Source organism: Podarcis cretensis (assembly GCF_951804945.1).
Source record: "Podarcis cretensis genome assembly, chromosome: 7".
Taxonomy (NCBI): domain Eukaryota; kingdom Metazoa; phylum Chordata; class Lepidosauria; order Squamata; family Lacertidae; genus Podarcis; species Podarcis cretensis.
The window spans coordinates 15,700,946-16,276,509 of NC_137176.1; the positions used below are offsets into that span (position 1 = coordinate 15,700,946).

General features: G+C 42.6%; 3 protein-coding genes and 1 long non-coding RNA gene across 6 annotated transcripts; 1 reads left to right on the forward strand and 3 right to left on the reverse strand.

The window, feature by feature from the left end:
- Positions 1-833: 833 nt before the first annotated feature.
- On the reverse strand, positions 834-18,498 carry ZNF622 (zinc finger protein 622). Of its 2 annotated transcripts, none has more exons than XM_079985025.1 (7): positions 18,356-18,498; positions 14,525-15,127; positions 13,112-13,369; positions 11,429-11,591; positions 9,057-9,169; positions 2,821-2,964; positions 834-1,148 (listed from the first exon to the last, which is right to left on the reverse strand). In XM_079985025.1, the coding sequence occupies exons 1-7, from the start codon at positions 18,393-18,395 to the stop codon at positions 1,021-1,023; spliced, it is 1,449 nt and encodes a 482-aa protein (XP_079841151.1). In that variant the 5' UTR covers positions 18,396-18,498; the 3' UTR covers positions 834-1,020. The 2 variants fall into 2 exon arrangements, with proteins under 2 accessions (XP_079841151.1, XP_079841152.1); XM_079985026.1 differs by lacking the exon at positions 18,356-18,498 and adding an exon at positions 18,093-18,224.
- Positions 18,499-23,037: 4,539 nt separating this feature from the next.
- RETREG1 (reticulophagy regulator 1) lies at positions 23,038-78,789 on the reverse strand. Of its 2 annotated transcripts, none has more exons than XM_079985049.1 (9): positions 78,770-78,789; positions 62,830-62,936; positions 62,346-62,376; positions 30,550-30,676; positions 29,307-29,391; positions 28,817-28,954; positions 28,346-28,410; positions 27,107-27,233; positions 23,038-26,132 (listed from the first exon to the last, which is right to left on the reverse strand). In XM_079985049.1, the coding sequence occupies exons 1-9, from the start codon at positions 78,772-78,774 to the stop codon at positions 25,648-25,650; spliced, it is 1,170 nt and encodes a 389-aa protein (XP_079841175.1). In that variant the 5' UTR covers positions 78,775-78,789; the 3' UTR covers positions 23,038-25,647. The 2 variants fall into 2 exon arrangements, with proteins under 2 accessions (XP_079841175.1, XP_079841174.1); XM_079985048.1 differs by lacking the exon at positions 78,770-78,789 and adding an exon at positions 73,091-73,275.
- On the forward strand, positions 73,464-78,114 carry LOC307220934. The gene is made up of 2 exons (XR_013841158.1): positions 73,464-73,660; positions 77,533-78,114. It is a non-coding gene; the product is annotated as an uncharacterized lncRNA (long non-coding RNA).
- A 1,764-nt stretch (positions 78,790-80,553) lies between the features above and the next one.
- Positions 80,554-291,297, reverse strand: MYO10 (myosin X). Its single transcript, XM_079984894.1, has 41 exons — positions 290,761-291,297; positions 239,907-240,005; positions 200,462-200,620; positions 185,159-185,346; positions 174,319-174,453; positions 172,063-172,187; positions 171,440-171,453; positions 171,260-171,344; positions 169,113-169,216; positions 167,312-167,441; positions 166,772-166,890; positions 164,234-164,380; positions 163,255-163,355; positions 162,972-163,038; positions 160,496-160,588; positions 160,077-160,145; positions 159,773-159,855; positions 157,175-157,283; positions 156,462-156,542; positions 122,698-122,822; positions 122,107-122,221; positions 121,344-121,450; positions 119,005-119,217; positions 118,768-118,807; positions 116,216-117,121; positions 114,325-114,448; positions 112,923-113,166; positions 112,279-112,374; positions 103,255-103,348; positions 101,330-101,385; positions 100,309-100,451; positions 98,438-98,632; positions 97,101-97,258; positions 95,968-96,091; positions 94,336-94,633; positions 93,068-93,275; positions 90,988-91,124; positions 88,878-88,998; positions 86,264-86,719; positions 82,912-83,103; positions 80,554-81,621 (listed from the first exon to the last, which is right to left on the reverse strand). The coding sequence occupies exons 1-41, from the start codon at positions 290,779-290,781 to the stop codon at positions 81,511-81,513; spliced, it is 6,192 nt and encodes a 2,063-aa protein (XP_079841020.1). The 5' UTR covers positions 290,782-291,297; the 3' UTR covers positions 80,554-81,510.
- Positions 291,298-575,564: the final 284,267 nt, after the last annotated feature.

Below are 575,564 nucleotides of genomic sequence, written 5' to 3' on the forward strand. Positions count from 1 at the left end.
AGCTGCGCAGCGTAGATACCTGAGAGCCGATACAGTGGTACCTCTGGTTGTGAACGGGATCCGTTCTGGAGGCCCGTTTGCAAAATGAAAAGAGCGCAACCCGCATTAGTGCGTCTGCACATGTGCAGGTTGTGACTTGCCACTTCTGCGCATGACGTCGTTTCGCGCTTTTGCGCATGCATGAGCGGCAAAACCCAGAAGTAACCCTTTTCGGTACTTCTGGGTTGCCGCAGGACTTCCGGTTTGCCGCAGGTACTTCCGGGTTGCCACTGGGAGCGGCCGCCGAGACCATATAACACCAGTCTTCAAAGACCTACATTGGCTCCCAGTGCGTTTCCGAGCACAATTCAAAGTGTTGGTGCTGACCTTTAAAGCCCTAAACGGCCTCGGCCCAGTATATCTGAAGGAGCGTCTCCTCCCCCATCGTTCTGCCCAGACACTGAGGTCCAGCTCTGAGGGCCTTCAGGCGGTTCCCTCACTGCGAGAGGCCAAGTTACAGGGAACCAGGCAGAGGGCCTTCTCGGTAGTGGCGCCCGCCCTGTGGAACGCCCTCCCATCAGATGTCAAAGCGATAAACAACTACCTGACATTCAGAAGACATCTGAAGGCAGCCCTGTTCAGGGAAGTTTTTAATATGTGACATTTTAGTGTACTTTTCATCTTTGTTGGAAGCCGCCCAGAGTGGCTGGGGAAACCCAGCCAGATGGGCGGGGTACAAATAATAATAAATATTATATTATTATTATTATTATTATTATTATTATTATTATTATTATTATTATTATAACGTAACATGAGGTATGACTGTACTGCAAATAACCAGCAAAACATGCTTTCTTATGCATAGGCTTTATTGATTTGAAGTCTGACAGCCAGTTACACCGGGCTGAAATCTCCTTGGGAATCATGTTGAAATAGCAGCAGGCAGTACCACACTTCTGTGCAACTGGATCTTCCTTCCACAGTACTGCAGAAAGAACGAGGCAAGCTCAGGCTAGCCATGCTTATCGCTGGGCACTTTCAGAACCTGACTTGCGCGCGGAAGTGCATCTGCTTTGTAGCGTTATTCTGCATGCTGGTCTTCAGCATCCACTTGGCCTTCATCCTCTGAAGGTACTGCATGTCACGCTCACGAGCCAGTGCTGCTCCTGAAGTTATGGAGAAAGAACCAACATTCAAGGTAAAGGTAAAGGACCCCGGGACGGTTAAGTCCAGTCAAAGGCGACTATGGGGTTGCGGTGCTCATCTTGCTTTCAGGCCGAGGAAGCCGCTGTCTGTCCGCAGACAGCTTTCCGGGTCATGTGGCCAGCATGACTAAACTGCTTCTGGTGCAACGGGACACTGTGGCAGAAGTTAGAGTGCACAGATACACTGTTTACCTTCCTGCCGCAGCGGTACCCATTTATCTACTTGCACTGGCGTGCTTTAAAAGTGCTAGGTTGCCAGGAGCCGGAACAGAGCAATGGGAGCTCACTCCGTCATGGGGATTCGAACCGCTGACCTTCTGTTCGGCAAGCCCAAGGGGCTCAGTGGTTTAAACCACAGTGCCATCTAACTGCACCTTCCAACATTCAACACTCAACCTGAAGGCAAAGCAACTTTTACGATGAACAGAAGCACCCAGTCCTACAATGAGGTCTGCACAGGTCTAGCGGCTTCCTACATAAAATGCAGTTGATGTTGGGAGATGTGTTGAATTTGGGCCCAGGAAGCATGCCTAAATTTGGCAACCATTAAATCTAGCCCAGCATTCTGTTTCTAAAAGCAGTTATCCAGAAACCTCTAAAAATTCCCAAAGAATAAATAGATGCATACATATACATACACATACACATACACATACACACACACACACACAAACACAACTGGGTGCAGAGGGAAGTAACAGAATGCCTAGCCCAGGCATGTCCAAAGTCCGTTTCGAGGGCAGTCAATTTCCTGGGGTAAAACTATAATCCTCAACAGCTTTGGGGTAAAATGGTATAGCAGTTTATTTCCTGGGGTAAAATCCCAACAAAAGCTCAACAACTTCAATCCTAAAAAAAGTTCAATATCTTTGGTTGGCCCTCACCATAGCTGTCAACAGTCCCTTATTTGGCGGGAAAGTCCCTTATCCCAGCGCTGTGTCCTGCTGCTGTCCCTTATTGATGATGTCCCTTAAATTTCCCGGGTATCAAAGGAAGCAGCTCCTCTCCCTCCCTGCCAGGGAGGAGGGAGGCTCCAACTGTGTTGCTTGGCTGCATTGCTCACCCAATAAGGAGTCTAAGAACGACTGGGGGGTGGAGCTTACATGCCTTGTGCCGATCAAATCAACCGCGTTGCCTGGGGACTCGCCTTTGCTCAGCGCTTCTCAGCGGAGAGGTGACGGTGGTTTTCCTTGCTGCATCCCCTTTGCGCTGTGGGAACCACCACTTGAGGCTTTGTTTGGCTGCTGGCTGAGCTATCTGCCTTTGGCTTGGAGGGGCTCAGATGTTGAATATACCTGTGCTTGGAAAATCCCTTATTTTGGCTGCTGATCCCTTATTTTTGAGGCTGCTGGTCCCTTATTTTCAAATCTGTAAGTTGACAGCTATGGCCCTCACACATGTTCACTTCATCAAATCTGGTCCTCTTTGAAAAAAGCTCTAGACAGATGCTACACACATGGAATTAAGAGACACCAGCTCTTTGAAAAGGTATACCAACTAGTTCAGAATAGCAGGCAGCTACTATAATTGGCTACTTCCAGGAAAATGTCCCTTCTTATGGCTGAAAGAGATGCCTCTCAAGGACAATGGCTAGTAACTGTATTGATATAACGCACTAATGCTGTTTGCTTACCTGTGCTGCCTGTCCATCCCAGAGCTTTATATTGCTGCAATACTCTGCCCACAGCATGTTTATTTTTAGAAACAGCCACAGCTCTTGAAGAACCAAACCGCTGCTTATAGTATCTCATCAGTGAACGGTGACCGATCCGGGCACCTTTGTAAGAAGGAAATGTGAATATTAAAGCAACAGAGTAGCTTTTAAAACAAAGGTAAACTGGAAAATGGGGATATCATTAGCCACACTGTGAAACTCAGAATCCCATAAGGAAGTGGGTCCCAATTGCGGGAACACGTAACCCACTCGGGGGATCCGTGAAACCATTTACATAACAAAAACTACCATAGAGATATCAACGTTTTCAAAAGTAGTGGGTCCATGGCTTGGCTTCTGAAAAACAGGGAGTCCATAGTACTTAGCTAACTGGGAACCACTGCCATAAGGGAGGGTAGACAATGCCATTTAGGGTAGAAGTAACTGTCAATAACATATTATGTAAAGAACATGTAGAGATTTACATCATACCTTTCCAGTTTGCAGGATCTGCAAGGGGCAGCTTACTATACCAAACAAGACTAAACGATGTACAATGGTATCTCAGTTTTCGAACGTAATCCATTCCAGAAGACCGTTCTGAGTTCCGAAACATTTGAAAACTCAAAACGGAAGCCTCAAAACGGAAAACTCAATACGGAAGCCATGTGGCATGTTCAACTTCCCGAGGCCTGTTCAAAAAGCGAAGCTTTTACTTCCGGGTTTACGGTGTTCGAAAACTGAAACGTCTGTCAATGGAGACGTTCGAAAACCAAGGTACCACTGTAGACTAAAATCCAGGTAAGAAGAACTCCACATGGGATACTGCAGATCCTGGTTGTTTATAATACTTACTTAGGCACAACGCAAACCTGAACATCTCTAGCACCAACAAACTATGGGTGTATAGAAAACACCCAATTCCACAGAAAGACCTATCTTTTACTTCCTTAAATCAGGGATTGGGCGGGGGTGGGGATGGACCTGCAATCCAGCCACCAGCTATTCAGCATGAAGAAGGTAAAACGGGTTTTTGATGATGTGTAAAGCATACAATTGCAGCTCCCTCCTCTGCGAACGGTTCTGCTGTGAGAATATCATGGTAGAGAGGGAAATGTCTGAGCAGGGAGAGATAGACTTGTACTCCTTGCAAATATGCAAAAAGTTATCCATGTATTTTGTAGCTGCATGCCGGCATGAAAGTTTTAGGATACAAATGTTTAGTAGTAGTAGTAATAATAGTAATATTTTTTATTATTTATACCCCACTCACCCGGCTGGGTTTCCCCAGACACTCCGGGCGGCTTACAGCACATAAACAATTGTAAAACATTAGACAGAGCTTGCAGTTCTGCTTATAATCTGCATTCTTCTGCGGGACTTGCAAAGTCTTTCGCTTTCTGCATAGGCAGGACAGATTTTTAGGGGGGAAAAGTCCCAACACGCTTTAACACAGTTTGGAAAAAACTATTCACAGAGAAAATGGACAGTGAAGCTCGAGTTACTAAAAATTAAATATATGCCTCTATTTCCATGGGAAACAGCTGTGTGTGTGTTTAATGATTGCATGTGGCCTCACCCACTATTGGAATGCAGCCCCTGACAGATTTCCACTGGGATAATATGACCCCCTTGTCCCCAAAACAGTTCCTAACCATGCTAAGAATGTGGTTCTCACTTCATTCTGAGAACTTCAGCATTTCATCTCATTGCAGAGTTGCAATGGCTCTTCAGAATTTCACTAAGGATTTCACACATTTCTTTACGTACTGCCACAGCAGACTACATGCAACAAATAGGGAAAATGGCTAATCAAGACTCTCTCCCTGTTCAGTTTTGGTTAAGCGATGCTCTATCAGGGTGGATAAAAATCAATGATTTAAAAAATAATTTTTAAAAAAGCGGATTTTAAAAATTTAAATCAGATTTTTTTATTTAAATTGAATTTGAAAATAAAATGCTTTTGGAGGAAAAATCTTTCTAAAGATAGTTTTCTATTTAAGTTACATTATAGTCCAAAGGCTAGTCATCAGGAAATAAGTATTTGTTTTAAGTTTTTCATGTGTCTAAGTGGGGTTTTTTATTTTTAAAAATGTTTAACCACATCAGTAACAAACATGGATCCATATGCTATAATGTTCTTGTTTTGTAAGGAAGTCATTATTTTTCTCCTTCCAATAAAGTACAGCAGAAAAGTTGTCCAAATATAAACAGTTAATTTATTAAATCTCACAATAATTTCATAATCATCTGTCTGTGTATTTCTAATAGTATAACCAAATCAGTAATTTTTTATATAACTGTAAAAACTACTCTGAAAATTTATTCTTCCAAAAATGAAACCTCCATCTGGTTGTAAATATTATGATTATACCAGCAAGAATGAGTCTTTCTGTAAAAAAAATGATTTAAATCAAGTCTTACTGACTAGTGATTTAAATTAATTTGATTTAAATCAAATCCACCCTGTGCTCTAATGTATTTTCAATGCCACTTCTTCATGTTGCTCTGTTTACTCGTTATCATTTTAGCAAAACCCCAGCAGCAAAATTAAGAGCTAACGCCTTGCAAGCACTAAAACTGTATTCGCTGCATCAGCCACAGCATTAGAAACATAGCCCTCAACGGTAATGCTTGGTCAAAATTCTCCCCTGGCAAATTATTCTTAACAGAGCCTATAGTTCAGAGCTACCCCAAAGCAAAAAGAGCACAAGATCATCATGGATATGTGTGTCTGTGTATCTGGGGAGGTGAGAGAACACAAAGAATTGAGCGGCTGAAACAAGAAGAGGGGAGCTTTGAACAATCAGAGACTTCCAGTATGCCTCTCTTCAAAAGAGGGCAGGTTGCTATATTGTAATACAGTGGTACCTCGGGTTAAGTACTTAATTCGTTCCGGAGGTCCATACTTAACCTGAAACTGTTCTTAACCTGAAGCACCACTTTAGCTAATGGGGCGATCTGCTGTCGCTGCACCGCCGCTGCACGATTTCTGTTCTTATCCTGAAGCAAAGTTCTTAACCTGAAGCACTATTTCTGGCTTAGTGAAGTGTGTAACCTGAAGCGTAGGTAACCCAAGGTACCACTGTACTGTCCTCATGACAAACTGGATGTGTTCCCTACACGCACACTGCAACCCAAGTCTGATATACTGGAATAGAAACTATCGTATTCCACACCCATGTGAATGTGTTGACCACTTCGAACAACGTTTGTCATGGGAACAATCTCTAGTAAACAAGCAGAGTCCAGGAACCGGAATGCTAGAATCCCGAAAGTGCCATCTAGTGGCTTACATGTTTAAATATTTGCATCAACGGTTTAAATTTGGAGTCAGCAAAGTTTTTCAGCAGCGGGCCAGTCCACTGTCCCTCAGACCTTGTGGGGGGCCAGTCTATATTTTGAAAAAAAATAATGAATGAATTCCTATGCCCCACAAATAACCCAGAGATGCATTTTAAATAAAAGGACACATTCTACTCATGTAAAAACACGCTGATTCCTGGACCATCCGCAGGCCAGATTTAGAAGGCGATTGGGCCAGATCCAGCCCCCAGGTCTTAGTTTGCTTACTCATGGTTTAAAAGCTTGAGGGTCAAATTTTCTACACTGCACAGCTCTATTTTCAGGAATAAATCATCAACTGAGCTAGGCATCACCTGTACAAAAGTGTGTTGATAATGAACATACAGATCACAGAGTGTTCTCTTTTAGCACTGCCATCAGCAACACTTCCAACAGTATGTGATGACGCTGCACTATAATGTGCTAGAAATCACTCAAAAGGCTCTGAAAGACAGCATTTCATTTCATTTGCAGCCCACCTTTATCATATGTTACCACCGATTTTCTTTTCTTCTCTTTTTATAAAAAAGAACTTTCCTGTCCCCATAAGGATTTTAATCAGTCAAAGAGAAATCTAACAGGGGCAGAATCCTAAGACCTCACACTCCACTTTGCTGGTTTAAATCAAATTCTTTGTTTTGCTCTCCCATTTAAAGCACATACTTCCTTCAGAGTGACATAAATGTGGATCTCAAGGCTAGACCTGCCGGGGTCACAGCAGAACTGTGTTGTCATACGCCTGCAGACCTCTCCTATGAGATTTTTAAAGCCGGGAAGCGATTTCTCCATTTCTCAGGCAGCGTAATATTAAAGACACACATACTAAAATGACCAGCAAGCTTACGGAAGCCTGGAAATTTTGCAAGGTGATTGCTGCTGCATATCAATCAAATGGGAAGGTTAGCACTGTCCCCATGTATTAGCTGCATTGAAAGTAATGGAAGAAACCGTTTATTCATGATTAGTACAATTACATCCCATTTTATTTCAACATGGAACTTAAGGCAGCAAAGTTAAGGCTTCCCAAGGCTGCTGTAGAGCTTGTGCCTTCAGACTTTGACTGGAACATTGCATGTTAAGTCTACAACGTTCACTGTGCTCACTGTGAATGCTGCCACACTGAAGTCAACACAACTTTCTTCTGAGTATGCCTTATAAGATCGGAGTGCAAGAGCACGGGCAGAGATGCAATAACGTGACACACCCTGGGCTGAGGTCTTTTTTTTTAAAGACTCTTCTCTTAGGGATGGAGGAGATACAAAGGTCCTCAACAGCCTTGCCCCACAAAGTTCTTGTTGACTAATACCACTGCAACAGACTCGACTTCTCCACGCACATCAACACAACCCAACCGTCAGTGGATCAACAACTGATGGAGCAAGGAACTTGCTTCAGGGGGTCAAAATCTGCCAACAGATGCTGGTTCCTGGACAGAGGCATGCCCACACCGCAGTCATAGCATTAGAACAAAAGCTGGGTGTCCACCAGTATGCGGATGATACAGTGGTGCCCCGCAAGATGAATGCCTCGCAAGACGAAAAACTCGCTAGACGAAAGAGTTTTCCGTTTTTTGAGGTGCTTCGCAAGACGAATTTCCCTATGGGCTTGCTTCGCAAGACGAAACGTCTTGCGAGTTCTTGCGAGTTTGTTTCCTTTTTCTTAAAGCCACTAAGCCGTTAATAGCCGCTAAGCCGCTAATAGCCGTGCTTCGCAAGACGAAAAAACTGCAAGACGAAGAGACTCGCGGAACGGATTAATTTCGTCTTGCGAGGCACCACTGTACCCAGTTCTACCTCTCCTTCAGATCAGAACCAGTGAGGGCAGTGAAGGTCCTGTGTGAGTATCTGGAGGCGGTTGGCAGATGGATGGCGGCTAACAGATTGAGGTTGAATCCTGACAAGACATAAGTACTGTTTTTTGGGGACAGGGGGCGGGTGGGTGTGGGGGACTCCCTGGTCCTGAACGGGGTAACCGTGCCCCTGAAAGACCAGGTGCGCAGCCTGGGAGTCATTTTGGACTCACTGCTGTCCATGGAGGTGCAGGTCAATTCTGTGTCCAGGGCAGCTGTCTACCAGCTCCATCTGGTCCGCAGGCTGAGACCCTACCTGCCGCAGACTGTCTCGCCAGAGTGGTGCATGCCCTGGTTATCTCCTGCTTGGACTACTGCAATGCACTCTGTGTGGGGCTACCTTTGAAGGTGACCTGGAAACTACAACTAATCCAGAATGCGGCAGCCAGACTGGTGACTGGGAGTGGTTGTTCGAACCATATAACACTAGTCATAAAGGATCTTCACTGGCTCCCAGTACATTTCTGAGCACCATTCAAAGTGTTGGTGCTGACCTTTAAAGTCCTAAATGGCCTCAGCACAGCATACCTGAAAGAGTGTCTCCACCCCCATTGTTCAGCCCAGACACTGAGATCCTCCTCATAAGGTTTTCTACTGGTTCCCTCACTATGAGAAGTGAAGTTATAGAGAAACAGGCAGAGGGCCTTCTCGGTAGTGGTACCCGCCCTGTGGAACGCCCTCCCTTCAGATGTCCAGGAGATAAAAAAATTACACAACTTTTAGAAGACATCTGAAGGCAGCCCTGTATTGGGAGGTTTTTAATGCTTGATGTTTTTTGTTTTTGGATATGCTGTAAGCCGCCCAGAGTAGCTAGGGAAACCCAGCCAGATGGTTCGGGTATAAATAAAAAAATTAATATTATTATTAAATATTCTGGGGAAAGGCAGGGACTGCTCACCTTCAAGGCAAGTCATTTGGAAGGCAACTGTGTGAAGCACCCACCCTGACTTGCACTAATTGTTAATGAATCTGTAAAGTGAGCACTTGGGATGATCCTGGCATATTTCAAGAATACACTTACCTGAAGGTAAAATCAGCTCCATTGAATCATCATCATAATCCAAATTCTTCTCCGGTGGCAGTTCTTCAGACATCTCTGCATCATCTCCTTCCTGATAGTCAGGGTAAGTGCTCCTATGAAAGAGAAATAGCAAGATCCTGTGTTATTTCCCTCAGTAAGGACTGCATGCTTAACAGCTCAATCTCAAGACCAGCTACCAACCAGTGATGTACACAGGTTACCCGTTAAAATGTCTGAGGAGGAGGTGAAAGTTTCTTTTGAGTAATATGCCACAAACGACTACATATACTCCAGAACTGTGACAGCAAAGCTACTGCAAGGTTCTGGAATAGCGTTCGAATGAGACTTGGCTTCTGAAATCTCTCAACACACCCAAAGCTGATCTTCTCATTCACAACTGTCAAGTAGTATAACTGTACCAGGACCAGGAAAACAGGAAGGCGCCAAACACAGGAAAATCAGGAAACATGGAGGTTTTAGATGAGAGCTAGAGGACTGCAACACTTTAGATGAGAGCTAGAGGACCACATACAGTGGTGTCTCGCAAGACGAAAAGAATCCGTTCCGCGAGTCTCTTCGTCTAGCGGTTTTTTCGTCTTGCGAAGCAAGCCCATTGACGGCTTATCGGATTAGCGCTATTAGCGGTTTACCGGCTTTTAGCGGCTTCTCGGATAAGCGGCTTAGAAAAAGGGGGAGGGAGGACAAAAAACCCCGCAGAAACTCGCAAGACATTTTCGTCTTGCGAAGCAAGCCCATAGGAAATTCGTTTTGCGAAGCACCTCCAAAATGGAAAACTCTTTCGTCTAGCGAGTTTCCCCGTTGAAAAAATTAAAAAGGAATAGAAGAACTCCTGTACTTATACCAGGGAGTAAGGTTCTAGCATAGCTTTCACTGTGATGCACTAGTTTTCTACATGCAAGGAGTCTGCATTGTTTCTATGGGGATAAGCAAGAATGAAATCCCTCACCTTAACCTAGAATGGTACAGTCCCAGCTGACCATCACCCACAATGGTCTATGGATGCCTGTTTTAAAGCTCTTTTTGCTTTTAATGCTTTATGATATTACTGTTTGGTTTTATGTTTTTATGTTGTTGTAAACTGCTGTGATATATATTTATGATACAGCTGTATATATTTTGATACAACAAACAAACAATCAAATAAACAGGGCTATACTATTATTCTAGTCTGCTGTAAAAGAACACACTGTATCCATATGATGGGACTATAAGAACAATAACCTAACAGAATGTAGGTTTTAAGCTAAAAGGTTATCGCTGGAGACCAAGTACCAGTGGCAAGGTGGAGACAGTGGCTATATTCAGATGGTAAAATCCTGGCTTAATTTACCATCTTAATAAATGGCCTAAAGGCGTAATAACATATAGTTAAGCCAAAATACAGTGGTGCCCTGCAAGACGAATGCCTCGCAAGACGAAAAACCCGCTAGACGAAAGGGTTTTCCGTTTTTCGAGGCGCTTCGCAAGATGAATTTCACTATGGGCTTGCTTCGCAAGACGAAAACGTCTTGCGAGTCTTTTCCCTTTCCCCCCCTTTTTCTAAGCCGCTAAGCCGCTAATAGCCACTAAGCCGCTAATAGCCGCTAATAGCGCTAATCCGCTGAGAGGGGTGCTTCGCAAGACGAAAAAACCGCAAGACGAAGAGACTCGCGGAACAAATTAATTTCGTCTTGCGAGGCACCACTGTATGATTGTCCAAATCTTGGGTAGTTAAAAAAACAGGAGAACTGTTTCTAGACATATGGGAATTTAAGTAACTTGTTATTGAACACCATCAAAAAGGTTTAAAACAATTTAATGTCAAGGCTTTGTTTTTTTAAATAACCTTCTTGTTTCTGAGCTTACCAGGCAATTGCAGATTTGAATTCTTTCCCCTTATACGTGCGACAGCTTGAAGAGTTAAGTTATACAGCTGAAGCACAGAAACCATTAAGAATTCCACCATTAGGTCCAGGCGTGGCCGACTCTGTGGTTGCGGCGCTCATCTCGCTTTACTGGCCGAGGGAGCCGGCGTACAGCTTCCGGGTCATGTGGCCAGCATGACTAAGCCACTTCTGGTGAACCAGAGCATGGAAACACCGTTTACCTTCCTGCCGGAGTGGTACCTATTTATTTACTTGCACTTTGACGTGCTTTCGAACTGCTAGGTTGGCAGGAGCAGGGACCGAGCAACGGGAGCTCACCCGGTGGCGGGGATTCGAACCACCGGCCTTCTGATCGGCAAGTCCTAGGCTCTGTGGTTTAACCCACAGCGCCACCCACGTCCCAGCACAATACTAGACCAATGCAAATGCCAAAACTGAAACGTTTCATTTGCTGTGTGTCTAAATTTGGCCGCTGCCGTTTCTCACCTGAAGTCATAGAAGTCTGCAAACTCCAGAGCAGCATCGCCTTCCGTGAAGAGCTTGCAGTGGCTTTTGTCGTTCATATGGGCCTGCACAGCTTCCGTCGTGTAGAAGGATTTGCCCTTCTCATTGCACCACAGGCAGATCTTCCCAATGCCAACCTTCTCTCCTGTAGGTTGTGAGGGGAAAGACACACACTGTACTCTCCCATCTTATGCTAACGCAACGTATTTGGTGGTTTCACGGCATTCCACAGCCCAAATGTTGTTCTACTGTACATCAGGGATGGGAAACCTGTGTGTTGCTGAACTCCCAAATCCAATTAACCCCGTGGAAGTTTTAAGTCTAGCAACATCTGGAAGACCACACCCCTGCTTCACATTATACAGTAAAGACAAAAACGTTCACAAATAAAATAGTATAGAGGTAGGGTAAAGGACCCCTGGACGGTTAAGTCCAGTCAAAGGCAACTATGGGTGTGCGGCACTCAATGACTGCATGAAATTTATTACGGTCCCAAACCAAATTCACATACTGTACTAAGTGAACATAAAACACAATAGAATTAAGTTTGACAATAGAATTAAGTCTGTACAGCAGAATTAAGTTTGTTACAATAGAACTAAGTTTGCGGCACTCATCTCGCTTTCAGGCCGAGGGAGCCGGCGTTTCTCCACAGACAGCTTTCCAGGTCATGTGGCCAGCAGGACTAAACCGCTTCTGGTGCAACGGGACACCATGATGGCAACCAGAGCGCACAGAAACGCCGTTTACCTTCCCGCCACAGCAGCAACTATTTATCTACTTGCACTGGCGTGCTTTTGAACTGCTAGGTTGGCAGGAGCAGGGACAGAGCAACAGGAGCTCACCCTGTTGCTGGAATTTGAACTGTCGATCTTCCGATCGGCAAGCCCAAGGGGCTCAGTGATTTAGATCACAGCACTACCCACGTCCCCCACAAATATAATAGCCTTGTATCAGTTCACCTCACAATAATATCATAATTATCTGTCTATGTATTTCTAATAGTATAACCAAATCAGTAATTTTTGATATAACTCTAAAAACTACTCTGAAAATTTATTATTCAAAAAATGAAACCTTCATCTGGTTGTAAATACAGTGGTGCCCCGCAAGACGAACGCCTCGCAAGACGGAAAACCTGCTAGACGATAGGGTTTTCCGTTTTGGAGGCGCTTCGCAAAACGAATTTCCCTATAGGCTTGCTTCGCAAGACGAAAATGTCTTGCGAGTTCCTGCGGGTTTCCCCCCCTTTTTCTAAGCTGCTAAGCCGCTTATCAGCTGATCCGCTAAGCCGCTAAAAGCCGCTAAGCCACTAATAGCGCTAATCCGCTAAGCCGTCAATGGGCTTGCTTCGCAAGATGAAAAAACCGCTAGACGAAGAGAATCGCGGAACGGATTCTTTTTGTCTTGCAAGGCACCACTGTATTAAGATTATACCAACAAGATGGAGTCTTTCTGTAAAAAAATAAATGATTTAAATGAAGTCTTACTGACTAGTGATTTAAATCGTGATTTAAATCAATTTGATTTAAATCAAATCCACCCTGTTTCAAATGATATGTATTTTACTCTGAGGAACAACACTGAGATGAATGCCACAGGATGCCCTCTTAAAATCAACAAGAGAGCTTTAGATAGTTGAGGCTGGCATGTCTTAAGACTTACCCAAGTACTTAATCAGTCCTCTGATATCCACAAGATATTCTATATCTGGAATAAAGAAACTATGAACTTTTGTCATGTGGGACACATTCTTCATGAGGCAGCTTGAATGGTGGGAACAGAATAAGCAGTCGGTTACTGGGATCGCGTCTGAGCTGGGGTGATCCTTCCCAGATGCACTCTCTTCGGCCTCATCCGGGATCCCTTCCATCGGTCCTTCTTCGACCTCCAGATCTTCATCTGAGTCTACATCCTCCCAACCTTTCAAACCAAGCGAAAGTGAAAGCTTAGGAGGAATCTTTTCATGCTGACCAAAAGATGCAGGTTAACCATTCAATACAAGCGGCAGGCTAGTGATTCATAATTATGAATGGTCTACCACCCCCTTGATTGCTCCCAAAATCATTTGGGCTGCTTGAACGTTCAAGGCGAACACTAAAAAAACTCCCTAAGAACACTGTGCTGTCTTCTTTTTAGTGCCTGCTTAAAAAAAAAAAATGTTTAGGCTTTAACTTTGTATTAATTTGGTGACAGTTGGTTAATTTTTTGGGAAAATCAATCATAAGAATAACAATAATTTCCCCAGCCACTATGGGCGGCCCCCAACAGAACATTAAAAACACAATAAAACATCAAACATTAAAAACTTCCCTAAAGAGGGCTGCCTTCAGGTGACTTCTAAAAGTCAGATAGTTGTTTATTTCCTTGACATCTGATGGGAGGGCGTTCCACAGGGTGAGTGCCACTACCAAGAAGGCCCTCTGCCTGGTTCCCTGTAATCTCACTTCTTGTAGTGAGGGAATCAGTAGAAGACCCACAGAGCTGGACCTCAGTGTCTGGGCTGAACGATGGGAATGACGCTCTTTCAGGCATACTGGGCAGAGGCCGTATAATTAGCAAAAAAACCCCACATTTTTCTTTAGGCAAGTCTGTTGAGATATGTAGAAGCTACATGTTTTACCTCCTTTGAGCTCCTATCAATTCTAACAATCCTTCGGAATGTTTTTCTATACCTGTATTTAACCATTGTTATCAATAATTTTATTGCTCTATATTTTTGTAACCAGCTTAGGGGTTTTCTTACAATCAAGTGGTATAAAATTTCTGCTAAAATAATTTTTCAAAAAATATTCAAGCAGCCCAATTTCTCCCTATCTTCTCTGTAATTTCAGCCTAGATATAAACTGCTGATTTGAACTAGCTGCTGTACAAAGCCTATTAATGGGACTTTCTAATAAACCAGGGGTCAGACAACACAAACACATGTTGTTGTTGACCACCTCCCATCAGCCTCAGCCAACATGGCCAGGAATGATGGGAATTGTAGTCCAGAAGATCTGGATGGCTTTCCCTGTGCTAAAGCATCCAAAATCCCCAAAAGACTGCTGCCAGAATAAACTGCCCTTGCCCCGCTACCTTCTTCCATATCGTCGGCCTCCTCTTCTTCCTCTGATTGTTCTCTTGCCAGCTTCTTGGCCTGTTCCTCAAACCACTGCAGCCGGGGAGCTTTTTCCGCACGCTCTCTGCTACTTTCAGCAGCAACCGAAGACCCAGCAGCACCGCCAGGCAAGACGGGAGCCTTCTTGGGAGACAAGGAGGGCTGGGCTCTGATGGCTTGCTGGATGGCGGCATTCATGGCATCTTTGTCGACGTTCTCTTGAGCGAGGCCCTTCTCCAAGTTCTTCTTGTTCAGGAGTTCGACCTTCTTGCTGACCGCTTGGACAGCTTTCTTCTCGAGCTCCAGGTGCTTCTTGGATTTCAGGTGGTTCTCGTAAGCGTTGAAGTTGGAGAACCTCTTGCTGCAAGCCGTGCAGTAGGTAGCAGTCGCCTTGTTCTGCTCCTCCAGCCCGGCTCTCTGCGCCAGAACCCTCTCCTGGAAGTTCTCAGCAGTGACAGGCGGCATCTCAGCGACTTTCCGTTTCAGGTTGTACCTGTGCCAGTCGGTCTTGTAGTGGGCACGCTGGACATCGGCATCCTTGAAAGCCACGCGGCAAGTGATGCAAGTGTACGACGCCACGGCTGGAGAGGAAGGAGAACACACAAACGCCATAATACAGGTTAGCCAAGACAAGCAGAAGCCTGAAATTCAGCTTAACACAACCGTCTTAGGCATGCCTTATACAGTGGTACCTCAGGTTAAGTACTTAATTCGTTCCGGAGGTCCTTACGTAACCTGAAACTGTTCTTAACCTGAAGCACCACTTTAGCTAATAGGGCCTCCTGCTGCTACCGCGCTACCGGAGCCCGATTTCTGTTCTCATCCTGAAGCAAAGTTCTTAACCTGAAGCACTATTTATGGGTTAGCGGAGTCTGTAACCTGAAGTGTATGTAACCTGAGGTACCACTGTATTAACAGGAATAAAACAGGCAACCTGGGAGGGAAGGAATTTTACACATCCCATGGATCTAAAAACAGAGGTTAATGAAACATGTGGCACGATCCAAACAAACACTTCAAAGTCCCATTGGTTTCTCCAGAAACAAAATCAGCATCTGGCACACCGGCTGAGACCCTACAGATTGTCTTGCCAGAATGGTGCACACTCTGGTTATCTCCTGCCTGGACTACTGCAATGTCTGTGGGGCTACCTTTGAAAGTGATCCGGAAACTACAATTAATCCAGAATGCGGTAGCTAGACTGCAGACTGGGAGTGGCTGCCGGCACCATATAACACCGGTCTTGAAAGACCTACACTGGCTCCTGTGACGTTAACATATATGAGAGAGTGCTGGAGGGGAAATAGTTAAATAGGTTGCGCAGACAGGACCCAGGGGGTGGAGTCAGTGGGTCTATAAAACTAGTTCTGGGAGGAGTTCGTTGGGAGTTGTGGGTGGGTAGTTGGTTGGATTTCATGGGTTGGCTGGTTGGGAAAGGCAGTTGGTAATACAGAGACAGTTAGGGCAGTTGGTCCTTGAGTGTGGGGGAGGTAGCAGAGATAGAGAGAGGAACGTAAGACTAAGAAAGTAAAGAGGAACACCGTTTGGTATGTTGTAAAAGTTTTGTTCTATGTCTGAAATAAAATACACTCTTCTTTATTAATTAAAAAGCTGACTGAGACTGAAGTGATTTTACCAGGGAGGACCTGTTTGGTGGCAGTGGATTAGTGGTGTACGGGTCAATAGTCCGTGAGACGACCGGGGGCTCCATATGAATGCCACAGCTCCCAGTACATTTCCGAGCACAATTCAGAATGTTGGTGCTGACCTTTAAAGCCCCAAATGGCCTTGGCCCAGTATACCTGAAGGAGCATCTCCACCCCCATTGTTCAGCCCGGACACTGAAATCCAGCGCCGAGGGCCTTCTGGCGGTTCCCTCACTGCTGAGAAGCGAAGTTACAGGGAACCAGGCAGAGGGCCTTCTCGGTAGTGGCGCCCACCCTGTGGAACACTCTCCCATCAGATGTCAAGGAAATACAGTAAACAACTATCTGACTTTTAGAAGACATCTGAAGGCAGCCCTCTTTAGGGAAGTTTTTAATGTTTGATGTTTTATCGCTTTATTATTATTATTATTATTATTATTATTATTATTATTATTCTGTTGGGAGCCACCCAGAGTGGCTGCTGAAACCCAGCCAGATGGGCAGGGTATAAATAATAAATTTTAATATTATTATTATTATGCCTTATATTAACAGGAAAAAACAGGCAACCTGGGAGGGCAGGAATTTTACATAACCCGTGGATCTAAAAATACAGCTTAATTAAATATGCAACACAATCCAAACAAAGTCCTATTGATTTCCCCAACAGACAAAATCAGCACAATATTGTTGGCATCTGTCTGTCTCAAGAGGCAAAGAGATGAAGTGAAACCACCAAGGTTACTTCCCTGGAGCGCAAGCCAAGAGAACAAGACTCCCCTCTTGGCCTCACTGATGTGGTCCAAAAGAAAGCAGAGCAATATGTTTGTCATCAGCTTGGCTGCAGGAGTTGCCGGAAAGAGGCATACAAGGCACCATACAACCATCTTAGGGAATCCACTCTGGATTTGTTTTGTGTTCTCCGAAAAGGCCATGGAGGTTTGGGATAAGTGTTTTCCTTCTCCTAGCTTTTCCAGCTGCACTGGCTCCCGGTGGAGTACAGGGTCAGATTTAAGGTGCTGGTTTTGACCTTTAAAGCCCTTCACGGCCCAGGACCCTCATACCTACGGGACCGCCTCTCCCGATATGCCCCACGGAGAGCCTCAAGGTCCATAAATAACAACACCCTAGTGGTCCCGGGCCCTAAGGAAGTTAGATTAGCTTCAACCAGAGCCAGGGCCTTCTCGACACTGGCTCCAGCCTGGTGGAACGCTCTGCCTCATGAGACCAGGGCCCTGCAGGATCTGATTTCTTTCTGCAGGGCCTGTAAGACAGAGTTGTTCCACCTGGCCTTTGGCTTGGAGCCAATTTGATTCCCTCCCCCTCTTTCTTTTTCCTTTTTCCTTTCTCCTCCTGTGATGAGGCTGCATTTTAATATTTTAATGTTTCAATATTTTAACTGTTGTATTTTAATCTTGTTTTTAAGTTGTATTCATTCAACTTTTTTTTTATTGCTTGTTAGCTGCCCTGAGCCTGGCCTTGGCGGGGTATAAATAATAATAATAATAATAATAATAATAATAATAATTAGATGGTCTGTCTTTCCAGGTTGATGAGCTCCATCTGCCCCTACAGCACAATAGGCTAACAAAGTAACACTAAGGTACATATTGGCAGAGTAAATCCCAATTAGTATTTTCCACAGAACCAGTAAGAGAAGGAAATGCACTAGCTGGTAGGGCCTGTTTTCAACTTCCATATTCCAAAAATGAGGGGTGCTAAAAAGTTATAATGTGACTAGGGAATTCAAAAGGTCCTTTGGTTAAATTAATGTAACTTAAGTTTTTGCTTGGTAAATAAAACGTGTGCAATAGTGCATACAAATCCTTAAAAATTATGGCAAGTACTTGGCAGTTATATTATATATTTTTATTTATATATTGTACATATTTTCTATTACCTGACACTTTCAGAAGACAAAATTAAAATTCTCTGGCATTCCCAGAGCAGTTCATTTGCTTCTTAATCAAATGTACCCTTGCCAAGCCAAATGCTGTCCAGTCACAAAAATAAGAGGTTTAAATTCCTCATGCCCCAAAACATGTTTTTCAGACCCCCTCACTGAATAAATAGGCTAACATTAAATTTCAGCTCCTAAACTGACACGCCCTAAGTGAACGGGACACCTGGCTCCATCGTCACAGAGACTTTGCACCATCCTACCTGACGTCGCCGGGCAGTCGGGCGACTCGCTGCTGCTCATAATCCAGCGGCTGGAAAGGCGGCGTCGGAAGCAAAAGTTGTTGTTTTTATTAGGAAAAAAAAAGATGTCAGCGACTCGAATCCTGAACTACGACACGGAACGCTGGCGAAAGAAGGCAGCGCGATGGAACGTTGAGCGTGGGAAAGAGAACGTTGAGCGTGGGAAAGAGAACGTTGAGCGTGGGAAAGAGAACGTTGGAGCGGCGAAGATTCCACCGAACTTTGATCGCTGTCGGCTCCAAAGACGCAACGCTTCCCTTCCCTTTTCCCGGCCTCGCAGCCACGCTTCAACGTCGAAGCTTTTCCTTCTCGCTCGCAGGAAGCGGAAGAAGGCTTTGACGGCTGTTTCCCGCTTCCTCCTCCTCCTCTCGCGCGCCCTCTGCGTGCACGGAGGGTTACATGCCTCGCCGTGTTATTCTCCCCATTTTTCCAGCGGCGCAAAGGGGGCAACCGACCCTTTTGCGTGCCCCACAAGGCTGAGGCTGGAAAAGAGGAGGGAGGGCCCCAGCTTGGACGCCCCCAGCCCATGATGCCATTCGCTTTTACGCGCGAGAGCCACGGAAGGCAGCGTCTGGTTCTCCGGATTCTTCTCAGTTGCCCTCGGTATCCACTCCGGGCGCTGCGCGATGAGGACTTGGTGCTTGCTCGGGAGAAAACACAAGCATCCACTTCTGCCCCGGCCGCTCTCTGTCCTCTCTCCAACTCTGGGCTAACCCTGGCGCCTTCCAGGCGTTGTTGGACAGCAGCTTTCATCAGCTCCAGCCAGGGATGATGATGATGATGATGATGATGATGATGATGATGATGATGATAATTTATTATTTATACCCCGGACTACTGGCTGCGTTTCCCCAGCCACTCTGGGCGGCTCCCAATCAAGTGTTAAAAAAAAATACAGCATTAAATATTAAAAACATCCCTAAACAGGGCTGCCTTCAGATGTCTTTTAAAGATAGGATAGCTGCTTATTTCCTTCACATCTGAAGGGCGGATGTTCCACAGGGTGGGCGCCACTACCGAGAAGGCCCTCTGCCTGGTTCCCTGTAACCTCACTTCTCGCAATGAGGGAACCGCCAGAAGGCCCTCGGTGCTGAACCTCAATGTCCTGACTCTCCTCGTTAGCATTAAGATAAATTCAACAGTGTAAGTTTTGATGGATGTAATAATGGAATACTGAATGGTTTAGTTAAAATATGCAGGGATTTATGTTATGCAAAATGAACCATGGAAAGAGTAGAAGAGAAGTCACTGACATTTTAAGGTTGTTTAAATGAATAGTCTAAATTGTAAAACAGAAAATTTAATTAATTTTTTTTAATAATTAAATTTATAGCCCATAAATCCAATGGAATTAGACGGTGGAAAGCATGGGAAAGGATAGAGGGGATTTTGTTAGTTGCAGATGCTAAATTTTGTCTAATGTGTTGACATGACTCAACACTAGTATTATCAGAGGTTATAAACTAGTGTGATGCAAAAGGGCTATTACCAAATATGCTGACGTAAATAGCTGCACACACAAACCTAAGCTTTAAATGTTGTTGACATACCACCACAGCTATCACTTTACATTAACTGGAGGGCATCGTCCATCATCACATGTATGCACAAAACAACCAACTTGCAGGGACTTCTGTAGTAGTCAAACACTAACCTCAAATCAGTTCAATTATAACTTCAGAGGATATTTGGCCAGGTATAATTAGATGTTGAAGGGACGCAGGTGGCGCTGTGGGTTAAAGCCTCAGCACCTAGGGCTTGCCGATCGAAAGGTCGGCGGTTCGAATCCCTGCGGCGGGGTGCGCTCCCGCTGCTCGGTCCCAGCGCCTGCCAACCTAGCAGTTCGAAAGCACCTCCGGGTGCAAGTAGATAAATAGGGACCGCTTACCAGCGGGAAGGTAAACGGCGTTTCCGTGTGCGGCTCTGGCTCGCCAGAGCAGCGATGTCACGCTGGCCACGTGACCCGGAAGTGTCTCCGGACAGCGCTGGCCCCTGGCCTCTTAAGTGAGATGGGCGCACAACCCCAGAGTCTGTCAAGACTGGCCCGTACGGGCAGGGGTACCTTTACCTTTACCTAATTAGATGTTGTACACCCCCTTCCCTTTTTACTGAAGCAGAAGTGCAAAAAGCTTTGTGCAGGAGGCATAAAAATAGGTTAAAAGGTTACAAGGAGGTATCCAACCACCATCTTTAGCCTTTTCACTTGTGGGAAACCAATCCCAATCTGTGCTTTTATCTTAATGCAGACCCTACAAAGCTAAAGAATTTAAGCCCATTTCAATGGAATTAACATTCAAGTATGCATCTTCAAAAGGCAGTTTCACAACATCCAAAGTATTTTTAGTAGTTCAGTGTTTTATCCATTCTGCTTTGAGGGTCTAAGGGGTAATTCTCACATTGAAATTTTAAATACTGAAAACACCCCTGGGTCTGAACCGGAAATTGTAATATAATATCAGTTTGCAAGAGAGAAGTTACCGTAGTGAAGATCATACAGAGGTCCTCATAATTATGTGCTTACCAGGAGCAGACAAATGGGAAAATAATTTCTTCTCTCTCAAGGGTAACAGGAAATGAGGCCTGATGAAGTACCAGTGTAAGTGGTAGCTTTTTGTTTATTACTAAATGCAGAACAGAACAAAAAGTGTAAGGGAAATCCTTGCAGGCCAGAGGTACCAACAATTCATTGTACAGTGGTACCTCGGGTTACAAACACTTCGGATTAAAGACTCCAATAACCCAGTACTAGTACCTCGGGTTACGAACTTTACTTCAGGATGAGAACAGAAATTGCATGGTGGCAGCAGGAGGCCCCATTGGCTAAAGTGGTACCTCAGGTTAAGAACAGTTTCAGGTTAAGAACAGACCTCCGGAACGAATTAAGTCCATAACCAGAGGTACTACTGTATTAGATCCAACTTCCCTTCTTTAAACAAAAGGAACCACGAACAATTTCTTATATGGTAATACAGTTGTGTCTGCATTTGTAAATAACTAGGATGTTTGTGGAACATGTCAGATTTTTTAAAAAATGTTTTTCCGCAGGTTAAGTAGTTGAGGGCTGATTTCTTGGCCTATGATAAAAAGTCTTCTGTTTCCACTGCCAATCCTTTCAGGGGGGAATTTGCAACAGTTAGGCACCATTTTTGAGTGAATTGGATAACGTCAGATTTTTGCTGAAATTAGGGATTTTTTCAGAAAAATGTTTTTCCTCTGGTTAAGTAGTCGAGGGCTGATTTCTTGGCCTATGATAAAAACTCTTCTGTTTCCACCACCAAACCTGTCAGGGGAGAATTTGCAACCATTTGGCACAATTTTTGAGTGAATTGGATAATGTCAGATTTTTGCTGAAATTCTGACCCTGCAAGGTTAGGGATTTTTTCAGAAAAATGTTTTCCGCAGGTTAAGTAGTTGAGGGCTGACTTCTTGGCCTATGATAAAAGCTCTTCTGTTTCCACTGCCAAACCTTTCAGGGGAGAATTTGCAACAGTTTATAACCATTTTTGAGTGAATTAGATAACATCAGATTTTTGGTGAAATTCTGACCTTGTGGGCTAGGGATTTTCTTGCAAAAAATGTGGGTTAAGAAACTGAGGGATGATTTTTTTTTGTCTATGATAAAATATTCTGTTTGTCCTGCCAAACCTTGCAGGGGAGAATTTGCTACAGTTTGCCACAATTTTTTAATGAATTGGACAACATAAGATTTTTGGTTAAATTGTGACCTCAACGGGTTTGGGATTTTTTTGAAAAAATATTTTTTTCGCATTTTAAGTCACTGAGGGCTGATTTTTTTGGTACATGGTAAAATATTCTGTTTGCACCACCAAGCCTTGCAAGGGAGAATTTGCTAGAGTTTGGCACCATTTTTGAATGAATTGGATAATGTCAGATTTTTCATGAAATTGTGACCCCGTGGGTTAGGGATCCCATCAGTGTTTTATGGATCATTCTGCAATTTGTAAAGCATAGTGATGGTTTTTACTTAGAATGTCCTGGAGCACATTTAAGGAAATGTAAGGCTTCTTCTGATACCATTTGTATTGTTTTGGAGTACAGAAAGCTAATATGAGGACTACACTAGCAGGATTGGAAATCTATGTTAGCCCATATCCATGATAGACCTCTAGAAATCAAATGTTTACTCATGCCTTTGATGAACTGATACTTAAAAGTTGGGTGCTGGCTCCTAAGAATTTGAAATATTTTTTCTCACCATCAAGGATGAGCTTAGAGAAGCTATTTCATTACTAAGTGGGAATCAATTCCTATGTCAACAAATGCAGCCAAAATCCAAGGAGCAGCGTACAAGTCATTTCCCATGCTGCAGGGGGCATTAGACTCATTGCTCAAACTGCAGCTTGTGCCACATTGTAAACTTGTTTTTGAAATATGCGTTTGTAATGTAGTTTGGGCTTTGTTAAACAAGAGTCTGCAGTTCAAAGGCAGCAGGGGAGAACAAATCCTATTGGCCATACCCACTCAAAGCCCTTTGGTGTACCATAAATAGATCTTTCAGCCTCTGTTCAGAATTTTCAAAAGAGAATGCAAAGGCCCCTAGGTAGTTAATCGCAACATCTCTTTTCTGCGTAAGATGCTGAAGGTGGAAGAAGTGAGAAATCAGTGCAGCTACACAAACAAAGGTTTTCAGGACTGGGGCTTTATTTTATAATATTACGATCGTACTTTTTTGTCTCGATACCAGAAAAACTGGTTTACAGGAAGTCTCAAGCAGGCCCACCAGAGCTTTTAATGATGAACGTTGGAACTTCAGTCCTTTTAAGAGTACCACCACAGTATTGGATATTTGGAAATCCCTGAAACATTTCTTCTAAAAACAACAATAAAGTGCACACAGTTACATTTTACAACACAGCTGGTATGAGCCAGGAAGATGCTCTGCCAGTCTTCTTACAAGTCTTCTTCAAACCCCTCCCTGCTCTCTCCCTAAGCAGCCTCAACTATTTAACTGCACAATCTGGTGCATGCTTACTCAGAAGTAAATCTCACTGAATTCAGTAGGACTTTTTCCCAAGTAAATGTGTTTAGGATTGATGGGGCGTATCTATAGAATGGATAAAGTTTGATTAACTGCACTTCCACCATGAAAAAGGAACCCAAGGGGAATAGATCACTGTGAGCTTCTGCTGAGCATATCTCTATTTATGGGTACAGCATTCTCTTGGGTGGAAGTGCTTTCCTCTATTCCTTTATTTGTTCATAGACAACTTCTTAATAAAATAAAGTAAAATAAAATAAAATAAAATAAGAGCACTGCCCAATGGTATCAAAGCCAGAGCTACATAAAAACCTGAGATAGTGAGTACACTATTTGTGGGGCATCTTTGATAGGAAACAACTGTCAGAATCTTGCATTAGGCAATTGCTTTGTTGCAATCCTAAACCCACTAAGGAGCAAACCTGCTTGAAAGTCAGTGGGACTTGGGAGTAAATATTATTAATGTTTATGTCTCCCATCTTTTGCATGGCCTAAATTCACTTTCATCCACGTGACTCTAGGCTGAAGAATGAAGGCACCCACTTAACCAACAGAAAACTTGGCAGACATGCACACACGATTCTGCTTGTGTCTGTGATATATAAAACCGCAGGCATTAGCAGAATCAATACTAAGCAAGTATCCATTTGAGTCTGTAGTACCTTCCAAATCCCTGCATTTTGCATAACCATTTCACCATGCCCCCATCTGATGGGAGGTGAAATCATTATCAAGCCAGGTATGGAGATAGTTGACCAAGCTGCTTTGGAATGAGAGCTGACATTAGGGTAGTTTGGTCTTGTCTGTCTGGGGTCTCCTTAAACACCTTGCGTAGGGCAGGAGGAAAAGAGAAGGAAACTGAGCTCCTAACATATCCTTCCCAAGTTAACATTTTGGGCAGTGATACTACGCACATTGCCTATTGAAAATGGAAGCTATGGTGGGAAAAGAGCACCACCCTATAAACTGGGGCTGTACTTTTTAGAGGCTCACAACATAACCATGTCTGTCTGTTAGAATGCCAGTAAAAATCTGTAACAGTTTGAAATTAATCAAAACAGCCGATATGGTCCCTCAATCTGCTGGCTTTTTATAACATACTATTAGAACTAGCAGTATTTCTTTTTTTAAAACTTTGGTTTACCTTGATAAGGCACTGCCTGCTACTGTCAACTTTAAAGGTAAACCACAAAGCTGAGAAGACAAGTTACATTTTAAGATGATCCAGAGTCAGCCATACAATATGCAAGTTGTTAAAATTAGGAGTGTTTCATGGCAACAGCCTCTACTTATATGCTAGGAATAGAATATTCTACATTTCTTTGCAAGCAGTAGTTCTTGAGGAACTGAATATAGCAGTCAATCTCTTTCATTTTAGATGCAATGTAATACTTAGGTCCTAAGAGCATAGAATTGATGAACTGGAGACTATCTATTCAGTTTTTGAAATCTCCCTGGTTTCCTTGCCCCAAACCCAAATTCAACCCCACACTGCATATACATATACTACACGTAGATGGCTTATATACTGCCTCAGATGTATTGTTCTTTCCTTTTGCTATGAAGCTAGTAAAAGAGTACACGAAGCATGAAATCATGCCATTCTGTTAGGCTAATGGCCTACAAGAATGGAAGTAAATTTTAAATGCATCACACTGTCCTGTGTGAAAAGAATCTCCAGGAATTCATATAGGTAACACAAATGATGGCAATCAGTTACAATGATGATGTCTGGAGTCATAAATCAGAGATATTTGCAAAAGGGTTCAGAGTCTCTGAGCCTATCAGACATTTGTTTACTCTTGGAGGTTTAGATATTCTGCTACATAGGAGGTAACTAGGACATGATGGCTTCTTGATTCCTGTTGATATCTTCTCTCCCTGAAGCATTGCTCCTAAACGCTTGAAAAGTAAGAGTAAACAGGCTGGAGGTGAAAAGGATTTGGTTACAGCCACGAGGGAGCTACATTTGGCAATTTATATATATATCTATATCTATTTCTTTAAAACCTTGCCTCTTAAATTCATTTGATACAAAATAATGAGATACGTTTTTCATTTCTATGGGATCACTATCAGAAACAAAACTACCAGCATCAACTGATCTGCAACAAGTTAGTACACTTTGCATGGAGGACATAACAGCACATCTAAAATAATAGATAAAGCTTACAGCTCATCATTTTCCTTTTTTTTTCTTTTGCATTTCACATGGTCTATATTTTATTTTCTCTATACTATTAAGCAGCTCCAGTTAATGGCCCCCAAGCAGGTTTGAGAGGAAGCCTAAAGACTTCTTTTCTTGTGGTTCTGCCTCTTGGCCTTTGGTAAGCCCCAGTTCGCTTTCTATCTGCTCAAGCTCTGACTGGTCAAGCAGTTCAAAATCATCGCCTTCTTCTGTGTCTGTCTCTTCGCTTAAGTTTGGGTCGCCTTGCACAGACTGCAACTGGTCTCTGACAGCTGCGGACACCACCGACGTAACAACATCTCCGGCAACTGCTCTTACTAAGCTGAAAGCTGGGTCGCTGATCAATGGCAAGGAAAGGCCTGCTGCAGAGTGCCCCTCCTTATCCTGCCTGGTACGGCAAGCTGATGTGGTAGAGAGATGGTCCTTTTTTCTCTCTTGACGGACAGGGATGCCAATGCTTGAATCATCGTCATCATTTGTTCCTGCACCGTTTTCCATGGATGGAAATTCTGCGAGATCTTTTGTGAAAGCTTCCTCGTGGCGATCAAAATCTATTGAACAACCGACAGGAGAAGCCATTATCAACAGCTTGTTTCTGTGATATGATACAACGCAAATTTCTATTGAATAAATAAATGTCATGCCCACTTCCAGGAATACTCAAAAACAAAAACAAACGTCGGCATGTAAATCAACTTGGAAGGACTCCATAAAAGGCCAAAATGATTAAAGGTGTAAGACATGATGCCTACTGGGTACATCAACTGTTCCTCCCCAAAACAGACAAAAAGAAAAGGAAGAAAGAAGACCGAGAGAACAAATCTAGAGAGGTAAATATTAAAGTAATAGATAAAGGGTAAATTTTAAGAATGGTAATCAACTAAATTTTACTCAGAGAAAACGTATTTAATGAACAGGACTAAGTTAGGGCCACTAGGTTTACTCTGAGGAAAATTTGTTGAATGTTACCCAAGATTTGGAAAGGCTGAAGGTCACTGGTTTAATAAAGCATGCAGCTGATCTGTTATAAGTTCATTTGATTGCATTCAGTTTCTTTTTATCATAATCATAAACATAATATTTTTTTTATTTATACCCTACCTATCTGATTGGTTTGCGCCATCTAGGTTACTAACCAGGTCTGCCCTTAGCTTCTTCAGTGACTCACATCATCTGATACCCTCAGACCATTTACATTCATGTGCATGCCTTATTCATTCATACAACACACTGAGAAGTGATCACTGATGATACAGTTACCAACATTTGCAAAGCAAATGTTAGTGAACAAATATTTTAGTTAGAATAGGAAAATGTCATCTGTGAGTTGGGGATGGTGGTGTCTAGTTTTCTACCATTATAGTTTTAACACAAAAGTATCTACTTAAGATACCTTTTTGTGCATAAATCATTAAATGTAGATTACCAGGTAAACTAAAAATAGACTTGAGAGGGACAGAATTAAATAAAAGTGTTTTCATATGCAACCCCCCCCCCCACAAATTTGGAAGCAAGATGCACGTACCATCAGATGTGTCTGTTTGTGGAGTGTTGCCCTCAGAAAGATTGAAAGTCCCATTGTCAGTCCAAGATACTTCCGATATATCAGTATCTGATACAGACATCTCTCTGGCCACGACTGTAGGGCTAACCTGTATTTTGAAAAAAAGAAAACTGTCAAGCATGGCACTCTTAAATTCTAGGCTAAACTTAATGTCTACACATTTAAAACTTACACCATGTGAATTCAATCAAGTTAACTCACTTGAATCCACTGATTTAATTGAAATAGCTGGATTCAAGTTAGTTATGTCCACTGATTTCTATGAGTCTACTCTAGGTATAACTGAGATAGCATCTCAAGAAACTCTTGCTTTATATACTTGTGGAATGTAAAGTTCTAACTACAAGATACAAGGAGAAAAAAACTGCAATTATGCAGCAACAATATTTCATTGTTGCTTCATTGTATAGTAATGTATTTTAACAATACACTGTTAAATGCACAATACAAGGGATTGTGAGATGCTCCAGAAGGCTGTCTCCATACTGATTGAATGGACACAGAAATGGCAATATAGTTCAATGCAAGTGTAAAGTAATGCACACTGCGGCAAACTTTCCTCCCCTATCTTTATATATACACATTAGATGGAATGGATAAACAAGTGAGGGCTGTGTGCTGTAGGGAGAGGTGGAATGGGCTTGTGGGATCCTGATCCCCCGTCACTTATACACTTTGAAAATCGGCACAGGACTGTTAATGCCAATATCTGCATCCTCCAGGTGCTGAAGAAGTAGACACATAACTTTGTATTGTGATGAAATCTTCTTGTGTTGCAAAGGGTCCATAATACAAAGGCAGCTGTACAAATTAGAGCCCTGTTTCTAATTGCTTGATGAGTCGTGAGTTTCATTTCCACGGACTGAAATTGATTGTGGTGGTACCTGTTGCGTTCACAAGACAAACCTCTCATGCCAAAAAGCAGGTTCAGAGAAAGAATGCCTCCTACATTACTCTAGGCTGCAGCCCTGTGAGCCCTCACTCCTGAGTAAGTTCTACTGATCAGAGTCTGACATGCCTCTGAATAAACAGGATCAGGATGTAGAAACTTCTTAAAATTCCAGCACACCTGGAATTTGCAGCAAACAAGTAGAAAGGAGTGGACAACGCTTGAGAAATGTTTCTCTTTCTGGACAATGAAAGCACAACAGTCAATATGCTTATTTGTAGTCTAGAGAACTCAATATAGAACCAACCTACCTTAGGACACAAGGCTGATACATCTAGTTCACTGTTGTCATCTGCCAACTTTGTTCTTATAATTTCTGGAAAAGATTACAAACCAATTAGCTTTCCGTTACCTACTTTGTTTGTCAAACATTCCTAGGTTTTGTTGTTGTAGCTAACAAAGAAATCAAGAGATTTATGTGCATAAATTCTACATGTGTAAAATTTGTCTAGCATTTATTTATTATATATTTCTACACAAAGTTTTACATGCACACTGCTTTACAATGCATTCGTAGTAAAAATATTCACTTTCCCAAGATACACAACATTGTTTGGTTTTGAAACTTTACTCTTATCACTCATGGGAAGCCTAAGTTTTTTTGGTATTTGTTTGTATTTGTGGATAAACTGGCAACCACAAAAATAACACATCCCTTCTTCTTTCCTCAAGAAAGCTGACATTACACAGGGAGAAAAATCTATTCAAAGCTGCCTGCTTACCAGCTCGCTCTCTCAATTTTTGGTTGATATAGTCCCAAACGCCAAAGTCCAGTTTCAGCAGAAGTGGCTTAATGTTGCTATATACTTTCTGCCCAAATTCATTGCATTTGAAGAGTGGGCACAAGAAGGCACATAGTACTGCAACAGAAGTAGGAAATATAAATAAGTAAGTTCTACCATTTTTTACAACAAGTTTGCAGAAAAGTAAACTTTTGAGCTATGCCATTTTTTGAATACTCTTTACAAATCCTTCTTGAAGCATATAAAATGGTCTGTTTCCAAGGAACATGCAAGTTAGAAATATCTATTGCTAAATAAAGCACTCTGTGTGTGTTTAGTGGGATCCACAGCATCTAAGAATATATTGTGTGGGGAATTGCAATGGTGAATTCTGTGCAGAATGTGGTTTGCCTGTTGCTATGGGAATCCCCCCCCCCCCCCGAGAAAGTAAAGTAACTATTGCATCCCTTAAGAATTGGAAGAAACTTACATAGAAGGTAAGAGAGTACAACTCCAGGAATGTAACTTCCTAAGATTGTGAAGAATGTGCACACACTGCAGACCAGGAGGCAAAACTGTTTAAGAGAAAGCATCAATTAATGATTAGAGATATCACTGCCACATTCAGTATCTAAACTAAAACATGGCTTTTAACATGTTCTTACCAACAGCAAAAATTGTAGAGCTACCTTCCATCACCATCATTTTAGTAAACAAATCAGAAGAGTGATGAAAATGCTTGTTAGCCATAGGGGATTATCTTTTGTGTCTTTGTCACTCACTTTCTTTTACACCACAACAGATACATTGTGTGAGTGAGGAGCTCAGAGAAAAGCTTCTTCTGCAGCTCAGTTGCATCCCCACCCAATCATTCTGGTGGCTGAGCCCCACTTCAACTCCAAAGGAAATACAAAGTTGTGGGGAGGGCAACAGGAAGTAATACGACTTTGGGTGGCCAGTCTGAACACTGCCCTCTGTTTCTTCAGATACCCCATGGTGGTGTGAGAGATGTGCACATGCACAACACACAACTGGAGTGTGTGCGTGCTTTCTGGGAAGTGAGGAGCTGTTTTAACCTGCTGCTAGTTTTAGCCCAATTTATTCCAAAGCTGGAAATTTAAGCAAGAGGTGTTTCCGCATACAGGCATCCCTTTTTACTAACGGATATTCTCCTAGTCATCGTGCAGAAGTCAGCTCACTACTGCTGGCATCCACAACAATGGCTAAAAGAGGAGTGGGGAGAGTAATTCAATTTATTGTGCACATTCATACCTGTAAGATTTCATTAATCCCAAAACTGATTGGCAGCTCATAATGAGACCTGGTCCAACATATTTTGCGATCTTAAGTGGTTGTCTTGCATAATTCAAGCGGTGCAACACCAGGAAAAGCACTTGCAATGTTGGAAAAGGATGCTGGACAGAACAGTGAGACAGTGTGCTGTTGACTACAATCCAAAGTTATACTACAGCATCTTTTCCACTATCTAAAGGGATCCTGGAACTTTTTTCTTGGGCTAAATAGTGCTTCATCACAATAGGCACCCATAAACATAGCTTTATGATTTATGCTGTTGAGTATGTTAGCATTGCCTTCCCTCAAGATCAATGGGACCACTAAGTACACATATATATGGTTCTGCTGTTAACATCCTTGTTTATACATTGATTATTGACACAAAGTACCAGGAAGTTTATTCATTGGAACAAGATAAATTGCAAGCCTCGTTTTACCTTGCCTGGGTTCTGTTCTTTGAAGTGAGACATTTCTTGGAGAAAGACAAAGAAACTCATCATTGCTTCTTCCATGCACTGGTTCAGCCTGATCCTGTATTCAGACTTGGAATCAATGACTTCCCAGCTGAAAAATTAAAACAAACATTAAAAACTCACCTCAGTTATAGCCATAATATGATGGTTAGGCCCCTCCTGGAGATCAACTTGCTGCCCTGAGTGCTGGGTCCGACTACTCTCATAGGTCCACCTGCAACTACACATTTGTGCACAAAAATGTTGCATATATACAGAAGAAATGCATGTTTCCATCTGCATGCCAGGAAATGGAATCAGCTCCCTGATATACATACAGACAGCAACAAATACACATTTGCCACCCCCTAGCTTGTAAAGTGGCACTCAAACACCAGCCTTGTTTAAAGACAGCGAATGCAACTGCCACATCTTAAATTGTACTTGACATTTCTGCACAAGAGCTTTTCCTGCTCTCAAAGGTTTTTTTTTAATCCCTCAACCACTTCTGTCAACACTGGGCAGGACAAGAACTTTGCCACTCAGATTTACAGCTTCTATTCTTATATATGTTGCAGAAAGGCCTGAAAGCTCAGTGGCAACAAGAGGCAACAGGTGAACAAAATATATGGCCAAAACTGTGTGGACGGTACTGAGCTCTTTAATTGCAACTGGGTATATCAAGGTATCAAAGCATCTCTTCCTGCCTATTTTCTTTTTAAACAAATAATAGTATTCCTTATTGCAAAAGCAGTCTACTACTACTACTTATCAAACCTTTATTAGGCATTATGCAGGTAAAACCATAAAAGGAAAATAACATATAAAAGCCTTGAGATATATATAAAAAGGCAGGAGTTGGCTACATACAAATATAAATATATACATATAGAATCAGTGGTTTTCCTTGTTAGCCTGCTCCTTGGAGGACTGCTGCCAAAAACTCGGCTACCCCCGCCGTTACCCTTTGGTCAGCGTCGGATAGGTAGAGTCCCACACATTCAGCTTGCTGGGGTTCCAGACCACCCGAAAGGGGGGACAGCACGCGTTGACGGAGCGTACTGTACAATGGGCAATGAAAGAGGATATGCTCTACAGTGTCCGGGACATTCATAGAACATCTGCAGAATCTCTTGCTTCTGGGAATGTTTTGATATCTTCCCCAGACAAATGCTGAGGGAAAAACATTCAAACGGGCCAGCATAAAAGCCCTACGTTGGGCTGGGATTATTAATTTAGAGATGTAATTGGCTCTGCAATCTAAGATATTTAAATCGTAGAATCTGGGGGAGCAAATTTTGTTTACAGCTGCCATAATATTTTGTCTCTCGACATCCTTTAGTCTAGTTAGGATATTATGGAGAATATATTGCTCATTAGAATTGTACAGGAGCTCCAGCTCGATGCCTAAAGATTCAATTTTTTTTTCAAGGTGCTGATACCATCTTGATTTATAAGGGTCTTTGAGCAAATCAGCGAGCAGACTTGATGGAGGGCAGCGAAAATGGCAGCGTAACCAATACTTTATTGAGGTGGACCATGCCCAGTATTCCATTGTGTGTATGCCTATTTCTGCACACATTGTTTCATATTTGATCATAAGAGGGAGTCCAAGAATACGTCTCAAAAAGCTGGAGTGAATCTTTTTTATATCACTGTTATATGCTTGGACCCATAGCGGGATACCATAGAATATCTGGGATTGCACTTTTGCTTGAAATATCTGATTGGCCGCAGGAATAAATTGATTACCTTTCTGATAATAAAAACGGGCAACTGCTGATGAGATGCACTTTGCCTGTTTTATGGCATTTGTGCGATGGGTTGCCCACCCTAAGTTGCTCTGGAATAAGATTCCCAGATATCTATGGGTTTTCACTTGTTGGATTTCTTGCCCTCTTATTTTCCATTTCTCTAATTTCCAACCATTCGAGAAGACCAAAATTTTTGTCTTCTCATAATTTATAGAGAGTTTGTTACATTCGCAGTAAAGGATCAGTGAAGATATAAGACGTTTCAGACCCAAGCTCGTTAGTGATAGTAAGACAGCATCGTCTGCGTATAATAAGAGAGGAACTGGTTTCTGATTGAGTTTAGGGGCATGTGATTCTATTTTTTGAAGGTAATCTGGCAAGTCTGATAAAAATAAATTAAATAGAAAGGGGGCAAGAATACACCCTTGTTTTACCCCTTTGGAGTTTGGGATGTCTGAGGAGAGGTGACCTTTGGTGTTAAGTTTGACTTGACAGGTATTGGAAGAATGTAGATTTTGCATTAGAATCAATAAGCGCTGATCAATTTTTAATTCTGTGAGTTTCCTCCACAACTTTGGGCGGTCAATTGAGTCGAATGCACCACGAAAATCTACAAAAGCAGCGTATATCTTAGATTGCCTTTGGGATCTGTATTTTTCAACCAGATGCATAAGTGTAAGACAGTGGTCTAGAGTAGAGCAACCTTTGGAGAAACCTATTTGTTCTTTCCCTGGTAAATTTAGATTTTTCATCCAGGTAAGAAGTTTAGATAAGAGGTGCTTAGCGTAGATTTTCCCTATCACTGATAGTAGGCTTATCGGTCTATAATTCCTTGGTTCTTTTGGGTCGCCATTTTTAAAGATTGGAATAATTATTGATCTTAACCATATCTCAGGTATGGTCCCATATTTATCTATAAGAGTAAACAATTGAGCTAAGGGTTCTGCCCACCAATCTATATAGGTCTTAAATAGTTCTATTGGTAGACCGTCTGGCCCAGGAGATTTCCCCGATTTGAAGTTTTTAACTATCTCTCTAATTTCCTCTTCCTCTACCCTTGGCCACTCCTGGAGTTTATTAATTTTATTTTTAATGGTTTCATTTCCTTTAAGTTCACCGTGTAGATTGTTAAATACAGATGTAAAGTATTGGGACCATTTAGATTCTGCAATTGGTGGCAGAGTTAGTTGATTTTCGGCTTTCAGTCCTCCGTACACTAGGCTCCAGAACGCTTTGTTGTTTTTACTCTGAATTGAGTCGAATAATTGTAGCCATTTTTGGGTTGCGTATTTCTGTTTCTTTTCGGCCAGAATATAATGGTATTTTCTTTTTTCATCAAGATAAGAGGGCTCTAGTTTAGTGCGATTATTTTTAAATGTTTGGCGCAGTTTTCTTTTTAGCTGGAAACATTCATCATCAAACCAAGGGCTAGCGCTATATTTAAGTTCCCAAACTTTAGGTGGAGTACTAAGCTCTACAAGCATTTGGAAGATTTCATTATAAATTTTAGGAATATCACAGTAGGAATTAGTGGTCTTTAAGTTGAATAATACTTGTTTTCTCAGGTTAGCTGTAAGTTTATGCCCCACTTCTGCACTCATTTCCTGGGACCATTTTAATTGGGTCATTTGTTTGTATTGAGAAGGTTCTATGATATTGTGCTTAGTTATTTTGGTTTCGTCCTTTAAGCTAATAGACAGCAATAATGGCTGATGATCGCTTTCAGTGCGCGTTCCAATTTTGAGGTCCATGATCGAATTTATAATATTATAAGGGACAAGAATATAGTCGATGACACTGCATCCTCGGGGGGAGAAGTATGTAAACTCCCCGCTTCTATCGCCATTTGTTGAACCGTTCACAATCTGCAAATTAAAGTTGTTACATAATTCAAGTAGGCGTAAGCCTTCGTTGTTAACAACCCTGTCTCTGGAGAATCGTCCTATTTTCAGGGCATGTGCGATATCATTATCAGTATTCCAATTTAGTTTGCTACATAGTTGTTCATTGTTGGTTCCCACTCTGGCATTAAAATCACCTGCTATTATCAGTGAGGCATTTGGGTATTTATCGGACAGATTTTCTATATAAAAGGTTAGTTGTGACCAATTTTCACTATTGATGTTGTTTTTGGTTGGGGGGATATAGACATTTACAAGTAGCAAAGAGTCTTTTTTTTGGGTTAAAAGTAGAGCTTGTGCAAGTGGTAAACATATTTCTAGTTGCTTGATTTCAAACCCTAAGTTGTCTTTGATCATACAACAGAACCCTGCTTTCGGCCGGCCCTTCGTGTTTGTTTTCAATGCGGGTTTCGTATAGGAGATGAATCCGTTAATTTTAATATCTCTAGTTGACCATGTTTCTTGTAGGAGTATTAGTTCAAAATCCTTAAAGAAGTTCATTAGGTCTGGGTCTCCGTCTTTGTTTCCCCACCCTGCGATATTCCAGGACAACAGGCGTAGGATCCGTTTTTGGGTTGGTGGCTGGTTGACAGCATTTAGTCATTCTAGTTCTGTCATTAAGTCCAGCGAGGAATTTTTTCTTGTGCAGATACAGCCATTTGTCGCTGCTTTCGGTGGGGGACGTAATGGTGGATCTTTTAGATTCTTTTTTAAAGTGCGGGAAATTAGAATTTCCTCCCTTTCTTGATTTTCTTCCTTAACTGTTCCTTGTTCCTGAGAGATTTCTGTGGTTAGTGGGCTATTATGGACAGTAGGACTGTTTTTAGTCTCTACTTCCATTTCTTTGGCCTCATTAGGTGTTGAGCTCGGTGTGTCAGGTCTGTTGGAGGTCATCTTTTGTTCGGCAAAGTTAGAGTCCTTTGTGGTACTTAAATAAGGGGTACCTATTTCGTTTGGAGCTAGTATTTGATATCTCAGCCAGGAGTTTGTAGTCTCATTACTGGAGTTTTTCCTTGCCGTTTCATATTCTAAAGGCGGCTGGATTTGTAGCTCTGCATCTATACATTTGAAAGTTCCATTTGCAGCTCTCTTTTTGACTATGCATTTTGGGGAAAAGGCTGGCAAGTGTAAAGTTTGATTGTGTATTGTATCTACTGCATTTTGTTGACCTTGTCGGTGAATTTCGGTCAATCTGGCCTGTAGTTTCGTCAATTTACTGAGTATGTTTATTTGTTCTTTATCTGGTAGCTTGGCAAAATTACTCAGCAGATCTTCTTCTTCTGGGACTGTCCAGTCTATTGTGTCAAGGGCGAGGTTGTTATTTGATGCTACAGTCGCATGGTTTGGGAGCTTGGGTTTTTCTTGCGTAATTTTCCGGGTAGCTGACTGCGGTTTCTCCCATCTACTGGGTTCTTCCACGGGGGTAGGGGAGATGTCGGCTTCTGGTGGAATGGCCTTGTTCATCTTATTCTGTCTTTTAGATGCAAACAATGGTCTGGGTGATATATCTTCAAAATGTCGGCGCGGAAAAATTCCTTTCTGGGCTAAATGAGCCTTTACCCTTAAGATTTTAGTTGGGATTCTATGACTACCAAATCTTAGTAGTACTTTTTTGGAATATCCGTCGTTAGTGAGCCTCTTGACTGCTTTTAAGTCAATGCTTCCGCCCTCAGAACCAAGGAGCAGATTTAGATGGTGTCTGGCCCAGAAAGATGACTCCCAGTAAGGTAGGGGTCCTCTATATGGAAAAATGTGGAGAACAATCTCACATGGCCTCAGTATCAGGTTGATTGAGTGAGGGGGGCTTCCTCTGATTTTTGACTGATTTAGAGGTATAAATTTGTATTTGTTCTGTTTATTTCCAGGGGTTGTTAAGGATGGCAAAAAGGGAGTGAGTTGCCTCCTTTCATCTGGGTTATCCAGCTTCTTGGAGATGTTTTGTAATTGTTCAAAGATTTTTTGAACTGTTTGAGCAGTCAATAGGCAGCATTCCTCCAGCAGCTCCACCTTTCTATCAATTAGTGCTTGTGCCTCGGTTATGGGAGTAGTAGCCTTGTCCTCATTTACTCCTAGGGATATCTCTTCAATTGTCTTTCCATGTAAGGAGTTGAGGAAGGTTTTGGGAGGAGATACGTGCTGTTTTTGAGGTAGCAGGTAATTATCTAGATTACTCTGTTTAAAACCAGAGGGCTCTGTGTCAGTTTCTATATCAAGGCACCTGGGTCTTTTGCCTCTTCTCATTACTAGATTCTTAAATCAATGAGATCAGACTTCTAAATAGAATGATAAAGTGCTAAAGTTCTCTGGTCACAATCTCGTTCAATTCTCATTCGGTCCTAGCTGGACTGCTGCGAGGTAAGTAACGAGTAACTGGGAGGGAGTGCCTTAGTGCTCGAGAGGGAATGTCTGAGAGCCTTCGTTAAAACTTCTTTAACTTCATTAAGTCCCGGCACCGAGGAGGATAAGATAAGATAAAATGTTCAAACGCACAGCAAAATAATGAAAGGAAATAGAATCCAAAAGGGAGGAGAGCCGGCAACATTTAGTTAAAAGATCTCTTTGAGCTCCGATAAGAGCGTCTTACCTCGGCGCCATCTTGAAACAACCCGAAATCACTCGCAAAAGCAGTCTAACCTGTCCAACCCAATCCAGTAGAAAACTGCCTTAAGGAGGCACAAGGCATTTGGAAATACCCACACACTTTCTCGCCCGTTTCCATGATTTCTGCAATTTGGCAAGCACTAACAGTGAGGTGCGTCTGTCTCTTGTTAAAACATACGTCTTTGCTCAGCTGTTTCCCTGACGGTTGATGCCAATTTTTAACGATTCTGGTAGTGCACTGATGGCTTTAGGAATGTTTTATTCCTTAACATAACAAACTGATAAAACATCTACTTGGTTTTGTTTTGCTTTGATTATTCACTGGATTTTTTTTTTTGGGGGGGGGGGTAAAGTGATTTCTATGTTGCTTTTATTTTTTTAAAAAAAATTGAAAGTGGCTTACAACAAAAAAATGTATTTGACTGGATGTATAAAATTTGGATTTATAAAATAATGAGTGTGGTTTGGAAATGGTTTTAGTATAAAATAATTGGTTTATCACCAGATCAAAAATCAAAGCCCTAAGACAACCAAATCCCTGTGCCACTCTCCTGCATCACCTGCAGACCTTGAGATACATAGGTAAGGATTATCACCCACTTTAAAATGAAATATTATTAAGCTGATCTCTTTCTCCTCCTGCTGTTGCAGCAAGCAAGCAAGCAAGCAAGCAAGCAAACAAACAAACTGTGTGCAACATTTTGTTATTTAAAGCTTATTCAGATGCTGAGTAATGCATGCATATCTGGGCAGTAGAGCCGCACCTGTCCAACCTATCCCTACCCCTGGGCCTACCTGGTATTTGTGCCACATAATTGGTGCCTATGCATGTTAAGCCTCCTAGAGCATTAGCTTTATCCCTCAAAATTGGAGAAGCAAAGACTCTGTTACCAGGCTTACATGTACTGAAAACTGAAGTCAGGACAGGACACAAAAATTTTAATCAGGTGACAGCAAAAACTGCATTTTTTTAGCAGGGGCAATTAGGATAAGATCTATTTGATTATTGATGTAAACCTCTAAAATGTATTTTGCATAGCTAAGTTTTTACCTTTTTCTTCAGTACATATAATGAAATGATTTTAGAATATTGTATTATTTTACTGTTGTTAACCACTCTGAGCCCGGCTTCGGCTGGGATATAAATAAATTTATTATTTATATTTATATTTATATTTATATTTATATTTATATTTATATTTATATTTTATTGCTGTGGCTAGCGGCTGATGCAAATAAAGATTCTTCTGATCTGATCTGACCTTACCTAAAAGTTTCTTTTTTCTTAAACAGGCACTTGAATCTCATAAATAGGTGCTGAATTCTCCTTCCATCTGAAATGACTCTTCATAGGGTCCCTGCAACCTTCAGGAACAGCTTTTTGTAGGGTACATGGGGTGAGGTGGGAACAGGATCCCAGGAAGGCCTCAGTACACACTGTGGACTTTTAAAGCCATAAATGACCTTGTCCCAGGAGCATCTCCGCCCCCATCATTCAGCCCAGATACTGAGGTCCAGCTGCGAGGGCCTTCTGGCAGTTCGCTCACTGTGAGAAGTGAGGTTATAGGGAACGAGGCAGAGGGCCTTCTCGGTAGTGGCACCCGCCCTGTGGAATGCCCTCCAATCAGATGCCAAGGAAATAAACAACGATCTGACTTTTAGAAGACATCTGAAGGCAGCCCTGTTTAGGGAAGTTTTTAATGTTTGATGTTTCATCATGTTTTTAATATTCTGCTGGGAGCTGCCCAGACTGGCTGGGGAAACCCAGCCAGATAGGCAGGGTATAAATAATAATAATAATAATAATAATAATAATAATAATTATTATTATTATTATTATTATTCGTGAGGGACCTCCTCCTGCTGCCTCACAGCATGCTGCCTGAGCCCACTTTCTCCTTCTTGTGAAGAGGCCTTTAGTAAATTTCCATCACATTCTTACTTGCCTGTCCCAGGATAAATCCTGCCCCGCTTAGGAGGCTATGCATGCCCATACAGACAGAAATATTTAGCAAGTGAAGTGAAATAAGAATGTTTGACTTGACGTTTTGGCTTTCTTCTGGTGAAAGCTGCTTAAACACAGAGGGACACACACTCAGGATGTCACCTAGCAGTTGTGACAAGTGTTGCAGTCCATTCCTAGCGTGGGCCAGAAGATTCAGTTCTATCAGGTTCGCTGAAAATGACTAATGGTCTCATGCTGCCAGTTTGTAACCAGACATCTGCTCCAGGCAAAATAAACCACTGAGGTTTTCTTAGAAAGGTCAGTAACATCTCATATTACCGATTTAAACTCACACACACACCCCGCCGCCACCCAAAGCTGTGCTGGAATTTTGTAGTCACATGAGTTGGTTAGTGTCTGCATGGATGCTCTAGTTTTGCTCCCAGTTAGGATGAAGTAACTATGACGTGGCAAATAAGGGATTATAAAAGCACAAACAAAATGCTAGCAATTACACAGCTTCCGGTATTCCCAACACCTCTAATAGCTTGAAAACAGAGATGAGTATTCACCACCCAATTCAGCTTCTCATTTTGATCTGTTCCATACAGTGACAAACTGATTCCCCACCCCCACTCTGCTCCTTTATTCCCAAAGGCTTTATTTGCTAACAATTTTTATTTTAAAATTGGAAAGGTTGTTCTTGATCATGACTTGTTTTTTAAACCCCCGCTGAATACAGAAATGCAAGCATCTATGATGCATCTTTTGGGCTGAATTTGTAGGCGTTTTTAATAAAGTGGCAGCTTGACACAGAAGATTAATAAGCACACCCCCCCCCATTTCTACAGATTCTGTTAGAGATAAACATAACACATATGATGACATAAACACATAACTCTAGAATTTGTCAGTTGCTTTTCTAGCATCTTTATGAAAAAGATAGAAAAGCAACCTATTAAAGCAAAACGAGACTTAATGAATATCTGTTATCACAAAGAACCAGCGCTATTTTTCTATAAAACAAGCTCACCATGAGCTTCTCCCTCCTTCTCTTAGAATGGCAGTGGTGCCCATCTGAGAGCTGATTGTGATCTCCGGCTTTAAAAAGCCCTGCAAAGAACTACCAAAATTTCTAAAACCTTATCACCATTGATTGCACCACCAGTATGCACAACACTTTATCAATATGTGTTCATCAATATGCAAAGTAAGCAGCTCGTCCCTATCCCAAAAGGCTTGCAATCCAATTAGGATAGGACTAGGAGGCTGAGTCAGACTTTGTAGAAGCATTACATTTTGAAGAGGGATTTGAAGGGATACAGAAAGGTGATTCTACTACTCTTGTAGAAACGAAGCTCAGGCAAACAATCACTGATTGCAAAACAGTTCATGAAAAAGTAAGTATATTAAAAATGTTCTGAATAACCAAATCCTGAGAGATACCTCCCTCAAAGCAATGACTAAAGTCAACTGATGGCCCCAACATCACAGGACCAACCATCTCCTTTTCAATCCCTTGAAAGGAGACTTCTTCAGCTAATAAATAGCAAATCCTTTCCCTCTTCCATATCTGCCTTTGCAACTGTATCAGACTGGCTACATATTAAAAAAAATACTGGGAGGAATTCAGCTTAGTGTTAAGGAGATCTCTTCATCAGGGCAAGCACTGTTGGTTGCCTGAAGGAACTACCTCCTTTCTCCTTCCCCTGTGTACTGTTCTTGGGGGTCTTCATGACTCCCCAGAGCCAATTTGAGGGGGCATGTGGGGGAAGGAGAAGGCCTTTTGCTTGGGTTTCTGCTAGAGGGACCTATTAATCGAATCCTTTCCATTTTAACTATAAGTGAAGAGTACAAATACATACTAGAAAGCTATCCATGCAGCTTCCTCAAGAGAAAACATAAAAACATATAGTTCATTTGGAAGGGAGATTGAAGGTGGATTTATAAAGTCTCTGAAAGAGAAATATTTAACTGGTAAATAGGCAATGACAAAAGAAAGATAAACTAGATAGTGATTGTGGGTCACTGAAAACAGGAAGGAACCAACTTACTCCATATTTGAAGGGGAACACCCTGAACTGGGCCCAGAGGTAAACTGGTAGTCAATGCAGCAGTTTTATAACAGGGGCTATATGTGTTTTAAAGGCAACTCCAGCCAGTAATTTTGCCACTGCATTTTGGGCCAGCTGGAATTTCCAAGTCATCTTCAAGGGCAGCCCCATGTAGAGTGCATTGCAATAATCCAATGTGGAAATTACAGAGCATGGAGCATGTTAGTTAAGTCATCTCTGCCACAGCTAGCAAACCAGCCATAGCTGGAAATAGGAACTCCAACTATTGAGGCCACCTGAGCCTCAAGGGACAACGTTGGATCCAGGAGTATCTTAGCTTACACTTCCAGGAGAGTGCTAATCCGTCCAGAACAAACTGTCTTCCCACCTCCTGGACTTGAGAACGTGGAACACCTCTGTCTTTAAGGATTTTGCTTCAATTTTTTGTCCCACATCCAGCCCATCACTGCCTCCAAATACCCATCTAGCACCTCAGACACCTTTCCTGATTCAGATGGAAATGAGAGACAGAACTAGGTAACGTCTGACATTTGTCAATCAATTTGTTCCAGAAATTGAACCAGACCTGTGTGCTTATTAAACACGTTCTTATCCATTTGGCAATAAAGTGAGAGTGTGGGTACTTTTATTCCCAAACAGAGCACGTGGGGAGGGTTTAACAAAAACCCCATCTTAACAATAAAATGAATGCTGTGCATGGTTAGGTATCTGCAATGACAGCACTGAAGTACAGTCTGTTAGGGAGAAAGATCACTAAAAACCTCAGGGATTTCTGCGCTTATAGTGGTATACTAGCAGGTTTTTCAGATTTTGGGGCATGCTGCCACGCAATGTTATCATTATTCAGCTAGCATTCCAGCAAGGTAAAAAGGTAAAGGTCTCAAGAGCTCAGTGGTTTAGACCACAGTGCCCCTGCACCCCCCATTCTAGTAAAGGTAAAGGGACCCCTGGCCATTAGGTCCAGTCGTGACCGACTCTGGGGTTGCGGCGCTCATCTCGCTTTATTGGCCGAGGGAGCCGGTGTACAGCTTCCGGGTCATGTGGCCAGCATGACTAAGCCGCTTCTGGTGAACCAGAGCAGCGCACGGAAACACCGTTTACCTTCCCGCTGGAGCGGTACCTATTTATCTACTTGCACGTCGATGTGCTTTCGAATTGCTAGGTTGGCAGGAGCAGGGACCAAGCAATGGGAGCCGCTGACCTTCTGATCGGTAAGCCCTAGGCTCTGTGGTTTAACCCACAGTGCCACCCATGTCCCTCTACGCCCCATTCTAGTACAAGCTACTAAAAACCTGCTCACTGTATCTCAAAATATCCTGACTTTTATCAAAGTTCTGTAAAGCGGCATGTGTACAAGCATCATCCTGATTTTGGGGTTGGTGAGTGATGGAAGTGGTTTCATATCACTTCCATCTGAATGGTGCAAGCTGTCAGTTTGGAAACTCAGTTTAGAGGAGAGATATGGCAGAGAGAGAGGATGGCACTGAGTCAAAGTACAGCCCATGATAGCATTCATTAGCTGAAAACATTTGATTACAATAACAAAGTTCACTATACCTCAGGGAGACATGCAGTTCCTCTTCTAATTTCCTATACTTTTATAAGATAAGAATTCTAGAATACTGGGCATTAAATAAATAAAAAACAATGAACAACTATCTCTGTGTGCATGCTCATAATGTAGGCATTTACTGGCTGCTGGAACATGAAAGGGGTGTGACTACAGTAAAAAAACTTTTCTCAGCTCAGGCTCAGCTCTCCAAAAGTGTGAAAAGGACCACCCAACAAAAGCAACAAGTGTCTAAAGGTGTAGACCATCAGCTACAAATTATTTCTTAAAAATGTCAGATCAAACAGGAACTATACTATTGTAAATGCAGAAAGATCCCTATCTAAGAAAGAATGACAAACTTATTCCAAGAGAAAATACCCCACCATCACTCTGTTCCAATGCCAAGTACAGCAGCAGCAGCAACACCACAGTAACTGCAAATTTAAAAAAGAAATGATGGGAGCCATTTTGTATAGGAAAAATGATGCTTAATTTGTGCAATAATTTTCCTACACAGCAAATAGGTGTTGGAAAGAAACATTAACAGAGCACACTTTTGGAGCAGAAAAAGTTTGCAGTGTGTTTGTCAGACCACTTGAAATCAATGTACCTAATAGGGTCGGAACATTGATTTGTGTCACTCTTCCCATTTTCTACTTCAGCTCCATGTACTTTCTCCCTTTAAAACAGGGGTCAGCAAACTGTTTCAGCAGGGGGCCGGCCCACTGTCCCTCAGACCCTGTGGAGGGCCAGACTATATTTTGAAAAAAATAATGAACGAATTCCTATGCTCCACAAATAATCCAGAGATGCATTTTAAATAAAAGCACACATTCTACTCATGTAGAAACACACTTATTCCTGGATCGTCCGTGAGCCAAATTTAGAAGGTGACTGGGCCGGATCCGGTCCCTGGGCCTTAGTTTGCCTACCCATGCTTTACAAGGTAACCACCCTCAGCACCTCATGACAAAGGCAGCAGTGAGAATTTGGGTGGGTGATCTCAGAAGATTTGTGGGTATCAGGAGAAGATCTCCAAAATGGCCTTGTGACTATAGGATTCATGTTAGCAACCCCATGTAATAATAATAATAATAATAATAATAATAATAATAATAAAATCATAGAATCATAGAATCATAGAGTTGGAAGAGACCACAAGGGCCATCGAGTCCAACCCCCTGCCAAGCAGGAAACACCATCAGAGCACTCCTGACATATGGTTGTCAAGCCTCTGCTTAAAGACCTCCAAAGAAGAAGAAGGAGACTCCACCACACTCCTTGGCAGCAAAATAATGATAATGATAATAATTTTATTATTCATACCCCACCCATTATTTATTCCCCACCATTCTGGGCAGCTCCCAACAGAATATTAAAACACGACAAAACATCAAACATTAAAAACTTCCCTTTACCACCAGTAATTACTTTCCTACAGAAGCCTTTTATAGGGACATAAATATACAACGTAGTGGACGACTGGAAAAACCAACATCTGAGTCAATTCTAGCTCTATTGCCTCTCAAGCAAAATGAGACTTATGTAAGACACACAAACACCTGCATGAAGAATGGTTTGATCCACACAGAAACATACCATGTACAGCATTGTGACAATGTGCTGATTAAGACAACAATGACTCATAAACTATTAAATGCAAGGACTTTGAAACTTGTCCCTATATAATATTTGTGCTCTTTTTTATTTACTCTCAGAGCTAGAATCCCCAGAGGAAGACACAACGGGGAGGCACCACCATGACCTGTCAGATGGGCTCTCCATCTCCTCTTTCTCTCTGGCAACAAGGGAGGCTTTTCCGGTAGGTGAAAAAGCAAGAGAGAGAGAGAGAGAGAGAGAGAGAGAGAGAGAGAGAGAAAGAAGGGAACCATTGCATTTCTGACGAAAAGCTGCAATGAGGCGAGCAATTATGGGGAAGGGGAAATATTGTGACAATTTGGTGGATTCAGAAGCCGAGAAAAGAAGAGTACTTTATTGTCTTGGGGAAGGAAACTGGGGCACTGAGATGGAAACGGAAACTCTGGAGGAGGTAAATGGAGGCAGGGAGAAGTTGTGGTCCTGAGAGACTACTGAGGCAGGGAGAAGATGGAAGATGTCACCATCCTGGAGAGGGAAATAATTGGGGAGGGGGGAATTGAGGCAGGAAGATGGGGTTGGCAAGCAGAGCAAGCAGGACCATATTAAATATATTAAAACATGGTACATAGAATTAATGGATGGTTAACATTTGTTGGACTCAAGGGACACATTCATCCCTTGCCAAGCTTCAATGCCATATGCCAGTAGTGGGTGTGACCAAAAATGGCATGGCTATCCTACACTCTCTCTCTCTGTCACACATGGTAAGTACACAGTACTCCCCCGTAACTGATCCACATAGATCAGCTGAGTTGGGGGGGGTTATTACCCACTCCCCATGATTAGCAATTGACTGATCCAATGAGTAGCACAGAGGTGGACTGAGTATAGGGGTTTAAATCCAACCCAGAGATGGAAAGAAGATAAAGTCCCTACCAGAGAAGAATGGCAGATGAAGTTAATGGACTATGCTGAAATGGCTAAAAAGACCGGAAGAGTCAGAAATCAGGAAGACCAAAATTTTAATAAGGAAAGGGGAAAATTTATTGTAAATCATTGTAAACAGTTAAAATCGTTAGCAGGATTGGAAAATCACTTGTAGTTTAAGGTTGAATTCTGGATATAATGGAAGAGGCAAAGGATTTGGAGTATAATAAAAGATGTGGGAGGAAATTAATAATAGGACCCACAAAGGGGAGGATGGAAGTCCAGGAGATTCCTAGGAATCTTGTTTTTATGATATATGTTTTATATATCTCTGTAAAATTTTAATTTGAAAAACCAAATAAATAAATTTGTAAAAACAACAACAACCCAGAGTCATGCCTTTTAATTTTTTTTGCCACTGACAAAACTGATGAGGACTTGGCAGAGCATAACAATTTGCTGAGAGGGTTGTATCAGGCCCTGGGCTGTGGGTTAGCAACACCTGTTTTCATTGGATATGTTTAAGTTCCTATATACAACCCAGTCAAATTTAGCCAAAGACTATAAAGATAAATCACTTCACCCACATATTATTATTCTGATTAATTACCCACCCTTCACCCTAAGGTCCCTGGGTGGATCACAAGAATTTAAAACACAATATTAAAAGCAGTTTAAAACAAATTACAATTACAAGATTGTATCACATTCGAGGATTGGCAAACAAAAGAGGGTTTTTTGTTTTGTTTTTAACTAAACCTTGGGAATACAAATGCTGTAAATGGCCTGTATTAGAGACATTCCTACTACTATGATTCTAGTGACAGACTCCACTGACCACAGTTTGAACCTATGTAGGTAAAGACCTGGGTCATGGTGGAAACAAGGAGGTAGAACTGTGCGTCATCACCATGTTGAAACTTAACTCCAAACCTCTGCACAATCTCACCCCATAGCCTCACATATACAGTAAGTCACTACCCTCTGTGGTACGTGACACTATCCACAGAAGCCAATAAAAAACCCACACTACCTGGTAATCTGTTCACCGAGTCAGATTGATACCTATTCTTTTCCTCACATTGAACAAGTTTGCCAAGACTGAATTTTGAATTACAAGTGACAGGAACAACTAGAGAATTTCCAGGGGTTTATCTGTCCAAAGCATTAACACAGTTAAAATGACAAAAAATAAAAATGTCCGACATACTTGCTACGCCTCACAAAACTTTATGTATTTATAAGATTAGTATTCCTCTTTTCACACACATACACAATCTGAGCCCAGGGTGCCTTCCAAAGGTCTAAATGAGCAAAATATCTCAAGAATAAGGCATTATGCTGCTTCACAGGCACCATCAACATATGCTAACCTGCTTTATATGCTTTCCTATGTTTAAATAATTGTCTCTGATCACAGCTTCCAAAAGAACCCATTTCTAGTCTTACCTATTTGCTTCACAATAATGCTTTAAGATCTAAAATGTCAAGTTCTCTAAAAAAAGAAAAGAATAAAAAGTTGCACTGTATTCCATTTGCTTCTTGACAAGACTGTTTCCAAATGAATCTTCTATTAAGAATTATGATTTTTTTGGAATGAGATTAATTCTGACAGCACCCATCGTTTCCATGAAGGATATATTCTGTCTCTCTTTTCAGTTTTAGGGGATCAATGGTTCAAAGGTATTTTTAAAATTATTCAGAGCAATATTTTTGTCCTATGATTGTACTGGGTTCTACTTTTGATCATCCATTTTGCTTCTTCAGTTTTATTTAGCTCTATTCTTTTGGTTTTGATTTCACTGATCTAATACGATGGGTACTCAGATATATTACCTTTTCTAGTCTCAGATTTTCTGTAAATATATATGGGTGTTTATGTGAGGGGGACAGAAATTGGGCTCTTGAGAATTATACTGATTCAGAAGAAAATGCGATAGAATCAACAATATGTTTTATATCATGGATGGGAAACATTTGCCCTTCCAAAGGTTATTGGACTACAACTCCCATCATCCACTGAAAAATACTGACTGGGGTTGCTGGGAAGTGTGTTTGGAGGGTGACAGGTTCCCCACCTTTGTTTTACACCCTTACAGCAGGCTAACCTGCGGCCTTCCAGATGTTGCTAGATTACAGTTCTGTCTGTCCCAGCCAGCATGACCAATAGTCAGGGATAATGGGGAGTTGAAGGCCAACAACATCTGGAGGGACACAGCTCATCCACCCCTGCCTTAAATTTTTTTGTTACGGCCTGATATAGACTTAAGCTCTGACCTGAAGGAAGTATTCCACAGGCATTTCTCACAGGAACACTGTGCCCTTTCTAGTAGTAATACATTACATATCTGTCAATAACAGACTACACTGGAGTTATTTGTGTCTCTGACATTTCAAGTCTCTTCTGTTGGCAGCTTCATTGGAGGGCAAGCATGGGCAGCGACTTTTTAGACGTTAAAGAATGAAATGTTGTTATTATCATAAGCTCAAAAACATGGTTGTTTGCACTATGATTGCCATGCAAGAAACTTTATACACATTTCCATAGGTGTGAATTTATTTATAGGAGAGCTATGGCAAAAAATCAGTGGGTATTCCTATGCTAAGAATCAAAGAAGCCAAACAACAAAATTCCAGAAAAGAAAACTACAGTACCTTTCGCTCGGTCCAAGGTCCTCACTTTCCGACATTCCTAACTTTTTGTCTCTTTTAAGTGTAAATCCAGTGCTCAAGGAAAGTTTGTCAGTCTTCCTTTGAGCTTGAAGAAATCCAGTCTATGAGTCTCCTTTTGTGGCTCCTGTTAAGTCCCTCTGGTACAGGGTATATTTACACACATCCTAAGTGCCTGCTTGTCTTGAATGAAGTTCACAGTGTACTATTTTGATTGGCTAATTCCACGAATAAACAAGTCACACCTTATTCCAAATACTGTGACAGGCTCCTAGGCAGCAAGCACTGTCCAGAAGCCAACACTTTTATGGTCATGTGAGCAGTAACCACTACCCAGTTATTAACCTTTAACTGCCCGACTAGTTTGGAGCCTTGCCTTCTCCTCTTTTGCTTGCTATGCCAGCCTCGTGGAAAAAATAATGACAACTTACATTTATCATCTTACACTTTCATCTTACCTTTACCAACCCAAGCTCAGTTTTTGGCTAATATTTTTCTGGCCACCTCTACCAGTCACACTGCTAGCATACAGCCTCCCTGCTCCCATACTAGCCTCTTATGATCCAGTGACATCATAAGGAGGTGATGTCATGGGAGGTTCTACATTTTTTCCAAGTAAATGTGGCTTCCTTCTCGGAACAGCAGCAGCAGCACATGAACATTTTACTTGGCATGTTCTCAAATGAGAAAAGCCATTTCCTAACATGGTCCCTTCTTTCCATGTGACAGACAGAGTAGCTCAAGATTTGTGTTTAGCAGCAGATGGTCAGCACGCAAGAGATAGCCAACAAAAGCAAAACACAAGAAAGCAGTATAACATTTGAGTATCATCCTCGTAAACAATTGGATGCTTGACAGGCTTGAAAAATTCACCAACTGCTCCAAATTATGTCAGCAGGGACAAGATAAGAGCAGCCTTCTCACATCACAGTCCCATATTAATGAACTTTTGGCAGCCGTTAGTATTGACTCCTAGCAGCGCTTCCATGACCAATAGATAGTGACAATTACTACTATGAGATGCATGGGATAGCAGCAGGCACAGTCACTGTGGGGCAGGGAATGAAGAAGAAGAAGAAGAAGAAGAAGAAGAAGAAGAAGAAGGGGAGTTTGGATTTGATATCCCACCTTTCACTCCCTTTAAGGAGTCTCAAAGCGGCTAACATTCTCCTTTTCCTTCCTCCCCCACAACAAACACTCTGTGAGGTGAGTGGGGCTGAGAGACTTCAAAGAAGTGTGACTAGCCCAAGGTCACCCAGCAGCTGCATGTGGAGGAGCGGAGACGCGAACCCGGTTCCCCAGATTACGAGACTACCGCTCTTAACCACTACACCACACTGGCCACCACATGGAATTCCATGTTCCCTGCCACCTCAAGTGGGTTCTCACTCTGAATTTTCAGCTGCATTAACATTTCTATATTGTTTTCCAAGTGAAAGCCATTTTCACTTCATTGGATAAAACAGGAATGAGGTTTTGCAGAGACATGCAAGTTATCAGATTAAAGCATTAAACACAACAAATCGCCGGAAAAAGTGGTTTGCTATTTGCACACACCTACCCTTGACAACCCCCTCCCACCTCAAAAAGGAACCCTTTGAAGTAAACTGAAAAGTGTGTTTTTGAAACCTCTATAGCGATTGAATATAGTGTGTTCTAGCTTCTGTTCACTAAAGGAAGCAGCAACATGGTAGGCAGTCAGGCCACGCCCCCCTATTTTACTCCCAGAGCTACAATTCTCAGAGTTCCCTGTGAAGAGGTACTGATTGTTAAACCACTCTGACAATTTAACTCTGCAAGTGGAATAGGGGTCTCCTAACAACTCCAAGGACCAGGAATAGGCAAACTGTGGCCCTCCAGATAATTTGAGACTACAATTCCCATCATCCCTAGCTAACAGGACCAGTGGTCAGCAATGATGGAAATTGTAGTCCCAAACATCTGGAGGGCTGGAGTTTGCCTATGCCTGCTCAGGACCCTTAACAAACCATAGCTCTCAGAATTCTATGGACTGCAAGAAGATCAAACCTATCCATTCTTAAGGAAATCAGCTCTGAGTGCTCACTGGAAGGACAGATCCTGAAACTGAGGCTCCAGTACTTTGGCCACCTCATGAGAAAAGAAGACTCCCTGGAAAAGACCCTGATGTTGGGAAAGATGGAGGGCACAAGGAGAAGGGGATGACAGAGGCCGAGATGATTGGCCAGTGTTCTCGAAAGTACTAACATGAGTTCGACCAAACTGCGGGAGGCAGTGGAAGACGGGAGTGCCTGGCATGCTCTGGTCCATGGGGTCACGAAGAGTTGGACACAACTGAACGACTAAACAACAACATGGCTGTTTAAAGTGGTATCATAGTGCTTTAAATGTGTCATGTGAATATGGCACCAGCTGGTATCTGCATGTGAGAAAGTGCAGTTCTGGTTACTGCTAGCAGCACACCACAAATAACAGGTAATTTTACTACCACATACAAGTCAGAATTATGTATACCTTAATATACGCCTCTAGATGCCTACATTGGATTGTAAACAATTCTTAGTCTAAGTGTGCACTGTCAGGCTGACCACAGTAAATAAAATCCTATTTACAGATGCAACAACAAGCTACCCAATACAATGCCTTGTCAGAGTCACTTATGGAAAAAGTTGCCTTTTGTAGGTTCAGTATGAATTTAGCTATTTGATCTTTGGCTACTTTTTGAAGCTCATGAAACAAGAGTTGTCTCTCCAGAAGGCATTCCACACCTTCTTTGGGCCAATGGAACCTCAACGTCAGACACAAGGGCACAGCTTCATTTCTATAGGAAAACTGGTGGTGGTAAACAGACGTTCTTATGTGGCCATTGGTTGCAATTTCTTTCTCTGATTTTTATGGTTATACAGTTTCCCAATCTTCAGATTAAACAAGGAACTAAGTATAGTCGCTGGACATTATTAGATGGGATGAGACATATAATTTGCATTGTCAGGAAGCCCATTGCAACATTCTACATGAGCAGTCAATCAGGATTGCAATTTCAGAACTGGGCTTAGCGTACTTTGCCTTGCAGGTAGGTCAGAGACACTGGAAATTTCAATAGCAAGTTCCCATGCTCAATTCCTGCTCAGCAGGGCAAGGGTGTTCGACAGCTGACTTAACATAGCCTACAAACTGGCATACTGGGAGAGAGGAAGCAGATAACTCACTCCTGCTTTTTAGGAGTGAGGCATCAAACTTGGTGCTAGGCAAGCATTCCACATAAAGTGCCCTCTCCCTGCTCATCACCTGGGGCACTGGTGAAAAATAGAGCATTCAAGCAGGTTCAACAGAATCCTTGAGGTACATGCATATAAAACTAATTTGTGCTTTAAGAGGTGATCATCAGCATTTTGAGCAGCCTCTAGACCAGCAGCCAGTGCAACTGTTTAAGAACTGCTGGGATATGCTCCCTCTGACTGGTCCCAGTTAGTAGCCTAGCTTTTGCACCTGGTGCCAACTGAATCCTTTGCCTTCTGAGAGTGCAGATCACTGATCTCCTATGCCTCTTTTGTGGTGGTGGATCTACTCAGTTGGCCTATTATATTTCCAAATGCTGGCTAATTTTCGTCCTCTGATCTTGATAGCTAGGCACAGCTGCTCTCAGGCATTCTCTTCCAGCATCACTGTGTACCACTGGCTTAAAGATGATTAGAGGAGGAGACAACTTGCCTAGAGGTAGTACAACAAAGCAGACAAAACCATACTGTGACAATGGTAGCAGCAAATAAATCCATCACACAGGCAAACTGCCATGACCAAGCGAATCTAGGCTGCCTTAACATAATGTCCATCTACTTCGCAGGCAAAATTTGTTGTAATTGGTTCAACTGAACCAATTCAAATGTAGCGTTTGCAACATGCACTGCATGGTCCTGATTATTTGGAATGGTTTCAGCTGTTTCACCTTCAAATGCTCTAAAAAAACAGAGATATTTTACATGGCATTTCTTCTACATTTTTACTGAAATTTATTTGCTGTTCTTGTATTTTTAACTGTTTTTAATTATCTTCAGTATACATCAATGCTGTTCAGAAGATGATTAGTAAATCAATGATGATGCTAATACTACTCCTGTATTATTATTATTATTATAATACATTTATTCTGACAGGTCTCTAATGCACACACAAAGTTCCTCATTAAACATAGGTTTCCTTATTCACAACAATGTTGGAAACAGGCTTTGCACATTTAATTCAAATGCATGCAGCTCAACTTCCAATTGTACAAAGACTGAGTCAGCCCATATTCACAGAGAATTCATCAAGTTCAAGGAGCCTTGAAGTCGGCCTCAACCAGGAGACATTATCTTAGTGGTAACATACCAAGGTTAATTATTAATTTTAAAGAAAATGAAGTTCTGTATGAAAGCAGAGTTGTTTGCGTATGTATTAAGACCTCAGAGAAACACACATGAAACTGCAAAGACTTGGCACAATCCAGTCAAGGATAAGCACATTAAATTCTAGTGGAGAGATTTAGGGTAGCACTTAATTCTCCCATTAAACTCAATAGGACTTAAGTTGTCCAACTCCTACCATTTTAAGTTCTTTAAATTACGCTTACTTGAAACTTATACCATTCAATTTTATTAGAATATAAACAGGTAAATATCTAATTCACCACACTATCACATTCTCTGAATTTGTTACAGAAAGAAGTGTCACAGAGCAATGAAGGCACATAAGGTATTACAACTAGAAAAACTTTCCTGTCACATTCTGCGACTTGGAACTTCATTTTTCATTTTTCCTGCAAGCACTGCAAGGTGACTACCTTTGGGGCCACTGCTACACTGCAAGCTTAATTACTTATCAAGGCTGAAGAAGCTTATCTGGAGGCATTATTGTTTCTTTGTTTGCTTAACACCATGCCCTTTCAAAATGGGCAGCACTACTGTAATGGAGACACAAAGCTAAACAGCTAAATATATGTGCCTTTAAAAGTTAGACATAAAATTATGCTAAAAACACCAAAATATCAGTAGTATGCAGGAGTAATACAAGCAACTATAACATGATTCTCAGATCCTATAGAAAGCCAGCTGGAACAGAAATGCTCTAGAAACACATGATAGTTGTCATGGTGTCCAAAAAAGCATCCCTGAAAATCAAACCCTATTCACGTCCAGAAAGGAAAGAAAGGAACCACCCAAGTCTGTCACACAGTTGGCCTGAATCACTAATCCAGATATTATTAGACCTGTCCTCTGAAACACTTAGAAAATGTGGTCTTCTAAAGTTTGTTGTTTCTAAGTGTCAACTGGAGCGTGCTACTGGCTACAGAAGGGGCTTTCCATGTAAACTGATAAAAATTTTCCTTAAGGGAAATATGTCTATGAAAGGAAATTTAGATTCCATACAGTTTGGGCATATTTGTGCCAGGGACAAACTACATGTCCTGTCAATTACAATTACAGTGGTACCTCAGGTTAAGTACTTAATTCATTCTGGAGGTCCGTTCTTAACCTGAAACTGTTCTTAACCTGAAGCACTATTTTAGCTAATGGGGCCTCCCACTGCTGCTGTGCTGCTGCCGTGCAATTTCTGTTCTTATTCTGAAGCAAAGGTCTTAACCCGCAGTACTATTTCTGGGTTAGCAGAGTCTGTAACCTGAAGTCTCTGTAACCTATACCACTATATAATGAGGAACCTCTGTTTTTGCTCATAATAATCAAGAGGAGAATAAGGAGAATTATATGAAATAGACTTTAAAGAGTTTTTTAAAAAAATATTCACATCAATCTACTGATTTGGAGGAGGTTTGTAAATTCCTAGTAAACACGTCACAACAGTCTGTAGGTAACTCTGCTTCTAACAGGTACAGTGTGGATTGCAACAGACACGTGGAAGAGATTTGTGCAGCAGCACTCCATAGGGCAGAACATCAGTGGAAAGAAATGCCTCTTTACCATTCGCACCATATAGACTGCACAATGGGACTCTATGGCTCCAGCATGTCACTATTACCACAAATGTTTATCTACTCTGTTTTCAAGCCAATCATCTACTTGGCAATTTCCCTCTGAAGGAGTGCTAAAAGGATTCCTAGGCCAAAAGCTGACCAAGATGCCAGCTAAAAGCTGACCAAGATGCCAGTAGATGAAGGGAACGCAGTGGATGTAGCCTACCTTGATTTCAGCAAGGCATTTGACAAGGTGCCCCATGATATTCTTGTAAAGAAGCTGGTAAAATGCGGTCTTGACTATGCTACCACTCAGTGGATTTGTAACTAGGTGACTGACCGAACCCAAAGGGTGCTCATCAATGGTTCCTCTTCATCCTGGAGCAGAGTGACTAGTGGGGTGCCACAGGGTTCTGTCTTGGGCCCGGTCTTATTCAACATCTTTATCAACAACTTGGATGATGGACTCTAGGGCATCCTGATCAAATTTGCAGATGACACCAAACTGGGAGGGGTGGCTAACACCCCAGAGGACAGGATCACACTTCAAAACGACCTTGACAGATTAGAGAACTGGGCCAAAATAAACAAGATGAATTTTAACAGGGAGAAATGTAAAGTATTGCACTTGGGCAAAAAAAATGAGAGGCACAAATACAAGATGGGTGACACCTGGCTTGAGAGCAGTACATGTGAAAAGGATCTAGGAGTCTTGGTTGGCCACAAACTTGACATGAGCCAACATGCAGCTAAAAAAGCCAATGCAATTCTGGGCTGCATCAATAGGAGTATAGCATCTAGATCAAGGGAAGTAATAGTGCCACTGTATTCTGCTCTGGTCAGACCTCACCTGGAGTACTGTGTCCAGTTCTGGGCACCACAGTTCAAGAAGGACACTGACAAACTGGAACGTGTCCAGAGGAGGGCAACCAAAATGGTCAAAGGCCTGGAAACGATGCCTTATGAGGAACGGCTAAGGGAGCTGGGCATGTTTAGCCTGGAGAAGAGGAGGTTAAAGGGTGATATGATAGCCATGTTCAAATATATAAAAGGATGTCACATAGAGGAGGGAGAAAGGTTGTTTTCTGCTGCTCCAGAGAAGCGGACACGGAGCAATGGATCCAAACTACAAGAAAGAAGATCCCACCTAAACATTAGGAAGAACTTCCTGACAGTAAGAGCTGTTCGACAGTGGAATTTGCTGCCAAGGAGTGTGGTGGAGTCTCCTTCTTTGGAGGTCTTTAAGCAGAGGCTTGACAACCATATGTCAGGAGTGCTCTGATGGTGTTTCCTGCTTAGCAGGGGGTTGGACTCGATGGCCCTTGTGGTCTCTTCCAACTCTATGATTCTATGATTCTAAACCATTGCTAATATCAGTGGATCAATCCTCCACTGCATTCTGGAAACCAACTACAAATCAGCTACTTATCATAGAGGAAAAGATCTTAAACTATTCTATACATGTTGAGAATATGACATAATTACAGCAGTATTTCAAAACATTTGGGTATTACACATTTCATAACAAAGCTTTCTATCAGAAAGGTTGCGTAGCATTCTTTACATGGGGACAGATCATGTGGTACCTGCAGAGGCCTTTTATGTAGGATCATCTTCATTCCTACCGACCTTATTGGGTGTTAAGATTTTCAGAGGGTGATTCTAAAGGTAAAAGGAGGTAAAGGACCCCTGGACAGTTAAGTCCAGTCAAACTTGACTATGGGGTTGCGGTGCTCATTTCACTTTCAGGCCAAGGGAGCTGGCGTTTGTCCACAGACAGCTTTCCATGTCATGTGGCCAGCAGGACTAAACCGCTTCTGGTACAACGGAACACCGTGATGGAAAACAGAGTGCACAAAAACGTCATTTACCTTCCCGCCGCAGTGGTACCTATTTATCTACTTGTACTGCTGTGCTTTCAAACTGCCAGGTTGGCAGGAGCTGGGACAGAGCAATGGGAGCTCACACCGTCGTGGGGATTTGAACTGCCAACCTTCTGATCAGCAAGCCCAAGAGGCTTAGTGGTTTAGCCCACAACACCACCCGAGTCCCAAGAGGGTAATTCTACGAACCTCAGAAGTGTGGTGCATGGTGGGCTGGGAGACTGCTTTCTCTGCGACAGTTCCTAAATTGTGGAAGTGCCTCCCTACAGCCAATTGCTCCCTTTCTCAGGATTCTGCTGTGCTGCTGAGTCCCCCCCCCCCCCAAAAAAAAACTTACTCTGAAGAATCAACATTGTACAGCTTTTGTTATGCTAAAGACACACATCTCTCCTGTGGTCTTTTGACATTTTAGGTACAGTGGTACCTTGGGTTACATACGCTTCAGGTTACGTACACCTCAGGTTACAGACTCCGCTAACCCAGAAATATTACCTCGGGTTAAGAACTTTGCTTCAGGATGATAACAGAAATTGTGCTCCGGTAGCGCGGCGGCAGCAGGAGGCCCCACTAGCTAAACTGGTGTTTCAGGTTAAGAACAGTTTCAGGTTAAGAACGGACCTCCGGAACAAATTAAGTACTTAACCCGAGGTACCACTGTACTGTGTTTTCTGGGATCCACCTCTTTTGTGGAATTCACATGGTTCCGCTCCTTTTGGAATGGTTTTGGTTGTTTTATCGTTTTCAAAGTTTTACCTTTTTATTATTTTATATTATATTTCTAGTTACCCACCAGGGATCCTTATGCTGAAAGGTAAGAAATTCAATAAATAAATAAACTTTCCTGTTGCTCACATGGTCCGTTTCTCCACCCCTCCCCAAGCTAGGTTTAAAACAGTATTTTTGTAGCCAATAGAGTAGGTTGCAGTGTGTACTTGTAATGTGTTTTTGCATGTGGTGCTCACAACAGTTTCTCCAGTCTGCAGCTGTGCCCACAGGCCCCCAAAGACTGGCAAACACACGAGTGCTTGCTACATATTCAGGTATAAAAAGATCCCAAGCTAAAATCAGTCTTGCAGACACTGGGATTAGGGAGAAGGGCTTGCAGGGAATGCTGCCGAGAACTTAACCAAGGACAGACACTGTTGTTTTATATAGCAGATTATAGTAGGGAACGTGCTATCAGCAGAAACAGTGCACCACTTCAAAGTCGTAAGTGATTTATGGCACATAAACACATTTGATCTCTACCGTTTTCTAGGGAAACGGCTTCACAGAAACTGTGTTGCAATGTGCTGTGCTTCTATGCAGAGCTGCATAAAACACAATGCTGCATACGAGCAGAGGGGATGCTGAAACTCTTGAAAGGAAATAAACATGTTATTCTGCTGATGTGTTCACATGCTATGATAAGCTCGTTCCAGGACATTCCTGCTGAAGTTAGTGACTAATCAGAAGTGCTGAAGGAGAAGCACACCCTCCATGTCGTCATAACCCGGATGTTTGCACATGAACCTCAGCTGCTGCTGTTCCAGGTTCTTGTGCCTTCTGTAAATAATTCCCATAGAGTGTTTTGTAATCCAATGCTTGTGTTTCGAAAACCAGGATACAAGAAAAGGTCACAAGGCTACATTTTTATTCTCCAGCAATAGCCATTCTGGGCTCTACCCTTTTGTACTTCACAAGCCTCACTCTCTCACACTTTTCCGACTATTAAAAATCCAACAGTCACATGATAATCTTTCAAACTTCAACAAAGTCAGTCTTTGCCTACAAACAAATCAAAACCTTGTTTCTTCCTCACTGAACTTTAGTAAGATTTTCCATTTTCTGTAAACAATTAATAGATAACATATAAAAAATGTAACTGACGTTCAAATAAAAATGTACAAGTTTAAAAAACAAACATACCACACCTTTCTTAAACAATCGGAAAGAGGCTTCTATTCATTAAATTGTGTTCCTGTGAATCTTAGATCTCTGTGGAACAAAATAAAGGAGAAGGAGGAGGAGGTGGTAGATATAAATTTATGTGCATAAGCTTGAAAAGGAGTCTGATAGAGTACCAGGTCTCCACAGTTGCTGTTCTGAGCTATGTTGTTGTAGCAATGAAAACACGCCAGAAAAGCACCCCCTCTGCCATTACATTTACGCAAAGAATTCATTTGGACATATTTCCAGAGGCAAAATACAAGAGTCAAACTCCTAGGAGTAAAGGAGCTTCAGAGGAAGAATACAACATGAAACAGGTGAACAACATGAAACAGGTGAGCACGAAACGATTCATCAGGAAGTCCAATGCCATCACCAATGGGTTAAATCAAGGCAAAGGTGATTTTTTAAAAAATCACAGTTGTTGTTTAGTCATTTAGTCGTGTCCGACTCTTCATGACACCATGACCAGAGCACGCCAGGCACTCCCTCTTCCACTGCCTCCCGCAGTTTGGTCAAACTCATGCTGGTACCATCTCATCCTCTGTCGTCCCCTTCTCCTTGTGCCCTCTATCTTTCCCAACATCAGGGTCTTTTCCAGGGAGTCTTCTCTTCTCATGAGGTGGCCAAAGTATTGGAGCCTCAGCTTCACAATCTGTCCTTCCAGTGAGCACTCAGGGCTGATTTCCTTCAGAATGGAGAGGTTTGATCTTCTTGCAGTCCATGGGACTCTCAAGAGTCTCCTCCAGCACCATAATTCAAAAGCATCAATTCTTCGGCGATCAGCCTTCTTTATGGTCCAGCTCTCACTTCAATAATAATAATAATAATAATAATAATAATAATAATAATATTTATTATTTGTACCCTGCCCATCTGGCTGGGTTTCCCCAGCCACTCTGGGCGGCTTCCATAGAAACCCAAAATACAGTAAAATATCACAGATTAAAAACTTCCCTGAACAGCGCTGCCTTAAGATGTCTTCTGAATGTCAGGTAGTTATTTATCGCTTTGACATCTGATGGGAGGGCATTCCACAGGGCGGGCGCCACTACCGACAAGGCCCTCTGCCTGGTTCCCTGTAGCTTTGCTTCTCGCAATGAGGGAACCGCCAGAAGGCCCTCGGCGCTGGACCTCAGCATCCGGGCAGAACGATGGGGGTGGAGGTGCTCCTTCAGGTATACTGGGCCGAGGCCGTTTAGGGCTTTAAAGGTCAACATCAGCACTTTGAATTGTGCTCGGAAACGTACTGGGAGCCAATGTAGGTCTTTCAAGACCGGTGTTATGTGGTCTCGGCGGCCACCCCCAGTCACCAGTCTAGCTGCCGCATTCTGGATTAGTTGTAGTTTCCGAGTCACCCTTTTTTCTTTTTTCTTTTTAAATTATTTATAAAATTTTCAAATTTAACAATAAATAATAAAGAAAAGAAAAAAATATTCCATTTGAATTATACATCCAAATATAATCTTTCCACTTTCAGACTTCCTTCAGTCTATCTGGAAATTTTAATGTTTTCACAATTATTCACATTTCTTGCATCTATATTGTTTTGTTTTTTTCAACCAAATTAATCTTAACAATTATTATAAAACAACATTTCTTTCCATTATTATCCCAGAGCTTCTTAAAACCTACAAACGTTAATTGACCTTCACATATATTCTTAATATACTCTGTAAATTTATCCCAGTCCTCGGTAAATCTCTGGTCTCGCCAGTTCCGAATTCTGCCCGTTAGCTTGTCTAATTCTGCGTATTCCATCAACTTCATTCTCCATTCTTCTTTCGTTGGGATTTCTTCCTGTTTCCATTTTTGTGCCACCCGAGTCACCTTCAAAGGTAGCCCCATGTAGAGCGCATTGCAGTAGTCCAAGCGGGAGATAACTAGAGCATGCACCACTCTGGCGAGACAGTCCGCGGGAAGGTAGGGTCTCAGCCTGCGTACCAGGTGGAGTTGGTAGACAGCTGTCCTGGATACAGAATTGACCTGCGCCTCCATGGACAGCTGTGAGTAAAATCTGTCACTGCCTCCATTTCTACCTGTGTTAAATCACACTAGGTAAAAGGTAAAGGTACCCCTGCCCGTACGGGCCAGTCGTGTCCGACTCTAGGGTTGCAAGCTCATCTCGCTCAAGAGGCCGTGAGCTGGTGCCGTCCGAAGACACTTCCGGGTCACGTGGCCAGCGTGACGAAGGTGCAGCTGGCAAGCCAGCACCAGCGCAGCACACGGAAACGCCGTTTACCTTCCCGCTATAAAGCGGTACCTATTTATCTACTTGCACTTAGGGGTGCTTTCGAACTGCTAGGTGGGCAGGAGCTGGGACCGAATGACGGGAGCTCACCCCGCCGCGGGGATTCGAATCGCCGACCTTACGATCAGCAAGTCCTAGGCACTGAGGTTTTACCCACAGTGCCACCCGCGTCCCTAAATCACACTACCTGTGTTAAATTACCTTACCATATATCTGGTTATCTATGCTATCCATGTCTGTTTCAATGGTTCCTTGGCACACTATAGGTGCTAATAAAATTACCTCAGCAAGCTGGTACAGTAAGAGGTTCAAATGTGTGCCTACTTAACATATATTTAAGCTCTAATTATCACCAATTTCATGTTTGCATCTCCTTGCCATTCAACTTCGCCTTACCACTGTCTCCTTTATATACCCGCCAACTAAGAATTCACTAATGCATCTGATAAAATAGTATTGACTCCACAAAAGCTTCTGCCACAATACATTTCTTAGGTCTTTTAGGTGCCACACTTGGATTGTTTTTGTATACGCTTTATGTTACTCACTCTCAGGATTCCAGTTCCAAGAGTTCCATTAATATCAGGTTGAGAGTGGGATTTCTATTTGCAAGGATAAAGATTTCCAAATCTTTCCCTTTTAACACAGTTAAAAACAGTGAAACATATCTGACCACCTAAAAGGATATGTGCCCCCAATTTGTTATTTAAAATATACACATGGGTTTTTATTAACCATTCTGCAGGGGCCCTGATCGGAAAAAGGTTGGGAAACATTGCTCTACAGCAGGGGTGGCCAACTGTCAAGAGACTGATCTACTTTCAGAATTAAAAACTGGCAGTGATCTATCCCCATTTTTTGGAGGTTCAGCTCAAAGTTGTTCAGCTTTTTTTAGGGAGGAGAAAAGCCCCGTAAAAGCTTTTTGTGGGGGAAAGTTTTATTTTGGGGGCGCGGTTAAAGGTAAGGGACAAAGGGGTAAAGTCACTCACAAAAAGATCGCTATGGATCAAAACAGCAGCACAGAGAAAGCTCCGTCTTCCCTTCCAGAGATCATACAGCAATGGAGGGTGTGGAGTGGGGGCCTGGCAGGAATGAGTTTTAGCTACACTAAGGAAAGGGAGCCAGAGATCCACCGCAATCTACAAAAACCAGTAAATCGGAATACAGTAGACAATAAGAAAGGGAAAAAACACTCTGCTGCCCTCTACTGGAACTTCATGCCAGCTTCCAAACATATGGCCCATTCCTTTAAAACCAAAAGCAGAGACAGCTGGAAGAGCCTGCAAACCCCCAGCAAACTGACATGCTTCCACTTGTTCAAAAGTAAACAACTATGGGAAGGGTCCATTTTTTCTTTTAGCTTCTGTTAATGACGGTAATCATAGCTATGTGCCCAATTAGTGAGACGATATGAATGTTAGATGTTCTCTGAAGGATATTGTTATCTAAAACACTTGCAGTTGTGCCTTGTATTGACAATTATGGAAGGCAGAGATGGGAGGGGGCAGAAAGGGGCTGAGAAAGTGCATGCACACACACACACACACACACACACACACACAAACACACACAAAATCATTGCTGATCTGTGACTAGAACCTCTTTTATACCTGCAGGTCATTCCATTGGTAAAATGCAGCCCACATAAAGTGTGGTAAGCAGATGAAACATTCACATATTGTATAACAGAATAAAGGATAGCACAACTGAGGAGTGTCAGGAATATGAAAAGTACAGTGGTACCTCTGGTTATGTACTTAATTCGTTCTGAAGGTCCACTCTTAACCTGAAACTGTTCTTAACCTGAAGCACCACTTTAGCTAATGGGGCCTCCTGCTGCCGACGCACCGCCAGAGCACAATTTCTATTCTTAACCCGAGGTACTATTTCTGGGTTAGCGGAGTCTGTAACCTGAAGCGTATGTAACCTGAAGCGTACGTAACCCGAGGTACCACCATACTACAAAAAGACATGGTACAACTTTGGAACAGACAATACAGATGTGTTCAGATATAAATAAATCCTCACCTTCTCTTTCTTCATTCCCTACCCTGCACCTCGATACCTATCTAACCTTCTGGGCACTAACATAAACTGTACCAGAAAATAAAATGCACTTAAAATATTAAGTCATGAAACTATAAAAGAAAAAAGGTAGAATTTTATCTGAAATCAACATGGTCACCCGAGTCTACCATGATCAAATGCAATGCACCACAATGGTGCATTGAAATCTGAAAACCTGGTTTTCGATTTTGAGTTAGGTGTGAACACTGGTTAACATTAATCATGAAAATGTAAGTACAGGCATAATGCTGAACCGCGATTAATGGTGGCAGGGGAAATGGAGCACATGGTTCTATAGCTCATTCACAATACTTCCACTGCTGGGTTAAGGGATGAGCCACATTACAAATCTCACTTTATCCTTTTTGTGCACCAAACTGCCACACACACATAATGCAATTACAATATTGTAGGTATTGGCTCTGGTGTACAAGCCTGTATAAAGCTTGGGATCAGGATACTTAAAATATTTCAAGTAAACTAACAGGAGTAGAGGCTGCAAAGCTCTAGGTATCTAGAAGGATCTAGGTATCTAGAAGGACCTTGTCAATACAGAAATATGGGTAGGAGAATGTCCTATAAATAAAGGCTAATCTAGACAGCAAGTAAAATCTATTCCAGAGCTAAAGTGTTTAATGTCCCAATACCATTTTAAAGTTCTAATACTGAGTAGTCACCAGCAATATAACACTAACACTTACCGGTCAGTGAGGCTTCTCCACAATTGTGCACCTGAAAACAAGATAAGGCTGAATAAGATATTTTTCCGCATATGGGACAATGTTTACAGTATATGCACACATTGTCTTGTATTAAATAAACTATAAAAATGCAAAATTGGGGCCTGATGTTCTACTGAAAAAAATCATATCCCACTGTGCAAACACGAGCCCTTAAACAAACCTATACTAGAACTCTAGAATGTGGTCTTGGTCTACATATTATAGGAGACTGGTGCATTTGAATATGTCAAAGAATAAATGTATGCAATAGGAGACCCTGTTCAGAAAGTCTTTCTTTAGCAAGCTAATAATATTAACCTACCTTTCTACTTAACATAATCCTCACAGAAGCTTACCATAAAATTTTAGTACTGCAGTTAGAAGGATAGAGGGATATTGACAGGTTTCCATACATTGCTGATAAACATTTGCATGTTAAACAGATACTGAAGCAGTGTCTTACCTCTTTCTCTAGACAAGACCAAATCCTGCATGATCTGCAGCATTACAACGCCAAGGAGTACATGTGAAATTAGATGATACAGTCTCCAAGGAGTCAGTGCAAGGAACCTAGGAGGAGAAGAGAAAAATCATTTTACCATGCAGATATATAAAAAGCTTTCCTTGCCATATGAAAGCACAAGAGCAAGTCAGGTAACTTAATGTCATAAAGAGCCTCCCCTCAAGCTGGTGCCCTCCATCATTCCTGACCACAAGGAATGATGTGTGAGCGTAGTGGGAGTGGGGTACTGAATATCTGAAGGGCTGACTAGCTTGGGGAAGGCTGTCACTGATTAAGGAGAAAGGCCTAACAGAGTTAATCTTGAATTAGGGAGTTAAAGGTGTAGCAGGCCATTATCATCAGACTGCAGAGACTAATCAATGGGTTCATGACACAAATGTCACTTTCCTACTCCACAAAAGGTAGAGTATCATAGCTGGTGAGTCTTAACAGAACTCTTAGTCACTATACTACGCCAGCACTGTCAAGACTCATCAGCCACAAACCTCTATGTTTTGTGGAGCAGGGCAGCACCTGTCTCACACTTGTGTCACGAACCCCTTCCCTGACCTGGTAATAAAAATGTCCATATTACATAGCTGCTGTAAGGCTATGTGATATAATGTGAAACACCAGGAAAAAGACCAGCCTATACAGATTATTCTTATGCTGATGAGCAGGAAAAGGGGAGATTTGTCAATGAAATACCAGATGGCCCCAACTGACAAGTTTTAACATCTGGGAGACATGGTTGAAAATGCTACACCCAACTATAAAAAGCAGTTATTCATTCAAACACTAATTACACTCAAGTTTCTATCTTCACAGTTGCACAAAAATGCTTCATATGTTTGCGAGGAGCCCTTACTAGCTCTCATTTCCTCTCCTCCTTCCTTTTTTCTGCTCCTTTTATATTCTGCTCTCTGCCTGGTGACAACACTGATAACATTCTGGTATCAGGCAAAGGCTTAAATCCCCCCCCCCCCAAAAAAAAATAAAAAATTCTAGCATGCAGTATAAGTTGTTTGGAGCATGGTTTTATCTAGTTTTGCTGGTGAACTTCTGTGACCACTGCTTTCTGTTACATTCATTTTTAATGCCAATTTTTAATACTGAATTTTATATCTGTGGGTTTTTTTAAGAAATAGGTACTCCACCTTGAGAACCTAGTATTGAAGGGCAGCCTAGAAATAAGGCAAAATAAATATTTACCATTGATTCGATACACATTGCTCATGACATAACTGCAGTTATTTTCAATCTCAATGAACTCCTTCCTAGAGAGAGAACTGGGCAAGATGCTATGCTGCTATCCTGGAAAAGCAGTCTAAAAGGAGAACACGGCTCCACCAGCTTGATATCATTTTCTAAAGCTGTTCTCCAAATCCCTTCTTTATTTCTTGAAAATCATGGAAGTTCCTTCCCACTAGCTGCCTCTAGAGCAGGTGAGGCAACATTAGCCCCTCCAGATGTTGCTGAACTAGGGACAGGAGTTTTAGTTTAGTAACATTTGGATGATCAAAGGTTCCCCACGCCTGCTCTAAAGGCAGGAGAGGCAAAACAGGCTTGAAATAGTGACTCCTGGCTTGCCTTTTCCTGAAGAAGAGAGCCCCAAGTGCCATACCCATCTTAAGAGGAGCACATCTCCTTGCAAACAGGAAGGTGTCATCATTCCTGGCTGGCCTTTTCCATTTATACTTATCATGCAGCTTACTTTTCCTAGCCAGCAGTGGAAAGGAGAGAGACAAAGAGGCTAGAAGTTACTCCTCTCCCTCAGGAAAGAGCTGCTCCTGTCAAGAGTATGTAGTGCCTGCAACTTTTGTTTTCTTGGAGGGGAAGAACGACACAGGGCAAAGCAACTAGACATCCAGCACTCTGAGTCTTTTCTGCCATCAGTGGCAGCTGATAAGAGGAAGCCTTCAATTTTTATATACAAGCCAAGAGCATGGCAGCTGCTTTAAAAAGTCAAGGGGCTTTGGGGTAAAATGTAGACCTCAAAAACATCTGGAGAGGGACACAACGGATGGGAGCTTAACTGGGTAATATTAGAAGCCTCTAAGGCAAGGTGGGGGGAAGTTAGAGTACTTGGTGCTGAATGAGAATATAAATCTAACAGGCATATTGGAAAAGTGTAGAGAATTAGTACAGTAGCATCCCTGGATACAATGTCTATAGGAAAGACGGTGTAGTGTAGGGCTTAGCGGGGGCATGCCAAAGAAGGCATGGAGTGCAACATACTAGAAAACATCTAATAGGAACAAACAGGAACTATGGGTGTAAGTGCCAGACGCAAAAAAAAAAAAAAATTATTTAATGCCAGAGAGATATTATTGCTCTCCTCATCAAAACAGTGAAAGTGGTTGTCAGGGAACTGACATCAGAGCGAGAGGCAGAGGCAGGGCTCCAGAGCGATGCCGGAGAGGGGATCAGCAGGGGGGAAGGAATTCAGCATAACACCAGTAGAGAAGAGAGAGAGATGGAGGAAGTGGAGACAGCTCTCCAAGACCCTTCACCAGAGACTAGTGGAGAGAGCGCTGACACGCCCCTGCCTTCCCCGTACTTGCGCAGATGAGTTCCGCGCAGGGAAAGTAGGAGGAGACTAGGCGTCAAACAGCTCTTATGCTGGAAGAGGTTCAAGAAACGCCCACTGACGGATTCTGCAAGTGACTGACCGGTCACGGAGTGTGAGCTGTCAGCCAAAGCATGGTTGGCCAGGCAATATAACTAAAACTGAAGGCAACTTATGCACAAGTAACCCCCTTACAACCATTACAGCGGTCTTCAGATGGGTGGTGGGGAGTCAGGATCCAAAGGAGAAAGTTTTATAATAATCAGTGTCTTCAACTTCTTTCACACTGACTGAGGAAGATGCACACTTGAGTAATCAGAAAAATGTTTCCAGATGCAATCCATGACTATGCCTTGGAGGTGGCCCATGAACCCTTCCTGGCCATAGTCTTGAGTGGTGCCCAGTGCCTAGTACAAGATTTCAGAGTACTCAAATCAACTGAGAACAGGGATCAAAGTGCTAACAAGTTCAAAATGTATGTCCATGAAAAGCTGCCAAAAAAGCTCAACAGTCACACTGTATTTCAAAAGACAAAACATCTCAGAAGTGAGAGGTTAGTGAAAAGGAAGCTTTTGAGAGAGCGGAGGTTAGCTCTTTTCCAAGACGCTTGGAAATAAATTTTAAAACAATCAATCAAATGCTCAGCTAGAATATATGCAACAAACAAGGAAATGTACCAACAGGCAGGCCGTGCAGATCTCCCCACCCCCCAAGGCCTGCCAACAGATCCAAAAGGATGCAAATATAGTGGACAACCAGAAGCAATAAAGTTATAAAAAGGCTGCTTTCAGAAAATTTGGCTGGATTTCAATCCAGCTCCCTCCCTCCCAAATTGCTTGCAATTGAACAGCCCGATGTCTGCATGTTTATTATTCCCTTCCACCTGGAACCTCATGTCTGTTCAGTCCAAGGGCTGGGAAGAAAGGTGCAGCAGCTGTGCCTCAGGTGAAAATGGAAGCCCAAATAAGAAAAACAAAAAGGATCAAATATGTTGGCAAATGCTAATTGACAATAAGCAATAAAAATAAAATAATGTGGAGGACATATTTAGAAAATGTTTAAGACCAAAAATATAAAATGTTTGTAAATACGTCAGAAGCAGGAAACCAGTCAGCATGGCATTTGAGCCATTAGACAACAATGGAGTGCTTGTGGAACACAGGGATGTTTTTTCTTTATTTTCTTTATGTTTATTAAGCTTACAAAAAGATAATTAAAATCACAGAGGAATCGAGTTACAAAAACTAAAATACCAGCAATTTAAAATACAACTAATAAAATACAATTCAATAGAAAGAAGTCTGAAACAAGCCTTAGCTGGTAAAGTGTACTCTTAGCAACCAACATTATTTGCACCTTCACTGATCGTTCCTAGTATGGGAGAACCCATACCCCCCCCCAAAAAAAAGTGAGTTGCAAGGCTCCACCCAGACTGGAGCTGGTTTGCCTTCATGCACTCCAAACCCAGACCCCTGTCCAAATCTGCACAGCCTCCCAGGGACTAGTAGCTGGAAAAGAGCCAACATTAACCAAGTAACCAACTAGGAAAGATCTTTAGGTCATGGAAGGTAGCTCAGTAAAAATGTCAACTCTGCATGTAGCAGCTGTGAAAATGGGCAAATTCCATATGAGGATCATTAGGAGAGGCTTGAAAACAGAACTGGCAGTACCACAATGCTGTCGTACAATCTATGCACATGTGCATAAGGCTGCTTGCCCTGCCTCCAAAAGCAGAGGAAGGCGCAGAAAAACACAACAAAGGTTATCAAGAGAATCAGCCCTATGAGGAAAAGCTAAAGCTTTCAGAATTTTTTTAAGCTGAGTGGGGAAAGCATAAGTGGAAGGGTATAATGGAAGTTTGTATAATTATGCACCGTGCAAAGAAAGGCGAGAGTAAGAAGTCCATCTGTAGAATGCAAAGAAACTGGCGGTCAGCAGGGTTAGAACAGTCAAAAGAATGCATTTCACATAATACTGGAATTCCCTGGCACAGTAAGTGGTAATGGCCACCGGCTTAGATGGATTTTAAAGATTAGACAAATCCACACAGGATAGGCCTATCAGTGGCTATTATCCAGTTTCAGAGGCAGTACGCCTTTCTATACCAGCAACTGGGAATACAAGCAAGAGTGGGTATTGCTTTCAAGCCCTGCATGTGGGCTTAATGGAGGCATCGGCTGTGCTGCTGCTGAGAAGCAGGATGTGGAACTAGATTTTGGTCTGTTCCAGCAAAGCTCTTATATTCTTATAGCTGTTTTCATAAGAACAGAGTAGTGCATAACTTGTCTCAGATGGTGTTCCTATCCTGCACATGGTTAGGTTCCTTGAATCCCATTGACTTGAATGGAACTTATGCTGAATTATAGAAATGACCTTTTCAGGTGTTCAGAACAAATTGTGATTCAGAATAGAGAGACGCTTGCTGATTTATTTATTTTTTAAAAACCTATAGAGCTTCTTGGGATAAAGAAATACATTCTGAAATGTTTACTGAATTAAGAGATACATGGAAATCCCTTGGCTAATGTTCTAAATTTAGCATCTTAAGCTACAATAGCTTTGTCCCTAATCTAATACTTATTGCTAGAGACAAGAATGATACAAACAGCGTCACACGGGTACTTAGTTTCTGTAAAAGCTAGCATGTTCTCCGGTGAAGACATCAACCTCCTGCAAAAATGCATGTCATTTCAGTGACCTACTAGAGATGAACAAAAACAGAAATTAACAAGCCCGGATTCTTACAAAATAGTCTGCCATTCAGTTGCACTCAAAGGGTTCTGTATCCTCTCCCAATTCTGTTTCTATGTTCTAAATAACCCTCTTACAAAGATGCTTTTTATTTTAAAAAAAGGACCTGAGGGCTTAGTTACAAGCATTTCCATGTAATGCTGTTGTTGTTGTTGTTGTTGTTTAGTCGTGTCCGACTCTTTGTGACCCCATGGACCAGAGCACACCAGGCACTCCTGTCTTCCACTGTAGTTAGCTTCTATAACTGTGAAGAGCTACTGTTCCCCCACCTCTCCTTTTTATTTCAATAGAAAAACATAACTGTTTTGGGGGATGTGGGGTAGGGATCAATTGGCTTCCTTAAAACTAAGCCAGTGGTGAGAAACCTCTGGCCCATAGGCCTAATTAGTCAGTGATGCTGTTTCAGCCCAGCCACAACCACCTGCCTATCTGTGGGGCAAATAAAGTTGTGGCTGGTCCAAAAGGCAGTTTGTGGGCATAGACTATCGTCTATCTGGTTGGCATTACCTACAAAGCCTTGTGCTCAGTGCTTTACAAATGGCAATGAACAGCAGATCATCAAGACTTACAAAGTGCTGTGCACCCACACTATTTGATTCAGATCCATGCAGGCAAAAATGGCTCACCTGGCTTCATTGTGATTTCAGGTGATTGACAAGTGTGTGGCATGATGATAGTAAGTATTTTTGTGGGTTAATAAGTTGCAAGGCTGTTACAGGAGAGGCAACATAGAAAGCACAAATCAAGACAAAAATGTGTAGATGCTTTTAAGTACCCAGCTATAGGGCCGGACAATCCTAAGTTACAAAAAAATAAACTTGGAACCTATTAAAAACCCAGAAGCATCACCAGTCTAATAAGCTTAAAAGCAAGTTGTGCAGGTATTCTTGGTTTGCACTGGTATATGGGATGTAGTGAAACAAATGACAAAATCAATGACCAACAGTAGACAATAGGCAAACCAGAAGATTAATGTGTAAACAGAAGTAAGGCATGTTGAATTCAATGGGCCTCAATCCCCACTTTAAGTGCATAGCCCAAAAGAAAATAGAAGGACTAGATGTAAAGGGGTGACATCCATGAGATGAAATCAGGCTTGAAAATAGCCATTTGCCTGGTTACCCGTGGAAGGCAAAAACCACTTCCAGAAGGGACAGAAGCAATTTTACATTTGCAGAGAATTAGATTTTTCCTCTCTTTGATCTCAGTGGTCCACTTATGGACGGTTATTAAACCAGGAACTTCTAATTAACCTCAGCTTTGCGTTTATCTGAACAGGTAAAAACTAATTACTCACTTTGGAACAATATAGGATCTTAAACCAATGAGGCTTTAAGAAACTGGTTTGTTCTGAAGCTGGTAACTAGCCATAGTTTCCTGAACAGATAAAATGGGAAACTATGGTTAATTAGAGACATCCTGGTTTAATTATAGCTCACTGCAGAGAGCAGCAAAGGGGCTGAATGTGCAGGCCAAAGGCTCATGTATAACTTGGCTAGCATTGTCCAAACATAGCCAGGGTGTCACAAACTTCTAATGTGTATATATTTGTTCTATTTGCACCAATATACCAGTCATATGGGACGCAGGTGGCGCTGTGGGTTAAAGCCTCAGCGCCTAGGACTTGCCGATCGAAAGGTCGGCGGTTCGAATCCCTGCGGCGGGGTGCGCTCCCGCTGCTCGGTCCTAGCGCCTGCCAACCTAGCAGTTCGAAAGCACCTCCGGGTGCAAGTAGATAAATAGGGACCGCTTACCAGCGGGAAGGTAAACGGCGTTTCCGTGTGCAGCTCTGGCTCACCAGAGCAGCGATGTCACGCTGGCCACGTGACCCGGAAGTGTCTCCGGATAGCGCTGGCCCCTGGCCTCTTAAGTGAGATGGGCGCACAACCCCAGAGTCTGTCAAGACTGGCCCGTACGGGCAGGGGTACCTTTACCTTTACCTTTTTACCAGTCATATATTAAATGTATATACTACCCACTTAATAAAAATAATGAGGGTGGTTTAAAATAGATTTAAAACTACATTACCACAAGACTACATGGTGCTGAATAAAAGCAGAATTCAAAACAGATACCAGAAGTGGTACTGTAACATCAGATGTTAAAATACTGTACTGGGGAAATAAAAAGGCCCTTTCAGCACTGCTCAAAAACATCAGCATAGGCACTAAATAAGGCACACAACCCCCACCTCAGTCAACATCAGCCCCCTGGGAAGATCCCAGACCATGTAGGTCTTTTATGTAGAAGCAGGCAAGTACAACATCTAGGAGACTTATTTGTACAGCTGGCTGCAATACACAGGCCCAACAGGTTACCCTAAAAAATACCTAAAATACTTATTTTCTGGCAGTTCAGAGTCTACGTCTGTCATAAACTGTACTTACTTAGGCAGCCTCAATTGACATACAGTACTAGGGAGCTTCAAATTAATCAAAGGACAAAGTGCTGCTAATGTTTTACACAATAATGAAGCTGCTGTCCAACTGAGGAATACTAAAAAAAGAAGAAGCTCTCAATATTTAGCAAAACATTCTTATCCACTCTCCTCCATATGACATGTAAAATAATAGGAACATTCCTCTTCTTTACATAAACAACATACTTGCTGAAATATAAATTCTTCTGTTGCAGGGCCAGATTAAGACCTTTATAGCCCTAAGCACTGAAAACAGTATGGTACCCCCATATGATATTCAAAATAAAAAGCAATACTAATCATAAAATAAACATTTTTTCAAAATGACACAAAACTTACATGTATGCTGAAATGTACATGCATGTATGCCATGTACAAAACATGACAGGAACTTATTTCCTCGCATTATTTCAATCTAGGAGAGTAGGATGCCCCTTGCTTCAGGTGGGGATAGGTAATAAAAAGAGAACAGAAAAATGGGGGAAGCGTAGTAGTGTGCAAGGAAGTCCAACAAAATTCTGATTTTTTTCTATGATAACTACTTCAATTTTTTTAAAAAAATATCAGATGTCAAACTCAAAAAATTCTCTCCCTTCTTTTTTTTGTTTCCCACTTTTGCTGGTGCCCTAAGCACGTGCTTAGTCTTACTTATTAGGAAGTTCAGCACCATGCAGATATGTTGCTAAGTGGTTCTGTGGTACATGAGCACTAGAAGGGTTGTGTGTGTGTATGTGTGTGTGTGTGTTTATGAATCTTCAAGCAACTCAAGTTAGTACTTTATTTAATCTCAAAATCTGAATCTACATTTGGGACATTGTATTAATGCAATTATACATCCTAGTCCATTCAGTATTTAATGGTAATGAAAAGCAATGACCCTAGGAATGTTCTCTTCAAGCCAGTGTAGGGCGGAAAGTATCTCAGCTTCAGATGCCACTTGAAGAAAAAAAGCACATGCTTCTTGTTTGGAAAAACACTAGAGGGCTAAAGGTTAAAATGAGAAGTTACCTATAGCACAGGGTTGGTAACACAGAGAAACAGAAAAACTAAAGAATGGGAGAAATGACAGAGATTGGTTTGGGCACCAGGAAAATAAGAGTATAAAGAATCTACTGAAAAGGGACAATTTCAAGCATAAAGCCAGCAGGCTGGCAGTCCAGTGCCAATCCATGACAAGAGAGTGGGAGAAACAGGCTGTGCAATTTGGGATGCTGTCACTCTGCTTTTTGTCAACTTTGCATAATCACAAGGCAACCACTATGCAAGATTATATGCTCTACTTTATGGGCACTTCCTGGTCATTATTTTACCTTGCCACATCTGCGCCCCACCTTCCCTTCAAACATTCTTTAGGAGCCTTTGATGCTCCCTGGCATCATCCAGCCACAGCTGATTCATCTTCACTTTCTGCAACACATGTCTCACAAAGCCCACTTCATGGCCACTAGTACTGCTTTACCCTCAGTGAGTGGTTATCCCCCATCACACCCCACCCCACCCCACCCCGGCCAGGATCATTAATTCTTTCCATGGGTTTCCTTTCCCATGCTTTTCTGTAGGAAACATTTTGTGGCAACACCCAACAAACCAAAAGGAGCCTCTTTCAAAGCAAACACAGTTAAGAAGCGCTCGATTTAAATAGAAATACCAAGGATGGAAGAGCTCGATTTCTCCATCCTGGGGTTGAAATCTACCTGTATGACATATGCCCTCTGATGAAGAATGCTCCCTTCTCCATCTCTACCCATTGTGGAGATAAAAACCACATCAGCGTGGAGATAAAAATAAAATATATATTTATTCAATTTGCATGAGATAACTTATTCAATTTGCTGAAATTAAAAACACTTCCTCCCACAGCACAGGTAATTAACTTATGGGATTCCAGTGCAGGATGAGCTTTACAGGATTAGGTAGATTCATGGAGAGCAGGCACACTTAACAGGCATTCACAAGGCTAGCAAAGCAAAGGCACGGTGCTCAGAGAAGGATGCTTCTTCAGTACCAGAGAGAGAGGGAGGGAGAGAGGAAGATAGATAAATAATATAAATATATATTAATATACCCCAGCCATTCTGGAGAGAGGGACAGAGGCCAGTGTTGCCCGCAGCACCCCTGACTATCATTCAAGGCTTGAAAACAACTGGTTGAAAACATCTGACAGAGAGAAAAAGGGAGGGGGGTGGCGGCGTTATTTTGCTTTCACGCCCCTCTCAGGAAACGTCTGAATGGGCGCTGCTAGTTTAGAAGCCAACGGCCTGGGCCTTTTACAACAGGCACTTTGCCCATGCTCAGAGGCACCCTTCCCCCTCCCCTCACAGCTCATTTGCACGTTTTGCAAAGCCCAGGAGCGGAGGGCGAGGGTGAGCCGAGGCTCAATTGAGGTGGGGGAAAAGAACGAAAAAAAGGGGCACGCATATATATATATATGTTTCGGGAGGGGGGTCTATAGGATTAGCGCAGTGGCTGCGCGTCTCTCTCACCAGAAGATCAGGTTGGCGCAGAGGAAGGCGGCCACAGCGCAGAACGGCCTCTTCCAAGTCGCCGCCTCCCGCCAGCCGCCGGGCTTCGCCTCACAGCCCCCGTTTTTCTCCGCCAGCCGTTCCCAGGCCAGGCGACCCGGCGCCGCCACCTGCTCCTTCTCGTCAGCCATCTCGGTCGGGGCGGCTGACCAGAACCGAGATGAGGAGGCGAGCCGGCTGGGCGGGGTTTGTGTACATCCGGGTACCAGGCACGCCCGCACGCCCCGCCTTCTCGGCTGCCGCGGACCAACCAGGAGCTTCCGACGCGGCTGGGCGGCCCCGGCGATTGGTTAGCTTGGAGAGAGAGCGCAGCGGCGAGCGCGCAGAAGCCGGCGGGCGGGCGGGCGGTGAAAGGAGGAGAAGCTGGGCGTGGCGAGGCGGCGCGAGCGGAGTATAAATCTCAAGAGGCGCGGCGCGTGCGCAGTGGGTGAGTGGCGGTTTAGAATGTTGGGAGACGCCGTTGGGCGTTTGGAAAAACAGAATAAAAGCCGGGGACGAAGCTGCGCCTCACGCGCTGGAAAGGCGATAAGGGTGGGTAAGGGGGGTGTGTTTTATGATTTATACCACTACCTTTCTGGAAAATGCTTTCGGTGCTTTATAAGTTCCCCTTTAGAGAGGGCGAAAAGGAGTCGCTGAGGGAAATGTACGATTCCATTATTATTATTATTACTATTAAGCTTTATGTATTTATTTATACCTTGCTTTTTCCCCCTGACAGGGACTCAGAATGGCTTACAGATAAAAATATGAACATCTACATACCCTCCAACATTTCTCTGATGAAAATAGGGATGTGCTATTATATATATATATATATATATATATATATATATAAAACATATATATATGTATGTATATATGTATGTATGTATTGTATATATTGTATTATGTGTGTGTGTGTGTGTATATATATATATATATATATATATATAATTGCCAATATTTTTGAAAAAATGCTTTTCCATAATTCTAATTTTATTATTTATACCCCACCCATCTGACAGGGTTGCCCTAGCCACTCTGGGCAGCTTCAGTCATAGAATCATAGAATCATAGAGTTGGAAGAGACCACAAGGGCAATCGAGTCCAACCCCCTGCCAAGCAGGAAACACCATCAGAGCACTCCTGACATATGGTTGTCAAGCCTCTGCTTAAAGACCTCCAAAGAAGGAGACTCCACCACACTCCTTGGCAGCAAATTCCACTGTCGAACAGCTCTTACTGTCAGGAAGTTCTTCCTAATGTTTAGGTGGAATCTTCTTTCTTGTAGTTTGGAGCCATTGCTCCGTGTCCGCTTCTCTGGAGCAGCAGAAAACAACCTTTCTCTCTCCTCTATGTGACATCCTTTATATATTTGAACATGGCTATCATATCACCCCTTGACCTCCTCTTCTCCAGGCTAAACATGCCCAGCTCCCTTAGCTGTTCCTCATAAGGCATCGTTTCCAGGCCTTTGACCATTTTGGTTGCCCTCCTCTGGACACGTTCCAGTTTGTCAGTGTCCTTCTTGAACTGTGGTGCCCAGAACTGGACACAGTACTCCAGGTGAGGTCTGACCAGAGCAGAATACAGTGGCACTATTACTTCCCTTGATCTAGATGCTATACTCCTATTGATGCAGCCCAGAATTGCATTGGCTTTTTTAGCTGCCACGTCACACTGTTGGCTCATGTCAAGTTTGTGGTCAACCAAGTCTCCTAGATCCTTTTCACATATACTGCTCTCAAGCCAGTTGTACCACTGTACAGTCAAACCTCGGAACTGGAACACAATCCGTTCTGGAAGGACATTTGACTTCCGAAATATTCCGATTTCTGAGGCGCGGCTTCCAATTGGTTCTTGAACTCATTAGAAGTTGCGTTGGATGTTCGTTTTCCGAGGAACGTTAAAAAACCGAAGCATTTACTTCCGGGTTTTTGACGTTTCGGAATCGAAACATTTGGCAATGGAGCGGTTTGAGAACTGAGGTTTGATTGTACAGTGGTACCTTGGTTTTCAAACTTAATCCGTTCCAGAAGTCTGTTCCAAAACCAAAGCGTTCCAAAACTGAGGCACGCTTTCCCATAGAAAGGAATGCAAAACGGATTAATCGGTTTCAGACTTTTAAAAACAATTCCTGAAACAGCAATTTAACATGGATTTTACTATCTAACAAGACAATTGATCTATAAAATGAAAGCAATAACCAATGTACAGTGGTGCCTCGCAAGACGAAATTAATTCGTTCCGCAAGTTTTTTCTTCTTGCGAGTTTTTCGTCTTGTGAAGCACGGTTTCCCATAGGAATGCATTGAAAATCAATGCGTTCCTAGGGAGACCGCCTTCAGACCAGATCCGGGGACAGTCTGTCCCCGGACCTCTTCTGAAGGCTGGCGGGGGGAGAATGACTTTTCTCCCCACCGCCAGCCTTCAGAACAGCCTTCTGAAGGCTGGCGGTGGGAAGAAAAGCCCTTCTCCCGCCGCCAGCCTTCAGAAGAGTTCCTGCAGGGCTGCCTAGGCTGCGGATAGCAGCCTGCTGCCCGGTGCGAGGGATGCTCTGAAGCAGAGCGCCCCTCGCGCGGGGCAGACATCTGCAGCTTGGGGAGCCCTGCAAGACTTCCCCGCAGGGCTCTCCAAGCTGCGGATAGCAGCCTGCTGCCCCGCACGAGGGGCGCTCTTAAGCAGAGCGCCCCTCGCGCGGGGCAGACATTCACAGCTTGGGGAGCCCTGCGAGGAACTCTTCTGGAGGCGGGAGAAGGGCTTTTCTTCCCACCGCCAGCCTTCAGAACAGCCTCCTGAATGTTGGCGGTGGGGAGGAAAACCTTCCTCCCACTGCAAGCCCCGGGAACAGAGGAGAATCGCTGCGCGCCTTCTCCTCTGTTCCCGGACCTCCCACCGCAAGCCTTCAGGACAGGTGCTGCGCTTCCCCGCTGTACCCGGAGATTTCCCTATGGGCTTTCGTCTTGCGAAGCAAGCCCATAGGGAAATTCATCTTGCGAAGCCGCTAAAAAATCGGAAAACCCTTTCGTCTTGCGGGTTTTTCGTTTAGCGAGGCATTCGTCTTGCGGGGCACCATTGTACTGCACTATGATATAAATAAGTATTGTACTGTAGATTTTTTTTTTTAAAAAAAAAATATTATCTGCACTGATGATAGTCACTGTTTGGACGGGGTCTTTTATCCATTTCTCAAGAGGCATGTCATACAATCAATCAATCAATCAATCAATCAAATCAGTAGCTGAACTGGGTTCCACACAGTCACAAAAACAAATTAACCAAAAAAAGCCTCAAAAACAAAAACGCAAAATAAATAGCAAAAACAAAAGCACCAAACTTAATCCATTCCGGAAGTCCATTTGACTTCCAAATGTTCAAAAACCAAGGCACAGCTTCTGATTGGTGCAGATGCCCTGGAAACAATAGCCGACAACCACATGGAATGTTTGGCTTCTGAAAAACGTTCAAAAACAGGAACACTTCTGAGTTTTTGGCGTTTAGGAACCGAGACGTTTGAGTACCAAGGTACCACTGTATATAAAAAACATAATACAGGGCTGCCTTCAGATAACTTCTAAAGGTTGCATAGGTATTTACCTCCTTGGCTTGGTGGTCACATAACTCCATACCTACCAACATTTCTCCAGTGAAAATAGGTAAGTCCTAAGGAAAAGCGGGACATTCCGGGATCAAATCAGAAACTGGGGCAGCTTCTGTAAATCCTGGACTGTCCCTGGGTCTGCAGCTAAGTGTTTAATTTCAGATCAGTTTTTTAAACCTCCTTAAAAACTACTCATAGAGGCTGTCAGGCATGCTGGAGGCATGCACCATACAGTGGTACCTCTGTACTTAATTCATTCTGGAGGTCTGTTCTTAACCTGAAACTGTTCTTAACCTGAAGCACCACTTTAGCTAATGGGGCCTCCCGCTGCTGCCGTGCGATTTCTGTTCTCATCCTGAGGTAAAGTTCTTAACCCGAGGTACTATTTCTGGGTTAGCGGAGTCTGTAACCTGAAGCGTTGGTAACCTGAAGCGTATGTAACCCAAGGTACCACTGTATAAGAGTTTTTCAACAAAGGTTAGTAAAAGAGAAAGGTCCCTTCCCCACTTCTTGTTAAGAAGCAGATATGGATAAATTCCCTTTTCTGTCTGATCAGTGAAGAAAAAAGGGCTCATTCTCCTCCACCCCACTTCTTATTATTATTGATGGGAATAATAAGGTGAAGGGGCAGCAGAAGGCATTTTGCCCAGGCCCTCTTAAACCTGGTGCCACTTTTGTCCTTGAAACTGTCTCAGATGAGTGATCTTGTTTTGCCTCTGTTAATCTAACTCTGCTTACAAGGTCAGTTATTTTAAACAACAATGTTCCAAACTAAGCAAAATAAATAATGGTGGGTTTTTTGATTTGTTTTTTTAAATGGTCAGACCCAAGGAATGGAAGAAGCTTGAAGAGTTGGGAGCTGGAGGACCCTGAGGAGGACCCTACCCCAGGATGGGAGAGGTAGAATCAGGACCTAGGTAAGTGCCTGATTCTGAGGACGGGTCCTGTGGCCTGGAGGATGAAGATCAGGATCCAAGGAGTGTGGTCCCTCCAACATTAGACACCCCTACCCTAACACCTATTGTTATGGAGCTGCTCCAGTGCCTCTTCCTGTCAGTGAGGCACCTTCCCTTTGTGAGGTTACCGAGAGTAAGTCTAATACTGGGTGAACGCAGAGTCCACCTCTGTCTCTATGGAGACGACAACACCGTTGAAAACAAACCTTGTGGAGTTAACCCACTCAAAGGAGTGCCTGTTTACTTGCTTGGTCTTGTGACTCCAGCCACTTACTGTGCAAATACAGTTGTGTCCACCTCAGTCTTCTAAAGGAAGGTGCAGGGGCATGTTGATCGTTGTATCAATGTCTTAGCATGCACTGGACCTCTTCTGTACCTGCTGAACCATATAATCTGTTGTTTGCCTTACGTACCAATCTGATTTGAGCATTAAAGCCTTTGGCAGAACTATAGCTGGGAGCTGAGAGTTCTTCATCCAGTAGTGAGGGCCAGGGCAGTTTGAATTTCCAAGCTCGCCATCATTTTGATGGGTTCTCTTTCAGCCACACGGACATTCTGGAATGCTGAGCCCAGGATTAGAGAAGCAGTAGAATATTCAGAACCAACAGTTACTGGCAGTTACTCAAAACTTCCTCTGTGGTTTACTTACTTAGTCCATTTATATCCCATCTTTCTTCCATCGCAGAATTCAAGACAACATGTATGGGTTCACCAGGTAGTCTCCTATTCATGTGCTGATTGATGCGGACCCCCTTAGCTTTAGCAAGATAGATTGGGTTGTACTAAAGCTGTGGGACAAATTCTGAATGTTTCCTTTGAACAGTTCCTCCGAATCTTCATCTGATAAAAATGAGGACATTTTGGACTCTTTAAGACTCCTTTTTAAAGTAGTCTGAAATATCAATTCAATAAAGTACTGTACTGAAAAGTTTTAAATAGACTAGTCAATTTCCAGTTCTTCCTTGGGGGGGGGGGTGTTTCCTATACTTTTTCTAGTCTTCTCAATTAGCAGTCAGAATGAACTACAGTAAATCACACTAATTCCCACTCATAAGGAGTTTCTCACACTCCACACATTACTTTCCCTGTTGTCTTGTTTGCTTACCTCATTTCCCATCTTCTGTAGCTCCATTGTATGTATTATAGTATTAGATATTTGTTTATCCCCAAGGCTCTGAACCCTTTGTACCTGAAGGTGACTATTTGCAACTTCCTTCTATGTCTTTGGTCACATGATAGAGGTCACCTGGACAGACCTCGGCAAATTCAGTCACAACTTGGCATATCCTACTTTCAAAGTGAACCTAGTGGGCTGTGCAGCATCCTTTAAGATTCCTCTGTCTCTATGGAGACCAGAACCCTAACATTGTGACATTAGAAGAGGCAGGATTCCTTAAAAGGCACAGCTCCTTTAGCGTAGAGAGGCGTGTTCTGTGCAGATAAAGTGCTGTTGGAAAATGGAATCTTGGCTGAAAGTGGAGAGTTTTCAGGTTCCTTTTTTAAAGTAGTCTGAAATATCAAACCAATAAACGACTCAAAGTTTTAAATAGACTAGTAAATCTCCAGGTCTTCCTTTGCGCCACATCCTGATAATGCACAACCAGCAGTACTCTTCCCCCTACCAAAACATTAGATAGTGTCTTTGCTGAGCTTCATGAGAGCTCATATCTTGCTTTTTTTCTTCCTTTGGACAGTGCTTTCTCTCCCCCCCCCCTTCTGAACCAACATAAATGGGCCTCTTCATAGATCAGGATGGAGGACTGTGATTTGTTCCAGCCTTCTGGAGGTTGTGACCAGTGGAGTTAAGAGCATAGCTGCAGCACCCAAAACGTCAAACTGATAAAAGCTGGCCACAGCAGGACTACTTGCATCCAGTTCCCTCCCCATGCAGAAAAGGATCAATCTTAAACCCAGTAGCTTCACTATAGGTATGACACCAGTTGTTTCAGTGACAGATGTAGACACTGTTCTAAGGTCTCACAGTAATTGGACTAATACACAGCATAGCTACTTGGGAGTTGAAATTAGACCCATCACAAGGTAAGGAGGAATGAATAACCTAGGACCGTGAGGTCCCCCCCCCCCCCCCCCCCGCTGCCAGATTTCTGTAGCAAGCAGATGCATTCCCCAAGGTCCTTGAAGGTAAAGGTAAAGGGACCCCTGACCATTAGGTCCAGTCGTGATCGACTCTGGTCCTTGAAAGCCCCTATGATTAAAGAATTGCAGTGCCTTTGGGCTCCCTAGTGAAGAAGCTTTGCACTTTTCCAGACAGGTTTAAGGGGCTGTTTTCTGTCTTGGATGTTTTGCTAGTGGTTCTGACAGTGAATGTGTGCTTCACGGTGCTTTTTGAATTTGATCTTTCATGTGATTGTATCATTTGAGTTGTAGACTTTGTCCTGTTCAACTAGGTTTTGTAATAAACAGTCTGTTTTTGATGCTCATTGTGATGCACCTTGAAAAAGCAGCATATAAATACAATGCACAGAGATTTGAAGCTTCAGTGTCTGCCTTCTCTGTCTAAGTTACAAATTCAGTCTTTAAAATAATAGTTGCCCTGTAGATTAACTATATTTTGCAAATCAAACATAATTAGAAGAATGCACTTCTAAGGGCAATGGCAGCTTGTTATTCCATAGTACATAGAGCCTATGAAGAATATGTGTGAAATACCCCATAGGTTGTGGATAGTTTTCTCCCCTCCTCAAAACTGGCAATTTAGCCTATTTTAGAACTTTCCAGTTTTCTGCTGCCATTCAATTAGTACACAGAAAAAATTGAGAGGGGCATGCACAACATTAAGTAAGATATATCATAATTTTTCTGTTTACTTCTTTTATAGTATGTTCTGCATTTGGCAAGTTCCAAGTAGCATACCACAAGACCACAATATTAATATTTTAAAAGAAATGTTTAATATCTTAAGAAACCCAACTGTATAAACTGAAGACATATGATTGAATATTGCGTGGATAATGGCAATTCTGTATTAAGGGCAGTCTATAAATATAGTGTCTTTCAAACTACACGTTATGTATAATACAGCAGAGGTACAGAAATGCAGGTGTGTTACATACAGATGTAACAAAGAATGAAAAATTATCTAGAAGAAAATACAAAAATTATGAAAACCCCCAAATTTGTTAATAAAACTGGCTTATAAAGAAACTCAACATTTGGGACAACTATAGCTCTGGACTATTAAAATGTACAGAAAGACTGTTTACACCATTGCACATTATTATTCCCTTTTACTTTTAAAATATTGTGAAACGTGGAATAAAATTAGAGTTGACCCGAGTCATATGCATGCACACATATGAAGAAAAAAAAGGGGGGGGGGGATACAGCATTGCTATTAAAGTCCCTACGGGAAGCCGCCTGCAGCATTCCAACAAAGATGCACTCTTTCTCTCCTCATGTAAGAACCAGCCAGTTAGTTAGTGCAAGATGGCTGCAAATTAAGGAGAAGCTAATTCAAAGTGGTTTATTACAAAACACAACCCCTCTGATAATCACAAATCAATGCAAGTTGGTTTTAAAACATTTTAAGGCACTTCTCACTGCTCAGAAAGCAGTGCATTAAGTTAAGGCATACATTATGTTATCTAGAGGTAACAAAGCTTTAGAAGGCTTGAAGCATGCTAGCCAACAAGTTTATGGGACTATGCAAGTGGCTGTTATTATTTCTAAGCTCGTCGAACACCACGTGTTGAATAAAGATTCTCCTAGAATCACGGTTTTGATTGTAGCCTGAGAGGTGCCTCCAATCACCATTTTTTGAGAAACTCAACGGGTTGGCGGTGATATGTTCCAAAAGGACAGAACAGCAAGTTTCTCTCTCTCGTTTCACCTGGAGCTGCCTTGACTTCCGTGACTACTCACTGATCGAGAGGTGCTATAACGTTTTTTCACAATCATGCTGATGTAGGCTTTCATCAGTTTGGCAATGTCAACAACCTACCAAGACAATAACAATACAAAACCAGTTAATGCACACTTCAGGCAATGGTCTTTGGTGTTGTGAAGAGCGTATTTATGAGATTTCACCTCCTGGCAGTGTGATGTGGTATACTCTAGGAAAAGTTGGTTTCTTTTAGATTAGCGCTAATTTTATAAATTGTCACAGAAAAAATCAGCTTGGCTGTAACACAGCCTATAGTTAAACATACAGTGGTACCTCGGGTTAAGTACTTAATTCATTCCGGAGGTCCGTATTTAACCTGAAACTGTTCTTAACCTGAAGCACCACTTTAGCTAATGGGGCCTCCTGCTGCTGCTGCGCCGCCAAAGCAAGATTTCTGTTCTCATCCTGAAGCGAAGTTCTTAACTTGAGATAATATTTCTGGGTTAGCGGAGTCTGTAACCTGAAGCGTATGTAACCCGAGGTACCACTGTACATTTTGTTGAAATCAGCAAGCCTTTTGGTAGTCAATGAAAACAGTGTGGCAAAGGTAACTCTACCCAGCAAGGTATAGAATTGAATGGCCAATAGTCACATGACTAGAATTTACAAAACTATGCACACCTTAAAAAAATTATAACCAAACATTGGCAGGGCTGGTAGTCTACTAAGAAAATTAGGCTAGCAATTTTTGTGTGAAAACCTATACTATTGGGTGAAATTTCTGAAGATTGTTCAGCTGTCTTTAAATAGCTAAACTAAATACAATTTGCAAATGTTTATCTTTTATTTTGAAGAGAAACTGTACACTTCCAGCCTGGACCTATATAAGATTACTTGGAGGTAAGTCTCACGTGAGATTTGCTCCCAAATAAGAATACAATTCTAGAATACAATTCTAATCCCATTTACCTGGGAGTAAACCTCACTGATTTTAATAGGACTTACTTCAGAGTAGACCTGAGTAGATTCAGTGGGACTTCAGCAACATAACTCTGTATGGAACTGTAACCCATGGAGCTCAAGATCGCCGATTTGAAAATCCTACAGAACTTCACTTTTGAAGATCAGCAAAAGTGCACACAAGCCTAACTCAAGTTTCCTATTGTCTCAGTCTAATGCATGCTTACTGGAAAGCAAGTCCCACTGAGTTCAATGGAGCTTAATCCCAAATAAGCATGTGTAGGATTGCCATTGAAGATTTTAATCCTGATGTGAAATTGTGCAGGCAAAAGAATCATGGAAGGCTTTCTATTTCTGAATACTGGCACAGTGGATTCAATTTATTCATCCAGCTTATTTTAAAAACAAGGAAAGCAGAACTGAATGACTAGTTCCTTTCTTACCTCAACTGTTCCAAAAAGCAGCTCTCTCTCATCCACAACAATCTTGTAGACATTAGCAAGAGGAGCACCAAAGGAGAGGATGTGCTCATACTGAAATATTTCTAAAGGTCTTCCCTCTCCACGTTTGTAGACAGAAACTGCATCAGCACTGACACCCAACCAAAGTTCTTGAGGGAAGCCCCCTTCTTTACACTGGCGAAAAATAATGTCAAGGTGAATGGTAGAAAACAGAAATGATGATTCCAAAAATGCAATTTAAAATTATACATTTTTATAGTATTTCTTTTAGCATACAATGCTCTTTTCTCATAGAGCATGTTTAGTGAGGTAGATAATTCTGAGAGTGATCTGCCTGAGCCTACGCAATTTTTTCCATTGTCAGAGGAGAGATCTGTACTTGTTTCAAAGGACTAAATTAAACACTCTCACCTTTGGGTCACAACTGGTTTAGAAAGGATGTGCAATTAACTATTGCAGACTATGCTCCTCTTATGATTTCCTGCACTTGTAAATATGAAGTCTGATTCCTTGCACAGACAAATCGAAGCCTAAATCACTTCAGACATTTAGCTACTAATGTTAATCCACAAGACACATGTTCTTAAAAAACCATCTTTAGATGCGGCCACGATGGCCAACTATCGCCCAGTTTCAAATCTGTTACCTCCGAGGATGTGGACAGGCTGCTTGGATGAGTGAAGCCAACCACCTGTCTCCTGGATCCTTGCCCATCCTGGCTTATAAAAGCTAGCCGGGAAGGACTGGGCGATGGGCTTCGTGGGGTGGTGAATGCTTCCCTCCGTGAGGGAGCCTTCCCAGACCCGCTGAAAGAGGCGGTTATTAAACCGCTTCTTAAAAAACCATCTTTAGATGCGGCCACGATGGCCAACTATCGCCCAGTTTCAAATCTTCCATTCTTGGGCAAGGTGATTGAGCGAGCGGTGGCCGAACAACTCCAGGCACGCCTGGAAGAAGCGGACCATTTGGATCCCTTCCAGTCGGGATTCAGGCCTCATCATGGGACTGAAACTGCCTTGGTCGCACTGGTTGATGATCTTCGGCGGGCTAGGGACAAAGGTGAGAGCTGTTTCCTAGTTCTGCTGGATCTCTCAGCGGCGTTTGATACCATCGACCATAACATCCTTCTGGACCGTCTTGAGGGGCTGGAAGCTAGGAGCACTGTCATACAGTGGTTCCGCTCCTTCCTCCTCGGCCGTGTTCAGAAAGTGGTGGTGGGGGATGAGTGTTCAGACCCCTGGGCTCTCACTTGTGGGGTGCCTCAGGGTTCTGTCCTCTCCCCCATGCTTTTCAACATTTACATGCAGCCGCTGGGAGAGATCATCAGGAGGTTTGGGCTGGGTGTTCATCAGTATGCAGATGATACCCAGCTCTACCTCTCTTTTAAATCAGAACCAGTGAAGGCGGTGAAGGTCCTGTGTGAGTGTCTGGAGGCGGTTGGAGGATGGATGGCGGCTAACAGATGGAGGTTGAATCCTGACAAGACAGAAGTGCTGTTTTTGGGGGACAGGAGGCGGGCAGGTGTGGAGGATTCCCTGGTCCTGAATGGGGTAACTGTGCCCCTGAAGGACCAGGTGCGCAGCCTGGGAGTCATTTTGGACTCACAGCTGTCCATGGAGGCACAGGTCAAATCTGTGTCCAGGGCAGCTGTTTACCAGCTCCATCTGGTACGTAGGCTGAGACCCTATCTGCCTGCGGACTGTCTCGCCAGAGTGGTGCATGCTCTGGTTATCTTCCGCTTGGACTACTGCAATGCACTCTACGTGGGGCTACCTTTGAAGGTGACTCTGAAACTACAACTAATCCAGAATGCGGCAGCTAGACTGGTGACTGGGGGCGGCCGCCGAGACCATATAACACCGGTCTTGAAAGACCTACATTGGCTCCCAGTACGTTTCCGAGCACAATTCAAAGTGTTGGTGCTGACCTTTAAAGCCCTAAACGGCCTCGGTCCAGTATACCTGAAGGAGCGTCTCCACCCCCATCATTCTGCCCGGACGCTGAGGTCTAGCGCTGAGGGCCTTCTGGCGGTTCCCTCATTGCGAGAAGTAAAGCTACAGGGAACCAGGCAGAGGGCCTTCTTGGTAGTGGCTCCCGCCCTGTGGAACGCCCTTCCAGCAGATGTCAAAGCGATAAACAACTACCTGACATTCAGAAGACATCTTAAGGCAGCCCTGTTCAGGGAAGTTTTTAACGTGTGATATTTTAGTGTATTTTTGCTTTCTATGGAAGCCGCCCAGAGTGGCTGGGGAGGCCCAGCCAGATGGGCGGGGTATAAATAATAAAGTATTATTATTATTATTATTATTATTATTATTATTAATGCTTGAACTGTGTGAGGAAATGCGGCCCTTAAGATGGGTAGTAGCTGAGTGGATAGGCTAGATGTTCCTCAGATTTATATACACACACTAATGTTTTACTGTTCAGTTTCCTGGCCTCTTAAGCACAGCAGCCGTTGCCAATTCCTCAGTGTAAAATGGATAATCTGGGATGTGGGTGCAGATTAAAGTAGGGTCAGATAATGTCGCAAACGTTCAGTTCCTTAAAGCAGGGAAGGAGCTGACATTCTCTTATGCGGTTCCTGAGGCAGAAGGGGGATTTGGGTGTGTGCAGGCTCAGGTGAAATTCCACAGCCGTAACCCTTTTCTCAGGTTCTAATCAAAACCTAGACAGCATCTTAAAAACCAGAGACATCACCTTGCCAACAAAAATCTGTATAGTTAAAGCTATGGTTTTCCCAGTAGTGATGCATGGAAGTGAGAGCTGGATCATAAAGAATTGATGCTTTTGAATTATGGTGCTGGAGGAGACTCTTGAGAGTCCCATGGACTGCAAGAAGATCAAACCTATCCATTCTGAAGGAAATCAGCCCTGAGTGCTCACTGGAAGGACAGATCGTGAAGCTGAGGCTCCAATACTTTGGCCACCTCATGAGAAGAGAAGACTCCCTGGAAAAGACCCTGATGTTGGGAAAGATTGAGGGCACAAGGAGAAGGGGATGACGGAGGACGAGATGGTTGGACAGTGTTCTCAAAGCTACCAGCATGAGTTTGACCAAACTGCGGGGGCAGTGGAAGACAGGAGTGCCTGGTCCATGGGATCACGAAGAGTCAGACACGACTATACAACAACAACAAATCAAAACCTACATACCCTCACCTGTAAAATATTCAGCAGGAGAAAGGCAGACAAATTTGCAAACCCATAGAACGTGACCATACAAGATGTGTTACTATGTGTTATGCTACAAATTGTTTAGCTGTAGTTAATTTTTTTATTTAGTCTTATGATTTTGCTGTCAGCAATGCCCGTGGAATTTTGGTATACTCACCTCTACGTCAAAGAGTGTGGAGCCATAGCCAGGCCACTCCTTAATCAAACTCATGTACTTGATCATTGCTTGCTCTTGGTTCATTCCTTGCAGTTTTTTCCATTTATCAATCACATTAGTCCTGGCTGCGAAGATTTCCTCTTTGACCCACATATCAAGCATCTGATCCTCTTCCATCTTCTGCCTGCTGATGGAACTGCTGCGGAAACTCCTCCTCAGGGTTCCTTCTAGGAAATTGGCCCGCTTCCTCTCTATCCTCTCTGCAGCGGTAAATGTTTTAGTGGACTGGATAATTCGGGACGTGAGCCTCTGCAGTGGGTAGACTTCTTCCATTTCTGGCATAGTGATATTGGATGAAGTGTAGTCTCCTTGTAGGTATTGGAGCCGCAAGGCAGCAAGGACCTGGAGGGCTTCTTCAGGAGCCGGATAATGTCCTCTAATCACTGCTTCGTGTGCCTAATGGAAAAAAGGAAAACAAGACGTTTACAGGCATGCAGCAGAACATTCTGAATCCTAAATTTGCTGATGTAGCATAGTGGTAATAAAACTGAACTGTGCACCAAGAAGGCTCTAGTTTCAATCTTGTTTCACCCATAATCTCGCTGAGTGGTCTTGGTCAAGCCACTACTTCTCAGCCTCAGTGCTCCCTCCACAAAAAAACACACCCCAGAACAAGAAAGGTAATATTTGCCTTACAGAGCTTTTGTAAAGATTAAAACAAAGTAACATATGTGAGATGCTTTGCAGGCTTTTAAGTAGTACAGTGAAACCTCAGCTGCTGAATGCTTTGGAAGCTGAACAATTCGGAACCCAAACGCCAACAACCCAGAAGTGAATGCTTCTGTTTTCGAACGATTTTCGGAAGACGAACAGCTTCCTTGGTGCGTTTTTCATTTTTCCCCATTGTCTTTGGGGCCAGTCCATTGATCCTCGGTTTTCGAACTTTTCGGAAGATGGAACAGTCTTCCAGAATGGATTAAGGTCGAAAATAGATTCCACTGTATACAAGTATTATTTATGTACATTATTTATACGTTTTTGCTCCCTGAAAAAGCAGGAAATATATATGAACAAGCTTCTTCCACTGGGGTACCTTTGGCAAAGCATAAAGAGTGCTTAAATGAAGAGAACCACCAGAGGGCACCCCAGGCAGCATCTTCTCCAGGGAACGAACAAACTTATAAATACTTGCAAGCCTCAAGTTGTATTTGGTATTGTTGCATTATAAAGGGTTAAGTATCATTTAATTGACCATAAGTACATGTGCAGTTGTTTGATACAGATGTGACAAAGGAAAATGAATAAAATTCAAATGACAAAAAGCTCATAATTGCAAAAGATCAGCCTGCCAAGTTTTATGATAGGTCACGCAAAGCTTCTGGGGGAAATTGTTTCTAATCCATGAATGTTTCATGAAATAAAAACATTTTTACTTTAGGTTCTGATGGTGCTTGGCTGTTCTTGACTTTATATGGCAGGAGTCCTGTGAGGTTGTTTGGATATAACTCCAGAAGATACAGTGACAGGAAAGTGATATAGCTACTTGCTACAAGTAATTTTCATGAACAGTTACAAAACGCAGAAGATACAGTGACAGGAAAGTGATATAGCTACTTGCTACAAGTAATTTTCATGAACAGTTACAAAACGCATGGAACATAAATACCCATTTTAAAAAGGTAAAGGGACCCCTGACCACTAGGTCCAGTCGTGACCGACTCAGGTTGCGGCGCTCATCTTGCTTTATTGGCCGAGGGAGCTGGCATAAAGCTTCCGGGTCATGTGGCCAGCATGACTAAGCCGCTTCTGGCGAACCAGAGCAGCGCACAGAAACGCCGTTTACCTTCCTGCTGGAGCGGTTCCTATTTATCTACTTGCACTTTGACGTGCTTTCAAACTGCTAGGTTGGCAGGAGCCGGGACCGAGCAACGGGAGCTCACCCCGTTGCGGGGATTCAAACCGCCAACCTTCTGATCGGCAAGTCCTAGGCTCTGTGGTTTAACCCACAGCGCCACCCGCATCCCTATACCCATTTTACTGATAGGCAAATGATATGGGATATAGGGGACAATACAGTACATTAACTATGAAAGATGCAGTGATAGCCTTGAAAGGATATTAGACAAATCTATGAGGATAGAGGCTATGCATAGCTACTAGTCATGATGACTATATGCTGCCTCCAGCATCAGAGGCACCTTGCCTCCAAATATCAGTTGCGCAGCAACAATGGCAGGAGAACAGGGCCTCTGCTCCTGTGCCCTGCTTGTGGGCATCTCACAGGCATCTGATTGGCTGTTGTGGGAAAACGGACACTGAACAAGATCAGATGCAGCAGGGCTCTTGATTTCTAGTGATGTAACAATCGCGGCTTGCGAAACATGGCTGAGGAAGTCAGGAATGAGCACCACGAGGCTCCCCTCTTTCCTTGCTGATCTGCCTCAATCCAGGTCCATTTAAACCAGGAGATCTTTGTTACGTCAGGTAGGTGTCAATCAAAGCAGCTTGCCTCTTTGATTTGAATGGAGTCTCTCTCCCTCTCCTTCTGTGTGTGTGTGTCTCTCACATCACTTACTCTTCCCCAAAGTATAACAACCTTATCTCCTCTCCGTACCTGCTCAAACATGAATGCAAATTCCACACTATCTTTTGGCACATGCTCCGTGTCCAGGAAGCAGTAGAGCTTGAAGTAAAATTTCCATGCTGTATTCTCACCTTCTGAAGCAGCACCAAGCCTGGGAAAACACAAATACTCGGCAGTTTGAGTACAAATAATCAAATATAAACTGGCAATAAAATTTAAAAGCTGTATTTAAGATGTGAGTTGAAACTTTTGCTATGTGGAACATGTGGAATTGGTAATCAGGATCTTAATCTATGGCTCAAATATCAACTTCCATGAACACCACTTTATATATTCAGCAAAATCAAATAGTCAAATGTTACTAATAGGGTTCAGGCTGTAGAGTTGGAGTTGCATGTTTGAATGTAACCCCATGTGTGTGCACTGGCCTATCAGATTACAAAAAATGTACAAACTCTGTCCCACTTTATGATGGAGGTGCTCAAGGTCAAGCGGGATTCAGGCATATTGAGAGAAATTGGAAAACTGCAGGGATCTTTTAGATTAAAAGGATTAGGAAAACTGATGTGATTACAAATTGCAAACTATAGACAGATCCTTTGGTTATTCTATTAGGAAAATTAAGGAGAAGTACCCCCCCAAAAAAGACAAAATAATGGTGGCAAATACATTAGCTGCAGCAAGAATGGTAATTTCCAAATATGGGGAGGGGGGAGAGACTACAAAATAATGAGAACAGATTATTTGACACAGGAGTCTAATGTTTAAAATATTGCATTATTATTATTTTTTATTTAAAGAAAGCTCTGGAGAGGATCCTTAGACAAGCAACAAACACCCCCCAATGGCAACCTCCCACTCAAGCACATATATACCAGCCAAAGAACTGCACTTTGTAAAAAATGAAACAGAGAATTGGGAGGATCAGGGAGCCTCTGCTGGGGCCAAAGGATGTATATGAGGCCACTGTGCTGCCCATGGGCATCAATGTTGGGGATGCCAACTCTAATGCTATTTTTCCATCTATAGGCAGGTTTTTGTTTCTTTAATAAGCCTATGGCATCTAACATTACGGAGCTGGCTCAGAGCAACTGGTAGTCAAGTGAGCAAGATCAAGGATTGCTGTCTCACAGTTGAGGTCCTAACCAGGATAATATAAGAAATCAAATCCCACAGAAGAAATTTGATTCATGGGTAAAAACTTTAGCAGAAGCAAATACATAAGGCAAAGGTAAAGGGCCCCCTGACCATTTGGTCCAGTCATGGCCGACTCTGGGGTTGTGGCACTCATCTCGCTTTATTGGCCGAGGGAGCCGGCATACAGCTTCTGGGTCATGTGGCCAGCATGACTAAGCCGCTTCTGGCGAACCAGAGCAGCGCACAGAAACACCGTTTACCTTCCCGCCAGAGCGGTACCTATTTATCTACTTGCACTTTGAAGTGCTTTCGAACTGCTAGGTTGGCAGGAGCAGGGACCGAGCAACGGGGGCTCACCCCGTCGCAGGGATTTGAACCACTGACCTTCTGATTGGCAAGTCCTAGGCTCTGTGATTTAACCCACAGCGCCACCCGCATCCCTTAATACATAAAGTGCTGGATGCAAATTTGAAGCAGGTTTAAAACCCGGTCCACCAGCCCGTTAACAAAATATAAAACAGGGCCGCTAGAGAAATGGGAAGAAGAAAGTATTGGGGAAGCTCTTTCTACTATTTGCCGCAATTGCAGTAACCAGCTTTGCACCAATATCAGTTTCAGCAGCAGTGTTAGGAGACAGATGAACTTTAAGCTGCCACTGAGATTCTGGGAAAACTACCTGTGCAAATGCGTTGTGACTAGTTCCTTTGTTAGAGACGTACCAATTGTGGAAAATTATAAAGAAGAAAAGGCTTGGACTGAAGACAAAGTCCAAGGGGGGAGGGTTGCAGGTGGTAAGGCACGAGAGAGGAAATTTTAGGACAGCACAACACAAGTACCACAATGAATAGTGATGAAATCATTCCCAGGCTTACAAGAGCTTCATTAATCCCTCTTTACGGGAGAGGGCAGTGGATGGGGAGATGCCATTGATTCACAAAAGGGAAATTTAAAAGGCTGCGGTTAGGGCTTTTAATTGCTTACTTATTAGGAGAGGCACACTCACTTTTCAAACTTTGCCAAGACATCAGCCACAACGGTCCTGCTTTCAATGGCTTTATCTGTAGTTCCATTGTATTCAAACAAGGCAAACATATTTCTGCTGTCTTCCATGGCCAGACCCCGAATTAACTTTTCAACAACCTAGTAGACAAAAAACAAAAACGAGACAAAACAAAGAATGTTAGACCATAAAAGGTAAAAGCATCAATTAGCCACACTGAAGGCTAAGGTACAAATTATGTTCAAAAGCATACAAACATCTATTTTTTTCATTACACTTGCTTTTGTTTTTAACTTTCAATAGTCAACATTTCACATCAGTTTTCCTCCAGGCTCTTTCTTGATAAAGCATTTCCAGATTACAGTGGTACCTCGGCTTACATACACTTCAGGTTCCAGATGCTTCAGGTTACAGACATTTCCAGATTACAGTGGTACCTCGGCTTACATACACTTCAGGTTCCAGATGCTTCAGGTTACAGACTCTGCTAACCCAGAAATAGTACCTGGGGTTGAGAACTTTGCTTCAGGATGAGAACAGAAATTCTGCTCCAGCAGCGCAGCAGCAGCAGGAGGCCCCATTAGCTAAAGTGGTGCTTCAGGTTAAGAACAGTTTCAGGTTAAGAACGGACTTCCGGAACGAATTAAGTACTTAACCTGGAGGTACCACTGTATAGACTTCATGTTTTTAAGTTGGCTAGAAACATCAATAACTGTTGGAAGATACACATATAGTACAGACTGACTATTCTACTTAAGAATGTCCAACAACTGGCATACTGCAAAGTTTCTGCTCTTCAACTAAAAGTAGCCAAGTATAATCATAAAACCAAATACGTATGTCAGAGCTGCCTCCAGGTCCCAGCTCACAGAGGACCAACGCTAGGCTGTAGTTATGTACAAAAGTCTTTATTGAGGTTCAGTTTCCATTTTAAAGCCGCAGCGTGCAGCTCTACGTCTCGACCTTAGACCGGCGAAGTCCCGTCTGAGTCTCCTCCCCTTCCACACCAGTTTAAGACTCTCGCCTTGCTCCACCTCTTCCTAAGTTCCTTTCTCCTCTGGGCCCTCCTGCCCGCTAGGGTCTCATCCTTCCTGGACTCCTCTGACGCTGACCCTGACGATTCTTGCCCCTCCTTCCGGCGGGCTTTAGGACCTGGTTCCCTATCTGGGCTACCTTCTGTGCCGCTCGCCTGTACCTTTGAACTTGGCGCGCGCGCCCAGCCTGCAACTTTCCTCTTGACCGTTAACTCGCTCTCCGATGGAGGCGTGGTCAACCCTGACTCATCTTCTCTCGCTGGTGGTGCATATGTGGGCTCTGACACCTGGGACTCCTCCCTCCCACTACGCTCTGGTGGGGAAGCTGGTCCTGATTTCCAACTGCTGCTCTGGGAGTCCCCGCTGGCCCCTTGCTTCTGGGGTGTCCCCCTTGGGTCGCCCCTTGCCCTGCCCATCGGCGCCCCCTTCTGTGAATCTTCCGATTCGCTGGAGAGGCTCATGGAATCTATCGGGCTGCTGTCATATTCTCCTACGCTGCCCTCGGATTGCTCCCCCTCGCTTTCCATCTCCTCTCCTCCCTGCGCTCCCGCTGAGTCCCTGACAACGTAATATGAGTAAAAGCATAGACAGAACTACATCCAACCCAAAGCAAATTACTGTTACATCTGCTATACATTTCTCTCTCATACTGTTACTCATATTTGGAATAGTTGGTCCTGCACTGTGATTTGCATGTCTGTACAAATAAAAACTATTAGGGTCTCCTAATATGTTTCTACACAATGAAAAATAGGCAACATTCATAAACTCTGCGTTTTACCCAGAGTAGATCCACTGAAATTAATTAGCATTACTAAGTTGGGCCCATTAATTTCAGAAGGTCTTATCTGAGTAAAATGTCATTGCCTACCACCCTATATGCTTCTGCATCTCAGAAGACAGATTACTGACTAAAATGGTATGATTATTAGTAAGTCACACAAATCTTTAAATTAAAGTTCAATAGGCCACAAACGCACTGTACAAAACGGCGGACCCTCCACACCCTAAAGCTTAACCCAGGCAATCCAGTCCAAGCATCATCTTACCTCGCCAGCAGTGGTGTGGGAGTTTATGGTGATCTTACAGGATCCCCCGCCGTGACAGTAGACGGTGGATGTCATCTCTTGTCTGTTGATCAAGGCTTCAATTTCATCCCGGGATGGCACAAACTCTCTGCCTTTGGTTTTTTTCAGCGATTCATAAATGAAGAGGGCATACTTCTCCATTTCTGTGCCTGGAAACTGGTCACGCACCCTGTGGGGGGAAACCCTGAGATTTAATTGCTCCATGTTTTGTTTTCTTGAATGTGGTGGTTTGAAAAACATTTAAGAGGCAATGGTGGGAGCATTCAGCCCAAGCAACTACTCTTGTGGTTGTGAGACCATTTTCACCAACCCTCTACAGTGGCACCTCATTTTTCAAACGCATCTGTAGTCGAACGTTTCGGAAGTCAGTGCCTCAGTTTTCGAACACGCCTTGGAAGTCAAATAGAAAATGCAGCTTCCTTTTTAAGTTTTCAATTTTGAGGCTTCTGTTTTCGGACGTTTCGGAACTCGAAGAGACTTCCGGAACGGATTGTTTGAAAACCGAGGTACCATTGTATATCAAAAGGCTCCTCCACCACCCCATGAATAGATTGCTCTCGCAAGCAAGGCGGCTGCATAGAAAGCTCCTTTGTATTGACATCTTATATTTGCAGGCATGTTGATGGTGGATAACTGCACCCTGTATCTGCCTTGTGCTGTTCCATCCTCCTGGAGTCACAGTTCTTTCCCTCAAGCTCAGGGCAGGAGACTGCATATGACTCTTGGCTTGGTTACATTTCTCTCATCTGGCGTCTTTTCAGTCCACCTCATCTCTGCACTGAGTTCTGGCTCAGCTGGCCTCAGATTTGGCCCAGCGTTCCAATCTTGGGAGATTATAGCCTCTCCTCTCTGCTTCCATCTCTGCTTCCTTTGAGTCTCTTTCCTGCTTTGCACTTTCATTCTCCCTCTTGCTGCCCTACCTGCCCTCGATTTGTATCCTGGCCATTCCCTTATGTGGTGTGGCTCTCTGAGGTCCAGCCAGTCAGTCCTACAGCTGTCTCCCATCATCTCCTCCAAGATGCGTTAGTTTCCAGTGTTTGCTTGATGGGCCAATGGCAGAAATTCCTGACATCTGCGGAACCTGCTGAGCCCTGCCCTGCTCTTAATCCCAATTCTAAGGGTGTTTGGGCATCTGCCCCTTTCCACAACACGCCTATCTCCAGGATACGAAACTATTCAAACTACTGCATGGCACACCATTGTGTGCAATCATCCATAGTTCTGCTTACCTTTTAAGGTGGAACTTCAGGTATCTGAGAATCCCGCGGCTTGGCAGAAACATGCAGCTCATGCAAGTGAGGATCTGCCAGCTGTACAGATTGCCAACGCTCCCTGGATTAGGCATTTTGCTGGTCTGCTTGATCAGCTGGCAGTAGAGCTCATCGCGCAAAGGCCGTAAATCATGCCCTGTCTGCAGAATACCCTGAATAATAGGAATGGGGTCTGACATGGACTCAAGTTGCTGCAGAGAATTAAAGATCTTGATAGCTTCATCCTGGAGGGTGGTGTAGCCTTTGTCTTTTAGCACTAGAAAACAGAACATGGAAGTACATCTCGCTGCTCAAACTATTGTCGTAATTCACATGGGGCAAGCATCTGAAACAGTATGTCTCAACAGGTGTGTTTACAAAGCTCCCATTTTCTTATTATACTGCAACAATTAAGATACATCGTTTGCATAGATGTCCGAATGTCTACCCTTTTCCCTCCTTTCTTGGAATTGGGTTATTTTGTCAAATATTTGGCTATCAATGGTTTTGCGTCAAATGATTTATTTTTAAAAGTTATCTGCAGTATCATTTACTGTTGCTTGGCTTTTTATTCTGAAGCTGCATTAACTGTTTTAAGATTTTGTCTATGTTTTATTTGTATACTTCTAAGGTTTAATTTTTTTGTGATCCGGCCAGAGATGGGGAGGGAGGTATAAAAATCATATAAATAAATTAATTTGGAGCGGGGAGCAGTGGGCTGCAAAGTGATTGTGTCTGGCTCCTGAAAATTCTGGCCAACACTGTATTATTCCACACTGGGGAAGGCACTGCCTCCCTCTGCAGCTAAGCTAGAGGAGCACTAGCTTCCTCATAACCTCAGTCAGGCTTCCTGGGCATTGCCAAAACTTTCCCCCGTGAAGTGTATGAATGAACCAGCCCCTGCAGTTGGGTTCCAATGTTTATTTCCCTCTTGGTTTCACACTGCCCTTTTCTGCTTAGAATACTGATGGCGAAGGAGAATTGGGAAGAGGTACAGAAACCATAAAGAAGGCTGATCGCCGAAGAATTGATGCTTTTGAATTATGGTGCTGGAGGAGACTCTTGAGAGTCCCATGGACTGCAAGAAGATCAAACCTATCCATTCTGAAGGAAATCAGCCCTGAGTGCTCACTGGAAGGACAGATCCTGAAGCTGAGGCTCCAATACTTTGGCCACCTCATGAGAAGAGAAGACTCCCTGGAAAAGACCCTGATGTTGGGAAAGATAGAGGGCACAAGGAGAAGAGGACGACAGAGGACGAGATGGTTGGACAGTGTTCTCGAAGCTACCAGCATGAGTTTGACCAAACTGCGGGAGGCAGTGGAAGACAGGAGTGCCTGGCGTGCTCTGGTCCATGGGGTCACGAAGAGTCAGACACGACTAAACAACAACAACAGAAACCAGGAGTATGATTTGGAGTGATGAGTTGGGAACAGCACTTGGCAGTCCCTGGCAACGTCTATTGGTTAAATATAGCAGCAAACTGATGAGAAGATTACTGTTAAGGTGATGAGCGAAGGAGCCAAGGCATCTCATCTTCATGAAACTGTCCCAAGGCAAAAGTGGTTTTGCAAAGGGAAGGGAATGGGCTCGAGTGTCCGAAGGACTTACCATTCAGGTTGATGTCCCCATATGGAAGTGGCAATAGCGGAGAATGCAGTGGGTGCTGTGTATAGCGAAGAATCGGGTTCCTCTTATAGATCTGCTCAACAACTTCGGGGTTCAGGCAGTTCTCCTGTGTAAATAGCAAGATTATTCATAGGCTGAGGATGAAAAACAAGCCTCCACTGAATGCTTGTGAAAGGTCAACAGCTCCAAAGGGAAATGGTTCTACCAGAAAGAGCTGACTTGTTTTGGAGCGGAATATAAACTTCAGGAAAAAGCACACCACCCACCCACCCAGGACCATTTAAGTATTTTTAGATATTAATAATGCTTTTAAACATGTTACATTTTAATTTAATTTTATTTGTATTGCCCTGAGCTCCTCTGGGATGAAACAGAGGATGAAAAATGGAAAAAATAACAGCCATCACCACCAATTTAGAAGAGTTATAACCCACTAAAATAAACACTGTGCACCCTAAAAATCACAATAAAATATATAAAAATGGAGAGCTAAAAAAACACAAACCAGAGTAGCATTAAACCATTTGTAGAAGCACTGTGCAAAGCTAAAAGAATCCAAAATCATGACAAAATAGGAACACGTTGACCAGTTAGATGCCTAGAGGCTGAGATAAAGTCTACTGTGTTTGTTATGGCTGCTGCCTGGTATCATGGGCCTAATTCACAAACAGAACAGAATGAAACAAAGATCCGGCACTCTCTCGATTTTTGTTTTATTTTCGAGTCCTAAATATGCAGAGCAGCATGAGCACCTCTTTGTGGTAGTACAAATGTCACTACCATTGTCGTATTCCTCCACCTCCTATTGCAAGTGGGGACTGTAACAAAATGTTGCAGCGTGGAATGCTCTTGTTCAAGGTTCTAGCCAGTCAGCTATAGCTCTTTCAGGATATACCACCCTCCCAGTTCTTGTTCTGCCTCCCCCTGCCCCAACACTCATATGCCACTGAGCAATTACAACCCTCATTGGAGTTTTCCCCACAACACTTAATGAGTTTCTTCTTCAAACAACTGCCTCACTTTTGGAACATTTAACCATTCTCTTTCTTTATGAGCGGCAAATAATGTGGTTGTTTGTCTTCTCGAAACGTATTTTTCCAAGACCATGAGCCTACCTTAATGTCTTGAATAAGCTGCTGTGTGGGGGTGTCTATGGGTGCTTTTGTGTCTATCACATTCTGGATAGCACTTGACCAGCGAGTGGCTTCGTTGAGAAGTTTGGTATAGAGGCGGTAGCAGTGCTTGCGCCCGTACACGGTCACATTCCAGTAACCTGAGGCAAGAGTAAATAAGAAAACACCTTGTTAATCTGATTTACTCAAACTATTAATAGACAAGTGGTGAAGGTGAGCTGTCAAAAATCATAACAGTGACGGTGGGTGACTCAAAGGAGTGCAGTTCATAAGTCTGATCTGTAGGCTTATTAAAGTTTATACAGTGGTACCTCGGGTTAAGTACTTAATTCATTCCGGAGGTCCGTTCTTAACCTGAAACTGTTCTTAACCTGAAGCACCACTTTAGCTAATGGGGCCTCCTGCTGCCGCTGCACCGCCGGAGCAAGATTTCTGTTCTTATCCTGAAGCAAAGTTCTTAACCTGAAGAACTATTTCTGGGTTAGCGGAGTCTGTAACCTGAAGCATATGTAACCTGAAGCATATGTAACCTGAGGTACCACTGTAGTATACTGCTTTCTTGAAACAACCTGATATACTGTATCCTGTCTTACTTAACATCATACAGATCAAAACAGTGCAAAGGCCGGTTCTCTACATCTCTGAAGTGTGTGCAAATTAAAACCACTTTAGAGGCCAATTTAGGAAGAATAGGTAAAAAGGCACCCTGACCGTTAGGTCCAGTCGAGGACGACTCTGGGGTTGCGGCACTCATCTCACTTTACTGGCCGAAGGAGCCGGCGTACAGCTTCCGGGTCATGTGGCCAGCATGACTAAGCCGCTTCTGGCGAACCAGAGCAGCGCACGGAAACGCCATTTACCTTCCCGCCAGAGTGGTACCTATTTATCTATTTGCACTGCGTGCTTTTGAACTGCTATGTTAGCAGGAGCTGGGGCAGAGCAATGGGAGCTCACCCCGTCGCGGGGATTCGAACCGCCGACCTTCTGACTGGCAAGCCCTAAGCTCTGTGGTTTAACTCACAGAGCCACACAAGTTCCAAAACAGTACACTAGCGGCCATAATTGTGGAAACCTTTTGGGGAAAGTGTATTTCCGAGGTTTGATGGCTCATAGCACCACTTTTTGGGGGGGAGTAATACCATAAAATTATATATACTATTGTATATGTGAGGCTTAAGAATACACTTTTTTTTATTTTGCCTAACACTTTAAATTGGAATCTTTTTCAAACCCCAAAGTATTTTAGCAGATTTTTAATATGATTATCGATGGTCACATCACTTGAATCTAGGGGAAGAGCTCCTGCTGAAATTAGTTACCTGTTTCTTTAAAGATTTTCTCATCCGGTGGTACCACAGAGCAGAGGCTGTTCAAGACCAGGGTGCCCAGTTTGAGGGCATTCTTCTCGGAGCTTTTGTAATAATCCAGTGAGTTGTGTGTCAGGACAAACCACCGCTTCTTCAACTTCAACAAAGTCATCTTTGGGCTGTTCTTCACCTCCTTATGTAACCATCCTAGTTTAGAGAAAAAACATTTCCTGAATACTGATGCTCTTCTAGAGCTGCTCTCAACTTTGGGCTGCTAGTCACTTTCTCAAAACATATTTTTAAAACCCCCTGCTATTCACAACACATAAAACAATAAAACAGCATTTACTGAGTTCTTCTCAGAAGGCTGTTTTGATGTAGGACTTAATAACCGTTCTTAAGTCAAGATGAAGATGAAGCCAAAATGTTTCTCTTTGTATAGGCACATCTGGGCATAATGTCGTCAGGTCTAATACATGTAGGCATGTCACGTATTAACACCTAAGCCATGTACAATGGGGTTCAGTGGAGAATAGATTTTGTTTTGTGAGTGTGTACTAAATCATTCCTCCATTCTTCCCCCTCAGGGAAGAAGGGAAAAATGGAGTAGGTTGGCTGGCAATATTTAAACTTTTTAGAAAAGAACCCACCTCCCTCAAAAACAAACAAACAAACAAACAAAAAACTCTTCCAAACCCACTGGCATTTTTATCATATTAGCAGCTACCAGTTTTTTTAGGGGGGGAGTACTAGGGATTTGTTTTTTTAAAGCTGACATTCCACAATCCAAATGCCCTTCTCTGAGGCAACTCAGAAACTATTTAGTCCTCACAGTTACCCTGAAACTGCACCTTCACCTCTCAGGGAAGGAGAGGACAATGATAAATGCTTCCCCAACATTGGGGTGAACTAACTACTTTGTTATTGTTCAATCTACCCTCTATGTTAATATAAAACAAACGAAGAATACCCAGCTCTAAAATCCTCCCTGTGCTTTAGAAGGAATCCTTTTCAATTCAGCCCAATGTCACAAGCTTTAACAGGAGATATTTGGGGCAGAGTTGCCAAAAATATCAGTGACACTAGTGGGTCTACTTCAATCAACTCTAAGAAGATTTCCCACCCAACTCTGTTCTTATAGCCTTTTCAGATTTCCCACCACCACCTATAGCAGGCATAGGCAAAATCCGCCCCTCCAGATGTTTGGGACTCCAATTCCCATCATCCCTAGCTAACAGGACCAGTGGTCAGGGATGATGGGAATTGTAGTCCCAAACATCTGGAAGGCCGGAGTTTGCCTATGCCTGTCCTATAGTCTTGCATCAGCATAAACCAACTAAAAGTTGCCTGACTGGTATGGATGAGGAGAGGCAACAGACCTCATAGCAATATTGTGGCTAGTACAGGAAGGAGCTGCTTCTCATTACGGCATCGTAAAGGAACTAAAAACTCCTCTGGACATAAAAGACAATTGCAAACATCCATGCTTTGGCTTTTCGTCTTAAGATGTACTGCTTAAATGTGGCCTCCTCAAGTTATTAGCAAGTACCGCATTTTTCGCTCTATAAGACACACCGGACCACAAGACGCACCTAGTTTTTGGAGGAGGAAAACAAGAAAAAAAAAATATTCTGAATCTCAGAAGCCAGAACAGCAAGAGGGATCGCTGTGCAGTGAAAGCAGCAATCCCTCTTGCAGTTCTGGCTTCTGGGATAGCTGCGCAGCCTGCATTCACTCCATAAGACGCACACACATTTCCCCTTACCTTTTAGAAGGGAAAAAGTGAGTCTTACAGAGCAAAAAATACGGTACTTTGGGAGCCAGAGTTTAGTAAGAAAAATACCCCATTTTGCAGGGGGATTTCACCTGAAAGATGCTCCTACCTCTCACTATGAACTCTTGTCCCTCTACTCGGGTGTCGCCTTTGGATCTCTGCAGCAAGGTGATCCAGTGATGCATCTCCTCTGGAGTGTCAGCGTTGCAGTGGAGAACACGATTAGCGGTGATGATCACAAATGAATTGGGTCTGCCCAGGAAAAAACAAATAAAGCAAAAAAGGCCTGTATAGTAAACATGGATACTGTTTGGGACCATAACAAAGTGAGTCTGACTCATACAAAGCAATTCTCTTTTGTTTGTACTGTATATTTAAGCAAATGCTGATTCGCTTTATTATTCAACTTTGCCTGACTTGTTTTTCAAACACTGACATTTGACAGCTTGGCACAATCCCACAATTTCAAAACTACAGCCAAACTTGTTTCTGCTTCCACCTTGCTCAGGTGTATCTCTGTGAGAATTAGCTCAAACCTTTGCTGGTTTATTCCAAAGATCAACATGAAGACACAGGTTCCGAACACAAAACAGAGATGCTTGATCTATTAGCAAAATAAAGGTAAAGGTAAAGGGACCCCTGACCATTTAGATCCAGTCGTGGACGACTCTGGGGTTGCGGTGCTCATCTTGCTTTATTGGCCAAGGGAGCCGGTGTACAGCTTCCGTGTCATGTGGCCAGCATGACTAAGCCGCTTCTGGCGAACCAGAGCAGCACACAGAAACGCCGTTTACCTTCCCGCTGGAGCGGTACCTATTTATCTACTTGCACTTTGATGTGCTTTTGAACTGCTAGGTTGGCAGGAGCAGGGACCGAGCAACGGGAGCTCACCCCATCTCGGGGATTTGAACCGCCGACCTTCTGACCGGCAAGTCCTAGGCTCTGGGGTTTAACCCACAGCCCCACCCGCATCCCAAATTAGCAAAATAGAGTGGTTGAATTTAGAACTGCTCTACCTTACTTTTCTTCTTTAATTTCTCAAGCTGATAGTCTCACAGAAAAAACATGTTCTGTTTCAGAACAAAGGTCTGAACAAAAATAAGATTTCTGAAAGTGGAACTTGTTCTTACCGATCTGGATTGTCAGATGCACAGACGGAATCGATCAATCCCACATCCAGTGTGCCCTACAAAAAAAAGGGAAAATGAACATTGTGTTGTCTGGCCCATGGAATACATGCCCGTTTAGTTTCATGTGTGGATGGTAATACATGATTTAGAGAATGAGGGTTAGTGGGTTCGAATTCAATAATAAGAGGTAGTGGAAAAACATCAGTTGCTTTTGAGCAAGTTGAACAAAAACTCTTGATAAGGCTTTATTTTATAATGGCACTACTGCAAGGGATAAAATGCCTTGCAGGCATGAGCAGAAAAATGTTTAATCCCAGCCTGTATGCTCATTGGTATTTTACTGTAATTGTGGCAATCTCACTTGGTGTACATGTCAAAATTTGTTTCCAGAGTTTTCCCCAACAAGCTGCTCCTACTTCTGCCATCAAATTCACCAAACCACTTTTTGGAGGCTTTTATAGGGGGAGCATGAATGCCCATTTTCTATTCATTATTTATCTCTGCAATTTGTAGACTCATCCATCATGTCAACATGATTCCAGGTTAGTTTCCAATAGTGCACAAAATAGAACAATATATCTTAACTGTTATTTAAAAGCTGATTAATTGAAGCAAGCAATAGAGCAGAGCAAGAAAACCAATCAGCAGTTTCTGATTTACTTCAAATACCAAGTAAAACATATTTAAACTACCCTGCACAACATCGTCACATTTTACCACTTCATAGGTGGGACACTGTTGCAATGCACACAAGTTCTAATTATTGTCAGCGGCAGACAAAACCCACTGCCGTGTGATGCATGAAAGGTTCTTCTCTGTTGCAGAACCTTACTCGAGAATGCTCTTTCTTTAGGTCAGGCATGTCCAAATCCAGCCTACCTGTTGGTTTAATCCAGCCCCTGCTCAACAACTTCAATCCTAAAAAAAGGTCAGCAACTTTGGTCGGCCCTCACGCAGGTTCACATCATTCACTTCTTTGAAAAAAGTTTGGAAACGCCTGCTTTAGGTGGTGGAGACTGTCAGCAAGTAGAAACAATCCTACTTTGCCAAGTACACGGGAAAAAGGGAATCTTTCTACATTGATGGGTGGCAGTGTGCCAGGGTTTCCGAAAGGAGTTTTCCCTAGCCCTGCCTGGAGATCCCGGAAGCTAAATCTTGCACTGTCTGCATATGATCTACCACTAATCTATGTGTAGTGGCAGGACTCATCCAGCAACTAGGCCACCTCTGTCCTGGAAAAAATGGAGCAGTGGATATACAATATACGTTATCTTTATTGTCATTGTCCCATACAGAACAATGAAATTGAGAAACTACATAAAAAATTCAAAAACCCCTAACAACTCTGAAACCCCATTTTAAAATACACTATACTATACTATACTATACTATACTATACTATACTATACTATAAAAACCCCTAAAAACTCTGAAACCCCATTTTAAAATACACTATACTATACTAAAAATACACTATACTATAGAGACCCCTTATGCTGCGTTTAGAACCAGAATTGCATTTGCGTAGAAACTGTTTCTCAGGCGGCTAAGTCCTGGCCTTTATAACCCTATACCTTCTTCCAGAAGGCAGAAGCTGAAAGAGATCATTTCCGGGGTGCGTACTATCCTGCGCTATCTCTGCCGCTTTCTTATGGCACCTGGAAGCATAGATTTGATCTAAGGTGGGAAGAGTGCACCCAATTATTCTCTCTGCAGTCTTTACAAAACTGGACAGCATTGTTTTTTCCCTGGCCGTGCAGCTCCCAAACCACAGACACAGAACATAAGTTAATACGCTCTCCACAGTGCAATGGTAAAATGCCATCAACAGGTCCTTTGGGAGATTGTTTTTCCGGAGGATCCACCAACCATATTGCTATAATAGTATTTGCAACATTCTGAAGCTGAGTGTAAGCCTTCCTTACCACGGCATTCTGTGGGTTTGCTTGCTCATCGTGCATTTCCCTGATTTCCTGTTCTGTGGAAGCGTGGACTTGACTCAAGACACTGAACCATTGACTGAAGGAAAACGCAGAAAAAAGGAGGAAATCAGTAAAATATTCTCATTCAGGAGGATTGTCTTTACTACTGTCTTGAAATGAAACCAATGTTTGATGACCCGTTTATTTTTCCTTGGAAGGATATTCACATTCCCCACATTCTAGATAAAGCCAAGAGGCATCCCACTCCCTCCCTACCGCAGTTAATGAGCTCCTAAAACAATTAACTATTGTCTATAAATACAAAATAAATTTGTTTCAAGAATCTGAATCCACTAATCTTCATTCTCCAATTTGTGCGCCGTTATGTCACTACAGTGGGACCTTGGTTTAAGAACAGCTTAGTTTATGAACAACCTGGGATTAAGAACGCTGAAAACCCGGAAGTAGGTGTTTTGGTTTGTGAACTTTGTCTTGGAATAAGAACATGTTCCGCTTCCTATTGAGTGTGTTCCATTTGTAAACTGAGTCCCCCACTGCTATAGAAAAGCACACCTTGGTTTAAGAACAGACTTTCGGAATGGATTAAATACGTAAACCAAGGTACCACTGTATTAATATTTACCATTATGACAAGATGAATTTTTTTTTATTATTCAAAAGAAGGAATGCTCTCCGTTGGTAGACAGAAACCCTGAGATTTTTCACAGGAAAGCCGCCAGTGATTTTTACACTAACACTGTATCCGAGTACTTTGAAACTATCTCTAACAACATTTTTCTTTTTGATTAGAATGCACAAAATTTATCAAACGAAAGACAAAAAAAGCACCTAGATTTCATACACAATTCATTCAACACATAAAACATTTAGTCATCCATTTGAAATAGATTTCCCTACCTGAATCACCTTTTCATACATAGAATCACTAGACCCCAACTTCTCAAAGTTACTCTGTATTTTTATGTTCCTCAAAAATGCTGTTTTAAAATCACTACCTGTCCTCAAATTTTCCTTATTAATTCTTGGCTAATATTTGATTCCTTTTCCAAGTACTAGCAAAAACAATTCTAGCTAATGTACGACAGGAAAACTTGGTTGCTTATCCAAATAAACACTGGTTTTAACAAACCAAAGTGTCTACTAGCCTATTAAACTGAAAATGTTCATTTATGAAATTAACCACAATCCTCCAATAATTCATTGTGGTCACAAACTTCCACCATATGTGGGAAAATCTTATTTTGATTCCTTACATAGCAGGTATCTCCTGATTCTCTACTTATGTGGTCCATTTCCCACAAAGTTCAATGCCATGTTGTGTTCATCTTGACACAATTCTCTCTTTAATTTACTGAGACATTGTCCTTTAGTAAATAAAAAATTCTAAACTTCCTTTTTCTAATATCTATGCCACTTTGAGCCAACAGCTTCAGGGCATTAATTACAATGGCTTTACACCCAACAGAGATAAGAACTAATGCACAACCCAACACTGCAAAATTGAGACTATTTCCTCCTTAATGTGCATTATTAGACATTTTATGCTGCATGTTATTGGCTAGGTTTTTATTGTTAATGGGTGTATAAAGTATCGTGACACATTTATATATGCGCTACCTCCTGCATTTTATTTTTCCTTCAAGGAGCGCAGGTGCAGCTGACACAGATGCTTTTATCACACTGGGTTATCAGTATGCGATGATACCCAGCTCTACCTCTCTTTCAAATCAGAACCAGTGAAGGAGGTGAAGGTCCTGTATGAGTGTCTGGAGGCGGTTGGAGGATGGATGGCAGATTGACGTTGAATCCTGACAAGACAGAAGTACTGTTTTTGGGGGACAGGGGGCAGGTGGGTGTGGGGGACTCCCTGCTCCTGGATGGGGTAACGGTGCCCCCAAAGGACCAGGTGCGCAGCCTGGGAGTCATTTTGGACTCACAGCTGCCCATGAAGGCGCAGGTTAATTCTGTGTCCAGGGCAGCTATCTACCAGCTCCACCTGGTATGAAGGCTGAGACCCTACCTGCCCGCAGATTGTCTCACCAGAGCGGTGCATGCTCTGGTTATATCCCACGTGGACTACTGCAATGTGCTCTACGTGGGGCTACCTTTGAAGGTGACCTGAAAACTACAGCTAATCCAGAATGCGGCAGCTAGACTGGTGACTGGGAGACCACATAACACCGGTCCTGAAAGACCTACACTGGCTCCCAGCGCGTTTCCGAGCACAATTCAAAGTGCTGGTGCTGACCTTGAAAGCTCTAAACGACCGTGGCCCAGTATACCTGAAGGAGCGTCTCCACCCCCATCATTCAGCCTGGATACTGAGGTCCAGCTCCGAGGGCCTTCTGGCGGTTCCCTCACTTCAAGAAGTGAAGTTACAGGGAACCAGACAGAGGGCCTTCTCGGTAGTGGCGCCTGCCCTGTGGAACGCCCTCCCATCAGATGTCAAAGAAATAAACAACTATCAGACTTTTAGAAGACATCTGAAGGCGGCCCTGCTTAAAAAGGTAAAGGGACCCCTGACCATTAGGTCCAGTCGTGACCGACTCTGGGGTTGCGGCGCTCATCTCGCTTTATTGGTCGAGGAAGCCAGCGTATAGCTTATGGGTCATGTGGCCAGCATGACACGTTCCCTGTTTAGGGAAGCTTTTAATACTGGATGAATCATTGTATTTTAATATTTTGCTGGAAGCTGCCCAGAGTGGCTGGGGAAACCCAGCCAGATGGGTGGGGTATAAATAATAAATTATTAATAATAATATTATTATTATTACAAGCCTATGTACTGAGTTAGGCTGAAGGGGGGGGGGTTGCCCAAGACAATCCAGCGCTTCTCTTTGCCAAATATATCCATTTTCTAAGTGGGATTGATTTCTGATTATTTTGTAGGAGATGCATGCTATTTCCCTCATTTATAGCAGAGACAAGGAAGCTGTGGCCCATCCAGTTGTTTGGGGGGGGGGGCAGTCAGCCTGGCCAAGGACTGACAATGATGGGAAATGTAGACCAGCAGTGTCTGGAATGGCACTGATTTATAGACCTAAAAGTTGCTTTTGATTGACTAAACAGAGAACCTTTATAGTCCCCAAGTTAAATCAGCTAAACATTAACTTCCTCCTGGTGTTTATGTTTAGAGCCCTTCACACTAATTCTTGGCCAAAGGTGAAAACAGATAATGACTAACTATTCTGGCATCTTTTCCAGTATCAGAGGAGTTGAACAAAGGCTGCACTGTGCTGTCGCCGCCTTTCTGTTCTGTCTTCATGCGAAGCTGGGATCATCTAAGGCTAACCTTTTCTGGACCAAGGGCCAAAACTTCACCCATGACCAACTCTTTGAGGGATGCATGCAAGCCAGATGTGGGTGTGGCAAAAAGTTGGTTTGGCGAACCCACTTTCGCATGCATATACACAAAGGGCACAAGTCTGTATCCTCAGATGATTTATGTAGATTTGCAAAGGAGGGGGGGTTATTGCTGCCTCCGTGCTTATTAAAAATATTAATCCGATGACAGACATCTGGGATTATTTGCCTCTTCATCAGGGTCCCTAATGTGAGCAGAGAGGACTAGAACACACTTTTTTTGGTCTCAGCTGCCCAAAATGTATTTGTTGTTGTTTAGTCATTTAGTCGTGTCCGACTCTTCGTGACCCCATGGACCAGAGCACGCCAGGCACTCCTGTCTTCCACTGCCTCCCGCAGTTTGGTCAGACTCATGTTTGTAGCTTCAAAACGTATAGGGGGAGATAAAAATTTGTTTTGGTGGGGAAGGCTTGATCTGACCCCTGGGCCAGGGATTAGCTACTCATAATTGCAACATGATTGTGGAAGAAACATGACTGTAATATGCCCACGAAGATCCAGTCCTCTGTATTATGTGACAATCTGTCTTGGGCCTCAAAGAACTATATGGAAATTGCTAGCTGCTGCAAAAATGCTGGTTGCTAAGAAATGGAGAACTAATTTTGCTCCCACATTAAAAGAATGGTTTTCTGAAATAACGAAGGTGTCTGAAATGTCAACACTAACAGAATTACTGAAGTCAGAATGTTTATACGAGAAATGTTATTTTTTTATGTTATGAAAGACGGATATAATTACACACACACACACCTAGAACATCTTACATAAGGAACATGAAAGCCTAACACCTGGGAATAAAGAGGAAAAGAGGAAGAATGAGAGGTTCAATTCTGCAGTACATTTTTTGTTAAAAGAGCCAAGTACTTGGGAGGTAGGCAGAAATCTCCAGGGGACTGCAACAACAGCGGCAAGAATTATATTAGCACAAGCTTGGAGGGCAGAAGAAATACCAATGAAAGAACAATGGCAAGGGAAACTTATGGAATATGCAGAACTGGCAAAATTAACGGATAAATTACATGAAAAGGATAACAAAGACTTTAAAAGAGAATGGGAACCATTTACAACATATATGAAGAAGCAACATAAAGAATTGGACTCACTGGCAGGGTTTGAATAAAGAAACACAATTGTATATAACAAAAAGTAAGATTATATGTATTGGGAAAATTTTAGGAAACAAAGGGTGAGTAATATGGAACTAAAGCAAAATGGGAATATGAGGGAAATCCAGGGGAGGGGGGGGGGAAATATGGAAAATTGTTAGAGGATGTTGTTATAAACAAAATCTGCCCTTTTCCCCTTATGGTGTATCCAAGAGCCCATATAGAGTCCTTAAGTGGATTCCCTATTGGTAGGAGAAAATAACAGAGGCCAACCAGAGAATATTGAGAAGCAAAACAGCTATTAAGCCTGATCTTTATTAAATTGTTGCAACAGGGTCCTCACTGACCACCAGCAGGAGAGAGGAGGAACCCAGAACAAAGGTGTGTCCGCACTTATATAGACTTTTGAATTTGCCCACTCTCAAACTCCAGACCACCCCCAGAAACATCATACATACATCACAGGAGGCACTCTAAAACAGAATCCTGAGTGTGTTGTTTATCTCCTGTCTGGCAAGTTACCTGATTGCATTATCTGGGTTTTGGCCACTCTTTTGTTACTATAACTACTTAAAACAAAAAAAATTCCTTCCAGTAGCACCTTAAAGACCAACTAAGTTAGTTCTTGGTATGAGCTTTCGTGTGCATGCACACTTCTTCAGATACACTGTGTATCTGAAGAAGTGTGCATGCACACGAAAGCTCATACCAAGAACTAACTTAGTTGGTCTTTAAGGTGCTACTGGAAGGAATTTTTTTTGTTTTGACTATGGCAGACCAACACGGCTACCTATCTGTAACTATAACTACTTAATTCCTGAATCCAAGTCACAGGCTCACCCTATTCACACCTTAAATATGCCCTTAAGGCAGGATTTGTGAGCACGGAGACAATGGGGGAGGTTTTTTGATTTCCTCTCTCCTTGCAGAGAAACATTTGGGCAGTTTGGGAGAGTCAAAATGGTTTCAGGACTGTCTTCCTGTATTGTTTCAGACATGTGGTGTATATATTTATGGACGTGTTTGCCTTGTACATTTAATTTATATTATATTTGACCTTAAATTCTTACAACAATGTATACATGGAAAAACCAAAAAAAAATATTTTTGTTTTTTAAAAAAGAAATCTCCAGGGGACAACACTAATGGCCATGTTTCAAAAATTGGATGGTTACCTCAGTGTTTCAATTCTCTGACAACAACCAGCTTTGTGTTTAATCTTTCTTGTCATAGTGTGTCATGGAAAGATAAAGAAAATGTTAAGAGCGGAACGTGTGGGTGCTGTGTATACTACACACATTTTGAAATGCAAACAATTATCTTCGTGTTTGTAGGAAAAAAATGGTTTATGTGACAGAGGAGAAAAGTCACCTTAAACGCTAGTAAATCTTGTTGGCACTTCAACAGATTACAGATGGTGATAAAAAACCAGATCTGGATCCTATATTTGAACCTGAACTAGGGAGGTATAAGTGGATAGTGTGTGAGACTAGAATGTGGGAGAATTTCCACTTAGGGATGAAGCTCTCTGGATATCCTTGGACCAATCACTGCTTCAAATCCACTAATAATAATAATAATAATAATTTATTATTTGTACCCCGCCCATCTGGCTGGGTTTCCCCAGCCACTCTGGGCGGCTTCCAACAGAGATGAAAAATACACTAAAATATCACATATTAAAAACTTCCCTGAACAGGGCTGCCTTCAGATGTTTTCTGAATGTCAGGTAGTTGTCCATCGCCTTGACATCCGATGGGAGGGCATTCCACAGGGCGGGCGCCACCACCGAGAAGGCCCTCTGCCTGGTTCCCTGTAGCTTTGCTTCTCGCAGGGAGGGAACCGCCAGAAGGCCCTCGGAGCTGGACCTCAGTGTCCGGGCAGACCGATGGGGGAGGAGACGCTCCTTCAGATATACTGGACCGAGGCCATTTAGGGCTTTAAAGGTCAGCACCAACACTTTGAATTGTGCTCGGAAACGTACTGGGAGCCAATGTAGGTCTTTCAAGACCGGTGTTATATGGTCTCGGCGGCTGCTCCCAGTCACCAGTCTAGCTGCCGCATTCTGGATTAGTTGTAGTTTCCGGGTCACCTTCAAAGGTAGCCCCACGTAGAGCGCATTGCAGTAGTCCAAGCGGGAGATAACCAGAGCATGTACCACTCTGGCGAGACAGTCTGCAGGCAGATAGGGTCTCAGCCTACGTACCAGATGGAGCTGGTAAACAGCTGCCCTGGATACAGATTTGACCTGTGCCTCCATGGACAGCTGTGAGTCCAAAATGACTCCCAGGCTGCGCACCTGGTCCTTCAGGGGCACAGTTACCCCATTCAGGACCAGGGAATCCTCCACACCTGCCCGCCTCCTGTCCCCCAAAAACAGTACTTCTGTCTTGTCAGGATTCAACCTCAATCTGTTAGCCGCCATCCATCCTCCAACCGCCTCCAGGCACTCACACAGGACCTTCACCGCCTTCACTGGTTCTGATTTAAAGGAGAGGTAGAGCTGGGTATCATCTGCATACTGATGAACACCCAGCCCAAACCTCCTGATGATCCCTCCCAGCGGCTGCATGTAGATGTTGAAAAGCATGGGGGAGAGGACAGAACCCTGAGGCACCCCACAAGTGAGAGCCCAGGGGTCTGAACACTCATCCCCCCCCACCACTTTCTGAACACGGCCCAGGAGGAAGGAGCGGAACCACTGTATGACAGTGCCCCCAGCTCCCAGCCCCTCAAGACGGTCCAGAAGGATGTCATGGTCGATGGTATCAAACGCCGCTGAGAGATCCAGCAGAACTAGGAAACAGCTCTCACCTTTGTCCCTAGCCCGCCGGAGGTCATCAACCAGTGCGACCAAGGCAGTTTCAGTCCCATGATGAGGCCTGAATCCCGACTGGAAGGGATCCAAATGGTCCGCTTCTTCCAGGCGTGCCTGGAGTTGTTCAGCAACCACTCGCTCAATCACCTTGCCCAAGAATGGAAGGTTTGAGACTGGGCGATAATTGGCCATCGTGGCCGCATCTAGAGATGGTTTTTTAAGAAGCGGTTTAATAACCGCCTCTTTCAGCGGGTCTGGGAAGGCTCCCTCACGGAGGGAAGCATTTACCACCCCACGAAGCCCATCGCCCAGTCCTTCCCGGCTAGCTTTTATAAGCCAGGATGGGCAAGGATCCAGGAGACAGGTGGTTGACTTCACTCGTCCGAGCAGCCTGTCCACATCCTCGGAGGTAACAGCTTGGAATTGATCCCACACAACTTGACCAGACAGGACTCTAGCACTCTCCCGCCCCGGCCCTGCTCCCACGGTGGAGTCTACTTCTTCCCGAATCTGAGCGATTTTATCTGCAAAAAACTTTGCAAAATCATTGCAGGAGAACATGTGGCCCGTACTGGGCCCCGATGTTACAGGTGGTTCCGCTAAATTGTGAACCACCTGAAAGAGTCTCCTGCTGCTGTTTTCTGCAGATGCAATAGAGGCGGTGAAGAAAGTCTGTGCAGTATGTGAGACTAAAATGTATACCGCCTTGAGCTGAGATGGGACATTCATGCAATAAGTAAATATTTTCAAGTGTCAAAGAACTGGGAATTGAACAAACGGAATCAGACCACTGGAGAAGAAGAAGAGAAGAAGAAGAGTTTGGATTTGATATCCCGCCTTTCACTCCCCTTCAGGAGTCTCAAAGCGGTTAACAATCTCCTTTCCCTTCCTCCCCCACATCAAACACTCTGTGAGGTGAGTAGGGCTGAGAGACTTCAAAGAAGTGTGACTGGCCCAAGGTCACCCAGCAGCTGCATGTGGAGGAGCGGAGACGCGAACCCAGTTCACCAGATTACGTGACTACCGCTCTTAACCACTACACCACACTGGTGTATTAGAGAGGGTATTAGGGGCTTTTTAAAAAAAAACCTTCATTGAGCTCATTGCTCCATTTGAAAAGAAACTCTCCACAGCAAGATTGGGGGAGGAGGAGAAAAATTCTAAGCTATGGTAACTTTGAAAGATTGTAGCCCTCTCTTAGGTAATTGCTGAAATATTAATATTTTTTCTGCTAGCAGTTATCTTGAGCAGTCTGAAGGTTTTTAATCTGCTGAGCAGCATGGGTTTTAGGGTGCTTTATTCTACCTGACACAGTCTCCAGTTACTGAGTGTTATCCCTAAAGGGAATTACAGCCCCATCTACTACACATGCTATAGCATTTTACATCCCTACTTGCAAATGTATCAGAGTGGGCAAAATTGATCAAACCACAGATTGAACATTATTAGAGACAATAGCAAATCATAGTACATTTTAAGCTCTTTTCTTTGTGGATATCTTTTGGGAGCCTAGCCACTGGGCCCAAAACTTAGAATACCGTCTGCAGAACTCTGTATGAAAGCCTCCGTTTGAAAACGATTCTATTGCTTCTGCTTATTTTATTTTTCTGTGGGTGGGGAAAGAATCCCGCAGTGAGTTTATTGCTGGTCAAGTAGTATGAGGCTTCACATCTGCAAAACGTCAGTGGCTGGAAGGGGAAAGGGGGAGACAGTTCTTACCTTGCGTCCTCAGGCGACTCAGCAATCAAATGATAGGTCCTATCAGCCATGACAATGTCAATCCCATTTTCCTTAGTAGTGTTATCAACGATATCTCTGAAACGGACAGAGAAGTGAGAAATACGATGAATTCATACTGTCAGAACCCTGATGCCCCGTCTTTCTTATTAAGCCAGTGGAGTCTAGTTTTTAATGCCTATGAACAATTTTGCCCCTCTTTTGTTTCCAGGGAGGCACCAATCCATTCTTTATCTCCATGAAGGCTTTAATATGGATCTACTTCATCTCCACCTCATTTTCCTTCAGCTATTGATCTGTGCCGGCTACCAGCCGCGTGCAAATTTATTATGTGTTGTTTTAGGAAGATGATTTTTTAAAAGTCCTGGAGCTCACGCTAATCTGGACAGAGCACATAAGGTTGGTTTCCAAAGGGCCGTGACTGGGAGGACAATGGGTGCTTAGTGCCGCTCTGCTGATCAGAGGAGCACACGGGAAGGCTGCCAACACCATCTCCTCAGCTAAGATCCTGGCAGAGGGGAAAGGCATGGCTTTTAACACCCAGTCGGAGGGAGGTGAGAAAGAACGGTGCCTTGAGGTTGAGGCACTTTTTACCTCCGTGGACACCTTTAGTGGACTTTGCTTACTTGGCTGTTCGGATTTCAAGTGTTCCCTTGAGCTTTTCCTCGCTATCGTTTTCGAAGTACATCAGCCGGGACTGCCGGAGAACAAACCAACGTTTCTTCCAGTTCCTTCTGGACAGCGTGGAAGACCCACCACCTTTCTTATGCAGCCAGCCTTGCTTGAGAGCTTCCTGTTTCGAGCGGAACCACAGGAAGGTTTCATCTTTCAAGACACACCAGCGGCGCTTCCAAGTGTTCATCAACCCACCTTGAGGAAAGGGAGAGAAATAGGTTGTGAAACCTGCGTTTGTTTAACAACAACAACAACAATAAAATGCCCGACACTCCTTCAAAGGGAACGTTATGTAGATCAGAACTATTTCTCATCGGGCAATCTGGATGCTTTTAAGCAGAAGGATCTTAAAACCATTGGTCTATACAATTAATAAATATTGAAAACTGTCTAGGGTCGAACAAGCAAGCATTCGCCAGATTTAACAGCGGATTGTCACAGAGTTGCACCCTTGGTTTCAAGCTCTCTACCCTCAACCAGCATCCGAGAGAACAATCAAGCTTCAGGCTTTTTCTCCTAGTTGCTCTCTCATCCCAGCATTGTTCTCCACGACCCAATCCTTCTGTGGATGGTATAATCCATATTACATGACCCTCAGTCAAAGTGCCTTGTCAGAATGCCTTCGCTCTGGCAAGTGGAGTGATAGGTCTATCACTCTTACAAATTAAAAGAAGAGAAATACAAGGCCGAGTTATGTGTGACTATTATACATGCAGAAACACAATAATTTGACAGAATCTAGTGAAAACCAACAGAATAGATAATGGGCAGGCAAAGTAAGGCCCGGGGCCCAGATCTGGCCCAATTGCCTTCTAAATCTGGCTCACGGATGGTCCAGGAATCAGCGTGTTTTTACATGAGTAGAATGTGTGCTTTTATTTAAAATGCATTTCTGGGTTATTTGTGGGGCTATTTGTGGGTTCATATTTTTTTCTTCAAAATATCGTCCGGCCCCCCACAAGGTCCGAGGGACAGTGGACTGGCCCCCTGCTGAAAAAGTTTGCTGACCCCTGGTATAGATCAAAATTCTTGGTCTTGAGGGGACTGTTTCAGAGGAAGAATTTGAAAAATGCACTATTTAAGAGCAGCTATTTCTGCAGCTTTTACTTCTCTCTTATGGCACGTTCGTGTATCCTGGTAAACTCTGCCAACAGTTTGTTGGCACCTCTGATCAACTTGATCAACAGCCTCTAACGATCTTCTTGGATTTGTTTACTCATTACTTGCCCCTAATTTATCATAATTTCTGCTTTACATCACCCCACAAATAAGTAGTGTGAAGACACAGTATTTGAGAAAGAAGACCACCACATTTTGTTTGGCTATTTAAGTTACTCTGGGCTGTTTCTGTACCTTTCATGTACAAAAAGCTATGGAAATAAGGGAGGCTGACGAAGCTGTAGACAGAATCCCTCCGATACGAAAGTTCATCATCAGTATCAAACCGCGAGTCAAAGTCTTCTTCGCTGTCTTCAAACTGGAAGATCAACATAAGGAGGGAAATTAACTGATAGGAAAAGGCTTAGCTGCAGATGTTTTCATCACATTCCAGCCTTATTCAGATGTTAAAAGTTCAGTGGTACATTCATATAAATGCAGGATCTCCTGATCTCCGTGTTTGACAGATTCCTTCTCCTTGCTGTGAAGGAAGGCCAAAGTCCCCTGCCCATTTCCCATAAGCAATCCCTAGAATTGGGGTATGGTGCATTTACAGATCCTTTGCTCTAAGCTTACATGCATTCTCACCCCCCACCCTACCGAGAATACAGACGTTCCTAAATGAATATGTTCCATTTGGCACAAATATTATTTACCTTGCTTCCACAAAATAAATTGACCTGTTGGTCATCTGTTGTGTCATTCATGTCCACTAAAATTAATCCTGTGCTCGTTTTTTAACAGGCGACAAGTTCACTTTTAGTGTGACTGCAGCCTAGCTACCAAAAAAAAATGACTTTTTCAGTGGACTGCCTGTATGGGTAGCAGCAGAAATGAACTTCTGAGTCACAGCAAAAGCAAACCAACCTCCAAAACCTAATGTTTTGACAAACAATAACTATTAAGAAGTGCTTCTTTTTTTCAACCTTGACTCTTCACACACTTCCTTTTTCCCCTTTGGTGAAGGAATTCTTCCCTGTGGCTTCTCTTGTTGTGACATATACAATTCAGGAAATAATTTTATTCCTGTTGTGTTAGACTCCAGAGAGTTATCCCTGTGAGGTCTAAGGAGTGGTGTTTACACCACGCCGCAACAGCAGTCATTAAAGTAAGCACTGGGAAATCGGTTTATGTTTTTTATATTGCTGCTAACTAGAAATTGGACTTGGAATATAATAATGCTTAAAACAATGTCCTTACATTTGTGTACTTTGAAGAACCACAAGTAAATAATTTGATGTAAAAATTATTTTAACAAGCTGTGACTACACTTTTGGATTGTCAGGTTGTATTTGTATCTTATGGACCATGCTGCCCTTCATCTTTGGATGAAGGGGAGTATATAAATCTAATTAATAATAATAGTAGTAGTTATGTGTAGTCCTTAATCAAGAATACTGTGGCACAATAACTTTTGACAATGTGACGGTTAAACCAGAAAATCTTGACATTACTCTTATGCCTCCCAAAGAGATGTACATTGGTACCTTGGTTTGTGAACATTCTGGTTTGCATACGTTTTGGATTACGAACGCGTCAAACCCGGAAGAATGTGTCCTGGTTTGCAAACTTTTTTTGGTTTATGAATAATTTTTTGGGAGGCTCCATTGGTGAAAACGCGCCTTGGGTTATGACCTGTTTTGGTTTACGAACGGACCTCCGGAATGCATTGTGGTTCGGAATGGATTGTGGACCATTAGGTCCACAATCCATTAGGTCCAGTGGTGGCCAACTCTGGGCTTGTGGCGCTCATCTCGCTTTATTGGCCGAGGAAGCCGGCGTACAGCTTCCGGGTCATGTGGCCATCATGACTAAGCCGCTTCTGGCAAACCAGAGCAGCGCACGGAAGCGCCGTTTACCTTCCCGCCAGAGCGGTACCTATTTATCTACTTGCACTTTGACGTGCTTTTGAACTGCTAGGTTGGCAGGAGCAGGGACCGAACAATGGGAGCTGACCTTGTCGCGGGGATTCGAACCGCCAACCTTCTGATCGGCAAGTCCTAGGCTCTGTGGTTTAACTCACAGCGCCACCCATGTGGGATAACCAAGGTACCACTGTAATAATGGCAAAGAAAGCAATACTCACGGAAGACTGAGCACCCTCTGAACTAAACCTGTAGGCCCCAGAGCTGTTGTATGTCCCCACAGAACAGCGGTAGTCGGGGGACCACTGGCTGCTATGAGAATTGGAAAAGGTCACACTGCTTCCGGAAGTGATAGCGCCGTCTTCGTAGTCATCTTGGTCATAATCATAGTCCGCATCGGGAGTAATTAACTCCGTGGAGTTCTGGGGCTTGCACAATACGTTTTCCGGCATGCAGTAGGTGGATTCACCGCTGGAGGAGTTGTGGAGACTGAGGGCGTCGTGGCCAGAAGGAACAAGCGTGCTGTTGTTGCCTGTGGCAGGACTTGCCGGCACCACAGTGTCGTTCATGTACGGATCTTCTTCTGAAGAGTCGTCGCTGGTCCTGATGCCGCTGGTCCTCTGGTCCGAGTGGCCATGCTCGCTTGGGTTTGGCGAATCCTTGAAAGCGTCGTCATCCGCTTCAAAGCCCTCGTCCACCTCCTCCTCAGGGTATGGCTGGCTGAAGTTGAAACTGGGCTTCTCGCCGCCCGCGCTCCCGGTCAACTCGCCGAGCTCTGAGCAGAAACCGCTGCCCACAGAGAGCGTCCTCTCGATGTTTCGGACGCATTCGTCAATTTCGTCGAAGTTCAGGGACTCCAAGAACTCCTGCGCCGCACGGCAGGCCTCGTCCTCCAGCCGCTTCAGTTCCTCGTCCCGGAGCTGCTGCAGCCTTTGCAGCGACGCCTCAGTCAGCGACAGCTCCTGTTGCTCCTTCATGCGCTGCAGGTCTTCAATCTCTTTCTCCAGGCGAAGGATCTCTTCGACTTGCTTGTTTTCTTTTTGCTTCTCCAGCTCTCGCTTCAGTTCTTCTTCCTTCCGGGCTTTCTGAATGGCCGCCAGCTCCTGCCGCCTCTTCTCTTCCTCAGCCTGCATTTTGACACACAAGATTCCTTAATCTTTTTTTCACAATAATATTTATTATTTTTCATACAAAAGCATAACAAAAAAGAGAATAAACAATAACAAAATAAAAAAGAATGTGAAACATAAAATACTTCAAATTTTCCATATATCACCACATAAACTAAGACTTGATTAGTTAATTAAAATCCATCTTCATAAACATATTACTTGACTTCCTCTAATCTCTTCCATCTGAATTTCCTTGTAATTAAATGTAGCAGCTTCCAATATCGTTATTTCATAAAACCGTATTACAGTCATAATCACATTTCCTAACTTTTCTTATTGTACATTTTCTTATTTATTTATTTAATCCTAATTTAAACCTAGGCCTGATTAGTTCTTTCAAGTGGTTACATATCTTTAATATTACAATAGTTATTCAAATAGTCTTTAAATTTCTTCCAATCTTCTTGGTGTTCCTCTTCTTTCTGGTCGCGGATTCTCCCGGTGAGATCAGCCAGCTCCATAAACTCCATCATCTTCATCTGCCAACAAGATTCCTTAATCTTTTCCTTGCTAGGCAACTGCAATTCTGCCACATTTTTTCCCACGTTGAAGAACTCATCTCCCCCTTTTGCACAAGACACAGTTTATTTGATTACACTGAGCTGCGGACAGCAAAAACATGACCGAAGCTGGTGGCGTGAGGTGTGAAAGGACATATTTTAAGGTACACAAGGCTGTTGCTGAAAACGGTAGTTCCCTGTGGGGTCCTCTTTTCATCACCTCTTCTGGAGGTGATGAAATACCAAACAATGGTGAGGTTCTAAGTGCACGTCTGCAACACTGTGTGTCATATTGTGGTTCAGCCTTCTTGGCTTTCCTTCTCCCGACACAAGAGATGCAGGATGGAGAGCCATAGCGTCCAGCATTGGGTCAAGAGGAAGTCACACTGGATTTCCAAGAGGGGGCAGATAAAAGTACGTGGCATTGTAACAGATGCTCATATGGTAGAAGAAGAGGCGGAATTGGGTATATTGTGTTTGCAAGACTTGACACTCCCAAATGCTTTTTACAGACCTATGGAACTGTTGGGGACTCTTGCCTAAATTCAAGAAATAAATCATACTTTACTCCTGATGGTTCCTGGGCATCCTTTGTGCCAAGGCAAAGTGGAAACATAGCTGCCAACTTTTCCCTTTTTTAAAGGGAAATTCCCTTATTCCGAATAGGATTCCTCGCAAGAAAAGGGAAAAGTTGAAAGCTATGAGTGGAAATTGAGAAAATAACACCCAGGTCCATGGTAAATATTACTGGGTCTTAGATTGTGAGCCTCCAGGGAGAGGACTATAAAACGTTACAAGCCACAATCAGCCCATAGGTTAGGGTGGGATAATAAATAAAATGAGATAAACACTATCAGCATATGAATTATAGAACGTTTTATGGAAGAGGAGAAATAAACATGGACTGCTAATTTTGTCAGTCCCATGTTTCCTGTAACATGTAAATCCGTCCTTAAAAATCTTGCTTCAGGTAAAGGGGGAAAAAAGCACAATGCAGAAATTGGACAGAAACAACTTTATCAAGTCCTCTCACCAGGTTCTGCTTCCCACAATAAGAGCTACTCAAACACAAAAGAGAATAGGACACCATTAACAGCTTACCTGCCGAGCAAGACGTTCTGCTTCCTGCTTTTGTCGCTTTCTAAATAAGAAAACATCAGAAAGGAATCAAAACCAATACATCATTACACAGGGATCCAGTTTTTCAAGATGTGACTTCTGAAATGAATGTGTTTGCTTGACAGTAACTTGCACAAAATTACAAAGGTTGCTGTAAGCTAATTTGCAGCAAAGCTAAATTGCTTACCAGATATTGTCAAGTAACAACGCATTCCATACCTTTCCTCCTCTTCCTTTCTCTTTTCTTCTTCCTCTTGCTGTCGTTTCGCCTCCAGCAACCCTTTGTAAACACGACGGGCAATCTGGCCTCGTAGCTGCTTCTGGAAAGTGATGGCTGCTTTCTTTAACAGTAAGTACTTCCTTCTTAAGTAGAAAGCTCTGTAGTTCTTCTGTATGATAACTACACAGTAAAGGACTTTTCTGTAGTGCTTCCTGAAATGAAACAGAGACACACGTCTAGGTGAAGAGAAGGTGTGATGAACCAGCGACAGGAACCATTAATACCAAGGGGATAAATTAAAACTTCTAGGCAGCAAAGACAGTAATATTAATTCCACTCTCATGAACATTCTTTACTTGTGCTTCATGGTACTATTTCACTAGAATGACTAGGAAGAGATGCATCCTAGTTAAGGAAGCATTTTTATGTCACTGTCTAATAGCATCTATTTGTAATCCATCAAGCTTGTTTGATACGTATACACCCTGACATTAAAGAAAGTTGTATATCGGAGGATAGCTTTTGTCCATAAGAAAAGTATTTTTGCTCTTTTAACAGATACACCATTCAATACATATGGGCAGGTCTAATATACACATGAAAAGAAATGACCTCATCGCCCACACAGCTATTGAACACCCCTCTATTGACTCGGTTTGGGGGGGGGGGAGTAAACAGATGGGATCTAGGACATAATGCATGGCAGTAAGTAAGCAAATAAAACATTATAACTCAGTCACCTAGTTCTATTGTTCTTTTGTGTCTTGGAGGGAAAAAATCAAACTAAATGGCTTGGTCTGTTGGGTTCCCCCCCCCCCCCCCGTCCTTCTGCCACTGCAAATAACCAAGGCTACAAATCTCTTTTCTTTACATAGTGCAAATAAAAACGTTTGGAACGCACCCAAATAAGTGATTTGCACAACCAAAAGCAAATCTTCAAATAGTGCAACTTGGGGCCATCAACACTTTGGGTCTACACTACACAGAGAATGCTTGAATGTTGTGCCCCATGATGGTTTCTCTCCAACAGCTGTGTAACATACGGACACTAACCGCTCTTCTGCGTCATGTGGATCATTTCTTATGTCTGTATAACATAAGAGACGTACTTGCAGAAGTAGGTCACAGTTCCTACATACAGTTGCATGGGGTACACTAACATCCAGAGACCAGTTAGCATGAAAATTCTATATAATTTCTCTTTTTTTTTAAACAGAAATATTTTATTATTAAAATAATTCAACATTAATACATACATATTACGAATATACAAACATACAGTTCATACAATCCTTAAAAATATTCATACATACCCACACTCAGTCCCACAGATGCTTCCTTTTCCCACCACCATCCCTCACCCCTCACCCCACCCTTGTGTTAGACTTCCAATCTACTCAATTGCCATTTCTTTTCACTTCTACTACTTTCTTTCATACACTTTTAAACCAATTTTCTACTTTTTCTGTTACACATTGTTATCCATCTTATTTAGTATTTCAGTATTTATAATAGGACTTGTTTATTCTAATAGGAGTTCTGATTTTTCAATATGATTTTGCAAGTATCCTTTAAACACCTTCCAGTCCTTGTCTATCTTCTCTTTTGAGATCCTTCCAGTTTCTCCCATTGTTTTGGATATATTGTAATACTCCAATAATTTGGCAAGCCACTCTCTTTTTGTCGGTATAATACCACTTTTCCAATTTTTCGCAATCAATAGCCTTGCTTTAACCAAAAATTCTATATAGTTTCAAGTTGTCTCAGACTCCACATGATAAAGATAACGTGTAAGCTACCCCTCAGAAAAACAGAAAACGCTTCCAAGTTTTAAGAAAGGAACATATACCACATATTTTCATTACTTCTCTGCATATAATGAATGCAATACCCTGGAAATTCCAGAGTGTGACAGTGAAGGCCATTGTTGCTAAATGGCATCATCATCCAACACAACATTAGTTTTTGCAGCAGGGAGACAGACAGGAAAAAAGATGGAAGTCTAAAGATTTCAGAAGGGGAATCCTGAGCAGTTTTACCAATTAAAACCCATGCCTAATATACAAAGCAGGAAGGGGCTGTAGCTTCCAAAGCAGTTGCATGCATGATGCTCTAACTCAATCTTCTGTTAATCTTATGCAGTGCAATTTTTCTAGAAAAAGAGGTGCCGGAACTGAGTTCCAGCAAGTTCTGGCTGGGGAAAAAAGCCCTGATCTTCTGTCCTGGTTACCAAGGTTGGGAAAGTCTGAGATCTCAAGCGGAGACCTGTTAGTCCTTGTACACATAGTTAGAAGGTCTACTGGTCTGGTGCAGTAGAAGGCAGCTCCTTGTTACATACCGTGCCACATAGCCCAAGACATGCGCTCGGATGATCATGGCTGCTTTGCCAACCTCTATCTCCCGTTGCTTTTCCAGCTTGTGTTCCAAAGATTCACGAAGAAACACCTTTAAGAAAAGCGCAACAACATACACATTGAGGGTGTCTTCGTAATATGATGCAAAAACTTATTCTGCGTCATTTTGAGGGTCTGGGAGAAAAGAGGGCAAAAGCTGTTCTCAGGCAATCAATATCAGCCTTCAAGATGGATCCATTTTTCTATTTCTTAGAGAGGGGGAGGCTTGCAGTATTAGGGATGTCCTACTCCCCCAAACACACGAGTCAAAGGCGACTATAGGATTGTGGCACTAATCTTGCTTTTAGGCCGAGGAAGCCGGCATTTGTCCACAGACAGCTTTCCGGGTCATGTGGCCAGCATGACTAAACGGCTTCTGGTGCAACGGGACACTGCGACGGAAACCAGAGCACCATTTACCTTCCCGCAGCAGTAGTACCTATTTATCTACTTGCACTGGCATGCTTTCGAATTGCTAGGTTGGCAGGAGCTGGGACAGAGCAACAGGAGCTCACCCCTTCGCGTGGATTCGCACCGCCGACCTTCCGATTGGCAAGCCCAAGAGGCTCAGTGGTTTAGACCACAGGTGGGTTTGTGGGTGGGGAGTCATGCTGTTTGCTAATATAGGTACAAATATACCAAGTTTTGCTGGCTTAGGAACTGAGGCAAAGTCACCTGGCAAGGTTTAGGAATTATTGTCTCTTATACCTTAGATTTCCCAAGCTGCCATTCAGTGCTTGTGCTATCATACAAATGAAGGAAGGCAGCACACTTTCCTTTTAAATCTTCAGGGAGAGTCAAATTTCTCATCAGCACTTTGTATCTGGGGAAACAAAAAAACCAAGGTGATTTTCCCTTTAAAAAGAAAAAGCTTCCCTTGGACTACACACCTCATCTAAAATGCTTAACACCCAAACAAACAAAAGGTAAAGGTAAAGGGACCCCTGACCATTAGGTACAGTCATGGCCGACTCTGGGGTTGCGGCGCTCATCTCGCTTTATTGGCCGAGGGAGCTGGCATACAGCTTCCGGGTCATGTGGCCAGCATGACTAAGCCGCTTCTGGCGAACCAGAGCAGTGCACGGAAACGCCGTTTACCTTCCCGCCGGAGCGGTACCTATTTATCTACTTGCACTTTGACGTGCTTTTGAACTGCTAGGTTGGCAGGAGCAGGGACTGAGCAACGGGAGCTCACCCCGCCGTGGGGATTCGAACCGCCGACCTTCCAATCAGCAAGTCCTAGGCTCTGTGGTTTAACTCACAGCGCCACCCGCGTTCCTAAACAAAAGGTAGGCTTACCTTTTATGAAAATCCGGAAACGGCCTCCGCACTGGAAAACCAGCCCTTCGTATCCGCACGGTCTCAAGCATTCCAGAGTATCGTAGCTGGTTCAATACCACGTTCTGATCAAACTGGTCGGGCATCTGAAAAAACAAAAGAAAAAACCAGTCAGTGACATCTGATAAATAACCGATAAAGGTGACTTTATAAGCAATGTTCAAAATTAGTCAGGTGCATGTATTGCGACCGGCATGGGTCTACGTGGAGATCTCTGCATGCCAAGTTGGCAACTAGGGAAAGCAGCCTGTCACTTGGAGAAGGAGGATCTGTGATACAGTGGTACCTCGGGTTACAGACTTAATTCGTTCCGGAGGTCCATTCTTAACCCGAAACCGTCCTTAGCCTGAGGCGCGCTTTCGCTAATGGGGCCTCCCGCTGCCGGTGTGCGATTTCCGTTCTCATCCTGTGGCAAAATTTGTAACCCGAAGTACCACTGTATTTTCCTTGAAGCTTGGGGTTTTTTTCCATTCTCGATTGTTTTATTTGATGTTTCAATGTGTTGTAAACTGCTTTGAGATTTGTTCTTAACACCACAACTGCAACAACAACAACAACACCACAATTGCAACAGCAACAACAACAACAACGCAATTGCAATACCAAACCAAAAAACCCTGGCGCCTAATGTCATTGTGGCATCCATACCGTAGGTGCCATTTGTTGATTAGTTTATATACCTGAATTTCTAACACTGGTTACAAGCATGAGACTTAGGATGAGCCCTGTGGAGACAAATGCCTAAATTCAAAAGATGCATACCCCTTGTCTAATGCGGATTCACACATGTAAATGCTGTTTAAAATCTCAACCTCTGAGACCTTTAAAGGGAGAACACAGACCAGCCTTTTACACTTCAGGCACTTCAGGCACCATGAGAGAACGGTAAAATTTGTGCTCTGGTATCTGTACACAAGTACACAAATGTAAAATGACATCAGTTTTAAGGACTATTAAGTTCCCCTCCTCCTCAGAATGGGGTTGTGAGCTTGCTTTTTTTTTTTTTTTTAAATGCCTTTACTTTTGTGCCTGAGATACAGAAATTGAGGAGGTCAGTTTTGGGGAGGCAAGGAGACAGGTGGTTAAAAAGACGTGTGTTAGGCTGTTGCTAAAGGCGCAGCAACAGGGCCAATTAAGAGAAGGTAGCAGCCTGGCCTCCAAAGGCAGTAAACCAAAGGAACAATTACAGAGGTAATCCCCCAGCCCCCCATTTAGAGCCTTAGTCGCTACTTAATCCGATCAGCAATCCCATCTCACTCCCCTTCATTGCTATTTAGCAATTCCAAACTGTTGACAGTAATGGCAGAGTATAAAAGAGCTTTGGCAATGATACAATATAATAGCATCTCTAAAGGAACTGCTGCGAGCCTTTGGAGAAAATTAAATGCCTTGATTTGTATTCCCAAGAGGTAATCAAATCTCGCTTGTGAGTCAAATGCCACTGACACAAAATATGGGCTTAATTCCTTCAGGAACGGCTGAGAATTAGCTTATTTATACAAAAAAAAAAGCTCCTTTAAAAAGGGGGGTGGGGTATTCAGGGTGCAATGAAGTGTGTTCTACAGACAGCCCCTCGGGCAGAAAATTGATTTAAGAATGCAAAGTCAGGAGACAAATTATGTTAAATATTCCAACTAAAAATGGGGGGGGGGGCATTTTTTTAAAAGGACACTAAAGTAACATGTAAATTTTTTTTTAGTCGTGGTTTTTTTTTTTGCTGCTTTTCTTTTCGGTAAACACATTTACTGTCTACTATCAATTTCAGAGAACTATAGCTTAAAAAGGCATAGTAAATGATTTCTTATATTTACGATTAAACCTGGCAAGGCTATTGAAAAGTATTTTGTGGGGTATAGATGAGTTCACATGGCAGTGAGTCAGTGAGTGAGCACACTTCAAGTTTCCACTATAAAAATCATGTGGAACTCCAATGTTGAGCTTCATGTGATTAACTGATACCATGGAAGCTGTCCTCGTAGTTACCGGTAAATGAAGTTACTCATGCGTTCTGCCTTACAAAAACATTCACGTTCAATAATAACTTACATTTTCAACATGCAATCAAATATGTCTATGATCAGGATGAGGAAACGTGCTCAAAATACTTTAGGGAACAAGAGTATGTTTCAATACACTGGGTGTGATCGTCACTTCTCCCTAATAATTATGCTTCCCTGTAACAAATTTGATTCATGTAAAACCTTTTCAAAGAATACATTTCATATAAAGCGCAGATAAAAGTTGCATTTTTTCCTAATTGCAGGTTCCTATTCCTTATGTGTCTTTGACCTGAAATAAATCTCAGGATCGTACAACGCATGAGCGGAGCAGCTCTGAACCCGACAATATCAAAGTCATGTCAGCCCACCAGGGAGACAATCTATGCTTGTTTTCTATTCATCGAAACATTTATATTCGGAGATGAAACAAAACAGCCAGTTTACATCACTTTCAAACACCCCTCTCTGCAACAGCAACTAATTTTGGAGCTGAGAGAAAGATTTCCTTTGCTTCCCACAAGTCCCTTTCCCGTGGAAATACTTTGCTGTGTCCATTCTTGCAAGCTGAGTACCGAAGAATTCGACTCATAACAAGTGTCGTCATAAAGCTCAGTTATCAACTCACCATTTTAGCGGCATCGCGAGTGCAACTCGCTCTTCTTTAGCAAGGAGGCCAAAATTCATACGGAAAGGAACCTCCGTGCTGACCTTTCCCGTGCACACTGAACAATGATGAAGACTATTCCTGGTGCTTTAAAAAGTGCTCAGTCGCCATGGCAACCCCTCCCTTTCTGAGGATAATTAGCCCTGGTGTGGCTTTGGCTTCTGATGGGGTGGGGGCTGCACAGAAAGGGATGCAAATGAGAGAGACACAAGAGCAACAGCTTCTTGGGCTCTGTGCTGCAGAGATGGGTTAAGACAAAAGGAGCTGCTTAGTAACAAGCCCATAGCACAGGGGCAGTGGCTAAAACAGGGTCCTTAAAAATGGGAAAACTGCTAGAAAGTGGAAGGGGCAAGCAGAATAGAAAATGGAAGAATGGTATAAAGAGGTGTGGGATATACCTGTTAATAATAAATTAACATGTGCCATTAAGGTAAGACAGGGAATACGCAGGAGAAATGATTTTGAGGAGACAGGAGGGTGTTTGTAGAATTTGTACTGTTAAAACGGGAAGGGGTCAAACCATCGCAAGAGGTGTTGCAATTTTGGGAGGTTGGATGGTTACGATGGAATGGTCTCGGGGGTAGGGTGCACAATTCTATTCTTATTTATTTATGATTATTATTAAAATATTACTAATAAAGGGAAAATGAAAGAGGGTGATTATCATAATTATACTACAAGAGCTAACTAATCACGTTCTTCAGACATCTCTCGGAACCTGACCACTACCACTAGGAACAAGACTGAAAGTTAGAACTACAGTGGTGCCCCGGAAGACGAACGCCTCGCAAGACGGAAAACCCGCTAGACGAAAGGGTTTTCCGTTTTGGAGGCGCTTTGCAAAACGAATTTCCCTATGGGCTTGCTTCGCAAGACGAAATGTCTTGCGAGTTTTTCCGACTTTTTCCCCCTCCCCCCCTTTTTCTAAGCTGCTAAGGCGTCTATCAGCTGATCCGCTAAGCTGATAAGCCGCTAAAAGCCGCTAATCCGCTAATAGCGCTAATCCGCTAAGCCGTCAATGGGCTTGCTTCGCAAGACAAAAAAACCGCTAGACAAAGAGAATCGCGGAACGGATTCTTTTCGTCTTGCAAGGCACCACTGTATCTGAAACTTATGTTTTTTTTTCTCTTGGTGTGTCTCTGAGTTGTGGCTCTCAGGGACAGGACTCCCTCCCCCTTAAAACCCACTTCTTCTGCCCGGGGTTTAATTTACAAGCCAACTGTAGGTGGCAAGCAGTTGCAACCCAATGGAAACTGAGGATCTGATTATTCATTACTGATGTGGGTTCTTCTCCAAGTCAGACTGGCTTGCAAGCTGCTGTGTGTGTGTGTGTGTGTGTGTGTGTGTGTGTAGGGGGGGTTGCCTTCCATCACTACGTAATGACTCAGCCTCCTTGCTTGAGTAATCTGCAGCTCTTTGCTTACACGGCATTTTCTTCACCATGCCCCAGCTATGAACACATGTGATCTGGGTAGTTTGACGCAGAGGTGGGCAGTCATCAGGCTCTACTTTGTAGTCATGCTTTTTGCTAGAACCCTGAGGTCTACCAACCAGAGCCAATGCAAAATTGCGACTCAGGTCTGCGGATATGCACAAATAATTAAGGAACGGGGTGCCTCTGAGCACATGGCTCTGTTTGGGGATTTGTGAGCAGTACAGTGAGAGCCAGTGTGGTGTAGTGGTTAAGAGCAGTAGTCTCGTAATCTGGTGAACCGGGTTCGCGTCTCTGCTCCCCCACATGCAGCTGCTGGGTGACCTTGGGCTAGTCACACTTCTTTGAAGTCTCTCAGCCCCACTCACCTCACAGAGTGTTTGTTGTGGGGGAGGAAGGGAAAGGAGATTGTTAGCCGCTTTGAGACTCCTTAGGGTAGTGATAAAGTGGGATATCAAATCCAAACTCCTCCTCCTCCTCCTCCTATAGAGCCAAACTCACAAATTCGATATAAAAATCCACTCCTTGTTTCCCCACCCTGAGCATTCCCCATTATCAACGTAATTTTTTGAGGGTGTTTGTGTGTTAGTTTTTGCTAATGTTAGACAACTGGGAGTCAGAAACCCTTATTGATTACCGCTCGACTCCCGGAACGGTTCGAAAACCAAGGCGTGGCTTCCAATTGGCTGAAGGAGCTTCCTGCAGCCAATTGGAAGCCGTGTCGGACGTTGGGCTTCCAAAAAATGTTCGCAAACCAGAACACTCACTTCCGGGTTCGCGACGTTCAGGAGCCAATTTGTTTGACGACTAAGGCGTTTGACTACCAAGGTACCACTGTACTCAAATGGAAAAGGTTTATTCATAGGCTAAAACCCCTAAAAAATTGACTTAAATTGTCTTTGTGTGAGATATGCTAGTGATGACAAAGTCAGCCAATGACGTGGTGTGACCATTCAAAACAGAAGCTGTTCAAATTAATGGGGGTGCGGAGGAGATTTAGGGGTGCCTTGTTCTTTAGCTTCAGGGCTGGGGGTGGGAAGGGGAGATTTAAGATTTCACTTTAGCTCTGGGACTGACACGCCTTACTAAAACTGGCAGCATGTCTCCAGACCCCAGCTGGGATTGTTGGCAGTCCCTCCTCCCCACCTGTGAAAAGTCTGTTGCCATTTCATCTAAGGTCACCCTAATTAAAGCCTACAGCCCCTGCTGGAAGAGCCTCAATCTGTCCTCTCCGGCTTTTGCCACAGTGTCATCGGTCAGTGGTCTTCCACGGAAGAAAAATCAATCAGGCTTTTGGATAGTCGCAGATTTGTCCATTTGGGAAACACACACACACACACACACACACAGCCATGCTGTGAAACATTAATTAAGAGGCAGATGTCCTCTCCCACCTAACTCCCGATGACCAGGGAGCATCTTTGTATATGGCAATGGGCAGGAGGTCTCTGCCACGTGTCGGAACAATAACTGTGCCATCCCTAACACAAGGTCCCTGGCTTAAACTAACAGATGTACTCTCCCCTTGCACGGCATGCAAACGAAGGTCATTAAGACTTTATGGCACTTCCATTTCATGGCGAGGGAGGATTATTTACACCATCTGAACAGGTTTTGCCAGCAGTCTCCGTTTTCCTGTCCAAATCTTGCCTTATCCTGGACCTCTCCGATTCAGATTCCCACCTACTTCAAATGTCAACGTGCAACGCGTTTTGTATCTAGATAGTCTACACTGTAAGCTGTAAACCAATCAAGTATTAACCTTCTGTCTTTTATTACCCATTTGCCATTTAAGTTAGTTAGATATCTTTATGTATATGGAAAGCCCTCCCATCAGATGTGAGACAGATAAGCAACTATTTGACTTTTAGAAGGCATCTGAAGGCAGACCCGTTCAGAGAAGTCTGGAATAGTTGATGTTTTATTGTGCTTTTAATACCTTTTTTGGGAGCTGCCCAGAGTGGCTGGAGCCACCCACTCAGATGGGCAGCATATTAGTAATAAAAAATTATTATTATTATTATAACCAAAAACGTTAAAATGGGCGCCTTTAAAGATGCTGGAAGAAGCAGGAGACAATTCATTCTTTAATATTCAAAAGCTCTGAAGACGCTCAAACTCAGGACAAAAGGGAGAAATGTGCTGAGAGGAAGGCACATTTGGCAAACCCTCACCATGATCAACTCCTGCCCGGAAACCTATTTCCCCACTGTGGACATGTGGATCCAGAATTGGCCTCCACAGTCACTTACAGATTCATTGTTAAAACCATGTTCATGGAAGACAATCTTACTCAGCTACAAGTGATCGCCAAAGAAGTAGTAACTGGCATTTTAATGACAATCTGGTGGATCACCGTAGATGGCTGATGCACTGTGCTTGGCTGTGACCCACCTGTGCCTATAAGAACTCAAGGTTCACCTGCGATGGCTTTTCTTATCCACTAAGAACACAACTTCAGTTGTCTACTGGTTCTGCTCAATCCACTGAACCACATTGGAAGGCACACTAGAAACTAATTTAAAACCATCCTATTTCATGAAGGAAATGCTTCAGTCTGTTCCTGCAGAGAACGCCCCTGAATTCATGGAGCAAAATGGGTACTAGATACACTAACAAAGCTACTGAGTCAGGGGATCGGATGCTTGGTGCTTTTATTCAACAGGTAAACATGTGCCTGACAATTCCAATGGATTTTGGAAGGAGAAGGGGAACAATCTGGCACAATTCTGGAGATTTCCCTGTAGCTTAGCCAAAATGGGAAATTTGCCAGCCTTAGCACAAAGCTAATATTTGATATGTTTAAATCAGGAACCTCCAAAATATTCCACTGAACAGCTTTGTGTTGCTAGGAAACCAAAGGTCAGGCAGCATTCAAAGGCCAAATTTATTCCCATCCCCTTGGTAAGCTCATAGAGCTCCTTTCATTTCAAACTCTATGATTTAGGACTGAAAAACCTAGTGACCGTGGCATTCACACATCCTAAATGTGATTCAGGGCTCCTTAGTTCCACCCTTGTCTTAGTTCCACCATGTCTCCTTCCCTCCCTTACGCACGCAAGGGTGGGGATCAAATGATATTGCCACCTGCTAGTTTTCATCACACAACTTGGCACCCTCACAACAGCTGGGGGCTTCCTTCATTCAGAGAATTGTGTGGCATTGTTCAAAAAGTAGGGAACGCACCTAGAAAGAGCAACTGGCAGCAATCTTCTGTCTTGGTATAGCTTATATTAACTAGTAAAGGTAAGGGTAAAGGACCCCTGGATGGTTCAGTCCAGTCAAATTTGACTTTGGGGTGCAGCGCTCATCTCGCTTTTCAGGCTGAGGGAGCCGGCGTTTGTCCACAGACAGCTTTCCGGGTCACGTGGCCAGAATGACGAAACCACTTCTGGCGCAATGGGACACTGTAACGGAAACCAGAGTGCACGGAAACGCCATTTACCTTCCCGCCTCAGTGGTAACTATTTATCTACTTGCACTGGCGTGCTTTCGAATTGCTAGGTTGGCAGGAGCTGGGACAGAGCAATGGGAGCTCACTCCGTTGCAGGGATTCGAACCGCTGACCATCTGATTGGCAAGTCCAAGCGGCTCAGTGGTTTAGACCAGAGCACCACCCACACCCATGACATCTACCTACTGTGGATCTATCTACTGCATTTTTCGCCCCATAAGACGCACCAGACCATAAGACACACCTAGTTTTTGGAAGAGGAAAACAAGAAAAAAAATATTCTGAATCCCAGAAGCCAGGACAGCCAGTGGGATCACTTGCTTGGCCGCACGCAGTCTCTCCCGGGCAAGGGGGAGCAGTCTCTCCCGGGCAAGGGGAGCCTTCAAGGCTCCCCCAAGAGCCGCATTCCTTTTAAAGAGCACGCGGAGTGTGTGTGCAGCTCTTGGGGGCTTTTCTCTTCTCTTCAGGAAGAGCTCCACGCGGCTCTTTAAAGGGAGCGCTGAGCAGAGCCTCCCACCTGCGTTCATTCCATAAGATGCACACACATTTCCCCTTACTTTTTAGGAGGGGAAAAGTGCATCTTATAGAGCGAAAAATACAGTATCTATCTATCTATCATCACCCTGTCGTGGGGATTCGAACCGCCGACCTTCTGATCGGCACCCGCCACCCGCTCCCCTTACTTTAATCTGTACACCCTGGTTTGCAGAGAACGAACACCTAGGTCTATACCTAAGCCACGTGTTCCTCAGATGCCAAGCTTAATGCAATAGCAGAAATGGAGGCTTACCTTGCGTGCTCCTTAGGAACTGCCTCAGCAGTACTGAGCTAAAGCATGCAAGAAATAATACAACCCCCTCCCTACAGCAAGCGATTAAGTGCCGGGTGGAGTTTTCCTGGGCTGCATTTCATGTCTCTTTGTTGCCAGCCAGCACAACACAGCCAAGGCAGAATTTAGTGTAACTTAGCCCCCAGTTTAGAAAAAAGGATTAAGAGTGCCTAATCTTATTGGCCTTCAGTGGAACATATGCACCTGTTTACAGGGATCTTTTGAGCCACAGGTATGGGCTGTCAGCAAACAGCTCTGAGAATACTTTTTCGGCAGGTGCTAATATCTGCTGTCCGTATTGGCATGACATTTAATACACACTCCCATCAAACTTTTAGCATCTACTGATATCCATGGGAGGGATTTAAGCTAAAGGCTGGGAAGAACTTAATTTTTGCACCTCACAAAAACCATCCATGAACTGGCACTCAGCTGTCCTTCGAAATTTACGCTTCCCAATTTTGTGGCAACAGCTCTCCAACAAAATAATGTGTACAAAAGTGTATTATGTCAGGGAGAAAGTGCACAGTAAAATGCACTCATTCTTGAAAACATACAAACATGCATTATGCGAGGGGAAACTGTTTGCAAAAAGGTGTCATTTAGGTAAGTGACTATCGAAAGTGAAAATGCGGAATACTGAAATTAAGTTCGGAAAAACCAGAAAACGAGAGGAACAAACCCACAGCTTTGTACACCCCTAATTTAAGCACATATTTAAATTACTGAAACTAATGAGATGTAAAAGGGTTTAATGTTGGCTAAGTTGTGTTGCCCACAGTGCTTTGTACTTAAGAGTGCAGATCCCATTGAATTCAGCTGAACTTATTTCTGAGGAAACATGCAGAAGACTGCCCTTATTTATTTATGTAAAAAACATTTATATACCACTTAATGTTTCAAAAATCTCTAAGCGGTGTATTTGGTTCTATGTAGCCACAGGAAATCCAAAAGTATTTCTTGAGCCACTTTGCTGGAATAATTCTGACAGGAAAACAACTTGGACATTTTCCTGTCAGAATTATTCCAACAGAGCTGTTACTTTACAGTGTTTGGAGTGGAGTCTATCATACTGTACTTAGGGGCATGAGGAGCTGTATTTTTTAGCTGAAATAAGCACAATTTGAGGTAGCTGGCACACTCTCCATGGGTACCCTTGTTCTTTCAGCTGAATTTGGGGCAGCCATTCATCTGCGAAAGCTGACACCACACACGACTTGGCACTTATCAGTGGTTCTCTGGAAGTGGAGAAATTCTTTCAGCCATTTGCTTTATCTCTCTATCAGACCATTAAAAAGCTGCAGGCTTGGACTTCCGGAGGCGGCACGAAACAGCAATGGCGGTCCTCTTCGTGCTCTGAAGAGGGGCTCCGCAGAAAAGGGTCGTTCACTGCGGCATAGCGGCGACCCATCAAGAAAAACCACGGGCAGAGTGAGCTCGTGGCCGTGGGACTCGGCAGGCGCCAGAAGCCCCCCCAGAAACGGAGAAGGAACCCCGTAAGGGGCTCCGGAACGTGAAAGGGGGAGCGGCGCTGTGAGTTCATCGCTCTTTCTGCGGGAAGCAAAGCCGCGCGGCTGCTGCTGATGAGCGCCGACCTTTCTTCTTGGAACATCAGATTTGCAACTACAACCCGTGAGTAAGGGGACTTAAAAATTATCGGGACTAAAGTATTTAATTTGGCTGAAAACGGGAAACGTAACCAGGAAGTCCGTTTCCCGACCGTGCTAAAGAGATCAAAGCAAAGTTTGACAAGCGGGAAGCGCTTTGAAAGAACTATAAAAAAGATTGGATTATCGTGCAGACTATTGAACTTTTGGCAGGGATTAAAAGAGACAATTTCGGAGTATCTATGCTGATTTTCTGACTGGATCTTCCTTCTTCCTTTGGGATTTATAAATAATTGAAGAAACCAAATCCGTGGGCTGCCAGGGTAAAGAAGAACTGTCAAACTGCCAAACTGCTGATATTGTTTTTAAGGTTGAAAGTGTTGCATGTAAACGTTACACCATAGAAGAAATAGGGAAACTGTTTCTTGCACCCTCTCTGAGACTTTGTATTAAGTTGGGAAAAGCTTAATGCTAAAAAGAAACTAAAAGACCTTTTAGAACTTCAGTTGTTTCTTCTTTGGATTATTGGGACTGTAAAGAAGGAAAAACCTCTTTCTTTCGGTTGAACTTTATTACTCCCCCTAGAGGACTTTGGATTTATAATTCTCTGGGAACTACATTTTGTTTTGATTCTCTGCTGCCTGGTTGTTTATACTTTGGAACTGTCTCTCTCATGGGAACACATACAGTCTGACCTTGATACACAGACGGGATTGGAATGAGTGACGCAGGGAAAACAAGGCTGGCTAAAATAAAGGCAAAACAATTGGTACAAACAACTTTGACTTCCTAACCACGTAGATCATCTGTCCCAGCTGTTCTAGAAATACAAAAAGGGGCTGTTGAGCAGACATCTACAGGGGATATGGCTTCAGGAGGATCTGAAAAAGTTTTAAATCAGATCCTAGAACAACTGGCAATTCTAAATAAAAAGGCGGACGAACATTCGACTAAAATTGATCAAGCCACATCCTCAATAAATTGACTGACCAGGTGGCTCAACACACACATGCAATTGGGAATCTTCAAGAAGCAACAGCAGAGAATCACAAACTGGCTGAGGAAGCCAACTTGAAAGTTGAGGCATTAAAGGTGGAGGTGAAGCCGTTGCATAAACAGATTAGTGAACAGCAGGCCTACTGGTCGATGACTGAACTGAGAAATCGGGAAAGCAATCTTAGACTTAGAGCTATTCCAGAACTTGAACAGGAAGATCTGATTGGTTATCTGACATTAGAATTTTCAAAGTTCTGGGGTATTGAAGAGGATAAGGATTTTAAAATTGTGACTGCTTTCAGATTGGGAAGAGTGACGAGGAGGGATAAACCCAGAGACTGTTTGATCATTTTAAGATCTAAGCAAGAGAGAGATAAAATATTAGGCCTTCATTTTGGAAAATCACTTGACATCCACGGCAACAGAGCTGAAATTTACAGAGACATACCAAAACAGCTTTTGGATCTTAGAGCGACGTATATAGAACTTGCAAAATTACTGAGAGGCAACTCAATTCCTTATAGGTGGGAGTTTCCTCAAGGACTATCTTTTAATTTCAAAGGAAAGAAAGTTAAAATTAGAACAGCAGAAGACCAACAAAAGTTCTTGAACGACCACGAAGAGGATCTACAGAAAGGGACAACAGGAGCCTGGCCACTGCCACCGCTTACACCTATATTGGCACCTACACCCTCGGGACCAGAGGACCAAAAGAAAGGGACGTCACCACAGGACCAATAGATTGACCCAGGATGTCTCTGCAGCTTCTTAGTTGGAATATAAATGGCGGAAATTCCCCAGAGAAAAGAAGAAGAATTTTTCATATATTGAAAAAAAAACATCATCTGCTTGCAGGAAACACATGTGACCAGGCTCCATAGAAAAGTTTTGATTAATAAAAGATTAGGCCAAAAATTCATCTCATCGGATAAAGTAAAGAAAAGAGGAGTGGTGATTTATGCAAAGGAGAGCCTGTCACCAAAATTTTTATTCAAAGATGAGCAAGGAAGAGTTTTGGCTATTGAAATACAGGCCCAAGGAGAAAAATTTTTGCTATTAGGAATTTATGCACCGAACGAGGGGAAATCAGAATTTTATAGGAAACTGCATGAGACAATCCTGGACTATTTGGACTACACCAACATCATTATGATGGGAGATATGAACGGAGTGGTCTCTACAAATATGGATAAGTCACAAGACCTAAGTTTAACAAAAGATGGCAGACTACCCAAAACTTTTTTTGAACTAACTGACAATATGGACTTAATTGATATTTGGAGGACTAAGAATCCCTTAGGTAGAGAAGGAACTTTCTTTTCTGAGGCTCATCTGTCATGGACAAGAATAGACCAAATATGGACAACTAGAAGGCTGGCACCTATGATTAGAAAAGTGGAAATCTGCCCAAAAACTTGCTCCGACCATAATGCTATGAAAATGGAATTAAGACTTACTCCAATCGGCTCCTTTAGATGGAAAATGAATGACACCCTATTAAGAGATCAGGAGATTGTGAAGAAGGCCCAAAAAACCTTGAAAGATTATTTTGAAATAAATTTGAATACTACAGTGGAAAGGAGAACAATCTGGGATGCAAGCAAAGCAGTTATGAGAGGGTTTCTGATACAACAGAACACGATAAAGAAAAGAATCTGGAATGGGAAAAAAGATAAGATTTTAGAGAAGATAAGAGATGGAGAGAAAAAGTTGAGATCTGAGCCAAAATTGAAGGAGATCTTGAGAGAAATTAAATTTTACCAAGCACAGTACGCGAAATTGATAAATCAAGAAGTTGAGTGGAAAATTAAACAAATGAAACAAAGATCATTTGAATCAGCTAACAAGTGTGGGAAACTATTAGCATGGCAATTGAAAAAGAGACAAAAATTGAATACAGTCACCAATCTAGAGATTGAAGGGAAAGATATCCAGAAACCCGAAGAAATTAGGAAGTGTTTCCAGAGATATTTCAAAAAGCTCTATACTCAAGGGCCACAAGAGGAGAAGGAGATAGACCAATTTTTGAAAACAAATGGTTTACCAAAACTTGCCCAGGAAAAGAGAACAATCCTGAATCATAAAATAACACAACAAGAAATAGAGGGTGCCATCCAGAATATGCAACTAGGCAAATCTCCAGGTCCGGATGGGCTTACCTCCAAGTATTATAAGATATTGAAAGATTATTTGATACAACCATTAATGGAGGTATGCAATCAGATTTTGGAGGGGAAGAAGGCACCGGAATCGTGGAAAGAAGCCTTCATCACATTGATCCCTAAAGTGGAAACTGAAAAGACTCAACTTAAGAACTACCGTCCCATCTCACTCCTAAATGTGGATTACAAAATTTTTGCAGATATTTTGGCAAGTAGATTTAAAAAAGTATTAAATGAAGTAATTCATAAGGACCAGGCAGGCTTTCTCCCAGGAAGACATTTGTCTGATAATACTAGGAATATTATTGATATTTTGGAACTTTTGCAAACCAACATTAATACAAAATCAGTGTTAATTTTTGTTGATGCGGAGAAGGCCTTTGATAACATTTCTTGGAGGTTTATGAAGAAAAATTTGGAAGGGATGGGAGTGGGACGGGGGTTTGAAAATGGAATAGAGGCAATTTATTCAGAGCAGAAAGCTAAACTGATAGTAAACAATGTGGTGACAGAAGAATTTAAAATTGAAAAAGGAACACGACAAGGTTGCCCCCTATCCCCTCTGTTATTTATTTCTGTTCTGGAGGTGCTTTTGAACATGATTAGGGAAGACCGGTTGGTACAAGGAATACAGGTCGGAGTGAAACAATTTAAATTGAAAGCTTTTGCAGATGATTTGGTTTTAACACTACAGGAGCCAGAATCTAGTACGAAGAGAGTGTTAGAATTAATTTATGAATTTGGTCGGGTAGCGGGGTTCAAACTGAACAAGCAAAAAACCAAGGTTTTGGAGAAAAATCTGACACCTTTGGAAATAGATGGGTTTCAGAAAGAGACAGAGTTAAATGTTGTTAAAAAGGTAAAATACCTAGGGGTAAACTTGTCTGCCAAAAATTTGAATCTATTTAAAGATAATTATGAAAAATGCTGGTCAGAAATTAAGAAAGATTTAGAGATCTGGTCAAGATTGAAACTTTCCTTGTTGGGTCGAATTGCAGCTATAAAGATGAATGTATTGCCGAAGATGTTATTTTTGTTTCAGACCCTACAGTTCGTGGACAGAGTGGAGTGTTTTGGGAAGTGGCAGAAAGATATTTCTAGGTTTGTCTGGCAGGGCAAAAAGCTCCGAATAAAATTTAAAATATTAACGGATGCAAAAGAGAGAGGGGGGTTTGCCCTGCCAGATTTAAGGTTATATTATGAAGCTGCGGCTTTCTGCTGGATGAAAGATTGGTTACTCCTTGAGAACACTGACGTCCTAGATCTGGAAGGGTATAATAATGTTTTTGGATGGCATGCATATTTGTGGTACGATAAGGTAAAGGTTCATAAAATGTTTAAAAACCATATTGTCAGGAAAGCTATATTTATGGTCTGGACAAAATACAAAGACTTATTGGAAGGTAAGACCCCGAGGTGGTTATCACCAGTGGAGGCCAAGGTTCGAAAAAAACCCAATATGGAGGCCGGATGGCCGAAATACTGGGAAATAATAGAAAAAATTGGAGATAATTGGAGGCTGCAGAGCTTTGAAAAATTAAAGAATAGGGTGCAAGTCTGGTTTCATTATGCTCAAATTCAAGAGGTTTTTAAGTCAGACAAAAAAATAGGATTCCAGGTGGAAAAATCGAAATTAGAGACAGAACTGTTAGAACCTAAGACCAAGGCGCTTTCGAGAATGTATAACTTGCTGCTTAAATGGAACACCCAGGATGAGATAGTCAAATCAGCCATGATAAAATGGGCTCAGGATATTGGGTACAACATTATGTTAGAAGACTGGGAAAGGTTGTGGACCACTGGAATGAAATTCACGGCATGTAATGCCCTGAAGGAAAATATTATGAAAATGATATATAGGTGGTACATGACCCCAGTCAAACTTGCAAAAATATATCATCGGTCTGATAATAAATGTTGGAAATGTAAGGAGGCTGAAAGGACATTCTTTCATCTCTGGTGGACTTGTCCAAAAGTGAAGGCCTTCTGGGAAATGATCTATAATGAGTTAAAAAAGGTGTTTAGATACACCTTCCCTAAGAAACCAGAGGCCTTCCTCCTGGGCATTGTGGACCAAAAGGTGTTAAAGAAGGATAGAACTTTTTTTATGTATGCAACTACAGCAGCAAGAACACTCATTGCAAAATATTGGAAGATACAAGACCTTCCCACGCTGGAAGAGTGGCAGACGCAGTTGATGGACTATATGGAACTGGCTGAAATGACTGGCAGAATCCGAGATCTGGGAGAAGAGACAATGGAAGAGGACTGGAAGAAATTTAAGGCCTATTTACAAAAACATTATAAGTTGTATGAATGTTAAGAATCTGCATGACTTGGAAATTTTAGCTCCTGCAATTAGATTAGGAAAATAGAAAGTTAAGTTATAAGTAAGAAAAAGTTGAAATTTAAAGTTATTTTATGTATTATCTCAAGGTATAAATATTTGACAAAAGGTACTTTAAATTTAGAAGTAAAACACTCTGAAAGATATAAATAAGATACGAAACAAGGTAATAATTTGCTGATATGTTTATTGTAAAGAACGCAGGGTGAGGGAGATGTGGGGAAGTCCAGTTAGTAACCTAAAAATGTATTTTGAAAGTTGGATTGTTTTTCTTTCTTTCTTTTTTCTGGTTTGTCCTTCTTTTTCTTTTCTGTAAACTGAAAATGTAATAAAAATTTTAATAATAATAAAAAAAAAAGCTGCAGGCCTGGAGATCTGCCGATGACAATTAAAACATATCAAAAGATAATTACTTTGGTGCATTTTTTTTAAAAAATTAGGCATTCAGAGTGAAAAACTTTGTTCATCTGTTAACGTTATGACTACATTACATTGGTACCTCTAGTTACGAACTTAATTCATTCCGGAGGTATGTTCTTAACCTGAAACTGTTCTTAACTAGAGGTGTGCTTTGGCTTTTGGCACACAATTTCTGTTCTCATCCTGGGACAAAGTTCTCAACTCGAGGTAACTCTTCCAGGTTAGCGGAGTTTGTAACCTGAAGCGTCTGTAACCTGAGGGGTTTGTAACTCGAGGTACCACTGTACTAAGCTTAATGCTCATCAAAATTATTTGAGGCGTATCCAATAATTCTATATATAAAAAAGGTAAAGGACCCCTCACAGTTGAGTCCAGTCACGAACGACTCTAGCGTTGTGGCGCTCATCTCGCTTTACTGGCCGAGGGAGCAGACGTTAGTCCGCAGAAGGTTTTTCCGGGTTATGTGGCCAGCATGACTAAGTCACTTCTGGCAAAACCAGAGCAGTGCACGGAAATGCCGTTTACCTTCCCGCTGGAGTGATACCTATTTATCTATTTGAGTTTGACGTGCTTTTGAACTGCAAGGTTGGCAGGAACAGGGACCAAGCAACAGGCGTTCACCCAGTCATGGGGATTCGAACCGCCGACTTTCTGATTGGCAAGCCCAAGAGGCTCAGTGGTTTAGACCACAGCGCCACCCACGTCCCCAATGATTACATGACTAAGCATTAATACCCATCAAAATTATTTGAGGCGTATCCAATAATTATATAGCCAGGGCTTTTTTCCCCCCTTCCAGCTGGAACTCAGTTCTGGCACCTTTCAGGTGGGCTCCATTGCCATTGTAAGAGAACAAGGATTCATGGCGAGTTCTGACATCTCTTTTTCTAGAAAAACAGTGCTGTATATAGCTATCAATTTTTTCAAGACTATTAATTCAGTTTTTTTTTATTTTTGCATTATACACTCAAGGCATTTCTATGTACAAATCTCCATTAACGTTAGCTGTGAAAATGCCGAGAAACATTTTGAAGAACAAGCAGGGGTAGGCACTTAAAAAAATTGTATTTAGGGTCACCAACCTGGTGCCTGCAAAGGCTTTCCCTGGTGCACTTAGGCAGATGCTCCAAACTCTGAGCTTTCATTTTTTTTTGAAACGTATCTAGGCCTCATAGAAAGAAAATTGCGGTGAAAAATATGCAGGTACCTTTAAAGCCATTTCTGTGAGATGAAAGTGTGTGTGGTCACCTTATATATTTTTCCGGGTACCAAAGAATGCTCCGCCATTCGTAGACAGACGCAGCATCTGTGTGTACATGTGCGCTCCCATTTTCTCCCCATTTTGTGTTATCCACCCCACCTCCAATAGCAGCTATTTTGTAATTGGCACCCCGTACCACTCTCTCAACATTTGAAACTGGTCCAGAAAATGTTGGCAACCCTTGACTTAGGACATAGTGGAAAAGGTACATTAGCCTAACATTAGCTCTCATCTCCTACGTGGGTGGCGCTGTGGTCTAAACCACTGAGCCTCTTGGGCTTGCTGATCAGAAGGCTGGCAGTTCAAATCCCCATGACGGGGTGAGCTCCTGTTGCTCTGTCCCAGCTTCTGCCCAACTTGCAGTTTGAAAGCATGCCAGTGCAAGTAGATAAATAGGTTCCGCTGCGGTGGGAAGGTAAACAACGTTTCCGTGCATTCTGGTTTCCATCACGGTGTCCCGTTGCGCCAGAAGCGGTTTAGCCATGCTGACCACATGACCCGGAAAGCTGTCTGTGGACAAACACCGGCTCCCTCGGCCTGAAAGCAAGATGAGCGCCACAACCCCACAGTCGCCTTTGACTGGACTTAACTGTCCAGGGGCCCTTTACCTTTACCTTGGTATGGTTTTTGACAGGAAGGGAATTGTTGTCAATGACAGACCATTACCTGGTAAGGTTTTGTCTGAGGCTGACTACTCCTGTGCTGGGTGGGAAACTGATTAGGAAGGTTCACCCTTGGACACAAATGGAATCTGATGGATTCCCGAATGTTCTCTGGAGGATTTCCCAGTTGACTTGAGAGACACTGGTTTTGCTGTGGGACAGCAGAATGGAACCATTTCTTGGTAGGATTGCTCCTCAGTGCCTTCTTCATCACTGCCGAGCCTTAATGTCTCTGTGGTATGCTGGGAGACTCTGGGCAATGGAGTAAGAAGGATGGTTGCAAGGGCACAGGTGGTGAAAATCTCAGAATAAATCTGACCGAACACAGGCTTGAGCAAATTTTGGTGGCTACCATGTGGTGGTGGTGGTTGCAGCAGCAAAATGCTCACTTCACAATCACCATTGAGATCACCCAGCAGAACTTTTTTAAGGTGGTGAATGGGGTTGCTGGAAGAGCCCCATTCAAAGTCTGCTGTAAGAAATTTGCTAAGCACTTTGATGGCAAGACCGCCCAGTTTCATTCAAAATTGGATGAGACGATTATTACGAGTCTTAGGGAGGTGATCAGAGCACCATCTGGTGCACTGTGATTGGATCAGTCGCAATTACTGTGGCCTCACGAAGTTGACAAGTGGTTTGAACAGTCCCCCACTAGCGTTTTTTGACCCTTGCCCAATAAAAATGAACCAAAATTACTATGAGATCGACGGTGTTTGGTTTACTTCCTGACTTATTGGCAATGCGCTTTTGCACATCTGACTACGGTGAGGAAAGGTTACCTCGTTAACTTCAGATCCAAAACTTCTGTGCAACTGCAACAAATTTAGGGCAAACGGTTCTGTACCTGATTAGTAGTTGATTTCGTAACTTGAGTGGACAACAAAGGCTGTGGAAACCCTCAACCTGCCTCTTGAGATAATGGCCTGGTTCACGCATAACACTAAGTCATGGTTTCCTAAAGTGTGGTTTGTTTGTCTAAATCTAGGCCAGCAGACTAAGCATAGTTTTCTGGCAACAAACCATGATATGAAGCCAAGGTTTGTTGTTGGCCATGTGAACCATGATTTGTTTTAATTATGTTGTGCCTGAAGCAAACACCCTTACTTAACCAGTTTGTTTGTTTTTTAAACTCCCCAAACTATAGTCTCAGCAAGCTACAGAGGAACAAGGTATGAAGATGCAAAGTTTTGACACTGGTCCCAGTATGCAACTTAAGATTCAAAACCCCACCTCGCTCTTGCTTATTCCTACTTTGTTCCCTAGCCTTGCTAGACTCCTTCCTGTTTCTCAGCCTTGCCAGCTGTGAACCAATTCTTCTCTGTCCCACCTAGTGCGTTCAAACTTCTTGGAGCAAACCTTGGTTTAGCTTCCTTCCAACCCATCCAAGCTTAGCCTGGCTCCTTCACTTGCTAAAGTATTTGTGATGTACGCAATTAAGATCAGAATCTATCACACTGCTCCTATGAGGATTTCAACGAATCCTTCCTATATTTTTAACTGTAATTTGCCGCTTTAGTTATAAAATGCTTTCTAAATGGTTCAACCTGCAGTCTGAATCCCAATTTACAGATGTAACGCACCACTGCTAGCCTAAAGCTAAGGAAAATACAAAAAGTAACTTAGCATATAGAAGTAAGCTACACTGCATTTCAGAAGAGTGTAATTTCTTTCTTTCTTTGCAACTGCTACTATTTAACACCAATAGTGATAATACTACCATGTTGTGGGTATTATCATTATTATGCTATTTCACCCCAGCTGAAACCTAACTATTTTATACCCATACTAATGTAGAAACGCAGCTAGCTTTTAGTCTCATGTCATCCTGGATCTCAGTGATAGAACAATTTGAATTTAGAGTCTCAGGAAAGTCCAGACTTCTTGCTGCCATATGGATTGATTGTAATATAAACCTCAAAGTGGTTTTAGGCAAGATACAGATTTATATACCTTATCAAAAACAGATTTTCTTTGAACTCAGGCAAGCATGCCTAGGAGACGACAGCCTTAAACTCCTCCTTATATATTTAAAACTTCTAGTGCCAGTGAGCTCCCTATAAGTTACTGTGGAATATGCCAGGGATGAACCTGAAAATAAACAAATAATACTTCATCTTTTTCTTCTTCTTTTTTGTAAGGTCAGTCATGCCCAATATTTCCTTGTTGTTTTCTCTCTGTCATCTTCTTCTTCTGGCAGCAAACTGTTCTGTCTTCCGCTAGGCACACTGCATCCCAGACTCAACAAATGTGCACCATCAGGTTTTGCCAGAGGGATTGCAAAATGTATTCTGACTTGTGGGAACATGCATAAAAGAAGCTTATTCGGACGATAACCCCTTTCAACTTTTGTGCTTTTCTTCCTTTCCCACCAGGGCTAGATTTAGGTTTGATGAGGCCCTAAGCTACTGAAGGTAATGGGGCCCTTTATATGTCCAGCTGCCCTTTGTCAACAACAAATTGTCGCTGTTTTTTGTGTGGAATATATGCGAGATGGTAATTTATGGACCTAATAGGTAACAAAAGCCATTTGCACATAACCAAATATGTATTTTATCGAAGTAATTGTTGAACTGAAATACAATTAAGAAGAAGTATATTAAAAGTGAAGTAATGATTAAGCTCTAACTGTATGTAGGTTTTATTTTGTTTTTTATCTTACATTTTGGAAATGTACATCCAGGTTTTTTTCCCTTTACATTTTTTTGGGGGGCCCAGGAGAGTGGGGCCCTAAGCTATAGCTTGTTTAGCTTATACGTAAATCTGGCACTGTTTCCCACCCACCTCCCTTCCTGCAACTTTTACACAAATTGTACTGCAAATAAAGCATGCATTAATTCACACACACACTCTCTCTCTCTCTCTCACACACACACTTTTAAAAGAAACTCTAACTGCCTTGGAATTCAGAGGACATTTCCACAGAAATCACAGGCAACGGGTACATTAAAGCAATTGATGACCTTTTAGCGAAGCACAGTGGTGTTTGGTCACGTTTCCTTTTTGTGTCCACCGGCAAGCAGCTTGGGATACTGTGGAAGCATTCTCACAAAAAGCTGCTTGTTTAAATGCCAAAGTTCTGCAGCCTTCAAAAATCCCTCTGTGCCAATAGACTTCCTTTGGAGTAAACACAGGACTTTAAATGCTCCTTGTGACAAACTTGGTCATCGCAGTTTCAGCCCCAAAGCCAAACTTCTTTAACTCCTACGTCTCTGAGAGATTTTCCTTACCTTCGTGAAGCTCTGTCCTCTCTCGGCTTTTAATCGATAGGACAAAACTGCATCTGTAACAGCAGCAACAGCTGCTGCTGCTGCAGCACACATGAAGCACACAGAGGCACTGGAACTTGCGCACAAAACAGGGCTCTTTCTTCAGCCTGCTGGTATTTAGAGACCTTCATGTGATATCTTTGGCTATGCTTGTTTTAATTCATTCCTGCTGCTACTCAGAGGAAGTCATGCCTAGCCAGCGCTGGCTCAGCCGCCACTGTTGCATACTCCCTAACCCAAGAGAACGCAAGGGCTAATCTTTCTTTATGAGTGCTGAGAATGTAAATAGCTTTTGAAGCCAGCGGATTCCTTTAAGAGACCTGAGGAGATAAAACAAGCAAGATGGCTTGAAACGAACCAAGTCTAGCCTGGGAGTTTAGGAACTCTAAATATTTTTGCTGGAAGGGAATAAGCTACCCTCTGCTTTATTGGTGGCTATTCACCAAGGCCCTGCATACGTTCTTGAGTGGTTACCATGTCAACACGGAGAACATGATCCAAATTGAAGCCGCAGTTCTAGAACTCTGGCTGGGACAAGTGATTTTTCCCCTGTTAGCTCAAGGATATACGGCAGTCACTAAAAGACCCAATTTGGCTGAAAAATAAAAAAGGCTGCAAGCGTTTAGTTTTCATCTGTCTCTTCCCAGTTTCTAGGGTGGTTTCTCCCCTTTCCTACAGGGCCACAAGGGTTATGACAGAGGCAACAGATCCAGACTTTCTCTTTCCTTGTGTGTCTGTTTTTGTTCTTGTTGGTACAGTGGTATTTTGGTTCTCAAATGTCTCGGTTGACAAACGTTTCAGAACCCGAACGCCGAAAACCCGGAAGTAAATGCTTCCGTTTGCTAACGCTTCTTGGAAGTTGAACGGCTTTCACCGTGTGTTTTTCAATTTTCTCAATTGAATTTGCAGACAGCTCTTTGCGCCTCGGTTTTTCGACGTTTCAGAACTTGAACAGTTTTTGAGAATGCATTACGTTCGACAACTGAAGCACCACTGTACTAACCTTGACAATAAGTGATTCTGCTTCCCTATGCCCAGTAATTTGATGGGAAGTACAGTGGTACCTCAGGTTAAGTACTTAATGCGTTCCGGAGGTCCATACTTAACCTGAAACTGTTCTTAACCTGAAGCACCACTTTAGCTAATGGGGCCTCGCGCTATTGCTATGCTGCCGCCGCCGCGTGATTTCTGTTCTCATCCTGAAGCAAAGTTCTTAACCAGAGGTACTATTTCTGGGTTAGCAGCGTCTGTAACCTGAAGCGTATGTAACCTGAAGAATATGTAACATGAGGTACCACTGTAGTGCCAACTGAGGAAAGATGGTTACAACATTTTGGGCATTTTCGTTTTGATAAAATGAACACACAGGGGAGACATGATAGAGGTGTACAAATTTATGCATTTTGTGGGAAACATGGACCAAGTGAATTTTTTTCTCTCTCTCTCCTATAACGCTAGAACCTAGAGTCATCCAATCAAGCTGAAGATTTATGACAAAGGAAGTAATTCTACTCTCTGTTAAATTGTGGAATTTTCGCCACAGGATTTAGACAAATTCATGGAGAATCAGATTTAGCATGATGGCTCTTCTGCAGTATCGCAGGCAATATGCCCCTTAATTCTTGCTAGGAGTCACAAGTGGGGAAAATGCTGTTGGCCCAGAGTCCTTCTTATGGCTTTTCATAGACATTTGCTTGATCACGGTAAGAACAAGATGGGCCTCTGATCTGATAGTCAGCTCTCTTCTTATGCTCTTAGGGTTATTGTGGGGATAATATGCAGGGATAAATATATATCATGCGTTCCAAGCAAGAAGGGTGGGTCAAAACTGTAGTAATAACGTCCTTTAAAACAGTAGATTCTGGAATTAACGAGGTCCACTGTTTTGTCCTGGCCCTGAACATCTAGATCCAAATGTCAAAATCTGAAAAAGGTGGGGGGCAGTCCTTGCTACACTGGCACCATGCACCTCAGTGCCTTCTTAAGTTAAGGTAAAAAGGTAAAGGACCCCTGGACGGTTAAGTCCAGTCAAAGGCAGCTTTCGGGTCATGTGGCCAGCATGACGAAACCGCTTCTGGCAAAACGGGACACCGTAACGGAAATCAGAGTGCACGGAAACACCATTTACCTTCCTGCTGCAGCCATACCTATTTATCTACTTGCACTGGCATGCTTTCAAACTGGGAGCTGGGACCAAGCAACAGGAGCTCACCCTGTCACAGGGATTCGAACCAGCAAACTTCTGATCAGCAAGCCCAAGAGGCTTAGTGGTTTAGACCACAGTGCCACCCGCATCCCCTTCTTAAGTAATAACCTTCTTAAGTAATAACTTAAGAAAAAGACTAACAAATTTCCTAGCAGCTACACATCAGAGAACCCATTCATGCTAAGAAAAACTGGCATTGTCTTCCATTGACATCAAATAATCAGTTCAGGGATTTATGCATGATATAATGCTGCTACGGAAAAGCTTTCTTTCTGTCTGTCTTCCTGTCATCTCTCACCTCAGATTTCCAAGCTGCTTCAATCCCTATATACAGAAAAATTCATTCATGGTTCACTTTCACGAATTCCTGCAACCTTGTGATGAGCTTCTGGGATAATGAGCTAGATGCAACACCACTTGCTGCATATTAAAGTAATTCTAGAGAAACGGAAAGGGGCAGCTGGAGAGGTTGCTTGCATCCTGAATTCAAAACTGACCTGGGAAGAACAGTGGGTGTATTTCAGAGTCTACAAGGCATTTTTTAATAAGATATACACCAACAAAGGTATTTACCTTACAAAAAAACCAACCAGCGCCATGGACATTGGGTTCAATGAAGGTCAAATTATGAGCTTAATGGATAACTGTGCTTGGAAATTTGCCACAGAAGACATAGCTTATCAGTCTCCAAAAATGTTGCTCTGTTGTCTCAGGCGCACCCTTCTTCCACCCACTTGAAAAAGTATTGCTTCCAAGAACTATCCAGTTTCTGAAACGTTCAAGAATCACTCAGAGCCTTCCATCTGATTTAAATGCGATACCAGATTTTCTCAAAATAATTCCTGGCTTATAGATTCATTCCAAAAACCTGCTAGGCTATTCCTTCCCAATCACAGGGAATAATTTCTTTCTGCTCCTCAGTCTCTTGCAGGTGACATCGAACCGAATCACACAGTTCTTATGCTCAGCTCAAACACCAGTAACTGCACAACACACACCTTAAAAGAGAAAATGTCAATTTTTTTCTGTCTCAACCATTCAGCACATTTTACATCTTGCGGAGTTTCAGTATTCTTTTGACATTGCCTTACACAACCAGTGTTCTGTAACTGGTGAAGGGACGTGCTTATTTGCTCTGGAATGGGAAGGAGGGAGGGCAATTTTTCCAAGAATCACAACTAAAGCATCCATGACAGATGCCCATCCAACTTTGCTCTCCACAGTGGGCACTTCCCGCTCCTTGCTGTTTACCGCTTGCTGACTCTGGAGCACATGTGACGATGTTGCAGCACATCTAAGTGCTCCTCCTCTCTGTTCAGCCACGCAACACTAAACTATATTCCGCACTCTCAGGATGAGTTGCAGCAAAGCCTCAGGCTCACATGCTGTCCCCTCCTCCTGTGGCACAACTGTGAAGAATTTGCAAACTTTATAACAGCCCACAGCTTGAATTAACCATAGCTTAGGGTTTGAATGGTGCTGGTGGTCAACAAAAGAGGTTTAAAGACTGTCTCAAGGCACATCTAAAAAAATGTAGTCTAAGCACCGGCAACTGGGAAACACTGGCCTGCGAACGCTCCAGTTGGAGAACAGCCTTTACCAAAGGTGTCATGGGCTTTGAAGACACTCAAATTCAACGCAAAGGAGAAATGTGCTAAGAGGAAGGAACGCTTTCCAAACCCTCACCGTGATCAACTCCTGTCTAGAAACCAATATCCCCACTGTGGAAGGACGTGTGGGTCCAGAATTGGCCTCCACAGTCACTTACGGACTCATTGCTAAAACTGTGTTTATGGAAGACAATTGTACCCGGCTACGAGGGATCGCCAAAGAAGAAGAAGGTACATCTAAGGCTTGAAATGTTCTCCTTTTGGCCATGCTGGAGGTGGAGGAGAAAGAGGGGAGCGATAATGGGAGCTGCGACAATTTAGCATTTTGGTTTAACAGACTATTTTTATTTATTTATTTTGTGATAATTTATTAGTTTTGAATTACAACAATCCAATAATAGCTTCATTATAACAATGCCAAATTATAATACAATTAATAATACCAATCATTAAGATGCCAAATTATACAATTTAGGTTGCCCCCCACGTACTAGAATTAATGGTTTCATTATTTTCTGTGTTTCAAAATCTTATAAATTTCAATTGCGCTCCAGTCCAAATACCAATCCCTTATATCGCAACTGCAGTTTTGACGACTTCCATTTGTATTGACATATTGAATGATTTCTACACCTACAGATGTGTTTAACAGAAGAATTACCATATTTTTCACTCTAAAACACGCACTCGACCATAACACGCACGTAGTTTTTAGAGGAGGAAAATCCGTAGGCATGCCACCCGTAGGCATTCCCTCCATAACACGCACAGACATTTCCCCTTACTTTTTAGGAGGAAAAAAGTGAGTGTTATGGTGCAAAAAATAAGGTAATTGCTTTTCTTTTTTGGCGGCGGGGGGGGGGGCGCTCTGCCCCTTGTCAAACAGCAATGGTGCCCCTACCAAAGAAGAATATGTAACGTACTAAAGATAATCACAAATAGGTTGAATATTTCTTTTGCTGCATTATAGCTGTCCAATACAGTGGTACCTCGGGTTACATACACTTCAGGTTACATACGCTTCAGGTTACAGACGTCGCTAACCCAGAAATATTACCTCGGGTTAAGAACTTTGCTTCAGGATGAGAACAGAAATCATGCTCTGGCGGCACGGCGGCAGCAGGAGGCCCCATTAGCTAAAGTGGTGCTTCAAGTTAAGAACAGTTTCAGGTTAAGAATGGACCTCTGGAACGAATTAAGTACTTAACCCGAGGTACCACTGTACGTTGTTTTGACAGGGATTTTCTTTTTTTAAAAAACAACCCCAAAACATTCTCTTGGCAATGAACATTGTCAGTCCATTTAAAACATTCATCAGTCATCAGCCTTTCAGACCATGGCAGGCATAATACAGAGCTGTGTGTCTACGGCAGGCCTTGCTTAGTCATTCTTTTGAGAAGAGGTGAGGAAGGTTCTTGTATTGTCTCTTTCTGTCCCCGACTGACCTCCCACATCCTATAGAATCTTGTTCCTCATAAAAGCTCTGGCTTAACTCATGAGTCATCCTGAAAAGCACTTGATATGGCGGTTACACATGACAAGGGGGAGCAGTGTGCTGTCTAGACAACTACTCAAAGCTTCGACCCACCCAGACCCCGACATTCCTTTATACCCTGATGCACAACATTCTTCCCATTGTGAAAAGGAAATATAATCCCTTCGGCCAAATCCAGCGGGCCGAGAGAAACCATCGAGATCTCAAAAAGATACTTTATCCCTGGTCGAGCTGTAGCCATGTTTCCTTCTGACGACGTGAGCGGCTCATACGAACTGCTCATCCCCACCGGGAGTCCCTTCCAATTAAAACTTTGCACCTGTCATCAACTCTCCGCCAAGCCACGCACAAGGGCAGCCTTTTCCGTGGCCAAGACTTTAAGCTAGCAGAGAGCAGGCAGACATCCGGAGAAACATGTGTCATTTCTGTCCTGTCGTCTGGTTCACAGCCTGATGCATTTGTGTTGAGACACAAGAGTGTCATCTCTCATTTCATGTAGAACGGTGAACTGTGGTACCTTGGGTTAAGATCTTAATTTGTTCCGGAGGTCTGTTCTTAACCTGAAACTGTTCTTAACCTGAGGTACCACTTTAGCTAATGGGGCCTCCCGCTGCCACCGTGCGATTTCTGTTCTCATCCTGAAGCAAAGTTCTTAACCCGAGGTAATATTTCTGGGTTAGCGGAGTCTGTAACCTGAAGCGTCTGTAACTTGAAGCATCTGTAATCCAAGGTACCACTGTATCTCTTGTTCCCAGGCCTTGCTCGCAGATCTGTTGCCACAAAGAAATGAATGGCATACCTGCCAACATTTCTCTGATGAAAATAGGGACGTCCCAATCCATAATAAGAATAAAGGTAAAGGATCCCTGGACAGGTCTATGGGGTTGCAGCACACATCTCACTTTCAGGCCAAGGGAGCCAGTGTTTGTCCACAGACAGCTTTCCTGGTCATGTGGACAGCATGACTAAACCACTTCTGGTGCAACGGGACACCGTGACGGAAACCAGAGCACATGAAAACACTGTTTACCTTCCTGCCGCAGCAGTACCTATTTATCTACTTGCACTGGCGTGCTTTTGAAGTGCTAGGTTGGCAGGAGCTGAGACAGAGCAACCGGAGCTCACCGCTTTGTGGGGATTAGAAACGGCCGACCTTCTGATCAGCAAGTTTAAGAGACTCAGTGGTTTAGACCATGGCATACTGTAATTTATTTATGTCCCCATTTCCTAAAATTGTATTCTAAGCAGCTGAGAAAAGAGGTGTTACTCAGACCAGCACTAAGGCTGGGTATAAACCAGAGCTATGTTTCCCAAGAAAGCTATTTAATAGAGGCTCAGCTGGAATAGCCTTATTTCTTTAAAATGGTCTACCTGCAAGTCACAGGAAGACTTGAAACATAATATGTGGAGGAATGTGCACACACAGATGTATGGGTGTGTACTATGCATTGAAAGTACATTTAAGCACAAAAGGTTTAATCTTAACTGTATAGAAATGTATGCTTTCAGTAATGCTTTCTTTTGTGAATGTTCAATCCTTAAGTTGTTGTTGTGGTTTAAAACGCACATGTAGATTATAGCATCATGCTTGTACTACAAGAGGTGTTTCTTATTTGCAAAGTTGCCTTATGATAACTTTGCTTTAAACATATAGTCACGCAAGGAAATATTTTGGCAAGGAGTCAGATACTTGGGTTGGGCAGGGGGTGGGGGAAGAACCTGGAAAAATCCTGAACTGAGTAGTAAAAGCACAGTGCATATATATATGTACCGTATTTTTCGCCCCATAGGGCACACTGGCCCATAGGGTGCACCTAGGTTTTTTGGGGGGGGAATAAAGAAAAAAATATTATTTCCCCCCCAGGTGCGGGGCTGGGGAAGCCCGAGCTTCCCCTGACCCCAGCCCCCAGAACAGGCTGCAATCCACAAGCCTAGGGAGCCGGGCAGGAAGTCGCGCCGGTCGGTCGGAGCGAAAGAGTATAAACTTAAAGCATTTGCAGATGACCTAGTATTGACCTTACAGGAGCCAGAGCCTAGTACCAAAAGGGTTCTGCAGCTGATTTATGAGTTTGGTCGAGTGGCGGGATTTAAACTTAATAAGCAAAAAACTAAGGTTCTAGAAAAAAACTTGACTTCTTTAGAATCAGAAAGGTTTCAGAAAGAGACAGATTTAAATGTGGTCAAAAAAGTAAGATATCTAGGGATAAACATAACAGCGAAGAACAGGAACTTATATAAAGATAATTATGAAAAATGTTGGTCTGAAATCAAAAGGGATCTAGATGTTTGGTCAAGATTGAAACTTTCCTTGTCAGGACGTATTGCTGCTGTTAAGATGAATGTATTGCCAAAAATGCTGTTTTTGTTTCAAACTTTGCAGATTGTGGATAAAATGGAGTGTTTTGGGAGGTGGCAGAGAGATATTTCTAAATTTGTCTGGCAGGGCAAAAAGCCCAGAATCAAGTTTAAGATATTAACCGATGCTAAAGAAAGAGGGGGCTTTGGCCTGCCAGACTTAAAGTTGTACTATGAATCAGCAGCTTTCTGCTGGTTGAAGGATTGGCTACTTCTTGAAAACACTGATGTTTTGGATTTGGAAGGATTTAACAATGCTTTTGGTTGGCATGCATATTTGTGGTATGACAAGGTTAAAATACATAAGGCTTTCACGAATCATGTTGTCAGAAAAGCAGTGTTTAATATAAAGTCGAAATATAAAGATTTATTGGAAAACAAGACCCCAAGGTGGTTATCACCAATGGAGGCTAAGGCCCCGAAAAGACTCAATATGGAGGCCAAATGGCCGAAATATTGGGAAATAATAGAAAAAGATGGAGACAATTGGAGGTTGCAGAGTATGGAGAAAATAAAGGATAAAGTGCGAGATTGGTTACATTATGCTCAGATTAAAGAAGTTTTTAAGTTGGACAAAAAGATAGGATTCCAGGTGGAAAAATCAAAGTTAGAAACAGAACTGTTAGAACCCAGCTCTAAGATACTTTCAAGAATGTATAATTTGCTGTTAAAATGGAATACACAGGATGAAACGGTCAAATCAGCAATGATAAAATGGGCACAGGACATAGGGTATAACATTATGTTTGCTGACTGGGAAAAGTTATGGACCACAGGTTTGAGATTTACGGCATGTAATGCCTTGAAAGAAAATATTATGAAAATGATATATAGGTGGTACATGACTCCAGTCAAGCTTGCAAAGATATACCATTTATCTGACAATAAATGTTGGAAGTGTAAAGAAGCTGAAGGAACTTTCTTTCACCTCTGGTGGACTTGCCCTAGGGTGAAGGTTTTCTGGGAAATGATATATAATGAGTTGAAAAAGGTATTTAAGTATACCTTCCCTAAGAAACCAGAGGCCTTTCTCTTGGGCATTGTCGGCCAGAGTGTGCAAAAGAAGGATCGAACTTTTTTTATGTATGCTACGACAGCAGCAAGGATACTTATCACTAAATGCTGGAAAACCCAAGATTTGCCCACACTGGAAGAATGGCAGATGCAACTGATGGACTATATGGAACTGGCGGAGATGACTGGCAGAATTCGAGACCTGGGAGAAGAACTGGTGGAGGAGGACTGGAAGAAATTTAAGGATTATCTACAAAAATATTGTAAATTGTATGAATGTTAAGAAAGATGTAAGATTAGTAATAATATGGCTTCAACAAATTAGTTATAAAGAATACAAATTTAAGTGTAATTGGAAGAAAAGATAAATTTTGGTTAAATAGTATTTTATAATTAAATCTCTAAAAGAGTGATTTTAAATTCCAAAATTTGAGATTTAATCTTGGGAAATTATATTATATGAATGGAATAATCTTAATAATTTGCCAGCAAAATTTATGAGTTTAGAATGCAGGAACAAGAGGTGTGAGGAAGTCCTAGGATGAGAACGAAATGTGGATATTGGAAAATACTATGTTATTATGTATGCTTTTTATTGTTTTAAATTTTTTTTAATAAATATTATATATATAAAAAAAAGGAAGTCGCGCCGGGCTCCCCCGGCTTGCGGAGAGCTGCCCGAAGCCCGGGGCGCGCTGTTCAGTGTGCCCCAGGCTTCGGGAAGCACGCAGCTCTCCGCAAGCCTTGGGAGATCGGCGTGACTTTGCGCCCGTCTCCCCCGGCTTGCGGAGAGCTGCCCGAAGCCCAGGGCGTGCTGTTCAGCGCACCCCAGGCTTCAGGATGCACGCAGCTCTCCGCAAGCCTTGGGAGACCGGCTCCCAAGGCTTGTGGATAGCTTCCTGAAGCCTGGAGAGCGAGAGGGGTCGGTGTGCACTGACCCCTCTCCCTCTCCAGGCTTCAGCGAAAGCCTGCATTCGTCACATAGGACGCACACACATTTCCCCTTCATTTTTGGAGGGGGAAAAGTGCGTCCTATAGGGCGAAAAATACGGTATATATGTGTGTGTGCACAGATATAGATAGCTAGATAGACAAATAGATAGATAGATAGATAGATAGATAGATAGATAGATAGATAGATAGATAGATGATAGATATAAATATAGTCTCAGGGAAAGACAGAGAGCCCTAAAGGCATATCCGCCACATATCTTCTAAAAATCCTGTTCAAAGCCCCTTTCATGAGAGCAAGATACACACTTCAATCTTTTTGGTTGCCCTCCACCCATCCAAGTTGCAATTCCAGCCAAAACTGGGCAGCTAAGCTCTGCACACATGTGCCCAAAACACTATGCAACACGATTAACGGCTTGCACAAACTCAAGTCATAAATAATTATCTACAGCATACAGTTCCATATCTGGCTCCCTATTCAGAACAAAAAAACCCCAACCCCAACAGTCCAGCTTTCTTCTTGTAATTACTAGGAATTTTTCAGAAGCTCACCAGATGTTTCTTAGCAAACACTGAATCGACCAAATGTTAAATCTGGTGTTTTAACAAAAATAAAAAATGGATGTTGAAAATGTTGTTTGTAAGAATAGAAGAAAATTATTATAAATTAGTTTAGAGATGGTATTTAACACCAGTCAGATTAAATCAAATAAACAAGGAATATTCGATGTTACGTTGGAGGGAATGCCAGGAAACAGGGAATTATGTTCACACGTGGTGGGGGTGTAAATATGTACAATTTTTTGGCATAGGGTGATATGTTAAGGAGATAACAGAAATCACTGGGTTAAAGCTGACTGAAAGTCCACATGTAGCATTATTATCAATTTACAATGGGGTGGAAGGTTCACAGGCTATGAAGGACTTGCTCACAAATATATTGACAGCTGCATGAATTATTATAGCCAGGAAGTGGAAGGGGCAAAAAGAATATAAAATAGAAGAATTATATAAAGAGGTGTGGGATATAGCTGTTAATGATAAATTAACACGTGGCATTAAGGTAAAACAGGGAATATGCAGGAGAAATGATTTTGAGGTGATATGGAGGGCGTTTGTAAAATATGTATTGTTAAAACGGAAAGGGGTCAAACCATTGCAAGAGGTGTTGAAATTCTGGGAGGCTGGATAGTCACAATGGAATGGTCTCGTGGGTGGGGTGAATATTTTTATTCTTATTTATTTATTTATTTATGATTATTACTTTGTCAAAATAGAAGAAGGAAGGAAGGAAGGAAGAGTTTCTTTCTAAAAGTACTGGAATCTAAGCCAGAGATTAAGTTCCACGAAGCTCTTGGGATCCTTGAAGCTTATCACGAGTTCCTCATTGAAAAGGTCAGGTATGGTCTAAGATCCATCTTTTCCTGCAGAGCTACAGAGAAGTGGGTGGGTGCCAGGATGCATCCTTGATTAATCTGAGGTGGCAGCAAGACACTCAGGAGGTCTGGCCAAGGCCCCATATGAACAGATTATGAGAATATTCCCCACAGTTCCTCTACATAGCACTGTGATTTCTTAGGAGGCCTCAATATGGAAAGAGCTGCCTGGAAATTTGAAAACCACTGGTTTAAACTCTTAAGCAAAACATGGGCATTGTTTAAAACAGGGGTCAGCAAACTTTTTCAACAGGGGGCCAGTCCTCTGTTCCTCAGACCTTGTGGGGGGCCGGACTATATTTTTTGGGGGGAATGAATGAATTCCTATGCCCCACAGATAACCCAGAGATGCCTTTTAAATAAAAGCACATATTCTACTCATGTAAAAACACGCTGATTCCCGGACCGTCCACGGGCTGGACTTAGAAGGCGATTGGGCCGAATCTGGCCCCCGGGCCTTAGTTTGCCGACCCATGCACTATGCCCCACAAATAACCCAGAGATGCATTTTAAATAAAAGGGCACATTCTACTCATGTAAAAACAAGCTGATTCCCAGACCATCCACGGGGCGGATTGAGAAGGCGATTGGGCCGGATCCGGCCCTTAGTTTGCCTACCCATGGTTTAAAATTTAGCAAGTAGCTATCAACAACCTACAAATTAAACTAATACCTGCTTTAACAACCACAAATATTTGTTTCATTTACAGTCGTACCTTGGAAGTCAAACGGAATCTATTCCGGAAGTCCGTTTGACTTCCAAAATGCTCGTAAACCAAGGCACAGCTTCCAATTGGCTGCAGGAAACTTCTGCAGCCAATCAGAAGCTGCGGAACCCGTGCCGGACATTCAGGTTCCAAATAACATTTGCAAACTGGAACACTCACTTCCTGGTTTGCGGCGTTCGGCAGCCAAAACTTTCGACTCGCAAGGCGTTCAGTTTCTGAGGTACGACTGTATTTATTTCATAAAAATTATATACCACTTGATGGTTATGAAAAAACAGTCTCAAAGCAGTTTGCAAAGAGAACAAAACAATAAGCTATTAGTAAAAAAAACATGAAAACAACTCCTTCAATCCTTTGAAACATAAAATCAACAATAAACTAAGAAGAGATTGCAGCATATATCTACACTGCTTTCCACCTTACCTGGGCGTAAGCAGGATTAAACGAATTGAGGCTTACTTCTGATTGTACATGATTGCAGCCTGAGGGGTGTCTCACAAGATCAAAAAATTGCTAGCAAAGGTTTCTGCTAACCCTTAGTACAAGCTGCTGCTTTGCCAACTGTTTCATCTATCAGTTAGAGGATTTCAGAAATGCAGTATAATCTTTACAGCACACACAACAAGCGTAAGGTAAACCAACAATTAAGGACTGAAGACATGATGCGGAAAGTTGGCCAGCTTTGAAAACTACGTAGAATCTCAGAGATTAGAAGCAGAATTTTGCTGTTCTATAGGTAGTGGTGATCATGAAAAAACAAGGTTCAGCCATCGTTCCATGGTCACCTGGAAGAAAGGCAAATGCAATCTTAAAAGCTTAAACCTTACCTTCTCCATGTTCGGCTTGATACAGCGGACAAAGAAAGGGTTGGAGGTGCTTAGCGTTGCCATTAAGGAATGCAGCGAATCCTAAAAACAAAACAAAAAAAAAAATAGGGGAGGAAGGATCAAATTGTACCTTGTACTTATCTTGGCAAACCATTTGCAAGCAGTTGCCGTAGCAGCACCTAGTGGCAAGGACTGAAAATTACACCAGAGCAGGCTTTCCAAAAGGAAAAACAGAGAATCATAGATTTGGGAGAGTTGCAAGGGGCACCAAGGGTCATCTAGTCCACCCCCCTCCAATGAAGGAATCATAGCTAAGGGATCCGAGACAGATGGCCACCAAACTTCTGCTTAAAATTTCCAAAGTCCTCAAGAAGGATGCAAGGGCAGCAGCTGCTACCTGTGATCCCTAGCAATAATAATAATAATAATAATAATAATAATAATAATAATAATAATATATTTATACCCCAGCCACTCAGGGTGGCTCCCAACAGAATATTAAAAACACATTAAACATCAAAAACTTCCCTAAATAGGGCTGCCTACCAATCAGAGGCATGCATCTAATAATCAAAATTATAACTTTTTGAAATGTGTTGTCTGATCAGCTAAAAGGAAGGACCAGAGTAGATTGAGTGAGTAAGAGAATTCAGCCCTACTGATCACACACAAAAGGCAACGCTTGGAAGAGCTCGATGGATGAAGGAGCTCACCTTAAACTGCAGGCTGACGGTGGGCTTCCGATGTTTGGTTCCAGATTTTAAAGTATCTTGGCTGCTGCGGCTGGAAACATGTTCAAAGAGGTCGTAGATGAAATCGAGGCTGAAACAGAAGCAGGAGAGGAGAAACCATGTTTCACAGAATAAAATAAACATGTGAAATGCTGCTGCAAAATTGGTTCAATGTTAATTCAGAAGAGCAAAATATGTGGCAAAAATGTGATTTTAACGAGTTTTTCCAGGTTGTGGGAAGATGCTGAAAGTGTTCATAACAAAACCTCAGCCAAATAGCCATAAAAGCTTCACATATGCAGCTCTGCTAAGTACTGAACAACTTCCCCTCTGCATGCCTCTATATTATATTGGTTAACATCCTTTAAGGAAAACTCTCATGATGCTTCTATGTGTCCAGAGTTATGTCTGCCTCCTTTATTGCACAAATTAAGCAACAAGCATTGCCTGTTTTCTTTGTTGGGCTCTTTTGACTTTCCCATGAAAGCTGCTGTATTTAGTAGAAGAATGAGGATTAAAATATGTATATTAAGGAGATAAGAAAACTACTGGAGCAACCTATTAAAAAACCAACATCAACACTTAGCAAAATCAATCTACTTACAATGGATAATGGCTGCAAAATTTTGGAAGAAATCAGATTTACCAACAAAAGATGAATGGCTTCAAAGTGCTTGGCAGACCTTAATGATGATAAAAATTATGCACTTCAAAAGATTCTGGGGAAATGGGACAATCGATACTTATAGATAACTGGAGACCTTTCATAACATATGTAACAAAATACTGAATATTGTCTGACATCATTAAATTGCAATTACACTCTGTGGTGAAGGTAACTGTGTATTTCATTTCATTTTGCTGTTTATTTTATGAATACAATACTGTACAATTAAAAAAAATTTAATAGGCCAATATTCATTGGTGATTTCACATTTACAGCCCCCTGCCCACGTACCCCCCCACTGCAACCCGCCCCCCCCATAAGTTAGATTTTCCAATTGCAAGTGTTGCACAGAGTAGTTTTTATGTACTTTTTCCTCCACATGCAACTATATGTGTACAAAAGTTTTATAGGTCTATATTCTCATACATACTGATACACACATCTCTCTGAAGATTTATCTAAATGGCCCCGCGTTTCATAAGCAGGACAAACAATGTCAGCTCCCCCCCTGCAACTACTCTATGGTGTGGTTGTTTTTTCTACTGAAAAATTCTCTCTCCGGTTAAGAGTCGCCGTTGGAATACAAGACATTCAGATTCTACATTAAGTGAAGCGTTCTGAAAAATGTAAAACATGTGAAATTCACATGCGCTTCAACAACAATAAAAAAAAATCTCAAATTGTTATATGTCCGTAATTTGTTTCGGCTGCGAATGCAGCAAATTACAACCGGAGCTCTCAAAAAATTGTCACTCCATAAATTAATAAAAATCAATTTGAACCTTCTCCAAATGGAATGAAGACAAAAAATTATTTGGCTGGTGTCTTGCTGACTTGATCAAAACATTGCAGAATGTGGGCACACACAATCCCTTTAAAGGAGTATTAAGGTATGCAAAATTCAGGGGAGGCAGAATAAACATGCCCCTTGACCTTCGGCGCAACCAGTCAGACGCAAATTGGTGGGTATGTCATTCATAGAGCTTTATCCTCTTTCCACAGTCCAGGGCGAAGAAGAAGAAGAAGAAGAAGAAGAAGAATTTGGACCTCATATCCCGCCTTTCACTCCTCTTAAGGAGTCTCAAAGCAGCTAACAATCTCCTTTTCCCTTCCTCCCCCACAACAAACACTCTGTGAGGTGAGTGAGGCTGAGAGACTTCAAAGAAGTGTGACCAGCCCAAGGTCACTGTCAGGGAACTGCCATCAGAGCAGGTGGTGGAAGGGCTCAAGGAGGTTAGGAGAGACTTAACAGCAGAGGAAGGAACCAGCAGGGGGAGAGAAGGAGCTCCGAGGGAAAGGGAGTCGGAAGAAGGGCTCTGGGACACTTCCAGCGAAAACAGTGAGGAGGTTTCAGGACCTCCTATAGGGACACCCACACCTCGCCGGAAACTGTCACGCCGAGAGTCCAGAAGACGCGTTTCCGTTAAGGAGCTTTTATGTTGGAAGAGATTCCGCAAACGCCCACTGTCGGATTCTGCCAGCGACTGAGGGAGCCATGCTTAAGGGCTCCGCTAAAGACAGAGTTTTGCTAAGCTGAGCAAACCCTGAGGGACTAAGCTTTTACGCACAAGCAGCTCATCATCCCATCACAGTCACCCAGCAGCTGCATGTGGAGGAGCGAGGACGTGAACCCGGTTCACCAGATTACGAGTCCACCGCTCTTAACAACTACACCACGTTGGCACCCTACAAAACAAATCAAAGCACGCGTACACACAGCCCAGACTGTATGCGATAGCAGACTCACAACTCGGTGCAGTTTCTTAGCAAATCCAAGTACAAGAAATTATGAAGAGTGCAGGAGAGTGTCTGTTTAGAACTGCAAACCAAAGGTATATTGTGGTATATTGAGGCCACTGTTTCCAGCATCTTAACAAGGATCAAGACCCCCAGATTGAAAATAGCTGACGTACCTGCTTTCCCGCAAGAGGTTCAGGAGATCGTCCCTGAAAGTGTCCCTGTTTTTCTCCAGGATTCCTCTGACATCATACTGAACCTATTTGAAAAGAGGCAGAACAGGCTCAGCTTTTTAAAAAAAAAGAAGAAGGAAAAAGAAGCCCCTCTTATTAACAGCTTCTCACAGAGGGACCATTGTAAACAGCAGAGAAGAAACTGAATGCTTCAGTTAATTTGCAAGTGGCTGCAGGGCAAAACTGAACTGCCTCTGAAACGCTCTTTGGAAGAATTTCAACGCACATTAAGGAAAAAGGAAATTACCTCTCCAGCATAATGTTTCACTCCAAAGTTGTGAACAGCAACCCTCGGTTTCACATAAAAAGGATTGCTCTGTTTACAAAAGGGGAACAAAAAAGAAAGATAAACTTTTAGGTTGAGGAACTGAAATATTGAAGGAGGTCTGAATAAGCTTGCTTATCAGAACTCACTGGAGGACCGGCTTTAGAAAAGGCCTGCTATGTCTGTTTGGGTACTTAAGATTTTCTTACAGACACTGTGTGCAAAACCTCCATGCATTATCTCTCACAATGAAGAGCAGCACAATGCAGGTCCCAGAATTTTAACCAGAAACACTTTTGCAAAGTCAATAAACACTCTGAACAGGAGAAATTCCAACTACGTCTTTGAAGATCTGCAGCACACCACACATCTATAAAACAAATGAGAAATACATTACTTACCGCATGTTGGATGTGTAACTTTGCCAACAAGGTGCTGTCCGTAGCTTGGGGAAAATGGCTTTCTTCATTGATAAGTGCTAACAAACCAAGTTTCTGGATAATTAAGACACAAGACAAAATAATATTAGGCAGATTACAAACAGTTTATACTTCTGTTTTCTTTTTTGTACAGCTGAATTATGGTGCTGGAGGAGACCCTTGAGAGTCCCATGGGCTGCAAGAAGATCAAACCTATCCATTCTGAAGGAAATCAGCCCTGAGTGCTCACTGGAAGGACAGATCCTGAAGCTGAGGCTCCAATACTTTGGCCACCTCATGAGAAGAGAAGACTCCCTGGAAAAGACCCTGATGTTGGGAAAGATGGAGGGCACAAGGAGAAGGGGACGACAGAGGATGAGATGGTTGGACAGTGTTCTCGAAGCTACCAGCATGGGTTTGCTAAACTGCGGGAGGCAGTGGAAGACAGAAGTGCCTGGCGTGCTCTGGTCCATGGGGTCACGAAGAGTCGGTCACGACTAAACAACAACAACAACAACAACAACAACCTCTGGTTGCGAATGGGATCCATTCCGGACGCCCATTCGCAACATGAAAAGCCCACAACCTGAAGCGCCGTATCTGCGCAGGTGCGCGGCGCGATTTGGCGCTTGTGCGCATGCGTGAGTGGCAAAACCCGGAAGTAACCCTTTCCAGTACTTCTGGGTCGCCGCAGGACGCAACATGAAAAAACGTATCATGAAGCAAACGTAACATGAAGTATGACTGTAATTTTTAAAAAACCCTTTTCCAAAAGGTGTTAACACAGTGGTGCTGGGCTTTTAGCTGCATAAATGGATTTGAATGGAATATTCTTCCAGGTGCCTGAAATGAAGGGTTGCCATCAAAAACAGCAGCCTCATATCTCTTTTTTATAACATCTAGTGCAGAGGTGACTAACCTGTGGCTAGCATTTGAAATTTTGCATTTTGCACCTGGCTATCAGCCACTTGCAATGTGGTGAAGATGTCCAGGAGCCAGGATGGCACCTGATGTCTCCATCATCTGGAGGTGCATGCCTGGGAATCCTTGGGATCTGGACTGCTTTCACACACTAGCAACACATCCTGTAGAATTCTACCTGTTACATTTTTTCTGCACAATCAGAATGACAAATATGACTTTTGAGACGCCTGGCCCCCAAATGACAACTAGGCATTCTGTTTTGCCGACTATAACCCTGGTTTAAGCAGCCATTTGTGGCCCTCAATATGTTGCTGAACTACCACTCCCATTAACCCTGGCAATTTGCTTAATAATAATAATTTATTATGTACACCCCAGCCACTCTGGGTGGCTTCCAACAGAATATTAAAATACAATAGTCTATTAAACATTAAAACCTTCTCTAAACAGGGCTGCCTTCAGATGTCTTCTAAAAGTCTGATAGTTGTTTTTCTCCTTGGTGGGAGGGCGTTCCACAGAGTGGGTGCCACTACTGAGAAGGCCCTCTGCCTGGTTCCCAACGTGAAATTCATAAATTTAAAAGGATTGGGGGCTGGGATAGAAGAGGCGAAAACAAGCACCTTGAAGTCATCTACAGTTTATTGGCAAGAGCTAAAGAACGTGAACAAGGCAAGAATCCTTAAATCGAATTGCAAAAGGTGCCTTACTACTCTTCTGTATGTGACTCCATGCTGTAGCCCAGCTGGGAAGAGGGTGGCAAAGCAGTACGAGAGAAATGCTTGCTTCTATTCAGTGCTGTGGCCATGCGAAGTATGTTGAAGTTCAAAATGAACAGTTATCGTATTACCAAATCAACATTTTGGTGAACAGTTTCATCTTTGTAAACCCCAAACCACGAAAAATGTTTATAGAAAGGAACACAGCTTCCCCCATTATTATAATTATATATTCCTCAAACTTGCAGACTTCCTTTCACAAAAAAACAAACCAACTATTGAGGCAGTGAATACCGTATTTTTCCATGTACCAGCCGATATCCCCCCCTTTTTTTAAGTCAAAAATTGGAGGTAGTCTTATACACGGGTTTTTATACAGTAAATCTTGGGTGAATTGGCTGGGGAAGTGATGCAAGGCTGTGCGGTTTCCCCAAAAAGGTGAACAACTTTAAAATATTGATTTCATAATTTTGGCCTTCCTAAAGTAGGGGTAGTCTTATACATGAGGTCATATTATTTATTCAGTGGTACCTCGGGTTACAGACGCTTCAGCTTACAGACTCCGCTAACCCAGAAATAGTACCTCGGGTTAAGAACTTTGCTTCAGGATGAGAACAGAAATCGTGCGGCGGCAGTGGGAGGCCCCATTAGCTAAAGTGGTACCTCAGGTTAAGAACAGTTTCAGGTTAAGAACGGACCTCTGGAACGAATTAAGTTCTTAATCCGAGGTACCACTGTACATGGAAAAATACGATAGCTAAATTTGTATAAACACAATTCAAGATACTGCACATCACACATTATTAAAAAATGTTTACCTTTTCAATAAGATCCAAGCACTCCCCATTATCTGTCCAATTGATGTCTTCCCATGGGAGTCCTTCTCTATGAGAGACCAAGAGGCACATTTTATTACAATTATCAGACACAAAGATTTTTGGTCCACTTATTAGGAAAGGTGAATGGCAATCAGCTTGTTTTAAAATAATAGTGAAATGAACTGCATGATGGTCCGTAATACCTCTATGGAGCTGAGCATCAAAATAAAAATAAAAATCTAAAGGGCAGTAGGGGTGGAGAAAAGCCTTTTGCAGTTCTTACCTGCTGTATTCCAACTGCTCTAATGAAAAAATGTGCTTGTTGAAATACTCCTGAAGCTTTTCGTTTGCATAGTTAATATTGAACTGCTCAAAACGATTAACCTAGAAAGGAACAAAAGATGTTCAGGTAATAAAAACAACACATACAGGCGTAACTTTTATTTCTACGCCACTTTTCTAAGGGGAAAATCATGCTCAAGAACATGGCTTAGAACATGGAAAAAATACATAACTACAATATAACGAAAGTCACCGTAAACATTAAATGAAACATTCTAAAATACACAACCAAACCGAACAATTTCCACGTGAATCACAACAAGATCTAGAAGGAAGATACAAAAAAACAAGAGCAACAGCAGCTACAACCCCCTGTAACAAAAACCCCCCACAAAAAACCCAAAGAACACCCCAGCCCCAACAATGCCCTCAGCCTTAGGCAATTCTTTTTTTTTTATTTTAATAATTTTTATTGAATGATTTTATGTTACAAAAAACAATACAGCCATACTACCACTAAATATAATTAAGAAATAAAAATTACATACATCGCTATTTAGTCTGTTATTTGTTATTTACGTCTTATTTCCTCCCAAGCATTGCATACAACACACATATGTGCAGACACCCACAGCCGCACACAAAATGATAATAATGAAAGTAAATATTTTTTCCCCTTTTATCTTCCAAAATACTTTCTTCAACTTTGACTTCCTGTCAAGTCCCTTTGCATATATTTTATCTTACATTTGAATGTACACAAAACAATAAACCTTTCTATATAATTTTTCTAATACATTCTGAAAACATAATAAATCCTTAATTGTTGTCCACCTCCTTTTAGTTCCTTGACTCCGTGCTAGCATTTGAGTGATAAAGGAACTAAAAGCAACAGGCAATTCTAGTTCACTTATGGAGGAATGAGCCAAACGGTGAACACAAAAAAAAGGATAAGCCAAGTGCAAAGCTTTGGAACATACCTCAAAATTTTCAAATCCAAAGATGTCCAAAATTCCAATGGACTTGAAGTTGTCTTGGCCTTTTATTCTGCCGTTGATTTTTTTAATAACCCAGGCAAAGCATTGGGAATAAAGTGCCATAGCTGCTGAATCTCTGTTCTCTATTGCCTGGAAAGAGGTAAGGCAGAGCAGGTCAACTGTCACACACAAACAGATTTTTGACACAACGTCCTTTACGTAATATTACTCAAAGCACGGGGCAAACATAAATAACAAGTGTACTCTAATTTTTACACACAAAATTACTCGTGCTCCACTGCTTTTCTCTAAAACCGTGGTTCCCAACGTGGGGCACACGCCCCACAGGGGGGCAATTTGATTTTTAAGGGGGGCAATTCGAGAATGAGTTATTAACAGTGAATGGCCTTTTAGGCTTCCTCCACATGAATAGGAGTTCACTTTTTGAATAATAAGAATTATATGTCACCGGGCGGGGGGGGGGGGGGGCATCAGGATTTTAGAGCTGCTCAGATGGGGCATGGCCCAAAAAAAAGGTTGGAAACCACTGCTCTAAACAGACACATCAGCCCTCCCAATGCTGCAATTTGTGTTTGTATCCTATCTTTATTTTGTAGCCATGGCTAATAGGACTTTGACATATCTTCTTCTCCTCTCTAACTCCACATCAAGATGAAGGGGTGTATTCAACATGGCTGTTCTCCTCACGCCACCCACTTCCATTTTCGCAATGGAACCTTCCCCTCCTCTCCCCTTTTTCAGCCAATGTGCACCCTCGAACTCTGCGGTAGGGGTGCTTGCAGAGAGGAGAGGAAGTCCAACCGCACGAGTGGAACTCTGATCGCTGAGCACGGGTACGACCCTCAGATACGGATATAGATAGTTGCAATGTTCTACCACTCCTTCATGGATCATTGCCTTATCGTGGCGAAAGGGTTTGAATAACTCAGATAAGCTATGAGCTATGCCGTGCAGGGCCACCCAAGATGGACAGGTCATAGTGGAGAGTTTTGACTAAACGTGATCCACCTGGAGCAGGAACCGACAAGCCACTCCAGTATCCCTGCCAAGAAAACTCCATGGACAAAAACTCCACAGGCAAACGTTCTACCGGTAATCAAAAAGTGAAAATGCAAAGCAAAGGAAGTGGCCTGTTACTGAAGGGTTAAACAGGAAGCCATCTAAAGGAGCACCCTCCTCTCATTAACATTGTCCTGTATAAGACAAAAGCAGCATTTCCCCAAGAGGGCATGTGCATCTCCACTGTTTCCGTCTCTAGTTCATCTCAAAGCCTGAACAGAGATTCAGCTCAGGCTTTGACATTCTAGCCGTTGAGACTGTACCTCAAGGTTTCTTTTGGTCTCTTTTACTCAGACCGGAGTGTACCACCCATCAATTTGACGAATAACATTGAGGAGACAGCAGTGGTGCTCTCTTTGGAGTTTCATGAGCAGGTCCTACATCAGGCATAAGCAGACTCGGCCCTCCAGAAGTTTTGGGACTACAAGTCCCATCAGTGGTCAGGGATGATGGGAATTGTAGTCTCAAAACATCTGGAGGGCCGAGTTTGCCTATGCCTGTCCTACATCCTTAACACAGTCTTCTCTGTCCTTTGGTCATGTCAATATATCAATATATTGTCCCAAACCAGTTTGAAGTCCCTATCGTAATATTGGTTTCATAGTTTTTGACCTGGAAATATATTGTGAATCATGGTCATGTGTGTGCTATGCAAAAATCACAATGTGGGGGAAACCGTGAAGGCAGCCAATGCCTCTACATAGCTCCATCCTTATTTCAGACTTATGGTATATTGCGATATTTAAGTGGTGATAACTTCTTCTTCTATGGCGATCACTCGTAGCCAAGTTAGATTGTCTTCCATGAACACGGTCTTAACAGTGAATCCATAAGTGACTGTGGAGGCCAATTCTGGAACCACACATCCTGCCAATGGGGACATAGGTTTCCAGGCAGGAGTTGATCACAGTGAGGGTTTGCCAAATGTGCCTTCCTCTTAGCATGTTTCTCCCTTTCGTCCCAAGTTCAAGTGTCTTCAAAGCCCATGACACCTTTGGTAAAGGCTGTTCTCCAATTTGAGCGCTCACCGGCCAGTGTTTCCCAGTTGTTGGTGTTTACACTACATTTTTAAAGATTTGCCTTGGGAGAGTCTTTAAACCTCTTTTGTTGACCACCAGCATTACGCTTTCCATTTTTAAGTTTAGAATAGAATAGTTGCTTTGGAAGACGATAATCAGGCATCCGCACAACACGACCAGTCCAACGAAGTTGATGTTGAAGAATCACGATATATCACAATGCTGAAATCCAGGTATCATCCAGTCGTACTGTTCGCCTCCACACAGTTCCATCCTTATTTCAGACACTGTGATTTATCGCTATATTGTGGTGTTTAGCTAGCTATATAGTGCAATGTTGAAAACCAGATCTCACAAAGCCTTGGTATGACCAGACAGCCAAAGCCAGATATTCTAAAAACAGGATACACAAGTAAAATACCCCAGAGTAACTTCACTGTACCTGTTGTACACTGAGAGGTGTCAGAATTTCTTCTCCCCTGAGTATCATTGATCGCTGTGTCAATGCTTCTGTCAGCTGCGTTGAGTCCAGCCCAAGTAACTCTGCCGATCTACCCAGAGCTAGCAACAGACAGAGATGATGAATAAGTTTTAAAACTAATAGAATTATGCACAGACAAGCACAGCAACATCTCATGGGTTGGCAAGGAAAACCTAAGGCTCCCTGTAGGGCAAAGACAAAGTGATGGCCTAATAAGCAGTTCATAATTCACAGATGTCTATTTCTCTTCAACTGACAGCACATATTAATTCACATCGTTTTTCCTTTCTAGGGAGAACGATTCAAATTTATTTTCAGAGCCGATCAATACCAATTATGAAAATTGGATTGGGGCCTTGACAAGGAGGTGATTTGCTGGCTTTAAATTGATTTTTTTTAAAAAGTCGCCTGAGGCAGTTCGATTTTTGAACCAAAAAGGCAGGGTATAAATATTCCTAATAAATAATGCTTATACCAAAGGAAGCAGCCATCTTTTTTTACCTGTTTTGAAGGACACCTGTGCTCCACCCGCGGTAATAAATTCAATGTTGCCTAGGTGCAAAACACCAGCAAGCAGCCTGAGAACATCTCGCACCTCTTCTGTGGTAAACTGCATCACCTCCATTGCAGTCTAGGGGAGGGAAAACATGAGACCTTGAGATGGTTAACACAACACATTTCCCCACCTCTCCATGTTGAATTCAGCGAAGGCCCTACATCATAGCTGTCAACTTACAGACTTGAAAATAAGGGACCAGCAGCCAAAATAAGGGATTTTCCGAACACTGGTATGTTCGACTTCTGAGCCCCTCTGAGCCAAAGGCAGAAAGCCCAGCCAGCAGCCAAACGAAGCCTCAAGCAGTGCTTCCCACAGCGCAGCAACCCGGCAAAGGGGATGCAGCAAGGAAAACCACCGTCACCTCTCCGCTGGGAAGTGCTGAGCAAAGGCGAGTCCCCAGGCAACACAGCCAATTTGATCGGCACAAGGCATGCAAGCTCCACCCCCCAGTCATTCTTAGACTCCTTATTGGGTGAGCAACGCAGCCAAGCAACACAGTTGGAGCCTCCCTCCTCCCTGGCCGGCAGGGAGGGAGGGAGAGGAGCTGCTTCCTTTGAAACCTGGGAAATTTAAGGGACATCATCAATAAGGGACAGCAGCGGGACACGGCGCTGGGATAAGGGACTTTCCCACCAAATAAGGGACGGCTGACAGCTATGCCCTACATGAGTGGAACAACTTCCATTCAGGCAACGGAATTTCCCCTGCTGCTCCTCCCGAAATCTGTTCTGGTTACGCCAATCCCCAGAGCAGTTGTATGGTGGGGATCACAGGGGGAGGAGAGGGAGAGGAAGTTCAGTAGTACGAGTGAAAGTCAGTCTATTCATGGTATTACTTCACTGGATACCACCCATAGCCAGGAGCTATTATTGCAATGGCAATTGTTCAGGCTTAGTCTCAGGAGAGTGAAAATGGCGGACCCCCTGGTTCCTCCACTTAACATAACCCATGCACAGGAAATCAGAGGCATTAAAAAAAAGGTTAAGTCCAGTCAAAGACGACTATGGGGTTGTGGCGCTCATCTCGCTTTCCAAGCTGAGGGAGCTGGCGTTTGTCCACAGACAACTTTCCAGATCATGTGGCCAGCATGACTAAAACGCTTCTGGCGCAACGGGACACCGTGACAGAAACCAGAGCACATGGAAATGTTGTTTACCTTCCCACCGCCGCAACGCTACCTATTTTGAACCGCTAGGTTGGCAGTAGCTGGGACAGAGCTAAAGGAGCTCACCACTTTGTGGGGATTCGAACCGCCGACCTTCTGATCGGCAAGCCCTAGAGGCTCAGTGGTTTAGACCACAGCGCCGTTAAACAGTGGGTATGACTCCAACCTGTAGCTTTGTCCCAGATGTTGCCACTGAAATATGGTTGGGAAGATTTAGATCACTATTTCCCAAACATGGGTCTCCATCTGTTTTGGGGCTACAACTCTCATCATCCCTAGCGAGCAAGACCAGTGGTCAGGAATGATAGGAATTGTAGTCCAAAAACAGATGGAGACCCAAATTTGGGAAACAGTTATTATTAAAACCCTCTATCCTCTGGAGTGGTGCAGTTCACGGAGGTTATACTGCACTTTTCTGATGATAGTACACATTATACACAAGCCCTCAAAATTGCCACAAGGGCTGTGAGGTTCCTTGTCATTGTTAGCAGACAATCTCAACTTCAAAGTGACTGCCACGTCAAAATAATTTGTGACGTTACTGGCCAATCCGTAAAGAAGGGGCATGTCGAACTCACAATGACTTCTTTGAAGGATTCCTTGTCATTGATTGTCTTGTCCGCTACACATCCAGACTGGTTCAGGTAGTGATAGTTCTCTGGTACAGATAGGTAAAATGCATCTGGAAACAGGAAAAACAGTTAATTCATACTGTTGTATTTAAATTAAGGGAAAGTTGCTTAAATCACACAAGAGAAGAAACACCAAATAATACTGTCCATTATGTGCAATGTTTCTCCATGATAGGTTAACATAAAGAGGTAATTTTAGGGGGCAATAGCAGCTACTCAAAAGTGATGCTTGCGTACATGAGAAATGCATATCAAATGCATTCCTCGAAAATAAAATTTCACAATGCTCTGTGCAAAATTCTCCAGCTTAGTCTCGGGAAATTTCCAGCGGCAGAGTGTATCACAAAACAACCCCTCTGTGTGCCATTCCTGCATTGATTTGACACACAGGTAGACTGCTCTGTGTGTGTGTACTTTGAGAACAGAGACTGGAGGCAGATACAGATACAGATAGATACAGGAGGAGAATGCAAAAGGTGATACCATGTCTGGGATGAAGGGGATTGCAGAATGTTTGTTCCAACTGCAATGCTGTGAACTGCCCTGAGATCTTTTGATGAAGGGCGATTTATAAATTTAATAAATAAAATAAATAATGCATATCAGGATAGTGGCTAAGCCAAAGTTGGTACCTTTCTTTCTTTCTTTGGAAATTTCTTTCTTTCTTTCTTTCTTTCTTTCTTTCTTTCTTTCTTTCTTTCTTTCTTTTTTTTTTGGTTTTTCAAATTAAAATTTTACAGAGATACAGTGGTACCTCGGTTGTTGAGAGTAAACCATTCCGGAAGACCGTTCGACTTCCGAAACGTTCAACAACCAAGGCGCAATGGGAGGCCAGAAAATTCCATTGAGAAGAAACATGCCTCGGAAGTTGTTCGATTTCTGAGGCGTGTTCAAAAACAGAAGCATTTACTTCCGGGTTTTTGGCGTTCAGGTTCCAGATCATTCGGCTTCTGAGCCACTTGAAAACCCGAGATTCCACTGTATATTAAATATAAATAATAAAAACAAGATTCCAAGGAATCTCCTGGACTTCCATCCTCCCCTTTGTGGGTCCTAATATTAATAATTTCCTCCCGCATAGTTTACAATACTCCAAATCCTTTGCCTCTTCCATCATGTCCAGAATTCAACCTTAAACTACAAGTGATCTTCCAATCCCACTAACGATTTTAACTATTTACAATGGTCTTTAAGATAAGTTATAAATTTTCCCCATTCCTTATCTTCCTGATTTCTGACTCTTCTGGTCAATTTTCCAATTTCAGCATAGTCCATTAACTTCATCTGCTATTCTTCTCTGGTAGGAACTTCTTCAAAGTTAGTACCTTTTCAATGTGGTACTAAGTTTACCAATACAAACCCAACGGGTCTTACTCAGATTAGACAATTAGGTTCAGACTATACAACCTAGTTCTTAGAGCAGATTGTGCCCAATTGGCTGGTGCAAGTAAGTAAGTATAGACTTGGGGAGAAAGTGGGATTTGGAGAGACTTTTGGTATGATGGGATGTATCATGATTAGCACCTATCTTTGTTAGGCAATTGTTCTCTCTATATATAACATAACACAACATAGCACTCTTTAATTATTTTCTTAGGTCATACATTTAAAAAATACTAGGATCATGCCAACAAAGGTCCGTATAGTTAAAGCTATGGTTTTCCCAGTAGCGATGTATGGAAGTGAGAGCTGGACCATAAAGAAGGCTGATCGCCGAAGAATTGATGCTTTTGAATTATGGTGTTGGAGGAGACTCTTGAGAGTCCCATGGACTGCAAGAAGTTCAAACCTATCCATTCTGAAGGAAATCAGTCCTGAGTGCTCACTGGAAGGACAGATCGTGAAGCTGAGGCTCCAATACTTTGGCCACCTCATGAGAAGAGAAGCAGTGGCTCAGAAGCAGTGGAAGACAGGAGTGCCTGGTGTGCTCTGGTCCATGGGGTCACGAAGAGTCAGACACGACTAAATGACTAAACAACAACAACAACAACAACAACAACAGGATCATGAAATGCTGGTGGTGGGAATCTTAGGAAAAATCTCTGTCCATGGGGCACTGTAAACCATTATTCAAGCAAAAGACTGCCTCTCACCTTTCTTTTCTCCCTCAATCCCCGCCAGCAGGGCATAGAATATGTGATAATTTCTCTCTCCTGGATTTTGCCTTACTACTCGATTCTACAAGAGAAAACATATTTAGAGATCTGTTCGGCAGGTAGGTGAGATTCTCAGTGCAATCCTTTACATTGAAAGAAATCAAAATGCTGACTTACCTTCTCTAATAAATCTTCAGCAGGCAGCAGATCGAAAAGTCAAGGAACAGAATGTTTCATTTGACCGTGTGAGGAGGTTGGGGGTGAACTAAAGGCTATATATTCATTTCCTAGCAGACTTGCACGAGCAACGTTTGCATCCATCATTTTTATTTTATTTTAAGACATTTTAATTTTATTTTAAGACGTAAGACTGTCATTGGGTGAGTATTTTAATTGGCACCTGTTTATTTGCCACAAAATTCAGTGGCCCAGTTAACACATCATGGTAAAGAATAGTTAATGGTTTACCCTGACCATGGAAATCACTCTAGAGCAAGCAATTCCTGTCTTAGTGTTACATATCAACCAGAGAACTGAGGTTTGTTTCACTCACACAAACCATGGTCAGTAACAGACTTTAGAAACAAAATTCTTTCACTGCGGAATTTTAGGATGATCTAGGATAAAAAATACATAGGTTTGGTACTAAGCATATGAACTGGTTTTTATAGATTTTTGCATTCTAACTTAAGAACTTGGAATGTGTATTGAAAGAGGGGCAACATCTTGGCTTGTTGTATAAAAATGCACAGAGTTGTCATACTGTAAATATTAGGGCAATCACAGAGTACAAAGGATACAATCTACAATTTTTCCTCCCTGAATGTTGCCTTTCTGACAGAAATTCAACTGAATGAATTTCCCAAAGCGACTTGAGTTGTTGTTGTAAACAGTCTTTGCATTGCCAAAAGCTTCCATAATTGGGCTGTGGAAAAAATAAAGATAGATAACAAATGCACTAGCTGTTTGAGGAAGAATAAACATTGTTTACTAGAACTTTCGATTTTAAAAAAGTATATCCAGTGTAAAGTACTGCCAGCTAACTCCTTAATCTTTAATTTTTGTCTCCTAGACAATGCACTTTCATTCCACAGATAGGGGATTGCATATCTGAATGTTCCCACCAAGGGAAAAAAATCCCTCCACACAGAAAACAAAGAGGCTGACTAGAACCTTTTTTCTTTGACATCTAATCTGCTTGCTTTGTTTAATGTGTGAGCAGATTTATATATGGGGGAGCATTTAATCAAGCTATCTCGGAGCTGCAAATGGAATATTCCAGAAACAGTTTAAGCCTGTGCAGCTAGACTTAAGGGTAAAACCATGGGCAAAGCCAAAAAAACTAAGTGTGCCGAGATACCCTGTATTAATCTGAGGCAATCTCCAATCTGTGCTTCTGTAACTCTTGATAATTCTATACCCTCGGGTTTTATTTCCACATCCTTAGTATATTTTCCATTGTTCAATCCTTGCTCCCTAGTGCAGATCAACTGGTGAGTGTTCAGTTGCCCATTCTGTTGTCCTTAACTGCCTTTCCTTAGTCTTCTCTTAATCGTTACATTTTTAAAAATATTATTATTATTAATATTAATATTTTGATAAAGTAATAAATAAGAATAAAAATGTGCATCCCACCCACAAGACCATTCCACTGCAACTATCCAACCTCCCAAATTTTCAACACCTCTTGCGACGGTTTGACCCCTTTCTGTTTTAACACTACAAATTCAACAAACACCCTCCATATCTCCCCAAAATTATTTCTTCTGCGTATTCCCCGCCTTACCTTAATGGCACATGTTAATTTATCATCAGTAGCTATATCCCACACCTCTTTATACTATTCTTCCATTTTCTATTCTGCTTGCCCCTTCCACTTCCTGGCTATAATAATTTGTGCAGCTGTCAATAAATTTGTGAGCAAGCAGTCTTCACTTTTCGCCTTCCTTCTCTCCACTTTTGTCCATCTGTCCTTCCCCCGTCCCTCTTTTCAAATGTACCCCAAGCTCTTTTCAAATATGTCCTCAAGTTCACCAGCTCCTGGCCTGGCCTGCTACCAAAAGTCTACCATCATTACATTACATTCCCAATTCCTGTCATTCGTTGACCCACCCCATCCTAAATTTCAACATCCAGTAAGGACACCATATAAACAGTAACACTTCAGTTAGACATATTTTAATGAGTCTGATGCAGTAAAACAAACATATCCCCCCCCCCAATTACACTTAAAAACCTGACTTTGTCCCCGTCCCTGCTAAGCTGTAGCATTGCTGCCCCACAGGTAGAAAAGGCTACAGAGCTGTAATTACTCTAAACCAGTTATTATGAAATAGTCCAAGGATGCTGTAAAGAGATTCTGCAGTATCCATGTGACCTCTGTTGCACCCTTAACCTCTCTCTTTTGATATGCTCATTGATCTATGAAACCTGTAATTAGAACGCAGGCATTTTCAAAGGAAGACAACTTATTTAAGCTAGAGACGCACGCGGCAACATCAATGAATGAATCATTAATTATACACACAGGTAAATTATACGCGCAACCAAACAACATCTGCCCAAAAATAATAATACACCCCACAAAATGGCTTCTCTCTTGCAATGATGTCTTACTCCCCGGAAAACTCATGAGAAGGAAAGTCCTAGGATAGTGGCTCAGACTGCAAATACAGGAGGGTTGCTAAGCACCTGGCAGGCTAAAATATAGGCTCGGCTACCAGAATTCTGACTATAAAATATGGATTTTATGGAAGAAAAACAAAACTTACTTCCATTTGAATTTTAAAGTGTTCGATGCATCCAACAAGTGAAGCCCATCTGCATTTGTATGATCACTTAAATGTACTACCATAGTTTAGAAAATGTTCAGTCATCATCATCATAAGTTATTATTTATACCCCGCTCATCTGTGCTTGTTGGGTTGTTTACCTATCCCTGGTACTGCCAGTTTTGTTTTCTAACTGCTAAGCAGACAACGGTCAGCCCCGAAATACCTTCCTTCCATGTATCTTCCCTACTGCCTGGAAGATAGGTGAGGCTATGAACACAGTACCTGCTCTCCAAAATTGCTTGTTCCACACTAGATGTTTTCTCTTTGCGAGAGACTTCCAGCGAATGTTGGCTCACAGCGGACAAAAACTTGAGTATCAGCTTTGTGCTCTCTGTTTTGCCAGCACCACTCTCACCGCTGGAAGACAAAAGGAAAACAAGACTTAAATTAGTTAACTGTACCAATGATCTCATGGGACGCAGGTGGCGCTGTGGGTTAAAGCCTCAGCGCCTAGGGCTTGCCGATCGAAAGGTCGGCGGTTCGAATCCCTGCGGCGGGGTGCGCTCCCGCTGCTCGGTCCCAGCGCCTGCCAACCTAGCAGCTCGAAAGCACCTCCGGGTGCAAGTAGATAAATAGGGACCGCTTACCAGCGGGAAGGTAAACGGCGTTTCCGTGTGCGGCTCTGGCTCTGGCTCTGGCCAGAGCAGCGATGTCACGCTGGCCACGTGACCCGGAAGTGTCTCCGGACAGCGCTGGCCCCTGGCCTCTTAAGTGAGATGGGCACACAACCCCAGAGTCTGTCAAGACTGGCCCGTACGGGCAGGGGTACCTTTACCTTTACCTTACCAATGATCTCATACCTTGAAAATTCAAGAAGACTTGCTGGACGTTTATTGAAAAAGGCTTTTTATGTCTGTGAGTGGCAGTAATTATGATTTCATTTTTTTAAAAAAAAAATTAATGCTTTTTCCTTCATTTTTTGTTAGCCGTCGCAAGAGCATATTGCTGGCTAGTGAACCAGGATATACGTTTTAAATAAATAAATAATATTTATTGTTAAGGCGCGGTCTGAGAAATGGTATCCAGGCAGGTAATCAGAAGCAGAGCTTCCGAGAGCTAAGATAAATCATTTAATAGACTTTGCGCAGAGCCTGAAATCTGAGAACCATATAAATCGGAGAACCAGTCTTTGCTACAACGGATTATGATCACTGCGAACTAAGCTTCTTTGACTGAGAGTTGCTGTTATTTATACTTACACCCCACCCATCAAGAAATAAGAAATGACACTCAACAATATAAGAATGCATCCCCCAAGGTAAAAGTAGCTGGCATCTAAACTATCAGCATCTAAATTACTACACCCCTTGCCCACTCCATGTGGGGAAAAGCTGTATATTTTCATTGGAAGACCATACAGCTGATTGGTGTGTGTGTGTGTTTTGCAGCTCCTTTTACAGTGGAAAGTAAACATTAGAGATCCAGTCACATTCATAATTTGGCCACAGGTGCACTTGAAAATTGTATCTGCCATTTTGTCCGGTTTCTGATATGTGACAAGCACTTTTAAAGAATGTTTCGGGTGGTTAGTTATCGCCAGATTCCTTTTAATCCTCCTCCTCTATCAGCTTTCTCTGCTTTTTGCCATCATATAATAATAATAATTTATTATTTATACCCCGCCCATCTGGCAGGGTTTCCCCAGCCACCCTGGGCGGCTTCTAACTGAATATTAAAAACAATACAGCATCAGACATTAAAAACTTCCCTAAACAGGGCCGCCTTCAGTTGACTTTTAAAAGTAAAATAGTTGTTTATTGCCTTGACATCTGCTGGGAGGGCGTTCCACAGGGCGGGCACCACTACCGAGAAGGCCCTCTGCCTGGTTCCCTGTAACCTCACTTCTCGCAGTGAGGGAACAGCCAGAAGGCCCTCGGCCCTGGACCTCAGTGTCCAGGCTGGATGATAGTTCTTCAGGTATACTGGACCGAGGCCGTTTAGAGCTTTGAAGGTCAGCACCAGCACTTTGAATTGTGCTCGGAAACGTACTGGGAGCCAATGAAGATCTTTCAGGACCGGTGTTATATGGTCTTGGCGGCCACTCCCAGTCACCAGTCTAGCTGCCGCATTCTGGATTAATTGCAGTTTCCAAGTCACCTTCAAAGGTAGCCCCACGTAGAGTGCATTGCAGTAGTCCAAGCGGGAGATAACCAGAGCATGCACCACTCTGGCAACAGTCATCTCTTAGATACATGACATATAAATAATCATAATATATTTTGAGGGGGGCAGGTCTGCATTCAATATTTCCACTTATTTACAAAGATAATTCCCACTCAAACACTTCTGGATTAATGTGCTATGAGGGATCACATACAAAATCTCGAAAGCTACATAATCTCAAACAGCAACATGCCCTTTCGACCAATGCCATCACACGCAATGCAACAAAAGCAGCACTCTCCAAACACACTTCAATCTCTGGGCTCCGTATCTTGCACAACGGGGAAGAGATAAGGCCAACAAGTTGGCCAAATCCATCCTTTTATCTTGGTATGTCAGAATAAACCTCCCTGTGGAAAAAGTCTGATTCTTGTCCAAAGGGCAGTTTGCTTTATGTTCCTCTTAAGGCTGAAGAAGGAGTTTTTGAGGCTTCCAGGAGACGGTTTAAAGGCAACAATACCATAATCAGATACATTTCACATTTTGGGCATAATTGCCTTGGACAAATCATTCCTTCCTGCCATGTCCACCACAATCCTGGCTGCTTTTAAAGGGGGCGGGGAATCTGTTTTTCTTTTAATCACATCCCATGCCCCATACTAGTGCATTAATAATAATAATAATAATAATAAATTTTATTTATACCCTGCCCTTCCCGGTTCAGAAAACCGGGCTCAGGGCGGCTAACAAAAAATTTAAAACTCTTAACTGATGCAACAAAAAACAGCATTAAATACAGTATAAACGTGAATAACAATAAATTCAGAATTCAAAAATCAATTTAGGGGGGAAATCCATCCAATAAACATTAGATGATCACCAGGACTAGCTGGCTAAATTAGTCCTATTTGGGCCAGCGAGACCAGGGGAGAATTAGCTGTGGGATCCAGAGTGGGTAATCTTCATAAAAAGGGGAAGGGGAGGGAAGGAAGGGGAATAAAAGATCGGGCTAAGTTCAAATTGAAAGCCAGGCAGAATAGCTCTGTCTTACAGGCCCTGCGGAAGGAAGTTAAATCAGCATGCGCAGTTGCCAGGTTGAACCTGTAGTCGCTAGTGGCAACTGCCAGACATTTAATTTTAGTAACCAGCGGGGAAAACAATCGGCATACTCTGCCAGAGCAAGAAACCACTGGTGGAAAATCACTCTTTTTCAAAATGGCGCCAGGCTGCATCTTCTGCTGGAATGCAGCCTGTGGGTTGGTAGCAAGCTGCTACCAACACAAACTTACTGCCTGCAGCTCCTCCTCTCTCTACAAACCTCTCCGACTTTGTCAGGTAGCCAGTATAAAAGAAAACCACTCTTTTTGCCTGTGTGAGTCAAGAAAGCAGAGCTTTGCAGGGCTGCTGGAAATCATGGTTGGTTTGCCAGGCTCCGCCAAAATTTGTAGACCCATTTCTATCGCACTTTAGAAGATTCCTAAGCATCTCAAATATCCTAACTCAGTCACCCTTACAACAACCCTGTCAGGGAGGCCATGGCTGCAGATGGAGGCTGAAGTAGAGAGAATGTGACTGAGGTGCTTTGGTTCAAGCCAGCAGCTGAGTCTCGCATTACAGTGGTATCTCGGGTTAAGTACTTAATTCGTTCCAGAGGTCCGTTCTTAACCTGAAACTGTTCTTAACCTGAAGCACCACTTTAGCTAATGGGGCCTTCTGCTGCTGCTGCGCCGCCAGAACATGATTTCTGTTCTTATCCTGAAGCAAAGTTCTTAACCTGAAGCACTATTTCTGGGTTAGCGGAGTATGTAACCTGAAGCGTATGTAACCTGAAGCATATGTAACCCGAGGTACCACTGTACTTACTGTCTCAGTAAAGTATAGACCTATCTCGGAAGTCAAATGGAATGTGTTCTGCAAGTCCGTTTGACTTCCGAAAAGTTCAGAAACCAAGGTGCAGCTTCCGATTGGTTCCCAATTGCGCAGCCGCTCTGGAAACAATAGTGGAAGCCATGCCCCGCAAAATTTAAAAACTGGAACACTCACTTCTGGTTTTCAATCATTCAGGAGCAGAACATTCGACTCCCGAGGCGTTCAGGAGCTGAGATATGACTGTATTGACTGTTTGAAGTTCACAGCAAATAATAATAATAATAATAATAATAATAATAATAATAAATTTCTTGTACCCCACCCATATGGCTTGGATTCCCCCAGCCACTCTGTGTGGCTTCCAACAAAATATAACAAGACAAAACTAAACATCAAACATTAAACACTTCCCTACACAGGGCTGCCTTCAGATGTCTACGAAAGGTTATATAATTGTTTAATGCTTCAACATCTGATGGGAGGGCGTTCTGCGGGGCAGGCGCCACTACCAAGAAGGCCCTGTGCCTGGTTCCCTGTAACTTCACTTCTTGCAGTGAGGGAACCACCAGGAGGCCCTCAGTGCTGGATCTCAGTGTCCAGGCTGAGCGATGAGGCAGAGACGCTCCTTCAGGCACACGGGAGCACTGACCCTCTGCACAAGTTGAAGACAACATCTTAAAAGCAGTCGCCCAATAACCCATTATATTTATATTGTTGCCAAACGTCAGATGGAGAACTTGCTTGAGTCTGCACAAAACCCAAAGCAAAGCTGTAAATAATAAGGCAATCCGCTAGAGGGCACTTGCTTCCTTTTAGAAGCCACCCCCAAATCCAAATGAATCACTTTGCTTCTAGCATTCATTACTTGCAGACAAGCAAGTTACAAGGCATACAAGGCATGCCATACTAATGTTGGTGCCGTTCACCTGACATCACATACGGTCATGGGAAAAAGAAAGTGCACCCTCTTTGAATTCAATGGATTAAATATGAAGACATAATAACAATCATCTGTTCCTTAGCAGGTCTTAAAATTAGGTAAATACAACCTCAGTTGAACATCAGCACATGACATATTACAACGTGTCATGATTTATTTAACAGAAATAAAGCCAAAATTGAGAAATCATGTGTGGAAAAACTAAGTATACCCTTACTACTTCCATAGGATTAATTTTATATGAAAATTTTATTAAATTTTCAGTTATACAATTTAAAATACTCTTTTAACATCCCTGAAATTTCAATGACTTCCCTTCTTTTTCCGTGGTTAATTTTGCATATCAAAGATTCCTCCATATTTTACAAAAACTAAACCATTCAATATTCCATTAATACATCCATCAAACCTTATTTATACTGCTGAATTTTTCTTAATGCTGCCAACGTTTTCAGGTGTACACAATTTCCCCCCATATATTCAATAAACGTTTTTCAATCTTCTCTAAATGTATGTTCTTCTTCTTCTTCTCTTATTCTATATGTTAAGTCTGCAAGCTGCGCATATTCTGTCAGCTCAAGTTGCCATTCTTTTTTGGTTGGGACCTCGCTCACTTTCCATTTTGGGGCTAACGAAACACAGGCCGCAGTAGTCACATACATAAATAACCCTTTTGCTGGTCTGGAGAATTCAGGTGTGTTTTAGCACAATGCCAGGGAGGAAAGACAGCACAATGCCCTTAGAGAAGTGATTGCTACTGCCCATGAAACTGGGGAAGGGTTTTAAGGCCATCTCAAACCAATGTAAAATCCATCATTCTACAGTGAGAAAGGTTATTCAAAAGTGGAAAACACTTGAGACAGTTGCCAATCTTCCCAGGAGTGGACGGCTCAGCAAATTCATGGCACTGCTCAGAGGAAATTGCAAAAAACACACCCCCAAGAGTTACATCTCATGCTCTACAGGCCTCAGTTAGCATGTTAAATGTTAAAGTTCATGACAGTACAATTAAGACGGAACAAGTATGGTTTGTTTGGAAAGGGTTGCCAGGAGAAAACCTCTTCTCTCTAAAAAGAATGTGGCAGCATGGCTTAGGTTTGCAAAGTTGCATGTGAAAAAACCACAAGACTTCTGGAACAATGTCCTCTGGACAGATGAGACCCAAATGGAGATGTTTGACACCTGGGAATTTCCGTCTGAGTTATCCCCAACAAAAAGGACTCTGGGTTTTTTGTTTTTGGAACAGTACTTTTAAACATTTTTTTAATTCATCATGAATTATTTCCCAAATACTCTTTTACCCTTTTTCAGGTCCACCACATATGATAAAACATACCCTCAATCTCCGGGACATGGGTGGCGCTGTAGGTTAAACCACAGAGCCTAGGACTTGCCGATCAGAAGGTCGGTGGATCGAATCCCCACGATGGGGTGAGCTCCTGTTGCTCGGTCCCTGCTCCTGTCAACCTAGCAGTTTGAAAGCATGTCAAAGTGCAAGTAGATAAATAGGTACTGCTCCAGCAGGAAGGTAAACGGCGTTTCCGTGCACTGCTCTGGTTCGCCAGAAGCGGCTTAGTCATGCTGGCCACATGACCTGGAAGCTGTACACCGGCTCCCTCGGCCAGTAAAGTGAGATGAGCACCGCAACCCTCAAGTTGGTCACGACTGGACCTAACGGTCAGGGGTCCCTTTACCTTTACCCTCAATCTCATTACATCTCCAACACATTTCTATGATTCTATGTCCAAGAACCAGGTAACATTATTAATACTGGATACTGACTGACCACAACAAACCTCTTTAACTCACCTATTTCAAACACACTTGTTAATCCAACACACAAACACCCAGCACCTGCTCAACATCGTAGCCTAAATTGGAGGTGTGAGTCACAAGAAAAACCCTCAAAGAAGAATCAAGGCAAGTCCAACATTTTACATTCCTAGTTTGACAACATCTTTTTTAAGTGACCCAGACAACTACGCACTTGGGACTTTCTCCAGCCGGGCTGACAAGCTGCACAGAAATAGTAAGAGTCAATTCTATTAGCAACTTAAAGAGACTGGGATCTGTTTGACTGTAAGCTGGACAGCCAAGCATGCAACCCACAACGAAATCAGCTCTGTCATTTATTGCTGGACACAGATGAAGGAACGCTGATACAAGTCCTACTGTATTTGGAATGAAACGTGTCACCGATAGCATAGCTTAGCAGCTTTCATTAGCAGTCGCCAAAAAAGAAAAGAAAAAAATGACTAATGCTGAAAGGATTTCCTGCTTTCTCTGTGATGAGAAACTGCACGGCGTTTGACAGTTCCAAGGCTCTTGTCCCACACCCATGTGTTTTTGGCAATAGCCCATCTCACTCCTGGCTATGCCTGTTCACTGTAGAAACTTGTTTACTGTTAATTCGTTTGATTCGATTGTTTAAAAAAGACTTTTTCAGTGCTGTATCTACAGATGGTTAGGTGCCTCATGTCCCAGATCATAAGATGGGTGGATAAATAGATGGATGAAATGATGGAGAAAGATAGATGATAGATTAGATAGATGATAGATGATAGATAGATAGATAGATAGATAGATAGATAGATAGATGATAGATAGATAGATAGATAGATAGATAGATAGATGATAGATATAGATAGATAGATAGATAGATAGATAGATAGATAGATAGATAGATGATTGATAGATATATATAGATAGATGATAGATATAGATAGATGATAGATGATAGATAGATGATAGATAGATAGATAGATAGATAGATAGATAGATAGATAGATGACAGATGATAGATAGATAGATAGATAGATGATAGATATAGATAGATGATAGATGATAGATAAATAGATGATAGATAGATGATTGATTGATGGATAGCTAGCTAGATGAATAGATAGATAGATGATAGATAGATCCACAGTAGGTAGATGCCATGGGTGTGGTGGTGCCCTGGTCGAAACCACTGAGCCTCTTGGACTTGCCAATCAGATGGTCGGCAGGTCGAATCCCCGTTGCTCTGCCCCAGCTCCTGCCAACCTAGCAGTTCAAAAGCATGCTAGCACAAGTAGATAAATAGGTACCACTGCGACGGAAAGGTAAACGGCGTTTCCATGCGCTCTGGTTTCCATCACGGTGTCCCGTTGTGCCAGAGGCAGTTTAGTCATGCTGGCCACATGACCTGGAAATCTGTCTGCGGGCAAACACCGGCTCCCTCGGCCTGAAAGCGAGATGAGCGCTGCAACCCCGTAGTCGCCTTTGCCTGGACTTAACCTTCCAGGGGTCCTTTTCCTTCACCTTTACCTAGATGTGATGGGCTGGTTTGATGCAGAGGAATGGTGGGAGGAACCAGCTGAGGAACCACCAAGGGAGGAAATCTCAGAGCCCTGTGGTGGGACAACGATAAGTGGGCAGAGGGAGAAGACTGGGAAGAGGAGAGGGTGTCAGAAGCTGAAGCTATAACAGGGCTTAGTGAGCTGGGAGAGTCTGTGGCAGAGAGAAGTGCAGAATCAGAGGCAGAAGCAGATGAGAGGGAGGAGGAAGGTCAAGAGGGAAAGATGAGTCTGGCTGGTGAAGGGGCACAGGTTTCTCTCCCTCCTGCTGCAACAAGCTCCCCTCTTCCTGTCTCTCAGAACCAGAAGAGGGCTGAAACGAGTGGAGCAATGGCAGACTGCATGCAGGCACAGTCTTCGGTCGCTTAGAAAAAGCCCCGGAGAGGGGACTAGGTGGGGACTTTCCATCTCGACAAGTGATGTTCATGGAGTAAGACCACTGAGAATGAGCTGCTCTGCTCATTAGGCCTGCCACTCGACCAAGTTTGAGGAGGCTGTGCTTTTGCTAATAAAGAGTTAAGTCCAACTTTGAACTGTGTATTTACTGACCGGCACGCTTCCTGTGACTGTATCATTAAAAAATACATGTTTACCATGACAAACATTGACCCAAAGTAGGGAAACAAGTGGCAGCATGTCCAAGGGGCTTTCTGGAAGTCCTGTGATCCCAGAACACTGCCTTAAGGTCTCTTCCTGCTTTAGATTTTGTTCTTGGGTTGCCCTGCCCATGCCAACTGGTGTGAGCCGAGAATGGAAGAGATGCATTTTAAGCGCTGCTTTCTTCAGCAAACTATATCAGGAAGCCAGAGACTGATAGTTTCCCAGTAGCTACTTCCTTGTATTTCACTGACAAAAACAGCAAATTAAGTAAGGGGGGCACACAATATTTAAATTCAAGCTTCAGTGTCCACATAAAGATAGCAAAAATGTATGTTAAAATTATGTTAATGGTGGCACTGCAAAAAGCGAGCTTTGAATGCGGTAGTCTGAGCTACCTCACTGCATGAACGAAACAGGCCTTTGGGGAAAGGTCTGGTCTCTGTGTTTCAAGCAGTACTCTGGAAATGGCTTGCCTTCTCTCTCGTCAAAGGGAAGAGTGCTATTGTCCAAAAAAGAAGTGGAATTTATTGTAAAACCAGCTGAGGCCTAGCGAAACCTCAACAACTTCTAGGAGATGAATGTGAGCTTTAGTAATATCTGACTAATCACAGCTCCCGGCATGCGTACCCACAAATACACGTTTATGACCCTCAGACATGTTAATTAATACACAAATTTCATACTAAGCGCTAAACTATCCATGAAGCATAATCATGTGGTTCAGCTCTTCCTGAGACTGTTTCCATTTCAGAGTTCACATGAAGAGATGGCATGATTCACTCCACCAGACCAAGCAAACAAAACTCCTCACACCTAGAAAATTAGCACATTAAGAAGAAAGCTGCGTGGCTAGCCTTTTGGCTAGCATGCTATCTTTCCATGTGTAGGAAATTTGTTTGCATGTGGTATTTCCCAAGCATCCAGTCCCCTACCTGTGTCCTACAACATAGGAAAAGCTGTAACACGTAATTGCATTAAATGTCCACAATTCCTCCTTGGAAGTGCTTTTCCAAAAAGAAATTTTGACATGTATAAAAGTGCAACTTTTCTGGGTGCTTCTAGGCTTAGCACATAGCTAAGCACATAAGGTAAAGGTAAAGGGACCCCTGACAATTAGGTCCAGTCGTGACCGACTCTGGGGTTGCGGCGCTCATCTCGCTTTATTGGCCGAGGGAGCCGGCGTACAGCTTCCGGGTCATGTGGCCGGCATGACTAAGCCGCTTCTGGAGAACCAGAGCGCACACGGAAACGCCTTTTACCTTCCTGCCAGAGCGGTACCTATTTATCTACTTGCACTTTGACTTGCTTTCAAACTGCTAGGTTGGCAGGAGCAGGGACTGAGCAATGGGAGCTCACCCCGTTGTGGGGATTCGAACTGCCAACCTTCTGATCGGCAAGCCCTAGGCTCTGTGGTTTAACCCACAGTGCCACCCACGTTCCACATAGCTGCATATGCTATCATATAATATTATTGGTACTGGCATTACAAACAAATAAGAACAGTAAATCTCTGTCTAGCTGGCAGAATGGTATCCTGGCAGCTACTTCCTTAAACTAAAGGTACTAATCCCACCTTTCATGTCTCCAAAAGCACAATAAATGCGAGGTGCAACATCAGCACCAATCAGCAAAGTCACGGAATAGCACCCCCCAAAAAAAACAACAACAATGAACACCAGGGCCAATGTTGGAAACTATTTTATCCTCATTAAAGGAAAGCACAGTTGCGTTAAACAACAGACAAAACAACCAAGATCCATTAAACAGATTGAACCAGCCAACATGTTCAGGAGTTTTCATTATAGTTGCTGTCATTATTTTTGGGCTTCCTGAAGATCTTTTTTTTGATGGATTGTGTTTATTCGAGACTCCTGGTGACAAATTAATCCTCTGCACAGCAAGGCAACAAACCAGTGGGGAAAATCAGTGTTCAGAGTGAGACGAGGTCTAAGGGAACAGGCCAGAGCGTGTGGAGTGCCGATATATGTGTTTATTAAATGACCACAGGACAGATATTTAGCCAAGAAGGCTTTGTCATTTAAGAAGCCATTGAAATCATGCAGCAAAGCTACATCTCCACAAATCTCATGATTAATGGAGTCCTAGGGGAAAGAATTAAGAGTACCCCCTGTCCTTTCTCTCCGTATTCAAGCAACTGGTGTGATCCCATACACATCTAAGATTCAGCAACAATTAAAGAGTATTTTGGTACCTGATGAGAACACACTGGTTGTCATGACGCTTCCATAGGCAGCGGTAGCACTCGTTGGCAACAGCAAATATATGAGGCGAAATCTCTCCCAAGTGGTGCCGGCTATAATGCTCCACCGTGGCGCGGTCGTAGAGGCCCGGAATGGTCTTATAGGGGTTAACGGAGGCAACGATGGAACCAATATAAGTCTGGAAAAAAGAAAGACACAGGATTCTGGGACAAGGTGTACATGCGATTACAAGACACTTGAGTTCACGAGTTAACCTTTAATATAGCACAGCAAGTTTTAGCACAGCAATGTCCAGAATTGCAAGGAAAAGGAAAAGAATGGAAACAACCCATTCTGTAACCAAAGGAAACAGTTGCACAGCACTGTGCTTGCTAAGGCTATAAAATGCACATTTTAAGATTTAGGACATAATCCACTCGGAAGGCCTACAATAACAAGCCTTATTAGTTACTTTATTAATTTTAGGAGACTGTTGCCAGGGCACAAGTCTCTCCTCACCACCATAGATTTGTTTGATCTATTAGAATATGACAAGATGCCCTTCATTAAGTAGATAAAACCAAGGATTACCGTATTTTTCGCTCTATAGGATGCACCTGACCATAGGACGCACCTTGTTTTAGAGGGGGAGAACAAGAAAAAAAAATCCCTCCCTCTCTGCGCAGCGCCCCTTCAGCGAAGCGGCAGGAGAAACGGAGCCCCTTCCATTTCTCCTCCCGCTTAGCTGAAGGGCCGCTGTGCCTTAGCTGAAGGGGCACCTACCCTTCAGTGAAAGGAACCCGAAGCCTCCGGAGCGTGGCGGGAGCCCCCGCCACGCTCCGGAGGCTTCAGGCGGCTATCTTTGAAGCCTGGAGAGCGAGAGGGGTCGGTGCGCACCAACCCCTCTTGCTCTCCAGGCTTCAGTGAAGGCAACGTGAAGCCTCCGGAGCGCGGTGGGAGCGCTCTCGCTGCGCTTCGGAGGCTTCGCGTTGCTATCGCTGAAGCCAAGGAGCCTTCATTCGCTCCGTAAGACGCACACACATTTCCCCTCAATTTTTGGAGAGCAAAATGTGCATCTTATAGAGCGAAAAATACGATAAATATAACTGTATCCAAGGTAAAACCAACCAACAGAAGTGTGTAAATAGGCTATACTGTTAAAAGGTTCATATAAATATAAATACATATTTATATGTATATATTGCCATTTTACAGTATTTCTTGCAGTAAATTTTGTGCTCATCACCTATGCAGCTACAGCAAAATTAGAAACACTGAATGTAACAACTTTTTATTGGTTAGGTGCAGGGCAAATTGTTTAGACTAAGATCAGAATTGGCCAAACCATCTCATGATGGTTCACTGCATTTTCTCCTGGGTTTGGTATAAATACCATTCGAGAAGTGCATGTTCTCAACCAGTGAAACTCCACAAATACCAATCCGTTGGTCGAAAAGGTTCATCTAGCAATGTCCCACTGAGAATGCCTAGTTTGGAATGTCAATGCAAAAAGAGGGAGGGAGAGAGATTCTGCGAGTCATGGAAGTTTTTGTGCAACGAAGAGAGGAAGAAAATAAAGATGAGTGGGTTGGTTCCGTATCTTCATTGGGGATTAAGGGACCAATCCTATAGCAAGATCTTCGGGGATGAACGCTGCTGGAATCCAGAGGAATTCCAGCGGAGCCAAGCGGTCTCTGATGCAGTTGGGCTAGCCAGCACAACTCCCCATGCTCAGCTCTGCTGGAAATATGCTGGCATACCATATTTTTTGCTCCATAAGACGCACTAGACCATAAGATGCACCTAGTTATTGGAGGAGGAAAACAAGAAGAAGAAAAATCTGAATCCCAGAAGCCAGAACAGCAAGAGGGATCGCTGTGCAGCGAAAGCAATGATCCCTCTTGCTCTCCTGGCTTCAGCGATAACTGCGCAGCCTGCATTCGCTCCATAAGATGCACACACATTTCCCCTTACTTTTTAGGAGGGAAAAAGTGCGTCTTATAGAGCGAAAAATATGGTAATTCCCCCATCCCAGCTTTGCTTGGACCCAGCTGGCAAAGCCAAGCCAAGCCTTGGAGATCTGAAACCAGTGTAAACCCTTAAAAAGGGGGTCATTTCAGGGGTGTGTCGAAGGCAGGACTGGGGAGGGGGAGAGATGCTAAACCTGTTCAGCTTGGTGACATAACCTGGCAACAAAACATAAATTTAACTAGCAAAAAAGAGTGGTTTAACTCAAAAACTATTTTTAAAGGCTTGTTTTTGTTCTGCCAGGCTTAGGCTGGTTCAACCAGGAGTAACTCTTGATGCTGAACAGAATTTGAATCTGGTGTAATTTACCATCTGGAGGTGCATGCCTGGACTGTTTCCACACACTAGCAACACATCCTGCAGAATTCTATCCGTGATATTTTATCTGTACAATCTAAATGGATTTCAGGAACCAAAAAGTTCTTTTGAGCCAACTGGTCCCCAAATGACAACTAGGCCATTCCGTTTTGGCGACTGCAACCCTGGTTTAAGGAGCCATATATCTGAGTTTCTAACTCTGATCTGATGCTCAAAAAAACAGAAGACGAAAGTGACAAGAGTGCCCTGGTGTTCACGTCCTGATATCTAGTAATCAGGCATACTACTGATTCTAATAGCCATGAACAAAACAACCTTGAAAATCATAGCTGTCAAGCGTCCCTTATTTGGTGGGACAGTCCCTTATCCCAGCGCCATGTCCCGCTGCTGTCCCTTATTGATGATGTCCCTTAAATAAGCTACTGAAGGTAATGGGGCCCTTTCTATGTCCAGCTGTCCTTTGTCAACAACAAATTGTTGCTGTTTTTTGTGTGTGTTGAATATATGCTATATGGTAATTTATGGACCTAATAGGTATCTAAAGCCATTTGCACACAACAAAATATGTATTTTATCAAAGTAATTGTTGATCCCTTATTTTGGCTGCTGATCCCTTATTTTTGAGGCTGCTGGTCCCTTATTTTCAAATCTGTAAAGTTGACAGCTATGTTAAAAATCAGAAATATCTGAGCTTAAATAGAAAATGAAATTAAAGCAATCACTGGATACAAATGGCCTTTGGACTCCTGAACCATTCTCTTCAGCTATGAAAAAGATGTTCAGGACTAGCTCTTAAGGATGTACGATTTGGCTTACAGGGTCAAACTTCCTGATACTATAAGAACCAGGAAACACAGGCTACAAAATTATGTACTGATACAGAAGTGGACCTTATTCACCCAGCATTGGAACGCTAAGGTACAGGATGCGACCCAGCCCTATTATGTACTAGGAATAACCTGAGAGCCACCTTTTCTTCTCTTTCTCTCTTTTAACTTATATGGATAAGTGAATTCTGTTCTCCCTGGTTGTACCTTGTGTTGAAATTTGTCCAAGTGAGCAATTCCAAATATCTTATCTTTGCTACAACCACCATTATTTTGTTAATGGGAAATCTGGAGCGTCGTAAATTTTAAAAAGCATTAAAGAAAAAACATGCAAACTTCTATTTGGTGGCTACTGTACATTAAGCCACACCTCCTCCTCTCACTTGCCATTCTGCCCTGTTATCATAAAGCTCATTACGCTTTTCTTTGTTTCCTTTGTTCTGTGAGCCAAGCAGGCCGACAAACTGAGCACAAGTCCGCACAAAAGAAGAAAGGAGGAGGCCCTGCAGTTGGCCATGCCCGTTCCCCCCCCCCTTTAAATCCTGAAGAGTCGTAATTAATGGTCACATGCATGCTAGCAACCTTGATTTACTGAAACCACGGTCAGGGCGGCCTGCATTTCAGCTCGTCTGGTGCTAATTTGTAAGGGACTGGATCCAGCTCTCTTCCTAAATTACAAGTTAAACGTTTAGAGGCCAAAACGTCTTTCTTAAAAGCCTTAGTTTAACATGTCGCTGTGATTATATGTTTCCAGAAGCTACTGTCCAGCCAGGCCGTTTCTCTTACAGAAGCGCCAAACCCTGTAATCATGTTTTATGTTCACACAAGAGCTCAAATGCCTCACAATGCAATGTAATGCGCACAACATATTCAAACGCTCCCTCTAAAACACAAACACAAGTTTCTTTGCTCAAGAAGAATGTGTTTTCTTTCCCACCATCTGATCCGGCAGCTGGTTGCAGAATAAAAGCTTCAGGAGAAGTAAGAGAAAACAGAGAGAGAATTTCTCACATACAGAGCCAAAACCCAAGTTTCTTCTTTTTAAAATTTTTATTTATGCAATTCACTAGTTTTACAATCATTTTACCATTTCAAAACTTGACTTCCTTCCCCCTCTTTCTGCGGTTCCTTAAATTTATTTTTAATATCTTCTGCATATCCAAATAATTTGCTCATTTATTCATCTACTTCAAATATATACTCTTATAAAACTGCAGCAAAACCCAGGTTTCATTCATGCCAGCGAGAGAGAATGAAATTGTTCACCTCAGTGGAAAAGCAGGATAGATTGCAAGAAGATAACAATTAATCATAGATCCGAGAGCCCTGCTGGGTGAAATAGCTGGATAGAAGTTCTTCAAAATTATAGAAACAAAACTATTTGTGCCTTTCCACATACTTCCAAGACATAAAGGGATGCTTGCCCCAAAATTTAACCAGTGAAGAAGGTTTTACTGACATGATTAAAGGAGGTTTAAATATGTACAGCACTGATTACAGGGCCTTCTTGATAGTGGCACCCACCCTGTGAAATGCCCTTTCATCAGATGTCAAGTGGATGACTATATAACCTTTAGAAGGCATATGAAGGCAGCCCTTTATAGGGAAGCTTTTAATGTGCAATGTTTTATTATGGTTTTATATAAGTTGGAAGCCGCCCATAGTGGTTGGGATACAAATAAAATTGTTGTTGCTGCTGCTGCTGCTGCTGCTGTTGTTGTTGTCATCAAGAAATAGCTTTATGGCAGGTCCATTCTGAGGAAAAATACTGTAAGTGAGGGAGGAAAAACAACCCAACTCATTTTAAAGTGGACTGCCAGAACTGACTCTTGTCATGGATTTCACAAGATCTACTCAACTCTCTTTCCTCTTGGTTAGCAACTAGGGGTCAGTTGGTATTCCTCAGGCTTGGCTACAGAGACTCCAGCTGGTGGCCCCCCAATGTACCAGCAAAATGTATTGTCTTTTATTGGACTCATCCTGGCTCACTGCTACACCACAACTTTACTGAGTGGCACCCGTTTTCCGATTCAGTGCGTTATGATGTAGATTGGAGAATATGTTTGGGGGAGACTGGTGGGTGCAAGGCTCTATTTTGAAGCAGCAGGTACCCTCACTGCCCCCCCCCCCACTCTCTGACTTTATTCCGTTAGGAAAAAACGTGGTGACGTTCTCGGTTTGTCGCTAGGAAAAGCTAAACAAAAGAAAGCTGAAGACTATTACCGGTAAATAAGCGACAAAAACAAGGCTACTGACTGAAATTAGAATTCTCCATACCAGAACCATCTGCTTTCCAGACACTTGGTTATCATCCACAGAGCAAAAGAAAAAAAGGTGTTTACATTTGCAAAATTACTTCAGTCTCCAGGAAAATTAAATCATCACCCAGAAGGAAGCCTTGCAGCAGCAATTTCCTAACTGCACCTCAACATCATTGAGGGTCAATATACAAGCATAACACTTCCCATCGCTTAACCATGGTTGCAGGCTTCAAGTATGGTGGCTATTTGTGCATTAGCGAAAGCATCTCCCCAAAAAGAAGGCACAGATTTGCGTAACATCTTCATGTGTGAATTTATATACTCTGCTCCTACCTACAAACCCAATGCACACCCAGTTGGCATTGTGATAATAGTTTATTCTCTTGTTAATCATGCTTTTATATTTTATATCTGACTTCCTTTAGTAACATTTTCATTTGAAATGTTTAGGTTTTTTTGCAACCCAGCCAGATGGGCGGGGTATAAACAAAACAAAAACTATTATAATTACTAACTTTGCTGCATTAAATGTGCATTCCGTTGTTGACTTCATTTGTAATGTTTCATTCTGAAATCTTTAAAGATAATATTTTAGTTTCCTGTTAATTCTGTTGCTTTGAACGTACACTTGACTTTCTACAGCAGTGTTTTACTCTGGATCGTTTTATTTGATGTTTTAATATGCTGTGAACTGCTATGAGGTCTTTTCTTAAGAATATAGAGTGGTATAGAATTGAAATGAATAATAATAATAATATGCATTGATGTGAATTTATTAATAATGACTGCAATTTTAAAGGAAACACAACACATCACACCACACCAGGGAAGACTACTGTTGTTTACATTGCGCGTTGTGTTGTAAGTTGCCTTGTGCAGCTTGGAGGAAGCACAGGGCACAAAGTAAGCAAATAAATAAATCCAAATTATTATTTAGCCCAACTGTCTCATGGCTGAAAAAAAACTTCTGTTCCTAATAGCCAAAACATGTTTAGAACGTGGGGAAGAGGTTGGAACAGTCACTGCAAAGGTGATTGGAAGGGGTGGAGGGACAAGGCAGGAATATTACATAACTGGGGGGAAATTGGCTGGGGATACACAATTATTACCCCTTCTGGGAAAAGTCGAGCAAGTTGCAAATAATTACTTGTTGGAGGGCGAGGAGAGAACCTCCTTTCGGCATGGCACTATTACACAAAGTTCTTTATTATTCACATGGACATTGGGAACAGACTTCATTTCCATTTCATAAAGGAGCCAACTATAGAAAGGTTGCTTAATGTTCCTTTCATATAATCATCCTTTGAAAAGTAACCTGGAACTGCTATAGGGCGAACAGGAACTCCACAGTTACAGGGCTTAAGGCACGCTTCATACAACACCGGGGTGCCACCTGGCTTTCTGAGATGGGGGAGCAGCATGGCACCCCATTCCTCAAGCGCTATGTCCATTTTGAGCTAAGAGCGATTCTTTCCCTTTAGAAAGAACAAGCAACGGCCTCAGCACAAAGGACTGTGGAGTGCCTAGTTCACAAGTTATGCTGTCCATTTACTGGAAGGCTGAATGGCATGTTAGGGGAGGGGTAGTATTTCTGGTGGCGTTGTGGTCTAAACCACTGAGCCTCTTGGGCTTGCTGATCAGAAGGTTGGTGGTTCGATTCCTCGCAACGGAGTGAGCTCCCGTTGCTCTGTCCAGCTCCTGCCAACCTAGCAGTTCGAAAGCATACCAGTGCAAGTAGATAAATAGGTACTGCTGTGGTGGGAAGGTAAATGGTGTTTCTGTGCGCTCTGGCTTCCATCACGGTGTTCCGTTGCGCCAGAAGTGGTTTAGTCATGCTACATGACCCGGAAAGCTGTCTGTGGACAAACGCCGGCTCACTCGGCCTGGAAGCGCGATGAGCGGTGCAACCCCATACAGGGGTACCTCAGGTTACATACGCTTCAGGATACATATAATTCAGGTTACAGACTCCACTAACCCAGAAATATTACCTCAGGTTAAGAAGTTTGCTTCAGGATGAGAACAGAAATCGGGTTCCAGCGGTGCGGCAGCAGCGGGAGGCCCCATTAGCTAAAGTGGTGCTTCAGGTTAAGAACAGTTTCAGGTTAAGTATTCGACCTCTGGAACGAATTAAGTACTTAACCTGAGGTACCACTGTAGTGGCCTTTGACTGGATTTAACCATCCTTACATGCTTTTCCCAACTCAGATATTGACCTGCATGTTAGACTTTGTCTTTATTTTACAACACAGGTTTGTTTTTGTATTTTAAAACTGTAAACTGCCTTGGGTGCCTGGGTGGAAATACAAGCAATAAATGGGTAAATAATGACACAGTCCTTATTTTAACTATTTAAACCAGTTTCTCTAGATCAGCGCTGGGCCACCTTTGGCCCTCCAGATGTTTCTGGATTACAGCTTTGATCATCCTTGGCCATTGGCCATGCTGGTTTTGGCTGATGTGTGTTGGATTCTTACAACACCTGGTGGACCAAAGGTTCCCCAGTCTTGCTCTAGATGGGTAGATTTGGTTATGCATGCTTGCGTATGGAATAACAATCATCGTTTCAATCTGAGTTGCAGACATCCACAAGGGCAAATAATATGCTGTAATTCCATTTTAAGGACTCATCTACAAATGCGTATTGCAGAGCTTTGTAACAGATTTCCACCCTTGACAGCATATACCACTACTGGGAAATTTGCAGTGCTGGCAAAAAGCTATCTTGAAATGTTATGTGCCACCTCTTTCTGGTTTTGCTCCTAGACCAGATACATGACAAGCGCTTTTTGGAAATGTTTGCGAAGCCAGTACGGAGAACATCAGTACTCTGTAAAAAAACAACAACACATGCACAACCTAGCAAATTAGGGAAACAGACCTTGTGGCCTGAATTCCGTGAGCATTTCTGGCATCTGGCAAGAATTCAAGAAAGAGCAAAACAATTCATTGTTTCATTGATCATTACTGTGCAGCCATTAGCTCCCTGAGGGTTCCCTTGCAAATAAAGCTAGACAGAAAAGTATGCTATAATTAGATGGATCAAGTGTTATTAGGAGAGCTTACTGAACCAAAACGAAGAAATAAAGCAAATGGGAGACCCAATTAAATCTGACAAAAACTATTCAGTACATTATTCAAACGTTGCAAGGCTAATTTGAGTCCCATTCCTGCTTCCGAGATATCAAAGAAGCAAACAGGAACACAGTCCCCCTCTGCCTTGAATTTGTAAATAAAAACCTTGAGTGACTAGCAAAGTATCAACAGAACAGCAGGAATGTGCAGAGAAACATGGACATAATAAGCCTGGGATTTCGGCTAAGTAGGCTAGTGGGCATCACCTCTCATAGGCACCCCCCTGTTTCTATCTGGCACTGCCTGCCATTTGCCCCTTCCCGACAATTTATGAGTCAAAGCAAGTTGCCTAGGGGGGAAACAATGGTTTCATTCCAAAATATTAGCATTTCTTATTGATGCAGAACTGGCCCAAGGCCAGAGCTAATGTGATATGATCAGACAGATCCTTAAACCTTTTGGTTGCTTGGCAACTTGTTGATTCAGCCGACTCTGTCAGGTGTACAGGAAAGACAGGTATGAGAAGAGGAACAGAATTGGTTTGTTGCCTGATGATGTCGCATAGATGCTGAATACGGAATATCCTTACAAGGCTTTCTTTCCTCACTATGGGCGTTGAGAAAAGACACAAAACTAGAAGCAGAAACCCAAGACAACAACTCCTAGGGATTGAATGTCAACTCAGTCAGGTAAGTTGTTATGTGTGCTGCTGTGGTTGCTCGAGAGCAAACAGGCAAAACTCCCCGTTGGTCTTTTCAAGGCTTTATTATCTGTCCAAAACGTTCACAATGCAGATCGACTCAATTCCATGTCTGCTCAGTCGCTAGCAGAATCTGGGAGTGGGCGGTCTTTAAACTTTCCTCAGTCTTTTGACCCCCATCCTATGCCTCCTCTCTCTGCGTGTAAACCGACTGTGCAAAGAGGGCGTGGGCAGAGGGGGACCTGCCTCCCGTCCCCCGCTTTGTTCATGCTTGGTGCTGTGGCTCTCCCTTGCCTCCTCCAAGCCCTGCACCCCTTCCCCACTGGAGGCGTGGCTCCCCTCCTCCGCAGAGGGAGCGCTGCTTCTCACGATCTTTGGAGGCTCCCTGTAACCCAACTGCCCTCCCACCTCTCGCCTCTGAGCTGATGGCAGTTCCCTGACATAAGTGTAATAAAAGGTTATGCTGGTTGTAGAAAACAACAGCCCAGAAGCCTTTCTTCTGGGAATTATAGCGATAGAACTACCTAAATTTTATAGAAATTTACGCATGTACGCAACTACAGCAGCAAGAATGTTACTTGCCCAAAAATGGAAAGAAGAAGTCCCAGCAAAGGAAGAATGGATACAAAAACTTGTGGAATACACAAAAAAGAAGAAACTTGCCAGAAGAATCAAGATAACAAACTTTTTACAAAAGAATGCAAATGGTTTATTGAATATTTACAGATAAATTGTAAACAGATAAAAATACTGGCAGGATTATTGTAATAACCTGCAGCTATATAAGAGTATGCCAGGGACACGGGTGGCGTTGTGGGTTAAACCACAGAGCCCAGGACTTGCCGATCAGAAGGTCGGCAGTTCGAATCCCCGCAATGGGGTGAGCTCCCGTTGTTCGGTCCCTGCTCCTGCCAACCTAGCAGTTTGAAAGCACATCAAAGTGCAAGTAGATAAATAGGTACTGCTCTGGCGGGAAGGTAAATGGCGTTTCCGTGTGCTGCTCTGGTTCGCCAGAAACGGCTTAGTCATGCTGGCCACATTCCCCGGAAGCTGTCTGCGGACAAACCCCGGCTCCCTCAGCCTATAGAGCGAGATGAGAGTGCAACCCCAGAGTCGGTCACGACTGGACCTAATGGTCAGGGGTCCCTTTACCTTTATATAAGAGTATATATATAAAGAAGATGAATAAATGAGCAAATTAAGTTAATTTGGATATGCAGAAGATATTAAAAATAAATTTAAGGAACTGCAGAAAGAGAGGGAAGGAAGTCAAATTTTAAAATGCAAAATGAATGTAAAATCATTGAAATGTATATATCTAAAAAGTATATATACATTTTTAATAACTTTGATGGATCACACCAAAGACCTATCTAGGCCAGCATTTTGGCTCCCAACCAGATGACGGTGGAAAGAGCATGAATATGAATCATTATCATGTGCTTTTAGCGATCCCACGAAGAGAGCCCACATCAAATAAAAATCTGGCTATTTCTCAGCACAACTTTTTTTAAAAACTGCTTGCGCTTCAATGGAAAATGTGTTTAAACGGGCACATTTTAAGCACTGAATCAAAGAGGACTCATGAGTGAGTTTACACGTTTAATGGTTTTATTTTTAGCTCTCTCTCACCCTTTTTTTAAATCGTTCCCTTTCATTCTGTTTTGACCTCCTTTCAACTCACATCTGCCAGAAGCAGTTGAGTGTCGGGAGGCGAATCCAGCGAGAGCCAACTCCCAACACCGTAATTTGAATGCCCTTTCCTTTAGCTGCATGACATATGTACTTATGTGGTTTTAGGACCTCTTCCCAAAAACTTTCCGCGTAAGCTCAAACTGTCCCAGGGAAGGATCGTCTCAACAGTGCTTAGCGACATGCCCCACAGTTGATAATGCAAGTCACACAACCATCATATACCACTGGCTTGTCTAATTTTGGAGCTGGTCTTTGGAGGCCCCAAAATTACAGCCTTTAACCGGCCATTTTACTATGTGCACATTTCTTGCTTTGCGTAAGATGAAGCTTCTCTAGGAACAGTCTGGTCTGGTCACGTTTTTCAACATGGGCACAATCAGAATACAGTGGTGCCTCGCAAGACGAAATTAATTCGTTCCGCGAGTTGCTTCGTCTTGCGATTTTTTCGTTTTGCAGAGCGCGGATTCCCCGGGTTTTAATGGCTTTAAGAAAAAGGAAGCAAGCCCATAGGGAAATTCGTCTTGCGAAGCACCTCGAAAAACAGAAAACCCTTTCGTCTAGCGAGTTTTTCGTCTTGCGAGGCATTCGTCTTGCGGGGCACCACTGTATGTTGAAATTTAGCATTTCGGTGCAGGCTATAGCAGCCCAGCTTAAAGGATACCATTCAAACGTATGCACTGATTGAAATGTCCTAACCTGGGGTGTCCCTGTGCCATCGTATTTGCCAATACACTTAAAGCAGGGGTCAAAATAAACACCCATAAGGTCGCCCAGGTTCAGCCAGTTAAAATTCAAGTTAAGATTCCCCTATTACTCTCAAACCAAGGCCCCCTTTAAAGGTACTATACATTTAAAGCAGTGTCATAGCACTTTAAACAATCATGGCTTCCCCTAAAGAACCCTGGGAATTGTCGTTTGTTAAGGGACGCAGGTGGCGCTGTGGGTTAAACCACAGAGCCTAGGACTTGTTGATCAGAAGGTGGGCAGTTCGAATCCCCGCAACGGGGTGAGCTCCCGTTGCTCGGTCCCTACTCCTGCCAACCTAGCGGTTCAAAAGCACGTCAAAGTTCAAGTAAATAAATAGGTACCGCTCCGGCGGGAAGGTAAACGGCGTTTCCGTGTGCTGCTCTGGTTTGCCAGAAGTGGCTTAGTCATGCTGGCCACATGACACGGAAGCTGTACGCCGGCTCCCTTGGCCAATAAAGCGAGATGAGCACCACAACCTCAGAGTCGGACACGACTGAACCTAACGGTCAGGGGTCCCTTTACCTTTACTTTTAAAGGCATTGAGAGTAGTTAAGAGACCGCATTTCTGACCGTAAGAGCTGTTTGACGGTGGAAGAGACTTGCTCAGAAGTAGAAGGTTTTTTAAGCAGAGGTTGGACGGCAATCTACCATGGATGCTGTAGCAGAGATTCCTGCATTGCAGGTAAATTGTACTAGATGACTCTAGGGGTCCCTTTCAACTCTACAATTCTATGATAATTCTTCACACACTTACAGTTTTCCAGAGTTCCCTGAGAAGAGGGACTTGACTGGTAAACCGCTCAGTGAAAAGTAGGGGAGGGGAATCTCTTCCAGTTCTTTGGAGATAAAATGCAAACTATCAAAACCAACATTTAGGTTTAAAACATCTGAGTCAAAAAAGCACCTCTAAAAATGGCCGTGAACCACAAACCCTGTTGACATATTCCTGCAGAGCCTTACGGAACCTCTCCCTGTTATTTTACCAATTCTACCAATTCACTCGCAAAACACCTATCTATCCATCCCTCCATCTCCTCACATTCCTCTCACTTAACCTTCGTTTCATTCATTCTCTTGACAGAGCAATCTAATACACCTCTGCAGTCCTTCTGCTTTTGTTAACTCTACGGAGCCTGGCTTTCTACATTTTCAGCTCTGCTCCTATATTACCCCTTCCTAAATGGTTGTGGCTGAGTTCTAATAGTTACCGTATTTTTCCCTCTATAACACGCAGATTTTTTCTCCTAAAAAGGAAGGGGAAATGTCTGTGCGTGTTATAGAGCAAATGTGTGGTCCCTGGAGCCGAAAAATCAGGCAAAAATCAAATCGCGGCGCTTCACGGAGAAGGGAAATCTGAAAAGAGGAAGCGGCTGCTTTCCTGCATTCTGCCTCAAGGTCTTACTGCCCACCCACCTCTGTTTCCTTGCTGTGTTTGCTGAAACTGAACAAAGAGCAGGGAAAGCCCCTCCCCTCCAGGCAAGCAGAGGGGAATTCCTCTCTGTGCTCCGGTGCTGCTGGGGGAGAGGGAGAGAGGGGGGGAGGGAGAGAGAGGGGGGGAAGGAGAGAGAGAGGGGGGGAGGGAGGGAGGGAGGGAGGGAGAGAGAGAGAGAGAGAGAGAGAGAGATGGCTGGCTTGGGTGGGGAGAAACATTTGCCTTTCTTTCCTCCCTCCCGTTAAATCCCTCTCCTGCATTCTTAGCCAGCTGCTTCTCTGCACACCCCTCTCATGTCCCTTCTTTGTTTTTCCTTCGCTCCCCACTTAAAATGTGGTTACAAAGCATAGATCCACATGGATCCTCAGGATCTTTGCATTGGGTCAGCCCAAATTCACCATCAGATCACATAGCATGTCCATGGCTACAGCCTGCCCCCCCAAAATCACACACCCACTGTTGCCTGGGGCTGCAATGGTGCAAAAACGTGGTTAAAAAGCATGGATCCACATGGATCCTCAGGATCTTTGCATTGGGTCACCCCAAATTCACCATCAGATCACATAGCATGTCCATGGCTACAGCCTGCACCAAAAAAATCACGCACCCACTGTTGCCTGGGGCTGCAATGGTGCAAAAATGTGGTTACAAAGCATGGATCCACATGGATCCTCAGGATCTTTGCATTGGGTCACCCCAAATTCACCATCAGATCACATAGCATGTCCATGGCTACAGCCTGCACCAAAAAAATCACGCACCCACTGTTGCCTGGGGCTGCAATGGTGCAAAAATGTGGTTACAAAGCATGGATCCACAGGGATTCTCAGGATCTTTGCATTGGGTCACCCCAAATTCACCATCAGATCACATAGCATGTCCATGGCTACAGCCTGCACCAAAAAAATCACGCACCCACTGTTGCCTGGGGCTGCAATGGTGCAAAAATGTGGTTACAAAGCATGGATCCACAGGGATTCTCAGGATCTTTGCATTGGGTCACCCCAAATTCACCATCAGATCACATAGCATGTCCATGGCTACAGCCTGCACCAAAAAAATCACGCACCCACTGTTGCCTGGGGCTGCAATGGTGCAAAAACGTGGTTACAAAGCATGGATCCACAGGGATTCTCAGGATTTTTGCATTGGGTCACCCCAAATTCACCATCAGATCACATGTCTGTGGCCACAGCATGAAGCCCAAAAATGATACATCCACTGTTTCATTCAGAATGTTTTTCCCCTTGTTTTCCTCCTCTAAAAACGATGTGCGTGTTATGGTCAGGTGCGTGTTATAGAGCGAAAAATATGGTAATTGTCAGAACTTCCCCGTGGCAATTTTTATTAACCACAGTTGATTCAATATGGAGTCAGGCCATTACGTTCAAATCTCAGGCTTTCCCAGCTCTCGTCTCAAGATTTCCACTTTACGACCCACCAAACTCCTACTTCATTCAATCTGAATTAATCTTCATTTAATGGGTGCTCCATTTAATCTCAGGCTCTCCAGGCACGAGGAAGTGGCTTGAGAATAGGATATCCTCAAGTCCCTTTTTATTTTTTAAATCATTTTTATTAAATTTTCTGTTTTACAATTTAGAATATTCATTTAAACAACCTTAAAAGATCAGTGACTTCCCTTCTTCTCTTTCCATGGTTCATTTTGCATAACATAAATCCCTGCATATTTTATATAAACTAAACCACTCAGTACTCCATTATTGCATCCATCAAAACTAGCTTACACTTTTGAATTTATCTTAATGCTGCCAACGTTTTCACTCAAGTCCCTAACCACTCAAGGATTCGGTCGTACCTTGGATTCCGAACACCCTGGAACTCGGAGGTTTTGGCTCCCGAATGCCACAAGCCCAGAAGTGATTGTTCCAGTTTGCAAACGTTCTTTTGGAACCCAAACATCTGACAGGACCTTCCTGCAGCCAATCAGAAGCCACGATTTGGTTTTCAAACATTTTGGAAGTCGAACAGACGTCTGGAACGTATTCTGTTCAACTTCCAAGGTACGATCGTATTTATATATCACACTGAACACCCCACTTCTTGCACACACAACTTTAGGGGGCAGCAGGTCTAACTTTCTGCACCAATAGTGCCAGCATCTCTCGCTTTAGGGGAACTTTCAGATCCAAAGAAAATATATCCACCCATGTAAAATAGCAATTTGCTGCTCAAAAGATTTCCCTCAGCCCCCTCCAAAATGAACTTACATAAATTTTGTTTTGTTGATATCGCTGGAATAGATTGTGCATGATGGCCCCTTCATGGAGGTCTATCAGTGCGGCCATGTCTTCCAGACCTTCTGAGCTTGTAGGCTGCATAGCTGTGACTTTTTGGCGTGTGATTGACCTCTGTTTATACGTGTATACCTGAAAAAGGGGAAAAGCGGTTCTTGAAAAACAGATTCTACTTTCATGTTCTCCATTTCTGTCCACACACACACACAAAAATGCATCTTTTTTCAAAATGCAACAAGAACACTCTCGCAACCACAGATGAACATGGGCAGATGAACGTTAACATATAATAATCCATACCTACTATTAACTGAGTAACTTTGCAAAAGAGAAGCATGTTGCCTACATCAGGCAAAACCACCAACGTACATAATGCATTTCTGAATCTTGGGAGAGCCGTTTAGAATAACGCAAACCAGAAGCACATTGGTAGAAAATGTTCTGACAGATTTAACATTATGCCTAGGGGTGCTGCTTCAATTGAACACCAGTTATCCCAGGTTAGCCTCAGGTAGGTCAACAGGAATTTCAACCCTGGTATTTATTATTATTATTATAGTGGTACCTCAGGTTAAGAACTTAATTCGTTCTGGAGGTCTGTTCTTAACCTGAAACTGGTCTTAACCTGAAGCACCACTTTAGCTAATGGGGCCTTCTGCTGACGCCGCACTGTCACTCCACGATTTCTGTTCTCATCCTGAAGCAAAGTTCTTAACCCGAGGTACTATTTCTGGGTTAGCGGAGTCTGTAACCTGAAGCGCCTGTAACCTGAGGTACCACTGTATTATTATTATTATTATTATTATTATTATTATTATTATTTACACATATATAAATTATAACTACACTATATATACTATAAGTACATATATTATAACATACCCCTGGAATTTCACCCTGAGTGACATCAGGAATAGCTCTTGGGCAACGGAGCTTTGAAATGGCTTTTTGCCTCAAGTGGCAAAATGTAGACCCTCCGAGTGTCCCTTATCTTCCAGGGACAGTCCCAGATTTATAGAATCCGTCCCAGTTTCTGGTTTGATCCCAGAATGTCCTGCTTTCCCTTAGGGCATCCCTATTTTCATTGGAGACATGTTGGAGGGTATGGAGTTTTGCAAACCCCAAGCCAAGGAGATAAGTAACTATACAACCTTTAGAAGACATTTGTAGACAGCTCTGTATAGAGAAGTTGTTTAATGTTTTGCTATGTTTTTATATATGTTGGAAGCCGCCCAGAGTGGCTTGGGCAACCCAGTCAGTTGGGCAAGGTATAAATAATAATCTATTATTCGTATTAGTATTATTGAATGGGACGTCTCTATTTTCATCAGAGAAATGTTGGATAGTACAAAAATTTCCCAGGCCATCCCTGCCTCTCACTAAAAGTAACTGTCTAATTCTTAAAAGCAAACACAGGACTTTTAGGAAAATATTAGCTATATGACCAGAGGAATGCAAGACTAACATGTTGGACCAGAATAGAATAAATAATCCCCTCTTGTCCAGTTCTTATGCCACAGAGCTGTTCACAAGCAGGACTTAAATACTGATCGCCTATTGTTACTCAGCTCCATCTGCTAGTTAAGTGTGTTCACCATCTGAATATAGAAACTTCATTGCTGGCTATCACGGCCCATGCTTCTAGAGGGTCTGCTCTCTATGTATAAAATAAATAAATACACAGAAGAACCATTTATGCCTGCAGTCAGCCTAACATCTTGAGATGCTACGTCCCCTCGGCTAATGATATGTTAGGTAAAGAAGTGTTTCTTTGGCTTAAACGTCTGCTGCTTTTATACAATTATTCTGCTTGACTGTGGCCCACATTATTATTTGGCAGACTCTGGTGACATTCAAACAACATAAAAGAGAACATATACACTTCATGGAGCCGTTGCAAATAATTTCCAGTGACCTTAAAGTCATTTCCTTAATTAGCTTTTAAAATGCCTATTCCTGTGTATATTTTTAAAATGCATGTATTTATATATGAGTTGCTGTTTTTCAGTACAGAGCCAGCACAACTTGGCATGCTTTTCCGCTGGAAACAAAATTCCCCTTAAGGTTTAGAAATCCAAACACTGTGGTAACTAAGGAGGTTTTAATAACATGAAACTTCTTTTTTTTCTTTTTTTTAAGAACTATATAAACCTTTCCAACATATTTATAAAGCTTTCCTCTGATTTAAGGATTGTGATAACTGGCAAATCAAGACTATTTGTGAACATTTAAGAACTGCCAACACAGGTTACTGAGCCCACATTCTTCCAAAATAATAGCTCAGTTAGTAGAGCGTAAGTCTTAATCTCAGTCGTGAGTTTGAGCCCCACATTGGGCAAAAGATTGCTGCACTGCAGCCAGTTGGACTCAATGACTCTCGTGGTCCCTTCCAACTCTACAATCTATGCTTCTATGATTAAGATAAAAAATTAAAAAACAAGACTATGATTTGGGGGAGGGTGTGGTGGGGAGACATAGGCTTACATCTTATCCCCTGAAATGGATCTGGTATGTTGTTTAATGGTGAAACGATTCAGAAACTCTTTTATCACATTTGAATTCAGGAATGCAAGGATGGTTTGTCGAAAGCCATGCGGTCTTTGCATGGAGCAACCAGCTCAGACGTCTTTACATGTGTCAATAGTTCAGTGTACAGTCGTACCTCGGTCTAAGAACAGTCCTGTTAACAAATGATTTGGGCAACGCATTCCACAAAACTGGAAGTAGGTGTTCTGGCTAGCGAACTTTGCACCGGAAGACAAATGGAAGCTGACTCGTGGAAGGGCACCAGCAGCAGGAAGCCTCATTGGGGAAAGCATGCCTCAGTTTAAGAACGTTTTCGGTGTAAGAACGGGCTTCCGGAACAAATTAAGTTCATAAACAGAGGTCCCACTATATATCATTTCCCAGAAAGCCTTTACCACTGTACATGTCCACCACATATGGTAAAAAGTACCCTCCTTCTCTTTACATTTCCAACACAATTTTGAACTTGTTTTGTACATTTTAGCAATTTTACTCGGTGTTAGGTACTGACATTACTAAAGAAAATGCTTAAAAATACAGTTGTAAAAAAACCAGAAGCCTTTATATTAGGTATAATAGGTGAAGCGTTACTAAGAGAAGATAAAAGGCTTTTTATGTATGCAACGACAGCAGCGAGAATGCTACTAGCCCAGAGATGGAAGGAAGGAGAAGTACCAGCAAAAGAAGAATAGCAGATGAAACTGAGTATGCGGAGTTGGCGAAAATGACGGGGAAGATCCAAAACCAGGAAGATCACGCATTTACTAAGGTAAAGGGACCCCTCATCTCGTTCTATAGGCCGAGGGAGCCAGTGTTTGTCCACAGACAGCTTCTGGGTCATGTGGCCAGCAGGACTAAGCTGCTTCTGGGCGAACCAGAGCAGCATACGGAAACACCATTTACCTTCCCGCCAGAGCGGTACTTATTTACTTGACATGCTTTCGAACTGCTAGGTTGCAAGCAGTATTTACTAAAGATTGGAGTAAATTTGTAATTTATTTAAAAGACCACTGTAATCAGATAAAATCTTTGGCAGGGATGTAATGACACTTCCAATGTGGAATTATTTATGGTAATTGGGTGGTGCTGTGGGTTAAACCAGAGCCTAGGGCCTGCTGATCAGAAGGTCGGCAGTTCGAATCCCCACAACAGGGTGAGCTCCCGTTGCTCGGTCCCTGCTCCTGCCAACCTAGCAGTTCGAAAGCACGTCAAAAGTGCAAGTAGATAAATAGGTACCACTCTGGCAGGAAGGTAAATGGCGTTTCCGTGCGCTGCTCTGGTTCGCACGGAAGCGGCTTAGTCATGCTGGCCACATGACCCGGAAGCTGTACGCCGGCTCCCTCGGCCAGTAAAGCGAGATGAGCACCGCAACCCCAGTGTTGTCCACAACTGGACCTAATGGTCAGGGGTCCCTTTACCTAATAGATGGTTAAGGGTAAAAGATGCAGCAAATTTAAACTTAAACATGGAACCCATGGAGGAGGGAAGGAGGTCTGAAGGTTCAAAAGAACCTTGTATTTTAATGTTTGAAGTGATTTTGTTTTATATATAAAATTATCAAAAATCAATGAAAATAATTACATGTGTCAATAGAGCAGGATTGGGGAAGCAATGTTGGACTCTCATCTCCCAGCCAGCATAGACAATAAGTCAGGACGATGAGAGCCGTCCAACAATATTGGGAGGTCCAAGCGATCCCTATTCCTGCAGCTGTCTATTGTACTGACGTTGCAACTTGCAACTGACCATTGCAAAGGGAGGAATGAAGATCCATGGACCTGTTTTTCCAAGAGTCAGCATATCTGGCTGCAGTTTATATAGCTTAGTCTCGCTGGCTCTTAGCAGGGCTGCTGGAAGCAGAGCTGAAGGAAGACTGTGTCCCGGGGGGAGAGAATAAGAAGCTTTCACTGTCTTCCTCCAAAGGCTGCTGACATTCCTTCTGCCTGAGCTGAAAGCTTGCCTGCCATTAGAGATCTGGGGTGGGCCCCCTTTCCCCCCACTGTGTTCACTTCCTCAGAAAGACAGCTGGTATTCAAAGCATCCATCCCCTGCTTCTTCTGATGCCAGACCACCTACAGTTCTCCTTGGGCAACATTCTCAGATTAGGGATGCCCCAGAAGGGGAGGAAATGGGTATCTGGAAGCAGTTGCGTTCCTCAGTTAGCTAGGAGCACAGTAAGAAAACAACAGGGGCATATTTACTAATGGGTGCATCAATAATTTCCCTGCATCCACTTGTTAAAAGCTGCAGCAGCAGCTGCTGGGATCGGCAGGTCAGGTCAGGTCGATCTGGGCCACCTGAAATTCCAGAGTTTTTCCAGAAAAGGTATGTGGATCCGCGAAAAGTTAATCTGATTTCTTTTTCCATGGAAGAGCTCCAACCTCATGCTATTTTAGTGGCACTCAGGTTGTGCTGCTTGCAAAAGCAGACTTTTTCACCTAAGTCACTTCCAGTGGAAGTCTGCCACAGGAAAATAAATACTACTACTACTACTACTACTACTACTACTAATAATAATAATAATAATAATAATACTGTAATTATTATTATTATTTATTTATACCCCGCCCATCTGGCTGGGCTTCCCCAGCCACTCTGGGCAGCTCCCAACGGAATATTAAAAACACAGTAAAATATAAAACATTAAAAACTTCTCTAAATAGGACTGCCTTCAGATGTATTCTGGGATGCAGGTGGCGCTGTGGGTTAAACCACAGAGCCTAGGGGTTGCCGATCGGAAGTTCAGCGGTTCGAATCCCCGCAATGGAGTGAGCTCCCATTGTTCGGTCCCTGCTCCTGCCAACCTAGCAGTTCAAAAGCAAGTCAAAGTGCAAGTAGATAAATAGGTACCGCTCCGGCGGGAAGGTAAACGGCATTTCCGTGTGCTGCTCTGGTTCGCCAGAAGTGGCTTAGTCATGCTGGCCACATGACCCAGAAGCTGTACGCCGGCTCCCTTGGCCAATAAAGCGAGATGAGCGCTGCAAGCCCAGAGTCGGTCATGACTGGACCTAATAGTCAGGGGTCCCTTTACCTTTACCAGATGTCTTCTAAAAGTCAGATAGTTGTTTATTCCTTGACATCTGATGGGAGGGTGTTCCACAGGGTGGGCGCCACTACCGAGAAGGCCCTCTGCCTGGTTCCCTGTAACCTCACTTCTCGCAGTGAGGGAACCACCAAAAGGCCCTCGGAGCTGGATCTCAGTGTCCGGGCTGAATGATGGGGGTAGAGACGCTCTTTCAGGTATATCATCTGAACTCAAGTTTCCCTGGGATTCTTTTTTCTCTTGAATTCTCCTTTGGCTCCTACTTTAACTTCTCACATTAATGGCTATTTCCCCCTCCTTTTTCTTACCCCCCCCACCCAGCTTTTTCTAATTAGACACACAGTGGGTGGCAGGAATGAGGGCACACCAGTAAGAACAGCTGGACAAAACTTCTAGCAGAAAAGCTGGATGTAGCTGAATACAAAACTGAGCTGTTGCACCTGAAAATTCAGGCACCAAAAATCCCCTCTATTGAATTCGCAGAATTTGGGGTTCTTGCTTATATCTCAATCCTATAAGTGGATGATTCCCCTGGCTGCCAATAGTAGGCAAGTATTCTTAAAGGTGATGAACAAAACACCCTCTCACTCCTCCTACTGATTTTTTTTTTTTAATGAACCTAGTGGATAGCAGAAGATGTTCCTAAATTCTTCATTATCTCAGTGCAATTTCACATTGGCCCCTTTGAAAAAAGTGGCTCTTCCTTATTCTTCTTGCTTGGATCTCTTTGGCAAAACTGCAGCAATTCTGCTGCAGGAAATTCTTTTCCACCATCATAAATCATATGCAAGTGAGTGGCACAGGATTTGCAAAATACAGTTTTTTGGAGGGCAATGCCATTTTCACACCTTGGTTAAATTATTATTTTTTAACAACCTGCTTGGAAATGAAGGAAGGCCCTGACCTCTCTACGTCATTTGCCATTTAACGTCCCCGTCTTGCAAACGGCCGTTTTGCTCGTGGCATTACATAAAGGGGAAAACCCTGTGCGGTCGCTGGGTCCTGCGAGGGACAAAAGATTCTCTGTATGCGAAAAGATGTGTGATTAAAGTCATTAAATCATGGCCCCAGAATGCTACTTGATTATGCCAGCTGAGTCAAATGAGAGTCCAAAGAGCTGAAGCCACATGGCATAGATTCCCCCCTCCTGATTTAATTTCCACAACAACCCTGTGAGGTAGGTCAGTGACTGACTCAAGGTCACCCAGTAAGCTTCATGGCCTAGTGGGGATTTGAATCCTCATCTCCCAGGTGGGACGCGGGTGGCGCTGTGGGTTAAACCACAGAGGACTTGCCAATCAGAAGGTTGGCGGTGCGAATCCCCGTGACGGGGTGAGCTCCTGTTGCTCGGTCCCTGCTCCTGCCAACCTAGCAGTTCAAAAGCACATCAAAGTGCAAGTAGATAAATAGGTACCGCTCCGACGGGAAGGTAAACGGCATTTCCGTGTGCTGCTCTGGTTCGCCAGAAGCGGCTTAGTCATGCTGCCACATGACCCGGAAGCTGTACGCCAGCTCCCTCTGCCAATAAAGCAAGAGGAGCGCCACAACCCCAGAGTCGTCTGCGACTGGACCTAATGGTCAGGGGTCCCTTTACCTTTACCTCCCAGTCCTAGTCCGACACTGCAACCACTAGGCCACATTGGCACACCCTGACTTAGTTCCAGGGAGAGGGACAGTGGTGCCTCGCAAGACGAAATTAATTCGTTCCGCGAGTTTTTTCGTCTTGCGATTTTTTCGTCTTGCGAAGCACGGACTTTGGAAAAGCTTCAAAAATCACCAGAGTCTTCAAAAACCTCAAAAAGGCTACCACACCGCGTGCTATGAGTTGCTCCTCGAAGTGAATGCACGGTTTTAAGAAAAAGGAAACAAACTTGCAAGACAAAGGAAACAAACTTGCAAGACGTTTTCGTCTTGCGAAGCAAGCCCATAGGGAAATCCGTCTTGCGAAGCAGCTCAAAAAACGAAAAACTCTTTCGTTTTGCGATTTTTCGTCTTTCGAGGCATTTGTCTTGCGAGGTACCACTGTATATCAAGGACCTGATTATGAAAGGCATTTGAAGGATACTCCACTTTAAAAAAGTAAACACTTTTCACATAGCTGCATGCTTTACTTCTGCCGAAGCACAGATTATTATTTTTTCAAAGGGCTTTTCCATGACAGAACGAAGAAACATCATCTCACTGTTGCCAGGTAGGTGTGTTTTCCCCAAAGCAATGTGCAAAAATTAATTCGCAAGCCAAACATTTTTTGTTTGCAGTCTGCCTGGGTAAGAGGACTTAATCACCTTTCTTCTTAAGAAGGCGGCCAAGAATGCCAAAAAAGGATCGTGTTGTGACTACACACAACGGGCCAAATCAATATTGTTTTGAAATTCTGATAGTTAAGGCGGCCAGTGGGCTGGATTCAGCTAATAAATCCCATTAGCAAAAGCCCATGCAAGGACTTCTTCTGGTGCAGCAGGGTAGTAAAGGTTCCTTGTGCCCAAGTCCATGAAATCTAGGTAAAGGTAGAGGACTCCTGGACGGTTAAGTCCAGTCAAAGGCGACTATGGAGTTGCGGCGCTCATCTCGCTTTCAGGCCGAGGGAGCCGGCGTTTGTCCACAGACAGCTTTCCGGGTCATGTGCCCAGCATGACTAAACCGCTTCTGGTGCAAAAGGACACCGTGACAGAATCAAGAGCGTACGGAAATGCCGTTTACCTTCCTGCCACAGTGGTGCCTATTTATCTACTTGCACAGGTGTGCTTTCAAACTGCTAGGTTGGCAGGAGCTGGGACCGAGCAACGGGAGCTCACCCCGTCGTGGGGATTCGAACCGCTGACCTTCCTACCGGCAAGCCCAAGAGGCTCAGTGGTTTGGACCACAGGGCCACCCGCGTCGCTTAAACATACTACAGGCATTAAGGACACACAAAGGAGTCCACTCTCTGTGCTTCTGCGTGAGTTGCTGCCTGGAATGAGGCAAGCCTAGAGTGACTCATGCAGAAATAAGGCTTCTACGTTTTCACTCACCACACCTTGATGCAGCACAGTGGCCAGCCTCCTCTGAAGGCAGGTAATTCTGCTACATTAGGAATTTCGGGTCACCTGGAGAGACTGGCCAGGAAGAGCATTAAGTTATGCCAGAGAGACGGTGGGTTCATGAGACCATTTTATTACTGAATTAATTTCCCACTGCCCTCTCGCTGCAACTCAGTTTGGCAGTTAAATGAATCCCAATCAATCCAAGAGGGTTGCAAGCAGCTGAGGGTTTTTATACGCTTAAATCCTCTCCTTCAGTCTATCCAACTTGATCCTTGCTGCGCTGCTATGCAATTTTTATCAACTAATACGGGTGATGTCTATGATAGTGGAGCCTTCATTCAACATACCGCGTAATAATTTAGCAGGGATAAAGCTCTCAGTAAATGGGGCTTTTCCCCATTTTTTTTTAAAGGGCAGATGGTCAAGACCAGATTAAAGTCTGAAGACTACGGAACTACATCACAGGCTTTAACTCTTCAAATTAAAAGACGATCATACTGAAAATAATAAAACTGTGTATGTATTTTAAAAGAATTAATGCTGCACAGGGAGTTTTTGAAATCTCATTTGTTGGACATTTCAGGTAACAGCCTTTGGGGAATGCTGTACGTAACAAAAAAAAGAATGTGTGACTCACTTGATTGTGGTGGTCTAGAACTGAACCCACAATATCTCCAAGATTAGGGTACTCCCTCTAAGCCCCGTTCTATTGCATCTTTAAGAGTACACTGTGTATTTTGTTCCTTCAAACAGCGCATCATTTACAGCAGAATTAGGAAAAGCTTTCATTTCAACAGCTGCCAGTTAAGGAAATGATCATGTTGTTCGGTGAGTCTCAGCATTGTTCAATTAACAATAATGCATGAGAGTCCCTAAATCTGGAGGCTGCCTCGACAGCTGCTAAAATGGCCTTGCTGGTTGCTCCATGCGGATTGCGCAGCAGAGAAAAGGAAAGAGGGAAGATGAGTAGGAGTTTGGATTTGATATCCCGCTTTATCACTACCCAAAGGAGTCTCAAAGCGGCTAACATTCTCCTTTCCCTTCCTCCTCCACAACAAACACTCTGTGAGGTGAGTGGGGCCGAGAGACTTCAGAGAAGTGTGACTAGCCCGAGGTCACCCAGCAGCTGCCTGTGGAGGAGCGGAGACCCGAACCCAGTTCCCCAGATTACGAGACTACCGCTCTTAACCACTACACCACACTGGTTCTCAGTGTGAAATGAAGGAAATGAGGTTGTCTTCAATTTGAGCACTCTACTGCAAAGTTAGCAGGAGATCATTACAACACAATGCTCGCCAAGCCTACTGACGATTTGGCTCTGCGGCCCATGTGGAATAGACTGCATAATTGCTCATGCATGGATTATGCGAGATTATCTGCACAAAGTCTCACGCTTAAAGAGCTTTTAACACACCAAATCAAACCTTCGTCGGAAGAAGCAAAGATCACCAGTGTCGAAGCTATGATTCTCCAACATCAGCTTCGTTTGACTGGACATGTTGTGCGGATGCCTGATGATCGTCTTCCAAACAACTACTCTTTCCTGAACATAAAAATGGAAAGTGTAATGCTGGTGGTCAACAAAAGAGGTTTAAAGACTCTCTGAAGGCAAATCTAAAAAAATGTAGTATACACACCAACAACTGGGAAACACTGGCCTGTGAGCGCTCCAATTGGAGAACAGCCTTTACCAAAGGTGTCATGGGCTTTCAAGACGCTCAAACTCAGGATGAAAGGGAGACATGTGTGCCAAGAGGAAGGCACGCTTGGCAAACCCTCACCGTGATCAACTCCCGTCCAGAAACCTATGTTCCCACTGTGGAAGGACGTGTGGATCCAGAATTGGCCTCCACAGTCACTTATGGACTCTCTGTTATGACCATGTTCATGGAAGACAATCTTACTTGGCTACGTGTGATTGCCAAAGAAGAAGAAGAAGTATGCAAGCATCGCACATACAGGGAGATGCAATGTGGAGATGCAGCTAGCTGCCCTCAGGTGCATGTATCAGGTGCTCGTCTAAACAGCTGCATTGGCTCCTAGGTAAAGGTAAAGGGACCCCTGACCATTAGGTCCAGTCGTGACCGATTCTGGGGTTGCGGCGCTCATTTCGCTTTATTGTCCGAGGAAGCCGGCGTAAAGCTTCCAGGTCATGTGGCCAGCATGACTAAGCTGCTTCTGGCGAACCAGAGCAGTGCACAGAAACGCCGTTTACCTTCCCGCCGGAGCTGTACCTATTTATCTACTTGCACTTTGACGTGCTTTCAAAGTGCTAGGTTGGCAGGAGCAGGAACCGAGCAACGGGAGCTCACCCCGTGGCGGGGATTCGAACCGCCGACCTTCTGATCGGTAATTACGTCCTAGGCTCTGTGGTTTAACCCACAGCACCACCCGCGTCCCTGTATTGGCTCCTACCTAACACCATATTCCAGGAAAGTCTAGGCTCCCTTCAACCCAGCACATAAAAAATTAGGTCAATGCTATGGTTGGCAATCCTCACTGCAGTTAAAGAACTGGTTACTCCCTCAGTCTAAACCTTGAGGCTGGCTCAAAACCAACGTTAACGTTGCTTGGCATAGTGGGTTTCTTCTTTGGCGTGAGAGCTTTAGAATACAATGCTTTTGTCACACATGTGTCTATTTGGAGCGTTATGGAAGGCTGGTTATCTAGATTTCCCAACCTTGAGACCCCAAGAGAAACGAGAGGGAGAGCACATGTGAGCCCTCAGGGCACTCCATTTCTCTTAACTACGTTTAAGAGGTTGGGAAACATTGTCTGCTTTGTCTTCCTTATGCAATGAAGAATGCCTGCACAAACAGGCACTACATTTATAAATTTCATCAGGACAGAAACGTAGGCTGGTATCCAATGCAGCGCTGTATAAGCATTCCATCAGAATAAGGACTCCTGCTTGCACAATGGGACTTTCCACACCTTTCCTCTGTGTGTGTGTGTTCTGGAAGTTTCCCCAACCCCTGGGGGCCAATTTGGGGAGGGTGCGGACATGTGCAGGGGGAGGATGAGGGCAACCCCCTCTCGGAAATGGAAGTCCTTGCGATGATGGGGCACAGATAGCACAGCCTGGATAGTTCGGTTGGTCATGCTGAGAACACCAAGGTTGCAGGTTCGATCCTTGTATAGGACAGCTGCATATTCCCTGCATTGCAGGGGTTGGACTAGATGGTCGACAGGTCCCTTCTAATTCTAGGTTTCTATGATTCTATGATCAGGGTTAGCTGCAAATTACCAAGGTCTGAAAGCATGTGGGCCACTGGGAACCAACATGGCATCCTCTAGAACAGCCTTTCTCAACCTGTGGGTCCCCAGATGTTGTGGAACCACAACTCCCATCACCTCTAGCTAGCAAGGCCAGAGCTCAGGGATGATGGGAGTTGTAGTCCAACAACATCTGGGGACCCACAAGTTGAGAACCACTGCTCTAGATCTTGTTGACTTCAGCTCCTATCACCCTAGTCAATTTTTGGACCTATAGTCCAAAAACATTGGAAGGGCACCATGTTAGTTGTGCTCATACTTCTTTGTAACTTGACTGTGGCGAGTAATACTTTCCTCCAGGTGACTCTGGGTGGCTCCCAACAGAATATTAAAAACACAATAAAACATCAAACATTAAAAACTTCCCTAAACAGAATTGCCTTCAGATGTCTTCTAAAAGTCAGGTAGTTGTTTATTTCCTTGACATCTGATGGGACGGCATTCCACAGTGCAGGTGCCACTACCGAGAAGGCTCTCTGCCTGCTTCCCTGTAACCTCACTTCTCACAGTGAGGGAACCACCAGAAAGCCCTCGGAGCTGGATCAGGCTGAACGATGGGGGTGGAGACGCTCCTTCAGGTGTACTGGTTGGACACAGAGGAGCGATGGATCAGCTGGTGAACCACCAAGGGAATAAGGTTCAGAGATCAAGGGTTGGTGGTGGGATAACGATGAGTGGTCACATAGAGAAGAGGGAGAAGATTGGGAGCTGGGAATGTCTGTGGCAGAAAGAAGACAGGAATTAGAGGCAGAAACTGAAGCAGGGGAGGGGGGAGGTCAAAAGGCAGAGATGGGTCAGGCTGGTGAAGAATCAAAAGTATCTCCCCCTCCTGCTTTGACAAGCTCTCCTTCCCCTGTCTCCCAGAACCAGAAGAGGCATGAAAAGAGCAGAGGAGAGATTGGATAAACTCAGACGCAGTCTACGATTGCTTGGGAAAAGCCCTGGAGATGAGGGGACATAGGCAGCTGTGGAGAGGCAGGGACCTTCAGTCTCAGCAACTGCTTCAAGGGGGCAAAACCTACCATAGATGAGTTGCTATGCTCATTAGGCCTGACACTATGCAAAGTTTGTGCAGATTGTTTTTTTGCTATTAAAAGATTTAAAGTCAAAACTGATTTAAAATTTACAGATTGCTCTTTGCTGAAAGAAAACTACTTGAAAATGATGTATAGATAGTATATAACACCAGTACAGATAGCAAGAATGTACAAAACCGGTTCAAATATATGTTGGAAATGTAAGGAAAGAAAAGGGACTTTTTATCATATGTGGTGGGATTGTAGTGAAATTTAAAAAATTTCTTTTCATTAGCTACCATCAAAACATTAAGTGCCATCCTGGGCTACTAGCCAGTAACTGTTCTTACAAGGAAATGATCTGGCCATTGACATCACACATTCCACGCAAAAGGTTCCCAGATTGAATCACAGGTTAGGACGTTCAATTTTAGGGGCTTGATGAGCACTGCCATCAGGAAAGGCAAGACTCTGACCCCATATAAGTCCTCTGCTTAGATTCAGACAAAGCAAACTAGCATGAAATACACTGGTACCTCAGGTTAAGTACTTAATTCGTTCCGGAGGTCCGTACTTAACCTGAAACTGTTCTTAACCTGAAGCACCACTTTAGCTAATAGGGCCTCCTGCTGCCGCTGTGCCGCCGGAGCACGATTTCTGTTCTCATCCTGAAGCAAAGTTCTTAACCCGAGGTACTCTTTCTGGGTTAGCGGAGTCTGTAACCTGAAGCGTATGTAACCTGAGGTACCACTGTACAGCGCCGTTCAACCCGCTGCTCCCATTTGTACACCCGGGTTCTCGATACGCCCCTAAAATATGTGAGATTAGCTGCAATATAGAAAGCTCAGCACAAAAGAAAAGTCCGCCTTGGAATAACTTTTGATGCCGAAGGCCAGCAAAAGCATCTCAGGGAAAACTCTAGAGATCACGAGGAATGCAGTAAAAAAAAAGGAGCTGTAAATAAAGGAAGGTTTTATCAGTTCAAAAATGGAAGGGGAGGGAAAATCTGGCATAAAGAGCAAAGGTAAATCCCTCTGGTTCAAAAAAATATATAGATGCATATAAGCCATTTGTGAGCTCTTTATCCCCACAAATCTGTGGAATCTGAAACCCTTAAAAGCCCCCTGTCTGCATTCCTTGAAATAATAAGGGTTAAACTTAAGTTCAACAGGAAATATGGTTAGATTATCCAAGCATGTTACTGAGAACACTTTAAAGCTACAAGAAACTGATTAAAATCAGTCCATCCCTTCTGATTGGCCAGCCCAGGAGCAAAGGTTGTGAGATGCTCACCATGACACCCTTTAAAACAGCATCCCTCTTGATCTGCCCTCTCATATTGCTTTTTCAATTACCCCAAAACAATTGCGGTTTTACAACAAAAAATGAGAAACAGGTTTTCTTGAAGATCGTGCCCAAATATTTTATATCGGTCCAGAGAGGATACCCCTTGCTGAATGTTCATGGCCAAGGAATCTTGCAAATGAAATTGAAGGAGGAAAAGCAGAGGCAAAAACTAGGCATTCACCCCCCAAAATTACATGTATGCCGTCATAGGCCCATTAGCCCATAAGCAATCTGGCTGAGGGTATGCCTTTCAAGTCACATATCACATCCAAAAACCCTTTACTGCAATGAATGGAGTTCTGCTTCATTTATTCCTTTGAAAACCCAACTCTTGGCCTGATACTCTGCAGTTGAGAAGGGAAACATCATTGAATGGCAGCGTAACCCTATTGCCCTGACCACCCAGTGCCAACAGACTTATGCTAGGGTTTCCAATATGGCATCTACAGACACTACAATGCAAGGAACAGAAGTTGGCACCAAATGACCCCACAGCTTGGTGTTACATTTGAATGGGTACCAAAACAAGTTCCATTAGATCTTGATTCTCACCACCTGTTTGCCTTCCTTGCAACTTCCAGCAAACCAGCAGGGAGGTGCTAAACAGCTCACCGTTTCCGTTGAAGGGTCAGGTATATATGTACGTGTATATATTAAAATGGGACGCAGGTGGCGCTGTGGGTTAAAGCCTCAGCGCCTAGGACTTGCCGATCGAAAGGTCGGCGGTTCGAATCCCTGCGGCGGGGTGCGCTCCCGCTGCTCGGTCCCAGCGCCTGCCAACCTAGCAGTTCGAAAGCACCTCCGGGTGCAAGTAGATAAATAGGGACCGCTTACCAGTGGGAAGGTAAACGGCGTTTCCGTGTGCGGCTCTGGCTCGCCAGAGCAGCGATGTCACGCTGGCCACGTGACCCGGAAGTGTCTCCGGACAGCGCTGGCCCCTGGCCTCTTGAGTGAGATGGGCGCACAACCCCAGAGTCTGTCAAGACTTTTTTTTTTTTTTAATAAAGATTTTTATTGGTTTCCAATTTTTTAACAAAAACAGAAAACAACATAAAAACAAACAAACAAAAAACTCATATTTTCTTAACCTTATTTCCATAACCCTCTTTTCCCGGACTTCCCCATACCTTTCCCTTTTTGCATCCTTAATTTAGTACCATTATTCAGCAACCTTTCTTGCCCAATTAAATCTAAATTCATCCTCTTTTTCTATTCCACCATAAAATTTAAACCCAATTATCGCTGCAATTCTACGTCTTCTTTTCCCTCAGCATTTTAACACTCCTCAGTTTTATAATAATTCTTAAGATACATCTTAAATTTCTTCCAATCTTCTTCCACAGTCTCTTTCTCTTGGTCGCGGATTCTGCCGGTCATTTCTGCCAGTCCCATAAAGTCGATCACTTTCGCCTGCCATTCCTCCAACGTGGGTAATTCTTGTGTCTTCCAATACTTTGCTAGAAGAATCCTTGCTGCCGTAGTAGCATACAAAAAGAAATTCTTATCCTTCTTCGACACCAACTGGCCGACCATACCCAAGAGAAATGCCTCTGGTTTCTTGTTAAAGGTGCACTTAAGCACTTTCTTAATTTCATTATAAATCATTTCCCAGAAGGCCTTAATCTTTGGGCAGGTCCACCAGAGGTGGAAAAAGGTACCTTCCATCTCTTTACATTTCCAACATTTGTTATCGGGCAAATGATAAATCTTCGCAGAGTCTGTCAAGACTGGTCCGTATGGGCAGGGGTACCTTTACCTTTACCTTTATATATTAAAATAATTTTCGAACCACCCACAGGGCAGCGGATGTTGCAGACAAAACCAGAGAAAGATGTTATGAGAGATTCTGAGTACATCGCCAAACTCGGTGTTTGGTTTACCTTGAGAAATCCTCTTTAGATCCCAGCTGTGATTGAAGGATGCAACAACTGGAAAGGATTAATCATGCATCATTTACTTATTTCAGGATACCAGGTCAGGGTGTTTTTAAAAGATTGGAAGCATTGGTTTTACTGATTCTAGTATTCTCAATTTCCCAATCCTTCTACAGTAATGTGCCTCCCCCAACCCACCCAGCCAGTTTCATGTATAAATGGAGCCCTCAATTTTCCATAAATATACCACAACATTATACAGTGTTACCTTGGTTCTCAAACGCCTTGGGTCCCAAACGCCAAAAACCCGGAAGTGTTCCGGTTTTCGAACATTTTCCGGAAGCCGAACGTCCGATGCGGCTGTCGGCTATTGTTTCTGGGGCGCCTGCACCAATCAAAGTTTTTGGAAGTCATATGGACTTATAGAATGGATTAAGTTTGGTGCTTTTGTTTTTGCTATTTATTTTGCATTTTTGTTTTTGAGGCTTTTTCGGTTAATTTGTTTTTATGACTGTGAACTCAGTTCAGCTACTGATTGATTGATTGATTGATTGATTGACTGATTTTGATTGTGTGACTGTGAAAATGGATAAAAGCCCCCCATCCAAACCATGACTATCATCAGTGCAGGTAAGATTTTTTTTAAAAAAAAATTATCGTCTACAATACTGTCTTGTTTATTTTATAATACAGTACATTGATTAATGCTTTCATTTTATGCATCAATGGTCTCATTAGATAGCAAAATTCATGTTAAATTGCTGTTTTAGGAGTTCTTTTTAAAAGTCTGGAACCAATTAATCCGTTTTGCATTACTTTCTATGGGAAAGCAAGCCTTGGTTTTGGAACGCTTTGGTTTTGGAATGGACTTCCGGAACGGATTAAGTTTGAGAACCAAGGTGAGACTGTAATGTAAGATTGCACTGTAGGCTTATCTGTTTCTAGGGCTGCAACGAGATCATATGGAACATATGTGGCTTCTTGCAAAGTCTATTTCCAGTCCATGTTTCACAAATCCAGTAATCTATCCTCCTTCTGCCAACACCCATATTTTCTTTTGCATTCTTACATTCTACTTCCTTTACGGTACTCTTTAATTATGCTTTCCAGAAGAGACAGGCAAGCAAAACAAATACAGTGGTACCTCGGGTTACAAACACCTCGGGTTAAGAACTTTACCTCAGGATGAGAACAGAAATTGAGCGGTGGCAGCGGGAGGCCCCATTAGCTAAAGTGGTACCTCAGGTTAAGAACGGTTTCAGCTTAAGAACGGACCTCCGGAACGAATTAAGTTTGTAACCAGAGGTACCACTGTCTATAAAAGGGTTCAGAACTACAGACACCAAATTTTCATTAACTCACATTCTACTAATCAGCAATAAATCTTGCCAAAGTACGCATGTCCCCATCTGCAAAAGCAACTCGGCTGGCAGTTACTTGAAATGCAAAACTAATATCCCTTAAGACATGTGTTGCTATTGTACAACTCTTAAGAAACCCTACCTATCATTTATTATTTTATGGTAGCCTGGTTTCCTTGTTGAGGTACCTGTTACTCTGGTTGCACACCTTACCGCTCTCTTCAAATAATTGCCAGATCATGTATATTAAAGGCAAGGTGCTTGATCTACAAGCTAGTCATTTGGGTGCTTGGAATGGAATTAATTCATATCTGCATCTTTAATTTTGGACTGCAGGCTAGTCTAATAACAATCACTTATCTTCTAGGCAACATCTCACTACAGTGGAGGAGGAAATTGGGTTGCAGAACTGCTTTTGCTTCCTTATTTCCTGACTTGCCTAATTTTTCTGAGTCGGTATCTGAATAAAATAAAATACTGCAAGGACAGTGCCCAGACTTCCCATCCTGTAGCAGATTCATGCACAATACAAAATGCAACACTTTAGCACATAGTAGTATGTAAATGTTTATCCCATCCTTGCTGCAAAACAAAGTACCGTATTCTTTGCTCTATAAGACTCACTTTTTCCCTCCTAAAAAGTAAGGGGAAATGTGTGTGTGTCTTATGGAGCGAATGCAGGCTGCACAGCTATCCCAGAAGCCAGAACAGCAAGAGGGATTGCTGCTTTTCACTGTGCAGTGATCCCTCTTGCTGTTCTGGCTTCTGAGATTCAGAATATTTTTTTTCTTGTTTTCCTCCTCTGAAAACTTGTGGTCTTGTGGTCTGGTGCGTCTTATAGAGCGACAAATACGGTACTTATTCTTCCAGCAGTTCAAGCCTCACTCATTTAAGTATCTGCAAAATTGAAAAGAAAAAAATTATATTGTCCCAATCTCTTTATTTCAAGTGCTCTTGTGCACATTCGGAAACCCAAAATGGGGTGGTGGCTGCATAATTCCAGGGCTCCAGATCTTGTTTCACAGCAAAAAGTGGGCTGCGCATTTTAATATCTAGATTTAAATAGATATATTTAAAGATATGCACCAGCCAGGGGTGCTACATATTAATCCTCCAAATCCTGCAAACATTTGCACACATTCCCAGGTTGCACAAATAGTCAAATGCAGAAAAATCCAAGAGGACAGGTCACCTAAACTGAGGGCGGCTGGGAGTTTGATTTCCTTCTCCTGCAGACAGATTTATGTTGGAGTCCTTCAAGAAATTAAGACAAATGAACAGTGTGTCATGAAGGCCCATGTTAGGCCAAGCCACACCTATTCGAGGAATGTTATTTCATTACCTTAATCACAAGGCAGGCACAGGACTTGAGCAAAACCTCAAGGTTGATACTACGAAGGCCACACCTATATTCAGGAGGGTCTTAAGCGGGCAGTGCCCCCCCCCCAATAGCTCCCTTCCATGTGAAAGAGCTCAGGAAAGGCTCGAGTAACTTGCTTTAAAAAAATAATTTATTTTTTAAACCAACTGTAACAAACACATGCAAAATATTCCAGATTGGCTAAAACAAAACAATGATGTAGAGTCAGGCATAATGCACAGACCGCCTCACAAATGAAAATATTCCCCCTTCTTTTCCTCAGCCACAGAAGAGTTCCGAAGTCATACTTGGAGCTTTGTCCCACAGCTTTAGGTGGTGAACTCCTTTGCTCCTCCTTTTTTTGTGTGCCGAAGTTGTTGAGCTATTTTTTGGCAAAATGACAGTTTGGGGCTAGGACAAATTGGCAAAAACAACACTGCCGACATGGGTGGCCATACGTCTGGGTTTCCCCGGACGCTTTGCCAATTTCCACCCGGACAGCTTTCGACTGCAGCATTACGGGTCTGTCTGGGAGATTTCCCAGACGCATGACAACCCTTCATGTACAAGAAACTGAAAATCTGCAGGCCGTTGGTCAGTAGAAAATTGGTTGCAATGGCTGTGGTGCAGAAGCGTGGGGGAAAGTTGATGTACAATGTGTGATTGTCTTTATCTTCAAATATACTTTGGTACCTCGGTTTACGAACTTGATCCGTTCCGGAAGTCCGTTCTTAAACCAAAACCGTTCTTAAACCAAGGCACACTTTCACTAATGAGGCCTCCCGCCACTGGTGCCCTTCCACCGTTCGGATTCCGTTCTTTGATTAAGGTTACCAGATGTCCCCATTTCCTGGGGACAGTCCCCGGATTTACAATCCAGTCCCCATACAAAATCCATTTAAGTTGAAAAGTGTCCCTGGATTCATTGAAAAAAATCTGGTAACCTTCTCTTAAAGGTAAAGGGACCCCTGGCTGTTAAGTCCAGACACGGACAACTCAGGGGTTGTGGCGCTCATCTCGCTCTATAGGCCGAGGGAGCCAGCGTTCGTCCGCAGACAACTTCCGGGTCATGTGGCTAGCATGACTAAGCCACTTCTGGCGAACCAGAGCAGTGCACGGAAACACCATTTACCTTCCTACAAGAGCGGTACCTATTTATCTACTTGCACTTTGACGTGCCTTCGAACTGCTAGGTTGGCAGGAGCAGGGACCGAGCAACGGGAGCTCACCCCGTTGCAGGGATTCGAACTGCCAACCTTCTGATTGGCAAGCCCTAGACTCTGTGGTTTAGACCGCAATGCCACCCACATCTTAAAGTTCGCAAACCGGGACACTACTTCCGGTTTTGAGGAGTTTGTAAACTGAATTGTTCATAAACAGGGCTGTTCTGAAACTGAGGTACCACTGTATTCTCCTTTATTTCACATACCAACATCATATGGTAAACCTCTGTGTACTGCGTACAACTTCAGAAATAAAGTGCGTGTGTAACATGACTGCACATACACACATGCACTCTCTCTCTCACACACACACCCTTTTGCACACAGAAAACAGGCGAAAAGGTTATTTTCCCCGATATACTAGTTTCTAATGTTAGATGGTCTCATCCACTCCAGACGAGAGCCATCTGTACTAACACTAGCTATGGAGGCTGTCTTCTACGCATGGCAACTAGCAACTCTCTTCACATCTTTTAGCAGGGACCATATTGTCTTCCTTGCTTGAAAACCTTCCTCTGAAAAAAAAAACAAAACTAAAAACTTTCATAGCAACTTCTCCCTGCCTGGCTGACTCACACAGCATCCTTTTTGATCTCACTGGCCTTGGAGGGATTTAAAATGTTTAGATGATCAAATACGAAGTAAATATTGTTGCCTTTTTCCAGAGGTTAACTTGATTTGGGTGTGCGGCTCAAGAGAAAAAAAGTTACTCCCCTGGATCTTGCAGTTGGTAGTTGTCACAAAAATATAACAGACCACTACAAAAGCGAGGAAAAAACATTGCTGATGTCTACAAAATCCATGTTTCTGCAACGGTTTCCTGTATTTTGTAAGGCACATCTCAGCTCCTCCAGAAATAAATTAGTCCAAAAATAAAAAAAGCCTGTGATCTTTTTTGAATGTACACGTTTTCCAACTCATCCCAAATGGCACCTTAAGCCTACGTTATGGGCGCGACAATGGACTGTCTAGGTATGCTTTTTTTATAACAAGAATACAAAGCTGAAAATGAACGAACTGCAGGTAAAATATTGTTGTCAGGGACTCAGCGGGAGCGCAGGGAGGAGAGGAGATGGAGAGCGAGGGGGAGCAATCCGAGGGCAGCGTAGGAGAAGATGACAGCAGCCCGATAGATTCCATGAGCCTCTCCAGCGAATCGGAAGATTCACAGAAGGGGGCGCCGATGGGCAGGGCAAGGGGGGACCCAAGGGGGACACCCCAGAAGCAAGGGGCCAGCGGGGACTCCCAGAGCAGCAGTTGGAAATCAGGACCAGCTTCCCCACCAGAGCGTAGTGGGGGGGAGGAGTCCCAGGTATCAGAGCCCACATATGTACCACCAGCGAGAGAAGATGAGTCAGGGTTGGCCACGCCTCCATCGGAGAGCGAGGGAACGGTCAAGAGGAAAGCTGCAGGCTGGGCGCGCGCGCCAAGTTCAAATGTACAGGCGAGCGGCACAGAAGGTAGCCCGGATAGGGAACCAGGTCCTAAAGCCCGCCGGAAGGAGGGGGGAGAATCATCAGGGTCAGCGTCAGAGGAGTCCAGAAAGGATGAAACCCTAGCGGGCAGGAGGGCCCAGAGGAGAAAGGAACTTAGGAAGAGGTGGAGCAAAGCGAGAGTGTTAAACTGGTGTGGAAGGGGCGGAGACTCAGACGGGACTTCGCCGGTCTAAGGTCGAGACGTAGAGCTGCGCGCTGCGGCTTTAAAATGGAAACTGAACCTCAATAAAGACTTTTGTACATGACTACAGCCTAGCGTTGGTCCTCTGTGAGCTGGGACCTGGAGGCAGCTCTGACAATTGTGTTCATTTTTCACATGGCCCAGTCCTTCCCCTGCCCAACCCTCTAATATTCTTAAGAGGATCTCTTCTCCAGTCTTCAGAGAGCAGCTGGAAGTGGGGAGGCAGAAAAAGGACCTCCTTTCCTTCCACTCTGCAGTTTTAATCTGAAATCTCAGGCGCAGTACTGCGCCCAGAGCTCAGAAACTGCTCGTGCTAATGAAATTCCCTGTCACAAAATGCACACAGAACTATGGGAGTTTTGAACACTGATTAGTATATATTTGGCACTGGTGACAGGTGGCCCTCCGTCCACTAACTTGTCACAAAACTAGTAAGGATCTTTGTTTGAATACCAAGGCGTTTTGCACTTAGTAAGTTTTTGAGAGTCTGCCTGCATAAATCATTATTTCCCATCTGTGTACAAAACTGAATTAAAATGAAAAGAAGGTTAACTTTTGGATTCAAGCCCTTTTACAAAGTTTATATTTCACCAAAAGACAAATCTTCAAAAGGTAGTTTTTGAAAGCCATTAAAATGAAATCAGGCGGTAAGTAATGGGCACCGAGTGGGAAACTGTGAGGATAAGTATGTCTCTTCCACACATAAATTTAATATACTTAATTCAATAATAAATAAAAATTACATTACGAACATTTCCTTAAACAAACACTTTGGGCCACTTTTGGAATGAACAAAAGGACTCCTCTTCAACAGCAAGAAGAAATTTCATTGGAGTCATTACAAATACAAATTCATCTCCTTCTGAAACCTCAAAGCAATTCTTTAAAGCAATGAAAAAGCAGTCTTCAGAACTCAAAGTGACTTTTGGAAAATTAATTAAGAGTTTTCTTGTGAAATGATGACTTACTGAACCAACATAAAACTGACTTTTCCATCAGCTGCAATTAATTTGGAGTTTACTAAGGAGTTTGCTCAACTTACTGCCCTTCCCGCAATGTTTGCGTATGTAAATAGAGTTGCTAAAGAACTCTAATTTAATATTAGTGGTTTGCAGTAGTCAGGATTGTTCTGAAGGGGCCCAGCAGAAACAAAGAGAGACTTATGCATCCTTCTTAAGTCAGCATTAATGAATGGGGCCTCTGAGTATAAATTACAGGTCAGCTTAACAACCACCTTTTAGAGTCTCACCCTCGCTATCAAAATATTTACAGCAGGCAATTTAAGGACTCATGTATTCCTGCTTCATTGTGAACAGGCTGCTCTCAAAAATTACAGGTGCTGCTGGCCTTGCTAGAGCAGCTGTTTGCTTTAAGCTAAAGAAAATGGGGTTCAAGCCTTTCCTGGCACATTTTAGATCTTACCCAGGCTTAAGAGGCAAAATGCTTGCAATTAACATGTCACAGTTTGCAACCGCTGGACAAAAGATCATTGTGTAACCACTATTTGTGTTTTTCCTACTGGGGAGAGGACCATTATGGGCAGGGAAACAAAGACTGTTTTGGCACTTGAATTTGAGGGATAAGCTACCAGGAAGTTTCCTACACAAACTCCAATGGAATGACTGGGAACCAAGCATGTACTTTTAAAGCTAACGCAATCCACAACCCATAGGGCGACTTAGGGAGAAATTTGACAGTACAGTAGTACCTTGGTTCTCAAACATAATCCATTCCGGAAGTCTGTTCCAAAACCAAAGCCTTCCAAAACCAAGACGTGTTTTCCCATAGGAAGTAATACAAAATGGATTAATCCGTTCCAGACTTTTAAAAACAACCCCTCAAACCGCAATTTAACATGAATTTTACTATCTAATGAGACTACTGATCCATAAAATGAAAGAAATAAACAATGTACCGCAGTCACACAATCAATCGATCAGTAGCTGAACTGGGTTCCACATAGTCACAAAAACAAAACAAAAAAGAACCACAAAAACAAAAATGCAAAATAAATAGCAAAAAGAGACAGACCTCAGTGTGGCACTCAAAACGGAAGCGTAACACTCAAAACAGGGCATGTTCGGCTTCTGAAAAAAGTCCGCAAACCGGAACACTTACTTCCAGGTTTGCAATGTTTGGGTTCCAAGTTGTTTGAGTACCAAGGCGTTTGAGAACCAAGGTACCACTGGAGTTGTGACGTGGCGCCTGGCAGTTATTGGCTGCACTGGCAATGCCAAAGAGTTATTGGCTACACTGGCAGCACCACAGATGATGGGATGAGCAGAAGGACCCGGAAGAGGAAGAGGAAGCAGGGGCCAGAGAAAGTAGTAGCACAAGGGAAGGGGGAATGCGTTAAGTGATAAGAAGTAGCGGACCACAGAAAAAAGGGGAGAGGCTGGGGTGTAAGAGTGTGAAAGAAAACTGGCAGAAGATTCTGCCAGTCAAGCAGGAAACCGCAAGATGCAAGGAGCTACACTCCCACCAAGTTTTCTCGTTTTCATTTCCAACTGAACATGCTCAATTCTCAAGCAGGGCTGCCCCTTAGTTTGTTTCATTTGATGCACTTTTACAACCTTCTTTGTTCCCCTGAACATGCAAACACCTCCCTCCTCTTGTTTCTTAGAGCCCCCGCTTTGGGTTCCATTTCGGCTGACGTTAAACCACCTGAGTTCTTTCTTATGAGGGAGTAATGTGCAAGCAGCAGAGCTGCTGCACCCTGCAGAGTTAAGACGCAGGTGGCGCTGTGGTCTAAACCACTGAGCCTCTTGGGCTTGCCGATCAGAAGGTCAGTGGTTCGAATCCCTGCGATGGGGTGAGCTCCCGTTGCTCTGTCCCAGCTCCTACCAACCTAGCAGTTCGAAAGCACACCAGTGCAAGTAGATAAATAGGAACCACTGCGGCGGGAAGGTAAACGGCATTTCTGTGCGCTCTGGATTTCGTCAAGGTGTTCCATTGTGCCAGAAGCAGTTTGGTCCTATTGGCCACATGACCCGGAAAGCTATCTGCGGACAAACACTGGCTCCCTAGGCCTGAAAGCGCGATGAGTGCCGCAACCCCATAGTTGCCTTTGACTGGACTTAACCGTCCAGGGGTCCTTTACGTTTTTTACCTGCAGAGTTAAGCAATCAGAGAGCAAGTTTGGAAATAACTGGTGAAATCCTGGCTGTAATGCAACAACTCTTATAATAGGGATGGAAAACCTATGGCCGTCCAGATATTGTTGGACGCTCATCTGCTCCAAGCAGCAATGTTCAGTGGTCAGGAGTGATAGGAATTACAGTCCAGCGTCATCCAGAGCTTCCCCATCCTTTTCTAATTCATCATTTCATGGTCAAAATTTGTTTCTGGCACTGCAACCCTAGGCATTTTTTTTACTCAAAATGATTCTGCTGCACAGCTCTTCAGTGAGATTGAGATTTAAGTAAGGGAACACCCTGCATTTACAGGAAAGGTCCCCTTCCTGAGTTATTTAGCACCAAATAACTGCACCATCACTGGATTTTTAAAAAAACAGCAGCCATGCCCTTTCCTCCGCACGTTCGCATTCTTAATGCGGACCTTTGTTTATTTTCCTCTAAACCACAATTCAGTTCTGCTGGATAGCACCAGCAATTCTTCCTTATGCAAATTGGAAGACAGAGTAATTTTGCTCTTGTTTAAGCCAAGCCATATGTTTCTGTGACACCCAAAGCACTGAACAATAAACCTGATCCCACAGCCATAGGAATTTTGTAACTGTGCTTAACATTTGAACAGATGACAACAATCATGACACAGAGATGTCGGCGGGGGGAGGAGAGCCGGAATGGTTTATTTTGTGTGAACAACTGAAACGTGCCCTAAATCGCTTAAAGAGCATTTAAACTGCAGTCTGTGTACATCTGCTTTAATCTTAACACAAAAGCAACTCCGCTCTCTTTAACGCACACATAAGAAAAGCACAAGAAAAGGAACAGATGGGGGTTTCTTTTCCAGAAAACCTACACAAAGGATGGAAGTTTTAACTATTTATATCAGTAAACACTCAGTGCATTTGCTAGCACCAAAGGATAGAATATAGATTAGGCAAAGCAATAGGTTAACATGGCAAACTCAAGTTGCTGAAAGAGCTTTCAAATTTCACAGAACCCTTGAGCAGCAATCCTGTGAACACTCAGTGGCATTTACTCCTGAGCAGACATGTAAAGGCTTGCACTGTAGACGGGGGGCGGGGAGGGTAGTGCCGTCTATTTTCATAGCACTATAACATAAGCAAAGAAGTCTGTCTTAATGAGTTTTCGGTTTAAATATGGCATTAAAACTCTATGAAATTTGAAGGGCTGCTTGTTTATTGAATTTTTAGGCCATCCAAGGACCTTAGAAGAAGCATTTGTGAGAATCCGAACAGCAATCTAGGGAACCTTTATGGATTTTTTTTTTTTTTTTGCACCCACTCAATATACTGACTGCACCACCACGGGTAAGTTAGGGACAGTATTTGTAACGCCAGACACAGGTGGTCCATTAAAATTATCATTTGCTTTTTTCCATCCACAATCCTGATTAAATTGGACTGGTCCCATCACCTCCTGGCAAATAGAAGGGGAAGAAATGGAGGCAGTGAGAGATTTTACTTTCTTGGGCTCCATGATCACTACAGATGGTGACAGCAGCCACGAAATTAAAAGATGACAAACCTAGACAGCATCTTAAAAAGTAGAGACATCACCTTGCCAACAAAGGTCCATACAGTAAAAGCTATGGTTTTCCCAGTAGTGATGTATGGAAGTGAGAGCTGGACTATAAAGAAGGCTGATCACCAAAGAATTGATGCTTTTGAATTATGCTGCTGGAAGAGACTCTTGAGAGTCCCATGGACTGCAAGAAGATCAAACCTCTCCATTCTTAAGGAAATCAGCCCTGAGTGCTCACTGGAAGGACAGATCCTGAAGCTGAGGCTCCAATACTTTGGCCACCTCAAGAGAAGAGAAGACTCCCTGGAAAAGACCCTGATGTTGGGAAAGATGGAGGGCACAAAGAGAAGGGGACGACAGAGGACGAGATGGTTGGATAGTGTTCGCAAAGCTACCAGCGTGAGTTTGACCAAACTGCGGGAGGTAGTGGAAGACAGGAGTGCCTGGCGTGCTCTGGTCCATGGGGTCACGAAGAGTCGGACACGACTAAACGACTAAACAACAAAGGCTCAGAACTATGCACAGTGATGTCACTGCTGCTTCTTTACATATGAGGATGCTTCAATGCACCTGTAAAATAAGAACAGGGTGCTAATTTGGGGGACAAAGACTGAACAGGTAAGGACTACTGAGCCTTAGTATTGGTGTTCCTTCTCCAGGTGTTCTCTGGTGTCTGGCCAAAGAATGGAGAGAGTGCCAGGTGGAGGAGCCAACCCTAGCAACTGCCTGCATCCCTCTTTAAATAGCACCCCAGCCTCTGTTTTACATATGAATAGGGGAGAAGACTATGCTTAAAGACACAGGCCTGCTGCTGCTAATTTTCAGGCAAATTAGTTTGGGCTTAACGCCTGAAGAGGAGGTGTGATTTGTAAGATAAAAGGAGCATTTGTAAAACAAAACAAAAAACCAAGCTATCAAATCAACTGCCAACCTTTATTTTGCTGTTGGGTCATTTCCATTTTTGTTTAGGATTTTAAGGTAAGGTTAAAGGCCAGAGAGAAAGATAAATTTAAAAAATGCCAATACACTGGGAGGGCAGGATATATATCTTTTGAATGAATAAATGTAAGTAAAAGCGAGCCCCAAGTTGCACACATTTAAAAGGTTGATCACTACTACTAGATTCTGGTAGTGGTATATAAAGATCAGAAATGAGCAGTCTCCATCCTTGACACAAGTGTGTGTGTTTTTGCAATATGCTACATGTGGCCAACGGCTCTTTATGTGATGCTCTGCAAGGACAGAATAGAAGGCAAAGGAATATAAGCACAATGCAACACTTCTAAGCTAGGAAAAGCAATTGGATTTAGTTCAAAGAAACCGAAGGGGAAAATAATAACCACAAAACCCGACAGGACCAGTCCCTTTCCTTTGTCCTCTTCCTTCCCAACAACCCCTCCAAGGTCTTGACCTCACAAGTTGGGAAGTGATGAACAGGGCTTTTCATATCCTGCAAAAGCTATTCTGAAACAAAGCCTAGAAGGTACAAAAAGTTGGGTCAGTCGGGTAGGGAATTGCTGAATTTGATTGTGTAAAGGGGAACACAGAAAAGGGAGATGTGAGGAAGTCAGGAAAGAGGGTTATAAAGATAGTAAGTAAGAAATAATCTTTTCTCTGTTTTTTGTTTTTTTGATTATCTCTCCTTTTTTTATTTCATTTTTAAACTGTGTTGTTTTTTATTGTCTTTCCTTTTTGTTTTTCCTGATTGTGATGTTTGTTTTGTTGTGCAAAACCTTAATAAATATTTTATTTTTTTAAAAAAAAAGTTGGGTCAGTCTCACTAACTGTGAAGAACATATGTTCTCGGCCATTGTTACATGGATTTGATTCTCCAAGCAAAGCCCAGCTTACATCTGCTGTTTTCTCTCACACACCATGGTGCCCGACACTTTGGACTTTGGACAACCTGCCTGGAGGTGTAAATAAGATAAAACTAGAGGACTGAACCACACGCACAACCCTTAAAAGCTTCTAGCATTTATTCCACACTTGATCTAAGCTTTCAGCCCAAACAATACAGCGAGACTCATCTTGCCAAGCTGGCCCACTGAATAACTTGCCAACTTTTATTTGATTAATTACTTCTTACCCCATGCTTCCTTCAAGGAGCTGAGAGTGTGTGGGGCTCATGGTTCAACATTGCCCCTTTTATTGCCCCCTCTCATTTTATCTTCACAATCACACTTCAACCAGTGGGCTCCATTTGGGTGGAAATTTGAACACAGGCTTTTATCTATATAATTGTTGATATTAGGTAGCTGGTAAAGGTAAAGGACCCCTGGACGGTTAAGTCCAATCAAAGGCGACTATGGGGTTGTGGCTCTCATCTCGCTTCAGGCCAAGGGAACCGGCACTTGTCCAGAGACAGCTTTCCGGGACATTTAAAAGCAGCCCTGTTTAGGGAAGTTTCTAATGTTGGATGTTTTATTGTGTTTTTAGTATCCTGTTGGAAGCCACCCAGAGTGGCTGGGGGTGGGCCAGGCCAGGTGGGTGGGTGGGGTATAAATAATAAAGTATTATATTATGATGATGATGTGACCAGCATGACAAAACCACTTCTGGTGTAACAGGACACCAAGACGAGTGCCAGAGTGCACGGAAACACCATTTACCTTCCCGCCACAGTGGTATCTATTTATTTGCTTGCACTGGCGTGCTTTTGAACTGCTAGGTTGGCAGGAACTGGGACAAAGCAATGGGAGCTCATTCCGTTGTGGGGATTCGAACCGCCAACCTTCTTATCAGCAAGCCCATGAGGCTCAGTGGTTTAGCTCTCTGAAATCCACCTTTCTTCAAAAAAGAGAAATTTAGTAGTAAAGGTGTTTGCTAGGTTTGAGACAAGGTAGAAACATTAGCATCACAGTTACGAGGGAAACCAAAGCAGGAACAACTGCAATACCTTGATTTAACAGCACTGTTTGGTGCTCTGGCAAAGCAAGTTGCATTCTGAGCAGACAGTGTCAAATTCCCAATCACTTTAGGCCCTTTCCCAAATAGCTGCTATTCCCTCCACAGCTCTCTCTTGTATGTCTAGGTTGACAATTTGAAGGCTGTATAGCCTTTCATTGGGACGGGGAAAACAGTGGTTTGACTCCCAGCTCTCCTCAGCCCCAGGCAACACGGCCAACCATCAGGAACGATGGAAGCTATAGCCCAGCAACTTCTGAAAGACCACAGACTAGTCCCCCTGCTCCATGGCTACCAGATCTGCCCAGATAAGTAAAACGAGAAGTGAACCTCAAAAGCAGTATCTACTTTTGTAATGTGCACAATTTTGGGGGGCAAAGGGTGTTTTAGGAGATAACAGAAATCACTGGGTTAAAGATGACCAAAAGTCCAGAGGTAGCACTATTATCAATTTACGATGGGATGGAAGGTTCGCGGACTAGGAAGGACTTGATCAAAAATTTATGGACAGATGCACAAATTATGATAGCCAGCAAGTGGAAGGGGCAAGCAGAAGATAAAGTAGAAGAATGGTATGAATAGGTATGGAATATGATAAATTAACATGTGCCGTTAAGGTAAGAATATGAAGGAGAAATGATTTTGAGGAAATATGGAGGGTGTTTGTAGAATGTGTACAGTGGTACCTCAGGTTACATACGCTTCAGGTTACATACACTTCAGGTTACAGACTCCGCTAACCCAGAAATAGTGCTTCAGGTTAAGAACTTTGCTTCAGGATGAGAACAGAAATTGGGCTCTGGCGGTGCGGCAGCAGCAGGAGGCCCCATTTGCTAACATGGTGCTTCAGGTTAAGAACAGTTTCAGGTTAAGTATGGACCTCTGGAATGAATGAAGTACTTAACCTGAGGTACCACTGTACTGTTAAAATGGAAAGGGGTCAAACCATCGCAAGATTTTGGGAGGTTGGATAGTTACAATGGAATGGTCAAGTGGGTGGGGTGCCCATTTTTATTCATTTTATGATTATTAATTTGTCAAAAAAAGGTAGTATCTTAAGAAGACAACTCTATGATTTTTAACAAAATATCTCCAAATGCTCATGTCTCGAAGGGTCTCCCTCAAGGTTTGCAATTCACACAAGACTTGGCCTCATGGGCGCCTGTTGCCACCATCTGCTTGCGAGCACCATCCCCGACGAAAGCGAATTCACAATAAAAAAAGAGACCAGGCTCTCCCGAACAATTAACTTTATTTCCCCCTCCCTCACCCGCTCCCACAAATCCCCAACTGATATATAAATATGCAGCGATTTCAAGCTAATAAGATGTCACTGTGGCTGAGCGGAAACATTTAAAGTTCAATTCCCAAGGAGAAAGAAAGCTGAGGTGGAGAAAGGGAGAATCTACAGGTGCCTCTTATTTAAGGCAGAAGATCGCGGGACTATGTCCCCACTTTGCAATGCACAGCTATGAATGACTTCTTTGTTAACTGAATTCAGGGGAGGGTTTTTGAATGACAAGCTCTTTCCTAGTGATACTTACCATCTGTGGTTTGGGGGGCGGGCGGGAAATGTGCATGCAAACACTCTCATTCTCCCTCACACACAAGAGTACATTTCTGAGATATTATGTCTCTCTCAGCTGCTTCCATTTAGACGGTCTGGCTTCGAAAGAGTCCGATCCCACCATTGCTTTCTGTCCATTAGAAGACATAATTTTAAGCATTCTTGCAGTTTGATGTTACAGATGCTAATCAAGCTGTGGTCATCGACTAGAACCCCAACCAAACTGCGGTGAGTTATTCCATACCGGAGTTATTTTCTTTTGAGTCAGATCTTGTTATATTCAGAGCGAAGGGGGTATATTCCCCACCCCCACCCCCTTCAGAGAGACGGAAAGAGAAAACCTATTTCAGAAATCCCGTGTCATTATGTAGCTGTTGAAAACAAAATACCTACAGAAAGGAAAAGAAAAGCAAGCTATCTTTGACATCGTGCATACAAACAAACTCTGGGTGCCAGGAACAGAACTATTGTATTCTCTGAGGAAAGGCAGGATAGAACATCTGCTTTGAATGTTCTTAGAAGGTTCTATGTTCCATTTCCAGGCAAGGCTGAAACCTCTAGGTCAGCCATTCTCAGCCTTGGGTTGATGGACTACAACTACCATCATCCTTAGCCAGCATGGTCTGTGGTCAGGGAAGATGGGAATGGCAGTTCAAGAACATCTGGGGACTCAAAATTGAAAGAGCCTTCTCTAGAAGCACAAATAGGTTGTATTTAAGGTAACCTCAGGCTACTGTCCTATGAACACGAAGAAAGGTAAAAGGGTAAAGGACCCCCGGACGGTTAAGTCCGGTCAAAAGCAACTTTGGGGTTGCGACGCTCATCTCGCTTTCAGGCCGAGGGAGCCGGCGTTTGTCCGCAGACAGCCTTCCGGGTTATGTGGCCAGCAGGACTAAACCGCTTCTGGCGCAACGGGACACTGTGACGGAAACCAGAGCGCACAGAAATGCCATTTACCTTCCCGCCGCAGCGGTACCTATTTATCTACTTGCACTGGTGTGCTTTTGAACTGCTAGGTTGGCAGGAGCTGGGACAGAGCAACGGGAGATGACTCGGTTGCGGGGATTTGAACCACTGACCTTCTGATTGGCAAACCCAAGAGGCTCAGTGGTTTAGACCACAGCGCCACCCACATCCCTATGCACACTAAACCCCACTGAACCCAGTAAGACTTATTGAAGGACTTCCCAGGTTTCCATGGAAGCGCTGCTTTACAAAACAGAACTATAATATCCACTATCAGAAGAATGATTTAAGACCGGAGACTAAAATTTCTCAAAGGACTTCATTTTTGAAGCAAACCACATTTATTACAAAATCCAGTATAATTCTGGCTGCTCATCCTGCATAGCCTGCCACTGCCATATTCCCCAGAGTGAGGATTCGGGGGTGTTTTTTCTTGTACAGTATTATGGGCCAAAACTTCATTCTGTCAGTTAAAAATGATAGCCACACTCTCCTGGTTTCATAATACAACAAACAGGTCTGCAAATAAGAATTTAAAAGTTTCTGTTTCTTTACTTAAACAAATACCGTGAGGTATATATCAGTAACCGAGATATAGACCAGTAATTTCATAAGGTATATATATCCGTAATGGCCCTCCGAGCGTGTGGCTGCCATTGTTTTTTTAAAATGTAAAGCCATAAACATTATTTCTTTCATGCAGGAAAATTGATTCACTAAGTAGGCTCCCAACAAAAATGACTACAGCAACTTCCTTTGTAGAGAGAAGGAGGAATTGGAGGTCCTTTTATAAATAATAGTAACAATATTATTTTTTTTTTATTTTACAAGTGTAGAATTATAACGAAACAAAATACACATCCATTGAGGCAATTGTGATGCCCCATGTTATTGTCAGTTCAACCCGTACTTTCACAAAATAAATTTGGCTGCTTTTTTTGCTAGATAATCCAGTTGCAGAATCAACACTTCCAAAATGCCATGCTAATCTCAATTTTATTCTCATGCCAACAATTGCCTTGCAAATTCTGAGAACCCCATTTCCAAAACAGTACAGTACTTAGTTTGATTAAACTTTTGTGTTTAGCAAGTAGTTTTCCTGTTGCAAACCTCCCTAGTAATGAAATCGAAGGCTGGACTGGCATGATTCACCCAACCGTCTGAACCCTGGTCTGCCTAACTGAGCCTTCCACTCCTGGTTCATTTTCACACATTTACCGTAAAAATTGACAATATTAAGATTAGAATTGGATGCTAACCCACCAGGTCCATTTCATCAAGCCTCCAGCAAAAGGCAGTTGTTAGTAGGAAACTAACCTTGGCGATAGGACTGAAGGCTGTTATGTATTCAGCTACGTTGCTGAAAGGCAGATAAGTTAATATCAAGACTGATATGGTTCTGTTCTCAGCAAAGAGAACATCTGTCCTCTTATCAGCTCAGCTGAAGCTTTCAACATCCCACTCCACAATATCCCCTTGCCAAGAACAAACAGCTGAAACGGACTCAGGAGCTTGCAACTGTAGAAAAGCTGAATTTGCAAAACAAAACAAAAAAGCCAGGGAAAGCTAAAGTGTGCTGCAATAAAATTTAGAAGACCAACGTAAGAGAGGGAGAGAGGGAGAGAAGCCAAAGTGTATTATTGTTGGGAATGAACTGAAGCTGGTCATGCATTTTGTTTCCACTTTCCTTCCAAACTGCCCCACAACCAAGAACAGCAAGCTTTCAATGCCGGTGATCATTCTGACTTCCCAAGGAACAAGGCAGATCTCAGAGATGCTACCTCCTGAAGGTTAAATGACAAAATAAAATTAAAAACCTAAAAATCAAAACCTTTCTTAAACAGCACCAAGCTGCTGAGGCTTATGTTCAGGAAACCTTTTGAAATAGTTGTTTGTTTTCATCCTTTGTGTTTGATGAGTCATGGACGACTCTGGGGTTGCGGCGCTCATCTCGCTTTATTGGCCGAGGGAGCTGGCGTACAGCTTCCGTGTCATGTGGCCAGCATGACTAAGCCGCTTCTGGCAAACCAGAGCAGCGCACGGAAACGCCGTTTACCTTCCCGCCGGAGCGGTACCTGTTTATCTACTTGCACTTTGACGTGCTTTTGAACTGCTAGGTTGGCAGGAGCTGGGACAGAGCAACGGGAGCTTAATCCATCGCGGGGATTCGAACCGCTGACCTTCTGATCGGCAAGTCCTAGGCTCTGTAGTTTAACCCACAGCGCCACATAGATGGCATTTAAAAGGTTTATGTGTACAACAGTGGGGCATGGCTGGCCTAGCCGGTATCATAACTATCTTGCAATTCTTGCCCAAATAACGATGAATTCTGCCTTTAACCTCTTCCCCCTGCATGCAGGTAAAAACAAACAGCATCTCTGCCAACGCTCAAATTCTCCTACATGGTGAGAATAACTGCAACTCGCCAGTCTCCCGTTCCCAGGGCACATTAATGGGCTTCTCAATGCAGTCATTTTATCATAAACACCTTTAAACTTTTCTCGGTGATCAGGCTTGAAGCCAACAGAGAGTACACAAAATATAATATGTCTAGCTAGTGCCAATTAATCGTGCAGCTGGAGCTCCAAACTTTCTAGAGCATATCACATGAGCCTGCCACCAGCAGACCCCGTACACAAGAACTCAGATTCAGGAGGCCTGCCACCCCCAAGTCACAGTTTTGGAATAGGGTGCTCCTTCAAAAGTCGCCAGGGTTAACGATAGGTGCCACGGGTAATAAAAGCATTCTGGGAAATGATATATAATGAGATGAAAAAAGTGTTTAAATTAACTTTTGTAAAAAACAACAACAACCACCCCCACCACCAGGGGCTTTTTTACTGGGAATTGTAGGTGCAGATATTCTAAGGGAGCAGAAAAGACTTTTTATATATGCGATGACAGCTGCCCAGATGCTATTAGCCCAGAGATGGAAAGAAGATAAAGTCCCTACCAGAGAAGAATGGCAAATCAAACTGTTGGAATATGCCGAAATGGCAAAGTTGACCAGAAAGCTCAGGAACCAAGAAGACCAGAACTTTAACAAAGAATGGGGGAAATTTATAATTTACCTTGCTGTAAGCAGATGAAAACATTAGCAGGGTTACAATAACACTTGTAATGTAGCAAGTAGTATGGAGACAATGGAGTTATATAAAACATAGCTTATTGGAAAGATGCAGTAGAAAAAGTTTAAAAATAGGACCCATGGAGGGGAGGGGAGAAGTCTAGAGATTCAAAAGAATCTGTAAATGTGGAAGTGTATGACTGTATTGTTATAATTTTATATTTGTAAAACCAAATAAAAATTATTATATAGAAAAAGATACATCATCGTACCATGTCAGAATTGTACAGGCATTTATCTCAGACAGTCGGAAAAGCTCGGAAAGCAGTAACAATAAAACTTAAGTATGTGTAACTGCTCATGTTCATTCCTGATTACCTTTGCCTCTCCTAGATTTCCATTCTGTTACTGGTATTTCTCCCTTCCTTCGTTCCTAGAATCCTACAACTGTGGAGTTGGAAGGGACCCCCCAAGGGTCATTTAATAATAATAATAATAATAATAATAATAATAATAATAATAATAATTTATTTTTATCCCCGCCCTCCCCAGCCAGAGCCGGGCTCAGGGCAGCTAACACCAGTAAAATTCCAATAAAAAATAAAATAAATAAATAAATAAATAAACCAATTTAAAACACAGGTTAAAATATAATTTAAAATGCAGCCTCATTTTAATAGTAGCCCATAGATCAAAACCATAAGGGGAGGGAAACATGAGGGTCAGACTGAGTCCAAACCACAGGCCAGATGGAACAGCTCTGTCTTGCAGGCCCTGCGGAAAGATGTCAAGTCCTGCAGGGCCCTAGTCTCTTGTGACAGAGCGTTCCACCAAGTCGGGGCCAGTACTGAAAAGGCCCTGGCCCTAGTTGAGACCAATCTAACCACCTTCCGACTTGGGACCTCCAAGGTGTTGTCATTTGTGGACCTTAAGGTCCTCCATGGGGTATACCAGGAGAGGCGGTCCCGTAGGTACGAGGGTCCTAGGTCCAACCCCCTGCACTGCAGGAATCTGCTGCCCAACGTGGGCTCCACGACCCTGAGATTAAGAGTCTCATGCTTTACCAACTGAGCTATCTTTCTCACTTCCCCTTCCCCCTGTTGGCTTCTATGTGCCACTATCAACATTTAACCAAAGAGGAATGGCAACTTAAGTTGACAGAATACGCACAACTCGCAGATTTAACATACAGAATAAGAGAACAAGAAGAACATACGTTTAGGGAAGATTGGAAAATGTTTATTGTATATTGGAAGGGGGATTGTGTGCACTTGAAAACGTTGGCAGTATTAAGATAAATTCAACAGTGTAAATAAGTTTGGGTGGATGTAATAATGGAATACTGAATGGTTTAGTTTATGTAAAATATGCAGAGATTTATGATATGCAAAATGAAACCATGAAAGGAGAAGAAGGGAAGTCATTGATATTTTAAGGATGTTTAAATGAGTATTTTAAATTGTAAAACAGAAAATTATTTACACACACACACACACACGCTTAACCTCCTTGTGGGCAAAGTCCCATATGCCTATTTTTGCAAAAACTACTTTTTATAAATGCACCAACGGGTGACATATCAATAACAACAAAAGGACCAGAAATACACATATTATTTTCCAAAGTTAAGTCATCACAGCTCGGGAGTAACAAATCCTGCATCTCTGGGGAGGGATGAAGTGCATGGCGATATTTCATTCTGCTTTCCACTGCCTTTTTTAACAGCAACTGCTATCGGATTTTGTGGTATTGTTTGATTTATTTTGTTTCTCATTTTTACTGCTGAGCACAAATTTAAGGTTTACTGTGTGCCACTCTGGGAAGCTTGAGCAAAGGGCAGATCGCAATGGCAAGTACCTCAAATAAATAAAATAAATCTCCCGACAAGAGCTAACGTTCCTCAGGGCGCCCCGGGCGCCTTTCAGAAGCAACCTGAGAAGCAAGCCTGAATTTACTCTGTCTAGAAATGAACTCTGCAACACGGAATAGGTTTTGCATCCATTTCTTTGTTAAAGGTGCAGGATGAAATTAATGCGACAGGGTTATGTGCATTCCTCTTTGTGTGAGTGTGTCCCATGCTTCTCCCCCTCTGAATTCTGTTGCTAAACAAAAAACCTTGAATTGTTTGCAAAAGTATAAGGTATTTTGCATGCTTTATAGAGCCTTTTAAAGTAACTTTCAATTAATATACAGTGGACGCTCGGGTTGCGAACATGATCCGTGCAGGCTGCACGTTCGCAACCCGCGTCTGTGCACGTGCGGGTTGCAATTCGGCGCTTCTCACCACGAGAGCCAGTGTGGTGTAGTGGTTAAGAGCAGTGGACTCGTAATCTGTGGAACCGGGTTCGCGTCTCCGCTCCTCCACATGCAGCTGCTGGGTGACCTTGGACTAGTCACACTTCTCTGAAGTCTCACTCACCTCACAGAGTGTTTGTTGTGGGGGAGGAAGGGAAAGGAGAATGTTACCCGCTTTGAGACTCCTTAGGGTAGTGATAAAGTGGGATATCAAATCCAAACTCTTCTTCTTGTTGTTCTTCTGCGCATAGCGCGATTTAGTGCTTCTGCGCATGCGCGGCCGCCAAAACCCGGAAGTAACCCGTTCCGGTACTTCCGGGTTTCGGTGGTCCACAACCTGAAAAAAACGCAAACTGAAGCGGCTGTAACCCGAGGTATGACTGTATATATATTTTCACGGAAGTGAGCAATGGAGGGACAGTGCAAAGAAATTGGAGTCGGTGAGTTCTGTAAAACAAGACTGTGCAAGCTGTAACCCTTCCAGCAAACCGCCCAATAGGTATGCATTATGGCCTTACAGATTCTGCCAGGCAGGCAGCAAAGACAAGTGGGTTATTGAGCCACAGCTGGGCTCCCACAGTTTAAGAAGACTTTTTCAGAATCAGTTAGAAGTAGATTTGTCTTTCATAGAATCATAGAGTTGGAAGAGACCACAAGGGCCATCGAGTCCAACCCCCTGCCAAGCAGGAAACACCATCAGAGCACTCCTGACATATGGTTGTCAAGCCTCTGCTTAAAGACCTCCAAAGAAGGAGACTCCACCACACTCCTTGGCAGCAAATTCCACTGTCGAAGAGCTCTTACTGTCAGGAAGTTCTTCCTAATGTTTAGGTGGAATCTTCTTTCTTGTAGTTTGGAGCCATTGCTCCATGTCCACTTCTCTGGAGCAGCAGAAAACAACCTTTCTCCCTCCTCTATGTGACATCCTTTTATATATTTGAACATGGCTATTTCACCCCCAAAGAGATGTACTTTCAGAGGCTATGTGTAGGAACCGTATTGCGGGATGTGATCCATGAGAAGCAGTGAAGTACAACATTCCTTGTAACGCTAGAGAAGACATGCGAGGGAATGTTTGGTCCAGCCAGTCAAAACTTCCTGTTCCTCCTGGCTGGAGCATCCTTCCTTTTGCATGCGATAGAAGGTGGGCGTGACCTTACCTGCCCAGGTAACAAAAGGACGAGTCACGTAGCACCCTTCCTTCTTTTTGACTTCCTTCTTCATTTGACCAGCTTTTAGCTAGGACTGCACTGCTAGCTCTCAGCTAGCAGAAATACTGGAATTGTTCCTCCATACGGGGTAGACCCACATGTACATATTTGTAACTAAGTCTGCCTTCAGGAATCCAACTGTGAACTGATGTGAGTAAACTTCTTTTATTGACTTTGAATACGATTGTCGTGTTTTTATTCTTTTAAGAGGGATTCAAGGGAACTTACCAGGAACGTACAATTCAATCTGAGACAGATTAAATTGTATAATAGTGAGAGGCTCACACGAGCCTGCAACCAGCTATCTGCTGTGCGTGTAAAAAGGGGAATGTAACTCTGCTACATAAAGGAACTTGCTAGTGCAAGTTAGGAAGGATATTAATAAATAACATATCCTCTCTTGCTACTCTGAACATTCCCAAACGTACGCCTTCCGACGTGCCTGCCCCTGGTGTTCAGACCAGCAGAAGATTATCCTAAAGCAGTGATCCATACAGAGATGGATGGGCGGATGTAGCAGCCTTCCTTAAATGCAGGTCAGAAGGAAGTATTGCACACACCCCATGAAGGTTGAGAGGACAGAAGCAAAAAGCAGAGCAGTAACTCATGCAGAGGCATAGCAGGTAGGCTCCTCTGAAATTCTCTGTGGTTCACAGAAGTCTTCCTTTCTCGCAATGCCCTAGCAGGGTTTATTATTCTCCACAGCACACAAGTATGGGGATTTTTGCCCCAAATTGACCTCCTGGCTAAATACCTTTACAGCAAAACACACCTTTGTCATGATGGGGAGCTAAATCATTACCGGTGGTGGTAAAATAAATTGGGGGGGGGGGGGGAGGAAAAATGCACCAAGTCTAGAGACAAAAGATTGGTTGAAAATTGTCTGTGAGAACACTTCAGCATTTAGAGGGGGGGAGTTGCTAGCACCCTGAGTTTTCCTATATATATATATATATATATATATATATATATATAATTAAAAAGTCTTTAGAATAGATATATTTACCTGGCCATAATCCGTCCTGAACACAACAATCCCCTCCGCACAGGAAATTACAGTACTTGGATAATGCTGGCCATTTTCTCGCAACCAAACCCGTGCTCCCTAGAATGAGAAACACAAAAACACAGAAATGAGCAGTTTGTACACCCAGATGTAAAGCAAAAACCATGACTTTTCTTCTTCTATTTCCCGCAAGCAGCCCACGCGGGCAGAGTCAGGTCCAGCCGTGCAACTCGCGAGAAAGATGGAGATCACCCCACCCCCCCCAGTGAACAGATGGCTGTTTTCACTCAAGTTACAATCCGAAAAGGATCTGAAAAAGGGTATCGGCAGCCGTGAGAACAGCTGAATCCAATTCACCGAGTCACATATGCAAAATTGCAAGTGACGTTCAAATTTATGGCACAACGCATGGGCTCTCTCCAAACTCTTAAAATCTGGCAAGCCTTCACAAAAACAAGTCTCCTGCTTCACTGAGGTGCATCAAGAAAGAAAACTTTAATTTTTTCATGGCTTGAGAACAAACATTCCAGCATCCTCCTCACCGCGCCCCCCTAAGAAAATGTAAAGGAAAATTTTTGAGCAGGTGGGTGGGAGAGGAGCAAGACAAGCTTTCATTTGTACGCAATGGGAGGTAGTTTCAGATCATCTCTTCTTACTCAAAGGACTTGGATTGAAATTATATAAATATATACTGTACAAGTACAGGGCTGGCCATAGGCAGAATGTTTTTAATACGCTGCATGACGGTGCATGCACTGAACTTCGCAGAATCCAAAAACTGATATATATGTGAAAAAGCTTTTAAGGATGAGAACAAGCTTTCAGCTCTCGTGTTTGCAGCAGGAATCTTGAAAACGTGCTCAAGGATTGCACCATTAAAGTTCCCTTTCCCTTCTCCCTTTTTCTTCATCCAACTGGTAGCGACACGTCAGAAACTCAAGCAGCAATTTATAACCAGTTCTTTTAAACGTTTCTTATCTTAACAGTAATAGAAACAGTAATTGAAAGGCGGACGTCATTTCTCTTTTAGTATACATTTAAAGATATGAGTGCCCTTCGGCTTAGTGCACACTTTGTGCCTGTTGTGGCCTGCATACAATGGGGACAATGTTGGGTTATATACTTTGTTATGTCTCTGCACGGAGAGCAAAATCAACAAGCCTGCTGGAAAGTTTGCAATTTGCTAACTTCAAACAGCCACGAGCACCTTCCACGTAGTTCGTATGGAGCTGATGTATAATCTCTTGAATGCAGCTGGGGTAGCTCAGTCATCAGAGCACGAGACTCTTATAATAATAATAATAATAATATTTATTATTTATACCCCGCCCATCTGGCTGGGTCTCCCCAGCCACTCTGGGCGGCTTCCAACCGAATATTAAAAACAATACAGCGTCAGACATTAAAAACTTCCCTAAACAGGGACCACCTTCAGTTGTCTTTTAAACGTAAAATAGTTGCTTATTGCCTTGACATCTGATGGGAGGGCGTTCCACAGGGTGGGGGCCACTACCGAGAAGGCCCTCTGCCTGGTTCCCTGTAACCTCACTTCTCGCAGTGAGGGAACTGCCAGAAGGCCCTCGCAGCTGGACCTCAGTGTCCGGGCTGAACGATGGGGGTGGAGATGCTCTTTCAGGTATACAGTGGTACCTCGGGTTAAGTACTTAATTCGTTCCGGAGGTCCGTTCTTAACCTGAAACTGTTCTTAACCTGAAGCACCACTTTAGCTAATGGGGCCTCCTGCTGCCACTGCACCGCCGCTGAACAATTTCTGTTCTCATCCTGAAGCAAAGTTCTTAACCTGAGGTACTATTTCTGGGTTAGCAGAGTCTGTAACCTGAAGTGTCTGTAATCTGAAGCGTATGTTACCCAAGGTACCACTGTACAGGACCAAGGCCGTTTAGGGCTTTAAAGGTCAACACCAGCACTTTGAATTGTGCTCGGAAACGTACTGGGAGGCAATGAAGATCTTTCAGGACTGGTGTTATACGGTCTTGGTGGCCACTCCCAGTCACCAGGCTAGCTACAGCATTCTGGATTAACTGCAGTTTCCGAGTCACCTTCAAAGGTAGCCCCACGTAGAGGGCATTGCAGGAGTCCAAGCAGGAGATAACTAGAGCACGCACCACTCTGGCAAGACAGTCTTCATATCAGAGTCATGGGTTTGAGTCCCCAGTGGGCCAAAAGATTCCTGCATTGAAGGGGGTTGGGCTGGATGACCCTCATGGTCTCTATGATTCTATGCCAAAGGTTTTCAACCCTTTTGGGTCCACGGTTCCCTTGACCAGCTACCTTCTTTCTGCGGCACCCCTGTGGGGCTCAGGAGCCCAGTTATGTCACCCCTTGCCTGCAGAGCTGGAAGCCTCTTTTTCAAACACTCTCCCTTGTGGAGTGGTACCTCAGCCTCTTCCCCTTCTCCTTGGGAATCCTTCCGGCAGCTGCAGCAGCCCCTGCCCCAAAGAGAGATGCCTCCATTCACTGCCCCACAGGGGCCTGGGAAGAAGATTCACCCAGCCTTAGTCGCCCAACAGAGACTGGCCTCCAGGCAGCCACCCCAGTCTCTGAGCCGCCTCGACTCCTGGCAACCAGCACCCACTGGCCAGCCCCAGAGGAACCATTCGCCTGCGGAGCTTGTAGCCACGGCTGCTGCAACAAACAGCCATGCAAGCCTTTGGGAGGCAGAGATGCCAGAGGGCATCAGAGGAAGGAGGGAAGGAAAGAGGGACAGAGGCCAGTGTTGCCTGTGGCAGCCCTGACCATCATTCAAGGCAGGTGCCACGGCACACTGGCTGAAAACCACTGTTCTATGCAATTTCTCAAAACCAGTGGACTTCTGAAATTCTCAGAGCCTGCCAGTTTCATAAATGATTTTATAGATCCCTAGACAAGACACAAGAAAAGGGCAGAGAAGGTTATTTAATGGCAACTTAAGCTGATGGAATATGCGTAGCTTGCAAACCTAACATATAGAATAAGAGAACAAGAACATACGTTTAGAGAAGATTGGGAAATGTTTATTGACTATATGGGGGGAAATTGTGTACACTTGAAAAGGTTGGCAACATTAAGATAAATTCAACAGTGTAAATAAGTTTTGATGGATATAATAATGGAATTCTGAATGGTTCAGTTTATGTAAAATATGTAAGGATTTATGGCATGTGACATGAACTATGAAAAGAGAAGGGAAGTCATCGATATTTTAAGGATGTTTAAATGAGTATTCAAAATTTAACAGGAAATTTAATACACACACACAAGATAAGGGCAGTGTCATTTGAACTAGCCAGATGTTTAACTGAGAATCGATCAGCCAGTCCATCCTTTGAAAAATAAGACTTTAGAGCCAAAGGTTGCTCAAAAATGGCAACTAGTCCTTCCATTTTGGCCACTGTAATCTTGGTTTAAGGAGCCATTTGGCGCCTAGCTTATGTATCTGAATTTCTAACATGAAGGGGAAGACAGAACGAGGGAGATCTCCCTCATCTTCCTGCAGTTTTTCAACGGGTCCCCATGCATATTTATCACGACCATTACAAATAGGAAGAACTCAGCTACCACACTGACATAAGTGGACCAAACAACCATCGACAAGCACCCATGTTGCCAAGACATTTCCCTTCGCCTGAAAGAGCCGGCCACTTGTGCAGGCACACACTTGCCCGGAGACTGGCTTATTGTTTCCGTCCACTCAAGTCTCTCCCTCCGAGTTCAAGCAGCCTTGGCTGCTGACAGAGCAATAAGGACAACAGCAGTAGCTGGAGAGATAAAAGCTGACGGACACTTACAGCTGCCTGTCAAAGCCTGGCTGATTCGGTTATCGGCAGACAGCTGCTGCCTGGGAGACACAGCTGCTTCCCTTCTCTTTGCCAACTGGCTCTTTAAAAAATAATAATAAAAGAATAATAATCATACAAGTTGCCGGAAGTGGAGCTGGGCACCTGGGCTGCAGCTGGCTCTTGCAGCGAGGTGTATATGGGAGAGCACACAAACACCATTTCCCACCCTTTTGTGATCACTGGGCTCGGTCTGAATTGCCGTCCTTTCACTCGTCGCCCAAAAGACATTTCTCCATTTAAGGATTCCCGACAAGAAGCTACAGTAAGAACTGGATATGGAACAACTGATTGGTTCAAAATTGGGAAAGGAGTATAACAAGGCTGTATATTGTCTCCCTGCTTATTTAACTTATATGCAGAATTCATCATGCGAAAAGCTGGGCTGGATGAATCCCAAGCCGAAATTAAGATTGCCGGAAGAAATATCAACAACCTCAGATATGCAGATGACACAAGCTTGATGGCAGAAAGTGAGGAGGAATTAAAGAACCTTTTATTGAGGGTGAAAGAGGAGAGTGCAAAATATGGTCTGAAGCTCAACATCAAAAAAACGAAGATCATGGCCACTGGTCCCATCACCTCCTGGCAAATAGAAGAGGAAGAAATGGAGGCAGTGAGAGATTTTACTTTCTTGGGCTCCATGATCACTACAGATGGTGACAGCAGCCACAAAATTAAAAGACGCCTGCTTCTTGGGAGAAAAGCAATGACAAACCTAGACAGCATCTTAAAAAGTAGAGACATCACCTTGCCAACAAAGGTCCGTATAGTAAACGCTATGGTTTTCCCAGTAGTGATGTATAGAAGTGAAAGCTGGACCATAAAGAAGGCTGATTGCTGAAGAATTGATGCTTTTGAATTATGATGCTGGAGGAGACTCTTGAGAGTCCCCTGGACTGCAAGAAGATCAAACCTATCCATTCTGAAAGAAATCAGCCCTGAGTGCTCACTGGAAGGACAGATCATGAAGCTGAGACTCCAATACTTTGGCCACCTCATGAGAAGAGAAGACTCCCTGGAAAAGACCCTGATGTTGGGAAAGATGGAGGGCACAAGGAGAAGAGGATGACAGAGGATGAGATGGTTGGATTGTGTTCTCGAAGCTACAAACATGAGTTTGACCAAACTGCGGAAGGCAGTGGAAGACAGAAGTGCCTGGTGTGCTCTGGTCCATGGGGTCACGAAGAGTCAGACACGACTAAATGACTAAACAACAACAACAAAGAGGTTGGTGGCAGTCGGCGTCACCTCTCTCCCAGGGTATTGATCAATTTCCTTTAAAACCCCCACTAACCAACACTGGATAGAGAACCCCTTTTAAAAAGGCACAACTATTAGAGATGTGCACCCTCCCTAACAACTTTGCTTTGTGAGGGACAGCATCCTCAGGCATGCACCTCCAGACAATAGCGATGTCAGGAGCCATCCTGGGACCCAGGCATCTTCACTCGGTCCCAAGAGGCTAATAGCCAGGTGCAAAATGCGTCTGGCGAATTTTGAACGCCGCTGCCGGAAATAGGTTAAAGATGGCCTCTCCTTTTAAATTAGAAATTTACTGAATTGAAAGTTCTTATGGGATAACAGCAGCCATAATCTTAGTAGCAAGAAATTGGAAAAAAATACAGCAATAACTAACACGGCGGATTGGTAAATCCTAATGGTAGAATACCTGCAGCTAGCAAAGACGACAGGAAGGATAAGAGGCCAAACAAAACGAATAGTCTATAAGGGTTGGAGATTTTTTAAAAGAATACTTTAAAAATTACAGCATAAAATGAAACTTCTGGGCAGAATTAGACTGAGCCTTGCTTTGTATAAATATAAGTTTGTAGGGAAGTTAAGAGAAACTATATAAGAAATATGTAACTGTGCGGTATCAGCTAATCAACAGATAAAGTACAGCGAGACTAACTGGAAGTCATTTCTAATTTCTTGTTTTATAAGTTTTACAATCGTTCACATCATTGGGAGTACAAATGATGTTAGTTATAAGAATTGTGTTGTTTCATATATTGCTATTGTCTGTTTGTCAATTTATAGTTTGTTTATTTGATTGTATGTTTGTTGGTTGGTTGGTTGGTTGGTTTGCTTTCCTGGCATAAATGTATCTATTTTAAAACAATAAAGATATATTTTTTAAAAAAATGAATTGAAAGTTCTTGCACTTTGTGCAGTATATCCAAAAGCCACCTATACTGAGCTTTTGATAATATGGAAATATATTTAAAAGCAGGTGATAACTTAATTTACACATTTTCAATCTGCTGACAGCCCTACTTTTTAATCCCAGATTTGTTTCTATGACAGCACTGAGTATGTGTTTCTAAATAAGTGAGGGGGCTTAAAAACAAACCCATCCAGCAACCCGTCCAGGATTTCTGTGCAGCGAGCTGGCTATACAGTGGTACCTGAGGTTAAGTACTTAATTCGTTCCGGAGGTCCATTCTTAACCTGAAACTGTTCTTAACCTGAAGTACCACTTTAGCTAATGGGGCCTCCTGCTGCTGCCCCGCCGCCAGAGTACAGTTTCTGTTCTCATCCTGAAGCAAAGTTCTTAACCCGAGGTACTATTTCTGGGTTAGCAGAGTCTGTAACCTGAAGTGTATGTAACCCGAGGTACCACTATATTGTGATGTTTAAAACTGGGTATCGCCCAGCCCTCAGAGTGGTGGTGGATTATTTGCACCTTGGGATCTTTGACATTTCATAAGTTTACTAAAGAGAACAGCCTCTTCCTGCACATGAAGCTGTCTCCCTTCCTCTGCCCCCCTGCTAGCATCAATGAAATCTCATAGATTTCTGTTACAGTGCCTTCATCTGCTTCTCCTTAGGTATGTTTCACCCCTTCCTTTCCATGGCAAGCCTGAGATTGAAAGGCTTCTGTATGCTTTAAACCAGGGGTCAGCAAACTTTTTCAGCAAGGGGCCGGTCCACTGTCCCACAGACCTTGTGGAGGGGGCCGGACTATACTGGGGGGGGGGGAATGAACAAATTCCTATGCCCCACAAATAACCCAGAGATGCATTTTAAATACAGTGGTACCTCTGGTTACGAACTTAATTAGTCCCAGAGGTCCATTCTTAACCTGACACCGTTCTTGACCTGAGGTACCACTTTTAGCTAATGGGGCCTCCTGCTGCCGCCGTGCAGCTGCTGCGCGATTTCTGTCCTCATCCTGAGGTAAAGTTCTTAACCCAAGGTACTACTTCCGGGATAGCGGAGTCTGTAACCTGAAGTGTTTGTAACCCAAGGTACCACTGTAAAAGGACACATTCTACTCATGTAAAAACACGCTGATTCCTGGACCGTCCGCGGGCCGGGTTTAGAAGGTGATTGGGCCGGATCCGGCCCCCAGGCCTTAGTTTGCCTACCCATGCTTTAAGCATCTTCCTCAGTTGTACACATACAAAGGGGCTCTTAAACAATGGTGTCCGGAACAGAACTCTTAAGACAAAGATGCCAGAATAAGAAAGAATACAAGAGCAGGGATTAAGGGCTCTGGGGCAAAATGGCTCAGCTATACAATGAAGACAGACTTTCGGCACATGGCAATACCCTCACTGAGAGAGAAAAAAGATTTTCCACTCTAATCGGAAAGAGTGAAGGGAGGAGAAAGAAGGGAGGGCGAAACGCTGCCCAAACAATCTCTCTTCGCAACTGAAAGCTGCTCTGTGGTAGTGAAAAATGAAGAAATACATCATAAAATAAAAGTGCATGCTAAAATAAGTACCTGGATAAGCTTGCCTAAACAAAAATGGTTTTAGCAGGTGCTGAAAACTATGCAGTGAAGGCACCTGCCTAATATAAAAAAGCAGGGAGCAGCTTTCTCTCGAATGAAGTGCAGAGTGTTTGAGGACCGGGATATTCACAGGGAAACCAAAAAGCTTGTTTACAAAGCTATTGTGCTACCAACCTTACTGTATGCTTGTGAAACATGGACCACTTATAAACGCCATCTCCAACTCCTCGAAAGATTCCATCAACAGTGTCTCCAAAAAAATTGTACACATCACTTGGGAAGACAGGCAAACTAATGCCAGTGTACTGGAAGAAGCAAAGATCACCAGTGTCGAAGCAATGATTCTTCAACATCAGCTTCGCTGGGCTGGTCATGTTGTGCGGATGCCTGATGATCGTCTTCCAAAGCAACTACTCTATTCCAAACTTTAAAATGGAAAGCGTAATGTTGGTGGTCAGCAAAAGAGGTTTAAAGACTCTCTCAAGGCAAATCTAAAAAAAAAAAGTAGTATGAACACCGACAACTGAGAAACACTGGCCTGCGAGCGCTCCAATTGGAGAACAGCCTTTACCAAAGGTGTCATGGGCTTTGAAGACACTCAAACTCAGGATGAAAGGAGAAATGTGCCAAGAGGAAGGCACGCTTGGCAAAACCTCACCATGATCAACTCCCATCCAGAAACCTTTGTCCCCACTGTGGAAGGACGTGTGAATCCAGAATTGGCCTCCACAGTCACTTATGGACTCACTGCTAAGGCCATGTTCATGGAAGACAATCTTACTCAGCTACGAGTGATTGCTACTCATGAAACTAAATAGTGCCTAAATGTTCTGAGAGAAGTGTTCCAAAAGAATAACTCCTATAATATGATAATCTGCATGACAATTCCTTTGGGCTAAAGGAGAATTTCGCCGAGAACCAAAACGCTAGCAAACCACAGGGCTGATGCAGAACGGATGTTAGCATTTTTCTTGTTGATAGCTAACGAAAACACACATACCATCCCTTGCTTTATTCTTAAGCAATCCACAATTACTGTTTTCAGTATTTCACAATTTGTTTGTGTTTCTGGAAGATAAAGATGCACTTGTCAGCTGCGTGAGGGCTGCCACAAAACCAAGTTCATGGTCAAACCATGATTTCAAGTAGGTTGGCAACATTATATCTGGACTATTTAAGGCTGAAAATGCTTATCACTTCATAGGAGGCCTTCATCAAATTGCAGAAGTACAAAGAGACAGAAAGATATAAAGGATGCCTTTATTGCAAAGGTGCATAAATCACCAACAACAAGAGTTAAATGAACTTTGCAAGCAACATTGGTTCTAGGTTCTTTGGGCCAGCCTGATGTTTGTATTCCTGCAACAGACTGGTGAGGAAAAGAGCAGATTGCTGTTTTCCGAACATTTTCTGTTTTAAATGAAAACGCAACCAACTTTGTTAGAATCTCCTTGCACACAATTATCCACACTGCCAATCGTACATCAAAATAGCAATCGTGAATCTGTAAAATATATGAATGCAATATAGCCCTGTGCTACATTCGAGACAACATTTTATTTCCGGTGCCCAGGGTTTAAAATTAACCAAAAATATAACTTGCTGTTATTGTGATCTCCAACTTAAAATTCTGCATATTTCTCAAATATTGAAGTGAGGGGCAGAATGACATATTGTCAATGTGACATTTGGATGTTTAGAGACTATTTCATACGCTTTATATATATTTCTGTCTTTTAGAAAGTGTCATGGGAACCCTTTACAATTGCAAAACTAAGAATTTGATGTTTGATTAATCAGAACTGAACATTCTATGCCGAGAACAGAAACATTTAATAGGTTAAATTGCCTAGAATAATCTGGGCACCTAGTTGCCTTGATCCGATGCTGTTGCTTGTGAATTTCTAATACTGATTAATCTGATGCTAGTCTTTAAGAATCTGAAATATTTCCCTGTCCCTGATAATGCAAATATTTTCACAGACATATGGCAGCTGGGTTGGATTAACGTAGAACAGCTTTCACTGAATTCCTCTTGGCGTGCTGACGCTGTATTATTAAGTCTGTTTTAAACGTCTTATTTTTAAACCATTTGCACTGTACCGTATGGCAACACAAACGGCACCAGGAGGCATGTGTATGGAATTTTGATAGGGAAAGATACAGATAAGGAACAGGGCATGGGGGGGGGTTTAAGCACTCTTCCTGCCAGGATAAAGGTAAAGGGACCCCTGACCATTATGTCCAGCCGTGGCTGACCCTGGGGTTGCGGCGCTCATCTTGCTTTATTGGCCGAGGGAGCCGGCATACAGCTTCCAGGTCATGTGGCCAGCATGACGAAGCGGCTTCTGGTGAATCAGAGCAGCACATGGAAATGCCGTTTACCTACCCGCCGGAGTAGCACTTTGATGTGCTTTCGAACTGCTAGGTTGGCAGGAGCAGGAACCGAGCAACAGGAGCTCACCCCGTTTTGGGGATTCAAACTGCCGACCTTCTGATCGGCAAGTCCTAGGCTCTGTGGTTTAACCCACAGCGCCACCCTCTACATAGTTCCATCCTTATTTCAGACATCATGATGTATCAGTGTGTGTGTGTGTGTGTGTGTGTGTGTGTAAGCTTTAATTCGCTGGAATAATCAAGGTTTTTAAAGAACAGTATAGCCAGCTCGCTGCAAGCTCGCTGCACAGAAATCCTGGACAAGTTGCGGGGGGGGGGGGGGTAGGTAAAGTGACTGTGCACGGGTATATTATATTGGTGTACGATGCTCAGCTTTTGCAAAAATCACTTACTCCCTGACCAAGGCAAGGAGACTCACCTGTGCAAACAGCCTTCCACATACGCATAATTTGCCTATTTGTACCGCATCGCTTGTGATTTGGCGTGCTAAACCGCTTCTCATAAAACAAGATTCCTTGCTTTCTTTTTGGTTCCCTGTCACAGTAACGGATCCGAACTAAGATGTCACCAGAACATAAGGAAATGTGCCCTTAATTTAAAGAACCACCAGTTTACTGCCAGTGATTAAAAGAGTCCCCTAATCAACTCAAGCTTTTGTTAATCTCAGAGACTGCAGCCCTAATAAGAACTCCAGTGCTGTGTAGTCAAAAAGATCCTTAAGAATCAATTGACATTTTTACAGTCCTTCCCCCTGAGATCAAAAGTTACCAGCTTTCTCCCTCCAGAGGCTTAAACAGCTGTTGATTAGCCTTGAACTCAATCCAGTAAAATGGCAACACACCACCCCCAGAGACTGCGTGCTATTATTAACATCTGAAATATAATACACTTTTAATAAGTGCAGATCTTTGACGTACTTTTCATTGCTCTTCATTTCAACAGCTAAATGAATAAACACATGGATCATTTCATTTTAAAGTGTTTTTTTTTAAAGGTTTCCCCTTCTTTCACTTGTATTCCACCCCCCACCCCTGGCGATCTGAAGCTCTGGCTGTTCCCCAGACATTCCAAAATATTACTGAACACTTAATGGAAGTTAAAAAGTAAATGTGTGTAAGAGAGAAAGAGAAACAGCTGGACCAGAGTTGTGCATGTTGTGTACCAGGCAGGTACGTGGGGCTATCTTTGAAGGTGACTCAGAAACTACAACTAACCCAGAATGCAGCAGCCAGACTGGTGACTGGGAGCGGCCGCCGAGACCATATAACACCAGTCTTGAAAGACCTTCATTGGCTCCTAGTTCGTTTCCGAGCACAATTCAAAGTGCTGGTGCTGACCTTTAAAGCCCTAAACGGTCTCAGCCCAGTATACCTGAAGGAGCGTCTCCACCCCCATTGTTCAGCCCGGACACTGAGGTCCAGCTCCGAGGGCCTTCTGGCGGTTCCCTCACTGCGAGAAGTCAAGCTACAGGGAACCAGGCAGAAGACCTTCTCAGTAGTGGTCCCCGCCCTGTGGAACCCCCTCCCAGCAGATGTCAAGGAAATAAACAACTATCTTACTTTTAGAAGACACTGAAAGCAGCCCTGTTTAGGGAAGTTTTTATGTTTGATGTTTTATCGTGTTTTTAATATTCTGTTGGGTGCGGTATACAGTGGTACCTCGGGATGCGAATGGGATCCGTTCCAGAGCCCCGTTCGCATCCCAAACAGAACGTAAGACGTGACAGCCGTCTGCACGTGTTGCCACCTCCATGCATGTGCGTGACATCATTTTGACCATCTGCGCATGCGTGAGCAGCGAAACCCGGCTGCAACGCACTCCGTTACTTCCGGGTCACCGCGAACCTCAACCCAAAAGTGCTCAACCTGAAGCATATTTATCCTGAGGTATGACTGTAAACAATTATCATTATTATTATTATTACCATATCTGGATACATCAGAGGTAATACCATGAACTGGAGATGAGAATAATAATAATAATAATAATAATAATAATAATAATAATAATAATGCTTTATTTATTTAGACCCCGCCCAGAAGAAGACGGCGGCTGGTTCATACGGCGTTATCACAACTGCTTGGTATTGAGGATTATCCAACCATATGAACAAACTCAAAGTAGGACTACAAGCAACAAGTCATTTGAAAAACATCGCCATTAAGATGATTTAAAGATGACTATCCGGATTTAAATCACCCAAGCCAAAATCAAGCTATGCTGCCCGCAAGTGCAATTCATTTATATACTGATGATAAGACTGTTATCTTTATGGGCAATTAACGCTTTTCCTGACCATAGGGCACGGTAAACAAGAATTGCACAGAAATCCAACCACACATTTCCACACTTACAGATGAGCCAATGCAATTTTATACAGCAAGCATGGACAAGAAAGACAGGGCAATATTCATACAGGATGCAAATACCAAAATGAAGTTAAGATAATAAACACTAGCAAAGTAAATGGGGGAGTTGTGGGCTCTCTGTCCCCCGCCACAGTTACATTTGGGCCTCTGGTCTTGGAAAACTGGGTGGTCTTTACATACCAGGCACTAGGAAGCGTATAAACAGAGCAGGGAATGTGGCAGGTTTTTCAGAATCTCATCTCTCTCCTGGGAAATACCCACGTCTCCATCCATTGACTGATCCACTTTAAAATTCTTAGTTATAGCAGCAGCCCCTTGCTATAGCCTTTCCCAGTTCTTCTTCATTAATTCAGGAAGTACATTAAAATGCTCTCAAATGACGTGCTCATCACTTCATCAAGTATTATATAGCAACAGACAAAGGTGGATCTCATTGCTTGGAACTCAGCATATCTATGAATCCCGGAAGACCTGCTCCCTGCCTTGCAGTCCTTTTTCCACCTGGTCTGGGAGGGCGAGGTCCTCACTGACTCCAGCTGCAAAAGCTGAGGCTGCTGAAAAGGCCAGAGGCCATCTTGGCTGTGAGTCCCGGGAGATCTGCTCCTTGCCTTGCAGACCTTTTCCCACCAGGGAAGGGCAGAACCTAGACTGACTCCAGCTGCAAAAGCTGAAGCTGTTGAGCAGACTACTGAGCTGTGATGTTGTTTAGGGCTGTTGTTGTTCTTACTTTCATTTTTTGTATCTTGATTTTTGATCTTACTATGACATGTGGAAACTGTTGCGTGTCGAGGTCCCCAGGGCCACCCCAAATAACTCACACATCACACCAAAATTTTAGTTTAAGGTTTTGGCATAATTTTGGCCACAACTTTATTAAAATACAAACATGTGAATGGTTGCTTAGGCATTGGTTGTGACTAGCTGCCCCCACCGTGGGGGACAGTCTGACTTTCCGCACACCTGCGAAAGTCAGAAAAGGGGAATACACTTGTGGCTAGCAACGGAGCAGGAGCTCTTGCAGTGGCCCAAGCCCCCTTGACAGGGTGGACAAGCAATAGTTAGCCCCCGATTCCTTTAACGGAATCCCTTGCAGCAGCAGCATTAGAGGGGCAGGCACAGCCAATCCGTACCCCTCAACCAACCAAACCATGGAACCAATGCCTAACCACAACCTTACAAGTTGTGACGATTTGCTACGCAGTAGGCAAAAAAACCAACTGGCCCAGCCAATCTGCCAGATGGACAAAATTCCTACCGGGCCCCTGCCCCAAGAGCAGACGACCCCATGACAGGCAAAGCAAAGTCAAAGCGAACAACCCTAAATATAGGGAGGGAGGGATGGGCAATCCGATGCATGGGCGAAAAGAGGAAGCCCTAGCCTCGTGCAAAGAGTTTTAGCATTTGTGGCTGTCAATCAACAAATGGCAACATTAACTTCTACCCAAAAACAAGGGAAGCCCCATCGGATCAGTGGCCAACAATCAATTAGCCCCCCACAACTTTGGAGTGTCCTGGAGGCCCCAACCACAACACGCGCTCTCCATGAAGGAGAACACGCTTTGTGTACTTTTGGACGTTTCATTTACTGCTTGACTATTTTTGTTACGTACGCAATTAAGCAATTTTTTATCATGTTGTAAGCCCACCTTGAGCATGGCTCCAACTATGGAAAGGAGGCGTACAAATAAAAGGATGTACGCATGTATCTGGAGCAAGTCCTGCTCAGAAATACATGACTGGTATAAGCAAGCAGTGGGCAACCTGCCCCCCAAACAAAGTAGAGGTTCTCAAACTCGGGTCTCATAAGCCACTGGTTGTTCAAGGGCTCAATCCAGATCTTCTGTGGAAAGGTTCCAGAAGAGTCAAAAGTCTCTTGGACCTGGACCCGATTCTTTTCAGAGGCTGAGGCCCATTTTTATGAGGCTCCGGGTTATCAAACAGGCTAAAAATGGGGCCCACGATGGTCAGAATAACACGCTGGTACAACCCACTAACTTTCCCCTGAGACTTTACCCATTAAAGGAGCTCTTCTCAGAGGCCTGGTTAAGGCTCCCTAGCTTTTATAATACAGCATTGGTTTTGATAGTGACGCTGCAGAGGAAAGGTTTAGCAAGTGGTCTCTCAAGACACACCCACCCAGCAATTTTCAAGTGGTCCACGCAAAATGAAGATTGAGGAAAGCTGCAATAGCATATGCTTGAGCTTACTGCATGGTGCGTTGGTTATCAGTATGGCATGCGGGTGGCGCTGTGGTCTAAACCACTGAGACTCTTGGGCTTGCCGATCAGAAGGTTGGTGGTTCGAATTCCCGTGACAGAGTGAGCTCCCATTGCTCTGTCCCAGCGCCTGCCAACCTAGCAGTTCAAAAGCATGCCAGTGCAAATAGATAAATAGATACTGCTGCGGCGGGAAGGTAAATGGTGTTTCCCTGTGCTCTGGTTTCCTTCACGGTGTCCCATTGTGCCAGAAGCAGTTTAGTCATGCTGGCCACATGACCCAGAAATCTGTCTGTGGACAAACGCTGGCTCCCTCGGCCAGAAAACAAGCGCCAAACCCCATAGTCACCTTTGACTGGACTTAACAGTTCAAGGGTCTTTTACCTTTTTTATGGCTGCCCCAGTAGTCCAAATGTCAAACAGGTGGAATCCAAGTTAATGATGGTAGTACTTTTTTCCAGTAGGATAGTCCTATTCTGTCAACATAGTTGGTCCAATAAAGGTTTCATCCAATCCATTTCCAGCAACATCTACTGACTTTTAATAACCTGTTATGTAAATATTATCCACATGGATTATTATTATTATTATTTTGGGAAATGTTAATAGCCAGCTCGTATTAAAAATATCTGCAATACTCCTTAAGATGTTCGTGAATACAATTGTTTTTCTTTGTCCTTTTGGAGAGAGATGCAAGGATGTTTACACTCCTTGAGGCATGTAATACCGGACATCCTTCACTTTATGTTTCCGGGGGGGGGGGGGGAGGTTGCTTGCCAACTTCAGAACAAAATGAAGCATATTTTAAACAAATACGTGCTCCGAAAAAAATTATCATAACAAAATACTGGCAGACTTTTAGACAGCTTCTATCCTTGCAAAAATAGGCAACAAATATTTTTGCAACACAAGCCTTTCAAACAAAAGGACAGATAAACTCTTCACCCACTGGCAAGCAAGTAAAATATACAGTATTCCCCCCTCCCATGTGCAGGACTGGAAACCATTTGCCAATATTATAAAATCCTTCTGGTGTTTAAAATGTCAGCTTCCTGAGTAGACCAAATAAAGACAACAGACAGTGCAAAGTTATAAGCAGAAGCAGCAGTTTTCCCTTTGAGACGTTTGGCAGGTGCTTCCGAGCCCTAATTTCGAATTTGGTGGTGTTGTAATAAAACGTCTGCCTCTGCCCCGCATTGATTTCAATTGCATACCGAAATGTGCAAAACAAAATCTACAAGCGCACAAACTTAATGCCGATCGTTCAGTGACCCATTTTTGACATGTATTCTCTTCTGAGCATTTTAATTTTCCTCAGGAACGGAATCACAGATTTGTAGAGTTGGAAGAGGGACCATGTGGGTTGTCGTCCAGTCCAGGAATCTTTCACCCAATGTGAGACTCAAACCCACAACCCTGAGATTAAGAGCCTCATGCTCTACCGACTGAGCTATCCCTCTGGGCTCCACTTCTTCTTTGCACTTGGTTGCGTGTCGAGGTCCCCAGGGCCACCCCAAAACCCACACATCACACCAAAATTTTAGTTTAAGCTTTTGGCATACTTTTGGCCACAACTTTATTAAAATACAAACATGTGAGTGGTTGCTTAGGCATTGGTTGCAACCAGCTGCCCCCACCATGGGGGACAGATTGACATTCCGCACGCCTTCGAAAGTCAGAAAAGGGGAATACACTTGGGGGTAGCGACGGAGCAGGGAACCTGCCCTCAGCCCTCCCCAAATGCAGCCAGGAGCTCTTGCAGTGGCCCAAGCCCCCTTGACAGGGTGGACAAGCAATAGTTAGCCCCTGATTCCTCTAACGGAATCCCTTGCAGCAGCAGCAGCAGCAGCATTAGAGGGGCAGGCACAGCCAATCCATGCCCCTCAACCAACCAAACCATAAACCAATGCCTAACTGCAACCTAACAAGTTGTGACGATTTGCTACGCAGTAGGCAAAAACCAACTGGCCCAGCCAATCAGCCAGATGGACAAAATTCCTACCAGGCCCCTGCCCCAAGGTAGACAACCCCATGACAGGCATAGCAAGGTCAAAGCGAACAACCCTAATTCGGGGGGGGGGGGGACGGGCAATCCGATGCACAGGCGAAAAGAGGAAGCCCTAGCCTCGTGCAAAGAGTTTTAGCATTTCTGGCTGTCAATCAACAAATGGCAACATTAACTTCATCCCAACAACAAGGAAAGCCCAATCACATCAGTGGCCAACGATCAATTAGCCCGCCCCACAACTTTGGAGTGTCCTGGTGGCCCCCACCGCAACACGTGGTCTCCATGAAGGAGAACACGCTTTGTCATCCAGTCCAGGAATCTTTCACCCAATGTGAGACTCGAACCCACAACCCTGAGATTAAGAGTCTCATGCTCTACCGACTGAGCTATCCCTCTGGGCTCCACTTCTTCTTTGCACTTGGTTCTCCTTATTATCCATTCCTGCATCATCCCGCAAGGTAAAAATAAACCCGCTACTTTTCCCAAAAATCAAATCTCAACATTTTCAGAAGAAAAACACCACCACTCAGATTGAAAGTCTACAAAATGCTCACCTTTAAAAAAATAAAAAAGTTCTTTAAAATTAGACCCATTGCCTTCTCTGGAAGGATACTGGTAAGGAACATTTTCACCCTGGGCTCTTTTACTTGATTCCTTGTTTGGCTGGTCTCACTAAATAGAGAAGGCCAGTACTGGAAGCTTGTCATTATTCTCTTGGTTCAGTCTGCAGGTCTGCCTGTCAGTTACAGCTGTTACCTTAGCCTCTAACTCCACATTGTTATCGCTAAGCCCTTTTCAGCATTTGTGCATTTCACATCAAGAAACAAAACACACAATCCTGCTCAAAGCCAAATCTCACATGAGAATAAACACAACACTCCTCCTTCACCCGGAATACATTAAAAAACCCCATACAAAACACCCCAAGGTCAGCGACACAAAAATATTCAGTCCAGCTTGCACCCATCTGTTGAAAGAGAAAAATTAAATGATGAAAACGATCGCCAAATTGTCTGATTTCTTTTACTTGCAAAGCAATTGCAGATGACACAAACTCAACCAAATTGGACATTTGTCAGGAAATGGTGGGTTCCTTCTTTGCCTTCCTGCTTCTCACCATCCACAGTTTCCTGTGGGATCTCAACTGGCAAACCACAGTTAGTACCGTTCCACCAAAAACCTGGTCTGGAAACCATAGTTTAAAGGCAAGCTGCTATCCGTAACTTCCCGATTTGGAGATTTCAGAAGATTGTGGTAAAAGAGAAACGAAAACACGGAAGAAACCTGCATGCAGGAGCAGCCATGGGGCAAAAGACCCATGCATTGCAAGGGGGTTGGACTAGATGACCATTGTGGCCCCTTTCAACTCTATGATTCTATCATCATCATTATTTACTGGGTTTATATACCACCCTATACCCAGAGGTCTCAGGGCGGTTCACAGAAAAGATCACAACATAATATAATCAGAATAAAAATAACAACCCAATAACACACACACAACTCCCACAAAAGGGTATAGGTCTAGGATGTCAATCAGGTCAACCAAAGGCCTGGTTAAAAGGCAATGTTTTAGTGTTTTTGCATGGTCTCTGCAGATTTCCTAGCACTACTGACAGTGATTTGATGCCTTCAGAAAACTCAGTACAGTGGTACCTCAGGTTACAGACACTTCAGGTTACAGACGCTTCAGGTTACAGACTCCGCTAACCCAGAAATAGTACCTCGGGTTAGGAACTTCGCTTCAGGATGAGAACAGAAATCACGTGGTGGAGGTACAGCACCAACGGGAGGCCCCATTAGCTAAAGTGGTACCTCAGGTTAAGAACAGTTTCAGGTTAAGAACGGACCTCCAGGTACCACTGTATAGCTCCTGCTCACGAGAATGCACCTTTAAATCACTTATATGAGGACATTCGTAATGCCGAAAGGATTCCACCCCCACCCCCCACGTTCCTCCTTGTGAGTCAAACATAGGCATATCACAATATTCAGGGACACCTGCTTTTGATGTGGGAGCAGAAACCCCTCTGCAAAAACTTTCCAGCGCTACAAAAAGTTATGACCCTTGACTAAGAATGAAAAGTTCAACACACTGCGAATGTCCCCAAGTCTCCCCTAGCTGTCCAGCAGGTAAAAGAGCTGCAAAAAATATATCACTGCATCCACAGTTTGCTGTCAATGTCACAAATCCTAGGGAAAAGCAACCTCCAGCAAACTCCTCTGCAAACACCACCAGATGCTTTTATCTGAAGGGAGCGGGTGGTGCTATTAATCCAGCACCCTATTAACATATGGCATTTTATTTTTCTGTAACAATGCCGCTGCCAAAGGAGATAACCACAGGGAAGCCGCTGACCCACTTACACAAATGACTCTTCCCCCCCCCCCCCCCAGACACTGGAGCCAACGCAATGTGGTCGATCCCTTAACCATGGTTAGAAGGTCGGAACCGTCGGCAGGATTTTATGCTATTCCCGCCCCAGCATAGATTTCCTCCTGCCAGCCTGGCACATGTATGTGATGTTGGCATCGCCATTACTGCAGCCGATGTGGAACAAAGCTTCAGTCTTAGCCAGGCTTAAGGGATGAGCTAATATGAACGTATCCAGTTTAATTATCAGTATGGATTTATAGCACATTAGCATAAGGTGAGCTTGCAATTTTTCCCTAATTAAAAAAACAACACCTGTTCTCCACTACAAGGCATAGCTTCAGTGCCACACAAGCCAACTTTAGACACCATTTCTGTTTCTGTTTAGACACCAAAAATCTGGAAGAAATTGCTTCCGTTTTCAATAGGTTAAAGATAGCCTTTCCTTTTAAATTAGCAGTTTAATGAACTGAAAGTTCGTGCACTTTGTGCAGTACAGTGGTACCTCAGGTTACATACACTTCAGGTTACATACGCTTCAGGTTACAGACTCCGCTAACCCAGAAATATTGCTTCAGGTTAAGAACTTTGCTTCAGGATGAGAACAGAAATTGTGCTCCGGCGGCACGGCAACAGCAGCAGGCTCCATTAGCTAAAGTAGTGCTTCAGGTTAAGAACAGTTTCAGGTTAAGTACGGACCTCCGGAACGAATTAAGTACTTAATCCGAGGTACCACTGTATATTGAACATAGTGCAAGTGTGGGTCTCGGCCCCAACAGTGTGGGTCTCTGTCACATTAGGACTACTGAAAGCAAGGTTTTCAACACCACAGGCAGAAGTGGGCAAGGAAGAATGGTCCTGTTCGCAACTCAGCAGTTCAATCCTGCTTCTCTCCGGCAAGCAGTAATTCACAGGGATGCTCTGTTACCAAAGGACACACCGCTTCCTCACAACAACTACAAAATATTTCACCCATATAACCTTAGTTACCTTGGCTAAATCCATTTACACTGAAACTCTTTTCTCAGTGTTTCAGAGGCATTACTCCCGTTCCGCATTCCAAGACCCCCTGCCGTATTTTCCATCATGTCTGGGCTAAATGCAGATTTTGTCAGATATTAATGCCTTAAACCTTTTTTTATTTAGTTAAGCTTGGATAATTGCTTTCTGGTTTAGGATCAGATTAAAGGTTTTATCAGTCTGTGTGGTACACTGACACACAAGTCTTTGCAGTTAATCATCATCATCATCATCAAAACCCTACATGAACTTTTGACTGTTGACTGCTACGAATGGCAGTGTGTCTAGGTAGATTTTCCTCTGTAGGTTATTGCAACTTGAAAGTCGGTAGAAGGGCATTCAGCTTCCTTGTGTGTAGACAAGCAGAGCTGCGCTGCCAAACATCACCCTTTGTTGTACATCATCTGTAGACAGAGATCTGGAGCAAGGAGACTTTTCTACTCATGAAAATCTCCCTGCACAATTTTGCACCATTCTAAACCATGCAGGGAGTCTGCTTCAGACCTGTCTTTTTTATAATATGTTTTATTAAATTTTGTTCTACAATTTCAAATAAACATTTTACAAACTTTAAAGTATCCAATGACTTCCCTTCTTCTCTTTCCATGGTTCATTTTAAATCTCCTACATCCTTGCATATTTTACTATAACCATTAAAATCAGTTTTCAACTTTTACATCCATCAAAAATTATTTACTCTGTTGAATTGATCTTAATGCAGCCAGCGTTTTCAGCTGCATACAATTGTATTCCACATATTCAATAAACGTTTTCCAACCTTCTTTAAACGTGTGTTCTTTTTCAGCTCTTATTCTATATGTTTAATCTGCAAGTTGTGGAGGAATGGCAAACCAAGCTGTTGGACTACGCCGGAATGGAAAAAGTGACCAGAAAGCTCAGGTACCGATATGACAAAAACTTCAAGAAAGAATGGCGGGAAAGTTTGATTTATTCAGGAGACCACTGTAAGCAGATGAAAACATTAGCAGGATTTTAATCTCACTTGTAATGTAACAAATACTATGGACAATATGGACAGATATAAAATATAGATTATGAAATAATATGCAGTTGAAAACGTTGACGATGGGGCCCATGGAGGGAAGTCTCGGAATTCAGAGATGTCGTTTGGTTATAAATTTATAGCTGTAAAATCAAATAAAAATGATTTTTTAAAAAAAACTCTGCAAGGTGTGTATATTCTGTCAACTTAAGTTTAGTTGGGACCTCGCGCACTTTCCATTTTGGGACTAACAAAACACGGGCTGCAGCTGTTGCATAGATAAGCAACCTTTTCTGACACCTGGGAATTTCAGTCTGGGTTACCCACCGAAAAGGACTCGAAATTAGCCAGGTGCCAGGCGCAGATAAGCAGAAGATCTTATTTATGCCATCCCGCCTTGTTCTCCAAGGGATGCAGGTGGCTCTGTGGGTTAAACCACAGGGCCTAGGAAGACTTGCCGATCAGAAGGTCAGCGGTTCGAATCCCCGCAACGGGGTGAGCTCCCATTGCTCAGTCCCTGCTCCTGCCAACCTAGCAGTTTGAAAGCACGTCAAAGCTGTACGCTGGCTCCCTCGGCCAATAAAGCGAGATGAGCACCACATATTCTTCACAACTGTGAGCAGGACAGTGGTATAAGTGAAGACAAGTGACAACAGCTAACCAACTTTGTTTCACTGCTCCTGCTCAGGCTGCACAGAAAAAGCATTTTGGTTTCTGCAATTCATTCTGACTAGGCAGATAAAATATAACGGATAGAATTCTCCGGCTTGTCTTGCTAGTCCAGAACATTGCCAGGAGATGTCAAGGATTGGACCTGAAAGCCTGCAGCTGCTCCTCCAAGACGGACGACGAGGAAAAGGGAAACTAAGACAACCCAACAAGCAGCTGCTTAGGAATTCCTCCACTCATTTTTGACACTGGAGTATAAATACGGTAGGTAAAAGCTGCCTCACAGGAGAATGCACCAGGACCCACAACAATTTTAAAAATTCAAACACAATCCCAAAGAATTAAATAATTTTTCCGTTTATTAGTCAATGGGCCGCAAATAAAATTGCAGAATACCAAAATCCTCCGTGTAGATGCCTTTTAAAGATATGAAAGGAAGTATGCAGCAGGGTTCAGCTTTACTAAAACTCAGTGTGGGGTTTTCTTCCTCATTTCTGATATTCTAAAAGCAAATAAACTTCGCCCCTGATTTTTTACAGCCTGAAATCCGCCCATTAAAATTTGCCCTCACCAATTAAAATTGACACAATTGAATATTTAGCTGATTGATCTATCAATGAAAAGTTGTCACCAAACTTTTTAGATCAAACAGTTGTATGAACTATTGTCTGCCAAGCAGTGGACTAGTTCACAGAAACTGCCCCTCCTTCCTTTCTAAGAAGAAACGCACACAAAAAACCAGCAGAGGAGTCAAGAGAGGCTTTAAAGCACAGCAATGTTCCCCTATTAATTGAACACAACCACTCCATCCCTGACCTCTTGGCCTGTGACTTAAAAGAAAACCTATACAGCGCTTTCAAAAGATATGTCTGGGAAGTAAAATTAATTAACTTTCTTGATTGGAAAGGACAATGGGTGGAATGGAGATATTTGGTCATGACAATCATATGTAATCCCTTGCTGGACGAAGTGCCTGGAGTGGAAAATTCGGCAGGAGGAGACACAAGATTTGCCCACCTTGGAAGAATGGCAGATGCAAGTGATTGACTATATGGAACTGGCAGAAATGACCGGCAGAATCCGGGACCTGGGAGAAGAGTCGGTGGAAGAGGACTGGAAGTTCAAAGAATATCTCCGAAAACACTGTAAAATGTTTGAATGTTAAAATGATGTTGGATATAAAGAGAATAGGGCATCAGTGACAGGGGAAAAAGAAAAATGTAAAAATGTTTTGAAGAAAAAAGGGGTAAGACCAGAGTACTATTATGTTGACACTAAACAAATGATATAAAGGATTAAGTTACTAAGAACATGTGATAAATGGCTTTAAAAAGGAAAGGAAATTAAATGCATAATAGGCTGAAATGTATAATATTGAATAAGATTGGAAAGAGGGTAGGGAATTGCTGAACCTGATTGTGTAAAGAGGAAGACAGAAAAGGGAGATGTGAGGAAGTCAGGAAAGAGGGTTATAAAGATAGCAAGTAAGAAATAATTTTTTCTTTATTTTTTGTTCTTTTTCTTTTGATAATTTCTATTTTTTGTATTTCTGGATTGTGTTATTTTTGATTGTCTTTTTGTTTTGTTTTGTTTTTTATAACTGTGACATTTGTTTTATTATGCAAAATCTTAATAAATATTATATATATATATATATATATAAAAAGAGGAAAATTCGGCAGGAGGGGGGCAATAAATTTGTCACTCGCTGCCTTAAACTGTGGGGTTGGAGGGGATCTCTTATCCACAGACGATTTGCATTTTTTACAGCTGAGAATGAGCAAGAGTTGATTTCTGCTTGAAGAGCCATGCGCAGCTTGAAAACCCACTTGCAAAAGTTGATGCACGAGGAGATACAATTTCTCTTAAGCTGGTACAGTCACTGACCTGGTCACTTGTGGTAAGCAAGTCATTTCCAGACAACCAAGCGACAAAGCTGTTGCAAATGAGAAGACAGCCTTTCTCCCTCCCCTTTCAAACATTACCATATTTTTCGCTCTATAAGACGCACCAGACCACAAGACGCACCTAGTTTTTGGAGGAGGAAAACAAGAGGGAAAAAAAATCTGAATCTCAGAAGCCAGAACAGCAAGAGGGATCGCTGCACAGTGAAAGCAGCAACCCCCCTTCTGTTCTGGCTTCTGGGATAGCTGCGCAGCCTGCATTTGCTCCATAAGACGCACACACATTTCCCCTTACTTTTTAGGAGGGAAAAAGTGAGGCTTATAGAGCAAAAAAATACGGTAGATATATCTACCACAAATGATGAACAAAAATCATGCGTGAGCAGGCTAGTAAAAAAAAAATGGACTTATTTACAAGGCTGCTTTTGTTTATTTCGGCCTGTATTACTATCAGTCAGAAATTCGCTATGACAACCTAATGAAACCCTTACAGAACTGTATGTGGAAATAATCAGGGTTGGAGGAAGGAAACTTCTGATTCACAGAAACTAACCTTTCACTTATGAACTGTGGACAGTGTTAAAAGGATATTTCACAGTTCTGTTCTCAAAAATACCTACAGGCAACCAGGAACGTGAGATTTTAGTCACCCAATCCTGAACACAACAGAAAGGAACAATAAACTCTAGAATCCACTTTTAGAGCTTGTAAAACCTTTCAAATGCACCAGTGATTTCCACTTAATTTAACCTGACTTAATTGCCTTGGCTGTCCACGGGCATCCCTGTAAAATGTAAATAGAATTGTTTTTGAAAATGGCCAGTGGAAGATGAAACCAGCACAATGAATCTTGGTCCATTCTGTGTGCTATAAAAATGTCTAGAGGAACTGCTATCCCACATTTAATCCACGTTTCATTCAAACAAACATTACCCATTAACTTGTATGCATTTTAGGACTGGGGAGAAGTCTAGATTTGGGGAAAGGGACAATAGTAAGATAAATCAGGAACATGGTAGTGGTGATTGTTCTACTTAGCAACCAGAATACACACACAAAAAGAGGGGGAAAGTGGGAACGCTGAGAACCATAAACGAAGCCCAACACATTTCAGATTGCAGCACAGAGGGAAATGCTAACGGAAACCGGCTCAAACAACTGGACAAGACAGACCCTTGGACGTCTTATATCCCAAAGATCCGGGGTGGCCAACTCCCAAGAGAATGCGATCTACTCACAGAATTAAAAACTGGCAGTGACCTACCCCCTTTTGGGGGGTTCAGCTCAAAGTTGCTGAGCTTTTTTAAGGAAGGAAAGCCCTGTTTTTTTGGGGGGGGGTTCAGGGCAAAGTTGTTGAGCTTTTCTTAGGGAGGAGGAAAGCCCCGATTTTTGAGAATTCAAGCCTAAACTCAAGGGAGAAAGGGGAACAGCCACTCAGCAATAGATCCCTGGGGAAATAAACAGAGTAAACTCCGTCTTCTGTTCTGCAGATCGTGCAACAATGGAGGGCAGGGCCAGATTCTGTTTTACCAACGCTAAGGAAAGGGACCCAACGATTGACCGCGATCTACCAAAACCTCCCAGGGATCTAGCAGTGGATAGTGATCAACCTGTTGGACATCCCTGCCATAGATCAACAAAACCATAAACAAAGCAGCTGCCTAGGACTGCAGGAAAATATTCTGGTAAATTGTGAACTCCAGCTGGTTTTATGGCTTTTCTAAGGACAGATTTCACTTATCAGCTTAACAGCAAACTTAGCAGGGGTCTAGGAAGGTGAAAGTGCATGTCTTCAGATGATCAGGAATAGCCAGCACAATGTGGTGGTCAGAGCAGAGGGTAGCCAATATGCTGCCCTTCAGATGTGGCAGACTTTGACTTCCATCATGGGATTTGGGAGTCCACCACACCATTTGTTATTTTCAATTAGCTAATTCTAGGCAGCTGAATCACAACATTCCCACAGACCCATCATTTGGCAAGTTGATGGAAGATTCTCAGAAGCCAGGCCCCTGCAGACAACCTCAGGGATCTGCATGTTATACCCCATGCCCGTAAGGTAGGTTTCCACACAAATATTTACTGCCACCCACCTGGGTTCTGCCCGTGTCATAGCTACGAGAAATGAAAACAGTTTTTTTTTTGCAACAGACCAATTCCCTCTTTAGCAAGTTTGCTCTTGAAGGGTTATACCAAGTATCGTTCTACATGATGAATCATGGAGATGGAAGATAAGACGAAACCTTCGCTCCTGGAGATTGCGTGTGGGTGTTAAAACGCCAGAGCAGCGGTGTTTTATGAGTAGCTTTTGCACTAAAAAGTCTTTGGAAAACTCATTTGGTTTTTTTGGCCTCCAGTATGTGCTGACTAACAGGTTCTGCAAGGCTTTATACCTTCCCCCATCACACAAAAACACTACACAGTAGTTGTGCTGTCATCTATCCTGAAGTTAGAGCAAAACTAGATCCAGTCTTCATTTTCTTCCTCCCACTAACAAAGGCCATCTAGCAATTTTACACCCGTGTTTTCCCCAATATGTAAGTGCAGAGTTTTATTTTCATTACAGACACCCACACACCCACACACGGTGGTACCTCGGTTTTCGAATGTCTCCGTTGACAAATATTTCAGTTTTCAAACGCCATAAATGCTTTGGTTTTCAAACACGCCTCAGAAGTCGAACATGCCATGCGGCTTCCACTGAGTGCAAGATCCTGAGGCCTAGATGTCGGCTATTGAGTTTTCGGACGTTTCAGAACTCAAATGGTCTTCCGGAACAGATTATGTTCGAAAACCGAGGTACCACTCTCTCTTTCTCTTTCTCTTTCTCTTTCTCTCTCTCTCTCTCTCTCTCTCTCTCTCTGTGTGTGTGTATGTGTGTGTGTGTATTATACCCCGCGCATCTGGCAGCCACTCTGGGCAGCTTCCAACACATAAAAACACAAAAAAACATCAAGCATTAATAGTAACAACCTGATCCAATATAAAAGTCACAATAACTAAAACAGACAACTTATAACAAAGCTACATTCAACAATACATCAGAATCTAATAGTAAACAGTAAAATTAAACATCAACAAATAATAATTAAACAGTTCACGCTTATCCACCACGAAAAAGAATTACCAATCTACGATCAATAAAAATAACACCAAATCACAATGCATAAAATACCACAAAGCATACAAAACCATGTAAAAGGATCAAATTGAGAAACAAAGACACACAACTTATAAAACTTTTTTTTAAAAAAATATCCCTGTACACCAACGCATGGCGAACTACCAAACAAAACACTGGTCATAGAAGGCACCCTATAAGCCAGGGGTGAGCACACTTTTTCAGCAGGGGGCCAGTCCACTGTCCCTCAGACCTTGTGGGGGGCTGGTCTATATTTGGGGGGGGGGATGAACAAATTCCTATGCCCCACAAATAACCCAGAGGTGCATTTTAAATAAGAGCACACATTCTACTTAAGTAAAAACACCAGGCAGGCCCCACAAATCACCCAGAGATGCATTTTAAATAAAAGGACATTCTACTCATGTAAAAACACGCTGATTCCCGGACCGTCCATGGGCCAGATTTAGAAGGTGACTAGGCCGGATCCGGCCCCCGGGCCTTAGTTTGCCTACCCATGCTATAAGCGTAACAATCTCTGCAACTTACTCATACACAGGCTGCTTGTGTTGGGCTATGAGAGAAGGTGGGAGGTCTAACTTTTGATTTTGGAAGGCAACTCCAGAGTCTTAGGAACCTGTGGTTGCCAAGAAAAGAGCATGCCGTGTCACTGCGATGAAAAAGGCATCAAAAGACAACGGGGCCAAAGGTCCCCTAAAAGTCACAGAAAAAAATCAGAACACCCATTTTGTAACAAAGATGTCCTTATGTAGGGAGTACAGAAAACCAGTTGTGATGAAGGCCTCCCCGCCTTGGTTCTTATGATTTAAGATTCAGCAAAGTCCATTTCAATTATAGCAACAAAAAACGGAGAGGCTGGAGGTCATTTCCGACATCATATTTTTGCACGTACATACTTCAATAACCACGTCTTAAGAGGCATGCAGATGTCACTTAAGAAGGGTTGCTTTCCATGTATCTGTTTCACCATCCCAAAAAAATGGAAAATGTCGAATAAGTCAAACATTCTGCATGGCAGCAAAGGAACATGCGGGTTTCAAAATCTGAGGTTTTTCCATAGCTTTCATTATGAGGCTGTGGGAGTACACAGGGGGATGCAGGTGGCGCTGTGGTCTAAACCACTGAGCCTCTTGGGCTTGCCGATCGGAAGTTCGGCGGTTCGAATCCCCACGACGGAGTAAGCTCCCGTTGCTCTGTCCCAGTTCCTGCCAACCTCTAAGCTTGAAAGCACACCAGTGCAAGGAGATAAATAGGTACCACTGCAGCGGGAAGGTAAATGCTATTTCCATGCGCTCTGGTTTCCAACACGGTGTCCCGTTGCGCCAGAAGCGGTTTCATCATGCTAGCCACATGACCCGGAAAACTGTCTGTGGACAAATGCCAGCTCCCTTGGCCTGAAAGCAAAATGAGCACTGCAACCCCAGAGTCGCCTTAGACTGGACTTAACCGTCCAAGGGTCCTTTTTTTTTTTTTTACAGGGTGGGGGGAAGCAGTCATAAAGTCAAGGGGGTGAGCAGCCTTTGAAGCTGCCTGCAGGTGGGGGAATGCAAGGAAGTAGATGATGTGATCCAAGAATACCCAGGGAGTTCTCTTTCAGGGCCCGAATCAATGCTCACTTTGCCAGCTGGAGAGAGAACATGTTCAGAACTGATCAACGGTAAATTCCTCTACCAACCTCTGAGAAGACAGCCTCAGAAGGAAATGATATAAATTCAGGGCAACTTTTATATTTACCTGCTCACAAAAAGCAGAAGTTAAACTTGCATTCACATACCACCTACTGTTTTGTTATTCTATTACTTAGAAAAATTCTGCAAGGTAGGATTCATTTGTCAAACGTGTAGTCAAGCAAACACAATGCCTTTATGCCGCTGTAAACATGGGTGGCACTGTGGGTTAAACCACTGAGCCTCTTGGGCTTGCTGATCAGAAGGTCGGTGGCTCGAATCCCCGTGATGGTGTGAGCTCCCATTGCTCGGTCCCAGCTCCTGCCCATCTAGCAGTTCGAAAGCAAGTCAAAGTGCAAGTAGATAAATAGGTACCCCAGAGTCATCCACGACTGGACCTAATGGTCAGGGGTCCCTTTACCTTTAAACAGCTACATTCATTCGACAGACAGGCTTTTGAAAACTGGAACTATAATCCTAAGCATACTTCCTAGGAAATAAGGCACAAATTGGACTTGTAAAAGGGTAATAGAGCATTGGGAAATAATTCATAATGAATTGGGGGTGGGAATTAAGTACCTTTAAAAAAAACAAAAACAACCAGAGTCCTTTTCGATGGGGATAATTCAGAGGGAAATTCCCAGATGTCAAAAAAGACTATTTATGTATGCTGCTACTGCGGCCCATGTTTTGTTAGCCCAAAAATAGAAAACGAGCGAGGTTTCAACCAAAGAATGGCAACTTAGACCGAATATGCACAGCTTGCAGATTTAATTTCTAGAATAAGAGAACAAGAAGAATGTACGTTTAAAGAAGACTGGAAAATGTTTACTGAATATATGGGTGAAAATTGTGTTTATTTAAAAACGCTGGTAGCATTAAGATCAATTCAACAGTGTAAGTAAGTTTTGATGGATGGAACTATAGATTTTTGAATAGTTAAGTTCAGGGGTGGCCAACTCTCAAGAGACTGCGATCTACTTTCAGAATTAAAAACTGGCAGTGATCTACCCCCGTTTTGGGGGGTTTCAGCTCAAAATTGTTGAGCTTACTTGGGGAAGGAAAGCCCCAACCTGAACCTAGATGGTGGGACAATCCCCGCATTACACCCCAAGAGGGTCCTTTGCTTCTCTCAAAAGCACAGCAGCCTTGGGTCTGCAGACACAGAAACCAGCCATACTGTTTGTGTCTTTGTTACGGGGGAGTCACTCACAAAAAGATCAAAACAGCAGCACAGAGAAAGCTCCGTCTTCCATTACAGAGATTATATATATATATATATTATAATAATATTTATTAAATTTTGTATAGCCAATAAAAAACATACATAATAACATAATATTTTCCATTATCCACATTTCATTCTCAACTTTGGACTTCCTCACATCTCTTGTTCCTGCTTTCTAAACATAAATTTTACCAGCAAATTATTAACTTGATTTAATTCATATAATATAATTTTCCAATATTTAATATCTCAAATTTTGGGGTTTAACACACACTTATTGAAGCTTAATCATAAAATATTACTTATCCCAGATTTATCTTTTCATCTTCCAGTTGAATTTAAATTTATATTCTTTATAACTAGTTTGTTGAAGCCATGTTTTTGCTAATCTTACATCTTTCTTAACAATCATACAATTTACAATATTTTTGTAGATAGTCCTTGAATTTCTTCCAGTCTTCCTCCACCAGTTCTTCTCCCAGGTCTCGGATTCTGCCCGTCATCTCCGCCAGTTCCATATAGTCTACATTACAGAGATTATACAATGGAGGGCAGCGCGAGGGGGCAGGGCAGGAGTCAGTTTTAGCGATGCTAAGGAAAGGGATCCAGAGATCGACCACGATCTACCAAAACCTCACGGGGATCTACCAGTAGATCGCGATCGACCTGTTGAACATCCCTGGTTTAGTTCACGTAAAATATGCAGGGGTGTATGGTACACAACAAAGGTCCATATAGTTAAAGCTATGGTTTTCCCAGTTGTGATGTATGGAAGTGAGAGCTGGACCATAAAGAAAGCTGATCACCAAAGAATTGATGCTTTTGAATTATGGTGCTGGAGGAGACTCTTGAGAGTCCCATGGACTGCAAGAAGATCAAACCTATCCATTCTTAAGGAAATCAGCCCTGAGTGCTCACTGGAAGGACAGATTGTGAAGCTGAGGCTCCAGTACTTTGACCACCTCAAGAGAAGAGAAGACTCCCTGGAAAAGACCCTGATGTTGGGAAAGATTGAGGGCCAAAGAGAAGGGGATGACAGAGGACGAGATGGTTGGATAGTATTCTGGAAGCTACCAGCATGAATTTGACCAAACTGTGGGAAGCAGTGGAAGACAGAAGTGCCTGGCGTACTCTGGTCCATGGGGTCATGAAGAGTCGGACACGACTAAACGTCTAAACAACAACAACAACAACAACAACAACAAATGGTATGCAAGATGAACCACGGAAAGAGAAGGGAAGTCATTGATTTAAGGTTGTTTAAACGTCTAAACAACAACAACAACAACAACAACAACAACAAATGGTACGCAAGATGAACCACGGAAAGAGAAGGGAAGTCACTGATTTAAGGTTGTTTAAATGAATACAGTGGTGCCTCGCAAGACGAAATTAATCCGTTCTGTGAGGCTCTTTGTATAGCGGTTTTTTCGTCTTGCGAAGCAAGCCCATTGACAGCTTAGCGGATTAGCGCTATTAGCGGTTTAGTGGCTTTTAGCGATCAGCTGTTAAGCGGTTTATCAGCGGATCAGCTGATAAGCGGCTTAGCGGCTTAGGAAAAGGGGGAAAAAGGGGGGGGGAACCTGCAGGAACTCGCAAGACATTTTCGTCTTGCGAAGCAAGCCCATAGGGAAATTCGTTTTGCGAAGCGCCTCCAAAACGGAAAACCGTTTCGTCTAGCGGGTTTTCCGTCTTGCGAAGCGTTCGTCTTGCGGGGCACACTGTACTTTAAAATGTAAATTAGAAAATTTAATAAATACGATAAATAAAAAGAGCCTCAGACACAAATCACAGGAGACTTCTTCTCCACCTCCTGGTAAACTGGGATCCACAAAAAACTTGGTTCAGTGAAAACGGAATCACATTTTAATTCTGTCCCAGTCCCCATGCTCAAATGCAATTCCCCACTCACTCTTAAATCTTTAGCTACAGCAGCTGCTGGAATATTTGACTTTCATAGATTCAACATGTGTGAGGGGTGCATTCACACCCGCACACTCCAGCGGCAGTTATTACTCAAACAGTGAAGTGCTTTGCTTCTGTCTTTTTGCCGTCACCAACGGCAGCAAGGAGTAAATTGAGTTGGCTGTGGGGATTGCGACAGAAGTGGAGTGCTCTACCTGCGGAATAAAACACTGCTGTGCAAAGGTGGAATTTGCCCTTTCACTCTTAAGGTAATAAGCCATGAGCTCATTTCTATGCACATGATAAAAAGAGGAGGAACAGCCTTGCTTTCGTTTCCAAAGAAGAAAGGTGTCTACGATTTTATTCCACCGGTATTTGTTAATAATCCCGACTATTTCACAATCCCAAACTGACAATGAAAAATAATGGTCTGCGTTTTGAATTTGCCTCTTCTGCAGAAGTGGAACACCCACAAGACAAGAATATACTCATACTTTATGATTAATGCGCCATTAAATTCAGGCCTGTGTCTAAGCATGTTTGAGGGAGACTGAAGCGGTCTGTTTCCTAGGCCGGCCTATCCCAGTGAATTAATTGGGAACAGCTGGTATATAAAGGCAGCAGACAGCAGGCAGGAAACAGAAAGCGTATTTAACAAGGAAAGAAGAAAAAGGGGGAGTCAAGTGGGTGGGGGGAGTTCACCCACAAAATCTCAAGGAGCACTTCCACAAGCAGTGCCTCTAAACCAGAGGTCAGCAAACTTTTCAAACTTTGTCTGCTCAGAAATAAATCCCACTCAATTCAATGAGACTTATTCCCAGATAAGTGCATACAGTCATACCTCATGTTACGTCCGCTTCATGTTACGTTCTTTCAGGTTACGTACCGCGGCGACCCGGAAGTACCAGAAAGGGTTACTTCCGGGTTTCGCCACTCGCACATGTGCAAAATGACATCACGCGCATGCGCAGACGCACTGCAGCGGGTTACGCTCTTTTCATGTTGCGAACGGGCCTCCAGAACGAATCCCGTTCGCAGCCAGAGGTACCACTGTATAAGAATGCAGCCAGGTTCTGCCACATCTCTGCACATGGTGCAATGGGCTCAATCAATGCAGAGACACTGCAGAATTATCCACCCCCACAGATGTCTGTCCGGCACAGTTTTGCATAAGTCACCTACTTCTCAGTCAGGAGAATGCCTGGAGGAGAGACAAAGGTGGAGCCATGACTCAGGCATATACAGAAGTGGTACATTCCCCTTAGGGGATTACTCTGCCATGCTCTGATGGCAAACCTTTATGAGTAAGTGTGAAGTTGGCATGGAAATGTTTTTGGGGGGAGGAGGGAAATGTGTCTCAGGTATCAGAAGTTTGAGAAACATGAACCATGAGAGAAAGCTTCAAGAAAAGTGCCAAGTCCCTCAGAAGAAGGTCTCAGAATTTATATTACAGCCCTTGTCAAGTTCTGTTGTCATTCATTCATTTGGTTTTTCAGATTAAAATGTCCAAAATTCACCATTAAACTACAAGTGTTATTCCAATACTACTAACAATTTTAACCGTTTACCATGGTTTTTAAGATAAATTATAAAATTTCCCCCCATTCTTTATTAAAATTTCGGTCTTCCTGATTTCTGATTCTTCCGGTCATTTTAGCCATCAACTTGATTTGCCATTCTTCTCTGGTGGGGAATTTCCATATCTGGAGTTCTGTTTGTTTTACACATCTTCTAAAAAGCACTTTAACAAGCCTGCCTTCAAATCAAATTATGATTTTGTTTTAAAAGGAACTGGCTGTGCTCTAGTCTTTACCACACTGTAAAGGAAAATTCAAATCTCCATTTCCTCCTTTGCCACACCCAACCATACCAGTGAGGAGCTCATGTCTATATAATATCCAAATTGCTTTGGCCAGAAAAAAAATTCTTCCAGGAGGCATCTGCTTCTATTACATTTCAATTGCAAAAGAGTTATACTTTCTCTGTGGATCTTCTAATTTGGTAGCTTGTGCTGAAGTTTATTGCCAAGCAAACCTAAAGCGCTAGAGGTCAGAGCAGAAAGTTGAGGTTTCCTTTTTCAAAAGGGAGGACCTGTTTACTTCCCCCTTATCATAGCTCTGAGTAACCAAAGATTTTTCTGCACAATAATAACTCAGTTAGTCTGCAAAAACTCCCCCATCGCCCCTAAAACCAACTGTAGGCTTAACACCGTGTCTTCTCTCAGAAATGTGCAATTAACTTTGGAATCTCCAACTCAAGAAGAAGAAAAGGCTAAGGAGTAAACTGTACACAAGTCCAGACTGGAGTCCCTAAGGTGGTTGGATGGCACCTTGTACTGCTCCTTCCCGCAACTTCTGCAACCAAGTTGGTGCCAAACATACTGTTCTGCTTTCCTCTGGACCACATCAGCAAGGCCAAGGGCGGGTGGTGGCCCTTGTTCTCAGGGTAGCCCAAGAACTCCATACATATTGCCCAGGCTTGGGCCCCAGAGAAGTCATTTCATTTTTATTTATTTTTTTGTATATAATTTTTATTAAATTTTCTGTTTAACAATTTAAAGTATTCGTTTTTACATCCTTAAGATATCACTGACTTCCCTTCTTCTCTTTCCATGGTTCATTTTACATACTATAAATCACTGCATATTTTACAAAAAATATACCAATCAGTTTTCTATTATCGCATTCATCAAAACTTATTTACCCTGTTGAATTTATCTTAATGATGCCAGCATTTTCAGCTGTACACAATTATTTCCCATATATTCAATAAACCTTTTCCAATCTTCTCTAAATGTATGTTCTTCTTGTTCTCTTATTCTATATGTGAGGTCCGCAAGCTGTGCATATTCCATCAGCTTAAGTTGCCATTCTTCTTTAGTTGGAAACTCACTCGTTTTCCATTTTGGGGCTAACAAAACACAGGCCACAGTAGTGGCATACATAAACAACCTTTTTTGACACCTGGGAATTCCCGTCTGAATTATCCCCAACAAAAAGGACTCTGGTTTTTTGGGGGAAAGTATTTTTAAACATTTTTTTTCCCAATTCATTATGGATTATTTCCCAATATTCTTTGAATTTTCCAAATTGCCTGTGCTACGAAGGTTCTATCAACTTAAGTTGCCATTCTTCTTTGGTTGGGACCTCCAGAGAGGTCATTTCAGTACTGCTAACGCAGCAATAGCAATGCAGGGCTGCCGCAGTTATGAGTTACCGGTCTCTGCAGCCACAGCAGGTGCTGTGATTCTCCAGTAGTTTGACACCACCCCTGGAGGCACACTTCATTGTCTTTCCAGACAAATGGATGCCAACCAAGTGCTTCAACCTAGTGTTGAGAAATCCTTTGTACGCGACCAAGCTCTGTACCCGCACAGCAAACTTCTTGAATAAAAACTATCCATTTTGACAGTTGATGTGGGTTTTTTTTAAAAAAAAAAATAGCAGCTGCCACACAACTTTAAAAGAAATTAAAAGCTGCTATCCTTTTCTTCTGCCCCTTTGATGGAAAAACTAATTTTTCCTGTTTGTCATTTGAAGCGTAACATATTAGAAACAGCAAGGGGCATTTTTCTAGGCGGGGGGAAGACACAAGGATTTCATGAACTGTACACACACAAAGACAACACTTGTTTATTCTTTGGTGAGGATTTCTCATGGCACAATGTGATTCTAATATTTTTAAAAAACAAAGGGCTCATTTACTTCACATTCTTTCTGATGCACACTTGGGGAAGGGAAAAAAACAGGAAATACCAGCTTTTGGAGTTGGCTATAAAAGCCACAAGGATATTTTCCTCTTAGGCATAGTACAGATGCCCACTTTTAGAAAAGCATTTTTTTGGTACCCCATTTGTTTAGTTTGTTCTGAAATGCAGATTTGTGGAAAAGCAAAGGGGAGGTTCAAAATGGGCAGAACTGCAACAGACATGATGCCATCGAAGGAGATACCCCTGTCTGTGTCAAATATTTCGGAACGTTCCCCATATAAGAAATATGTTCCCCTTCCCCCACACTGGCATCAATCAGCAATGTGGAGAAAGGTTGAGAAATACACAACATATCACATAGTGAATGTTCAAAAATCTTGCCTGGAGGGGGATTCATCACAGGGAAACAAGTAAATTGTTGCTGTCTATTCATGTGGCCCATTTCTACAGAATCAATCAGTAAAGCTTTTTTTGGATTAACAACAACAACAACAACAACAGTAATTTATTATTTAAACAACAACAACAACAATAGTAATTTATTATTTAAACAACAACAACAACAATAGTAATTTATTATTTAAACAACAACAACAACAATAATAGTAATTTATTATTTATACTCCACCCATCTGGCTGGGTTTCCCCAGCCACTCTGGGCGGCTCTCAATAAAATATTAAAAACACAATAAATGCATCAAACATTAAAAACTTCCCGATACAAGGCTGCCTTCAGATGTCTTCTAAAGTCAGATGGTTGTTTATTTCCTTGACATCTGATGGGAGGGCATTCCACAGGGCGGGTGCCACTACCAAGAAGGCCCTCTGCCTGGACTGAGCCATTGCCATTTGAAATTGAAAGGCGGTTCCATGTTTGAAGGCTCCTTCCACAGGGTTCAAGTGTCATAAAACAGGAGCTCGGAGACCAGGGTTCAAATCTCTCACAATCACTTAGCCTAATTACCTTGCAGGGTTGTTGATGGGGAGTACTTGGAAACGTAGGATATAAAATTAAATATATATATATTGTTAAGTTGTGGGTGAACATATCAGACGACACAGAGATTCTTCAAACAGCTCTTGTTTATTCACAGGCCAGAACAGAACCGAACTGAAGGGTTCAGCCAGCCTGCTTATATAGAGCTCCACTAGAACGCAACAGTAACCATTTTCTGCAACTATCCAATCACTGAATGTCACTTTCGATTCCTTATTTGCATATGTGGACCTGAACTATCTACAGTATCCCGCTGCTGGCCCAGGGTGAGAACTTCAGTACATAACATATATATATTAAGCTCTGTAGGTTAAAAGCAAGCATTTAAGGGGCAAAAAAGGTTTCACAACAAGCCTATCTTCAGATATTTTAAAAAGTGTGTACAGTGGTACCTCGGGTTAAGTACTTAATTCGTTCGGAAGGACCGTTCTTAACCTGAAGCACCACTTTAGCCTCCTGCTGCCGCCACGCCGCCGGAACATGATTTCTGTTCTTATCCTGAAGCAAAGTTCTTAACCTGAAGCACTATTTCTGGGTTACCGGAGTCCGTAACCTGAAGCGTATGTAACCTGAAACGTATGTAACCCAAGGTACCACTGTACAGGGATCCTCTCCCCTACCCCCATGGGAGACGATTCAAACATTTCTTTCTCCCCTCACCTACAGCCTTTGAAATAACAGGGTCCAGGAAAAGATTTGCTACTTAGTTCTACGGACTGTTTAAACTGAACAGGAGGAAAAAGAGTTTCCTTCCTGTTTTCCTTCTTCACTTCATCTTTGTTCTGGCTCAGCACAGAATAACCCAGGGAGTGCAGCTTGTCAACATGACATCTGCATGTTCCTTTAGATAAACGCATTCTTGAGCATCAAAATGAAAACAAGCAAATTTAGTTACACATCGCCAAAAACTATTAAAAGACTACGCGGGTCTGGAACTCATCACGAAACCGCAATCCAGTATGACAAACTAGGCACATACTCTTGTACCTTGTCCTGACCTGAACCCCTTTGTCTTGCAACATCAGCTTTTTCCTGGATGACTTAAATATTATTCTATCAATTCATGGCATTACAAAAAGGAAAGAAAGCCACTCAGCGTGCTGGGCAATTACTGGATTAATTTCACAGGAGAAATTGTTTAGTAAATGAAAAAGGAGGCATATTCATTCAATACCTGCTTAATTTGAAAGTAAAAAAAATAAATCACTATTTTGTTTAATAGATGGTGTCAAATAATCCTGGTATCTCTGCAGAGCTAAGGCCCAATTGGTATGTAACCATGTCATGGCTAGGGTTTTAGGCTTTCATAATTTTGGAATTATTCCACTCATAATGACATTAATTACTCAGGAGGAAGGCAGTAAACAATGGTGTAGGCCAGGTGTAGGGAACCTCTAGCCCTACAGATGCTGATTAACTTCAAATCCCATCATCCCTGGACATTGGCCATGCTTCTTAAGGCTGATGGGAATTGTAGTTCAACAACCTATGGAGGTCCAAAGATCCTTCACTTCTGATGTAGACCAGAGATCCAGAGCAAGCTAAAAGGAGGACTGCTTTGAGTGAAGGCAGGAAATAGACTGCCACTCCATGGAATGGAGACAATAGCTTCCTCTGAATGGCAATTCTTCCTGTCTTTGTAAGGCAAAGGCAAAGGACCCCTGGATGGTTAAGTCCAGTCAAAGGCAACTATAGGGTTGCGGCGCTCATCTCGCTGTCAGACTGAGGGAGACGACGTTTGTCCACTGACAGCTTTCCAGGTCATGTGGCCAGCATGACTAAACCACTTCTGGCACAACGGGACACTGTGACGGAAACCAGAGCGCACGGAAATGCTGTTTACCTTCCCGCCGCAATGGTACCTATTTATCTACTTGCACTGGCATGCTTTCAAACTGCTAGGTTAGCAGGAGCTGGGACAGAGCAACGGGAGCTCACTCCATCACAGGGATTCGAACAGCTGACCTTCTGATCGACAAGCCCAAGAGGCTCAGTGGTTTAGACCACAGCGCCTTTGTACACAAGGAGGAACACAACCATCCTGGAGGGGTCCCAAGTGCCCAACTGCTAAGAGCAAACATTTGGGCTCCCAGCGAGGTCACAGCCATGTTGTTCCTCTTCTAGTCATTCTGCTACTGAGCTTACATGTTATCCAAACCTGGGTTCAACGTGCTTTGGTTCTTTCCAGACAAACCACGTGTTACAACCAAGGTTTCTCTCTATGGTTTACGGAAGCTGAACCATGGCTTAGCTCCACACAACAGCCAGGACTAGAGGAAGAGCAAAGTTGCCGCAATCTCGTCTCAAGGAGACCACATGTTTGCTCCTTCAAACTAAACCTTGTTTGGGTTTAACTGCAACCAAGGTTGTATATGGTTTTATAATACAGTCAACTAGCTTACTTATACTGCAATTGACATGGCAGGGAATCTGTGAGAGGTGTTAGTGAAACAAAAGGACAATTTTTCTGTATAGAAACATGTACTGCCCTGCAGAGGATCGACCTCAAAATCTTCCACTTGCACAAATGTTTGGATAGGTTTGAATTCTACACAAACAGGCCCTTCCTACCCAAACTAACTGCCAGCCAGCAGGGTGCTGAACTCCACATATATAATCTTGTATGTATAGAGTTAACTGTTTTTTCCCTTTTCAGTATATCAAATAATAAGAGTGCATGCCTTAATTCATGTCTGCGCATAAAAAATGCATCACCTTTAATAAGCCTAACATCAGCGCCACTTCCAATAAGTTAAGAGTATACAACCATCGATTTGCATTGAGATCACTCTTCAAATTTAAATTATTGAAGAGCCTCATAAAAAACTAATAGGCTTTCATAACTCTTACCAACAAAATGCAGCAATATCGCAAAGGAAATACAATATATGGTCCAGTTAACATGGCATTTATTGATGAAATATTCACCTCTTGCTTTCATCCTCTGTGCCGTAATAAAACACTAAATGCATTGCCGAGCAAGGCAGGAGATTCTGGAGGGCAAAAGATGGTATCAGCTGCACACATCCAACTTTGCTATCTCAAATTAACACAAATTGCATTGCTGCGTATACTTCATATCCTCCGAAGGAGCCATTTTCTGCAAGGAAGTGTAATACAGAATCGCAATCAGCACACCACAACATACATACAACCAGACACCATCTTTATCTCCTTCACATCTGATGGGAGGGTGTTCCACAGGGCGGGCGCCACCACCGAGAAGGCCTAGTTCCCCGTAACCTCACTTTTCGCAATGAGGGAACCGTCAGAAGGCTCTCGGAGCTGAACCTCAGTGTCGAGGTTAAACAATGTTGGTGGAGACGCTTCTTCAGGTATTCTGCTAATTTCAGAAGCACTGAAGGAGTCATGCCCCAAACTACTTAACTATAGGGATGTAGGAATCATGAATCATCCAGGCAGTTGTTGTTTTCCGCATGTGTATATGTCCGTGTGTGTTAGTGAGCAAGCAAAGGCATAAATGGGTGCAGGGCCATGTTTTTGTCAAAGTCTCATTTCTCCAGACCACATTATTGAAAAATGCAGAAAAAGCCAACTTTCTTTTGCCTCTTCAACCACGGTTTTAAATAACCAGACCTCTAAAATATTCCTAAATGGAGTTTTATGCCTCAAGCAACTTTTTAACGGCGTTATAAATCCCCGGAGTAAAAAAACAAAACAACAAATTAGAAAGGCTGCCAAAGACCCCCATGTAAAAAAGCCACAGCTATTGCAATTACTGAAAGGAATTAAGAAACGTTTTATGGGCCACAAAACAGTAACTCGACTGTGAACTGAACACTCTCAGACTTTCGCTGTAGAAGAAAAGAGAGCAGGATGAAGGGAGCATGATTCAGTAAAGGTTTGGAATTGAGCTGGGAAGTCCCCACAGAAACCATTAGGATGATGGTGCAGTCCAGTCAGCGAGTGACTCGCTCTTCAAAATCTGAGCCAGTAACAGTGCTGGGGTCATAAGCCCAAGCAACTGGTAGGATACTGACACTAGAAATCAGTAGGATTAACAATTGCTCAAGAGCAGGAACAGGGTTGGCTCAGGGTATGCCATTTAACAGAACAGCATTATCACTTTTACATACTGCACTAGCTCTATTGACTTTAATGGAAAGGCTACCAATATAAAGTGTGGCTAAATGCAACATACAGTGGTACAGTGGTGCCTCGCAAGACGAAATTAATCCGTTCCGTGAGGCTCTTCGTATAGCGGTTTCTTCGTCTTGCGAAGCAAGCCCATTGGCAGCTTAGCGGATTAGCGCTATTAGCGGTTTAGCAGTTTTTAGCGGATCAGCTGATAAGCGGCTTAGGGCTTAGGAAAAGGGGGGGAAGGGGGGGAAACCCCGCAGGAACTCGCAAGACATTTTCGTCTTGCGAAGCAAGCCCATAGGGAAATTCGTTTTGCGAAGCGCCTCCAAAACGGAAAACCCTTTCGTCTAGCGGGTTTTCCGTCTTGCGAGGCGTTCGTCTTGCGGGGCACCACTGTACCTCGGGTTGCAGACGCTTCAGGTTACAGGCTCCGCTACACTGGTACCTCAGGTTACATACGCTTCAGGTTACATACGCTTCAGGTTACAGACTCCGCTAACCCAGAAATAGTACCTTGGGTTAAGAACTTTGCTTCAGGATGAGAACAGAAATCGTGCTCCGGCGGCACGGCAGCAGCAGGAGGCCCCATTAGCTAAAGTGGTGCTTCAAGTTAAGAAGAGTTTCAGGTTAAGAACGGACCTCCGGAACGAAATAAGTACTTAACCTGAGGTACCACTGTAACCCAGAAATAGTACCTCAGGTTAAGAACTTTGCTTCAGGATGAGAACAGAAATAGCTCAGTGGCGGCGTGGCAGCAGTGGGAGGCCCCATTAGCTAAAGTGGTACCTCAGGTTAAGAACGGTTTCAGGTTAAGAATGGACCTCCAGAACGAATTAAGTTCTTAACCCGAGGTACCACTGTATTTTGGATCTAGGTATGCATCACCTTCTGCCCCAAAACCATATTGCTTTTTCCCTCTTATGTTAGCATAGGATATTCATATGCAATCTGCTGATTTTAAGGAATACAATCCACCAAAAATTGCTCCAGCACAAGCCCGACTGAAATGACTGGAAACGGGACAAGAGAAGCAGAGACCTTCGCCGGTAGAAAAATTACGCCCAAGGGCAATTATATCATGCTGTCTGAATGTTGCGGCTCTGAAGTTCAATGCCTCACTGCCTTGCCTCGATTTGAGGAAATAAAAATGTTTTACACTCGGCAGTGGGACTTTGGATGAAGATTAAAGGCAAGATGCTATATATATATATATATATATATATCCATACACTGATCTTTTAAAGTAATATCAACATGTTGGAAGGCCTAAAAGATATTAACTGACATCAAAGCCACACTCAGAAACCGCAAATTAACATTTACACTGAAATGCCACCGCCACGTTCTAAAAGTGTAGCCACTTGCCTCAGGTGAGTAACTTTCATTAGTAAGCAAGTAAGGATCAATGAGCACTGTATTTCACAAGCCAAGCCCAAAAGCAAGAAGAAGCAGTGTTAGAAACTCAGATATATTACTTGGGAGCCAAATGGCTCCTTAAACCAAGGTTGCGGTCACCAAAAGAGAATGTCTAGTTCCCATTTTTTAGCAAGACGGCTCTAAAGTCTTATTTTTCAAATGATGGACTAACTGTGACTGGTTCTCAGTTAAACATCTGGCAAATTCAGAGGACAACCTTGAGCTCTGAGAACTTAAAGAAGAAAAGTCACTTGATACAGGGACAGTCCACATTCAGTGGTACCTCTGGTTACGAACTTAATTTGTTCCCGAGGTCCGTTCTTAACCTGAAACCGTTCTTAACTGGCATGCGATCCCTGTTCTCATCCTGAGGTAAAGTTCTTAACCTGAGGTGTTTGTAACCCGAGGTACCACTGTATTATACTGGCCTATTCTGACGTCTTTTTTCTTAATCTTGACTGTTCCTGCTCATTCAGGCTGCACCAAAAAGCATTTTCATTCCAGAAATTCATTCTGACTGTGCAGATAAAATATAACCGATAGAATTCCACAGGGTGGGGTATTAGTTTGTGAAAACAGTCCCGAACCCAGGCATCTTAAATAAATAAATAAATAAATAAATAAATAAATAAATAAATTTTTATTTATATCCCGCCCTCCCCAGCCAAAGCCGGGCTCAGGGCGGCTAACAACAATAAAATAATACAACTTTCTAAAATCATTTAATTATAAAATTAATTCAAATTAAATTGATGGCAACCATTGGGCTAGAGTTCTGTGAGGATTCCCAAAGGAGGGAGTCAGGCTGTGCCCTGGCCAAAGGCCTAGTGGAACAGCTCTGTCTTGCAGGCCCTGCGGAAAGATGTCAAGTCCCGCAGGGCCCTAGTCTCTTGTGACAGAGCATTCCATCAGATTGGAGCCACCGCCGAAAAAGCCCTGGCTCTGGTTGAGGCCAGCCTAACCTCTCTGTGGCCTGGGACCTCCAAGATGTTTTTGTTTGAAGATCGTAAGTTCCTCCGTGGGACATACCAGGAGAGGCGGTCCCATAGGTACGAGGGTCCTAGGCCGTATAGGGCTTTAAAGGTTAAAACCAGCACCTTAAACCTGATCCTGTACTCCACCGGGAGCCAGAGCAGCTGGTATAGCACCGAGTGAATGTGATCTCGCAGCGAGGACCCCGTAAGGAGTCTCGCCGCGGCATTCTGCACCCGCTGGAGTTTCTGGGTCAGTCTCAAGGGCAGTCCCACGTAGAGCGAGTTACAATAATCCAGTCTGGAGGTGACTGTCGCGTGGATCACAGTGACTAGATCAGGGCGAGAGAGGTACGGTAACTTGGTCACCACTGGTCGAAAGCCAGGTGCAAAATGCGCCTGGCACCTGGCTAATTTTGAACTCTGATTCCTCATCCAGCCAAAGACATCCCTTGATTACAATGGGAGGGTTAAGTTGGTGTTTAACAACACAATCTTACACACAGAGGTACAATATGTTAATACCATTGGGTTGAATTAGACATAACCTCCAGTTATGTGTGTACAGGATGGCATTCAACGGCAATCTTTGGCTGGATTGTGGCTTGTGTACTGTGTACAGCTTAATGTGAAACACTTTGAACATTTAAAACACACCAATCTTGTTTTGTTTGCTATTATGTATTTTTCTGTTTTTATACTGTAAACTGCCCTGCGATCCTCAGATGAAGGGCAGTTTGTAAATTCAATAAATAAAAAGTAAATACTTCCTATCATAGCATTTTGGAAAAAAGCACCATTTTTCCTGCTCCCTTGAGACAGCTTTTAGATTTATTTTTGAAATGCACAAGGCAAAGGCTCACAAAGTTCCACAGAGTACCTAATTGTCGTTTCACTAATTACCGTTCTCAGACACACAGCAACTGTTTTGCTTATGGGAGTGGCAAGAGCACTATAAACACGAATACCTTCCTTCAGGAGGAAAAAGGTCGTTCTTGTGACTAAAAACCAGAGAGAAAACATGATCCAGCAAGAGTCTCTCATTTAAGAATGCAAGAGGCCATGCACCAGTACAGCTCTTGCCTCCTCTTCCATTTCTTCCCCTTGCAATACTAGATGGCAAAGTTATTTTGGAGGCTACTCAGAATTTAACTGGGTGTCCACACAATGTAAGACGCTTGGATCTGCAGACACCTGGAGGTGGGTGGGTGTTAAACTATTAACAGGGGTAAGCAAACTTCTTCAGCAGGGGCCGGTCCACTGTCCCTCAGACCTTGTGGGGGGCCAGACTATATGGGGGGGGGAGTGAACAAATTCCTATGCCCCACAAATAACCCAGAGGTGCATTATAAATAAAACCACACATTCTACTCATGTAAAAACACCAGGCACGCCCCACAAATAACCCAGAGATGCATTTTAAATAAAAGGACATTCTACTCATGTAAAAACACGCTGATTCCCGGACCGTCCATAGGCCGGATTTCAAAGGTGATTGGACCGGATCCAGCCCCCGGGCCTTAGTTTGCCTACTCATGAACTATTTCTTTGGTGGAAAATAGGTAAGTCCCCACAGATCTGTTACCGGCATGGATAGCTCAGTTGATTACAGCGTGGTGCTGATAATGACACAGGTGGCGCTGTGGTCTAAACCACTGAGCCTGTTGGGCTTGCCGATCAGAAGGTCAGCGGTTCAAATCCACACCACAGGGCAAGCTCCCATTGCTCTGTCCCAGCTCCTGCCAACCTAGCAGGTAGAAAGCATGCAAGTGCAAGGAGAAAAATAGGTACCGCTGTGGCGTTTCCATGCGCTCTGGTTTCCGTCACGGTGTCCTGTTGCGCCAAAAGCGGTTTCGTCATGCTTGCCACATGACCCAGAAAGCTGCCTGCTGACAAACGCCGGCTTCCTCGGCCTGAAAGCAAGATGAGCGCCACAACCCCATAGTCGCCTTTGACTGGACTTAACTGTCCAGGGGTCCTTTACCTTTTTTTTTTTTACTTCATGCCAAAGTTGCAAGTTCGATCTCTGTACAGTGGTATCTTGGGTTACATACGCTTCAGGTTACAGACTCCACTAACCCAGAAATAGTGCTTCAGGTTAAGAACTTTGCTTCAGGATGAGAACAGAAATCATGCTCCAGCGGCGCAGCAGCAGCAGGAGGCCCCATTAGCTAAAGTGGTGCGTTAACCCAAGGTACCACTGTATAGGACAGCTGCATATTCCTGCAGTTTAAGGGAGCTGGATTATACGATCCTCAGCGTCCCTTCATTCTGTGATTCTAAGACAATGCTAAAGTCTGCATGTCTGAATTGCTTGATTTCTGTCACTGGATTCAAAGGCATGCAAAGGAACTAGCAATAGTTTTTCCAAGCCCAGTGCAGGCTGTCAGCCACATGGCACAAGTTTCCTGCATTTGCGATTCCCTTAACATGTGAATTTGCCAGGAGAGTGAAAGTCTTGTATGATGTCAGCTCAGCCAGTACAGTGGTACCTCGGGTTAAGAACTTAATTCGTTCTGGAGGTCTGTTCTTAACCTGAAACTTTTCTTAACCTGAAGCACCACTTTAGCTAATGGGGCCTTCTGCTGCCGCCGGAGCACAATTTCTGTTCTCATCCTGAAGCAAAGTTCTTAACCCAAGGTACTATTTCTGGGTTAGTGGAGTCTGTAACCTGAAGCGTCTGTAACCTGAGGTACCACTGTACCCGAGGTACCACTTTACTAGCGTAAAAGGAGGGAGGGGAGTCGGGAAGAAAGGGGACGACTAAAAGAATGCATGGCATGAGATTGTGTGCTATTGGGTTCCAGAGAGAAAAGGGGGTTTAACAGGTGAATGTTGGGCTGAAATATTTTGCAATGTGGGGACAAAGAAAGGGGAGGCACGAAAGCCCCAGCTTGCAACAATCTTTTGTCAATTTATAAGGCCATCGTGACGTCACTTTCTTATCTCCTAAAACTGTTGCAGATTAAACATCTGCATTTCCTTAAAACATTTTCCATTCAAACCTGTATTTACTTATCATCTTTCAGCTCAAGATAAAATGCACCTGCGGAACACAGAGGCCTCACAAACCATATTTATGTGCTTTTATTTTTTTTAATTGAATATGCATTTAATTGAACCAAAGGTCTGGACCTCAGGACTCTCAGCAAACCATATTCCTTCTCACCAGACCACTTTCCACACTGGCTCTACTCCTTGACCTCCTCAAGTTCTTTTGCCTGGCTGGAATATTATTATTAATAAGGACCGCCTCTTTCCATATGAACCTACGCGGACCCTGAGATCATCTTCTGAGGCCCTCCTTCGTGTGCCTCCTCCTTGAGAGGTCCGGAGGGTGGCAACACGAGAACAGGCCTTCTCTGTAGTGGCTCCCCATCTGTGGAATGCTCTGCCCAGGGAAAATCGCTTGGCGCCTTCATTACACACCTTTAGGCAGCAGGCAAAAACGTTCCTTTTTAACCAGGCCTTTGGCTGATTCGATTTCCAGCCTATACCCTTTAAAAATGTGTTTTTTGTGGGAGGGGGGTATTGAGTCGCTCTTTTAATTTTCATTAGGTATTTTGTGGTTTTATATCTTGATTTTACTCTGTGAACCGCCCTGAGACCCCCGGGTATAGGGCGCTATATAAATTCAATAAATAATAATAATAAATAATAATTCATGTCTCAACTTTTTCCCTGATGGGACTCAAGGTGGCTTACAATCAGAACTGCTCAAAGCTCAAAACAACCAATCATTTAAAAAGAAAACACAATTAAACACTGACAAAACTAAAGTTATATACATACAGTCATAGCTCAGGTTGAAGTAGCTTTGGGATAAGTATTTTCAGGTTGCGCGCTGTGGCGACCCGGAAGTAACGGAGCATGTTACTTCCGGGTTTCGCCACTCGCGCATGCGCAGATGGTCAAAATGACATTGCGCGCATGCGCAGAAGCGGCGAATTGCAACCCGCGCACACGCAGGCGCGGGTTGCATTCGCTTCTGGATGCGAACGGGGCTCTGGAACGTATCCCATTCGCATCTGTATATGAAATCCATTAAAACCACTCCAATAATTTCCATATATAAGTATGTCTTTGTACTGTGACAATGCCCCCTTGCTCACAGAGATGTGCATGTCTGTGTGCATATAAAGAGGCCTCGGCTTTTGCATGGCTCGAACATGACATACATTAGAAAGGTGAGGATCATGCCTATTGCGCCACTCACATTTTCTTCCTGGCCCAAATCATCCCTGCTATGTGGGCCCCAGAAAAGTGTGACCCTCGGGTTGAAAAAAGTTCGCTATCCCAGCTTTTCGGACACCATGCAGCGTGCCCAGCAAGGGGAGGGGATATAATCTTTTTTGGGAGGTTTCACATTTTTAAAAAACAAAACACCTTGTGACTCATTCAAGGTTATACATACATTCAGTCGGTGACAGGACTCACAAGGGACCTCCCCAGGCCACCATGTGACAAATCCAATGTCACAAGAACACAGCCGTCCTTATCTTTATACCAGCCCAGTTACTCACACAGAACTGCTTGCTCAAATATTTTCAGGGTCAGGAAATTCAACATAAATTTTCAGCTTTTCCAGAACAACTGAAAGGTGAACAAGGAAGGCACGTACAACCACAGGAACGCACCTTCGTATTTCCACGACCAAATTACATTTTCAGAAATATTGTAAGGTGCAAGACTCCAATCTGTCATATGTTTGGATGATCCCCCAAAGAGACTCTTTGTACATGGAAAGCTATCATCTCATGGGAACGGGTTCTAATCTAGCCTTTTCCTTGATTTGTTAACTTTCCACAGAGTTTTAAGTGAAGGCAAACTTTTAAAGATACAAGACCTTTACTTTGCAATCTGAAGTCAGATAAATCCCTGGGAGGCTGTAAAACATGATATTTCTGAATATGCAATTCAGTTCAGGATTTAGGCAAACAAAAGAGCATGGCTCATCATGAAACATATATTCCTGGCTGAAGATTAATGTATTTATTTATTTTATGGCCTGCTCTAAATTGCTCAGGGTTTTTCTAAATTAATGTGTCGCATTAAAATGTTTTAAAATAAAAAATGGAAAACAATCGCTTCCAAAAGACCCACTGTGGAACAGATGTGCTGCATCAACACCTGTCAAAAGACAGGATTATCCAATATCAAACTCTTTCCAAACTTCCTCTTGGTGCCTTTCCAACTCCTTCTAAAAACCTCCAAAAGGGATTCCATGAACACCTTAAATTTCAAAACATCCCTTAACATTAACAAATTCACTTTAATGTTTATATTTATAACTACTCTGGGACCTTAGGGTGCAAGGCAGGTAAATAATAATATTTATAATAAATAATTCAAAGTTACTTTTCTGCCTTTTCTTCAAATTTTGTCTGCTTTCCTTCCTCTTTTTGTTGGCAGTCCTTTACATTTTTAAAAATACTATTAGCTTAACCCCACCCCCCTGCACACTCAATCTTAACCCCTTAATGTCTAGCACCTACCTGTTCACAGTCTCTCTTGGGGGGTGGGGGAGAACCTCCTCTAAGTTTATGTATTTGCAAAGGAAGATTTTAATTCCAAGGGTAAAGAAGATCATCAGAGAAATGTGTGCCTTTTCTGATAATAAATTAATTTACTTTCTCTCCCCATCTTGATCACACACACAGGTCGAAATCCCGCTTGCAATATGATTGTAGCTGCCCTTGGTCTTACTCATCGAAAACCACAAAAGTTCAAAGGAACCTTGAAATATGCAAAAAAGTCACATGCTACACTGAACAACACTTCAATGCCTGCAAAGGTATTGAGGTATTGCTCAAGACTATCCTGTCTGCAAGCCTCAACCAGACAACTAAAAACAAGAAGCTACAGACTCACCTGTATTCAGGCAAACTGACTGCTAACTTTCCACATATACAGTAGTTACACCCTGGAAGAGTTATGATCATACTGCAGCCCCTCACTTCAGGGATAGATGACTTTGTTTGCTTTAGAAATAATGCAAATTTGCAGCCACAACTACAACAACTTTCACAAGACCACTCTGCTAAGAGTTCTACTACATTCCCAAATACAGACATCAGGTGTAGACACAAACAGGACACTAAACTTTACTTTAAACACCATGCTATTTTATGGGAAAGTTGACGTCAAGGAACAATCCGGGCAAAGATAAACGTTGATTTTAATGGAAGAGTTAAGCAAGAAGAAATCTTTGCCACAGCTCATATGAAAACCAAATACCGAAAGAGCTCTCTTGCACAGAAAATCCACCTAAAGTTTGTTTCAATGGGACCTTTAGCAAGCGACTGTTCAAACCAAGGGTTTTCCAATCAAGGTTATTTTACTTTATTGTCATGACCCAAACAATCTTGGCAAAATACCCATGAGACAATGCCTCTAGTGCATGGGTAGGCAAACTAAGGCCCGGGGGCCGGATCCGGCCCAATCACCTTCTAAGTCTGGCCTGCGGACAGTCCGGGAATCAGCATGTTTTTACATGAGTAGAATGTGGGCTTTTATTTAAAATGCATCTCTGGGTTATCTGTGGGGCATAGGAAATCATTCATTTCCCCCCCCCAAAAAAAAAAAATATAGTCTGCCCCCCCACAAGGTCTGAGGGACAGTGGACTGGCCCCCTGCTGAAAAAGTTTGCTGACCCCTGCTCTAATGGAAGCTCCGCAAAGCCCCCCTATGCTAAACCACACACTTTGAAAATATCTTAACATTTGAACAGCAATGAACATTATGTGATCTTAGCAGATTCTTCCAGCATTGTTTGCGATTACTTCTAAGCTGCAAGAGAAAAGGGGGCGACATCTGGACAACATTAGGAAGTGGACAGAAGACAAAAGAGGAAATGGACCAAAATGAAATAAACCCTCCATCTCTCCCCTACGGCTGTGCTGCCATGGCAGCCCTTCTGAAACCCCTGCAGTGAGCGGCCCGTCTCAATCCCCTCCCCCTGGAAGCCCTGGCCGAGTTTTTCCAAAAGGAAATTCCTGATCTCTCTCTACAAGAACCACATGCCCTTGTTGCAAAACAAACTTGCAGCGGACTTGCTGCCCCGCTTAGCTCGCAGATGCGCTCCGTGGGCCAAGCCAAAAAATAAAATAAAAAATGCCCTCCCGGTTTACTGACCTAAATGCACAAAGGCGAGAGAGGGGGAGCGAGCGCAAGGCGAAAAAGCGCACAAAAGGAAGCCGCTCACCTCCGCTCCAGGATTGCATCCTGGCTTAAAAGGGAAACGACCACTCACTCCTCGCTCTGCAATCAAACATCCTAACAGCGGCAAAGATCCCTCTCCCAGTTTTTTTGTCGTTTGCGCATTGCATCCATAGGATTCACCTATGGAGGTGTTTCTGGGGGGAAGAGAAGGTTGAAGGAAGCAATTCTTCCAACTTTGCCTCTTTGGGGCGCACTCGGAAAAATGAAACACAGCTCACCTAGGGGTACGCACCAACACAAGGATTAAAACATTTCTAAGGCTGGAATCCTCTGCATTCTTACTTGAAAGTAAACCCCTTTGAACTCGGCGGGGTTAATGCCGGGTGCAACCCAGGCAATCACTTTCTCTTTTTTAATACATTTATTTATTTGGTTTTTCAAATTAAAGTTTTACAATCACATATCCATCATAAAAACAAGATTCCATAGAATATCCTGGACTTCCCTCCTCCTCTTTGTGGGTCCTATTATTAGTCATTTCCTCCTGCATCTTTTATAATAACCCAAATCTTTTACATCTCCATTACATCCAAAATTCGCCATTAAACTACATTTTTTTATCGGGCGATTACTTTCTATGGATCCACAGCAAGGTGCTTTATTATTCCTGTTACTTTCAAGGCGGAAGTTAAGCGTCCTTCCGTCCCAAGCGCTTCACTCGGATCGCACACCTGAATTTTTTTAAAATTCGAGATTAGCAACAACAAACCGCCAAAGCCGCTCTTTCTCCCGTCCCCCCCAACAACGTGCCGTTTCCTTCACCTCTCCAAACCCCGAAGAAGAACCAAATTACACATTTACAGTTGGGTTTCCTCGGACGTAAATCGTAATCCCCCCCCCCCCAGGTAAGCGCGGAGGGGATCACAGCCTTTGCTAGGAAGTCATCCCTGGCGGCGAGGCTCGCTTCCCACGTAGGAACGCGCGCAACAGGATCAGCCCCGCAGGAGCCGTGCGCTCACCTCGGGGAAGAAGTTCTCCATCGCTGCGGCAACTCGGGGGCGCCCGGCCGGGAGAGAGGCCGCTTCAGCGGGCTACCACGTGCCGCCACGGGGCCGATGGCCGTTCCCGGCGGGGCGGCGGAGCTGCGGCTCGGCGTCACGCCCTTCCTCCCCGCGCTGCCATCCCTCGGCCTCCCGGCGCTGCCCTCCGGCCCAGGGGCCACCAGCACACGCATCCAGACGCGCGCCACGAGGAGCCTTTTGTCTCAAAGCCTTCGCGAGGAACCCCGGCCGTGCCACATGGCTCCTGCTCGCACCGGAGCCGATCTCCTCCCTACTAAATCCACCAGGGGGATCTCAATCGGCGGACTTAGGAATTGGGGGGGGGGAGCACGTCGCTGCTCTCTCTCCCGAACGAATCCGGCTGCTCCAGAGCGCAGCGCGGCCAGGGAAAGGTGCGCGCAAAACGGACACGAGCGCACACCTAGAGAGCGCAGAGAGTTAGGTTTCCTGGCGGCGGTTCCAAGGGACCTCTCGGGCGACGACCGTGTTGCACACACTCCGCCGCCTGAGATTAGCAAATCCCCGCCCTGGAGAGCGAGCGACCCAGCCAATCCCAGGCGAGCGCCTCTTTGGAATCTGGACCCGGGAGGGCGCGCGAGCTGCCTCTTTCTCTCTATCGCCTTCTGTTTTTTTGGCTGCTGCAGAGGCTCTGATTTCCAAAAGACTTCCTGACTGTGTCGCACTTTCTGCAGAGGCGCGATGGTGGGCTGGTTCTCGCAGACACCCCCCCCCCCCCCGCGCGCTCGCGCTCGCTCGCACCTCTACCTGCCACGCTTCGTTTCAGAATTCGGGCACACGACCTGCAAAGAGATACGAACGTCTGCACTCTATTCGCAGGAGAGAGTGGGTCAGTCTCCTGGTTAGTGGAAGGAAGACTGCCTAGCAAAGGCAGCCAACCCACACTTATACTGTAATCCATATATCATAGAATCATAGAGTTGGAAGGGACCCAAAGAGTAATCTAGTAGTCCAACCTAAACAGCTGTCCCATACGCGGATCGAACCTGCAACCTTGGCATTATCAGCACCACGCTCTAACCAGCTGAGCTATCCAGTCCATTTTTATAGGTAAAGGTAAAGGGACCTCTGACCATTAGGTCCAGTCGTGACTGACTCTGGGGTTGCGGCACTCATCTCGCTTTATTGGCTGAGGGAGCCGGCGTACAGCTTCCGTGTCATGGGGCCAGCATGACTAAGCCGCTTCTGGCGAACCAGAGCAGCGCACGGAAACGCCGTTTACCTTCCCACCTATTTATCTACTTGCACTTTGACGTGCTTTCGAACTGCTAGGTTGGCAAAAGCTAGGAGAGAGCAACAGGAGCTCACCCCATCGTGGGGATTCGAACCGTCAACCTTCCAATCGGCAAGCCCAAGAGGCTCAGTGGTTTAGAGCAGGGATGTCCAACAGGTCTATCGCGATCTACTGGTAGATCCCTGCAAGGTTTTGGTAGATCGCGGTCGATCTCTGGGTCCCTTTCCTTAGCATAGCTAAAACTGACTCCTGCCCTGCCCCTGCCCCCGCCCCCTCGCCTCACCCTCCATTGTTGTTTGATCTCTGGAAGGCAAGACTGAGCTTTTTCTGTGCTGCTGTTTTCACCCATAGTGATCTTTTCGTGAGTGACTTTTCCCCTATATCCCTTGTCTTTAACTCCCAAAAAACGGAAGTCTACCCCCCAAAAAAGCTTTATTTTAAACCCCTAAAAATGGGGCTTTCTTTCCAAAAAAAAAAGCTCAACAACTTTGAGATCACTGCCAGTTTTTGATTCTGAAAGTAGATCGCAGTCTCTTGAGAGTTGGCCACCCCTGGTTTTGAGCACAACACCACTTGCATCCCATTTAGTAGCATTTCATTTAGTAGTATGGGGGGGGGGGATAAATGACTTTTTTTTGTAAATCAGGTAGGAGAAAGCCTTGCCAATTTAGGAGACACTCCTTTGCTGCTCCCTCCTCTTTGCCCTCCAGTGAAAGAGACCGTGCTTTTTCCTTCCACCTTTTCCGTTTTAATACAGAGCAGAGGTGAGGTGGTTAAATGAAATGGTGACAGAGCAGCCAGCTAGCTGTGGCATTGCGTCCTGGCAAAATTGGCATGGCATGCAGCCCAGTTTTGGAAGGCGGGAAAGTGCCTTCACCTAACGCACCTGCAACTGGTGTGGCAAAGTTTTAAGCATGAATAGTCTAACATGTGAACAGTGCGGGTGCTTTTTTAATGAAATGTGGGCAATTCCCAAAGGATAATTAAATTGCTTTAAGATCCCAAGTGTGATTTTTGTCCTCGTTGTTCTATTGGATAATGGCCGGTGTCCCCTGTTGTTCTGCTTCTCTGAGATAGCAAGAGCCAAAACAGAAAGAAAACCTGGAAGAGGCTTAGTAGCGCACCTTCTTAGGCTATCATCTTATGAGCACCACTTAGGAGGAAGCCATGCTGAAGCCAGCGGCGCTCTGGCGACCATCTGCATCAGGCTGTAATTTTTCTAATTACTGCAAACCAAGATACCACACAGGTTCACAAAGTTCAGTCGAGAGATGCTTATTCTGGATGAAGCAAAAGCACAGCAAGGTTCCAATAAAGCACACACTGATTCATCCTGCCTCAGGTTTTGCAATGTATTGAGCCACAGAGTTTGGGGGATTTTTGTCAGAAGTCAGGGAATAAAGCACAGTCAACAGCGGTCACGCCAATCTCATTTACCACAAATGACTCTGGTCCAGTCGTCCAGCCAGTTATTTGAAGTAGTTTGAATGTCGCAGTCTCGGAAGTCATCGTTCTGGACTGTAAATTACCACAACCCCAACAGCAAGCAAAACAGCAAGCCCTTTTCAGTCATTCATTTATATATTTTTAAATTTATTTATTTGGTTTTTCAACTGAAACTTTTACAAAGATATATCAAACATAAATAATAAAAACAAGATTCCTAGGAACATCTTGGTCTTCCATCACCCCTTTTGTGGGTCCTATTATTAATCATTTTTTAATGATTAATTATGCATCTTTTATGATACTCCAAATCATTTTCCTCTTCCATTATGTCCAGAATTCAACCTTAAACTGTTTACAATGGTCTTTAAGATAAGTTATAAATTTTCCCCATTCCTTATTAAAATCTTGGTCTTCCTGATTTCTGACTCTTCCAGTCATTTTAGCCATTTCAGCATAGTCCATTAACTTTATCTGCCATTCTTCTCTGGTAGGGACTTTATCTTCTTTCCATCTCTGGGCCAATAACATCCGTGCCGCTGTAAATAGCCTTTTCTGTTCCTTTGGGATTTGCACCTGGTGTCAGCTTTGTCCAGCCCATTGAAGCCAGCTAGCCATGCCTCTGGGTCTGAAGAACCCACTTGGACTACTGCAATGTGCTCTATATGGGGCTACCTTTGAAGGTGACCCGGAAACTAAAATAAATCCAGAATGTGGCAGCTAGACTGGTAACTGGGAATGGCCACTGAAAGCACATAACACAAGTCTTGAAAGACCTACATTGGCTCCCAGGACATTTCCGAGCACAGTTCAAAGTGTTGGTGTTAACCTTTAAAGCCCTAAACGGCCTCAGTCCTGTATACCTGAAGGAGCGTCTCCACCCCCATCGTTCAGCCCAGACACTGAGGTCCAGGTCCAAGGGCCTTTTGGCGGTTCCCTCACTGCAAGAAGTGAGGTTACAGGGAACCAGGCAGAGGGCCTTCTCAGTGGTGGCGCCCGCCATGTGGAAGCCCTCCCATCAGGTGTCAAGCAAATAAACAACTATCTGACTTTTAGAAGACATCTGAAGGCAGCCCTGTTTAGGAAAGTTTTTTATCTTTGATGTTTTATCGTGTTTAATATTCTGTTGGGAACTGCCCAGAGTGGCAGATGGACGGGGTATAAATAATAAATAATAAATGATGATGATGATGATGATGATGATGAGGCCCCAGTATAAAAATTGCTGGAAAGGTCAAATCCATTTATGCTGCTCTCACAGAATTTGGTGAGCTGATTTAGGCTGCAGCTTTTTGTCAGAGGTGACGAGAGTTAAAACCTGCTCGGAAGGGAGACCATCTGCCCTGAAAGTCTCCTTTGTAATCCTACATATGTATGGATCGGCTGTGGTTATTCAGTAAGAAGGGAAAGGCATTCTGGACACTGAAACCCACAGCCAGTCCCCTCCCCCCATGTGTATGTATGTCCTTATCCTCACAAGGTCACGTGTGTACAACTGGTTCAAGGTCACTCTGTGAACTGCTTAGCTGAGTGGAGATTTGACCTTGGATCTCCTTGGTCCTGATGCGACATCATGCAGATCCTAGCACTCACTCATTTTTATTACTGAACAACTTGGTAGACTATTGCCCAATTGTTCATCATCTTTTCCCAAGTAAAAGAATTAGAGATGTGCAACCCAGTCTTCTTCATTTTACTTGGGAAAAGACGATGCAAGAACCACTGAAAGCAGTGGCATTTAGTTCCAAAGAAATGTGTGTGCAGTTTTAGCTGCACATTGTCATGCCAGGTTGTACACCGGAGCAAGACAGTTTGAGCATATTACACCGATCCTGGTCCAAACTGATTAGTATCTGAACCCAATTCAAAGTGCTGGTTTTGACCTATAAAGCCTTAATCGGCTCAGGACCGAAATACCTCAAGGACAGCCTCTTTCCACATGAACCTACCTGGACCCTAAGATCATCTTCTGAGGCGCTCCTTCATGTGCCTCCTCCTTGAGAGGTCCAGATGGTGGCAACACAGGAACGGGGCCTTCTCTGCAGTGGCTCCCCGTCTGTGAAATGCTCTCCCCAGGGAAGTTCGCCTGGTGCCTTCATTACACACCTTTAGGCGCCAGGCAAAAACTTTCCTCTTTAACCAGGCCTTTTGGTTGACCTGATCAACATCCCATACCCTTTTAAAATGTGTGTTTTTTTTGTGGGTTGTTTTTATTTTTATTATGTATTTTGTGGTTTTATATCTCAATTTTATTCTGTGAACTACCCTGAGACCCCCCGGGTATAGGGCGGTATATAAACTCAATTAATAATGATGATAATAATGATAATGTCTTTAAACTTTTATAAATTTCATGAAAGATGAAAATTGGGGGGAGGGGGTTGCTTGCACCCACAAATTATTATGTTTCTATGGACCCGATTCTGCACCTACTCATTAGCACGCTTCATCATGGTTTCAGAAATGTCAAGGTGCAACATAAGGTGTGGTAATGAAAATAGATTCGAAGGCTGAGCTATGCCACTTTAAACACTTTAAAGTAATCTCTGAAATGAATGAGTACTCTATGCTCGGTGCAGATAAGGCTGTCTCAAGTCAAACCCTCTAAGTATTTTGTTAAAAGGGTGCGGCTCCATAGAAACGCAGCACGAAGGAGTGGATTTGAAAGAATTACAAAATGGTTTAAGGAACACTTTAAGGCTTACTCTTCCTGAAGTTGCATCTTAGGATGAACTTGTATAATATGAGGAATTGGATAAGCCCATATGAAATTACATTTACAGATGACGCAAGTCAAGACTCGTGCAAAACATTATCCCCTTTTTTTGTAGGCAAAGGTCAACCACATTGAGCAAGAGAACCCATTGCTGGATTAATAAGGTACGGTCCTTTCTCCTGCCCCACATCTATGCATAAAATATATTCCCTTACATTTCAACTTATTAATCAAAAGCAGCTGCACAAAAAATGTGTTTACTACACAACAACCAGGGTTTACCGTATTCTACCAGATCAGAGTAAAAAATGAGACAATGTAAAAACATCCTGCGCTTGATTTTACAGTTGGCTGTAAAATAGGAAGCTGCACTATTTGTTGTTGTTGTTTAGTTGTTTAGTCGTGTCCGACTCTTCATGACCCCATGGACCAGAGCATGCCAGCCACTTCTGTCTTTCACTGCCTCCCGCAGTTTCGTCAAACTCATGATGGTAGCTTTGAGAACACTGTCCAACCATCTCATCCTCTGTCGTCCCCTTCTCCTTGTGCCCTCCATCTTTCCCAGCATCAGGGGCTTTTCCAGGGAGTCTTCTCTTCTCATGAGGTGGCCAAAGTATTGGAGCCTCAGCGTCAGGATCTGTCCTTCCAATGAGCACTCAGGGCTGATTTCCTTCAGAGTGGAGAGGTTTGATCTTCTTGCAGTCCATGGGACTCTCAAGAGTCTCCTCCAGCACCATAATTCAAAAGCATCAATTCTTCGGCGATCAGCCTTCTTTACGGTCCAGCTCTCACTTCCAGCTGCACTATACATACCACTATATCCTTTCCGAAACACAGGTGCTCAGTTTTCTATTTATCCAGTGTTTTATTGAGAGTTTTGCCTAGTTAACCAGCAGAATGAGAAGGCAGACTTGTGAGATGGTGGTAGAGTGGACTGTGAATACCATTGTAAAAACAGTTAATTGCAATAAATACATGTAAGTTGTTTTTTTAAAAAACCAAAACCAAACCACAATTGTTCTAATTTTAATGCTTCCAATGAGTTTCCCCACTGTGTTAAAATTTGCAAAAAAGATTCACCACCTGTCATCTGAAATATACAACCCAATTCATCATCTGATTCTGCAGCCATCTCAGGCTTTTTTTTGCCCAGGTTCCCAGTAAAGGTGACAGCATAAGAAGCAGAAGTCCCAGCAAAGGAAGAATAGATACAAAAAATTATGGAATATGCAGGAATGGCGGAACTTACAGGAAGAATAAGAAATCAAGATAACACTTCTTTTAATTAAATGAATTTGGATATGCAGAAGATATTAAAAATAAATAAATGAAGGAACCGCAAAAAGAGGGGGAAGGAAGTCAAACTTTGAAATTGTAAAACTAATGAAATGTACAAACTTGAAAAGTAGAAATAAAAACTTTTTTAAAAAAGAAAAGAAAACCAAAGCAAGAAAGATGAGGGTGTCCCCCCCAGATGTTGTGTATCCTATAATCAGCTAATTCACTAGCATGACATCTTTGTTTAAAGCACTTTGTATACACACTTTGTATAAAAGCACAATTTGATTCCCTCCCCCTCTTCTTTTTTCCTTTCTCCTCCTGTGATGGAACTCCTATTTGGGGACTTCCCTAGCTTTTTTCTGGCCCACGTAGACCCAGTCTGGAAAGTTAGCCTTGGTGAAGACTTGACGTTTTCATCCCCAAAAAAGTTTTTGATTTGAGTTTCCATTGGAATGAGGTTGTATTTTAACGTTTTAATGTTGTATTTCAATTTTGTTTTTAAGTTGTATTCCAATCAATTTGTTTTTATATTGGGTGTTAGCTGCCCTGAGCCCGGTCTTGGCTGGGGAGGGCAGGGTATAAATAAAATTTATTATTATTTTTTATTATTATACACAAAACTTTAGGGGACACGGGTGGGCGGGCTCCCGTTGCTCAGTCCCTGCTCCTGCCAACCTAGCAGTTCGAAAGCACGTCAAAGTGCAAGTAGATAAACAGGTACCGCTCCGGCGGACAGGTAAACAGCATTTCCGTGCGCTGCTCTGGTTCACCAGAAGCGCCTTAGTCATGCTGGCCACATGACCCAGAAGCTGTACGCCGGCTCCCTCGACCAATAAAGCGAGATGAGCGCCGCAACCCCAGAGTCGGCCACAACTGGACCTAATGGTCAGGGGTCCCTTTACCTTTACACAAAACATTTATCCACAGAACAACCTGCGAAGTACGCAAGGCTGAGCATTGCCCAACTGGACACCACCCCCACTCGCTGTGCTTATTCAGCTCTTCTGCCTGAGAAGGCTTTCGCATTCATTTCATTCAAGAAAGCAGACTTCTCTGTGTGTGCTCTTCACAGGCTTATTCTCTCTATTGCAACGCAGCTGGTGAGCGCATTGCACCATTTGTGGGCTTGGGATTTTTGGGCCGAGTGAATTGCCTGCGGCTAACTGGCGAGCTTCTCCCACAGCGAGACTAAAACTGGGTGGCCCACAGCCAAACTGAACGGCACCACCCAGTGCTCCAAAGGTTGTGTGTGAAGTTATGTAGGGAATCCCCTACGTAGCAACTCTGCAGGGCAGAATGGCCTGTTCTGCCACTGCCCCTTTAAGAAGTCCCAACCCACATTTACAAGAGTGGAAGCCTGCACCTCAGTGGAGATAGCCAAGAAATGGGTAGGGTGAGGGAGCGAGTGCCACCGCCTCAGACTAATGAGCTCCCGAGCATAAATAGCCTTGAGGCAGCAGGCCAAGGGAGGGGCAGTTTGGTTAGGAGGTGAGCAGAAAGCTGAACACTGAAGTTTTAAAGCATCGTCTGCCAGCGGGGAGGGATGGGGGAAAGGCGTATCTCTGTACCACCCAGTTTTCGGGGACGAGGCAACGCCATGGGAGGTTTGCAACATGAGAACGATGCTTTTCAGGGGTGGTCCCCTACTTCTGGGATGCTCTCGGGGGGGGGGGTCTGGTGCTATAACGCTTCTCTCTTTTCTTGGACATTTGTCCCTTCATTTTCAGGGTGGCACGGTGGTTTTTTCTGTTGTCCTGCCCTCCTTGTTTTGCTGTGTCTTGAGCCTTTTTATACATTTTCATTAGTCTTACAATCCATTTAACATTTCAAAGTTTCACTTCTTTCCCCCTCTTTCTGCGGTTCCTTAATTTATTTATTTTTCAATATCTTTTGCATATCCAAATTCATTTAACTTGCTCATTTAATTATATACTGTAAATATATACAGTGGTACCTCGGGTTACATACGCTTCAGGTTACATACGCTTCAGGTTACATACGCTTCAGGTTACATACGCTTCAAGTTACAGACTCCGCTAACCCAGAAATAGTACCTCGGGTTAAGAACTTTGCTTCAGGATGAGAACAGAAATTGTGCTCCAGCGGTGCGGCAGTAGCAGGAGGCCCCATTAGCTAAAGTGGTGCTTCAGGTTAAGAACAGTTTCAGGTTAAGAACGGAGTTCCGGAACGAATTAAGTACTTAACCTGAGGTACCACTGCAGGTTATAAAAACTGCAGGTTATACTATAACCCTGCTAAAGTTTTTATCTGTTTGCAATTTATCTGTAAATATCCAATAAACCATTTCTATTCTTTAATAAAAAGTTTGTTATCTTTATTTCTCATATCTTATTTCTTTGGTAAGTTTTGCCATTTCGGAATATTCTATAAGTTTTTGTATACAAATCTTGCTTTGGTTTTCTCATGTTTCGATGTGTAGATTAGTCTGCAGCTACTGTCCTCAGTTCTGTGTCTGGTATGAAGTCCCGTCCCCCTTCCCCCTTCTTCCCAATACCAGTCTTATTTCTCCACCCTTTCCACTTCTTTAATTTGCTGTATTTGGTTGTATTCAGGCTTTCATCTTGGTCTTCTCCCTTCTAATTTTCCTTTCAGTTATATCCTGAACAAGTCCACCACTTGGCAGCAGAGTCGGGATAAGACAAATGAAAGTATCCCTTCACACAATATATAATTATCATATGGAATTTTCTCCCATGAAATGTGGCCACTGGCTTAGCTGTCTTTAATAAACGAATCCAGCTAATCCCGAGAGGATGGCCTGTTCAACGATGATCAACCCTGACAACTAAACAGAACCTCCTTCAGAACTTTATCTCTGAATATGCCAGGTGCTGGGGACAAATATTATAGTCCTCTGCATGTATTTCCAGAAGTCCCACAAAGTTCCATAGTGCTTATGCCCAGGTAAGTGGATGTAAGGATACAGACCTAGCAGTTCTTGTGCTATTTTTAGGAAAAGAGTACAATTCTTAAGATAGTGTGTGGAGATCCCCTGAAAACATTGACTCAGCATCTGCAAAACAATCGGGATTTCCCCATGTGATTTCCTCTCTGAAGTTTGGTGGCCATTACGGATCCACAAATATTATTGAAGCATCAAAAGTACAAAATTATCTAAGGTTCTGTGCCCCCCAGCAGAAGTCTGCCTCCCCAATGTCCTACAGTGGTACCTCGGGTTACATACGCTTCAGGTTACATACGCTTCAGGTTACAGATTCCGCTAACCCATAAATATTACCTCAGGTTAAGAACTTTGCTTCAGGATGAGAACAGAAATCGTGCTCCGGCGGTGCAGCGGCAGCAGGAGGCCCCATTAGCTAAAGTGGTGCTTCAGGTTAAGAACAGTTTCAGGTTAAGTACAGACCTCTGGAACGAATTAAGTACTTAACCTGAGGTACCACTTGTATTAACAGGAAAAAGCTCAACAACTTGGTTTTCCAAGCTCAACTTCAGCTGTCCGCCCCAACAAAAGTCCTGGCGCCACCACTGGTTCCTTGACAAACAAGGAAGAATAAACACTTCACAAGTCGAGGAGAACCCAATTATTTCAGAAATGTTGTGCCAAGGGTGGGCCAGTGAGATATTGGTGGCTTCCTGCCAGCCCCGCTGTAGCAGATCTTTGAGAAGAGGCGTCTACCGTTCCCCAATCTGATTCCAAGCAACAATGGCACGCAGCCTTGGTGCCGACAACAAAGGAAAAGCCTGCCCTGGGAGGAAAGCAAACAACAACAACAACAATTGCAACAGGTGCATTAGCCTCCAGCAAGGCATCACACCCGAGAGCTGTTTGTAACAGGATAGGTGCAAGAACAAAGCAGCAGACCAGCTGGGAAGCAGAAAGAAGAGTCAGACCTGGCAAAGAAGCAGCGATCATGAAAGGAGGAGATAAAAAGCCGTTTTAACTGCACTCACAAATATGTGACATCACCACTTGCACCTACATTCTAAGCCTGCTCATTAAAAATATACTGAATTGATTCTTAGGCTTGGCACCTCAGAAATGTTGCAGTGGCACAGTTAAAACAGTTCGGAAAATTCTGTTTTCTTCGCTGAAAAAAAGTGGGGGAGACCCGACTGCCTAAATTGAAGACAGCAGAAAGCTAGCAATGTGATGATTAGTTTCACAAGACTTTATTGTAGTATATGGCACCAGTTGTAAGTTGAAACTATTTATTTTTGACTGCCCACATCATTTCTGGTTTGGCAGCGGGGAAGTTTGGGAGTCAGCCATGCATCTTCTCAGCTGCATGTGTTTAGCCTTGCCAGATGTCACTAGATGCAAACCAGGGCAGGAGAACGTGACCCAGAAACACATGATGGGGAAAGGGTTGATTGTGAACCCTCACATCTGCCAGACGGTCTCATAATAGTGAGCAGTTACGGGGCTCGACTCTCCGGGATTATGATCTAGCAATAAAAATCACCCCTATTACAGAAAGAGAAAAACGCATAAATAGCAGTGAGATGCCTATTTATCTGCTTTAGATAAATAGGTCTTGACAGCAGCTTATACATGTGTATTTCTTTTACTTACCTTCAAGAAAGCTTTGCCATACAAAGGGTGTTTTAGGTTTTAGGTTTTAGGTTATACTTTGCACAGAGAAAATACTACAATTGTTCCATGATATTGCATGCTTCATTTTGATGCTGTGTTATGTTTAAAACAACTTGGCCTATAATCTATCTATCTATCATCTATCTATCTATCTATCTATCTATCTATCTATCTATCTATATGTGAGGCTGCATTCCTATACACATTTATCTGGAAGCAGCGATGGGAGAGAAATTTGATTTTTAGCAGGTGAGCTGAAACACAGCTTCTCTGAATTTTGCAATGCAGTTCTCCAACCAAACAGTATGTTCAAAATGCATGTATTAGAGGGAAATGTGAAAAATGCACATATTATTTAACATAAAATGCATTATAGGAGGGAAATGGGTTACAAAATGTGTATTTTATCCAAAATTGCATTAAAAATGTGTTTATTAGGAGAAATGTGCTTTAAATGTTAATTTTTATTCATCGTATTTTTCACTCTATAAGATGCACCAAACCACAAGATGCACCTAGTTTTTGGAGGAGGAAAACAAGAAAAAAAAAATTCTGAATCTCAGAAGCCAGAACAGCAAGAGGGATCGTTGCGCAGTGAAAGCAGCAATCCCTCTTGCTGTTCTGGCTTCTAGGATAGCTGTGCAGCCTGCATTCGCTCCATAAGATGAACACACATTTCCCCTTACTTTTTAGGAGGGAAAAAGTGAGTCTTATAGAGCAAAAAAATACGGTATTTATTTTTAAAAAATAAAAATCTGCAAATTGCTACAGAAATGTGGAGAATTCAAGGCTGCAAAAATGAGAACCAGAGAGATTCCTTACCTGGGAACAGGCCCAATTGAACTAAATGGAACTTACTTCTGCATCAGCATGCATAGACTTGCACTGCTCATTGCCCTGATTCAGCTAGAGGCGACATGCAAGCAGAAACAGCCTCCTGCTTGCATATGCTGAGCTACGTGTGCAGATCAGACCTGTGTGCATGATTTACTTTTCTATCCCAGCCACTGGGGCTGTGCACACAAAGGCCTTTTAAAAAGCCCGAAACGCCGAGGGGGCCACTAGGTGGCGAATCGGAAGGTGGCTGACAATAACATCTCTCCGACCCACACAAGGTAATTTGGAGGCTATGATGGGGGTAATTAGCCTCCTTAACCCCCCCAGGATTATGGGGGGGACGGCCCTTGCCTGCTATGCCCTATACCACCCCCGAATTTGTGGGGGTGGGGGCACTAGGCACAAAGCCCTCCTGTGGGATTTTCGGCACTCCTCGACGCCGTCCCCGATTCGCGCCGCTGGTTGCAATGATCTTTAAAAGAAATAATTTGGACATGATTAATTGCACATACATCAAGGAAAAAGGGGAGTAAATACTGCTGACAGAAGAGATCTCTGATAACAAGACAACAATAAAATACGAGAAGAACGTCAAGATACGGTAATGACTGAGGGGGGAGGGGGGGAAAAACCTGCCTCTACCTTTTTATGTGATTTAACAAGAATCCCCCTCCCCTAATGAGTCAGAAATTAAGGACTTAAGCTGTGGATTTAAGGCTGTGTGGAGATAAACTTTCGATCCAAAGCAATGTTTCAAGATGAAGCTGGAAAGCTAAGAGTTTTGGAGTGACGCAGTCAGGAAAAAATGCCGTTCGCCATTTTGTGAGGCATTGTGGGAGCTCTTGGGTCTGGGAGGAGAAAGAGAGAAATAGAGTTGTTTACATATCGTGAATCAACTCCTCGGTGGGACTTAAGAGCGACAAATGCCAAAATTTACGATGGATAAAGTGATGTTATCTACGAAGGAGATATATGGAAACCATCTGGACTTAGTGAAGGAACGGGAAATCCACACAGGATTATTACACTTGCTATCGGCTTAAGGAGACTAACAGAAGAGATCGTAAAGGAAAAAGAGAAATTATACGAACAAGATATGATGTGGCAACACCAAGATAAGACTGGATAGAATTATGAACTTTGTTTGGACTGATTGGGACTGATTTGGACATTAACGCAGTAATAAGAAGATGATCTGAATTCCCCTTTGGATCTTGAAGTATGGGTTCCCCCAACAAAATTTAAAAATTTGGCTTTGTAATTCGGAATTTATATGATGTGATTTAATTTGATGTGATTGGCCAGTTAATAAAAATTATTTTTTTAAAAAAAAATAAATAAAAAGCCCGAAACGCCATTAGTCAGCACTGAGCAACGAAGATCTTATTTTAGTCCTTCTAGTAGCACAGCAATAAAACTGCTAGCACATTTGCAAAGCTAAGCAGGGTCCAGTACGGTTTCAAATTGGATGGGAAACCGTGTGTTGAGGTCCTGGTCCCTTGGGATCCCTTCCAAGCCTCCAGCTCTACAATTCCAATTCCCTTTTCTACACCAAACAACCGATTAGCAGAATTTTAGCTTTCAAGAATAAAGAGAGGTCCTGTCATAGCCTGAGATTGGGGAAATATACTCTAACCAGAGCTCTGAAGTCAGAGAGGACTTAGCTGTTGAATCACTACAGGAAGCAATAGGGAGAAAAGCTATCCCATAGAGGTGGAATCCCATGGGACAGCAAGGTCTCATGGGATTCAAGTCAAGTTTCTTTCTTTTTAAAAATTTTTATTTATACTTTTCAAGTTTATACATTTCACTAACTTTACAATCATTTTGACATTTCAAAACTTGACTTTCTTCCCCCCTCTTTCTGCGGTTCCTTATACAGTGGTACCTTGGGTTACATACGCTTCAGGTTACATATGACTCCACTAACCCAGAAATAGTACCTCGGGTTAAGAACTTTGCTTCAGGATGAGAACAGAAATTGTGCTCTGGCAGCACGGCGGCAGCAGGAGGCCCCATTAGCTAAAGTAGTGCTTCAGGTTAAGAGCAGTTTCAGGTTAAGAATGGACCTCCGGAACGAATTAAGTACGTAACCAGAGATACCACTGTATTTATTTTTAATATCTTCTGTATATCCAAATTAACGTAATTTGCTCATTTACTCCTCTTCTTTAAATATATACCGTATTTTTCGCTCTATAAGATGCACCAGACCACAAGACGCACCTAGTTTTTGGAGGAAGAAAACAAGAGGGGAAAAAAATCTGAATCTCAGAAGCCAGAACAGCAAGAGGGATCGTTGCGCAGTGAAAGCAGCAATCCCTCTTGCTGTTCTGGCTTCTGGGATAGCTGTGCAGCCTGCATTCGCTCCATAAGACGCAGACACATTTCCCCTTACTTTTTAGGAGGGAAAAAGTGAGTCTTATAGAACAAAAAATACAGTACTCTTACCAAACTGCAGGTTATTACAATAATCCTGCCAAGGTTTTTATCTGTTTGCTTTTAATCTGTAAATATTCAATAAACCATTTCCATTCTTTTATAAAATTTGTTATCTTGATATCTTATTCTTCCAGTAAGTTTCGCCATTTCTGCATATTCCATAAGTTTTTGTATCCATTCTTCCTTTGCTGAGATTTCTACTTCTTTCCATTTTGGGGCAAGTAACATTCTTGCTGCTGTAGTGGCATACATGAATAAGTTTCTGTACAGTTTTGATAGTTCTATACAGTTTAGGTAGAGGCCTCCGTTTCTTGCACCTTAGTCTTCTCTTCTAATTTCCAAAAAATCATATTTTCCTCTCTGTCCAGAGCTCAGCATCCAGCCTTCTGTATCTTAATTAGGCTATGTCTTGCAGCTCCTATGAGAAATTTCCACTTCTACCTTCCCCTGCAGCTTTGGTCTTTTTCTTTCAAGCCGAGAAGCAGCACTCCAACACTCTATTCATTAAATTAAATTAAATTATTCATCTTAAATCTATTCATCTTAGCAGGTTCACAGTGGATTCTAAAGCACAGTCATCTTGCTTCACATAGATATCTCCCACATTAGCCAATCACATGAAAACCACTAGAGAACTCTCTAGAAATCAAGAGTCCCTACCAGAGAGGAATGGCAAACTAAGCTCTTAGACTATGCTGAAATGGCAAAACTGACTGGGAAACTCAGAGACCAAGAAGACAAGAAATTCAGGAAAGAATGGGAAAAGTTTGGAATTTATTTAGTAGGCCACTGTAAGCAGGATTTTAATCCCACTTGTAATATAACAAATATTATGGACAATATGGATAGATACAAAATATAGACTATGAAATAATATGCAGTTGGAAATGTCGACAATAGGACCTTTGGAGGAGATGAGGGGAAGTTGCGAGATTCAGAGAAATCTCTTTTTATAGATATTTATTTGGCATTGTAACTAATTTGCATTTGTACAATCAAATAAAAATGATTTCAAAAAAAGAGAGAACTCTCTAAAATTCAGTTGCCAACCTGAATATAGGATATAGGAAGCCCAGAGCACTTGTTCTTTAGATGTCCCTTTTATGAAGAGGCACGAAGTGAGACCATTGATCCCCTGCTGGTGAGGCTCGCTGACCTCCCGGAAAAGCAAAAATTTGACCTTTTCCTGTTAGGCAAAGATCATAAGACGACCTGGATGATCGCCAGATTCTGTGTACAGGTCTGTAGGCGCAGACCATCCCCCAACCCAAACTAGTACGTTGAGAAAATCCCCAAACTCAGTTCCATGGGTGACTCTGGGTCATCTCTCTGTGGTAAAAAGGTAAAGGTAAAGGTACCCCTGCCCGTACGGGCCAGTCTTGACAGACTCTGGGGTTGTGCGCCCATCTCACTCAAGAGGCCAGGGGCCAGCGCTGTCCGGAGACACTTCCGGGTCACGTGGCCAGCGTGACATCGCTGCTCTGGCCAGAGCCAGAGCCGCACACGGAAACGCCGTTTACCTTCCCGCTGGTAAGCGGTCCCTATTTATCTACTTGCACCCGGAGGTGCTTTCGAACTGCTAGGTTGGCAGGCGCTGGGACCGAGCAGCGGGAGCGCACCCCGCCGCAGGGATTCAAACCGCCGACCTTTCGATCAGCAAGCCCTAGGCGCTGAGGCTTTAACCCACAGCGCCACCTGCGTCCCCCACCTGTGTCTCTCTGTGGTAGCTTATCTTAAAGTTTTAAGTGTCTATACGCTTATCGTATTTATAAATTTTAAATTTATTGTTGTACATTGTTTTAAAAGTTTGCGTTCCTTCAGGGATTGTACCCCCAAGTGTGTTTTATAAGCTGGTCTCCGACCGTAATAAATTATCTATCATCTATCTATCTATCATCTATCTATCTATCTATCTATCTATCTATCTATCTATGTATCATCTATCTATCTATCTATCTATCTATCTATCTATCTATCTATCTATCATCTATCTATCATCTATCAGTTGCCAACCAATCAATTTAAACACATAGTAATGCATACAAGCATTTACAATTTCAGTGAATTAAATTACTGTACTTAACAAGCTGAGCTTACCCTGCAGCCTACGGATGCAACTGGAAGTTCTTGCGTTTATCCTACAATACACCTGGATGTGTGGGAATTCAATCCTCTTTCTGCTTTTGAGCAGGCTTCAACGGATGAGGCAGCTCTAAGGTGCACCATATGTGCACCAATAAGCAGAAATGTGCACAAACATACAAAACAATTTCATTAAAACCAGGTTAATCTAAACCTTGGGCCTTTACCCTCTCCAGAGTTCTGCTGCATTCATTTTCTGAAAGGCTGGCCTAGTTATAGAAAGCAGCATGGCCTTGGTAAAATTAAAAATAATTGAGATGTGCTCACAACGCACAGGAACAGGAAAGCCAACGGAAAGGAATTTCAGATGTGTTCAGCTCATCTTTCTTGGTTGGGTAGTATTTCAAATTCTGCGCCGGTGGCGTTGGCAAGATTCTCAGCAAGGATTAAAAGGAAAATGTGAGGACGCTATCACTTTAAGTGGGTTATGAGTTGGATGAGACTAAAAGGAGAATGATTCAGCAATAGAGAAGCTATGGCATCATTTAACAGAGATGCCTCATTTTGTAAATACTCAATAAAGTTTATCTTACGGACATCCTGGGTTCTGCAAGTTGTTAATCAGAGCCCAGTCATGACTGTAATTCTGTGTTGTGGGATCAGCAGAAAATAAACCGAGGGAGCTTCTAAGCTACCTGTTTATGAACATTCATCCCGATTTGTTTGCAGGAAGATTAGATGACGCCAGCTGTTTAACAAGCATTCATTCTGATTAGTTTTCTGGGAGGTTAGACGACACAGCATCAAAGCAAGTATTATTCCATATTTTGCATCCCTTTCTTTACGGAAAGAAGTCCAGACTTTGCGGGAAGTGGGTGTGTTGTGCAAGACCTCCCAGCCAACTGTAATTGCACAACCTGAATTGGTTGGGATGTGACTGGATCCCACCTGAAAATAGCGACAATCTGGAGACGCCCCAAGACATTCCTGAGATAAACTTGGAGCTGTTTATTCATTAGAAAGCTCTCTTGATTAGTTAGAAAGCTCCCTTGAAGACCCGGGGCATAAACTTTGCCCGCTGCCCTCAAAACAACACGTATCTCAACTCATTTTGGCCTGGCTCACTCCTCTGTCCTTGAGATAATGAGGAAGCAACTGCTTACTGCCTGAAAGCAGTAGGCTGTACTATCTCCCAAACCTGCATCTGGGGTTTGTTGTGGCTCAGCTTCCTGAAAACAAGGGAAGGAGACGGAAGGAGATTCACATACTCTGAGGCTTGAACCTCCTGATCTGAGTTTGCCTGGTAAGCAACCACACATGTTGTCTTCAGACCTTGGAGCCCTTTTCAAGAAGGGAAGGAAATAGCAGCACAACATCAGATATGGCTGCCCACAAACCTGGTCCTGAAAGAGCACAACAGAATTTTTTTTATGGTTTATGCCATTTTACAGGATGACACAATTAGCATTTAAGTTAATATCACTTAGAAGTCACCGCTGTTGGTCTTTCTAACTGAGGATCACCAGCTAAAAGCACATCTGATGCTAGCAATGGAATATTGTGCTCACAATTATGCTCTTGCGGGAAAAAGCCTGGTAGCCAAGTTCCTTTGCAGCTGAATAGGCCACAACCATTTTTGTTTGTTTGTTTTGGGAAGCAACCTGTCTTCTGATTTACATAGACTGTGACAGGGTGAGCTCCCATTGCTCGGTCCCTGCTCCTGCCAACCTAGCACTTTCAAAGCAAGTCAGAGTGCAAGTAAATAAATAGGTACTGCTCCATCGGGAAGGTAAATGGCACTTCCGTGCGTTGCTCTGGTTCGCCAGAAGCAGCTTAGTCATGCTGGCCACATGACCCGGAAGCTGTACGCTGGCTCCCTCGGCCAATAAAGCGAGATGAGCGCCGCAAGCCCAGAGTCGACCACGACCAGATGTAATGGTCAGGGGTCCCTTTACCTTTACCTTTACCTTCATGCATAAAACTAGGTTTCCCCCCTAAAAATTAATGTCAAAAATTAGCGGGCATCTTATACACAGATACATCTCCCCCCCCCCATTTTATTAAATCTGACCCCCCCCCAAAATAGCGGGCGTCTTATACATGGGGGCATCTTATACACGAAAAAATACGGTATGTGCTTGATTAAATCTATATCTGATAAAAACGGTGAAGAAAAGGAAAGCCCCTTTCCCAACTCCTTTGAAATCCCAAAGAAATCATTAAAGGAATTCCAGGCTAGAATGTTTGTCCTTATTTAGGCAAAGGAAGGCATGTTTACATGAAGGTAGTGTACTCAGACAAGAAGCAGGGAAGGAAATTCAGGAAATTAGCAAGAAGAAAACAGAAAGTATTGTTTTGTTACTAATGAGTTGCTATCTTTCTGTGGCTGTTGACCATATCCTTGAAGACAAAGAAGGATCTACAATCTAAATCAGGATTATGAAAGATATTTGATCCCAGCGCTCTAGCTGCCAGACCCTCTGGGGCAATTCAGACAATGCATTTTAAGTGTTAAAAAACAGTAAGGTGTGAATGAGAGAGACCCATGTCTTGAAATATGTATCCGACGCATTGTTTCACTGCTATGATTAAAATCAAAGATTTGGATTTTACTTATGTTTTAAAATTCTAGTAAATATTTTCAATGCAGTATTCATCTTTTTATTTCACATCTGAGTGACTTATTTCCTCTCTGAAGGCTTTAAAATAACTACCTCGCCTCATTTCCCCCCCACTCAGCACTGAAAGTCAATTGGCTCTGGGGTTTGTAATTTTAGCTGTAGACAGCAATAGAGCAGGAAGTTCAGAACAATATATCCAGCTAATAATCTGGTAGGAAAAAGTATTGGAAGAAAGGAAATGTGACTGATTCGCTGTTGGATGTCAGCATCTTTGCAGTGAAGAATATTCTTGCACAGGTGTGTAACGACCTTGGGTTTGCTTGTCCAGTCTCCCCAATCAATGGCTTGCTGGCCTAAAATACTCACTATACAGGGCCAAAATCTAAAATAAAGTTTGGCCTATTAACGCAATGGGCCTAAGGATGCATAACTCTGTACTGGATTGGAGCCAGAGTGCAAATGGCAATAAATGAACCTCAACAAACCCTCCAAGTGTCCCTATTTCCCAGGGACAATCTGGGATTTACAGAAGCCGTTGCAGTTTCTCATTTGATCCCAGAATGTCCCACTTTTCCTTAGGACATCCCTATTTTCATCGGAGAAACATTGGAGGGTTTGGAAGGACATCCCTATTCTCATTGGAGAAATGTTGGAGGGTATGGTGTTATGTGACCCCCCCCAAGCCAAAGAGATAGGTAACTATACAACCTTCAGAAGACATCTGAAGGCAGCCCTGTATAAGGAAGTTTTTAATGTTTAATGTTTTATTATGTTTCTGTTGGAAGCCACCCAGAGTGGCTGGGGCAGCCCAGTCAGATGGGTTGGGTATTATTATTATTATTATTGTTATTATTAAATAAGACATCCCTGTTTTCATCAGAGGAATGTTGGTGCAAAAATGGGATCACATAATCAGATGACTTCCTTGATGACTTCCATTGAACTGATGATTAGAACTTCAGTACTATTATTTTTAAGCCAATCATAGTTTGTTACTAGAATCAAAATGCATCCAACTGATATTTTGAGGTAAAAGCAGACTGATGTGCCTCATAAAAAGTCAATGAGATTGCAATGAGGTCTGGACTGTAATACTTCAGATTATAGGTGGGAGCTCTTGCGGCTCCCATGAAATTCTGTGTACAGCGTGTCAGAAAGAAGACCACACAGGGCATTTAATCCTTAATATTGTGTTTCTTATGTATAGGCAGTAGTTTATATGAGGGAAGACGCCAGCCATGCACTCCTCTATTTGCAGTGGTACACTCCAGCTATCGTTTTACCATGTGATGAGCTGTTTGTCTAGACAGCTCGTTCTTTTCAGTAGCTGTTTTAAAAGCATCAATTTATTATTAGCAGTGCATTATGTAGCCTGTTAAAATGGCCATGTCCATAGAATGTTGTCTGTTTAAGCACAGTGGATAATGTTACACAGAATTAATTTTGTACTTCAATTAGCAATGATACTCAAATGTGAGATGGGCAACTGGACTCCTAGTCTACATATGGATGGAGGGGATGCGGGTGGCGCTGTGGTTTAAACCACTGAGCCTCTTGGGCTTGCTGATCAGAAGGTTGGTGGTTCGAATCCCTGTGGCGGGGTGAGCTCCCATTGCTCTGTCCCAGCTCCTGCTAACCTAGCAGTTCGAAAGCACACCAGTGCAAGTAGAGAAATAGATACCACTGTGGTGGGAAGGTAAACAGCATTTCCGTGTGCTCTGGTTTCCATCATGGTGTCCCATTGCGCCAGAAGCGGTTTAGTCATGCTGGCCACATGACCCAGAAAAGCTGTCTGTGGACAAATGCCAGCTTCTCTTGGCCTGAAAGCAAGATGAGTGCCGCAACCCCATAGTCATCTTTGACTGGACTTAACCGTCCAGGGGTCCTTTACCATTACCTTTACCTTGCATATAGATGGAACTGGGGGGGAAATAGATCAAGAAGTGATGCTCAAACTAATGTGTAGTAGATACCTCCTTCCCTTAACGAAAATGCACAAACTCCATCCAGTTATTGTACCACATCATTTACTGGAAGATCCATGATTTAATTCTAGATCCTGATCTGCTGTAATATATTTTTTATATACAAGGAAATACAGCTCAGGATTGTAGCTTTTGTTGACTGCTGAAGCCATGATGTAACTTCTTGACGTCTCAAAAGGCAGCACCTCTTAATTATAGCATCAAAGTTGTTTTCACATTTATTAATTCGTAATTCCAGTAACCCTGTGTGATTTCCCCATAATGCAGAGTTGGAGACTGAAGCTGAGGGAAAGAAAGGTTTGTCTGAAGCCGCCTACCGAGTTATTAGCAGAGATGAAAGTCAAACCATTGGCTTCTTAATTAGCTGTGCAGTCTCTGAGCTACTCTAATATTATACATATTCTGTATTGCTCCCCTTCCTTGATTGCTGAAATATTCAAACCCATATTTAGTTCTTAATTCAGTTCCTACATCTCTCCTTTTGGACAGTTTTAGGTAGTACCACTACTAATACACAGAGGCAATTCAATCCAGGAAAATGTACCTTTGCTTTTGATGTAAGTCCATAGCAAAGTGGTTTACTTAATTTTTCCTTGCATCTTACCATTTTTGATGACCCAACAATTTGGTTTTGGATCCAACTTTAAATTGAAGCAGGGAAGATTATATTGGACTACCCAATTTGTTACGGTTTTGTTTTTCATTAGCCATAGTTGTGCTGAGGATATTCCTGAGCCTCTACACACCCTCAAACCTCGCAGTTCAAAAGCACAACCGTGCAAGTAGATAAATAGGTACCACTCCGGCGGGAGGTAAATGGCGTTTCCATGCACTGCTCTGGTTTCTCCAGAAGCGTCTTAGTCATGCTGGCCACATGACCCTGAAAAACTGTCTGCGGACAAATGCCGGCTCCCTCGGCCAGTCAAGCGAGATGAGCGCCGCAACCCCAGAGTCATTCATGACTGGACTTAACTGTCAGGGGTCCTTTACCTTTACCTTTAAAACAGGAGAGAAATCTATAAAATAAAGCAACATAAAATAATACATCTGTGTTCTGAAGGGACTCAAGTAAGATGACTGGTATTTTTTTATTTGTCTCACAGCTGTTGTTTGACAGGAGGATGTTCTTCCTCTGAAGACTCACTACAGATGGAACACCTTAGTTATCCAAAGGCACGCACTCATTCATTCAATTTGTATACCATTTTACCACACACACACACACACACACACACACAAACAAATGCTCAACGTGGCTTAGAACAAAGAAAAAAGGGTGCAATTCAAGCAAACGCTACAAAACAATTTTGCAATAGTATACCAAAACAATAACATGGCAACAGATTCATAGTGGAACAAAAATATAATGAGATACAAAAAGCCACATTTCAATACTATAAATATAGCAGGATTATTTAGTCAACATGCAGCATCCAATAGCAAAATCAGCAAAGGAGCTTCGTCTTAGAAACATCCTTCCCATTTTGCTGCTCACAGTCCCTTCTTATAAGGTTTCCCAACAAAAGGAAATCTATCAAACTTGGCTTCACCATCCAGTTTGAGTTTTTGTGTGTGTCTCATTATAATGTATATTCCATTGGCATCTGATGACATTTGTATCACTTTTTGTATGTGTTGCTTATTCCAAAAGACGAGTTTCTCAATGACATTCAAAAACTGGGTCATAAATTTGATCGTACTCGCTGCCAAATTTACGGTCAAAAACTGGGTGACGGCAGTCTGTCCTTGGAATTGACCGTAAAAGGAGATCTCTGATTTTGAGAGGGGGGCTATATAATCTGCTTGGGTGAAAGTTGCAAATAATTCTAAACAGCTGTCACACTGAGCGACTAGCCCCAAGGTAAGGGAGTAATAAGTACTGTGCACATCCTCTCTCAACCATGACCTTCAGGCATAGCAGAGACATTGAAAACAGTCCCATGGCCTATTAATCTGCCTTCTGTTCTAACAGTGAGGGGCCCTACACAGCACAAACCACTGGCCCCCTTTTAAAAAGTTGCATATCTTGCATTCCCTTCTCCGTGCAATGCCGCCAATACCTACTTGGGTAAAATTCACAAGCAAAGCAGTGAAAACAAATATAAGTGTTGTAAGAGAAGCTACATATGCTGGCATGGATTAGGAAGATTAAAGGAATCCTGCTAATCCGTACCAGCAAATGTCACTCCCACTAAACATGAAAGCCAGATTGATTCCTCTTTGACACATCTGAGGCTGATACGCTAAGTTGGCAACAGCTGCAGCTCCTTCAAGGCCACCCAATGCAACCTAGGCTACTGAGGATGAAATGTATTATTTCCTGCTCTCGAGCTCTGGGATTTTCTAGTCCAAAATGTATCTCTTTGATGAAATGCAGGCTGCGAATGATCTTGCTGATCCGGTAAATCAGTCTTCACTGGAAATTTTTCGCCTCCTTGAGAACTTTGTCGCTCAGACAGAGGGATGCCTGTAAACCCCACAATGTGTAAAACTCCATCCCTTAACCATACTTAAACTGTGTGACTAGTGAGGAGAGTGAGAGATGCCAGGATTACTGTCTCAGAAATATCCCCAGCCACAATTGCATCCGTCACCCAGTGAGTCAGTATCGTCGTAACTATGAAGCGCTGGAACAATAGCATGTGCAACATGAATATAGCAGACGCTTCCATGATAACTACATACGGTCTAAACTTATTGTGTATTTTACTTTTTACTTTCCTTGTAAGGGCCATAATCTATTTCCCAACCTATGATTTGGAAGGAAAACCTCACTCCTTTTGTTTTGTTTCTGACTGTCAGAGCTGAGGGAGAAATGTGTAATTTGTAGTTCATCTGGGGAAATTGCCCATTGCCAGACTGACTTCTGTTTTCTGCATTCCGTCAAAACTGCTGTTCCTCAAAACAAACAGACAAATCTTCACAATGTTAAATCTAAAAGTCTCTCTCTATCGTAATCTTTGTCCCTATCCACTCCATGCCTGTTCAACTCCCTCCATACCCTAGTGAGCCTCTTGGGCTTGCCGATCAGAAGGTTGGCAGTTCGAATCCTGACGACGGGGGGAGCTCCTGTTGCTCTGTCTCAGCTCCTGCCAACCTAGCAGTTCGAAAGCACACCAGTGCAAGTAGATAAATAGGTACTGCTGCGGTGGGAAGGTAAACAGCATTTCCGTGCACTCTAGCTTCCATCACCGTGCCCCGTTGTGCCAGATAGCACTTTCCCTATGCTCAAAGCAAATCTGTGTGATGGAATGAGCTCCTGTTGCTTTGTCCCAGCTCCTGCCAACCTAGCAGTTCAAAAGCACACCAGTGCAAGTAGATAAATAGGTACCGCTCCAGCGGGAAGGTAAACGGCATTTCCGTGCGTTTTGTTTTCCGTCACGGTGTCCTGTTGAACCAGAAGCGATTTAGTCATGCTGGTTACTGAGTCTTTACATCACTCTTTTAAAAGGCTGACAACTAAGCAGAGCTTGGGCAAATGACAGGTGGATACAGAAGAGCTGTAGTAACTTCGGAAGAGAGCGCCAGTCCTATATCTGAAATGGCAGTCAGCCATCGATCCCATTTCTACAGGGGGATGAACAGAGGGGAAAAGAAACTGCTGGCATTTTGCATTTGTAGCTATTAGAAGAATTTCAAAACTGGTGCCAAGTAAGTATATACTCAGGAGCCCCATCAGAAAATGTAGGTGTTGAATGGATCAGTCAGCATGACCTACCACCCAGAATGTTTTGAAAACCACCCCGGTACAGGATCTCCAAACACATGCACCAACCCACCTCTGCCACTGAGAATGGAATGACACACTCCCAGTGCAAAGAGGAATAACACATCATTGTTTCTTCTCAGTGCTCTACACAGAAGCCATGTTTAAAAATAAAATCACAGAAAAGAAAACGCTGTTAAAGAAATCATAGCCCGGTTATGCTCTAGGTGACCTTAAATCCCCCTAACTCTGAAAATGAGTGACGTGAGTAAGACACTCAAAGCCCAGAGGCGATTTTTCTTCCCCTCCTCATCTTAGTCTTTTGCATCCAGACTATTCACAAATCTTTCCTTTCTTAATACTCTCTTTTAATTTCTGAAAGAAAGTTCACAAAGGCTGAATTGATTTTTTTAAAAAGGCCAATTCCAGCAGGAAAAAAAGATGGAGACTGGATAGTTCTCAATTATGGAACAGACCAACAAAGAGAATATTGTCCTTGTTTGAGTAAGTTTACCCAGAATACTTTGCTTTCACTGTGCATGTATATTATGTTTAACAGCACAATGGAAAATCAGTTGCAGAAGCATTGCTGGATTTATATTCTTGGAATAAAATAGTCCCTTGGGATTTGTTGTCATTGGCCTCTATGCATATCCCACAAAAGCAACAACTGAAGATGACATGATTATGTCTTATTAGCTACATATAAAAGTCAATGAAGCAGCTTAGAAATACAAATAAGAGGCACTTATATTTTATTTACTGCAAAAAGTTATCTGCAGTTCATTTACCAATTCCATGTCTCTTTCACTGACAAATCTATCCCCAGCACTGCTACTGAGAAAAATCTGTGGGAAAGATATAAGAACAAATGTCTTATTTTCTTTTAAGAGGTAGACCTGTTTCAATTATCATATTCAGAGCACTTGCATAAGGTGCTTTGAAGTAGGCCAATGGTGTAAAACAAATAAGCCACCTCACTGAAATAATAAAACATTACTTTCAAGTCAGTGACTCCAAACTAGCTACAGTTAGTCATGATTAAATTCCACAAAAATCAATAGGATGTGCTCTTTCTTTCTGAAAAATATAGTTGGCATCTGTATCGGATTTGAAATGATATCATGGTGATTTATAAATGAAAAATATCAACTTACAATTAGCACTTCTGTGAGTCACCTGTTCCATTTGTTACAATGGCACACAGAGCATGGCTCCCTATTCATGTCTACTCAGAGGTAAGTCTCATTGATACCTGGGGTTTAAGCCTATGGATCTCCATGGGACTGCTGAGTAGACATGCAAGGATTGCAGTGCATATCACAAAAAAAAACCCCAAAGTGCTGCATCAGCAAGCACAAAACAAGCCCTCTGAAGCACCACAAATCCAACAATTGGAAAATGTTGATGACTTCTCCTACCTGGGCAGCTATCTTTTCACAAGGGATGACATGGATGCCAAAATCCAGCATCTTCTGAGCTCTGCAAGTGCAGCTTTTTCCAGATTGAAGTGCAGAGCGTTTGAGGACCGGGACACTCACAGGGAAACCAGAATGCTTGTTTACAAAGCTATTGTACTACCAACCTTACAGTATGCTTGTGAAAAATGGACCACTTATAAATGCCATCTCCAACTCCTCAAACGATTCCATCAACGGTGTCTCCGAAAATTTTTTACACATCACTTGGGAAGACAGGAGAACTAATGCCAATTCACCTGTCTTCCCAGTTGATGTGTATTTTTTATTTTATTTTTGCATATTGCAAGGCTCCTGGCTGCAGATTCTTGGGAAATGTTCTACAAGTAAACAAGGAATACCTAAGAGAGGATTCTCAGAACCTTTGCGAAAACGTGGATGGTTCTCAGAAACCATTGGGGAAAGTGTTCATTTGTGTGAGAGAGAAAGATATCCCTGAAGCTAAACGGTGTTCTGGAAGCCTGAGGGCCAGGGAGAAGGCTTCTTCTGGGACAAGGCCTCTCTTCTTAGAGAGAAGGGCCTGGTATTTTGGGATCAGTGGCCGACAAACAAAACCAATGTTCTCAACCAGGGCCACTCTTGGTGCCAGGTGGACCTCTTTGGGAAGAGAGCATTCCCCAGCCAAGGCCACCACTAAAAGGGCTTGTTCTTTCTGTTGCTGCTTGTATCTATGGATGATTTGTTGGATGGTTTAGCTAATATATATCTACAGATTTGTGGTGTTTCAGTGATTTTACTTGTGAACTGCCTTGAGAAGGTATTTGGCCATGGAAGGCAATACACAAATGCCTAAATAAATAAAGCATTTCTTTTCATTATAATTGCATGTTATGATTTCCAATTGGGTGAAATCAGTCACAAGAGTACTGTAGGAAGAAGGAAGAATCATCGGTTCTCTAGAACAATGGGGAAACAATGGCACTAAGGTGAACTGAAAAAGAGGTAAATATTGATACTATCTACATGTTTCACACTCAAAATCAACAGTGGTAGAAAAGTGGCAGGACCTTGACTTTTTATGCTTTCAAAGTCTCATCGAGGATTAAAGCCAAAGAATAAATCTACCTCAGCCTTGGTGCTCATAATGCCAAGGTTGCAGATTCGATCCTCGTATGGGACAGCTGCATATTTGGGTTGGACTAGATCAGGCTTCCTCAAACTTGGCGTTTTGAGACTACAGTTCCCATCATCCCTGACCACTGGTCCTGTTAGCCAGGGATCATGGGAGTTGTAGGCCAAAAACATCTGGAGGGCCGAGTTTGAGGAAGCCTGGACTAGATGATCCTCAGGGTCCCTTCCAACTCCATGAATCTGTGAACTGTTTGGTGAACATCTGCATAATCCAGGGGTAGGCAACCTAAAAAGGGATGTGGGTGGTGCTGTGGGTTAAACCACAGAGCCTAGGACTTGCTGATCAGAAGGTCGGCAGTTCGAATCCCTCCGAAGGGGTGAGTTCCCGTTGCTCGGTCCCTGCTCCTGCCAACCTAGCAGTTCGAAAGCATGTCAAAGTGCAAGTAGATAAATAGGTACCGCTCTGGCAGGAAGGTAAATGGCGTTTCCGTGCGCTGCTCTGGTTCGCCAGAAGTGGCTTAGACATGCTGGCCACATGACCCAGAAGCTGTACGCCGGCTCCCTCGGCCAGTAAAGCGAGATGAGCGCCGCAACCCCAGAGTCAGCCACGACTGGACCTAACAGTCAGGGGTCCCTTTTACTTTACCTTCAGGCAACTTAAGGCCTATGGGCTGGATGCGGCCCAATCGCCTTCTCAATCCGGCCCATGGATGGTCTGGGAATCAGCGTGTTTTTACATGAGTAGAATGTTTCCTTTTATTTAAAATGCATCTCTGGGTTATTTGTGGAGCATAGGAATTCGTTCACCCCCCCCCCCAATATAGTCAGGCCCACCACATGGTCTGAGGGATGGTGGACCAGCCCACGGCTGAAAAAGGTTGCTGACCCCTGGCTTAATCCATTTTAATCAGATACTTGAATTCTGGTTTGGGTGCATCTCAAATGTAGGTCGTGGATCCTCACAGATGTCAGATGCTCTCTGAAATCCAGCTAATACCGCGAATGTCAAAAAGACCTTTGTCATAAATTAACTGAAAATCTCTCAATCTCATGTGACTCAAATAGCTGAAAGCTCTCCCAGCTTGTTGAAGGGTGTCCATGCCTGCAGTGTTCACAAAAGAAGTATTAATGCAACTCTTGCTTTTGGTTATTTTCTCAGATTGTGTAAGACTTGAGTCATTGTTGATGCTGCCTCTGAACTTCAGCTCTGGTCATTTCATGTCACCAGGGTTGCAGGCGGAAAGAAGAGGGGACTGCCCTGCCAAAATCCTGAGAATTCCAGCTCTTGGTTTGTTTTTTAAAATTCCAGCCAATATGTTTAACATGGACAGCAACTGGCGAGCATCTAGGATTACCAACTTTTCTGAACTGATGCCCATTTCATCCCCAGGAAGGCTTGCAAATATCAAAGAGTTCAGGAGTCTGGAGGAGTGGGTGGCCGTTTCGTTTTCAAAACAAGATTGAGGAACATGAACAAGTAATCTCTAAGAATGTCCATGGCATAAGATTGCAAAATTTACTACAGATTTAATCATGTGTGTAGGACCAAACCAAATTACAATTCCCAGGGGGGAATGAGATAATGTCCATGTGGCAAATCCATCAGCACTGAAGCACCAATTTTATGTACCAGGGAGAATCTAGCAGGAAATAGATGAGCTTTTTCTGAAGTGTCTCTGAGAAAGCTCAGAAATACCTAGCCAATTCTGAATCAAACTGAAGGAATACCATCCATAACTGGTTCCAATAATCACAGGGCCAATTCCAAGTCTACAGTTCAATGAAGGAATCTTAGCTAAAGCGTCCATGACAGATGACCATCCAACCAGCGGCGTAGCGTGGGTTGTCAGCACCCGGGGCAAGGCAAGTAATTTGTGCCCCCTAACCCGGGGCAAGGCAAGTAATTTGCGCCCCCTAACCCGGGGCAAGGCAAGTAATTTGCACCCCCTAACCCGGGGCAAGGCAAGTAATTTGCGCCCCTAACCCCTAACCTGCCGCCGCTGCCAGCTTCTTCTTGCTGCTGCCTGGGCTGGTCGGGTGTGGTTCTCTCCCGCGCTCAGCGCTGCGCTGGGTGGCCGCTGCACTGTCCCTCCCCCAGATAGTCCCTCCCTCGCTCTCTCTCCGCTCCGCACCGCAACGCACGCCTGGCACCCTCCCCCTCCACAGTGGGCGGCGACCCAGCAGCTCGGATCGGATTCGCACAGCCAGCAATGCAGTGAGAGAGAGTGAGTGAGCCAGGTAGGGGCAGAGAGCTGCGAGTGCGCCCCCCCCAATGTTGCGCCCGGTGCGGCTGGCCCCCCCTGCACCGCCCACGCTATGCCACTGCATCCAACCTCTGCTTAGAAACCTCCAAGGAAGGAGAGTCCACCACCTCCTGAGGGAGTCTGCTCCACTGTCAAACAGCTCTTACTGTCAGAATTTTTTTCCTTATGTTCAGTCAGAATCTTCTTTCTTGTAACTCCTAGCCTCTGGAACAGGAGAAAAGAAGCTTGCTCCGTCTTCCATGTGACAGCCCTTTAGATACTGTGGAACACCCTCCCACCAGATGTCAAAGAGAACAACAACTACCAGACTTTTAGAAGACATCTGAAGACAGCCCTGTTTAGGGAAGCTTTTAATGTTTGATGCATTACTGTATTTTAATATTTTGTTAGAAGCCATCCAGAGTGGCTGGGGAAGCCCAGCCACATGGGTGGGGTATAAATAAATAAATAATAATTAAAGATGACTGTATCTGCTCTCAGTCTCTTCTTTTCCAAGCTAAACATACCCAACACCCTCAACCTTTCCTCATAAGGCTTGGTTCCTTGATGATCTTGGTTGCCAGTGTGGTGTAGTGGTTAAGAGAGGTAGTCTCGTAATCTGGTGAACCGGGTTCGCGTCTCCGCTCCTCCACATGCAGCTGCTGAGTGACCTTGGGCTAGTCACACTTCTTTGAAGTCTCTCAGCCCCACTCACCTCACAGTGTTTGTTGTGGGGGAGGAAGGGAAAGGAGAATGTTAGCCGCTTTGAGACTCCTTTGGGTAGCGATAAAGCGGGATATCAAATCCAAACTCTTCTTCCTCTGCACGTGTTCCAGCTTGTCAACACCCTTCTTAAATTGTGGCACCCAGCGTCTTCCCCTTGCCTGCTTTGGTCAGTTTTTACTGCTGGTCTCATCCCTAACACAAAGTGCATTTAAACCCTATGTTGAAGCGCAGCTGGGCCATAAGACTTCTTTTTAGGTCGACGCTGTGTTTTCATTTCGCCCCCGTCTGATCCTGTGTGTTGAATTTTCACAACAATGCTCGAAGAATTCAGCCAATGTTATGGCCAAAGTTCTCAATTCACACAGCTGCAAGAATCCATGTAATTCCAGAATTTGGCACGTTAGAATAGACTCTGCAGATGTAGAACTATGACAGCTGCATCTAATCAGGACTTCAAAGTCGGTGCAATTTGGCTTTGCAATTCCCTTTTCTTTCTGTGCATATTCCCTTTTTTCTGGTGGAGAGGTGCCGCAGAGCATCACAGACTTTGCTTTTACACTGGAAGATGACATAAAACCTTTATAGTCTGATCCAGTGTACGAATGTAATACAAAATAATTTGGGGAGCTGTTTATGCAGTCAGCAGGGACGCGGGTGGCGCTGTGGGTTAAACCACAGAGCCTAGGGCTTGCCGATCAGAAGGTCGGTGGTTCGAATCCCCGCGATGGGATGAGATCCCGTTGCTCGGTCCCTGCTTCTGCCAACCTAGCAGTTCGAAAGCACGTCAAAGTGCAAGTAGATAAATAGGTACCACTGTGACGGGGAGGTAAACGGCGTTTCCGTGCGCTGCTCTGGTTCGCCAGAAGCGGCTTAGTCATGCGGGCCACATGACCCGGAAGCAGTATGATGGCTCCCTCGGCCAATAAAGCAAGATGAGCGCCACAACCCCAGAGTCGGCCACAACTGGACCTAATGGTCAGGGGTCCCTTTACCTTATGCAGTCAGCAGAATTGAGTACTAAAGCTTTTATGGAATACACTATCTCATCTCCAGCTGCGTATGTGACGCAGTGTTGCACTCTTTTTGTATTTCCCCATAAAAACTCTCCCTGCACAGAAAAAAATGCAATGTCAAGGAGAACAGTTAAGCCTGGTTTTCTCCTTGATATACTACTTTTTGTTTGTTTCCTCTTCATGGGGGAGCATTCAAGCCTGCGACAACCCCACCCCAAACTGAGGGCTGTTTGCTTTCCCTTTAAACGTTTGCCTTGATTTTCATTCTTCTTTGAACTGTTCGAATTTATTGATTTTATGCAATAGGAATGGATTTTTCTTGTTTTTGCTCCTTTGCATGCGTTTTTCATAGCGTTTGGTTGATGCATGAATTTCTAAAAAGCATAAAGCATTTTTTAAAAGCACCCTCTGTAATCTACAAAGGAGAACTTTAGATCAATTGCAACCATTAAATACAAGCCCATTTATATCAATTCCAGTATATCGTCAGCTGGAATGGCAAAGGAGCCCAGCCTTTGAATCACAGCTCAAGCAGGCTTAAGGCAGAGAGAACTGAGTAGTTAATTCTGATGGCAACAGGCTACTTAATTGGAGCACATGTTAAAGGCAGTTCCCAAGACGGTGGCTGTGCCAGATCAGTAGAATAGGGACAAGAAAACAAAAAGCATATTTGGAGCACATGTCCACGGCATCCATTAATCCATCTTGACAAATAATGATAGTATGATTATCACAGCCTTCACGCCTCCAGCAGCCTTCTGCTAATCTAACTTCTCAATCTGAGCTTGTTTTCCAGGTCATCAATTCAATTTATCAACACTGTGTAGTCTTCATTAACCTCCGCATTGTGTCCGTCTGCTCTTATTCTCGTGCACTGCCTGTTTCCTTAGGCCTCCAATAACCTTGAAACAAAGCTATAGAAACCCTCAAGTTTGTGGTCGTGTGCTGATGGGGCAGTCTGCATTATTATTATTATTATTATTATTATTATTATTATTATTATTATACTGCTGTATACCTGGAGGTCTCAGGGCGGTTCACATAAAAGATTGCAACATATATAATCAGAATAAAAACAACAACCCAATAACACTCCTCTGAAAAGAGCCACATTTTAAAGGGGTAAGATAAAGGTAAAGGGACCCCTGACCATTAGGTCCAGTCACGGATGACTCTGGGGTTGCGGTGCTCATCTCGCTTTATTGGCCGAGGGAGCCGGTGTTCAGCTTCCGTGTTATGTGGCCAGCATGACTAAGCCGCTTCTGGCGAAAGAGAGTAGCTCACGGAAATACCATTTACCTTCCCGCCGGAGCGGTACCTATTTATCTACTTGCGCTTTGAGGTGCTTTCGAACTGCTGGGTTGGCAAGAGAAGGGACCGAGCAACGGGAGCTCACCCCGTCACGGGCATTTGAACCGCCGACCTTCTGATCGGCAAGCCCTAGCCTTTGACTGGACTTAACCATCCAGGGGTCCTTTACCTTTTTATTAACCTTTTAAGTATAGGAATGTAATGATTGCAACCTATATAACATAGGAGAGCATAATTCTGTTATATAAGGCGGCATACAGATATAATAATGATGATGATGAAATATCCATTTTTTCATTGTTTGTAATCCTCCTGTGCCTATTTTCCACTTGCTTCTCAAACACCGTCATGCATAAATTATGCGCTTGACCTAACAGGTTTTTTTTGCCATTGTATCAATTCTATCTCTGCGCTTCCACATGCCATCTGTAAACTGCAGGCTTAGTTTAGCAAGCAGTTGTTTCTGGATTGTTGGAATGTTCATAAACATTCCACAACACCTCGATAGCTGAGCAAATTGCAAGGAAGGTGAAACACAGCTTGCAATCTTCTTTTCCCAACATCTTGTTGTGAATTAAAAAAAAGGGGGGGGAGATCTAGAATATTTTAAATCCAAAAGAACTTTTTTTTGAAAAAATCTATGTTTTCTCCTCTCATGGAGATGCGTTTATAGCAAAATTTATGCACATGGCCTGGAATATTTCTCTCAGATGTATAGCAGGTTCCCACAGCACAATACCTTGATGCTTGCCAGATTTCATGCGGAAATCTAGCCAGGAAGCCAGTGCATCGGAGAGCTATAACTCTTGGTAGGCTTCCTCTTCAGCTGCTTCTGAGGTAGTTTCTACAGTCACACTTCCAGGAGGAGAGCCAGAAAGCAATTCTGTGGATAAAGAACTGCAGGTAGGAAACGCGTGACCACCCCCCCTCCTTTTTGAGGGTAGTATTCAAGGCACTGAGCCTCTTGGGCTTGCCGATCGGAAGGTCGGCAGTTTGAATCCCCACGGTGGGGTGAGCTCCCGTTGAGAGCCAGTGTGGTGTAGTGGTTAAGAGTGGTAGATTTGTAATCTGGGGAACTGGGTTCGCTTCCCTGCTCCTCCACATGCAGCTGCTGGGTGACCTTGGGCTAGTCACACTTCTCTGAAGTCTCTCAGCCCCACTCACCTCACAGAGTGTTTGTTGTGGGGGAGGAAGTGAAAGGAGAATGTTAGCCGCTTTGAGACTCCTTCAGGAAGTGATAAAGCGGAATATCAAATCCAAACTACTACTCCTCCTCCTCCTCCTCCTCCTCCTCTTCTTCTTCTTCTTCTTCTTCTTCTTCTTCTTCTTCTTCTTCCCAGATCCTGCCAACCTAGCAGTTTGAAAGCACGCCAATGCAATTAGATAAATAGGTACCACTGCAGTGAGAAGGTAAATGATGTTTCTGTGTGCTCTGGTTTCTGTCACGGTGTCCCTTTTCTCCTGAAGCGGTTTCTTCATGCTGGTCACATGACCCGGAAAGCTGTCTGTGGACAAATGCCAGCTCCCTCCGTCTGAAAATGAGTGCCGCAACCCCATAGTCGCCTTTGACTGGATGCAGGGGTGGAGGAAGGGGGTTGCGGTAGGAGTGGGTCGCCCCGGGTGTCACCACTGAGCGGCGTGACAAAATGCCAGGCGGCACTCACCATGGGGCCTGCAGCGTGCCTGAGCCACGTGTCTCTCCTTGAAATGACGTGGTGACTTGGGTGCCCGCAGGCTCCGCGCTGCCCCAAATGGTCCGCCCGCTGCCTCCCCCTCAGCTGTAGGGTGGTTGAGTGGGAGGAGGCAGGCAGACTCCTCGGAGGGCCTGTGGAGCGTCCTGCCCTGGTTGGCTCTGCCCTGTGGGTGGCTGGCCCCGCCCCTGGGCACAGGGCACACACACTGCCCCAGGCACCCGATTGGCTTGCTCCGCCGCTGACTGGACATAACCGTCCAGGGGTCATTTACCTTTTTTAACCTATTATTATTATTATTATTATTATTATTATTATTATTACAGTGATACCTCTGGTTACGTACTTAATTCGTTCTGGAGGTCCGTTCTTAACCTGAAACTGTTCTTAACCTGAAGCACCACTTTAGCTAATGGGGCCTCCCGCTGCTGCTGCGCCGCCGGAGCATGGTTTCTGTTCTCATCCTGAAGCAAAGTTCTTAACCCGAGGTAATATTTCTCGGTTAGCAGAGTCTGTAACCTGAAGCGTATGTAACCCGAGGTACCACTATATTATTATTATTATTAGTGCTATTTTTCTCGAAAAAGAGGTGCCGGACCTCAGCATGAATACCTCCCTTGTTCTCTTATAATGGCAATGGTGCCCACTTGAGAGGTGCCAGAACTGAAAAAAGCCCTGATGATGTTGATGATTATCCTATGCACACTCAGTGCAATTTATTTCTGAGCAGGAGTGCACTGTTAAAATGCCAGCAGCTTGCACAGCATAAGGAGCACATTGGACACACTTTTGATATAATGCTAGATTTTGGATTTATGAGGAGCAAAAAAGGAGAAGTTGCTTCCTTCTGGCCAGCTGGCTTGGCGCCAGTGAAGGAGAACTGGTCCACATGTCTGAATGTTCATCACCTGACTGTTCAGAGTTTGATGCCATGCAGCTGGGTAGATGAAGTGATTACACTGAAAAGCATCGTCCTGGAGCTGACCCGAGGACTGAAGTGATAGTTTTGCGATGGCAAGGCAGCAGTTGATCTTGTAGTCAGCCTGCAGGTATGATATAACCCAACCCAAAGAGAGGGACACGTGGATTAGAGTGATTTGGGGTTGCAAAATACACGTCTGTTTATACTCCCATCTCCTTCAAACAAGCACAATAACCTGATTATGTAACTTGAGCAATAAAACTCACAGTGGTAGGTCTTTGTTATGAAAGTCAGGGCTATAGCCAAAACAGCAGCTCTAACTTTAGTCATTAAAATGGTGTTTCAAATCCTGGGAAAGCAACACTTAAAAATTCATGGAACATTTATCACAGCCTAACATATAAAATCTGTAACTGCCGTGTTTGGCCTTTCCATCATAATCCAGAGCTCAGGCTTGCTGAAGCTTTTTTTGCGCTGCTGACTAATAACTTCCTTGAATTTAAAGCAATCCTAGCACAGGAAGAAGACCCAGAAGACTCCAGTATACCACTGAGCTTCTTTTATCACAAGACCACATGAGTTGTGTTTTATCATTTATTCCAGCATATCTGGAAGACTTACTGCTCACTTTGGAAGCCCTGAGAGGGGTGGTAAAATCAGTTCACCAAAGAGCTATTTTCCCCATGGGGTTCATCAGATCTTGGTGGAAATAATATTTTTACCAGATTTAAAAAATAAAATAAAATCTGGCTCTCATGCCAAAACGTCCCAGGTTCACTTTCTTTGAGGCATTTCAAAGAAATAAGTCCAGTCAAAGGCGATGATGGGGTTGCGGCACTCATCTTGCTTTCAGGCTGAGGGACCCGGCGTTTGTCAACAGACAGCTTTCTGTGTCATATGGCCAGCATGACTAAACCGCTTCTGGTGCAACGGAACACCGTGACGGAAACCCGAGCGGATGAAAACACTGTTTACCTTCCTGCCACAGTGGTACCTATTTATCTACTTGCACTGGCGTGCTTTCAAACTGCTAGATTGGCAGGAGCTAGGACAGAGCAACGGGAGCTCACCCCGTCGTGGGGATTCGAACCACAGACCTTCTGATCGGCAAGGCCAAGAGGCTTAGACCACAGCGCCACGCGGGTCCAATAATAATAATTTGTACCCCACCCATTCCCCAGCTACTCTGGGCAGCTTCCAGCACATATAGAAACATAATACAGTGTCAAACATTAAAATCTTCCCTCTACAGGGCTGCCTTCAGATGTCTTCTAAAGGTTGTATAGTTACTTATCTCCTTGACATCTGATGGGAGGGCATTCCACAGGGTGGGCGCCACCACCAAGAATTAGGATGGCAGCCTAAATTTCACAAAGCCTGGTCAAGTGATGGGGGATGGCCACTATTTTCAGGATTTTAAAGGGGGGAAAACAAGACAGGTATATGTTTCACCATCAACTTGCACATAGCAGGAGTGTGGCAAAGTGTAGCTCGAGTGTTACACTGTATATAGGACTTAATCCAGTTTTGGCAGCTTCATAAATGCTTCATAACTGTACATAACTTTATAACTTCATAACTGGAAAATGATATATAATGAATTGAAAAAGATGTTTAAAATAATGTTTGTTGAAAAAAAACAGTAGCCTTCCTTTTGGGAATTATTGGGACAGAACTACTGTATAGAAATTTATTCATGTATTCGACTACAGCAGCAAGAATGTTACTTGCCCCAAAATGGAAAGAAGCAGAAGTCCCAGCAAAGGAATGATGGATACAAAAACTTATGGAATATGCAGAAATGGCGAAACTTACCGGAAGAATAAGAAATCAACAAACTTTTTATAAAAGAATGGAAATGGTTTATTGAATATTTACAAATAAACAGATAAGAACATTGGCAGGATTATTGTAATAACCTGCAGTTTCATAAGAGTATATATTTAAACTAGATGAATAAATGAGCAAATTAAGTTAATTTGGATATGCAGAAAATATTTTTAAAAAAATAATTAAAGGAAACGCAGAAAGAGGGGGAAGGAAGTCAAGTTTTGAAATGTTAAAATGATTGTAAAGTTAGTGAAATGTATAAAGTTGAAAATCATAAATAAAATAAAATAAATGAAACAAAATAAGTTAGAGCAACTCTCGTGTCTCTGGGAACCTATTCAATGTTTGTATAAGCATCACACTCTAGAAAGGATTCCCCCATCTGCAATTAGATGGTAGGAGATGGGAAAGGATTGCTGTAGGGCTGTTAATTCCCTTTTGGTGAGAGGGCGTCAGTTATACCTTTAAAATTAAGACCTACAAAAGTTTAGGAGTGGGGATTCCCTTCTGCTTGGGGCAGGTTCACTCGCTTTACAGTACGAATGGGAGGTGAGAGTGGCTGGAGTTTACACTTGGATGTGACTGGAGCACTCCAAGTCAAAAAACTACTAAAGTAAGAGCTGTTCGACACGGCGGTTGTGGACTCTCCGTCCTTGGAGGTTTTCAAGCAGAGGTTGGATGGCCATCTGTCATGGAAGCTGTAGCTGAGATTCCTGCACTGCAGGGGGTTGGACTAGATGACCCTTGGGGTCCCAACTCTACAGCTCTATGTTTCTACTCTTGGGGCTTCCTGACAGTGGCATAGCGTGGGGGGTGCAGGGGGGGGGCCGGCCGCACCGGGCGCAACATCTGGGGGTTAGGGAAATCCACGGTTAGGGGGCGCAAATCCACGGGTTAGGGGGCGCAAATTCATGGGTTAGGGGGCGCAAATTACTTGCCTTGCCCCGGGTGCTGATAACCCACGCTACGCCACTGCTTCCTGAGTGTCACAGTTCTTGGTAGGAGCTATTGAACTCATAGGGGTCTTTCTTCATGGTGGGCAGGGAGGGGAGGAGAGGAGAGGGAACTGTGTCTATACAAATCAAGATACAGTGGTACCTTGGGTTAAGAACTTAATTTGTTCCGGAGGTCCGTTCTTAACCTGAAACCATTCTTAACCTGAAGCACCACTTTAGCTGATGGGGCCTCCTGCTGCCACCACTTTGCCGGAGCACGATTTCTGTTCTCATTCTGAAGCAAAGTTCTTAACCCGAGGTATTATTTCTGGGTTAGCGGAGTCTGTAACCTGAAGCGTATGTAACCTGAAGCGTATGTAACCTGAGGTACCACTGTATGTGCTTTCTAACATTATTATTTATTGAATTTATATACCGCTCTATCCCCAGGGGTATCAGGGTGGTTCACAGAATAAAATCAAGATAAAAAACCACAAAATATCTAATACAAATAAAAACAACAACCCAATAGCCCCCCCCAACACATTAGGATGTCAATCGAATCAACCAAAGGCTTGGTTAAAAAGGAACGTTTTTGCCTGGTGCCTAAAGGTGTATAATGAAGGCGCCAGGCGAACTTCCCTGGGGTGAGCATTCCACAGATGGGGAGCCACTGCAGAGAACGTCCATTCTCATGTTGCCACCCTCTGGACCTCTCAAGGGGGGGGCACATGAAGGAGAGCCTCTGAAGATGATCTCAAGGTCCAGGTAGGTTTACCTGGAAAGAGCCAGTCCTTGAGGTATCACGGCCCTGAGCCATTTAAGGCTTTATGGGTCAAAACCTGCACTTTGAATTGGGCTCGGAAACTAATGGGTAGCCAGTGGAGTCGGATCAGGACCAGTGTAATATGCTCAAATTGTCTGGCTCCGCTGAATTCTGTACCAGCTGAAGTTTCTGAACCATCTTCAGAGGCAGCCCTAACTTGGCACTATTTCACACCTCTTTGCTCAAAATGGAATTTCCACTATCGTTTCATTTGCCCAAAAGATAGTGGCAGAAGAAGATTGAGGGTGTTATCTCTTTTCAGAGCCGTATCCTCTACAAATTTCACTTTTACAAAGCCCTCTGTGGTGGTGCCGTGTGATAATCTATGACTAACAATAGCTCGCAGTGAATGCACTTGAAACCTCATAGCAGTCTTAAAAACTGTATACCCTGCAATGTAACTGGAAAACAATAAGACCAAATACTGTGGGAAAGGTTATTACCATTCATAGGAACTCTTCCGCCTTTTGACAAAAAAACAACCCGTTGTAGACACCACCCTCGGTTTGCAATACCAGTGCCTTAGTTCCCACAGCGAGACTGTTTCTAGTGTTCATGTTTGGTTTGTTTTAGAATAATGTCGCCCGTCAGTCCTGACAGGTGCCATTGTTTTAAGGTTAACGTTGATGCAGACATATATTGTTCTCCTATAGACTTGTAATTGGAGTGAGCTTGGTTTTCCACCTTGGATAGAATTATTCTTACTACCAAGAAGGATTTTTGTTAGGCAGATTAATTATTTGCTTGCCATCCTCTACGTGAATTCCCCTCCAAAGGGCTTACAAAGTCAATGGAGAGATCTGAGTGGAACCAAAGGTAGTATTTTAGTGCTGTACAAATATCTATCGAGACTCAGAGTGAGATGTCTAGGGTGGGATAGAAGCAAAAATAATTAATCATTGAAAAAAAAAATGTTTAAAAGTACTTTCCCTCCAAAAAACAGAGTCCTTTTTGTTGGGGATAATTCAGATGGAAATTCCCAGGTGTCAAAAAAGGTTATTTATGTATGCCACTACTGTGGCCTATGTTTTGTTAGCCCAAAAATTGAAGACAAGCGAGGTGCCAACTAAAGAAGAATGGCAACTTAAACTGATGGAATATGTGCAGCTTGCAGACCTAACATATAGAATAAGAGAACAAGAAGAACATATGTTTAAAGAAGATTGGAAAACCTTTACTGAATATATGGGGGGAAACTGTGTACACCTGTGTACACCCTATTGCAGTTGGAGGCACTGCTTTCTCTTAAGGGTCAAATCAGAGCTAATGTTAAATGTGTGATTGCATTTGATGTGTCTAGTTTCTCTCTCTTAAATAACAGCTGGGGGAAATCAGGATTGGGACCATAGTATATGGGAAGGGGGTCTATCTTTCTCCTTGCTGTGATCATATGAAAACCTCCAGCTCCCTGCAAAAGCTGATAGGGACCCAGTGAAATAAGCTTCCATTTGTATCACTAGAGTTTCCCCATTAAAGGACCTGAAAATAGACTTCAAAAGCAAAATAATGCAGGAACATCCCACTAATAGGACACATATGACAAGTCATCTTCAGCAATAGACATCAGTCAAATATTGACCGATGCCATAAAACTGTTACTTGCTGACGCTTGATCACACTGGGCTATAAAATCGCTTTTCTAGTGGAATTAATATTGTTGGAACACACAAGCATTTTGCTGAAGAAATTTTGCTGTAAGCATCAATATGCATATGCAAATCTCATTATATTCTCTTGACAAATGACTTCAACTCAGTAAGCATGGAATTCTTCACTGGTGAGATTTGTGTTTCTGGGGTCTTCCTATGGTATATTTGAAAGAGAGAGAGAGAAAACCTCACCGTGTAAAGGTCTCTTTTACCATGTCTGTGTAAACAGGTGACTGTGTCAGCTTTGACCCTATGAGCACAGAAGCTTACTGCCCTTTGGAAGCTCTTATCAACCCTTTGAATATTGTTCATATCACCTTTTGGCCTCCTAGTAGCAAGGCCTCAAAAATATCCTGGGCACAATACCAAGTTTCACAAGTCTCTTGTGTGCACAAGAAGCATTGCACTACAATTTCCCAATATAGCCACTAATTCTTCATGTTTCTAGTGTAGGCTCTTTTGTTATCTGGCAGTGATTGTTACCAATGCAACTCAGCTCAAAGAACCTAGAGACAGAGGTTTCAGAGTTCTTCCTTTTCCCTTTTCATCCCCCTTTCCTTGTGTGCTACGTCTTTTAGAGTGCAAGCCTAATTGTAAGCAGAGACTACTTTACTACTAACATATGTAAGTTACCCCAGAAGCCTTCTTGGCTAAAGAGTGGGATAAAATACTTTAAATAAATTAAATAAAACCATTCAAAATGCACTCCATTCAGGAAACATGTTCAGCTGCAAGTCACCAAGTGTTGAGCAATCATAAAAGATCCAGTTATGTTATTATTTCTGTAAACAGCCTATAGATTGAATTTCTGCAGCAAGTGTTCCTTGCTGTGTTGGCTAAGATGTTGCTACAAGACATCAACCTAAAAAAACCCCATGTTTTCTGTGATCAGATACATCAACAACGATGGAGTTGATGAAGCAAAGTTAACAAACAACTCTGAGACTGCTGTTGTTATTATACTAAAGTAACAGTCTCCCTCCATCCCTGGGGTATCTAAACATCAAAATGGGTGCTGCTTTCTTCTGAATATTTAGTCTAAAACTGGAGGAAGTTGTTTGTTATCCAGCTATTTTTAAAGAAATGGGGTGGATGTGACTGAGAGCCATTTTTGAAAGCTAATCTTGAATCCCGGTTGAAATCAGGTCAGCTAAAGGAAGGAAGTCTTTGCTTCCTCTTTTTGTTGATTAAAAGTCTATTGCTTTAAAAGGGCAATTCCAGACAAGGGAAAAAGATAACATCACGATTTTTGGAAACGCTTCCTCTTCTCATGGCATTAACTTTTTCTCCTGGAATCACATAAGTTAGTCAAAAAAATGGGAGCTATACTGCTAGCTGCTCTATATAGCACAGATCTTATTTATTTGAATTTCTATTATGTGCTCAGGTGCATAAAATAGTTTATCCCAATATTCCTCTTATCTTGCTCTATTCCCACCCCCCATTTTACATGCTACAAAAAAGCAAATGCTAAGTATTACAACACAGAATTTTACATATATGCTTTGGCATTGTACTTGTTTATCTTCCACCCCAAACCTGTGAAAAAATATAGTGATGTTAAAGATGGTCGAAACACAACATTAACTATTCCAAACATTGTATACCACAATATAACCAGATCAGGCTTTAGTATGAAAGGTTGGGCTTTATTGGGAAGACAGGTAGAAACCAAAATTGAGGGCATCCAGTCTTCTGCTGGTCTCACCCTTCACCTGGGAAAACCTGCTCTTTACTGCTGAATTGGAGAAAACATCACTCAAGTTTCCTGCACAAGGACATTTGCTCCGATTCCGCAGTAAAGAGTGGGCTTTCCTGGAGAAATGGTGGGGCAAACAGAAAACCAGAAAACCTCTTGAATCTCTGTTTTCAAGGCATGGGACAAGCAGATGTGTAGGTGAGACCTGATTTGAGGATACCAGTGGAAGACTAAGAATGTAAGGAGACAGCAGTTCCCACCGTGTTCTATGTTCATTGCACTCAGCACTGTTTCCATTCTTGGTCAGGTGGGCTGTTTGAGGAGGTCTCTTTTCCAAGAGAAATGTGGCACTTTCCCCCAAAGGCATTCTGTTATCACCTTCATTTATCAAAATAATATCTCTCCTAGCCCCGCTGGCAAAGTGCCCTAGGAGGAAAAGGCATCAGACATTCAAAGGCATTGGGAACATGATGATAAAAGATTCTTCAATGAGATAATAATTGCCAGTCTCAAAGAGTTAGAAATTCAGCAGGGTTTGGCACCTTTGATTAAATTGCTTTTGTGCTTGCCGTTTGAACTGACGCTTTTGCTCGTGAATCTTTTCCAGCCTTCTGCGAAAACCTACACCCATGTGGAACAATTACCACATTAACGCTCAACATGTTTGTAAGTGTTATCATGTGTACAATAGACATCTGGCTTTGCCTAAGAAACATTGTTCTTCCCTATGCTTCCATCATTTATTAATCCACATCAGAACTTTGAGATGGTTCTGAATGAATGCTTTGATAGCGCTTGACAAGAAGCCTAGATTTATTTTTTATCAGTAGTGGGCTCACAAGGACTTTTGCAAACGGAACAATTGAAGTTTATAATTCACATACAACACGTACAACCTGTTAAGGCAACACAGAAAGAGTTGGCCCAGTTCCTAATACAGTCATACCTTGGAACCCTAATGCCTTGGTACTCAGACGTTTTGGTTCCTGAACATGTGAGTGTTCTGGTTTGCAAACGTTCTTTGGAACCCGAATGTCTGATGGCATTTCCGTGGCTTCCGATTGGCTGCAGGCGCTTCCAGCAGCCAATCCGAAGCCGCGCTTTGGTTTCTGAACATTTTGGAAGTTGAACGGACTTCTGGAATGGATTCTGTTTGACTTCCAAGGTACGACTATAGTCTCAAAGAGAATTTCCATCCTACTGCATAGTTGGGCTTTCAGTTGTTCCAGATGTTTCAATGCCCTACCCAGAAGTCAAAGAGCAGAATGACAGCATATACAAGAGAAAGAGACTGTGGAAGAAGATTGGAAGAAGTTTAAAATATATCTTAAGAGCTATTATAAAATTGAGGAGTGCTAAAATGCTGAGGGAGAGGAAGACGTAGAATTGCAGTGGTAAATTGTGTTTAGTTTAGGGTGAAATTGAAAAGGAGAATGAATTTATATTTAATTGGCTAAAAAGGGTTGTTGAACAATTGTTAAAATAAAGGATGCAAAAAGGGGAAGGTATGGGGAAGTCCGAGAAAAGAGGTTTATGGAAATAAGGTAAAGAAATTATGATTTTTTGTGTTTGTTTTTATGTTGTTTTTGTGTTTGTTAAAAATTGGAAATTAATAAAAATTTTATTAAAAAAAAAATAAGTAGCTTCTCATGGCTTGATGTCGTAGATTCATAGATTTGTAGAATTGGAAGGGACCCTGAGTATTTTCTGGTCCAGCCCTTTGCAATGCAGGAATATGCAGCAGCCCGCCCCCCCCCCCCCCCGGGATCAAACCTGTAGCCTTGGTGTGATCAGCACCACACTCTAATTGACTGAGCTATCCAGGCCGATGTTCTACTTGAAGCTATTTTTTTTTACTCAAAGGATGTTGGTGGGCGCAACTGGAGGAAGTTGCAAGTTTTAAAAATGAAAAGGAGGAACCAGCATTCTGGTCAGCACATTATCACTCTGGATAGATGGTAGATGGTATATGAATTGCATAACTAGGTGACCCCAAATCTGGAAGAGGAGAGAGGGTGTACTGGTACACCTCAAACAGTGCTGCCAAAGGTTTCTGGGCCCAATGACAAGCTTGAATTATGCTGCCTTCAATGGCTGCTTGAATGGCCCACCTTTCAAATACTCATAATGCTGCTTAGGATTCATGCAGCATGAATGTTCAAAGCACTTCATATCTCAAGCCTTATAGCAAAGAAATGTATGTATATGTATACAGTGGTACCTCGGGTTACATATGCTTCAGGTTACAGACTCTGCTAATGCAGAAATAGTACCCCAGGTTAAGAACTTTGCTTCAGGATGAGAACAGAAATCACACAGGAGCAGCAGGAGGCCCCATTAGCTAAAGTGGTGCTTCAGGTTAAGAACAGTTTCAGGTTAAGAACGGACCTCCGGAACGAATTAAGTACTTAACCTGAGGTACCACTGTATATGTATGCATGAATAGATAGGTCTGTAAGGGAGGCCAGTATTATTATCAGCATATTGCAGATGAGGAGCTGATGTTTAGGCTGAGAAGAGATTTGAGCCAGAGACTTACTAATCATACTGTAGTTTCTTATGCTCAGAGGTGCCAACTTCCACGCAATATTGGGGGCCTTGTCACGTGTGTGTGATGTCACATGTGTGACACATACGTGTGATGTCACACATCATGCATGACAGGGGGAAGTTGGGAGGCCCAGGGAGGCCTGCTGGCAAGACCCTCTACCACCATGGGGAGGCCTGGTGGGGCCTGGGGCCTCAAGACTGGGGGGCTCAGCTCCGTCCCCACATACATTGGTGTCAGGGACTGGGAAGAGGAGGAATGATGGAGCCTGCCTCCCCATCCTGACCCTTCCAGGGAGGAGGAAGAGGAATACTGTATAGATTTAAAACAGTGGTTTGCGGGAGGTCACAGCTCAGAGGCAGATGAGGGGGAAAGTTGGGAAATCATGGGAGAGTCAGAACAACACCTGGCTGACACATTGGCACTAGAAAGTATTCAAGACCCTCCATCTCCCACAACCCGGTGAGCCTTAAAAGTAGGAGAGCAAAGAGCTCAAAGACAGAGGGCACTTAGCTTATGCTAGGTTCTCCAGCTACTAAAGCTCCTATAGCTTATTGAAAGCAATGGGATCTGTTAATTACTACTACCTTCAATAGTTTTCAGTGGGACTTAGCCAGGGCGAATTTTACCGGGATTGGGGCCCTAATGAACACCCTGCCAAAGGAGACACACACACCTAAACAGGCCGGGCTGTTCTTTAGGTGCCCTTCAAAACTGGTGGGATGCACATATATGTTGCAGCTGGGCATCTATACCTGTGTGTACGAAAAGAAATGTCATGGTAAGAATCCGCTTGCGGACCTATGAAACCTCATCCATCTTTATCGTCTTCACGAACAGACATCTGGCCAGCTTTTTCTCCCCCCTGGGGAGCAGTAATTGTAAAATGAACTTAGTGCAATATTTTTCAAAAGTGCAAGGTCAGGAATGTCTCCTTCCCCCCCCTGACCCGCTGCATTTTTGAGTGCCATGCATAATTGCTTACACAAGGCCGAACTCCAGCGCTGAGCTTTTTTAAGTCTCTGAGCGTTTCAAAGTGGACAAGCGTGTCTGGAAATCTTCTCTCTATGGAGTCCAGCTGTCTTAACTGTAAACCCCTCTGATACTTGAAATAATAAAAAAAAGTTAGCATCTGTATTCCCCAAATACTTAGAATTCCAAATAATTTATTTTATTTAAAATAATAATACTACATTATTTTGGTTTTTTTTCTAATTCCACCAGAGGTTGGATTGGAAACACGCCTGTTTCTTTCTTTCTGAATACATTCTCTTCTTGGCTGATGGATGACTTAGTCATCAATCTTGGTCCCCACAGATTTAAGCTTTTCATAATAAAACCTTTTAAAGTAGTAACACCTTTTTTAAAAAAGGTAAACAGGAGCTGGACATGTTCAGAGTCTTCTCACCAGCCCCATTAATCAGGACCTGTCAATTTAAGGCATCGTATCTTGTGCAGTTTGATTTCGCCATTAATTATGTTGCAGTTCAGATACAGTGTGTGCTCTTGTCATGTTTTCCAAACACAGCCCAATACGCTGGCAATGCTTAATTTTTGTTTTCTTGCGGTGATTTACTGCATGGTCTCTCTCACAGGGAACAGAGCCAGAAAAAAATACCCCCCTCTGCCTTGTCTGATGTAAATTATAATGAAATTATAAGGCACAGCCTGATGGGAACAGGCTCCAGGAAATTGTAGATGCTGAACAGTCTGGTTCTGTTGTTTTCTAAAGCAATTGATATTGTGATGAATGAATGGGGCGATCCTGTCTCTGAGTTATAACCTAGCTATAGCTAGTGGGACATTGCCTGCATATACAGTAGGAGGGAAAATTGGGCAGAGTTGGGGTGTGGCAAAAAAGACTTGGATGCTCCAACCAGGATTTTCTGCTCACTCAGAGGTTGCTCTCATCCCATGTGTCAATAAGTAAAAACACTCACTTGTCATAACCATTGGGATGTGCCACGAATGCTGGGTGAACAGGTGATATTATTGCAGTGGCGTAGCGTGGGCTATCAGCACCCGGGGCAAGGCAAGTAATTTGCGCCCCCTAACCCATGGATCTGCGCCCCCTAACCCGTGGATTTGCGCCCCCTAACCCGTGAATTTCCCTAACCCCCAGATGTTGTGCCCGGTGTGGCCGGCCCCCCCTGCACCCTCCATGCTACGCCACTGTATTATTGTCTGGTGTTGAAGAGCTTACATGACTCCACAATTTTCTGGGGAACTTTGTGCGAGTAGTATAATGGCTGGAGTGCATGTGTGTTTTTTAACATAAAGGTAAAGGGTAAAGGGACCCCTGACTGTTAGGTCCAGTCATGGCTGACTCTGGGGTTGCGGCGCTCATCTCGCTTTATTGGCCGAGGGAACCGGCGTACAGCTTCCGGGTCATGTGGCCAGCATGACTAAGCCGCTTCTGGTGAACCACAGCAGTGCACAGAAACGCCGTTTACCTTCCCACCAGAGCAGTACCTATTTATCTACTTGCACTGGTGTGCTTTCGAACTGCTAGGTTGGCAGGACCAGGGACTGAGCAACGTGAGCTCACGCCATCGCTGGGATTCGAAGCGCTGACCTTCTGATCGGCAAGTCATAGGCTCTGTGGTTTAACCCACAGTGCCACCCGTGTCCCTCACGTTTTTTAACATGCCCTTTATCAATTCCCACTCCTCCCCCACAAAAAACCCACTTTTAAAGCAATTGTTAAATTGGTCTGAGGCTTGTGTATATCCATTGCTTTTTTCTGGGGGTATGCATACCCCTAAACATTTTGTGAATCTAAGTTTGGTCTCATTGAGGGGCAGTATTTAAATATGAATAGGAAAATGAGAGTACAGTGGTACCTCAAGTTACATACGCTTCAGGTTACATACGCTTCAGGTTACAGACTCCGCTAACCCAGAAATAGTACCTCGGGTTAAGAACTTTGCTTCAGGATGAGAACAGAAATCGTGCTCCTGCGGCGCGGCGGCAGCAGGAGGCCCCATTAGCTAAAGTGGTGCTTCAGGTTAAGAACAGTTGCAGGTTAAGAATGGACCTCCGGAACAAATTAAGTACTTAACCTGAGATACTACTGTATGCCTAAACATTTTTTTAGAGAGAGAAAAGGCACTATGTATATCTGTGTTGGTGACACCCCGGGTGCTGTCCAATAGTTCCCCAATTCAAACAGCACAGCACTGAAGACATACAGGACTTTGTCTCAAGACAGAAAAATGTTTGTGTGTTTGGAAGGGGGTGGGCAAAACCATCTTCACTACTCTTAAAATTCTACGTTTGTATTCACTCTAGGATTCTTTCTTAAGAATTTAACACAGTGGTTTGGGTCACACAAACGTCATTGAAACATTTGCTTCTATTGTAATTAGCATTCCATATAGATTCACACCTTTGGGATTGATTTTGGGAACTAAACTTGCTGGAGCAAAATAAAACAGTAGCATTTGCAAATAACAAGCTCTTTTGCTTTGCAGGCATAAAATCTTTCACAAGGAGAAACTTTTGTTATGAGCAGATTCCGGTTTCAATCAAGTAAAACCATATCTAATATTAAGTAATTGTCACAAGCCTAAAATCAATATGCAGAATCCTTAAGAGATTAGTGAGTGAGCAAGAGAGATTGCGAAAACCAAAAGCCTCCAGACTACTTTTGAAAGGAGTCTGGTTTTGGTTTTCAGTCAGTTAGCAAACAAAAATACTAGCACTTCTTAAGCTATTTTTTACAGAGTAGATTTGTTGACTTCAGTTGAACTGAGGTATAGTAGTTTCATACAGTGGTACCTTGGGTTACATACACTTCAGGTTACATACGCTACAGGTTACAGACTCTGCTAACCCAGAAATAGTGCTTCAGGTTAAGAAAAACTAAGAACATGGGAATATGTATTTTTCCTTTTCTGAATGTATGCTTTCTTCTTGAAGTTAATAAAGCATTAAAAGCAAAAAACAAAACTTGACTTTCTTCCCCCTCTTTCTGCGATTCATTAAATTTATTTTTAATATCTTCTGCATATCCCAATTGTCTTAACATACTCATTCATTTATCTTCTTTAAATATATATTCTTATGTAACTGCAGGTTATTACAATAATCCTGCCGGTGTTTTTATCTGTTTGCAATTTACCTGTAAATATTCAGTAAACCGCTTCCATTCCTTTATATATAAAATGCTTTTTCTTTAGCAATCTATGAGAGTCCCGGATTTCTGCATGCAAAGCAGTGCAGACAACAGCTCCATGCCCCAAGATATATCACTAGTTTCTGGCTATATGCAATGATTGCCTTCTGGAGCTGGAAGAAAGAGATTAATTTCTCCAATGATGTCACTCAAGGTTTGGATCCAGCCGAATCAGGTTTCTTCAAACTTAGCACAATTCTAGAATCCGTTCCACAGACTGAGTTTCATACAGCAGTAATGCAATAAGACCTATATTATGTTTCTCAATGCCTTTCCATAGCATATAGATAAGCAATAAAGCTTGGTTCTTAATAAATTCTGACCTTCATATAACAGGGATGAATGCTGAGTACTTTATTTTTGAGTACTTGACAAAGACCTGGGAAAACAGGAGAGACTTCTTGATGAATTTACTAATTTCATCAAATATGAAAAATGCACATTTGTTCTAACTTTGGGCCTAAGTTTCCTGTTGGAAAAATTAAATTAATCTGATTAGTTAATTAAGATTAGCAGAGGGATGAGGAGAGAATTTACGTATTTATTTTGACTGTAGTTCTCTTTCAAAGGAGGTTGTTAAGCGAGAGCCCAAGTCAAGAGTCATGGCCAATTATCTGTTCTGTTGACCTTGGCATGGCATTTAATAGTGTTGCAATCGCTGTTGCTTTCTTAATCCACACAAGACATTATTGTAAAACATTTGCAGCTTACAAACAGAGCAACATGGTGCTGTTTTAGATGTATGTGTGACTGAGGAAATGTCTGTCATTTGGTGCGCATGCGTATGAAAATGTGGCCTTGGAGAATTAACTAGAGTGGGTGGTTCGTCATCCAGCCCAGTGTCCCTTCCCAGGTGATTCTGTGCCATCTCCCTGCCCTTGGCCCTGAATACTCCACCTTCCTGTCCTTTGGGACCCAGGCCTCCATCTGCTACTTCTTGGGGACTGGAGTCACAGCAGCCAAGGGTGTAGCATGGAGGGGTTAGGAGGGCTTGGCTTACTTCAGAGAAAACATAAAGGTAAAGGTAAAGGGACCCCTGACCATTAGGTCCAGTTGTGACCGACTCTGGGGTTGCGTGCTCATCTCGCTTTATTGGCCGAGGGAGCCGGTGTTTGTCCGCAGACAGCTTCCAGGTCATTTGGCCAGCATGACTAAGCCGCTTCTGGCGAACCAGAGCAGCACACGGAAACGCCGTTTACCTTCCCGCCGGAGCGGTACCTATTTATCTACTTACACTTTGACGTGCTTTCGAACTGCTAGGTTGGCAGGAGCAGGGACCGAACAACGGGAGCTCACCCCGTCACAGGGATTCAAACCACCGACCTTCTGATCGGCAAGTCCTAGGCTCAGTTGTTTAACCCACAGCGCCACCCGCATCCCTCAGAGAAAACATAGGCACAGTCATAACACTAAGTGAAAGGATTCAGTTAACAGAAATTTAGGTTGCTTGTTGTTATGTACTGAAGTTCTCACCCTGGGCCAGCAGGGGGATACTGTAGATAGTTTTCACTCAGGTCCGCATATGCAAATAAGGAATTGAAAGTGACGGTCAGTGATTGGATAGTTACAGAAAGTTGTTACTGTTGCGTTGTAGTTGAGCTCTATATAAGCAGGCTGGCTGAACCCTTCAGCCCAGTTCTGTTCTGGCCTGTGAATAAACAAGAGCTGTTTGAAGAATCGCTGTGCCGTCTGATATGTTCACCCACAACTTAACACTTATCTATAAAGGGGTAGATTGGAAGCCACAGGGGCTGAAATGTAAATTTCCTTCTTCTGAGACACAGATGGAGTAAAAATGCTTAACTTCTTTGGTAACATTACCAAGGGACCATGAAGAATGGCAGGGAAGGCAGCAACCTCCAAATTTAGTTTTACATACTAGTTTCTGCAACAAATTTTAAGGACTAAGAACAAAGGGGCTGCTTTCCAGTAAGATGGCAGTCCTTTTTTTAAAAAAAAGAAGCCTTGAAGTCTCCAGCAAACTTACCATGGTGAAGATGGGAATCACCTTTTCTTAAAGCCAGTATATAATTATAACAATACTACCATTCACACCCACCTTTATAGATTCCTCCGAATCTCTATACTTCCCACCTCTCCTCCATGGATCATTTTATTAAACCTTTTCTACTGCATCTTTTCCAATAATCTATATTTTATATAACATCATTGTCTCTATAATATTTGCTACATTACAAGTGTTATTGCAATCCTGCTAATGTTTCCATCTTCTTACAGTGGTCTCCAAGATAAATTATACCCCCCCCCCTTCTTTATTTAAGTTTTGGTCTTCTTGGTTCTTGAGTTTTCCGGTCAGTTTTGCCATTTTGCCATAGTCCAGCAGTTTAATTTTCCATTCTTCTCTGGTAGGGACTTTATCTTCTTTCCATCTCTGGGCTAATAACATCCATGCGGCTATCGTCGCATAGATAAAAAGTCTTTTCTGCCCCTTTGGAATATCAGTGCCTATAATTCCTAATAAAAAAGCTTCTTGGGTTTTTTTTTTTTTTTTTTTTACAAAAGTTATTTTAAACATTTTTTTCCATCTCATTATATATCATTTCCCAGAATGCCTTTATTACCTTACAAGACCACCACATATGATAAAAGGTGCCTTCTTTTTCCTTACATTTCCAGCATACACTTGACCCCGTTTTATACATTTTTGCTAATTTACTAGGAGTTAAATACCAATGTTACATCATTTTCATACAATTTTCTTTCAACGTGTAACATGCTGTGAATTTTAAATCCCAATTCCATAACTTCTCCCATGCTGTAAGTTTCAACTTGTGCATTGTGTCGGAAAGGGCAAATTCAGTATGGTACTCTTTAAATGTAAACTGAATACTGTGGCACCTCAGTTTTCGAACGCCTCTGTTGTCGAAGGTTTTGGAACTTGAACGCCGAAAACCCGAAAGTAAATGTCTCGGTTTCTGAACGCGCCTTGGAAATCAAACAAAGGCTTCTGTTTTGTTTTCCATATTGAGACTTCCACTATCAGTTTTCAGTTTCCAAACTTTCCAGAACTCCAACGGACTTTCAGAATGGATTATGGTCGAAAACCAAGGTACCACTGTACATCCATCCCCAGTGGCGTAGCGTGGGTTGTGGCACCCGGGGCAGGACAAGTGTTGCACCCCCTGGTGGACTGGGCAGCTAGGGTGGGGGAGTGTGCCAAGGGGGCACGCATGGATGGTGAACAGAGTAGGTCTCTACCAGGCTCCTCATCCACTGCCTCCATCCACCTGCCCATTAAACAAACCCACCCGCTGCCGCTCCTCAGCTGCCAGAGCTCCATGTCTGTCATGGGGGTTCCTGATTGCACACCCTCAAAAAATTGCAACCAGGGCCATGGCTCCCAGGCCTCCAGCACCCTCCACACACTATGCCTTTGCCCACTGTAAAGCATAGTGATGTATGGAAGTGAGAGCTGGACCATAAAGAAGGCTGATCACCGAAGAATTGATGCTTTTGAATTATGGTGCTGGAGGAGACTCTTGAGAGTCCCATGGACTGCAAGAAGATCAAACCTCTCCATTCTGAAGGAAATCAGCCCTGAGTGCTCACCGGAAGGACAGATTGTGAAGCTGAGGCTCCAATACTTTGGCCACCTCATGAGAAGAGAAGACTCCCTGGAAAAGACCCTGATGTTGGGAAAGGGCACAAGGAGAAGGGGATGGCGGAGGACGAGATGGCTGGACAGTGTACTCGAAGCTACCAGCATGAGTTTGTCCAAACTGCGGAAGGCAGTGGAAGACAGGAGTGCTTGGTGTGCTCTGGTCCATGGGGTCATGAAGAGTCGGACACGACTAAACGACTAAACGACAACAACAAACTGTAAAGCAAACCTCTCCAATCCTGTGCTCTCAAATTTATCTCCCATAGAGGAGGGAGAAAGGTTGTTTTCTGCTGCTCCAGAGAAGCGGACACGGTGCAATGGATCCAAACTACAAGAAAGAAGATTCCACCTAAACATTAGGAAGAACTTCCTGACAGTAAGAGCTGTTCAACAGTGGAATTTGCTGCCAAGGAGTGTGGTGGAGTCTCTTTCTTTGGAGGTCTTTAAGCAGAGGCTTGACAACCATATGTCAGGAGTGCTCTGATGGTGTTTCCTGCTTGGCAGGGGGTTGGACTCGATGGCCCTTGTGGTCTCTTCCAACTCTATGATTCTATGTACAGGATGCTCATCCATTCCCGTCTCCAAATCTGTGGTGCCATATTGTCTGCAACATCCATTGCAGGGGACCCTGACGACCAGCATGTAAATATTCTGCAAATTAATACTAAGTCCATGATGCCCCCTTTGGGAATCACTGTTCTATTAAAGGCAGGTGATTTCTTCTGTCCAATGTGGAGTCTTAAATGCACACACACACACACACACACACACACACACACACAGAGAGAGAGAGAGAGAGAGAGAGAGAGAGAGATGTAGAACAGGATTAGTAAATCCAGCGATAAATGGAGGGATTGGAACCACTGGCTGCAATCCTAAACACAATTAGTTCAGTGGGGCTTAACTTCCTGACGTGAGTGAATTGCTTTCAAATTGGCTTTGAATTGCCAGTGTCCGTAAACAGCTTTGAAGACTAAATTGATTTCGCCATATAAGGGTTGAATGGCATCGTTGTTAAGAGCAGAGAAACAAATAAAGGAAGGGCCGGAGAAGCAGAATGACAGATGCTTATGGCACCAGAAAAGTCCTTAGCAATCAAAGGAAACTGCCACCGGCAGCATCCTGTTGACTCCAGATTAGACACAAAGGGAGATTCAAGTCAAAGGAAAGGAAAGGATGCGGAAGGTGGTGCCTCTGCTGGACAGACAGATGTCTTTTAGGCCTGGACAAAAGCCTACTGTCTGCGTTTATTTTAATTTGCCAGGAATATAGCTTTAGGATGATAATAAAAATATTATTTTTATGTTTCAGCCTGGGATGTTTTTGTTAGTGGGGTGTTTTTTGTTTTAATGAATCGGCTAATATCCGAAATCTAAAAGTGGCTGAACAGAGTTGAGTGGGTGATGATGTTTAAAAGAGCCCAAGCCAAAGCCAATATTTGTAAAACTCCCTGTTGGAGTCTTAAAATAGCTCTGGACAAGAAATCTAGAAAATACGTATAATAGCTCAGTTGTAATATGCAGCCAAGTTCTCCCCTGCGTATCTGTGAGTCTCTTGGAAAACTTCGTTAAGGCACAACTAGCTGCAATTTCCTGATCCTTTGAGAACTTTGCTTTGCAATCTCCATGACAGAAGGGGAGGCACTTTGCAGGCAAGGAAGTAGAAAACACCCAGGGAATGGTTTCATGTCTGCCAGAAAGCAAAATTAGTTGCAAGTCTGGTAGGTATGCAGATGTCATGCTGCATTCATTTTCTTCCAGGTTTTATATTTGGTATATTAATTGTGGAAGATCAAATGAAGCTAGATATTAATTAAGACAGAGAATGAGCCAGCCCTAATGACTATACAGGGCTGTAACAGACTACTCAGTAACGTCTCCAACTAGAGTTTGGAAGGAGTCTTATCTGAACCCCCCAAGAGCCCCTGAGCTAGGTGGACTAATGGTATAATAATAATAATAATAATAATAATAATAATAATGTCAGAGCTGCCTCCAGGTCCCAGCTCACAGAGGACCAACGCTAGGCTGTAGTTATGTACAAAAGTCTTTATTGAGATTCAGTTTCCATTTTAAAGCCGCAGCGTGCAGCTCTACGTCCCGACCTTAGACCGGCGAAGTCCCGTCTGAGTCTCCTCCCCTTCCACACCAGTTTAAGACCCTCGCCTTGCTCCACCTCTTCCTAAGTTCTTTTTTTTTTATTATTAATTTTTTAGAAAAATTTTCTTTTACAGATTTAAATAACACATTCACATCCACTATAATGCCAAATTCTTTTGGACTTCCCCCCGCTCCCTCCACAATCCTCATAATTTTATATTTATTTCACATTTCCTTTATAATTGTATTGCCAGTTAATTAATCTTTACAACTCTTATCCCTCCCACAATACCCTTTCTCATCACAAAGCCTCTTTGAATCCAACTAGCGTTGTCTGTTCATCACAAATATTTTCCAGATAAATCGTAAACTTTCTCCAGTCCTGTGTGAACTTGTGATCTTTCTGGTATCTAATTTTTCCTGTCAGTTTGTCTAGTTCAGCAAAGTCCATCAATTTCCGTCTCCATTCTTCCAATGTTGGTAATTCTTCTTGTTTCCATTTTTGAGCCATTAAAATTCTTGCCGCAGTCACTGCATATTGAAAAAGTTTATAATCACTTCTATTAATTTCTCTTCCTGTAATTCCTAACAAGAAAGCTTCTGGTTTCTTCACAAACGTGTATTTAAACATCTTCTTCAACTCGTTATATATCATTTCCCAGAAGCCTTTTACTTTCTTACACTCCCACCACATATGGTAAAATGTCCCTTCCCTCTCTTTACACTTCCAACATTTGTTACATGTCTTATACATTTTTGCTAATTTTACGGGAGTGATATACCATCTGTATACCATTTTCATAATATTTTCCTTTATCGTCATGCATGCAGTGAATTTCATATTTTCCTCCACCTCTTCCTAAGTTCCTTTCTCCTCTGGGCCCTCCTGCCCGCTAGGGTCTCATCTTTCCTGGACTCCTCTGACGCTGACCCTGACGATTCTTGCCCCTCCTTCCGGCGGGCTTTAGGACCTGGTTCCCTATCCGGGCTACCTTCTGTGCCGCTCGCCTGTACTTTTGAACTTGGCGCGCGCGCCCAGCCTGCAACTTTCCTCTTGACCGTTAACTCGCTCTCCGATGGAGGCGTGGTCAACCCTGACTCATCTTCTCTCACTGGTGGTGCATATGTGGGCTCTGACACCTGGAACTCCTCCCCCCCACTGCGCTCTGGTGGGGAAGCTGGTCCTGATTTCCAACTGCTGCTCTGGGAGTCCCCGCTGGCCCCTTGCTTCTGGGGTGTCCCCCCTTGGCTCGCCCCTTGCCCTGCCCATCGGCGCCCCCTTCTGTGAATCTTCCGATTCGCTGGAGAGGCTCATGGAATCTCTCGGGCTGCTGTCATATTCTCCTACGCTGCCCTCGGATTGCTCCCCCTCGCTCTCCATCTCTTCTCCTCCCTGCGCTCCCGCTGAGTCCCTGACAAATAATAATAATAATAATAATAATAATAATAATAATAATAATAATTTATTTATATCCCGCCCTCCCCAGCCAAAGCCGGGCTCAGGGTGGCTAACAACAATAAAATAATACAACATTCTAAAATCATTTCATTATAAAATTAATTCAAATCAAATTAATGGCAACCATTGGGCTAGAGTTCTGTGAAGATTGCTGAGGGAGGGAGTCAGGCTGTGCCCTGGCCAAAGGCCTGGTGGAATAGCTCTGTCTTGCAGGCCCTGCGGAAAGATGTCAAGTCCCGCAGGGCCCTAGTCTCTTGTGACAGAGCGTTCCACCTGATCGGAGCCACAGCCGAAAAAGCCCTGGCTCTGGTTGAGGCCAGCCTAACCTCTCTGTGGCCTGGGACCTCCAAGATGTTCTTGTTTGAAGACCGTTTGACCAGAATAAGGCATCTTTCAATGTACAGAAGAACAGAGCACATTGGATCTATGCTCAGAGGAACAGATGCCAACAAATTAGGGTGGTGGTTGATGAGCAACTTAAATTCACTGGGGTCCTTAATTGTGTAGCATGACCACCAAACACTACCCTCAGGAAGATCAACATGAGAAATGACCCTCAACAACTCTCCCTGCACCATCCCAACTGGAGCATATAGCTCTCCTGCCTTCTTCAGAAGATGAGCGCCCATAACATCCCCATCATAGGGTAGAAGTCGACATTTGAAGAATCAGACAATAGCTCTTTAAGTCAGCACAGCCAGCTCCACAAAGATGAGCCAACTGCAATATAGGCTTCCTCAGCCTTCATAAGACCTCAGTTGGCCTCAGCTCTCTGCTGAGACATTCTCCACAGCGTAGCCAGCATTGGGAGCTCCCCAAGGTCCTGGCCAAGTAAGACAGGCTGAGTTTGCCTGAACATGTCCACCTTGGAAAAGACTCTGTTTATGGGTTCTACCTCCCCAAGCCCCAGCATACAGGATATTGGGCTAGAATCTATGCTACAATCCACTGATAGTTAAATCTCCGTATTTCACTAAAAAAAACACACCATCCCATATCCTCACAGCTGTAAGCGCCCAAAACTTCCTGTCCTAAATTGAAAGCTGAGTTCCTGGGAAAATATCTTTCTGTGCTCTGTAGCATTTTTGCGGGTTGCATTTTTTGCTTTCAGCTGGTGGGATCCTGATATCCACACAAGCCGGGTTATTTCTGTGTTGGCAAAATGTTATGTGCCAAAAGACCCTAATCCCTATGCCATTTTATATTCCCCTACCTCCTTTTTTTCCTTTTTCGAAGGGAGAAAGAAGCCAGCCTGTTCTGGAAGTTCGGGTAAAGAATTTGATTGAGAAATGCACTTTCACAATGTTTTCCTTGTGGGCACCACAACATCTCCTGGACAACCAACCAGCTTCAGCCTGCTGTACAGGGGACATGGACCAAGTCCTTTGGCTTGACAGCTGTGAAAACATTCTTCTCAACCCTGGTCATGGCTCTCCCCGCAAAAAAAGAACAAGCACAAGAGGGAGAGAATGTATTTCATGCTCTGTTCCACACTTTAATAAGAAAATCCTCTGTGAGCTGGAACAAACAAGCTTCAGCCAATTGAAGTCTGAAGCATAGCAAGATGCTTGGGCTAGGTCAGATATTCGACTAACTGGCATAGAGAGCCACTCAAGCACTGATTCTTCTTTCCCTTTTTTAGTTTTTTATTTATACTTTTCATATTTATACATTTTCATTAGTCTTACAATCAATTTAACGTTTCAAAATTTGACTTCCTGCTCCCTCTTCCTGCCATTCCTTAAATTTATTTTTTAATATCTTCTGCATATCCAGATTCATTTAACTTGCTGCGCTCCCCAGGTTTCGGGCTGCAGGCTGCTGTCTGCAAGCCTTGGGAGCCCGGCGGGATAGCTTCCTGAAGCCTGGAGAGCGTGAGGGGTCGATGCGCACCGACCCCTCTCGCTCTCCAGGCTTCAGTGAAAGCCTGCATTCGCCCCATAGGACGCACACACATTTCCCCTTCATTTTTGGAGGGGAAAAAGTGTGTCCTATAGGGCGAAAAATACGGTATATACTCTTATAAAACTGCAGGTTATTACCATAATGCTGCTAATGTTTTTCCATTCCTCTATAAAAAGTTTGTTATCTTGATTTCTTATTCTTCTGGTAAGTTTCACCATTTCTGCATATTCCGTAAGTTTTTTGTATCCATACCTCCTTCTGCTTCTTTCCATTTTGGACTTCTGCTTCTTTCCATTTTGGGGCAAGTAACATTCTTGCTGCTGTAGTAGCATACATAAATAAATTTCTATACAATTTGGGTAGTTCTTTCCCTATACAGTGGTACCTCGGGTTAAGTACTTAATTCGTTCCAGAGGTCCGTTCTTAACCTGAAACTGTTCTTAATCTGAAGCACCACTTTAGCTAACGGGGCCTTCTGCTGTGCCACTGGAGCACGATTTCTGTTCTCATCCTGAAGCAAAGTTCTTAACCCGAGGTAATATTTCTGGGTTAGCAGAGTCTGTAACCTGAAGCGTATGTAACCTGAAGCGTATGTAATTCCCCAAAGAAAAGCTTCTGGTTTTTTAAAAAAATAAAAGTTATTTTGAATATCCTTTTCAATTCATTATATATCATTTCCCAGTAAACTTTAACCTTACTGATTCTTTCCCATCACCTGCTACCTGATCCCATTTGTTAAAGTGGACTTGTGGTCCTTTCCTAGCCAGGTCTGAATGGTTGGCAACCATCTGCAAGCTCCCTTGCCATGTTTCTTCTTGTGGAGTGGCCTAGCTAAAGCATCTAAGCTGTGGTTCAGAAAATCCTGAATTCCAAACCTGTGCCCCAAACTTGATAGGCAGCAGAAGAGGCAGGAGGAAGCAGCTTGGATTTGTTTCCCAAATAAAGGGGGGAAATGCTCTGTTTGGAGGAAGCACTTGGAATCCAAACTACTTTCTCCAGAAGGACTTCAAAGAAGTTCAGCTGACGGACATCTTCAGCAACCTCCTTTGACCTTTGTCAGGTTCCAGCTGATATCCTGCCCATCTGCCAAACTTGACCCATGGCAGTGGTGAGAGAATTAGGGACCTGGCCCACCAAATGGACCTGGTTCCTGAAGTGTATGCCAGACAGAAGGCTTTAAATAAGGTTGCATGGATCAAAGTTATAATCAACCACACTCCATACGATACGATACGATATCTTTATTGTCATTGTCCCTTGCAGAACAATGAAATTGAAAAACTACATAAAACTACATAAAAATTACATAAAACTACATAAAAATTACATAAAACTACATAAAAACTACATAAAATATTCAAAAACCCCTAAAAACTCTAAAACCCCATTTTACAATACACTATACTACATAGACGCCTTATGCTGCATTTACAACCAGAATTGCATTAGCGTAGAAACTGTTTTTCAGGCGGCTAGTCCTGGCCTTTATAATCCTATACTTTCTTCCAGAAGGCAGAAGCTGAAAGAGATCATTTCCGGGGTGCGTACTATCATGTGCTATCTCTGCCGCTTTCTTATGGCACCTGGAAGCATAGATTTGATCTAAGGTGGGAAGAGTGCACTCCATCTGTTCTGGGATAAACAATAACCTAAGGCACAATGTAATTGGTGTCTATATATAATAGAAATGAGAAATTGTCCTATAGGGTTAAAAACCTTATCCTTAATTATTTTAAAAAAATCGTTTTCGTTTTTAACAATTATCATCCATAAATCATAATCATTTCACAAATACGATTCTCAGAATCTCAGAACTTCTCTCCAAAGCTCCATGGTTTTCCTAGATATTCTTTTCAAACTGCATCTTATCATATTTTCCATTTTTTTAAACAAAACCCTTAATTGTTACCATAGTTCTTGCTTCATTGCACGTGTTTTTTACAATCCTACCAATGTTTTCAGTTGTGTACAGTGTTCTTTCAAGTAACTTATAAAATTTCCTCATTCTTTATAAAATTTATTGTCCTCTTGATCTCTGATTTTCCCGGTCATTTTCACTACTTTGGTACAGTCCATTATCTTTATCAACCATTCTTCTTTTGTAGGTAGTTTGTCCTCCTTCCATCTTTGGGCAAGCAGCATCCGCCAGCTGTTGTAGCATACATAAATCCTTAGGTATTTCTGGACCTAAAATTCCTAGTAAGAAAGCTTCAGGTTTTTCCACAAAAGCAATTTTAAACATTTTTTTCAACTCGTTATAAATCATTTCCCAATATACCTTTCTTTTCTTGCACATCCACCACATGTGGTAAAATGTGCCTTCTTTCTCCTAATACTTCCAACACGTATCTGTAAGAGTTCAATACATTTTTGCTAATTTAGCAGGAGTTAGGCACCAATGAGGGACGCGAGGGACGCTGTGGGTTAAACCACAGAGCCTAGGACTTGCCGATCAGAAGGTCGGCGGTTCGAATCCCTCCGAAGGGGTGAGTTCCCGTTGCTCGGTCCCTGCTCCTGCCAACCTAGCAGTTCAAAAGCACATCAAAGTGCAAGTAGATAAATAGGTACTGCTCCGGCAGGAAGGTAAATGGCGTTTCCGTGCGCTGCTCTGGTTTGCCAGAAGCGGCTTAGTCATGCTGGCCATATGGCCTGGAAGCTGCATGCCGGCTCCCTCGGCCAGTAAAGCGAGATGAGCGCCGCAACCCCAGAGTTCGCCACGACTGGACCTAATGGTCAGGGGTCCCTTTACCCCTTTACCTTAGGTACCAACGATACATCTTTTTCATATTCTCTTTCAGCATGCAACATACTGTGGGTTAAGAACCCTATCCTGTGAATATCTGTCTAGGGTATTTACATCAGCTTTATCCAAAGGAATAATTTACTAATTTTGTACATTAGCACTACCTACATGAGCACTGAAACGCCTGCAGATCATGATATCTGAAATACTTAGAAACATATTAGAAATACTTCCTTAATATGCTGTCATATTTGTTCCAAATATGTCCAAATTCGTTGGACTGGTTGATTTATACACTGGGGAGTAATACATTTATAATACATGGGGAATAAAGCTTAGAAAGGCTAATTTTAGCCTTTAGTTTAAATCACTTGTAGTTGAATGGTGAATTTTGGACACAACGGAGAGGTAAAAGATTTGGATTGTCATAGAAGACGCAGGAGGAAACAAGTAACAACAGGACCCACAAAGGGGAGGAGGTGAAGTCTGGGAGATTCCTTGGAATCTTGTTTTTATGTTGTATGTTAGATATGTGGCTGTAGCATTTATATCCGAAAAACCAAATAAATTTTTAAAAAGGAAGAAAAGCTTACCCTATAGCCAATATCAAAGGCTAAAAAGAAACTGCAGTTTAGAAACTGATTATCAAGAAGTGTCCAAAAATCTGACCATACTTTTGAAAAGAGAGGGGTTACCCTAGATTTACTATTGCAGCAGCCCCACAGCAAGTCTCTTTAGTGAGACGGGAAGAGTTGTTTAAACTCCAAAGAAAAGTCCTTTCATCGTCATCATCAACCTTTATTACGGTCCAGAGACCCAACAAATCGTTACAAAGCAATACACAATTCATACAGCCTACCTCCAGGTTAAACAAGCATTTGGTTCAGAATATAGGGATCATTGGTTCTTGCAACCACTGATAAAAACTTTGCCACTGCTAATGTTCTAGCGTTTGTCCGGTCTTCCAATAGAAACCTGACATAGTGAGCCTCTGATTTTCCCGGGAAAGGTACCAGCAAGGGTAATATCAGTTCAGCCCTGGCTTGCTCATATTTTGCACAGTGCAGCAAAATATGATTTATAGAATCGATGTCTTGAGCATACTTGGATAATGCACACAGTAACTTTAGTTTAAATAATCCAGGATGCTTTAAGGCAGATTGGATTCTCCTGGTATTCCCGCCCATCCCCAGGGTGCCATCGCGGCTGTCCCCGCACCCACGCTGGGTGCCCTGCCCCCAGGGTGCACGCCACGCCCCTGTGGGTGGCACCCCTGCCCCTGGGATGCACACCAGCCCAGCCCCCACCTGCTCTCCGCCCCCGGTGCCGGAGCATGAAGCTCTGTCACTGCCCCCCCTTCCCCCTTAAAACACTAATCACGCAAACAGTCTTGTAAAAGGTAAAAATAACATCAACTCCCTCAGAATACTTGTTGAAGAGTAACAGACACAGCAGTTTGTTCAGGAGGGCTTAAAATGTTAATTCAGTTACAAAGACATGCTTAATTCTACCTTAAGATAGTGCCTGAGCAATGGCGCTCAGACATGCAAATGTTTTTGTAGCACCCTGCTTGTGGTTAACGCTTAGCTGGAATGAAATATTCAACGCAGCAATAGAGAAATTAAAATAATAATTTATTTGTCAGACAAATAAATATGAGGCACAGTGGTATATGGTTACCAAGCTCTGGCCTGGCCTCTTGCCATTCTGGCCAGCACTTATATTTCCTTAATCCAGCCCCCTTGCTCCTCCTGTGGCTGCCTCTGTCCAATCAGCCTGGTTGAAATTCCTATTGGCTGTTTGCTAGAACCAATCACAAAAGATACACCCATTTCCTTCTGTCCTTTTATGGGAAACAAAAAGCTATATATTCTTCTATCTATAAATGACAAATAAGTAGTAATATATCTTACATGTGTCTCAACAAGGAACCTTAATTACCAGCTCACCACGCCCTATTGCCCTCCAAAACAGATGGTTAATCTTAAATTTTTATCTTAAACAGATGTCAAGGATCATCATTGAAAGATCTCCTTCCTTTGGAGGTCTCTAAACAAAAGCTTGACAAATACTCTAATGATGTTTCCTGCTTGGCAAGGGGGGCTGGGCTGGTGGCTGATGGCCCCTGTGATCTCTTCCAACTATATGAAATAAGAATCTAGCATAAGGATTTAACATTTCTTAGCTTCTAATTCCTTTGCATAATTACATTTAAGCCAATATATTTAATACATAACATAAATAACCTTTTAAAAGGAAAAGAAATCTTAAAAGGATCTCAGTTTAAGAAAGAAACAACTTTAGAAAAAGACTTCCCAAAATATTCTCTTCCTTTCTGCCAGCTAGATGCTTTTCCATTGCTCTTGACCTTTGAACCTTAGGAAAATATGGCTCAAGTTTAATGGGAGGCACATGGTTTTATTTTACTATTTACCCACTCTTAATTATGTTTATCTCTTTTTTTATCTTCTGTAATATGTAGGGTCAGTGTAACCTTGGCTGTCAGCCTGTAATTCCCTTTTTACGACTTTGAGAATTGTTTTCTGCTATAAATCAGGGGGCCCCCTTGTCTAGGAGGAAAAACATTTTGCCAAGGTTCTTAGGCAGCTGCTCTTCTGCCTGGCATGAACATTTGAAAATCTTTAAGCTCATTTTAAGATACAGGCCCTGATCAAAATATAAGCTTGATAAAAATGCAGGTTTATGATTAGATGCCTCATTTTCACATTTCTGGCACATCTGGAGATGAAGAACAAAGAGAAAGTGATATATGTGGCTACAGTGGTACAGCGGTAATAGACACTTCAGGTGCTGAGCAGATAGCTCAGTTGGTAGAACATGAGCCCCTTAATCTCAGGGTTGTGGGTTCAAGCCCCATGTTGAGCGTAAGATTCCTGCATTGCAAGGGCTAGATGGACTAGATGACCCTTGTTGTCCCTTCCAACTCTAAAATTCTATGATTCTGTACAACCTGATGAGTCATGTTCTCCATACAGATCCATGAGACTACAGACGCTTCAGGTTACAGACTCCGCTTCAGCTTACAGACGCTTCAGGTTACAGACCTTTGCTTCAGGATGAGAACAGAAATCGCACGGCGACAGCGGCAGCGGCAGCGGGAGGCCCCATTAGCCAAAGTGGTACCTAAGGTTAAGAACAGTTTCAGGTTAAGAAGGGACCTCCAGAAAGAATTAAGTTCTTAACCCGAGGTACCACTGTGTACCCTTCCTTTGTCAGGGAATAGTAGGAGTGGCTCTAAGAGTTCTCTCTCTTGAAATCCAACATTGATCGGTCAGCACCCCCTTCTTGCGGTTATATTCTGACTAATTGATTCATGTGGATTACTCCCAGACACTGGGGTCACAATTTAACAGGCGGAAAAAGATTTTTTTTAAAAAAAATCCCTAAGCCCCAGGGTCACAATTTCATAAAAAATCTGACTCTGGGCAATTCACAGAAAAATGGTGCCAAACGGTTGCAAATGCTCCCCTGAAAGGTCTGGCGGTGGAAACAGATAGCTCTTTATCACTTGACAAGAAATCAGCCCTCGTCAACTTAACAGGCAGAAAAAGATTTTTGTGAAAAAATCCCTAAGCCCCGGGGTCACAATTTCATCAAAAATCTGACTTTCGGCAATTCACTCAAAAATGGTACCAAACGGTTGCAAATGCTCCCCTGAGAGGTTTGGCGGTCGAAACAGAAGGCTTTTTATCACAGGACAAGAAATCAGCCCTGAACAACTTAACCGGCAGAAAAAGCTTTTTTGAAAAAATCCCTAAGCCCCGGGGTCACAATTTCAGCGAAAATATGACGTTCTCCAATTCACGCAAAAATGGTACCAATCGGTTGCAAATGCTCCCCTGAGAGGGTTGGCGGTCGAAACAGAAGGCTTTTTATCACAGGACAAGAAATCAGCCCTGAACAACTTAACCGGCAGAAAAAGTTTTTTTGAAAAAATCCCTAAGCCCCGGGCATCAAAATTCTGACTTTCGGCAATTCACTCAAACATGGTGCCAAACGGTTGCAAATGCTCCCCTGAGGGGTTAGGCGGTCGAAACAGAAGGCTTTTTATCACAGGACAAGAAATCAGCCCTGAACAACTTAACCGGCAGAAAAAGGTTTTTTGAAAAAATCCCTAAGCCCTGGGGTCACAATTTCAGCAAAAATCTGACTTTTGGCATTCACTCAAAAATGGTGCCAAACGTTTGCAAATGTTCCCCTGAGAGGTTTGGCGGTCGAAATAGAAGACTTTTTATCACAAGAAAAGAAATCAGCCCTGAACAACTTAACCGGCAGAAAAAGATTTTTTGAAAAAATCCCTAAGGTCACAATTTCATCAAAAATCTGACGTTCTCCAAATAATTCAAAAATGGTGCCAAAAGGTTGCAAATGCTCCCCTGAGAGGTTCGGCGGTCGAAAAAGAAGACTTTTTATCACAGGACAAGAAATCAGCCCTGAACAACTTAAGCGGCACTTTTGGCATTCACTCAAAAATAGTGCCAAATGTTTGCAAATGCTCCCCTGAGAGGTTTGGCGGTCAATATAGAAGGCTTTTTATCACAGGACAAGAAATCAGCCCTTGACAACTTATCCGGCAGAAAAAGTTTTTTTGAAAAAATCCCGAAGCCCCGGGGTCACAATTTCATCAAAAATCTGACTTTCGGCAATTCACTCAAAAATGGTACCACACGGTTGCAAATGCTCCCCTGAGAGGTTTGGCGGTCGAAATAGAAGGCTTTTTATCACAAGAAAAGAAATCAGCCCTGAACAACTTAACCGGCAGAAAAAGATTTTTTGAAAAAATCCCTAATGTCACAATTTCATCAAAAATCTGACGTTCTCCAAATAATTCAAAAATGGTGCCAAAAGGTTGCAAATGCTCCCCTGAGAGGTTCGGCGGTCGAAAAAGAAGACTTTTTATCACAGGACAAGAAATCAGCCCTGAACAACTTATGCGGCACTTTCGGCAATTCAGTCAAAAATGGTGCCAAACGGATGCAAATGCTCCTCTGAAAGGTTTGGCGGTCGAAACAGAAGGCTTTTTATCACAGGACAAGAAATCAGCCCTGAACAACTTAACCGGCAGAAAAAGTTTTTTTGAAAAAATCCCTAAGGTCACAATTTCAGCAAAAATCTGACGTTCTGCAATTCATTCAAAAATGGTGCCAAAAGGTTGCAAATGCTCCCCTGAAAGGTTTGGTGTTTGAAACAGTAGCCTTTTTATCACAGGACAAGAAATCAGCCCTCGACAACTTATCCGGCGGAAAAAGATTTTTTTGAAAAAACCCCTAAGCCCCGGGGTCACAATTATATCAAAAATCTGACTTTCGGCAATTCACTCAAAAATGGTACCAAACGGTTGCAAATGCTCCGCTGAGAGGTTTGGCGGTCGAAACAGAAGACTTTTTATCACAGGACAAGAAATCAGACCTCAACAACTTAAGCGGCAGAAAAAGATTTTTTTGGAAAAAAAAATGGTGCCAAACGGTTGCAAATGCTCCCCTGAAAGGTTTGGCAGTCGAAAAAGAAGACTTTTTATCATAGGACAAGAAATCAGCCCTTGACAACTTATCCGGCGGAAAAAGATTTTTTTGAAAAAATCCCTAAGCCCCGGGGTCACAATTTCATCCAAAATCTGACTTTCGGCAATTCACTCAAAAATGGTGCCAAATGGTTGCAAATGCTCCCCTGAGAGGTTTGGCGGTCGAAACAGAAGGCTTTTTATCACAGGACAAGAAATCAGCCCTGGACAATTTAAGCGGCTGAAAACATTTTTTTTAAAAAATCCCTAAGCTCCGGGGTCACAATTTCATCAAAAATCTGACTTTTGGCATTCACTCAAAAATGGTGCCAAACGTTTGCAAATGTTGCCCTGAGAGGTTTGGCGGTCGAAATAGAAGGCTTTTTATCACAAGAAAAGAAATCAGCCCTGAACAACTTAACCGGCAGAAAAAGATTTTTTGAAAAAATCCCTAAGGTCACAATTTCATCAAAAATCTGACGTTCTCCAAATAATTCAAAAATGGTGCCAAAAGGTTGCAAATGCTCCCCTGAGAGGTTCGGCGGTCGAAAAAGAAGACTTTTTATCACAGGACAAGAAATCAGCCCTGAACAACTTAAGCGGCACTTTTGGCATTCACTCAAAAATAGTGCCACACGTTTGCAAATGCTCCCCTGAGAAGTTTGGCGGTCAATATAGAAGGCTTTTTATCACAGGACAAGAAATCAGCCCTGAACAACTTAACCGGCAGAAAAAGTTTTTTTGAAAAAATCCCGAAGCCCCGGGGTCACAATTTCATCAAAAATCTAACGTTTTGCAATTCATTCAAAAATGGTACCACACGGTTGCAAATGCTCCCCTGAGAGGTTTGGCGGTCGAAATAGAAGGCTTTTTATGACAAGAAAAGAAATCAGCCCTGAACAACTTAACCGGCAGAAAAAGATTTTTTGAAAAAATCCCTAAGGTCACAATTTCATCAAAAATCTGACGTTCTCCAAATAATTCAAAAATGGTGCCAAAAGGTTGCAAATGCTCCCCTGAGAGGTTCGGCGGTCGAAAAAGAAGACTTTTTATCACAGGACAAGAAATCAGCCCTGAACAACTTAAGCGGCACTTTTGGCATTCACTCAAAAATAGTGCCAAACGTTTGCAAATGCTCCCCTGAGAGGTTTGGTGGTCGATGTAGAAGGCTTTTTATCACAGGAAAAGAAATAAGCCCTGAACAAATTAACCGGCAGAAAAAGTTTTTTTTGAAAAAATCCCAAAGCCCCGGGGTCACAATTTCATCAAAAATCTAACTTTCGGCAATTCAGTCAAAAATGGTGCCAAACGGATGCAAATGCTCCTCTGAAAGGTTTGGCGGTCGAAACAGAAGGCTTTTTATTACAGGACAAGAAATCAGCCCTGAACAACTTAACCGGCAGAAAAAGTTTTTTTGAAAAAATCCCTAAGGTCACAATTTCAGCAAAAATCTGACGTTCTGCAATTCATTCAAAAATGGTGCCAAAAGGTTGCAAATGCTCCCCTGAAAGGTTTGGTGTTTGAAACAGTAGCCTTTTTATCACAGGACAAGAAATCAGCCCTCGACAACTTATCCGGCGGAAAAAGATTTTTTTGAAAAAACCCCTAAGCCCCGGGGTCACAATTACATCAAAAATCTGACTTTCGGCAATTCACTCAAAAATGGTACCAAACGGTTGCAAATGCTCCGCTGAGAGGTTCGGCGGTCGAAACAGAAGACTTTTTATCACAGGACAAGAAATCAGACCTCAACAACTTAAGCGGCAGAAAAAGATTTTTTTGAAAAAAAAAAGGGTGCCAAACGGTTGCAAATGCTCCCCTGAAAGGTTTGGCAGTCGAAAAAGAAGACTTTTTATCACAGGACAAGAAATCAGCCCTTGACAACTTATCCGGCGGAAAAAGATTTTTTTGAAAAAATCCCTAAGCCCCGGGGTCACAATTTCATCCAAAATCTGACTTTCGGCAATTCACTCAAAAATGGTGCCAAATGGTTGCAAATGCTCCCCTGAGAGGTTTGGCGGTCGAAACAGAAGGCTTTTTATCACAAGACTAGAAATCAGCCCTGGACAATTTAAGCGGCTGAAAACGTTTTTTTTAAAAAATCCCTAAGCCCCGGGGTCACAATTTCATCAAAAATCTGACTTTTGGCATTCACTCAAAAATGGTGCCAAACGTTTGCAAATGTTCCCCTGAGAGGTTTGGCGGTCGAAATAGAAGGCTTTTTATCACAAGAAAAGAAATCAGCCCTGAACAACTTAACCGGCAGAAAAAGATTTTTTGAAAAAATCCCTAAGGTCACAATTTCATCAAAAATCTGACGTTCTCCAAATAATTCAAAAATGGTGCCAAAAGGTTGCAAATGCTCCCCTGAGAGGTTCGGCGGTCGAAAAAGAAGACTTTTTATCACAGGACAAGAAATCAGCCCTGAACAACTTAAGCGGCACTTTTGGCATTCACTCAAATATAGTGCCAAACGTTTGCAAATGCTCCCCTGAGAGGTTTGGTGGTCGATGTAGAAGGCTTTTTATCACAGGAAAAGAAATAAGCCCTGAACAAATTAACCGGCAGAAAAAGTTTTTTTTGAAAAAATCCCAAAGCCCCGGGGTCACAATTTCATCAAAAATCTAACTTTCGGTAATTCAGTCAAAAATGGTGCCAAACGGATGCAAATGCTCCTCTGAAAGGTTTGGCGGTCGAAACAGAAGGCTTTTTATCACAGGACAAGAAATCAGCCCTGAACAACTTAAGCGGCACTTTCGGCAATTCAGTCAAAAATGGTGCCAAACGGATGCAAATGCTCCTCTGAAAGGTTTGGCGGTCGAAACAGAAGGCTTTTTATCACAGGACAAGAAATCAGCCCTGAACAACTTAACCGGCAGAAAAAGTTTTTTTGAAAAAATCCCTAAGTTCACAATTTCAGCAAAAATCTGACGTTCTGCAATTCATTCAAAAATGGTGCCAAAAGGTTGCAAATGCTCCCCTGAAAGGTTTTGTGTTTGAAACAGTAGCCTTTTTATCACAGTACAAGAAATCAGCCCTCGACAACTTATCCGGCGGAAAAAGATTTTTTTGAAAAAACCCCTAAGCCCCGGGGTCACAATTACATCAAAAATCTGACTTTCGGCAATTCACTCAAAAATGGTACCAAACGGTTGCAAATGCTCCGCTGAGAGGTTTGGCGGTCGAAACAGAAGACTTTTTATCACAGGACAAGAAATCAGACCTCAACAACTTAAGCGGCAGAAAAAGATTTTTTTTTGAAAAAAAAAATGGTGCCAAACGGTTGCAAATGCTCCCCTGAAAGGTTTGGCAGTCGAAAAAGAAGACTTTTTATCACAGGACAAGAAATCAGCCCTTGACAACTTATCCGGCGGAAAAAGATTTTTTTGAAAAAATCCCTAAGCCCCGGGGTCACAATTTCATCCAAAATCTGACTTTCGGCAATTCACTCAAAAATGGTGCCAAACGTTTGCAAATGTTCCCCTGAGAGGTTTGGCGGTCGAAATAGAAGGCTTTTTATCACAAGAAAAGAAATCAGCCCTGAACAACTTAACCGGCAGAAAAAGATTTTTTGAAAAAATCCCTAATGTCACAATTTCATCAAAAATCTGACGTTCTCCAAATAATTCAAAAATGGTGCCAAAAGGTTGCAAATGCTCCCCTGAGAGGTTCGGCGGTCGAAAAAGAAGACTTTTTATCACAGGACAAGAAATCAGCCCTGAACAACTTATGCGGCACTTTCGGCAATTCAGTCAAAAATGGTGCCAAACGGATGCAAATGCTCCTCTGAAAGGTTTGGCGGTCGAAACAGAAGGCTTTTTATCACAGGACAAGAAATCAGCCCTGAACAACTTAACCGGCAGAAAAAGTTTTTTTGAAAAAATCCCTAAGGTCACAATTTCAGCAAAAATCTGACGTTCTGCAATTCATTCAAAAATGGTGCCAAAAGGTTGCAAATGCTCCCCTGAAAGGTTTGGTGTTTGAAACAGTAGCCTTTTTATCACAGGACAAGAAATCAGCCCTCGACAACTTATCCGGCGGAAAAAGATTTTTTTGAAAAAACCCCTAAGCCCCGGGGTCACAATTTCATCCAAAATCTGACTTTCGGCAATTCACTCAAAAATGGTGCCAAATGGTTGCAAATGCTCCCCTGAGAGGTTTGGCGGTCGAAACAGAAGGCTTTTTATCACAGGACAAGAAATCAGCCCTGGACAATTTAAGCGGCTGAAAACATTTTTTTAAAAAAATCCCTAAGCTCCGGGGTCACAATTTCATCAAAAATCTGACTTTTGGCATTCACTCAAAAATGGTGCCAAACGTTTGCAAATGTTGCCCTGAGAGGTTTGGCGGTCGAAATAGAAGGCTTTTTATCACAAGAAAAGAAATCAGCCCTGAACAACTTAACCGGCAGAAAAAGATTTTTTGAAAAAATCCCTAAGGTTGCAAATGCTCCGCTGAGAGGTTCGGCGGTCGAAACAGAAGACTTTTTATCACAGGACAAGAAATCAGACCTCAACAACTTAAGCGGCAGAAAAAGATTTTTTTGAAAAAAAAAAAGGGTGCCAAACGGTTGCAAATGCTCCCCTGAAAGGTTTGGCAGTCGAAAAAGAAGACTTTTTATCACAGGACAAGAAATCAGCCCTTGACAACTTATCCGGCGGAAAAAGATTTTTGTGAAAAAATCCCTAAGGTCACAATTTCAGCAAAAATCTGACGTTCTGCAATTCATTCAAAAATGGTGCCAAAAGGTTGCAAATGCTCCCCTGAAAGGTTTGGCGGTCGAAACAGAAAACTTTTTATTACACGACAAGAAATCAGCCTTCTACAACTTAACCGACAGAAAAAGTTTTTTTGAAAAAATCCCTAAGCCCCGGGGTCACAATTTCATAAAATATCTGACGTTCTCCAATTCATTCAGAAATGGTGCCAAAAGATTGCAAATGCTCCCCTGAAAGGTTTGGCGGTAGAAACAGAAGGCTTTTTATCACAGGACAAGAAATCAGCCCTCGACAACTTAACCGGAAGAAAAAGTTCTTTTGAAAAAATCCCTAAGCCCCGGGGGTCACAATTTCATCAAAAGTCTGACTTTTGGCAATTCACTCAAAAATGGTGCCATATGGTTGCAAATGCTCCCCTGAGAGGCTTGGCGGTCGAAACAGAAGGCTCTTTATCACACGACAAGAAATCAGCCCTGGACAATTTAAGCGGCTGAAAAAGTTTTTTTGAAAAACTCCCTAAGCCCCGGGGTCACAATTTCATCAAAAATCTGACTTTTGGCAATTCACTCAAAAATGGTGCCAAATGGTTGCAAATGCTCCCCTGAGAGGTTTGGCGGTCGAAATAGAAGGCTTTTTATCACAGGACAAGAAATCAGCCCTGGACAATTTAAGCAGCTGAAAAAGTTTTCTTTAAAAAATCCCTAAGCCCCGGGGTCACAATTTCATCAAAAATCTGACTTTTGGCAATTCATTCAAAAATACTGCCAAACGGTTGCAAATGCTCCCCTGAGAGTTTTGGCGGTGGAAACAGAAAACTTTTTATCACAGGACAAGAAATCAGCCCTCGACAACTTAACCGGCAGAAAAAGTTTTTTTAAAAAATCCCTAAACCCCGGGGTCACAATTTCATCAAAAATCTGACTTTCGGCAATTCACTCAAAAATGGTGCCAAATGGTTGCAAATGCTCCCCTGAGAGTTTTGGCGGTCGAAACAGAAGGCTTTTTATCACACGACAAGAAATCAGCCCTGGACAATTTATGCGGCTGAAAAAGTTTTTTTGAAAAAATCTCAAAGCCCCGCGGTAACATTTTCATCAAAAATCTGACTTTCGGCAATTCACTCAGAAATGGTGCCAAACGGTTGCACATGCTCCCCTGAGAGGTTTGGCGGTCGAAACAGAAGGCTTTTTATCACAGGACAAGAAATCAGCCTTCTACAACTTAACCGGCAGAAAAAGTTTTTTTGAAAAAAAACCCTAAGCCCCGGGGTCACAATTTCATCAAAAATCTGACTTTCGGCATTTCATTCCAATATGGTGCCAAACGGTTGCAAATGCTCCCCTGAGAGGTTTGGCGGTCGAAACAGAAGGCTTTTTATCACAGGACAAGAAATCAGCCCTGAACAACTTAACCGGCAGAAAAAGATTTTTTTGAAAAAATCCCTAATCCCCAGGGTCACAATTTCAGCAACAATCTGACTTTCGGCAATTCACTCACAAATAGTGCCAAATGGTTGCACATGTTCCCCTGAGAGTTTTGGCGGTCGAAACAGAAGGCTTTTTATCACAGGAAAAGAAATCAGCCCAGAACAACTTAACCGGCAGAAAAAGTTGTTTTTAAAAATCCCTAAGTCCCGGGGTCACGAGTTCAGCAAAAATCTGAGGTTCTGCAATGCATTCAAAAATGGTGCCAAACGGTTGCAAATGCTCCCCTGAAAGGTTTGGTGTTTGAAACAGTAGCCTTTTTATCACAGGACAAGAAATCAGCCCTGAACAACTTAACCGGCAGAAAAAGTTGTTTTTAAAAATCCCTAAGTCCCGGGGTCACGAGTTCAGCAAAAATCTGAGGTTCTGCAATGCATTCAAAAATGGTGCCAAACGGTTGCAAATGCTCCCCTGAAAGGTTTGGTGTTTGAAACAGTAGCCTTTTTATCACAGGAAAAGAAATCAGCTTTCTACAACTTAACTGGCAGAAAAAGTTTTTTTTAAAAAAACCCTAGGCCCCAGGGTCACAATTTCATCAAAAATCTGACTTTCGCCAATTCACTCAAAAATGGTGCCAAACGGTTGCAAATGCTCCCCTGAGAGTTTTGGCGGTCGAAACAGAAGGCTTTTTATCACAGCAAAAGAAATCAGCCCAGAACAACTTAACCGGCAGAAAAAGTTTTTTTAAAAAATCCCTAAGCCCCGGGGTCACAATTTCATCAAAAATCTGACTTTCGGCAATTCACTCAAAAATGGTGCCAAACGGTTGCAAATGCTTCCCTGAGAGTTTTGGCGGTCGAAACAGAAGGCTTTTTATCACAGGAAAAGAAATCAGCCCAGAACAACTTAACCGGCAAAGAAGATTTTTTTGAAAAAATCCCTAATCCCCGGGGTCACAATTGCAGCAAATATCTGACTTTTGGTAATTCACTCAAAAATAGTGCCAAACGGTTGCAAATGCTCCCTGAGAGTTTTGGCGGTTGAAACAGAAGGCTTTTTATGACAGGAAACGAAATCAGTCCTGAACAACTTAACCGGCAGAAAAAGTTTTTTTGAAAAAATCCCTAAGCCCCGGGGTCACAATTTCAGCAAAAATCTGATATTGAGCAATCTAATCAAAAATGGTGCCAAACGTTTGCCATATGGTTGCAAATGCTCCCCTGAGAGGTTAGGCGGTCGAAACAGAAGACTTTTTATCACAGGACTAGAAATAAGCTCTGAACAACTTAACCGGCAGAAAAAGATTTTTGTGAAAAAATCCCTAAGGTCACAATTTCAGCAAAAATCTGACTTTTGGCAATTCACTCAAAAATGGTGCCCAACGTTTGCAAATGTTCCCCTGAGAGGTTTGGTGGTCGATATAAAGGTAAAGGTAAAGGTAAAGGTACCCCTGCCCATACGGGCAGTCTTGACAGACTCTGGGGTTGTGCGCCCATCTCACTTAAGAGGCCAGGGGCCAGCACTGTCCGGAGACACTTCCGGGTCACGTGGCCAGCGTGACATCGCTGCTCTGGCCAGGGCCAGAGCCGCACACGGAAACGCCGTTTACCTTCCCGCTGGTAAGCGGTCCCTATTTATCTACTTGCACCCGGAGGTGCTTTCGAACTGCTAGGTTGGCAGCGCTGGGACCGAGCAGCGGGAGCGCACCCCGCCGCAGGGATTCGAACCGCCGACCTTTCGATCGGCAAGCCCTAGGCGCTGAGGCTTTAACCCACAGCGCCACCTGCGTCCCTACCATTCCTGAACACAGCCAGTGGTTCAGAGATTGTGGGATTGGGAGTCCAACAAGGTCAAGAGGGCACCGGATTGCGGAAGGCACCTGTGGCACCAAGCAGGTGGTCGATATAGAAGGCTTTTTATCACAGGAAAAGAAATAAGCCCTGAACAAATTAACCAGCAGAAAAAGATTTTTTTGAAAAAATCCCTAAGCCCCTCTGTCACAATTTCATCAAAAATCTGACTTTCGGCAATTCGCTCAAAAATAGTACCAAACGGTTGCAAATGCTCCCCTGAGAGGTTCGGCGGTCGAAAATGAAGACTTTTAATCACAGGACAAGAAATCAGCCCTGAACAACGTAACCGGCAGAAAAATATTTTTTTGAAAAAATCCCTAAGCCCCGGGGTCACAATTTCAGCAAAAATCTGACTTTCGGCAATTCACTCAAAAATGGTGCCAAACGTTTGCAAATGTTCCCCTGAGAGATTTGGTGGTCGATGTAGAAGGCTTTTTATCACAGGAAAAGAAATAAGCCCTGAACAAATTAACCGGCAGAAAAAGATTTTTTTGAAAAAATCCCTAAGCCCCGCTGTCACAGTTTCATCAAAAATCTGACTTTCGGCAATTCACTCAAAAATAGTGCCCAGCGTTTGCAAATGCTCCCCTGAAAGGTTTGCCGGTCGAAACAGAAGGCTTTTTATCACAGGACAAGAAATCAGCCCTGAACAACTTAACCGGCAGAAAAAGATTTTTTTGAAAAAAGCGCTAAGCCAATTTCATCAAAAATCTGACTTTTGGCAATTCACTCAAAAAATTTGGCAATTCACACAAAAATAGTACCGAACGCTTGCAAATGCTCCCCTGAGAGGTTTGGCGGTCGAAACAGAAGGCTTTTTATCACAGGACAAGAAATCAGCCCTGAACAACTTAACCGGCAGAAAAAGATTTTTTGAAAAAGTCCCTAAGCCCCGGGGGTCACAATTTCAGCAAAAATCTGACGTTCTCCAATTCACGCAAAAATGGTACCAATCTGTTGCAAATGCTCCCCTGAGAAGTTTGGCAGTGGAAACAGATAGCTCTTTATCACTTGACAAGAAATCAGCCCTCGTCAACTTAACAGGCAGAAAAAGATTTTTGTGAAAAAATCCCTAAGCCCCGGGCATCAAAATTCTGACCTTCGGCAATTCAATCAAACATGGTGCCAAACGGTTGCAAATGCTCCCCTGAGAGGTTGGGCGGTCGAAACAGAAGGCTTTTTATCACAGGAAAAGAAATCAGCCCTGAGCAACTTAACCGGCAGAAAAAGTTTTTTTGAAAAAATCCCTAAGCCCCGGGCATCAAAATTCTGACTTTCGGCAACTCACTCAAACATGGTGCCAAACGGTTGCAAATGCTCCCCTGAGAGGTTAGGCGGTCGAAACAGAAGGCTTTTTATCACAGGACAAGAAATCAGCCCTGAACAACTTAACCAGCAGAATTTTTTTTTTAAAAAAAAATCCCTAAGCCCCGGGGTCAAAATTTCAGCAACAATTTGACTTTGGGCAATTCACTCACAAATAGTGCCAAACGGTTGCACATGCTCCCCTGAGAGTTTTGGCAGTCGAAACAGAAGGCTTTTTATCACAGGAAAAGAAATCAGCCCAGAACAACTTATCCGGCAGAAATTTTTTTTTTCAAAAAATCCCTAAGGTCACTATTTCAGCAAAAAAATGACGTTCTCCAATTCACGCAAAAATGGTACCAATCGGGTGCAAATGCTCCCCTGAGAGGGTTGGCGGTCGAAACAGAAGACTTTTTATCACAGGACTAGAAATAAGCTCTGAACAACTTAACCGGCAGAAAAAGATTTTTGTGAAAAAATCCCTAAGGTCACAATTTCAGCAAAAATCTGACGTTCTGCAATTCATTCAAAAATGGTGCCAAAAGGTTGCAAATGCTCCCCTGAAAGGTTTGGCGGTCGAAACAGAAAACTTTTTATTACACGACAAGAAATCAGCCTTCTACAACTTAACCGACAGAAAAAGTTTTTTTGAAAAAATCCCTAAGCCCCGGGGTCACAATTTCATAAAATATCTGACGTTCTCCAATTCATTCAGAAATGGTGCCAAAAGATTGCAAATGCTCCCCTGAAAGGTTTGGCGGTAGAAACAGAAGGCTTTTTATCACAGGACAAGAAATCAGCCCTGAACAACTTAACCGGCAGAAAAAGATTTTTTTGAAAAAACCCCTAAGCCCCGGGGTCACAATTTCATAAAAAATCTGACTTTTGGCAATTCACTCAAAAATGGTGCCCAACGTTTGCAAATGTTCCCCTGAGAGGTTTGGTGGTCGATATAAAGGTAAAGGTAAAGGTAAAGGTACCCCTGCCCATACGGGCAGTCTTGACAGACTCTGGGGTTGTGCGCCCATCTCACTTAAGAGGCCAGGGGCCAGCGCTGTCCGGAGACACTTCCGGGTCACGTGGCCAGCGTGACATCGCTGCTCTGGCCAGGGCCAGAGCCGCACACGGAAACGCCGTTTACCTTCCCGCTGGTAAGCGGTCCCTATTTATCTACTTGCACCCGGAGGTGCTTTCGAACTGCTAGGTTGGCAGCGCTGGGACCGAGCAGCGGGAGCGCACCCCGCCGCAGGGATTCGAACCGCCGACCTTTCGATCGGCAAGCCCTAGGCGCTGAGGCTTTAACCCACAGCGCCACCTGCGTCCCTACCATTCCTGAACACAGCCAGTGGTTCAGAGATTGTGGGATTGGGAGTCCAACAAGGTCAAGAGGGCACCGGATTGCGGAAGGCACCTGTGGCACCAAGCAGGTGGTCGATATAGAAGGCTTTTTATCACAGGAAAAGAAATAAGCCCTGAACAAATTAACCAGCAGAAAAAGATTTTTTTGAAAAAATCCCTAAGCCCCTCTGTCACAATTTCATCAAAAATCTGACTTTCGGCAATTCGCTCAAAAATAGTACCAAACGGTTGCAAATGCTCCCCTGAGAGGTTCGGCGGTCGAAAATGAAGACTTTTAATCACAGGACAAGAAATCAGCCCTGAACAACGTAACCGGCAGAAAAATATTTTTTTGAAAAAATCCCTAAGCCCCGGGGTCACAATTTCAGCAAAAATCTGACTTTCGGCAATTCACTCAAAAATGGTGCCAAACGTTTGCAAATGTTCCCCTGAGAGATTTGGTGGTCGATGTAGAAGGCTTTTTATCACAGGAAAAGAAATAAGCCCTGAACAAATTAACCGGCAGAAAAAGATTTTTTTGAAAAAATCCCTAAGCCCCGCTGTCACAGTTTCATCAAAAATCTGACTTTCGGCAATTCACTCAAAAATAGTGCCCAGCGTTTGCAAATGCTCCCCTGAAAGGTTTGCCGGTCGAAACAGAAGGCTTTTTATCACAGGACAAGAAATCAGCGCTGAACAACTTAACCGGCAGAAAAAGATTTTTTTGAAAAAAGCGCTAAGCCAATTTCATCAAAAATCTGACTTTTGGCAATTCACTCAAAAAATTTGGCAATTCACACAAAAATAGTACCGAACGCTTGCAAATGCTCCCCTGAGAGGTTTGGCGGTCGAAACAGAAGGCTTTTTATCACAGGACAAGAAATCAGCCCTGAACAACTTAACCGGCAGAAAAAGATTTTTTGAAAAAGTCCCTAAGCCCCGGGGGTCACAATTTCAGCAAAAATCTGACGTTCTCCAATTCACGCAAAAATGGTACCAATCTGTTGCAAATGCTCCCCTGAGAAGTTTGGCAGTGGAAACAGATAGCTCTTTATCACTTGACAAGAAATCAGCCCTCGTCAACTTAACAGGCAGAAAAAGATTTTTGTGAAAAAATCCCTAAGCCCCGGGCATCAAAATTCTGACCTTCGGCAATTCAATCAAACATGGTGCCAAACGGTTGCAAATGCTCCCCTGAGAGGTTGGGCGGTCGAAACAGAAGGCTTTTTATCACAGGAAAAGAAATCAGCCCTGAGCAACTTAACCGGCAGAAAAAGTTTTTTTGAAAAAATCCCTAAGCCCCGGGCATCAAAATTCTGACTTTCGGCAACTCACTCAAACATGGTGCCAAACGGTTGCAAATGCTCCCCTGAGAGGTTAGGCGGTCGAAACAGAAGGCTTTTTATCACAGGACAAGAAATCAGCCCTGAACAACTTAACCAGCAGAATTTTTTTTTTAAAAAAAAATCCCTAAGCCCCGGGGTCAAAATTTCAGCAACAATTTGACTTTGGGCAATTCACTCACAAATAGTGCCAAACGGTTGCACATGCTCCCCTGAGAGTTTTGGCAGTCGAAACAGAAGGCTTTTTATCACAGGAAAAGAAATCAGCCCAGAACAACTTATCCGGCAGAAATTTTTTTTTTCAAAAAATCCCTAAGGTCACTATTTCAGCAAAAAAATGACGTTCTCCAATTCACGCAAAAATGGTACCAATCGGGTGCAAATGCTCCCCTGAGAGGGTTGGCGGTCGAAACAGAAGACTTTTTATCACAGGACTAGAAATAAGCTCTGAACAACTTAACCGGCAGAAAGAGTTTTTTTGAAAAAATCCCTAAGCCCCGGGCATCAAAATTCTGACTTTCGGCAATTCACTCAAATATGGTGCCAAACGGTTGCAAATGCTCCCCTGAGAGGTTTCGCGGTCAAACAAAAGGCTTTTTATCACAGGACAAGAAATCAGCCCTAAACAACTTAACCGGCAGAAAAAGCTTTTTTGAAAGAATCCCTAAGCCTCGGGGTCACAATTTCATTAAAAATCTGACTTTCGGCAATTCACTCAAAAATGGTGCCAAACGTTTGCAAATGCTGCCCCGAGAGGTTTGGCGGTCGATATTGAAGGCTTTTTATCACAGGACAAGAAATCAGCCCTGAACAACTTAAGCAGCAGAAAAAGTTTTCTTGAAAAAATCCCTAAGCCCCGGGGTCACAATTACAGCAACAATCTGACTTTCGGCAATTCACTCAAAAATAGTGCCAAACGGTTCCACATGCTCCCGTGAGAGTTTTGGCGGTCGAAACAGAAGGCTTTTTATCACAGGAAAAGAAATCAGCCTTCTACAACTTAACCGGCAGAAAAAGTTTTTTTGAAAAAAACCCTAAGCCCCGGGGTCACAATTTTATCAAAAATCTGACGATTGGCATTTCACTCAAAAATAGTGCCAAACGGTTGCCCATGCTCCCCTGAGAGTTTTGGCGGTCGAAACAGAAGGCATTTTATCACAGGAAAAGAAATCAGCCCAGAACAACTTAACCGGCAGAGAAAGTTTTTTAAAAAAAATCCCTAGGCCCCAGGGTCACAATTTCATCAAAAATCTGACTTTCGGCAATTCACTCAAAAATGGTGCCAAACGGTTGCAAATGCTCCCCTGAGAGTTTTGGCGGTCGAAACAGAAGGCTTTTTATCACAGCAAAAGAAATCAGCCCAGAACAACTTAACCGGCAGAACAAGTTTTTTAAAAAAATCCCTAAGCCCCGGGGTCACAAGTTCATCAAAAATCTGAGGTTCTGCAATTCATTCAAAAATGGTGCCAAACGGTTGCAAATGCTCCCCTGAAAGGTTTGGTGTTTGAAACAGTAGCCTTTTTATCACAGGACAAGAAATCAGCCCTGGACAACTTAACCAGTAGAATTTTTTTTTAGAAAAAAAAATCCCTAAGCCCCGGGGTCACAATTTCAGCAAAAATCTGACTTTCGGCAATTCACTCAAAAATGGTGCCAAACGGTTGCAAATGCTGCCCTGAGAGGTTTGGCGGTCGATATTGAAAGCTTTTTATTACAGGAAACAAAATCAGCCCTGAACAACTTAACCGGCAGAAAAAGTTTTTTTTAAAAAATCCCTAGGTCCCAGGGTCACAATTTCATCAAAAATCTGACTTTTGGCAATTCACTCAAAAATGGTGCCAAATGGTTGCAAATGCTGCCCTGAGAGTTTTGGCGGTCGAAACAGAAGGCTTTTGGTCACAGGACAAGAAATCAGCCCTAAACAACTTAACCGGCAGAAAAAGTTTTTTTGAAAAAAACCCAAAGCCCCGGGGTCACAATTTCATCAAAAATCTGACTTTCGGCAATTCACTCAAAAATGGTGCCATATGGTTGCAAATGCTCCCCTGAGAGGTTTGGCGGTCGAAACAGAAGGCTTTTTATCACAGGACAAGAAATCAGCCCTAAACAACTTAACCGGCAGAAAAAGTTTTTTTGAAAAAAACCCAAAGCCCCGGGGTCACAATTTCAGCAACAATCTGACTTTCGGCAATTCACTCACAAATAGTGCCAAACGGTTGCACATGCTCCCCTGAGAGTTTTGGAGGTCGAAACAGAAGGCTTTTTATCACAGGACAAGAAATCAGCCCTAAACAACTTAACCGGCAGAAAAAGTTTTTTTGAAAAATGCCTAAGCCCTGGGGTCACAATTTCATCAAAAATCTGACTTTCGGCAATTCACTCATGAATGGTGCCAAACGGTTGCACATGCTCCCCTGAGAGTTTTGCCGGTCGAAACAGAAGGCTTTTTATCACAGGAAAAGAAATCAGCCCAGAACAACTTAACCGGCAGAAAAAGTTTTTTTAAAAAATCCCTAAGCCCCGGGGTCAGAATTTCATCAAAAATCTGACTTTCGGCAATTCACTCACAAATAGTGCCAAACGGTTGCAAATGCTCCCCTGAGAGGTTTGGCGTCGAAACAGAAGGCTTTTTATCAAAGGACAAGAAGTCAGCCCTGGACAATTTAACCGGCTGAAAAAGTATTTTTGAAAAATTCCCTAAGCCCCGGGGTCACAATTTCATCAACAATCTGACTTTCGGCAATTCACTCAAAAATAGTGCCAAACGGTTCCACATGCTCCCGTGAGAGTTTTGGCGGTCGAAACAGAAGGCTTTTTATCACAGGAAAAGAAATCAGCCTTCTACAACTTAACCGGCAGAAAAAGATTTTTTGAAAAAAACCCTAAGCCCCGGGGTCACAATTTTATCAAAAATCTGACGATTGGCATTTCACTCAAAAATAGTGCCAAACGGTTGCCCATGCTCCCCTGAGAGTTTTGGCGGTCGAAACAGAAGGCATTTTATCACAGGAAAAGAAATCAGCCCAGAACAACTTAACCGGCAGAAAAAGTTTTTTTAAAAAAATCCCTAGGCCCCAGGGTCACAATTTCATCAAAAATCTGACTTTCGGCAATTCACTCAAAAATGGTGCCAAACGGTTGCAAATGCTCCCCTGAGAGTTTTGGCGGTCGAAACAGAAGGCTTTTTATCACAGGACAAGAAATCAGCCCTAAACAACTTAACCGGCAGAAAAAGTTTTTTTGAAAAAAACCCAAAGCCCCGGGGTCACAATTTCATCAAAAATCTGACTTTCGGCAATTCACTCAAAAATGGTGCCATATGGTTGCAAATGCTCCCCTGAGAGGTTTGGCGGTCGAAACAGAAGGCTTTTTATCACAGGACAAGAAATCAGCCCTAAACAACTTAACCGGCAGAAAAAGTTTTTTTGAAAAAAACCCAAAGCCCCGGGGTCACAATTTCAGCAACAATCTGACTTTCGGCAATTCACTCACAAATAGTGCCAAACGGTTGCACATGCTCCCCTGAGAGTTTTGGCGGTCGAAACAGAAGGCTTTTTATCACAGACAAGAAATCAGCCCTGGACAATTTAACCGGCAGAAAAAGTTTTTTAAAAAAATGCCTAAGCCCTGGGGTCACAATTTCAGCAAAAATCTGACTTTTGGCAATTCACTCAAAAATGGTTCCAAACGTTTGCAAATGCTCCCCTGAGAGGTTTGGCGGTCGAAACAGAAGGCTTTCTATCACAGGAAAAGAAATCAGCCCTGAACAACTTAACCGGCAGAAAAAGTTTTTTTGAAAAAATCCCTAAGCCCCACGGTCACAATTTCATCAAAAATCTGACTTTCGGCAATTCACTCAAAAAAGGTGCCAAACGGTTGCAAATGCTGCCCTGAGAGTTTTGGCGGTCGAAACAGAAGGCTTTTTATCACAGGACAAGAAATCAGCCCTAAACAACTTAACCGGCAGAAAAAGTTTTTTTGAAAAAAACCCAAAGCCCCGGGGTCACAATTTCAGCAACAATCTGACTTTCGGCAATTCACTCACAAATAGTGCCAAACGGTTGCACATGCTCCCCTGAGAGTTTTGGCGGTCGAAACAGAAGGCTTTTTATCACAGACAAGAAATCAGCCCTGGACAATTTAACCGGCAGAAAAAGTTTTTTTAAAAAATGCCTAAGCCCTGGGGTCACAATTTCAGCAAAAATCTGACTTTTGGCAATTCACTCAAAAATGGTTCCAAACGTTTGCAAATGCTCCCCTGAGAGGTTTGGCGGTCGAAACAGAAGGCTTTCTATCACAGGAAAAGAAATCAGCCCTGAACAACTTAACCGGCAGAAAAAGTTTTTTTGAAAAAATCCCTAAGCCCCAGGGTCACAATTTCATCAAAAATCTGACTTTCGGCAATTCACTCAAAAAAGGTGCCAAACGGTTGCAAATGCTCCCCTGAGAGGTTTGGCGGTCGAAACAGAAGGCTTTTTATCACAGGACAAGAAATCAGCCCTAAACAACTTAACCGGCAGAAAAAGTTTTTTTGAAAGAATCCCTAAGCCCCGGGGTCACAATTTCATCAAAAATCTGACTTTCGGCAATTCACTCAAAAATGGTTCCAAACGTTTGCAAATGCTCCCCTGAAAGGTTTGGCGGTCGAAACAGAAGGCTTTTTATCACAGGACAAGAAATCAGCCCTAAACAACTTAACCGGCAGAAAAAGTTTTTTTGAAAAATCCCTAAGCCCCGGGGTCACAATTTCAGCAATAATCTGACTTTCGGCAATTCACTCATGAATGGTGCCAAACGGTTGCGCATGCTCCCCTGAGAGTTTTGCCGGTCGAAACAGAAGGCTTTTTATCACAGGAAAAGAAATCAGCCCAGAACAACTTAACCGGCAGAAAAAGTTTTTTTAAAAAATCCCTAAGCCCCGGGGTCACAATTTCATCAAAAATCTGACTTTCGGCAATTCACTCACAAATAGTGCCAAACGGTTGCAAATGCTCCCCTGAGAGGTTTGGCGGTCGAAACAGAAGGCTTTTTATCAAAGGACAAGAAATCAGCCCTGGACAATTTAACCGGCTGAAAAAGTATTTTTGAAAAATTCCCTAAGCCCCGGGGTCACAATTTCATCAACAATCTGACTTTCGGCAATTCACTCACAAATAGTGCCAAACGGTTGCACATGCTCCCCTGAGAGTTTTGATGGTCGAAACAGAAGGCTTTTTATCACAGGAAAAGAAATCAGCCCAGAACAACTTAACCGGCAGAAAAAGTTTTTTTGAAAAAATCCCTAAGCCCCGGGGTCACAATTTCATCAAAAATCTGACTTTCGGCAATTCACTCAAAAATGGTGCCAAATGGTTGCAAATGCTCCCCTGAGAGGTTTGGCGGGCGAAACAGAAGGCTTTTTATCACAGGACAAGAAATCAGCCCTAAACAACTTAATCAGCAGAAAAAGGTTTTTTGAAAGAATCCCTAAGCCCCGGGGTCACAATTTCATCAAAAATCTGACTTTCGGCAATTCACTCAAAAATGGTGCCAAACAGTTGCAAATGCTCCCCTGAGAGGTTTGGCGGTCGAAACAGAAGGCTTTTTATGACAGGAAAAGAAATCAGCCCTGGACAATTTAAGCGGCTGAAAAAGTTTTTTTGAAAAAATCCCTAAGCCCCGGGGTCACAATTTCAGCAATAATCTGACTTTCGGCAATTCACTCATGAATGGTGCCAAACGGTTGCACATGCTCCCCTGAGAGTTTTGCCGGTCGAAACAGAAGGCTTTTTATCACAGGAAAAGAAATCAGCCTTCTACAATTTAACCGGCAGAAAAAGTTTTTTTAAAAAATCCCTAAGCCCCGGGGTCACAATTTCATCAAAAATCTGACTTTCGGTAATTCACTCAAAAATGGTGCCAAACGTTTGCAAATGCTGCCCCGAGAGGTTTGGAGATCGAAACAGAAGGCTTTTTATCACAGGACAAGAAATCAGCCCTCGACAACTTAACCGGAAGAAAAAGTTTTTTTGAAAAAATCCCTAAGCCCCGGGGTCACAATTTCAGCAAAAATCTGACTTTTGGCGATTCACTCAAAAATGGTGCCAAACGGTTGCAAATGCTCCCCTGAGAGTTTGGGCGGTGAAACAGAAAACTTTTTATCACATGACAAGAAATCAGCCCTCGACAACTTAAACGGCAAAACAAGTTTTTTTGAAAAAATCCCTAAGCCCCGGGGTCACAATTTCATCAAAAATCTGACTTTTGGCAATTCACTCAAAAATGGTACCAAACGGTTGCAAATGCTCCCCTGAGATGTTTGGCAGTCGAAACAGAAAACTTTTTATCACAGGACAAGAAATCAGCCCTCGACAACTTAACCGGAAGAAAAAGTTCTTTTGAAAAAATCCCTAAGCCCCGGGGGTCACAATTTCATCAAAAGTCTGACTTTTGGCAATTCACTCAAAAATGGTGCCATTTGGTTGCAAATGCTCCCCTGAGAGGCTTGGCGGTCGAAACAGAAGGCTCTTTATCACACGACAAGAAATCAGCCCTGGACAATTTAAGCGGCTGAAAAAGTTTTTTTGAAAAACTCCCTAAGCCCCGGGGTCACAATTTCATCAAAAATCTGACTTTTGGCAATTCACTCAAAAATGGTGCCAAATGGTTGCAAATGCTCCCCTGAGAGTTTTGGCGGTCGAAATAGAAGGCTTTTTATCACAGGACAAGAAATAAGCCCTGGACAATTTAAGCAGCTGAAAAAGTTTTCTTTAAAAAATCCCTAAGCCCCGGGGTCACAATTTCAGCAAAAATCTGACTTTCGGCAATTCACTCAAAAATGGTGCCAAATGGTTGCAAATGCTCCCCTGAGAGTTTTGGCGGTCGAAACAGAAGGCTTTTTATCACACGACAAGAAATCAGCCCTGGACAATTTAAGCGGCTGAAAAAGTTTTTTTGAAAAAATCTCAAAGCCCCGGGGTAACATTTTCATCAAAAATCTGACATTTGGCAATTCACTCAAAAATGGTACCAAACGGTTGCAAATGCTCCCCTGAGAGGTTTGGCAGTTGAAACAGAAAACTTTTTATCACAGGACAAGAAATCAGCCCTCGACAACTTAATCGGAAGAAAAAGTTTTTTTGAAAAAATTCCTAAGCCCCGGGGTCACAATTTCATCAAAAATCTGACTTATGGCAATTCACTCAAAAATGGTGCCATATGGTTGCAAATGCTCCCCTGAGAGGCTTGGCGGTCGAAACAGAAGGCTCTTTATCACACGACAAGAAATCAGCCCTGGACAATTTAAGCGGCTGAAAAAGTTTTTTTGAAAAAATCCCTAAGCCCCGGGGTCACAATTTCATCAAAAATCTGACTTTCGGCAATTCACTCAAAAATGGTGCCAAATGGTTGCAAATGCTCCCCTGAGAGGTTTGGCGGGCGAAACAGAAGGCTTTTTATCACAGGAAAAGAAATCAGCCCTAAACAACTTAATCGGCAGAAAAAGGTTTTTTGAAAGAATCCCTAAGCCCCGGGGTCACCATTTCATCAAAAATCTGACTTTCGGCAATTCACTCAAAAATGGTGCCAAATGGTTGCAAATGCTCCCCTGAGAGGTTTGGCGGTCGAAACAGAAGGCTTTTTATCACAGGACAAGAAATCAGCCCTGGACAATTTAAGCGACTGAAAAAGGTTTTTTGAAAAAATCCCTAAACCCCGGGGTCACAATTTCAGCAACAATCTGACTTTCGGCAATTCACTCACGAATGGTGCCAAACGGTTGCACATGCTCCCCTGAGAGTTTTGCCGGTCGAAACAGAAGGCTTTTTATCACAGGAAAAGAAATCAGCCCAGAACAACTTAACCGGCAGAAAAAGTTTTTTGAAAAAATCCCTAAGCCCCGGGATCACAATTTCATCAAAAATCTGACTTTCGGCAATTCACTCAAAAATGGTGCCAAACGTTTGCAAATGCTGCCCCGAGAGGTTTGGAGATCGAAACAGAAGGCTTTTTATCACAGGACAAGAAATCAGCCCTCGACAACTTAACCGGAAGAAAAAGTTTTTTTGAAAAAATCCCTAAGCCCCGGGGCCACAATTTCAGCAAAAATCTGACTTTTGGCGATTCACTCAAAAATGGTGCCAAACGGTTGCAAATGCTCCCCTGAGAGTTTGGGCGGTGAAACAGAAAACTTTTTATCACATGACAAGAAATCAGCCCTCGACAACTTAAACGGCAAAACAAGTTTTTTTGAAAAAATCCCTAAGCCCCGGGGGTCACAATTTCATCAAAAGTCTGACTTTTGGCAATTCACTCAAAAATGGTGCCATATGGTTGCAAATGCTCCCCTGAGAGGCTTGGCGGTCGAAACAGAAGGCTCTTTATCACACGACAAGAAATCAGCCCTGGACAATTTAAGCGGCTGAAAAAGTTTTTTTGAAAAACTCCCTAAGCCCCGGGGTCACAATTTCATCAAAAATCTGACTTTTGGCAATTCACTCAAAAATGGTGCCAAATGGTTGCAAATGCTCCCCTGAGAGGTTTGGCGGTCGAAATAGAAGGCTTTTTATCACAGGACAAGAAATCAGCCCTGGACAATTTAAGCAGCTGAAAAAGTTTTCTTTAAAAAATCCCTAAGCCCCGGGGTCACAATTTCATCAAAAATCTGACTTTTGGCAATTCATTCAAAAATACTGCCAAACGGTTGCAAATGCTCCCCTGAGAGTTTTGGCGGTGGAAACAGAAAACTTTTTATCACAGGACAAGAAATCAGCCCTCGACAACTTAACCGGCAGAAAAAGTTTTTTTAAAAAATCCCTAAACCCCGGGGTCACAATTTCATCAAAAATCTGACTTTTGGCAATTCACTCAAAAATGGTGCCAAATGGTTGCAAATGCTCCCCTGAGAGTTTTGGCGGTCGAAACATAAGGCTTTTTATCACACGACAAGAAATCAGCCCTGGACAATTTATGCGGCTGAAAAAGTTTTTTTGAAAAAATCTCAAAGCCCCGCGGTAACATTTTCATCAAAAATCTGACTTTCGGCAATTCACTCAGAAATGGTGCCAAACGGTTGCACATGCTCCCCTGAGAGGTTTGGCGGTCGAAACAGAAGGCTTTTTATCACAGGACAAGAAATCAGCCTTCTACAACTTAACCGGCAGAAAAAGTTTTTTTGAAAAAAAACCCTAAGCCCCGGGGTCACAATTTCATCAAAAATCTGACTTTCGGCATTTCATTCAAAAATGGTGCCAAACGGTTGCAAATGCTCCCCTGAGAGGTTTGGCGGTCGAAACAGAAGGCTTTTTATCACAGGACAAGAAATCAGCCCTGAACAACTTAACCGGCAGAAAAAGATTTTTTTGAAAAAATCCCTAATCCCCAGGGTCACAATTTCAGCAACAATCTGACTTTCGGCAATTCACTCACAAATAGTGCCAAATGGTTGCACATGTTCCCCTGAGAGTTTTGGCGGTCGAAACAGAAGGCTTTTTATCACAGGAAAAGAAATCAGCCCAGAACAACTTAACCGGCAGAAAAAGTTGTTTTTAAAAATCCCTAAGTCCCGGGGTCACGAGTTCAGCAAAAATCTGAGGTTCTGCAATGCATTCAAAAATGGTGCCAAACGGTTGCAAATGCTCCCCTGAAAGGTTTGGTGTTTGAAACAGTAGCCTTTTTATCACAGGACAAGAAATCAGCCCTGAACAACTTAACCGGCAGAAAAAGTTGTTTTTAAAAATCCCTAAGTCCCGGGGTCACGAGTTCAGCAAAAATCTGAGGTTCTGCAATGCATTCAAAAATGGTGCCAAACGGTTGCAAATGCTCCCCTGAAAGGTTTGGTGTTTGAAACAGTAGCCTTTTTATCACAGGAAAAGAAATCAGCTTTCTACAACTTAACTGGCAGAAAAAGTTTTTTTTAAAAAAACCCTAGGCCCCAGGGTCACAATTTCATCAAAAATCTGACTTTCGCCAATTCACTCAAAAATGGTGCCAAACGGTTGCAAATGCTCCCCTGAGAGTTTTGGCGGTCGAAACAGAAGGCTTTTTATCACAGCAAAAGAAATCAGCCCAGAACAACTTAACCGGCAAAGAAGATTTTTTTGAAAAAATCCCTAATCCCCGGGGTCACAATTGCAGCAAATATCTGACTTTTGGTAATTCACTCAAAAATAGTGCCAAACGGTTGCAAATGCTCCCTGAGAGTTTTGGCGGTTGAAACAGAAGGCTTTTTATGACAGGAAACGAAATCAGTCCTGAACAACTTAACCGGCAGAAAAAGTTTTTTTGAAAAAATCCCTAAGCCCCGGGGTCACAATTTCAGCAAAAATCTGATATTGAGCAATCTAATCAAAAATGGTGCCAAACGTTTGGAAATGCTCCCCTGAGAGGTTTGGAGATCGAAACAGAAGGCTTTTTATCACAGGACAAGAAATCAGCCCTGGACAATTTAAGCGACTGAAAAAGGTTTTTTGAAAAAATCCCTAAACCCCGGGGTCACAATTTCAGCAACAATCTGACTTTCGGCAATTCACTCACGAATGGTGCCAAACGGTTGCACATGCTCCCCTGAGAGTTTTGCCGGTCGAAACAGAAGGCTTTTTATCACAGGAAAAGAAATCAGCCCAGAACAACTTAACCGGCAGAAAAAGTTTTTTGAAAAAATCCCTAAGCCCCGGGATCACAATTTCATCAAAAATCTGACTTTCGGCAATTCACTCAAAAATGGTGCCAAACGTTTGCAAATGCTGCCCCGAGAGGTTTGGAGATCGAAACAGAAGGCTTTTTATCACAGGACAAGAAATCAGCCCTCGACAACTTAACCGGAAGAAAAAGTTTTTTTGAAAAAATCCCTAAGCCCCGGGGCCACAATTTCAGCAAAAATCTGACTTTTGGCGATTCACTCAAAAATGGTGCCAAACGGTTGCAAATGCTCCCCTGAGAGTTTGGGCGGTGAAACAGAAAACTTTTTATCACATGACAAGAAATCAGCCCTCGACAACTTAAACGGCAAAACAAGTTTTTTTGAAAAAATCCCTAAGCCCCGGGGTCACAATTTCATCAAAAATCTGACTTTTGGCAATTCACTCAAAAATGGTACCAAACGGTTGCAAATGCTCCCCTGAGATGTTTGGCAGTCGAAACAGAAAACTTTTTATCACAGGACAAGAAATCAGCCCTCGACAACTTAACCGGAAGAAAAAGTTCTTTTGAAAAAATCCCTAAGCCCCGGGGGTCACAATTTCATCAAAAGTCTGACTTTTGGCAATTCACTCAAAAATGGTGCCATATGGTTGCAAATGCTCCCCTGAGAGGCTTGGCGGTCGAAACAGAAGGCTCTTTATCACACGACAAGAAATCAGCCCTGGACAATTTAAGCGGCTGAAAAAGTTTTTTTGAAAAACTCCCTAAGCCCCGGGGTCACAATTTCATCAAAAATCTGACTTTTGGCAATTCACTCAAAAATGGTGCCAAATGGTTGCAAATGCTCCCCTGAGAGGTTTGGCGGTCGAAATAGAAGGCTTTTTATCACAGGACAAGAAATCAGCCCTGGACAATTTAAGCAGCTGAAAAAGTTTTCTTTAAAAAATCCCTAAGCCCCGGGGTCACAATTTCATCAAAAATCTGACTTTTGGCAATTCATTCAAAAATACTGCCAAACGGTTGCAAATGCTCCCCTGAGAGTTTTGGCGGTGGAAACAGAAAACTTTTTATCACAGGACAAGAAATCAGCCCTCGACAACTTAACCGGCAGAAAAAGTTTTTTTAAAAAATCCCTAAACCCCGGGGTCACAATTTCATCAAAAATCTGACTTTCGGCAATTCACTCAAAAATGGTGCCAAATGGTTGCAAATGCTCCCCTGAGAGTTTTGGCGGTCGAAACAGAAGGCTTTTTATCACACGACAAGAAATCAGCCCTGGACAATTTATGCGGCTGAAAAAGTTTTTTTGAAAAAATCTCAAAGCCCCGCGGTAACATTTTCATCAAAAATCTGACTTTCGGCAATTCACTCAGAAATGGTGCCAAACGGTTGCACATGCTCCCCTGAGAGGTTTGGCGGTCGAAACAGAAGGCTTTTTATCACAGGACAAGAAATCAGCCTTCTACAACTTAACCGGCAGAAAAAGTTTTTTTGAAAAAAAACCCTAAGCCCCGGGGTCACAATTTCATCAAAAATCTGACTTTCGGCATTTCATTCAAAAATGGTGCCAAACGGTTGCAAATGCTCCCCTGAGAGGTTTGGCGGTCGAAACAGAAGGCTTTTTATCACAGGACAAGAAATCAGCCCAGAACAACTTAACCGGCAGAAAAAGTTTTTTTGAAAAAATCCCTAAGCCCCGGGGTCACAATTTCATCAAAAATCTGACTTTTGGCAATTCACTCAAAAATGGTACCAAACGGTTGCAAATGCTCCCCTGAGATTTTTGGCAGTCGAAACAGAAAACTTTTTATCACAGCAAAAGAAATCAGCCCTCGACAACTTAACCGGAAGAAAAAGTTTTTTTGAAAAAATTCCTAAGCCCCGGGGTCACAATTTCATCAAAAATCTGACTTTCGCCAATTCACTCACAAACAGTGCCAAACGGTTGCAAATGCTCCCCTGAAAGGTTTGGTGTTTGAAACAGTAGCCTTTTTATCACAGGACAAGAAATCAGCCCTGAACAACTTAACCGGCAGAAAAAGTTGTTTTTAAAAATCCCTAAGTCCCGGGGTCACGAGTTCAGCAAAAATCTGAGGTTCTGCAATGCATTCAAAAATGGTGCCAAACGGTTGCAAATGCTCCCCTGAAAGGTTTGGTGTTTGAAACAGTAGCCTTTTTATCACAGGAAAAGAAATCAGCTTTCTACAACTTAACTGGCAGAAAAAGTTTTTTTTAAAAAAACCCTAGGCCCCAGGGTCACAATTTCATCAAAAATCTGACTTTCGCCAATTCACTCAAAAATGGTGCCAAACGGTTGCAAATGCTCCCCTGAGAGTTTTGGCGGTCGAAACAGAAGGCTTTTTATCACAGCAAAAGAAATCAGCCCAGAACAACTTAACCGGCAGAAAAAGTTTTTTTAAAAAATCCCTAAGCCCCGGGGTCACAATTTCATCAAAAATCTGACTTTCGGCAATTCACTCAAAAATGGTGCCAAACGGTTGCAAATGCTTCCCTGAGAGTTTTGGCGGTCGAAACAGAAGGCTTTTTATCACAGGAAAAGAAATCAGCCCAGAACAACTTAACCGGCAAAGAAGATTTTTTTGAAAAAATCCCTAATCCCCGGGGTCACAATTGCAGCAAATATCTGACTTTTGGTAATTCACTCAAAAATAGTGCCAAACGGTTGCAAATGCTCCCTGAGAGTTTTGGCGGTTGAAACAGAAGGCTTTTTATGACAGGAAACGAAATCAGTCCTGAACAACTTAACCGGCAGAAAAAGTTTTTTTGAAAAAATCCCTAAGCCCCGGGGTCACAATTTCAGCAAAAATCTGATATTGAGCAATCTAATCAAAAATGGTGCCAAACGTTTGGAAATGCTCCCCTGAGAGGTTTGGAGATCGAAACAGAAGGCTTTTTATCACAGGGCAAGAAATCAGCCCTAAACAACTTAACCGGCAGAAAAAGTTTTTTTGAAAAAAACCCAAAGCCCCGGGGTCACAATTTCAGCAACAATCTGACTTTCGGCAATTCACTCACGAATGGTGCCAAACGGTTGCACATGCTCCCCTGAGAGTTTTGCCGGTCGAAACAGAAGGCTTTTTATCACAGGAAAAGAAATCAGCCCAGAACAACTTAACCGGCAGAAAAAGTTTTTTGAAAAAATCCCTAAGCCCCGGGGTCACAATTTCATCAAAAATCTGACTTTCGGCATTTCATTCAAAAATGGTGCCAAACGGTTGCAAATGCTCCCCTGAGAGGTTTGGCGGTCGAAACAGAAGGCTTTTTATCACAGGACAAGAAATCAGCCCTGAAAAACTTAACCGGCAGAAAAAGATTTTTTTGAAAAAATCCCTAAGCCCCGGGGTCACAATATCAGCAACAATCTGACTTTCGGCAATTCACTCACAAATAGTGCCAAATGGTTGCACATGTTCCCCTGAGAGTTTTGGCGGTCGAAACAGAAGGCTTTTTATCACAGGAAAAGAAATCATCCCAGAACAACTTAACCGGCAGAAAAAGTTGTTTTTAAAAATCCCTAAGTCCCGGGGTCACGAGTTCAGCAAAAATCTGAGGTTCTGCAATGCATTCAAAAATGGTGCCAAACGGTTGCAAATGCTCCCCTGAAAGGTTTGGTGTTTGAAACAGTAGCCTTTTTATCACAGGACAAGAAATCAGCCCTGAACAACTTAACCGGCAGAAAAAGTTGTTTTTAAAAATCCCTAAGTCCCGGGGTCACGAGTTCAGCAAAAATCTGAGGTTCTGCAATGCATTCAAAAATGGTGCCAAACGGTTGCAAATGCTCCCCTGAAAGGTTTGGTGTTTGAAACAGTAGCCTTTTTATCACAGGAAAAGAAATCAGCTTTCTACAACTTAACCGGCAGAAAAAGTTTTTTTTAAAAAAACCCTAGGCCCCAGGGTCACAATTTCATCAAAAATCTGACTTTCGCCAATTCACTCAAAAATGGTGCCAAACGGTTGCACATGTTCCCCTGAGAGTTTTGGCGGTCGAAACAGAAGGCTTTTTATCACAGGAAAAGAAATCAGCCCAGAACAACTTAACCGGCAAAGAAGATTTTTTTGAAAAAATCCCTAATCCCCGGGGTCACAATTGCAGCAAATATCTGACTTTTGGTAATTCACTCAAAAATAGTGCCAAACGGTTGCAAATGCTCCCCTGAGAGTTTTGGCGGTTGAAACAGAAGGCTTTTTATGACAGGAAACGAAATCAGTCCTGAACAACTTAACCGGCAGAAAAAGTTTTTTTGAAAAAATCCCTAAGCCCCGGGGTCACAATTTCAGCAAAAATCTGATATTGAGCAATCTAATCAAAAATGGTGCCAAACGTTTGGAAATGCTCCCCTGAGAGGTTTGGAGATCGAAACAGAAGGCTTTTTATCACAGGACAAGAAATCAGCCCTAAACAACTTAACCGGCAGAAAAAGTTTTTTTGAAAAAAACCCAAAGCTCCGGGGTCACAATTTCAGCAACAATCTGACTTTCGGCAATTCACTCACGAATGGTGCCAAACGGTTGCACATGCTCCCCTGAGAGTTTTGCCGGTCGAAACAGAAGGCTTTTTATCACAGGAAAAGAAATCAGCCCAGAACAACTTAACCGGCAGAAAAAGTTTTTTGAAAAAATCCCTAAGCCCCGGGGTCACAATTTCATCAAAAATCTGACTTTTGGCAATTCATTCAAAAATACTGCCAAACGGTTGCAAATGCTCCCCTGAGAGTTTTGGCGGTGGAAACAGAAAACTTTTTATCACAGGACAAGAAATCAGCCCTCGACAACTTAACCGGAAGAAAAAGTTTTTTTGAAAAAATTCCTAAGCCCCGGGGTCACAATTTCATCAAAAATCTGACTTTTGGCAATTCACTCAAAAATGGTGCCAAATGGTTGCAAATGCGCCGCTGAGAGGTTTGGCGGTCGAAACAGAAGGCTTTTTATCACAGGAAAAGAAATCAGCCTTCTACAAGTTAACCGGCAGAAAAAGTATTTTTGAAAAAATTCCTAAGCCCCGGGGTCACAATTTCATCAAAAATCTGACTTTTGGCAATTCACTCAAAAATGGTGCCAAATGGTTGCAAATGCTCCCCTGAGAGTTTTAAAGGGTCAAAACAGAAGTATTTTTATCACAGGAAAAGAAATTAGCCCTGAACAACTTAACCGGCAGAAAAAGTTTTTTTGAAAAAATCCCTAAGCCCCGGGGTCATAATTTCATCAAAAATCTGATTTTCAGCAATTCACTCAAAAATGGTGCCAAATGGTTGCAAATGCTCCCCTGAGAGGTCTGGCGGTCGAAGCAGAAGGCTTTTTATCACACGACAAGAAATCAGGCCTGGACAATTTAAGCGGCTAAAAAAGTTTTTTTGAAAAAATCCCTAAGCCCCGGGGTCACGATTTCATCAAAAATCTGACTTTTGCCAATTCACTCAAAAATGGTACCAAACGATCGCAAATGCTCCCCTGAGAGGTTTGGCAGTCGAAACAGAGAACTTTTTATCACAGGACAAGAAATCAGCCCTCGACAACTTAACCGGAAGAAAAAGTTTTTTTGAAAAAAACCCTAAGCCCCGGGGTCACAATTTCATCAAAAATCTGACTTTTGGCAATTCACTCAAAAATGGTACCAAACGGTTGCAAATGCTCCCCTGAGGGGCTTGGCGTTCGAAACAGAAGGCTCTTTATCACACGACAAGAAATCAGCGCTGGACAATTTAAGCGGCTGAAAAAGTTTTCTTTAAAAAATCCCTAAGCCCCGGGGTCACAATTTCATCAAAAATCTGACTTTCGGCAATTCACTCAAAAATAGTGCCAAACGGTTGCAAATGCTCCCCTGAGAGGTTTGGCGGTCGAAACAGAAGGCTTTTTATCACAGGAAAAGAAATCAGCCTTCTACAACTTAATTGGAATAAGAAGTTTTTTTGAAAATATTCCTAAGCCCCGGGGGTCACCATTTCATCAAAAATCTGACTTTTGGCAATTCACTTAAAAATGGTGCCAAATGGTTGCAAATGCTCCCCTGAGAGGTTTGGCGGTCGAAACAGAAGGCTTTTTATCACACGACAAGAAATCAGCCCTGGACAATTTAAGCGGCTAAAAAAGTTTTTTTGAAAAAATCCCTAAGCCCCGGGGTAACGATTTCATCTGAAATCTGACTTTTGGCAATTCACTCAAAAATGGTACCAAACGGTCGCAAATGCTCCCCTGAGAGGTTTGGCAGTCGAAACAGAAAACTTTTTATCACAGGACAAGAAATCAGCCCTCGACAACTTAACCGGAAGAAAAAGTTTTTTTGAAAAAATCCCTAAGCCCCGGGGTCACAATTTCATCAAAAATCTGACTTTCGGCAATTCACTCAAAAATGGTGCCAAACGGTTGCACATGCTCCCCTGAGAGTTTTGGCGGTCGAAACAGAAGGCTTTTTATCACACGACAAGAAATCAGCCCTGGACAATTTAAGCGGCTGAAAAAGTTTTTTTGAAAAAATCCCTAAGCCCCGGGGTCACAATTTCAGCAAAAATCTGACTTTTGGCGATTCACTCAAAAATAGTGCCAAACGGTTGCAAATGCTCCCCTGAGAGTTTTGGCAGTCGAAACAGAAAACTTTTTATCACAGGACAAGAAATCAGCCCTCGACAACTTAACCGGAAGAAAAAGTTTTTTTGAAAAAATCCCTAAGCCCCGGGGTCACAATTTCATCAAAAATCTGACTTTCGGCAATTCACTCAAAAATGGTGCCAAACGGTTGCACATGCTCCCCTGAGAGTTTTGGCGGTCGAAACAGAAGGCTTTTTATCACACGACAAGAAATCAGCCCTGGACAATTTAAGCGGCTGAAAAAGTTTTTTTGAAAAAATCCCTAAGCCCCGGGGTCACAATTTCATCAAAAATCTGACTTTTGGCAATTCACTCAAAAATGGTGCCAAATTGTTGCAAATGCTCCCCTGAGAGTTTTGGCGGTCGAAACAGAAGGCTTTATATCACAGGAAAAGAAATCAGCCCAGAACAACTTAACCGGCAGAAAAAGTTTTTTTGAAAAAATCCCTAAGCCCCGGGGTCACAATTTCATCAAAAATCTGACTTTTGGCAATTCACTCAAAAATGGTACCAAACGGTTGCAAATGCTCCCCTGAGATTTTTGGCAGTCGAAACAGAAAACTTTTTATCACAGCAAAAGAAATCAGCCCTCGACAACTTAACCGGAAGAAAAAGTTTTTTTGAAAAAATTCCTAAGCCCCGGGGTCACAATTTCATCAAAAATCTGACTTTCGCCAATTCACTCACAAACAGTGCCAAACGGTTGCAAATGCTCCCCTGAAAGGTTTGGTGTTTGAAACAGTAGCCTTTTTATCACAGGACAAGAAATCAGCCCTGAACAACTTAACCGGCAGAAAAAGTTGTTTTTAAAAATCCCTAAGTCCCGGGGTCACGAGTTCAGCAAAAATCTGAGGTTCTGCAATGCATTCAAAAATGGTGCCAAACGGTTGCAAATGCTCCCCTGAAAGGTTTGGTGTTTGAAACAGTAGCCTTTTTATCACAGGAAAAGAAATCAGCTTTCTACAACTTAACTGGCAGAAAAAGTTTTTTTTAAAAAAACCCTAGGCCCCAGGGTCACAATTTCATCAAAAATCTGACTTTCGCCAATTCACTCAAAAATGGTGCCAAACGGTTGCAAATGCTCCCCTGAGAGTTTTGGCGGTCGAAACAGAAGGCTTTTTATCACAGCAAAAGAAATCAGCCCAGAACAACTTAACCGGCAGAAAAAGTTTTTTTAAAAAATCCCTAAGCCCCGGGGTCACAATTTCATCAAAAATCTGACTTTCGGCAATTCACTCAAAAATGGTGCCAAACGGTTGCAAATGCTTCCCTGAGAGTTTTGGCGGTCGAAACAGAAGGCTTTTTATCACAGGAAAAGAAATCAGCCCAGAACAACTTAACCGGCAAAGAAGATTTTTTTGAAAAAATCCCTAATCCCCGGGGTCACAATTGCAGCAAATATCTGACTTTTGGTAATTCACTCAAAAATAGTGCCAAACGGTTGCAAATGCTCCCTGAGAGTTTTGGCGGTTGAAACAGAAGGCTTTTTATGACAGGAAACGAAATCAGTCCTGAACAACTTAACCGGCAGAAAAAGTTTTTTTGAAAAAATCCCTAAGCCCCGGGGTCACAATTTCAGCAAAAATCTGATATTGAGCAATCTAATCAAAAATGGTGCCAAACGTTTGGAAATGCTCCCCTGAGAGGTTTGGAGATCGAAACAGAAGGCTTTTTATCACAGGGCAAGAAATCAGCCCTAAACAACTTAACCGGCAGAAAAAGTTTTTTTGAAAAAAACCCAAAGCCCCGGGGTCACAATTTCAGCAACAATCTGACTTTCGGCAATTCACTCACGAATGGTGCCAAACGGTTGCACATGCTCCCCTGAGAGTTTTGCCGGTCGAAACAGAAGGCTTTTTATCACAGGAAAAGAAATCAGCCCAGAACAACTTAACCGGCAGAAAAAGTTTTTTGAAAAAATCCCTAAGCCCCGGGGTCACAATTTCATCAAAAATCTGACTTTCGGCATTTCATTCAAAAATGGTGCCAAACGGTTGCAAATGCTCCCCTGAGAGGTTTGGCGGTCGAAACAGAAGGCTTTTTATCACAGGACAAGAAATCAGCCCTGAAAAACTTAACCGGCAGAAAAAGATTTTTTTGAAAAAATCCCTAAGCCCCGGGGTCACAATATCAGCAACAATCTGACTTTCGGCAATTCACTCACAAATAGTGCCAAATGGTTGCACATGTTCCCCTGAGAGTTTTGGCGGTCGAAACAGAAGGCTTTTTATCACAGGAAAAGAAATCATCCCAGAACAACTTAACCGGCAGAAAAAGTTGTTTTTAAAAATCCCTAAGTCCCGGGGTCACGAGTTCAGCAAAAATCTGAGGTTCTGCAATGCATTCAAAAATGGTGCCAAACGGTTGCAAATGCTCCCCTGAAAGGTTTGGTGTTTGAAACAGTAGCCTTTTTATCACAGGACAAGAAATCAGCCCTGAACAACTTAACCGGCAGAAAAAGTTGTTTTTAAAAATCCCTAAGTCCCGGGGTCACGAGTTCAGCAAAAATCTGAGGTTCTGCAATGCATTCAAAAATGGTGCCAAACGGTTGCAAATGCTCCCCTGAAAGGTTTGGTGTTTGAAACAGTAGCCTTTTTATCACAGGAAAAGAAATCAGCTTTCTACAACTTAACCGGCAGAAAAAGTTTTTTTTAAAAAAACCCTAGGCCCCAGGGTCACAATTTCATCAAAAATCTGACTTTCGCCAATTCACTCAAAAATGGTGCCAAACGGTTGCACATGTTCCCCTGAGAGTTTTGGCGGTCGAAACAGAAGGCTTTTTATCACAGGAAAAGAAATCAGCCCAGAACAACTTAACCGGCAAAGAAGATTTTTTTGAAAAAATCCCTAATCCCCGGGGTCACAATTGCAGCAAATATCTGACTTTTGGTAATTCACTCAAAAATAGTGCCAAACGGTTGCAAATGCTCCCCTGAGAGTTTTGGCGGTTGAAACAGAAGGCTTTTTATGACAGGAAACGAAATCAGTCCTGAACAACTTAACCGGCAGAAAAAGTTTTTTTGAAAAAATCCCTAAGCCCCGGGGTCACAATTTCAGCAAAAATCTGATATTGAGCAATCTAATCAAAAATGGTGCCAAACGTTTGGAAATGCTCCCCTGAGAGGTTTGGAGATCGAAACAGAAGGCTTTTTATCACAGGACAAGAAATCAGCCCTAAACAACTTAACCGGCAGAAAAAGTTTTTTTGAAAAAAACCCAAAGCTCCGGGGTCACAATTTCAGCAACAATCTGACTTTCGGCAATTCACTCACGAATGGTGCCAAACGGTTGCACATGCTCCCCTGAGAGTTTTGCCGGTCGAAACAGAAGGCTTTTTATCACAGGAAAAGAAATCAGCCCAGAACAACTTAACCGGCAGAAAAAGTTTTTTGAAAAAATCCCTAAGCCCCGGGGTCACAATTTCATCAAAAATCTGACTTTTGGCAATTCATTCAAAAATACTGCCAAACGGTTGCAAATGCTCCCCTGAGAGTTTTGGCGGTGGAAACAGAAAACTTTTTATCACAGGACAAGAAATCAGCCCTCGACAACTTAACCGGAAGAAAAAGTTTTTTTGAAAAAATTCCTAAGCCCCGGGGTCACAATTTCATCAAAAATCTGACTTTTGGCAATTCACTCAAAAATGGTGCCAAATGGTTGCAAATGCGCCGCTGAGAGGTTTGGCGGTCGAAACAGAAGGCTTTTTATCACAGGAAAAGAAATCAGCCTTCTACAAGTTAACCGGCAGAAAAAGTATTTTTGAAAAAATTCCTAAGCCCCGGGGTCACAATTTCATCAAAAATCTGACTTTTGGCAATTCACTCAAAAATGGTGCCAAATGGTTGCAAATGCTCCCCTGAGAGTTTTAAAGGGTCAAAACAGAAGTATTTTTATCACAGGAAAAGAAATTAGCCCTGAACAACTTAACCGGCAGAAAAAGTTTTTTTGAAAAAATCCCTAAGCCCCGGGGTCATAATTTCATCAAAAATCTGATTTTCAGCAATTCACTCAAAAATGGTGCCAAATGGTTGCAAATGCTCCCCTGAGAGGTCTGGCGGTCGAAGCAGAAGGCTTTTTATCACACGACAAGAAATCAGGCCTGGACAATTTAAGCGGCTAAAAAAGTTTTTTTGAAAAAATCCCTAAGCCCCGGGGTCACGATTTCATCAAAAATCTGACTTTTGCCAATTCACTCAAAAATGGTACCAAACGATCGCAAATGCTCCCCTGAGAGGTTTGGCAGTCGAAACAGAGAACTTTTTATCACAGGACAAGAAATCAGCCCTCGACAACTTAACCGGAAGAAAAAGTTTTTTTGAAAAAAACCCTAAGCCCCGGGGTCACAATTTCATCAAAAATCTGACTTTTGGCAATTCACTCAAAAATGGTACCAAACGGTTGCAAATGCTCCCCTGAGGGGCTTGGCGTTCGAAACAGAAGGCTCTTTATCACACGACAAGAAATCAGCGCTGGACAATTTAAGCGGCTGAAAAAGTTTTCTTTAAAAAATCCCTAAGCCCCGGGGTCACAATTTCATCAAAAATCTGACTTTCGGCAATTCACTCAAAAATAGTGCCAAACGGTTGCAAATGCTCCCCTGAGAGGTTTGGCGGTCGAAACAGAAGGCTTTTTATCACAGGAAAAGAAATCAGCCTTCTACAACTTAATTGGAATAAGAAGTTTTTTTGAAAATATTCCTAAGCCCCGGGGGTCACCATTTCATCAAAAATCTGACTTTTGGCAATTCACTTAAAAATGGTGCCAAATGGTTGCAAATGCTCCCCTGAGAGGTTTGGCGGTCGAAACAGAAGGCTTTTTATCACACGACAAGAAATCAGCCCTGGACAATTTAAGCGGCTAAAAAAGTTTTTTTGAAAAAATCCCTAAGCCCCGGGGTAACGATTTCATCTGAAATCTGACTTTTGGCAATTCACTCAAAAATAGTGCCAAACGGTCGCAAATGCTCCCCTGAGAGTTTTGGCAGTCGAAACAGAAAACTTTTTATCACAGGACAAGAAATCAGCCCTCGACAACTTAACCGGAAGAAAAAGTTTTTTTGAAAAAATCCCTAAGCCCCGGGGTCACAATTTCATCAAAAATCTGACTTTCGGCAATTCACTCAAAAATGGTGCCAAACGGTTGCACATGCTCCCCTGAGAGTTTTGGCGGTCGAAACAGAAGGCTTTTTATCACACGACAAGAAATCAGCCCTGGACAATTTAAGCGGCTGAAAAAGTTTTTTTGAAAAAATCCCTAAGCCCCGGGGTCACAATTTCAGCAAAAATCTGACTTTTGGCGATTCACTCAAAAATAGTGCCAAACGGTTGCAAATGCTCCCCTGAGAGTTTTGGCAGTCGAAACAGAAAACTTTTTATCACAGGACAAGAAATCAGCCCTCGACAACTTAACCGGAAGAAAAAGTTTTTTTGAAAAAATCCCTAAGCCCCGGGGTCACAATTTCATCAAAAATCTGACTTTCGGCAATTCACTCAAAAATGGTGCCAAACGGTTGCACATGCTCCCCTGAGAGTTTTGGCGGTCGAAACAGAAGGCTTTTTATCACACGACAAGAAATCAGCCCTGGACAATTTAAGCGGCTGAAAAAGGTTTTTTGAAAAAATCCCTAAGCCCCGGGGTCACAATTTCATCAAAAATCTGACTTTTGGCAATTCACTCAAAAATGGTGCCAAATTGTTGCAAATGCTCCCCTGAGAGTTTTGGCGGTCGAAACAGAAGGCTTTATATCACAGGAAAAGAAATCAGCCCAGAACAACTTAACCGGCAGAAAAAGTTTTTTTGAAAAAATCCCTAAGCCCCGGGGTCACAATTTCATCAAAAATCTGACTTTTGGCAATTCACTCAAAAATGGTACCAAACGGTTGCAAATGCTCCCCTGAGATTTTTGGCAGTCGAAACAGAAAACTTTTTATCACAGCAAAAGAAATCAGCCCTCGACAACTTAACCGGAAGAAAAAGTTTTTTTGAAAAAATTCCTAAGCCCCGGGGTCACAATTTCATCAAAAATCTGACTTTCGCCAATTCACTCACAAACAGTGCCAAACGGTTGCAAATGCTCCCCTGAGAGTTTTGGCGGTGGAAACAGAAAACTTTTTATCACAGGACAAGAAATCAGCCCTGGAGAATTTAAGCGGCTGAAAAAGTTTTTTTAAAAAAATCCCTAAGCCCCGGGGTCACAATTTCAGCAAAAATCTGACTTTCGCCAATTCACTCAAAAATGGTGCCAAATGGTTGCAAATGCTCCCCTGAGAGGTTTGGCGGTCGAAACAGAAGGCTTTTTATCACAGGACAAGAAATCAGCCCTGGACAACTTAACCGGCTGAAAAAGTTTTTTTGAAAAAATCCCTAAGCCCCGGGGTCACAATTTCAGCAAAAATCTGACTTTTGGCAATTCACTCAAAAATAGTGCCAAACGGTTGCAAATGCTCCCCTGAGAGTTTTGGCGGTGGAAACAGAAGGCTTTATATCACAGGACAAGAAATCAGCCCTCGACAATTTAACCGGCAGAAAAAGTTTTTTTGAAAAAATTCCTAAGCCCCGGGGTCACAATTTCATCAAAAATCTGACTTTCGCCAATTCACTCAAAAATGGTGCCAAATGGTTGCAAATGCTCCCCTGAGAGGTTTGGCGGTCGAAACAGAAGGCTTTTTATCACAGGACAAGAAATCAGCCCTGGACAATTTAAGTGGCTGAAAAAGTTTTTTTAAAAAAATCCCTAAGCCCCGGGGTCACAATTTCAGCAAAAATCTGACTTTTGGCAATTCACTCAAAAATAGTGCCAAACGGTTGCAAATGCTCCCCTGAGAGTTTTGGCGGTGGAAACAGAAGGCTTTATATCACAGGACAAGAAATCAGCCCTGGACAATTTAACCGGCAGAAAAAGTTTTTTTGAAAAAATTCCTAAGCCCCGGGGTCACAATTTCATCAAAAATCTGACTTTCGCCAATTCACTCAAAAATGGTGCCAAATGGTTGCAAATGCTCCCCTGAGAGGTTTGGCGGTCGAAACAGAAGGCTTTTTATCACAGGACAAGAAATCAGCCCTGGACAATTTAAGCGGCTGAAAAAGTTTTTTTAAAAAAATCCCTAAGCCCCGGGGTCACAATTTCATCAAAAATCTGACTATTGGCAATTCACTCAAAAATGGTGCCAAATTGGTGCAAATGCTCCCCTGAGAGGTTTGGCGGTCGAAACAGAAGGCTTTTTATCACAGGACAAGAAATCAGCCTTCTACAATTTAAGCGGCTGAAAAAGTTTTTTTGAAAAAATCCCTAAGCCCCGGGGTCACAATTTCATCAAAAATCTGACTTTTGGCAATTCACTCACAAACGGTGCCAAACGGTTGCAAATCCTGCCCCGAGAGGTTTGGCGGTCAATATTGAAGGCTTTTTATCACAGGAAAAGAAATCAGCCCTGAACAACTTAAGCAGCAGAAAAAGTTTTTTTGAAAAAATCCCTAAGCCCCGGGGTCACAATTTCATCAAAAATCTGACTTTTGGCAATTCACTCAAAAATGGTGCCAAATGGTTGCAAATGCTCCCCTGAGAGGTTTGGCAGTCGAAACAGAAAACTTTTTATCACAGGACAAGAAATCAGCCCTGGACAATTTAAGCGGCTGAAAAAGTTTTTTTGAAAAAATCCCTAAGCCCCCGGGTCACAATTTCAGCAAAATTCTGACATTTGGCATTTCATTCACAAACGGTGCCAAACCGTTACACTTGCTCCCCTGAGAGTTTTGGCGGTCGAAACAGAAGGCTTTTTATCACAGGACAAGAAATCAGCCCTGGACAATTTAAGCGGCTGAAAAAGTTTTTTTGAAAAAATCCCTAAGCCCCGGGGTCACAATTTCAGCAAAAATCTGACTTTTGGCGATTCACTCAAAAATAGTGCCAAACGGTTGCAAATGCTCCCCTGAGAGTTTTGGCGGTGAAACAGAAAACTTTTTATCACAGGACAAGAAATTAGCAAATCCTGCCCCGAGAGGTTTGGCGGTCAATATTGAAGGCTTTTTATCACAGGAAAAGAAATCAGCCCTGAACAACTTAAGCAGCAGAAAAAGTTTTTTTGAAAAAATCCCTAAGCCCCGGGGTCACAATTTCATCAAAAATCTGACTTTTGGCAATTCACTCAAAAATGGTGCCAAATGGTTGCAAATGCTCCCCTGAGAGGTTTGGCAGTCGAAACAGAAAACTTTTTATCACAGGACAAGAAATCAGCCCTCGACAACTTAACCGGCAGAAAAAGTTTTTTTGAAAAAATCCCTAAGCCCCCGGGTCACAATTTCAGCAAAATTCTGACATTTGGCATTTCATTCACAAACGGTGCCAAACCGTTACACTTGCTCCCCTGAGAGTTTTGGCGGTCGAAACAGAAGGCTTTTTATCACAGGACAAGAAATCAGCCCTGGACAATTTAAGCGGCTGAAAAAGTTTTTTTGAAAAAATCCCTAAGCCCCGGGGTCACAATTTCAGCAAAAATCTGACTTTTGGCGATTCACTCAAAAATAGTGCCAAACGGTTGCAAATGCTCCCCTGAGAGTTTTGGCGGTGAAACAGAAAACTTTTTATCACAGGACAAGAAATTAGCCCTGAACAACTTAACCGGCAGAAAAAGTTTTTTTGAAAAAATCCCTAAGCCCCGGGGTCATAATTTCATCAAAAATCTGATTTTCAGCAATTCACTCAAAAATGGTGCCAAATGGTTGCAAATGCTCCCCTGAGAGGTCTGGCGGTCGAAGCAGAAGGCTTTTTATCACACGACAAGAAATCAGGCCTGGACAATTTAAGCGGCTAAAAAAGTTTTTTTGAAAAAATCCCTAAGCCCCGGGGTCACGATTTCATCAAAAATCTGACTTTTGCCAATTCACTCAAAAATGGTACCAAACGATCGCAAATGCTCCCCTGAGAGGTTTGGCAGTCGAAACAGAGAACTTTTTATCACAGGACAAGAAATCAGCCCTCGACAACTTAACCGGAAGAAAAAGTTTTTTTGAAAAAAACCCTAAGCCCCGGGGTCACAATTTCATCAAAAATCTGACTTTTGGCAATTCACTCAAAAATGGTACCAAACGGTTGCAAATGCTCCCCTGAGGGGCTTGGCGTTCGAAACAGAAGGCTCTTTATCACACGACAAGAAATCAGCGCTGGACAATTTAAGCGGCTGAAAAAGTTTTCTTTAAAAAATCCCTAAGCCCCGGGGTCACAATTTCATCAAAAATCTGACTTTCGGCAATTCACTCAAAAATAGTGCCAAACGGTTGCAAATGCTCCCCTGAGAGGTTTGGCGGTCGAAACAGAAGGCTTTTTATCACAGGAAAAGAAATCAGCCTTCTACAACTTAATTGGAATAAGAAGTTTTTTTGAAAATATTCCTAAGCCCCGGGGGTCACCATTTCATCAAAAATCTGACTTTTGGCAATTCACTTAAAAATGGTGCCAAATGGTTGCAAATGCTCCCCTGAGAGGTTTGGCGGTCGAAACAGAAGGCTTTTTATCACACGACAAGAAATCAGCCCTGGACAATTTAAGCGGCTAAAAAAGTTTTTTTGAAAAAATCCCTAAGCCCCGGGGTAACGATTTCATCTGAAATCTGACTTTTGGCAATTCACTCAAAAATGGTACCAAACGGTCGCAAATGCTCCCCTGAGAGGTTTGGCAGTCGAAACAGAAAACTTTTTATCACAGGACAAGAAATCAGCCCTCGACAACTTAACCGGAAGAAAAAGTTTTTTTGAAAAAATCCCTAAGCCCCGGGGTCACAATTTCATCAAAAATCTGACTTTCGGCAATTCACTCAAAAATGGTGCCAAACGGTTGCACATGCTCCCCTGAGAGTTTTGGCGGTCGAAACAGAAGGCTTTTTATCACACGACAAGAAATCAGCCCTGGACAATTTAAGCGGCTGAAAAAGTTTTTTTGAAAAAATCCCTAAGCCCTGGGGTCACAATTTCAGCAAAAATCTGACTTTTGGCGATTCACTCAAAAATAGTGCCAAACGGTTGCAAATGCTCCCCTGAGAGTTTTGGCAGTCGAAACAGAAAACTTTTTATCACAGGACAAGAAATCAGCCCTCGACAACTTAACCGGAAGAAAAAGTTTTTTTGAAAAAATCCCTAAGCCCCGGGGTCACAATTTCATCAAAAATCTGACTTTCGGCAATTCACTCAAAAATGGTGCCAAACGGTTGCACATGCTCCCCTGAGAGTTTTGGCGGTCGAAACAGAAGGCTTTTTATCACACGACAAGAAATCAGCCCTGGACAATTTAAGCGGCTGAAAAAGTTTTTTTGAAAAAATCCCTAAGCCCCGGGGTCACAATTTCATCAAAAATCTGACTTTTGGCAATTCACTCAAAAATGGTGCCAAATTGTTGCAAATGCTCCCCTGAGAGTTTTGGCGGTCGAAACAGAAGGCTTTATATCACAGGAAAAGAAATCAGCCCAGAACAACTTAACCGGCAGAAAAAGTTTTTTTGAAAAAATCCCTAAGCCCCGGGGTCACAATTTCATCAAAAATCTGACTTTTGGCAATTCACTCAAAAATGGTACCAAACGGTTGCAAATGCTCCCCTGAGATTTTTGGCAGTCGAAACAGAAAACTTTTTATCACAGCAAAAGAAATCAGCCCTCGACAACTTAACCGGAAGAAAAAGTTTTTTTGAAAAAATTCCTAAGCCCCGGGGTCACAATTTCATCAAAAATCTGACTTTCGCCAATTCACTCACAAACAGTGCCAAACGGTTGCAAATGCTCCCCTGAGAGTTTTGGCGGTGGAAACAGAAAACTTTTTATCACAGGACAAGAAATCAGCCCTGGAGAATTTAAGCGGCTGAAAAAGTTTTTTTAAAAAAATCCCTAAGCCCCGGGGTCACAATTTCAGCAAAAATCTGACTTTCGCCAATTCACTCAAAAATGGTGCCAAATGGTTGCAAATGCTCCCCTGAGAGGTTTGGCGGTCGAAACAGAAGGCTTTTTATCACAGGACAAGAAATCAGCCCTTGACAACTTAACCGGCTGAAAAAGTTTTTTTGAAAAAATCCCTAAGCCCCGGGGTCACAATTTCAGCAAAAATCTGACTTTTGGCAATTCACTCAAAAATAGTGCCAAACGGTTGCAAATGCTCCCCTGAGAGTTTTGGCGGTGGAAACAGAAGGCTTTATATCACAGGACAAGAAATCAGCCCTCGACAATTTAACCGGCAGAAAAAGTTTTTTTGAAAAAATTCCTAAGCCCCGGGGTCACAATTTCATCAAAAATCTGACTTTCGCCAATTCACTCAAAAATGGTGCCAAATGGTTGCAAATGCTCCCCTGAGAGGTTTGGCGGTCGAAACAGAAGGCTTTTTATCACAGGACAAGAAATCAGCCCTGGACAATTTAAGTGGCTGAAAAAGTTTTTTTAAAAAAATCCCTAAGCCCCGGGGTCACAATTTCAGCAAAAATCTGACTTTTGGCAATTCACTCAAAAATAGTGCCAAACGGTTGCAAATGCTCCCCTGAGAGTTTTGGCGGTGGAAACAGAAGGCTTTATATCACAGGACAAGAAATCAGCCCTGGACAATTTAACCGGCAGAAAAAGTTTTTTTGAAAAAATTCCTAAGCCCCGGGGTCACAATTTCATCAAAAATCTGACTTTCGCCAATTCACTCAAAAATGGTGCCAAATGGTTGCAAATGCTCCCCTGAGAGGTTTGGCGGTCGAAACAGAAGGCTTTTTATCACAGGACAAGAAATCAGCCCTGGACAATTTAAGCGGCTGAAAAAGTTTTTTTAAAAAAATCCCTAAGCCCCGGGGTCACAATTTCATCAAAAATCTGACTATTGGCAATTCACTCAAAAATGGTGCCAAATTGGTGCAAATGCTCCCCTGAGAGGTTTGGCGGTCGAAACAGAAGGCTTTTTATCACAGGACAAGAAATCAGCCTTCTACAATTTAAGCGGCTGAAAAAGTTTTTTTGAAAAAATCCCTAAGCCCCGGGGTCACAATTTCATCAAAAATCTGACTTTTGGCAATTCACTCACAAACGGTGCCAAACGGTTGCAAATCCTGCCCCGAGAGGTTTGGCGGTCAATATTGAAGGCTTTTTATCACAGGAAAAGAAATCAGCCCTGAACAACTTAAGCAGCAGAAAAAGTTTTTTTGAAAAAATCCCTAAGCCCCGGGGTCACAATTTCATCAAAAATCTGACTTTTGGCAATTCACTCAAAAATGGTGCCAAATGGTTGCAAATGCTCCCCTGAGAGGTTTGGCAGTCGAAACAGAAAACTTTTTATCACAGGACAAGAAATCAGCCCTCGACAACTTAACCGGCAGAAAAAGTTTTTTTGAAAAAATCCCTAAGCCCCCGGGTCACAATTTCAGCAAAATTCTGACATTTGGCATTTCATTCACAAACGGTGCCAAACCGTTACACTTGCTCCCCTGAGAGTTTTGGCGGTCGAAACAGAAGGCTTTTTATCACAGGACAAGAAATCAGCCCTGGACAATTTAAGCGGCTGAAAAAGTTTTTTTGAAAAAATCCCTAAGCCCCGGGGTCACAATTTCAGCAAAAATCTGACTTTTGGCGATTCACTCAAAAATAGTGCCAAACGGTTGCAAATGCTCCCCTGAGAGTTTTGGCGGTGAAACAGAAAACTTTTTATCACAGGACAAGAAATCAGCCCTCGACAACTTAAACGGCAGAAAAAGTTTTTTTGAAAAAATCCCTAAGCCCCGGGGTCACAATTTCATCAAAAATCTGACTTTTGGCAATTCACTCAAAAACGGTACCAAACGGTTGCAAATGCTCCCCTGAGATGTTTGGCAGTCGAAACAGAAAACTTTTTATCACAGGACAAGAAATCAGCCCTCGACAACTTAACCGGAAGAAAAAGTTTTTTTGAAAAAATCCCTAAGCCCCGGGGTCACAATTTCATCAAAAATCTGACTTTCGCCAATTCACTCAAAAATGGTGCCAAATGGTTGCAAATGCTCCCCTGAGAGGTTTGGCGGTCGAAACAGAAGGCTTTTTATCACAGGACAAGAAATCAGCCCTGGACAATTTAAGCGGCTGAAAAAGTTTTTTTAAAAAAATCCCTAAGCCCCGGTGTCACAATTTCATCAAAAATCTGACTTTTGGCAATTCACTCAAAAATGGTGCCAAATTGTTGCAAATGCTCCCCTGAGAGGTTAGGTGGTCGAAACAGAAGGCTATATATCACAGGAAAAGAATTCAGCCCTGAACAACTTAACCGGCAGAAAAAGTTTTTTTGAAAAAATCCCTAAGCCCCGGGGTCACAATTTCATCAAAAATCTGACTTTCGGCAATTCACTCAAAAATGGTGCCAAATGGTTGCAAATGCTCCCCTGAGAGGTTTGGCGTTCGAAACAGAAAACTTTTTATCACAGGACAAGAAATCAGCCCTCGACAACTTAACCGGCAGAAAAAGTTTTTTTGAAAAAATCCCTAAGTCCCGGGGTCACAATTTCATCAAAAATCTGACTTTTGGCAATTCACTCAAAAATAGTGCCAAACGGTTGCACATGCTCCCCTGAGAGTTTTGGCAGTCGAAACAGAAGGCTTTATATCACAGGAAAAGAAATCAGCCCTGAACAACTTAACCGGCAGAAAAAGTTTTTTTGAAAAAATCCCTAAGCCCCGGGGTCACAATTTCATCAAAAATCTGACTTTTGGCAATTCACTCAAAAATAGTGCCAAACGGTTGCACATGCTCCCCTGAGAGTTTTGGCGGTCGAAACAGAAGGCTTTATATCACAGGAAAAGAAATCAGCCCTGAACAACTTAACCGGCAGAAAAAGTTTTTTTGAAAAAATCCCTAAGCCCCGGGGTCACAATTTCAGCAAAATTCTGACTTTTGGCAATTCACTCACAAACAGTGCCAAACGGTTGCAAATGCTGCCCCGAGAGGTTTGGCGGTCAATATTGAAGGCTTTTTATCACAGGAAAAGAAATCAGCCCTGGACAACTTAACCGGCAGAAAAAGTTTTTTTGAAAAAATCCCTAAGCCCCGGGGTCACAATTTCATCAAAAATCTGACTTTCGGCAATTCACTCAAAAATGGTGCCAAATGGTTGCAAATGCTCCCCTGAGAGGTTTGGCGGTCGAAACAGAAAACCTTTTATCACAGGACAAGAAATCAGCCCTCGACAACTTAACCGGCAGAAAAAGTTTTTTGAAAAAATCCCTAAGTCCCGGGGTCACAATTACATCAAAAATCTGACTTTTGGCAATTCACTCAAAAATAGTGCCAAACGGTTGCACATGCTCCCCTGAGAGTTTTGGCAGTCGAAACAGAAGGCTTTATATCACAGGAAAAGAAATCAGCCCTGAACAACTTAACCGGCAGAAAAAGTTTTTTTGAAAAAATCCCTAAGCCCCGGGGTCACAATTTCAGCAAAAATCTGACTTTTGGCAATTCACTCACAAACGGTGCCAAACGGTTGCAAATCCTGCCCCGAGAGGTTTGGCGGTCAATATTGAAGGCTTTTTATCACAGGAAAAGAAATCAGCCCTGAACAACTTAAGCAGCAGAAAAAGTTTTTTTGAAAAAATCCCTAAGCCCCGGGGTCACAATTTCAGCAAAAATCTGACTTTTGGCAATTCACTCAAAAATGGTGCCAAATTGTTGCAAATGCTCCCCTGAGAGGTTTGGCGGTCGAAATAGAAGGCTTTTTATCACAGGACAAGAAATCAGCCCTGGACAATTTAAGCGGCTGAAAAAGTTTTTTTTAAAAAAATCCCTAAGCCCCGGGGTCACAATTTCATCAAAAATCTGACTTTTGGCAATTCACTCAAAAATAGTGCCAAACGGTTGCACATGCTCTCCTGAGAGGTTTGGCGGTCGAAACAGAAGACTTTTTATCACAGGACAAGAAATCAGCCCTGGACAATTTAAGCGGCTGAAAAAGTTTTTTTGAAAAAATCCCTAAGCCCCGGGGTCACAATTTCATCAAAAATCTGACTTTCGGCAATTCACTCAAAAATGGTGCCAAATGGTTGCAAATGCTCCCCTGAGAGGTTTGGCAGTCGAAACAGAAAACTTTTTATCACAGGACAAGAAATCAGCCCTCGACAACTTAACCGGCAGAAAAAGGTTTTTTTGAAAAAATCCCTAAGCCCCCGGGTCACAATTTCAGCAAAATTCTGACATTTGGCATTTCATTCACAAACGGTGCCAAACGGTTACACTTGCTCCCCTGAGAGTTTTGGCGGTCGAAACAGAAGGCTTTTTATCACAGGACAAGAAATCAGCCCTGGACAATTTAAGCGGCTGAAAAAGTTTTTTTGAAAAAATCCCTAAGCCCCGGGGTCACAATTTCAGCAAAAATCTTACTTTTGGCGATTCACTCAAAAATAGTGCCAAACGGTTGCAAATGCTCCCCTGAGAGTTTTGGCGGTGAAACAGAAAACTTTTTATCACAGGACAAGAAATCAGCCCTCGACAACTTAAACGGCAGAAAAAGTTTTTTTGAAAAAATCCCTAAGCCCCGGGGTCACAATTTCATCAAAAATCTGACTTTTGGCAATTCACTCAAAAATGGTACCAAACGGTTGCAAATGCTCCCCTGAGATGTTTGGCAGTCGAAACAGAAAACTTTTTATCACAGGACAAGAAATCAGCCCTCGACAACTTAACCGGAAGAAAAAGTTTTTGGGAAAAAATCCCTAAGCCCCGGGGTCACAATTTCATCAAAAATCTGACTTTTGGCAATTCACCCAAAAATGGTGCCATATGGTTGCAAATGCTCCCCTGAGAGGTTTGGTGGTCGAAACAGAAGGCTTTTTATCACACGACAAGAAATCAGCCCTGGACAATTTAAGCGGCTGAAAAAGTTTTTTTGAAAAAATCCCTAAGCCCCGGGGTCACAATTTCATCAAAAATCTGACTTTCGCCAATTCACTCAAAAATGGTGCCAAATGGTTGCAAATGCTCCCCTGAGAGGTTTGGCGGTCGAAACAGAAGGCTTTTTATCACAGGACAAGAATTCAGCCCTGGACAATTTAAGCGGCTGAAAAAGTTTTTTTAAAAAAATCCCTAAGCCCCGGGGTCACAATTTCATCAAAAATCTGACTTTTGGCAATTCACTCAAAAATGGTGCCAAATTGTTGGAAATGCTCCCCTGAGAGGTTAGGTGGTCGAAACAGAAGGCTTTATATCACAGGAAAAGAAATCAGCCCTGAACAACTTAACCGGCAGAAAAAGTTTTTTTGAAAAAATCGCTAAGCCCCGGGGTCACAATTTCATCAAAAATCTGACTTTTGGCAATTCACTCAAAAATAGTGCCAAACGGTTGCACATGCTCCCCTGAGAGTTTTGGCGGTCGAAACAGAAGGCTTTATATCACAGGAAAAGAAATCAGCCCTGAACAACTTAACCGGCAGAAAAAGTTTTTTTGAAAAAATCCCTAAGCCCCGGGGTCACAATTTCAGCAAAATTCTGACTTTTGGCAATTCACTCACAAACAGTGCCAAACGGTTGCAAATGCTGCCCCGAGAGGTTTGGCGGTCGAAACAGAAGGCTTTTTATCACAGGACAAGAAATCAGCCCTGGACAACTTAACCGGCAGAAAAAGTTTTTTTGAAAAAATCCCTAAGCCCCGGGGTCACAATTTCATCAAAAATCTGACTTTCGGCAATTCACTCAAAAATGGTGCCAAATGGTTGCAAATGCTCCCCTGAAAGGTTTGGCAGTCGAAACAGAAAACTTTTTATCACAGGACAAGAAATCAGCCCTCGACAACTTAACCGGCAGAAAAAGTTTTTTTGAAAAAATCCCTAAGTCCCGGGGTCACAATTTCATCAAAAATCTGACTTTTGGCAATTCACTCAAAAATAGTGCCAAACGGTTGCAAATGCTCCCCTGAGAGTTTTGGCGGTCGAAACAGAAGGCTTTATATCACAGGAAAAGAAATCAGCCCTGAACAACTTAACCGGCAGAAAAAGTTTTTTTAAAAAAATCCCTAAGCCCCGGGGTCACAATTTCATCAAAAATCTGACTTTCGCCAATTCACTCAAAAATGGTGCCAAATGGTTGCAAATGCTCCCCTGAGAGGTTTGGCGGTCGAAACAGAAGGCTTTTTATCACAGGACAAGAAATCAGCCCTGGACAATTTAAGCGGCTGAAAAAGTTTTTTTAAAAAAATCCCTAAGCCCCGGGGTCACAATTTCATCAAAAATCTGACTTTCGCCAATTCACTCAAAAATGGTGCCAAATGGTTGCAAATGCTCCCCTGAGAGGTTTGGTGGTCGAAACAGAAGGCTTTTTATCACAGGACAAGAAATCAGCCCTGGACAACTTAACTGGCAGAAAAAGTTTTTTTGAAAAAATCCCTCAGCCCCGGGGTCACAATTTCAGGAAAAATCTGACTTTTGGCAATTCACTCACAAACGGTGCCAAACGGTTGCAAATCCTGCCCCGAGAGGTTTGGCGGTCAATATTGAAGGCTTTTTATCACAGGAAAAGAAATCAGCCCTGAACAACTTAAGCAGCAGAAAAAGTTTTTTTGAAAAAATCCCTAAGCCCCGGGGTCACAATTTCAGCAAAATTCTGACATTTGGCATTTCATTCACAAACGGTGCCAAACGGTTACACTTGCTCCCCTGAGAGTTTTGGCGGTCGAAACAGAAGGCTTTTTATCACAGGACAAGAAATCAGCCCTGGACAATTTAAGCGGCTGAAAAAGCTTTATTAAAAAAATCCCTAAGCGCCGGGGTCACAATTTCATCAAAAATCTGACTTTTGGCAATTCACTCAAAAATGGTGCCATATGGTTGCAAATGCTGCCCTGAGAGTTTTGGCGGTGAAACAGAAAACTTTTTATCATAGGACAAGAAATCAGCCCTCGACAACTTAAACGGCAGAAAAAGTTTTTTTGAAAAAATCCCTAAGCCCCGGGGTCACAATTTCATCAAAAATCTGACTTTTGGCAATTCACTCAAAAATGGTGCCATATGGTTGCAAATGCTCCCCTGAGAGGTTTGGCGGTCGAAACAGAAGGCTTTTTATCACACGACAAGAAATCAGCCTTCTACAACTTAACCGGCAGAAAAAGTTTTTTTGAAAAAATCCCTAAGCCCCGGGGTCACAATTTCAGCAAAATTCTGACTTTTGGCAATTCATTCACAAACGGTGCCAAACGGTTACACTTGCTCCCCTGAGAGTTTTGGCGGTCGAAACAGAAAACTTTTTATCATAGGACAAGAAATCAGCCCTCGACAACTTAAACGGCTGAAAAAGTTTTTTTGAAAAAATCCCTAAGCCCCGGGGTCACAATTTCATCAAAAATCTGACTTTTGGCAATTTACTCAAAAATGGTACCAAACGGTTGCAAATGCTCCCCTGAGAGTTTTGGCGGTCGAAACAGAAGGCTTTTTATCACAGGACAAGAAATCAGCCTTGGACAATTTAAGCGGCTGAAAAAGTTTTTTTAAAAAAATATCTAAGCCCCGGGGTCACAATTTCATCAAAAATCTGACTTTTGGCAATTCACTCAAAAATGGTGCCAAATGGTTGCAAATGCTCCCCTGAGAGGTTTGGCGGTCGAAATAGAAGGCTTTTTATCACAGGACAAGAAATCAGCCCTGGACAATTTAAGCGGCTGAAAAAGTTTTTTTAAAAAAATCCCTAAGCCCCGGGGTCACAATTTCATCAAAAATCTGACTTTTGGCAATTCACTCAAAAACAGTGCCAAACCGTTGCACATGCTCTCCTGAGAGGTTTGGCGGTCGAAACAGAAGGCTTTTTATCACAGGACAAGAAATCAGCCCTGGACAACTTAACTGGCAGAAAAAGTTTTTTTGAAAAAATCCCTAAGCCCCGGGGTCACAATTTCAGCAAAATTCTGACTTTTGGCAATTCACTCACAAACAGTGCCAAACGGTTGCAAATGCTGCCCCGAGAGGTTTGGCGGTCAATATTGAAGGCTTTTTATCACAGGACAAGAAATCAGCCCTGGACAATTTAAGCGGCTGAAAAAGTTTTTTTAAAAAAATCCCTAAGCCCCAGGGTCACAATTTCATCAAAAATCTGACTTTTGGCAATTCACTCAAAAATGGTGCCAAATTGTTGCAAATGCTCCCCTGAGAGGTTTGGTGGTCGAAACAGAAGGCTTTTTATCACAGGACAAGAAATCAGCCCTGGACAACTTAACTGGCAGAAAAAGTTTTTTTGAAAAAATCCCTCAGCCCCGGGGTCACAATTTCAGGAAAAATCTGACTTTTGGCAATTCACTCACAAACGGTGCCAAACGGTTGCAAATCCTGCCCCGAGAGGTTTGGCGGTCAATATTGAAGGCTTTTTATCACAGGACAAGAAATCAGCCCTGGACAATTTAAGCGGCTGAAAAAGCTTTATTAAAAAAATCCCTAAGCGCCGGGGTCACAATTTCATCAAAAATCTGACTTTTGGCAATTCACTCAAAAATGGTGCCATATGGTTGCAAATGCTGCCCTGAGAGTTTTGGCGGTGAAACAGAAAACTTTTTATCATAGGACAAGAAATCAGCCCTCGACAACTTAAACGGCAGAAAAAGTTTTTTTTAAAAAATCCCTAAGCCCCGGGGTCACAATTTCATCAAAAATCTGACTTTTGGCAATTCACTCAAAAATGGTGCCATATGGTTGCAAATGCTCCCCTGAGAGGTTTGGCGGTCGAAACAGAAGGCTTTTTATCACACGACAAGAAATCAGCCTTCTACAACTTAACCGGCAGAAAAAGTTTTTTTGAAAAAATCCCTAAGCCCCGGGGTCACAATTTCAGCAAAATTCTGACTTTTGGCAATTCATTCACAAACGGTGCCAAATTGTTGCAAATGCTCGCCTGAGAGTTTTGGCGGTCGAAACAGAAGGCTTTTTATCACAGGACAAGAAATCAGCCCTGGACAATTTAAGCGGCTGAAAAAGTTTTTTTTAAAAAATCCCTAAGCCCCGGGGTCACAATTTCATCAAAAATCTGACTTTTGGCAATTCACTCAAAAATAGTGCCAAACGGTTGCACATGCTCTCCTGAGAGGTTTGGCGGTCGAAACAGAAGGCTTTTTATCACAGGACAAGAAATCAGCCCTGGACAATTTAAGCGTTTGAAAAAGTTTTTTTTAAAAAATCCCTAAGCCCCAGGGTCACAATTTCAGCAAAATTCTGACTTTTGGCAATTCACTCACAAACGGTGCCAAACGGTTGCAAATGCTGCCCCGAGAGGTTTGGCGGTCAATATTGAAGGCTTTTTATCACAGGACAAGAAATCAGCCCTGGACAACTTAACCGGCAGAAAAAAGTTTTTTTGAAAAAATCCCTAAGCCCCCGGGTCACAATTTCAGCAAAATTCTGACATTTGGCATTTCATTCACAAACGGTGCCAAACGGTTACACTTGCTCCCCTGAGAGTTTTGGCGGTCGAAACAGAAGGCTTTTTATCACAGGACAAGAAATCAGCCCTGGACAATTTAAGCGGATGAAAAAGCTTTATTAAAAAAATCCCTAAGCGCCGGGGTCACAATTTCATCAAAAATCTGACTTTTGGCAATTCACTCAAAAATGGTGCCATAGGGTTGCAAATGCTGCCCTGAGAGTTTTGGCGGTGAAACAGAAAACTTTTTATCATAGGACAAGAAATCAGCCCTGGACAATTTAAGCGGCTGAAAAAGTTTTTTTAAAAAAATCCCTAAGCCCCAGGGTCACAATTTCAGCAAAATTCTGACTTCTGGCAATTCACTCACAAACGGTGCCAAACGGTTGCAAATGCTGCCCCGAGAGGTTTGGCGGTCAATATTGAAGGCTTTTTATCACAGGACAAGAAATCAGCCCTGGACAACTTAACCGGCAGAAAAAAGTTTTTTTGAAAAAATCCCTAAGCCCCCGGGTCACAATTTCAGAAAAATTCTGACATTTGACATTTCATTCACAAACGGTGCCAAACGGTTACACTTGCTCCCCTGAGAGTTTTGGCGGTCGAAACAGAAGGCTTTTTATCACAGGACAAGAAATCAGCCCTGGACAATTTAAGCGGCTGAAAAAGCTTTATAAAAAAAATCCCTAAGCGCCGGGGTCACAATTTCATCAAAAATCTGACTTTTGGCAATTCACTCAAAAATGGTGCCATATGGTTGCAAATGCTGCCCTGAGAGGTTTGGCGGTGAAACAGAAAACTTTTTATCATAGGACAAGAAATCAGCCCTCGACAACTTAAACGGCAGAAAAAGTTTTTTTGAAAAAATCCCTAAGCCCCGGGGTCACAATTTCATCAAAAATCTGACTTTTGGCAATTCACTCAAAAATGGTGCCATATGGTTGCAAATGCTCCCCTGAGAGGTTTGGCGGTCGAAACAGAAGGCTTTTTATCACAGGACAAGTAATCAGCCTTCTACAACTTAACCGGCAGAAAAAGTTTTTTTGAAAAAATCCTTAAGCCCCGGGGTCACAATTTCAGCAAAATTCTGACTTTTGGCAATTCACTCACAAACGGTGCCAAACGGTTGCAAATGCTGCCCCGAGAGGTTTGGCGGTCAATATTGAAGGCTTTTTATCACAGGACAAGAAATCAGCCCTGGACAACTTAACCGGCAGAAAAAGTTTTTTTGAAAAAATCCCTAAGCCCCCGGGTCACAATTTCAGCAAAATTCTGACATTTGGCAATTCATTCACAAACGGTGCCAAACGGTTACACTTGTTCCCCTGAGAGTTTTGGCGGTCGAAACAGAAGGCTTTTTATCACAGGACAAGAAATCAGCCCTGGACAATTTAAGCGGATGAAAAAGTTTTTTTCAAAAAATCCCTAAGCCCCGGGGTCACAATTTCATCAAAAATCTGACTTTCGCCAATTCACTCAAAAATGGTGCCAAATTGTTGCAAATGCTCCCCTGAGAGGTTTGGCGGTAGAAACAGAAGGCTTTTTATCACAGGACAAGAAATCAGCCTTCTACAACTTAACCGGCAGAAAAAGTTTTTTTGAAAAAATCCCTAAGCCCCGTGGTCACAATTTCATCAAAAATCTGACTTTTGGCAATTCACTCAAAAATGGTGCCAAATTGTTGCAAATGCTCCCCTGAGAGGTTTGGCGGTCGAAACAGAAGGCTTTTTATCACAGGACAAGAAATCAGCCTTCTACAACTTAACCGGCAGAAAAAGTTTTTTTGAAGAAATCCCTAAGCCCCGGGGTCACAATTTCACAAAAATCTGACTTTTGGCAATTCACTCAAAAATGGTGCCAAATTGTTGCAAATGCTCCCCTGAGAGGTTTGGCGGTCGAAACAGAATGCTTTTTATCACAGGACAAGAAATCTGCCTTCTAAAACTTAACCGGCAGAAAAAGTTTTTTTGAAAAAATCCCTAAGCCCCGGGGTCACAATTTCAGCAAAAGTCTGACTTTTGGCAATTCACTCACAAACGGTGCCAAACGGTTGCAAATGCTGCCCCGAGAGGTTTGGCGGTCAATATTGAAGGCTTTTTATCACAGGAAAAGAAATCAGCCCTGAACAACTTAAGCAGCAGAAAAAGTTTTTTTGAAAAAATTCCTTAGCCCCGGGGTCACAATTTCATCAAAAATCTGACTTTTGGCAATTCACTCAAAAATAGTGCCAAACGGTTGCACATGCTCCCCTGAGAGTTTTGGCGGTCGAAAGAGAAGGCTTTTTATCACACGATAAGAAATCAGCCCTGGACAATTTAAGCGGCTGAAGAAGTTTTTTTGAAAAAATCCCTAAGCCCCGGGGTCACAATTTCACAAAAATCTGACTTTTGGCAATTCACTCAGAAATGGTGCCAAATGGTTGCAAATGCACCGCTGAGAGGTTTGGCGGTCGAAACAGAAGGCTTTTTATCACAGGACAAGAAATCAGCCCTGGACAATTTAAGCGGCTGAAGAAGTTTTTTTGAAAAAATCCCTAAGCCCCGTGGTCACAATTTCATCAAAAATCTGACTTTTGGCAATTCACTCAAAAATGGTGCCAAATTGTTGCAAATGCTCCCCTGAGAGGTTTGGCGGTCGAAACAGAAGGCTTTTTATCACAGGACAAGAAAACAGCCTTCTACAACTTAACCGGCAGAAAAAGTTTTTTTGAAAAAATCCCTAAGCCCCGGGGTCACAATTTCAGCAAAATTCTGACTTTTGGCAATTCACTCACAAACGGTGCCAAACGGTTGCAAATGCTGCCCCGAGAGGTTTGGCGGTCAATATTGAAGGCTTTTTATCACAGGAAAAGAAATCAGCCCTGAACAACTTAAACAGCAGAAAAAGTTTTTTTGAAAAAATCCCTAAGCCCCGGGGTCACAATTTCATCAAAAATCTGACTTTTGGCAATTCACTCAAAAATAGTGCCAAACGGTTGCACATGCTCCCCTGAGAGTTTTGGCGGTCGAAACAGAAGGCTTTTTATCACAGGACAAGAAATCAGCCCTGGACAATTTAAGCGGCTGAAAAAGTTTTTTTAAAAAAATCCCTAAGCCCCGGGGTCACAATTTCATCAAAAATCTGACTTTTTTCAATTCACTCAAAAATGGTGCCAAACGGTTGCACATGCTCCCCTGAGAGTTTTGGCGGTCGAAACAGAAGGCTTTTTATCACACGACAAGAAATCAGCCCTGCACAATTTAAGCGGAAGAAAAAGTTTTTTTGAAAAAATCCCTAAGCCCCGGGGTCACAATTTCATCAAAAATCTGACTTTTGGCAATTCACTCAAAAATGGTACCAAACGGTTGCAAATGCTCCCCTGAGAGTTTTGGCAGTCGAAACAGAAGGCTTTTTATCACAGGACAAGAAATCAGCCTTGGACAATTTAAGCGGCTGAAAAAGTTTTTTAAAAAAAATATCTAAGCCCCGGGGTCACAATTTCATCAAAAATCTGACTTTTGGCAATTCACTCAAAAATGGTGCCAAATGGTTGCAAATGCTCCCCTGAGAGGTTTGGCGGTCGAAATAGAAGGCTTTTTATCACAGGACAAGAAATCAGCCCTGGACAATTTAAGCGGCTGAAAAAGTTTTTTTAAAAAAATCCCTAAGCCCCGGGGTCACAATTTCAGCAAAATTCTGACTTTTGGCAATTCACTCACAAACGGTGCCAAACGGTTGCAAATGCTGCCCCGAGAGGTTTGGCGGTCAATATTGAAGGCTTTTTATCACAGGACAAGAAATCAGCCCTGGACAACTTAACCGGCAGAAAAAGTTTTTTTGAAAAAATCCCTAAGCCCCCGGGTCACAATTTCAGCAAAATTCTGACATTTGGCAATTCATTCACAAACGGTGCCAAACGGTTACACTTGTTCCCCTGAGAGTTTTGGCGGTCGAAACAGAAGGCTTTTTATCACAGGACAAGAAATCAGCCCTGGACAATTTAAGCGGATGAAAAAGTTTTTTTAAAAAAATCCCTAAGCCCCGGGGTCACAATTTCATCAAAAATCTGACTTTTGGCAATTCACTCAAAAATGGTGCCAAATTGTTGCAAATGCTCCCCTGAGAGGTTTGGCGGTCGAAATAGAAGGCTTTTTATCATAGGACAAGAAATCAGCCTTCTACAACTTAACCGGCAGAAAAAGTTTTTTTGAAAAAATCCCTAAGCCCCGGGATCACAATTTCATCAAAAATCTGACTTTTGGCGATTCACTCAAAAATAGTGCCAAACGGTTGCAAATGCTCCCCTGAGAGTTTTGGCGGTCAATATTGAAGGCTTTTTATCACAGGACAAGAAATCAGCCTTCTACAACTTAACCGGCAGAAAAAGTTTTTTTGAAAAAATCCCTAAGCCCCGGGGTCACAATTTCAGCAAAATTCTGACTTTTGGCAATTCATTCACAAACGGTGCCAAATTGTTGCAAATGCTCGCCTGAGAGGTTTGGCGGTCGAAACAGAAGGCTTTTTATCACAGGACAAGAAATCAGCCCTGGACAATTTAAGCGGCTGAAAAAGTTTTTTTTAAAAAATCCCTAAGCCCCGGGGTCACAATTTCATCAAAAATCTGACTTTTGGCAATTCACTCAAAAATAGTGCCAAACGGTTGCACATGCTCTCCTGAGAGGTTTGGCGGTCGAAACAGAAGGCTTTTTATCACAGGACAAGAAATCAGCCCTGGACAATTTAAGCGGCTGAAAAAGTTTTTTTAAAAAAATCCCTAAGCCCCAGGGTCACAATTTCAGCAAAATTCTGACTTTTGGCAATTCACTCACAAACGGTGCCAAACGGTTGCAAATGCTGCCCCGAGAGGTTTGGCGGTCAATATTGAAGGCTTTTTATCACAGGACAAGAAATCAGCCCTGGACAACTTAACCGGCAGAAAAAAGTTTTTTTGAAAAAATCCCCAAGCCCCCGGGTCACAATTTCAGCAAAATTCTGACATTTGGCATTTCATTCACAAACGGTGCCAAACGGTTACACTTGCTCCCCTGAGAGTTTTGGCGGTCAAAACAGAAGGCTTTTTATCACAGGACAAGAAATCAGCCCTGGACAATTTAAGCGGATGAAAAAGCTTTATTAAAAAAATCCCTAAGCGCCGGGGTCACAATTTCATCAAAAATCCGACTTTTGGCAATTCACTCAAAAATGGTGCCATAGGGTTGCAAATGCTGCCCTGAGAGTTTTGGCGGTGAAACAGAAAATTTTTTATCATAGGACAAGAAATCAGCCCTGGACAATTTAAGCGGCTGAAAAAGTTTTTTTAAAAAAATCCCTAAGCCCCAGGGTCACAATTTCAGCAAAATTCTGACTTTTGGCAATTCACTCACAAACGGTGCCAAACGGTTGCAAATGCTGCCCCGAGAGGTTTGGCGGTCAATATTGAAGGCTTTTTATCACAGACAAGAAATCAGCCCTGGACAACTTAACCGGCAGAAAAAGTTTTTTTGAAAAAATCCCTAAGCCCCCGGGTCACAATTTCAGCAAAATTCTGACATTTGGCATTTCATTCACAAACGGTGCCAAACGGTTACACTTGCTCCCCTGAGAGTTTTGGCGGTCGAAACAGAAGGCTTTTTATCACAGGACAAGAAATCAGCCCTGGACAATTTAAGCGGCTGAAAAAGCTTTATAAAAAAAATCCCTAAGCGCCGGGGTCACAATTTCATCAAAAATCTGACTTTTGGCAATTCACTCAAAAATGGTGCCATATGGTTGCAAATGCTGCCCTGAGAGGTTTGGCGGTGAAACAGAAAACTTTTTATCATAGGACAAGAAATCAGCCCTCGACAACTTAAACGGCAGAAAAAGTTTTTTTGAAAAAATCCCTAAGCCCCGGGGTCACAATTTCATCAAAAATCTGACTTTTGGCAATTCACTCAAAAATGGTGCCATATGGTTGCAAATGCTCCCCTGAGAGGTTTGGCGGTCGAAACAGAAGGCTTTTTATCACAGGACAAGTAATCAGCCTTCTACAACTTAACCGGCAGAAAAAGTTTTTTTGAAAAAATCCTTAAGCCCCGGGGTCACAATTTCAGCAAAATTCTGACTTTTGGCAATTCACTCACAAACGGTGCCAAACGGTTGCAAATGCTGCCCCGAGAGGTTTGGCGGTCAATATTGAAGGCTTTTTATCACAGGACAAGAAATCAGCCCTGGACAACTTAACCGGCAGAAAAAGTTTTTTTGAAAAAATCCCTAAGCCCCCGGGTCACAATTTCAGCAAAATTCTGACATTTGGCAATTCATTCACAAACGGTGCCAAACGGTTACACTTGTTCCCCTGAGAGTTTTGGCGGTCGAAACAGAAGGCTTTTTATCACAGGACAAGAAATCAGCCCTGGACAATTTAAGCGGATGAAAAAGTTTTTTTCAAAAAATCCCTAAGCCCCGGGGTCACAATTTCATCAAAAATCTGACTTTCGCCAATTCACTCAAAAATGGTGCCAAATTGTTGCAAATGCTCCCCTGAGAGGTTTGGCGGTAGAAACAGAAGGCTTTTTATCACAGGACAAGAAATCAGCCTTCTACAACTTAACCGGCAGAAAAAGTTTTTTTGAAAAAATCCCTAAGCCCCGTGGTCACAATTTCATCAAAAATCTGACTTTTGGCAATTCACTCAAAAATGGTGCCAAATTGTTGCAAATGCTCCCCTGAGAGGTTTGGCGGTCGAAACAGAAGGCTTTTTATCACAGGACAAGAAATCAGCCTTCTACAACTTAACCGGCAGAAAAAGTTTTTTTGAAGAAATCCCTAAGCCCCGGGGTCACAATTTCACAAAAATCTGACTTTTGGCAATTCACTCAAAAATGGTGCCAAATTGTTGCAAATGCTCCCCTGAGAGGTTTGGCGGTCGAAACAGAATGCTTTTTATCACAGGACAAGAAATCTGCCTTCTAAAACTTAACCGGCAGAAAAAGTTTTTTTGAAAAAATCCCTAAGCCCCGGGGTCACAATTTCAGCAAAAGTCTGACTTTTGGCAATTCACTCACAAACGGTGCCAAACGGTTGCAAATGCTGCCCCGAGAGGTTTGGCGGTCAATATTGAAGGCTTTTTATCACAGGAAAAGAAATCAGCCCTGAACAACTTAAGCAGCAGAAAAAGTTTTTTTGAAAAAATTCCTTAGCCCCGGGGTCACAATTTCATCAAAAATCTGACTTTTGGCAATTCACTCAAAAATAGTGCCAAACGGTTGCACATGCTCCCCTGAGAGTTTTGGCGGTCGAAAGAGAAGGCTTTTTATCACACGATAAGAAATCAGCCCTGGACAATTTAAGCGGCTGAAGAAGTTTTTTTGAAAAAATCCCTAAGCCCCGGGGTCACAATTTCACAAAAATCTGACTTTTGGCAATTCACTCAGAAATGGTGCCAAATGGTTGCAAATGCACCGCTGAGAGGTTTGGCGGTCGAAACAGAAGGCTTTTTATCACAGGACAAGAAATCAGCCCTGGACAATTTAAGCGGCTGAAGAAGTTTTTTTGAAAAAATCCCTAAGCCCCGTGGTCACAATTTCATCAAAAATCTGACTTTTGGCAATTCACTCAAAAATGGTGCCAAATTGTTGCAAATGCTCCCCTGAGAGGTTTGGCGGTCGAAACAGAAGGCTTTTTATCACAGGACAAGAAAACAGCCTTCTACAACTTAACCGGCAGAAAAAGTTTTTTTGAAAAAATCCCTAAGCCCCGGGGTCACAATTTCAGCAAAATTCTGACTTTTGGCAATTCACTCACAAACGGTGCCAAACGGTTGCAAATGCTGCCCCGAGAGGTTTGGCGGTCAATATTGAAGGCTTTTTATCACAGGAAAAGAAATCAGCCCTGAACAACTTAAACAGCAGAAAAAGTTTTTTTGAAAAAATCCCTAAGCCCCGGGGTCACAATTTCATCAAAAATCTGACTTTTGGCAATTCACTCAAAAATAGTGCCAAACGGTTGCACATGCTCCCCTGAGAGTTTTGGCGGTCGAAACAGAAGGCTTTTTATCACAGGACAAGAAATCAGCCCTGGACAATTTAAGCGGCTGAAAAAGTTTTTTTAAAAAAATCCCTAAGCCCCGGGGTCACAATTTCATCAAAAATCTGACTTTTTTCAATTCACTCAAAAATGGTGCCAAACGGTTGCACATGCTCCCCTGAGAGTTTTGGCGGTCGAAACAGAAGGCTTTTTATCACACGACAAGAAATCAGCCCTGCACAATTTAAGCGGAAGAAAAAGTTTTTTTGAAAAAATCCCTAAGCCCCGGGGTCACAATTTCATCAAAAATCTGACTTTTGGCAATTCACTCAAAAATGGTACCAAACGGTTGCAAATGCTCCCCTGAGAGTTTTGGCAGTCGAAACAGAAGGCTTTTTATCACAGGACAAGAAATCAGCCTTGGACAATTTAAGCGGCTGAAAAAGTTTTTTAAAAAAAATATCTAAGCCCCGGGGTCACAATTTCATCAAAAATCTGACTTTTGGCAATTCACTCAAAAATGGTGCCAAATGGTTGCAAATGCTCCCCTGAGAGGTTTGGCGGTCGAAATAGAAGGCTTTTTATCACAGGACAAGAAATCAGCCCTGGACAATTTAAGCGGCTGAAAAAGTTTTTTTAAAAAAATCCCTAAGCCCCGGGGTCACAATTTCAGCAAAATTCTGACTTTTGGCAATTCACTCACAAACGGTGCCAAACGGTTGCAAATGCTGCCCCGAGAGGTTTGGCGGTCAATATTGAAGGCTTTTTATCACAGGACAAGAAATCAGCCCTGGACAACTTAACCGGCAGAAAAAGTTTTTTTGAAAAAATCCCTAAGCCCCCGGGTCACAATTTCAGCAAAATTCTGACATTTGGCAATTCATTCACAAACGGTGCCAAACGGTTACACTTGTTCCCCTGAGAGTTTTGGCGGTCGAAACAGAAGGCTTTTTATCACAGGACAAGAAATCAGCCCTGGACAATTTAAGCGGATGAAAAAGTTTTTTTAAAAAAATCCCTAAGCCCCGGGGTCACAATTTCATCAAAAATCTGACTTTTGGCAATTCACTCAAAAATGGTGCCAAATTGTTGCAAATGCTCCCCTGAGAGGTTTGGCGGTCGAAATAGAAGGCTTTTTATCATAGGACAAGAAATCAGCCTTCTACAACTTAACCGGCAGAAAAAGTTTTTTTGAAAAAATCCCTAAGCCCCGGGATCACAATTTCATCAAAAATCTGACTTTTGGCGATTCACTCAAAAATAGTGCCAAACGGTTGCAAATGCTCCCCTGAGAGTTTTGGCGGTCAATATTGAAGGCTTTTTATCACAGGACAAGAAATCAGCCTTCTACAACTTAACCGGCAGAAAAAGTTTTTTTGAAAAAATCCCTAAGCCCCGGGGTCACAATTTCAGCAAAATTCTGACTTTTGGCAATTCATTCACAAACGGTGCCAAATTGTTGCAAATGCTCGCCTGAGAGGTTTGGCGGTCGAAACAGAAGGCTTTTTATCACAGGACAAGAAATCAGCCCTGGACAATTTAAGCGGCTGAAAAAGTTTTTTTTAAAAAATCCCTAAGCCCCGGGGTCACAATTTCATCAAAAATCTGACTTTTGGCAATTCACTCAAAAATAGTGCCAAACGGTTGCACATGCTCTCCTGAGAGGTTTGGCGGTCGAAACAGAAGGCTTTTTATCACAGGACAAGAAATCAGCCCTGGACAATTTAAGCGGCTGAAAAAGTTTTTTTAAAAAAATCCCTAAGCCCCAGGGTCACAATTTCAGCAAAATTCTGACTTTTGGCAATTCACTCACAAACGGTGCCAAACGGTTGCAAATGCTGCCCCGAGAGGTTTGGCGGTCAATATTGAAGGCTTTTTATCACAGGACAAGAAATCAGCCCTGGACAACTTAACCGGCAGAAAAAAGTTTTTTTGAAAAAATCCCCAAGCCCCCGGGTCACAATTTCAGCAAAATTCTGACATTTGGCATTTCATTCACAAACGGTGCCAAACGGTTACACTTGCTCCCCTGAGAGTTTTGGCGGTCAAAACAGAAGGCTTTTTATCACAGGACAAGAAATCAGCCCTGGACAATTTAAGCGGATGAAAAAGCTTTATTAAAAAAATCCCTAAGCGCCGGGGTCACAATTTCATCAAAAATCCGACTTTTGGCAATTCACTCAAAAATGGTGCCATAGGGTTGCAAATGCTGCCCTGAGAGTTTTGGCGGTGAAACAGAAAATTTTTTATCATAGGACAAGAAATCAGCCCTGGACAATTTAAGCGGCTGAAAAAGTTTTTTTAAAAAAATCCCTAAGCCCCAGGGTCACAATTTCAGCAAAATTCTGACTTTTGGCAATTCACTCACAAACGGTGCCAAACGGTTGCAAATGCTGCCCCGAGAGGTTTGGCGGTCAATATTGAAGGCTTTTTATCACAGACAAGAAATCAGCCCTGGACAACTTAACCGGCAGAAAAAGTTTTTTTGAAAAAATCCCTAAGCCCCCGGGTCACAATTTCAGCAAAATTCTGACATTTGGCATTTCATTCACAAACGGTGCCAAACGGTTACACTTGCTCCCCTGAGAGTTTTGGTGGTCGAAACAGAAGGCTTTTTATCACAGGACAAGAAATCAGCCCTGGACAATTTAAGCGGCTGAAAAAGCTTTATTAAAAAAATCCCTAAGCGCCGGGGTCACAATTTCATCAAAAATCTGACTTTTGGCAATTCACTCAAAAATGGTGCCATATGGTTGCAAATGCTGCCCTGAGAGTTTTGGCGGTGAAACAGAAAACTTTTTATCATAGGACAAGAAATCAGCCCTCGACAACTTAAACGGCAGAAAAGGTTTTTTTGAAAAAATCCCTAAGCCCCGGGGTCACAATTTCATCAAAAATCTGACTTTTGGCAATTCACTCAAAAATGGTGCCATATGGTTGCAAATGCTCCCCTGAGAGGTTTGGCGGTCGAAACAGAAGGCTTTTTATCACAGGACAAGTAATCAGCCTTCTACAACTTAACCGGCAGAAAAAGTTTTTTTGAAAAAATCCCTAAGCCCCGGGGTCACAATTTCATCAAAAATCTGACTTTTGGCAATTCACTCACAAACGGTGCCAAACGGTTGCAAATGCTGCCCCGAGAGGTTTGGCGGTCAATATTGAAGGCTTTTTATCACAGGACAAGAAATCAGCCCTGGACAACTTAACCGGCAGAAAAAGTTTTTTTGAAAAAATCCCTAAGCCCCCGGGTCACAATTTCAGCAAAATTCTGACATTTGGCAATTCATTCACAAACGGTGCCAAACGGTTACACTTGTTCCCCTGAGAGTTTTGGCGGGCGAAACAGAAGGCTTTTTATCACAGGACAAGAAATCAGCCCTGGACAATTTAAGCGGATGAAAAAGTTTTTTTCAAAAAATCCCTAAGCCCCGGGGTCACAATTTCATCAAAAATCTGACTTTCGCCAATTCACTCAAAAATGGTGCCAAATTGTTGCAAATGCTCCCCTGAGAGGTTTGGCGGTCGAAATAGAAGGCTTTTTATCATAGGACAAGAAATCAGCCTTCTACAACTTAACCGGCAGAAAAAGTTTTTTTGAAAAAATCCCTAAGCCCCGGGATCACAATTTCATCAAAAATCTGACTTTTGGCGATTCACTCAAAAATAGTGCCAAACGGTTGCAAATGCTCCCCTGAGAGTTTTGGCGGTCAATATTGAAGGCTTTTTATCACAGGACAAGAAATCAGCCTTCTACAACTTAACCGGCAGAAAAAGTTTTTTTGAAAAAATCCCTAAGCCCCGGGGTCACAATTTCAGCAAAATTCTGACTTTTGGCAATTCATTCACAAACGGTGCCAAATTGTTGCAAATGCTCGCCTGAGAGGTTTGGCGGTCGAAACAGAAGGCTTTTTATCACAGGACAAGAAATCAGCCCTGGACAATTTAAGCGGCTGAAAAAGTTTTTTTTAAAAAATCCCTAAGCCCCGGGGTCACAATTTCATCAAAAATCTGACTTTTGGCAATTCACTCAAAAATAGTGCCAAACGGTTGTACATGCTCTCCTGAGAGGTTTGGCGGTCGAAACAGAAGGCTTTTTATCACAGGACAAGAAATCAGCCCTGGACAATTTAAGCGGCTGAAAAAGTTTTTTAAAAAAAATCCCTAAGCCCCAGGGTCACAATTTCAGCAAAATTCTGACTTTTGGCAATTCACTCACAAACGGTGCCAAACGGTTGCAAATGCTGCCCCGAGAGGTTTGGCGGTCAATATTGAAGGCTTTTTATCACAGACAAGAAATCAGCCCTGGACAACTTAACCGGCAGAAAAAGTTTTTTTGAAAAAATCCCTAAGCCCCCGGGTCACAATTTCAGAAAAATTCTGACATTTGGCATTTCATTCACAAACGGTGCCAAACGGTTACACTTGCTCCCCTGAGAGTTTTGGCGGTCGAAACAGAAGGCTTTTTATCACAGGACAAGAAATCAGCCCTGGACAATTTAAGCGGCTGAAAAAGCTTTATAAAAAAAATCCCTAAGCGCCGGGGTCACAATTTCATCAAAAATCTGACTTTTGGCAATTCACTCAAAAATGGTGCCATATGGTTGCAAATGCTGCCCTGAGAGGTTTGGCGGTGAAACAGAAAACTTTTTATCATAGGACAAGAAATCAGCCCTCGACAACTTAAACGGCAGAAAAAGTTTTTTTGAAAAAATCCCTAAGCCCCGGGGTCACAATTTCATCAAAAATCTGACTTTTGGCAATTCACTCAAAAATGGTGCCATATGGTTGCAAATGCTCCCCTGAGAGGTTTGGCGGTCGAAACAGAAGGCTTTTTATCACAGGACAAGTAATCAGCCTTCTACAACTTAACCGGCAGAAAAAGTTTTTTTGAAAAAATCCCTAAGCCCCGGGGTCACAATTTCAGCAAAATTCTGACTTTTGGCAATTCACTCACAAACGGTGCCAAACGGTTGCAAATGCTGCCCCGAGAGGTTTGGCGGTCAATATTGAAGGCTTTTTATCACAGGACAAGAAATCAGCCCTGGACAACTTAACCGGCAGAAAAAGTTTTTTTGAAAAAATCCCTAAGCCCCCGGGTCACAATTTCAGCAAAATTCTGACATTTGGCAATTCATTCACAAACGGTGCCAAACGGTTACACTTGTTCCCCTGAGAGTTTTGGCGGTCGAAACAGAAGGCTTTTTATCACAGGACAAGAAATCAGCCCTGGACAATTTAAGCGGATGAAAAAGTTTTTTTCAAAAAATCCCTAAGCCCCGGGGTCACAATTTCATCAAAAATCTGACTTTCGCCAATTCACTCAAAAATGGTGCCAAATTGTTGCAAATGCTCCCCTGAGAGGTTTGGCGGTAGAAACAGAAGGCTTTTTATCACACGACAAGAAATCAGCCTTCTACAACTTAACCGGCAGAAAAAGTTTTTTTGAAAAAATCCCTAAGCCCCGTGGTCACAATTTCATCAAAAATCTGACTTTTGGCAATTCACTCAAAAATGGTGCCAAATTGTTGCAAATGCTCCCCTGAGAGGTTTGGCGGTCGAAACAGAAGGCTTTTTATCACAGGACAAGAAATCAGCCTTCTACAACTTAACCGGCAGAAAAAGTTTTTTTGAAGAAATCCCTAAGCCCCGGGGTCACAATTTCACAAAAATCTGACTTTTGGCAATTCACTCAAAAATGGTGCCAAATTGTTGCAAATGCTCCCCTGAGAGTTTTGGCAGTCGAAACAGAAGGCTTTTTATCACAGGACAAGAAATCAGCCTTGGACAATTTAAGCGGCTGAAAAAGTTTTTTTAAAAAAATATCTAAGCCCCGGGGTCACAATTTCATCAAAAATCTGACTTTTGGCAATTCACTCAAAAATGGTGCCAAATGGTTGCAAATGCTCCCCTGAGAGGTTTGGCGGTCGAAATAGAAGGCTTTTTATCACAGGACAAGAAATCAGCCCTGGACAATTTAAGCGGCTGAAAAAGTTTTTTTAAAAAAATCCCTAAGCCCCGGGGTCACAATTTCAGCAAAATTCTGACTTTTGGCAATTCACTCACAAACGGTGCCAAACGGTTGCAAATGCTGCCCCGAGAGGTTTGGCGGTCAATATTGAAGGCTTTTTATCACAGGACAAGAAATCAGCCCTGGACAACTTAACCGGCAGAAAAAGTTTTTTTGAAAAAATCCCTAAGCCCCCGGGTCACAATTTCAGCAAAATTCTGACATTTGGCAATTCATTCACAAACGGTGCCAAACGGTTACACTTGTTCCCCTGAGAGTTTTGGCGGTCGAAACAGAAGGCTTTTTATCACAGGACAAGAAATCAGCCCTGGACAATTTAAGCGGATGAAAAAGTTTTTTTAAAAAAATCCCTAAGCCCCGGGGTCACAATTTCATCAAAAATCTGACTTTTGGCAATTCACTCAAAAATGGTGCCAAATTGTTGCAAATGCTCCCCTGAGAGGTTTGGCGGTCGAAATAGAAGGCTTTTTATCATAGGACAAGAAATCAGCCTTCTACAACTTAACCGGCAGAAAAAGTTTTTTTGAAAAAATCCCTAAGCCCCGGGATCACAATTTCATCAAAAATCTGACTTTTGGCGATTCACTCAAAAATAGTGCCAAACGGTTGCAAATGCTCCCCTGAGAGTTTTGGCGGTCAATATTGAAGGCTTTTTATCACAGGACAAGAAATCAGCCTTCTACAACTTAACCGGCAGAAAAAGTTTTTTTGAAAAAATCCCTAAGCCCCGGGGTCACAATTTCAGCAAAATTCTGACTTTTGGCAATTCATTCACAAACGGTGCCAAATTGTTGCAAATGCTCGCCTGAGAGGTTTGGCGGTCGAAACAGAAGGCTTTTTATCACAGGACAAGAAATCAGCCCTGGACAATTTAAGCGGCTGAAAAAGTTTTTTTTAAAAAATCCCTAAGCCCCGGGGTCACAATTTCATCAAAAATCTGACTTTTGGCAATTCACTCAAAAATAGTGCCAAACGGTTGCACATGCTCTCCTGAGAGGTTTGGCGGTCGAAACAGAAGGCTTTTTATCACAGGACAAGAAATCAGCCCTGGACAATTTAAGCGGCTGAAAAAGTTTTTAAAAAAAAATCCCTAAGCCCCAGGGTCACAATTTCAGCAAAATTCTGACTTTTGGCAATTCACTCACAAACGGTGCCAAACGGTTGCAAATGCTGCCCCGAGAGGTTTGGCGGTCAATATTGAAGGCTTTTTATCACAGGACAAGAAATCAGCCCTGGACAACTTAACCGGCAGAAAAAAGTTTTTTTGAAAAAATCCCCAAGCCCCCGGGTCACAATTTCAGCAAAATTCTGACATTTGGCATTTCATTCACAAACGGTGCCAAACGGTTACACTTGCTCCCCTGAGAGTTTTGGCGGTCAAAACAGAAGGCTTTTTATCACAGGACAAGAAATAAGCCCTGGACAATTTAAGCGGATGAAAAAGCTTTATTAAAAAAATCCCTAAGCGCCGGGGTCACAATTTCATCAAAAATCCGACTTTTGGCAATTCACTCAAAAATGGTGCCATAGGGTTGCAAATGCTGCCCTGAGAGTTTTGGCGGTGAAACAGAAAACTTTTTATCATAGGACAAGAAATCAGCCCTGGACAATTTAAGCGGCTGAAAAAGTTTTTTTAAAAAAATCCCTAAGCCCCAGGGTCACAATTTCAGCAAAATTCTGACTTTTGGCAATTCACTCACAAACGGTGCCAAACGGTTGCAAATGCTGCCCCGAGAGGTTTGGCGGTCAATATTGAAGGCTTTTTATCACAGGACAAGAAATCAGCCCTGGACAACTTAACCGGCAGAAAAAAGTTTTTTTGAAAAAATCCCCAAGCCCCCGGGTCACAATTTCAGCAAAATTCTGACATTTGGCATTTCATTCACAAACGGTGCCAAACGGTTACACTTGCTCCCCTGAGAGTTTTGGCGGTCAAAACAGAAGGCTTTTTATCACAGGACAAGAAATCAGCCCTGGACAATTTAAGCGGATGAAAAAGCTTTATTAAAAAAATCCCTAAGCGCCGGGGTCACAATTTCATCAAAAATCCGACTTTTGGCAATTCACTCAAAAATGGTGCCATAGGGTTGCAAATGCTGCCCTGAGAGTTTTGGCGGTGAAACAGAAAACTTTTTATCATAGGACAAGAAATCAGCCCTGGACAATTTAAGCGGCTGAAAAAGTTTTTTTAAAAAAATCCCTAAGCCCCAGGGTCACAATTTCAGCAAAATTCTGACTTTTGGCAATTCACTCACAAACGGTGCCAAACGGTTGCAAATGCTGCCCCGAGAGGTTTGGCGGTCAATATTGAAGGCTTTTTATCACAGACAAGAAATCAGCCCTGGACAACTTAACCGGCAGAAAAAGTTTTTTTGAAAAAATCCCTAAGCCCCCGGGTCACAATTTCAGCAAAATTCTGACATTTGGCATTTCATTCACAAACGGTGCCAAACGGTTACACTTGCTCCCCTGAGAGTTTTGGTGGTCGAAACAGAAGGCTTTTTATCACAGGACAAGAAATCAGCCCTGGACAATTTAAGCGGCTGAAAAAGCTTTATTAAAAAAATCCCTAAGCGCCGGGGTCACAATTTCATCAAAAATCTGACTTTTGGCAATTCACTCAAAAATGGTGCCATATGGTTGCAAATGCTGCCCTGAGAGTTTTGGCGGTGAAACAGAAAACTTTTTATCATAGGACAAGAAATCAGCCCTCGACAACTTAAACGGCAGAAAAGGTTTTTTTGAAAAAATCCCTAAGCCCCGGGGTCACAATTTCATCAAAAATCTGACTTTTGGCAATTCACTCAAAAATGGTGCCAAATTGTTGCAAATGCTCCCCTGAGAGGTTTGGCGGTCGAAATAGAAGGCTTTTTATCATAGGACAAGAAATCAGCCTTCTACAACTTAACCGGCAGAAAAAGTTTTTTTGAAAAAATCCCTAAGCCCCGGGATCACAATTTCATCAAAAATCTGACTTTTGGCGATTCACTCAAAAATAGTGCCAAACGGTTGCAAATGCTCCCCTGAGAGTTTTGGCGGTCAATATTGAAGGCTTTTTATCACAGGACAAGAAATCAGCCTTCTACAACTTAACCGGCAGAAAAAGTTTTTTTGAAAAAATCCCTAAGCCCCGGGGTCACAATTTCAGCAAAATTCTGACTTTTGGCAATTCATTCACAAACGGTGCCAAATTGTTGCAAATGCTCGCCTGAGAGGTTTGGCGGTCGAAACAGAAGGCTTTTTATCACAGGACAAGAAATCAGCCCTGGACAATTTAAGCGGCTGAAAAAGTTTTTTTTAAAAAATCCCTAAGCCCCGGGGTCACAATTTCATCAAAAATCTGACTTTTGGCAATTCACTCAAAAATAGTGCCAAACGGTTGCACATGCTCTCCTGAGAGGTTTGGCGGTCGAAACAGAAGGCTTTTTATCACAGGACAAGAAATCAGCCCTGGACAATTTAAGCGGCTGAAAAAGTTTTTTAAAAAAAATCCCTAAGCCCCAGGGTCACAATTTCAGCAAAATTCTGACTTTTGGCAATTCACTCACAAACGGTGCCAAACGGTTGCAAATGCTGCCCCGAGAGGTTTGGCGGTCAATATTGAAGGCTTTTTATCACAGGACAAGAAATCAGCCCTGGACAACTTAACCGGCAGAAAAAAGTTTTTTTGAAAAAATCCCCAAGCCCCCGGGTCACAATTTCAGCAAAATTCTGACATTTGGCATTTCATTCACAAACGGTGCCAAACGGTTACACTTGCTCCCCTGAGAGTTTTGGCGGTCAAAACAGAAGGCTTTTTATCACAGGACAAGAAATCAGCCCTGGACAATTTAAGCGGATGAAAAAGCTTTATTAAAAAAATCCCTAAGCGCCGGGGTCACAATTTCATCAAAAATCCGACTTTTGGCAATTCACTCAAAAATGGTGCCATAGGGTTGCAAATGCTGCCCTGAGAGTTTTGGCGGTGAAACAGAAAACTTTTTATCATAGGACAAGAAATCAGCCCTGGACAATTTAAGCGGCTGAAAAAGTTTTTTTAAAAAAATCCCTAAGCCCCAGGTCACAATTTCAGCAAAATTCTGACTTTTGGCAATTCACTCACAAACGATGCCAAACGGTTGCAAATGCTGCCCCGAGAGGTTTGGCGGTCAATATTGAAGGCTTTTTATCACAGACAAGAAATCAGCCCTGGACAACTTAACCGGCAGAAAAAGTTTTTTTGAAAAAATCCCTAAGCCCCCGGGTCACAATTTCAGCAAAATTCTGACATTTGGCATTTCATTCACAAACGGTGCCAAACGGTTACACTTGCTCCCCTGAGAGTTTTGGTGGTCGAAACAGAAGGCTTTTTATCACAGGACAAGAAATCAGCCCTGGACAATTTAAGCGGCTGAAAAAGCTTTATTAAAAAAATCCCGAAGCGCCGGGGTCACAATTTCATCAAAAATCTGACTTTTGGCAATTCACTCAAAAATAGTGCCAAACGGTTGCACATGCTCTCCTGAGAGGTTTGGCGGTCGAAACAGAAGGCTTTTTATCACAGGACAAGAAATCAGCCCTGGAAAATTTAAGCGGCTGAAAAAGTTTTTTTTAAAAAATCCCTAAGCCCCAGGGTCACAATTTCAGCAAAATTCTGACTTTTGGCAATTCACTCACAAACGGTGCCAAACGGTTGCAAATGCTGCCCCGAGAGGTTTGGCGGTCAATATTGAAGGCTTTTTATCACAGGACAAGAAATCAGCCCTGGACAACTTAACCGGCAGAAAAAAGTTTTTTTGAAAAAATCCCTAAGCCCCCGGGTCACAATTTCAGCAAAATTCTGACATTTGGCATTTCATTCACAAACGGTGCCAAACGGTTACACTTGCTCCCCTGAGAGTTTTGGCGGTCGAAACAGAAGGCTTTTTATCACAGGACAAGAAATCAGCCCTGGACAATTTAAGCGGATGAAAAAGCTTTATTAAAAAAATCCCTAAGCGCCGGGGTCACAATTTCATCAAAAATCTGACTTTTGGCAATTCACTCAAAAATGGTGCCATAGGGTTGCAAATGCTGCCCTGAGAGTTTTGGCGGTGAAACAGAAAACTTTTTATCATAGGACAAGAAATCAGCCCTGGACAATTTAAGCGGCTGAAAAAGTTTTTTTAAAAAAATCCCTAAGCCCCAGGGTCACAATTTCAGCAAAATTCTGACTTCTGGCAATTCACTCACAAACGGTGCCAAACGGTTGCAAATGCTGCCCCGAGAGGTTTGGCGGTCAATATTGAAGGCTTTTTATCACAGGACAAGAAATCAGCCCTGGACAACTTAACCGGCAGAAAAAAGTTTTTTTGAAAAAATCCCTAAGCCCCCGGGTCACAATTTCAGAAAAATTCTGACATTTGGCATTTCATTCACAAACGGTGCCAAACGGTTACACTTGCTCCCCTGAGAGTTTTGGCGGTCGAAACAGAAGGCTTTTTATCACAGGACAAGAAATCAGCCCTGGACAATTTAAGCGGCTGAAAAAGCTTTATAAAAAAAATCCCTAAGCGCCGGGGTCACAATTTCATCAAAAATCTGACTTTTGGAAATTCACTCAAAAATGGTGCCATATGGTTGCAAATGCTGCCCTGAGAGGTTTGGCGGTGAAACAGAAAACTTTTTATCATAGGACAAGAAATCAGCCCTCGACAACTTAAACGGCAGAAAAAGTTTTTTTGAAAAAATCCCTAAGCCCCGGGGTCACAATTTCATCAAAAATCTGACTTTTGGCAATTCACTCACAAACGGTGCCAAACGGTTGCAAATGCTGCCCCGAGAGGTTTGGCGGTCAATATTGAAGGCTTTTTATCACAGGACAAGAAATCAGCCCTGGACAACTTAACCGGCAGAAAAAGTTTTTTTGAAAAAATCCCTAAGCCCCCGGGTCACAATTTCAGCAAAATTCTGACATTTGGCAATTCATTCACAAACGGTGCCAAACGGTTACACTTGTTCCCCTGAGAGTTTTGGCGGTCGAAACAGAAGGCTTTTTATCACAGGACAAGAAATCAGCCCTGGACAATTTAAGCGGATGAAAAAGTTTTTTTCAAAAAATCCCTAAGCCCCGGGGTCACAATTTCATCAAAAATCTGACTTTCGCCAATTCACTCAAAAATGGTGCCAAATTGTTGCAAATGCTCCCCTGAGAGGTTTGGCGGTAGAAACAGAAGGCTTTTTATCACAGGACAAGAAATCAGCCTTCTACAACTTAACCGGCAGAAAAAGTTTTTTTGAAAAAATCCCTAAGCCCCGTGGTCACAATTTCATCAAAAATCTGACTTTTGGCAATTCACTCAAAAATGGTGCCAAATTGTTGCAAATGCTCCCCTGAGAGGTTTGGCGGTCGAAACAGAAGGCTTTTTATCACAGGACAAGAAATCAGCCTTCTACAACTTAACCGGCAGAAAAAGTTTTTTTGAAGAAATCCCTAAGCCCCGGGGTCACAATTTCACAAAAATCTGACTTTTGGCAATTCACTCAAAAATGGTGCCAAATTGTTGCAAATGCTCCCCTGAGAGGTTTGGCGGTCGAAACAGAATGCTTTTTATCACAGGACAAGAAATCTGCCTTCTAAAACTTAACCGGCAGAAAAAGTTTTTTTGAAAAAATCCCTAAGCCCCGGGGTCACAATTTCAGCAAAATTCTGACTTTTGGCAATTCACTCACAAACGGTGCCAAACGGTTGCAAATGCTGCCCCGAGAGGTTTGGCGGTCAATATTGAAGGCTTTTTATCACAGGAAAAGAAATCAGCCCTGAACAACTTAAGCAGCAGAAAAAGTTTTTTTGAAAAAATTCCTTAGCCCCGGGGTCACAATTTCATCAAAAATCTGACTTTTGGCAATTCACTCAAAAATAGTGCCAAACGGTTGCACATGCTCCCCTGAGAGTTTTGGCGGTCGAAACAGAAGGCTTTTTATCACACGATAAGAAATCAGCCCTGGACAATTTAAGCGGCTGAAGAAGTTTTTTTGAAAAAATCCCTAAGCCCCGGGGTCACAATTTCACAAAAATCTGACTTTTGGCAATTCACTCAGAAATGGTGCCAAATGGTTCAAATGCAACGCTGAGAGGTTTGGCGGTCGAAACAGAAGGCTTTTTATCACAGGACAAGAAATCAGCCCTGGACAATTTAAGCGGCTGAAGAAGTTTTTTTGAAAAAATCCCTAAGCCCCGTGGTCACAATTTCATCAAAAATCTGACTTTTGGCAATTCACTCAAAAATGGTGCCAAATTGTTGCAAATGCTCCCCTGAGAGGTTTGGCGGTCGAAACAGAAGGCTTTTTATCACAGGACAAGAAAACAGCCTTCTACAACTTAACCGGCAGAAAAAGTTTTTTTGAAAAAATCCCTAAGCCCCGGGGTCACAATTTCAGCAAAATTCTGACTTTTGGCAATTCACTCACAAACGGTGCCAAACGGTTGCAAATGCTGCCCCGAGAGGTTTGGCGGTCAATATTGAAGGCTTTTTATCACAGGAAAAGAAATCAGCCCTGAACAACTTAAACAGCAGAAAAAGTTTTTTTGAAAAAATCCCTAAGCCCCGGGGTCACAATTTCATCAAAAATCTGACTTTTGGCAATTCACTCAAAAATAGTGCCAAACGGTTGCACATGCTCCCCTGAGAGTTTTGGCGGTCGAAACAGAAGGCTTTTTATCACAGGACAAGAAATCAGCCCTGGACAATTTAAGCGGCTGAAAAAGTTTTTTTTAAAAAACCCCTAAGCCCCGGGGTCACAATTTCATCAAAAATCTGACTTTTTTCAATTCACTCAAAAATGGTGCCAAACGGTTGCACATGCTCCCCTGAGAGTTTTGGCGGTCGAAACAGAAGGCTTTTTATCACACGACAAGAAATCAGCCCTGCACAATTTAAGCGGAAGAAAAAGTTTTTTTGAAAAAATCCCTAAGCCCCGGGGTCACAATTTCATCAAAAATCTGACTTTTGGCAATTCACTCAAAAATGGTACCAAACGGTTGCAAATGCTCCCCTGAGAGTTTTGGCAGTCGAAACAGAAGGCTTTTTATCACAGGACAAGAAATCAGCCTTGGACAATTTAAGCGGCTGAAAAAGTTTTTTTAAAAAAATATCTAAGCCCCGGGGTCACAATTTCATCAAAAATCTGACTTTTGGCAATTCACTCAAAAATGGTGCCAAATGGTTGCAAATGCTCCCCTGAGAGGTTTGGCGGTCGAAATAGAAGGCTTTTTATCACAGGACAAGAAATCAGCCCTGGACAACTTAACCGGCAGAAAAAGTTTTTTTGAAAAAATCCCTAAGCCCCGGGGTCACAATTTCATCAAAAATCTGACTTTTGGCAATTCATTCACAAACGGTGCCAAACGGTTACACTTGTTCCCCTGAGAGTTTTGGCGGTCGAAACAGAAGGCTTTTTATCACAGGACAAGAAATCAGCCCTGGACAATTTAAGCGGATGAAAAAGTTTTTTTAAAAAAATCCCTAAGCCCCGGGGTCACAATTTCATCAAAAATCTGACTTTTGGCAATTCACTCAAAAATGGTGCCAAATTGTTGCAAATGCTCCCCTGAGAGGTTTGGCGGTCGAAATAGAAGGCTTTTTATCATAGGACAAGAAATCAGCCTTCTACAACTTAACCGGCAGAAAAAGTTTTTTTGAAAAAATCCCTAAGCCCCGGGATCACAATTTCATCAAAAATCTGACTTTTGGCGATTCACTCAAAAATAGTGCCAAACGGTTGCACACGCTCCCCTGAGAGGTGTGGCGGTCAATATTGAAGGCTTTTTATCACAGGACAAGAAATCAGCCTTCTACAACTTAACCGGCAGAAAAAGTTTTTTTGAAAAAATCCCTAAGCCCCGGGGTCACAATTTCAGCAAAATTCTGACTTTTGGCAATTCATTCACAAACGGTGCCAAATTGTTGCAAATGCTCGCCTGAGAGGTTTGGCGGTCGAAACAGAAGGCTTTTTATCACAGGACAAGAAATCAGCCCTGGACAATTTAAGCGGCTGAAAAAGTTTTTTTTAAAAAATCCCTAAGCCCCGGGGTCACAATTTCATCAAAAATCTGACTTTTGGCAATTCACTCAAAAATAGTGCCAAACGGTTGCACATGCTCTCCTGAGAGGTTTGGCGGTCGAAACAGAAGGCTTTTTATCACAGGACAAGAAATCAGCCCTGGACAATTTAAGCGGCTGAAAAAGTTTTTTTAAAAAAATCCCTAAGCCCCAGGGTCACAATTTCAGCAAAATTCTGACTTTTGGCAATTCACTCACAAACGGTGCCAAACGGTTGCAAATGCTGCCCCGAGAGGTTTGGCGGTCAATATTGAAGGCTTTTTATCACAGGACAAGAAATCAGCCCTGGACAACTTAACCGGCAGAAAAAAGTTTTTTTGAAAAAATCCCCAAGCCCCCGGGTCACAATTTCAGCAAAATTCTGACATTTGGCATTTCATTCACAAACGGTGCCAAACGGTTACACTTGCTCCCCTGAGAGTTTTGGCGGTCAAAACAGAAGGCTTTTTATCACAGGACAAGAAATCAGCCCTGGACAATTTAAGCGGATGAAAAAGCTTTATTAAAAAAATCCCTAAGCGCCGGGGTCACAATTTCATCAAAAATCCGACTTTTGGCAATTCACTCAAAAATGGTGCCATAGGGTTGCAAATGCTGCCCTGAGAGTTTTGGCGGTGAAACAGAAAACTTTTTATCATAGGACAAGAAATCAGCCCTGGACAATTTAAGCGGCTGAAAAAGTTTTTTTAAAAAAATCCCTAAGCCCCAGGGTCACAATTTCAGCAAAATTCTGACTTTTGGCAATTCACTCACAAACGGTGCCAAACGGTTGCAAATGCTGCCCCGAGAGGTTTGGCGGTCAATATTGAAGGCTTTTTATCACAGACAAGAAATCAGCCCTGGACAACTTAACCGGCAGAAAAAGTTTTTTTGAAAAAATCCCTAAGCCCCCGGGTCACAATTTCAGCAAAATTCTGACATTTGGCATTTCATTCACAAACGGTGCCAAACGGTTACACTTGCTCCCCTGAGAGTTTTGGTGGTCGAAACAGAAGGCTTTTTATCACAGGACAAGAAATCAGCCCTGGACAATTTAAGCGGCTGAAAAAGCTTTATTAAAAAAATCCCGAAGCGCCGGGGTCACAATTTCATCAAAAATCTGACTTTTGGCAATTCACTCAAAAATGGTGCCATATGGTTGCAAATGCTGCCCTGAGAGTTTTGGCGGTGAAACAGAAAACTTTTTATCATAGGACAAGAAATCAGCCCTCGACAACTTAAACGGCAGAAAAGGTTTTTTTGAAAAAATCCCTAAGCCCCGGGGTCACAATTTCATCAAAAATCTGACTTTTGGCAATTCACTCAAAAATGGTGCCATATGGTTGCAAATGCTCCCCTGAGAGGTTTGGCGGTCGAAACAGAAGGCTTTTTATCACAGGACAAGTAATCAGCCTTCTACAACTTAACCGGCAGAAAAAGTTTTTTTGAAAAAATCCCTAAGCCCCGGGGTCACAATTTCAGCAAAATTCTGACTTTTGGCAATTCACTCACAAACGGTGCCAAACGGTTGCAAATGCTGCCCCGAGAGGTTTGGCGGTCAATATTGAAGGCTTTTTATCACAGGACAAGAAATCAGCCCTGGACAACTTAAGCAGCAGAAAAAGTTTTTTTGAAAAAATTCCTTAGCCCCGGGGTCACAATTTCATCAAAAATCTGACTTTTGGCAATTCACTCAAAAATAGTGCCAAACGGTTGCACATGCTCCCCTGAGAGTTTTGGCGGTCGAAACAGAAGGCTTTTTATCACACGATAAGAAATCAGCCCTGGACAATTTAAGCGGCTGAAGAAGTTTTTTTGAAAAAATCCCTAAGCCCCGGGGTCACAATTTCACAAAAATCTGACTTTTGGCAATTCACTCAGAAATGGTGCCAAATGGTTGCAAATGCACCTCTGAGAGGTTTGGCGGTCGAAACAGAAGGCTTTTTATCACAGGACAAGAAATCAGCCCTGGACAATTTAAGCGGCTGAAGAAGTTTTTTTGAAAAAATCCCTAAGCCCCGTGGTCACAATTTCATCAAAAATCTGACTTTTGGCAATTCACTCAAAAATGGTGCCAAATTGTTGCAAATGCTCCCCTGAGAGGTTTGGCGGTCGAAACAGAAGGCTTTTTATCACAGGACAAGAAAACAGCCTTCTACAACTTAACCGGCAGAAAAAGTTTTTTTTAAAAAATCCCTAAGCCCCGGGGTCACAATTTCAGCAAAATTCTGACTTTTGGCAATTCACTCACAAACGGTGCCAAACGGTTGCAAATGCTGCCCCGAGAGGTTTGGCGGTCAATATTGAAGGCTTTTTATCACAGGAAAAGAAATCAGCCCTGAACAACTTAAACAGCAGAAAAAGTTTTTTTGAAAAAATCCCTAAGCCCCGGGGTCACAATTTCATCAAAAATCTGACTTTTGGCAATTCACTCAAAAATAGTGCCAAACGGTTGCACATGCTCCCCTGAGAGTTTTGGCGGTCGAAACAGAAGGCTTTTTATCACAGGACAAGAAATCAGCCCTGGACAATTTAAGCGGCTGAAAAAGTTTTTTTTAAAAAATCCCTAAGCCCCGTGGTCACAATTTCATCAAAAATCTGACTTTTTTCAATTCACTCAAAAATGGTGCCAAACGGTTGCACATGCTCCCCTGAGAGTTTTGGCGGTCGAAACAGAAGGCTTTTTATCACACGACAAGAAATCAGCCCTGCACAATTTAAGCGGAAGAAAAAGTTTTTTTGAAAAAATCCCTAAGCCCCGGGGTCACAATTTCATCAAAAATCTGACTTTTTTCAATTCACTCAAAAATGGTGCCAAACGGTTGCAAATGCTCCCCTGAGAGTTTTGGCGGTCGAAACAGAAAACTTTTTATTACAGGAAAAGAAATCAGCCCTGGAAAATTTAACCGGCAGAAAAAGTTTTTTTGAAAAAATCCCTAAGCCCCAGGGTCACAATTTCATCAAAAATCTGACTTTCGCCAATTCACTCAAAAATGGTGCCAAATGGTTGCAAATGCTCCCCTGAGAGGTTTGGTGGTCGAAACAGAAGGCTTTTTATCACAGGACAAGAAATCAGCCTTCTACAACTTAACCGGCAGAAAAAGTTTTTTTGAAAAAATTCCTAAGCCCCGGGGTCACAATTTCATCAAAAATCTGATTTTTGGCAATTCACTCAAAAATAGTGCCAAACGGTTGCACATGCTCCCCTGAGAGTTTTGGCGGTCGAAACAGAAGGCTTTTTATCACACGACAAGAAATCAGCCCTGGACAATATAAGCGGCTGAAAAAGTTTTTTTGAAAAAATCCCTAAGCCCCGGGGTCACAATTTCATCAAAAATCTGACTTTCGCCAATTCACTCAGAAATGGTGCCAAATGGTTGCAAATGCACCCCTGAGAGGTTTGGCGGTCGAAACAGAAGGCTTTTTATCACAGGACAAGAAATCAGCCCTGGACAATTTAAGCGGCTGAAAAAGTTTTTTTCAAAAAATCCCTAAGCCCCGGGGTCACAATTTCATCAAAAATCTGACTTTTGGCAATTCACTCAAAAATGGTGCCAAATTGTTGCAAATGCTCCCCTGAGAGGGTTGGCGGTCGAAACAGAAGGCTTTTTATCACAGGACAAGAAATCAGCCTTCTACAACTTAACCGGCAGAAAAAGTTTTTTTGAAAAAATCCCTAAGCCCCGGGGTCATAATTTCATCAAAAATCTGATTTTCAGCAATTCACTCAAAAATGGTGCCAAATGGTTGCAAATGCTCCACTGAGAGGTTTGGCGGTCGAAACAGAAGGCTTTTTATCACAGGACAAGTAATCAGCCTTCTACAACTTAACCGGCAGAAAAAGTTTTTTTGAAAAAATCCCTAAGCCCCGGGGTCACAATTTCAGCAAAATTCTGACTTTTGGCAATTCACTCACAAACGGTGCCAAACGGATGCAAATGCTGCCCCGAGAGGTTTGGCGGTCAATATTGAAGGCTTTTTATCACAGGACAAGAAATCAGCCCTGGACAACTTAACCGGCAGAAAAAGTTTTTTTGAAAAAATCCCTAAGCCCCCAGGTCACAATTTCAGCAAAATTCTGACATTTGGCAATTCATTCACAAACGGTGCCAAACGGTTACACTTGTTCCCCTGAGAGTTTTGGCGGGCGAAACAGAAGGCTTTTTATCACAGGACAAGAAATCAGCCCTGGACAATTTAAGCGGATGAAAAAGTTTTTTTCAAAAAATCCCTAAGCCCCGGGGTCACAATTTCATCAAAAATATGACTTTCGCCAATTCACTCAAAAATGGTGCCAAATTGTTGCAAATGCTCCCCTGAGAGGTTTGGCGGTAGAAACAGAAGGCTTTTTATCACAGGACAAGAAATCAGCCTTCTACAACTTAACCGGCAGAAAAAGTTTTTTTGAAAAAATCCCTAAGCCCCGTGGTCACAATTTCATCAAAAATCTGACTTTTGGCAATTCACTCAAAAATGGTGCCAAATTGTTGCAAATGCTCCCCTGAGAGGTTTGGCGGTCGAAACAGAAGGCTTTTTATCACAGGACAAGAAATCAGCCTTCTACAACTTAACCGGCAGAAAAAGTTTTTTTGAAGAAATCCCTAAGCCCCGGGGTCACAATTTCACAAAAATCTGACTTTTGGCAATTCACTCAAAAATGGTGCCAAATTGTTGCAAATGCTCCCCTGAGAGGTTTGGCGGTCGAAACAGAAGGCTTTTTATCACAGGACAAGAAATCAGCCTTCTACAACTTAACCGGCAGAAAAAGTTTTTTTGAAAAAATCCCTAAGCCCCGGGGTCACAATTTCAGCAAAATTCTGACTTTTGGCAATTCACTCACAAACGGTGCCAAACGGTTGCAAATGCTGCCCCGAGAGGTTTGGCGGTCAATATTGAAGGCTTTTTATCACAGGAAAAGAAATCAGCCCTGAACAACTTAAGCAGCAGAAAAAGTTTTTTTGAAAAAATTCCTTAGCCCCGGGGTCACAATTTCATCAAAAATCTGACTTTTGGCAATTCACTCAAAAATAGTGCCAAACGGTTGCACATGCTCCCCTGAGAGTTTTGGCGGTCGAAACAGAAGGCTTTTTATCACACGATAAGAAATCAGCCCTGGACAATTTAAGCGGCTGAAGAAGTTTTTTTGAAAAAATCCCTAAGCCCCGGGGTCACAATTTCACAAAAATCTGACTTTTGGCAATTCACTCAGAAATGGTGCCAAATGGTTGCAAATGCACCGCTGAGAGGTTTGGCGGTCGAAACAGAAGGCTTTTTATCACAGGACAAGAAATCAGCCCTGGACAATTTAAGCGGCTGAAGAAGTTTTTTTGAAAAAATCCCTAAGCCCCGTGGTCACAATTTCATCAAAAATCTGACTTTTGGCAATTCACTCAAAAATGGTGCCAAATTGTTGCAAATGCTCCCCTGAGAGGTTTGGCGGTCGAAACAGAAGGCTTTTTATCACAGGACAAGAAAACAGCCTTCTACAACTTAACCGGCAGAAAAAGTTTTTTTGAAAAAATCCCTAAGCCCCGGGGTCACAATTTCAGCAAAATTCTGACTTTTGGCAATTCACTCACAAACGGTGCCAAACGGTTGCAAATGCTGCTCCGAGAGGTTTGGCGGTCAATATTGAAGGCTTTTTATCACAGGAAAAGAAATCAGCCCTGAACAACTTAAACAGCAGAAAAAGTTTTTTTGAAAAAATCCCTAAGCCCCGGGGTCACAATTTCATCAAAAATCTGACTTTTGGCAATTCACTCAAAAATAGTGCCAAACGGTTGCACATGCTCCCCTGAGAGTTTTGGCGGTCGAAACAGAAGGCTTTTTATCACAGGACAAGAAATCAGCCCTGGACAATTTAAGCGGCTGAAAAAGTTTTTTTAAAAAAATCCCTAAGCCCCGGGGTCACAATTTCATCAAAAATCTGACTTTTTTCAATTCACTCAAAAATGGTGCCAAACGGTTGCACATGCTCCCCTGAGAGTTTTGGCGGTCGAAACAGAAGGCTTTTTATCACACGACAAGAAATCAGCCCTGCACAATTTAAGCGGAAGAAAAAGTTTTTTTGAAAAAATCCCTAAGCCCCGGGGTCACAATTTCATCAAAAATCTGACTTTCGCCAATTCACTCAAAAATGGTGCCAAATGGTTGCAAATGCTCCCCTGAGAGGTTTGGTGGTCGAAACAGAAGGCTTTTTATCACAGGACAAGAAATCAGCCTTCTACAACTTAACCGGCAGAAAAAGTTTTTTTGAAAAAATTCCTAAGCCCCGGGGTCACAATTTCATCAAAAATCTGATTTTTGGCAATTCACTCAAAAATAGTGCCAAACGGTTGCACATGCTCCCCTGAGAGTTTTGGCGGTCGAAACAGAAGGCTTTTTATCACAGGACAAGAAATCAGCCTTCTACAACTTAACCGGAATAAAAAGTTTTTTTGAAAAAATTCCTAAGCCCCGGGGTCACAATTTCATCAAAAATCTGACTTTCGCCAATTCACTCAGAAATGGTGCCAAATGGTTGCAAATGCACCCCTGAGAGGTTTGGCGGTCGAAACAGAAGGCTTTTTATCACAGGACAAGAAATCAGCCCTGGACAATTTAAGCGGCTGAAAAAGTTTTTTTCAAAAAATCCCTAAGCCCCGGGGTCACAATTTCATCAAAAATCTGACTTTTGGCAATTCACTCAAAAATGGTGCCAAATTGTTGCAAATGCTCCCCTGAGAGGGTTGGCGGTCGAAACAGAAGGCTTTTTATCACAGGACAAGAAATCAGCCTTCTACAACTTAACCGGCAGAAAAAGTTTTTTTGAAAAAATCCCTAAGCCCCGGGGTCATAATTTCATCAAAAATCTGATTTTCAGCAATTCACTCAAAAATGGTGCCAAATGGTTGCAAATGCTCCACTGAGAGGTTTGGCGGTCGAAACAGAAGGCTTTTTATCACACGACAAGAAATCAGCCCTGGACAATTTAAGCGGAAGAAAAAGTTTTTTTGAAAAAATCCCTAAGCCCCGGGGTCACAATTTCATCAAAAATCTGACTTTTGGCAATTCACTCAAAAATGGTGCCAAATGGTTGCAAATGCTCCCCTGAGAGGTTTGGCGGTCGAAACAGAAAACTTTTTATTACAGGAAAAGAAATCAGCCCGGGAAAATTTAACCGGCAGAAAAAGTTTTTTTTTAAAAATCCCTAAGCCCCGGGGTCACAATTTCATCAAAAATCTGACTTTTGGCAATTCACTCAAAAATTGTGCCAAATTGTTGCAAATGCTCCCCTGAGAGGTTTGGCGGTCGAAACAGAAGGCTTTTTATCACAGGACAAGAAATCAGCCTTCTACAACTTAACCGGCAGAAAAAGTTTTTTTGAAAAAATCCCTAAGCCCCGGGGTCACAATTTCATCAAAAATCTGACTTTTGGCAATTCACTCAAAAATGGTGCCAAATTGTTGCAAATGCTCCCCTGAGAGGTTTGGCGGTCGAAACAGAAGGCTTTTTATCACAGGACAAGAAATCAGCCTTCTACAACTTAACCGGCAGAAAAAGTTTTTTTGAAAAAATCCCTAAGCCCCGGGGTCACAATTTCATCAAAAATCTGACTTTCGCCAATTCACTCAGAAATGGTGCCAAATGGTTGCAAATGCTCTCCTGAGAGGTTTGGCGGTCGAAACAGAAGGCTTTTTATCACAGGACAAGAAATCAGCCCTGGACAATTTAAGTGGCTGAAAAAGTTTTATTAAAAAAATCCCTAAGCCCCGGGGTCACAATTTCATCAAAAATCTGACTTTTTTCAATTCACTCAAAAATGATGCCAAACTGTTGCAAATGCTCCCCTGAGAGTTTTGGCGGTCGAAACAGAAAACTTTTTATCACAGGACAAGAAATCAGCCCTGGACAATTTAAGCGGCTGAAAAAGTTTTTTTAAAAAAATCCCTAAGCCCCGGGGTCACAATTTCATCAAAAATCTGACTTTTGGCAATTCACTCAAAAATGGTGCCAAATTGTTGTAAATGCTCCCCTGAGAGGTTTGGCGGTAGAAACAGAAGGCTTTTTATCACAGGGCAAGAAACCAGACCTGGACAATTTAAGCGGCTGAAAAAGTTTTTTTGAAAAAATCCCTAAGCCCCGGGGTCACAATTTCATCAAAAATCTGACTTTCGCCAATTCACTCAAAAATGGTGCCAAATGGTTGCAAATGCTCCCCTGAGAGGTTTGGTGGTCGAAACAGAAGGCTTTTTATCACAGGACAAGAAATCAGCCCTGGACAATTTAAGCGGCTGAAAAAGTTTTATTAAAAAAATCCCTAAGCCCCGGGGTCACAATTTCATCAAAAATCTGACTTTTTTCAATTCACTCAAAAATGGTGCCAAACGGTTGCAAATGCTCCCCTGAGAGTTTTGGCGGTCGAAACAGAAAACTTTTTATCACAGGACAAGAAATCAGCCCTGGACTATTTAAGCGGCTGAAAAAGTTTTTTTAAAAAAATCCCTAAGCCCCGGGGTCACAATTTCATCAAAAATCTGACTTTTGGCAATTCACTCAAAAATGGTGCCAAATGGTTGCAAATGCTCCCCTGAGAGGTTTGGCGGTCGAAACAGAAGGCTTTTTATCACAGGACAAGAAATCAGCCCTGGACAATTTAAGCGGCTGAAAAAGCTTTTTTTAAAAAATCCCTAAGCCCCGGGGTCACAATTTCATCAAAAATCTGACTTTCGCCAATTCACTCAAAAATGGTGCCAAACGGTTGCAAATGCTCCCCTGAGAGGTTTGGCGGTCGAAACAGAAGGCTTTTTATCACAGGACAAGAAATCAGCCTTCTATAACTTAACCGGCAGAAAAAAGTTTTTTTGAAAAAATCCCTAAGCCCCGGGGTCACAATTTCATCAAAAATCTGACTTTTTTCAATTCACTCAAAAATGGTGCCAAACGGTTGCAAATGCTCCCCTGAGAGTTTTGGCGGTCGAAACAGAAAACTTTTTATCACAGGACAAGAAATCAGCCCTGGACAATTTAAGCGGCTGAAAAAGTTTTTTTAAAAAAATCCCTAAGCCCCGGGGTCACAATTTCATCAAAAATCTGACTTTTGGCAATTCACTCAAAAATGGTGCCAAATTGTTGCAAATGCAACCCTGAGAGGTTTGGCGGTCGAAACAGAAGGCTTTTTATCACAGGACAAGAAATCAGCCTTCTACAACTTAACCGGAATAAAAAGTTTTTTTGAAAAAATTCCTAAGCCCCGGGGTCACAATTTCATCAAAAATCTGACTTTTGGCAATTCACTCAAAAATGGTGCCAAACGGTTGCAAATGTTCCCCTGAGAGTTTTGGCGGTCGAAACAGAAAACTTTTTATCACAGGACATGAAATCCGTCCTCGACAACTTAACCGGCAGAAAAAGTTTTTTTGAAAAAATCCCTAAGCCCCGGGGTCATAATTTCATCAAAAATCTAACTTTCGCCAATTCACTCAGAAATGGTGCCAAATAGTTGTAAATGCTCTCCTGAGAGGTTTGGCGTTCGAAACAGAAGGCTTTTTATCACAGGACAAGAAATCAGCCCTGGACAATTTAAGCGGGTGAAAAAGTTTTTTTTAAAAAATCCCTAAGCCCCGGGGTCACAATTTCATCAAAAATCTGATTTTCAGCAATTCACTCAAAAATGGTGCCAAATGGTTGCAAATGCTCTCCTGAGAGGTTTGGCGGTTGAAACAGAAGGCTTTTTGTCACAGGACAAGAAATCAGCCATCTACAACTTAACCGGCAGAAAAAGTTTTTTTGAAAAAATCCCTAAGCCCCCGCCCGGGTCACAATTTCAGCAAAATTCTGACTTCTGGCAATTCATTCACAAACGGTGCCAAACGGTTACACTTGCTCCCCTTAGAGTTTTGGCGGTCGAAACAGAAAACTTTTTATTACAGGAAAAGAAATCAGCCCTGGAAAATTTAACCGGCAGAAAAAGTTTTTTTGAAAAAATCCCTAAGCCCCGGGGTCACAATTTCAGCACAAATCTGACTTTTGGCAATTCACTCAAAAATCGTGCCAAATTGTTGCAAATGCTCCCCTGAGAGGTTTGGCGGTCGAAACAGAAAACTTTTTATCACAGGACAAGAAAATTTGGCGGTCGAAACAGAAGGCTTTTTATCACAGGACAAGAAATCAGCCTTCTACAACTTAACCGGCAGAAAAAGTTTTTTTGAAAAAATCCCTAAGCCCCGGGGTCACAATTTCATCAAAAATCTGATTTTCAGCAATTCACTCAAAAATGGTGCCAAACGGTTGCAAATGCTCCCCTGAGAGTTTTGGCGGTCGAAACAGAAAACTTTTTATCACAGGACAAGAAATCAGCCCTGGACAATTTAAGCGGCTGAAAAAGTTTTTTTAAAAAAATCCCTAAGCCCCGGGGTCACAATTTCATCAAAAATCTGACTTTTGGCAATTCACTCAAAAATGGTGCCAAATTGTTGCAAATGCTCCCCTGAGAGGTTTGGCGGTCGAAACAGAAGGCTTTTTATCACAGGACAAGAAATCAGCCCTGGACAATTTAAGCGGCTGAAAAAGTTTTTTTTAAAAAATCCCTAAGCCCCGGGGTCACAATTTCATCAAAAATCTGACTTTTTTCAATTCACTCAAAAATGGTGCCAAACGGTTGCAAATGCTCCCCTGAGAGTTTTGGCGGTCGAAACAGAAAACTTTTTATTACAGGAAAAGAAATCAGCCCTGGAAAATTTAACCGGCAGAAAAAGTTTTTTTGAAAAAATCCCTAAGCCCCGGGGTCACAATTTCATCAAAAATCTGACTTTTGGCAATTCACTCAAAAATTGTGCCAAATTGTTGCAAATGCTCCCCTGAGAGGTTTGGCGGTCGAAACAGAAGGCTTTTTATCACAGGACAAGAAATCAGCCTTCTACAACTTAACCGGCAGAAAAAGTTTTTTTGAAAAAATCCCTAAGCCCCGGGGTCACAATTTCATCAAAAATCTGACTTTTGGCAATTCACTCAAAAATGGTGCCACATTGTTGCAAATGCTCCCCTGAGAGGTTTGGCGGTCGAAATAGAAGGCTTTTTATCACAGGACAAGAAATCAGCCTTCTACAACTTAACCGGCAGAAAAAGTTTTTTTGAAAAAATCCCTAAGCCCCGGGGTCACAATTTCATCAAAAATCTGACTTTTGGCAATTCACTCAAAAATAGTGCCAAACGGTTGCACATGCTCCCCTGAGAGTTTTGGCGGTCGAAACAGAAGGCTTTTTATCACACGACAAGAAATCAGCCCTGGACAATTTAAGCGGCTGAAAAAGTTTTTTTGAAAAAATCCCTAAGCCCCGGGGTCACAATTTCATCAAAAATCTGACTTTCGCCAATTCACTCAGAAATGGTGCCAAATGGTTGCAAATGCTCTCCTGAGAGGTTTGGCGGTCGAAACAGAAGGCTTTTTATCACAGGACATGAAATCAGCCCTGGACAATTTAAGCGGCTGAAAAAGTTTTATTAAAAAAATCCCTAAGCCCCGGGGTCACAATTTCATCAAAAATCTGACTTTTTTCAATTCACTCAAAAATGGTGCCAAACGGTTGCAAATGCTCCCCTGAGAGTTTTGGCGGTCGAAACAGAAAACTTTTTATCACAGGACAAGAAATCAGCCCTGGACAATTTAAGCGGCTGAAAAAGTTTTTTTAAAAAAATCCCTAAGCCCCGGGGTCACAATTTCATCAAAAATCTGACTTTTGGCAATTCAGTCAAAAATGGTGGCAAATTGTTGCAAATGCTCCCCTGAGAGGTTTGGCGGTCGAAACAGAAGGCTTTTTATCACAGGACAAGAAATCAGCCTTCTACAACTTAACCGGCAGAAAAAGTTTTTTTGAAAAAATCCCTAAGCCCCGGCGTCACAATTTCATCAAAAATCTGACTTTTGGCAATTCACTCAAAAATGGTGCCAAATTGTTGCAAATGCTCCCCTGAGAGGTTTGGCGGTCGAAACAGAAGGCTTTTTATCACAGGACAAGAAATCAGCCTTCTACAACTTAACCGGCAGAAAAAGTTTTTTTGAAAAAATCCCTAAGCCCTGGGGTCACAATTTCATCAAAAATCTGACTTTTGGCAATTCACTCAAAAATGGTGCCAAATTGTTGCAAATGCTCCCCTGAGAGGTTTGGCGGTCGAAACAGAAGGCTTTTTATCACAGGACAAGAAATCAGCCTTCTACAACTTAACCGGCAGAAAAAGTTTTTTTGAAAAAATCCCTAAGCCCCGGGGTCACAATTTCATCAAAAATCTGACTTTTGGCAATTCACTCAAAAATGGTGCCAAATTGTTGCAAATGCTCCCCTGAGAGGTTTGGCGGTCGAAACAGAAGGCTTTTTATCACAGGACAAGAAATCAGCCTTCTACAACTTAACCGGCAGAAAAAGTTTTTTTGAAAAAATCCCTAAGCCCCGGGGTCACAATTTCATCAAAAATCTGACTTTCGCCAATTCACTCAGAAATGGTGCCAAATGGTTGCAAATGCTCTCCTGAGAGGTTTGGCGGTCGAAACAGAAGGCTTTTTATCACAGGACAAGAAATCAGCCCTGGACAATTTAAGTGGCTGAAAAAGTTTTATTAAAAAAATCCCTAAGCCCCGGGGTCACAATTTCATCAAAAATCTGACTTTTTTCAATTCACTCAAAAATGATGCCAAACTGTTGCAAATGCTCCCCTGAGAGTTTTGGCGGTCGAAACAGAAAACTTTTTATCACAGGACAAGAAATCAGCCCTGGACAATTTAAGCGGCTGAAAAAGTTTTTTTAAAAAAATCCCTAAGCCCCGGGGTCACAATTTCATCAAAAATCTGACTTTTGGCAATTCACTCAAAAATGGTGCCAAATTGTTGTAAATGCTCCCCTGAGAGGTTTGGCGGTAGAAACAGAAGGCTTTTTATCACAGGGCAAGAAACCAGACCTGGACAATTTAAGCGGCTGAAAAAGTTTTTTTGAAAAAATCCCTAAGCCCCGGGGTCACAATTTCATCAAAAATCTGACTTTCGCCAATTCACTCAAAAATGGTGCCAAATGGTTGCAAATGCTCCCCTGAGAGGTTTGGTGGTCGAAACAGAAGGCTTTTTATCACAGGACAAGAAATCAGCCCTGGACAATTTAAGCGGCTGAAAAAGTTTTATTAAAAAAATCCCTAAGCCCCGGGGTCACAATTTCATCAAAAATCTGACTTTTTTCAATTCACTCAAAAATGGTGCCAAACGGTTGCAAATGCTCCCCTGAGAGTTTTGGCGGTCGAAGCAGAAAACTTTTTATCACAGGACAAGAAATCAGCCCTGGACTATTTAAGCGGCTGAAAAAGTTTTTTTAAAAAAATCCCTAAGCCCCGGGGTCACAATTTCATCAAAAATCTGACTTTTGGCAATTCACTCAAAAATGGTGCCAAATGGTTGCAAATGCTCCCCTGAGAGGTTTGGCGGTCGAAACAGAAGGCTTTTTATCACAGGACAAGAAATCAGCCCTGGACAATTTAAGCGGCTGAAAAAGTTTTTTTTAAAAAATCCCTAAGCCCCGGGGTCACAATTTCATCAAAAATCTGACTTTCGCCAATTCACTCAAAAATGGTGCCAAACGGTTGCAAATGCTCCCCTGAGAGGTTTGGCGGTCGAAACAGAAGGCTTTTTATCACAGGACAAGAAATCAGCCTTCTATAACTTAACCGGCAGAAAAAAGTTTTTTTGAAAAAATCCCTAAGCCCCGGGGTCACAATTTCATCAAAAATCTGACTTTTTTCAATTCACTCAAAAATGGTGCCAAACGGTTGCAAATGCTCCCCTGAGAGTTTTGGCGGTCGAAACAGAAAACTTTTTATCACAGGACAAGAAATCAGCCCTGGACAATTTAAGCGGCTGAAAAAGTTTTTTTAAAAAAATCCCTAAGCCCCGGGGTCACAATTTCATCAAAAATCTGACTTTTGGCAATTCACTCAAAAATGGTGCCAAATTGTTGCAAATGCAACCCTGAGAGGTTTGGCGGTCGAAACAGAAGGCTTTTTATCACAGGACAAGAAATCAGCCTTCTACAACTTAACCGGAATAAAAAGTTTTTTTGAAAAAATTCCTAAGCCCCGGGGTCACAATTTCATCAAAAATCTGACTTTTGGCAATTCACTCAAAAATGGTGCCAAACGGTTGCAAATGTTCCCCTGAGAGTTTTGGCGGTCGAAACAGAAAACTTTTTATCACAGGACATGAAATCCGTCCTCGACAACTTAACCGGCAGAAAAAGTTTTTTTGAAAAAATCCCTAAGCCCCGGGGTCATAATTTCATCAAAAATCTAACTTTCGCCAATTCACTCAGAAATGGTGCCAAATAGTTGTAAATGCTCTCCTGAGAGGTTTGGCGTTCGAAACAGAAGGCTTTTTATCACAGGACAAGAAATCAGCCCTGGACAATTTAAGCGGGTGAAAAAGTTTTTTTTAAAAAATCCCTAAGCCCCGGGGTCACAATTTCATCAAAAATCTGATTTTCAGCAATTCACTCAAAAATGGTGCCAAATGGTTGCAAATGCTCTCCTGAGAGGTTTGGCGGTTGAAACAGAAGGCTTTTTGTCACAGGACAAGAAATCAGCCATCTACAACTTAACCGGCAGAAAAAGTTTTTTTGAAAAAATCCCTAAGCCCCCGCCCGGGTCACAATTTCAGCAAAATTCTGACTTCTGGCAATTCATTCACAAACGGTGCCAAACGGTTACACTTGCTCCCCTTAGAGTTTTGGCGGTCGAAACAGAAAACTTTTTATTACAGGAAAAGAAATCAGCCCTGGAAAATTTAACCGGCAGAAAAAGTTTTTTTGAAAAAATCCCTAAGCCCCGGGGTCACAATTTCAGCACAAATCTGACTTTTGGCAATTCACTCAAAAATCGTGCCAAATTGTTGCAAATGCTCCCCTGAGAGGTTTGGCGGTCGAAACAGAAAACTTTTTATCACAGGACAAGAAAATTTGGCGGTCGAAACAGAAGGCTTTTTATCACAGGACAAGAAATCAGCCTTCTACAACTTAACCGGCAGAAAAAGTTTTTTTGAAAAAATCCCTAAGCCCCGGGGTCACAATTTCATCAAAAATCTGATTTTCAGCAATTCACTCAAAAATGGTGCCAAACGGTTGCAAATGCTCCCCTGAGAGTTTTGGCGGTCGAAACAGAAAACTTTTTATCACAGGACAAGAAATCAGCCCTGGACAATTTAAGCGGCTGAAAAAGTTTTTTTAAAAAAATCCCTAAGCCCCGGGGTCACAATTTCATCAAAAATCTGACTTTTGGCAATTCACTCAAAAATGGTGCCAAATTGTTGCAAATGCTCCCCTGAGAGGTTTGGCGGTCGAAACAGAAGGCTTTTTATCACAGGACAAGAAATCAGCCCTGGACAATTTAAGCGGCTGAAAAAGTTTTTTTTAAAAAATCCCTAAGCCCCGGGGTCACAATTTCATCAAAAATCTGACTTTTTTCAATTCACTCAAAAATGGTGCCAAACGGTTGCAAATGCTCCCCTGAGAGTTTTGGCGGTCGAAACAGAAAACTTTTTATTACAGGAAAAGAAATCAGCCCTGGAAAATTTAACCGGCAGAAAAAGTTTTTTTGAAAAAATCCCTAAGCCCCGGGGTCACAATTTCATCAAAAATCTGACTTTTGGCAATTCACTCAAAAATTGTGCCAAATTGTTGCAAATGCTCCCCTGAGAGGTTTGGCGGTCGAAACAGAAGGCTTTTTATCACAGGACAAGAAATCAGCCTTCTACAACTTAACCGGCAGAAAAAGTTTTTTTGAAAAAATCCCTAAGCCCCGGGATCACAATTTCATCAAAAATCTGACTTTTGGCAATTCACTCAAAAATGGTGCCACATTGTTGCAAATGCTCCCCTGAGAGGTTTGGCGGTCGAAATAGAAGGCTTTTTATCACAGGACAAGAAATCAGCCTTCTACAACTTAACCGGCAGAAAAAGTTTTTTTGAAAAAATCCCTAAGCCCCGGGGTCACAATTTCATCAAAAATCTGACTTTTGGCAATTCACTCAAAAATAGTGCCAAACGGTTGCACATGCTCCCCTGAGAGTTTTGGCGGTCGAAACAGAAGGCTTTTTATCACACGACAAGAAATCAGCCCTGGACAATTTAAGCGGCTGAAAAAGTTTTTTTGAAAAAATCCCTAAGCCCCGGGTCACAATTTCATCAAAAATCTGACTTTCGCCAATTCACTCAGAAATGGTGCCAAATGGTTGCAAATGCTCTCCTGAGAGGTTTGGCGGTCGAAACAGAAGGCTTTTTATCACAGGACATGAAATCAGCCCTGGACAATTTAAGCGGCTGAAAAAGTTTTATTAAAAAAATCCCTAAGCCCCGGGGTCACAATTTCATCAAAAATCTGACTTTTTTCAATTCACTCAAAAATGGTGCCAAACGGTTGCAAATGCTCCCCTGAGAGTTTTGGCGGTCGAAACAGAAAACTTTTTATCACAGGACAAGAAATCAGCCCTGGACAATTTAAGCGGCTGAAAAAGTTTTTTTAAAAAAATCCCTAAGCCCCGGGGTCACAATTTCATCAAAAATCTGACTTTTGGCAATTCAGTCAAAAATGGTGGCAAATTGTTGCAAATGCTCCCCTGAGAGGTTTGGCGGTCGAAACAGAAGGCTTTTTATCACAGGACAAGAAATCAGCCTTCTACAACTTAACCGGCAGAAAAAGTTTTTTTGAAAAAATCCCTAAGCCCCGGCGTCACAATTTCATCAAAAATCTGACTTTTGGCAATTCACTCAAAAATGGTGCCAAATTGTTGCAAATGCTCCCCTGAGAGGTTTGGCGGTCGAAACAGAAGGCTTTTTATCACAGGACAAGAAATCAGCCTTCTACAACTTAACCGGCAGAAAAAGTTTTTTTGAAAAAATCCCTAAGCCCTGGGGTCACAATTTCATCAAAAATCTGACTTTTGGCAATTCACTCAAAAATAGTGCCAAACGTTTGCACATGCTCGCCTGAGAGGTTTGGTGGTCGAAACAGAAGGCTTTTTATCACACGACAAGAAATCAGCCCTGGACAATTTAAGCGGCTGAAAAAGTTTTTTTTAAAAAATCCCTAAGCCCCGGGGTCACAATTTCATCAAAAATCTGACTTTTTTCTATTCACTCAAAAATGGTGCCAAACGGTTGCAAATGCTCCCCTGAGAGTTTTGGCGGTCGAAACAGAAAACTTTTTATTACAGGAAAAGAAATCAGCCTTGGAAAATTTAACCGGCAGAAAAAGTTTTTTTGAAAAAATCCCTAAGCCCCGGGGTCACAATTTCATCAAAAATCTGACTTTTCGCAATTCACTCAAAAATTGTGCCAAATTGTTGCAAATGCTCCCCTGAGAGGTTTGGCGGTCGAAACAGAAGGCTTTTTATCACAGGACAAGAAATCAGCCTTCTACAACTTAACCGGCAGAAAAAGTTTTTTTGAAAAAATCCCTAATCCCCGGGGTCACAATTTCATCAAAAATCTGACTTTTTTCAATTCACTCAAAAATGGTGCCAAACGGTTGCCAATGCTCCCCTGAGAGTTTTGGCGGTCGAAACAGAAAACTTTTTATCACAGGACAAGAAATCAGCCCTGGACAATTTAAGCGGCTGAAAAAGTTTTTTTTAAAAAATCCCTAAGCCCCGGGGTCACAATTTCATCAAAAATCTGATTTTCAGTAATTCACTCAAAAATGGTGCCAAATGGTTGCAAATGCTCTCCTGAGAGGTTTGGCGGTTGAAACAGAAGGCTTTTTGTCACAGGACAAGAAATCAGCCATCTACAACTTAACCGGCAGAAAAAGTTTTTTTGAAAAAAAATCCCTAAGCCCCCGCCCGGGTCACAATTTCAGCAAAATTCTGACTTCTGGCAATTCATTCACAAACGGTGCCAAACGGTTACACTTGCTCCCCTTAGAGTTTTGGCGGTCGAAACAGAAAACTTTTTATTACAGGAAAAGAAATCAGCCCTGGAAAATTTAACCGGCAGAAAAAGTTTTTTTGAAAAAATCCCTAAGCCCCGGGGTCACAATTTCATCAAAAATCTGACTTTTGGCAATTCACTCAAAAATGGTGCCAAATTGTTGCAAATGCTCCCCTGAGAGGTTTGGCGGTCGAAACAGAAGGCTTTTTATCACAGGACAAGAAATCAGCCTTCTACAACTTAACCGGCAGAAAAAGTTTTTGTGAAAAAATCCCTAAGCCCCGGGGTCACAATTTCATCAAAAATCTGACTTTTTTCAATTCACTCAAAAATGGTGCCAAACGGTTGCAAATGCTCCCCTGAGAGGTTTGGCGGTCGAAACAGAAGGCTTTTTATCACAGGACAAGAAATCAGCCCTGGACAATTTAAGCGGCTGAAAAAGTTTTTTTAAAAAAATCCCTAAGCCCCGGGGTCACAATTTCATCAAAAATCTGACTTTTGGCAATTCACTCAAAAATGGTGCCAAATTGTTGCAAATGCTCCCCGGAGAGGTTTGGCGGTAGAAACAGAAGGCTTTTTATCACAGGACAAGAAACCAGACCTGGACAATTTAAGCGGCTGAAAAAGTTTTTTTGAAAAAATCCCTAAGCCCCGGGGTCACAATTTCATCAAAAATCTGACTTTCGCCAATTCACTCAAAAATGGTGCCAAATGGTTGCAAATGCTCCCCTGAGAGGTTTGGTGGTCGAAACAGAAGGCTTTTTATCACAGGACAAGAAATCAGCCCTGGACAATTTAAGCGGCTGAAAAAGTTTTTTTGAAAAAATCCCTAAGCCCCGGGGTCACAATTTCATCAAAAATCTGACTTTTGGCAATTCACTCAAAAATGGTGCCAAATTGTTGCAAATGCTCCCCTGAGAGGTTTGGCGGTCGAAACAGAAGGCTTTTTATCACAGGACAAGAAATCAGCCTTCTACAACTTCACCGGCAGAAAAAGTTTTTTTGAAAAAATCCCTAAGCCCCGGGGTCACAATTTCATCAAAAATCTGACTTTTGGCAATTCACTCAAAAATAGTGCCAAACGGTTGCACATGCTCCCCTGAGAGTTTTGGCGGTCGAAACAGAAGGCTTTTTATCACACGACAAGAAATGAGCCCTGGACAATTTAAGCGGCTGAAAAAGTTTTTTTGAAAAAATCCCTAAGCCCCGGGGTCACAATTTCATCAAAAATCTGACTTTCGCCAATTCACTCAGAAATGGTGCCAAATGGTTGCAAATGCTCTCCTGAGAGGTTTGGCGGTCGAAACAGAAGGCTTTTTATCACAGGACAAGAAATCAGCCCTGGACAATTTAAGCGGCTGAAAAAGTTTTATTAAAAAAATCCCTAAGCCCCGGGGTCACAATTTCATCAAAAATCTGACTTTTTTCAATTCACTCAAAAATGGTGCCAAACGGTTGCAAATGCTCCCCTGAGAGTTTTGGCGGTCGAAAAAGAAAACTTTTTATCACAGGACAAGAAATCAGCCCTGGACAATTTAAGCGGCTGAAAAAGTTTTTTTAAAAAAATCCCTAAGCCCCGGGGTCACAATTTCATCAAAAATCTGACTTTTGGCAATTCACTCAAAAATGGTGCCAAATTGTTGCAAATGCTCCCCTGAGAGTTTTGGCGGTCGAAACAGAAGGCTTTTTATCACACGACAAGAAATCAGCCCTGGACAATTTAAGCGGCTGAAAAAGTTTTTTTAAAAAAATCCCTAAGCCCCGGGGTCACAATTTCATCAAGAATCTGACTTTCGCCAATTCACTCAGAAATGGTGCCAAATGGTTGCATATGCTCCCCTGAGAGGTTTGGCGGTCGAAACAGAAGGCTTTTTATCACAGGACAAGAAATCAGCCCTGGACAATTTAAGCGGCTGAAAAAGTTTTTTTGAAAAAATCCCTAAGCCCCGGGGTCACAATTTCATCAAAAATTTGACTTTCGCCAATTCACTCAAAAATTGTGCCAAATTGTTGCAAATGCTCCCCTGAGAGGTTTGGCAGTAGAAAAAGAAGGCTTTTTATCACAGGACAAGAAATCAGCCTTCTACAACTTAACCGGCAGAAAAAGTTTTTTTGAAAAAATCCCTAAGCCCCGGGGTCACAATTTCATCCAAAATCTGACTTTTGGCAATTCACTCAAAAATAGTGCCAAACGGTGCCAAATCTGACTTTTGGCAATTCACTCAAAAATGGTGCCATATGGTTGCAAATGCTCCCCTGAGAGTTTTGGCGGTGAAACAGAAAACTTTTTATCATAGGACAAGAAATCAGCCCTCGACAACTTAAACGGCAGAAAAAGTTTTTTTGAAAAAATCCCTAAGCCCCGGGGTCACAATTTCATCAAAAATCTGATTTTCAGCAATTCACTCAAAAATGGTGCCAAATGGTTGCAAATGCTCCCCTGAGAGGTTTGGCGGTCGAAACAAAAGGCTTTTTATCACACGACAAGAAATCAGCGCTGGACAATTTAAGCGGCTGAAAAAGTTTTTTTGAAAAAATCTCTAAGCCCCGGGGTAACATTTTCATCAAAAATCTGACTTTTGGCAATTCCCTCAAAAATGGTGCCAAATTGTTGCAAATGCTCCCCTGAGAGGTTTGGCAGTCGAAACAGAAAACTTTTTATCACAGGACAAGAAATCAGCCCTCGACAACTTAACCGGAAGAAAAAGTTTTTTTGAAAAAATTCCTAAGCCCCGGGGTCACAATTTCATCAAAAATCTGACTTTTGGCAATTCACTCAAAAATGGTGCCAAATGGTTGCAAATGCTCCCCTGAGAGGCTTGGCGGTCGAAACAGAAGGCTTTTTATCACAGGACAAGAAATCAGCCTTCTACAACATAACCGGCAGAAAAAGTTTTTTTGAAAAAATCCCTAAGCCCGGGGGTCACAATTTCATCAAAAATCTGACTTTTGGCAATTCACTCAAAAATAGTGCCAAACGGTTACACATGCTCCCCTGAGAGTTTTGGCGGTCGAAACAGAAGGCTTTTTCTCACAGGAAGAGAAATCAGCCCTGGTCAATTTAAGCGGCTGAAAAAGTTTTTTTGAAAAAATCCCTAAGCCCCGGGGTCACAATTTCATCAAAAATCTCACTTTCGCCAATTCACTCAAAAATTGTGCCAAATGGTTGCAAATGCTCCCCTGAGAGGTTCGGCGGTCGAAACAGAAGGCTTTTTATCACAGGACAAGAAATCAGCCTTCTACAACATAACCGGCAGAAAAAGTTTTTTTGAAAAAATCCCTAAGCCCCGGGGTCACAATTTCATCAAAAATCTGACTTTTGGCAATTCACTCAAAAATGGTGGCAAATGGTTGCAAATGCTCCCCTGAGAGGTTTGGCGGTCGAAACAGAAGGCTTTTTATCACAGGACAAGAAATCAGCCCTGGACAATTTAAGCGGCTGAAAAAGTTTTTTTGAAAAAATCCCTAAGCCCCGGGGTCACAATTTCATCAAAAATCTCACTTTCGCCAATTCACTCAAAAATAGTGCCAAACGGTTGCACATGCTCCCCTGAGAGTTTTGGCGGTCGAAACAGAAGGCTTTTTCTCACAGGAAGACAAATCAGCCCTGGTCAATTTAAGCGGCTGAAAAAGTTTTTTTGAAAAAATCCCTAAGCCCCGGGTCACAATTTCATCAAAAATCTGACTTTCGCCAATTCACTCAAAAATTGTGCCAAATGGTTGCAAATGCTCCCCTGAGAGGTTTGGCGGTCGAAACAGAAGGCTTTTTATCACAGGACAAGAAATCAGCCCTGGACAATTTAAGCGGCTGAAAAAGTTTTTTTGAAAAAATCCCTAAGCCCCGGGTCACAATTTCATCAAAAATCTGACTTTCGCCAATTCACTCAAAAATTGTGCCAAATGGTTGCAAATGCTCCCCTGAGAGGTTTGGCGGTCGAAACAGAAGGCTTTTTATCACAGGACAAGAAATCAGCCATTCTACAACTTAACCGGCAGAAAAAGTTTTTTTGAAAAAATCCCTAAGCCCCGGGGTCACAATTTCATCAAAAATCTGACTTTTGGCAATTCACTCAAAAATAGTGCCAAACGGTTGCACATGCTCCCCTGAGAGTTTTGGCTGTCGAAACAGAAGGCTTTTTATCATACGACAAGAAATCAGCCCTGGACAACTTAAGCGGCTGAAAAAGTTTTTTTGAAAAAATCCCTAAGCCCCGGTGTCACAATTTCATCAAAAATCTGACTTTCGCCAATTCACTCAAAATTGGTGCCAAATGGTTGCAAATGCTCCCCTGAGAGGTTTGGTGGTCGAAACAGAAGGCTTTTTATCACAGGACAAGAAATCAGCCCTGGACAATTTAAGCGGCTGAAAAAGTTTTTTTGAAAAAATCCCTAAGCCCCGGGGTCACAATTTCATCAAAAATCTGACTTTCGCCAATTCACTCAAAAATTGTGCCAAATGGTTGCAAATGCTCCCCTGAGAGGTTTGGCGGTCGAAACAGAAGGCTTTTTATCACAGGACAAGAAATCAGCCTTCTACAACATAACCGGCAGAAAAAGTTTTTTTGAAAAAATCCCTAAGCCCCGGGGTCACAATTTCATCAAAAATCTGACTTTTGGCAATTCACTCAAAAATAGTGCCAAACGGTGGCACATGCTCCCCTGAGAGTTTTGGCGGTCGAAACAGAAGGCTTTTTCTCACAGGAAGAGAAATCAGCCCTGGTCAATTTAAGCGGCTGAAAAAGTTTTTTTGAAAAAATCCCTAAGCCCCGGGGTCACAATTTCATCAAAAATCTCACTTTCGCCAATTCACTCAAAAATTGTGCCAAATGGTTGCAAATGCTCCCCTGAGAGGTTTGGCGGTCGAAACAGAAGGCTTTTTATCACAGGACAAGAAATCAGCCTTCTACAACATAACCGGCAGAAAAAGTTTTTTTGAAAAAATCCCTAAGCCCCGGGGTCACAATTTCATCAAAAATCTGACTTTTGGCAATTCACTCAAAAATAGTGCCAAACGGTTGCACATGCTCCCCTGAGAGTTTTGGCGGTCGAAACAGAAGGTTTTTTCTCACAGGAAGAGAAATCAGCCATGGTCAATTTAAGCGGCTGAAAAAGTTTTTTTGAAAAAATCCCTAAGCCCCGGGGTCACAATTTCATCAAAAATCTGACTTTTGGCAATTCACTCAAAAATGGTGGCAAATGGTTGCAAATGCTCCCCTGAGAGGTTTGGCGGTCGAAACAGAAGGCTTTTTATCACAGGACAAGAAATCAGCCCTGGACAATTTAAGCGGCTGAAAAAGTTTTTTTGAAAAAATCCCCAAGCCCCGGGGTCACAATTTCATCAAAAATCTGACTTTCGCCAATTCACTCAAAAATTGTGCCAAATGGTTGCAAATGCTCCCCTGAGAGGTTTGGCGGTCGAAACAGAAGGCTTTTTATCACAGGACAAGAAATCAGCCCTGGACAATTTAAGCGGCTGAAAAAGTTTTTTTGAAAAAATCCCTAAGCCCCGGGTCACAATTTCATCAAAAATCTGACTTTCGCCAATTCACTCAAAAATTGTGCCAAATGGTTGCAAATGCTCCCCTGAGAGGTTTGGCGGTCGAAACAGAAGGCTTTTTATCACAGGACAAGAAATCAGCCATTCTACAACTTAACCGGCAGAAAAAGTTTTTTTGAAAAAATCCCTAAGCCCCGGGGTCACAATTTCATCAAAAATCTGACTTTTGGCAATTCACTCAAAAATAGTGCCAAACGGTTGCACATGCTCCCCTGAGAGTTTTGGCTGTCGAAACAGAAGGCTTTTTATCATACGACAAGAAATCAGCCCTGGACAACTTAAGCGGCTGAAAAAGTTTTTTTGAAAAAATCCCTAAGCCCCGGTGTCACAATTTCATCAAAAATCTGACTTTCGCCAATTCACTCAAAATTGGTGCCAAATGGTTGCAAATGCTCCCCTGAGAGGTTTGGTGGTCGAAACAGAAGGCTTTTTATCACAGGACAAGAAATCAGCCCTGGACAATTTAAGCGGCTGAAAAAGTTTTTTTGAAAAAATCCCTAAGCCCCGGGGTCACAATTTCATCAAAAATCTGACTTTCGCCAATTCACTCAAAAATTGTGCCAAATGGTTGCAAATGCTCCCCTGAGAGGTTTGGCGGTCGAAACAGAAGGCTTTTTATCACAGGACAAGAAATCAGCCTTCTACAACATAACCGGCAGAAAAAGTTTTTTTGAAAAAATCCCTAAGCCCCGGGGTCACAATTTCATCAAAAATCTGACTTTTGGCAATTCACTCAAAAATAGTGCCAAACGGTGGCACATGCTCCCCTGAGAGTTTTGGCGGTCGAAACAGAAGGCTTTTTCTCACAGGAAGAGAAATCAGCCCTGGTCAATTTAAGCGGCTGAAAAAGTTTTTTTGAAAAAATCCCTAAGCCCCGGGGTCACAATTTCATCAAAAATCTCACTTTCGCCAATTCACTCAAAAATTGTGCCAAATGGTTGCAAATGCTCCCCTGAGAGGTTTGGCGGTCGAAACAGAAGGCTTTTTATCACAAGACAAGAAATCAGCCCTGGACAATTTAAGCGGCTGAAAAAGTTTTTTTGAAAAAATCCCTAAGCCCCGGGGTCACAATTTCATCAAAAATCTCACTTTCGCCAATTCACTCAAAAATTGTGCCAAATGGTTGCAAATGCTCCCCTGAGAGGTTTGGCGGTCGAAACAGAAGGCTTTTTATCACAGGACAAGAAATCAGCCTTCTACAACATAACCGGCAGAAAAAGTTTTTTTGAAAAAATCCCTAAGCCCCGGGGTCACAATTTCATCAAAAATCTGACTTTTGGCAATTCACTCAAAAATAGTGCCAAACGGTTGCACATGCTCCCCTGAGAGTTTTGGCGGTCGAAACAGAAGGCTTTTTCTCACAAGAAGAGAAATCAGCCATGGTCTATTTAAGCGGCTGAAAAAGTTTTTTTGAAAAAATCCCTAAGCCCCGGGGTCACAATTTCATCAAAAATCTGACTTTTGGCAATTCACTCAAAAATGGTGCCAAATGGTTGCAAATGCTCCCCTGAGAGGTTTGGCGGTCGAAACAAAAGGCTTTTTATCACAGGACAAGAAATCAGCCCTGGACAATTTAAGCGGCTGAAAAAGTTTTTTTGAAAAAATCCCTAAGCCCCGGGGTCACAATTTCATCAAAAATCTCACTTTCGCCAATTCACTCAAAAATAGTGCCAAACAGTTGCACATGCTCCCCTGAGAGTTTTGGCGGTCGAAACAGAAGGCTTTTTCTCACAGGAAGACAAATCAGCCCTGGTCAATTTAAGCGGCTGAAAAAGTTTTTTTGAAAAAATCCCTAAGCCCTGGGGTCACAATTTCATCAAAAATCTCACTTTCGCCAATTCACTCAAAAATGGTGCCAAATGGTTGAAAATGCTCCCCTGAGAGGTTTGGCGGTCGAAACAGAAGGCTTTTTATCACAGGACAAGAAATCAGCCCTGGACAATTTAAGCGGCTGAAAAAGTTTTTTTGAAAAAATCCCTAAGCCCCGGGTCACAATTTCATCAAAAATCTGACTTTCGCCAATTCACTCAAAAATTGTGCCAAATGGTTGCAAATGCTCCCCTGAGAGGTTTGGCGGTCGAAACAGAAGGCTTTTTATCACAGGACAAGAAATCAGCCCTGGACAATTTAAGCGGCTGAAAAAGTTTTTTTTAAAAAATCCCTAAGCCCCGGGGTCACAATTTCATCAAAAATCTGACTTTTGGCAATTCACTCAGAAATGGTGCCAAATGGTTGCAAATGCACCCCTGAGAGGTTTGGCGGTCGAAACAGAAGGCTTTTTATCACAGGACAAGAAATCAGCCCTGGACAATTTAAGCGGCTGAAAAAGTTTTTTTGAAAAAATCCCTAAGCCCCGGGGTCACAATTTCATCAAAAATCTGACTTTCGCCAATTCTCTCAGAAATGGTGCCAAATGGTTGCAAATGCACCCCTGAGAGTTTTGGCGGTCGAAACAGAAGGCTTTTTATGACAGGACAAGAAATCAGCCTTCTACAACTTAACCTGCAGAAAAAGTTTTTTTGAAAAAATCCCTAAGCCCCGGGGTCACAATTTCATCAAAAATCTGACTTTTGGCAATTCACTCAAAAATAGTGCCAAACGGTTGCAAATGCTCCCCTGAGAGGTTTGGCGGTCGAAACAGAAGGCTTTTTCTCACAGGAAGAGAAATCAGCCCTGGTCAATTTAAGCGGCTGAAAAAGTTTTTTTGAAAAAATCCCTAAGCCCCGGTGTCACAATTTCATCAAAAATCTCACTTTCGCCAATTCACTCAAAAATTGTGCCAAATGGTTGCAAATGCTCCCCTGAGAGGTTCGGCGGTCGAAACAGAAGGCTTTTTATCACAGGACAAGAAATCAGCCTTCTACAACATAACCGGCAGAAAAAGTTTTTTTGAAAAAATCCCTAAGCCCCGGGGTCACAATTTCATCAAAAATCTGACTTTTGGCAATTCACTCAAAAATAGTGCCAAACGGTTGAACATGCTCCCCTGAGAGTTTTGGCGGTCGAAACAGAAGGCTTTTTCTCACAGGAAGAGAAATCAGCGCTGGTCAATTTAAGCGGCTGAAAAAGTTTTTTTGAAAAAATCCCTAAGCCCCGGGGTCACAATTTCATCAAAAATCTGTCTTTTGGCAATTCACTCAAAAATGGTGCCAAATGGTTGCAAATGCTCCCCTGAGAGGTTTGGCGGTCGAAACAGAAGGCTTTTTATCACAGGACAAGAAATCAGCCCTGGACAATTTAAGCGGCTGAAAAAGTTTTTTTGAAAAAATCCCTAAGCCCCGGGTCACAATTTCATCAAAAATCTGACTTTCGCCAATTCACTCAAAAATTGTGCCAAATGGTTGCAAATGCTCCCCTGAGAGGTTTGGCGGTCGAAACAGAAGGCTTTTTATCACAGGACAGGAAATCAGCCCTGGACAATTTAAGCGGCTGAAAAAGTTTTTTTGAAAAAATCCCTAAGCCCCGGGGTCACAATTTCATCAAAAATCTGACTTTCTCCAATTCACTCAAAAATAGTGCCAAACGGTTGCAAATGCTCCCCTGAGAGGTTTGGCAGTAGAAAAAGAAGGCTTTTTATCACAGGACAAGAAATCAGCCTTCTACAACTTAACCGGCAGAAAAAGTTTTTTTGAAAAAATCCCTAAGCCCCGGGGTCACAATTTCATCCAAAATCTGACTTTTGGCAATTCACTCAAAAATAGTGCCAAACGGTGCCAAATCTGACTTTTGGCAATTCACTCAAAAATGGTGCCATATGGTTGCAAATGCTCCCCTGAGAGTTTTGGCGGTGAAACAGAAAACTTTTTATCATAGGACAAGAAATCAGCCCTCGACAACTTAAACGGCAGAAAAAGTTTTTTTGAAAAAATCCCTAAGCCCCGGGGTCACAATTTCATCAAAAATCTGATTTTCAGCAATTCACTCAAAAATGGTGCCAAATGGTTGCAAATGCTCCCCTGAGAGGTTTGGCGGTCGAAACAAAAGGCTTTTTATCACACGACAAGAAATCAGCGCTGGACAATTTAAGCGGCTGAAAAAGTTTTTTTGAAAAAATCTCTAAGCCCCGGGGTAACATTTTCATCAAAAATCTGACTTTTGGCAATTCCCTCAAAAATGGTGCCAAATTGTTGCAAATGCTCCCCTGAGAGGTTTGGCAGTCGAAACAGAAAACTTTTTATCACAGGACAAGAAATCAGCCCTCGACAACTTAACCGGAAGAAAAAGTTTTTTTGAAAAAATTCCTAAGCCCCGGGGTCACAATTTCATCAAAAATCTGACTTTTGGCAATTCACTCAAAAATGGTGCCAAATGGTTGCAAATGCTCCCCTGAGAGGCTTGGCGGTCGAAACAGAAGGCTTTTTATCACAGGACAAGAAATCAGCCTTCTACAACATAACCGGCAGAAAAAGTTTTTTTGAAAAAATCCCTAAGCCCGGGGGTCACAATTTCATCAAAAATCTGACTTTTGGCAATTCACTCAAAAATAGTGCCAAACGGTTACACATGCTCCCCTGAGAGTTTTGGCGGTCGAAACAGAAGGCTTTTTCTCACAGGAAGAGAAATCAGCCCTGGTCAATTTAAGCGGCTGAAAAAGTTTTTTTGAAAAAATCCCTAAGCCCCGGGGTCACAATTTCATCAAAAATCTCACTTTCGCCAATTCACTCAAAAATTGTGCCAAATGGTTGCAAATGCTCCCCTGAGAGGTTCGGCGGTCGAAACAGAAGGCTTTTTATCACAGGACAAGAAATCAGCCTTCTACAACATAACCGGCAGAAAAAGTTTTTTTGAAAAAATCCCTAAGCCCCGGGGTCACAATTTCATCAAAAATCTGACTTTTGGCAATTCACTCAAAAATGGTGGCAAATGGTTGCAAATGCTCCCCTGAGAGGTTTGGCGGTCGAAACAGAAGGCTTTTTATCACAGGACAAGAAATCAGCCCTGGACAATTTAAGCGGCTGAAAAAGTTTTTTTGAAAAAATCCCTAAGCCCCGGGGTCACAATTTCATCAAAAATCTCACTTTCGCCAATTCACTCAAAAATAGTGCCAAACGGTTGCACATGCTCCCCTGAGAGTTTTGGCGGTCGAAACAGAAGGCTTTTTCTCACAGGAAGACAAATCAGCCCTGGTCAATTTAAGCGGCTGAAAAAGTTTTTTTGAAAAAATCCCTAAGCCCCGGGTCACAATTTCATCAAAAATCTGACTTTCGCCAATTCACTCAAAAATTGTGCCAAATGGTTGCAAATGCTCCCCTGAGAGGTTTGGCGGTCGAAACAGAAGGCTTTTTATCACAGGACAAGAAATCAGCCCTGGACAATTTAAGCGGCTGAAAAAGTTTTTTTGAAAAAATCCCTAAGCCCCGGGTCACAATTTCATCAAAAATCTGACTTTCGCCAATTCACTCAAAAATTGTGCCAAATGGTTGCAAATGCTCCCCTGAGAGGTTTGGCGGTCGAAACAGAAGGCTTTTTATCACAGGACAAGAAATCAGCCATTCTACAACTTAACCGGCAGAAAAAGTTTTTTTGAAAAAATCCCTAAGCCCCGGGGTCACAATTTCATCAAAAATCTGACTTTTGGCAATTCACTCAAAAATAGTGCCAAACGGTTGCACATGCTCCCCTGAGAGTTTTGGCTGTCGAAACAGAAGGCTTTTTATCATACGACAAGAAATCAGCCCTGGACAACTTAAGCGGCTGAAAAAGTTTTTTTGAAAAAATCCCTAAGCCCCGGTGTCACAATTTCATCAAAAATCTGACTTTCGCCAATTCACTCAAAATTGGTGCCAAATGGTTGCAAATGCTCCCCTGAGAGGTTTGGTGGTCGAAACAGAAGGCTTTTTATCACAGGACAAGAAATCAGCCCTGGACAATTTAAGCGGCTGAAAAAGTTTTTTTGAAAAAATCCCTAAGCCCCGGGGTCACAATTTCATCAAAAATCTGACTTTCGCCAATTCACTCAAAAATTGTGCCAAATGGTTGCAAATGCTCCCCTGAGAGGTTTGGCGGTCGAAACAGAAGGCTTTTTATCACAGGACAAGAAATCAGCCTTCTACAACATAACCGGCAGAAAAAGTTTTTTTGAAAAAATCCCTAAGCCCCGGGGTCACAATTTCATCAAAAATCTGACTTTTGGCAATTCACTCAAAAATAGTGCCAAACGGTGGCACATGCTCCCCTGAGAGTTTTGGCGGTCGAAACAGAAGGCTTTTTCTCACAGGAAGAGAAATCAGCCCTGGTCAATTTAAGCGGCTGAAAAAGTTTTTTTGAAAAAATCCCTAAGCCCCGGGGTCACAATTTCATCAAAAATCTCACTTTCGCCAATTCACTCAAAAATTGTGCCAAATGGTTGCAAATGCTCCCCTGAGAGGTTTGGCGGTCGAAACAGAAGGCTTTTTATCACAGGACAAGAAATCAGCCTTCTACAACATAACCGGCAGAAAAAGTTTTTTTGAAAAAATCCCTAAGCCCCGGGGTCACAATTTCATCAAAAATCTGACTTTTGGCAATTCACTCAAAAATAGTGCCAAACGGTTGCACATGCTCCCCTGAGAGTTTTGGCGGTCGAAACAGAAGGTTTTTTCTCACAGGAAGAGAAATCAGCCATGGTCAATTTAAGCGGCTGAAAAAGTTTTTTTGAAAAAATCCCTAAGCCCCGGGGTCACAATTTCATCAAAAATCTGACTTTTGGCAATTCACTCAAAAATGGTGGCAAATGGTTGCAAATGCTCCCCTGAGAGGTTTGGCGGTCGAAACAGAAGGCTTTTTATCACAGGACAAGAAATCAGCCCTGGACAATTTAAGCGGCTGAAAAAGTTTTTTTGAAAAAATCCCCAAGCCCCGGGGTCACAATTTCATCAAAAATCTGACTTTCGCCAATTCACTCAAAAATTGTGCCAAATGGTTGCAAATGCTCCCCTGAGAGGTTTGGCGGTCGAAACAGAAGGCTTTTTATCACAGGACAAGAAATCAGCCCTGGACAATTTAAGCGGCTGAAAAAGTTTTTTTGAAAAAATCCCTAAGCCCCGGGTCACAATTTCATCAAAAATCTGACTTTCGCCAATTCACTCAAAAATTGTGCCAAATGGTTGCAAATGCTCCCCTGAGAGGTTTGGCGGTCGAAACAGAAGGCTTTTTATCACAGGACAAGAAATCAGCCATTCTACAACTTAACCGGCAGAAAAAGTTTTTTTGAAAAAATCCCTAAGCCCCGGGGTCACAATTTCATCAAAAATCTGACTTTTGGCAATTCACTCAAAAATAGTGCCAAACGGTTGCACATGCTCCCCTGAGAGTTTTGGCTGTCGAAACAGAAGGCTTTTTATCATACGACAAGAAATCAGCCCTGGACAACTTAAGCGGCTGAAAAAGTTTTTTTGAAAAAATCCCTAAGCCCCGGTGTCACAATTTCATCAAAAATCTGACTTTCGCCAATTCACTCAAAATTGGTGCCAAATGGTTGCAAATGCTCCCCTGAGAGGTTTGGTGGTCGAAACAGAAGGCTTTTTATCACAGGACAAGAAATCAGCCCTGGACAATTTAAGCGGCTGAAAAAGTTTTTTTGAAAAAATCCCTAAGCCCCGGGGTCACAATTTCATCAAAAATCTGACTTTCGCCAATTCACTCAAAAATTGTGCCAAATGGTTGCAAATGCTCCCCTGAGAGGTTTGGCGGTCGAAACAGAAGGCTTTTTATCACAGGACAAGAAATCAGCCTTCTACAACATAACCGGCAGAAAAAGTTTTTTTGAAAAAATCCCTAAGCCCCGGGGTCACAATTTCATCAAAAATCTGACTTTTGGCAATTCACTCAAAAATAGTGCCAAACGGTGGCACATGCTCCCCTGAGAGTTTTGGCGGTCGAAACAGAAGGCTTTTTCTCACAGGAAGAGAAATCAGCCCTGGTCAATTTAAGCGGCTGAAAAAGTTTTTTTGAAAAAATCCCTAAGCCCCGGGGTCACAATTTCATCAAAAATCTCACTTTCGCCAATTCACTCAAAAATTGTGCCAAATGGTTGCAAATGCTCCCCTGAGAGGTTTGGCGGTCGAAACAGAAGGCTTTTTATCACAAGACAAGAAATCAGCCCTGGACAATTTAAGCGGCTGAAAAAGTTTTTTTGAAAAAATCCCTAAGCCCCGGGGTCACAATTTCATCAAAAATCTCACTTTCGCCAATTCACTCAAAAATTGTGCCAAATGGTTGCAAATGCTCCCCTGAGAGGTTTGGCGGTCGAAACAGAAGGCTTTTTATCACAGGACAAGAAATCAGCCTTCTACAACATAACCGGCAGAAAAAGTTTTTTTGAAAAAATCCCTAAGCCCCGGGGTCACAATTTCATCAAAAATCTGACTTTTGGCAATTCACTCAAAAATAGTGCCAAACGGTTGCACATGCTCCCCTGAGAGTTTTGGCGGTCGAAACAGAAGGCTTTTTCTCACAAGAAGAGAAATCAGCCATGGTCTATTTAAGCGGCTGAAAAAGTTTTTTTGAAAAAATCCCTAAGCCCCGGGGTCACAATTTCATCAAAAATCTGACTTTTGGCAATTCACTCAAAAATGGTGCCAAATGGTTGCAAATGCTCCCCTGAGAGGTTTGGCGGTCGAAACAAAAGGCTTTTTATCACAGGACAAGAAATCAGCCCTGGACAATTTAAGCGGCTGAAAAAGTTTTTTTGAAAAAATCCCTAAGCCCCGGGGTCACAATTTCATCAAAAATCTCACTTTCGCCAATTCACTCAAAAATAGTGCCAAACAGTTGCACATGCTCCCCTGAGAGTTTTGGCGGTCGAAACAGAAGGCTTTTTCTCACAGGAAGACAAATCAGCCCTGGTCAATTTAAGCGGCTGAAAAAGTTTTTTTGAAAAAATCCCTAAGCCCTGGGGTCACAATTTCATCAAAAATCTGACTTTTGGCAATTCACTCAAAAATGGTGCCAAATGGTTGAAAATGCTCCCCTGAGAGGTTTGGCGGTCGAAACAGAAGGCTTTTTATCACAGGACAAGAAATCAGCCCTGGACAATTTAAGCGGCTGAAAAAGTTTTTTTGAAAAAATCCCTAAGCCCCGGGTCACAATTTCATCAAAAATCTGACTTTCGCCAATTCACTCAAAAATTGTGCCAAATGGTTGCAAATGCTCCCCTGAGAGGTTTGGCGGTCGAAACAGAAGGCTTTTTATCACAGGACAAGAAATCAGCCCTGGACAATTTAAGCGGCTGAAAAAGTTTTTTTTAAAAAATCCCTAAGCCCCGGGGTCACAATTTCATCAAAAATCTGACTTTTGGCAATTCACTCAGAAATGGTGCCAAATGGTTGCAAATGCACCCCTGAGAGGTTTGGCGGTCGAAACAGAAGGCTTTTTATCACAGGACAAGAAATCAGCCCTGGACAATTTAAGCGGCTGAAAAAGTTTTTTTGAAAAAATCCCTAAGCCCCGGGGTCACAATTTCATCAAAAATCTGACTTTCGCCAATTCTCTCAGAAATGGTGCCAAATGGTTGCAAATGCACCCCTGAGAGTTTTGGCGGTCGAAACAGAAGGCTTTTTATGACAGGACAAGAAATCAGCCTTCTACAACTTAACCTGCAGAAAAAGTTTTTTTGAAAAAATCCCTAAGCCCCGGGGTCACAATTTCATCAAAAATCTGACTTTTGGCAATTCACTCAAAAATAGTGCCAAACGGTTGCAAATGCTCCCCTGAGAGGTTTGGCGGTCGAAACAGAAGGCTTTTTCTCACAGGAAGAGAAATCAGCCCTGGTCAATTTAAGCGGCTGAAAAAGTTTTTTTGAAAAAATCCCTAAGCCCCGGTGTCACAATTTCATCAAAAATCTCACTTTCGCCAATTCACTCAAAAATTGTGCCAAATGGTTGCAAATGCTCCCCTGAGAGGTTCGGCGGTCGAAACAGAAGGCTTTTTATCACAGGACAAGAAATCAGCCTTCTACAACATAACCGGCAGAAAAAGTTTTTTTGAAAAAATCCCTAAGCCCCGGGGTCACAATTTCATCAAAAATCTGACTTTTGGCAATTCACTCAAAAATAGTGCCAAACGGTTGAACATGCTCCCCTGAGAGTTTTGGCGGTCGAAACAGAAGGCTTTTTCTCACAGGAAGAGAAATCAGCGCTGGTCAATTTAAGCGGCTGAAAAAGTTTTTTTGAAAAAATCCCTAAGCCCCGGGGTCACAATTTCATCAAAAATCTGTCTTTTGGCAATTCACTCAAAAATGGTGCCAAATGGTTGCAAATGCTCCCCTGAGAGGTTTGGCGGTCGAAACAGAAGGCTTTTTATCACAGGACAAGAAATCAGCCCTGGACAATTTAAGCGGCTGAAAAAGTTTTTTTGAAAAAATCCCTAAGCCCCGGGTCACAATTTCATCAAAAATCTGACTTTCGCCAATTCACTCAAAAATTGTGCCAAATGGTTGCAAATGCTCCCCTGAGAGGTTTGGCGGTCGAAACAGAAGGCTTTTTATCACAGGACAGGAAATCAGCCCTGGACAATTTAAGCGGCTGAAAAAGTTTTTTTGAAAAAATCCCTAAGCCCCGGGGTCACAATTTCATCAAAAATCTGACTTTCTCCAATTCACTCAAAAATAGTGCCAAACGGTTGCAAATGCTCCCTTGAGAGGTTTGGCGGTCGAAACAGAAGGCTTTTTATCACAGGACAAGAAATCAGCCTTCTACAACATAACCGGCAGAAAAAGTTTTTTTGAAAAAATCCCTAAGCCCCGGGGTCACAATTTCATCAAAAATCTGACTTTTGGCAATTCACTCAAAAATAGTGCCAAACGGTTGCACATGCTCCCCTGAGAGTTTTGGCGGTCGAAACAGAAGGCTTTTTCTCACAGGAAGAGAAATCAGCCATGGTCAATTTAAGCGGCTGAAAAAGTTTTTTTGAAAAAATCCCTAAGCCCCGGGGTCACAATTTCATCAAAAATCTGACTTTTGGCAATTCACTCAAAAATGGTGCCAAATGGTTGCAAATGCTCCCCTGAGAGGTTTGGCGGTCGAAACAGAAGGCTTTTTATCACAGGACAAGAAATCAGCCCTGGACAATTTAAGCGGCTGAAAAAGTTTTTTTGAAAAAATCCCTAAGCCCCGGGGTCACAATTTCATCAAAAATCTCACTTTCGCCTATTCACTCAAAAATTGTGCCAAATGGTTGCAAATGCTCCCCTGAGAGGTTTGGCGGTCGAAACAGAAGGCTTTTTATCACAGGACAAGAAATCAGCCTTCTACAACATAACCGGCAGAAAAAGTTTTTTTGAAAAAATCCCTAAGCCCCGGGGTCACAATTTCATCAAAAATCTGACTTTTGGCAATTCACTCAAAAATAGTGCCAAACGGTGGCACATGCTCCCCTGAGAGTTTTGGCGGTCGAAACAGAAGGCTTTTTCTCACAGGAAGAGAAATCAGCCCTGGTCAATTTAAGCGGCTGAAAAAGTTTTTTTGAAAAAATCCCTAAGCCCCGGGGTCACAATTTCATCAAAAATCTCACTTTCGCCAATTCACTCAAAAATTGTGCCAAATGGTTGCAAATGCTCCCCTGAGAGGTTTGGCGGTCGAAACAGAAGGCTTTTTATCACAAGACAAGAAATCAGCCCTGGACAATTTAAGCGGCTGAAAAAGTTTTTTTGAAAAAATCCCTAAGCCCCGGGGTCACAATTTCATCAAAAATCTCACTTTCGCCAATTCACTCAAAAATTGTGCCAAATGGTTGCAAATGCTCCCCTGAGAGGTTTGGCGGTCGAAACAGAAGGCTTTTTATCACAGGACAAGAAATCAGCCTTCTACAACATAACCGGCAGAAAAAGTTTTTTTGAAAAAATCCCTAAGCCCCGGGGTCACAATTTCATCAAAAATCTGACTTTTGGCAATTCACTCAAAAATAGTGCCAAACGGTTGCACATGCTCCCCTGAGAGTTTTGGCGGTCGAAACAGAAGGCTTTTTCTCACAGGAAGAGAAATCAGCGCTGGTCAATTTAAGCGGCTGAAAAATTTTTTTTGAAAATATCCCTAAGCCCCGGGGTCACAATTTCATCAAAAATCTGACTTTTGGCAATTCACTCAAAAATGGTGCCAAATGGTTGCAAATGATCCCCTGAGAGGTTTGGCGGTCGAAACAGAAGGCTTTTTATCACAGGACAAGAAATCAGCTCTGGACAATTTAAGCGGCTGAAAAAGTTTTTTTGAAAAAATCCCTAAGCCCCGGGTCACAATTTCATCAATAATCTGACTTTCGCCAATTCACTCAAAAATTGTGCCAAATGGTTTCAAATGCTCCCCTGAGAGGTTTGGCGGTCGAAACAGAAGGCTTTTTATCACAGGACAAGAAATCAGCCCTGGACAATTTAAGCGGCTGAAAAAGTTTTTTTGAAAAAATCCCTAAGCCCCGGGGTCACAATTTCATCAAAAATCTGACTTTCGCCAATTCACTCAAAAATTGTGCCAAATGATTGCAAATGCTCCCCTGAGAGGTTTGGCGGTCGAAACAGAAGGCTTTTTATCACAGGACAAGAAATCAGCCTTCTACAACATAACCGGCAGAAAAAGTTTTTTTGAAAAAATCCCTAAGCCCCGGGGTCACAATTTCATCAAAAATCTGACTTTTGGCAATTCACTCAAAAATAGTGCCAAACGGTTGCACATGCTCCCCTGAGAGTTTTGGCGGTCGAAACAGAAGGTTTTTTCTCACAGGAAGAGAAATCAGCCATGGTCAATTTAAGCGGCTGAAAAAGTTTTTTTGAAAAAATCCCTAAGCCCCGGGGTCACAATTTCATCAAAAATCTGACTTTTGGCAATTCACTCAAAAATGGTGGCAAATGGTTGCAAATGCTCCCCTGAGAGGTTTGGCGGTCGAAACAGAAGGCTTTTTATCACAGGACAAGAAATCAGCCCTGGACAATTTAAGCGGCTGAAAAAGTTTTTTTGAAAAAATCCCTAAGCCCCGGGGTCACAATTTCATCAAAAATCTCACTTTCGCCAATTCACTCAAAAATTGTGCCAAATGGTTGCAAATGCTCCCCTGAGAGGTTTGGCGGTCGAAACAGAAGGCTTTTTATCACAGGACAAGAAATCAGCCTTCTACAACATAACCGGCAGAAAAAGTTTTTTTGAAAAAATCCCTAAGCCCCGGGGTCACAATTTCATCAAAAATCTGACTTTTGGCAATTCACTCAAACATAGTGCCAAACGGTTGCACATGCTCCCCTGAGAGTTTTGGCGGTCGAAACAGAAGGCTTTTTCTCACAAGAAGAGAAATCAGCCATGGTCAATTTAAGCGGCTGAAAAAGTTTTTTTGAAAAAATCCCTAAGCCCCGGGGTCACAATTTCATCAAAAATCTGACTTTTGGCAATTCACTCAAAAATAGTGCCAAATGGTTGCAAATGCTCCCCTGAGAGGTTTGGTGGTCGAAACAAAAGGCTTTTTATCACAGGACAAGAAATCAGCCCTGGACAATTTAAGCGGCTGAAAAAGTTTTTTTGAAAAAATCCCTAAGCCCCGGGGTCACAATTTCATCAAAAATCTCACTTTCGCCAATTCACTCAAAAATAGTGCCAAACGGTTGCACATGCTCCCCTGAGAGTTTTGGCGGTCGAAACAGAAGGCTTTTTCTCACAGGAAGACAAATCAGCCCTGGTCAATTTAAGCGGCTGAAAAAGTTTTTTTGAAAAAATCCCTAAGCCCCGGGTCACAATTTCATCAAAAATCTGACTTTCGCCAATTCACTCAAAAATTGTGCCAAATGGTTGCAAATGCTCCCCTGAGAGGTTTGGCGGTCGAAACAGAAGGCTTTTTATCACAGGACAAGAAATCAGCCCTGGACAATTTAAGCGGCTGAAAAAGTTTTTTTGAAAAAATCCCTAAGCCCCGGGTCACAATTTCATCAAAAATCTGACTTTCGCCAATTCACTCAAAAATTGTGCCAAATGGTTGCAAATGCTCCCCTGAGAGGTTTGGCGGTCGAAACAGAAGGCTTTTTATCACAGGACAAGAAATCAGCCATTCTACAACATAACCGGCAGAAAAAGTTTTTTTGAAAAAATCCCTAAGCCCCGGGGTCACAATTTCATCAAAAATCTGACTTTTGGCAATTCACTCAAAAATAGTGCCAAACGGTTGCACATGCTCCCCTGAGAGTTTTGGCTGTCGAAACAGAAGGCTTTTTATCATACGACAAGAAATCAGCCCTGGACAACTTAAGCGGCTGAAAAAGTTTTTTTGAAAAAATCCCTAAGCCCCGGTGTCACAATTTCATCAAAAATCTGACTTTCGCCAATTCACTCAAAATTGGTGCCAAATGGTTGCAAATGCTCCCCTGAGAGGTTTGGTGGTCGAAACAGAAGGCTTTTTATCACAGGACAAGAAATCAGCCCTGGACAATTTAAGCGGCTGAAAAAGTTTTTTTGAAAAAATCCCTAAGCCCCGGGGTCACAATTTCATCAAAAATCTGACTTTCGCCAATTCACTCAAAAATTGTGCCAAATGGTTGCAAATGCTCCCCTGAGAGGTTTGGCGGTCGAAACAGAAGGCTTTTTATCACAGGACAAGAAATCAGCCTTCTACAACATAACCGGCAGAAAAAGTTTTTTTGAAAAAATCCCTAAGCCCCGGGGTCACAATTTCATCAAAAATCTGACTTTTGGCAATTCACTCAAAAATAGTGCCAAACGGTGGCACATGCTCCCCTGAGAGTTTTGGCGGTCGAAACAGAAGGCTTTTTCTCACAGGAAGAGAAATCAGCCCTGGTCAATTTAAGCGGCTGAAAAAGTTTTTTTGAAAAAATCCCTAAGCCCCGGGGTCACAATTTCATCAAAAATCTCACTTTCGCCAATTCACTCAAAAATTGTGCCAAATGGTTGCAAATGCTCCCCTGAGAGGTTTGGCGGTCGAAACAGAAGGCTTTTTATCACAAGACAAGAAATCAGCCCTGGACAATTTAAGCGGCTGAAAAAGTTTTTTTGAAAAAATCCCTAAGCCCCGGGGTCACAATTTCATCAAAAATCTCACTTTCGCCAATTCACTCAAAAATTGTGCCAAATGGTTGCAAATGCTCCCCTGAGAGGTTTGGCGGTCGAAACAGAAGGCTTTTTATCACAGGACAAGAAATCAGCCTTCTACAACATAACCGGCAGAAAAAGTTTTTTTGAAAAAATCCCTAAGCCCCGGGGTCACAATTTCATCAAAAATCTGACTTTTGGCAATTCACTCAAAAATAGTGCCAAACGGTTGCACATGCTCCCCTGAGAGTTTTGGCGGTCGAAACAGAAGGCTTTTTCTCACAAGAAGAGAAATCAGCCATGGTCTATTTAAGCGGCTGAAAAAGTTTTTTTGAAAAAATCCCTAAGCCCCGGGGTCACAATTTCATCAAAAATCTGACTTTTGGCAATTCACTCAAAAATGGTGCCAAATGGTTGCAAATGCTCCCCTGAGAGGTTTGGCGGTCGAAACAAAAGGCTTTTTATCACAGGACAAGAAATCAGCCCTGGACAATTTAAGCGGCTGAAAAAGTTTTTTTGAAAAAATCCCTAAGCCCCGGGGTCACAATTTCATCAAAAATCTCACTTTCGCCAATTCACTCAAAAATAGTGCCAAACGGGTGCACATGCTCCCCTGAGAGTTTTGGCGGTCGAAACAGAAGGCTTTTTCTCACAGGAAGACAAATCAGCCCTGGTCAATTTAAGCGGCTGAAAAAGTTTTTTTGAAAAAATCCCTAAGCCCTGGGGTCACAATTTCATCAAAAATCTGACTTTCGGCAATTCACTCAAAAATGGTGCCAAATGGTTGAAAATGCTCCCCTGAGAGGTTTGGCGGTCGAAACAGAAGGCTTTTTATCACAGGACAAGAAATCAGCCCTGGACAATTTAAGCGGCTGAAAAAGTTTTTTTGAAAAAATCCCTAAGCCCCGGGTCACAATTTCATCAAAAATCTGACTTTCGCCAATTCACTCAAAAATTGTGCCAAATGGTTGCAAATGCTCCCCTGAGAGGTTTGGCGGTCGAAACAGAAGGCTTTTTATCACAGGACAAGAAATCAGCCATTCTACAACTTAACCGGCAGAAAAAGTTTTTTTGAAAAAATCCCTAAGCCCCGGGGTCACAATTTCATCAAAAATCTGACTTTTGGCAATTCACTCAAAAATAGTGCCAAACGGTTGCACATGCTCCCCTGAGAGTTTTGGCAGTCGAAACAGAAGGCTTTTTATCACACGACAAGAAATCAGCCCTGGACAACTTAAGCGGCTGAAAAAGTTTTTTTGAAAAAATCCCTAAGCCCCGGTGTCACAATTTCATCAAAAATCTGACTTTCGCCAATTCACTCAAAATTGGTGCCAAACGGTGGCACATGCTCCCCTGAGAGTTTTGGCGGTCGAAACAGAAGGCTTTTTCTCACAGGAAGAGAAATCAGCCCTGGTCAATTTAAGCGGCTGAAAAAGTTTTTTTGAAAAAATCCCTAAGCCCCGGGGTCACAATTTCATCAAAAATCTCACTTTCGCCAATTCACTCAAAAATTGTGCCAAATGGTTGCAAATGCTCCCCTGAGAGGTTTGGCGGTCGAAACAGAAGGCTTTTTATCACAAGACAAGAAATCAGCCCTGGACAATTTAAGCGGCTGAAAAAGTTTTTTTGAAAAAATCCCTAAGCCCCGGGGTCACAATTTCATCAAAAATCTCACTTTCGCCAATTCACTCAAAAATTGTGCCAAATGGTTGCAAATGCTCCCCTGAGAGGTTTGGCGGTCGAAACAGAAGGCTTTTTATCACAGGACAAGAAATCAGCCTTCTACAACATAACCGGCAGAAAAAGTTTTTTTGAAAAAATCCCTAAGCCCCGGGGTCACAATTTCATCAAAAATCTGACTTTTGGCAATTCACTCAAAAATAGTGCCAAACGGTTGCACATGCTCCCCTGAGAGTTTTGGCGGTCGAAACAGAAGGCTTTTTCTCACAGGAAGAGAAATCAGCGCTGGTCAATTTAAGCGGCTGAAAAAGTTTTTTTGAAAAAATCCCTAAGCCCCGGGGTCACAATTTCATCAAAAATCTCACTTTCGCCAATTCACTCAAAAATTGTGCCAAATGGTTGCAAATGCTCCCCTGAGAGGTTTGGCGGTCGAAACAGAAGGCTTTTTATCACAGGACAAGAAATCAGCCTTCTACAACATAACCGGCAGAAAAAGTTTTTTTGAAAAAATCCCTAAGCCCCGGGGTCACAATTTCATCAAAAATCTGACTTTTGGCAATTCACTCAAACATAGTGCCAAACGGTTGCACATGCTCCCCTGAGAGTTTTGGCGGTCGAAACAGAAGGCTTTTTCTCACAAGAAGAGAAATCAGCCATGGTCAATTTAAGCGGCTGAAAAAGTTTTTTTGAAAAAATCCCTAAGCCCCGGGGTCACAATTTCATCAAAAATCTGACTTTTGGCAATTCACTCAAAAATAGTGCCAAATGGTTGCAAATGCTCCCCTGAGAGGTTTGGTGGTCGAAACAAAAGGCTTTTTATCACAGGACAAGAAATCAGCCCTGGACAATTTAAGCGGCTGAAAAAGTTTTTTTGAAAAAATCCCTAAGCCCCGGGGTCACAATTTCATCAAAAATCTCACTTTCGCCAATTCACTCAAAAATAGTGCCAAACGGTTGCACATGCTCCCCTGAGAGTTTTGGCGGTCGAAACAGAAGGCTTTTTCTCACAGGAAGACAAATCAGCCCTGGTCAATTTAAGCGGCTGAAAAAGTTTTTTTGAAAAAATCCCTAAGCCCCGGGTCACAATTTCATCAAAAATCTGACTTTCGCCAATTCACTCAAAAATTGTGCCAAATGGTTGCAAATGCTCCCCTGAGAGGTTTGGCGGTCGAAACAGAAGGCTTTTTATCACAGGACAAGAAATCAGCCCTGGACAATTTAAGCGGCTGAAAAAGTTTTTTTTAAAAAATCCCTAAGCCCCGGGGTCACAATTTCATCAAAAATCTGATTTTCAGCAATTCACTCAAAAATGGTGCCAAATGGTTGCAAATGCTACCCTGAGAGGTTTGGCGGTCGAAACAGAAGGCTTTTTATCACAGGACAAGAAATCAGCCATCTACAACATAACCGGCAGAAAAAGTTTTTTTGAAAAAATCCCTAAGCCCCGGGGTCACAATTTCATCAAAAATCTGACTTTTGGCAATTCACTCAAAAATAGTGCCAAATGGTTGCAAATGCTCCCCTGAGAGGTTTGGTGGTCGAAACAAAAGGCTTTTTATCACAGGAAGACAAATCAGCCCTGGTCAATTTAAGCGGCTGAAAAAGTTTTTTTGAAAAAATCCCTAAGCCCCGGGTCACAATTTCATCAAAAATCTGACTTTCGCCAATTCACTCAAAAATTGTGCCAAATGGTTGCAAATGCTCCCCTGAGAGGTTTGGCGGTCGAAACAGAAGGCTTTTTATCACAGGACAAGAAATCAGCCCTGGACAATTTAAGCGGCTGAAAAAGTTTTTTTGAAAAAATCCCTAAGCCCCGGGTCACAATTTCATCAAAAATCTGACTTTCGCCAATTCACTCAAAAATTGTGCCAAATGGTTGCAAATGCTCCCCTGAGAGGTTTGGCGGTCGAAACAGAAGGCTTTTTATCACAGGACAAGAAATCAGCCATTCTACAACATAACCGGCAGAAAAAGTTTTTTTGAAAAAATCCCTAAGCCCCGGGGTCACAATTTCATCAAAAATCTGACTTTTGGCAATTCACTCAAAAATAGTGCCAAACGGTTGCACATGCTCCCCTGAGAGTTTTGGCTGTCGAAACAGAAGGCTTTTTATCATACGACAAGAAATCAGCCCTGGACAACTTAAGCGGCTGAAAAAGTTTTTTTGAAAAAATCCCTAAGCCCCGGTGTCACAATTTCATCAAAAATCTGACTTTCGCCAATTCACTCAAAATTGGTGCCAAATGGTTGCAAATGCTCCCCTGAGAGGTTTGGTGGTCGAAACAGAAGGCTTTTTATCACAGGACAAGAAATCAGCCCTGGACAATTTAAGCGGCTGAAAAAGTTTTTTTGAAAAAATCCCTAAGCCCCGGGGTCACAATTTCATCAAAAATCTGACTTTCGCCAATTCACTCAAAAATTGTGCCAAATGGTTGCAAATGCTCCCCTGAGAGGTTTGGCGGTCGAAACAGAAGGCTTTTTATCACAGGACAAGAAATCAGCCTTCTACAACATAACCGGCAGAAAAAGTTTTTTTGAAAAAATCCCTAAGCCCCGGGGTCACAATTTCATCAAAAATCTGACTTTTGGCAATTCACTCAAAAATAGTGCCAAACGGTGGCACATGCTCCCCTGAGAGTTTTGGCGGTCGAAACAGAAGGCTTTTTCTCACAGGAAGAGAAATCAGCCCTGGTCAATTTAAGCGGCTGAAAAAGTTTTTTTGAAAAAATCCCTAAGCCCCGGGGTCACAATTTCATCAAAAATCTCACTTTCGCCAATTCACTCAAAAATTGTGCCAAATGGTTGCAAATGCTCCCCTGAGAGGTTTGGCGGTCGAAACAGAAGGCTTTTTATCACAAGACAAGAAATCAGCCCTGGACAATTTAAGCGGCTGAAAAAGTTTTTTTGAAAAAATCCCTAAGCCCCGGGGTCACAATTTCATCAAAAATCTCACTTTCGCCAATTCACTCAAAAATTGTGCCAAATGGTTGCAAATGCTCCCCTGAGAGGTTTGGCGGTCGAAACAGAAGGCTTTTTATCACAGGACAAGAAATCAGCCTTCTACAACATAACCGGCAGAAAAAGTTTTTTTGAAAAAATCCCTAAGCCCCGGGGTCACAATTTCATCAAAAATCTGACTTTTGGCAATTCACTCAAAAATAGTGCCAAACGGTTGCACATGCTCCCCTGAGAGTTTTGGCGGTCGAAACAGAAGGCTTTTTCTCACAAGAAGAGAAATCAGCCATGGTCTATTTAAGCGGCTGAAAAAGTTTTTTTGAAAAAATCCCTAAGCCCCGGGGTCACAATTTCATCAAAAATCTGACTTTTGGCAATTCACTCAAAAATGGTGCCAAATGGTTGCAAATGCTCCCCTGAGAGGTTTGGCGGTCGAAACAAAAGGCTTTTTATCACAGGACAAGAAATCAGCCCTGGACAATTTAAGCGGCTGAAAAAGTTTTTTTGAAAAAATCCCTAAGCCCCGGGGTCACAATTTCATCAAAAATCTCACTTTCGCCAATTCACTCAAAAATAGTGCCAAACGGGTGCACATGCTCCCCTGAGAGTTTTGGCGGTCGAAACAGAAGGCTTTTTCTCACAGGAAGACAAATCAGCCCTGGTCAATTTAAGCGGCTGAAAAAGTTTTTTTGAAAAAATCCCTAAGCCCTGGGGTCACAATTTCATCAAAAATCTGACTTTCGGCAATTCACTCAAAAATGGTGCCAAATGGTTGAAAATGCTCCCCTGAGAGGTTTGGCGGTCGAAACAGAAGGCTTTTTATCACAGGACAAGAAATCAGCCCTGGACAATTTAAGCGGCTGAAAAAGTTTTTTTGAAAAAATCCCTAAGCCCCGGGTCACAATTTCATCAAAAATCTGACTTTCGCCAATTCACTCAAAAATTGTGCCAAATGGTTGCAAATGCTCCCCTGAGAGGTTTGGCGGTCGAAACAGAAGGCTTTTTATCACAGGACAAGAAATCAGCCATTCTACAACTTAACCGGCAGAAAAAGTTTTTTTGAAAAAATCCCTAAGCCCCGGGGTCACAATTTCATCAAAAATCTGACTTTTGGCAATTCACTCAAAAATAGTGCCAAACGGTTGCACATGCTCCCCTGAGAGTTTTGGCAGTCGAAACAGAAGGCTTTTTATCACACGACAAGAAATCAGCCCTGGACAACTTAAGCGGCTGAAAAAGTTTTTTTGAAAAAATCCCTAAGCCCCGGTGTCACAATTTCATCAAAAATCTGACTTTCGCCAATTCACTCAAAATTGGTGCCAAATGGTTGCAAATGCTCCCCTGAGAGGTTTGGCGGTCGAAACAGAAGGCTTTTTATCACAGGACAAGAAATCAGCCCTGGACAATTTAAGCGGCTGAAAAAGTTTTTTTTAAAAAATCCCTAAGCCCCGGGGTCACAATTTCATCAAAAATCTGACTTTTGGCAATTCACTCAGAAATGGTGCCAAATGGTTGCAAATGCACCCCTGAGAGGTTTGGCGGTCGAAACAGAAGGCTTTTTATCACAGGACAAGAAATCAGCCCTGGACAATTTAAGCGGCTGAAAAAGTTTTTTTGAAAAAATCCCTAAGCCCCGGGGTCACAATTTCATCAAAAATCTGACTTTCGCCAATTCTCTCAGAAATGGTGCCAAATGGTTGCAAATGCACCCCTGAGAGTTTTGGCGGTCGAAACAGAAGGCTTTTTATGACAGGACAAGAAATCAGCCTTCTACAACTTAACCTGCAGAAAAAGTTTTTTTGAAAAAATCCCTAAGCCCCGGGGTCACAATTTCATAAAAAATCTGACTTTTGGCAATTCACTCAAAAATAGTGCCAAACGGTTGCAAATGCTCCCCTGAGAGGTTTGGCGGTCGAAACAGAAGGCTTTTTCTCACAGGAAGAGAAATCAGCCCTGGTCAATTTAAGCGGCTGAAAAAGTTTTTTTGAAAAAATCCCTAAGCCCCGGTGTCACAATTTCATCAAAAATCTCACTTTCGCCAATTCACTCAAAAATTGTGCCAAATGGTTGCAAATGCTCCCCTGAGAGGTTCGGCGGTCGAAACAGAAGGCTTTTTATCACAGGACAAGAAATCAGCCTTCTACAACATAACCGGCAGAAAAAGTTTTTTTGAAAAAATCCCTAAGCCCCGGGGTCACAATTTCATCAAAAATCTGACTTTTGGCAATTCACTCAAAAATAGTGCCAAATGGTTGAACATGCTCCCCTGAGAGTTTTGGCGGTCGAAACAGAAGGCTTTTTCTCACAGGAAGAGAAATCAGCGCTGGTCAATTTAAGCGGCTGAAAAAGTTTTTTTGAAAAAATCCCTAAGCCCCGGGGTCACAATTTCATCAAAAATCTGTCTTTTGGCAATTCACTCAAAAATGGTGCCAAATGGTTGCAAATGCTCCCCTGAGAGGTTTGGCGGTCGAAACAGAAGGCTTTTTATCACAGGACAGGAAATCAGCCCTGGACAATTTAAGCGGCTGAAAAAGTTTTTTTGAAAAAATCCCTAAGCCCCGGGGTCACAATTTCATCAAAAATCTGACTTTCGCCAATTCACTCAAAAATAGTGCCAAACGGTTGCAAATGCTCCCTTGAGAGGTTTGGCGGTCGAAACAGAAGGCTTTTTATCACAGGACAAGAAATCAGCCTTCTACAACATAACCGGCAGAAAAAGTTTTTTTGAAAAAATCCCTAAGCCCCGGGGTCACAATTTCATCAAAAATCTCACTTTTGGCAATTCACTCAAAAATAGTGCCAAACGGTTGCACATGCTCCCCTGAGAGTTTTGGCGGTCGAAACAGAAGGCTTTTTCTCACAGGAAGAGAAATCAGCCATGGTCAATTTAAGCGGCTGAAAAAGTTTTTTTGAAAAAATCCCTAAGCCCCGGGGTCACAATTTCATCAAAAATCTGACTTTTGGCAATTCACTCAAAAATGGTGCCAAATGGTTGCAAATGCTCCCCTGAGAGGTTTGGCGGTCGAAACAGAAGGCTTTTTATCACAGGACAAGAAATCAGCCCTGGACAATTTAAGCGGCTGAAAAAGTTTTTTTGAAAAAATCCCTAAGCCCCGGGGTCACAATTTCATCAAAAATCTCACTTTCGCCTATTCACTCAAAAATTGTGCCAAATGGTTGCAAATGCTCCCCTGAGAGGTTTGGCGGTCGAAACAGAAGGCTTTTTATCACAGGACAAGAAATCAGCCTTCTACAACATAACCGGCAGAAAAAGTTTTTTTGAAAAAATCCCTAAGCCCCGGGGTCACAATTTCATCAAAAATCTGACTTTTGGCAATTCACTCAAAAATAGTGCCAAACGGTTGCACATGCTCCCCTGAGAGTTTTGGCGGTCGAAACAGAAGGCTTTTTCTCACAAGAAGAGAAATCAGCCATGGTCAATTTAAGCGGCTGAAAAAGTTTTTTTGAAAAAATCCCTAAGCCCCGGGGTCACAATTTCATCAAAAATCTCACTTTCGCCAATTCACTCAAAAATTGTGCCAAATGGTTGCAAATGCTCCCCTGAGAGGTTTGGCGGTCGAAACAAAAGGCTTTTTATCACAGGACAAGAAATCAGCCTTCTACAACATAACCGGCAGAAAAAGTTTTTTTGAAAAAATCCCTAAGCCCCGGGGTCACAATTTCATCAAAAATCTCACTTTCGCCAATTCACTCAAAAATTGTGCCAAATGGTTGCAAATGCTCCCCTGAGAGGTTTGGCGGTCGAAACAAAAGGCTTTTTATCACAGGACAAGAAATCAGCCTTCTACAACATAACCGGCAGAAAAAGTTTTTTTGAAAAAATCCCTAAGCCCCGGGGTCACAATTTCATCAAAAATCTGACTTTTGGCAATTCACTCAAAAATGGTGCCAAATGGTTGAAAATGCTCCCCTGAGAGGTTTGGCGGTCGAAACAGAAGGCTTTTTATCACAGGACAAGAAATCAGCCCGGGACAATTTAAGCGGCTGAAAAAGTTTTTTTGAAAAAATCCCTAAGCCCCGGGGTCACAATTTCATCAAAAATCTGACTTTCGCCAATTCACTCAAAAATTGTGCCAAATGGTTGCAAATGCTCCCCTGAGAGGTTTGGCGGTCGAAACAGAAGGCTTTTTATCACAGGACAAGAAATCAGCCTTCTACAACTTAACCTGCAGAAAAAGTTTTTTTGAAAAAATCCCTAAGCCCCGGGGTCACAATTTCATCAAAAATCTGACTTTCGCCAATTTACTCAAAAATGGTGCCAAATGGTTGCAAATGCTCCCCTGAGAGGTTTGGCGGTCGAAACAGAAGGCTTTTTATCACAGGACAAGAAATCAGCCTTCTACAACATAACCGGCAGAAAAAGTTTTTTTGAAAAAATCCCTAAGCCCCGGGGTCACAATTTCATCAAAAATCTGACTTTTGGCAATTCACTCAAAAATAGTGCCAAACGGTTGCACATGCTCCCCTGAGAGTTTTGGCGGTCGAAACAGAAGGCTTTTTCTCACAGGAAGAGAAATCAGCGCTGGTCAATTTAAGCGGCTGAAAAAGTTTTTTTGAAAAAATCCCTAAGCCCCGGGGTCACAATTTCATCAAAAATCTCACTTTCGCCAATTCACTCAAAAATTGTGCCAAATGGTTGCAAATGCTCCCCTGAGAGGTTCGGCGGTCGAAACAGAAGGCTTTTTATCACAGGACAAGAAATCAGCCCTGGACAATTTAAGCGGCTGAAAAAGTTTTTTTGAAAAAATCCCTAAGCCCCGGGGTCACAATTTCATCAAAAATCTCACTTTCGCCAATTCACTCAAAAATTGTGCCAAATGGTTGCAAATGCTCCCCTGAGAGGTTCGGCGGTCGAAACAGAAGGCTTTTTATCACAGGACAAGAAATCAGCCTTCTACAACATAACCGGCAGAAAAAGTTTTTTTGAAAAAATCCCTAAGCCCCGGGGTCACAATTTCATCAAAAATCTGACTTTTGGCAATTCACTCAAAAATAGTGCCAAACGGTTGCACATGCTCCCCTGAGAGTTTTGGCGGTCGAAACAGAAGGCTTTTTCTCACAGGAAGAGAAATCAGCGCTGGTCAATTTAAGCGGCTGAAAAAGTTTTTTTGAAAAAATCCCTAAGCCCCGGGGTCACAATTTCATCAGAAATCTGACTTTTGGCAATTCACTCAAAAATGGTGCCAAATGGTTGCAAATGCTCCCCTGAGAGGTTTGGCGGTCGAAACAGAAGGCTTTTTATCACAGGACAAGAAATCAGCCCTGGACAATTTAAGCGGCTGAAAAAGTTTTTTTGAAAAAATCCCTAAGCCCCGGGGTCACAATTTCATCAAAAATCTGACTTTCGCCAATTCACTCAAAAATGGTGCCAAATGGTTGCAAATGCTCCCCTGAGAGGTTTGGCGGTCGAAACAGAAGGCTTTTTATCACAGGACAAGAAATCAGCCTTCTACAACTTAACCTGCAGAAAAAGTTTTTTTGAAAAAATCCCTAAGCCCCGGGGTCACAATTTCATCAAAAATCTGACTTTCGCCAATTTACTCAAAAATGGTGCCAAATGGTTGCAAATGCTCCCCTGAGAGGTTTGGCGGTCGAAACAGAAGGCTTTTTATCACAGGACAAGAAATCAGCCTTCTACAACATAACCGGCAGAAAAAGTTTTTTTGAAAAAATCCCTAAGCCCCGGGGTCACAATTTCATCAAAAATCTGACTTTTGGCAATTCACTCAAAAATAGTGCCAAACGGTTGCACATGCTCCCCTGAGAGTTTTGGCGGTCGAAACAGAAGGCTTTTTCTCACAGGAAGAGAAATCAGCCCTGGACAATTTAAGCGGCAGAAAAAGTTTTTTTGAAAAAATCCCTAAGCCCCGGGTCACAATTTCATCAAAAATCTGACTTTTGGCAATTCACTCAAAAATGGTGCCAAATGGTTGCAAATGCTCCCCTGAGAGGTTTGGCGGTCGAAACAGAAGGCTTTTTATCACAGGACAAGAAATCAGCCTTCTACAACATAACCGGCAGAAAAAGTTTTTTTGAAAAAATCCCTAAGCCCCGGGGTCAGAATTTCATCAAAAATCTGACTTTTGGCAATTCACTCAAAAATAGTGCCAAACGGTTGCACATGCTCCCCTGAGAGTTTTGGCGGTCGAAACAGAAGGCTTTTTCTCACAGGAAGAGAAATCAGCCCTGGTCAATTTAAGCGGCTGAAAAAGTTTTTTTGAAAAAATCCCTAAGCCCCGGGGTCACAATTTCATCAAAAATCTCACTTTCACCAATTCACTCAAAAATTGTGCCAAATGGTTGCAAATGCTCCCCGGAGAGGTTCGGCGGTCGAAACAGAAGGCTTTTTATCACAGGACAAGAAATCAGCCTTCTACAACATAACCGGCAGAAAAAGTTTTTTTGAAAAAATCCCTAAGCCCCGGGGTCACAATTTCATCAAAAATCTGACTTTTGGCAATTCACTCAAAAATAGTGCCAAACGGTTGCACATGCTCCCCTGAGAGTTTTGGCGGTCGAAACAGAAGGCTTTTTCTCATAGGAAGAGAAATCAGCGCCGGTCAATTTAAGCGGCTGAAAAAGTTTTTTTGAAAAAATCCCTAAGCCCCGGGGTCACAATTTCATCAAAAATCTGACTTTTGGCAATTCACTCAAAAATGGTGCCAAATGGTTGCAAATGCTCCCCTGAGAGGTTTGGCGGTCGAAACAGAAGGCTTTTTATCACAGGACAAGAAATCAGCCCTGGACAATTTAAGCGGCTGAAAAAGTTTTTTTGAAAAAATCCCTAAGCCCCGGGTCACAATTTCATCAAAAATCTGACTTTCGCCAATTCACTCAAAAATGGTGCCAAATGGTTGCAAATGCTCCCCTGAGAGGTTTGGCGGTCGAAACAGAAGGCTTTTTATCACAGGACAAGAAATCAGCCCTGGACAATTTAAGCGGCTGAAAAAGTTTTTTTGAAAAAATCCCTAAGCCCCGGGGTCACAATTTCATCAAAAATCTGACTTTCGCCAATTCACTCAAAAATTGTGCCAAATGGTTGCAAATGCTCCCCTGAGAGGTTTGGCGGTCGAAACAGAAGGCTTTTTATCACAGGACAAGAAATCAGCCCTGGACAATTTAAGCGGCTGAAAAAGTTTTTTTGAAAAAATCCCTAAGCCCCGGGGTCACAATTTCATCAAAAATCTGACTTTCGCCAATTCACTCAGAAATGGTGCCAAATGGTTGCAAATGCACCCCTGAGAGGTTTGGCGATCGAAACAGAAGGCTTTTTATCACAGGACAAGAAATCAGCCATTCTACAACTTAACCGGCAGAAAAAGTTTTTTTGAAAAAATCCCTAAGCCCCGGGGTCACAATTTCATCAAAAATCTGACTTTTGGCAATTCACTCAAAAATAGTGCCAAACGGTTGCACATGCTCCCCTGAGAGTTTTGGCAGTCGAAACAGAAGGCTTTTTATCACACGACAAGAAATCAGCCCTGGACAACTTAAGCGGCTGAAAAAGTTTTTTTGAAAAAATCCCTAAGCCCCGGTGTCACAATTTCATCAAAAATCTGACTTTCGCCAATTCACTCAAAATTGGTGCCAAATGGTTGCAAATGCTCCCCTGAGAGGTTTGGCGGTCGAAACAGAAGGCTTTTTATCACAGGACAAGAAATCAGCCCTGGACAATTTAAGCGGCTGAAAAAGTTTTTTTTAAAAAAATCCCTAAGCCCCGGGGTCACAATTTCATCAAAAATCTGACTTTTGGCAATTCACTCAAAAATGGTGCCAAATTGTTGCAAATGCTCCCCTGAGAGGTTTGGCGGTCGAAACAGAAGGCTTTTTATCACAGCACAAGAAATCAGCCATTCTACAACTTAACCGGCAGAAAAAGTTTTTTTGAAAAAATCCCTAAGCCCCGGGGTCACAATTTCATCAAAAATCTGACTTTTGGCAATTCACTCAAAAATAGTGCCAAACGGTTGCACATGCTCCCCTGAGAGTTTTGGCGGTCGAAACAGAAGGCTTTTTCTCACAGGAAGAGAAATCAGCCATGGTCAACTTAAGCGGCTGAAAAAGTTTTTTTGAAAAAATCCCTAAGCCCCGGTGTCACAATTTCATCAAAAATCTGACTTTCGCCAATTCACTCAAAATTGGTGCCAAATGGTTGCAAATGCTCCCCTGAGAGGTTTGGCGGTCGAAACAGAAGGCTTTTTATCACAGGACAAGAAATCAGCCCTGGACAATTTAAGCGGCTGAAAAAGTTTTTTTTAAAAAAATCCCTAAGCCCCGGGGTCACAATTTCATCAAAAATCTGACTTTTGGCAATTCACTCAAAAATGGTGCCAAATTGTTGCAAATGCTCCCCTGAGAGGTTTGGCGGTCGAAACAGAAGGCTTTTTATCACAGCACAAGAAATCAGCCATTCTACAACTTAACCGGCAGAAAAAGTTTTTTTGAAAAAATCCCTAAGCCCCGGGGTCACAATTTCATCAAAAATCTGACTTTTGGCAATTCACTCAAAAATAGTGCCAAACGGTTGCACATGCTCCCCTGAGAGTTTTGGCGGTCGAAACAGAAGGCTTTTTCTCACAGGAAGAGAAATCAGCCATGGTCAATTTAAGCGGCTGAAAAAGTTTTTTTGAAAAAATCCCTAAGCCCCGGGGTCACAATTTCATCAAAAATCTGACTTTTGGCAATTCACTCAAAAATGGTGCCAAATGGTTGCAAATGCTCCCCTGAGAGGTTTGGCGGTCGAAACAGAAGGCTTTTTATCACAGGACAAGAAATCAGCCCTGGACAATTTAAGCGGCAGAAAAAGTTTTTTTGAAAAAATCCCTAAGCCCCGGGTCACAATTTCATCAAAAATCTGACTTTCGCCAATTCACTCAAAAATTGTGCCAAATGGTTGCAAATGCTCCCCTGAGAGGTTTGGCGGTCGAAACAGAAGGCTTTTTATCACAAGACAAGAAATCAGCCCTGGACAATTTAAGCGGCTGAAAAAGTTTTTTTGAAAAAATCCCTAAGCCCCGGGGTCACAATTTCATCAAAAATCTCACTTTCGCCAATTCACTCAAAAATTGTGCCAAATGGTTGCAAATGCTCCCCTGAGAGGTTTGGCGGTCGAAACAGAAGGCTTTTTATCACAGGACAAGAAATCAGCCTTCTACAACATAACCGGCAGAAAAAGTTTTTTTGAAAAAATCCCTAAGCCCCGGGGTCACAATTTCATCAAAAATCTGACTTTTGGCAATTCACTCAAAAATAGTGCCAAACGGTTTCACATGCTCCCCTGAGAGTTTTGGCGGTCGAAACAGAAGGCTTTTTCTCACAGGAAGAGAAATCAGCCCTGGTCAATTTAAGCGGCTGAAAAAGTTTTTTTGAAAAAATCCCTAAGCCCCGGGGTCACAATTTCATCAAAAATCTGACTTTTGGCAATTCACTCAAAAATGGTGCCAAACGGTTGCAAATGCTCCCCTGAGAGGTTTGGCGGTCGAAACAGAAGGCTTTTTATCACAGGACAAGAAATCAGCCCTGGACAATTTAAGCGGCAGAAAAAGTTTTTTTGAAAAAATCCCTAAGCCCCGGGTCACAATTTCATCAAAAATCTGACTTTCGCCAATTCACTCAAAAATTGTGCCAAATGGTTGCAAATGCTCCCCTGAGAGGTTTGGCGGTCGAAACAGAAGGCTTTTTATCACAAGACAAGAAATCAGCCCTGGACAATTTAAGCGGCTGAAAAAGTTTTTTTGAAAAAATCCCTAAGCCCCGGGGTCACAATTTCATCAAAAATCTCACTTTCGCCAATTCACTCAAAAATTGTGCCAAATGGTTGCAAATGCTCCCCTGAGAGGTTTGGCGGTCGAAACAGAAGGCTTTTTATCACAGGACAAGAAATCAGCCTTCTACAACATAACCGGCAGAAAAAGTTTTTTTGAAAAAATCCCTAAGCCCCGGGGTCACAATTTCATCAAAAATCTGACTTTTGGCAATTCACTCAAAAATAGTGCCAAACGGTTGCACATGCTCCCCTGAGAGTTTTGGCGGTCGAAACAGAAGGCTTTTTCTCACAGGAAGAGAAATCAGCCCTGGTCAATTTAAGCGGCTGAAAAAGTTTTTTTGAAAAAATCCCTAAGCCCCGGGGTCACAATTTCATCAAAAATCTGACTTTTGGCAATTCACTCAAAAATGGTGCCAAACGGTTGCAAATGCTCCCCTGAGAGGTTTGGCGGTCGAAACAGAAGGCTTTTTATCACAGGACAAGAAATCAGCCCTGGACAATTTAAGCGGCTGAAAAAGTTTTTTTTGAAAAAATCCCTAAGCCCCGGGGTCACAATTTCATCAAAAATCTGAGTTTCGCCAATTCTCTCAGAAATGGTGCCAAATCGTTGCAAATGCAACCCTGAGAGTTTTGGCGGTCGAAACAGAAGGCTTTTTATCACAGGACAAGAAATCAGCCTTCTACAACATAACCGGCAGAAAAAGTTTTTTTGAAAAAATCCCTAAGCCCCGGGGTCACAATTTCATCAAAAATCTGACTTTTGGCAATTCACTCAAAAATAGTGCCAAACGGTTGCACATGCTCCCCTGAGAGTTTTGGCGGTCGAAACAGAAGGCTTTTTCTCACAGGAAGAGAAATCAGCGCTGGTCAATTTAAGCGGCTGAAAAAGTTTTTTTGAAAAAATCCCTAAGCCCCGGGGTCACAATTTCATCAAAAATCTGACTTTTGGCAATTCACTCAAAAATGGTGCCAAATGGTTGCAAATGCTCCCCTGAGAGGTTTGGCGGTCGAAACAGAAGGCTTTTTATCACAGGACAAGAAATCAGCCCTGGACAATTTAAGCGGCTGAAAAAGTTTTTTTGAAAAAATCCCTAAGCCCCGGGTCACAATTTCATCAAAAATCTGACTTTCGCCAATTCACTCAAAAATTGTGCCAAATGGTTGCAAATGCTCCCCTGAGAGGTTTGGCGGTCGAAACAGAAGGCTTTTTATCACAGGACAAGAAATCAGCCCTGGACAATTTAAGCGGCTGAAAAAGTTTTTTTGAAAAAATCCCTAAGCCCCGGGGTCACAATTTCATCAAAAATCTGACTTTCGCCAATTCACTCAAAAATTGTGCCAAATGGTTGCAAATGCTCCCCTGAGAGGTTTGGCGGTCGAAACAGAAGGCTTTTTATCACAGGACAAGAAATCAGCCCTGGACAATTTAAGCGGCTGAAAAAGTTTTTTTGAAAAAATCCCTAAGCCCCGGGTCACAATTTCATCAAAAATCTGACTTTCGCCAATTCACTCAAAAATTGTGCCAAATGGTTGCAAATGCTCCCCTGAGAGGTTTGGCGGTCGAAACAGAAGGCTTTTTATCACAGGACAAGAAATCAGCCCTGGACAATTTAAGCGGCTGAAAAAGTTTTTTTGAAAAAATCCCTAAGCCCCGGGGTCACAATTTCATCAAAAATCTGACTTTCGCCAATTCACTCAAAAATTGTGCCAAATGGTTGCAAATGCTCCCCTGAGAGGTTTGGCGGTCAAAACAGAAGGCTTTTTATCACAGGACAAGAAATCAGCCCTGGACAATTTAAGCGGCTGAAAAAGTTTTTTTGAAAAAATCCCTAAGCCCCGGGGTCACAATTTCAGCAAAAATCTGACTTTCGCCAATTCACTCAGAAATGGTGCCAAATGGTTGCAAATGCACCCCTGAGAGGTTTGGCGGTCGAAACAGAAGGCTTTTTATCACAGGACAAGAAATCAGCCCTGGACAATTTAAGCGGCTGGAAAAGTTTTTTTAAAAAAATCCCTAAGCCCCGGGGTCACGATTTCATCAAAAATCTGACTTTTGGCAATTCACTCAAAATTGGTGCCATATTGTTTCAAATGCTCCCCTGAGAGGTTTGGCGGTCGAAACAGAACGCTTTTTATCACAGGAAAAGATATCAGCCCTGAACAATTTAAGCGGCAGAAAAAGTTTTTTTGAAAAAATCCTTAAGCCCCGGGGTCACAATTTCAGCAAAAATCTGACTTTTGGCAATTCACTCAAAAATGGTGCCAAACGGTTGCACATGCTCCCCTGAGAGTTTTGGCGGTCGAAACAGAAGGCTTTTTATCACACGACAAGAAATCAGCCCTGGACAATTTAAGCGGCCGAAAAAGTTTTTTTGAAAAAATCCCTAAGCCCCGGGGTCACAATTTCATCAAAAATCTGACTTTCGCCAATTCTCTCAGAAATGGTGCCAAATGGTTGCAAATGCACCCCTGAGAGTTTTGGCGGTCGAAACAGAAGGCTTTTTATCACAGGACAAGAAATCAGCCTTCTACAACATAACCGGCAGAAAAAGTTTTTTTGAAAAAATCCCTAAGCCCCGGGGTCACAATTTCATCAAAAATCTGACTTTTGGCAATTCACTCAAAAATAGTGCCAAACGGTTGCACATGCTCCCCTGAGAGGTTTGGCGGTCGAAACAGAAGGCTTTTTATCACAGGACAAGAAATCAGCCCTGGACAATTTAAGCGGCTGAAAAAGTTTTTTTGAAAAAATCCCTAAGCCCCGGGTCACAATTTCATCAAAAATCTGACTTTCGCCAATTCACTCAAAAATTGTGCCAAATGGTTGCAAATGCTCCCCTGAGAGGTTTGGCGGTCGAAACAGAAGGCTTTTTATCACAGGACAAGAAATCAGCCCTGGACAATTTAAGCGGCTGAAAAAGTTTTTTTGAAAAAATCCCTAAGCCCCGGGGTCACAATTTCATCAAAAATCTGACTTTTGCCAATTCACTCAAAAATGGTGCCAAATGGTTGCAAATGCTCCCCTGAGAGGTTTGGTGGTCGAAACAGAAGGCTTTTTATCACAGAACAAGAAATCAGCCCTGGACAACTTAAGCGGCTGAAAAAGTTTTTTTAAAAAAATCTGACTTTTGCCAATTCACTCAAAAATGGTACCAAACGGTTGCAAATGCTCCCCTGAAAGGTTTGGCGGTCGAAACAGAAAACTTTTTATCACAGAACAAGAAATCAGCCCTCGACAACTTAACCGGCAGAAAAAGTTTTTTTAAAAAAATCCCTATGCCCCGGGGTCACAATTTCATCAAAAATCTGACTTTTGGCAATTCACTCAAAAATGGTGCCAAACGGTTGCACATGCTCCCCTGAGAGGTTTGGCGGTCGAAACAGAAGGCTTTTTATCACAGGACAAGAAATCAGCCCTCGAGAACTTAACTGGCAGAAAAAGTTTTTTTGAAAATATCCCTAAACCCCGGGGTCACAATTTCAGCAAAAATCTGACTTTTGGCAATTCACTCAAAAATGGTGCCAAATGGTTGCAAATGCTCCCCTGAGAGGTTTGGCGGTCGAAACAGTAGGCTTTATATGACAGGAAATGATATCAGCCCTGAACAACTTAACCGGCAGAAATTTTTTTTTTGAAAAAATCCCTAAGCCCCGGGGTCACAATTTCATCAAAAATCTGACTTTTGGCAATTCACTCCAAAATGGTGCCAAACGGTTGCAAATGCTCCCCTGAGAGGTTTGGCGGTCGAAACAGAAGGCTTTTTATCACAGGACAAGAAATCAGCCCTCGACAACTTAACCAGCAGAAAAAGTTTTTTTGAAAAAATCCCTAAGCCCCGGGGTCACAATTTCAGCACAAAACTGACATTTGGCAATTCACTCAAAAATGGTGCCAAACAGTTGGAAATGCTGCCCCGAGAGGTTTGGCGGTCGAAACAGAAGGCTTTATATGACAGGAAATGAAATCAGCCCTGAACAAGTTAACCGGCAGAAAAAGTTTTTTTAAAAAAATCCCTAAGCCCCGGGGTCACAATTTCATCAAAAATCAGACTTTTGGCAATTCACTCCAAAATGGTGCCAAACGGTTGCAAATGCTCCCCTGAGAGGTTTGGCGGTGGAAACAGAAGGCTTTTTATCACAGGAAAAGAAATCAGCCCTGAACAACTTAACCGGCAGAAAAAGGTTTTTTGAAAAAATCCCTAAGCCCTGGGGTCACAATTTCATCAAATATCTGACTTTTGGCAATTCACTCAAAAATGGTGCCAAGTTGTTGCACATGCTCCCCTGAGAGGTTTGGCGGTCGAAACAGAAGGCTTTCTATCACAGCAAAAGAAATCAGCCCTGAAGACCTTAACCAGCAGAAAAAGTTTTTTTGAAAAAATCCCTAAGCCCCGGGGTCACAATTTCATCAAAAATCTGACTTTTGCCAATTCACTCAAAAATGGTACCAAACGGTTGCAAATGCTCCCCTGAGAGGTTTGGCGGTCGAAACAGGAGGCTTTTTATCACAGGACAAGAAATCAGCCCTGGACAATTTAAGCGGCTGAAAAAGTTTTTTTGAAAAAATCCCTAAGCCTCGGGGTCACAATTTCAGCACAAAACTGACATTTGGCAATTCACTCAAAAATGGTGCCAAACGGTTGCAAATGCTCCCCCGAGAGGTTTGGCGTTCGATATTGAAGGCTTTTTATCACAGGAAAAGAAATCAGCCCTGAACAACTTAACCGGCAGAAAAAGTTTTTTTGAAAAAATCCAAAAGCCCCGGGGTCACAATTTCATCAAAAATCTGACTTTCGGCAATTCACTCAAAAATGGTGCCCAACGGTTGCACATGCTCCCCTGAGAGGTTTGGCGGTCGAAACAGAAAACTTTTTATCATAGGACAAGAAATCAGCCCTCGACAACTTAACTGGCAGAAAAAGTTTTTCTGAAAAAATCCCTAAGCCCCGGGGTCACAATTTCATAAAAAATCTGACTTTTGGCAATTCACTCAAAAATGGTGCCAAATTGTTGCAAATGCTCCCCTGAGAGGTTTGGCGGTCGAAACAGAAGGCTTTTTATCACAGGACAAGAAATCAGCCTTCTACAACTTAACCGGCAGAAAAAGTTTTTTTGAAAAAATCTGACTTTTGCCAATTCACTCAAAAATGGTACCAAACGGTTGCAAATGCTCCCCTGAGAGGTTTGGCGGTCGAAACAGAAAACTTTTTATTACAGGACAAGGAATCTGCCTTCTACAACTTAACTGGCAGAAAAAGTTTTTTTGAAAAAATCCCTAAGCCCCGGGGTCACAATTTCAGCACAAAACTGACATTTGGCAATTCACTCAAAAATGGTGCCAAACGGTTGGAAATGCTGCCCCGAGAGGTTTGGCGGTCGATATTGAAGAATTTTTATCACAGGAAAAGAAATCAGCCCTCGAGAACTTAACTGGCGGAAAAAGTTTTTTTGAAAAAATCCCTAAGCCCCGGGGTCACTATTTCATCAAAAATCTGACTTTTGCCAATTCACTCAAAAATGGTACCAAACGGTTGCAAATGCTCCCCTGAAAGGTTTGGCGGTCGAAACAGAAAGCTTTTTATCACAGGACAAGAAATCAGCCCTCGACAACTTAACCGGCAGAAAAAGTTTTTTTGAAAAAATCCCTAAGCCCCGGGGTCACAATTTCATCAAAAATCTGACTTTTGGCAATTCACTCAAAAATGGTGCCAAACGGTTGCAAATGCTGCCCCGAGAGGTTTGGCGGTGGACACAGAAGGCTTTTTATCACAGGACAAGAAATCAGCCTTCTACAACTTAACCGGCAGAAAAAGTTTTTTTGAAAAAATCCCTAAGCCCCAGGGTCACAATTTCATCAAAAATCTGACTTTTGGCAATTCACTCAAAAATGGTGCCAAACGGTTGCAAATGCTGCCCCGAGAGGTTTGGCGGTGGACACAGAAGGCTTTTTATCACAGGACAAGAAATCAGCCTTCTACAACTTAACCGGCAGAAAAAGTTTTTTTGAAAAAATCCCTAAGCCCCGGGGTCACAATTTCATAAAAAATCTGACTTTCGGCAATTCACTCAAAAATGGTGCCAAACGGTTGCACATGCTCCCCTGAGAGGTTTGGCGGTCGAAACAGAAAACTTTTTATCACAGGACAAGAAATCAGCCCTCGACAACTTAACCGGCAGAAAAAGTTTTTCTGAAAATATCCCTAAGTCACAATTTCAGCAAAAATCTGACTTTTGGCAATTCACTCAAAAATGGTGCCAAATTGTTGCAAATGCTCCCCTGAGAGGTTTGGCGGTCGAAACAGAAGGCTTTTTATCACAGGACAAGAAATCAGCCTTCTACAACTTAACCGACAGAAAAAGTTTTTTTGAAAAAATCCCTAAGCCCTGGGGTCACAATATCACCAAAAATCTGACTTTTGGCAATTCACTCAAAAATGGTGCCATATGGTTGCAAATGCTCCCCTGAGAGGTTTGGCGTTCGAAACAGAAGGCTTTTTATCACACGACAAGAAATCAGCCCTGGACAATTTATGCGGCTGAAAAAGTTTTTTTGAAAAAATCCCTAAGCCCCGGGGTCACAATTTCATCAAAAATCTGACTTTTTCCAATTCACTCAAAAATGGTACCAAACGGTTGCAAATGCTCCCCTGAAAGGTTTGGCGGTCAAAACAGGAAACTTTTTATCACAGAACAAGAAATCAGCCCTCGACAACTTAACCGGCAGAAAAAGTTTTTTTTAAAAAATCCCTATGCCCCGGGGTCACAATTTCATCAAAAATCTGACTTTTGGCAATTCACTCAAAAATGGTGCCAAACGGTTGCACATGCTCCCCTGAGAGGTTTGGCGGTCGAAACAGAAGGCTTTTTATCACAGGACAAGAAATCAGCCCTCGACAACTTAAAAGGAAGAAAAAGTTTTTTTGAAAATATCCCTAAACCCCGGGGTCACAATTTCAGCAAAAATCTGACTTTTGGCAATTCACTCAAAAATGGTGCCAAATGGTTGCAAATGCTCCCCTGAGAGGTTTGGCGGTCGAAACAGTAGGCTTTTTATCACAGGACAAGAAATCAGCCCTCGACAACTTAACCAGCAGAAAAAGTTTTTTTGAAAAAATCCCTAGGCCCCGGGGTCACAATTTCAGCACAAAACTGACATTTGGCAATTCACTCAAAAATGGTGCCAAACAGTTGGAAATGCTGCCCCGAGAGGTTTGGCGGTCGAAAACGAAGGCTTTATATGACAGGAAATGAAATCAGCCCTGAACAAGTTAACCGGCAGAAAAAGTTTTTTTAAAAAAATCCCTAAGCCCCGGGGTCACAATTTCATCAAAAATCTGACTTTTGGCAATTCACTCCAAAATGGTGCCAAACGGTTGCAAATGCTCCCCTGAGAGGTTTGGCGGTGGAAACAGAAGGCTTTTTATCACAGGAAAAGAAATCAGCCCTGAACAACTTAACCGGCAGAAAAAGTTTTTTTGAAAAAATACCTAAGCCCCAGGGTCACAATTTCATCAAAAATCTGACTTTTGGCAATTCTCTCAAAAATGGTGCCAAATTGTTGCACATGGTCCCCTGAGAGGTTTGGCGGTGGAAACAGAAGACTTTTTATCACAGGAAAAGAAATCAGCCCTCGACAACTTAACCAGCAGAAAAAGTTTTTTTGAAAAAATCCCTAGGCCCTAGGGTCACAATTTCAGCACAAAACTGACATTTGGCAATTCACTCAAAAATGGTGCCAAACAGTTGGAAATGCTGCCCCGAGAGGTTTGGCGGTAGAAACAGAAGGCTTTATATGACAGGAAATGAAATCAGCCCTGAACAAGTTAACTGGCAGAAAAAGTTTTTTTGAAAAAATCCCTAAGCCCCGGGGTCACAATTTCATCAAAAATCTGACTTTTGGCAATTCACTCCAAAATGGTGCCAAACGGTTGCAAATGCTCCCCTGAGAGGTTTGGCGGTGGAAACAGAAGGCTTTTTATCACAGGAAAAGAAATCAGCCCTGAACAAGTTAACCGGCAGAAAAAGTTTTTTTAAAAAAATACCTAAGCCCCAGGGTCACAATTTCATCAAAAATCTGACTTTTGGCAATTCTCTCAAAAATGGTGCCAAATTGTTGCACATGGTCCCCTGAGAGGTTTGGCGGTCGAAACAGAAATCTTTCTATCACAGGAAAAGAAATCAGCCCTGAAGACCTTAACCGGTAGAAAAAGTTTTTTTGAAAAAATCCCTAAGCTCCGGGGTCACAATTTTAGCAAAAATCTGACTTTTGGCAATTCACTCAAAAATGGTGCCAAACGGTTGCAAATGCTGCCCTGAGAGTTTTGGCGGTCGAAACAGAAGGCTTTTTATCACAGGACAAGAAATCAGCCTTCTACAACTTAACCGGCAGAAAAAGTTTTTTTGAAAAAATCCCTAAGCCCCGGGGTCACAATTTCATTAAATATCTGACTTTTGGCAATTCACTCAAAAATGGTGCCAAACGGTTGCAAATGCTCCCCTGAGAGTTTTGGCGGTCGAAACAGAAGGCTTTATATGACAGGAAATGAAATCAGCCCTGAACAAGTTAACCGGCAGAAAAAGTTTTTTTAAAAAAATCCCTAAACCCCGGGGTCAAAATTTCATCAAAAATCTGACTTTTGGCAATTCACTCCAAAATGGTGCCAAACAGTTGCAAATGCTCCCCTGAGATGTTTGGCGGTGGAAACAGAAGACTTTTTATCACAGGAAAAGAAATCAGCCCTGAACAACTTAACCGGCAGAAAAAGTTTTTTTGAAAAAATCCCTAAGCCCCAGGGTCACAGTTTCATCAAAAATCTGACTTTCGGCAATTCACTCAAAAATGGTGCCAAATGGTTGCAAATGCTCCCCTGAGAGGTTTGGCGGTCGAAACAGAAGGCTTTTTATCACAGGAAAAGAAATCAGCCCTGAACAACTTAACCGGCAGAAAAAGTTTTTTTGAAAAAATCCCTAAGCCCTGGGGTCACAATTTCATCAAATATCTGACTTTTGGCAATTCACTCAAAAATGGTGCCAAATTGTTGCACATGCTCCCTTGAGAGGTTTGTCGGTCAAAACAGAAGGCTTTCTATCACAGGAAAAGAAATCAGCCCTGAAGACCTTAACCAGCAGAAAAAGTTTTTTTGAAAAAATCCCTAAGCCCCGGGGTCACAATTTCATCAAAAATCTGACTTTTGGCAATTCACTCAAAAATGGTGCCAAGTTGTTGCACATGCTCCCCTGAGAGGTTTGGCGGTCGAAACAGGAGGCTTTTTATCACAGGACAAGAAATCAGCCCTGGACAATTTAAGTGGCTGAAAAAGTTTTTTTGAAAAAATCCCTAAGCCCCGGGGTCACAATTTCATCAAAAATCTGACTTTCGGCAATTCACTCAAAAATGGTGCCAAACGGTTGCAAATGCTCCCCCGAGAGGTTTGGCGTTCGATATTGAAGGCTTTTTATCACAGGAAAAGAAATCAGCCCTGAACAACTTAACCGGCAGAAAAAGTTTTTTTGAAAAAATCCCTAAGCCCCGGGGTCACAATTTCAGCACAAAACTGACTTTCGGCAATTCACTCAAAAATGGTGCCCAACGGTTGCACATGCTGCCCCGAGAGGTTTGGCGGTCGAAACAGAAAACTTTTTATCATAGGACAAGAAATCAGCCCTCGACAACTTAACTGGCAGAAAAAGTTTTTTTGAAAAAATCCCTAAGCCCCGGGGTCACAATTTCATCAAAAATCTGACTTTTGCCAATTCACTCAAAAATGGTACCAAACGGTTGCAAATGCTCCCCTGAGAGGTTTGGCGGTCGAAACAGAAAGCTTTTTATCACAGGACAAGAAATCAGCCCTCGACAACTTAACCGGCAGAAAAAGTTTTTTTGAAAAAATCCCTAAGCCCCGGGGTCACAATTTCATCAAAAATCTGACTTTTGGCAATTCACTCAAAAATGGTGCCAAACGGTTGCAAATGCTGCCCCGAGAGGTTTGGCGGTGGACACAGAAGGCTTTTTATCACAGGACAAGAAATCAGCCTTCTACAACTGAACCGGCAGAAAAAGTTTTTTTGAAAAAATCCCTAAGCCCCGGGGTCACAATTTCATCAAAAATCTGACTTTCGGCAATTCACTCAAAAATGGTGCCAAACGGTTGCACATGCTCCCCTGAGAGGTTTGGCGGTCGAAACAGAAAACTTTTTATCATAGGACAAGAAATCAGCCCTCGACAACTTAACCGGCAGAAAAAGTTTTTCTGAAAATATCCCTAAGTCACAATTTCAGCAAAAATCTGACTTTTGGCAATTCACTCAAAAATGGTGCCAAATTGTTGCAAATGCTCCCCTGAGAGGTTTGGCGGTCGAAACAGAAGGCTTTTTATCACAGAACAAGAAATCAGCCTTCTACAACTTAACCGACAGAAAAAGTTTTTTTGAAAAAATCCCTAAGCCCCGGGGTCACAATTTCACCAAAAATCTGACTTTTGGCAATTCACTCAAAAATGGTGCCATATGGTTGCAAATGCTCCCCTGAGAGGTTTGGCGTTCGAAACAGAAGGCTTTTTATCACACGACAAGAAATCAGCCCTGGACAATTTATGCGGCTGAAAAAGTTTTTTTGAAAAAATCCCTAAGCCCCGGGGTCACAATTTCATCAAAAATCTGACTTTTGCCAATTCACTCAAAAATGGTACCAAACGGTTGCAAATGCTCCCCTGAGAGGTTTGGTGGTCGAAACAGAAGGCTTTTTATCACAGGACAAGAAATCAGCCCTCGACAACTTAACTGGCAGAAAAAGTTTTTTTGAAAAAATCCCTAAGCCCCGGGGTCACAATTTCAGCACAAAACTGACATTTGGCAATTCACTCAAAAATTGTGCCAAACGGTTGGAAATGCTGCCCCGAGAGGTTTGGCGGTCGATATTGAAGAATTTTTATCACAGGAAAAGAAATCAGCCCTGAACAAATTAACCGGCAGAAAAAGTTTTTTTGAAAAAATCCCTAAGCCCCGGGGTCACAATTTCATCAAAAATCTGACTTTCGGCAATTCACTCAAAAATGGTGCCAAACGGTTGCACATACTCCCCTGAGAGGTTTGGCGGTCGAAACAGAAAACTTTTTATCAGAGGACAAGAAATCAGCCCTCGACAACTTAACTGGCAGAAAAAGTTTTTCTGAAAAAATCCCTAAGCCCCGGGGTCACAATTTCATAAAAAATCTGACTTTTGGCAATTCACTCAAAAATGGTGCCAAATTGTTGCAAATGCTCCCCTGAGAGGTTTGGCGGTCGAAACAGAAGGCTTTTTATCACAGGACAAGAAATCAGCCTTCTACAACTTAACCGGCAGAAAAAGTTTTTTTGAAAAAAATCTGACTTTTGCCAATTCACTCAAAAATGGTACCAAATGGTTGCAAATGCTCCCCTGAGAGGTTTGGCGGTGGAAACAGAAGACTTTTTATCACAGGAAAAGAAATCAGCCCTGAACAACTTAACCGGCAGAAAAAGTTTTTCTGAAAAAATCCCTAAGCCCCAGGGTCACAATTTCATCAAAAATCTGACTTTCGGCAATTCACTCAAAAATGGTGCCAAATGGTTGCAAATGCTCCCCTGAGAGGTTTGGCGGTCGAAACAGAAGGCTTTTTATCACAGGAAAAGAAATCAGCCCTGAACAACTTAACCGGCAGAAAAAGGTTTTTTGAAAAAATCCCTAAGCCCTGGGGTCACAATTTCATCAAATATCTGACTTTTGGCAATTCACTCAAAAATGGTGCCAAGTTGTTGCACATGCTCCCCTGAGAGGTTTGGCAGTCGAAACAGAAGGCTTTCTATCACAGCAAAAGAAATCAGCCCTGAAGACCTTAACCAGCAGAAAAAGTTTTTTTGAAAAAATCCCTAAGCCCCGGGGTCACAATTTCATCAAAAATCTGACTTTTGGCAATTCACTCCAAAATGGTGCCAAACGGTTGCAAATGCTCCCCTGAGAGGTTTGGCGGTCGAAACAGAAGGCTTTTTATCACAGGACAAGAAATCAGCCCTCGACAACTTAACCAGCAGAAAAAGTTTTTTTGAAAAAATCCCTAAGCCCCGGGGTCACAATTTCAGCACAAAACTGACATTTGGCAATTCACTCAAAAATGGTGCCAAACAGTTGGAAATGCTGCCCCGAGAGGTTTGGCGGTCGAAACAGAAGGCTTTATATGACAGGAAATGAAATCAGCCCTGAACAAGTTAACCGGCAGAAAAAGTTTTTTTAAAAAAATCCCTAAGCCCCGGGGTCACAATTTCATCAAAAATCAGACTTTTGGCAATTCACTCCAAAATGGTGCCAAACGGTTGCAAATGCTCCCCTGAGAGGTTTGGCGGTGGAAACAGAAGGCTTTTTATCACAGGAAAAGAAATCAGCCCTGAACAACTTAACCGGCAGAAAAAGGTTTTTTGAAAAAATCCCTAAGCCCTGGGGTCACAATTTCATCAAATATCTGACTTTTGGCAATTCACTCAAAAATGGTGCCAAGTTGTTGCACATGCTCCCCTGAGAGGTTTGGCAGTCGAAACAGAAGGCTTTCTATCACAGCAAAAGAAATCAGCCCTGAAGACCTTAACCAGCAGAAAAAGTTTTTTTGAAAAAATCCCTAAGCCCCGGGGTCACAATTTCATCAAAAATCTGACTTTTGCCAATTCACTCAAAAATGGTACCAAACGGTTGCAAATGCTCCCCTGAGAGGTTTGGCGGTCGAAACAGGAGGCTTTTTATCACAGGACAAGAAATCAGCCCTGGACAATTTAAGCGGCTGAAAAAGTTTTTTTGAAAAAATCCCTAAGCCCCGGGGTCACAATTTCAGCACAAAACTGACATTTGGCAATTCACTCAAAAATGGTGCCAAACGGTTGCAAATGCTCCCCCGAGAGGTTTGGCGTTCGATATTGAAGGCTTTTTATCACAGGAAAAGAAATCAGCCCTGAACAACTTAACCGGCAGAAAAAGTTTTTTTGAAAAAATCCAAAAGCCCCGGGGTCACAATTTCATCAAAAATCTGACTTTCGGCAATTCACTCAAAAATGGTGCCCAACGGTTGCACATGCTCCCCTGAGAGGTTTGGCGGTCGAAACAGAAAACTTTTTATCATAGGACAAGAAATCAGCCCTCGACAACTTAACTGGCAGAAAAAGTTTTTCTGAAAAAATCCCTAAGCCCCGGGGTCACAATTTCATAAAAAATCTGACTTTTGGCAATTCACTCAAAAATGGTGCCAAATTGTTGCAAATGCTCCCCTGAGAGGTTTGGCGGTCGAAACAGAAGGCTTTTTATCACAGGACAAGAAATCAGCCTTCTACAACTTAACCGGCAGAAAAAGTTTTTTTGAAAAAATCTGACTTTTGCCAATTCACTCAAAAATGGTACCAAACGGTTGCAAATGCTCCCCTGAGAGGTTTGGCGGTCGAAACAGAAAACTTTTTATTACAGGACAAGGAATCTGCCTTCTACAACTTAACTGGCAGAAAAAGTTTTTTTGAAAAAATCCCTAAGCCCCGGGGTCACAATTTCAGCACAAAACTGACATTTGGCAATTCACTCAAAAATGGTGCCAAACGGTTGGAAATGCTGCCCCGAGAGGTTTGGCGGTCGATATTGAAGAATTTTTATCACAGGAAAAGAAATCAGCCCTCGAGAACTTAACTGGCGGAAAAAGTTTTTTTGAAAAAATCCCTAAGCCCCGGGGTCACTATTTCATCAAAAATCTGACTTTTGCCAATTCACTCAAAAATGGTACCAAACGGTTGCAAATGCTCCCCTGAAAGGTTTGGCGGTCGAAACAGAAAGCTTTTTATCACAGGACAAGAAATCAGCCCTCGACAACTTAACCGGCAGAAAAAGTTTTTTTGAAAAAATCCCTAAGCCCCGGGGTCACAATTTCATCAAAAATCTGACTTTTGGCAATTCACTCAAAAATGGTGCCAAACGGTTGCAAATGCTGCCCCGAGAGGTTTGGCGGTGGACACAGAAGGCTTTTTATCACAGGACAAGAAATCAGCCTTCTACAACTTAACCGGCAGAAAAAGTTTTTTTGAAAAAATCCCTAAGCCCCAGGGTCACAATTTCATCAAAAATCTGACTTTTGGCAATTCACTCAAAAATGGTGCCAAACGGTTGCAAATGCTGCCCCGAGAGGTTTGGCGGTGGACACAGAAGGCTTTTTATCACAGGACAAGAAATCAGCCTTCTACAACTTAACCGGCAGAAAAAGTTTTTTTGAAAAAATCCCTAAGCCCCGGGGTCACAATTTCATAAAAAATCTGACTTTCGGCAATTCACTCAAAAATGGTGCCAAACGGTTGCACATGCTCCCCTGAGAGGTTTGGCGGTCGAAACAGAAAACTTTTTATCACAGGACAAGAAATCAGCCCTCGACAACTTAACCGGCAGAAAAAGTTTTTCTGAAAATATCCCTAAGTCACAATTTCAGCAAAAATCTGACTTTTGGCAATTCACTCAAAAATGGTGCCAAATTGTTGCAAATGCTCCCCTGAGAGGTTTGGCGGTCGAAACAGAAGGCTTTTTATCACAGGACAAGAAATCAGCCTTCTACAACTTAACCGACAGAAAAAGTTTTTTTGAAAAAATCCCTAAGCCCTGGGGTCACAATATCACCAAAAATCTGACTTTTGGCAATTCACTCAAAAATGGTGCCATATGGTTGCAAATGCTCCCCTGAGAGGTTTGGCGTTCGAAACAGAAGGCTTTTTATCACACGACAAGAAATCAGCCCTGGACAATTTATGCGGCTGAAAAAGTTTTTTTGAAAAAATCCCTAAGCCCCGGGGTCACAATTTCATCAAAAATCTGACTTTTTCCAATTCACTCAAAAATGGTACCAAACGGTTGCAAATGCTCCCCTGAAAGGTTTGGCGGTCAAAACAGGAAACTTTTTATCACAGAACAAGAAATCAGCCCTCGACAACTTAACCGGCAGAAAAAGTTTTTTTTAAAAAATCCCTATGCCCCGGGGTCACAATTTCATCAAAAATCTGACTTTTGGCAATTCACTCAAAAATGGTGCCAAACGGTTGCACATGCTCCCCTGAGAGGTTTGGCGGTCGAAACAGAAGGCTTTTTATCACAGGACAAGAAATCAGCCCTCGACAACTTAAAAGGAAGAAAAAGTTTTTTTGAAAATATCCCTAAACCCCGGGGTCACAATTTCAGCAAAAATCTGACTTTTGGCAATTCACTCAAAAATGGTGCCAAATGGTTGCAAATGCTCCCCTGAGAGGTTTGGCGGTCGAAACAGTAGGCTTTTTATCACAGGACAAGAAATCAGCCCTCGACAACTTAACCAGCAGAAAAAGTTTTTTTGAAAAAATCCCTAGGCCCCGGGGTCACAATTTCAGCACAAAACTGACATTTGGCAATTCACTCAAAAATGGTGCCAAACAGTTGGAAATGCTGCCCCGAGAGGTTTGGCGGTCGAAAACGAAGGCTTTATATGACAGGAAATGAAATCAGCCCTGAACAAGTTAACCGGCAGAAAAAGTTTTTTTAAAAAAATCCCTAAGCCCCGGGGTCACAATTTCATCAAAAATCTGACTTTTGGCAATTCACTCCAAAATGGTGCCAAACGGTTGCAAATGCTCCCCTGAGAGGTTTGGCGGTGGAAACAGAAGGCTTTTTATCACAGGAAAAGAAATCAGCCCTGAACAACTTAACCGGCAGAAAAAGTTTTTTTGAAAAAATACCTAAGCCCCAGGGTCACAATTTCATCAAAAATCTGACTTTTGGCAATTCTCTCAAAAATGGTGCCAAATTGTTGCACATGGTCCCCTGAGAGGTTTGGCGGTGGAAACAGAAGACTTTTTATCACAGGAAAAGAAATCAGCCCTCGACAACTTAACCAGCAGAAAAAGTTTTTTTGAAAAAATCCCTAGGCCCTAGGGTCACAATTTCAGCACAAAACTGACATTTGGCAATTCACTCAAAAATGGTGCCAAACAGTTGGAAATGCTGCCCCGAGAGGTTTGGCGGTAGAAACAGAAGGCTTTATATGACAGGAAATGAAATCAGCCCTGAACAAGTTAACTGGCAGAAAAAGTTTTTTTGAAAAAATCCCTAAGCCCCGGGGTCACAATTTCATCAAAAATCTGACTTTTGGCAATTCACTCCAAAATGGTGCCAAACGGTTGCAAATGCTCCCCTGAGAGGTTTGGCGGTGGAAACAGAAGGCTTTTTATCACAGGAAAAGAAATCAGCCCTGAACAAGTTAACCGGCAGAAAAAGTTTTTTTTAAAAAATACCTAAGCCCCAGGGTCACAATTTCATCAAAAATCTGACTTTTGGCAATTCTCTCAAAAATGGTGCCAAATTGTTGCACATGGTCCCCTGAGAGGTTTGGCGGTCGAAACAGAAATCTTTCTATCACAGGAAAAGAAATCAGCCCTGAAGACCTTAACCGGTAGAAAAAGTTTTTTTGAAAAAATCCCTAAGCTCCGGGGTCACAATTTTAGCAAAAATCTGACTTTTGGCAATTCACTCAAAAATGGTGCCAAACGGTTGCAAATGCTGCCCTGAGAGTTTTGGCGGTCGAAACAGAAGGCTTTTTATCACAGGACAAGAAATCAGCCTTCTACAACTTAACCGGCAGAAAAAGTTTTTTTGAAAAAATCCCTAAGCCCCGGGGTCACAATTTCATTAAATATCTGACTTTTGGCAATTCACTCAAAAATGGTGCCAAACGGTTGCAAATGCTCCCCTGAGAGTTTTGGCGGTCGAAACAGAAGGCTTTATATGACAGGAAATGAAATCAGCCCTGAACAAGTTAACCGGCAGAAAAAGTTTTTTTAAAAAAATCCCTAAACCCCGGGGTCAAAATTTCATCAAAAATCTGACTTTTGGCAATTCACTCCAAAATGGTGCCAAACAGTTGCAAATGCTCCCCTGAGATGTTTGGCGGTGGAAACAGAAGACTTTTTATCACAGGAAAAGAAATCAGCCCTGAACAACTTAACCGGCAGAAAAAGTTTTTTTGAAAAAATCCCTAAGCCCCAGGGTCACAATTTCATCAAAAATCTGACTTTCGGCAATTCACTCAAAAATGGTGCCAAATGGTTGCAAATGCTCCCCTGAGAGGTTTGGCGGTCGAAACAGAAGGCTTTTTATCACAGGAAAAGAAATCAGCCCTGAACAACTTAACCGGCAGAAAAAGTTTTTTTGAAAAAATCCCTAAGCCCTGGGGTCACAATTTCATCAAATATCTGACTTTTGGCAATTCACTCAAAAATGGTGCCAAATTGTTGCACATGCTCCCTTGAGAGGTTTGTCGGTCAAAACAGAAGGCTTTCTATCACAGGAAAAGAAATCAGCCCTGAAGACCTTAACCAGCAGAAAAAGTTTTTTTGAAAAAATCCCTAAGCCCCGGGGTCACAATTTCATCAAAAATCTGACTTTTGGCAATTCACTCAAAAATGGTGCCAAGTTGTTGCACATGCTCCCCTGAGAGGTTTGGCAGTCGAAACAGAAGGCTTTCTATCACAGCAAAAGAAATCAGCCCTGAAGACCTTAACCAGCAGAAAAAGTTTTTTTGAAAAAATCCCTAAGCCCCGGGGTCACAATTTCATCAAAAATCTGACTTTTGCCAATTCACTCAAAAATGGTACCAAACGGTTGCAAATGCTCCCCTGAGAGGTTTGGCGGTCGAAACAGGAGGCTTTTTATCACAGGACAAGAAATCAGCCCTGGACAATTTAAGTGGCTGAAAAAGTTTTTTTGAAAAAATCCCTAAGCCCCGGGGTCACAATTTCAGCACAAAACTGACATTTGGCAATTCACTCAAAAATGGTGCCAAACGGTTGCAAATGCTCCCCCGAGAGGTTTGGCGTTCGATATTGAAGGCTTTTTATCACAGGAAAAGAAATCAGCCCTGAACAACTTAACCGGCAGAAAAAGTTTTTTTGAAAAAATCCAAAAGCCCCGGGGTCACAATTTCATCAAAAATCTGACTTTCGGCAATTCACTCAAAAATGGTGCCCAACGGTTGCACATGCTCCCCTGAGAGGTTTGGCGGTCGAAACAGAAAACTTTTTATCATAGGACAAGAAATCAGCCCTCGACAACTTAACTGGCAGAAAAAGTTTTTTTGAAAAAATCCCTAAGCCCCGGGGTCACAATTTCAGCACAAAACTGACATTTGGCAATTCACTCAAAAATGGTGCCAAACGGTTGGAAATGCTGCCCCGAGAGGTTTGGCGGTCGATATTGAAGAATTTTTATCACAGGAAAAGAAATCAGCCCTCGAGAACTTAACTGGCAGAAAAAGTTTTTTTGAAAAAATCCCTAAGCCCCGGGGTCACAATTTCATCAAAAATCTGACTTTTGCCAATTCACTCAAAAATGGTACCAAACGGTTGCAAATGCTCCCCTGAGAGGTTTGGCGGTCGAAACAGAAAGCTTTTTATCACAGGACAAGAAATCAGCCCTCGACAACTTAACCGGCAGAAAAAGTTTTTTTGAAAAAATCCCTAAGCCCCGGGGTCACAATTTCATCAAAAATCTGACTTTTGGCAATTCACTCAAAAATGGTGCCAAACGGTTGCAAATGCTGCCCCGAGAGGTTTGGCGGTGGACACAGAAGGCTTTTTATCACAGGACAAGAAATCAGCCTTCTACAACTGAACCGGCAGAAAAAGTTTTTTTGAAAAAATCCCTAAGCCCCGGGGTCACAATTTCATCAAAAATCTGACTTTCGGCAATTCACTCAAAAATGGTGCCAAACGGTTGCACATGCTCCCCTGAGAGGTTTGGCGGTCGAAACAGAAAACTTTTTATCATAGGACAAGAAATCAGCCCTCGACAACTTAACCGGCAGAAAAAGTTTTTCTGAAAATATCCCTAAGTCACAATTTCAGCAAAAATCTGACTTTTGGCAATTCACTCAAAAATGGTGCCAAATTGTTGCAAATGCTCCCCTGAGAGGTTTGGCGGTCGAAACAGAAGGCTTTTTATCACAGAACAAGAAATCAGCCTTCTACAACTTAACCGACAGAAAAAGTTTTTTTGAAAAAATCCCTAAGCCCCGGGGTCACAATTTCACCAAAAATCTGACTTTTGGCAATTCACTCAAAAATGGTGCCATATGGTTGCAAATGCTCCCCTGAGAGGTTTGGCGTTCGAAACAGAAGGCTTTTTATCACACGACAAGAAATCAGCCCTGGACAATTTATGCGGCTGAAAAAGTTTTTTTGAAAAAATCCCTAAGCCCCGGGGTCACAATTTCATCAAAAATCTGACTTTTGCCAATTCACTCAAAAATGGTACCAAACGGTTGCAAATGCTCCCCTGAGAGGTTTGGTGGTCGAAACAGAAGGCTTTTTATCACAGGACAAGAAATCAGCCCTCGACAACTTAACTGGCAGAAAAAGTTTTTTTGAAAAAATCCCTAAGCCCCGGGGTCACAATTTCAGCACAAAACTGACATTTGGCAATTCACTCAAAAATTGTGCCAAACGGTTGGAAATGCTGCCCCGAGAGGTTTGGCGGTCGATATTGAAGAATTTTTATCACAGGAAAAGAAATCAGCCCTGAACAACTTAACCGGCAGAAAAAGTTTTTTTGAAAAAATCCCTAAGCCCCGGGGTCACAATTTCATCAAAAATCTGACTTTCGGCAATTCACTCAAAAATGGTGCCAAACGGTTGCACATACTCCCCTGAGAGGTTTGGCGGTCGAAACAGAAAACTTTTTATCAGAGGACAAGAAATCAGCCCTCGACAACTTAACTGGCAGAAAAAGTTTTTCTGAAAAAATCCCTAAGCCCCGGGGTCACAATTTCATAAAAAATCTGACTTTTGGCAATTCACTCAAAAATGGTGCCAAATTGTTGCAAATGCTCCCCTGAGAGGTTTGGCGGTCGAAACAGAAGGCTTTTTATCACAGGACAAGAAATCAGCCTTCTACAACTTAACCGGCAGAAAAAGTTTTTTTGAAAAAAATCTGACTTTTGCCAATTCACTCAAAAATGGTACCAAATGGTTGCAAATGCTCCCCTGAGAGGTTTGGCGGTGGAAACAGAAGACTTTTTATCACAGGAAAAGAAATCAGCCCTGAACAACTTAACCGGCAGAAAAAGTTTTTCTGAAAAAATCCCTAAGCCCCAGGGTCACAATTTCATCAAAAATCTGACTTTCGGCAATTCACTCAAAAATGGTGCCAAATGGTTGCAAATGCTCCCCTGAGAGGTTTGGCGGTCGAAACAGAAGGCTTTTTATCACAGGAAAAGAAATCAGCCCTGAACAACTTAACCGGCAGAAAAAGGTTTTTTGAAAAAATCCCTAAGCCCTGGGGTCACAATTTCATCAAATATCTGACTTTTGGCAATTCACTCAAAAATGGTGCCAAGTTGTTGCACATGCTCCCCTGAGAGGTTTGGCAGTCGAAACAGAAGGCTTTCTATCACAGCAAAAGAAATCAGCCCTGAAGACCTTAACCAGCAGAAAAAGTTTTTTTGAAAAAATCCCTAAGCCCCGGGGTCACAATTTCATCAAAAATCTGACTTTTGCCAATTCACTCAAAAATGGTACCAAACGGTTGCAAATGCTCCCCTGAGAGGTTTGGCGGTCGAAACAGGAGGCTTTTTATCACAGGACAAGAAATCAGCCCTGGACAATTTAAGCGGCTGAAAAAGTTTTTTTGAAAAAATCCCTAAGCCCCGGGGTCACAATTTCAGCACAAAACTGACATTTGGCAATTCACTCAAAAATGGTGCCAAACGGTTGCAAATGCTCCCCCGAGAGGTTTGGCGTTCGATATTGAAGGCTTTTTATCACAGGAAAAGAAATCAGCCCTGAACAACTTAACCGGCAGAAAAAGTTTTTTTGAAAATATCCAAAAGCCCCGGGGTCACAATTTCATCAAAAATCTGACTTTCGGCAATTCACTCAAAAATGGTGCCCAACGGTTGCACATGCTCCCCTGAGAGGTTTGGCGGTCGAAACAGAAAACTTTTTATCATAGGACAAGAAATCAGCCCTCGACAACTTAACTGGCAGAAAAAGTTTTTCTGAAAAAATCCCTAAGCCCCGGGGTCACAATTTCATAAAAAATCTGACTTTTGGCAATTCACTCAAAAATGGTGCCAAATTGTTGCAAATGCTCCCCTGAGAGGTTTGGCGGTCGAAACAGAAGGCTTTTTATCACAGGACAAGAAATCAGCCTTCTACAACTTAACCGGCAGAAAAAGTTTTTTTGAAAAAATCTGACTTTTGCCAATTCACTCAAAAATGGTACCAAACGGTTGCAAATGCTCCCCTGAGAGGTTTGGCGGTCGAAACAGAAAACTTTTTATTACAGGACAAGGAATCTGCCTTCTACAACTTAACTGGCAGAAAAAGTTTTTTTGAAAAAATCCCTAAGCCCCGGGGTCACAATTTCAGCACAAAACTGACATTTGGCAATTCACTCAAAAATGGTGCCAAACGGTTGGAAATGCTGCCCCGAGAGGTTTGGCGGTCGATATTGAAGAATTTTTATCACAGGAAAAGAAATCAGCCCTCGAGAACTTAACTGGCGGAAAAAGTTTTTTTGAAAAAATCCCTAAGCCCCGGGGTCACTATTTCATCAAAAATCTGACTTTTGCCAATTCACTCAAAAATGGTACCAAACGGTTGCAAATGCTCCCCTGAAAGGTTTGGCGGTCGAAACAGAAAGCTTTTTATCACAGGACAAGAAATCAGCCCTCGACAACTTAACCGGCAGAAAAAGTTTTTTTGAAAAAATCCCTAAGCCCCGGGGTCACAATTTCATCAAAAATCTGACTTTTGGCAATTCACTCAAAAATGGTGCCAAACGGTTGCAAATGCTGCCCCGAGAGGTTTGGCGGTGGACACAGAAGGCTTTTTATCACAGGACAAGAAATCAGCCTTCTACAACTTAACCGGCAGAAAAAGTTTTTTTGAAAAAATCCCTAAGCCCCAGGGTCACAATTTCATCAAAAATCTGACTTTTGGCAATTCACTCAAAAATGGTGCCAAACGGTTGCAAATGCTGCCCCGAGAGGTTTGGCGGTGGACACAGAAGGCTTTTTATCACAGGACAAGAAATCAGCCTTCTACAACTTAACCGGCAGAAAAAGTTTTTTTGAAAAAATCCCTAAGCCCCGGGGTCACAATTTCATCAAAAATCTGACTTTCGGCAATTCACTCAAAAATGGTGCCAAACGGTTGCACATGCTCCCCTGAGAGGTTTGGCGGTCGAAACAGAAAACTTTTTATCACAGGACAAGAAATCAGCCCTCGACAACTTAACCGGCAGAAAAAGTTTTTCTGAAAATATCCCTAAGTCACAATTTCAGCAAAAATCTGACTTTTGGCAATTCACTCAAAAATGGTGCCAAATTGTTGCAAATGCTCCCCTGAGAGGTTTGGCGGTCGAAACAGAAGGCTTTTTATCACAGGACAAGAAATCAGCCTTCTACAACTTAACCGACAGAAAAAGTTTTTTTGAAAAAATCCCTAAGCCCCGGGTCACAATTTCATCAAAAATCTGACTTTCGCCAATTCACTCAAAAATTGTGCCAAATGGTTGCAAATGCTCCCCTGAGAGGTTTGGCGGTCGAAACAGAAGGCTTTTTATCACAGAACAAGAAATCAGCCCTGGACAACTTAAGCGGCTGAAAAAGTTTTTTTAAAAAAATCTGACTTTTGCCAATTCACTCAAAAATGGTACCAAACGGTTGCAAATGCTCCCCTGAAAGGTTTGGCGGTCGAAACAGAAAACTTTTTATCACAGAACAAGAAATCAGCCCTCGACAACTTAACCGGCAGAAAAAGTTTTTTTAAAAAAATCCCTATGCCCCGGGGTCACAATTTCATCAAAAATCTGACTTTTGGCAATTCACTCAAAAATGGTGCCAAACGGTTGCACATGCTCCCCTGAGAGGTTTGGCGGTCGAAACAGAAGGCTTTTTATCACAGGACAAGAAATCAGCCCTCGAGAACTTAACTGGCAGAAAAAGTTTTTTTGAAAATATCCCTAAACCCCGGGGTCACAATTTCAGCAAAAATCTGACTTTTGGCAATTCACTCAAAAATGGTGCCAAATGGTTGCAAATGCTCCCCTGAGAGGTTTGGCGGTCGAAACAGTAGGCTTTATATGACAGGAAATGATATCAGCCCTGAACAACTTAACCGGCAGAAATTTTTTTTTTGAAAAAATCCCTAAGCCCCGGGGTCACAATTTCATCAAAAATCTGACTTTTGGCAATTCACTCCAAAATGGTGCCAAACGGTTGCAAATGCTCCCCTGAGAGGTTTGGCGGTCGAAACAGAAGGCTTTTTATCACAGGACAAGAAATCAGCCCTCGACAACTTAACCAGCAGAAAAAGTTTTTTTGAAAAAATCCCTAAGCCCCGGGGTCACAATTTCAGCACAAAACTGACATTTGGCAATTCACTCAAAAATGGTGCCAAACAGTTGGAAATGCTGCCCCGAGAGGTTTGGCGGTCGAAACAGAAGGCTTTATATGACAGGAAATGAAATCAGCCCTGAACAAGTTAACCGGCAGAAAAAGTTTTTTTAAAAAAATCCCTAAGCCCCGGGGTCACAATTTCATCAAAAATCAGACTTTTGGCAATTCACTCCAAAATGGTGCCAAACGGTTGCAAATGCTCCCCTGAGAGGTTTGGCGGTGGAAACAGAAGGCTTTTTATCACAGGAAAAGAAATCAGCCCTGAACAACTTAACCGGCAGAAAAAGGTTTTTTGAAAAAATCCCTAAGCCCTGGGGTCACAATTTCATCAAATATCTGACTTTTGGCAATTCACTCAAAAATGGTGCCAAGTTGTTGCACATGCTCCCCTGAGAGGTTTGGCAGTCGAAACAGAAGGCTTTCTATCACAGCAAAAGAAATCAGCCCTGAAGACCTTAACCAGCAGAAAAAGTTTTTTTGAAAAAATCCCTAAGCCCCGGGGTCACAATTTCATCAAAAATCTGACTTTTGCCAATTCACTCAAAAATGGTACCAAACGGTTGCAAATGCTCCCCTGAGAGGTTTGGCGGTCGAAACAGGAGGCTTTTTATCACAGGACAAGAAATCAGCCCTGGACAATTTAAGCGGCTGAAAAAGTTTTTTTGAAAAAATCCCTAAGCCCCGGGGTCACAATTTCAGCACAAAACTGACATTTGGCAATTCACTCAAAAATGGTGCCAAACGGTTGCAAATGCTCCCCCGAGAGGTTTGGCGTTCGATATTGAAGGCTTTTTATCACAGGAAAAGAAATCAGCCCTGAACAACTTAACCGGCAGAAAAAGTTTTTTTGAAAAAATCCAAAAGCCCCGGGGTCACAATTTCATCAAAAATCTGACTTTCGGCAATTCACTCAAAAATGGTGCCCAACGGTTGCACATGCTCCCCTGAGAGGTTTGGCGGTCGAAACAGAAAACTTTTTATCATAGGACAAGAAATCAGCCCTCGACAACTTAACTGGCAGAAAAAGTTTTTCTGAAAAAATCCCTAAGCCCCGGGGTCACAATTTCATAAAAAATCTGACTTTTGGCAATTCACTCAAAAATGGTGCCAAATTGTTGCAAATGCTCCCCTGAGAGGTTTGGCGGTCGAAACAGAAGGCTTTTTATCACAGGACAAGAAATCAGCCTTCTACAACTTAACCGGCAGAAAAAGTTTTTTTGAAAAAATCTGACTTTTGCCAATTCACTCAAAAATGGTACCAAACGGTTGCAAATGCTCCCCTGAGAGGTTTGGCGGTCGAAACAGAAAACTTTTTATTACAGGACAAGGAATCTGCCTTCTACAACTTAACTGGCAGAAAAAGTTTTTTTGAAAAAATCCCTAAGCCCCGGGGTCACTATTTCATCAAAAATCTGACTTTTGCCAATTCACTCAAAAATGGTACCAAACGGTTGCAAATGCTCCCCTGAAAGGTTTGGCGGTCGAAACAGAAAGCTTTTTATCACAGGACAAGAAATCAGCCCTCGACAACTTAACCGGCAGAAAAAGTTTTTTTGAAAAAATCCCTAAGCCCCGGGGTCACAATTTCATCAAAAATCTGACTTTTGGCAATTCACTCAAAAATGGTGCCAAACGGTTGCAAATGCTGCCCCGAGAGGTTTGGCGGTGGACACAGAAGGCTTTTTATCACAGGACAAGAAATCAGCCTTCTACAACTTAACCGGCAGAAAAAGTTTTTTTGAAAAAATCCCTAAGCCCCAGGGTCACAATTTCATCAAAAATCTGACTTTTGGCAATTCACTCAAAAATGGTGCCAAACGGTTGCAAATGCTGCCCCGAGAGGTTTGGCGGTGGACACAGAAGGCTTTTTATCACAGGACAAGAAATCAGCCTTCTACAACTTAACCGGCAGAAAAAGTTTTTTTGAAAAAATCCCTAAGCCCCGGGGTCACAATTTCATAAAAAATCTGACTTTCGGCAATTCACTCAAAAATGGTGCCAAACGGTTGCACATGCTCCCCTGAGAGGTTTGGCGGTCGAAACAGAAAACTTTTTATCACAGGACAAGAAATCAGCCCTCGACAACTTAACCGGCAGAAAAAGTTTTTCTGAAAATATCCCTAAGTCACAATTTCAGCAAAAATCTGACTTTTGGCAATTCACTCAAAAATGGTGCCAAATTGTTGCAAATGCTCCCCTGAGAGGTTTGGCGGTCGAAACAGAAGGCTTTTTATCACAGGACAAGAAATCAGCCTTCTACAACTTAACCGACAGAAAAAGTTTTTTTGAAAAAATCCCTAAGCCCTGGGGTCACAATATCACCAAAAATCTGACTTTTGGCAATTCACTCAAAAATGGTGCCATATGGTTGCAAATGCTCCCCTGAGAGGTTTGGCGTTCGAAACAGAAGGCTTTTTATCACACGACAAGAAATCAGCCCTGGACAATTTATGCGGCTGAAAAAGTTTTTTTGAAAAAATCCCTAAGCCCCGGGGTCACAATTTCATCAAAAATCTGACTTTTTCCAATTCACTCAAAAATGGTACCAAACGGTTGCAAATGCTCCCCTGAAAGGTTTGGCGGTCAAAACAGGAAACTTTTTATCACAGAACAAGAAATCAGCCCTCGACAACTTAACCGGCAGAAAAAGTTTTTTTAAAAAAATCCCTATGCCCCGGGGTCACAATTTCATCAAAAATCTGACTTTTGGCAATTCACTCAAAAATGGTGCCAAACGGTTGCACATGCTCCCCTGAGAGGTTTGGCGGTCGAAACAGAAGGCTTTTTATCACAGGACAAGAAATCAGCCCTCGACAACTTAAAAGGAAGAAAAAGTTTTTTTGAAAATATCCCTAAACCCCGGGGTCACAATTTCAGCAAAAATCTGACTTTTGGCAATTCACTCAAAAATGGTGCCAAATGGTTGCAAATGCTCCCCTGAGAGGTTTGGCGGTCGAAACAGTAGGCTTTTTATCACAGGACAAGAAATCAGCCCTCGACAACTTAACCAGCAGAAAAAGTTTTTTTGAAAAAATCCCTAGGCCCCGGGGTCACAATTTCAGCACAAAACTGACATTTGGCAATTCACTCAAAAATGGTGCCAAACAGTTGGAAATGCTGCCCCGAGAGGTTTGGCGGTCGAAAACGAAGGCTTTATATGACAGGAAATGAAATCAGCCCTGAACAAGTTAACCGGCAGAAAAAGTTTTTTTAAAAAAATCCCTAAGCCCCGGGGTCACAATTTCATCAAAAATCTGACTTTTGGCAATTCACTCCAAAATGGTGCCAAACGGTTGCAAATGCTCCCCTGAGAGGTTTGGCGGTGGAAACAGAAGGCTTTTTATCACAGGAAAAGAAATCAGCCCTGAACAACTTAACCGGCAGAAAAAGTTTTTTTGAAAAAATACCTAAGCCCCAGGGTCACAATTTCATCAAAAATCTGACTTTTGGCAATTCTCTCAAAAATGGTGCCAAATTGTTGCACATGGTCCCCTGAGAGGTTTGGCGGTGGAAACAGAAGACTTTTTATCACAGGAAAAGAAATCAGCCCTCGACAACTTAACCAGCAGAAAAAGTTTTTTTGAAAAAATCCCTAGGCCCTAGGGTCACAATTTCAGCACAAAACTGACATTTGGCAATTCACTCAAAAATGGTGCCAAACAGTTGGAAATGCTGCCCCGAGAGGTTTGGCGGTAGAAACAGAAGGCTTTATATGACAGGAAATGAAATCAGCCCTGAACAAGTTAACTGGCAGAAAAAGTTTTTTTGAAAAAATCCCTAAGCCCCGGGGTCACAATTTCATCAAAAATCTGACTTTTGGCAATTCACTCCAAAATGGTGCCAAACGGTTGCAAATGCTCCCCTGAGAGGTTTGGCGGTGGAAACAGAAGGCTTTTTATCACAGGAAAAGAAATCAGCCCTGAACAAGTTAACCGGCAGAAAAAGTTTTTTTTAAAAAATACCTAAGCCCCAGGGTCACAATTTCATCAAAAATCTGACTTTTGGCAATTCTCTCAAAAATGGTGCCAAATTGTTGCACATGGTCCCCTGAGAGGTTTGGCGGTCGAAACAGAAATCTTTCTATCACAGGAAAAGAAATCAGCCCTGAAGACCTTAACCGGTAGAAAAAGTTTTTTTGAAAAAATCCCTAAGCTCCGGGGTCACAATTTTAGCAAAAATCTGACTTTTGGCAATTCACTCAAAAATGGTGCCAAACGGTTGCAAATGCTGCCCTGAGAGTTTTGGCGGTCGAAACAGAAGGCTTTTTATCACAGGACAAGAAATCAGCCTTCTACAACTTAACCGGCAGAAAAAGTTTTTTTGAAAAAATCCCTAAGCCCCGGGGTCACAATTTCATTAAATATCTGACTTTTGGCAATTCACTCAAAAATGGTGCCAAACGGTTGCAAATGCTCCCCTGAGAGTTTTGGCGGTCGAAACAGAAGGCTTTATATGACAGGAAATGAAATCAGCCCTGAACAAGTTAACCGGCAGAAAAAGTTTTTTTAAAAAAATCCCTAAACCCCGGGGTCAAAATTTCATCAAAAATCTGACTTTTGGCAATTCACTCCAAAATGGTGCCAAACAGTTGCAAATGCTCCCCTGAGATGTTTGGCGGTGGAAACAGAAGACTTTTTATCACAGGAAAAGAAATCAGCCCTGAACAACTTAACCGGCAGAAAAAGTTTTTTTGAAAAAATCCCTAAGCCCCAGGGTCACAATTTCATCAAAAATCTGACTTTCGGCAATTCACTCAAAAATGGTGCCAAATGGTTGCAAATGCTCCCCTGAGAGGTTTGGCGGTCGAAACAGAAGGCTTTTTATCACAGGAAAAGAAATCAGCCCTGAACAACTTAACCGGCAGAAAAAGTTTTTTTGAAAAAATCCCTAAGCCCTGGGGTCACAATTTCATCAAATATCTGACTTTTGGCAATTCACTCAAAAATGGTGCCAAATTGTTGCACATGCTCCCTTGAGAGGTTTGTCGGTCAAAACAGAAGGCTTTCTATCACAGGAAAAGAAATCAGCCCTGAAGACCTTAACCAGCAGAAAAAGTTTTTTTGAAAAAATCCCTAAGCCCCGGGGTCACAATTTCATCAAAAATCTGACTTTTGGCAATTCACTCAAAAATGGTGCCAAGTTGTTGCACATGCTCCCCTGAGAGGTTTGGCAGTCGAAACAGAAGGCTTTCTATCACAGCAAAAGAAATCAGCCCTGAAGACCTTAACCAGCAGAAAAAGTTTTTTTGAAAAAATCCCTAAGCCCCGGGGTCACAATTTCATCAAAAATCTGACTTTTGCCAATTCACTCAAAAATGGTACCAAACGGTTGCAAATGCTCCCCTGAGAGGTTTGGCGGTCGAAACAGGAGGCTTTTTATCACAGGACAAGAAATCAGCCCTGGACAATTTAAGCGGCTGAAAAAGTTTTTTTGAAAAAATCCCTAAGCCCCGGGGTCACAATTTCAGCACAAAACTGACATTTGGCAATTCACTCAAAAATGGTGCCAAACGGTTGCAAATGCTCCCCCGAGAGGTTTGGCGTTCGATATTGAAGGCTTTTTATCACAGGAAAAGAAATCAGCCCTGAACAACTTAACCGGCAGAAAAAGTTTTTTTGAAAAAATCCAAAAGCCCCGGGGTCACAATTTCATCAAAAATCTGACTTTCGGCAATTCACTCAAAAATGGTGCCCAACGGTTGCACATGCTCCCCTGAGAGGTTTGGCGGTCGAAACAGAAAACTTTTTATCATAGGACAAGAAATCAGCCCTCGACAACTTAACTGGCAGAAAAAGTTTTTTTGAAAAAATCCCTAAGCCCCGGGGTCACAATTTCAGCACAAAACTGACATTTGGCAATTCACTCAAAAATGGTGCCAAACGGTTGGAAATGCTGCCCCGAGAGGTTTGGCGGTCGATATTGAAGAATTTTTATCACAGGAAAAGAAATCAGCCCTCGAGAACTTAACTGGCAGAAAAAGTTTTTTTGAAAAAATCCCTAAGCCCCGGGGTCACAATTTCATCAAAAATCTGACTTTTGCCAATTCACTCAAAAATGGTACCAAACGGTTGCAAATGCTCCCCTGAGAGGTTTGGCGGTCGAAACAGAAAGCTTTTTATCACAGGACAAGAAATCAGCCCTCGACAACTTAACCGGCAGAAAAAGTTTTTTTGAAAAAATCCCTAAGCCCCGGGGTCACAATTTCATCAAAAATCTGACTTTTGGCAATTCACTCAAAAATGGTGCCAAACGGTTGCAAATGCTGCCCCGAGAGGTTTGGCGGTGGACACAGAAGGCTTTTTATCACAGGACAAGAAATCAGCCTTCTACAACTGAACCGGCAGAAAAAGTTTTTTTGAAAAAATCCCTAAGCCCCGGGGTCACAATTTCATCAAAAATCTGACTTTCGGCAATTCACTCAAAAATGGTGCCAAACGGTTGCACATGCTCCCCTGAGAGGTTTGGCGGTCGAAACAGAAAACTTTTTATCATAGGACAAGAAATCAGCCCTCGACAACTTAACCGGCAGAAAAAGTTTTTCTGAAAATATCCCTAAGTCACAATTTCAGCAAAAATCTGACTTTTGGCAATTCACTCAAAAATGGTGCCAAATTGTTGCAAATGCTCCCCTGAGAGGTTTGGCGGTCGAAACAGAAGGCTTTTTATCACAGAACAAGAAATCAGCCTTCTACAACTTAACCGACAGAAAAAGTTTTTTTGAAAAAATCCCTAAGCCCCGGGGTCACAATTTCACCAAAAATCTGACTTTTGGCAATTCACTCAAAAATGGTGCCATATGGTTGCAAATGCTCCCCTGAGAGGTTTGGCGTTCGAAACAGAAGGCTTTTTATCACACGACAAGAAATCAGCCCTGGACAATTTATGCGGCTGAAAAAGTTTTTTTGAAAAAATCCCTAAGCCCCGGGGTCACAATTTCATCAAAAATCTGACTTTTGCCAATTCACTCAAAAATGGTACCAAACGGTTGCAAATGCTCCCCTGAGAGGTTTGGTGGTCGAAACAGAAGGCTTTTTATCACAGGACAAGAAATCAGCCCTCGACAACTTAACTGGCAGAAAAAGTTTTTTTGAAAAAATCCCTAAGCCCCGGGGTCACAATTTCAGCACAAAACTGACATTTGGCAATTCACTCAAAAATTGTGCCAAACGGTTGGAAATGCTGCCCCGAGAGGTTTGGCGGTCGATATTGAAGAATTTTTATCACAGGAAAAGAAATCAGCCCTGAACAACTTAACCGGCAGAAAAAGTTTTTTTGAAAAAATCCCTAAGCCCCGGGGTCACAATTTCATCAAAAATCTGACTTTCGGCAATTCACTCAAAAATGGTGCCAAACGGTTGCACATACTCCCCTGAGAGGTTTGGCGGTCGAAACAGAAAACTTTTTATCAGAGGACAAGAAATCAGCCCTCGACAACTTAACTGGCAGAAAAAGTTTTTCTGAAAAAATCCCTAAGCCCCGGGGTCACAATTTCATAAAAAATCTGACTTTTGGCAATTCACTCAAAAATGGTGCCAAATTGTTGCAAATGCTCCCCTGAGAGGTTTGGCGGTCGAAACAGAAGGCTTTTTATCACAGGACAAGAAATCAGCCTTCTACAACTTAACCGGCAGAAAAAGTTTTTTTGAAAAAAATCTGACTTTTGCCAATTCACTCAAAAATGGTACCAAATGGTTGCAAATGCTCCCCTGAGAGGTTTGGCGGTCGAAACAGAAGGCTTTTTATCACAGGACAAGAAATCAGCCCTCGACAACTTAACTGGCAGAAAAAGTTTTTTTGAAAAAATCCCTAAGCCCCGGGGTCACAATTTCAGCACAAAACTGACATTTGGCAATTCACTCAAAAATGGTGCCAAACGGTTGGAAATGCTGCCCCGAGAGGTTTGGCGGTCGATATTGAAGAATTTTTATCACAGGAAAAGAAATCAGCCTTCTACAACTTAACCGGCAGAAAAAGTTTTCTTGAAAAAATCCCTAAGCCCCGGGGTCAAAATTTCAGCAAAAATCTGACTTTTGGCAATTCACTCAAAAATGGTGCCAAACGGTTGCAAATGTTGCCCTGAGAGGTTTGGCGGTCGACACAGAAGGCTTTTTATCACAGGACAAGAAATCAGCCTTCTACAACTTAACCGGCAGAAAAAGTTTTTTTGAAAAAATCCCTAAGCCCCGGGGGTCACAATTTCATCAAAAATCTGACTTTTGGCAATTCACTCAAAAATGGTACCAAAGGGTTGCAAATGCTCCCCTGAGAGGTTTGGCGGTCGAAACAGAAAACTTTTTATTACAGGACAAGAAATCAGCCTTCTACAACTTAACCGGCAGAAAAAGTTTTTTTGAAAAAATCCCTAAGCCCCGGGGTCACAATTTCATCAAAAATCTGACTTTTGCCAATTCATTCAAAAATGGTGCCAAATGGTTGCAAACGCTCCCCTGAGAGGTTTGGCGGTCCAAACAGAAGTCTTTCTATCACAGGAAAAGAAATCAGCCCTGAAGACCTTAACCAGCAGAAAAAGTTTTTTTGAAAAAATCCCTAAGCCCCGGGGTCACAATTTCATCAAAAATCTGATTTTTGGCAATTCACTCAAAAATGGTGCCAAACGGTTGGAAATGCTGCCCCGAGAGGTTTGGCGGTCGATATTGAAGAATTTTTTCACAGGAAAAGAAATCAGCCCTGAACAACTGAACCGGCAGAAAAAGTTTTTTTGAAAAAATCCCTAAGCCCCGGGGTCACAATTTCATCAAAAATCTGACTTTCGGCTATTCACTCAAAAATGGTGCCAAACGGTTGCACATGCTCCCCTGAGAGGTTTGGCGGTCGAAACAGAAAACTTTTTATCACAGGACAAGAAATCAGCCCTCGACAACTTAACCGGCAGAAAAAGTTTTTCTGAAAATATCCCTAAGTCACAATTTCAGCAAAAATCTGACTTTTGGCAATTCACTCAAAAATGGTGCCAAATTGTTGCAAATGCTCCCCTGAGAGGTTTGGCGGTCGAAACAGAAGGCTTTTTATCACAGGACAAGAAATCAGCCTTCTACAACTTAACCGACAGAAAAAGTTTTTTTGAAAAAATCCCTAAGCCCCGGGGTCACAATTTCACCAAAAATCTGACTTTTGGCAATTCACTCAAAAATGGTGCCAAACGGTTGGAAATGCTGCCCCGAGAGGTTTGGCGGTCGATATTGAAGAATTTTTATCACAGGAAAAGAAATCAGCCCTGAACAACTTAACCGGCAGAAAAAGTTTTTTTGAAAAAATCCCTAAGCCCCGGGGTCACAATTTCATCAAAAATCTGACTTTCGGCAATTCACTCAAAAATGGTGCCAAACGGTTGCACATACTCCCCTGAGAGGTTTGGCGGTCGAAACAGAAAACTTTTTATCATAGGACAAGAAATCAGCCCTCGACAACTTAACTGGCAGAAAAAGTTTTTCTGAAAAAATCCCTAAGCCCCGGGGTCACAATTTCATAAAAAATCTGACTTTTGGCAATTCACTCAAAAATGGTGCCAAATTGTTGTAAATGCTCCCCTGAGAGGTTTGGCGTTCGAAACAGAAGGCTTTTTATCACACGACAAGAAATCAGCCCTGGACAATTTATGCGGCTGAAAAAGTTTTTTTGAAAAAATCCCTAAGCCCCGGGGTCACAATTTCATCAAAAATCTGACTTTCGGCAATTCACTTAAAAATGGTGCCATACGGTTGCACATGCTCCCCTGAGAGGTTTGGCGGTCGAAACAGAAAACTTTTTATCACAGGACAAGAAATCAGCCCTCGACAACTTAACTGGCAGAAAAAGTTTTTCTGAAAAAATCGCTAAGCACAATTTCACAATTTCATCAAAAATCTGAGTTTTGCCAATTCACTCAAAAATTGTGCCAAATGGTTGCAAACGCTCCCCTGAGAGTTTTGGCGGTCGAAACAGAAGACTTTTTATCACAGGAAAAGAAATCAGCCCTGAACAACTTAACCGGCAGAAAAAGTTTTTTTGAAAAAATCCCTAAGCCCCGGGGTCACAATTTCATCAAAAATCTGACTTTCGGCAATTCACTTAAAAATGGTGCCAAACGGTTGCACATGCTCCCCTGAGAGGTTTGGCGGTCGAAACAGAAAACTTTTTATCACAGGACAAGAAATCAGCCCTCGACAACTTAACTGGCAGAAAAAGTTTTTCTGAAAAAATCCCTAAGCACAATTTCACAATTTCATCAAAAATCTGACTTTTGGCAGTTCACTCAAAAATGGTGCCAAATTGTTGCAAATGCTCCCCTGAGAGGTTTGGCGGTCGACACAGAAGGCTTTTTATCACAGGACAAGAAATCAGCCTTCTACAACTTAACCGGCAGAAAAAGTTTTTTTGAAAAAATCCCTAAGCCCCGGGGGTCACAATTTCATCAAAAAACTGACTTTTGGCAATTCACTCAAAAATGGTGCCAAATTGTTGCACATGCTCCCCTGAGAGGTTTGGCAGTCGAAACAGAAGGCTTTCTATCACAGCAAAAGAAATCAGCCCTGAAGACCTTAACCAGCAGAAAAAGTTTTTTTGAAAAAATCCCTAAGCCCCGGGGTCACAATTTCATCAAAAATCTGACTTTTGCCAATTCACTCAAAAATGGTACCAAAGGGTTGCAAATGCTCCCCTGAGAGGTTTGGCGGTCGAAACAGAAAACTTTTTATTACAGGACAAGAAATCAGCCCTCGACAACTTAACTGGCAGAAAAAGTTTTTTTGAAAAAATCCCTAAGCCCCGGGGTCACAATTTCATCAAAAATCTGACTTTTGCCAATTCACTCAAAAATGGTGCCAAATGGTTGCAAACGCTCCCCTGAGAGTTTTGGCGGTCGAAACAGAAGACTTTTTATCACAGGAAAAGAAATCAGCCCTGAACAACTTAACCGGCAGAAAAAGTTTTTTTGAAAAAATCCCTAAGCCCCGGGGTCACAATTTCATCAAAAATCTGACTTTCGGCAATTCACTTAAAAATGGTGCCAAACGGTTGCACATGCTCCCCTGAGAGGTTTGGCGGTCGAAACAGAAAACTTTTTATCACAGGACAAGAAATCAGCCCTCGACAACTTAACCGGTAGAAAAAGTTTTTTTTGAAAAAATCCCTAAGCCCCGGGGTCAAAATTTCAGTAAAAATCTGACTTTTGGCAATTCACTCAAAAATGGTGCCAAACGGTTGCAAATGCTGCCCCGAGAGGTTTGGCGGTCGACACAGAAGGCTTTTTATCACAGGACAAGAAATCAGCCCTGGACAATTTAACCGACATGAAAGGTTTTTTTGAAAAAATACCTAAGCCCCGGGGTCACAATTTCAGCACAGAACTGACATTTGGCAATTCACTCAAAAATGGTGCCAAACGGTTGGAAATGCTGCCCCGAGAGGTTTGGCAGTCGATATTGAAGGCTTTTTATCACAGGAAAAGAAATCAGCCCTGAACAACTTAACCGGCAGAAAAAGTTTTTTTTGAAAGAATCCCTAAGCCCCGGGGTCACAATTTCATCAAAAATCTGACTTTCGGCAATTCACTCAAAAATGGTGCCAAATTGTTGCAAATGCTCCCCTGAGTGGTTTGGCGGTCGACACAGAAGGCTTTTTATCACAGGACAAGAAATCAGCCTTCTACAACTTAACCGGCAGAAAAAGTTTTTTTGAAAAAATCCCTAAGCCCCGGGGGTCACAATTTCATCAAAAAACTGACTTTTGGCAATTCACTCAAAAATGGTGCCAAATTGTTGCACATGCTCCCCTGAGAGGTTTGGCAGTCGAAACAGAAGGCTTTCTATCACAGCAAAAGAAATCAGCCCTGAAGACCTTAACCAGCAGAAAAAGTTTTTTTGAAAAAATCCCTAAGCCCCGGGGTCACAATTTCATCAAAAATCTGACTTTTGCCAATTCACTCAAAAATGGTACCAAAGGGTTGCAAATGCTCCCCTGAGAGGTTTGGCGGTCGAAACAGAAAACATTTTATTACAGGACAAGAAATCAGCCCTCGACAACTTAACTGGCAGAAAAAGTTTTTTTGAAAAAATCCCTAAGCCCCGGGGTCACAATTTCATCAAAAATCTGACTTTTGCCAATTCACTCAAAAATGGTGCCAAATGGTTGCAAACGCTCCCCTGAGAGTTTTGGCGGTCGAAACAGAAGACTTTTTATCACAGGAAAAGAAATCAGCCCTGAACAACTTAACCGGCAGAAAAAGTTTTTTTGAAAAAATCCCTAAGCCCCGGGGTCACAATTTCATCAAAAATCTGACTTTCGGCAATTCACTTAAAAATGGTGCCAAACGGTTGCACATGCTCCCATGAGAGGTTTGGCGGTCGAAACAGAAAACTTTTTATCACAGGACAAGAAATCAGCCCTCGACAACTTAACTGGCAGAAAAAGCTTTTCTGAAAAAATCCCTAAGCACAATTTCACAATTTCATCAAAAATCTGACTTTCGGCAATTCACTCAAAAATGGTACCAAACGGTTGCAAATGCTCCCCTGAGAGGTTTGGCGGTCGAAACAGAAGGCTTTTTATCACAGGACAAGAAATCAGCCCTCGACAACTTAACCGGTAGAAAAAGTTTTTTTTGAAAAAATCCCTAAGCCCCGGGGTCAAAATTTCAGCAAAAATCTGACTTTTGGCAATTCACTCAAAAATGGTGCCAAACGGTTGCAAATGCTGCCCCGAGAGGTTTGGCGGTCGACACAGAAGGCTTTTTATCACAGGACAAGAAATCAGCCCTGGACAATTTAACCGACATGAAAGGTTTTTTTGAAAAAATACCTAAGCCCCGGGGTCACAATTTCAGCACAGAACTGACATTTGGCAATTCACTCAAAAATGGTGCCAAACGGTTGGAAATGCTGCCCCGAGAGGTTTGGCGGTCGATATTGAAGGCTTTTTATCACAGGAAAAGAAATCAGCCCTGAACAACTTAACCGGCAGAAAAAGTTTTTTTTGAAAAAATACCTAAGCCCCGGGGTCACAATTTCATCAAAAATCTGACTTTCGGCAATTCACTCAAAAATGGTGCCAAACGGTTGCACATGCTCCCCTGAGAGGTTTGGCGGTCGAAAAAGAAAACTTTTTATCATAGGACAAGAAATCAGCCCTCGACAACTTAACTGGCAGAAAAAGTTTTTCTGAAAAAATCCCTAAGCCCCGGGGTCACAATTTCATAAAAAATCTGACTTTTGGCAATTCACTCAAAAATGGTGCCAAATTGTTTCAAATGCTCCCCTGAGAGGTTTGGCCATCGAAACAGAAGGCTTTTTATCACAGGAGAAGAAATCAGCCTTCTACAACTTAACCGGCAGAAAAAGTTTTTTTGAAAAAATCTGACTTTTGGCAATTCACTCAAAAATGGTGCCAAACGGTTGAAAATGCTCCCCTGGGAGGTTTGGCGGTCGAAACAGAAAACTTTTTATCACAGGACAAGAAATCAGCCTTCTACAACTTAACCGACAGAAAAAGTTTTTTTGAAAATATCCCTAAGCCCCGGGGTCACAATTTCATCAAAAATCTGACTTTTGCCAATTCACTCAAAAATGGTGCCAAATGGTTGCAAACGCTCCCCTGAGAATTTTGGCGGTCGAAACAGAAGACTTTTTATCACAGGAAAAGAAATCAGCCCTGAACAACTTAACCGGCAGAAAAAGCTTTTTTGAAAAAATCCCTAAGCCCCGGGGTCACAATTTCATCAAAAATCTGACTTTTGCCAATTCACTCAAAAATGGTGCCAAATGGTTGCAAACGCTCCCCTGAGAGGTTTGGCGGTCGAAAAAGAAGTCTTTCTGTCACAGGAAAAGAAATCAGCCCTGAACAACTTAACCAGCAGAAAAAGTTTTTTTGAAAAAATCCCTAAGCCCCGGGGTCAAAATTTCAGCAAAAATCTGACTTTTGGCAATTCACTCAAAAATGGTGCCAAACGGTTGCAAATGTTGCCCTGAGAGGTTTGGCGGTCGACACAGAAGGCTTTTTATCACAGGACAAGAAATCAGCCTTCTACAACTTAACCGGCAGAAAAAGTTTTTTTGAAAAAATCCCTAAGCCCCGGGGGTCACAATTTCATCAAAAAACTGACTTTTGGCAATTCACTCAAAAATGGTGCCAAATTGTTGCACATGCTCCCCTGAGAGGTTTGGCAGTCGAAACAGAAGGCTTTCTATCACAGCAAAAGAAATCAGCCCTGAAGACCTTAACCAGCAGAAAAAGTTTTTTTGAAAAAATCCCTAAGCCCCGGGGTCACAATTTCATCAAAAATCTGATTTTGCCAATTCACTCAAAAATGGTACCAAAGGGTTGCAAATGCTCCCCTGAGAGGTTTGGCGGACGAAAGAGAAAACTTTTTATTACAGGACAAGAAATCAGCCCTCGACAACTTAACTGGCAGAAAAAGTTTTTTTGAAAAAATTCCTAAGCCCCGGGGTCACAATTTCACCAAAAATCTGACTTTCGGCAATTCACTCAAAAATGGTGCCATATGGTTGCAAATGCTCCCCTGAGAGGTTTGGCGGTCGAAAGAGAAGGCTTTTTATCACACGACAAGAAATCAGCCCTGGACAATTTATGCGGCTGAAAAAGTTTTTTTGAAAAAATCCCTAAGCCCCGGGGTCACAATTTCATCAAAAATCTGACTTTCGGCAATTCACTCAAAAATTGTGCCAAATGGTTGAAAACGCTCCCCTGAGAGTTTTGGCGGTCGAAACAGAAGACTTTTTATCACAGGAAAAGAAATCAGCCCTGAACAACTTGTCCGGCAGAAAAAGTTTTTTTGAAAAAATCCCTAAGCCCCGGGGTCACAATTTCATCAAAAATCTGACTTTCGGCAATTCACTCAAAAATGGTGCCATATGGTTGCAAATGCTCCCCTGAGAGGTTTGGCGGTCGAAAGAGAAGGCTTTTTATCACACGACAAGAAATCAGCCCTGGACAATTTATGCGGCTGAAAAAGTTTTTTTGAAAAAATCCCTAAGCCCCGGGGTCACAATTTCATCAAAAATCTGACTTTTGCCAATTCACTCAAAAATTGTGCCAAATGGTTGAAAACGCTCCCCTGAGAGTTTTGGCGGTCGAAACAGAAGACTTTTTATCACAGGAAAAGAAATCAGCCCTGAACAACTTATCCGGCAGAAAAAGTTTTTTTGAAAAAATCCCTAAGCCCCGGGGTCACAATTTCATCAAAAATCTGACTTTCGGCAATTCACTTAAAAATGGTGCCAAACGGTTGCACATGCTCCCCTGAGAGGTTTGGCGGTCGAAACAGAAAACTTTTTATCACAGGACAAGAAATCAGCCCTCGACAACTTAACTGGCAGAAAAAGTTATTCTGAAAAAATCCCTAAGCACAATTTCACAATTTCATCAAAAATCTGACTTTTGGCAATTCACTCAAAAATGGTGCCAAATTGTTGCAAATGCTCCCCTGAGAGGTTTGGCGGTCGAAACAGAAGGCTTTTTATCACAGGACAAGAAATCAGCCTTCTACAACTTAACCGGCAGAAAAAGTTTTTTTGAAAAAATCTGACTTTTGGCAATTCACTCAAAAATGGTGCCAAACGGTTGCACATGCTCCCCTGAGAGGTTTGGTGGTCGAAACAGAAAACTTTTTATCACAGGACAAGAAATCAGCCCTCGACAACTGAACCTGCAGAAAAAGTTTTTCTGAAAAAATCCCTAAGCCTCGGGGTCACAATTTCATCAAAAATCTGACTTTTGCCAATTCACTCAAAAATGGTGCCAAATGGTTGCAAACGCTCCCCTGAGAGTTTTGGCGGTCGAAACAGAAGACTTTTTATCACAGGAAAAGAAATCAGCCCTGAACAACTTAACCGGCAGAAAAAGCTTTTTTGAAAAAATCCCTAAGCCCCGGGGTCACAATTTCATCAAAAATCTGACTTTTGGCAATTCACTCAAAAATGGTACCAAACGGTTGCAAATGCTCCCCTGAGAGGTTTGGCGGTCGAAACAGAAGGCTTTTTATCACAGGACAAGAAATCAGCCCTCTACAACTTAACTGGTAGAAAAAGTTTTTTTGAAAAAATCCCTAAGCCCCGGGGTCACAATTTCAGCAAAAATCTGACTTTTGGCAATTCACTCAAAAATGGTACCAAACGGTTGCAAATGCTCCCAATTAGAGGTTTGGCGGTTGAAACGGAAGGCTTTTTATCACAGGACAAGAAATCAGCCCTGAACAACTTAACCGGCAGAAAAAGTTTTTTTGAAAAAATCCCTAAGCCCCGGGGTCACAATTTCAGCAAAAATCTGACTTTCGGCAATTCACTCAAAAATGGTGCCAAACGGTTGCACATGCTCCCCTGAGAGGTTTGGCGGTCGAAACAGAAGGCTTTCTATCACAGGAAAAGAAATAAACCCTGAACAACTTAACCGACATGAAAGGTTTTTTTGAAATAATACCTAAGCCCCGGGGTCACAATTTCAGCAAAAATCTGACTTTTGGCAATTCACTCAAAAATGGTGCCAAATTGTTGCAAATGCTCCCCTGAGAGGTTTGGATATCGATATTGGAGGCTTTTCATCACAGGAAAAGAAATCAGCCCTGAACAACTTAACCGGCAGAAAAAGTTTTTTTGAAAAAATCCCTAAGCCCCGGGGTCACAATTTCATCAAAAATCTGACTTTTGGTAATTCACTCAAAAACGGTTCCAAATTGTTGCAAATGCTCCCCTGAGAGGTTTGGCGGTCGAAACAGAAAACTTTTTATTACAGGACAAGGAATCAGCCTTCTACAACTTAACCGGCAGAAAAAGTTTTTTTGAAAAAATCCCTAAGCCCCGGGGTCACAATTTCATCAAAAATCTGACTTTTGGCAATTCACTCAAAAATGGTGCCAAACGGTTGCACATGCTCCCCTGAGAGGTTTGGCGGTCGAAACAGAGGGCTTTTTATCACAGGAGAAGAAATCAGCCCTGAACAATTTAAGCGGCAGAAAAAGGTTTTTTGGAAAAATCCCTAAGCCCCGGGGTCACAATTTCATCAAAAATCTGACTTTTGCCAATTCACTCAAAAATGGTGCCAAATTGTTGCACATGCTCCCTTGAGAGGTTTGTCGGTCAAAACAGAAGGCTTTCTATCACAGGACAAGAAATCAGCCTTCTACAACTTAACCGGCAGAAAAAGTTTTTTTGAAAAAATCCCTAAGCCCCGGGGTCACAATTTCAGCACAAAACTGACATTTGGCAATTCACTCAAAAATGGTGCCAAACGGTTGGAAATGCTGCCCCGAGAGGTTTGGCGGTCGACACAGAAAGCTTTTTATCACAGGAAAAGAAATCAGCCCTGAACAACTTAACCGGCAGAAAAAGTTTTTTTGAAAAAATCCCTAAGCCCCGGGGTCACAATTTCATCAAAAATCTGACTTTCGGCAATTCACTCAAAAATGGTGCCAAACGGTTGCACATACTCCCCTGAGAGGTTTTGCGGTCGAAACAGAAAACTTTTTATCATAGGACAAGAAATCAGCCCTCGACAACTTAACTGGCAGAAAAAGTTTTTCTGAAAAAATCCCTAAGCCCCGGGTCACAATTTCATAAAAAATCTGACTTTTGGCAATTCACTCAAAAATGGTGCCAAATTGTTGCAAATGCTCCCCTGAGAGGTTTGGCGGTCGAAACAGAAGGCTTTTTATCACAGGACAAGAAATCAGCCTTCTACAACTTAACCGGCAGAAAAAGTTTTTTTGAAAAAATCTGACTTTTGCCAATTCACTCAAAAATGGTACCAAATGGTTGCAAATGCTCCCCTGAGAGGTTTGGCGGTCGAAACAGAAAACTTTTTATTACAGGGCAAGGAATCAGCCTTCTACAACTTAACCGGCAGAAAAAGTTTTTTTGAAAAAATCCCTAAGCCCCGGGGTCACAATTTCATCAAAAATCTGACTTTTGCCAATTCACTCAAAAATGGTACCAAACGGTTGCAAATGCTCCCCTGAGAGGTTTGGCGGTCGAAACAGAAGGCTTTTTATCACAGGACAAGAAATCAGCATTCTACAACTTAACCGGCAGAAAAAGTTTTTTTGAAAAAATCCCTAAGCCCCGGGGTCACAATTTCATCAAAAATCTGACTTTTGGTAATTCACTCAAAAACGGTTCCAAATTGTTGGAAATGCTCCCCTGAGAGGTTTGGCGGTCGAAACAGAAGGCTTTTTATCACAGGACAAGAAATCAGCCCTGAACAACTTAACCGGCAGAAAAAGTGTTTTTGAAAAAATCCCTAAGCCCCGGGGTCACAATTCCAGCACAAAACTGACATTTGGCAATTCACTCAAAAATGGTGCCAAACGGATGGAAATGCTGCCCCGAGAGGTTTGGCGGTCGATATTGAAGGCTTTTCATCACAGGAAAAGAAATCAGCCCTGAAGACCTTAACCAGCAGAAAAAGTTTTTTTGAAAAAATCCCTAAGCCCCGGGGTCACAATATCATCAAAAATCTGACTTTTGCCAATTCACTCAAAAATGGTACCAAACGGTTGCAAATGCTCCCCTGAGAGGTTTGGCGGTCGAAACAGAAGGCTTTTTATCACAGGACAAGAAATCAGCCCTCGACAACTTAACCGGCAAAAAAAGTTTTTTTGAAAAAATCCCTAAGCCCCGGGGTCACAATTTCAGCAAAAATCTGACTTTTGGCAATTCACTCAAAAATGCTGCCAAATTGTTGCAAATGCTCCCCTGAAAGTTTTGGCGGTCGAAACAGAAGGCTTTTTATCACAGGACAAGAAATCAGCCTTCTACAACTTAAGCGACAGAAAACGTTTTTTTGAAAAAATCTGACTTTTGCCAATTCACTCAAAAATGGTACCAAACGGTTGCAAAATGCTCCCCTGAAAGGTTTGGTGGTCGAAACAGAAAACTTTTTATTACACGACAAGAAATCAGCCTTCTACAACTTAACCAACAGAAAAAGTTTTTTTGAAAAAATCCCTAAGCCCCGGGGTCACAATTTCATCAAAAATCTGACTTTTGCAAATTCACTAAAAAATGGTGCCAAGTGGTTGCAAACGCTCCCCTGAGAGTTTTGGCGGTCGAAACAGAAGCCTTTTTATCACAGGAAAAGAAATCAGCCCTGAACAACTTAACCGGCAGAAATTTTTTTTTTGAAAAAATCCCTCTGCCCCGGGGTCACAATTTCATCAAAAATCTGACTTTTGGCAATTCACTCAAAAATGGTGCCAAATTGTTGCACATGCTCCCCTGAGAGGTTAGGCAGTCAAAACAGAAAGCTTTCTAACACAGGAAAAGAAATCAGCCCTGAAGACCTTAACCAGCAGAAAAAGTTTTTTTGAAAAAATCCCTAAGCCCCGGGGTCACAATTTCATCAAAAATCTGACTTTCGGCAATTCACTCACAAATGGTGCCAAATTGTTGCAAATGCTCCCCTGAGAGGTGTGGCGGTCGAAACAGAAAACTTTTTATCATAGGACAAGAAATCAGCCCTCGACAACTTAACCGGCAGAAAAAGTTTTTTTGAAAATATCCCTAAACCCCAGGGTCACAATTTCAGTAAAAATCTGACTTTTGGCAATTCACTCAAAAATGCTGCCAAATTGTTGCAAATGCTCCCCTGAAAGTTTTGGCGGTCGAAACAGAAGGCTTTTTATCACAGGACAAGAAATCAGCCTTCTACAACTTAACTGGCAGAAAAAGTTTTTTTGAAAAAATCTGACTTTTGCCAATTCACTCAAAAATGGTACCAAACGGTTGCAAATGCTCCCCTGAGAGGTTTGGCGGTCGAAATAGAAGGCTTTTTATCACAGGACAAGAAATCAGCCTTCTACATCTTAACCGGCAGAAAAAGTTTTTTTGAAAAAATCCCTAAGCCCCGGGGTCACAATTTCAGCACAAATCTGACTTTCGGCAATTCACTCAAAAATGGTGCGAAACGGTTGCACATGCTCCCCTGAGAAGTTTGGCGGTCGAAACAGAAGGCTTTTTATCACAGGACAAGAAATCAGCCTTCTACAACTTAAGCGACAGAAAAAGTTTTTTTGAAAAAATCTGACTTTTGCCAATTCACTCAAAAATGGTACCAAACGGTTGCAAAATGCTCCCCTGAAAGGTTTGGTGGTCGAAACAGAAAACTTTTTATTACACGACAAGAAATCAGCCTTCTACAACTTAAGCAACAGAAAAAGTTTTTTTGAAAAAATCCCTAAGCCCCGTGGTCACAATTTCATCAAAAATCTGACTTTTGCCAATTCACTAAAAAATGGTGCCAAGTGGTTGCAAACGCTCCCCTGAGAGTTTTGGCGGTCGAAACAGAAGCCTTTTTATCACAGGAAAAGAAATCAGCCCTGAACAACTTAACCGGCAGAAATTTTTTTTTTGAAAAAATCCCTCTGCCCCGGGGTCACAATTTCATCAAAAATCTGACTTTTGGCAATTCACTCAAAAATGGTGCCAAATTGTTGCACATGCTCCCCTGAGAGGTTAGGCAGTCAAAACAGAAGGCTTTCTAACACAGGAAAAGAAATCAGCCCTGAAGACCTTAACCAGCAGAAAAAGTTTTTTTGAAAAAATCCCTAAGCCCCAGGGTCACAATTTCATCAAAAATCTGACTTTCGGCAATTCACTCACAAATGGTGCCAAACGGTTGCACACGCTCCCCTGAGAGGTGTGGCGGTCGAAACAGAAAACTTTTTATCATAGGACAAGTAATCAGCCCTCGACAACTTAACCGGCAGAAAAAGTTTTTTTGGAAATATCCCTAAACCCCGGGGTCACAATTTCAGCAAAAATCTGACTTTTGGCAATTCACTCAAAAATGCTGCCAAATTGTTGCAAATGCTCCCCTGAGAGGTTTGGCGGTCGATATTGAAGGCTTTTTATCATAGGACAAGAAATCAGCCCTGAACAACTTAACCGGCAGAAAAAGTGTTTTTGAAAAAATCCCTAAGCCCCGGGGTCACAATTTCAGCAAAAATCTGACTTTCGGCAATTCACTCAAAAATGGTGCCAAACGGTTGCACATGCTCCCCTGAGAGGTTTGGCGGTCGAAATAGAAGGCTTTTTATCACAGGACAAGAAATCAGCCTTCTACAACTTAAGCGACAGAAAAAGTTTTTTTGAAAAAATCTGACTTTTGCCAATTCACTCAAAAATGGTACCAAACGGTTGCAAATGCTCCCCTGAAAGGTTTGGCGGTCGAAACAGAAGGCTTTTTATTACACGACAAGAAATCAGCCTTCTACAACTTAACCGGCAGAAATTTTTTTTTTGAAAAAATCCCTCTGCCCCTGGGTCACAATTTCATCAAAAATCTGACTTTTGCCAATTCACTCAAAAATGGTGCGAAATTGTTGCACATGCTCCCCTGAGAGGTTAGGCAGTCAAAACAGAAGGCTTTCTAACACAGGAAAAGAAATCAGCCCTGAAGACCTTAACCAGCAGAAAAAGTTTTTTTGAAAAAATCCCTAAGCCCCGGGGTCACAATTTCATCAAAAATCTGACTTTTGCCAATTCACTCAAAAATGGTACCAAACGGTTGCAAATGCTCCCCTGAGAGGTTTGGCGGTCGAAACAGAAGGCTTTTTATCACAGGACAAGAAATCAGCCCTCGACAACTTAACCGGCAGAAAAAGTTTTTTTGAAAAAATCCCTAAGCCCCGGGGTCACAATTTCATCAAAAATCTGACTTTTGGTAATTCACTCAAAAACGGTTCCAAATTGTTGCAAATGCTCCCCTGAGAGGTTTGGAGGTCGAAACAGAAGGCTTTTTATCACAGGACAAGAAATAAGCCCTGAACAACTTAACCGACATGAAAGGTTTTTTTGAAAAAATACCTAAGCCCGGGGTCACAATTTCAGCACAAAACTGACATTTGGCAATTCACTCAAAAATGGTGCCAAACGGTTGCACATGCTCCCCTGAGAGGTTTGGCGGTCGATATTGAAGGCTTTTCATCACAGGAAAAGAAATGAGCTCTGAACAATTTAAGCGGCAGAAAAAGTTTTTTTGAAAAAATCCCTAAGCCCCGGTTTCACAATTTCATCAAAAATCTGACTTTCGGCAATTCACTCACAAATGGTGCCAAACGGTTGCACACGCTCCCCTGAGAGGTGTGGCGGTCGAAACAGAAAACTTTTTATCATAGGACAAGAAATCAGCCCTCGACAACTTAACCGGCAGAAAAAGTTTTTTTGAAAATATCCCTAAACCCCGGGGTCAAAATTTCAGCAAAAATCTGACTTTTGGCAATTCACTCAAAAATGGTGCCAAATTGTTGCAAATGCTCCCCTGAAAGTTTTGGCGGTCGAAACAGAAGGCGTTTTATCACAGGACAAGAAATCAGCCTTCTACAACTTAACTGGCAGAAAAAGTTTTTTTGAAAAAAACTGACTTTTGCCAATTCACTCAAAAATGCTACCAAACGGTTGCAAATGCTCCCCTGAGAGGTTTGGCGGTCGAAATAGAAGGCTTTTTATCACAGGACAAGAAATCAGCCTTCTACATCTTAACCGGCAGAAAAAGTTTTTTTGAAAAAATCCCTAAGCCCCGGGGTCACAATTTCAGCACAAATCTGACTTTTGGCAATTCACTCAAAAATGGTGCCAAATTGTTGCAAATGCTCCCCTGAGAGGTTTGGCGGTCGAAACAGAAGACTTTTTATCATAGGACAAGAAATCAGCCCTGAACAACTTAACCGGCAGAAAAAGTGTTTTTGAAAAAATCCCTAAGCCCCGGGGTCACAATTTCAGCACAAATCTGACTTTGATGAAAACAATTTCATCCCCTCAGAGGTTTGGCGGTTGAAACAGAAAACTTTTTATCACAGGACAAGAAATCAGCCCTCGACAACTTAACCGGCAGAAAAAGTTTTTCTGAAAAAATCCCTAAGCCCCGGGGTCACAATTTCAGCAGAAATCTGACTTTTGGCAATTCACTCAAAAATGGTGCCAAATTGTTGCAAATGCTCCCCTGAGAGGTTTGGCGGTCGAAACAGAAGGCTTTTTATCACAGGACAAGAAATCAGCCTTCTACAACTTAAGCGACAGAAAAAGTTTTTTTGAAAAAATCTGACATTTGGCAATTCACTCAAAAATGGTACCAAACGGTTGCAAATGCTCCCCTGAAAGGTTTGGCGGTCGAAACAGAAAACTTTTTATTACACGACAAGAAATCAGCCTTCTACAACTTAACCGACAGAAAAAGTTTTTTTGAAAAAATCCCTAAGCCCCTGGGTCACAATTTCATCAAAAATCTGACTTTTGGCAATTCACTCAAAAATGGTGCCAAACGGTTGCACACGCTCCCCTGAGAGGTGTGGCGGTCGAAACAGAAAACTTTTTATCATAGGACAAGAAATCAGCCCTCGACAACTTAACCGGCAGAAAAAGTTTTTTTGAAAATATCCCTAAACCCCGGGGTCACAATTTCAGCAAAAATCTGACTTTTGGCAATTCACTCAAAAATGGTGCCAAATTGTTGCAAATGCTCCCCTGAAAGTTTTGGCGGTCGAAACAGAAGGCTTTTTATCACAGGACAAGAAATCAGCCTTCTACAACTTAACTGGCAGAAAGAGTTTTTTTGAAAAAATCTGACTTTTGCCAATTCACTCAAAAATGGTACCAAATGGTTGCAAATGCTCCCCTGAGAGGTTTGGCGGTCGAAATAGAAGGCTTTTTATCACAGGACAAGAAATCAGCCTTCTACAACTTAACCGGCAGAAAAAGTGTTTTTGAAAAAATCCCTAAGCCCCGGGGTCACAATTTCTTCAAAAATCTGACTTTCGGCAATTCACTCAAAAATGGTGCCAAACGGTTGCACATGCTCCCCTGAGAGGTTTGCCGGTCGAAACAGAAAACTTTTTATCACAGGACAAGAGATCAGCCTTCTACAACTTAAGCGACAGAAAACGTTTTTTTGAAAAAATCTGACTTTTGCCAATTCACTCAAAAATGGTACCAAATGGTTGCAAATGCTCCCCTGAGAGGTTTGGCGGTCGAAACAGAAAACTTTTTATTACATGACAAGAAATCAGCCTTCTACAACTTAACCGACAGAAAAAGTTTTTTTGAAAAAATCCCTAAGCCCCGGGGTCACAATTTCATCAAAAATCTGACTTTTGCCAATTCACTAAAAAATGGTGCCAAGTGGTTTCAAACGCTCCCCTGAGAGTTTTGGCGGTCGAAACAGAAGACTTTTTATCACAGGAAAAGAAATCAGCCCTGAACAACTTAACCGGCAGAAAAAGTTTTTTTGAAAAAATCCCTAAGCCCCGGGGTCACAATTTCATCAAAAATCTGACTTTCGGCAATTCACTCAAAAATGGTGCCAAACGGTTGCACATGCTCCCCTGAGAGGTTTGGCAGTCGAAACAGAAGGCTTTCTATCACAGGAAAAGAAATCAGCCCTGAAGACCTTAACCAGCAGAAAAAGTTTTTTTGAAAAAATCCCTAAGCCCCGGGGTCACAATTTCATCAAAAATCTGACTTTTGCCAATTCACTCAAAAATGGTACCAAACGGTTGCAAATGCTCCCCTGAGAGGTTTGGCGGTCGAAACAGAAGGCTTTTTATCACAGGACAAGAAATCAGCCCTCGACAACTTAACCGGCAGAAAAAGTTTTTTTGAAAAAATCCCTAAGCCCCGGGGTCACAATTTCATCAAAAATCTGACTTTTGGTAATTCACTCAAAAACGGTTCCAAATTGTTGCAAATGCTCCCCTGAGAGGTTTGGAGGTCGAAACAGAAGGCTTTTTATCACAGGACAAGAAATAAGCCCTGAACAACTTAACCGACATGAAAGGTTTTTTTGAAAAAATACCTAAGCCCGGGGTCACAATTTCAGCACAAAACTGACATTTGGCAATTCACTCAAAAATGGTGCCAAACGGTTGCACATGCTCCCCTGAGAGGTTTGGCGGTCGATATTGAAGGCTTTTCATCACAGGAAAAGAAATCAGCCCTGAACAACTTAACCGGCAGAAAAAGTTTTTTTGAAAAAATCCCTAAGCCCCGGGGTCACAATTTCATCAAAAATCTGACTTTCGGCAATTCACTCAAAAATGGTGCCAAACGGTTGCACATGCTCCCCTGAGAGGTTTGGCGGTTGAAACAGAAAACTTTTTATCACAGGACAAGAAATCAGCCCTCGACAACTTAACCGGCAGAAAAAGTTTTTCTGAAAAAATCCCTAATCCCCGGGGTCACAATTTCAGCAGAAATCTGACTTTTGGCAATTCACTCAAAAATGGTGCCAAATTGTTGCAAATGCTCCCCTGAGAGGTTTGGCGGTCGAAACAGAAGGCTTTTTATCACAGGACAAGAAATCAGCCTTCTACAACTTAAGCGACAGAAAAAGTTTTTTTGAAAAAATCTGACATTTGGCAATTCACTCAAAAATGGTACCAAACGGTTGCAAATGCTCCCCTGAAAGGTTTGGCGGTCGAAACAGAAAACTTTTTATTACACGACAAGAAATCAGCCTTCTACAACTTAACCGACAGAAAAAGTTTTTTTGAAAAAATCCCTAAGCCCCGGGGTCACAATTTCATCAAAAATCTGACTTTGGGCAATTCAATCAAAAATGGTGCCAAATTGTTGCACATGCTCCCCTGAGAGGTTTGGCGGTCGAAACAGAAAACTTTTTATCACAGGACAAGAAATCAGCCCTCGACAACTTAACTGGCAGAAAAAGTTTTTTTGAAAGAATCCCTAAGCCCCGGGGTCACAATTTCATCAAAAATCTGACTTTTGCCAATTCACTCAAAAATGGTACCAAATTGTTGAAAATGCTCCTCTGAGAGGTTTGGCGGTCGAAACAGAAGGCTTTTTATCACAGGAAAAGAAATGAGCCCTGAACAATTTAAGCGGCAGAAAAAGTATTTTTGAAAAAATCCCTAAGCCCCGGGGTCACAATTTCATCAAAAATCTGACTTTCGGCAATTCACTCAAAAATGGTGCCAAACGGTTGCACACGCTCCCCTGAGAGGTGTGGCGGTCGAAACAGAAGACTTTTTATCACAGGAAAAGAAATCAGCCCTGAACAACTTAACCGGCAGAAATTTTTTTTTTTAAAAAATCCCTCTGCCCCGGGGTCACAATTTCATCAAAAATCTGACTTTTGGCAATTCACTCAAAAATGGTGCCAAACAGTTGCACACGCTCCCCTGAGAGGTGTGGCGGTCGAAACAGAAAACTTTTTATCATAGGACAAGAAATCAGCCTTCTACAACTTAACTGGCAGAAAGAGTTTTTTTGAAAAAATCTGACTTTTGCCAATTCACTCAAAAATGGTACCAAATGGTTGCAAATGCTTCCCTGAGAGGTTTGGCGTTCGAAATAGAAGGCTTTTTATCACAGGACAAGAAATCAGCCTTCTACAACTTAACCGGCAGAAAAAGTGTTTTTGAAAAAATCCCTAAGCCCCGGGGTCACAATTTCATCAAAAATCTGACTTTCGGCAATTCACTCAAAAATGGTGCCAAACGGTTGCACATGCTCCCCTGAGAGGTTTGGCGGTCGAAACAGAAAACTTTTTATCACAGGACAAGAGATCAGCCTTCTACAACTTAAGCGTCAGAAAAAGTTTTTTTGAAAAAATCTGACTTTTGCCAATTCACTCAAAAATGGTACCAAACGGTTGCAAATGCTCCCCTGAAAGGTTTGGCGGTCGAAACAGAAAACTTTTTATTACATGACAAGAAATCAGCCTTCTACAACTTAACCGACAGAAAAAGTTTTTTTGAAAAAATCCCTAAGCCCCGGGGTCACAATTTCATCAAAAATCTGACTTTTGCCAATTCACTAAAAAATGGTGCCAAGTGGTTTCAAACGCTCCCCTGAGAGTTTTGGCGGTCGAAACAGAAGGCTTTTTATCACAGGACAAGAAATCAGCCCTAAAAAACTTAACCGGCAGAAAAAGTTTTTTTGAAAAAATCTGACATTTGGCAATTCACTCAAAAATGGTACCAAACGGTTGCAAATGCTACCCTGAGAGGTTTGGCGGTCGAAACAGAAGGCTTTTTATCACAGGACAAGAAATCAGCCCTAAAAAACTTAACCGGCAGAAAAAGTTTTTTTGAAAAAATCTGACTTTTGCCAATTCACTCAAAAATGGTACCAAACGGTTGCAAATGCTACCCTGAGAGGTTTGGCGGTCGAAACAGAAGGCTTTTTATCACAGGACAAGAAATCAGCCCTCGACAACTTAACCGGCAGAAAAAGTTTTTTTGAAAAAATCCCTAAGCCCCGGGGTAACAATTTCATAAAAAATCTGACTTTTGGCAATTGACTCAAAAATGGTGCCAAATTGTTGCAAATGCTCCTCTGAGAGTTTTGGCGGTCGAAACAGAAGGCTTTTTATCACAGGACAAGAAATCAGCCCTGAACAACTTAACCGGCAGAAAAAGCTTTTTTGAAAAAATCCCTAAGTCCCGGGGTCACAATTTCATCAAAAATCTGACTTTTGGCAATTCACTCAAAAATGGTGCAAAATTGTTGCACATGCTCCCCTGAGAGGTTTGGCGGTCGAAACAGAAGGCTTTTTATCACAGGAAAAGAAATCAGCCCTGAAGACCTTAACCAGCAGAAAAAGTTTTTTTGAAAAAATCCCTAAGCTCCGGGGTCACAATTTCATCAAAAATCTGACTTTTGCCAATTCACTCAAAAATGGTACCAAACGGTTGCAAATGCTCCCCTGAGAGGTTTTGCGGTCGAAACAGAAGGCTTTTTATCACAGGACAAGAAATCAGCCTTCTACAACTTAAGCGACAGAAAAAGTTTTTTTGAAAAAATCTGACTTTTGCCAATTCACTCAAAAATGGTACCAAACGGTTGCAAATGCTCCCCTGAAAGGTTTGGCGGTCGAAACAGAAAACTTTTTATTACACGACAAGAAATCAGCCTTCTACAACTTAACCGGCAGAAAATTTTTTTTTGAAAAAATCCCTAAGCCCCGGGGTCACAATTTCATCAAAAATCTGACTTTTGGCAATTCAATCAAAAATGGTGCCAAATTGTTGCACATGCTCCCCTGAGAGGTTTGGCAGTCGAAACAGAAGGCTTTCTATTACAGGAAAAGAAATCAGCCCTGAAGACCTTAACCAGCAGAAAAAGTTTTTTTGAAAAAATCCCTAAGCCCCGGGGTCACAATTTCATCAAAAATCTGACTTTTGCCAATTCACTCAAAAATGGTACCAAACGGTTGCAAATGCTCCCCTGAGAGGTTTGGCAGTCGAAACAGAAGGCTTTTTATCACAGGACAAGAAATCAGCCCTCGACAACTTAACCGGCAGAAAAAGTTTTTTTGAAAAAATCCCTAAGCCCCGGGGTCACAATTTCATCAAAAATCTGACTTTTGCCAATTCACTCAAAAATGGTGCCAAATGGTTGCAAACGCTCCCCTGAGAGTTTTGGCGGTCGAAACAGAAGACTTTTTATCACAGGAAAAGAAATCAGCCCTGAACAACTTAACCGGCAGAAAATTTTTTTTTGAAAAAATCCCTAAGCCCCGGGGTCACAATTTCATCAAAAATCTGACTTTTGGCAATTCACTCAAAAATGGTGCCAAATTGTTGCAAATGCTCCTCTGAGGGGTTTGGCGGTCGAAACAGAAGGCTTTTTATTACAGGAAAAGAAATGAGCCCTGAACAATTTAAGCGGCAGAAAAAGTTTTTTTGAAATAATCCCTAAGCCCCGGGGTCACAATTTCATCAAAAATCTGACTTTCGGCAATTCACTCAAAAATGGTGCCAAACGGTTGCACACGCTCCCCTGAGAGGTGTGGCGGTCGAAACAGGAAACTTTTTATCACAGGACAAGAAATCAGCCCTCGGCAACTTAACCGGCAGAAAAAGTTTTTTTGAAAATATCCCTAAAACCCTGGGGTCACAATTTCAGCAAAAATCTGACTTTTGGCAATTCACACAAAAATGGTGCCAAATTGTTGCAAATGTTCCCCTGAAAGTTTTTGCGGTCGAAACAGAAGGCTTTTTATCACAGGACAAGAAATGAGCCTTCTATAACTTAACTGACAGAAAAAGTTTTTTTGAAAAAATGAGACTTTTGCCAATTCACTCAAAAATGGTACCAAACGGTTGCAAATGCTCCCCTGAGAGGTTTGGCGGTTGAAATAGAAGGCTTTTTATCCCAGGACAAGAAATCAGCCTTCTACAACTTAACCGGCAGAAAAAAGTTTTTTTGAAAAAATCCCTAAGCCCCGGGGTCACAATTTCAGCACAAATCTGACTTTTGGCAATTCACTCAAAAATGGTGCCAAATTGTTGCAAATGCTCCCCTGAGAGGTTTGGCGGTCGAAACAGAAGCCTTTTTATCACAGGAAAAGAAATCAGCCCTGAACAACTTAACCGGCAGAAAAAGTTTTTTTGAAAAAATCCCTAAGCCCCCGGGATCACAATTTCATCAAAAATCTGACTTTTGCCAATTCACTAAAAAATGGTGCCAAGTGGTTGCAACCGCTCCCCTGAGAGTTTTGGCGGTCGAAACAGAAGCCTTTTTATCACAGGAAAAGAAATCAGCCCTGAACAACTTAACCGGCAGAAAAAGTTTTTTTGAAAAAATCCCTAAGCCCCGGGGTCACAATTTCATCAAAAATCTGACTTTTGGCAATTCACTCAAAAATGGTGCCAAATTGTTGCACATGCTCCCCTGAGAGCTTTGGCAGTCGAAACAGAAGGCTTTCTATCACAGGAAAAGAAATCAGCCCTGAAGACCTTAACCAGCAGAAAAAGTTTTTTTTGAAAAAATCCCTAAGCCCCGGGGTCACAATTTCATCAAAAATCTGACTTTTGCCAATTCACTTAAAAATGGTACGAAACGGTTGCACATGCTCCCCTGAGAGATTTGGCGGTCGAAACAGAAGGCTTTTTATCACAGGAAAAGAAATGAGCCCTCGACAACTTAACCGGCAGAAAAAGTTTTTTTGAAAAAATCCCTAAGCCCCGGGGTCACAATTTCATCAAAAATCTGACTTTTGGTAATTCACTCAAAAACGGTGCCAAATTGTTGCAAATGCTCCTCTGAGAGTTTTGGCGGTCGAAACAGAAGGCTTTTTATCACAGGACAAGAAATAAGCCCTAAACAACTTAACCGACATGAAAGGTTTTTTTGAAAAAATACCTAAGCCCGGGGTCACAATTTCAGCACAAAACTGACATTTGGCAATTCACTCAAAAATGGTGCCAAACGGTTGGAAATGCTGCCCCGAGAGGTTTGGCGCTCGATATTGAAGGCTTTTCATCACAGGAAAAGAAATCAGCCCTGAACAACTTAACCGGCAGAAAAAGTTTTTTTGAAAAAATCCCTAAGCCCCGGGGTCACAATTTCATCAAAAATCTGACTTTCGGCAATTCACTCAAAAATGGTGCCAAACGGTTGCACATGCTCCCCTGAGAGGTTTGGCGGTCGAAATAGAAAACTTTTTATCACAGGACAAGAAATCAGCCCTCGACAACTTAACCGGCAGAAAAAGTTTTTCTGAAAAAATCCCTAAGCCCCGGGGTCACAATTTCAGCAGAAATCTGACTTTTGGCAATTCACTCAAAAATGGTGCCAAATTGTTGCAAACGCTCCCCTGAGAGGTTTGGCGGTCGAAACAGAAGGCTTTTTATCACAGGACAAGAAATCAGCCTTCTACAACTTAAGCGACAGAAAAAGTTTTTTTGAAAAAATCTGACTTTTGCCAATTCACTCAAAAATGGTACCAAACGGTTGCAAATGCTCCCCTGAAAGGTTTGGCGGTCGAAACAGAAAACTTTTTATTACACGACAAGAAATCAGCCTTCTACAACTTAACCGACAGAATTTTTTTTTTTGAAAAAATCCCTAAGCCCCGGGGTCACAATTTCAGCAGAAATCTGACTTTTGGCAATTCACTCAAAAATGGTGCCAAATGGTTGCAAACGCTCCCCTGAGAGTTTTGGCGGTCGAAACAGAAGACTTTTTATCACAGGAAAAGAAATCAGCCCTGAACAACTTAACCGGCAGAAATTTTTTTTTTGAAAAAATCCCTAAGCCCCGGGGTCACAATTTCATCAAAAATCTGACTTTTGGCAATTCAATCAAAAATGGTGCCAAATTGTTGCACATGCTCCCCTGAGAGGTTTGGCAGTCGAAACAGAAGGCTTTCTATTACAGGAAAAGAAATCAGCCCTGAAGACCTTAACCAGCAGAAAAAGTTTTTTTGAAAAAATCCCTAAGCCCCGGGGTCACAATTTCATCAAAAATCTGACTTTTGCCAATTCACTCAAAAATGGTACCAAACGGTTGCAAATGCTCCCCTGAGAGGTTTGGCAGTCGAAACAGAAGGCTTTTTATCACAGGACAAGAAATCAGCCCTCGACAACTTAACCGGCAGAAAAAGTTTTTTTGAAAAAATCCCTAAGCCCCGGGGTCACAATTTCATCAAAAATCTGACTTTTGCCAATTCACTCAAAAATGGTGCCAAATGGTTGCAAACGCTCCCCTGAGAGTTTTGGCGGTCGAAACAGAAGACTTTTTATCACAGGAAAAGAAATCAGCCCTGAACAACTTAACCGGCAGAAAATTTTTTTTTGAAAAAATCCCTAAGCCCCGGGGTCACAATTTCATCAAAAATCTGACTTTTGGCAATTCACTCAAAAATGGTGCCAAATTGTTGCAAATGCTCCTCTGAGGGGTTTGGCGGTCGAAACAGAAGGCTTTTTATTACAGGAAAAGAAATGAGCCCTGAACGATTTAAGCGGCAGAAAAAGTTTTTTTGAAATAATCCCTAAGCCCCGGGGTCACAATTTCATCAAAAATCTGACTTTCGGCAATTCACTCAAAAATGGTGCCAAACGGTTGCACACGCTCCCCTGAGAGGTGTGGCGGTCGAAACAGGAAACTTTTTATCACAGGACAAGAAATCAGCCCTCGGCAACTTAACCGGCAGAAAAAGTTTTTTTGAAAATATCCCTAAAACCCTGGGGTCACAATTTCAGCAAAAATCTGACTTTTGGCAATTCACACAAAAATGGTGCCAAATTGTTGCAAATGTTCCCCTGAAAGTTTTTGCGGTCGAAACAGAAGGCTTTTTATCACAGGACAAGAAATGAGCCTTCTATAACTTAACTGACAGAAAAAGTTTTTTTGAAAAAATGAGACTTTTGCCAATTCACTCAAAAATGGTACCAAACGGTTGCAAATGCTCCCCTGAGAGGTTTGGCGGTTGAAATAGAAGGCTTTTTATCCCAGGACAAGAAATCAGCCTTCTACAACTTAACCGGCAGAAAAAAGTTTTTTTGAAAAAATCCCTAAGCCCCGGGGTCACAATTTCAGCACAAATCTGACTTTTGGCAATTCACTCAAAAATGGTGCCAAATTGTTGCAAATGCTCCCCTGAGAGGTTTGGCGGTCGAAACAGAAGCCTTTTTTTCACAGGAAAAGAAATCAGCCCTGAACAACTTAACCGGCAGAAAAAGTTTTTTTGAAAAAATCCCTAAGCCCCGGGGTCACAATTTCATCAAAAATCTGACTTTTGCCAATTCACTAAAAAATGGTGCCAAGTGGTTGCAACCGCTCCCCTGAGAGTTTTGGCGGTCGAAACAGAAGCCTTTTTATCACAGGAAAAGAAATCAGCCCTGAACAACTTAACCGGCAGAAAAAGTTTTTTTGAAAAAATCCCTAAGCCCCGGGGTCACAATTTCATCAAAAATCTGACTTTTGGCAATTCACTCAAAAATGGTGCCAAATTGTTGCACATGCTCCCCTGAGAGCTTTGGCAGTCGAAACAGAAGGCTTTCTATCACAGGAAAAGAAATCAGCCCTGAAGACCTTAACCAGCAGAAAAAGTTTTTTTGAAAAAATCCCTAAGCCCCGGGGTCACAATTTCATCAAAAATCTGACTTTTGCCAATTCACTTAAAAATGGTACCAAACGGTTGCACATGCTCCCCTGAGAGGTTTGGCGGTCGAAACAGAAGGCTTTTTATCACAGGAAAAGAAATGAGCCCTCGACAACTTAACCGGCAGAAAAAGTTTTTTTGAAAAAATCCCTAAGCCCCGGGGTCACAATTTCATCAAAAATCTGACTTTTGGTAATTCACTCAAAAACGGTGCCAAATTGTTGCAAATGCTCCTCTGAGAGTTTTGGCGGTCGAAACAGAAGGCTTTTTATCACAGGACAAGAAATAAGCCCTAAACAACTTAACCGACATGAAAGGTTTTTTTGAAAAAATACCTAAGCCCGGGGTCACAATTTCAGCACAAAACTGACATTTGGCAATTCACTCAAAAATGGTGCCAAACGGTTGGAAATGCTGCCCCGAGAGGTTTGGCGTTCGATATTGAAGGCTTTTCATCACAGGAAAAGAAATCAGCCCTGAACAACTTAACCGGCAGAAAAAGTTTTTTTGAAAAAATCCCTAAGCCCCGGGGTCACAATTTCATCAAAAATCTGACTTTCGGCAATTCACTCAAAAATGGTGCCAAACGGTTGCACATGCTCCCCTGAGAGGTTTGGCGGTCGAAATAGAAAACTTTTTATCACAGGACAAGAAATCAGCCCTCGACAACTTAACCGGCAGAAAAAGTTTTTCTGAAAAAATCCCTAAGCCCCGGGGTCACAATTTCAGCAGAAATCTGACTTTTGGCAATTCACTCAAAAATGGTGCCAAATTGTTGCAAACGCTCCCCTGAGAGGTTTGGCGGTCGAAACAGAAGGCTTTTTATCACAGGACAAGAAATCAGCCTTCTACAACTTAAGCGACAGAAAAAGTTTTTTTGAAAAAATCTGACTTTTGCCAATTCACTCAAAAATGGTACCAAACGGTTGCAAATGCTCCCCTGAAAGGTTTGGCGGTCGAAACAGAAAACTTTTTATTACACGACAAGAAATCAGCCTTCTACAACTTAACCGACAGAATTTTTTTTTTTGAAAAAATCCCTAAGCCCCGGGGTCACAATTTCAGCAGAAATCTGACTTTTGGCAATTCACTCAAAAATGGTGCCAAATGGTTGCAAACGCTCCCCTGAGAGTTTTGGCGGTCGAAACAGAAGACTTTTTATCACAGGAAAAGAAATCAGCCCTGAACAACTTAACCGGCAGAAATTTTTTTTTTGAAAAAATCCCTAAGCCCCGGGGTCACAATTTCATCAAAAATCTGACTTTTGGCAATTCAATCAAAAATGGTGCCAAATTGTTGCACATGCTCCCCTGAGAGGTTTGGCAGTCGAAACAGAAGGCTTTCTATTACAGGAAAAGAAATCAGCCCTGAAGACCTTAACCAGCAGAAAAAGTTTTTTTGAAAAAATCCCTAAGCCCCGGGGTCACAATTTCATCAAAAATCTGACTTTTGCCAATTCACTCAAAAATGGTACCAAACGGTTGCAAATGCTCCCCTGAGAGGTTTGGCAGTCGAAACAGAAGGCTTTTTATCACAGGACAAGAAATCAGCCCTCGACAACTTAACCGGCAGAAAAAGTTTTTTTGAAAAAATCCCTAAGCCCCGGGGTCACAATTTCATCAAAAATCTGACTTTTGCCAATTCACTCAAAAATGGTGCCAAATGGTTGCAAACGCTCCCCTGAGAGTTTTGGCGGTCGAAACAGAAGACTTTTTATCACAGGAAAAGAAATCAGCCCTGAACAACTTAACCGGCAGAAAATTTTTTTTTGAAAAAATCCCTAAGCCCCGGGGTCACAATTTCATCAAAAATCTGACTTTCGGCAATTCACTCAAAAATGGTGCCAAACGGTTGCACACGCTCCCCTGAGAGGTGTGGCGGTCGAAACAGGAAACTTTTTATCACAGGACAAGAAATCAGCCCTCGGCAACTTAACCGGCAGAAAAAGTTTTTTTGAAAATATCCCTAAAACCCTGGGGTCACAATTTCAGCAAAAATCTGACTTTTGGCAATTCACACAAAAATGGTGCCAAATTGTTGCAAATGTTCCCCTGAAAGTTTTTGCGGTCGAAACAGAAGGCTTTTTATCACAGGACAAGAAATGAGCCTTCTATAACTTAACTGACAGAAAAAGTTTTTTTGAAAAAATGAGACTTTTGCCAATTCACTCAAAAATGGTACCAAACGGTTGCAAATGCTCCCCTGAGAGGTTTGGCGGTTGAAATAGAAGGCTTTTTATCCCAGGACAAGAAATCAGCCTTCTACAACTTAACCGGCAGAAAAAAGTTTTTTTGAAAAAATCCCTAAGCCCCGGGGTCACAATTTCAGCACAAATCTGACTTTTGGCAATTCACTCAAAAATGGTGCCAAATTGTTGCAAATGCTCCCCTGAGAGGTTTGGCGGTCGAAACAGAAGCCTTTTTTTCACAGGAAAAGAAATCAGCCCTGAACAACTTAACCGGCAGAAAAAGTTTTTTTGAAAAAATCCCTAAGCCCCGGGGTCACAATTTCATCAAAAATCTGACTTTTGCCAATTCACTAAAAAATGGTGCCAAGTGGTTGCAACCGCTCCCCTGAGAGTTTTGGCGGTCGAAACAGAAGCCTTTTTATCACAGGAAAAGAAATCAGCCCTGAACAACTTAACCGGCAGAAAAAGTTTTTTTGAAAAAATCCCTAAGCCCCGGGGTCACAATTTCATCAAAAATCTGACTTTTGGCAATTCACTCAAAAATGGTGCCAAATTGTTGCACATGCTCCCCTGAGAGCTTTGGCAGTCGAAACAGAAGGCTTTCTATCACAGGAAAAGAAATCAGCCCTGAAGACCTTAACCAGCAGAAAAAGTTTTTTTGAAAAAATCCCTAAGCCCCGGGGTCACAATTTCATCAAAAATCTGACTTTTGCCAATTCACTCAAAAATGGTGCCAGACGGTTGGAAATGCTGCCCCGAGAGGTTTGGCGGTCGATATTGAAGGCTTTTTATCACAGGAAACGAAATCAGCCCTGAACAACTTAACCGGCAGAAAAAGTTTTTTTGAAAAAATCCCTAAGCCCCGGGGTCACAATTTCATCAAAAATCTGACTTTCGGCAATTCACTCAAAAATGGTGCCAGACGGTTGCACATGCTCCCCTGAGAGGTTTTGCGGTCGAAACAGAAAACTTTTTATCATAGGACAAGAAATCAGCCCTCGACAACTTAACTGGCAGAAAAAGTTTTTTTGAAAAAATCCCTAAGACCCGGGGTCACAATTTCATAAAAAATCTGACTTTTGGCAATTCACTCAAAAATGGTGCCAAATTGTTGCAAATGCTCCCCTGAGAGGTTTGGCGGTCGAAACAGAAGGCTTTTTATCACAGGACAAGAAATAAGCCTTCTACAACTTAACCGGCAGAAAAAGTTTTTTTGAAAAAATCTGACTTTTGCCAATTCACTCAAAAATGGTACCAAACGGTTGCAAATGCTGCCCCGAGAGGTTTGGCGGTCGAAACAGAAGTCTTTCTGTCACAGGAAAAGAAATCAGCCCTGAACAACTTAACCGGCAGAAAAATTTTTTTTGAAAAAATCCCTAAGCCCCGGGGTCACAATTTCAGCAAAAATCTGACTTTCGGCAATTCACTCAAAAATGGTGCCAAACGGTTGCACATGCTCCCCTGAGAGGTTTGGCGGTCGAAACAGAAAACTTTTTATCACAGGACAAGAAATCAGCCTTCTACAACTTAAGCGACAGAAAAAGTTTTTTTGAAAAAATCTGACTTTTGCCAATTCACTCAAAAATGGTACCAAACGGTTGCAAATGCTCCCGTGAAAGGTTTGGCGGTCGAAACAGAAAACTTTTTATTACACGACAAGAAATCAGCCTTCTACAACTTAACCGGCAGAAAAAGTTTTTTTTGAAAAAATCCCTAAGCCCCGGGGTCACAATTTCAGCAAAAATCTGACTTTTGGCAATTCACTCAGAAATGGTGCCAAATTGTTGCACATGCTCCCCTGAGAGGTTTGGCGGTCGAAACAGAAGTCTTTCTATCACAGGAAAAGAAATCAGCCCTGAACAACTTAACCGGCAGAAAAAGTTTTTTTGAAAAAATCCCTAAGCCCCGGGGTCACAATTTCATCAAAAATCTGACTTTTGCCAATTCACTAAAAAATGGTGCCAAGTGGTTGCAACCGCTCCCCTGAGAGTTTTGGCGGTCGAAACAGAAGCCTTTTTATCACAGGAAAAGAAATCAGCCCTGAACAACTTAACCGGCAGAAAAAGTTTTTTTGAAAAAATCCCTAAGCCCCGGGGTCACAATTTCATCAAAAATCTGACTTTTGGCAATTCACTCAAAAATGGTGCCAAATTGTTGCACATGCTCCCCTGAGAGCTTTGGCAGTCGAAACAGAAGGCTTTCTATCACAGGAAAAGAAATCAGCCCTGAAGACCTTAACCAGCAGAAAAAGTTTTTTTGAAAAAATCCCTAAGCCCCGGGGTCACAATTTCATCAAAAATCTGACTTTTGCCAATTCACTTAAAAATGGTACCAAACGGTTGCACATGCTCCCCTGAGAGGTTTGGCGGTCGAAACAGAAGGCTTTTTATCACAGGAAAAGAAATGAGCCCTCGACAACTTAACCGGCAGAAAAAGTTTTTTTGAAAAAATCCCTAAGCCCCGGGGTCACAATTTCATCAAAAATCTGACTTTTGGTAATTCACTCAAAAACGGTGCCAAATTGTTGCAAATGCTCCTCTGAGAGTTTTGGCGGTCGAAACAGAAGGCTTTTTATCACAGGACAAGAAATAAGCCCTAAACAACTTAACCGACATGAAAGGTTTTTTTGAAAAAATACCTAAGCCCGGGGTCACAATTTCAGCACAAAACTGACATTTGGCAATTCACTCAAAAATGGTGCCAAACGGTTGGAAATGCTGCCCCGAGAGGTTTGGCGTTCGATATTGAAGGCTTTTCATCACAGGAAAAGAAATCAGCCCTGAACAACTTAACCGGCAGAAAAAGTTTTTTTGAAAAAATCCCTAAGCCCCGGGGTCACAATTTCATCAAAAATCTGACTTTCGGCAATTCACTCAAAAATGGTGCCAAACGGTTGCACATGCTCCCCTGAGAGGTTTGGCGGTCGAAATAGAAAACTTTTTATCACAGGACAAGAAATCAGCCCTCGACAACTTAACCGGCAGAAAAAGTTTTTCTGAAAAAATCCCTAAGCCCCGGGGTCACAATTTCAGCAGAAATCTGACTTTTGGCAATTCACTCAAAAATGGTGCCAAATTGTTGCAAACGCTCCCCTGAGAGGTTTGGCGGTCGAAACAGAAGGCTTTTTATCACAGGACAAGAAATCAGCCTTCTACAACTTAAGCGACAGAAAAAGTTTTTTTGAAAAAATCTGACTTTTGCCAATTCACTCAAAAATGGTACCAAACGGTTGCAAATGCTCCCCTGAAAGGTTTGGCGGTCGAAACAGAAAACTTTTTATTACACGACAAGAAATCAGCCTTCTACAACTTAACCGACAGAATTTTTTTTTTTGAAAAAATCCCTAAGCCCCGGGGTCACAATTTCAGCAGAAATCTGACTTTTGGCAATTCACTCAAAAATGGTGCCAAATGGTTGCAAACGCTCCCCTGAGAGTTTTGGCGGTCGAAACAGAAGACTTTTTATCACAGGAAAAGAAATCAGCCCTGAACAACTTAACCGGCAGAAATTTTTTTTTTGAAAAAATCCCTAAGCCCCGGGGTCACAATTTCATCAAAAATCTGACTTTTGGCAATTCAATCAAAAATGGTGCCAAATTGTTGCACATGCTCCCCTGAGAGGTTTGGCAGTCGAAACAGAAGGCTTTCTATTACAGGAAAAGAAATCAGCCCTGAAGACCTTAACCAGCAGAAAAAGTTTTTTTGAAAAAATCCCTAAGCCCCGGGGTCACAATTTCATCAAAAATCTGACTTTTGCCAATTCACTCAAAAATGGTACCAAACGGTTGCAAATGCTCCCCTGAGAGGTTTGGCAGTCGAAACAGAAGGCTTTTTATCACAGGACAAGAAATCAGCCCTCGACAACTTAACCGGCAGAAAAAGTTTTTTTGAAAAAATCCCTAAGCCCCGGGGTCACAATTTCATCAAAAATCTGACTTTTGCCAATTCACTCAAAAATGGTGCCAAATGGTTGCAAACGCTCCCCTGAGAGTTTTGGCGGTCGAAACAGAAGACTTTTTATCACAGGAAAAGAAATCAGCCCTGAACAACTTAACCGGCAGAAAATTTTTTTTTGAAAAAATCCCTAAGCCCCGGGGTCACAATTTCATCAAAAATCTGACTTTCGGCAATTCACTCAAAAATGGTGCCAAACGGTTGCACACGCTCCCCTGAGAGGTGTGGCGGTCGAAACAGGAAACTTTTTATCACAGGACAAGAAATCAGCCCTCGGCAACTTAACCGGCAGAAAAAGTTTTTTTGAAAATATCCCTAAAACCCTGGGGTCACAATTTCAGCAAAAATCTGACTTTTGGCAATTCACACAAAAATGGTGCCAAATTGTTGCAAATGTTCCCCTGAAAGTTTTTGCGGTCGAAACAGAAGGCTTTTTATCACAGGACAAGAAATGAGCCTTCTATAACTTAACTGACAGAAAAAGTTTTTTTGAAAAAATGAGACTTTTGCCAATTCACTCAAAAATGGTACCAAACGGTTGCAAATGCTCCCCTGAGAGGTTTGGCGGTTGAAATAGAAGGCTTTTTATCCCAGGACAAGAAATCAGCCTTCTACAACTTAACCGGCAGAAAAAAGTTTTTTTGAAAAAATCCCTAAGCCCCGGGGTCACAATTTCAGCACAAATCTGACTTTTGGCAATTCACTCAAAAATGGTGCCAAATTGTTGCAAATGCTCCCCTGAGAGGTTTGGCGGTCGAAACAGAAGCCTTTTTTTCACAGGAAAAGAAATCAGCCCTGAACAACTTAACCGGCAGAAAAAGTTTTTTTGAAAAAATCCCTAAGCCCCGGGGTCACAATTTCATCAAAAATCTGACTTTTGCCAATTCACTAAAAAATGGTGCCAAGTGGTTGCAACCGCTCCCCTGAGAGTTTTGGCGGTCGAAACAGAAGCCTTTTTATCACAGGAAAAGAAATCAGCCCTGAACAACTTAACCGGCAGAAAAAGTTTTTTTGAAAAAATCCCTAAGCCCCGGGGTCACAATTTCATCAAAAATCTGACTTTTGGCAATTCACTCAAAAATGGTGCCAAATTGTTGCACATGCTCCCCTGAGAGCTTTGGCAGTCGAAACAGAAGGCTTTCTATCACAGGAAAAGAAATCAGCCCTGAAGACCTTAACCAGCAGAAAAAGTTTTTTTGAAAAAATCCCTAAGCCCCGGGGTCACAATTTCATCAAAAATCTGACTTTTGCCAATTCACTCAAAAATGGTGCCAGACGGTTGGAAATGCTGCCCCGAGAGGTTTGGCGGTCGATATTGAAGGCTTTTTATCACAGGAAACGAAATCAGCCCTGAACAACTTAACCGGCAGAAAAAGTTTTTTTGAAAAAATCCCTAAGCCCCGGGGTCACAATTTCATCAAAAATCTGACTTTCGGCAATTCACTCAAAAATGGTGCCAGACGGTTGCACATGCTCCCCTGAGAGGTTTTGCGGTCGAAACAGAAAACTTTTTATCATAGGACAAGAAATCAGCCCTCGACAACTTAACTGGCAGAAAAAGTTTTTTTGAAAAAATCCCTAAGACCCGGGGTCACAATTTCATAAAAAATCTGACTTTTGGCAATTCACTCAAAAATGGTGCCAAATTGTTGCAAATGCTCCCCTGAGAGGTTTGGCGGTCGAAACAGAAGGCTTTTTATCACAGGACAAGAAATAAGCCTTCTACAACTTAACCGGCAGAAAAAGTTTTTTTGAAAAAATCTGACTTTTGCCAATTCACTCAAAAATGGTACCAAACGGTTGCAAATGCTGCCCCGAGAGGTTTGGCGGTCGAAACAGAAGTCTTTCTGTCACAGGAAAAGAAATCAGCCCTGAACAACTTAACCGGCAGAAAAATTTTTTTTGAAAAAATCCCTAAGCCCCGGGGTCACAATTTCAGCAAAAATCTGACTTTCGGCAATTCACTCAAAAATGGTGCCAAACGGTTGCACATGCTCCCCTGAGAGGTTTGGCGGTCGAAACAGAAAACTTTTTATCACAGGACAAGAAATCAGCCTTCTACAACTTAAGCGACAGAAAAAGTTTTTTTGAAAAAATCTGACTTTTGCCAATTCACTCAAAAATGGTACCAAACGGTTGCAAATGCTCCCGTGAAAGGTTTGGCGGTCGAAACAGAAAACTTTTTATTACACGACAAGAAATCAGCCTTCTACAACTTAACCGGCAGAAAAAGTTTTTTTTGAAAAAATCCCTAAGCCCCGGGGTCACAATTTCAGCAAAAATCTGACTTTTGGCAATTCACTCAGAAATGGTGCCAAATTGTTGCACATGCTCCCCTGAGAGGTTTGGCGGTCGAAACAGAAGTCTTTCTATCACAGGAAAAGAAATCAGCCCTGAACAACTTAACCGGCAGAAAAAGTTTTTTTGAAAAAATCCCTAAGCCCCGGGGTCACAATTTCATCAAAAATCTGACTTTCGGCAATTCACTCAAAAATGGTGCCAAACGGTTGCACATGCTCCCCTGAGAGGTTTGGCGGTCGAAATAGAAAACTTTTTATCACAGGACAAGAAATCAGCCTTCTACAACTTAACCGGCAGAAAAAGTTTTTTTGAAAAAATCCCTAAGCCCCGGGGTCACAATTTAAGCAAAAATCTGACTTTTGGCAATTCACTCAAAAACGGTTCCAAATTGTTGCAAATGCTCCCTTGAGAGGTTTGGCGGTCGAAACAGAAGGCTTTTTATCACAGGACAAGAAATCAGCCCTCGACAACTTAAGCGGCAGAAAAAGTTTTTTTGAAAAAATCCCTAAGCCCCGGGGTCACAATTTAAGCAAAAATCTGACTTTTGGCAATTCACTCAAAAACGGTTCCAAATTGTTGCAAATGCTCCCTTGAGAGGTTTGGCGGTCGAAACAGAAGGCTTTTTATCACAGGACAAGAAATAAGCCCTGAACAACTTAACCGACATGAAAGGTTTTTTTGAAAAAATACCTAAGCCCCGGGGTCACAATTTCAGCACAAAACTGACATTTGGCAATTCACTCAAAAATGGTGCCAAACGGTTGGAAATGCTGCCCCGAGAGGTTTGGCGGTTGACACAGAAGGCTTTTCATCACAGGAAAAGAAATCAGCCCTGAACAACTTAACCAGCAGAAAATGTTATTTTGAAAAAATCCCTAAGCCCCGGGGTCACAATTTCATCAAAAATCTGACTTTTGGTAATTCACTCAAAAACGGTTCCAAATTGTTGCAAATGCTCCCCTGAGAGGTTTGGCGGTCGAAACAGAAGGCTTTTTATCACAGGACAAGAAATAAGCCCTGAACAACTTAACCGACATGAAAGGTTTTTTTGAAAAAATCCCTAAGCCCCGGGGTCACAATTTCATCAAAAATCTGACTTTTGGCAATTCACTCAAAAATGGTGCCAAATTGTTGCAAATGCTCCTCTGAGAGGTTTGGCGGTCAAAACAGAAGGCTTTTTGTCACAGGAAAAGAAATGAGCCCTGAACAATTTAAGCGGCAGAAAAAGTTTTTTTGAAAAAATCCCTAAGCCCCGGGGTCACAATTTCATCAAAAATCTGACTTTCGGCAATTCACTCAAAAATGGTGCCAAACGGTTGCAAATGCTCCCCTGAGAGGTTTGGCGGTCGAAATAGAAGGCTTTTTATCACAGGACAAGAAATAAGCCCTGAACAACTTAACCGGCAGAAAAAGTGTTTTTGAAAAAATCCCTAAGCCCCGGGGTCACAATTTCAGCACAAAACTGACATTTGGCAATTCACTCAAAAATGGTGCCAAACGGTTGGAAATGCTGACCCAAGAGGTTTGGGGGTCGATATTGAAGGCTTTTCATCACAGGAAAAGAAATCAGCCCTGAACAACTTAACCGGCAGAAAAAGCTTTTTTGAAAAAATCCCTAAGCCCCGGGGTCACAATTTCAGCAAAAATCTGACTTTCGGCAATTCACTCAAAAATGGTGCCAAACGGTTGCACATGCTCCCCTGAGAGGTTTGGCGGTCGAAACAGAAAACTTTTTATCACAGGACAAGAAATCAGCCTTCTACAACTTAAGTGACAGAAAAAGTTTTTTTGAAAAAATCCCTAAGCCCCGGGGTCACAATTTCATCAAAAATCTGACTTTTGGCAATTCACTCAAAAATGGTACCAAACGGTTGCAAATGCTCCCCTGAGAGGTTTGGCGGTCGAAACAGAAGGCTTTTTATCACAGGACAAGAAATCAGCCCTCGACAACTTAACCGGCAGAAAAAGTTTTTTTGAAAAAATCCCTAAGCCCCGGGGTCACAATTTCAGCAAAAATCTGACTTTCGGCAATTCACTCAAAAATGGTGCCAAACGGTTGCACATGCTCCCCTGAGAGGTTTGGCGGTCGAAACAGAAAACTTTTTATCACAGGACAAGAAATCAGCCTTCTACAACTTAAGCGACAGAAAAAGTTTTTTTGAAAAAATCCCTAAGCCCCGGGGTCACAATTTCATCAAAAATCTGACTTTTGACAATTCACTCAAAAATGGTACCAAACGGTTGCAAATGCTCCCCTGGGAGGTTTGGCGGTCGAAACAGAAGGCTTTTTATCACAGGACAAGAAATCAGCCCTGAACAACTTAAACGGCAGAAAAAGTTTTTTTTGAAAAAATCCCTAAGCCCCGGGGTCACAATTTCATCAAAAATCTGACTTTCGTCAATTCACTCAAAAATGGTGCCAAATTGTTGCAAATGCTCCCCTGAGAGGTTTGGCGGTCGAAACAGAAGGCATTTTATCACAGGACAAGAAATCAGCCTTCTACAACTTAACTGGCAGAAAAAGTTTTTTTGAAAAAATCTGACTTTTGCCAATTCACTCAAAAATGGTACCAAACGGTTGCAAATGCTCCCCTGAGAGGTTTGGCGGTCGAAATAGAAGGCTTTTTATCACAGGACAAGATATCAGCCCTGAACAACTTAACCGGCAGAAAAAGTTTTTTTGAAAAAATCCCTAAGCCCCGGGGTCACAATTTCATCAAAAATCTGCCTTTTGCCAATTCACTCAAAAATGGTGCCAATTGGTTGCAAACGCTCCCCTGAGAATTTTGGCGGTCGAAACAGAAGACTTTTTATCACAGGACAAGAAATAAGCCCTGAACAACTTAACCGACATGAAAGGTTTTTTTGAAAAAATACCTAAGCCCCGGGGTCACAATTTCAGCACAAAACTGACATTTGGCAATTCACTCAAAAATGGTGCCAAACGGTTGCACATGCTCCCCTGAGAGGTTTGGCGGTCGAAACAGAAAACTTTTTATCACAGGACAAGAAATCAGCCTTCTACAACTTAAGCGACAGAAAAAGTTTTTTTGAAAAAATCTGACTTTTGCCAATTCACTCAAAAATGGTACCAAACGGTTGCAAATGCTCCCGTGAAAGGTTTGGCGGTCGAAACAGAAAACTTTTTATTACACGACAAGAAATCAGCCTTCTACAACTTAACCGGCAGAAAAAGTTTTTTTGAAAAAATCCCTAAGCCCCGGGGTCACAATTTCATCAAAAATCTGACTTTTGGCAATTCACTCAAAAATGGTGCCAAACGGTTGCAAATGCTGCCCCGAGAGGTTTGGCGGTCGACACAGAAGGCTCTTTATTACACGACAAGAAATCAGCCTTCTACAACTTAACCGGCAGAAAAAGTTTTTTTGAAAAAATCCCTAAGCCCCGGGGTCACAATTTCAGCACAAATCTGACTTTTGGCAATTCACTCAAAAATGGTGCCAAATTGTTGCAAATGCTCCCCTGAGAGGTTTGGCGGTCAAAACAGAAGGCTTTTTATCACAGGACAAGAAATCAGCCCTGAACAACTTAACCGGCAGAAAAAGTGTTTTTGAAAAAATCCCTAAGCCCCGGGGTCACAATTTCAGCACAAAACTGACATTTGGCAATTCACTCAAAAATGGTGCCAAACGGTTGCACATGCTCCCCTGAGAGGTTTGGCGGTCGAGACAGAAAACTTTTTATCACAGGACAAGAAATCAGCCTTCTACAACTTAAGCGACAGAAAAAGTTTTTTTGAAAAAATCCCTAAGCCCCGGGGTCACAATTTCATCAAAAATCTGACTTTCGGCAATTCACTCAAAAATGGTGCCAAACGGTTGCACATGCTCCCCTGAGAGGTTTGGCGGTCGAAACAGAAAACTTTTTATCACAGGACAAGAAATCAGCCCTCGACAACTTAACCGGCAGAAAAAGTTTTTCTGAAAATATCCCTAAGTCACAATTTCAGCAAAAATCTGACTTTTGGCAATTCACTCAAAAATGGTGCCAAATTGTTGCAAATGCTCCCCTGAGAGGTTTGGCGGTCGAAACAGAAAACTTTTTATTACAGTACAAGGAATCAGCCTTCTACAACTTAACCGGCAGAAAAAGTTTTTTTGAAAAAATCCCTAAGCCCCGGGGTCACAATTTCATCAAAAATCTGACTTTCGGCAATTCACTCAAAAATGGTGCCAAACGGTTGCACATGCTCCCCTGAGAGGTTTGGCGGTCGAAACAGAAAACTTTTTATCACAGGACAAGAAATCAGCCCTAAAAAACTTAACCGGCAGAAAAAGTTTTTTTGAAAAAATCTGACTTTCGCCAATTCACTCAAAAATGGTACCAAACGGTTGCAAATGCTCCCCTGAGAGGTTTGGCGGTCGAAACAGAAAACTTTTTATTACAGTACAAGGAATCAGCCTTCTACAACTTAACCGGCAGAAAAAGTTTTTTTGAAAAAATCCCTAAGCGCCGGGGTCACAATTTCATCAAAAATCTGACTTTCGGCAATTCACTCAAAAATGGTGCCAAACGGTTGCACATGCTCCCCTGAGAGGTTTGGCGGTCGAAACAGAAAACTTTTTATCACAGGACAAGAAATCAGCCTTCTACAACTTAACCGGCAGAAAAAGTTTTTTTGAAAAAATCTGACTTTTGCCAATTCACTCAAAAATGGTACCAAACGGTTGCAAATGCTCCCCTGAGAGGTTTGGCGAACGAAACAGAAGGCTTTTTATCACAGGACAAGAAATCAGCCCTGAACAACTTAACCGGCAGAAAAAGTTTTTTTGAAAAAATCCCTAAGCCCCGGGGTCACAATTTTAGCAAAAATCTGACTTTTGGCAATTCACTCAAAAATGGTGCCAAATTGTTGCACATGCTCCCCTGAGAGGTTTGGCGGTCGAAACAGAAGTCTTTCTATCACAGGAAAAGAAATCAGCCCTGAAGACCTTAACCAGCAGAAAATGTTTTTTTGAAAAAATCCCTAAGCCCCGGGGTCACAATTTCATCAAAAATCTGACTTTTGGTAATTCACTCAAAAACGGTTCCAAATTGTTGCAAATGCTCCCCTGAGAGGTTTGGCGGTCGAAACGGAAGGCTTTTTATCACAGGACAAGAAATAAGCCCTGAACAACTTAACCGACATGAAAGGTTTTTTTGAAAAAATACCTAAGCCCCGGGGTCACAATTTCAGCACAAAACTGACATTTGGCAATTCACTCAAAAATGGTGCCAAACGGTTGGAAATGCTGCCCCGAGAGGTTTGGCGGTCGACACAGAAGGCTTTTCATCACAGGAAAAGAAATCAGCCCTGAACAACTTAACCGGCAGAAAAAGTTTTTTTGAAAAAATCCCTAAGCCCGGGGTCACAATTTCATCAAAAATCTGACTTTCGGCAATTCACTCAAAAATGGTGCCAAACGGTTGCACATGCTCCCCTGAGAGGTTTGGCGGTCGAAACAGAAAACTTTTTATCACAGGACAAGAAATCAGCCCTCGACAACTTAACCGGCAGAAAATGTTTTTCTGAAAAAATCCCTAAGCCCCGGGGTCACAATTTCATCAAAAATCTGACTTTTGCCAATTCACTCAAAAATGGTGCCAAATGGTTGCAAACGCTCCCCTGAGAGTTTTGGCGGTCGAAACAGAAGACTTTTTATCACAGGAAAAGAAATCAGCCCTGAACAACTTAACCGGCAGAAAAAGTTTTTTTGAAAAAATCCCTAAGCCCCGGGGTCACAATTTCATCAAAAATCTGACTTTTGGCAATTCACTCAAAAATGGTGCCAAATTGTTGCAAATGCTCCTCTGAGAGGTTTGGCGGTCGAAACAGAAGGCTTTTTGTCACAGGAAAAGAAATGAGCCCTGAACAATTTAAGCGGCAGAAAAAGTTTTTTTGAAAAAATCCCTAAGCCCCGGGGTCACAATTTCATCAAAAATCTGACTTTTGGCAATTCACTCAAAAATGGTGCCAAATTGTTGCAAATGCTCCCCTGAGAGGTTTGGCGGTCAAAACAGAAGGCTTTTTATCACAGGACAAGAAATCAGCCCTGAACAACTTAACCGGCAGAAAAAGTGTTTTTGAAAAAATCCCTAAGCCCCAGGGTCACAATTTCAGCACAAAACTGACATTTGGCAATTCACTCAAAAATGGTGCCAAACGGTTGGAAATGCTCCCCTGAGAGGTTTGGCGGTCAAAACAGAAGGCTTTTCATCACAGGAAAAGAAATCAGCCCTGAACAACTTAACCGGCAGAAAAAGTTTTTTTGAAAAAATCCCTAAGCCCCGGGGTCACAATTTCATCAAAAATCTGACTTTCGGCAATTCACTCAAAAATGGTGCCAAACGGTTGCACATGCTCCCCTGAGAGGTTTGGCGGTCGAAACAGAAAACTTTTTATCACAGGACAAGAAATCAGCCCTAAAAAACTTAACCGGCAGAAAAAGTTTTTTTGAAAAAATCTGACTTTCGCCAATTCACTCAAAAATGGTACCAAACGGTTGCAAATGCTCCCCTGAGAGGTTTGGCGGTCGAAACAGAAAACTTTTTATTACAGTACAAGGAATCAGCCTTCTACAACTTAACCGGCAGAAAAAGTTTTTTTGAAAAAATCCCTAAGCCCCGGGGTCACAATTTCATCAAAAATCTGACTTTCGGCAATTCACTCAAAAATGGTGCCAAACGGTTGCACATGCTCCCCTGAGAGGTTTGGCGGTCGAAACAGAAAACTTTTTATCACAGGACAAGAAATCAGCCTTCTACAACTTAACCGGCAGAAAAAGTTTTTTTGAAAAAATCTGACTTTTGCCAATTCACTCAAAAATGGTACCAAACGGTTGCAAATGCTCCCCTGAGAGGTTTGGCGAACGAAACAGAAGGCTTTTTATCACAGGACAAGAAATCAGCCCTGAACAACTTAACCGGCAGAAAAAGTTTTTTTGAAAAAATCCCTAAGCCCCGGGGTCACAATTTTAGCAAAAATCTGACTTTTGGCAATTCACTCAAAAATGGTGCCAAATTGTTGCACATGCTCCCCTGAGAGGTTTGGCGGTCGAAACAGAAGTCTTTCTATCACAGGAAAAGAAATCAGCCCTGAAGACCTTAACCAGCAGAAAATGTTTTTTTGAAAAAATCCCTAAGCCCCGGGGTCACAATTTCATCAAAAATCTGACTTTTGGTAATTCACTCAAAAACGGTTCCAAATTGTTGCAAATGCTCCCCTGAGAGGTTTGGCGGTCGAAACGGAAGGCTTTTTATCACAGGACAAGAAATAAGCCCTGAACAACTTAACCGACATGAAAGGTTTTTTTGAAAAAATACCTAAGCCCCGGGGTCACAATTTCAGCACAAAACTGACATTTGGCAATTCACTCAAAAATGGTGCCAAACGGTTGGAAATGCTGCCCCGAGAGGTTTGGCGGTCGACACAGAAGGCTTTTCATCACAGGAAAAGAAATCAGCCCTGAACAACTTAACCGGCAGAAAAAGTTTTTTTGAAAAAATCCCTAAGCCCGGGGTCACAATTTCATCAAAAATCTGACTTTCGGCAATTCACTCAAAAATGGTGCCAAACGGTTGCACATGCTCCCCTGAGAGGTTTGGCGGTCGAAACAGAAAACTTTTTATCACAGGACAAGAAATCAGCCCTCGACAACTTAACCGGCAGAAAATGTTTTTCTGAAAAAATCCCTAAGCCCCGGGGTCACAATTTCATCAAAAATCTGACTTTTGCCAATTCACTCAAAAATGGTGCCAAATGGTTGCAAACGCTCCCCTGAGAGTTTTGGCGGTCGAAACAGAAGACTTTTTATCACAGGAAAAGAAATCAGCCCTGAACAACTTAACCGGCAGAAAAAGTTTTTTTGAAAAAATCCCTAAGCCCCGGGGTCACAATTTCATCAAAAATCTGACTTTTGGCAATTCACTCAAAAATGGTGCCAAATTGTTGCAAATGCTCCTCTGAGAGGTTTGGCGGTCGAAACAGAAGGCTTTTTGTCACAGGAAAAGAAATGAGCCCTGAACAATTTAAGCGGCAGAAAAAGTTTTTTTGAAAAAATCCCTAAGCCCCGGGGTCACAATTTCATCAAAAATCTGACTTTTGGCAATTCACTCAAAAATGGTGCCAAATTGTTGCAAATGCTCCCCTGAGAGGTTTGGCGGTCAAAACAGAAGGCTTTTTATCACAGGACAAGAAATCAGCCCTGAACAACTTAACCGGCAGAAAAAGTGTTTTTGAAAAAATCCCTAAGCCCCAGGGTCACAATTTCAGCACAAAACTGACATTTGGCAATTCACTCAAAAATGGTGCCAAACGGTTGGAAATGCTCCCCTGAGAGGTTTGGCGGTCAAAACAGAAGGCTTTTCATCACAGGAAAAGAAATCAGCCCTGAACAACTTAACTGGCAGAAAAAGTTTTTTTGAAAAAATCCCTAAGCCCCGGGGTCACAATTTCATCAAAAATCTGACTTTTGGCAATTCACTCAAAAATGGTGCCAAATTGTTGCAAATGCTCCTCTGAGAGTTTTGGCGGTCAAAACAGAAGGCTTTTTATCACAGGACAAGAAATCAGCCCTAAAAAACTTAACCTGCAGAAAAAGTTTTTTTGAAAAAATCTGACTTTTGCCAATTCACTCAAAAATGGTACCAAACGGTTGCAAATGCTCCCCTGGGAGGTTTGGCGGTCGAAACAGAAGGCTTTTTATCACAGGACAAGAAATCAGCCCTGAACAACTTAACCGGCAGAAAAAGTTTTTTTTGAAAAAATCCCTAAGCCCCGGGGTCACAATTTCATCAAAAATCTGACTTTTGCCAATTCACTCAAAAACGGTTCCAAATTGTTGCAAATGCTCCCCTGAGAGGTTTGGCGGTCGAAACAGAAGGCTTTTTATCACAGGACAAGAAATAAGCCCTGAACAACTAAACCGACGTGAAAGGTTTTTTTGAAAAAATACCTAAGCCGCGGGGTCACAATTTCAGCACAAAACTGACATTTGGCAATTCACTCAAAAATGGTGCCAAACGGTTGGAAATGCTGCCCCGAGAGGTTTGGCGGTCGATATTGAAGGCTTTTCATGACAGGAAAAGAAATCAGCCTTCTACATCTTAACCAGCAGAAAAAGTTTTTTTGAAAAAATCCCTAAGCCCCGGGGTCACAATTTCATCAAAAATCTGACTTTCGGCAATTCACTCAAAAACGGTGCCAAACGGTTGCACATGCTCCCCTGAGAGGTTTGGCGGTCGAAATAGAAAACTTTTTATCACAGGACAAGAAATCAGCCTTCTACAACTTAAGCGACAGAAAAAGTTTTTTTGAAAAAATCTGACTTTTGCCAATTCACTCAAAAATGGTACAAAACGGTTGCAAATGCTCCCCTGAAAGGTTTGGCGGTCGAAACAGAAAACTTTTTATTACACGACAAGAAATCAGCCTTCTACAACTTAACCGACAGAAAAAGTTTTTTTGAAAAAATCCCTAAGCCCCGGGGTCACAATTTCATCAAAAATCTGACTTTTGCCAATTCACTCAAAAATGGTGCCAAATTGTTGCAAATGCTCCCCTGAGAGGTTTGGCGGTCGAAACAGAAGGCTTTTTATCACAGGACAAGAAATCAGCCTTCTACAACTTAACTGGCAGAAAAGGTTTTTTTGAAAAAATCTGACATTTGCCAATTCACTCAAAAATGGTACCAAACGGTTGCAAATGCTCCCCTGAGAGGTTTGGCGGTCGAAATAGAAGGCTTTTTATCACAGGACAAGAAATCAGCCTTCTACAACTTAACCGGCAGAAAAAGTTTTTTTGAAAAAATCCCTAAGCCCCGGGGTCACAATTTCAGCAAAAATCTGACTTTTGGCAGTTCACTCAAAAATGGTGCCAAATGGTTGCAAATGCTCCCCTGAGAGGTTTGGCAGTCGAAACAGAAGGCTTTTTATCACAGGACAAGAAATCAGCCCTGAACAACTTACCGGCAGAAAAAGTTTTTTTGAAAAAATCCCTAAGCCCCGGGGTCACAATTTCAGCAAAAATCTGACTTTTGGCAATTCACTCCAAAATGGTGCCAAACGGTTGCAAATGCTCCCCTGATAGGTTTGGCAGTCGAAAAAGAAGGCTTTTTATCACAGGATAAGTAATCAGCCCTCGACAACTTAACCGGCAGAGAAATATTTTTTTGAAAAAATCTGACTTTTGCCAATTCACTCAAAAATGGTACCAAACGGTTGCAAATGCTCCCCTGGGAGGTTTGGCGGTCGAAACAGAAGGCTTTTTATCACAGGACAAGAAATCAGCCCTAAAAAACTTAACCGGCAGAAAAAGTTTTTTTGAAAAAATCTGACTTTTGCCAATTCACTCAAAAATGGTACCAAACGGTTGCAAATGCTCCCCTGGGAGGTTTGGTGGTCGAAACAGAAGGCTTTTTATCACAGGACAAGAAATCAGCCCTGAACAACTTAACCGGCAGAAAAAGTTTTTTTTGAAAAAATCCCTAAGCCCCGGGGTCACAATTTCATCAAAAATCTGACTTTTGCCAATTCACTCAAAAACGGTTCCAAATTGTTGCAAATGCTCCCCTGAGAGGTTTGGCGGTCGAAACAGAAGGCTTTTTATCACAGGAAATGTAATCAGCCTTCTACAACTTAACGGGCAGAAAAAGTTTTTTTTGAAAAAATCCCTAAGCCCCGGGGTCACAATTTCAGCAAAAAACTGACTTTCGGCAATTCACTCAAAAATAGTGCCAAACGGTTGCAAATGCTCCCCTGAGAGGTTTGGCGGTCGAAACAGAAGGCTTTTTATCACAGGACAAGAAATCAGCCCTGAACAACTTAAGCGGCAGAAAAAGTTTTTTTGAAAAAATCCTTAAGCCCCGGGGTCACAATTTCATCAAAAATCTGACTTTCGGCAATTCACTCAAAAATAGTGCCAAACAGTTGCAAATGCTCCCCTGAGAGGTTTGGCGGTCGAAACAGAAGGCTTTTTATCACAGGAAAAGAAATCAGCCCTGAACAACTTAACAAGCAGAAAAAGATTTTTTTGAAAAAACCCCTAAGCCCCGGGGTCACAATTTCAGCAAAAATCTGACTTTCGGCAATTCACTCAAAAATAGTGCCAAACAGTTGCAAATGCTCCCCTGAGAGGTTTGGCGGTCGAAACAGAAGGCTTTTTATCACAGGAAAAGAAATCAGCCCTGAACAACTTAACAAGCAGAAAAAGATTTTTTTGAAAAAACCCCTAAGCCCCGGGGTCACAATTTCAGCAAAAATCTTAAGTTCTCCAATTCACTCAAAAATGGTACCAAACGGTTGCAAATGCTCCCCTGAAAGGTTTGGCGGTCGATATTGAAGGCTTTTTTTTACCAGGAAAAGAAATCAGCCTTCGACAACTTAACCGGTAGAAAAAGATTTTTTGAAAAAATCCCTAAGCCCCGGGGTCACGATTTCATAAAAAATCTGACCATTGGCAATTCACTCAAAAATGGTGCCCAACGTTTGCAAATGCTCCCCTGAGAGGTTTGGCGGTCGAAACAGAAGGCTTTTTATCACAGGAAAAGAAATCAGCCGTGAAGAACTTAACCGGCAGAAAGAGGTTTTTTGAAAAAATCCCTAAGCCCCGGGGTCACAATTTCAGCAAAAATCTGACTTTCGGCAATTCACTCAAAAATAGTGCCAAACGGTTGCAAATGCTCCCCTGAAAGGTTTGGCGGTTGAAAAAGAAGGCTTTTTATCACAGGAAAAGTAATCAGCTTCTACAACTTAACCGGCAGAAAAAGATTTTTTTGAAAAAATCCCTAAGCCCTGTGGTCAAAATTTCAGCAAAAAACTGTCTTTCGGCAATTCACTCAAAAATGGTGCCAAACGATTGCAAATGCTCCCCTGAGAGGTTTGGCCGTCAAAACAGAAGGCTTTTTAACACAGGACAAGAAATCAGCCCTGAACAACTTAAGCGGCAGAAAAAGTTTTTTTGAAAAAATCCGTAAGCCTCGGGGTCACAATTTGAGGAAGAATCTGACTTTCGGCATTTCACTCAAAAATAGTGCCAAACGGTTGCAAATGCTCCCCTGAAAGGTTTGGCGGTCGAAACAGAAGGCTTTTTATCACAGGAGAAGAAATCAGCCGTCAACAACTTAACGGGCAGAAAAAGTTTTTTTGAAAAAATCCCTAAGCCCCGAGGTTACAAATTTCAGCAAAAATCAGACTTTTGGCAATTCACTCAAAAATGGTGCCAAACATTTGCAAATGCTGCCCTGAGAGTTTTGGCTGTCGATATTGAAGGCTTTTGATCACAGGAAAAGAAATCAGCCTTCGACAACTTAACCGGCAGAAAAAGTTTTTTTTTTAAAAAATCCCTAAGCCCCGGGGTCACAATTGCAGCAAATATCTGACCTTTGGCAATTCACTCAAAAATGGTGCCCAACGTTTGCAAATGCTCCCCTGAGAGGTTTGGCGGTCGAAACAGAAGGCTTTTTATCACAGGAAAAGAAATCAGCCGTGAAGAACTTAACCGGCAGAAAAAGGTTTTTTGAAAAAATCCCTAAGCCCCGGTGTCACAATTTCAGCAAAAATCTGACTTTTGGCAATTCACTCAAAAATGGTACCAAACGGTTGCAAATGCTCCCCTGAAAGGTTTGGCGGTCGATATTGAAGGCTTTTTTTTACCAGGAAAAGAAATCAGCCTTCGACAACTTAACCGGTAGAAAAAGATTTTTTGAAAAAATCCCTAAGCCCCGGGGTCACGATTTCATAAAAAATCTGACCATTGGCAATTCACTCAAAAATGGTGCCCAACGTTTGCAAATGCTCCCCTGAGAGGTTTGGCGGTCGAAACAGAAGGCTTTTTATCACAGGAAAAGAAATCAGCCGTGAAGAACTTAACCGGCAGAAAGAGGTTTTTTGAAAAAATCCCTAAGCCCCGGGGTCACAATTTCAGCAAAAATCTGACTTTCGGCAATTCACTCAAAAATAGTGCCAAACGGTTGCAAATGCTCCCCTGAAAGGTTTGGCGGTTGAAAAAGAAGGCTTTTTATCACAGGAAAAGTAATCAGCTTCTACAACTTAACCGGCAGAAAAAGATTTTTTTGAAAAAATCCCTAAGCCCTGTGGTCAAAATTTCAGCAAAAAACTGTCTTTCGGCAATTCACTCAAAAATGGTGCCAAACGATTGCAAATGCTCCCCTGAGAGGTTTGGCCGTCAAAACAGAAGGCTTTTTAACACAGGACAAGAAATCAGCCCTGAACAACTTAAGCGGCAGAAAAAGTTTTTTTGAAAAAATCCGTAAGCCTCGGGGTCACAATTTGAGGAAGAATCTGACTTTCGGCATTTCACTCAAAAATAGTGCCAAACGGTTGCAAATGCTCCCCTGAGATGTTTGGCGGTCGAAATAGAAGGCTTTTTTTCACAGGACAAGAAATCAGCCTTCGACAACTTAACCGGCAGAAAAAGTTTTTTTTTTTAAAAAATCCCTAAGCCCCGGGGTCACAATTGCAGCAAATATCTGACCTTTGGCAATTCACTCAAAAATGGTGCCCAACGTTTGCAAATGCTCCCCTGAGAGGTTTGGCGGTCGAAACAGAAGGCTTTTTATCACAGGAAAAGAAATCAGCCGTGAAGAACTTAACCGGCAGAAAAAGGTTTTTTGAAAAAATCCCTAAGCCCCGGTGTCACAATTTCAGCAAAAATCTGACTTTTGGCAATTCACTCAAAAATAGTGCCAAACGGTTGCAAATGCTCCCCTGAGAGGTTTGGCGGTCGAAACAGAAGGCTTTTTATCACAGGAAAAGTAATCAGCCCTGAACAACTTAAACGGGAGAAAGAGATTTTTTTGAAAAAACCCCTAAGCCCCGAGGTCACAATTTCAGCAAAAATCTTAAGTTCTCCAATTCACTCCAAAATGGTACCAAACGGTTGCACATGCTCCCCTGAGAGGTTTGGCGGTCGAAACAGAAGACTTTTTATCACAGGACAAGAAATCAGCCCTCGACAAATTAACCGGCAGAAAAAGATTTTTTGAAAAAATCCCTAAGCCCCGGGGTCACAATTTCATCAAAAATCTGACTTTCGGCAATTCACTCAAAAATGGTGCCAAACGGTGGCAAATGCTGCCCTGAAAGGTTTGGCGTCGAAATAGAAGGCTTTTTATCATAGGAAAAGAAATCAGCCTTCGACAACTTAACCGGCAGAAAAAGATTTTTTTGAAAAAATCCCTAAGCCCCGGGGTCACAATTTCAATAAAATCTATCTTTCGGCAATTCACTCAAAAATGGTGCCAAACGGTTGCAAATGCTCACCTGAGAGTTTTGGCGGTCGAAACAGAAGGCTTTTTGTCACAGTACAAGAAATTAGCCCTCGCCAACTTAACCGGCGGAAAAAGATTTTTTTGAAACAATCCCTAAGCCCCGGGGTCACAATTTCAGCAAAAATCTGACTTTCGGCAATTCACTCAAAAATGGTGCCAAACGGTGGCAAATGCTGCCCTGAAAGGTTTGGCGTCGAAATAGAAGGCTTTTTATCATAGGAAAAGAAATCAGCCTTCGACAACTTAACCAGCAGAAAAAGTTTTTTTTGAAAAAATCCCTAAGCCCTGGGGTCACAATTTCATCCAAAATCTGACTTTCGGCAATTCACTCAAAAATGGTGCCAAACAGTTGCAAATTCTCCCCTGAGAGGTTTGGCGGTCGAAACAGAAGGCTTTTTATCACAGGAAAAGAAATCAGCCCTGAACAACTTAACCGGCAAAAATAGATTTTTTTGAAAAAAATCCCTAAGCCCTGGGGTCACAATTTCATCAAATATCTGACTTTTGGCAATACAGGAAAGGAAATCAGCCATCGACAACTTAACCGGCCGAATTTTTTTTTTTAAAAAAAATCCCTAAACCCCGGGGTCACAATTTCATGAAATATCTGACGTTCTCCAATTCACTCAAAAATGGTGCCAAATGGTCGCAAATGCTCCCCTGTAAGGTTTGGCGGTTGAAACAGAAGGCTTTTTATCACAGGACAAGTAATCAGCCCTCAATGACTTACATGGCAGAAAAAGATTTTTTTTGAAAAAAAAATTTCAGCAAAAATCTGACGTTTTCCAAGTCACTCAAAAATGGTGCCAAATGGGAGAAAGCCTTTGATAATATTTCTTGGAAATTTATGAAGGGAAACTTAAAGGAAATGGGGGTGGGTCGGGGTTTTGAGAATGGGATTGATGCAATATATTCAGAACAAAAGGCGAAATTGATAGTAATCAATGTTTTTACAGAAGAGTTTAAAATTGAAAAAGGAACACGACAAGGCTGCCCGATTTCCCCTTTGTTATTTATATCGGTTCTGGAGGTGCTCTTGAATATGATTAGAGGGGACCGGTTGGTGGAAGGGATTCAGGTCGGAGCGAAACAATATAAACTTAAAGCTTTTGCAGATGACCTAGTTCTGACCCTGCAGGAGCCAGAATCTAGTACAATAAGAATATTACAATTGATTCAAGATTTTGGTCGGGTGGCGGGATTCAAACTAAATAAACAGAAAACTAAGGTGTTGGGAAAAAATCTGACAGATACAGAGTCGGAACGGTTTCAGAGAGAAACAGAATTAACTGTGGTTAAAAAAGTAAAGTATACCTAGGGGTAAATATAACAGCAAAGAATCTGAGTCTATTTCAGGATAACTATGAAAAATGTTGGTCTGAAATCAAGAGAGACTTGGATAGTTGGACAAAATTGAAGCTTTCCTTGTTAGGCCGAATTGCTGCTGTTAAGATGAATGTATTGCCAAAGATGTTGTTTTTGTTCCAAACATTGCAGATTGTGGACAAGACGGAGTGCTTCCGGAAGTGGCAGAGAGATATATCTAAATTTGTCTGGCAGGGCAAAAAGCCCAGAATTAAGTTTAAGATACTAACTGATGCGAAAGAAAGAGGGGGCTTTGCCCTGCCAGACCTAAAGCTGTACTATGAAGCCGCAGCTTTCTGCTGGCTAAAAGACTGGCTACTTCTCGAAGGCACTGATGTATTGGACCTGGAAGGTTTTAACAACGCTTTTGGTTGGCATGCATACTTATGGTATGACAAGGTTAAGATTAATAAGGTCTTTAAGAACCATATTGTCAGGAAAGCAGTATTTAATGTCTGGACAAAATACAAAGACTTATTGGAAAATAAAACTCCGAGGTGGCTTTCACCTCTGGAAGCTAAGGCCCGAAAAAGACCCAATATGGAGGCCAAATGGCCAAAATATTGGGAAATATCAGAAAAAGATGGAGACAATTGGAAATTGCAGAGTTTGGAGAAAATGAAGGATAAAGTGCGAGACTGGTTACATTACGCTCAGATTAAAGAAGTCTTTAAAAATGATAAAAAGGTAGGGTTCCAGGTGGAGAAATCGAAGTTGGAAACAGAATTGTTAGAACCAAAGAGTAAGGTATTATCAAGAATGTATAACTTGCTGTTAAAATGGAATACACAAGACGAAATGGTTAAATCGGTTATGATAAAGTGGGCTCAGGACATTGGGTATAATATTATGTTTGAGGACTGGGAAAGGTTGTGGACCACTGGGCTGAACGTCACTGCATGTAATGCTCTGAAGGAAAATGTAATGAAAATGATATATAGATGGTACATGACCCCAGTTAAACTTGCCAAAATATACCATTTGTCTGATAATAAATGTTGGAAATGTAAAGAACATGAAGGAACATTCTTTCACCTCTGGTGGACCTGCCCTAAAGTGAAGGCCTTCTGGGAAATGATATATAATGAGTTGAAAAAGGTATTTAAGTATACCTTCACTAAGAAACCAGAGGCCTTCCTTCTGGGTATTGTCAGCCAGAAGGTGCTAAAGAAGGACAGAACATTTTTTATGTATGCAACAACGGCAGCAAGGATACTCATCGCTAAGAGCTGGAAAACTCAAGATCTACCCACATTGGAAGACTGGCAGATGCAGCTGATGGATTATATGCAACTGGCAGAGATGACTGGTAGAATCCGAGACCTGGGAGAGGAGAGGGTTGAGGAAGACTGGAGGAAATTCAAGATTTATTTACAAAAATATTGTAATTTGGTTGAATGTTAAGAAGGATGCTAGATCATAAATAATTGCCTACCACTGAATTAGATCTGAATTTGACGATAAGTGAGATTAAGGAGAATACAAACTTTTTGGAGAATTGCTAGATTTTATTTAAATGAGCGGAGATAAGATTGCAAACAAGTGGGTAATTTGCTTGGAAAAACTTTTTGTAACGATGCAAGTGTGAGCGGGAGACGCGAGGGAGTCCAAAGAAGTGACGAAATTATGTTTTGATATAAGTAATGTTGTTTAATATTTATGCATTTGTATTCAAAAATTTTAATAAATATGTATTAAAAAAAAATGGTGCCAAACGGTTGCAAATGCTCCCCTGAAAGGTTTGGTGGTCGAAATGGAAGGGTTTTTATCACAGGAGAAGAAATCACCCTTTGACAACTTAACCGGCGGAAAAAAGACTTTTTTTTGAAAAATCACAATTTCAGAAAAAAATCTGACTTTCGGCAATTCACTCAAAAATGGTGCCAACCGGTTGCAAATGTTCCTCTGAAATGTTTGGCAAAAAAGTAAAATTTCTTACCGATTTTGTAAAAGAAAGCTCAACAACTACCCCCCCCCCAAAGGCTCAGCAACTTCTCTCTCCATAGTTTTGCAATATGGCAACCCTAATCATGCACCTGTCTAGCAAACATGCATTGTTGGTTTGGACTGTATTGTAAATATCCCATAGCTGTCTCAAAGTTCTCCCTCCTGTTTTTGGTTAATGTCTTCTTCCATGAGGGTGGGGGGAGCTGTGAGTGGGTCCGCAATCAGATCCATCCAGAGAAATATACAGGGAAGCCAGTCGGAGACCGAGAGCACACTGGATCTCTTATCCCTGGGAAGAGTTTGCTGTATGGAGGCACATGGTTTGAAGTTGGTACCTACAGACCTGTGGGGAGCCGCCTGTTTAGATTTCAAATTCCTTTCCCTATCAAAGGAGGAACTATTTAGACCTGTCACTTTTGAACTGTCTTTTCCCTTGATAAATTTCCAACAAACCTTTCTTTTATGGAAAGCCACGTCTCCTGGAGTATGTACAAAAAGCCGGGTCCTCGTGTAGTTCTGCTATGTATATCTAGGCCTGTAGCCAAATTTGGATGATGAAAGATGAGGTGAAAATAGTGAAAATAGTATGTGTATTGTAGAAATGCTTTTTTTAGCATAGTCCGGGGTGGGGTGGGGGGTGGGGTGGGGGCAGAAGAAACCAAAATCTTGGCAAGGGAGCTGAGGCCTTGCTGTATCAAGGATATCTTGCTGTATCTGTCACCCAGGAGAACCAAATATTTTGCCAGAATGTCATATTTGAAAAGGCGAGTGTTAAGAATCCCTTGGTGAAGCTCTCTTCAGGCTCGGGCATGCCATGTTTGAAATACATAATATCTCTTCCCAATTGAAGGATCTGAACTGAGGTGCCTTGGATGCAAGGTGGATAAAAATCAATGATTTTTTAAAAAAATATTTTTTAAAAAATAAATAAATCATATTTTTAAAATTTAAATGGGATTTTTAAAATAAAATGCTTTTGGAAGAAAAAACCTTTCTACAGATAGTTTTCTATTTAAGTTACATTATAGTTCAAAGGCTATTCAAAGGCTAAAACTCAGTCTATGTTTTTTTGTTTGTTTTAAAAACAGTTTAACTACATCAGTTAACAAACATGGATACACATGCTATAATGTTATTGTTTTAGTTAAATAAATTGTTTAAATGTTATTAAGGAAATGATTATTTTTCTCCTTCCAATAAAGTACAGCAGAAAAGTTGTCCAAATATAAACAGTTAACTTTTTAAACCTCACAATAATTTCATAATTATCTGTCTATGGGTTTCTAATAGTATAACCAAATCGGTAATTTTTGACAGAACTGTAAAAGCTACTCTGAAAATTTATTCTTCCAAAAATGAAACCTTCATCTGGTTGTAAATATTAAGATTATACCAGCAAGAACGAGTCTTTCTGTGAAGAAAAAAATGATTTAAATCAAGCCTTACTGACTAGTGATTTAAATTGTGATACGGGAGGATACAGTAACTCTGTTTGGTATGTTGTTTAGTCATTTAGTCGTGTCCAACTCTTCGTGACTCCATGGACTAGAGCACGCCAGGCACTCCTGTCTTCCACTGCCTCCCGCAGTTTGGTCAAACTCATGCTGGTAGCTTCAAGAACACTGTCCAACCATCTCGTCCTCTGTCGTCCCCTTCTCCTTGGGCCCTCCATCTATCACAGCATCAGGGTCTTTTCCAGGGAGTCTTCTCTTCTCATGAGGTGTCCAAAGTATTGGAGCCTCAGCTTCAAGATCTGTCCTTCCAGTGAGCATTCAGGGCTGATTTCCTTCAGAATGGAGAGGTTTGATCTTCTTGCAGTCCATGGGACTCTCAAGAGTCTCCTCCAGCACCATAATTCAAAAGCATCAATTCTTCGGCAATCAGCCTTCTTTACGGTCCAACTCTCACTTCCATACATCACTATTGGGAAAACCATAGCTTTAACTATATGGAGCTTTGTCAGCAAGGTGATGTCTCTGCTTTTTTGTATAAGTTGTTTATTTTAAAGTTATTGTGACTTTTACCTTGGATCAGATTGTTACTATTGATGTTTGGTGTTTTATTATGTTTTTATGTGTTGGAAGCCACTCAGAGTGGCTGGAGCAACCCAGCCAGATGGGTGGGGTATGAAATGAATGAATGAATGAATGAATGAATATCATCATCATCATCATCATCATCTACCCACTTTGGGGATGATGAGAGCATCTAGTTCATAATAATCTGAACTTGCAGTCTTCTCTTGACTGCCCTGTGATTGGCTTTGTGTGGGCACATGACAACTTCCTTGCTCTCCTGCCTTATGTGTCTGTCTTGCCCTGTTTGGACTTGCTTCCCCCCTCCTATCTTCCTTGCAGTTCTGTCTGGATGAATTTAACTGGCTCCATGACCTTGCCCTCCATTTGTCTCTGAGCGAGGATCAAAACAAATACACCCTTAGACTTTATTGACCCTGGATTTATCCATTCAGGCGTGTGAACTTCGCTCTTGTCTGGCAGCCAAGCAAGCATGTAACCCAAGCACTAACGGTAATGCGTTTATTTGATGGCACAGCAGATCTCAAGTTATGGCTGTTAGTGTTCTTTTAATTGTGTTCCTTCCTTTGCTTACTATCCTGTTACTGGGCGTTGAGAACAAATAATCCAGCCCATTTTGCTGGCTCTGCAAGCTGGCAAAGCATCTTTTTGAACTGAATCCCCATTTCAAAATGAGGACACAACTCGAAACTATTTGAATAACCTTTTCTTTTCCTTTTAGGTCATGTGCTTCTGTAAAATAAATATGTTGTATAATATTAAACAGTCAGAAATAAAGCATGGAAAGCTTGTAGCGAAAAACAACAACAAAAACACATTCATCACAGTGCTTAATCCTTAGCACTTTTAGAAATAATAAAGCAGTTCAAAAGCACGTCAAAGTGCAAGTAGATAAATAGGTACCACTCTGGCGAGAAGGTAAACGGTGTTTCCATGCGCTGCTCTGGTTTCGCCAGAAGCAGCTTATTCATGCTGGCCACATGACCCAGAAAAACTGTCTGTGGACAAACGTCAGCTCCCTCGGCCAGTAAAGCGAGATGAGGGCCGCAACCCCAGAGTTGTTCGCGACTGGACTTAACTGTCAGGGGTCCTTTACCTTTACATGCTTTTGGCCAACCTGGTTCCCCCACATATTTTGGGCAACAGCTCATTACCCCCCCAAAACATCTGGAAGGCAGCAGGTTGGTAAAGCTGGTCTGTGGTGTTTCATTTTTATTTCTTTCAAGCAAGGTCAAAAAGGCAAAGGATCCCTGCACGGGTAAGTCCAGTCCAAGGAGACTATGTGGTGCGATGCTCATCTTGCTTTCAGGCCAAGGGAGCTGGCATTTGTCCACAGACAGCTTTCCGGGTCATGTGGCCAGCATGACTAAACCACTTCTGGCACAATGGGACACCGTGACGGAAGCCAGAGCTCACAGAAATGCTGTTTACCTTCCTGCTGCAAGGGTACCTATTTATCTACTTGCACTGGTGTGCTTTCGAACTGCTAGGGAAACTTCTCAAGTGTGTATCTCATTGAAATTCTTTGTTTCCATCCATGACGGTCATGGATGTCAACCAAGCTCTCTTAGGAAATAACAGAATCAGTTTAAACCAGCTGTACTGTCAGTTTATGGGATGCGGGTGGCGCTGTGGGTTAAACCACAGAGCCTAGGACTTGCCGATCAGAAGGTCGGCAGTTCGAATTCCCGCAATGGGGTGAGCTCCCGTTGCTCAGTCCCTGCTCCTGCCAACCTAGCAATTCAAAAGCACGTCAAAGTGCAAGTAGATAAATAGGTACTGCTCCGGTGCGAAGGTAAACGACGTTTCTGTGTGCTGCTCTGGTTCGCCAGAAGCGGCTTGGTCATGCTGGCCACATGACCCGGAAGCTGTACCATATTTTTTGCCCCATAGGGTGCACCAGCCCATAAGGCGCACCTAGGTTTTTTTGGGAGGGGGGGAAATAAAGAAAAAAAATTATTTCCCCCCCCAGGTGCGGGGCTGGGGTGGGGGAAGCCCGAGCTGCCCCCAACCCGAGCCCCCAGAACAGGCTGCTATCCGCAGGGATGCAGGCAGCTCTCCGCAAGCCGGGGGAGCCCAGCGGGAACTCCCGCGGGCTCCCAAGGCTTGCGGACAGCTTCCTGAAGCCTGGAGAGCGAGAGGGGTCGGTGCGCACCGACCCCTCTCGCTCTGCAGGCTTCAGCGAAAGCCAGCATTTGCCCCATAGGATGCACACACATTTCCTCGGCCAAAAAAGCGAGATGAGCGCCGCAACCCCAGAGTCGGCCACGACTGGACCTAATGGTCAGGGGTCCCTTTACCTTTACTGTCAGTGTGCATTTCTTAGTGCAGAAAGTATTCATCAGGTGTAGAGATCTTTCCTATTCTAATTACCGTATTTTTTGCCCTATAGGACACACTTTTTCCCCTCCAAAAATGAAGGGGAAATGTGTGTGCGTCCTATGGGGCGAATGCAGGCTTTCGCTGAAGCCTGGAGAGCGAGAGGGGTCGGTGCGCACCGATCCCTCTCGCTCTCCAGGCTTCAGGAAGCTGTCCGCAAGCCTTGGGAGCCCGCGGGAGTTCCTGCTGGGCTCCCCCGGCTTGCGGAGAGCTGCCTGCATCCCTGCGGATAGCAGCCTGTTCTGGGGGCTCGGGTTCGGGGCAGCTCGGGCTTCCCCCGCCCCAGCCTGGGGGGGAAATAATTTTTTTTCTTTATTTCCCCCCCTCCCAAAAAAACCTAGGTGTGCCTTATGGGCTGGTGCGCCCTATGGGGCGAAAAATACGGTAATTCAAGAGGGTTCTGGAAGGTTTTCTGTGTGAAAGAAACAAGCAAAAGGTTCATGATGTTTCGGTTATTCCTTCAGAGAAGCTGAGTACAGCTGGCTTAAACTGGTCCTGTTATCTCTTCTGTCAAGGTCATGCTGACTATAGTAATAGGCCGGAAGGAGCCTTGTCTTCACATTCTCTTTCTATCTCTTTTCCTTCGGGTGTGGTGTCCTATATATACTATGCTTAGTGTTAAGGTTTTAGACATATTATAAGGTATTGTAAGTTTAAGTTAAGTCTGCAGCAACTGGATTTCCTATGGACAGTGCCAGTCCTGAATGTATTGGATTTGTAACCATTATGCTTATTTACCTTCAGTAGCAGTAAAGCTCTTCTGGATGAAATATTACTTGCCTCTGGTCTATTTTTGGGGACTCCTGCAGCATGTTTAAGTTTTTACTTTGCTAACTATACGTAGGAGTTTTGCTCTAGATCAATACCGAGTAGAATTTCATGATAAGTGCAATTGCCCCAGCATAACCCCAGACATGAATATTCAGTTTCAGAAATAAACATGAGAGGCAGAAGCGAGGAATATGCTGTGACAATAGATAAACATCCTGTCATCAGTACAAACCTCCAAATGACAAAATATCAGGAAATCAGACATAATAGACTTAGAGCTGGGGATTACAGATACCACAGAGTGCTGGGGCCTGCCTTAATTTCACTGTCTGGTTCACTTTCCATAATATGGCCTCTGTCTTTCTTACAGATCTGATTGGTTGTGTTCTATTGACTGTGCTTCTGACTGCAGGGCCTAATCCAGAGTGCCATTTAATCAATCTCAGAAGTGATTAGTTTCACCCGTGCAAACTGCCAGCCCCAGCTTAGACTATTGTACTGCAGACACCTATTTTCTGGATGCTCATTCATGTAACTGGATTCTCATTGTGGAACAATCACAACAACCCTCTATATTGTTATGGGTTTGCCAATGAGTTTGACTGATCTCTCGAGGATTTTTGCAACTCAGTCAGTCCCAGTTAAGCTTTCCAGTTAAGTTAAACTTTCAGGTTTCCAAATAAGTGGCTGAGAGTGTAGATAACTTTCTGTGGACAGTGTAGGGGTTAGAGAATTCAAACCCTGCCTCTCCACATTACTTGATTAATTATGCATATATATTTAGGAGTCAGATCCATTAAATTCAGCGGTTCTTACTCCACAGTGCATAGAGGATTGCTCAGAAGTAAGCCCCATTGACCTCCTCAGCCCCAGTTAAGCATGTCTCTGAGATTGAATCCTGTGAAATCCTGTATCAACTTATTGAGAAGTCCTATTGAACTGAATGAGACTCTCTTCTGAGTAGACAAGCATAGGATGACGCTGTAAGTCATCATCTTTTAATACTCTTATGTGGAAATGGGGGTATAAAATATGGGAATGTATTCTAAGCTATGCCTCCCCCCACAAAAGCAGCCAGCATGCTGCCCACCCCCAAAATGAATGAATGAAAATGAAAGAGGGGAGAGAAAAATAGAATTAATACAGAAAGAGGCAGGGAAGAAGGAAAAAAACCAGCAAAGGAAGACTTGAAAATTGGGGAAATGAGAAAGACAGTGAGGGAGCAAGAAAAAGGATAGTTTTATTGAGAAGAATGCAGTAGTAAGGGGATTCCCCTACCACAGTTTCTTGGGCAAAGAGATTATTTACCTTTCTCAACCTGCAGTTTGGCACCAAGATTTCCTTCCTGCTCAAAACATATCTATAAAGCTGAGAACCCACCCAAAATATTATTTCCTTTGTGACTAGGATTTGCAGTCTGTTTCATGCACCGTACATAGCGGTTTGCCGCTGGCAGCGTTTGAGCAGCGTACGGATGGTAGCAGGATCCTCCCCCCACATGCAGCTGCGGTGGCACAATGGCTGCCTTCTTGTCACCCCCTCAGACATGGTACCCGGGGGTGAACCACCCCCACCGCCCCTTCCTCTGCCACTGAAGGGTTAATGGTCAGCTCCAGTACCTCCCCCCCCTTTTTAAAAGAAAAAATAGCACTGAATAAGATACATTTCACTCTGATTGGGAAGCCTGTGACCAAGTCAACTCTAGCCCACCAGGCTCTTCCAATCTTCCTGCTGTAAAACTTTTTGTTTTGGTGGTAGGAATGTAGAGAAGTTAAATTTTTTTGGGGAAATGATATATAATGAATTGAAAAAAAATGTTTAAAATGACGTTTGTAAAAAAAACCCAGAAGCATTTTTGTTAGGGATTGGAGGACAAGACCTGCCAAGAAAAATAAATAACTTATTTATGTATGCTAAAACAGTGGCAAGAGTCTTGTTAGCACAAGAATGGAAGAATGAGGAAATCCCAACGAAAGAACGGTGGCAAGAAAAATTGATGAGCTATGCGGAATTGGCCAAATTGACATACAAACTGCGTGATAAGGACAATTGTGACTTCAAGGAAGAATGGGAACTTTTTACAAATTACCTAAAAAGACAACAAAATGATCTGGACTCCTTGGCAGGTTTTGAATAAACATCCACGAATTTATTAGTTGAACACATGATAGATAAGGCAAGGATATGTACAATTTTATAACATGCAGAGAACAATATGTGCAAAGAAGCCAGGGAGGGGAGCTGAGGGAAGTCCTGGGTGTGGGGGAGAGGGAGGGATGGGGGGAAAGGGACAAAATAATGTAATTGATTATTTGGACTGATAATTTGTTATGCTAAAATTGTTTAATAAAAATATTTTTTAAAAAAACTTTTTGTTGTTGCTGTTGATGTGGTTGTTTGATGGGTGCCCTGCTTGTATCAGTAAGGGGTCTAGCTATGATTGCAGGTGATGTGCGAGTCATGATGAGATTATTACCTGTATTGGCCTCACAGGGGAAATGGGATTGGCTCCAATACATTAGCCAAACAAAAAGATCAGAGCAGGATCGGGTTACGTGTGACTATCTGTTCTTGCCCACTGGGGGTAAGCATAATGTCCGTGTTGGAGGCAGGGATCCTAATCTCAGCTATAGCCCTGAAATGACAACAGAATCCTAAAATAACAAAGGCTGGTGTACTTCAAAGGCTGGTAGACACATTCCCAACTTCAATTAATGACAGAGCACATAGACTGCTTTGTTGGGAAAATGGCTGAGCTACATCACTTGCTCTTTTGCTGTCTGGTGAATGGCTACCCTTCAGGATTGGGGCTAAGGTGGATGGCGCTGTGGTCTTAACCACTGAGCCTCTTGGGCTTGTGAAAAGGTTGGCGGTTTGAATCCCCATGACGGAATGAGCTCCTGTTGTTCTGCCCCAGCTCCTGCTAACCTAGCAGTTTGAAAGCACACCAGTGCAAGTAGATAAATAGGCACCGCTGCGGCGGGAAGATAAATGGCATTTCTGTGAGCTCTGGCTTCCATCACGGTGTCCTGTTGCACCAGAAGTGGTTTAGTCATGCTGGCCACATGACCTGGAAAGCTGTCTGTGGAAAAACACCTGCTCCCTCACCCTGAAAGCAAGATGAGCGCCACAACCCCATAATCTCCTTTGACTGAACTTAAACGTCCAGGGGTCCTTCACCTAATAGGATCATTGTGTTGGCAGTGAATATCACACTCATTCTCTCGTTCTGGTAGACAACCACTAAATCCTGTCTTTAGAATGTAGTATGTAGGGACCTGTGGCATGTGTGGATATTTATGGCCTCTTCCACAAGCGGGTGGTAAGTGGGATATCCCAGGAATTGTAGCACATAAGCCAAACCCCTTGTAAATTTGGCTTCAAAGGCTGTGTGGATGTGCTTGTGTTTGCTGCCCAACTCACCCAATTGTAAATAATAATAATAATAATAATAATAATAATAATAATTTATTATTTGTACCCCGCCCATCTGGCTGGGTTTCCCCAGCCACTCTGGGCGGCTTCCAACAAAGATGAAAGATACACTAAAATGTCACATATTAAAAACTTCCCTGAACAGGGCTGCCTTCAGATGTCTTCTGAATGTCAGGTAGATGTTTATGGAAGGATTAATTGTAACCTCTTCCCAAACCTCCATCTCTTTCCTTCCTCCTGTGTTTCTTGAGCAGCACAGCTCGGCAGCACCAATGCAAAATGCTTCTGAAGCTGAAGAGATGCCAGACAGCTTGTGATAAGACATAGACTTCTGCTGTTCAGAGTAAAGAATGCAAACCCTCTGATGTGCCTGAAGGAGCTCTTTTGACCCCAACCAATACAATTACAGTGGTACCTCGGGTTAAGAACTTAATTCATTCTGGAGGTCTGTTCTTAACCTGAAACTGTTCTTAACCTGAAGCACCACTTTAGCTAATGGGGCCTCCTCCTGCTGCAGCGCCGCTGGAGCACGATTTCTGTTCTCATCCTGAAGCAAAGTTCTTAACCCGAGGTAGTATTTCTGGGTTAGAGGAGTCTGCAACCTGAAGTCTATGTAACCTGAAGCGTATGTAACCTGAGGTACCACTGTATAGTTATAAATGGAAAAGGGACACGGGTGGTGCTGTGGTCTAAACCACAGAGCCTCTTGGGCTTGCTGATCAAAAGGTCGGCATTTCGAATCCCCACGGCGGGGTGAGCGCCCGTTGCTCTGTCCCAGCTCCTGCCAACTTAGCACACCAGTGCAAGTAGATAAATAGGTACCGTTGTGGTGGGAAGGTAAGCAGTGTTTCCGTGTGCTCTGGTTTCCATCACAGTGTTCTGTTGCACCAGAAGCAGTTTAGACCTGCTGGCCACATGACCCAGAAAGCTGTCTGTGGACAAACGCTGGCTCCCTCGACCTGAAAGCGAGATGAGTGCCACAACGCCATAGTCGCCTTTGTATGAATTAACTGTCCAGGGGCCCTTTACCTTTTACCTTAAAAAGGTAAAGGTACCCCTGACTGTTAGGTCCAGTCACGGACGACTCTGGGGTTGCGGCTGTACCACTGTATTGGTAACCATTCTGCTGTTATAAGACATTTTTAAAAATCAAATGTTCTTCAGCATAATTGTGCGGGGGAGGGGGGCTGTGAATGGAACCCACAAGCAGGCCTGTTGACTTTCCCTGCTATAGAAATGTGAAATAGCTCCCACAACTGGAGCTTTTCTCCAATGTGGAAAATTTTAACTAAGTAAACAAATTTGAAAACTTGGCTAAACTGAAGTTTGTGGCAACCTTGTAAATTCCAAGCTGCTTTTTTTGATGTCAGGAGCTTGGAGGGCAAAAAGGAATTTGTTTTTGTTTTTGTTTTAAAACCCATTTAATCAAGTATTAGTCAATATTTGGGACAAGTTTTCTTCTTTAACCATTGGGTTGTTGCCTGGCCCGGGTCTATGGGATGTAATGGGCTTTGGATATGCATTTAAGTAAACACTTCATTTCTGTTTTTGAATGCCTGGTGTGTGTTAATTTCATTGCATGTTTTCCTGTGGGAGAAGCATTTCAATGCATTGAGTAACTTTAGAGTCCCTGGAATTTGCATACATATTAAGTGGGTATCACTGTTTGCATCCTAGCAGGAAAATGAAGAGATAAAAATCAATTCTAATGAATTCTAATTAACCCAGTGAACTCTCCGTAGGGGTTGAAGTATGAAGAAAGAGCCTCAAGGCAGCTGTAAATAGAGCAATAGGTCACGGAAAGCTCATCTACTGAAATCCAGTGAATTAGTTATATTAGCCCAGCAAAAGGATTC

Bases quoted from the DNA above. Each gene is read 5' to 3' on its own strand.
- MYO10 (XM_079984894.1), bottom strand. From the start codon at position 290,781: ATGGAGAACTTCTTCCCCGAG. The intron at 119,218-121,343 runs GTATGTAACAAG...GTTTCATTTCAG, and splicing joins GTCTTGGGCTATGTGGCACG to GAAGCACTACAGAAAAGTCC. The intron at 96,092-97,100 runs GTAGGCTCATGG...CTATTTACACAG, and splicing joins AGCTTATTCAAGACATTAAG to GAGAACTGCCTGAACCCCGA.
- RETREG1 (XM_079985048.1), bottom strand. From the start codon at position 73,260: ATGGCTGACGAGAAGGAGCAGGTGGCGGCGCCGGGTCGCCTGGCCTGG. The intron at 29,392-30,549 runs GTAAAACGAGGC...TCTCTTAAACAG, and splicing joins AAGAACAGAACCCAGGCAAG to TTTTGCCTCCTGGTCTGCAG. The intron at 28,411-28,816 runs GTAAGCAGGCAG...AATCTTTTCCAG, and splicing joins AAAATTGAGAGAGCGAGCTG to AAATTATAAGAACAAAGTTG.
- ZNF622 (XM_079985025.1), bottom strand. From the start codon at position 18,395: ATGAGCAGCAGCGAGTCGCCCGACTGCCCGGCGACGTCAG. The intron at 9,170-11,428 runs GTGAGAAACGGC...TCTCTTTCATAG, and splicing joins GCAGACTTCTATGACTTCAG to GAGCACTTACCCTGACTATC. The intron at 1,149-2,820 runs GTAAGCAAACAG...CCATAACTTCAG, and splicing joins GGGATGGACAGGCAGCACAG to GAGCAGCACTGGCTCGTGAG.